The 576,716-nt window shown below is 38.7% G+C and overlaps 4 protein-coding genes across 4 annotated transcripts in view; 2 read left to right on the top strand and 2 right to left on the bottom strand.

The window, feature by feature from the left end:
* The window catches only part of LOC136875889 (thyroid peroxidase), a 257,266-nt gene extending 206,767 nt beyond the window's left edge, over nt 1-50,499 (top strand). The window contains exons 9-16 of the mRNA XM_068228240.1: nt 16,961-17,143; nt 25,630-25,782; nt 26,148-26,322; nt 31,630-31,748; nt 32,227-32,386; nt 34,030-35,718; nt 41,135-41,271; nt 50,408-50,499. Coding sequence (XP_068084341.1) covers nt 16,961-17,143; nt 25,630-25,782; nt 26,148-26,322; nt 31,630-31,748; nt 32,227-32,386; nt 34,030-35,718; nt 41,135-41,271; nt 50,408-50,499 — 2,708 coding nt within the window. The remainder of the gene's footprint in view (nt 1-16,960; nt 17,144-25,629; nt 25,783-26,147; nt 26,323-31,629; nt 31,749-32,226; nt 32,387-34,029; nt 35,719-41,134; nt 41,272-50,407) is intronic.
* Nucleotides 50,500-115,500: 65,001 nt separating this feature from the next.
* Nucleotides 115,501-276,883, bottom strand: LOC136875527 (uncharacterized). Its single transcript, XM_067149075.2, has 10 exons — nt 275,645-276,883; nt 250,455-250,673; nt 243,636-243,948; nt 232,301-232,704; nt 192,110-192,280; nt 172,356-172,461; nt 157,571-157,735; nt 138,860-139,139; nt 129,487-129,670; nt 115,501-116,851 (listed from the first exon to the last, which is right to left on the bottom strand). Exons 1-10 carry the CDS (start codon nt 276,523-276,525, stop codon nt 116,545-116,547), a joined length of 3,030 nt encoding a protein of 1,009 aa, XP_067005176.1. The 5' UTR covers nt 276,526-276,883; the 3' UTR covers nt 115,501-116,544.
* A 37,372-nt stretch (nt 276,884-314,255) lies between these two features.
* Rac1 (ras-related protein Rac1) lies at nt 314,256-451,030 on the bottom strand. Its single transcript, XM_067149884.2, has 6 exons — nt 450,896-451,030; nt 354,816-354,887; nt 354,601-354,718; nt 343,142-343,204; nt 330,608-330,742; nt 314,256-318,324 (listed from the first exon to the last, which is right to left on the bottom strand). Exons 1-6 carry the CDS (start codon nt 450,928-450,930, stop codon nt 318,169-318,171), a joined length of 579 nt encoding a protein of 192 aa, XP_067005985.1. The 5' UTR covers nt 450,931-451,030; the 3' UTR covers nt 314,256-318,168.
* A 117-nt stretch (nt 451,031-451,147) lies between these two features.
* LOC136875888 (WD repeat-containing protein 13) lies at nt 451,148-545,490 on the top strand. The gene is made up of 10 exons (XM_068228331.1): nt 451,148-451,433; nt 451,615-451,670; nt 451,787-451,909; nt 475,383-475,550; nt 486,966-487,119; nt 488,720-488,886; nt 495,866-496,009; nt 515,066-515,244; nt 540,315-540,433; nt 544,694-545,490. The coding sequence occupies exons 1-10, from the start codon at nt 451,352-451,354 to the stop codon at nt 544,906-544,908; spliced, it is 1,407 nt and encodes a 468-aa protein (XP_068084432.1). The 5' UTR covers nt 451,148-451,351; the 3' UTR covers nt 544,909-545,490.
* The last annotated feature ends 31,226 nt before the right edge of the window (nt 545,491-576,716 follow it).

The following is a 576,716-nucleotide window of genomic DNA, read 5'->3' as shown; positions in this document are numbered from 1 at the left end:
ATTATTATTATTATTATTATTATTATTATTATTATTATTATTATTATTTTGCAAGTTGGTTTACGTCACACCGACATAGATAGGTCTTACGGCGACGATGGGGCAGAAAAGGGCTGGGAGTGGGAAGGAAGTGGCCTTAATTAATGTACAGCTTCAGCATTTGCTTCGTGTGAAAATGGGAAACCACAGAAAACCATCTTCAGGGCTGCCGACAGTGGGGTTCAAACCCACTATCTTCTGAATACTGGATACTGGCCACACTGCAGCTATCGAGCTTGGTATTATTATTATTATTATTATTATTATTATTATTATTATTATTATTATTATTATTATTATTATAAATAATATAAATTGGGTCTTTTTTTTAAATTTTATATTAGTATGACAATGATATCAAGTTCCTGTGATGTCTTTCTTATCTCAAACGACCTCAAATATGATGCTTGGTTAGCAATTTGTCTAGCAGCCCACGTACTTTTACCACATGATGGTCAGCAATCTCAATATGTGCCAAAGCTTTTTTAAGTACTTATTGAAAAGGAAAATATTAGCAGTATAGTGATGAAGGAATATTTATTATTAATTTATTTTTGTCTTGTCTGTCATAGTAATTAGTGCAAATCGCACACTTTCTTCATGATTACAATACTGCCTAGTTATGTTTTAACAAAGGTTTTACAGTTTTGAAAATGTATCTAGAAATAAACTGTAATATTTCATATATTGTACACATGCTGGCCCCACAGTCTCTGGGTAGCAAGCCTGCCTCCTACCTGAATAGGGAATCTGCCACCTGGGTGGCAACCCTAAATGCAGATCAGTGGTGATTGATTGATTGATTGATTGATTGATTGATTGATTGATTGATTGATTGATTGATTGATTGATTGATTGATTGATTGATTGATTGATTGATTGATTGATTGATTGATTGATTGATTGATTGATTGATTGATTGATTGATTGATTGATTGATTGATTGATTGATTGATTGATTGATTGATTGATTGATTGATTGATTGATTGATTGATTGATTGATTGATTGATTGATTGATTGATTGATTGATTGATTGATTGATTGATTGATTGATTGATTGATTGATTGATTGATTGATTGATTGATTGATTGATTGATTGATTGATTGATTGATTGATTGATTGATTGATTGATTGATTGATTGATTGATTGATTGATTGATTGATTGATTGATTGATTGATTGATTGATTGATTGATTGATTGATTGATTGATTGATTGATTGATTGATTGATTGATTGATTGATTGATTGATTGATTGATTGATTGATTGATTGATTGATTGATTGATTGATTGATTGATTGATTGATTGATTGATTGATTGATTGATTGATTGATTGATTGATTGATTGATTGATTGATTGATTGATTGATTGATTGATTGATTGATTGATTGATTGATTGATTGATTGATTGATTGATTGATTGATTGATTGATTGATTGATTGATTGATTGATTGATTGAAAGCTTTGGTTCTATACATGGTCAGGTCTGAGGGATAGTTCCAGATTCATTCAGCCTATGAGAGAACAATTGAGGAGCTACCTGATAATTAGGTAACATCCCCTATCTAGAAAGCCAAGAATAACGCCCAAGAGGATTCATCGTGTTCTGCAGGCCTTCAGTCTGAGCAGCGGTTACTTAGCAAACCAAGGTTCATCAGGGCTGCAGTGCCATGGAGTTTGCTTGTTTTATGTTGGAATCATACTATGTGCAGGACAATGAAGAGTCTCTTAAAGCTTCAACAGTAATGATTATCAATAAATCATCAATGGTCAGCATTTAGGACTGTTGCCCAGGTGGCAGATTCCCTATCGAAAATGTTTTAAAATTATGGTCATGATAATAGTTTTAAGTGGAAATACTATCAGATAAAAATTATCCCCCTTTCCCTAAAACCAGAGGGGATGAAGGGGAAATCCAATCTCTTGAGGAATGAAGGTACCATCAGGTAACTCAGAAATATTAATGGTTGTGTGTACAGTACACTGCATGTAAGTTTTGCAGGCTTCAAGCCATAACTGCCGAAAGTATCCAAAGCACTGTTCTTGTTCCTGGTTATTCACAAGAATGATTCCAGTAACTGTATTGATATTTGCACTCTTTGGTTTTGTTTTACACTTAACATCACTGACAAGAGGAGAAGCAGATGCAGAAAGTGATACTACTTGGCCTAAATTTGTGTCTTGTTCTTTACTTTTTCAGTACTTCCAAGGTGGAATAGGCACCCAACAAATCTCTTCCATGGGATCACTTTTTACCACCATGGAATAACCACTTATCCATGATTATGATGTTATATTTATCACTAAGAAGAGTTAACTACTCTCACTCAATAATCCACCTCTGTTATGTTCTGTTCACTGTCTTTGCACCGAGTGATAGGCTTAGAAAGAGCTCTTTCTACCTGGGTTCACCATACAGAGAATCTAAGAATGGCAGTAACTGTTCACAGAAGAGATGAAACATGTAACACTATACGAACTTTCGATCACAGCTGCATTCCCTTGCCTTAAACCATAGAGATCAGAAGAGAACAAGAGTCGACCATGGGAAGTCGGATAGTAAAGATAAAAGTGAGTAGCCTGGCACTAGTAAGTGGAAGGAATGTCAGACTCAACAAATGTATTTATCCCCCACACATTAACAAGTTTTCATATTGATTACCTGATGTTTCTCTTAAGAAGAATGCCCCATAGGAACCACTTTAGTGTATAGGACTAGTTGAAAAATCATTACAAATACATTAGAATTTGTAAAACTGATAAATGGATGTTAAAATTGGACTTTAGTCAAGTAAAATAGGAAAATGACTGGAGAGTAATCTTCTGTATTGGATTCTGAAATTTTTCTGGGAAGTTTTGAAACCTACTCATCATCCTTCAGAGGATTTGTTCTCTAGCTCTAGCCCAGTAAAGACTACCATATAACATAAGCACATGGACTCAATAACACTGTAATAATTCTCTCAGTTTTCGTGTTAATGGCTGCCGACTCAAACGTTAAGCAGGACCATATGCCGGCTCAACTCTCGACCAATAGAATGCTTGACTTGTAAATGACATACTCCACATGGAGTTCAGTCGTGGAGTCCAGTATGGACTTCATTAATGAGGAAATTGCAAGAACTATACACTATAGTCACACAAGGAGGTAGTGGTGGTGTAGTTATTGTTTTTTTTCTGTTCAAGTTGAAGTACAAGATAACCATATCCTCCTCTGCCACTAATCACAGAAGGAAATTTAAGAAAGGGAAGGGCAGCTGAAGGTGTGAAAATGAAAGACACCCTAGGCCTCATAAACCCACCACTAGGAGGACCTGAAGAAAACAAGAATTGACCAAAAGAGATCATATAGGAAAGGTACTCATTGCTAGGAGCAGGAAGAAGTAAGTGGGAGGAATATTAGGCTCAGTCAGGAACCCCATGCTCACAAACTGAGATGTTTTGAGACTGGCTTTGCTGTAAGAGAGTGAAAGTTGGGTAGACTCAGATATCTTATTCATAAGTTGGAAGTATAGTTTTTGTTTTGTTTTTGTTGCTGGTTTAATGTTGCACTAAAACATCAGTGTTTTTTTGGCAATGGAAGGATGAGAAAGGGCTAGGATTGGGAAGCTAGTAGCCATGACCTTAAGGTACAGTCCCAGCATTTTCCTGGTGTGAAAATTGGGAAACCACAGAAAACAGTCTTCAGGGCTGCCAACAGTGGGGTTCGAACTCACTGTCTCCCGAATGCAATTTTTCAGTTACATGACCCAAACTGTGGAGCCTCTCACTCCGTTAAATTGGAAATATAATAGAATCTCATTAATTCGGGCCCCATTAGTCTGGATTTCGCTTAATCTGGACAGCCGTTCATTAATAATACATAAATGCAATTACAGAATAAAGCTGAGTTATGAATGCAAAGTGTGATCACTGCAGAATGTTCTGAAATGGATAAATATGACCAGGATGAAGTAAGTGATATTATTAACCCTAAGCCAAAACTTTGTGAAATTGAAGCTCATCTAAAATTGTCATTAAAACGTTGAAGATAACAACAATGGAAATATATCTGCATATTACAAATATCTGAGACATCTGCGTGAGTTAATCATTAAAGAAATTAATGTCAAAGGAAGAAAACAAAAGAGCGGCAGTTTCTTCAAACCAGTAAACGTGTCAAGTGTGGTTAATGAAGGTGTGCCTTGATTACCATGTTCTAATTCTGTACTGAACTAGTTTCTCTGCATCTTGTAGGGCCTAATACTGTACTGCATTATATCTTGTGTACTAAATAGCCTTTATATTTCTTAAATTTAAAATACTGTAGTGTAGACATTCTTTTACTGAATAGAGTGTTAAAAGATGTCATGGCTCATTTCATAAGCTATTTAGTTTAATCCAGACTTTCATTAATTTGGACAATCTAGAGTCTCAATTAGTCCATATCAATGAGGTTCTGACAAGCAGATGAGAACAGTGACAGGTGGTACTCAGAAATTGAGACAGAGGCCAACTTAGGAATGAACTTGATGGATGAAGCTACGCAAAAAAAACCAGCTTAGGTGTGTCATGAGAGGTGAATGGAGGAGAATAGGTTACCGAGAAGAATAATGGACTTGGCCATCGAGGGTAAGAGAAGCACAAGGAGACTAAAGTGATAATACTTAGACTCAATTTTCAAAGAGTTAAAGGTAAGAAATGTGGAACTAAACAAGGCCACAGAGCTAATTGCAAATAGCAAATTGTGGAGGCACACCATTAATTCACAGAGCTTGCAGACCAAACATTGAAAGGCATAACAGTCTGTAATGAAGATGTACATGTACCTCAGTCACTGTAGGAAAACAAATGTCCATGTGGTTCATCTATTTCCAGACCATTTTATGGGAAAACCCAACAGGAAAAAGAGAATATCAAATCCAAGGGATTGAAATTGTTCAGTACGGAGAGAAATAGACAACACTCTTCTCATAAAAGGAAACTGAGCCAGCTAAAAAGAATGGGAATATTTACCGGTGAGTTGATGGAAGGTCTGACCGAATCTGCTATAATGGTAACCGTAAAGTTGAAAGATTAATGTGACCCTGACATGGAAACAGACGCTATTTCCTGTTCTAGGTAACTTTGTTGAAAGATGTGCACAGTACCAGTTTCCTCTCTTCTATGACCAAACAGGAAATAATTCTACCTTGGCTTTGATGTAATTGGTTATACCTGGCAACATACCATAATTTAACACTGCAATGAGTAACTTAAAACAACAAAATAAGAGCTAGTGTGAGTGAGTTGTTTACAGTCCATACTCCAGATTCCTTCAAGATAAAAACAAGGTCAAGTGAGAAACTACACAAAGGAGTTCTCACAGTAACAATGTTAGGAGAAATTCTCAGTCACTCTCTCTAGCTGAACCAAGCCAAGGTGAAAACTGTCTCTTTCCTTTAAATGTAAATTTAACTTCACCTTCATTTGTTTAGCTGTGCTTAAGACACAATGGAATGATGGAGTTCTTTAATTACAAGGCATTACATTTAAATTACAGCATAATTATATGTTACTACATACAATTACAAAGACCATCGACCTTGGAGATTTTTTAAAAGTTGAAACTAACACAGACTTCAGGTTAAGAAAAAAATTTCTTAGCAAGATGTGGAAGAAGAATAATTCTTCGTTATGTTTGGCAAAATAATAGCAAGACGAATTTTTTAAAGTTCTTCAAATGTATTACCTCCACTTTCTGACTCAAAAAGTGATGGGCATGGAAAGTGCTCATGTACAAACTCAACCAAAAGAAAGGAGTACATTACCATAGAGATTAATTCTTGGCTGATTAATACACAGAAGTTTATCTAAACTTTGTAAATGAGGAAGTCCACTTCTAAGCTTTTAGAATGAGTTTAACTCTATAACATCCTGCAATAATATAGGTGCCATTTGTCACACAAATTACTAGAAGTTACAGGAAAACCAAGTCATAACCTGACTGAGAAACATTAATTGCCGAGCTGGGTAGTTAAGATAGTAGAGCGCTGGCCTTCTGAGCTCGAGTTGGCTGGTTCAATCCCGGCTCAGTCCGATGGTATTTGAAGTGCTCAAATACATCAGCTTTGTGTCAATAGATTTACAGGCATGTTAAAGAAGTCACTGAATTTTACACAAAGTCTGGTGGAAATTCTTAACTTCACTCTTAGGTAATTTCTGCATATTTCTTGACAACAGCTGTGAAAAATGTGAGGAATTTCTGTGCTAGAATAAAAACTGGCTTATTTTTGAAATTATTGTAATTTAGATAGTTTGTGGGCAGCAGCGGCTGCAACTCATATCCAAGTAAACATATTTTTCAGTAGTTATTTTCAAACTTGCAATGCTTTGCAAATATGTTTCATATGACGTAGTAGCCCAATCTTGGCATGAAAAATTTGTCCACACAAATCACATAGAATTGGTGGGGGAGGGTATTAAAATACCTTCAACAGTTCTTGAATTTTAAGAGACAGCAGAATGAAAGAATGTCATCCTGTAAGTACGGTAGTGTTGGTGATTATTATTTTAAGAGGAAGAACAGCTTGGCAACTATCCCCTCTTAACACTATTCCGAGGAATAATGGAAGAGGTCCTACCATTCAAAGAATGAGGGCATTGGCAAAAGAAAGGGAAGGAGCACAAAGTGAGAGAAAATAAATGAAATGCTAGGCCTCACAAACCTAATAATGTCAATGTCAGAAGAGAACAAGAATTGACCAAAGGAAGTTGGATAGGAAGGATGAAAGTGAGAAGCCTGACACACGTAAGTGGAAGCAGCTAGAATCCAGTGGTCACTAAACCCACCCTCTCATATTGAAAGCCACACTTTTTACAGCAGGCACAGGATACAGTGAAAGTATTCAATCTCCCCCCCACCTATGGTGAAATTTTTCCATGTAAAGGAGTTATTTAACTTCAATAAATTTTCTGATACACATCTTTGCATTTAAGTATTCAACTGACTCTGCCAGATTTGATCCTTAAATCGTATGCAGAAGGCAAGTGATCAATGAATTATGTTAAACTAAACAACTGATCAAATATGTGATTTCTGCCCATGTGTATGTATAGGAAATTAATTGAGGTTATAGTTGGGAAGGTGTTAGTGGTGGTAAAAATGAAATGGCGTATGGCTTTTAGTGCCGGGAGGTGTCCAAGGACTTTGGCTTACCAGGTGTAGATCTTTTGATTTGACACCCTGCATGTCGTGATGAGGATGAAATGATGATGAAGACAACACATCCACCCAGTCCCTGTGCTAGAGGAATTGACCAATTATAGTTAAAATTCCCGACCCTGCCGGGAATCAAACCCGGGACCCCTGTGACCAAAGGCCAGCACACTAACCATTTAGTCATGGAAATGGATAGTGGTGGTGGTGGTGGTGGTGGTGGTGGTAGGTACTTTCCCAGTATTTCCTTATGACCTAAAGTGCAAGAGGCAGAAGAAGGAAAGAGAGAAATCATGGAAATCTGCTTTTAGGATAGTTGAGTGTAAGCTTTCTCTTCTCAACTGTATTGCTTTAAGCTGAGTGTATTTCATCTGAATCAAAACTAGTCAAATTTTTGGAGTAGCTGGGCATCAAAGCTAGTGCTAAATGATATATCTTAGCAGATAAAATGTCTGTGGCATTGTCAGCTAAACTGCATCAAAAGACTACACTACTGTTGTCAAAAATTATTATCGATAATTTTATGGTGCAAATATACTGGGAATTCAGAGAATTTTTCTATTCTGGTTTGTTCACTTCAGACTTCATGTGGAAAAATGGAAACGAGCCCAGAATACAGAATTATGAGGATGGATTTACAGAGGGTCTGAATGAATAATTATTATAATTATTTAATGAAAGACTGATTAGTTTGATGAGCTAGGAAACTTCTTCACATCATACCAGTCCTCACATTTTTTCAACCATATGCCTAACCTTGGTATTAGATTCCTGAGTTCTGGAGCTACCCACTCACAGGCTTAATTGGATCTCCCAAGCAAGTGGCTGATCCATTCCTATTTCAATGTCTTTATTTGGTTTCCAGCTGTTTATGAATTGGATAGCTTGCCTATAGAATGTACATTTAGAAAAATTACTACAGTATGATTCACTAGAACATAAGAGAAATGGCCTCATAGCTATCGAGGAAACCATGTTTTGTTATTCTTACAATGTTATAATTTCTCCTCACAGAGTAGAATTAAGCTAAGGCTTCTTTATCTGATATAGCTCTTGTACTTTCTTACTTTTCTGTACTCCAGTCAGTCATAGTATGGCACTATAGCTTCATAGTATTAATTTCCAAATCTACCTTCCTATTGGAATTTTGTCAGGTTTTACCAGTGACGGCTCATGAAGTTTCACATATGAGGGTCATGTTATGGCTTAAACACACACACATATTTACATGTGCAAGTATAAACATTAAAATACAATATCAAAACAAACCTAGGTTTACCTTATGATTAATACTTATGTCAGATCCACAGTTCTTTCTTTAGTTGTAGCAAATCTCTCGATCATAGCCAGCACATTTTTATCTCTTAGTTATCAATGCACTTCTCAGGAATGTTTTATTCTGTTTAATGTAGAAAAACTCCCTGATTAATGAAGATATAATCTCAAAATAATTTTTTCTTGTTCTAATAAAATGTCTCTTTGACATCCTCGAATAAGTCAACCTCTACTCCTCCTTTATATTATTATTTTCTTTTCTCTAATTTAGTTTTATAGCCTTTTCTATTATTACAAAATGCACTTTTCTTTATATTTTACCATAAAGCTAATTACTCTACTCAACCCAAAATTAGGTGCAGTATTATTATTGGCATCTATTATTTTTGGCTATTCTGACTGGTATTTTATTTTATTTTAATAAATGTGCCCTGATATATTTAAATTTTGTGGTTTTGTTATTGAGAGAGAGAAAGAGAGAGATGATTAGAACATTGGCTTGGCTGCTGGCCTTCTACCCCTATTTTTGAGGTTCAAATCCTGGAGACTGATGGGTGTAATTTTCACCTGTAGAATCATATGGAGTCAGGAAGAGTATCCATCATCATTTACTAAAGGCTGTGCCTTCTTGTTGTAACCAACTTTCTCTGACCATTGTCAATATCGTCATCTCTTCTTTAATTGGTTCTAAAACTACATCTCAGCTGCTTCTAGCCTGTCATTTTCTTGTCTTCCCAGGATCTATGCTTTGCTTCCATATGTTAGAACACTCCAGATTTAAAATACTCCTACCCAATCTCAAGACTTATTTTTATTGATTAACAGGTTTTTAAAATTTGGGAATACATTCTTTGCCATACCTATCCTCTTTTTAACCTCCACCATGCTTCGGTTATCATTAGCAATAATACTTCCTAGGCAACAGATCTCTGAAGTGGTGTTTGCTTTTTAAAAAAATATTTTTTAAGTCTTATTGCTGTTTCCTGTTTATGATTTGTTTTGCTTACCATCATTGGCTTAGTCTTTCTGGTGTTAATTTTGAGCTTCAATTTTCCTAAAGCCCTTTCCACAATTTGTAGCACCCTATTCATGTCCTTTTCTGTTTTTGCAACAATAGCAATGTCACCTGCAAATCTTGCACTGTGTAATCATTTTCCATTCATTTTAAATTCTTTTGTGTTTTCCTTCAGAGCAGTAATGACTTCTTCGATGTACAGATTGAACAAGTAGTTTGATAAAGACAGCCTTGTCTTATGCCTTCCTTATATTTGCTGTGTTGCTATGTTTTTAAAAATCTGGTAAAACCCCAAATGCTCTCACACCTCCAGAAATAACTAGTATGAGCTGAAGGCTGTTTTATTAATGTTAACGTTATTCAATTAATCACTCAAGGTGTCATGCAGTGGCGTATACTGAGGGCTACCAAGGCTATCCGTGAAGCCCAAACCTCAAATGCAAGTGATAGAAATCTAAAGCACATTATATTATAAGCATCTGACACATTGTTGCATTTGCAAACCTTGAAAGCAACTGAGAAAAGATATCGCATGTATTTCTGAGAACAAGGCTTCGGAGACTGATATTGCAGCACAGACTCTCGTCCTGCTCCCCTCGACTCTCCCCACGCGGCTTGCTGCTGCATGCCTGATAGGCGCGGGGACCGGAGAGGATAGGTGTGCTAGGCTTCGGTCCTTCAGATCACCACAGCTAACTATCAACCATGCGTTAATCATCGTATATACTTCCTCACCTCATCCTTCTGACTTAATTACATAGGTAACAGAGTGCTGGTATTTCACTCCCGTTTACTTCTACATCCTTGTAGGAAGACACTGTAGGCCTGCTGTTATAGGAGTAATATAGTTTTATTTTTATAGGTAGTTCTGCTAAAATGAAATGCAATCTTTCAGCTTTAGTGTTCTCTTTTGTTGGTTGGAATCGAACCCGTGATCATGGGTCGGACACCACCACTGATATTCCAAGGAAGATAATTAACCAGTGAACGATGGGTCCGACCACTGTAAAATTCAACATTGTTATTTAACGATTATGATGATGATGATAATAATGATGATGATGATGATGATGATGATGATGATGATGATGATGATGATGATGATGATTATGATCATGCATGGCCTAATAAGGATAAAATGAATGGCGAAGACGTCACAAACACCCAATCCCCAAGCCAGGGGAATTAACAGTATGAGGGGGTTGATTCTGAAAATTGAACTGGGGCCGTCGGACCAAAGGCAAACATTCTATCCATTTAGCCTCAAAGCTGGACTGCAATTTGCTAAACCTTAGCCTACCAACTTGATTGATCAGGTGTTGAGTATTGGCAGTGGCAGAGGCTAGGGCAGTAGCTTGTGAAGCAGCCTTGACAACACATCAGGCTTCTTCGTTGGCTATTGGCTACAGCTCAAAATGCTTAAGGCTTGACGTTCCCTAAACCAACTATCAAAAAGGGGTACCGGTAACCTAAGTCTAGTGGTAGCCCACATCTTCATACCAGCATATGCGACTGGTGTCATGCAAAAGAACTTCTGTATATTAAGAATAACTTGAATTACACTTGCAGGCATAAAAAGCAAAACACTACAAATTTCAGGCAAAATTTAATGTTGGTCTGTTTCAGTATTATGTCATTACAACAATATGATTATGTATTGTAAGTTAGTTAGCCCATTGAGAAGTTTCCGTGCAATAATTGATAAACATTATTGATCGTGACAATCATAGCACCAGTATTGCTGTTTCCTGCCTTTGGACAAGAATAACCATAAACAGCTGCCATAAGTTTTATTATTTTGAATTCTCAGGCTGTGTAATTTTGTGGACATACAGCTTTTTGTGGACACTTCAGCGTTCCATGTTGTACAATGTCAACATGTAAACGATCTATGGTGGAATATCCAATGTTTACTTAACAATATTAAGTAGAATTTACTAGGAAGAAAAGTAAAATTGGAGAACAGCTACAAGCAATAAAAAAGGAATTCAGCCAAAGTAAGTGGGAGCATTGCTGGAATCTAATTATTTTTAAATTTTGTGTGGCTATTACAACTGGATGCCACCTACCCTCACCCCGGTGAGGGTAGGTGGCATCTGCTATGAATGGAAAATAGTTGGTTTTTATGATGGGGTGTTGTGTTATGTGTGGTATGTAAATTGCATTAATTGTAGGAAATGTTAGGGACTGCACAAACACACAGCCCCAAGCCATGACTATTTATGATTTATGAAAATCCCACAACCCAGCCAGTAACTGAACCCAGGGTCCCCAGGACCAAAGGTCAAGAAACTGACCTCTCAGCAATAAAAAATAATAAATTAAAGCAACAAAATTAGAATTAATAATATATATAACCCACTGAGATTTTGAAATAAAAATAGCCAAATACCCAAAAATGAAATTTCAATACTAGAAGGCACTCCAAAACTTTGGGGCTCATGGTAGGTTTTTTTTTTTTTTTTAATGTCTTGCAAAGACATTTATATCACCCTTGCTTTGCTTTTTCTCAAAAGTAATTTTTTCTAGGATTCAACATGCTCCCAGACAAACAAGTTTTAACCTGATTAGCTTTGCACAAACATGTACGTAAAGTATATGTTCTTCATAATTTAAGTATCCATTTTTAAATGGTTAAAAACTTTGAGCCAATACATGGAAAAATCAACTGTTTTTATCAACTTATTTAAAAAAGTCATTAAAAATATAAGCTTTCAATTAATAATACTACAAATTATTCCTTTGACCCTCCTAAGCTAAACAACCAAGTTTCAAATCAGGAAACACAAAAATAGTACATCTGGAGCACTGCGAGAAAAAACTCACGTTTTAAAAAGAAAAAGAGCCATAATTCCTAAACTAATTGCTCGCTTTAACCTAAGTTTTGAATTTTCCCTATTTAAGACTGTATTAATTATCTCACCAAATGTCCGACTCGTTGGCTGAATGGTCAGCGTACTGGCCTTCGGTTCAGAGGGTCCCGGGTTCGATTCCCGGCCGGGTCGGGGATTTTAACCTTAATTGGTTAATTCCAATGGCCCGGGGGCTGGGTGTTTGTGCTGTCCCCAACATTCCTGCAACTCACACACCACACTTAACACTATCCTCCACCACAATCACACGCAGTTACCTACACATGGCAGATGCCGCCCACCCTCATCGGAGGGTCTGCCTTACAAGGGCTACACTCAGCTAGAAATAGCCACATGAAATTATTATTATCTCACCAAATATGGCAAAATTCAGGCTAACATTATCAAAGGCAAAAAAATCAGTTGGTCCCTAACGACCCTTAACAAGAGCTAATCAAGTTAAATTTTGGAAATCAAAGTGAGGTTTGGCTGTCTTGTTGTAGCTTAAGTGGAGGTTATTGACCCAAGAAGCATTTTAGTGAAAGACAAGACAAGGTTAGTAGAGCGAGTGGGGTGGGCTATGTGGGTCAGTGGCCCAGGCTGGGTCAGGACACACTTTCCAATGGAAAGTTCTCCTACTCTTTCTTATTAACTCTTCTCAGCAGCCAACTAGCTTCAGTAGAGTGCCAGCCATGGCAGGGTTCACACAGGTAGGAGCATCACAGGAGAATAGATTCTGCTGTTTAACAGCAGAGATTATCTTCTCAATACTTTCAAGCTCTTTAAAACATTTTTTTTTTTTTTTTTTTTTTTTTTTTTGCCTGTATTCTTAAAAACTAAGCTTATGGTAATTTTTTTTTTTTTTAAAGAATTCAGGTCTACATTAACCTATATTCTGACCTAGTAGTATCACCAAATCTCCTTTCCAGCAAACTTCTTACGATCACTTTCATTCGCTGTTTATTGATGACCCATATTACCATACTACTTGTGAAACAAATATCATCATTTATTGTTGTGTTAATTATTTAGTGATTCACTCCATTGATAGGCCCTAAGTTACTTGATTTAATTTTGTATTTAGTTATAATCATTACATAAATGTTGGGTATTCAGCCCGAAGGCTGGGTTGATCTTATACAAGTCAGTAAATCAAAATTCATAAAAACATATTTAGTTTGAAGATAAAAAAACATTAATTTGTGTTTTAAAAATATCCACTATTAGTTCTGGTGCAGAATTAACATTATTTAGTGGCAGCCTTTTACATTTTGTAGCAAATTTTCTAGTTCTTAATCAGTTTCACCATTTCATTTTTGATTATTAGCTTCAGACCATCTTTGTGCATGTAAGATCTTTTACTAATCACCAAGGGAAAAAATGCAAACAGGCCAGTGTATTATCTCTCAGTGACCAACCTATTTCTAAAAATTAAGATTTCAAAACTTCTGACATCCCTTTTCAAGGCAGTGGGAACACTATCTCATTGCCTGTTAAACTTCTTATTGCTGAAAGTACACCTGTATCATAGCTCTATTGGGATAGCATTATGTAGGATTTCTAGTTGCTTCCCAGTTTTACTATAATGCTTTGTTCCAAGGATAATTATTCAACTGCTTATATTTTTCTAGGTACATTCAATTCCTCCAAAATTTTGTGTGCTCACTACTGTAATTTTTAACTCTACTGTTCATTGTAAGGCATGATTCATCCTCAAGAAAACAGAATCTAATTCATTATGAGTTACTGGTAGTTCTTCTTCTAGTGCCTTCTCAGAGAATACTGGCAACCATCATTAAATAATACACTAGAGTCCCGTTAAACCGAACTGAAATATTCAATTTCAAAAAAATTATCCTTATTGAAATAAAAGAACATATTATAGAATGAAGAAGTACTTGCATTTTATTAGTCATATTTTACTAGAATAACTTAATGTAAACATAATTACACATCACAAATTATCAATCACCGGTCGTTTATCTTTACAGAGTCTGTTAGTTTCTTTTGCCGTAGTGACTGGAACCTACTCAAAGATGCAGTATTAATACCAGCGTCTCATAAACAGCACATCAGTGTGCGTAGCAGTGGAGTGTTGCTTGATGTAGCGTACAGCAAGTTCTAAGGCAGCCGTGGCATCTGATCTTCTTCATCGTAACTCTGTTCCCCATCAACTCCATATTCTTTCTCCACCATAGCTACAATTTCTTGGTCTGTTTCTAATTGATGACAGTCGGCTTCCATCCACTCGCTAATGTCATTTTCATTGTCGTTTTCTCCTCTACGGGTTCTTAACTACCCTACTGTAATTTTATACAGTATTTTATTAATGTAACTGCTAAAGAATGGACATTTCAAATTACAGTAGATACTGTATTGTAGAAACTATTTTCCTCAGACGGTTGAGGTGCTTGCCTTCTGACCCCAACTTGGCAGGTTCGATCCTGGCTCAGTCCGGTGGTATTTGAAGGTGCTCAAATATGTCATCCTCATGTAAGTGACTTACTGGCACATAAAAGAACTCATGCAGGAGGAAATCCCAGCACCTAGGCATCTCCGGAAACCGTAAAAGTAGTTAGCGGGATGTAAAAATAGTAACATTATTATCAGAAAATATTTTCGTTTTAATCCAAAAATTTTGTAATCCGAACAGACTCTGGTCCCAATTAGTTCGGATTAATGAGACTCTACTGTAATTCCTATTTTGCGTTTACTGAATGGTTTATTGTGAATGTTGAACCAGTTGCAAAGGTTCACATCAAGAGTACCGGTAATGTTTTCCACCCTTGTCGATTTTCCCCTTTTTTCCTTGCTTTTCTGATTAGTTGCATCAGGCTGCATTTGTTATCTTGGTAGAAGTGACCAAAAAAGGTTGCTTTCTTGCATTTTGCATGGGTCAAGACTTAACCCGATTTCCTGGCACAATGGAGTAGTTCCTAGTTGGTGATGCAGTCTACCCATGGGATTGATAACATTCTGCAATATGTTCACTTTTCAAAAGCCTGCTTTATCCAGCCTTTGATACAAAAAGCAGCCCTGATAATACATAAAACTTCATGACACACCAACAAGTTTCAAATAGGAAGTCAGAGTTGCACATAAGATTCTGTCACTTAGTCATCTTCATGAAAAGCATGCTGAAGTTTATATCTTTTAACTTGTGTCTACAACTTGTTTATGAAATGTAACCACTCTTCTAGATGATTTTTGAGGGCCTACAGTTTTCTGTTAATGCCAACCTTTTAATTTATCTTCTTCCATTCTAACACATTTAGGGCAGTAATATGGAGAAATATCCACAAATGTTGATTCAAACTTAAGTTGGATTTAGGAAACACTTATACTACAAGCAAGAAATGTTTTAAAATACATAGATAATACCATTATTTCTGAAATTAAAACTCATGTTGTTCAGTTGTAAGTTTACAATCCATATACAGTAGAACCTCAATTCTCCAGACTAAACAGGACCGAAGGTGATGTGGACTAATAAAAATCTGAATTATAGAAAGATAATGAAAAAAAATGCTATTATTATACAATATATATTACTTTTCAGGAATAATAGCTGAGCCTCTTCAAACTGTTTACGGTTACAGTACTACACATAATTAATAAACAGATAGTCCGGCTCCATGGCTAAATGGTTAGGGTGCTGGCCTTTGGTCACAGGGGTCCCGGGTTCGATTCCCGGCAGGGTCGGGAATTTTAACCTTAATTGGTTAATTTCGCTGGCACGGGGGCTGGGTGTATGTGTCGTGTTCATCATCATTTCATCCTCATCACGACACGCAGGTCACCTACGGGTGTCAAATCAAAAGACCTGCACCTGGCGAGCCGAACATGTCCTCGGACACTCCCGGCACTAAAAGCCATACGCCATTTCATTTCATAAACAGATAATACAATAAACAAAATAATGCACACAGTACTTTATTTGAATCGTTTATAAACACTTAATCACTTAAATGCAAAATTTAAAAACATTATTTACTCTTAGATTAAAGTTTTGGAAATACAGTACTGTACTGTAACCTATGTTAAATTATTTCTTCTGCATAATGAATGAATAATAATTTGTGCATAAAATAAAATTTATTAACATTTTTGCTAAACTTGATCTGGACAAATGAGGAATCCAGACTGAAGGGGACTAAACAAACAAGTTATACTTGTCTTAAAACAATAAATTAATACTATCTTCTTCTCTAAGACTCGTAACTGGTTTCTAAGGCAATAATATTTCTAATTTCAAATTTAGTCTATTGAAATATTATTTTCAATCTGCTTTCTTTTAATTAAACATCTGTTTAAATAATTTTCAATTTTATCTTTTAATCACTGCATTAATTTAAGATGATTAAGAAGTTTCAAAAAGCATGAAATAGATAACAGGCTGTGGTACACACTTCTAATTTCCTACAAAACTTAAGCATTCTCTTTATAGTCTGTATATCAAGCTGTCTTAAATGATTTGGTATTTCATTTCATGAATAAAATTTTATAAAAGGGATAAAATTTAAAGAACTGTTTTACTTAACTATTTTATTAAAAAACATGTTTCACTTAAGGGATTTTTTAAAATTTTTTTAAGGTCCTGATGTTGTTAAACTGTTCAACTTGGTACTCAGTAAGAGAGGCTACTATGATGGATATGACATAAAGGTGAACCCAACAGCAGCCAATGCATTTGGAACTGCAGCATTCAGATTTGGCCATAGCCTGGTCCAGCACCATCTCATGAGATGTGATCGCAGTCACAATGAGCTTCCAGTCAGTAAGTAAAATTTACAATAACCAATATAGCTGAAAGATTCATGATTAAAAGATAATAATTATAGGATAACAAGAAAGATTTTAAAAATCACAGTAATATTTCACCCACTGTGTGCCGTTGGGCTTATCATTTGGATGCTGGCACGCCTTTCCAAGAAACTGCTTAGCAGTAGCAGACCATTTCCTACTACTACTACTACTACTACTACTACTAAAATAGTTTTCATTCCATACCCTGAAGGGGTATGGTAGGCCTTCTACAGGGCTACGCCCTCACTCAGGCCAAGGAGATTTGAAGTGATGATTTGAGGTGCAGAGAAGGTGAGCAGGTGGCGGTCATGGCCTAGAAAAGGATCTGTCCCAGCATTAGCCTTAGTGCAGGAGAATGGAAAATCATGGAAAACACAATTTCGGGACAGCTGACAGTGGGGACCAGCCCCTCTGCCTTCTGAATACAGAGCGGCAAGGCTAGTAAAACTAACCACTGCTGCTGCTTGTAGTTATTTCCTTCTCCCTGTTTGGGAGCAGGTCACCAGTCCAACTACGGGATTCTTTGGCTGTGGATTTTGGTGATTTTGTTTAAATTTAACCCAGTTATTTATCTGTTGGTGTGCTATGGCACACGTATTTATTTTTATTGATATTGATTCTGGCGTGTGGGTTGTCACAAGAAGGCGTCACCCAGGGTGAGTCCCAACCTGCACCCACCTGGCTTTTATCCTGCTGTCCCCTGTTTATTGAATCTTTTATCAATTCACAATTTTTACAATATTTCATTATCATCATCATCAATGTCCCACTCCAGTTGCCGGAGTGTGTTTTTTACAATATTTACATTTTGATATTATATTCATTTCTTCCTCTTTCAGAGTTTTTGCTCGTTATTCAAATTTTCATAATTCAATATAACAATATTCACAAGATTTAATTCCACTTCACTTTTCAATTTTAAGTTTTCTTGATGTTGTTGTTTTACAATTATTAATCTTGTATTTTGTGTAGTTGTTACATTTTGATGGGCGTGTACTGTGTTGTTTTATGCGTAAAAGATATATTATAACCACACTCACTGTAACACTGTAAAAATAAAGAAAAAAGTACTTCTTTGTTTTTGGAAAATCCTGTGAAGGGGGGTGAAAAAGGTGAAAAGTGGGTTGAATATCTTTTATGTGAATACTTATATCTCAAGAACTATTGACGGCACTATTCGTAACTTCGGCACATGATGGGGTAGAGTGGTTAGCTCTACGCCCAGCCGCCTTTGCCCCCAGGAATTAACCTGTTACTCATTTATGGTGTAGGCTGAGTGAACCTGAGGGCCATATGCACCTTCGGAAGTGGAAATCTCATTTCTTAAATTCTGTGACTTCCTGACGGGGATTTGAACCCACGTCCTTCCGGGCGAACCGAGCACGCCTTTACAGCCTCGGCTAGGCAGCCCCTCGAAGATGTTACAGACGTGAAAATTGGTATTTGAAATCTTTTTTTTTTAAAGGAAACATGTATTTTTTTTTTATGAGGATCCTTATATCTCAAAAACTGAAAATTTTAGACATGAAAATTTGTAATTTGAATTTTTAAAAAAAATTAAGAAACATGTATTCTTTTGTTTTGGGGAAATCCAATTAAGGGTGGGAAAATGAATTGAAAAATGAGTTTAATTCTTTGTATGAGGATACTTATATCACAAAAGCGAAGGATATTATGGACGTGAACATTGGTATTTGGAATCTTCTTTAAATGAGCCTCCGTGGCTCAGACGGCAGCGCGTCGGCCTCTCACCCCTGGATACTGTGGTTCAAATCCCAGTCAAACTATGTGAGATTTGTGCTGGACAAAGCAGAGGCGGGACAGGTTTTTCTCCGGGTACTCCGGTTTTCTCTGTCATCTTTCATTCCAGCAACACTCTCCCTTCTCATTTCATAGCATCTATCATTCATTAATAAATCACTTTGGGAGTGGTGACCCCATCGTACTAACAGCCTGTATCTGCTTCATTCATTACATCCCTGACCCGGTCAATGACTGGAAAACAGGTTGTAGGTTTTCAGTCTCCTTTAAATTAAAGAAACATGCATTTTTTGTTGTGGGGGAGGAGGGAATCAACTTAAGGGTGTGTAAAAGGAAGTGATTTACTTTTTATGAATACTCAAATAAGAAGTGGACTTAAAACTATACTCTGCTAATAGGTTTTGACTGGGAGATGAAGAATGATGACAAAAATATACATTTATATAAAACTGTTTGAATTACGAAGTTAAAATGTCAAATGATATCCTAGGTGTTAAATAACAGAAGGTTTGAAACAAATTTAACCCCTCAGAGAGTTAAATGGGGGTTAAGATCCGAAAGCAAATATATTAATTCCTTCCTCCAAACGGTTTAATGTACGAAGACAAAATTCCAAATAGTGGTATATACTTTTAATCCTATGTGTGAAATAGGAAATATTTTTAAATGTTCAACCACTAAAGTGTCAAATGAGGTTAGCTCCATATAATAAATTATTCATCCCTCCAAAACCGTTTGGTGTAGAAAGTTGTAATTTTACGAGAAGTGTCTTCTTCTATGTCCTAGGTGTAATATACTGTATACTTCAAAACATTTCTTCCCTGAGAGGTATAGATGGTAGCTGACTCTCAAAAACACAATATCCATTCTTCCAAAACCATTTCGGGCATGAACTTACATTTTTTTATGAAGGGTGGTTTTCTATATCCCAGATAAATATTTCAAAACTTTCATCCCTTAAAAAAGTATTCATTCCTCCATTACTGTTCAACGTACAAAATCAAAATTTCATGGATTGGTCGCTTTTGCATCCTAGATGTTAAATAAGATAGGGTTTAAAACATTCAAATTCTTCTGTGTAGGGTTCAAATGAGTGTTAGATCAGAAAATAAATAATCATTTCCCCAAAACCGTTTGTTGACGTACGAACTGAGGGTGTATTTTACAGGCTCAGCTGACAGTGGACTCTCCAAAATGTAAAACCTTGAATAATAACTTTCATTTTAAAACCATAGCGAAGCACAGGTATCTTGCTAGTATTGTATATATTGCTTAGTAGTTGAAGTGGTACTTCTCTGATGTGTCTATATGTAATTTGGTCTAGGCCAGGAGTTGTGTTCTTCTTGTATTTTAAAAACTTGTGTATGTCTTGTACCGTAACTGGAGTGTTTAGAGGATGTTGTTCTAGAGGTGGGAGAGGTTTGAAAGTGGTGTGTAGTGGTGTATATTCGGTTATTATTTCATGATCTGGATGGTAGAAGTTGGGGTCTGTACATGGTGAAAAACTTTGTCTGTAGTGATCTGCGAAGAGATCAACTTTTGTTTTTGGATCATTTGGTGCAGTGTTGTTGTGTATTAGATTGGATAGTGAGGGATGAGGTTTTGGTTTGTGTTAGTTGTTTTAGTTTAGTCCAGTATTTACGTGTATCGTTTGTGTTTGATACTTCAGTGCAAGTGTTATTCCAGGCTTTTCGTTTTACATGAGCGGGCATGTCAGAGAGTTGTTCTGTGTTCATGAAGAGTGATGGGGTCTCGTGTTCAAAGGTAGGCTTTGTACAGGTCATGTGAGTATTGTAGTAGTCAAAGGGCTGTAGGTGGGAGTGGTGGTTTTGAAGGGTGTGAGGTATGGCGGGGTATGTGGAACTGGTCTGCGGTAGTTAAGGCTGTTTCAGGTTGTTTGATTGTGTTTTGTAGTTCTTCTTGGTTTGTCGGAGTTGTAATGTTGTGGATCATGTCTGTGATAGTTTGTCTGTAGGCTGACCAGTCAGTGCGATTGTATTGTCGTAATGGTGGGGATCATTGGTTGCGTTGGAAGGGGTAAGTTCGCAGGTTCGGTAGGGATAGTATACATGGTATAAGGTCACTTCCGATAGATGGTAGCATAAGTATATCACTATTATTTGTTGATGTTGGTGAAAGAATGATAATGTCAGGGGTGTTATTAGATATAGGTTGAGTGGGAGAAGGGAAAGGGATGTTCATGCCCCAGATGTCATGTAAGAGTTGTTCGTATGTTCTCTGTTGAGCGCTGTCATATGATGTAATGTTGAAATCTGCCATAATTAAATAGGTTGAGAAATTTTGATTTATATATTCTACAAATTCTTTAGGTTGGGGTGATCCAGGAGGAGTGTAGATTGGGGCTTTTGCAATGTTTAGATTACCAATAGTAATTTCAATTATTAAATTTTTGGTTTGATATTCTTGTAATTGGTGATAATGTATTTTTGATGGAATAGATTTATGTACACTAATTGCTACCCCTCCACAGGCACTGTTAGGGCAGTCAGAGCAGTAGAGTGTGTGATTTTAATTTGAGGTTTTTGTTTCTTAGTTAGAAATGTTTTGTTAAAAATTATGACATCAGGGTTATGTTGTTCAATCTGTAATTCAATGAGTGGTCGGTTGGTCCTTAGCAAGCATTTGTTACTGTAGTAAACTTTCACTTTTTAAAGTTAATAATTTAATGGCATGTGGCCTTTGGAGAGGCCTGGTGCAGGTCTTTCAATTTGACACCGTATAGGCAACCTGCGCGTCTATGAGGATGGGGCCCTACCTGTGATGAATTCTAATGCTGAAGACAGCACACACACCCAGCCCCCAAGCAATTGGAATTAACCAATTAAGGTTAAAATCCCTGACCTGGACAGGAATAGAATCCGGGACCCTCTGGACCAAAGGCCAGCACGCTAACCATTTAGCCATGGAGCCGGACACTTTTTAAAGTAGTGAAGATGGATTTAATGGAAAAAATGTGCAAAGCATTTTTGTCCCTGAATACATGGCATCCAGGTGAGTCTGAAATACCATCCGAGCGGCTAATTAAATTTGATCGAGGACATGGGAACGTTGGAATGTTAGTACATTCTGTAGGACCAGGGTAATGAATCTAAGGATGTTCTCCATGGTGGGGGGAGAGAGAGTTGATGTAAAGGTTGGGATGGGGAGGTCAGTGGGTGTGATGGGTAGGATGGTTTCAGGTTGGGTTGTGATGGGTTGATGTTTACACCTACATTTAGCTGAAAAAGTTGGATGGTTTTCCTCACAAGTGCTGCACTTCGGTGAAGCCTTATTAGTGCAGTTTGTTGATGAATTATTATCACTGCAGATGGCACATACCTGTTCTCGGTGAAGCCTTATTAGTGCAGTTTGTTGTTGATGGATTATTACCACTGCAGATGGCACATACCTGTTCTCGGAAACACAGCTGGTTGGGTAGATGGTCATACCCATGGCAGCGTTCACAGCATCTGCGTTGTGGCAGGGACGACCTTGATGGCTCCACATGGTCACGTTTGGCGTAGATGAAAGTGCCATCTCATAGCAGCTGGTCCAGGGTAAAGGTATCATGTGACAGGATCCGTATAAGTGAAGCCGGTCCTCTGTCGTTCCTGATGCGGATAGTTTTGAAAATTTGCAGTCCTTTTTGCTGTAGTTGGGCTGCAACCTCGTACTCTGTGTAGCTACGATCCACACCGTAGGCCACAACTGACAATGTGGGTGCTGGGCGCATAGGTGGTGTGTTGCACCTTGGTTGTAGTACTACATTTTGAGCCATGGTGTGCTTTCCGAAGTGTGCTAGCCAGATGGTGTTGACTAGTACGGAGTAAAAAGGCTTGGAACCCTAACTTCTTTGTATCTCTAAATTGTATTCCTTCTGTGCATTCGGGAGAAATCTTGTGACGATGGAATGAATGGCCTTTGGCTGATTTTTATCAGGGTCCAAGTTCCTTAATTTTATAATGTAAAACAATGTTGGTACTCCTGTACCCTAGCAGTTCCGCTGTGAAGTTTCACTTGGTTGGGTAGTGCCGGGTTCCGGGCTGCTTCTGAATAGCTCAGAGTGGAGAGTGGCATAAAGCCTGGCAAGTGGTATCCAGGTGGCAGGTGGAATGGAGCCACAATATCTACTGTGTTAATGTTGAGTGGTGACATGCCACTAGGTGATTGGAGTCCTGTGCTGGAAAACGGGGTGTATGTACTCGTGTTGATGTACCTGTCTCCCGGTTTATTGCTCTGCACTTTCTTCCCTGTGGGCTAGGCGAGTCCCTGTTTATCTTTCTCCTCAGCTGTTGAATAGTTTCCTCTTCCATAGACAAGGCAGGTGATGGAGAGCGCTCTCTTGTCGTAGAGACAAAACTTGCTCGGGTGCACTTGGCGGCATCTGGTGTTGTTAAGCCGTACTTTTTCTTGGTCCTGGTGGGAGTACTCTTGGCGACATCTGAAGTAGCTGAGCTGTACTTGATTGTGGTTCCATCTGGACCCATGGCGCTCGTGGCGGCATCTTTAGTTTGACAATTTAACCTGGTCTTGGTATCTACTGTATTTACTGGAGTCTCTGGCGGATATACTTCATACCTTTTTCTAGTAGATCCCGTGACGGCCGTACCTCGTTCACTAGATGTTCTCTGCTACTGCAGTTCGCCTTCCATTTTACTAGTAGTTCTCGTATTGCTTGCCATCATACTACACATAGCACTATCTAGCAGATAACTATGTGATGTGTGTAAAACCTAACTGCTGTTCAGCCGAAGCCCACTCTGCTCAGTGGATCATCTACACAGTCCTGCCTAATTAGGAAATAAGAATTGCTAACCTGCTAAAGGAGAAATATTCTCCATTATCAAAAACTATACTCCCCATGGAGGTATATTACCAATTAAGGCTTTCCCTGCCGCAGATCAAAAAATTGCAACAATAAGAACCTTTTGAGTTATTAGGCCTTGTTAGTGTGCAGTGTTTTGCCCACAGCATGCCATTGGGCTTGTCAGCTGGAATTGAAAGATGTGACAATTTCATGATGTTAATCAATGGAATGAACGTTAAGGATAATCCCCAACCTTCCAAAGAATTTGGTACCCTTACCTAAGCCAAAGTTCTCTTCAGACACTAAGTAAGGGATGAAATTTATCTTCTTCTAGCATCCAAATTTATGAATTAAATATCATTTCTATGAAGTTATTAGTGGTGATTATTTTTTTAAGAGGAAGTACAACTGGCCAGCCATCCTGTCTTTACACTGAACAAAGGAAAATGGAAGAGATCTAACCCTTCGAAGAATGAAGGTATCAGTAAAAGAAAGGGAAGGACAATAAAAGGGCATGAAACAAAAAACAAAACCTAGACCTCACAAACCTAATACCACCAGGGTTGGAAGAGGACAAGAGTTGACAAAGAGAGGTCAGAGAGGAAATGTGGAAAGTTAGGAGCCTGGCACAAGTAAGTGGAAGCAACGTCAGGTTCAGCTAGGGGCCCTGTGGTCACAACCCACATTCTCCAAGGTGAATGCCCCTGGGCTTCCCCTTTCAGTCTCCTCTTATGAGAGGCAGGGAATACCATGGATGCATTCTACCATCTCCACCCACAGGGGATCTACAAAGTCAATATATAGTGCTACTTCTAAATTTAATGCAGGGTGATTAACTTGAAGCAGTGGTAATTCATTTAGTACAACTTTGAGTATCTATTTCAATTCATGAAACATAGTGAATGGTTTTGCAAAAATAAAATATCTGTATTGCCTCTCAGTGTTAAGGGGACTGTCATAATCATTGCTGATGAACTCCAGTCACTCACGTGTGGTATACAAGTCATCTTTGTCTGTCTATGAACTACATCATTTTTCTCTGGGTCTGCCCACTAGTCTTTTTCCTTTTACTTTTCTTTCATATTTCCTTCTTGCAGTCCTGCTGGCACTCATCCTTCATACGGCCAAACCACTTCAGTCTTGCCTTTTAGATCTTGTAGTAAAGAGTTTTCTGTATAGGAATTTTGTCCCATAAGAGTTCTTTTTAAGATGCTGGAAGGCATATATTGTTACAATTTAACATCTTCAAATGCTGCTGACCTCAGCCAGAATAAGATCCTTTATCTTGGAAACAGAAGCACAAATACTAGCCGACTGCACCTCTGAGATCACATGATGCAATTAAATGAAAGCAAGACAATATTCAGATTAGGTCGGATGATTACCATACAGATCTCACAAGTTATGAGCCCGTAAGTGAATTGCTCAGATTATTTTCTATGATACTATATATATATTTTTCTTGATAAAGCTGCCTTACAGAGCATTTCATCAAAATCACAGTTCTTCCTGCATTGTTGACATGCATGGTCTTCATCATTCCATTCAGGATGTTGCAGTTGATTACGCAAGATGATGTTAAGTAAATTTAAAACAGTTTTCCAAAATCATGGGCTGCTACAAGACAAAGTACCTTATATCTCACCCTTACTTAATCAATGAATCATTAACATATGGTACAAAGAATAACCATTGCCTGTGTGAACACTTCATAATACATGAGTCTGAAACTCCAAAAAAATAAAACTATGAATATGTGACTTGATACTCTTCTTTCCTTGGACCCTTTAAAAAAGCAGTAGTCACTCTAACTTTCTGGCAAATATGCAAATTGAAGAGCCATTGTAAACTTTTTCAGTCCAAAATTCAGAAACTTAATCTCCTTACAGACATGTCCTTACATGAGGAACTGACCATTCCCTCAAACCTGCATCATGAGGGTTCTGTGGATAAACTGCTTTTGGGAATGTGTGTTCAACCAGCACAGAAGAGAGATGAGTTTATTACTGAACAGTTAACCAATCATCTCTTCCAGACACCACGTAAGTATCTTAATAGTTATTAATGTAAATATTTCCCTAAGGACAAATAACAAAATAATTTTTTAAATTGTTTAATACAAAAAGCCTCAAAACATACTCAGTAGATTTTGCAACATTTTGTGAGCCATTTCTGTTATTTAGCTTGGTCTGTACAACAGCAACTTCAGTAGTCACTTGGCTTCACTGCAAAGATTTCAAAACAACAGTATTTTTCCAAAATTTCAGTAACTCATAATGTAAAGATATTGGGAACTGGAACCTACCGCATACCTTTTGCAGCAAATATGCACTGAGACAGTTAAAAATTTGATTTGATTTGATTTTTTCAGAAACTGAATTATAAAACTAATATATTTATAACATAGGTTACAGGTATGGAATGGATTTAGCTGCACTTAATATCCAGAGAGGTCGAGATCATGGTTTACCTCCTTACAATGCTTGGAGAGCTCCATGTGGTTTACAGCCATTCACCAGCTGGGATCAGCTTTTGAAAGTGATGGCTCCAGAGACTCAACGCAAACTGAAAAAAGTGTACAGGTTGGTGGTCTTCATTTGTTCATAGGAAGTATAGTATCCAGAAATATCTGTCTTTTTTTTTTTCTAGGGGCTTTACGTCGCACTGACACAGATACGTGTTACGGCGACGATGGGATAGAAAAGGCTTAGGATTTGGAAGGAAGCGGCCGTGGCCTTAATTAAGGTACAGCCCCAGCATTTGCCTGGTGTGAAAATTGGAAACCACTGAAAACCATTTTCAGGGCTGCCGATAGTGGGATTCAAACCTACTATCTCCCGGATGCAAGCTCACAGCCGCGCACCTCTACGCGCACGGCCAACTCGCCCGGTGCCAGAAATATATATTTTTATAGAGAACAGATTACACAGAAGATGTGAACAAAAACACAAAGCAGTTGGTATATAGAGGACACTAGAGATGATAGAGATGAACAAGAAAAAACATTCTGCTTCTACTCAACCTGTCCAGCTGGTGAGTACAGTGGGCATGTACTGCCAGTCTTGACACAAGTGAGTTCCACTGGCAGAGAACTTAACTGTGAGGTCATGGAGTATGGTTTTGGGGCAAGTGTTTCTTTTGTCTAGGAATAAACAGTATTTCTAACAGGAAACAAGGGATATGACATTATCTTCTTATGCGAGTACATTATTATTACAGAAAAATCTACGGATATTACTAGAGGCACCTATTAGAGGAGCCTCATATCACAGGCCTAGGAAATGGATGATTTCTTCCAAAGAGGCTTCTTTAAGTGTAGTGCCTTTTCTCGCATAAATGGAGACTGCAACTGCTTCTAGATTTTATTTCACTAAAAGCAAAGGTATGAACTTCAAACCAAGGGAGTTGGCTGTGTGGTTAGGGTTACGTAGCTGTGAACTTGCATTCATGAAATTGTGGGTTGGAACCCCGCCATCGGTAGCCCTGAAGATGGTTTTCCATTTTCACACCAGGCAACTTTAATTAAAGCCATGTTCGGTTCCTTCCCTTTCCCATCCTTGCATCACCGAAGACCTTCAACATGTTAGTCCAACGTTAAACCACTAGCAAAAAGAAAGTGGGAAGTTTTCCTGACAAAGGGAATGTTCCAATTGATGGACCATTCCACTATTCAGCTACAGGACTTGTGTCCATGATGTCAGAATGGCTTTATGCAAGGTCCAGAAGTATAATTCAGGTCTGCCTACTTGTTAATGGTTTCACTACCAGACAAAGATGTTGGAATGCAAGCACTAACTCATTGTTCATCTCTAGAGTACACTAAAAAAAAAAAAAAAAAAAATCAATGGAAGTTGTTGTTGTTGTTGTTGTTAAGTACTTCATGGTGTGCGTTACTGTAGTCACATCCTAGTTTGTGAACTAAAAGTGAAGGCTGAGTGGCCTATCAAGTGGTGTTGAAAGCCAAGGTACCGTGGTTATGGAGTAGGAGTGGGCTTCTCAGACATATTCTGAGTTGTGCTCAGGCAGTTACAACTAACTTGTGAGAGATTTACACCAGGACTAAGTCTAAATAGGGTAGCATCCTTCTTTACAGAAATTACTGAGCTCAGAGTATTTTGAGTAAGCCTTGGACCTATGGTAGTAACAGAGTCTCACTTCCATTTGACAGGCCAGGGACTCCTTGGAAACAATGTGGCAAACAAAATAGAATTCAATGAGGTGCTATTAATATTAATATAGAAATTAGAACTGGCTGAGTCATCAAAGAGGGTGAGGCTGGATGTGTTAGGGGATCATCAAGAACACCACAGCACTCAACATAGTTTCCGTTAGGCATGTAAATGAGCGAATGATGTGGATATATTTAGCAGTGGAAGGAATTAGGATAAGAATTGTCTCAGTGTATTCACCATGTGAGGGTGCAGATGAGGAGGCAGCAGACAAGTTTTGTAATTACTTAGAATGTGTATTCTCCTATGATGTTATTATACTACATGTTGCATCAAGGCTAATGCAGTGAGCTTGCAATTGCAATCAACAGTATTCTGTAAGAAAGAAGTGAGTTCTCAGAAGAAACTATCTTTACATCGGTCTGTTTTGAGACCAACTTTGATGTACGGCAGTGAAAGTAGAGTGGACTGGGGATATCTTATTCATAAGTTGGAAGTAACAGATGTGAAAACAGTGAGAATAATTGCTGGTACAAATAGCTGGGAACAATTTTTATTATTTCGTGTGGCCATTGCTAGCCTGGTGCAGACCTTGTAAGACAGACCCTCCAGCAGAAATGGGTGGCATCTGCCATGTATGGGAAACTGCATGTTATTGTAGTGCAGGATAGTGGTGTGAGTGGTGTAAGTGGGAACAATGGCAGGAGGATATTCAAAATGAGGAGATAAAGACTAAGGTAGGAATAAACTCAATCGATGAAGCTTTATGTATAAACTGGCCTCAGTGGTGGGGTCCTGTGAGGCAAATAGAGGATAGGTTACCTTGGAGAATAATGAACTCATTCATGGAGAGTAAGAGAAGTAGAGGGAGACCAAGACAATGATGATTATTCAGCTTTTAGTGATTTAATGATGAGAGATGTGGATCTAAACAAGGCTGCAGGGCTAGTAGCAAGTAGCAAATTGTGGAGGCATTTTGTTAATCCTCAGAGGCTTGCTGACTGAATGCTCAAAGGCACAACAATCTATAATGTAGATGTATGCATCATCATTCCCAGCCTTATCCCAGTTATTTGAGGTCAGCACTATGTGTGGTTTAGACTCAGTTTTACGAATGGATGCCTCTCGTGACGCCAACTCAATGTGGAGGGAAATCCATTACCTTTCTCTGTGGTGGCTGGTAGCATGTTGTACAAATGAATATTGAGACAAACACAAACACCCAGTCCTGAGCCAAAGGAATTAATCAGATGAGGTTAAACCAACCGACCAACCGACCGACCACCCACCCACCCACCCACCCTGATCTGCATTTAGGGCTGTCACCCAGGTGGAAGATTCCCTATTAATTGTTTATCTAGTCTTTTTTTAATTATTTCAAAGAGCTTATCAATTTATTGAAGATTTCCCTTGATAATCCCCAGCCCAGCCCAGAGAAATTAACCAGATGAAGTTAAAATCCTCAGCTTGCCAAAAATCAAACCTGGAAACCTCTAAACCAAAGGCCACTACGCTGACCATCCAACCAAGGAACCAGATTATTATTATTATTATTATTATTATTATTATTATTATTATTATTATTATTATTATTATTATTATTATTATAAATAATTTTACAAGGACTAAAGTCTAGATGTTTGTCGACAATTTATGTACATAAGTATGTGTGTATGTCTAACCCTTAAGCCCGTTTCCTGATAAAAGGAATGATGCTGAGGAATCGGAATAGGAACTGTCTGGGTATTTGCCTGGAAGTGAAAATGGGAAACCACAGAAAACCATTCTCAGAACAGCCGATAGTGGGGATCGAACACACTCGTCCCCCGAATGCAGAGCTTGGTTCTATAGCCATAGCGTGTTAAACACATGTGGCAGCTCCACTTGGTATGTTTGGAGATATAAAGGGGATAAATACAAAAATAATCCAATAAAGGGTCAATTAGGCAATAATTGTTTCACTTGGTGTGGCTTATTCATGGGATTCATTTCACATAGTTTTTTCTTTCTTTATGACACCTCACCATAAGACATCCTTGGAATGATTGTAGTATAAAAACAAAACTCATTAGTAGCCTGCCAAGATGACTGCTGCCCAGCCAGATGGCCTGCAGATATTTAAGTGTCACTTGGTTAGTACATGATATGATATCCTCAGCTGACTGACTTTCTTGACTGGATTGGAATGAAAGTCATTCAGTAATTCAGGTTTATTTGTCAAATTATTCTCCTTCTTTAGTCTATCTTTTCAGCAATTTTAAAACTATATCAGTCTAAGAGTGCAATTATTTGAGGCAAAGACGTTTATTTTGACATCATTTAAAGTGCCAAATTACTTTCCATTCAAAGAATTCTGCAAAGACCAAAAAAGTGGAAATTGGATTATACAATGTCCAGACCATATTGTAACGTGATAGGGGTAGCATTTAATTCTACTACTAAGTTTTGTTTAACTACTAGTACTTACACACTAACAGACACACTAGTTCACATTTTACATTCTCAATCACTTACATGCAAACACAATCACACCAGTTACACACTTATACACTGCACTGTTTCTTATATCTCACATAGTGCTCTGTCCACTGCAGCAAGCCACTGTCACTCGTTTGTCATTTAAAGATAAACATTTTCATAATGTTCTGTATTGAACTGTATCACAATTAAATTGAAATAACAAATAACGTGGTTCAACCTATTCAATACAAGTGCCGAACATTGCGTGTGTTGTGCTACTCTTCAGAAGATTGCGCCTTACTTCATATAAGTGACTGACCTTCTACTTCTTCTAGATTTTATGATTTAAAATCATGCAGTGCTAATCTCCATTATCTTATATTGCTTCTTCAATAGCTTTTGTGAAAGATGCATCCTTTAATTTCTTGTTTTCCTATGCATTGTTTTTCTATTTTTATTCAGCTGATGATGACCCAGATTAGTGGTCGAAACCGGTACCGCTTCTGCTTATAATTAAATAAGAATGTAACACTACATTTCTTATTTACTTGTATTGAATAGGTTGAACCACAATATTTGTTATTTCAATTTAATTGTTACTCATTTGTCAGTCACACACTCCAACAGCATCCGTTTGGTGTCCCTCACTGGTCTCCATCAGACTCTGGTCCATTATATTACAATATCATGCGTGAGCAAAGACATCACCCAAGATGCACGAGGTCTCTTGTTGTCTTGGATGAACATATCACCTTTCCTGTTTGCTACATCTGACCTTCTCTATTAAATATTTTGGGGCAATTTTTCAACTCCCTGCAGTACACATTCAAATCAATTGTCTAATAGTGCAGGAGTAACTAATAGTGAAGAAAGCCTTTAAAATCCCACCAGCCACCAAGTACATTAACATTCTTTGTATGTATATGCCATGTACTACTCTACAAATTATTTATTTACAACCAGCATTCTCTCCTTAGAGTTCATAAATGTTTCTACACGTCAGTGTAATTCCCCCCCACCTTTTATGTAAATATACATGCAATGCTCATTCATGTAATAGCCTATACTCAACAAGAAAGCATGTCCACTTCACATGCAAGAAAGATGTAGTCCAATATCACTTTTTAAGTGGTTTATATAACATAGGATACCACTTGTTTTCGTACAACTGCATACACATAACAAAAACACTGAAGAAATAATAACATTAAGAGCAACTACAAAAACACAGACAAACATATTTTTCTTTCATCTTTACAGGGATATTGATGACATAGATCTGTTTCCGGGTGCTATGGCAGAGAGACCTGTCACTGGAGGTCTAGTAGGTCCTACATTTGCTTGTATTCTTGCTCAACAGTTCCATAATCTAAGAAAAGGTAAGCTCTTATTTCAGGTATAAAAGAAAGAAATCTATATTTTGTATCTAATTATAAGTCCTGTGTGTAACATTTATTAACAATGTACATATTACAGTAGAGAGATGGATGGTTTGAGGTAACTTATGTATTTTGAGGACACATTCATGGACATGAACTGTCCCACTGAAAACTCAGTGGCAGAGCACTTGCCGAAAAACAGATGATTTTGAGCTCAAATCTTACACAGTTAGCAAAATTTTAATCCGCATCACAAACCATACTCTCTTTATTAAATTTTGGACATGCCAGTTCATTCTCCTAAGCTAAAGGAGATTAATTTTTAACCAGGAATTTACTTTGGATAGAATGATTAAGTCATCTCCAGATTTGACAATACAACTCTGAATTCAACCCATTATGGATTACTCTACTTTTTTTATGTTAGCATATTATTTGTCATCTGTAACTTGAACTTTTCATGTGAATATGTTGCCAGGTGATAGGTTCTGGTATGAGAATGGAGGATTTGAATCATCTTTCACACCAGCACAACTCCAGCAACTGAGGAAAGTGACATTGGCCCGTATTTTATGTAATAATCTGGACAGTATTGACAGTGTGCAACCGTACGTGTTCCTCTCTGCTGATTATGACAGGTTAGTATGTATTCAAGCAATTCACACTAGATGACTCCATCTCTCCAGTTCTATTTAATATAAAATATTATTTGCTTGCACATCATATAGTGAGACATTATGATAATTATATACATTTTTCTTAATGTACACTGTTTGAAACTGACAAGATTTACAAGTAATGATAACCAGTCTTCAAGTGTATTTTCAAATTTTATACTACAATGCTCAAATACTTCAAATTTATGGTCTACAGATTGTAACAAAACTGCTGGTCAAAATTTCAGGAATCGTTTCTAAAAATAAAATAAAATAAAAACCACGCCTGTTAAAGGGAGTGCACTCTGATAAGTATTAATTACTGCAATTCAATCCAAGATATTGTCCATCTTTGTAGTGTAACAGTTAGTGTTATTAGCTGCCATCGTCAGGGGCATTCATGAGGAATTCATTTCCGGTACTGACAGAAATTTAAGAATGGCAGGAGGGCTGGTATGTAGTTGAAATCGTACATGCACCTCCATTGGGGGGTGTGCCTAAAGAGAGCTGCACCACCTCGGGATGAGGACATGAGTTTACTTTAATCCAAGATATATAGATATACTGATGTTAAACTGAATATGTCTTTAACACCTATAAAAAATTCCTATAGTTCCAATCATAAGTAGCCGTATGTCAGCTGGTGATCAAAACCTCTAATTCCTAAAGAGAGAATTGTACAGAAGAAAGGAAAATCTTCCTAATATTCTGAAGAATTCTAAAGGAAATTCAGGTATTTCTTGGTTTTGAAGACTGAAGTATAGGTCAAGACCGTGTTTGCAATGGTATTTCATAACAATAATGGAACTAAATGGTTTTAGCTTGAGGATGGAGTTACGAGGTTTTGATTGCCAGATGTTTTGTATCTGATACGTTCGTTTGGAGCCTAATGCATGATGGTGCATCCACAAATTCTAGTCAATGTGCTTAAAAACACCTTAATCCAAGTTATCACAAGCACAAGATTGGTAAAGGTAGACCCACAACTTGGTCCCAATGAACTCATGACTTAAACCCACTGGACGTTTCCCTGAGAGGGTGAACTCTTTCCTGTATTTGACTGCTGTGAATGATGCAGAAATTCTACATGTGAGTACTGTAGCTTCCTGTCAAACAATGTGTTCTGCACCAGGCATTTTTGAAGCAAAGGTGAACAGAGGCCTGTATTCAAGCAGGTAGACACTTTGAACATTCTATATGGCATTTCAATGGAGTGTTCCAACAGGTGTTAAAGACAGATTCAGTGAAAAGTCACTCCTGACACATTACCAAATGTAATTGTAAAAGTAAGATGTGATGAAGTGCCCTACGAATAAAGTCTAGTAACTCAGTGATTATGCATTTCCAGACCCATATTATTATAGGCTTTTATTCTTCTCTGTATATGAGGAATCCATTCCAGAAGTTTTACCCAGCGGTTTCATTACACACTGTATAGAAAAGCAGCATGCTAACCTAACATAAACGTATGTTTAAAATTACTATGCCATTCCTTTTTCATTGTTTCATTTTAATTAAATCTTACAACTTACTCATCATAATGGTAGGGAACAGAGGTACATTAACCTCAGATATATTGACTAATAACTCATGATATTAATATAATGTTTTCCTTTTTCTTCCAGGAATAAACACAAATCATGTGCAAGTGGCTCCATTCCTCAATTAGATCTCACACCATGGATTGAATATCAAAGGCATGATGAAGCAAATTATCACCATTTTTCAGATAGAGACAGCCCAACCACTGATTATCATCATCATGTCTACCAAACAACTACAAAGAAACCCTTCGATAGTTTGCCTACGTACCTAAATCAAAGTCATTATTCTGAACCTACAGTCCATCATAAGCCACAGCCAAGTCACTTTCCAAGCTACCCAGAACACCAGGGAGATCATTCTTATACCACAACTGAACCACCTGCTCATTATAACAAGCCCAGCTATACTACATCTTACAGGCCTGTGACCACTACCAGTTATAATACTCCCTCATACGGACATTCACCCATTCACTCAAAGCCCAAACCTTACCCTCATGAAGAACATTCATCTACTTACGTGTATGAGGTAATATTCGAACTGCCACCAGCAAATTTGTCACATTCAACAAACTACCCTAAACCTCTCATTGATCATTCACACAGTTACATGAAACCTAAGCCACAGCCTGCACTAAAGCCAACATATTCACCACCTCATGATAACCATGAACATAGCTATTCCAAGCCAAAACCACAACTTGTATATCCACCAGCATATCCTTCACCTCATGATGATCAGGAGCATACCTACTCCAAGCCAAAACCGCATCTTGAATATCCACCAGAATACCCTTCACCTCATGATGATCATGAACATACCTACTCTAAACCAAAACCAAATTCACCAGGGTACCCATCATCTCACGATAATCATGAACACAGCTATTCCAACCCAAACCCACATTCACCAGGATCCCCACCATCTCATGATGATCATGAGGATATTTATTCTAAACCAAAGCCACATCTAGAACATTCACATGTTTACCCATCCCAAAATGGTGATCACACACCCACCTACTCAAAGCCTAGACCACATCCTGTACATTCACCAACCTATCCATTGCCACATTATGAACATAATCAACCATCAATTCATGATCATACATCCAACCATCCTAAACCTAAGCCACAAATATATTTCGAAGAACCTCAAATTCACAACATAGATAGTTATTTAAAACCTAAGCCTCATATAGAGCATTCCTCTAGTCATTCAGAATCTCATCACGCACCAAGTTACTTAGAACCAACACCAACATATCCTAAACCAAGTCTCAAGCCTCACTCTGAGCATTCTTCAAGTTACCATAAAATCAGGCCTCTTTCTGCACCCCTCTCAGCACATGATGAGCCATATACTGAACATTTAAACAGCAAACCTCATCATCAAGAGTCAAATCTTGATCCACTTATAATATATTCGCCAAGTGTCTCCAAGTTGCATGACAGCTATTTACCAAAGTCTGACTACGGCAACAAAGATGAATCTTTAGTACCAAGCAATGAAGAGCCAACCATTATTATTGTAAATCAAGATCGACTATCTTCTATCAGAACTACAGAAAGACCTTCATCGAGCTACACTAAACATTATCAAGTAGACGAACCTTTCAGTGGATCATTATACGATGTCAGCTATGAAACAACATCTCCAAAGTACCATTCTGATGAACCAACAAAATTTCATATATATGTGGATAATACTGCTGTCCTCATTGAAGGCAGGAATCCATCTACAGAAGAAACTATATCAGCAGATCACAGGTGAGAAACTCTTGTCCATTAACTTTGCACAAAAATACTTTCATATGTATTCGGATATTGTTTGAAGGAAAATAACACATTTATAGAACTATTAATAATGGGCATTCATATAATCTGATAATAAATTTAAGTGGATATGCGTAGTACCACTCTGGCTAAATGTTAACATTAACATAAATCGTTCTTCTGGAACACAATGTTATGGTTTGACACTATCATTTACTAGCTGTTACACACAGCTTCGCTTGCGAGGATTTTGTAAGTTGATAAAAATTAATTGTTCCTCGGTACTGCATTAAGACATTATCTTTAAATCCCTAAAGTATAAAAACTTGCCAAAAAATTGCATTTCATTTACCCCAGACCCTCTTTGTAAACCACGTTTGTGGCATTGTCTTTTGGGACAAAGATGACCAAGGTACTGGCAGAGCACAATCTGGAACATGCAACATGGAACTCTACACATGAGAAACAGTCCTCTTTTAAGTCAAAAAAAAAAAGAAAGCGTTTCTTTATTTCTAAAGGAGATTCCAAATGTTGCCATTGATGCTTTCATGGCCTGTACTTAGACATGATACTGTATAGGCTTTTGGGCTTATGCCGTGTCAAGAAAATAAGGTGAAATTCTTTACATTTCGCAGAGAACTGTGCTCTGTGTCATCAGAAGAAAATCTCAACCTTCCATGAGAAAAGCTTTAATGAAGCGACGCAGAGCACAGTTCTCTGTGAAACGTAAAGAATTTCACCTTATTTTCTTGACACGGCATAAGCCCAAAAGGCCTATACAGTATCATGAGATTCCAAATACCAATTTTCACATCTGTAACATCTTAGTTTTTGAAATATAAGTATCCTTATAAAGATAATTCAACCCCTTCTTCACTTATTTTCGACTTCCAGCTTAAGTTGATTTTCCAAAACAAAAAGTGCGTGTTTCTTTATTTTTAAAGATTACAAATACCAATTTTCACATCTGCAACATGTTAATTTTATGAGATATACTGTAGATATACTCATTTTTAAAAACAGCCCCACTCCTTGGCTGAGTGGTCAGCGTTGGGGCCTTCGGTTCACAGGGTTCCGGGCTCGATTCCGTAAATCGTGTGTGATTAATTCTTCTAGCTCGGGGACGGGTTGTTTGTGTTTGTCCTAACACTCTCCTCTTCATATTCACTCAATACACCACTTTACCAACCACAACAGGAACACGCTATAGTAATTACATCCCTACATATAAGGTTGGCGTCAGGAAGGGCATCCAGCCGTTAAACAGGGTCAAATCCACATTTGCAACATAGTTCACACCCGCGACCCCACAGATGTGGGAAAAGTGGCAGAAGAAGAATAGGTGGAACATCTTTCTCTTTTTAGCATTGTAAGAAGAAGAAGATGCTCATTTTAAAAATTCACCTGCTTTTTTTTTTATTATTTCACCCCCTTAAGTGGATTTTCCAAAAAAAGTGTGTTCATTTATTTTTAAAGGACATTCCAAGTACCAATTTTAACATCTGTAACATCTTCAGTTTCTGAGATGTATGTATCCTCATATAAATTCAAATCCTTCCTCACTTATTTTCACCTCCCCCCCCCCCCCAAGTGGATTTTCTGAAAACAAAATTTGTGTTCTTTTATTTTAAAGGAGTTTATAAGTACCAGTTTTCATGCCTGTAACATGTTAGGTTTTTGTGATGTATTGTAGTTAATCTCACTGCTGTAGAATTTTGAAGCTGACGTTGCCATGGTTACAACAGTTCATTTCTTCATCTGATTCCTAGAGTAGGGGTGGTGTGGTGCCAATATCCCCAGAACAGTTGGTTTTGGAGCCTTAAAACATGGTTTTCGGGCCCATAGGGCTTACCGAGTTTTGTTCTTTGCGTCAAGCGGCTTAAATTGAGCTTTGTCTCGTCCTTGTACGACAAATTTGATATTTCGCCTATATTAGCCTAGTATTTTTATATCTCCACCGTTCCCCCCCACCCTTTGATTTGTTTTGAAAATAAAATACAGCCAATGTCCCTCAGGGATAATGAATATTTACATTAGTAAAATAATTTTTAGAATCAGTCCAGTAGGCCTACTTCCTGAAATTGACCATTACATACAAACAAACTTTACCTGTTTATATATAGTGTTGTTTGAGTCATCAGTCCATAGACTGGTTTGATGCAGCCCTCCATGCCACCCTATCCTGTGCTAACCTTTTCATTTCTACGTAACTATTGCATCCTACATCTACTCTAATCTGCTTGTCTTATTCATACCTTGGTCTACCTCTACCGTTCTTACCACCTACACTTCCTTCAAAAACCAACTGAGCAAGTCCTGGGTGTCTTAAGATGTGTCCTATCATTCTATCTCTTCTTCTCGTCAAATTTAGCTAAATCGATCTCCTCTCACCAATTCGATTCAGTATCCCTTCATTCATGATTCGATCTATCCATCTCACCTTCAGCATTCTTCTGTAACACCACATTTCAAAAACTTCTATTCTCTTTCTTTCTGAGCTAGTTATCGACCATGTTTCACTTCCATACAATGCCACGCTCCACACGAAAGTCTTCAAAAACATTTTTCTAATTCCGATATCAATGTTTGAAGTGAGCAAATTTCTTTTCTTAAGAAAGCTCTTCCTTGCTTGTGCTAGTCTGCATTTTATGTCCTCCTTACTTCTGCCATCGTTAGTTATTTTACTACCCAAGTAACAATATTCATCTACTTCCTTTAAGACTTCATTTCCTAATCTAACATTTCCTACATCACCTGCCTTTGTTCGACTGCACTCCATTACTTTTGTTTTGGATTTATTTATTTTCATCTTGTACTCCTTACCGAAGACTTCATCCATACCATTCAGCAACTTACATAAAATCAGCTTCATGGTCCGTATCGCACTTCAATAGATTCACAATTAAGTATTTATTTATTTTCCACCTAGTCGATACAATGATTGCTTAAGGCAATTTTTAATGGTCAAAAGTAGTACATGTTTCGTATATTATCAACATCTTCAGCCACATAACACTGTTTAGATGAAAAATATATAAAATTGACAAAGAAATGCTTTAGAGGAAGTCAATCTTATGTTAATTTTAAGGACACTTCCTCTAAAGCATTTCTTTGTCAATTTTATATATTTTTCATCTAAACAGTGTTATGTGGCTGAAGATGTTGATAATATACGAAACATGTACCACTTTTGACCATTAAAAATTGCCTTAAGCAATCATTGTATCGACTAGGTGGAAAATAAATAAATACTTAATTGTGAATTCAGCAACTTCTCGAGATCTTCTGCAGTCTCAGATAAAATAACAATATCATCGGCAAATCTCAAGGTTTTGATTTCCTCTCCTTGGACTGTGATTCCCTTTCCAAATTTTTCTTTGATTTCCTTTACTGCCTGTTCTATGTAAACATTGAAAAGGAGAGGGGACAAACTGCAGCCTTGCCTCACTCCTTTCTGGATTGCTGCTTCTTTTTTAAAGCCCTCGATATTAGTATAGATTATTCTCACTTTATCTTAAAATTATTTTAAATTTACTTTACAAGTGTCATGGCAGTTGTCTGAACTACTACTAAGCATAGTGTGACATTTACTTGGTATGAAAATGGGAAACCACGGAATACCATCTTCAGGGCTTCCGACAGTGGGGTTCGAATCCGCTATCTCCCGGGTGCAAGCTCACAGCTGCCCGGCCCTAACCACATGGCCAACTCGTCTGGTCATACCAAGTGTAACAGCCCACCTGAATATTGGCGGGAAGTAGCTGGGAAGTTAGATAATTTTCTTCTTTAGCATACCAATCCTCTGGTTCATACATTTTTCATCATAGCATTCAAGGTATTCAATCCCTACTGTGAGGCACTGATTGGGATGAGCAGTGTGCATATTGAACAGAATAATGGCAGAGGAGTGTTCACGGCTGTCTGCTGCCTGGTCATTCTAGCACTAGCACCGTAGTACTGTTTGTTATAACTGAGAAAATGCAAAGTTTTCCACTTGATTGCATATTTTATATGATAACACTGTTTTTAATTGTACATTCCTACTGATGTTTTTGTAATGACCTATACTGACTTCAGTTAGGAAAACTACAAAGTCAGTCTTTCTGGGAATGCTGTAGCGAAGCGCGGGTACATCAGCTAGCATCTAATAAAACAAACCAACCCCATGGTGCTACAGCCCTGATGGACCTCAACCTACCAAGTGACAGCTGCTCAGTCCATTGACCTGCAAATTATGAAGTGACACGCGGTCAGCACGACAATTTTCCTCAGCCATTATCCTTGGCTTTCTAGACCCAGACCTCTATCTCACCATCAAATAGTTTCTCAATTGTTCTCATGTAGACTGAGTAGACCTCCAATGAACCCTCAGATCCAGGTAAAAATCCCTGACTTGTCCAGGAATTGAGCCCAGGACCTCTGGATAAAATACAGGCTCACTACCTCTAGACCACAGGGCTAACTAGGGCATCTAATACCATATTTTAACTTAGTCCTGTTTAGAAATGTCATTCTCTCTTTATTTCTTTCATAACTCCATAATAACAATACTGAGCAAATATGGTAACTGTATTCTACAAAAAATTAGTTTAACATCCCTTCAGTTACTGCTATGGATCAGTGGTAGAATGTCTGCCTCTAGATCCCAAGAGCGTGGGTTTAAACCCAATAGAGTGAGTTTTGAAGAGAAAAAAAAAGGTCCATTCGACAATCCATGTAGTACGATGTTGGCATGTAGAAGATCTCTGATGACATATTTGGTGTTTACCAACAAATATTATTAAAACTCAGCTAAAGATCACCCAACATTATTTGCACATGATAACTGAGGCTATACAGTTATAATTTCTTCAATTACTGTAATTTTAAGAAATGCTGGAGAGTTAGAAATTTTCCCCTAAGAAGGGTTTCATCAACATGTCAGTACATCCACAGGCAAGGATGTAACACATTTAACCACTCTTTAATACCACCTGACAGAATCAGAATTTGATCCCGCAGGAGCATAGGATATACACACCTAACCAACAGTTTCATACCAACATTCCCTGGCCTGTCTTCTCCTCTTATGAACCAAAATATTTTGTTTATTTTACCCCATCAAGTCATTTATCACCAATACAACACACAATATGTATTTTCATTGTTTATTGTGTATTTTTTAAACTTTATTATTTGATCAATTTGTGAGATTTTTTAAAACTTTAAAATACACATCACCTTTGCAAGTTACTGGGAAAGATAACAAATACAAACATATCTTTGGTGATAAATAATAGAACACAGTTTTGAGTTTAGTAAGTTCTATCATTGTGGGCTTATCTGATTTCCATGTGCTAACATTTCATTATCTTATATTATTTACACCCTGAATGTATTTGATTAAGCACTGAATTGATTCACTTTGCAGTGGAGAATGGTTCTTCAAAGATGCTGAGGTTGAGGAAGAAATAGACTTCCCTGACATTCCTGGTCTTCCCAGTGATCCTGAAGCTCTCAGTGAGATACCTCATCCTATGAGAATGGATGAAGATAACGAGACAGAAAGTAGGTCTCTGTTCTAGGCAACTGAATTATGCATTATTTATTTATTTATTTATTTATTTATTTATTTATTTATTTATTTAGTATATCTAACAAGGATGGGGTTACTTCCTGGGGTTGTGTTACAAACTCATCCAATATGAAAAAGAAGTTATCAATTTGCATGTTTGAAATACAAAATTCATGATGATGAGACATTGCTGCATACAATAGTTAATTTGAACATTAATTCTACTTATTTTCTTATCTCTGTGGTTAAATTTCTCTTTGCCAAAAGAAAGTGCAACAATTTATAGTTACATCTTAAAATATACAAGTTATAATAATTATTCCTTTATAAAATGTATAGCCTACTATGACCAAAAGGTACATCATGATCCATTCAAATGGCATACACACAACAGAGGTACCACTCCTATTTTTAGTTCATGATTAAAATCAAGATGTTAGACTAAAATAATATATTACAACAGTTCTTTGAAAAAATTGTAAGAATACTTTTAGATGTGAAGCCTGCATGAAAGAAATCAAGCAAAGATCACAAAACTAGGACTGTTTTTGGCTGTCAATTTTTAGCTATAATTTAACAGCCCACTGAAAAGTACAGGTTTTTCATATCCTAGTACATATTTTATCCCCACTTTAAAGGAATGTTTCTTAATATTCATAACGTGATATTAACCTCAAAATTCCAAAAATCAGATCTTACAGTTCCAGCTACAAAGGCCCTTAACAATAACTTAACGTTACCCTAGAACATGTTTCTGGCTTCACGTACCATAATATATATGCAGTTTCTAATAACATATGATGAATAGCAACATCACTGTATACTTTGATACTGCATATGAGAACATAACTTGCCATCACATACGGTTATGTACCAAAAATAATATTTGGTAATAACAATTGACAAACAGACTCGACTGATTCACCAGAAGTTGACCGAAGATTTGAAAGAACCTCTGTATTCTGTTTCTATAAGTGATGTCTTTATTGATATTGTGTGTTCATACACACAGTTGTGTGATTTATGGTTCAGAATAAATGTTGTACAAAGGTGCTATCAATACTCACTTGTGATCTAGCCTTTTTTTGAGTGAACTTACAGTAAGGGACATTCTGTGAATTTTCTCAGTACCCAGCACAAAATTTAGTAACTTCTTCTTACCCAGTGAAGAAAAATTAGAAACCCTCTTATCTTGTGTACTGTAGATACATTATTACTGACATGTTGCAGTAATAAAATACTTACACATCACTAATAATGGTAGGATTTTAAACTTCAATTAGACTTTTACTGGACATTTTTTAGATGCTATTTTTTCTAACTTTACAACCGAGGTTAAAAAACTTCCCACACATTTCTAAGAAGATAGACAGTGTGACTATCATAACATCATAATGTTACTTCACTCACTTATTTGCTGTATCAAATATTCTGAACAGTACATTGAATGACCAGTGAAAAAACGAACAACAAAACAGCCCATTAGGGCCTAGACATGCCAGCTGGCCTGCAGATACTGGAATGACACGTGGTCAGTGTGATGACATTCTCTGCTGTATTGCTTGGCTTTCTTGACCAGATCCACTGTCCCTCATATCAGGCAGCTCCTCAGTTGGTTTCTTGAGGCTGAGTGAACCCCATTCCAGCCCTCAGTCAGAATTAAAATCTTTGGACTAGTCAGAAGTCAAACCCAGGGCTTTGAATAAGAGACAAATGAACTACTACTACTACACCATCAGACTGGCATTAGTGAAGAAAGCTCAATACAATTTAAACTACCCTTGATTGACTAGTCATTGAAGTTGATTAAGTATACTTTGTTTTTTCCTGGCAAAAACTTTTGTAGCTTGATGGCTATGGAATAGAGCTATCACTGGTCTTTCATCTCCACAGCAGTTGCTATTTGACTCCTGGCTTATGGATTATAGTCACACGACTGGTGCAATAGCACTCTCAACTGTTTTAATCCTTGGCTTTGCGATAAGGAGTGCTTCTTCTTATATCAAGCAGCTTCCCAAATGTTGGATCAACCCCATTCCAGTCCACATGTAATTGTTAATCTTGGCCAGTGTTGGGAATCAATCTTGGATTGCTCACCATTAGACCAGATAGTAATTAAAAATATGTATTTACATTTTTGCACTACAAAATTAATTTAGGTGACAGCTCACAGACATGAAAACTAGAATGAAATGCTCTTTATAGTACCTAGTTAAAACAGTTATAAGACAAAACATTCATGATCATGAACTGCCACACACGGGAACTGGTATAAACCACTATCTTTTGGGTTTCTAGACCATGACAGACCTGTAACTGTAAGCTATAATTATGATTCTTAAGGGCACTCACCTCCACAGCACTCACCTTACCTTCCCCGTGCAACAATCTTTTAACTCAAATGCAGACACTTGTAATTATCACCCAATTTCCCTTAGACTAATAACTACAAACAATTAATGAAATTAACAATTAATGGCAACTTAACACAAAAACGATGAATTCTAGACAAAACTACTTCATATAATGATTTCCAGAAGGATGCTTATATAACAGTTTAAAACATTCTTAAATGATCTGATGACTGCTAATATTTTCATAACAATTTAAAACTCTTAAATACCCTGAGTCACACTATTACGGTTTGCAGTGCTATCATAAAATGACTTGAAATTCGAATAAACCAAAAACAAGATTGACTTAAGACTATATACCTAGGGTGATGAACTACAAAAAGATCCCACAGTAGAACAGACAAAAAATGCTTCTAAATGAAGTAATAGCTAGATAAACTGTTGTTTGACACCAGTTTGACTCCAGTAACATTACAGAATCAGTTTGACATCAAGACCTCTTTTGAAATAGTTGAGACTCTGATGTAACAAAGAAATCAGTGACATTAAATTAAATATTACTACTGTATAAACCTTTCAGGAAGAATGGAAATTATTTTGTTCCAAATCTAGAGCAAGTTTGATGATAAATACAACAATAAGGGTGACATTAATACTGTTTCTGTTGCAGAATATGTTTGGCTCTATGGACATTCTGAACGTATGTACAGTCACTCAAAAAAAAAAAAAAAAAAAGAATGAGCACTTGGTGTTTTATAAGTTCCTCACAGGTACATTTTACTCAGAACCTATAGATATAATATAATATTTGCTGTGGGTATCCCCAGGGTTTGTTTCTACATGGAAGGTGAATTATTTTTGATAATAATTAAATTTTGATAAAATATTAACTACGAGGAACATACAATACCATGTGCTCATTCCTTTCTCTGCGACTATACATAATATGTACTTCCCTAGTTCTGACTAAAACATTTTAAGAATAACCTGATACAGTATACAGCAGGCTTAAACCTGGCAATACAGAGGAGGCTTTACAATAAGACCTGAGCCCAACATTGGACAGACTTTACTAAAAAGACTGTAAGTGACCTAAAACAACAAAATCTCAGAAAGTACTTAATCACTTAAGCATATGACAATAGTCTACAAACTTTGGTTCCAATAATATTACAGAAAAGAGCATACAACAAAGCAACTTTAGCATTCGACAAAATGAAGAAGACTGAACCTTACGCAGACTTCAAAGGACAAAGACGGTATAACTGACTTTTAGATCTCCAACCAAACAAGACTATCTCTTGTATATAAAATTAAATCATCTTTTTTATCAGTAAAATTCTGAACTCTTCTTCAATACTTTGTTTTTCTTTCTTTCTTTCTTTCTTTCTTTCTTTCTTTCTTTCTTTCTTGATTAAGTGAATGAGTTGAAAATAAATAGGTTCAGTAATATTTTCCCTTAGGCTGATTACCTGTTACACTACACAAAAAAATGAACTTTCTTCAGCTTGTCTCAGGTATTTCTGGGGTCACTAGAGCCACCTAGGCTCATTTCAGTTTGGGCCTGGTATTTGAGGCCAGATACCCTTCCTGATGATATGTCATTTTTGAGACAAAAATCTCAACCCTCACAAATGATCCTCATCTTGTCAACATAACCTATAAGTGACAGAAATAACAGCTCATAATAAAATGAAATACACTTCAGAATAGGTTAGAATGGACTAAGATGAAGACACTCCAAATACCAGCAACCAACAACTCTTGCTGCCTAAAGGTAATCGACTAACTTTTATTCCAAGAATATTCTAACATGACTTGACCTGCTTTGAAAATGTGTATGTAGGCCTACTAATTAGTCTATAACTAGGATATTGTAGAACACATATGACAATGACAGTTCATCCCTGACATAGACCAGATTTACCTAATAGGATGTTGTATGGCATACAAATCATGAGGAAAATAAGGACTGTTCTTTGCAATAAATCTGCAACAAAATTCTGACAAAGAACACACTTCATTCTGGAAATGGACTTAAGTATCAGTTTGACATTCTGAGACTAAAAACAGACAAGTGACACGCTCCCTAGGCAACATGAGAACTGTACCCGACACTGTAATTTTGACTGAAAATACGTCAGTTTAATTATTCCTTGGTAACTTAACAGACTTGATTCTGTAACATTCTTAATATGCAACAGATATACCACTAATTTCTGTCCTTAGTAAAGAAGGCTACAAAATATTATTCTCTGACTAAGACATTCTTCAGTCTGGCCCTGCGGTGTAGGGGGCAACGCGTTCACCTGTCACCCGGCGGCCCCGGGTTTGATTCCCAGCCTGGTCAGGAGTTTTTAATTGTAAATGATTAATATCCCTGGCCTGGGGACTGGGTGTTTGTGTCATCCTTAACATTCCTTTCCTCACATTCAACACTTTACACTTCTGCCATTTACATAATACATGCAGGTTCCTCACATATGGCGCAAGTAGGGGCAAACACAAAGAACAGTTGGTGACTGAGTAGGTGTGACCAGAATAAGATTTCCTGACAGACAACATATAACACTGCATGTAATATATTAACTACAGTAACACACAGCTACACAACAGTAACTGCTGATAGAGGAGGTGCCTAATAAACAACCTGTAACAAAGTAGGTGACAACAATACTGTCTAAATGAAATAAGCCCCTGTGACTTAATAGGTGCATTTTTATATACAGCCAGTGACAAACAACAGTGACTATAGGAAAGGTCTCAAAGTGACACTTAGTAGATAACACTAAAGATTTTTAGAGACATTATAACTGACATTAAGAACTGTCTATGAGAAAATAAGTGTGACATTAATATTTATGACTAGATTGTCTGTAAAACCACCCTGTAACTCAGTAGTACGACTCCAAAAAATCCTCTCTGACTCAATAGGGTGACAATTAAGACAGTCTGTGATACAGTAACTGACAATAAGAACAATCTGTGATAGGGCAATAACAAGATGCGACAAAGTAATTGACAATTAGAATGGTCAATGCCAGGGTAAATGACAATAAGAACAGTTGGTGCAAGGGTATTTGACAATAAGAACAGTCTGTTCCATTGTAATTGACAATAGAACAGTCTATGATGATATAGCAATTGAGGCAAATGGCAATAAGAACAGTCTATAACTGACAATAAGGACAGTCGATGCTAGGGCAACTGACATTCGATGCTAGGGCAACTGACATTAAGAACACTGGCAGTCTAAGAGAGGAACATTGACAATAAGAATAATCTGTGCCAGGGTAATTGACAGTCAGAAGAGTTGGTGCCAGGGTAACTGACAATTAAAAAAGTTGAGGCAAGGGTAACTAATTGACAGTAAGAACAGTCTATGACGAGGCAACTTACAATAAAAACAGACTGTACCAGAGTAATTTACAAGAAGAACAGTTGATGCCAGTATCATTGACAGTAAGAACAATTGACATTAGAGTAACTGACAGTAAGAACAGTCGGTGACAAGGTAACTGACAATAAGAACAGTTGGTTCCAGAGTAAGTGACAGTAAGAACAGTTGATACCAGGGTATTTGACAATAAGAGCAGTCTGTTCCATAGTAAATGACAGTTAGAACAGTCTAAGATGACATTTAGCAATTGAGGCAAATAACAATAAGAACAGTCTATTACAGAACAACTGACAATAAAAACAGTCTGTACCAGAGTAATTTACAATAAGAAAAGTTGATGCCAGGGTAACTGACAATAAGAACAGTCTGTTCCATTGTAATTGACTATAAGACCAGATGGTACTAGGGTAACTGACAATAAGAAGAGTTGATGTCAGGATATTTGACATAAGAACAGTCTGTTCCATGGTAATTAATAAGAAGAACATTTGGTATTATGGTAATTGAAAATAAGAACAGTTGGTACTAGGGTAACTGATAATAAGAACAGTTGGTTCCAAAGTAAGTGACTATAAGAACAGTTTATGCCAGGGTATTTAACAATAAGAACAATCTTTTCCATTGTAATTGACAATAAGAACAGTTGGTACTAGGTTAATTGACAATAAGAATAGCCAGTGTCAGGGTAATTGACAATAAGAACAGTCGACAACAGACTAATTGACAATATGAATACTCTGTGACAGGTATTAACAGTATGAATATTTTCTGTGACAAGGTAACTGACAATAAGAACTGTCTGTGGTGGGTCATTTATGATAATAAGAACAATCTGTGCCAGACAACTGACAAGAACAGGCTAGGGTGGAGCAATTGACAATAAGATCAGTGCCAGGATAATTAACAATAACAACAGTCTGTGACAGGCCAATTAGCAATAAGGATACTTTGTGACAGGGTCAATTGACAATAAGAACAGTTCTCTACCAGGGTAATTTGACAGTAAAAACTGTCTGTGTCAGGATAATTGACAATTCGAATTGTTTGTGCCTGGATAATTGACAACTAAAACTGACTTAGGCATGATAATTGACAATAAGAACAGTTTGTGATGGTGTAATTGACATTAAGGACAGTCTATCACAGGAAAATTAACAATAATAACAGTCTCTGACAGGGCAATAGACAGCTGCTACGGTAATTGATGATTAGAACAGTTTGTGACAGGACAATTAACAATAAGAAGAGTCAGTGCCAGGATAATTGACAATTAGAACTGACTGTGCCATGGTAATTGACAATAAGATGAGTTCTTTGCCAGGGTAATTGACAACTGGAACAGTACATGACAGAGCAGTTGACAATAACAACAGTCTATGATGGGGAAAACAGGAACGGTCCATGCCAGGCTAATTGACCACTTAACAATAAGAATAGTTTGTGACAGGGTCAAGTGACAATATGAACAGTTCTCTGCCAGGGTAATTTGACAATAAGAACTTTCTGTGCCAGGATAATTGACAATTAGAATTGTTTGTGCCTAAATAATTGACAACTAAAACTGACTATGCCATGATCATTTACAACAAAAATAGTTCTTTTCCAATGTAACTGACAATTAGAACAGTCTGTGACAGAGCAATTGACAATAAGAACAGTCTGTGATGGTGTAACTGACATTAAGAACAATCTATGACAGGAAAATTGACAATAATAACAGTCTCTGACAGGGCAATAGACAACTGCTGAGGTAATTGACGATTAGAACAGTTTGTGACAGGGCAATTAACAATAAGAAGAGTCAGTGCCAGGATAATTGACAATTAGATCTGACTGTGCCATGGTAATTTACAATAAGAACAGTTCTTTGCCAGAGTAACTGACAATTTTGGAACAGTACATGACAGAGCAGTTGACAATAAGAACAGTCTGTGAAGGAGAAAACAGGAACAGTCCATAGTTTGTGACAGGGTCAATTGACAATAAGAACGAACATTCTCTGTCAGGGTAATTTGACAATAAGAACTTTCTGAGCCAGGATAATTGACAATTAGAACAGTCTGTGACAGAGCAATTGATAATAAAAACAGTAATTGACATTAAGAACAGTCTATGACAGGGAAATAGTCAGTGCCAGGGTAACTGACAATAATAACTGTGGATGCCAGGGTAAATGACAATAAGAACAGCCTATGATGGGGTAACTGACAAAAAGAACAGTCTATGTCAAGGCAATTTACAATCAGAAAAGTCAATGAAAGGGCTATTGACAATAAGAACAGTCTGTGACTGAACAGTTAGCAAGAACAATGATCTATAATGGGATAATCAACAATAAGAACAGTCAAAGCCAGGGTACTTGACAATAAGAACTGTAATTGACAATAAGAATAGATGGTACCAGGGTAACTGACAATAACAACAGTCTATGATGGGTAATTGAACAACAGCAGTTCATTACAGAATAACTGACAATAAGAACAGTCAACACCAGGGTTACTGACAATAACAACAGTTTGTGATAGGGCAAATAACAATAAGAACACATGGTTCCAAGGTAACTGACAATAAGAACAGTCTGTGACAGGGTAAATGACAATAAGAACTGTCAGTGACAGGGCAAATGATTAAAATAAGAACAGTTATTGACAGGGCAATTGATTAAAATAAGAACAGTTAGTGACAGGGCAACTGATTAAAATAAGAACAGTTTGTACCAGGGTAACTGACAATAAGAACAGTCTATGACAGGGTAAATGACAATGTCAGTGGTGGAGCAATTGATTAAAATAAGAACAGTTATCAGGGCAATTGACAATAAGAACAGCTGGTGCCAGGCTAACTGACAATAAGAACAGACCATGACAGGGAAATAGACAACTGGAACAGTCAATGCCAGAAAATTAACAATAAGAACAGTTTTTTTGACAGGGCAATAGACAATAGGATCAGTTTGGTCCAGGATAATTGATAATTAGTACTGTCTATGCTAACATAATTGACAACTAAAAATGACTGCCTGGCTACCTGATAATAAGAACAGTCTGTGACTGGGTAACTGAGATTATAAATAGTTCTTTACCAGGGTAATTGACAACAAGAATATGAGTACAGGAAAGGAAAAAGGAAGTGGCAAATCAAAGGGTGAGAAAGGGAAGGTGGGAATAAGAAAGGAACCAATATAAAAAGACCATATTTGTCCTCATATCTTATTTCTTTTGCTCCCTCTTCCCACACCAGTCCAGGCCAGGGTAATTGACAATACCAACTGTCTATGATGGCATAATTGACAATAAAAAACAGACAGTTCCAGAGTAATTGACAATAAGAACAGTCAATGCCAGACTAATTGACAATATGAATATTCTGTGACAGGGTACTTGACAATAAGTGTGTTTGTAGTGGGGGCAACTGACAATTATAAGAACAGTCTGTACCAGACAAGTGACAATAAGGACAGTCGATGACACGGCAGTTAACAATAAGAACAGTTATTTGCCATGGTAACTGACAATAAGAACTGCCTGTGCCAGGATAATTTACAACTAGAAATGACTGTGCCAAGGTAATTGACAATAAGAACAGTTCCTTGCCAGGGTACTTGACAATAAAAACTGCCTGTGCCAGGATAATTTACAACTAGAACTGACTGTGCCATGGTAATTGACAATATGATAGGTTGACAATAAGAACAGTCTATGATGAGTTAAATGACCATTTAGGAATATTCTATGCTGGGGTAATTGACAGTAGGAACAGTCTATGATGGGGTAGCTGACAATAAGAAAAATCAGTGCCACAGGGTAACTGACAATAAGAACAATCAGTGCAAGAGCAGTTGGTAAGAACAGTCTATGACGGGGCAATTGATGATAAGAACAATCTGTGACAGGGTAAATGACAATAAGAACTGTCTATGACAGGGAAAATGACAATAAGAACAGTCTGTGCTTGAAAATCAATTACAAGAACAGTCTATGACAAGGCAATTGAAAATTGACAGTAAGATCAGTCTGTGCCTGGGTGATTGACAATGAAAACAGTCTGTGACAGGGAAGTTGACAAAGAACAGCCTGTCAATTAACTGTAAGAACAGTTTGTGACAGGACAATTGACAATAAGAATAGTCTTTGATGGGTCAATTTACAATAAGACCATCTGTGACAGGACAATTGACAAAATAACAGTCTGTGATGAGACAATTGACAATAAGAACAGTTTGTGACAGTACAACTGACAATAAGAATAGTCCTTGACAGGGTAATTTACAATAAGACCATCTGTGACAGGACAATTGACAATAAGAACAGTTTGTGACAGTACAATTGACAATAAGAACAGTCTTTGATGGGGCAATTCACAATAACACCATCTGTGAGAGGACAATTGACAAAATTATTTATTTAATTGTATGTTGATTGAAAAAACCTACAACCTGTTTTCCAGTCTTTCGACCGGGTCAGGAATGAAATGAATGAACCACATATAGGCTATTATTATGATGGGGTCGCTACTCCCAAAGTGATTTTTATGAATGAGTGAGAAATGCTATGAAATGATAATGGAGAGTGATGCTGGAATGAAAGATAACAAGGAAAACCAGAGTACCCAGAGAAAAAACTGTCCTGCCTCTGCTTTGTCTAACACAAATCTCACATGGAGTGACCAGGATTTAAACCATGGTATGTATGGTGATTACAACAACAAATTCATAAATCCATGTCCAAGTTTTTCAGCCACTCTACAGCACTTTCTGAAAGATGGAACAGGTTGCTGGGGTTTCTGGAATAGGCATGAAGAGGGCAGCGCAGGATGACATAATTGAAAAAATAACAGTCTGTGATGGGGCAATTGATAATAAGAACAGTTTGTGACAGTACAATTGACAATAAGAATAGTCTTTGATTGAGCAATTTACAATAAGACCATCTGTGACAGGACAACTGACAAAATAACAGTCTGTGATGAGGCAATTGACAATAAGAACAGTTTGTGACAGTACAATTGACAATAAGAATAGTCTTTGATCGGGCAATTTACAATAAGACCATCTGTGACAGGACAACTGATAAAATAACAGTCTGTGATGGGCAACTGACAATAAAATCAGTTTGTGACAGTACAATTGACAATAAGAATAGTCCTTGATCGGGCAATTTACAATAAGACCATCTGTGACAGGACAACTGACAAAATAACGGTCTGTGATGGGCAATTGACAATAAAAACAGTTTGTGACAGTACAATTGACAATAAGAGTAGTCCTTGATCGGGCAATTTACAATATGACCATCTGTGACAGGACAACTGACAAAATGACAGTCTGTGATGGGCAATTGACAATAAGAACAGTTTGTGACAGTACAATTGACAATAAGAACAGTTTGAGAGAACAACTGACAATAAGAAGAGGCTTTGTTGGGGAAATTTACAATAAGACCATCTGTGACAGGACAACTGACAAAATAACAGTCTGTGATGGGGCAATTGAAAATAAGAACTGTTTGTGGCAGTACAATTGACAATAAGAATAGTCTTTGATGGGGCAATTTACAATAAGACCATCTGTGACAGGACAATTGACAAAATAACTGTCTGTGATAGGGCAATTAACAATAAGAACAGTTTGAGAGAACAATTGACAATAAGAAGAGGCTTTGATGTGGCAATTTATAGTAAGACCATCTGTGACAGACAATTGACAAAACAATGGGGCAATTGACAATAAGAACAGTTTGAGAGAGAACAGTTAACAATAAGAATAGTCTTTGATGGGGAAATTTACAATACGACCATCTGTGACAGGACAACTGACAAAATAACAGTCTGTGATGGGGCAATTGACAATAAGAAGAGTTTTTGATGTGGCAATTTATAGTAAGACCATCTGTGACAGACAACTGACGAAACAATCTGTGATGGGGCAATTGACAATAAGAACAGTTTGCGAGAGAACAGTTGACAATAAGAATAGTCTTTGATGGGGCAATTTACAATAAGATTGTGACAGGGCAATTGACAAAATAACCGTCTGTGATGGGGCAATTGACAATAAGAACAATTTGTGGCAATACAATTTACAATAAGAATAGTCTTTGATGGGGCAATTTACAATAAAACCATCTGTGACAGAACAACTGACAAAATAAGTCTGTGATGGGACAATTGACAATAAGAACAGTTTGTGACAGTACAATTGACAATAAGAATAGTCTTTGATGGGGCAATTTACTATAAGACCATCTGTGACAGGACAATTGACAAAATAACAGTCTGTGATGAGACAATTGACAATAAGAACAGTTTGTGACAGTACAATTGACAATAAGAATAGTCTTTGATGGGGCAATTTACTATAAGACCATCTGTGACAGGACAATTGACAAAATAACAATCTGTGATGAGACAATTGACAATAAGAACAGTTTGTGACAGTACAATTGACAATAAGAATAGTCTTTGATGGGGCAATTTACTATAAGACCATCTGTGACAGGACAATTGACAAAATAACAGTCTGTGATAGGGTAATTGACAATAATAATCATTTGTGACAGTACAATTGACAATAACAATAGTCTTTGATGGGGCAATTTGCAATAAGACCATCTGTGACAGGACAATTGACAATAACAGTCTGTAATGGGGCAACTGACAATAAGAACAGTTTGTGACAGTACAATTGACAATAAGAATAGTCTGTGATGGGGCAATCAACCATAAGAGCATCTGTGACAGGGTAACTGACAATAGGAACAGTCTGTGTTGTGGTAGTGGACAATATGAAGAGTCTAAGTTCTTGAAGACATGTTGAACTCATAATTTACGATAGTATAATTGACAATAAGAACCGTCTGTGACAAGAACAGATCTGTGATTACATTAGTGTGGCACTGAGTTCTTTGTGACATGATGAACACTTAAAACCACCCCTTGACTTAACTTGATGTTTCATGACAGAAAGTTGGCGACTTATCACGTGACATGACTAGCCAGTTGCCTCCATTGCACCTAAATTTCTACTTCATGGTGTGATTGACCCACAGTACTGTTGGTTCTCTTTTTTCACCTGATCTATCCATTGCATTGGCTATAGCCACAAGAATTATACTATTGAAAGGTTCCACCTTAGTCAATACAAGGCAGGTCTTAGAGAAACTTTCAGAGCTGGTACAATAAAAGGTATATGTTTTGGTTTTATTTGGCCCTCTTCAGCCTTAGAAACAAATGGCAATGATGGAATCAATTCATATGATGTTAATATTCAAAGATAACATTGAAAGGAGCTTTTATAAAAAGTCATACTGAAATTTGTTCCATCCAGATTTAGATTTTGTCCTATTATGTAATGGAACTATTTAAAACTAGGACAACAAGAGTTTCAATATGACTTTTTTTATAAAAGCCCCTCTCAATGTTATGTTTTAATATTAATATCATATGAATTGGCTTTAGTATTGTAATTTGTTTCTACAACTGAAGAAGGCCAAATAAAGTCAAAACATGTACCTTGTATAGTAAGTTATTAGCTCTTAAGTTTCTTTAAGACCTGCATTGTATCGAATAAGGTGAAATCTTTCAGTTGTATAATTCTTGTGATATACAGTCAATACAGAACAGTTTAAACATGAGATTTTTAAATTGGCATTTTCCTCAAGATCTTTGTCCTTCAACTTTTCAATGAACAATGGTTTTCTCCAGGTTGTCTTCTTCCTGACAAATTATATGACCAAAGAATTACAGAATTACTTGTTAACAAATGGAGGATAGCCTTTTCTTCACACTGACACTGAAAATTGATTTGTTAATTCTTTTAAGATATTCTATGACCAGTAAATTGACAATAAGAACAGTCTTTGATAACATAAGTATTCTGTAACAAGATGATAAGATGTTCATAGATTCCAGGAGGAATATGCCTATTCTTAGAGCATAAAAAGATAAAAGTCTGTAGCACAATGGACAGCAATAAGGATAGTTCATAATACAGTAGGTCAAGCAGGACAACGTATGACAGTATTACATCATGAAGGACAGTCTGTGACAAAAGACCTAAGACAATCTGTAAAATAACAGGTTAGAAATCAACAACAGTCTATGAGAGAGTGGAATGACACTAAGAATAATCTGTGACGATGTGACACTGATACCATCATATTATATTGTGGTAGGTGACAGTGACAACAATCTGTGACTAAGTAGTTGTGACAACACAAAAAAGTCATTTTCACATGGTAGGTGTAATCTAAAGCTAGCCCCACAGTCTATGACGAGGCAACTGACAATAAGAACAGTCTATAACAGAGCAACTGACAATAAAAACAATCTGTACCAGAGTAATTTACAAGAACAGTTGGTACTAGGGTAACTGAGAATAAGAACTGTCAGTGTCAGAGTAACTGACAATAACAACAGTTGGTTCCACAGTAAGTGACAATAAGAACACTTGATCCCAAGGTATTTGATCATAAGAACAGTCTGTTCCATGGTAACTGACAATAAGAACAGTTGGTACTAGGGTAATCGACAGTACGAACAGTTGATGCCAGGGTATTTGACCATAAGAACAGTCTGTTCCACTGTAACTGACAATAAGAACATTTGATGACAGACTAATTGACACTATGAATACTCTGTGACAAGGTAACTGACAATATGAATACTATGTGACAAGGTAACTGACAATATGAATACTCTGTGACAAGGTAACTGACAATAAGACTGTCTGTGATGGGTCAGTTTATGATAATAAGAACAGTCTGTGCCAGACAGTTGACAAGAATAGCCTATGATGGGGTAGTTGACAATAAGATCAGTCTGCATCAGGACAACCGACAACGGTGTCAGGACAATTGACAATGACAACAATCTGTGACACGGCAGGTAACAATAAGAATAGTTTGTGACAGGATCAGTTGACAATAAGAACTGTTTTTGCCAGGATAATTGACAACTAAAACTGACTGCGCCTGGAAGGATGTGGGATTGACATTAGGAAATTGAAAAAATTAGAAACAAGAGTCAGTCTTTTGCCGAGTAGGTAACAATTATAGCATCTTGTGACAGAAACAGTGGTTCTAGAAACAACCTGTAACACAGAAGTGAGAGTAATAACAGCCTGTAATAGTGTATGAATCATTAGAACTTTTTGTGAATTTCAGAATGTGACCCTCAGACAAATCCTTGACAACAGACATTATCTTAAGAGTGTCTTGGACAGTTTAATAGAAAATAGAATTGTAATGATATTATAGCTGTAGGACCCAAAGACTAAATGGCTAGTAAGAATTACTTTTAAAATATTCTGTGACTCTGTGACTGACATAGTTATTATAACTGACAAATGTTCTATTATGATAAATTGACCTTCCCTAAGAGTAAACGTTTCATTTATAAAATAGATGTTACTTTATGAACAACTTGTGGCACTGGATCATTTAAGCAGGGTAGTTGGTTCAGTGACAAAATGAATGTGACTTTACACTACAAGTGACTGTATGAACTTACGGATAGCCTTCTAATATCTTTAATGGCTCTCAGAACCACCATTGTGTGGCAAGTGAACATTCCCCAAAACATCTATAACCTACACAATACTCTACTGAGTATTCTAATTGTCTGCTTTCCTGGCTGTTCCTGAGGTTATCATCTCAAAATTTTCTGCCAAAGGAAGAAAGAGAAGATAGGAGGGTATAGTCCAAAGAATATTAAGTGGAATTCAGGGTTGCCACATATCCTAGTTTTCCTGATGAAAACCCGAATCTCGATTAAAGCCTGTCGGGATTGGTGAAAATCCTGATTACCGCAAAGTAGACAAAATTGTCCATTAGAAGTATATTTCACATACTGTCCTTTACAAAAATTGTAAAGTTAGGATAACCAATGACAACATGAAAACTGTGTTCACAATAGTCTACTTCCCCGAGTTCTAAGGTAGTGAGTATTTTAATTGCAAGTGAGTCAAAGTGGGTTAAGTAATATTCATTTCCCACTCAATGGCTAAAATGTTCACAAATCTGTAAGAGTGGATGTAGTGCTTTATTTCACTTGAAAATTGTACACTGTATGCAATGTGCATTATTCCACATTTTCATAAAGCAACTAGTCATCATAAAATTATAATAGAAGTTAACGTGTTACATAATACAAGGGTATTATCTAGATTTCAAAAACTCAGTTTCATTTAGAAGAAAATGCCATATGTTCAGAAAAAAGCTGGCAATTCTGTGCAGTCTTTACAAAAATTATTCAGAAACCAGTTTCAGTCTGTTTGTCAGAGATTAATTTCATATAGCATATTTCTATATTATTACTTTTTGACATACTATCCTAACTAGGAATAGCATTTCTTTTACCAGTAACTAATATGCTGTGTTAATGAAAACAGTCATGTGTAACAGTGATAGCGTGGCAAATTCATGATTATAACACAAAGGGACTTTGACGCAAAATACTGTGAGTTGATGAACAAGCAAATAAGAATGGATCAAAATGGTAGTACCTATTCTGAATAACTATGAGTGACTAAAGAATGGATAATGTAAATACGGCAGAATTTGAATAAATGGAATGTAAGAAATTTACCACCGAGATGAATCATTCTTCATGAAATAAATGTGTATCGTTACCTCTTCTAAACTTTATAAAAATTGTATCTGAAATGAAAATCCAGTGTAATTTCAAGTGTTTATGTCCACAAACAAAAAAAGGAAAAACTATGTTTCCTAAGGGTCAGAAAATCTTACTCTCCATAGCAATTACAGTGCAGGAGCCAAAATTAAGATGTCATTCTTTTGTATTAGAAAATATGTATGATACAGCTAGTCATTTCAAAATGTTGTCTCTATTTGTCTGTTATTTATTTGTATAATTTGTAAAATATATGTTAAATCATCACTTTAAAAGCATTTTCATTTCCTATCCCAAAATGTATTTTACTGTTGTTGTTTGATGATTGTTGTTTAAAGGGGCCTATTATCTAGGTCAATGTCCGGCTCCATGGCTAAATGGTTAACGTGCTGGCCTTTGGTCACAGGGGTTCCGGGTTCGATTCCCGGCAGGGTCGGGAATTTCAACATCATTGGTTAATTTCTCTGGCACAGTGGCTGGGTGTAGGTGTTGTTTTCATCATCATTTCATCCTCATCACGACTCGCAGGTCGCCTATGGGTGTCAAATCAAAAGACCTGCATCTGGTGAGCCGAACATGTCTTCGGACACTCCCAGCACTAAAAGCCACACACCATTTCCATTTCATCTAGGTCAACAGCCCAAGTATTTTACTTTGGTACATAATATGACTGTGAAATGTTGATATGCTCTTTCTTTGGCAGTTGGTAGTTATGCACTCATTTGTTATCAAACGAGATAATTGAGGTAAGTTCTACAAAGACTGCATAAAAGGCTATAATACATTTTAAAGCCTCTACTTCAAGGTTTTAGATCTCTTTTAAATAATCACTAACTCATGATTTCAATTCAATGGATTCAATGCCACGTACGTTTATAATAATGTCGTCCATTACATCTTCTAACAGACAATCCCCCTCTCATTTTCTAGTTCGATGACATGTCTTTCAAATAGTTTAGAGTTTAAAACTTCATTTTGGGTCAGTATTGAACTGTGAATAACAATGTTTTGAAAGGAACTTGTTGGTCCATCCTTTTCAATACAAAACAAATTGTTGTTTAGATTAAATTTAATTATTTATTTGATACTAGTTTTGACACTGTTTGGCATCATCTTCAGCCAAACATAGATCATAGAAACAGACAATCATATAAAAATTACACTTTCACAATATAAAATACCCTCCCCTTTAAACCATGTGACCTTGCCACGGTGGGGAGGCTTGCGTGTCCCAATGAAGCAGATAGCCGAACCGCAGGTGCAACCTTATCGGATGGGTATCTGTTGAGAGACCAGACTAATGAATGGTTCATCGAAAGGGGGTAGCAGCCTTTCGGTAGTTACAAGGGCGGCAGTCTAGATGATTGACTGATATGGCCTTGTAATAATACTCAACATGGCTCAACTGTATTGATACTGCTACACGGCTGAAAGCAGCGGGAAACTACAGCCGTAACTAACTCCTGAGGACATGCAGCTCTCTCTGTATGAATGATGTACTGATGATGGCTTCCTCCCGGGTAAAATATTCTGGAGGTAAACTAGTCCCCCATTCGGATATCCGGGTGGGGACTACACGAGAGGGGGCGTTCATCAGGAAGATGGATACTGACATTCTGCGAGTCAGAGCGTGGAATGTTAGAAGTTTGAATCCTTGTGGTAGGTTAGAGAATCTGAAAAGGGAGATGGATAGACTAAAATTAGATGTAGTTGGTATATGTGAAGTACGTTGACAGGAAGAAAAGGATTTTTGGTCAGGCGACTACCAAATTATCAACACAAAATCAAACAGGAGAAATGCAGGAGTTGGTTTAATAATGAATAAGAAAATAGGGCAGCGGGTAAGCTACTACGACCATCATAGTGAAAGAATTATTGTTGTCAAGACAGAGACCAAACCAATGCCCACCACAATAGTGCAGGTCTATATGCCTACTAGTTCAGCGGATGATGAAGAAATCAAAAGAAGATATGAAGAGATAGAAGATTTAATACAATATGTAAAAGGTGATGAGAATCTAATTGTGATGGGAGACTGGAATGCAGTGGTAGGCCAAGGAAGAGAAGGCAATACAGTAGGAGAATTCAGACTGGGACAAAGGAACAAAAGAGGAAGTCAGCTGGTTGAATCCTGCACTGATCATAATTTAGTCCTTGCCAATACCTGGTTCAAACACCACAAACGACGGCTGTATACGTGGTCAAGACCTGGAGACACTGGAAGGTATCAAATAGACTTCATTATGATTAGGAAGAAATGCAGAAACCAGGTGTTGGATTGCAAAACTTTCCCAGGAGCAGACGTGGACTCTGACCACAACTTGTTGGTCATGAAATGCCATCTGAAATTGAAGAAATTGAAAAAAGGAAGAAATGCAAGGAAATGAGATCTAGACAATTTGAAAGAAAAGTGTGTGAGGGATTTTTTCAAAGAACATGTTGCACAAGGACTAAATGAAAAGGCTGAAGAAAACACAATAGAGGAAGAGCGGATAGTAATGAAAAATGAAGTCAGTAGGGCTGCTGAAGAAACGTTAGGAAGGAAGAAAAGATCAACTAAGAATCAATGGATATCTCAGGAGACACCAGACTAGACTGATGAACAACGAAAATACAAGAATGCTAGAAATGAAGAGGCAAAGCAAAGCAAAGCAAAGCAAAGTCACCTGCGTACAGGCCATGAAGGCCCTTGGAGGAGTGGGAGGTAAAGGCTTCCACCATTGTCAACCTCGGCACGTGTTTAGCTCTACGCCTGGCCGCCTTTGCCCCCCGAAATTAATCTGGTACTCATTTTTGGTGTAGGCTGAGTGAACCTCAGGGCCATATGCACCTCCGGAAGTGGAAATCTCGTTTCTTAAATTTTACGACTTCCTGAGGGGGATTCAAACCCACGTCCTTCCGGGAGAACCGAGCACGCCTTTACCGCCTCGGCCAGGCAGCCCCTAGAAATGAAGAGGGCAAAAAAGAATACAGGCGATTAAAGAATGTAGTGGATAGAAAGTGCAAGGTAGCTAAGGAAGAATGGCTGAAGAAGAAGTGCAAGGATGTTGAAAGTTGTATGGTCCTAGGAAAGGTAGATGTTACATACAGGAAAATCAAAGAATGGAGAAAGGAAATCTAGGTGTATGAATATTAAGAGCTCAGATGGAAAGCCACTTCTAGGGAAAGAAGACAAAGCAGAAAGATGGCAGGAACATATCCAACAGTTGTATCAAGGTAAAGATGTAGATAATTTGGTTCAGGAACAAGAAGAGGCTGTTGATGCTGATGAAATGGGAGACCCAATTTTGAGGTTAGAGTTTGACAGAGCTGTGAGCGACCTAAATAAGAACAAGGCACCTGGAATTGATGACATTCCTTCTGAATACTGACTGCATTAGGAGAAACCAGCATGGCAAGGTTATTCCATCTAGTGTCTAAGATGTATGAGACAGGAGAAGTCCCATCTGATTTTCAGAAGAATGTTGTTATACCTATTCCCAAGAAAGCCGGTGCTAACAGGTGTGAAAACTACTGCACCATTAGTTTAGTATCTCATGCCTGCAAAATTTTAACATGTATTATTTACAGAATAATGGAAAAATAAGTTGAAGCTGAGTTGGGAGAAGATCAATTTGGCTTCAGAAGAAATGTAGGAACACGTGAAGCAATCCTGACTTTACGTCTAATCTTAGAGGATCGAATCGCCGGGCTGAGTGACTCAGATGGTTGAGGCACTGGCCTTCTGGCCCCAACTTGGCAAGTTCGATCCTGGCTCAGTCCGGTGGTATTTGAAGGTGCTCAAATACGTCAGCCTCACGTTGGTAGATCTACTGGCAAGTAAAAGAACTCCTGCGGGACAAAATTCTGGCACCTTGGTGTCTCCAAAAACCGTAAAAGTAGTTAGTGGGACGTAAAGCAAATAGCATTATTATTATTATTATTATTATTAGAGGATCGAATCAAAAAGGACAAGACCACGTACATGGCATTCGTAGATCTAGAAAAGGCATTCGATAATGTTGATTGGACCAAGCTATTTAAGATTATGAAGGTGATTGGGATCAGATACTGAGAACGAAGAATTATCTACAATCTGTTTAAAGTTCAGTCTGCAGTGATAAGAATCGAGGGCTTTGAAAAAGAAGCAGCAATGCAGAAAGGAGTGAGGCAAGGCTGCAGTTTGTCCCCACTCCTTTTCAATGTTTACATAGAACAGGCAGTAAAGGAAATCAAAGAGGAATTTGGAAAGGGAATTACAATCCAAGGAGAGGAAATCAAAACCTTGAGATTTGCTGATGGTATTGTTATTTTATTTGTGACTGCAGAAGATCTTGAGAAGCTGCTGAATGGTATGGACGAAGTCTTGGGTAAGGAGTACAAGATCAAAATAAATAAGTCCAAAACAAAAGTAATGGAGTGCAGTCGAATGAAGGCAGGTGATGCAGGAAATATCAGATTAGGAAATGAAGTCTTAAAGGAAGTAGATGAATACTGCTACTTGGTTAGTAAAATAACTAACGATGGTAGAAGTAAGGAGGACATAAAATGCAGACTAGCACAAGCAAGGAAGAGCTTTCTTAAGAAAAGAAATTTGCTCACTTCAAACATTGATATAGGAATTTGAAAGACTTTTTTGAAGACTTTCGTGTGGAGCGTGGCATTATATGGAAGTGAAACAGACAATAACTAGCTCAGAAAGAAAGAGAATAGAAGCTTTTGAAACGTGGTGTTACAGAAGAATGCTGAAGGAGAGATGGATAGATCGAATCATGAATGAAGAGATACTGAATCGAATTGGTGAGAGGAGATCAATTTGGCTAAATTTGACCAGAAGAAGAGATAGAATGATTGGACACATCTTAAGACACCCGGGATTTGTTCAGTTGGTTTTTGAAGGAAGTGTAGGTGGTAAGAACGGTAGGAGTAGACCAAGGTATGAATATGACAAGCAGATTAGAGCAGATGTAGGATGCAGTAGTTATGTAGAAATGAAAAAGTCAGCACAGGATAGGGTGGCATGGAGAGCTGCAGCAAACTAGTCTATGGACTGATGACTCAAACAACAACAATATAAAATACATTACAACATTACATTTAAAATAATTCCTGAATAAAATGACTAGAATATTTATCTTCTTTTAGCATATTTAAGACTTGCAAGTCGAATACAATAAGTTAAGAAGACATATACCGGGCGAGTTGGCCGTGCGCGTTGAGGCACGCGGCTGTGAGCTTGCATCCGGGAGATAGTAGGTTCGAATCCCACTATCGGCAGCCCTGAAGATGGTTTTCCGTGGTTTCCCATCTTCACACCAGGCAAATGCTGGGGCTGTACCTTAATTAAGGCCACGGCCGCTTCCTTCCAACTCCTAGGCCTTTCCTATCCCATCGTCACCATAAGACCTATCTGTGTCGGAGCGACGTAAAGCCCCTAGCAAAAAAAAAAGAAGACATATAATGAGTGTATTTTTTGCCAAACTGGGACCTTGAGAGTCCTGGGTTTGACTTTTGTCACACTTAATATCTGATAAAAATCGTTTGATTTAAGCTGGTTCTATTCCCGTTATCATAAGATCTGCGGCCGTGAAAGCCATTTTTTATATAGTATCAAATAAATAATTGTTGTAATTTAATCTAAACAGCAAATTGTTTTGTATTGAAAAAGATAGACCAACAAGTTCCTTTCAAAACTTTGTTATGTCTTTCGAATCCTTCAAAATCAGTTGGAGTAACAGATGCAGTAGCTTCCAAGGTCACTTCCTTCAGTTTTGTCAGTGTCAAGTCCCCTGTTACAGTGTGTTTCCAAACCATTCGCTTGATTTTAGCCCAAGTCAGCTCGATGGTGTTAAATTCACACATGAACGGAGGCTGCTATACAACAGTGTGCACGTAAAGCTTTAACATTTCGTCAAAATGAAATACTTATTCTGGCTTTTTGAACTTCTAAAACCAGCCATGGTATACCTGCATTTGTCTGACAGGAATGCAAGTTGCCAGGGAATTCCTAAAAAGATGGCTCACAACCCCTTCAACACCAGTCTCATTATCATACCAGGCAAACACAAAGAGCTGTGATCTTGACTACCGTTACAGGTAACCTTCAAGGAAGGGTAGAAAGAAAATCTTTCACAATGTAATCAGTAGGGCCCGGATTTATATGCACTAAAAACCTGAAAATATGCATGCAAATATGCACTAAAAGTTACAATATATGCACGGAAAATAAGGAAATATGCTCTTAAAAACGTGCAATTTTATCACTTACCTATTTACAGGTATCATTTATTGCAAAAAGAAGCATCACAATAGGTAACTAGTAGTCTTTCAATGTTTTCTGGAGACAAACTATGTCTGTTGTCCGTCAAAATGAGTTTATAGGCAGAAAATGATCGTTCTACATCAACTGACGTAATTGGACAGTACTTATACATGGGCACCAACGTTTCGGAGCATATATCTGGCAAGGATACCCTAGCTCCACTCAAGTATTGACTAATTAACTTAATCTTCTTCAGTCCTGGGTTCGAATTCAACACCTTTTCTAACTTGCATTTAATCTTCTCTCCAATTTCGCCTGGAGCGTAATTCAACGAAGATGCAGCTTTTTCAACGAGATCAAGTGATTCATGGAGGGGAGTACCAGAAGATTCTAAGCTCTCAATGGCTTTTGGAAGTTTAGAAAAATGTGCATGAATGAAATTCACATCTTGATAAACAGTAGCGGTTTCAAACACACCTTTTGCATCACGGACACACGCAATATATTCATCTTCAAGTGTTGTAACCACTTCTTTCACTTCATTAAAATGTTCCTGATAAAATGATACTGCAGATAACCATGTCCCCCACCTTGTCAGGACAGGTTCAGGTGGCAAAGGAACTTCAGGTAGACAATCTTTGTAGAGCTGGACACGAGCTGGTGCTTTCAGAAACAGTTTCTTCCCACATCCAATTAAATTGTTAACAGCTGGAAACTGTGCGCGTATTTCTTCTGCAATGCGGTGTAATCCGTGCGCTAAACAGGTTACGTGTATGAGTTTTGGATAAAATACTTGGAGGGCCTTTGCTGCTTTCAACATATACGAAGCTGCATCTGTGAGTAGTACAAGCACTTTACAACAATTAGTCTCAATTTCAGATGGCCACAATAGTCGCAGAGAATCATTTACAAATCTTGCTATTGTGCTATGGTTGGTTTTCTCTAGTACTTTACAAGCAAGAAGATGTGGCTTACCGGGTTCGTCTGGATGTAATTTACCAACCACGAAATTTGCTATGTAACGGCCACACGAATCCGTTGTCTCATCCACCGATATCCAGACACAGTTCCTTCCGATATCAGAACGGATCAATTCCAGGGTCGATTCATATAGCGGAGGTAGGTAATTATTCCTAAGAGTTGATTCATCTGGTATTTTTTGATTTACGCAATATTTCTCGAGAAATGATCGCAGAACTTGATTGTTTAATTTATTCCATGGAATGTTGCTGCATACGAAAGCCCGACAAAGATCATTTGAACATGTATTAAGACTACAGGACTTGGGCTTTACCTGTGTAAAAAGTAGTTGTTGTGGTGTGCTGTTCTTCTCCTCCTTTGTTTTAATATGTGCAGTTGTTTTTGAATGCTGTTCAAGCTGAAATTTCTTTTCACATTTCACTTCCTTTGAGCAAACTTGACAGTACACGATGACACCATCTGTTGAATAGTCCCTATTACCCGACACCCACTGATTTAGTAAATCTCTTCTGCTGCTCTTTTCCTTAGGCATTTTTTAAAAACTAACACTTTTAGAAATGAGATGCAGGGCACTAAAATGGAACGTAACTAGTGAACTGAAGATACTTCCCAGATTTATTTTAGTAGTTCTTGTAATTATCCTTAAATTCAGACATTATATACCGGAATAAGCTGTTACGTCTAGAATATGCACTAACCCTCAAAATATGTCAAAATATGCAATTGCATATGCGCATATGCATTTTTAAAAAATCCGGGCCCTAGTAATCAGTATCAAGTTCCACTAGTGGCAAGTTCTGGTAGTAACAATTTACGATACATGATGTCAGTTGTAGAGAAGAAGTTTTCTTACAACATAGCATTTAAATTAAAAGTTGTGGAATACGCAAGATTATATGGTAATAGGGTAGTAGAAAGACAATTTGGATCTCCACCAACTGAAAAAATGACACACAAATGGCGAAAGCAAGGAAATCAATTGTTGAACCTGGGAAAAAGTAAACACTCTTTTAGGACGCGTGCTGAAAAATAGCCTTTTCTAGAGTCAGAAATGAAAGAATGGGTGACAAACCACAGGAATAATAGCACCTGTATGTCCACCAAAATGATAGCCTGTAAAGCGAGGAGACGGGCGGCCACACACATCATTGTGGATTTCGCAGGAGCACCTACTTGGTGTAACTGATTTATAAAGAGACATGGACTATTGATGCGCACTCATACTAGGATTTTGCAAAAGATTCCAGTAGGATATGAATCCAAAATAGTGGAATTTAACAAATTCGTGATCAATCCACAAAAACAAACTTGATCAAGTTGGTAATAAGGACGAAATACATCTAACCTTGAAGGTTCCAACAAACAGAACTGATGATGATGATGATGATGATGATGATGCTTGTTGTTTAAAGGGGCCTAACATCTAGGTCATCGGCCCTAATGGTACGAAATGAGACGAAATGTAATGACAATTTAAAAGTCCAAAATCATCCAGGGACCGGAAGTCAAAACATGATCATGAAGAAGATGGATACGAATTTAAACAATCAGTGGATCCGACCCGTAATACCCCACATTCCCAGAAACTAGTGTTAAATAATAGTATTACTGACCAAGGGACTGCTCCTAAAACACAATCGATGATGCTTGTAGTCTAAAGGGGTCCAAAATTCAGGTCATCGGCCCCTCATAAAAGTACTTATCGCTAGGAAAGTATAACCATGGTATTTGTCATGTTGCGGTACTAATCAAAAGTAGCGTAGACTCATGGTATTCCACACATTATGGTACTACTCACAGGTAATGTGATGTGCACGTGTAACACAGACCTACAGTGGTTTTCTCACATTGCGGCACCATTTACAGGCAATGCAAATCTATGGTGTTCCTCACATAGGTGTACTAATCACAGGGACTCGTACTATCCTGTGGTGTTCCTCACATAGCGTAGGCAAGGCAGACCCATGATGTTGCTCATAGAGTGGTGCTAATCACAGGTACTGTAAAACTCACCCTGATTCGCACAGTGTCGCTACTATTCACAAACCTATTGTTTACCTAACATAGTGTTTCTATGTGCAAGTAAACGCAACCCATGGTGTTCCCTGTGTGGTGGTACTAAATTCAAGTAATCTCATGGTTCTAATTTCATCATCCCTTGGTCGCCCCTTTAGTCGCTTCTTATGACAGGCAGGGGATACTCTGTGTTTATTCTTCGCCTGCGTCCCCCACCTACAGGGGTTGTCTGTTAGGTCTGCGAGAGCTATTTTTTTTGTTCAAGTCTGCTGGCAAGCCGATTTGGACCCCCCTATCCGTCACCTGGGACACGCCATGTGGGAGTATCACCTCTCCCTCTGCTACACCAGCGTAGTAGTTTCATGGACAAAGAGAACTGTTGATAGTAAAGGAGATAAGACCATCAAAATAAAAATATCCAGCTATAAAAAGTCACATTACACTGTCATGTCTTGTTATGCAGATGGTACAAATGGTAATTTTTAAGAGAAAAACTGTACCCGAAGATAATTTCCACAAGGTATTGTCCTTCATGTTCAAGAAAATGGGTAGATGAAAATGGAATGAAGGCGTGGTTGGAAAAAGTGTGGACTAAACACCCCAGTGGTCTCCTGAAAAACAAATCTCTTCTTGTGTTGGACTAGTTCAAATGCCACACAATAGATACAACAAAGCGGAGAATGAAGGACTTGAACACTCAATTTGCGATAATTTCTAGGGGCCTCACAAGACTTCTGTAGCCATTGGATGTATCAATGAACAAACCATTCAAGGTTTCTATGCGTGAAGAGGGGACAAAATGGATGGCTGCCCCTCATCATGATCTAACACCAGTAGGATGAATGAAGAGACCATCAGTTGGACTAGTATGTAAATGAGTGAAGACATCATGGGCGTCAGTGAAAAAGGAAATCGTCATCAAGTAATTAAAAAATGTTGTATAAGTAATGCCCTCAATGGTACTGAAGACAATATATTGTTTGAAGAATCAGAAAATAAAAGTGAAATTTTGGAATATGAGACTCTACCTTTTTATGATTTGTAACAATGACAGTATTGCAATACCTGCCGCTAATTTATGTTTGTATACAAATTAAGTTATTTCTGTAAAATTTTGTTTGAAAATACAGTGAAATTATATTTTTCCTTAAATTTTCATCAAAATATCAGGGTGCATCGTAAAGTCAGCAATGTCGTATGGTCCAAAAAATACGTTAACCCCTCCAATACAAATTTTCCTGGCCTGAGAGACGGCATTAACATTTAGGAGGCCCGCCATCCCCAACAAGGACGGAATGAAAACTTGTATTAAAAAAAAAAGAGACAGACCCACAGACTCCCTTCTGGTAAAAGGGAAGATACTGGTAGCTGAGCACCAGGTTGATCAGTGAATTCAGGATGTAAATGATTCCCTTGGAGATTCAACCAACTAGCATTAGGAACTGTTGCGGTAATCCTATCAGAGCTTGACAGCCTACAAACTGAGCCACAGACTTCCTTCTGGTAAAAGGGAAGATACTGCTGGCTGAGCACCAGGTTGATCAGTGAATTCAGGATGTAAATGATTCCCTTGGAGATCCAACCAACTAGCATTAGGAACTGTTGCGGTAACCCTATCAGAGCTTGACAGCTTACAAACTGAGGGCTTATCTGTTGTGGTATTCTCTTCAACAGAATGAGCAGAATCTGTTTCTTCAGTAGAATCATATTGGGACATGTCACTTATAATGAAAGTAGGATTTTCCACGGATTCAGTAGAAGAAAATAGATCTTTTTCCTCATCTTCTGATTTGGAAGAATCTAGAAAGGTGTGGAATGTGTTAGATGTGAATACACTCTTTCGTAAAACTTGATTAATATTTTTACAGTAATTGCCGAAATACTTACCTTGTAATATTTTCTTTGTCATTTCAACTATTCTCTTGGAATGTTCATATATTTTTAAACTTACAATCGCACTAAATAGCTGACATACACAGAAATTCCATCGTATAACAATGATACATAAAAGTGTGATTGCATATGATACAAAAGGACAACAATGTTCTTATATCAGTGTAGATGCGATCTTGCCAACTGTTGAAGCATGATCATGATCATCATGATCATCATCATCCTAAACCATCTCCAGTTTCCCGGGTGTGGTATATGAGCCTCCTCCATCTCATCCTGTCCTTGTACCATTCTTCCTCCACCAACTTGTCCCAATCATGACCTTTCAGCAAATAACCTTACTCATTGTGGGTGGGGTTAACTTCCAAACAACCCACGGACCAACAGGTAGCCCAATTCCTGGGGGTTTTAAAATACTGGGACACCCTCTCTCCAGGGGTCATAAATATGCAGGGCCCATTCCCTGGGTTAAGGGTGAAGACCTCAACGGCATCTACGGTGGAGAAGATGGACTTCGGTACGGTGGAGATGGCGGAAGAGGCAACCCATCCTTCTGGGGAGTACAGATGGAACCTACTGCCTTGTAGGACGAGGAAGGCATCCTTAAAGGCTAAGGGAGTAAACCCTGAAAGAAAATCCTCTTATGCGTTAGGCCTGGCAAGTCAGCAGGAGAGTATTAAGTACAGTCGCTTTCAATACGAAAAAAAAAAAATGTTGAAGCATGAATGACCCAAAAATATATTAATGAAAGTATTTTCTGTATTTCCTATAAATATGAGGAAAATTTGCCCGGATGACTATGCAGAATCACTAGTCCAGCCCCAAGACTTCTATGAATATTATCAGAAAAAAACCCATATTTTTCATTTTATTATTGTGTATTTATATTTTACCCCATAGTTTCCAACATTTCAGAAGAGATTAATCCAAAAAATAGCACAGTACAATGAGAAGGTTTTTAAAAATTTGTCTGATGCTCAACATATTAAAAATATAAGAAGTCATGGTCATTTTAAGTGATAAAAAGCAAAAATTATAATCAAATTTGAGTGGTAGCAGTACCTTATTGAAGGTTTGTGTCATATCAATCAATCAATCAATCAATCAATCAATCAATCAATCAATCAATCAATCAATCAATCAATCAATCAATCAATCAATCAATCAATCAATCAATCACTACTGATCTGCATTTAGGGCAGTCGCCCAGGTGGCAGATTCCCTATCTGTTGTTTCCCTAGCCTTTTCTTAAATGACTGCAAAGAAATTGGAAATTTATTTAACAAATCCCTTGGTAAGTTATTCCAATCCCTAACTCCCCTTTCTATAAACGAATATTTGCCCCAATTTGTCCTCTTGACTTCCAGCTTTATATTCATAGCATTGCTTATGTTCATAAGCCCACAGTTGAAGCACTGCAGTGGCAGTCAAGGGAACTAGGCAACATTTAAAGGGATATGTTTTAAGCACTCACTTTATCACCTATTCTTCTAACACCGTGGTTAAGAGCTGTTGGAATTTAATCAATAAATCAATCAATCAATACTGATCAGCATTTGGGGCAGTCACCCAGCTGGCAGATTCCCTACCTGTTCTTTTCCTAGCCTTTTCTTAAGTGATTTTAAAGAAATTTGACATTTTATTGAACATCTCCCTTGGTAAGTTATTCCAATCCCTAAATCCCCTTCCTATAAACAAATATTTGCCCCAATTTTTCTCTTGAATTCCAACTTTATCTTCATATTGTGATCTTTCCTACTTTTATTCGTCTACTAATGTCATTCTGCGCCATCTCTCCGCTGACAGCTCGAAACATACTACTTATAATACCAATATAGTTGGTCTGTTATTGGACATTATAAATTTTCCAGCTAACTCATTCCTGGTTGCCAGTGTTTTGCCCCAGTGTGCTAGGATGGGCTCATCAGTTGGTAAATAGCACACCCACTGAGAAACATGGCTAGTGCATACCGTGGAGGCTATCTATCTATCTAGCTATCTATCTATCTATCTATCTATCTATAAATGCTTTCACTCCCCACCCTGAAGGGGTGGGGCGGGCCACCTAAAGGGTAACGCCCTCTCTCTGGCCAGGAAATTAGACAGGGTTGAGAAAGAGTGATAGAACAGGGAGATGGGTAAATGGCGATGTGAGAAAGGAGAGGAGATGGAGAAGTAGAAATGGTCTCTTGGCTGGGATGTGTGTGTGTGTAACCGTGACAATGCTTTATTGATAGATACAAATACAGTGCTTTATTGATAGATACAGGTATATGAGTAGGTATAACAGAGATGCAGAGAAGGGAAGATTTAAGCGAGATTGTATGGGAGAAGGTGAAGTGCAAGGATGTGATAGAAGGAGGAGAAGTTTACAAGAGACGTGAACAGAAGGCGGAGGAGGTCGGAGGTAGGCAATAGTGGTGAAAAGTAACTCGGTTGGGGTGGATAAGATCGGATATGGGGACTAGGTTGTTGGGGAGGGGGGCAGGCCGGGGACGGCGACGAGGTATGGTAGGACGGGGCAGAGGATGAGGAGGAGAACGAGATGGTTCAACTCGGTGATAAGCTGTTGAGCGTCGGCAGGAGTCGGAAGGTGCAGTCTCATTAAATACGTTGGTCCATCTTCGTTGAAGATCCTGAAGGCTCGTCGTACAGGGAGACCTGCTTGGCGAGAATTCAGAGACGATGACGTTAGACGGTATGATGGGGTCCACACCACAGACTACACAGCTGGAGGTGGTATGGTGGTCAGACGGCAATGGTGATGAAAGTGGATATGCCGTGTCTGCAGGAACATTGGTGGTAGTACCCTCGGCAGGTGGATGAAGGGATGTGTTCGGAAGATGAGGTTGATCAGTAGGGAGAGGAATGGAGAGAGAATAAGTCATAAAGGAAAAAGGATGGGACGTAACTGAAGTAGTTATAGGAATGTTGGGGAAGTAGTAGTAGTAGTAGCCATAGTAGTAGTAGTAGTAGTAGTAGTAGTAGTAGTAGTAGTAGTAGTGGTGGTGGTGGTGGTGGTGGTGTAACAAGAGGACGAAGGTTGCAGTGGTAGTGGGTATGGAGGTGGCATGGTTGCTGCAGTCAGAGCAGCTGTTGCAGGCACATCGGGGACGTTGTCAAGTAGCTGGGCTCCGTGCTCCGTGGAGCCCACTATGTTGGCTAATTGGAGCCACTGGCAGTGCGAATGCACAGAGACTTTGTCTCAATTTCAAAAATTGATGCCTGCCTGGCCATCAGATGATATAGATGTTGATTCCAATAGGGAAATGAAATATTTGTCCTGAATGAGTAAATTTATAATACACATATAGTTTCAAGTATTTCAGGTGCCCTATGGGAATCAACATACCACTTAGTCAAGCAGCTCGTCTTCTTTCTCCCAAGTCTTCCCAGCCCAAACTTTGCAACATTTTTGTAACGCTACTCTTTTGTTGGAAATCACCCAGAACAAATCGAGCTACTTTCTTTGGATATTTTCCAGTTCTTGAATCAAGTAATCCTGGTGAGGGTCCCATACACTAGAACCATACTCTAGTTGGGGTCTTAACAGAGACTCATATGCCCTCTCCTTTACATCTTTACTACAACCCCTAAACACCCTCATAACCATGTGCAGAGATCTGTAACCTTTATTTACAATCCCATTTATGTGATTACCTCAATGAAGATCTTTCCTTATATTAACACCTAGGTACTTACAGTGATCCCCATAAGGAACTTTCACCCCATCAATGCAGTAATTAAAACTGAAAAGTCTTTTCTTATTTGTGAAACTGACAACCTGACTTTCAAGCCCGTTTATCATCACACCATTGACTGCTGTCCATATCACATTATTGAGGTCATTTTGCAGTTGCTCACAATCTTGTAACTTATTTTATTTATTACTCTATACAGAATAACATCATATGCAAAAAGCCTTATGTTTGACTGCAATTCTTTACTCACATCATTTATATATAAGAAAACATAAAGGTCCAATAATACTGCATGAGGAATCCTACTCTTAATTATTACAGGGTCAGATAAAGCTTCACCTACTCTAATTCTCTGAGTTCTGTTTTCTAGAAACAGAGCCACACATTCAGTCACTCTTTTGTCAAATCCAATTGCACTCATTTTTGCCAGTAGTCTCCCATGATCCACCCTATCAAATGCTTTAGACAGGTCAATCGCGATACAGTCCATTTGACCTCCAGAATCCAAGATATCTGCTATATCTTGCTGGAATCCTACAAGTTGAGCTTCAGTGGAATAACCTTTCCTAAAACCGAATTGCCTTCTATCAAACCAGTTATTAATTTCACAAACATGTCTAATATAATCAGAAAGAATGCCGTCCCAAAGCTTACATACAATGCATGTCAAACTTACTGGCCTGTCACTTTCAGCTTTATGTCTATCACCCTTTCCTTTATACACAGGGGCTACTATAGCAACTCTCCATTCATCTGGTATAGCTCCTCCGATCAAACAATAATCAAATAAGTACTTCAGATATCGTACTATATCCCAACCCATTGTCTTTAGTATATCCCCAGAAATCTTATCAATTCCAGCCACTTTTCTAGTTTTCAACTTTTGTATCTTATTGTAAATGTCACTGTTATCATATTTAAATTTTAATTCTTCTTTAGTATTGCATTAGTCACTTCCTCTATCTGGACATTATCCTTGTAACCAACAATCTTTACATACTGCTGACTGAATACTTCTGCCTTTTGAAGGTCCTCACATACACACTCCACTTGTTCATTAATGATTTCTGGAATGTCCTTTTTAGAACCTGTTTCTGCCTTAAAGTACCTACACATACCCTTCCATTTTTCACTAAAATTTGTATGACTGCCAATTATGCTTGCCATCATGTTATCCTTAGTTGACTTTTTTGCTAGAATCAATTTCCTAGTAAGTTCCTTCAATTTTTCCTTACTTCCACAGTCATTTCTAACTCTATTTCTTTCCAATCTGCACCTCCTCCTTAGTCTCTCTATTTCTCTATTATAATAAGATGGGTCTTTACCATTCCTTACCACCTTTAAAGGTACAAACCTGTTTTCACATTCCTCAACAAGTGCTTTAAACCCATTCCAGAGTCTGTTTGCATTTTTATTTACCGTTTTCCACCGATCTTATTTACTTTTTAAAAACTCCCTCATGCCTGCTTCAACAGCCAAATGGTACTGCCTTAAAACCTTCCTTTCTATCACATTTATTTTTAACTACGACAAGAACAGCTTCATGATTACTAATACCTTTTTTTTTTTTTTTGCTATTTGCTTTACGTCGCACTGACACAGATATGTCTTATGGCGACAATGGGATAGGAAAGGCCTAGGAACTGGAAGGAAGCGGCCGTGGCCTTAATTAAGGTACAGCCCCAGCATTTGCCTGATGTGAAAATTGGAAACCATGGGAAACCACGGAAAACCATCTTCAGAGCTGCCGACAGTGGGGCTCGAACCCACTATCTCCCGATTACTGGATACTGGCCGCACTTAAGCGACTGCAGCTATCGAGCTCGGTATTACTAATACCATCTATTACTTCGGTCTCTCTATAGAGCTCATCTGGTTTTATCAGCACCATGTCGAGGATATTCATCCCTTTTGTTGGTTCCATCTCTCTCTGAATCAGCTGTCCTTCCCATATCAAATTTGCCATTAGTTGGTCATGCTTCCTGTCATTTGCATTACCTCCCCTATTGACATTTGGTAAATTCAGATCTCCCGCTACAATTACATTCCTTTCCATGTCGTTTCCCACATAGCCGACTATCCTATCAAATAATTCCGAATCTGCGTCAGTGCTACCCTTTCCCGATCTGTACACTCCAAATATATCAAGTTGCCTATTATCTTTAGAAATGAGCCTTACACCTAGAATTTCATGTGTCTCATCTTTAACTTTTTGATAACTTACGAATTCTTACTTTACCAGAATGAACACTCCCCCTCCCACCATTCCTATCATATCTCTACGGTACATTTTATTCATCTTTTTTTGGCATTCTTTCATCACTCATTTGCTTTATGTGCCCAAACCATCTTAATCAGCTCTTCTCTATTCTATCATTCATTTTTTCCACTCCAATTTCTTCTCAGATTTTCTCATTCCTTATTTTGTCTCTTCTACTCTCCTGTATCGTACTCCTCAAGAACATTTCAGCTGCCTGTATTCGACTCTCATCCTTCTTTGTCACTGTCCAAGTTTCTGCTCCGTAAGTTGTTATGGATATGTAATACATCTTGTACATAGTTTCCTTTGCTTCCATTGGCACATCTTTGTCCCATAACATGTTTTTTACACTATGATAGAAACAGCTTTAATCTTGAATCCTCTTACTAATTTCAGCATCCAGTCGAGCATTCTCCATTAATTCACTCCCCAGGTATCTGATCATCTCCACTACTTCCAGGGGCTTGTCTGCAAGTCTAATCTGACCTTTCCCTTCTTTTTCACCCTCTAGTCATAACAAGAGTTTTATGCTTTTCTACACTTATTTTCAATCCACATTCTTCAATCTTCCCATTCATCACATCCAACTGTTCTTGAACATTCATGTAGTCTTCTCCTCAAATCACAATATCATCTGCAAATAACAACATGGTCATTTCTCTTCCTCCATATGCTGCTTTTGCTGTTTTCATGATTACTATTGTAAACAGGATTGGTGATAGAACACATCCCTGTCTCAGCCCACTAGTGATTTTGAACCAACTTGTCCTGCCAACTTATGTTTGCACACAACTACAACATTCCTTGCGCATTGCCATGATCATTTTTATTACTCCCTGTCCAATTCCTTTTTGCACCAGAATGTCCCAAACTTTAGTATCTGGTAAGTACAGTATATATCTATTAATTCTATTCCTTTCCCCCCCTGTGGGTGTGGGCGGTAGAATAACACACACGTATCCCCTGCCTGTTGTAAGAAGCCACTAAAAGGGGCCCCAGGAGTTCTGAACTTTGGAGCAAGGGTTGGCAATCATGGGGCCCTTAGATGAGTCCTGGCATTGCTTCCACTTACTTTGCCAGGCTCTTCACTTTCATCTATCTTATCCGACCTCTCGTGTCAACTCTTGTTCTTTTCCGACAACGACGCTATTAGTTTTGTGAGAGCTAGGGAGTCTTACATTTTCATGCCCTTCGTGGCCCTTGTCTCCCTTTGGCCGATATCTTCATTTTCGGAAGTGTCGGATCCCTTCCATTCTTTTCTCTATGATTAGTGTTACATAGAGGATGGTTGCCTAGTTGTACGTCCACTTAAAACAATGATCACCATCTCTATTCCTTTCTTTACAATACTTCTACAGTTCAACAAGTTGCCTCTGTGGATCCATGGTAGAGTGTCGGCCTCCGGATCCCAAGATAGCGGGTTTAAACCCGGCAGAGGTAGTCGGATTTTTGAAGGGCGGAAAAAAGTCCATTCGATACTCCATGTTGTACGATGTCGGCATGTAAAAGATCTCTGGTGATACATTTGGTATTTACCCGACAAAATTAATTAAATCTCAGCCATAGACGCCCAACAGAGATCCGGTTTACTCGGTCTGCCATCTAGTGGGCCTAGAGTAAAACGGAACGTCGAAATTGACGAGCAGACAGCCAGATGGCGTCAAATCGAAATGTCTGCACACGGTAGCTGAGGCCATACGATTATTATTATTATTATTATTATTATTGTTATTATTATTATTATTTATTACAGTTCAACACTAACATTTTTATGTCATCCCTACTTGACTTGGCCTGTACCCATATCACCGCTCCCTAGACCACCCCGTTTCCCTGAATGTACCTCCCTATAACCCTTCCAAACAAATTTCCAAACTTATACGTACCACTGCGGTTTCAGTGAAGGCCATCTGAGCGCAGATCCCTATCTCCTACCCACCCATTAGGATCTAGAAATCTCACTCCCAGTTTCTCACATACCCACTCCATAGTCTCATTTAAATCCCCAATCACCCTCCAGTCAGTATCCCTCCTACACAGTATTCCACTGTTAACTATCTCCGCTTCCTTAAAACTCCACCCGTGCTGCATTTCCCGGATCTCACACATCCCCAACTATGCTGGTACTTATACCTGCTTGCCTTATGTTGTTGGTACCAACGTGAATGACCGTTGAATGTTTTCTACTGGTGAGGTTTGAACATAGAAAATGATAAGATAAGATTATGCATATTATGGGAGTCATGGTTGGAAGATGATGATCTGTACCTGTGGATGAAAAGCAGTAATAATAAATTTAAAGCATGTTACAAGTAGTGTAAAAAATAATTTTCAGTAGAACATGATGGTCGCAGCAATGTATTGAAACATGCTCAAGGAGTTGAGAGTAAGAATAATAAAATTCTGTCAATGATGTTATGAATGTAAGGCAGGTAGTTCACTGCCATGTATTACATAATTGATAGCCAGTGTCCCTCTTGAAATTGTTAGGATTTTTTTTGTAAACTACCACCTCTAGCCACAGTTATAGCTATGATTCGATCAGGCATGCTAAGAATGCAATCTCGAATGTCCTCTTGTAGTATGAGCTCCCATTCTGCCTGAAGTGCAGCCCGAATTTGAGTCAGTGTGTCAAGGGGACCACTCCTAACTTGTCTCCCAAGCATATCCCAGACATACTCTTACATCAGGTTTAGGTCGGGCCTATGAGCAGACCACACCATGCGCTCAATTCCAAACAGGTACTCACGTACACATACGGCAACATGTGGGCCAGCATTGTCATGCATCAGGATAAAGTTCTCGCCGATGACAGGTGCAAAAGGCATCACGTGATCCACTAAAATCTCCTTGATGTATCGATGGACTGTCAGACTTCCATTCTCGATGAAAAGAAGCTCGCTGTGCACATCATTGGTAATCCCAGCCCAGACCATCACAGAGCCTCCATTGAGCAGTGTCCTTGCACAGAAAGTACAAGGTGATTAACGTTCCCCAGACCTTCTCCATATTCTCTCCCTTCAATCCAGTGCCCTCAAACAGAATCTGGATTCATCTGTGAACAGCACCGAGCTCCACTGCTCCACAGGCCAGTTTTGATGGGTGATGGCAAATTGCATCCAAGAGGCACAGTACTCACGTGTAAGCAGAGGTCCTGTGGTGGGCCTCTTGGACTTTAAATCTGCTTCATACAACCTCCTTCTTTCAGTCCTTTCACTGATGTTTGTGCCCCGTACTTGCCTCCACAGCTGTTGTGTCGAGCACAAAGAACTCGCATTACGAAAAAGCAATCCTCGTGCTCAGAAGTGCATCTCCTATGACCAGAACTGGGCCACCTGGTGTAGATATCATCCTATCTGTACCCTTCAACAGTTCTGTACATGTTAGAACAAGGCGTGCCTATAACATCTGCTACAAAGCGTATACCGTACCCATCCTCCACAAATGCAACAGCCCTTGCTGCATTTTCAGGTGAAAGAGCCATTATGACCTAACTTAGAATTGAGACTAACTGTTACAGACAAGTCATAATGTCCACAAAAATAAGCGGCAAAAGGCGGGAAACGGCAGTACTGGTGTTGTGATAGTCACGATCAGTAATGTTTAGTATTGTGCTGAAACTTCTCAAATGGGCTAATTAACTTAGAATAAATTGCCATATTGTTGCAATGTCATAAACATTTAATTTATACAAGGTTTCAAATGGACTAACATTAAATTTTGTCTGAAATAGATAGTGCTTCACATTTTTGCCAGTGAATGTATGTTTGATGACAACTGATTTATGTTAATTGTTTATGTATCATACATACTGTGAACATTAACCCGTTTGGTGGATGATGCAGCAAGATCCGTAGCTACAAGTCACTTGCTCAGCGGGGAACACAGATATATCCACCGATTATAATTATAAATTTTTTCTCAGTTGCCTACCAGCAAATGTTTATTTCTTTTTCAGCAGCATGTTCTGGACGAGTCTGCCCTCTGATGTGAATTTTTTCAACTATGTTCTTCCAATATCAATGTGTCATCCAAGAGTTGCATCATAAAGAACATCCAGGCAAGAACGACCTAAAGCCTAATAGCCTCGCACTGAAACTTAAGCTCATCGTCTTGTCATCCCTTGGTTGCAATAATATTGCTGTAGAAGGGATTTCTGAAGATTATATTGTTAAACAGATCTCTCTGATGGCACGTTAGAACTGTGACCTAATTTATTACCCTCAGTCTTGAGTTGTTCTTTCACGACAGGAGTGTGATTTTACCGCGAGTTACACAGCATTTATCATCACACGCATATGTTCTGTAATACAGGCATGATTCATAATTTTCTTCCAAACTGCAGAGACCAGAGACCAGGGTTCTGTTCGATTCTTTTTCTTGCACTTTTCTGCTAAAATGTTTAAAAGGAATTTCCAGCCCCCCACTGTTAGAGAAGGATGATTTACAAGCCATGATAAACAAAATGTTGGAATTTAGTGGGGAGGATAGCCATCTTAGTGAAGTAAGTTCTGCCGAAGGGTAATTTGTGACGAGAATTTACCTTGAATAAGCACTGTAGGTTTGTGTACAGGGTTCGGGCCCAGCTGATGCGAATGAGCAACAGTCGCAAAAGAGATAACGTGTTCAATACCAGTTCAAGTAGTGATCGTGACAGTGGCAGTAGTGACAACTGTGACGGGATTAAAGTGAATAAGTCCTCCTTTATAATCCTATTTGATCTAGTACTATTACCATTGAAATTTGTGGAACTGAACTTTCTTGCCAAGGTACTGACCTACATAATTTTATGAGTGATTCAAAAACATGAACTATTCATATTTGGTATTTGAAATGGAACTTGTACCAGCTTGGACTTTACTTATATTTTCAACAAGAATTGTATTCTGAGTGTAGGTCTGTCTGCTGCTGCTGCGCTCTCTCGTAGCAATCCTATACTTCACTGTTAGCACTGTTAGCGGCCTGCACGCTCATCTTCCCTGGCATCGGCAATCAAGTGTGTTCTGGTGAGAAATTTTGAGAAGGGCGCTGGCTGTGAAACATGGAGGCTGGCTGCGCTTTGTGCTCGCGGTTCACCGTGAATTCAAGTAAAATAATGGACAATGGATACAAGGAACTGTCCTTCCGGAGTGCTTCGTTTTATTTTGATTTCTTCACCACTGATATCCGGCTCCATGGCTAAATGGCCTCTGGTCACAGGGGTCCCGGGTTTGATTACCAGCAGGGTTGGGAATTTTAACCATCATTGGTTAATTTCCCTGGCACGGGGGCTGCGTGTGTGTGTTGTCTTCATCATCATTTCATCCTCACCACGACACACAGGTCGCCTACGGGAGTCAAATCAAAAGACCTCCACCTGGCGAGCCGAACCCGTCCTGGGATCTCCCGGCACTAAAAGCCATACGCCATTTTATTTTATTTTTTCATAACTGATACATCCTCCAAATTTTTTTTAAATTATGAATTGAATTGCGTGACACATAGCCTCGTGGTCGTAATTACTACACCTGGATTGGATATCTCGACCAAATCATCGAGATTGTAAGTTCTGCACTATTTTATTATTCTGGGAGCTTCTTTGTGCTGGGCTTTTCACCTTTTCAACAGTGTTTGGTCTTGCTTTTAAAGGATGAATTTGCTTTGGGCATATGAAAGGTTTAAAAATCGTGTCTTCGATGTGTCTAAGAACTGACATTTGCTTGGCCGCTAATAATTAAAGGAGTCCAAAAACTACGCAAACTGTATTCTCAACATGTTAACGTTTTGATAACAAATCTTCATGCCCGAAAATCAAACTTAAAACCCAAGACTGGGTCCTGAGAAATAAGGACAAAATAAAGCTTCTTATGAGCATACTGCTGCTATAGGGGATTGTACAGAGACCTAAATTAGGACATTATTTTTTTGCAATTGCTTGTTGACCATGAGCTGATGACAGAGAAATGTTTTCTTCCACAGCTGTTTACATTTCTCTGACAATGAGGCGTATAACAGACAAATTCCTCCCAAAATTTACCAAGATAAAGCCAGTATTTGACTACCTCGTATCAAAATTTTCAGAAGCTTATACCCTTGATGGTAAAGTGTCAACTGTTGGTGGTGGTGGTGATTATTTTTTAAAGAGGAAGTACAACTACGCAACCATCCTTTATATAACACTAATCAGAAAAAATGGAAGGGATCTGACTCTTCGAAAAAGGAAAGTGTTCGCCAAAGAAAAACAAGGGCCACAAGGGCATGAAAATGAGACTTCTGAGTGAATCCTCTAGTACCGTTGGGGTCGGAGAAGAACAAGAGTTGACCAAGGGAGGTAGGATAGGATAGATGAAAGTGAGGAGCATGGCACAAGTAAGTGGAAGTAATGCCAGGACTCTGCTAAGGGTCCCATGGTCACCAGTGTCAACTGATGGGAATGTCTGGTTAGAGAAAGGGTGGCTAGGGTTGAAAGTTTACATACCAAGAAAACAATCGTGCTTTGGAATGCAAATTATGCAAAGCCAGAACAGGGTAGGTAACATGATCTGTTTCCGTGTGTATCACCATGAACAGCTGTAAAAGACAAAATGCTATAAAGATTCTAAATATTACCTTTAGTGTAGTGTAAAATATAGTCCGTGTGTGTCACCTATAAACTGGATCCTTCAAAAGTGCTAACCAACATAACAGAAAATTTCCTGAGTATTATGATTTATTCCATTCTAAATCTTTTGAGTAAACTTTGTAAATCTATAATTTACACGTAAAAAAGATTTATTTCCAGGCAGAGATTGTTAATAAACTGCTTAAAATATTTAGGTATAATTTACTGTATAAATGAAAACCAGAGCTTTCCTATTAGGAAGAAACAAGCTTGGTATCACAGTACGAAAGCACCTAGTACATTCTTGCACAAAGTATTAAAAAATTAAAATAATAGGATTTTTCAACAATTAAATACACCATATTCAAGTACATATTTCTCTCAAGGCTCTTATATAGTTCATTTTAGTCTAAGATTATTTTTAAGCAAGTAATCAAATATTTCCTCCTATCAGAAAAATCACTCCCCACCTAGGAGTGAGCCAGAGTGTTATGAGCTCCCTGCTTATGGGGATAATAATTTTATTTCATTTTTGTAGTGTTTTTCACCTTGGGAAGGGCACAAGCGCGTAAACTTACCGGGAATGATGCATTAAATTTCTCTTTCCCAATGCCCTGCTAGTCCACGCCCCTCCCCAACATGTGTTGAGTCAAAATGCACTCTACTGTATGCTTCCCAGCAGCACAGCAAACTTAGAAGACAAAATACTGTGTAGTCGACATACTTTGTCCTTGTGGCAGCCTCCTCATGGGGGAAGTTGTATTAATAATAAATTAATAATACTAAAATAAAACATTACTTAAGTTCAAAACTAGTATTTAATTTAAAAATCCAAAATTAGTGAAAAATGGCCAGCCTGGGGGATTAAAATGTATGAATGTGTTAAGAATCTAAATTTTTCAAATCAACATTTTTATACTGTGGTGAATGAATTCATAATTACAATAGTATACAGAAATATAATCCCCCTTTTTCAGATCCTTTTGGTGGCTAGTAGTGCATAAAATAACAAAAATGTGGAAATTCATTACAAATATTTGTAAACAATAATCATAATAATACACATACTTACATGCTAGAGGGAGCGGATGGAAGAAAGAAGACTCTTGGAAATAATCTTACAATCAAATAATATTTATCCCTTTCTGTATATTTAAATAAATATTTCATCATTTAATAGATATGTAGGAAAAAATGTTCAAAATTTATTTTAATACATATATATATGAAACGGTGGTGAAGTCATAAAAAATGCAAACAATGAATAATATTACTCTTAATTCACAACATTCCCACTTAAAAGAAAAATACAAATTTAATTATTTGTATTTTTATGATACTTTATATTCCCATACATCCCTACCTCTGAAAACAAGTTTCTCATCAGTTCTTCATATCTACATTCAAGGTAACTTTCAATAAATCTATATTTCACATTCAACATTTCCACTTAATTAAAATAAAGGAGATAATGTGGGCTATACATTAAAAAAAAACCAACAACAAAATTAAATAAATTAAAGTGGATGGTAAAGAAAAGATTTAACAAAATAATATGGTAAAGATAGTCTCAAATGCTCAATTCATAAATACAAAATCTAGAGATCATTCTTACTGCATACCTTGTTCTACTACAGCAGGGATTACCAAGTTGATTTCACCACCCTAAAATTCTGACATGAAGCAACCGCCACTTAGCTCACAGATACTTCATTGCATGATCTAATGTCAACAACACATTTCGTTAAATATCACTCGGAGCCTTTTCACGTCTTATTACAAAACTACAGAGACTGAGCTTGATTTTGCCATGATGCAAGTTGACTGATATTCTGACACAGAGGCAGCGTGTTGTTAACATTAGAACAAATGACAAAATACCTGCGCGCTAGTGACAGCCACTTCACATCATAGTTCACGGTCGTGAATCCAACCTGGCCATCTGCACACTACAGTATTATACTGACTGTTCACTTATCAGAATCACTAATAACTATTATTCAGGCAGATTCCAGTACAAAGTTTGAATAATCCATCAGTCAGAACCTTCTTATGAATGTTGCTCTGCAATATGTGTCATTAAACAAACAAGTGGCATCTCAAAATGCCCTAAGACTGGTTTACCAACTAACAATCTTCTGCTTGTTTTCGACAAAAGTGAGGGCTTTTACTTTCGTATCTTAAAAAGAATGGGCAAAAGACAACAAGGAATAATAATAATAATAATAATAATAATAATAATAATAATAATAATAATAATAATAATAATCATCATCATCATCATCATCATCAAGGAAGTCAATACTGACCCACTGGCAACTACAAGGACTTAATATGAACAGAAAATCAACTCTCACAATTTCACACCGGAATAACTGATGGCAAGAAATTTGAAATTAAAAAATGCATGAACAAGAAAGATGTCGTACTCATCGTGAGAGGATGAGAAAGTTCTGGGAAGATAGGAATAAGAAGACCAATGTTAACTAATGGTTCTACGAGCTACTTAGAGGGCAAAATGCACAACAAGAATAATAAGATTAACATCTCAACCTCTCTTGGTCTTATAAAATGCTGGAGTGTCAGAACTTCGCCTTAAAAGAGAGTTCTTCAAGTGCTGACATATCAACTGACCTAGGTATCTCATATTTATGCACTCTTAAATTTTAAGCAATCATAATATTTTAATCTGCAACCTTCAGCAGAGAAGTTGAATGCTTAGTAAATATTCTACTTAGCTGACCAACAAGTTAGCAACTGGTTCTTTAATAACTAAATAAAAAATGTTCTTATTAGTATAATCAATTCCATTCTTATGAAAGAACAGATCCTTCCATTACAATGCCAATATTACTGTCACGAGAAATTAATAAAACTACATAGGATGTCCAATAACGAACCATTTATATTGGTATTATTACATAGGATTTTCCAACATGCTCTTATATGTCATTAAACTGTTAAACCTTAAACAACAATGAACTATGTGTATGTCAATCTGATCAAAAGTACACTAATTTGTTATATTCCAATATACTCTACTAATAATAATGCTGGGCTCAGTGGATCAGTCCGGTGGTATTTGAAGGTACTCAGATACGTCAGCCTTGTGTCGGTAATTTACTGGCACGTAAAAGAACTCCTGTAGGACAAAATTCTGCCACCTTGGTGTTTCCAAAAACTGTCAGTAGTAGTAAGTGGGGCATAAAATCAATAACATTATTACAATTATTACCCGTTGCCTTCAATAGTAAAACTATCAGGATCAATTTGGAAGTTTAAAGGCTATCTTAATAAAATACCGAGTAAAATCATTTTCCTAAATTCCAATCCTTTCACAAAGTTTCAGTCTTAATTTCTCATTTAATTTTTTCAAAAATATTAACTTACCTGGTCTAGTTCATTATACGATAGTTCTTCCTAAATCATTCAATAAAATTATTATTATTTTTTACATTTGGATTTGGATTACTGCAGATGAAGTTTTTGATATCACTAAGTGCTCAAATACATCAACCTTGTGTTGGTAGATTTACTGGCAAGTAAAAGAACTCCTGAGGGACAAAATTCTAGCACCTTGGTGTCTCCGAAAACTGTCAGTGGTAGTTAGCGGGATGTAAAAAATAATATTATTACTATTATTTCACACTGTGAACTGCACCAACAATGTGACTGAACTTAAAATATACACGGGGATATATAAGAGGGTGGCCCATAAAATAATGTACCACAAATTTTTTCTCAGCCCCAACGCAAAACTTTAGATATGAATTCTTTGAAGTTTTTGGAGTGCATGTGCAAAGTGGCTATTTATTCTGACAGATAGCAGTAATGGTTCAACGTGACATCTGTAAGTGATGTATGTTACAAGCAACGGTTGTAAACATTCACAAATGTTTATGTGCAGTTTATGGAGCATCAGCAGTCAACAGAAGTACAGTCAGTTGTTGGGCACAGAGGGTGAGGCCATCTGAAAGTGGTTCAAGAGTGCTCCAAGATTTCCAGCGGTCCGAGAGGCCACCCACGGCTGTCACACCTGACAAGATGCAGCCTGCTGATGTGCTCATTCGCGAGGCCAATGCAGAACGGCTCTAAAAACTTGAAACCAATTCAAGGATTGTGAGGAATCAGACCGATTACATTTTGATTAAAAACAGATTCAGAAACTGCATTAAGGCAGTGAGGACTTATCCTGGTGGTGATGTTTCATCGGATCATAATCTATTGGTCGCTAAATTTAAGCTGAAATTAAAGATCTTGAAAAAGTTTGTCAGTCCTTAACTTGATAATGCAGAACTCCAAGATGGAAACATTTGGAGAACAGTACTGAATGACCTCAGTGAACAGCTATTCAACCTGAATGAAATGCCAATAGACATCAAAACCAGTTGGGAGTCGATTCAAAATAACTGTACTAGATGCAGGAAATTTTTTTACAAGTTGCTTTATGTCGCAATGCCACAGATAGGTCTTATGGTGACAATGGGACAGGGAAGGGTTAGGAGTGAGAAGGAAGCAGCCATGGCCTTAGTTAAGGTCTATATAGCCCCAGCATTTGCCTGGTGTGAAAATGGGAAACCTCGGAAAACCATCTTCAGGGCTGCCGACACTGAGTGTTCGAACCTACTATCTCCCGAATGCAAGCTGATAGCTGTGTGACCATGAAAGTAATTACATGAACGGTTGTTTAGATGGAGAAACTAGTGAATACCACGGTTTCATGACACATTCTGCATTTTTTTGCTAGTGGTTTAACGTCGCACTAAAACATCAAGTTTTTTTGTGACACAAGGATGGGAAAGGTAGTGGCCGTGGAATTAAGGTACAGCCCCAGTATTTGCGAAGTGTGAAAATGGGGAAACCACAGAGAACATCTTCAGGGCTGCCGATGGTGAGATTTGAAATCACCATCTCCTGAATGCAAGCTCACAGTTGAAAAAAATGAAATGGCGTATGGCTTTTAGTGCCGGGAGTGTCCGAGAACAAGTTCGGCTCACCAGATGCAGGTCTTTCGATTTGACTCCCGTAGGCGACCTGCGCGTTGTGATGAGGATGAAATGATGATGAAGACGACACATACACCCAGTCCCCATGTCAGCGAAATTAACCTATTATGGTTAAAATTCCCGACCCCGCCGGGAATCGAACCCAGGACTCCTGTGACCAAAGGCCAGCACGCTAACCATTTAGCCATGGAGCCGGACAGCTCACAATTATGCAACCCTAACCATATGGTCAACTCGCTCGGTTTCTGCATTTTAATTCAGTACTATTAATTAATGATGGATGTTCACATCCTTACAGCAACTACAGTTGTGACAGAGATGATGTTAGCGACACTGAAGGCTGAGAAAAAAAGAAACTGAATAGAGGATCACATTACGGATCTTCTGCAACCTTACTGAAATAGATAGTTGCAGATCCTAGAGGTTACCATAACCATTAAAGAATGTCATTAAAACAATTCAACTTTCTGCTAGGGAAACTTGCAATTACCGTATAATAGAGAGAACAGTCACTAAGTCGTAAAGCTGTATCACCGGAAATGAAATTAAAAATTACACTCAGATACGTATCAAGTGGTGATTTTTTCTTTCAGAATACATTCAAGTGCAGTATTGTGTTTAATTAAAATTGACAGAGTTAAAAATCCCATAAACAGTTTGGAACTACGTAGAAGTTGAGCTATTTCACTGTTTCTTCACATATCGCCTCTTAATTTAGCAAACCGAGTAGCAGATTAAAATGTTTATAACCTCAAAATTACTAGTTTAGTTTCACGGAAAGTTGGGAGTAGCCAAAATAGAGCCAGTTATGAAACTTGGTTGCAAAAGCCTTAAGAAAACTTGTGATGACCCTGAATGTAACTTACAGCAGACTGGCCTGTTTTCTTTCATTCCTCCACCATCAAGATACATAATATTGGTAATAAGATCATGCAGTTGGTAGGATAAGTTGAGCGATAAGTAGAATAGATAGTGTAGAAAGAATTAAGGAAGGCCCAGTATTTCCTAAAAGAGTTAAAAGGAGATGGCCTGCAATTATATTAGCAGCTAAGCGAATGGCTAATGTTCCTGGGCGAATAATATTTCTAATAGTTTCAATACAAACCATAAAAGGTATAAGGACAGGGTGAGTTCCTTGAGGGATTATGTGGGCAAATATATGGGTTGTATGGTTGATTCATCCATATAATATGAAAGACAATCATAAGGGCAATGATAATGTGAATGTCAATACTAGATGGCTAGAACTAGTGAAAATGTAAGGGAATAACCCTAGAAAATTATTAAATAAAATAAGTGAGAATAATGAAAAAAGATGAAGGTTCTCCCATTATGACTAGTTGGCCCAATTAAAGTTTTAAATTCATTATGAAGGGTGTTTGTAATTGAAACCCAAGTAATCGTGAGACGTGAGGGAATTAATCAGTAGATGAAGGGTAGTATTAAAAGTCCAAGGAATGTTCTTAATCAATTGAGAGATAAGTTTATAATACTAGACGTAGGATCAAAAACTGAGAAGAGGTTATTTATCATTTTCAATTTATGGAATTTGAAGTTAATGAAGGTTTATTTGTTGGTGAGGGAATATTATATAAAAAAATATAATAATTTATAATGGCGAATAAGATAAGGGTGGATGAAAATATAAAGAATAAAATTAATCAATTTATAGGTATTATTTGAGGAATAAAGAAATATTAAAGTATTTCATTATTTTAGTATGACATACTAATGTTATGAATTATGGTAGGATGTTATAAAAATACCCATTCTCACCCACTACTGCTACATTTATACTTACTTGCACCAACATGCTCCAATATGAGTATACAATTCATAAATTAGATAGCACTCAAACCTTGCACAATAGGAGTTCCATGTAAACCAAACGTCACATGATATTAGAGAAGGCCACAGTACATCTGCTGAGTTCTTCTCATGAGACTGCTTTCAATTATAACATTAAAAAAACATAACACTTAAAAAGGACATTTTCCTACAGTACACATTTTTTAAAAACATTTTTCCATTAAATAGAATTTTATAACATCCAAGATTCTGCACATAATTGGCTGAATATAATTCAGTATATTACTCATTTCTGGCAGAATGTTATTTTATAGCAAAATTTTAAATTATATCACACCTTCAAATAAACAAAGAACAAAACAATAGCTAAACTTGAAGCCTGACAAGTTGTAGCTAACATACATTGAACACCACAGAAAAGTCAAAATTTTGATAGTAATATCAATAGGCTTACTAATTTATTTGCTGAAAAATAAAGTTCTAAATGGTAAGCTACTCATAAGTCATAAACAAATTGCCAAAACAAATTACTGGAGGAGTCTAAACTTCAACACTAGCATGCAATGGTTTCTCAGTCATTACATATTTTTTTAGAATAGGGCTTTTAGCGGCGGGAGTGTCCGAGGAGATGTTCAGCTCGCCTTGTGCAGGTATTTTTATTTGACGCCCATGGGTGACCTCAGCGTCTGGGTGCAAGATGATGATGATAATGAGGTAGGGAGAGGGTGAAACCCAATGTCAGCACATAGCTTACTCCTGCTGAATGTCACCAAGGGGTCTGCACAAGGCTAAACATCCCCATCCAATGCACGAATCACCATCAAAGCCTTATATGCACTCACTCCATACGAACACTGTGGAAAGATTTGGAACTGAACCCAGGCTTTTGGCATGCAATCTAGTGATTACAAATTGTACACCACCACCTCTCCTACCCTGATGGCAAACATTTTTCCACCAACAGGATTCAAACTAGCTAACCACGGTATCAGACCATAAAGACTTCACCATAATGATCATGGCTACGAGGCGGGCAGCCATTACGTGTTTATACCAGAACAAGAACACTGTGCTCTATGGGCATTCAGCAACCACTGGCCAACTGTTCCTGGTGCCTAAATATGTTAATCCTGTGGATGCTTTGGCTTCAGCAGAACCCAAATCGATAACAGAGTGTGTTGATGTGAGGTAGCACAGGAATGGCAACACCCTTGGTTTAGGATGGGGTGGTTTTGTCCCCATAAAAAGACTGCTTTGCTTTCTCAAATTTTAAATGTACATATCAATTGTCTAAATGGCTTGAAATAATCACATGCTGATAGCATATTTTTTCTGGCATGTAGAGATTGTATTCAATCATAATCCTTGGGATTTATAATCTTGACTTATTATGCCGAATGTCAACAAAAAAATTCATGATCTTTCTGTGGAAATCGCCTTAATACACAGATATTTATCTACACACACTTTGCCAATTAAAGGGTGCATTTCTCCGCTTTTAGAATTAGTTTAAATCATAATATTGGCTACAAATTGCCTTAAATTGCTTGTCACTTTCGTTAGCATAATGGAATTATGTAGGTTTATAAGCAAAGTGTGAACCGGCCAAATGTACTGTATATTAAACTAGTAAAACAAAATATTTTATTACAGAAGACCATAGCACTAGATGAGATTTTGTGACAGGATGTGTACTTCAAAACAGAAATGAATGACTGACTTGAATAATTATACTTCAGTACAATTTTTAAAAAAGGTAGAAAACTTAATTAAATCTTTTCAATGTTGACAAACATTATAACGGGTGATTCAAAAGGTTGTGTGCAGAAACTGAGGTAGCCCACAGAGGATCGAAGTATAACAACTTTCGAACAGGAATGTATATTCTAGGATTAAAACCTATGTCAGGATAATCCTGTATTCAGTGTGGTAGGTGACAGTTCAAATGGCTTTTGTACACAACATTCAGTGTCCAGCATCTCACTTCACTGCATGCACTCTCTTCATTGATTGAAAACCTACAACCTGTTTTCCAGTCTTTGACCGAGTCAGGGATGTAATGAATGAACCATATTAGTACAATGGGGTCGCCACTCTTATGAATGACTGTTAAATGCTATGAAATGATAATGGAGTGTGTCGCTGGAATGAAAGATGACAGGGAAAACTGGAGTACCCGGAGAAAAACCTGCCCCGCCTCCGCTTTGTCCAGCACAAATCTCACATGGAGTGACCGGGATTCGAACTACGGTATTCAGCGATGAGAGGCCGACACGCAGCCTCCTGAGCCACAGAGTCTCCTCTTCATTGATTGTTAGTTCTAAATTGTTTAGGCATGTAGAATATTTGGGGAAAAAATAAATTGGCCTTTCCATTGTTCTTAACATTTCCAGGTTTCCTCAGACACAAGGTTTTATCCTATATTATATATTCCTCTTTGAAAGTTGTTGTATTTCAACCCCTGTACAGGTTACTTCAGTTTCCGCACAACCTTTTGAATTACCCTGTATAGCGATAACAGCAATGATGAATAGAGACCACTATTTTTTAATGACAAAAACAGAAGAATATTATAATTCCAATAACAGATAATCTTATTGTACATAAGAATATGAACTTTTCTTTTTGAAAAATTTCTGGCTAATACTCATCTAACTAACCCTTCAAACTGACAGAAGGATTTAGAAAATATGCAGTATTTAAATAGTACCAGTATCAGGAATGATACAGCAATTCCTTAGCATCAAAGTCTGAAACGACACACAGAAGTTAAAATATACGAGGGAGGAAAGGGAGAAGAGCAGGGGACATATGAGCACCTAGTTCAGCCAAATACTTTACAATGAGAATACTGGACAGCTTGAGGTTTTCAGCGAGACAGTTAATCGTGCTGCTACCTACACAGCATGGTGTGCCAAACTCTGTAATAGCATATTGCCAATTGTATGAATCTTGGTGCACTGGTGTGTTGTTTATAAATTATCAATAAGTAGATAGTCTTATACTGCAGTGATATTGCAAGAAAAAAGTTATGCGCAGAACAATACCTGCAAGATGGGTACTGATAAGGACCGCAAGTATAAAAAATCATGACCTCACATCTGTGTTGAGGTTATCCTCTGATCATATTGACAATTCTGAGCTGTTATTGGGATGCAAAACCAATAATATTAACAAATATTGAACTCCTGCCCTCAAACTTGAGGGTCTGCAATATTAATCAATTTCATCACCTGGTGATACGTGAAACTACAGTTTAATCGTTATCATGGTCGCCCTGAAGTTGAAAACTCTGAGGCTCAAATGCAGTTGGCTTCTATTTCTTTTACTGTAAGAAAATTATTTCTATATATTATTGGCATAAGAAATGAACACCAATACAAAAAAATTAACAAATTTGTGAGAGAGGCCTTAGAAAATCCTTAACACTTCTTCCTTGTCAAGAACACTGTTGTTCATTGAAGCCAATATCTTCACATAACTCCAATATGTATTACATACATACAATATTATTTACTTCTGTCTTCAGAGGTAATACAGAAAATTCAAACTACAGCAAAAGTGAAATAGCAGAGTGAGGTGATTTCTCCTGTTGAGTCCAGGGAGACTGACCGTACCGAAGGATAAATGAGGAAGGAAAAGTGAACAAAATAATGAACCGAAACTCCTACCACTTAATTTAAATTCTCTCCCGTGAAACCTTAATAAAATATGTATGTTGTTAAGTTATCTTCCCAGTCCGGTGCTCTGGCTGAATGGTCAAGTGTACTGATTTTCAGTTCAGGGAGCCTCAGGAATGATTCTCGGTTGAGCCAAGGATTTTAATCATGTCTGTTCATTTCTTTAACTAGGAGGCCGAGTGTTTGTGTTAGTCTTAATATACATCTTCAAATCCACACAACACATTACACAACAAACCACCACAGAAACAGGCAACAGTGAATACATCCCTCCACAGGGGGTTGTCATCAGGAAAGGCATCTGGCCGTAAAACTAGGCTAAGTCCATTCAAAGTGCCTACTCCAGGAAACTGGGAAAAAGGCAAGAAAGAAGTTGATAAGTATTCTGCCCAGAGGCTGGGTGGATCCACAAACAAATTCTGCTTTTAATTTATAACTGTTAGGTTCTTCAGTCTGCTAAAACTAATTTTGAATCAATAAATTTATGAATTACTTGAAAAAGAAAACACATGGTAACAGAATTACACCTGAAAAAGAAACAACCTAATTAAAATAGAATGACATGTTTTGTTCTTGAAAGAACATCATCAGATTCTATAAAATCACACACATAAAATATTTAGAAATGTGTAAGCATTTGTTTATTTTTGTTTCATAGAATTTCTACATCAATTACAACCTTTCCAAACAGAGAAACAAACCTGCTAGAAAAAGATCTCAAGTTTAATTGCCAAGAAAGTCACAGGCATTCTATACTAGAGTGGAGAGAAATGAGGACTTCATTAAGATGTAAGTTCCAAATTTCAAGATTATAGATTATTTTAGATTAAGGTTATAGAATAAAATATGTCATTATATTTGAATTAAGGTGTTTCATTTTTTTTTCAGGTATAATTTCGTTACCATACATTTTATTTTTCAGGTAGTTTATAAATGTATTTATTCAAAATTAGTTTCAGCAGACTGAAGAATCTAACAGTTACAAATTAACTGAGTGGAAACTGAAAAGAAATGGCTTCAGATTTTAACAAAAAAAATTGAGACACAGTGTAGTATACTGTACCGTGTTGCTGAAGACAGAAAAGCACTCTCCACATTGATTGCCAATCTCCAGAAGACTGGGCAGGGCACATAGAAGAAGCAGAAGCAGCGTAGTATAATGTACATTTGGTGGTTTATGAAGGAGGTAGGTATTGCATATTTTAAAATTTCATTTTTAATTATTTTGATTGTTCAATTATTTTAACAAATACTGCTAATAAGCGGAGATGCATTTTTCTTAATTATAGCAAAGAAGAGAATACAGTTCCCGGGCTTGCTGCTCTGTACTTCTAGCTTTACTGCTGTGACTGTTCACACTCTGCTCAATGCTCTTGACATATAGCTGTCCGGTATTATCATTGTAAAGTATTTGGTTTAGCTCAACACTTAACAATTTCAAACATGAAGATAGTGCAGCTACAACCAAAAAATTATAATATTAAATCTTTATTTTCTTCTGTACTTGTAACAACAAATTTCATATCTGGAGTTTTTAAATATACAGTCCATGGGACCGAAGTATCCAACATTTACATAACAATGTATGTTTCGTCAAAGAGAAGACGGCACTTTAGGCTATACAATTATATTTGATATAGAATATGTAAAATATTTCAATATTTACAGTCAAATGTCACTAAACAATACAACTATACAGATTTGTAACATGAGAAGTTCTATAGGGAATGAACTTTGATAAAGGTTACAAAAAGGGAGTATAAAGAAAAGAACCATTTACTTGATTTGCAGAATATAGACAACAAAACTAGAAAAGAAGTAAAGAGATGAAGAAGATAATATAAAGAGCAAATTACCACAACAAGAACTCCAAAGACAGATCTAGTGCATTAGAATAACACAAAATAAAAAACCTTGCGATGTTACATTTTCATCAATCAAAGGTATTGAAATACAACAATTTTTGAATAGGAACGTATAGTCTAGGACAAAACCCTGCATCAGGGCAAGCCTGTGAATGACAGGAATGACATAATGGATCATTTATTTTTTAAATTATATTTTATTATTATTTATAGTTATGAATTTCATTGGGTTCCGTATTGAAGTGGGATTACAGTATATTAAAATTCTTTCCAGGTCCACCTATTCATGTTCAACATGCTGCTCAAGGTTTAAATTTAAGTGGGAATTCATCTTCACGATCTTATGTGATGAAAATAAACTTCCCCGGAACCACCTACTATCAAGTGAATAAATGTCACTCACATAGACAGCATATAACAGCACAAATTCACTTATCCCGGATGCACACAGACTGGACTATATAACGAACTGCTGGAATTTTAAGAATTTTATATCACAGCAATCACTTGTAACATAATTTTAACTTATCTCATGTAATCATTACAGTAATGTATTTCATAATGTGTTAAAATGTGTTTTAATGTTTAAAATATGTATATAATTGTTTAATTTGTACTTAAGGCTGATGATGGCACATAGATGCCAAAACTAGTACCATTTGAGCATTTGACATGTGAGTGAATCACAATAAAACGTCACTGTATTGAATAGGTGGACCATGAAATAATTTTAATTTACTGTCATTGATTTTACTTATTTTTTCCATGATACATTCCCAATCAATTCACAAAAGGTAATCAATGAAGTGATATTCATATGCTTACCTTCGCCAGAGTTTAATACGCTGATGTGATACTTAAATTGAATGTAGTGAATGACAGGTCAAACAACTTTTGTATACAAATATTCAGTGTTCAGTGTCTAACTTCACCGTGTGCACAAATGACTATTTCTTCACCGATTGTCAGTTCTGAATTGTTTAGGAAGGTAGAGTATTTTGGAAAAAGAAATTAAATAAATTGTCCATAATGTTGTTCCTGACATTCACAAGCTTGCCCAATGCAGGATTTTGTCCTAGACTGTTTGTTCCTCTTTGAAAGTTGTCACCCTCTGAACTCTATGGGCTACTTCAGTTCCTGCACAACCTTCTGAATTACCCGGTATAGAATGGCATGTACTGTGAAGAGAAGGAATTGAATAATGTGAAGGCAGAGAGGTAAGAAATTGTTGACCAGAAGACAGCTGACTCGTGATCAGGCCAGGATGTTCCCTGATATTAAAAGTGAACTGGTGAGCAATTTCGCGGTGTCTCAGTGCAGGAAAAGAGGCAGAAACAAGAAAGTGATTGATGGTGAAAGATTACAAGTGATTAAATTCAAGAAGAAATGATTGTCAACAAACTTAGTAGTAGCAAATAGATGTAGAGAAGAAGATCCAGATATAGCATTGTTTTTTTTTGCACGCGCTTTATTCATCCATGGTGACAGTTATGTGGGATCTAGCCAGTATGGAAGTTCTTGCATTTGAAATGCTAGATAATATTGCTCTGTTGTAACAGTTACCAGTAGATGTCCTGAAGGACATTTTGACACATAGTAGACTCACAATTATCCACTTTGCAGATTAACCGTAATGGTCTACAAAAACGTAGTAAAAGAAAGAAATCTGTAGACAAGTTCTAAGCACTAAAACATGTTGTACTTGGCTATACATTACAACAAAGACGGACCCTCATTCTCTTATCTCTCACTGACTGTGCTGGAGTTCAGTTCAATAAGCAAGTGTCTACTATATACAGAACTATTCACGGGTCTCTTTTAGCTCCAAGCAATGTCTGAAAAATGTAAACTTGTAGTGTTAATGATACAGCAACAGCTGGCAATAGTGTGTCAACTTCAAACTATACAGCCCCTGTCTTTGATTTATCGTGAAACAACAATTCAATACATCAGAAAAAAACAAAGACAAAATATTAAATTCTGCGAGCAATTCTTACTCATCCACGAATTTGCCAAAGCAGAAAACAATGAAATGTATTATAACCTTCCAATGTATGTCAGGATGAGATTGGTGAACACATTGGAAGTTTATGTCGAGAAATAATGTCAATGAAATCTTATGTCCGGTTATCACACCTCCAGATGAATTAGAGGGCAGTTGACTTGTCTAATTACGTGAACGGCATCGCTGAATTGAAGATATCAGTGGATTGATAACAAGCTCTAAACCCCGTGGTATCTCGGAAATATGAGTTGACAGTTAATCATCGTGAAACATAGGGCAGGATTAAATGAATAATACGTATTCCTCAAGTAAAGTTTCCGAAATGCATGAACGGCAGAATATCTATGACAGAATGTTACTGAGGGCCATGAAATATGTAAATAATAAATTCATATGAGAGGGCCATACCTTGTACATCTAGTCTCGCACGATCCAACGATCGAGATGAAGAAAAGAAACTGTCGATTACTAACCTAAATACGAGGCGGCAATTATTAAATAAGTTCCTTTGCTAGTACAGCTGATTTGTACGAGATCGTCTTGCATTATGTGTCAAATGTTTCCAATTGTCAAGAACATATGGGAGCTAGAAGCTGAGAAGAATTCTGAAAAGCAAACCGTCTGCAATTATTATGTTGTGGTAGAATCTGTTTTGTCTCTGAAGAAGTTGACTTTCTCAATCTGCATCTCAGAAAGATTGGAAGCAAGAATTCATAGGGAAAAGATTGTATTGAAAGGAAATATTAGAGAGATATTGGCATATTATAAACATATAATATTGTAAAACAAGATATCTTGTTATTGAATGAAAAAGGCAAGTGTATCATTTGAACTGTAAAAATTGTATTAAGGTGTATAACCTTGTTCTAACTGATATCTCTGAGTTTCAGGTAATATGGAACCGTCAGCAATTAATTATTCAGATGAAATGAATGCACGTATCAACATGAACAACTAAAATAGAGGGACCTCAAAAGATCTGACCAGAAATGTGATGGACAATACTTGATAATGTTATTGAGTGAGAGCTGAACTCGGAAGGTGACACCGTCGTGGAGCAACAACCCAGGATGAGTACTTGAATATCTTATATATATTCCGCCACGTAATTGCTTATTGTAGATGTAGAGTAGTATTCATTTTAATGTCGATTTGACATGAACAATTTTAACTTGAAAGCGACCGTTATTTGTTGGACATTGCGTTGTAATACTTATGATCGTTACGTCTAGTGCGGTGAGCCAGACTACGTTGTGATAATATGCGATGGTTGTGTAAGATTTCTTTAATGTTTGCTAGCAAGGTTTTACGAAAGATTTTTCGACATGGATGTTATTGGTACCGTAATGGTGTTATGGTACTGAACGTTAATTTTAACTTGTAGCTCAGAATACCTCGGAGGAGCTCGGTATTTTGCGACGCGCGTTTCTGTGGTCTTCAAAAATGTTATGTGCTTGTGCGGAAATACAGTGTTTGATAATAGAAGTGTGATACTATTGTGGTGATATGGAGTTAATGCGGCAACGTATTTAGTAATTTTACGTAATTGCCTGAATAGATTGTTCTTTAGTATTGTGAATTCGCGGTGCATGACGAGTTGTGCGATGTAATAAGGTGTTAGTTACGGTAGGATCTTTGAAAGTATTTACGTGGATAGAGAGATGTGATGATTATAGACGTGTCATTAGGATTGCGAATTTTATGATGATGTTATGTGAAGGTCCTGATGATGGTATTGACGGTAGGAACTATGTTGGTCATGCGTGAATTTTGACGTTGTCGTGATGAATAATTTATTTAGGTACGAGGCCGTATTTTAGAATAATGTCATAGGATGTTGCACTCACGAACACTAGTAGTTGGTCGTCACATTTATTCTATTTAAATACAAGATAGACCAGAGCGCACGATATTAAAGGGATGTTTAGGGTCTTCGCAAGATAATCGGTAACGTAAAGATATTGAGGTCATGTCGTAAAGGAAATATGATCTTCCATGGTAAGTAAATCATTTCTTTGCTAGTTGGATTTTGTAGATCATTTGAGTTGACGCCTAGTGCTAATGTAGTATTCCAGGTCAAACGTCGCAGTGGTATCCGGAGGCGCAGAATCAACGTAGTTAGACAAGGTTATCGTAGACGTTGCAATGTCTCTTGATGTCTTTTATCTAGGTGCGGTCACCGATGAATGCACGAGAAGATCGAGTATGTCTTTTAAATGCATGATTTTGATGGATGTTACATTATGTTACGATCCTGTGTCTTTCAAACATTTCTATTGCATTTATGGTGATTTTATGAAGTTAGAATAACGGTATTTTTCAAGTTGCTAGATAGACAGATACCGACATATAATGCGGTGATTTTTAAAAGAGAAATGACGGAATATTATGAGATATTTGGGTAAAAAATAGCATTCTGAAGTGGATGATTCTATAATTCCCAGTGATTCATTTTAGAAAAATGCAAGGTTGATAACTGATCTTTCACTGTAAGCCTTCAGCAGAGGGACACTTTGTCTCTTTTTGTTTTTCGATTGACGATGTTATAACTTATTTGTAACAAGAGCTTGATGTTAGGTATTTATCTTCAATTTAACATAATATTCTCTTTTCTACATCCGTTTGTGTTGCCGATAATTTGCTCTTAATGTAATTGATACATCTGAAGTTATTTAAAAATCATTAAACGGAAAATCCTTCCATAAATAAAACATTTTACGGAATTCTCATTTAAAGTAGCGTAGGAAGACTAGGTTAGTTATTTAATTTAAGATAAAATTAAATGATGGTCAATGTATCTTAACAAAAATGCCAATATTCTCGATCTCTTAATACTCTATTGCGGAATATTCACGTAATTTAGGCAGAAATGATGATTACATTCTACGTTAAAAGCCACGATGATAACAGTCCACTTAAATAACCTGTGACCCAACTCGTCGGACTTGCACGTCCCTTGAGTGGAGCCTTCATGGATCTCCGACTGCATTGCTTCGCCGCGGCCTAACCCAACACTGAGATACAGAATTAAAATTTACAAAAATGGTCACAGGGATTGCTGTCAGGGCACATATAGGATATATAATTTTACTTGACACCCAACTGTGGGGCCAGAGTTGAATTATTTTATTACCGAACGACTAGAGTCGAATTACTTATCGCTTGGCAGTGGACTTGAGCTGTATACATCATCGTTTAATGCTTATCAGTGGAATTCGTGATGAAGAGAACAAAGTAGAGATTATTTCATTAAAGAAAGGAAAACTCGAAAAGACATTGGTAATCAGAGAACATTGAATCTACAACGTTGTTGGTGAAGAATGTTTGAAATATTTATTTAATCATATATTTTATGAGTAATATTGGAAGGATTTGGCCGTTAATCAGTACTACGATTTTACTTAGTTTCATTTTATGACATTATGGAAGGATTTTCCGTAAAGTTTCAGCTCTTGTTAATCGGGATAATGAGTCATTTAACTCGGATAGAGCGATAGGTTGTTCCGTGTCACTTATTGTTGGATGTCCGTCATATTTCGGGTCAGATCCGGAGAGACCCATACGTTCATTTATTGAATCTAATTCGTGAGGTGCTAGACAGGTATAGGTGTTGTGGAAACACTAGATAAGGACTGTAGAGTGAGATTGAGAGTGATATATTCTTGATAAGGAACGATATAGGAAATTACGATGGCGTCTCTTGCTCAAGTAAAACTGTTATTGGAGGAGCTCGCTGGAAAAATGAATAAAATGCAGGAATCGCAAGAAAGTACAGAAAAGAGAATTCAGGAAGCGCAAGAAAATACAGAAAAGAAAATTCAGGAGGCACAAGAAAATACTGAGAAGAGGATTCAGGAAGTACGAGAATCGCAAGAAAATACCGAGAAGAAAATCCAGGAATCACAGGATACTACTAGAGCAGAAATTCACGAATCACACGAGAAAATGCAAGGAACTTTTGACAGAATCACCGATATGGTGCAAGAAAACATGAAGGTGATGCAAGAAGAGATTGTATCGTTAGGATCGAAAGTCGCTGAGGTACAAGGAGAAGTATTAAGTTTAAAAGAAGAAGTGAATGCGGCGATGAATGAGAATAAGAGGAATTTTCAAGAAAAATTCGAAGAATTGAAGGATGATTTTAAGTCGAGCATCCAAGAGTTGCGAGTTCAAGTCGACCATGACCTTAAAGAGCTCAAAGAAGAAGTAGATGTGATGCAGGAGAAGATAAAAGAGTCTGATAATAGTTGGGATGGAAAACTCAAGAAGGTATCGGATGAAGTCAATATCACCAATGAGAATATACGGAAAGAGATAACCCAAGCAAGAGAACAGATCAATGACAGATTCAATTTGATAACGGAAGAATCTGAAGAGAATAAAGCTTTGATGAATCAGCAAATAAAAGGATTAAAAGACGATTTAAATACTATTCAAAAGGACATACAGAACCTGAGGATTGAAAACGAAACAAATAGGAATTTGGTATCATCGTTGAACGACCGACAGACGATAATTGAGGATGGAAGGAAGACCGAAGTAAACAGTCAATTTGAGATACCACAGCTTTGCGTTGATATTAATGACAACGGGACAATTCATACAGGAAGTGGAACCCAGATTGTTAACATTATACGCACTTATGAAGATAGGCCTAAGAAATTTAACGGAAATATAGGATCCAGTATGACTCCTCGTGGTTTTCTAAGAGAGATTGAGGAATATTTTAGGGAAGCAAAGGTATCTACAGAGCGTCAGTTAAAGACAGTGGAGAAACACCTAGAGGGTGCACCACTCATTTGGTTTAAGGCTTTTCGCTACGTTTTTGAGGATTATGCAGGCTTTAAACAAGCTTTCTTGGATAAATTCTGGGGGATCAATGTTCAGCAAGGAATCAGACTCGATCTATACTCAAAGAAATATTCTTTAACGGGACCGAGTAGGTTTGCCGAATACTTCACGATGCAATTTCATCGACTGAAGGAGCTTGATTCTCCACCTACAGAAACAGAAATGGTACGAGCAATAATCAAACAGTTCCCTGCGGATATACAGAGATTATTGACGGCGGCAAACATTCAATCAGCCGTGCAAGCGGAGTCGATACTTCGGCAAATTGACAGCACGACAACACATACTAATAGCCGCATAGTAAGGCACGTCGATCCGACGGTAAATGTTGTAACACCAGCAGGAGATGAAGGTGTAGAAAGAAACCAGGGATACAACAGTCACGGTCAAGGAGATAGACCTAGGACGAATGAGGGCTACAGAAGAGTGGAACATAGGGATGAGAAGAGTGACAAGACGCGCCAGAAGTGGACACCGTTTCGAAACGAAGAGCGGAGATATCCTAGGTATTACAGAAATACAAGGTGGAGTCGGAACAGAGATAAATGGCCGTACCGCAGAAATAGGTATCGAGAAAATTCAAGACAATCAGATATTCGACAGGACGAGGAGATAAACAAGGAAAGAGAAAGGTACCTTGGCGAATTAAGAAAGCAGCAGGAATGCAAACAATGGGAACGAGCAATATTGAATCAAGATATGAACGCTGATTGCGTGGGCGCGACTAGTCTGTTGTATCAGCAAGAACAAAGAAAAGAAAGCACTGATAAAACGTTAAATCCCGCAGCCACACCATTTGACAAGAATAATCAAGGCAATGACGGGGTGAAAAAAAAAACTTCGTTTTGGAATCAGTAACAAATAATAGAATTAGTAAGTTAAATCCAAATTATAGGCAGCACGAATGGGTTATAGCAGGAATCGAATCGTGGGAATTTGAACCCGAGGAATTGCTGCACGAAGACGGTCAACCAGAAGGAACGAAATTAAAGAGAGGACTACCCGTTATTTACGTCACAATATTGGGTATTCGAGTATTGTCATTATTGGATACTGGAGCGAGTATAAGTATCATCTCCAAACTACTATTCTCAGAGTTACAAGACAAAGCACACTTGCCTGTAATTCCAATAGCCAACATGAAAATCAAGGGCATAATTCCAGACAAGGTCACGAAATGCAAGATACAAACTTATTTGCCAATAGAGATTGGAGGAAATTTAATGGAACATCCATTTGTAGTCATGGACAAAATCCAATATAACTTAATTATTGGATCCGATTTTATCAGGGAAAACAACATAATAATTGATTTAAAGAAAGAAGAAATAAGGATCAGATGTGACGGTGAAAGAGGACAGGACATTACAGCTAGAATAGAAAACAAGGAAACGAGTGAGCTACAGAAAACCATGAACATTTCAATAAATGAAGCTGCACATGTTGCCGAGAAGATAATGGAAAGATACGATACAGAAGATGCTGTATGTGGACAGACAATCAACAGTGGAATAGGAGGAAATCCTGAACAGCAAGGGATAATTGAGAATCTGCTGAAAAGGTATAGCAATGCTTTTAAGAGCCAGCCTGGAGCAATAAAGAACTTTGAGTACAAGTTATTAGTGAAAGATTGGAGGCCGTTTAAGATCAAACCGTACCCTATACCAGATAAATTCATGCCCGAGGCTAGGAAGGTAATACAGGAGATGATTGATAATGGTATAATATCTAAAGCACATACACCATTCGTTAGCCCTCTGGTAGTGGTAAGAAAAAGCAACGGATCGATTCGCGTGTGCATTGATGCGAGACAGGTCAACTCCAAATTAATTCCTGAGTATGATAAAGCCCCAGTAATAAAGGAGATGCTTGGGATGTTTATTCGCTGACCGACGGATCAGATGACGAATGATGAAGTCCAGACAAGATTGGAAGGCAGGATATGGTATAACAGTATCTCAAGACCAGAGTTATTTTCGTTCATTTCAGACCTGATAAAAGAAGATTTCATTGAAGAAGAGAATTATGATAAGATCTGGCATGAACATGAAATTTCTCCTTTCATACGAAATTTCATTTTTGAGTAGAGGAGGAATATAACCTTCCAATGTATGTCAGGATGAGATTGGTGAACACATTGGAAGTTTATGTCGAGAAATAATGTCAATGAAATCTTATGTCCGGTTATCACACCTCCAGATGAATTAGAGGGCAGTTGACTTGTCTAATTACGTGAACGGCATCGCTGAATTGAAGATATCAGTGGATTGATAACAAGCTCTAAACCCCGTGGTATCTCGGAAATATGAGTTGACAGTTAATCATCGTGAAACATAGGGCAGGATTAAATGAATAATACGTATTCCTCAAGTAAAGTTTCCGAAATGCATGAACGGCAGAATATCTATGACAGAATGTTACTGAGGGCCATGAAATATGTAAATAATAAATTCATATGAGAGGGCCATACCTTGTACATCTAGTCTCGCACGATCCAACGATCGAGATGAAGAAAAGAAACTGTCGATTACTAACCTAAATACGAGGCGGCAATTATTAAATAAGTTCCTTTGCTAGTACAGCTGATTTGTACGAGATCGTCTTGCATTATGTGTCAAATGTTTCCAATTGTCAAGAACATATGGGAGCTAGAAGCTGAGAAGAATTCTGAAAAGCAAACCGTCTGCAATTATTATGTTGTGGTAGAATCTGTTTTGTCTCTGAAGAAGTTGACTTTCTCAATCTGCATCTCAGAAAGATCGGAAGCAAGAATTCATAGGGAAAAGATTGTATTGAAAGGAAATATTAGAGAGATATTGGCATATTATAAACATATAATATTGTAAAACAAGATATCTTGTTATTGAATGAAAAAGGCAAGTGTATCATTTGAACTGTAAAAATTGTATTAAGGTGTATAACCTTGTTCTAATTGATATCTCTGAGTTTCAGGTAATATGGAACCGTCAGCAATTAATTATTCAGATGAAATGAATGCACGTATCAACATGAACAACTAAAATAGAGGGACCTCAAAGGATCTGACCAGAAATGTGATGGACAATACTTGATAATGTTATTGAGTGAGAGCTGAACTCGGAAGGTGACACCGTCGTGGAGCAACAACCCAGGATGAGTACTTGAATATCTTATATATATTCCGCCACGTAATTGCTTATTGTAGATGTAGAGTAGTATTCATTTTAATGTCGATTTGACATGAACAATTTTAACTTGAAAGCGACCGTTATTTGTTGGACATTGCGTTGTAATACTTATGATCGTTACATCTAGTGCGGTGAGCCAGACTACGTTGTGATAATATGCGATGGTTGTGTAAGATTTCTTTAATGTTTGCTAGCAAGGTTTTACGAAAGATTTTTCGACATGGATGTTATTGGTACCGTAATGGTGTTATGGTACTGAACGTTAATTTTAACTTGTAGCTCAGAATACCTCGGAGGAGCTCGGTATTTTGCGACGCGCGTTTCTGTGGTCTTCAAAAATGTTATGTGCTTGTGCGGAAATACAGTGTTTGATAATAGAAGTGTGATACTATTGTGGTGATATGGAGTTAATGCGGCAACGTATTTAGTAATTTTACGTAATTGCCTGAATAGATTGTTCTTTAGTATTGTGAATTCGCGGTGCATGACGAGTTGTGCGATGTAATAAGGTGTTAGTTACGGTAGGATCTTTGAAAGTATTTACGTGGATAGAGAGATGTGATGATTATAGACGTGTCATTAGGATTGCGAATTTTATGATGATGTTATGTGAAGGTCCTGATGATGGTATTGACGGTAGGAACTATGTTGGTCATGCGTGAATTTTGATGTTGTCGTGATGAATAATTTATTTAGGTACGAGGCCGTATTTTAGAATAATGTCACAGGATGTTGCACTCACGAACACTAGTAGTTGGTCGTCACATTTATTCTATTTAAATACAAGATTGACCAGAGCGCACGATATTAAAGGGATGTTTAGGGTCTTCGCAAGATAATCGGTAACGTAAAGATATTGAGGTCATGTCGTAAAGGAAATATGATCTTCCATGGTAAGTAAATCATTTCTTTGCTAGTTGGATTTTGTAGATCATTTGAGTTGACGCCTAGTGCTAATGTAGTATTCCAGGTCAAACGTCGCAGTGGTATCCGGAGGCGCAGAATCAACGTAGTTAGACAAGGTTATCGTAGACGTTGCAATGTCTCTTGATGTCTTTTATCTAGGTGCGGTCACCGATGAATGCACGAGAAGATCGAGTATGTCTTTTAAATGCATGATTTTGATGGATGTTACATTATGTTACGATCCTGTGTCTTTCAAACATTTCTATTGCATTTATGGTGATTTTATGAAGTTAGAATAACGGTATTTTTCAAGTTGCTAGATAGACAGATACCGACATATAATGCGGTGATTTTTAAAAGAGAAATGACGGAATATTATGAGATATTTGGGTAAAAAATAGCATTCTGAAGTGGATGATTCTATAATTCCCAGTGATTCATTTTAGAAAAATGCAAGGTTGATAACTGATCTTTCACTGTAAGCCTTCAGCAGAGGGACACTTTGTCTCTTTTTGTTTTTCGATTGACGATGTTATAACTTATATTTGTAACAAGAGCTTGAAGTTAGGTATTTATCTTCAATTTAACATAATATTCTCTTTTCTACATCCGTTTGTGTTGCCGATAATTTGCTCTTAATGTAATTGATACATCTGAAGTTATTTAAAAATCATTAAACGGAAAATCCTTCCATAAATAAAACATTTTACGGAATTCTCATTTAAAGTAGCGTAGGAACACTAGGTTAGTTATTTAATTTAAGATAAAATTAAATGATGGTCAATGTATCTTAACAAAAATGCCAATATTCTCGATCTCTTAATACTCTATTGCGGAATATTCACGTAATTTAGGCAGAAATGATGATTACATTCTACGTTAAAAGCCACGATGATAACAGTCCACTTAAATAACCTGTGACCCAACTCGTCGGACTTGCACGTCCCTTGAGTGGAGCCTTCATGGATCTCCGACTGCATTGCTTCGCCGCGGCCTAACCCAACACTGAGATACAGAATTAAAATTTACAAAAATGGTCACAGGGATTGCTGTCAGGGCACAGTATACTTATGCAAAACTGGATAAAACCATGCTGGAATGGTTTCAAACGAAATGGGCAGAAGGCAGGGAAGTATCTGGCGTAATATGTGCCAAAGAGGCCCAATTATTTCTGAAAGTCTTTGAGCTTGAAGGCAAATTAATGCATCGTCTGGCTCGCTAAAAGATTTAAACAATTAGATAATGTAAATAGCTCTCATTTTACGAGGAAATTTCTTCTAAGAATTGTACTGGAATGCACATGCGACTGTTGCTATGCATTATTGTGTATATTACTTATGTATTAAGTAATAGACTGAAAAATGAAGTATTCAGTTGAACAGCAAATTTATTTGGTGCAATGTTATTTGAAGAAAAAAGTTGCAGAAGATGTGTTCGGAGATTTGCTCGAAAATATCCTGACTTTAGCATTCCTACAAAATCTTGTATTTCGAAGGTGAGGAAAAAGAGGTGTTCAACAGGTTCAGTTTTTGAGGTACAGAGGAAGCACAAAAGACATGTTTTAATTAAAGATAAACTTGGTGATATTTGGGCATGGTTAGAAGCAAATCCCAGAAAATCACTTAATTATCTAGCATAGAAAACAGACACATGCATGTGGTAAGCCCTCAAAGCAACCAGACTGCTGAAATTGGTTTTGTGAAAGATTTTACAATGGAAATTTGGATCCACAGCTAATGTTTACGTCTGAATAGGGGAATAGTGTGCAGTAAGTGCACGGTGGGTAAATGGGCCTTTATTTTTCAATGACAGCGTGAATTCAGATGTGTATGTGACAACAATCTTGCATCCATTTTTTAAATTAAATGACACAGGAAGAAAAGGATTACGGATATTATCAACACAACAGTGCCACAGCCCGTGCCACTCTTAATTCTACAGGCACATTACATCCAGTTTTGGACGAGTGGGTAATTAGTACAGGTTTAAGCCCCCTATCAGCTGACCTAACTTACTGTGATTGTTATCTTTGAGGAATCCTACAGGACAAAGTTTAACAAAATCGCTATACTATAAAAGAAATGAAGGCCGAAATAACACATGCAATACAGTCTATTTCTGAAGCAGAATTACAGAAAGTGGCAGAAAGTGATTTGTTTATATGATGTGAGGCATGCCTTACTGCGGAAGGAGGTCATTTTCAACATTATCTGAAATAAATGGTGCGTAATAAACCTGCATACATGTACAGTATCTTTAATAATGATGATGATAATAAAATTTGTGAGCTGATTTTATTCTGTAGTTGTTAAATGTCTTAATTTGTTGGTAATGGAATACACTCTCAGCCGCAAGCAAAACACGCGGTCTGGAGAGCAGAAGTAAAGTCAGTGGTTCAATGTTGCGGCAGTTCCCTCGTACAATGAGAGCACTGTACATTAAAGTCATTTAGCTCCATTCAACATAGCATTTTAATGCAGCAAATGGCTTCATCAATATCTACAGTATCTTACCTTATACGCGGATTATCTGCAGTTTTCGATTATCTGCCAATTATCTACCTCCCCCCGATTACTGCAGATAATTGAGACTCTACTGTACATGAATGCATGAGAAAATGTCATGAAGGAATGAGGAGGGCTCGTATTCGTGGAATATTTGGACCCAAAGAAGAGAGAACTGGATAGGGCATGTGTTATGGCATGAATCTTCCGTACACAATTATGGAGTGTTGCGTGGAAGGATTGAATGAATTACAGAGGACGAACATGGTTTGCATATTTCAGTTTAAATAATGCAAGATAAGGTATGCTATAGCTAACTACAGCATACGACATTGGCTAATGAATGGGGAATACAGAGAGCTGCTACAAAGCCAATCTTCTGATTGAACACTGCAGATGAAGAGACTATTATTGCATAATTATCAAATAACTTAAATCTCTTCAACTGTATATCACTTCTTCATTCAAGTTTGAAATAATGAATATCTTTCAGTTTTTCTCTCACATTCTTCAGCCTTTTCTCCAAGGAAAATTCCTTGTTCTAAGTGCTGTAGTTTTATTTTGTTCAGGCAGCCATCTGAGTCTGCTCCACACCAAGAACCTGCTGAGATGTCGTATGTGCTTACTAATACCTCATTCCTAAATGCATTGCAATATGCAAGCATGAACGAATCTCTTTATTTAATAATAATACATTTGGTTTGGCACAAACTCAGGAATAACCTAATTGATACAGATTTAATAATAATAATAATAATAATAATAATAATAATAATAATAATAATAATAATAATAATAATAATAATAATAATAATACATTTGGTTTGATGCAAAATGAGGAATTACCTGTATAATTGCTACAGTAACAATTACCAAACAGTATATTCCTCTACCTTCATTTCAGTTAATTTATGGTTAAAGTTCATAGTAACTTTTGTTAGTCACTCGACCTACAAGATTTTATCCTCTAACTATCAATCAAAGAAGAATATAGAAAGGGAATCACAATGCAAGGAGAGGAAATCAAAACTCTGAGATTTGCCAACGATACTGTTATTTTATCCATGTCTGTAGAAGACCTGGAGAAATTGCTGAAAGGTGTGGATACAGTCTTTGCTAAAGCAGTACAATTTTTAAAACACATAAATCCAAAACAAAAGTAGTGGAGTGCAGCTGAACGAAGTAAGATGATGCAGGAAATACTAGATTATTAGGAAATTAAGTCTTAAAGGAAGTAGATGAATATTGTCACTTGGGTAGCAGAATAACTAACAATGGCAGAAGTAAGGTGGATATAAAATGCAGACTAGCACAAGCAAGAAAGGCCTTTTTTAGTGAAAAGAAATTTCCTCACTTCGAACACTGATATAGAAATTAGAAAGATATTTTTGAAGACTTTCATCTGTAACGTACCGAACTCGATAGCTGCAGTCGCTTAAGTGCGGTTAGTATCCAGTAATCAGGAGATAGTGGGTTTTAGCCCCACTGTCGGCAGCCCGGAAGATGGTTTTCCGTGGTTTCCCATTTTCACACCAGGCAAATGCCGGAGCTGTACTTAATTAAGGCCATAGCCGCTTCCTTCCAATTCCTAGGCCTTTCCTATCCCACTGTCGCCGTAAAACATATCTGTGTCGCTGCAACGTAAAGCAAATAGCATCTGTAGCGTGGCATTGTATTGGAAGTGAAGCATGGACAATAACTAGCTCAGAAAGAAAGAGAATAGAAAATTTTGAAATGTGGTGTTAAATCACAGATGAAGAGATACTGGACCTAATGGGCAGAGAACGATATGGCAATTTAACAAGAAGAGAGAGAATGATAGGACGCATCTTAAAACACTTACGACTTGTTCAGTAAGTGTTTTAAGGGAAGTATGTGCAGAAAGAATGGCAGGGGTAGACTAAGACATGAATATGACAAACAGAATACATATAGGATATACAGTAGAAGTCCATTATAGTAAGAATTCACAACGGCGAAAAATTTACTCGCTATTGCAGATTGTCGTACAGATTTTTTAATTTTTTAATCTAACACGTTAAAATTGGTATGCATCAGCAATCAGTTTGTTCAACACTTGCATTTTAGCATATTTCATACTATGGTTTACTCGTTATTTTTATAATTCCGAGACAATGTGAATGTGAAAGCGTATATTCAATTTCATTTTGAAAAATATTGGAGTAGTATCACTCCAGTGGCTTCTGTGGCAAACATTTCAGTTTTCTTATTCAAACAGCATCACCTAACCTAATTTAACGTCATATGAATCATGAAAACCTATTTCAAGCACCAGTGGAGTAATGATAATCCTTTTGCTACAAATTTACATGGGAATAGCCTTTCTGGAATTTAAACAGTGAATACAGTGAAACCTTGTTAATGCATTCCTCATTACGGCGATTTCGTGCTTTGCACCTCATAAATTCAAAGTCCCGATTCACGTCGCATTAAATCTATATAACTTAAAAACACATCACTTATCACGTCACAAATTTTCACTATTTCCGCTTAGTATGATTGCATTTTTCCTAGGCCTGAAAAATGTTCTCTGTCATCCCTTGTGAAAGGACAGTGATTTCCAAAAAGGATTAGAGCCCTCGACATAGGAAGCAGGATTAAATAACACTTGAATGCTTTATTATTCATCCACCTATTTAATACAATAGTATTGTAAAGTATTGTATAGTATTATATTGAATGGGTGAATGAATGATAAAGCATTCAAGTGTTATTTAATACAAATATTTTCAATATGGACCCAAAAATGAATTTTATCACATGTAACAGGAAGCAGGTACGGGAAAGTTACATGAAAATGGGAAATGGCCTTTAATTCCATAACTTTACAGAGAAACAAGCCGTTACCCTCGGGAAAGTTCAATTTTGCTTTCCGGTTTTCATTGATATTGATGAATAATGCAGTAAGCCTGTTTGTGCTTGTATTTTGCATTCCATTCAGAAGTTAGAAATGCATTCTGTGTTAAGTGATACAGTGAAAGATAGCGAATATTTGTCAAGTGATAGCCTAGGTATGTATTAGGAACATAATCGTGTGAAGTTAACTAACGTGGTGCACATTTGTCTTGTGGTATAGATACTGAAAAAGTCGTGCAATCGCTCACTAATGCAGACAAAATTGAAGTCCAGTAAGTGGACAGGCATCCGCATCTTTCAACGGTTATGCACATGTTGAAACTCGCACCTCTGAGCTTCAACTCGAGTCGATCGAAGTGTTGCCACATTGAAGTCGATGGTCAAAGACATTCTCTGGCAAATGGCCGAGTTTAACCTCTAAAGGATTCATAGCCAGAAAAACATGTTTACATTTATTGATTAGGTGTAATGATTAGGTGGAAAGTTCCCATCTTTATATTTGCGAATACTTTAATCATCAATACGGACAATGAAGTTAATAGACTATAATGTTTACAATTTGTTTTACATCGCACTGACACAGATAGGTCTTATGGCGACGATGGGATAGTAAAGGCTTAGAAGTGGGAAGAAACGTCCGCGGCCTTAATTAAGGTGTGAAAATGGGAAACCACCGAAAACCATCTTCAGGGATCACCCGGATGCAAGCTCACAACTGTGCATCCCTAACTGCATGGCCAACTCGCCTAGCTTACACACCTTGTAATGCACTGTTATTTAGTAATCCCCAGTGGAAAAGGTTTTCTTATTTTTCTCATATTTTTTTACATCCTTTAATACTCTGATTTCATCCTTACAGAAAGGGTAGATAGCCTTGATCTTTCACTGTACCCATACAAACACGACGTAAAATGCATGCATGTCGAGAAAGAAAAAAAAATTCAACTGTTGGATAGTTTTTATTTGTGTATTCAATAGTACGTTTTCTCGCTTAACACATTCTCTTACCTTGTCCTCTTACCCAACGAGGTTTTACTGAATGAACTAACCTTCGAAATCAGCCATCCACTCGGCGCCGTATTTTGAGGTGTATCACATTCTTATTTAATTTCAATACATAGCATTAAAATTAAGCGATCGTTTACATTTCAGCCTTTATTTCTAACAAGTCAACTACTGCTATCGGCCACATTATTTATGCATTTTTTTTTTTACGGAAACAGTTTCTCTTTCATTACGAATTGTGTTTACAAAACACCAGTCGATGAGCATTATTAATAGACTCCGACGTCGCCTTTGAGTTTGATCATCGATGAAAGAACTCGCAAGTGCACATAGAGAAAACTATACCGAAGGTTATCGATCACATTCAATATAATAGCTGGAATGCATAAATATCGATGACAAAAATATAACACACTTAATCGCTCGTAACAACGGATGCATCAGTGATTGGGTTATCGTAGTAAACAAATAACCAAAGGATAGTACACAGTTTAATATAGGGATTTTCAAGGGACAGAAAGGAGCTGTCGTTACAGTGGAGTTCTCGTTATATACCATACTCCCTATAGCAGACTTCTACTGTATACGTAGTAGTTATGTAGAAATGAAAAGGATAACACAGGATAGGGTGGTATGGAAGGGTGCATCTAAACCACTCAATGGACTGATGACGCAAACAACAACACTATTGATTTTAAATTCAACTTATGTACAAGCAATTTCAAACTATTTAGAATCAGTTGTTTTTATCAATGTCAAGCTGAAGTTTACTTAAGCAAACTGATAATAGATATAGCTAATACTTAAAACCAGTCGCTTGCTTGCCCTAGCTGAGGGCTTTGCCGTGCATATTTTAGTGCTGGTGTGTGTTCTGTAAGTGCGATAGATTGCTACGGCTTCAAGCACGGGTACAGGGCATTCTCTGGATGTGAAGCTTATCAACAAGATAAAAGAAGAGACTGCCAGACACAAACAACTAGATATGCAACGCAATCGTGAAATCACACAGCTGTGCGAAGGTTGTCAACGACGTGACCGCCAGATTAAAAACTAGACAGATTATGGTGAAGGAGGCAGAACTTCATCGAAAAGCAGAGGAAGTTACTGCTCTTAAGAAGGCATCGCAGGCAAAACTTAGCCAGGCACCAGCTGGTCATGTAACAAGGAATGTTTCTAGGAGAGAGCTGGGCTGTTCTCCTATGGCAGCTGAGCACACATGGCAAAGGATGGGGAAGTCAATTGACCCCATAACTGAAAATAAGAAAATTGTGGCAGAGGAGGAACGTAAATTGGAAGGGCATATGCAAGAACAAGAAAAATTTCACTGTTCCAGAGAACAGTTGATACAAGAAGATGACCAGGCTATTGCTAGTGGTCAAAGTCAACGGGTCATAAGAGACTTAGAAGAACAGACCAAAAAGATACGTGCAAAAATAAACCATCTCAACGAAGTCATTAGGTGTCCTGAGCAAACGATCATGGAACTAGAAGGTCCTAGGGATGAATCTGACATACTTGATATAATTGAACTTATTCAACAAATCAACGATATTCAAGAGGGACGGTATCTTATCTCAAAATTGTACAATATGTGTACCTATCAGTAATACATGCTTGAAATGAAAAAAAACTGCAATGAAGGAGAAAGAAGCAGAATGTGATCAGATAAAACAAGAGTGCAGAGTACTGCAGCAGCGGTTGCAACATGTGTTGTATCTGCCAAGCTCCAATCAACCTATGGGATCTTCTGCAAGTTCATTAACGTCCTCGCGTTCCACCTCTCCAGTTGATGAAGGGTGTCTGCCGACCTAATACTTGAGAGATATTACTTCATATCCCTTTTGTATCTAGTACTTAAAAAGTTGGAGGTTAGAGAGTATCCCTTTTTCTCACCAGAAAATTTTATGAGAAGATGATGAGGTGAAGACCTGAGTTTAACAAAATTAAAGGAAGGGTTGACTAGGAGATGATTACAATACAATAAAAAATTGTGGGTAATGGGAAATGATAGTGAATTGTCAAGATGACACAATATTGCCATTCTTTAAATAAAAGAACATGGACATGAAATTAAACTTACCACAAATTTACAAACGTAATCACCATAATTTCATTATTAATTGAGTAACCTATTTGCAAAACATATTATGTCCACCGGAAAATAAATGTTTCTTCTTTGCGTCATGTTGATCCTTAGGATCTTCTCTATCTGCAACGCAACAAATAATATTGCTGACCATATTCTATCCATGGTAAAATACAAATCATACAAAGCAATGCTTTTCTTGAATTTGTTTGTGTTGATTATTGTGCTAAAATAAATAAAACAGTCAGTTAGAATGTAATAAAACAAAATGATAAATAACAGACAGAAGAAATCTTCTAATCTCTTACATAGTTACTGTCCTGTCACAGTCTCATAGCAAAAAAAGCAAACTTTTCAGTCTCAAACTGTGTTATGTCCCTCTTAGAGCTGCTAAATGTGTTTTGTCCAAACAATTTCCAGTATTTTGATATATTTCCCTTTGAGCTAGATGTTTATACTGGCCAACTCCCTCTTTGTTTCAAAAATAATTTACGAACATTGTACAACAAGGAATAACATGTCTGTCTGCAGTGTAAGACTTGGAATATATTTTTCTTCATTTCCCAACATTCAGTTTGCATGGACATAACAGGTTTTGCAAACGGACAACTCAATTATGCTGAAGTGTAGTTTTGACTAAATGTTTCATGCGTACGATCATGATACACCTTTACTGATTAAAAATTTAAAAAATATAATATTAAGGTGGTAATTATAAAAAGTTTGTATTTTTATTCTGATTATCAAGTTAATGCAATTCAGTTCAATGCTAATCTGCACCAGGCATTATTCTAACCAGAACAGTTGAGCATACATACGCTAATCTTAAAATGCACACTTTGATGACCATTAAATTATATAATTGTATTTCGGGGATATTAGACTGTGTTATAATGATATACTGTATAAGTTGATGGGTACAAACACAAAAGATCTGAGTGTTCAATGACTTTTGGACTTCGATGCTGAAGAAGCTGATGGCATGTTGAGTCAGATTGTAACGGGAGACAAAACATGGGTTTTGCATATCACGCCTGAATCGAAGCAACAGAGCATGGAATTGAGACACATACATTCGCCTGTAAAGGTGAAGGCCAAACAGACTCTGTCCCAGCGCAAGATCAAGATCTCTTGGTTATCGGAGCAGGCAGCAAATGTCTATGAAGAGGGTATTCAAAACTTAGTTGCGAGGTATGATAAGTGTTTAAACAAACGTGGTGGCTATGTTGAAAAACAGAGTGAAGTATGTAGAATCTGCAACAAATAAATGGGGGTTTTTGAAAATCGCCTTTCGTTGTGTAGTTATTTTCAAACAGCCCTTACTTAAAAAACACGCCTCGTAATTATCACTCCACAGAAACTAGACAAAAGACAGAGAGACCCAATCAGAAGTGTAGTTCATTCCAAGGACTTCAGAGTCAAGGATAAAGATGCTGAAGACATCACTATGGAAAAAAATCATAATCTACTCAGCATCACCTTTATATGGAAAAATGTTTTACACCTCGAATCTTTCATGAGACTATACAAATTGCTTAACACCTGAATAATTTTAACTAAGGTAACCACTACATATTGAGTAGATCATGGCTGTCCTCCACACTTAGGTTTTCAACATCTTTCTCCTTGACTCAGGAAGCCCTGGAATGAACTACACTTATAACAGAGCCTTTCTATCTTCAGTCTAACTGCTATGGAGTGACAATTGACACCGATAAGTTTTGTTGCTCTAGTTCAGCTTATGCCATTGCTAAGTTTTATTGCTCGAGCTGAAAGGGGGATCTTCATCGCAAGATTGAAATATACTAGGTTTGTTAATCACCTACCCATGTTCTGTATCTGTCGCACAACCACCGCAATAGCAGCAAAGTACTTACAATTTAATTCTCCATGCCTGGCCCTACCCAGTTATTACAACAAACCAATTTTCACAAGAGTTTCACAATAAAAATTGTAATTTGCTAAACCCCTTTGCTGAATCTGTTCAAGACAGGATATTAATTAGTGTTCCTGCCTGAAGATATCGCTAGCCTGAAAATTATATTTTTCCTACTTTTCCCTTTCTCCTTTATTTTTTTTTGCTAGGGGCTTTACGTCACGCCGACACAGATAGGTCTTATGGCGACGATGGGATAGGAAAGGCCTAGGAGTTGGAAGGAAGCGGCCGTGGCCTTAATTAAGGTACAGCCCCAGCATTTGCCTGGTGTGAAAATGGGAAACCACGGAAAACCATTTTCAGGGCTGCCGATAGTGGGATTCGAACCTACTATCTCCCGGATGCAAGCTCACAGCCGCGCGCCTCTACGCGCACGGCCAACTCGCCCGGTTTTCTCCTTTATTATTACCAATTTTAGCGTCATAATATTCTTCTACAATATATAATGTGCCAATTTTTTCATTCTACCGTAGGCATACATTTTTGGAGTAACAATATCGAGTGTGCATGTTCTACTGATCACAATGGTAGCTGGTGAAAACTTGATCAGACTGCATACGTCTCCATCACTTGCATCAGCATTCATAAATAGAATTATTTCCGTAGGTGAATTTGAATGTACAAAGTCAAAATGTTTATTGGATCCTCTTGAAAGATCTTTAATTACCTAGAATAGAGTGTAGTGAGATGGAGGACTTTTTTTCTCTTATCATCACAGCCTGAACAGGGAGATTATCTTATAAATCTCTAGGAAATATTTTTGATCATAGAAGAAGCCTCTACTTCATCTACTAACAAGGGAAATGTTACACCTGCCATACCGAAACCTATTTAGAAACTTAGAAAAACATGAGTCATGCAAAATTTACTGTCTTTTTTTGCTATTTGCTTTACGTCGCACCGACACAGATATGTCTTATGGCGACGATGGGATAGGAATGGCCTAGGAAGTGGAAGGAAGCGGCTGTGGCGTTAATTAAGGTACAGCCCTGGCATTTGCCTGGTGTGAAAATGGGAAACCACGGAAAACCATCTTCAGGGCTGCCGACAGTGAGGCTCGAACCCACTATCTCCCGATTACTGGATACTGGCCGCACTTAAGCGACTGCAGCTATCGAGCTTGGTGAATTTACTGTCTAGCCACGTAGGATTCCAGTTTCGATTTCCAAGCCGTGCAATGGAAACAGGCAGCTAATTGTTTTGCATGTGGTCTTCTCATAGCACATTGGTTATTCAACAAAGTTTCAAGCTATGTTTTGGTGTTAAGGGAGCGACACTTCCCTTGTGAGCCAATCTAGCCATTTAAAAAAATGATTTAACAATTAATTATTATTACAGCTATCTCATATATACTTCAGCCCTTGATGAACATCATCTTCAATACAATTTAACAGAAAATTTCTGTTAAACAGAGAACAAGACAACGTAACACATTTATTTAATAAAGGGAAACAAGTTGGAATGGGACAGATCCTCATCCCAGTAGAATTAGTATAGCAAATCTCTATATATAATCAATCATCTCCACCTCCTGCATCTGCTTCTAAATTAACCATGTATTTTGCTACAACTACCATATCTTCCCGTAAGAGAGCTTTATATAGTTCTCCAAATGTACACTTGCGCGGTTTGCGTCCTTTCCACTCCAGTAACATCTGATATGCACATTCTCGGAATCCTACTGACTGATGGGAATGTTCAATGTTCACCAGAACTTGCTCTTCAATGCCTAATGTTCTTCCCAGGTTACGCCAATCTTTACGAACTATTTTTGATGAAATTCGCCACAGATCTCGATCAGTCAACTTGCGAGGATTTGTCCTGAACAAAACAAGAAAAAACATTTCTAAAATTGGAAAACTAGACAACAGCAAAAGGAATAGAAATACAGTAAAACCTTGATTATCTGTCCCTCGATTACCGTTCTCCGGATAATCCATCGCCAAAAAATATCTGGAATTTTTAAAAGCAGTGTACAGTCGCTTCAAAACTGAATGAGCGTACTGTTGATGTCAACAATAATAATAATAATAATAATAATAATAATAATAATAATAATAATAATAATTTTGTGTGGCTATTTCTAGCCGAGTGCAGCCCTTATAAGGCAGACCCTCCGATGAGGGTGGGCGGCATCTGCCATGTGTAGGTAACTGCGTGTTATTGTGGTGGAGGAAAGTGTTAAGTGTGGTGTGTGAGTTGCATGGATGTTGGCGACAGCACAAACACCCAGCCCCCGGGTCACTGGAATTAACCAATGAAGGTTAAAATCCCTGACCCGGCCGGGAATCGAACCCAGGACCCTCTGAACCGAAGACCAGTACGCTGACCATCTGGGATCATTTGGTGCTGGTTTTTGATACCAATGTTTTGTGCCTTTTGTGCTCTGAGTGTCAATCATCTTGTTTCGTCGACAGTCCATAGATAACGCTACTTAGAGAGAAACTTGAGACACTCGGTTTACGTGTATACTATATTTGCCCTAAGTGTCAGCCATCTTGTTTTATTTGCCATTCCTGCCATGGAAACCATGAAGACAGGCACTCTACATGCACTCACCAGCGTTGCATAAGTCATGGAATTTATACTTTTCGGTGCCATTATAATGGACGTAATGTATATAGTCTTTAATTCTTTTGTGTGGTGTAGATTTTCGATAGTTGATAAGTTTAGTATGGTTAACTTTTATACATGTCGCCTGTTATGTGATTGTCATATATTCTAGTATTCCATTGCCTCATTCAGAAAAGTAAGGCGACACGGCAGTGATGTTAGAAAATCACGTGGCTCGTTTTATATTCTTTTCTGGATAACAGCGCATCGACAAGAATATTTCAATCGTAAGTTATATGGTCACATATACATGTTCATAATATGGCTAATAATCTTTCCGATGAACAACAATCACACGGTGTACAATGCACGTACTGCGGAAAATATTATCGATCTGATAGGGGCGTAAGCATACATGTTGGCAGAGCTCACCCTGCAGTGCACAGAGATACCCTGGTCAAGAAGCAGAGTAAAATCAGCATTTTACGAAATTCCCCAGAGAATCGTCAGTCCAATGAAACCACAACCAATACCGCTACTACTCCAGCTCCGAATATGGATGAGTACAACCGCGATCTGATTAAATAGAAATCAAAGTTTTCTGAAAACCTAACAGATGACCACTTCGACGAGGCCGTTAATGACTTTGTCCAATTCTTAGCTTCAGTACCACATATTCTTCCCGGGCCGAAACACCCCGCCCAGAAATATTATGAACTGAGAAGAAAAGGCCAACTTAATTCTGCCCAATGTTCATATAGGACCTCTTCAAACCCTGAAGGATCAACGAAAAGGGGAAGAGAAAAGAGAAGAAGGAAGTACATATATGAATCCACTCAGTTCTACTATTACAATCAGCGGCGAAAAGCCATACGCAATGTGTTTACAAACGAACAACCAATTTGCAGCCTGAAAGAAGATGTACTGCACACATACTTTTCGGACATATTTTCTAAGCCGAACAACCACAAAAGACCGGAATACCCTCAAAAAGGCACTGAGAGTGAACTCGTGGAGACTAACGACCTATACAATCCGGTCATATCTAAAGAAGACATTATTCAGGCAACACAGAAAATCAAGACAGACACCGCAAGCAGTCCTGACCACGTAATTGTCCGAGCTATTAAAAACAGCACGATTTCAGAGATAATCGCAATCATCGCCACTAGAATGCTAACAACAGGGTTAGTACCATCGACTTTCAAGAAAGCCCGTACAATTCTGGTTCATAAAGGAGGTGATGTAAATGATCCCAGTAACTGGCGTCCAATTACTATATGCTCAATTATTAGACGGGTCATCAAGAAAGTTCTTGATAAACAGCTTCGGAACTACGTTGTGTTTCATGACAATCAGAGGGGTTTCACCAATACACCCGGTACTTACATAAATACCACAATTTTGGAAGCCGCTTTACAGCACACTACGCAAGAAAAGAACGATGCATGCATTATATTTCTCGACGTTCACAAAGCTTTTGATAACGTCGGACATGCGCACCTCCAGAGCACACTGGAGTCGGTCGGAGTGCCCGAAAAACTGACGAGACTGCTAATTGCTTTACAAGAGGGAAACGTAACACAGATACAGACATTAAAACAGGAAACAAAACCCATCAAAATTAATCGCGGTGTGCTTCAAGGCTCCCGTTTGTCACCGGCATTATTTAACATCGCTACCAATCATATTGTGAAAGAACTATCTGAAGATTCTTTAGCAAGGAATTACGGTTACTCGATTGCAAACGAGGAGCCTAACCTCACTATAATGTGTTTCACCGACGATACGGTAATATTTGGGAAAAACACTGAATCTGCTGCCGAACTAGCTAGGATCGTCATAGAAAGATTTAAGGAACTCGGCCTGGACACCAGCGCTTCAAAATCAACTTTTCTTTCTATCAAGAAAGGTCATCTAACGGAGGAGAACATCATCATTAATGATGACTGTGAAATTAAATCACAGTGCAACGGAAGTGCCATTCGTTACTTAGGTGTGAATTTCATCAATGAACTTAAACTGGATCCACAAGCCGCACTTGACAAGACGCGAAACAAGATTGACACCCTTGCTAGCTCACCATTGCCGCAATCTGACCAGAAATTTTCAATTTTAAATAGTTCAATATCACCTATTCTTATTTACCCACTCCAAGTTACTCCCCTAAACAAGATACCTCAAACTTTTCTATCAGATGCGGATAAAATACTAAAGAGTGGAACTAAAGAAGTATTACAACTACCAGAAGACATTCCGGATCACATGGTATACACCGAAAGGAAGTATAAAGGCCTCGGTTTGTTTCGCACCACTTGGGAAGCCAAACTACAGCATATTAACATCTGTAATAAATTATCGCTTGCAAATAACAGTTACATTAATGCAACTAGGAACATGGAACAAGAACGTACAATTTGTTTGCAAGATCTAGGCATAGAAATGAATGATCGAGTTATGTCCAAAAATAGGCATCTTCCCCATGTAAGGAAGGTCCGATAGATACTACGAGACAGAGAAGTTCAGTCATGGACAAAGTTGCCCCACAAAGCAAAGGGCGTTGGACTCTTCCAGGAATACATGCCCGGGAACAAATGGATAAGAGATCACCGAGGCTTATCCTGTGCGGAATGGAGAGAGGCCATCAAGATGACAGCGAATGTGTGCGCCGTTCGCTCCGTGCCGGGAAGGTCCCAGGACAACACCCTCTGTCGGCATTGCCACAGACAGCACAAAACTCTTGCCCATGTCCTGGGGGCCTGCCCTCATGGGGAGGTATTGAGAAATTCCCGCCATCATACAATACGACACATGATTGCGACCTCACTGAGGGATCACAGTTTCACAGTGCACGAAGAGGTCTCTGGCCTAGCTACCCGACGGGAGTAACAGGCTTTTCAACCAGCTAGCAAGCAAGGACTAATCTTAGATCCCACAATACGCTTCGAGTCACACGTTGGCCAGGCCGAAGAGGTGGACGCCGAAAAGAATTCAATTTACCAGCCAACTGTAAACTAATATAAATATCACCTAGACAATATTTCCGTCCATGGACTCATGTTATTATTTATGAGCTTCATTTTACGTATTGATTGGATTCAATGTCTATACATGGACTCATGATCGGAGCTCGAGGCACAATCCCTAAATTTCTTGTACAGCTATGGGATTCCCTCAGCCTCAGCCGGACACGACTTCATGACATTGCTATCACCGCAATACGAGGTTCAGTGACCATACTCCGCAATCATCTATATAGCATTTGAACAACAATATTGCAAATTTATTTCTGAGCCTTGTGATTTTTCTACCTGGCACACTAGCAAAGTCAACAGTAACTTAGAAAACAAAATACCATGTAGTCGACATACTTCGTCCTTGTGGCAGCCTCCGCATGGGGGAAGTTTGTAATAATAATAATAATAATAATAATAATAATAATAATAATAATAATAATAATAATAATAATAATAAACAACAACAACAACAACAACAACAATAATAATAATAATAATAATGTTATTGGTTTTATGTCCCAATACCCACTTTGACAGTTTTCGGAGACGCCGAGGTGCCAAAATTTTGTCTCGCAGGAGTTCTTTTACGTGCCAGTAAATCTACAGACAAGAGGTTGACATATCTGAGCACCTTCAAATACCACCGGACTGATTTCTTTTTTGCTTTACGTCGCACCGACACAGATAGGTCTTATGGAGACGAGAACAGTGTTTTGGAGTGACTGTACACTGACTCTCCGACTCCTGAGTCCACGATCATAACGTACAGTAACTACTGTACGTACACACGCATAAACCGGCAATCCGCATTGGAGACATGACTTCATACAATTTTTTACTACATAATTTTATGTTGTGTAAAATTATTTAACTGTTACGAAAGAAGAGGGATGCTATTCAAATTCAACAGTCACAAACTTTATTATCCATTCCAATGCTGACGAATAATGTACTGTAATGTGCCCTCTCCCAGCCCACGGAGCGTAGAGTACAGTATGCTGGTCATTTCCACTTCAGAATGATACCTACAACTTCTTATTTGGTAGCGTGTAACATCTCCGAGTACCATACGTGGGTGGTTTGAAAAGTTCTCGGAATGTACTAGAATTAAGTATCTTACCTCAGTGGAACCGCTTTTATTTTTCAACACAGTCTCCCTGTAGACTAATGCATTTGGTCCAGCGATGTTCCAATGCCTTGATCCCATGTCGAAAATGAGATTCCTCCAGGCCTGCAAAATACCTCTCCAATTCGGCTGTCAGTTCTTCCCTTGTAGAAAATCTCCGTCCACCGAGGAAAATTTTCAGCTTGGGGAATAGATGAAAGTCTGATGGTGCCAAATCAGGTGAATAAGGTGGATGTGGCAACAATTCGTACCCCAGTTCATGAAGTTTTGCCATGGCAATAACACTTGTGTGCAGCAGAGCGTTGTCCTGATGAAAGATTACCTTTTCCTTGCCAAAACCAGGCCTTGTTTCACGTATCTTTTCCCGTAGTTGGTCTAGGAGGTTTGCATAGTATTGCCCTGTAATTGCTTGGCCAGCAGGAAGATAATCTATCAGCAGAATGCCTTTTGCATCCCAGAAAACTGAGGCCATGACCTTTCCGGCTGAACGCACTGCCTTTGCTTTCTTTGGTGAATCAGCATGTTTCCACTGCTTTGACTGCTGTTTTGTCTCTGGGGTATAGTAGTAGACCCAAGTTTCATCTGTAGTCACAAACCGGCGCAAAAAATCTTGTTGTTTGCACTGAAAACGGGCCAGACTTTGTTCGGACATTTCCAATCGGGTGTGTTTATTGTCCAATGTCAAGAGCCACGGCACCCATCTTGTGGATAATTTTTTCATACCCAATTCTTCGGTTAAAATATAATATACCCGTTCAGAAGACATCCCTACAGCTTCAGCAATCTCCCGCACTTTCAGTCGACGATCCTCCATGACCATTTTATGCACTTTTGTGATAAATTCTGGGGTCGTAACATTTTTTGATCTTCCACTACGCGGATCATCATCCAAGCTCTCCTGACCAAAATTAAACTCGCTGGTCCACTTGGCAACAGTTGAAAATGAAGGAGCAGAGTCCCCCAGTGTGTTCTGAAAGTCAGCATGAATTTCCTTTGCTTTCATACCTTTCTTTACAAAGTATTTTATCACTGCTTGAATCTCAGTTTTTTCCATTGTCACAAATCACTACGCGGGAACAACAACAAAGAGTCGTCACTACCACACTCCTGCAGCTAGAGCACTGACGTGTTCATTCACAAAGGATGTGTGACTATTATGCGGGAACCTCGTTGCTCTAGCACTGACATCTAGCGGTGATTCCGAGAACTTTTCAAACCACCCTCGTACGTAGATCATTCATATCGTTCCCTGTCAAGGTTAAATATTTTCACCACAGGCTACTGCATCGTAAATATTTCACAATGCACAGGAATCGGAAACCAGCCTAGCGGTCCGTCATAGTCAACCTCCGCTATTAGTAGACAGGTAAGCTACATTCTGTACTGTAGTGCAAAGTAAGGAAATGTGAGATTGATTGATAAAGTTGAACATTTATTTCCTGTTCTAACAGCCGAGAAATGCTGAGATCGAAATCTGCAGTAAAAAGAAACCGTGTAGTTTTAACCATACAAAATGAAGTTAATATACGGTAATCGAACAGTTAAAGAAAGGTGAACTAGTCTCAAATTTAGCATCAGAGTTTGGTGTGGGTGTGACAACGATGCAGGACCTAATGAAGAATAAAGACAAAGTGTTGCAGTTTGCAGCGAGTTCTGACAATTCGCATGGACTCGCTATAAGAAAAACAATGAAAGCATCATCTTTGAAAGAACTGGATGGTGCGTTATTCACGTGGTTTCAGCAAAAGAAAGGCGAAGGTGTACCTATTAGTGGTCCTATGATAACAAGGCAGGCACAAATTTTTCACAAAAATATGGGGCTCTCAGGGTCCTCACCAGCGTCCAATGGTTGGCTACAGAGATTTATGGACAGGCATGGCATTCGAGAATTAAACATCAAAGGAGAAAAACTAAGTGGTGATAGGAGTGCAGCAGAAAACTTTAGATACGAGTTTAAGCGCATAATTGAAAGATACAATATCGTTCCAAGTCAAGTGTACAATGCCGATGAAACTGGACACTATTGGAAGTGCTTATCCAGTAAAACACTAGCAGATGCTGAAGAGAAATCGGCTCCTGGTCACAAATCTAGTAAAGAGCGCATTACCATCTTGTGCTCTGCGAACGTTAGTGGCGACCATAAATTAAAATTAGCTGTTGTTGGTAAAGCACAAAATCTGTGTTCTTTCAAAGGAACAGTGACGAAATATTTCCAAGTAGATTATTGTCGTAACAAATCTGCATGGATAACATGCAATATTTTCAGGAATTAGTTCCATAATAAGTTCGTTCGGCGGGTTCAAGATTTCTTGGCGTCCAAAGGCTTGCCGTTAAAGGCCATCCTTTTTCTTGATAATGTACCCTCTCACCCTGTTGATTCAGAGTTGAAATCAGAGGATGGAAACATTTTTGTTTCCTCTTTGCCACCTAATGTAACTTCATTAATTCAGCCGATGGACCAACGCGTCATCGCAACCTTTAAGGCGCATTATAAGCGGTAAATGCTAGGCCTCTTACTTTCTGAAGAAATGTCGATGGTTGAATTCTGGAAAAAACTCAATCTTAATGAAGCGCTTTATCTTGCCCAGAAATCATGGGATCGAGTAACCGCTCAGAACATCACTCGATCGTGGAGAAAATTGTATGTTGATGTCGAAGAGCTCGCCGACGATTTTAATGGGTTCACTGATGAAGATGAAAGTGAGGGATTAATGATCAAAGATATCCTGAAGACTATAGAAAATAACATTCATTTTGGAGAAGTGGATGAAAGTAACATTGAAGAGTAGCTTCATACTGATGATGTATTGCCTGGCCATCACATTTTAACTGATGACAAAATAGTAAATAAAAGCGCAAACGGGAACTCGGCAGTCAGCTGCGAAGTGACGAATGAATGTGAGGGGGATGGAGAAGAACGGTGCACCACAAACCATCGCGTACTGCTTCAGACCGCACTGGAGTCGGCTGAAACGTTAATGGAATTCTTGGAGCAAGAGGACGATACGGATTTTTCAGACATTCTTGTAATCAGAAAGCTCAGAATGGACAAAAAGAAGAAAATAAATTGTAGGAGTGAAAAAAAAAAAGTAACGGATTTTTTTCAAGCAGCTTAAAGACACCTGGTAAACTAATTATTTATGGTCTGCTGGTAATTTAGGTGAATATTTAGTACGTATTGTTGCAGCTTTGACTACATTTTGGTTTTAAAGAGGGTTTAATGCACTGCATTTTAAGGTTATACGGTATGCATTTTATGTACTTTAAAGTCCATTAAAATTAGTAGTATGGATTATCCGTTTTTCTAATTAACCGTTCACCCCTTCCCGGGCATTAGAAGGGACAATCAAGGTTTTACTGTAATAGTATACGTGGAATGATTGCACAATTATTATCTCCATGCACATAACTCACAGATCATTTTTATAATTACTTCCAGTTGAACAAAGTTTTCACCTGAATATATTGTTAGCCAATGTCTGTACATTCCTCATCTTCCAACACTGTATGTCCTTATTGAAACTCAACTAGCCAGTCAACTACACTGCTCAAAAAAGAAATTTAGTCACTTTTTACATGTTCATACATTTATAATACACAACCATTTCAAAACAAAATGAGTTCTTTGGACAATGAATACATAGCATCGTTGCACAATTTGCCATAAACAAAGTGCATCACAGTCATACACCAAAATGGTTATGTGGTAATTAATCATCTTAATGAGGAGCATTGCCACCCTTGTATGGATAACAGCTTCGCAATACCTTCTCATGCTTCTGACAAGGGGCTGCATGTTCAGTTGAGACAGACGTCCCTACTCTTACAGAAGGGTGTCTTCAATGACTAGTAGTATTTGAGGTGGTGGATTTTTTTGTTCAGATGCATTGCTCCAATTGGTCCCAGACTTCTTTGATTGGATTCAAGTCGGGACATCTGGATGGCCACTCCAATCGTTGTACGTGGTGTTCTAGCAGGAATTACGAATCTCTAAATTTTTTTTTTGCTAGGGGCTTTACGTCGCACCGACACAGATAGGTCTTATGGCGACGATGGGATAGGAAAGGCCTAGGAGTTGAAAGGAAGCGGCCGTGGCCTTAATTAAGGTACAGCCCCAGCATTTGCCTGGTGTAAAATGGGAAACCACGGAAACCCATGGGAAACCACGGAAAACCCATCTTCGGGGCTGCCGATAGTGGGATTCGAACCTACTATCTCCCGGATGCAAGCTCACAGCTGCGCGCCTCTACGCACACGGTCAACTCGCCCGGCGAATCTCTAAAACATGTTGGCATCAAGCACTCTAGCTTAATCATGCTTGAATACTGCATTTTCTCCAAATTGCTTCACGTGATTTTTTTTTTTTTTTTGCTATATGCTTTAAGTCGTACCAACACAGATAGGTCTTATGGCGACGATGGGACAGGAAAGGACTAGGAATGGGAAGGAAGCGGCCGTGGCCTTAATTAAGGTACAGCCCCAGCATTTGCCTGGTGTGAAAATGGGAAAACACGGAAAACCATCTTCAGGGCTGTCGACAGTGGGGTTCGAACCCACTATCTCCCGGATGCGAGCTCACAGCTGCACGCTCCTAACTGCACGGCCAACTCGCCCGGTTACTTCACATGAGAGGTCACATGTGGAAAGATTACATCAATGTACCATTGAAGGATCTATTGCAAATGATCAGGAAAATCGTTTTCATGTCAGAACTTATGCCTGTTCACACAATAATACATCCACCACCATAAGCAACGGTAGATTGAACAGCTGTTGAACGAAATCACTCTCTACATCTTCCCCAGACTCGCTGATGACCATCTGAACATTATACCGCAAAACAGGATTCATACGACAACAGTACAGGATGCCAGTATCTTAGCTCTAGCAAACTGCAGTCCCCTGCCACTATGTCATGCGTCTAGTGCAGGAACTTCAGCAGGTCATCGGGGTCTTAAACTGGCCTCTCAAAGCTTATTTCTGATTGGCTGGTCACTCGTACTCCAGAAGCCTACTGTAGGTCCACCAGTAGTTCTCATACTGTAACTTGGCAGATTTAGAGAACTTGTACACATGCAAAACCACTCTGCCCTGGGGTTGTTTTCCTTTGGTGGCCCATGCCAGGGTGCCTGGCAACACTTCCAGTCTCCTGAAAACATATTCATAAATACCAAATTGTATTCTGAGCAACCTCTAGCATTTGGGAAACATACCTCTGTGAATAGCCTTCGTGAAGTAGTGTACAGTAAGTGCACAGGTGGCTTTATTCGATGAGAACTGCTTCCCGCGGTGCCTACCTCGATTTGCACGATCAGCCATGACTAGTAGAAACTACACTTCACACAGATAGATCTTGCGATACCCAATGAACCAAGGCATACGTACCTTTCAACTGAAACCTCCTGAACAACCAGATAACAGTGGAGCCAGGACAGGTTATTTGTTGTAGTTCAATCATTCCCATCCCAATATGTATTCCTATAATGTTAAAAACATGTAAAGAGTGACCAAATTTCATTTCCAGCAATCTTATGAAATGTGAAACTTTCCATAATCTCACAAGACTTTCACATTAGTTGAAGCCACACTTAAATTTACATAAAATCGTAACATCAAAATGCTCTGAACCTACCTCTTAGATGCTCAAACTAAAGAACTACTGATGGATTCAGAAGTAAGGATACTAGAGTTTAAGCCTCAGGAAAGAACAAACAGGTAGCCCAACCTCAAACCCAATTACTCAAAATTATGGCTGCATTCTGAGTTCGGAAATGGTAATACACTATTCTTTGGCATGTTCATTGCTTTAGCTGTTTTAATCAGAAGGGAAGAAGAACCATTTTTTTGGCTTTCAATGAAAAATGTTGAATAAAAAAATGTGTACGATAAAAATGCACCACTTGAAAACAGCAAAATGTTCATGTATAGCCTTTTCTTAACAAGTTTTCAATATGATAAAGTGTTATCATCTTTGCTTAAAAAAGTTGTTTTGAATTTAATGTGGAATAGGTCTCTGAGTACATATGCTTCTCATGGCTGTCCAACATGAAAATCTGTATTTCTTACCATTTCTTGACATTCAGAAAATTAAAATAGTAGAATTCATATCATACATTTTAAACCAAGACTTCATGATCTACACTTGTCCTTAATGTCTGGCTGAGTCTACTTTGAATTTAAAAAAAAAAACCTTCAAAACGTACAGCTAACAACCTGTGTTTTGGTAATACCAATATAAATGGTCCGTTATTGTACATTATACATTTTTAATATAAAAAAAATTATTTTATTTTCCTTAGATCTCATGAAATCCATCAGTACTGATAGGTTCATATCCTACAACATATTCTAGGAGTTTTTATGTATACCACTATCTACCTTTTGAAGTACCAAAAACAAAATCATATCATTTGTTACCTAGCAACAAGTTTATTCCTTGCATAACAACAATTGTGAATTATGCTGCATCCTTTTTTAACCCCAAGATCTACAGCAAGAGTGCTCAAGAAGCTAAGATATCTACAAAAAATTATCTTCACTGAAAAGTGCTACATGAACTTCAATTATTAATTCTTCAAGAAAAGTATCATAAGTGTTACAATTACACTTTTAATTTCTTTTTGTGTGTTGACTTCTAGCCATTTTTGTATTGGCTAATGATGACATGGATATATGTCGAAACCGGTCCCATAACATATTAAACATGTTGCAACATTAATTTGTGCAACAACTTATTATTGTATTGAATAGGTGGAACACCTTACTTTTTTTAGCATTATAATTATTAGTTCAATATGGATCAGTGATGAAGTTTTTAACTTTAAATAACTCATTCCTGGCTGCCAGCGTTTCACCCTCATGTGCTAGGTTGGGCTCATCAATTGGTACTTGGCACACCTACCAAGACACTGGCTAGTGCATACTGTGGAGGCCACTGCATAGGTTATTTGGAGCCACGGGCAGTGCCAATGCACTATGAGAGACTTTGTCTCTTTACCAAAAATTGATGCCTGCTTGGCTATCAGATGATATAGATGTTGATTCCCATAGGGAATCTGAAATATTTGTCCCGAATGAGTAAATTTATAATACCAATATAAATGGTCCGTTATTGGACATTATAGATTTTCCAGCTAACACATTCCTGGCTGCCAGCATTTCACCCTCATGTGCTAAGTTGGGCTCATCAGTTGGTACCTAGCACACCTACCACGACGCTGGCCAGTGCATACCAGGGCGAAACGCTGGCAGCCAGGAATGAGTTAGCTGGAAGATTTATAATGTCCAATAACGGACCATTTATAATGGCATTATAAATTTACTCATTTGGGACAAATATTTATTTCAGATTCCCTATGGGAATCAACATCTATATCATCTGATAGCCAAGCAGGCATCAATTTTTGGTAAAGAGACAAAGTCTCTCATAGTGCAGTGGCACTGGCCGTGGCTCCAAGTAGCCTATGCAGTGGCCTCCATGGTTATGCACTAGCCAGCGTCTTGGTAGGTGTGCTAGGTACCAACTGATGAGCCCAACCTAGCACATGAGGGCGAAACGCTGGCAGCCAGGAATGAGTTAGCTGGAAAATTTATGATGTCCAATAACGGACCATTTATATTGGTATTATAAATTTACTCATTCAGGACAAATATTTCAGATTCCGTATGGGAATCAACATTTATATCATGTGTTTTGGTACAGAAAAACAACCATAATTATAATTTTTAAAATAAAATATTAACTACTACTAAATACTTACTTGTACTCGGTAGAAACTGACTTTGCTTGTTCACCAGGGCCACCATCATCATCACTGCTAGAACTAGTAACTGTCTCAGAGATATCTGAAAATTTCCTTCTCTTTGCACTACTTCCTACAGTCTTCTTATTGCTACTGGGTCTTGATCGTTTCTTCCCTCTAGTCTCATTCTGCGACGATTCTCCTAAAAACAGAAAAATCACGCATTTTTATTAAGTGAAAATGAACTGCTTCCCAGTTTGCTTTGGAATGCTATGGTAACAAATATATGAATGCACGAGATCAAAACTGACAAGAGCCTTGTTATGTAAATAGGACAGGTTATTTGCTGTAACAGTTTAATCCCCATCCCAATATGCATTCATACAATGTAGTAAAATGATTCTGTCATGGAAATTCATCTGAAAAACCTTTCAGAAGCTCAATTCTAAGTGGTATGACAAAGGTGTAAACAAGTCACCAGCCTCCAACTCTGTGTATAGCTTTATCAAAATCTGAATTTAACATAGGTGAAATGAAGATAAGGATGAATAATGAACAGAAGAAATATTTTATGTATACATTAACCTCTTGTTGATGAAATTGAATTTTTCCTCATAAATAGTAATTCTGGGGAGCTATATTTTGATAATGAAGGTGGGGAATATATAGGGGGCGATACTGAACTACAAGAAGGTGCAAAACAAAGTAGTAATGATGAATCTTGATTTGTACCAATGACAGGGGAGCCAGAGTCCTGCACAGCGCCCCAGCCCATAAGCTTCTTCGGCAATAGACGGCAATGGGCTTTAGAAAACTCGAACATAAGAAGCCCATGACGTCATTGCACGGGTCGGGCAGGGCAGCACTATGTCGTTTATATGCGGTGAGCCAAGGATAGCGCTGTGGTAGTGTTTTGGGCTGACTGCTGTACTGTGTGTCAGCTGAGTGCATTGCATCACGGTCGAGTGGAGACCATCACGTTTGCTATGGTTTTCTATTTGACCTTCTTGTCCATCCTGTTTTCGGAAATGAATGTGGACTGTGGCTTCAAAAGAAAAGAAACCTCGGCAAGAAAACGTGAAGTAAAGGGAAACTAGAAACCGGACAATACAAGACTTCTGAACCAGATCCAAACATCAAAAGTCGTATTTGGTCGGTATTCAAGCATTTAGTTGACAATGATGGGAAAGACATTCATTTTGTGTACTGAACGATCTGAACAAGGCATTCATGAATGACAAACAATCCGATCTTCCCGGGTCATCAAACTCCACGACTATTCCATAATCTGCCAAATAATGAAGTTGCTTCCTGGGCTGATAATGAAGATGGTCCAATTCTAACAGATGAGCTGTAAAGATATTTAACCCATTCAACGCCAAACCCATATATATATATTATTGAGCACCGTACCTTGTCCGCCAAGCCCGTATATATACGTTTTGGTGCAGTGTGTACTTCACCGATCTCATATATGAACGGGATATAGTGTCATGCTTTGAAATTCCATATAAATGCTCAAAGAAGTTCTGTATGGCAGATATACCACTGCATTTCGCGTGTTCTGAAAGCAAACTGGTGTTATTTCAACTTTGTTGGAGTGGAACATCTTTCCCGCCTGTGTAGCCATCATGGCGTCTTGAAGTATACATTAACCTCTTGTTGATGAAATTGAATTTTTTCTCATAAATAGTAATTCTGGGGAGCTATATTTTGATAATGAAGATGGGGAATATATAGGGGGCGATACTGAACTACAAGAAGGTGCAAAACAAAGTAGTAATGATGCATCTCGTACAGAATTGTCACCCCTTCCTCAGATAAATTATTTTTTTCTCCCAAATGTTAATGACTTTGATAATACCAGTTCTTGGATCAACAATTTTTTATTACCGTATTTCACGGCATAATCGTCGCCACCGCGTAATCGTCGCATCCTTTATTTTCAATACAAAAATTGGACTTTAAACCTTTAATTACATAATCGTCGCACGTCTAAATTTTTTTCACTAATCTGGTTAAAAGGTAAATGGAACTGCAACGTAAGTTGCACATGAATGCGCAATTTAAATACGTGTATGGTTTATGGGCAATTTGGCAACACAGTCACGTTTGCGACATGTTGCACAACGTATAAATAAATAATACCGGTATATGTACGACGCATGGCTTACCGGTAGACTATCGGCAGTTTGACAACGTGGTCGCGAGACAGTGTACTATTTATTCACCACCTACATATTATGCTTACCGGTAGGCTATCGGCAGTTTGACAACCTGGTCGCGAGACAGTGTACTATTTATTCACCACCTACATATTATGAGTTCCCATTTGAAATACGTAAGGCTGTAAGTTATCGCTTATCGGCAACGTCGCCAGGAAATACCGGCTAGGTAGGTTGAATGGACCTCGAACCAGCCCTCAGATACAGGTAAAATTCCCTGACCCGGCCGTGAATTGAACCCGAGACCTCCGTGTAAGAGGCAAGCACGCTACCCCTACACCATGGGGTCGGCTCCTGTGTTATTGCGCACGAAGTGAAATCCAAGACGATAACGCAGATTTCCACGGAATTATTCAGCCGAATTATTTACGATGTCTCAGTTGTCATCGCTAGACTCTTATCTTACTACTACGTCATAAGTGTCCGGGCATGGGATGAAAACTTTTATCCAAGCAGTCAAGATAATTATTATCCAATGCTATTAAAGTTTTATTTTATAAACTCGTCAGTAATGTAATGTAAAATCATCAATAACTGGGAAGAAATATTAACCTAATTACCGTATGTTTAAAAGAAATTGAAAAAAAATGAATGTTTATTACTGACGTCTCGGAATACAGTCAACTATACAGTAGATCTACACCGCGCTAGCTAGAGCTCCGGTTTGCGAGCTTTGCGCAAGCGCAGTAGTGTGTCGCAACCAACGAGCTAAACTGATAAATTGTTGCATGCTTCCTTGCTGCCTAACAGTATTGGCTGCTCTGGAATGGACAGATCACAGATGTTTTTATTTGTTTCAGATTTACGTGATTACTGTAGACATGTGTGCGTGAGAATTTAAGTTTTTAATTTGTGTTTTGGGTGTTTGCAGAAATAATTTGTTTTAATAGTGAACAATTACGGAAAGTAATTTATATCGCAAAACATTAACATGTGAAGCATTTATAAGCGATTATGGGTAAATATAGAAACTATTCTGCGGGCTTCAAGCTAAGCGTAATTGCCTTCGCTGAACAGCACGGGAACAGAGCTGCAGAAAGAAAATTTTCTGTGAGTGAAAAGTTGGTGCGTGACTGGCGGAAAGTAAAAAACAAGCTAAAAAGCACAAACCCTTCTAGACGCGCGTTTAGAGGTCCTAACAGGGAAGTTTCCTATAATTGACGAAGAAGTGTTTAGGTACGTCAGTGAAATACGTAACAATGGCTGCAGTGTATCATATGAAATGTTACAAATTAAGGGACAGGAGGTAGCGCGCAAACACAACATACCGGTAACTCAGTTTAAGGCGACTCGTGGGTGGATTAAGGGGTTCATGCAACGACACAATCTGTCAGTGCAAAGGAGAACAACACTAAGCCAAAAGTTGCCTGCTGATTACACGGACAAGATTGTAAATTTTCACCGATTTGTCATACGTTTGCGCAAGGAAACTTCGTACTTGCTTTCTCAAATCGGTAATGCCGATCAGACTCCAATCTTTTTTGATATGCCTCGCAACAGCACTATTGCGCTAAAAGGATCACGGAGTGTATTAATGAAAACCAGCGGTAGTGAGAAGTTGCGATCCACGGCAATGCTAGCCATTACAGCTGACGGGAGAAAGTTGCCGCCTTACATCATTTTCAAGAGGAAAACGATGTCTAAGAATATACAGTTTCCCCGTGGAATTCATGCACGAGTGCAACCAAAGGGTTGGATGGACGTAGAACTCATGCTGGACTGGGTTAAAACTGTGTGGAATAGAAGACCTGGTGCACTACTAAAACAACCAGCTCTGCTTGTTTTAGATAGTTTCCGAGGTCACCTCGTGAACGAAGTGAAGCAAATTCTCACTACAAATAAGACACGACAGATAGTCATTCCTGGTGGCCTAACATCTGCTTTGCAGCCACTAGACGTATGTGTTAATAAACCCTTTAAAGACCACTTACGTCGATTTTACAAGTGGATGATGAGCGGCGATCAGCAATTGACGCCCGCCGGAAATATCAGGCGTCCACCCTTGGACTTGTTATGCTCGTGGGTGAAGAAGAGTTGGGATCTTTTATCACCTGAACTAGTCTCCAAGAGGTTCAAAAGGACTGGGATTTCGAATGCACTAGACGGTTCCGAAGATGATGCAGTGTGGCAGGGAGACGAAGAATCTGATACTGGTATTAACAGAGGCGAGGACAGCGCATCAGATAGTGAAACCTGCGATAGCGACACCGAAGATTTGGAATAAATTGCGTACCGGTAAGTCTGCATTTCACAACAAAGCGATAATTTTTTGCAAGGGTAATATTTTAACTTTAATACTCAAATTAATGACAAATTAACTTAATACGTTCATTTTTATTTTCAGGTTGGAAAAACGTTCGCCGAATTGTTGCGAAAAATTATGAATTTTGTTTTAGACTATTTTAATTATTTTGATGTATAAACGCGACTATTACGTGCATCTTAAATTTGTATCAAATACAATTTAGTTATAAATACATTTTTTGAGTAATACAAATACTGGTATTAAATATTCATCGTATAATGGTCGCACCCTACAATTTTTTTCGAAAATTTTGGTATAAAAAGTGCGACGATTATGCCGTGAAATACGGTATACTTCAGTAATAATATCACTGAGTGGAGTAGCTGTGTGTGTTAACATGCTACAGCTATGGAGCCAAGCTCTGCATTCAGCAGGCGAGTGGGTTCGAACTCCACCGTCAGCTGTCCTGAGAATTTTTCTTTTGTGGTTTCTCTTTTGCACTCCCCAGCAAATTCCGGGACAGTTCCTATTCATAAGCCACAGCCGATTCCTTCCACTTCCTTACCCAGTTTCATTCACCATCGTTCATTTCATTTTTATTATCTTCTCAACTCAGGTTTGCATCAGGAAGGGCATCTGGCCGTAAAAATATGCTGTAAAAATATAATCTCACTTCATCCCTGACCCCGTATCGGGCTGCGGGGCTAAGGGGACGATATGCATTCCATTAACAGTATCAGTAACAATTTATATGTAAAAGTGCTTCTTCCTTTAAAAAATAAAATAAAAATAAAAAAATAAATAAAAAAAGACCCAGAGGATTCGGCTAGTCATCAAAACTCGGCAGTGAAAAGTTAAAATCAAAATTGAATGAAAATTGGTAAAGTCAGAGAATCAGGAACGACAGTTCACCCTATAAATAATTGTATTCACCCTGGATGAAATTATAGTTTAGGGGGAGGTGCCTGAAATTTAATTTTTAAATACCTATGTTTTATTTGTCCTGCCGAAAAGTACAACATAACAAAAGTTATGCAGAATACAATTTTCGATCATTTATAACACTAATCAGAGAGAAAAAATGGAAGGGGTCCGACACTTCGAAAAATGAAGGTATCGGCCTAAGAAAGACAAGTGCCACAAAGGGTCTTCACATGAGAAAAGACATACGGTGACCTCCCAGTCACGTTTCCGGGGTAACATTAAGAGCTATGCTATTTAATACAATCTTACTCACAACGTGTACACTAGTTAACCTAGAATTCTGTGTACAATGTAGAATTCCATAACGAAGCACGGGTACTTCAGCTAGTATTCCCATAAATTCGAGCTGAAAAACGTGAATGAACAAAAATAATTTGTCAGCTTTTAGTGGGCAAGTGCTTTATAAGAAGTGAAAACTAAACAAAACCCATGGAAAACTGACCTTGAATGCAGTCTAGCCATTCCCATACACCTACCCCCCTCCACCACTCCCTCCTTCTTACCTACATTGCACCATGTTCTAAAAATAAATCGGTCTGGTCTTAAACCTTATTGTTTGTGCATATGGTAGTGATTCATTACATTTGTTCAAGCAGTTAATGTTCTGTTTTTATTCACTATGAGTGTTCACAGAAGTACAAACCACACAAGGAAACTGTTACCTTGAAAGTGAAATTAGAGCCATTAAGACGACTTGACAACGATGTAACAATAAGAAGCAGGCCGCAAGTAGGGCCTATTCAGCATCCGAATGGAATGTGCGCCACTGTGGTAACAAAGAAGTGCACTTCAAGCGACCAAAAAATCTCACAAAGCATTTCACGGACCAAAACGTGGCAAGTTTCTGCAAGTAGAGGAGGATCTGTTTAAATATATTTCGCTTTGCAATGTTGAATATGCCTTTTCTCACGAAATGCTATATTTTAAAGGACGAGAAATACATGCTGCACACGGAATCAGTGTCTGGGATTTGAAGGTTAGCCGCAGCTGGATGATTAATTTTGTGAAGAGAAATGGACTTTCTCCTCAAAGAGAACAACAATATGCCAAAAAATGCAGAATAATTTCAACCGAAAAGTACAGTAATTGATTTTCATCGCTTTGTGACTGCAAAGCGTAAAGTGAAGGATAATCTAATCTACCAAACAGGAACCGCAGGTGAAATGCCAACCAGTTTCCATGTGCCACAAAGTTGAACAAGAGATAAAAAAGGGACATCGAGTATTATTGTACACAATAACGGAAGCGAAAGACAGTGATGTACTTGCTGCAACAGCTGATGGCAGAAAGCTTGCACCTTACGTTGTACTAAAACGACAAACAATGCTTAAAGTAAAATTTCCGCAAGGAATCATTGTTTGTATCCAAGAAAAATGGTGGATGGACATGTTACTCATACAAGATTGGATACGAATGGTTTGGGGAAATCTATCAGGGTCCCTCCTTCGATGCCCAGTCCTTCTCATGTTGGATAGTTTTCTTTTCTTTCCGGTATGTCATTATTCTGTACTTTCATGAATTCTACTTTTATACGTTCATATTCATTTCACTTCAGGTCATATTGTCAGCTCGTAACAGTAAGAATATTTTCCAGTGTCGGTACTTCAAATCCACGTGTCCAACTTACCTGATGTACCATATTTGACTTTTCAGAAAAAATATCATGCCGGAATTTTACGCCAAATGACGATAAACGCAAATGAGTTGAACCAATTCTGTTTATATTACATTGGATGTATCTTTTAAATGAAAATGAATTGTAAATAATTTTTAAATATCTGCATTCCTTGAATAACTTATGCATCCAAGGTTTTCGTCTGTATTTTTTGTCAAAAAGGTGTGTTAATTACACGAGAAAATACGGTATTTCTTTTAGTGTCGGCAATATGTATTATTGCAGGCACCTTCAGTAATTCCTAGAAAGGATTAAACATTCAGACCGCAAACCTCCCAGCCGGCCTGGAGCACATGGCCAGCCTCTCCCTGTATTATGCTTTCATCTCGTTTCCCTGTGGCCTTCTGGAATCAGAAACCAAAACCTTCCTTCTCTAGCCACATCACAAAGTTTCTAGTACTCTATCATCAGGATAAAGGAGGCTAGCTGCGAACAAGCAGTTGAGTAGCTGGACTAGGTGGCAGTAGTGTTGGCTATCACCATTGTCCCATTAGAGTAAGAGAATCAAGCGGAGTACTGTTTGTATACTACCTTGGAGTACTGAGTGTGTACTACCATGGACTGTAGTCCGACCTGGAGTCTGTGCGTGGAACAGTTGGTGAGAGTAGAGTGGCACAGTTACATTGTGTAAGGAATATTGTAGTGCTGTTGAGTTGTTGCTGTTTAGTTTTCAGTGTTACCCAGTTCACTGTGTGGAGTGGCCACATGAAAATTTTCTGTGTTGACAGTGCAAATGGACTTTCTCTGGAGTTGAACCAAGGAACAGCCGTTGTGTGTTGTGGTGGCCAGAAGCCCTGTGTTCGTATCTATCTGCATGCAGCTGCCAAGCAGGTTGACTGGACTTGCAGGACGAAGTGAAAGTAAGGTGGACTGTCGATCAGGATTACTGCCTTCCAGGTAACAGCGGGGAGCTGGTCTACCTATTGTGATGAGTACAAAGACTTAGTAAATAGACCGCTCAATATAGTGGCATGTGTATATATGTGTGGGTGCTAACTGTGTCATCCTGAATTGAATTAAATTAGACTGATAAAAGAGACGGTGTTTTATTCATAACAGTATGTTTCTGTTTTCTAAGCTACTGTGTAATTTTTTTTTCTTTGCTATCTGTTTTACGTCGCACCAATACAGATAGGTCTTATGGCGGCGATGGGATAAGAAATGCCTAGGAATGGGATGGAAGCGGCCATGGCCTTAATTAAGGTACAGCCCCAGCATTTGTCTGGTGTGAAAATGGGAAACCACGGAAAACCATTTTCAGGGCTGCCGACAGTGGGGTTCGAACCCTCTATCTCCTGGATGCGAGCTCACAGCTGCGCACCCCTAACTGCAAGGCCAACTCGCCTGGTGTGTAATGTTTAAACCATGTTAAATGTTTAAACTTTTTCATGTAACTTCCAGAGTCCGAGCTTTTTTTATAGATCCCAGCAACTTCGAATTACTGAGACTCTACTGTACTCTGTTGTATCAGCATACATGAACCAAGATCAGAGGGTTAATGGAAGGAATGACAAAATGTTTATACATATTACTTTAACAACAAAATGGTAGATAACATAGTATTTATTCTGATAATTTTCCAAGAAAGTTTGAGGTAATATAGTGTTTATTCTGATAATTTTGCCAATTCTGCAAAGAGATGAACTGAAAAACTTATATGCACTGTGATTCTGTTGGATTATACATGTACATATGTGTATATGTGTACAGTCTGCTGATGTTTAGTCGTCAGAATTAAGTAGTTCACTGAGTGAGGTAACTGCATGAATTGTCTGGGTGACTGTGTGAGGAACAGACTTTCTCTGGAGTCGAACCAAGGAACAGTCGTCATGTGTTGATGTTGTGGTGGCCAGAAGCCCTTCCTGAAACTACTGACATCACTAAATCTTTTTATCATTAACTAAGAAAACAAACTCCTAGGCTGTGTATCTCCAGGCTTCATTCTTCAGTATAAACATAGTAACAGATTTCTCTCAATGACCAGTTCTCCTGGTCTTTACATTTCACAGTTTAAAAAGTAACTGGCACTGATATGTTACAAGTACAGATTTGACAACACAACAAATTACTTTAACAAATGTAAAGTTCAATATAAATTAGAAAAGCGAGATTAAATGAAGAAAAATAAAAAAGGAATACAAAGTCAGGTAGGGGGGCAAAGATGACAAAGAAAACAATAACAAATAATAAAAAGATGAAGAATACAAGATATTACTCAAATATAGGCCAAGAAACCATGCCAGACTACTCCTTACTCCTTACCTGAATCTGTACCTTGTGGTTTTGACCAAGGATGGAATCCCCAGAAGCGAAATCCTTGATTAGCCTTCTCTGCAGAGCCTTGAGAAGATGACACTTTGCTGCCTGACCCACGGGAACCCTCTGATCGGCTGCTGCTCTGATCATTGTTTGAACCCAGCATACCCGAGTTACCCAGGCGTAACTCTCGACTAACAGCATATAATGCCTGAGTGAATTCCTGTGGTGTGCCGCCTCGTTCGTCATAAAGGTTCATCATGGCAACAAAGGGATCTTCACTGTACTGTAAAGAAGATGGAAAAACACAAATCAAACTAGATTTACATAGTAAAACTAGCATACTGTTACATACGGTACAAGCAATCTCTGATATGATTATGGTATCATTCCGAGTCAACAACAACACAACTATCTCCTCTGTCCCACACACCTCATATGGTGTCTTTTACATGACTTTCTCTGTTTAAGTCATTAATGGATTAGAGTGAAACCTCTCCTAATGGATACTCTCCATGATGTGTTCAAAGTTCAGTTACTGCAATCAATTCGATACATGAATCGCTTGATGTTGAAAGGGGACTTCTGAAGGTTTTACAAAATATTCGTTTTTGATGCGATACTACAGGTGATAGGTAGGGCCACTGTTTGGTGTTGAAAGAAGACTACTGCAGTTCACACCATGGCTGTACCAAGCTTGTGAAATCTCTGAGTGATGTCAACTGGAGACATCTGCTGTAGATGTCCCCCATTGAACATGAATTGCGCTGATCACAACTAGACGTTACCAGCACTGTGTGGAGAGTTGTATTGTAGGTACCACATTGTTAACTTGTACAGTTTTGCAATTAAAAAGTGAACTAATAGATCAGTAAAATTAAAAATCCACCTTTTCAATACTAATATTAAACTAAATAAGTTATAACATTTACTTGGAACTAGTTTCAACACTGGTGAGCGTCATCTTCAGCCAAATATGAGAACAGGCAATCGTAAATAAACATACCATCATTATATCAATGTACATATAAACACTCGTAATATGTTACTTATGATGCCCCTAAAAGTATCTGTAGAATAAAACTTCAAATAATCACAATTTCAAAATCTTGAAGTCACGATTAGAACGACACTTAACACAACATAATTCTTTTCACTCAAGTTAGAACTTTGAAAGTATTGAGGTCGACTTAGAACTGTAACGATTCTCAAATAAATAAAAAGTCTTGTCATAAATGAAATGTTATACAAAGGTCGAACCACACATAGAGTTTCTCTGTAAATAAGGCGGTCCCAATTAGAATGACACTTTAACATAGCATAATTATTTAGCTCAAGATGGAATCTTGAAAGTCCTGAGTTCTACTTAGAGAAGGAAGATTCTCAATTTAAATAAAAGGTCTTGTCACAATTGATCAGAAGAACAAAGGATGAAACGTGCATAAAGTCCCTTTATAAAACATTAAAATAATTCTTGAAAAACAAACTGTGAACAGTCACCTGTTTAATTTTTAATTTTACTGATCTATTATTCTCGTTTCAATACGGACTTAAAAATGAAATTCTTAAATGTAAATAAAAAGTTAACTGTCATATTGTCTTCGAGTGAAACTTTTTTTTTGTTATTTGCTTTACGTCGCGCCGACACAGATAGGTCTTATGGCGACGATGAGGCAGGAAGGAGCTAGGAGTGGGAAGGATGCGGCCGTGGCCTTAATTAAGGTACAGCCCCAGCATTTGCCTGGTGTGAAAATGGAAAACCACGCAAAACCATCTTCAGGGCTGCCGACAGTGGGGCTCGAACCCACGATCTCCCGAATACTGGATACTGGCCGCACTTAAGCGTCTGCAGCTATCGAGCTCGGTTTCGATTATTCTTAATGTCAATATAATTATTAAATTAATGTTGTAATGGCCCACCTTTCAATACTATACTATGCAATATTCTAAATTACATTAATTAGGGACTAGTTTCACCCAGGGCTGGCCATCTTCAGCCTTAATGTAAAAAATCTAATAACTAAACAAATGTACATGCACACAATTGACATAAAACAAATTAAACAAATATATACAAATTGACATTAAAAACTGGGATGAAATTATGAGTAAATTTGAAAATAACTACGTTCTAAATTCTTGCATCTTGAGTATGCTCATCATAGAGAATCATTCATGTATTAATATTCACAGAACTGTTAGTTCTAACACTGCTGATCATTACTAATTCAATTGTAAATGGGAACTGGTAAATGTTGACCCCACAGTTCATCACCAAATCTATTTGAGTGGTGTTAGCCATATGCAAGTCATTGGACGCCGCTGTAAATAACCACCAGCTGATGGAGAACTGCTAGATGTTGTTTCAACATCAATCAAAGTAATAAAATGAGATGCTCTCGTGGTGCTTGTTAAATCATGCTGAAATGTTGTTAAACATTGTCAGGACGGAACATGAAGATGTGGTTAAAACAGATACATTGTGTCTGGTATAAAATTTGCAATTCACTGCGGTGTCCATGAAGTTAACCTGAATAAATTAGATAAAATTAAATTAATGAATTGAATGAGAGAGTGTGTTAGTTAGATGGCATAGGTTATATGAGACTTACCTCTCAATACAGCATGTGGTGTGTGGCCTATTGTTGTGCTTCAGACTAACTGTCGTGAGATTCAAATGAAAAGGAAGGGGCGGGCAAGGAGGGAGAGGCGGGGCAAAGGAGAGGGGTGGGGCAAGGCGTGAGGTCATAGAAGAAAGGGGAGGGGAAGGTCGTGAAGGAGAGGGGGAAGGAGAGGAATTAAGGCGGGGCTGAAGGATGTGGGGAAAAAGGATGGCTGCTGGGTGCTGTGAATATTATGAAAAACTGAATTATGACTTGTTGGTTTGATGTTTCTGAAAATGGGAATTAGAAGGTCAAAAAGGATATTTGGTTTTTCTGAAATTTCATTAAGATTATGATTTGGGTTGAAATATTGATCTAAATGTATGAAGCAGCTTTGATATTTTGAGAATTTCCATATCTTGTTTTATGTCTGTGAATTTGTGAATACAGTCATGCATATGCTGTCCTACAGCTGAAAATTTATTGTATGTCAGGGCATTGACTTGTTCCGAGCACCTTATGTTAAAATTTCTCCCGGTCTGTCCAACGTAAGAAGAATTACAACTGTTGCAAATGATCCTGTATACTCCGATTTTGAATAAATATTGAACTTGTTTATGGATGTGGCATTATGTAAGACTTGTGCGTTCCTATTGTTTGTTTTGAAAACTACTTTAACATTGTGCTTTCTAAAGATGTTCGTGACTTGGTAGATTTATTCGTTGAAGGTAAAGATAGAAAGGGAGGAGTTGTTTTTCTTATCTTTTTTCAAGGTGGTAGAAGGATGGTATTTACATTTATTGATTATTTTTTCTATAAAGAAACTGTTGTATCCATTGGATTTAGCTATATTACGAATAGTGTTCAACTCATTTTTGAGGTCTCTTTTAGACATTGGAACACTGCTGTTGTATGCTGCTCGTTTGTGAATTTGGGGGTGTAAAGAATCTTGATGGATTGTAGTGACTGTTTAGGTGGGTTTTCTGAAAATCTTATATCTTAAGTAGCTTGGGTGCCTGATAATAGTTAGGTCTAAAAAATTTATTTTCTGTTCGATTTCAGATTCAAGTGTGAATTTTATGTGTGGGTCAATGTTATTTAAATTAATGAAAAAGGTGGCTGTGTTTGTAATGCTCTCATCCATAATCCCCTCCGCTAGGGGAATTTTTTCCAAATTGTATAGTAAATCATGTCTTCACCAAATTTAATTGACAGCTACACTGCAATGTAACACATACATCCATAATTTCAGACATATTAGACTCCTTTTGCACCCCTTCTCAACCACCATTCCGACTGAGTCTGAACCATGACTTAAACGGTATCCAGAGTGGCAAGGTGTTAGAGTAGTCCTCACTTCACAGTCATTTTTACAGATAGCAAGCCGTATGTGTACTATGTTTGGTTCAGAGCTATGCTGGAACATACACACATTTATCCATAATATTGATTATTTTGGATATTTTCTTTTTCACCCCCTCTGACCTTCGTGCCGATGCGGCTGATCGTGGACTTAAAAGACATCTGAAGTGTCAGTACTCATTTCCGTGACCCCAAAACCTATGAATTCTATACATCCATAATGTCAGCCATATTTTACTTTCCTGCACCCCTTCTCACAGCCCATGCTGATGGGGCTAAACTTGGACTTATACGACATGCGGAGTGTCACTCTTCCTCCCAGCGACCCTGAAACACATGGATTCAACACTATTTTTGATAATTTTGATATGCCACCCCCTCAACATCTATACCCCTAGGGATGGCTTACCCTCACAGTGTTTTTTTACAGACAGTCATAAGTGTAGCAGAATCTGTCCTTGGCATAGCTAACATTTACGCATGTGCCTACTTCGAACACCACGACAGTATTCTACTGTAGAATCATTGAGCTGACGTTGCCATGGTTATGGCTGGTCATTTCTTCATCCGATTCCTACAGCGGGGTACTGTGATACCAATGTCTCCATAACAGTTGGTTTTCACGATCTTGAAACATGGTTTTCGGGGCCTGTACGGCCTTATCAAGTTTTGTTCTCTGTGTCATGAGGCTTAAAATGACCTTATCTTGTCCTTGTAGGACAAATTTGATATTTCACATTTATTAGCCTATGTTAATGCGTCAAAGAGCCTAAATCTAGGGAACTGAGAGGGCTGTTAAATTATTTTGTATATGGCATTACCCGCAGGGTCCCAAAAGGTAAGAATACAAAATTCTGTTCAGACTGGTGGAATGGTACGAATCTGTGTAAGGGACAGACGGACGGATGGACATTCTGCTTTATTACATTTAAGAAAATGGAAACTGCAACACCATGAAGGCATTGGTAGTTTGTGTTGATTTTCAAGATATGGAACGATGCCATGTAGGTATGTAAACGATCAAAGTATCAGACCCATTGGATTGTTGCTACAGGTCTCCCCACGTGATTGGTCGCGGAGGAATCAACTCTAGTATACAGACTCTGGTGTAGCGTAGTTGACTTGCAGTCTGTGCAGTGAAGTGTTCCCCGTCCCACATGCCTCAACGACAGAGAAGAGCACACTATCAACAACTGTCGCCGTTTGCGAGTGCACGGATAATTGGGCTGTGTGAGGCTGGATTATCGCTAAGGACTGTCGCTGCACATATTGGCCGACAGGCATCTACCGTAGACAGACAACTGTGAGAGGGGATCGCCGCATCATTCGGATGGCCCGGATGGAACCCCATGCAACAGCAGCGCAAAGTCGAGCAGCTGTGGCACCCCACGTTACACAACAAACAGTTGGTAATCGCCTGTGTGCAGCTGGCTTACGAGCCCGTGTCCCTGCAGAAGGTGTTCCATTGACCTCACAACAGCGACATGTAAGGCTGGCCTGGTGTCAAGAAAGATCGACGTGGGTCGACGAATGGCATAGGGTCGTCTTTAGTGATGAATCGCGCTTCTGTCTTGCCCGCAGTGATCGACGGAATTGTGTACGCCAACGTACCGGGGAGAGGGGCCGTCCAGATCTTATTGTCGAGAGGCACACAGGGCCAACACCAAGCATTATGGTCTGGGGAGCTATTGGCTTTAATGTGAAATCACAATCAGTGCTTGTTGAGGGCACTATGACTGCTCGACAGTACGTTGATAGGGTACTCAATCCAGTGGTTGTCCCTATGATGGCGAACATTGCTAATGGGATGTTTCAGCAGGACAATGCCCGGGTTCACACTGCACGCATCTCCAGAGAAGCTCTCCACGACATCACAACCTTAGAATGGCCCGCCAGATCCCCGGACCTCAGTCCTATTGAGCATGTGTGGGACATGATGGGTCGACAACTGGCCAACCCTCCTCAGCCACCCACAACTCTGGAACAACTGACCCGTGCAGTGCAGCAAGCATGGGCCACAATTCCTCAGGAAGCGATCCAGGGCCTTATTGAATCCATGCCTCGACGAATTCATCAATGTATTGCAGCACGTGGTGGGCACATCCTGTATTGATTGTTGTCCAAACTTGCGGTCAGAGGGACCTGAAAGTGTAATCATCGAAGCACAACCGAACACTCGTCCTGCATGTTCAATTGCAGCAATGTAGCACCACTCCTTCTGGGTGTTGCAATTTCCTTTTCCTTCAGTGTATATGTATATGTATGTATTGTAATCTATCAGTTTCATGTCCGTATTGATACTTTGTATTTACAATCACAAAGAATGGGTACCGTCCACCTAATCAATACTTTATTATATCTTATTACTAAGCAGTACCGGTTTCGACCTTCACAGAGGTCATCCTCAGCTGGTCATGAGATCTAAAGTTAACTTAATATATAATTTTAAAACATTACTAAATCTAATGAAGAATGTCACATGATGTGAGTGATAATATTAGTATAATATTCAAATGCTCTTTCTATTTTATTTCTCACTTCTGTTTCCAAATATTTAACCCATAATGCTCTTGCACTTTCACATTGTCTCAAGAAATTTGTATTACCTAACTCCTTTGCAACTTCTTTAAATGCCTTACTTCCACTGTACCATTCCCCTGTATTCTCTTTTTGTTAATTTATCATGTGTTATTCTCATGCCTAGAAATAAAATAACTAATTCCTCCAGAGTTCTCTCATTTTAACCCACAACTCTTGGCATTTGTACTTCTATTTCTGCTACTCTCTGTGCCATTTTTCTACACTTTTCTTTCCTCTAATTTTTTTTTGTAATAGTTCTCATTCCAATTCCTTCAAGTAATTGCTTTAAGTTAACCGCCCAGCACCCCACCTGTACCTCATTTGATGTAGGAAAGCTATATATAGAATTTCTCCTCCTGTTCTTTTTAACCTAAACCAATATTTTATTACTCTTGAAATTATATTCAAGTTTACACTAATCTGTACACGGTAATCTTGCACCACTACTCACTGTACATCTTGGTAAACCTGCAATTATGTTACTAAATCTACTAGTGACTGAATCAAACATTGCAATTTCCTTTTCTGTGCCCCATACTTTTGAACCATATAACATTTTAGATTTAATAACAGCACTGAATATATTTCTTTGCGCTCTAAAATCAATATTAGGCATTCTGTTATCTAATATTTGTATACTAGCTAGAGCTGCTGCACCAATCATTTTTGCACTCTTGATGTGTTCAGACCATTTTTCAATTCCTGATATTATAATTCTTAAATATTCTATCTTGTTAGCTACATCCAGATTTACTCCTTCAAGATACCAGTTTGCTTTGTTTTATTTTCTAATCCCCTTTCTACAAACCATTACTCTGGTTTTTAGTACATTCATTTTCATATTTCACTCCTTAAGAGTACTTCTCGATACCATCAATACTTTTTTGCACTGCAGGATTATGTCTTCAGCAAAGACAAGACCAGAAATAACCAGATATTTTAAACATGGCAGTGCAAGTCTCTCCTCTCTTTCAAATTCTAATATGTCATTAATAAACAACAGAAATAAAATAGGTGACAATTTACATTTTAGAAATAATCTTTCTTACTACTCCTCCTCCTTCACTCTCACTGTACATTTTACTTCAACATACCTCTTCTATCGTTCTCATCATTTTATACTATACTCAACTTGTCTCAATCTGGTAATGACTGCCCCCATGTTCACAGTATCAAATGTTTTCTCCAAGTCTACTGATGTTATATATAGCTTGCCTCCTTTTTCCTTTAGATATTTGTCAATAAGAGTTCTCACATAAAAAATCATCTGGTGTTATTCTCTCTCTTCTGAAACTACTAAACTACTTCGAAATTTTGACAGAACTGAATGACTCTCTGCCCAGTTCATTAGTCCTTTTGCCAGCATACCAGTATATATTTTCCCCAATGTATCTAATAAGGTTATCGTCCTACAGTTAACTGAATTAAATCTGGCCCCTTTATTTTTGTATTTAGGGCATATTATCCCTTTTTCCAAGCTTTTGGGAATACCTCTTTCTCAAAGATTTTGTTGAATATCCATGTCAAAATTTCCATCGTGCCATTTTGCTTTCCCACCTCTTTCCAAAATTCATATGTGATTCCCAAAATAGCTCCTGATTTTCCATTTTTGGCTCCTTGTTAACAGGTCCCGTATTTCTTGCTTCATCTAATTCAGGCAGAGTGACACTCAAACCCCTCCCAAAACCACAATCCCCTTGTGATGAGCCCTTCATCTGTTTTCTTTAGTCAATAATTTCTTAAAATACTATGACCATCAGCATATTGTTCCCCCCAGCACCCAAGTTGTTCTTGGTTATCTGATTTATCCCATACTTTCTTGCTATCGTTGTCCTTACCTTTTTTATTTATGTCAGCCTTTTTTTTAAAATGCCATTCCAACTTTGTCTTTCTTAACCCAATCGCATCATTTGACGACCCTAGCTCATCACAGTTATTCGTGGCGTATGAATCAAATGACGAGCTCTGCTCGCCGCGATGCACAGCTGTACATCAATCCATGTAGTTCAGTCACTAACCCACAGTTGCCACTTGTATGCATTCTGAGCTGAAGTTTACACTCGTGGCTTCGGTTTTTTCCCTTTCACCAGGTTCTCACACACTTCCGGAACAAGAGATAAGAGAATCCTTTTTCATATTATTTCGCTCCTGTCAATTGCCATCATGGCGTCAAGCAGATGTGCTGGTGTTGATGAAGAAGGAATACAGAAACTAATAGATAGTGTTTTAGAGAGTGATACTGAAGGCAGTGGATGTTTGTGACGACGAAATATACCCTGAAGTACTTAGTTCAAGTACTAGCGATGCGTATAATAGTTCTGATGACACAGAAAGTGATGCAAATGACGACGCTGTGCCGAGTCTTTCAAAACGAGCTCGTATCTCGGCACAGACTACCTTGACTGACTGGAACTGGACAAAAAATGACAATAAACCTGTTGTACATAAGTTTAGTGAATACAGTGGGGTTAGTGAAAACTTATTGAAAAAGTCTGATACGCAGCCACTATCTGAACTTTGTTTTTGTGAATACATGAACCGTTTGTTTGACAAAATATCTGTCGAGACAAATTCATATGCAGCACAAAACAGTTGAGCAATCCTGACAGCAAAAAGTTGAAAGACGATGACAAATGGTTTGAGACTACACCCGACGAAATTAGGGCATATTTTGCGTTAGTTATACAAATGTCACAAGTGCGAAAGTCAAGAATACAGTTATATTGGAGTAAAAACAGGTGTATAAACACTCCTATTTTTTGTGAAACCATGAGCAGGGGAAGATTTATTATAATTTCACAATTTTTACATTTTGTTGACGATGAACAAGTCGATAGTAGTGACAAACTAAGAAAGATTGGGCCTATAATAAAACATTTCTGCTCCAAATTTTCAGAATTATATTTAACTCCACAAGACATTGCTCTAGATGAAAGTCTAATGAAATTCAGAGGCCGCCTTTCATATGTCCAGTGCAATAGGTCTAAACGTTCTAGGTTTGGAATAAAAGTTTACAAAATTTGTGAATAAGTTCTGGCTACTGTCTGTCTTTCTAAATTTATGTAGGTGATGATGTAACAGATCCAAGTCTGCCAGCAAGTACAAATGTTGTGCTCAACATGTGTGAGCCCTTGTTAGGCCGAGGACATACATTGTTTTTAGATAACTGGTATTCTTCCCCAGATTTATTCAAAAGGCTACACGACAAGCAGATGAATGTAATTGGAACTGTTAGACAGAACCGAAAAGACATGCTTCGCGATATCAGTAAGACGAAACTAAAACGTAGAGAGTATGAGACGTGGGCTGCCAACAGTATGTTGTGTGTGAAGTGGAAAGATAACAAGGATGTTTGCTTTCTCACCACTAAACACAAATCAGCTGACATGACAGGGACAGGCAAACTCAGACGAAAGAGAGGGCAAACCCCTAGGGAAGAAGTGATAAAGCCCAAGTGTGGCCTTGAATACCAGAAGGGGATGGGTGGTGCTGACCTTCAGGATCAGGTTACAGCTCTGTTCCCCGTCATGCGACGCACAGTGAAAGGGTATAGGAAAATATTCTTTTACCTCCTAGATATGTGTATTTTCCAATTCCTTCACTGTGTATCACAAGATCGCTGCTAACAGAAAGACGAGATACACGGACTTCAGAACTAGCATTGCACAGCAGCTACTAGAGACTGTTCATTTGCCGGAGTACTCGGTTCGAGATCGACCTCCAGCGAGCACCACTCCCACCAGATTACAAGCTAAATCATGGGCCCACTTTCCCATGTGTATTCCCCCTACAGAGAAGAAATAAAAAGTCACTAGAAGGTGTGTTGTGTGCTACAACTGGGGTAAAAGAAGTGAAAGTTGCTGGCAGTGCTCTTCGCTTAGAAGAATGTTTTGAAGTGTACCAGACCCAGCAGACGTACTAAAATAGTGGCACTGGTAAATTTATTACTTCATTATCATGCATGCAAATTTTCAGAAAGGAATATTTACTGGTTGGTTTTGTGTGATTTTCTAAATAATAGTATGATGACGACGGCCGCAGAGCGGTATTTAAATGTGCTTTCTTAGTGCACTCCTATGGTATTTAAATGTGAGGCGAATGGGTTAAGATTGCTCTGTGTTTTTTCCTTTCTTCACAAACTTTGTTACTAGCTACTTGTCCTCCATCACTCTTGTATCTCTTAAGTGCCTTCATAATTAGTATCTTTTTCTTTGAACATTCTATTATACCATCCACTTTTTATCAGGGATTTACCTGCATTTAACCTCATACTTTTTCCTGCCATTGCTATTAATTTTCTATCCTTGTTAGGGCTTCTTCAACTCAGTTCTCTTCTATCAATCTTTCAACACCTATTTTCCAAATAAAATTCTCTCCACTGAATACTCTCTCAATTAATTCTCTAATTCTTCTCGCGAACGATACCTAGATATCTTCCTCTCCTTAATCTATCGTAAACCATCTCTTGATTCTTATATCTTGGCTCATTATTTTTGTAGTTACTGGCATCAGGAGTTCTCCCTTAGCAGGTTTGATGAAACCTATGTGCAGAAAAAGACCCACAAATTTATCACTATGCTGCTGTATTGCAGTTTGGATAGAGGACTATCAAAGGCTAAGGGAGTGAACGATGACAGAAAAACTTCACCGTGTGTTAGACCCAACAAGCCAGGAAGAGTAGGAAAAATCAAATCACTTTCAACAGGAAAATGAGCCACGGATGTAAAGAGAAACCAACACATAGACCTCCTTTGAACTGTCTGAAAATGTAAACAAAGTTGCGTGTAGTCCCATCTGTCGCAAGCATACTCATTTTGGCAAATGTCGGTGAGGCAGTTACATGTGTAACTTCGTTCAGAAAACAGCGGAGGGCTTTTGTAATCAGTGTATGGATGTTTTGTGATGGCAAGACGACAGATATCAACGTCTGATCGTACATGGATTATTGCTTTATGCCAACAAGTACTGTCAACAAGAGACGTTGTGAGGCAAATAGCAGTGAGCCAGAGTGATGTGGTACGGACCTGGAATAGTTTCCAAAATGTAGGTAGTGCTCGTGATTTGCCCCGTACTGTCACCCTAGAGCAACAACTGCGGTAGATGACCGGTATATGTGACTTCTAGTCCGCAAGAACCCCGACCACACTGCCACCATGATTAACAATGACTTTATGGGGGCCACCTGGAGGCACGTATCTATCTAGAGAAATGAATTTCATTTTATGGGTCTGTACTGAACTTTGATTAAACCAAATTAAAATAATAAGTGAGTTATTCCACCTTTTGAATGCACTATTTAATTTGTATCGAAAAGGTGAAATAACTCGCTTAATATTTTAATTTGGCACGTATCTAACCAAACTGTACGAAGCAGATTCCATGATGCCTCTCTGTAATCTATACAGCCATGTAGAGGCCCAGCCCTTAAACCTAGACACCATGCTGAATGGTACAGATGGGCTTAAAGACACCAAGAATGGAGTATGGAAAACTAGTGCAAAGTTCTCTTCACAGATGAATGGCGCATATGTACCATACCCGATGACCATCTAAGTGTGTGGAGGGCACCTGGTAATTTTGCATGCCAGAGATATCCCGTCCATAGAGTATAGCCAGGTGGCAGATCAGTGTGTTCTGGGGTGCATCATGTGGTGGTGTCGGATACCGTAGTTATCTATCTAGGGCACACTCAACGCTCCCCAATGCTGGGATTACATTCTCCAACCTATCGTTGAACCATTTCATCAGCATTTCAGGGAAGAATTCAAATTTATGGATGGCAAATCCTGCGTCCATCGTGCAGGCATCATCAATGATTTCATCAATCATGCCGGTATTGCCCACATGTATTGGCCTTCATGTTCCCCCGATATGAATCCCATGGAACGTTTGGGATCGACTGAAAAGAGCTGTACAAACACGTCCTGCCCCACCACGAAATCTACAGGAGTTACTCAGGATTGACAATGAAGAATGTTCTTAGAAAATTGTACAAAACTATTTTAATCCTCCTAGCCAATACTATTTTTTATTTTTTTATGTCCAATTAAGACGAAGCTTCACACATAAATAGACATGTTTCGACCCGGCACTGGGTCATCCTCAGTAAGACGTGTATGATGAATTAAAAACATATGAAACACACAAAATGAATTGTTAGTTAAAAGGTTTTTAAAAAGCATGATGAAAGTCAAAAAACTGAAATGTTGATTGTTAAAACAGTCTCGAGCTGGAAGTCTTTCTGTTTCAATGTTTTTTGTTGTGCCTTGGTGTGGTTCAACTGGTACTTGTATACTGTTGGCTTAGTTTTTATGTTCCAACATGGGCTGATATACATAAGCATTATTGAAGTTGAACCGTCTGATTTTAGTCTGTAAAATGGATAATACTAATCGAATTAAGGTTGAAAATGGGATAAATTAGACCATCAATGGTTAAATGAAGTTATAGACAGCATGCCACATAGGGAACAGGCTCGCATTCATGCAATGAGACATGTTACCCTGTCCTGAATGAGGTTGCTACACAATGGGCTTACCTCAAGAAGAGTGATTTTTGTTTCTGTTAGCTAATAGTTGAAGTGATTTGTTTGGTTTTGGTAGTCAATTAACTAGAAGATGCATTAGTTTTGAAGTACCACTTCAACATTGATTTAATTTTTTTTGAAAAAGAAATAACTTTAAAAAATTTCTGTTACCATATGTTTTCTTTCTTCATATTCTTTATAAATTTATTTTTTCAAAATTAGTTTTGTCAGACTGAAGAGCCTAACAGTTCTATATTAACTGAAATGAAACTGAAAAGAGATGGCTTCACATATAACAAAAAACTTCAACTGTATAAAATGCCTTAGAACTTTTGTCTGGAAAGTGATGCGTAACTGTTTTTGATTTGTGCGTCATTATTAGGGCCCGGATGTTTATGACGTCATATTTTTTCTTTATATTATTTATATGGAAAATACAAGTTAAGCATGATTTTACCTACGTGGACTAAAACTATGCAATTTTCACGGGTCATATAAGGTCATATTTAGGTTCTTTTTAGTTTTTCCCCCCATTTTCTGGTAATTTTTCATATTATGGTCATATTTCCCCATGAATTCTTGTATTTTTGTCATATTTTTATCTTTTTATTCCATTTTCGCATACCGGCTTGCAGTTGTCTCAAAGACGGATTTTTCACATTTCTTAATTGAAGACTGGACATCAATAATGGGCTAAGTGCCAAAAAGGTTGATTTTGAGTTATTCAATTTTTTTGTTTTTGTCAAAGATCTTTTGATAAAAAACCTTAACCAATTTTTTAATTTATTATGTAGGGTAAGATTCATATTCCTATTGCATTTTTTCTTAATTTCCTTTCTCTTATGAATGGAAAATAACATTTTATTCAGCAAAATGTAGAACTTTTTTTTCCCCAGCAAAAACGAGTTAAGTGCCAATGAAAAATCTCAAGTTTTTATTAATTTTAACTGTTTATTTCAGTCCTAGTACATGCATTTAATTACAGTTTACCTTCTTTTTTTACTTTACGTCTCGTTACAACATCCTAGTATAGTTTTTCTAAGAATACAAAACAATTTTAATTGATTAATTCTTCGAAGAATGCTCGATTCTCTTCCTTCAAATACGGCAGCATCTGTTGCAGATCTCTCTTCTTCTCAGCTGACAAGTTGTTTTGACACGGCTGTAGTGGTAAAACCAAGTTCTTGATTGTATTAGTGGTAATCCCTTTCTTGAGAACCTTGCAAGTGCTCCATGCTTCAAATTCATTAAACATTTTTCTCATCTTGACGACTCCGGGTGTGACTTTCTGAACTCTAATCCAACTGCATTTCAAAATATTTAGTTTTGTCGTATTGATGTATGAATCAGCTACTTCTTTGAAATCAAAGAAGTCATCAGGTTGAAGCATAGTAACCGTAAAAGGATTGTTCGGTGTTGCATTCACCATAAGTTTGACCAGGTCCTTAGGAACTTGACACTTTTCACCCTTTTACGTTTCTCGATCTGTGCAAAATCTCTGTCACAAGATAAAAATGAATGACCAGAGACCAAAAATTTATGGTTTATCTCATCATACTTGCCAGTAATCGTCACGTAAATCTAAAGAAACATCATCATTTTGTTCTTGTTCTGGCCAATACAGTTATCCGACCAGACATTAAGTTTTCGTTTTCTCACAAATTCAGGACTATTGAGTGCTTTAAACAGACATGAAGCAACTTCATTACCACCTCGGCCACTCATACCCTCGTGCCACAAATACATGAACCCCTTGTTGTTGTCACTAACATGGACACACAGGTTATAGCATGAAAGCTGACGGGAATAAAACATCTGACCATGGGTTAGAGAAGGTAGTGATAGAACTTGTTGAAGATCCATCGAACACGTACATTCGTCACTCGTAGGAAGCTGAGATGATATAGTATCTTGTTTCATTACTTCTCTTGCTCTCTCAACAGTAAAATCTCGGTGGCACATAGCCCGTAATAGCTTCACTAGCAGCCCGGCACATACCTCTCATGCCATCTTTCGGGCCTTGTATGCACTACAATCATGGTCATGGCAGTTAGCCCTCTTTATAGGTTGTTGGCATTGGCACAGAGCTCGCTTTTTCGGGTCTAAACAATTTTTCAATTTTTTGGCACTTAGCCCGTTATTGATGTCCAGTCTTCAATTGTCCGTAATTTCTTACAATTATCTTTCATAGAAATATATATTTATGTAAATTAGAAGGGTAAACTGTCAACAAAAAGACAGATGTGTATAAAGCGCCTGAACTCTAATGATTTAACGTATTTCAAATACAGTAAAACCTCGTTAATTCAAAGTCGTTGGGACTAAAAAATCGGACTTCGAATTACGTGATTTCGAATTAACCGCCAATTCGCAATTCAGAAGTACCAACTCTTGCCGCGTTACAAAATGCTCTAAGGTCCGTTACTGCATGCAGTTAACCTTAATTCACAGTTTATACCCTTCAAATGCCATGAAAAAAGAACTATTTCCAAAATGTATCCAAGAAGGTGCATTTACAGTATTCAAATAATGCACTTGGATATCTCACTGGCAAACATAACCTCACGCAACGAAAGGGAAAAAAAAAAAAAGCACGATTCAAAGACGAGGAGAAATCTATGCTGGCTCCAATGTGCAAGTGCTTTATTCATTGGATTACTATACTGTATGCATTTTAGATGCCTTGTATTTACACAGAAAGTACCCGATACCCTTAAAATCGAACTTTCTTATGACTCTATCCTTGTACGATTTCCCGCCATGGCACTTCTCTCGTACTTCAGAAATGTAAACACTTGCCGTGTCACAAAGTGTTCTAAGACCCATGAATACGTGCAATCATCTCGATTCACAGTTTAAACTTTTCAAATGCCATGGAAAGAACTATTTCCGAAATGTGTCCAACAAGGTGCATTTACAATGTTCAAATAATGCACTTGGATAAATCACTGCAAACATAACCTCACGCAACGAAAGAAAAAAAAATCACACACTTCGAAGACGAGGATAACTTATGCTGGTTCCCCTGTGCAAATGCATTGGATTTCTGTACTGTCTGCATTTTTAGATGCTTTGTACTGGCATGGAAGTGCCCGACGTCCTTAAAATATTGTGGCTTATCGAATTTTCCTATGACGAGGGGATAAATTTTCTTGCTTCCATGTGCATTGCAACACATTACAATGACCCCCATCCCCGACATTTGTACGATTCCCCGGCTGGCACTTTCTCCTTTAAAACCATAAGACCGTTTGGGCTTGCATTAAAATAAAGCAATGCAGTTGCGTCGGCAGTGAAATATTGTTCAGTGCCTACGAATTTATTATATGAGCCACGTTTTTCGTCAACTGTCGGCATCGCCAGTGTTCGTGAATTCTGTTTTTCCGCACACTGCCTGTTGCATGATATTACGGCGTTCCTTAAAAGGTTGAATACAAAAGAATTCTGATTTCATTCAATTTAGCAATCATAAAGCGCACTGTAGACGCACCGAAGTGAGTGTAAGTGCGGAAAGCTACCCCTCCACATTCCGGAACACGCGTTCTATTATGACGCGAATAAATTTCTAGTTGAAATTACTCTGTAACATACTATTGATTTAAACTGTAAAGGCAGTTTCGAATTAAAAGTCTGAATTTCGGTAACGGGGCCGACATTGTACTTTGAATTACGAATTATCCGTATTTCAAATTAAACAATTTAAATAACATGCAAAACTGTATCTCATGTTTCCGGGAACGAGAGATTCTTCGAATTAAGCGGAATTTTGAATTAACCGATTTCGAATTATCGAGGTTCTACTGTATAACCCAATAACATCCTGCGATGCTGAGTGGCCTCCTTCCCACTTCAAGTCAACGTTGTGTGAAAATAGCAGATCATTCCTATTTGAAAACTTAAAAATATATGTAATTTGCTATTATAATTCTTTCTGATCGCCCATCAAAATGTGACATTTATTTCATTCTGTGCAGAGTTCAGAGTTACCTCTGAATTGGCAGGCATACAAGGTCTTCGGTGGCTACATCGAACACTAGGAATAATCTGGAGAGAAAATACGATACTAGATGAATGGAAAAAAGGATTGATCATACCAGTATTCAAGAAAGGAAGCAGAAGAAAGTGTACAAACTACAGAGGATTTACCCTGCTACCACACTGCCTCAAGATATTGGAAAAGATCATAGCGAAGAGATTAAGAACAAGGACAGAACATCAGTTTGAAGAAGAACAACACGGCTTCAGAGGCAACAGAGGAACAACAGACCTAATTTTTGCTGTTAGACAACTAATGGAAAAGTACTGGGAAAAAGGGAAAGATCTGATAGTAGATATGGCAGATCCGAATGGTTCCAAACACAGAGAGGCGTACAACAAGGCAGTGCACTATCACCACCACTTTTCCTTGCACTCATGGATGTAATCATTAAAGAAATTAAAGCTGCAGAACCTGGAGATTTGAATGCATTAGTGTTTGCAGATGATGTTGCCATCTGGGGAGAAAAAGAACAAGAAGTCCAAAGGAAATTAGATTGCTGGGTCAACAAATTTAAGGAACATAAGTTAACTGTGAGTAAGCAGAAAACAGTAGCAATGAAATTGAGTAGAACATCCAGCGAATGTGACCTCAAACTTCATGGAGAGAAAATTGAATGTGTAGAAAGCTTCAGCTATCTTGGCAGTTTTGTATTAAACCAGGTGAGTGCTAAATTGGAAATCCAGAACAGAGTGACAAAATGTTTCATGTTCTTCTATCAGGTACGAAATTAGTGTGGGACAAAGCAGTCCCTGTAAAAACAAAACAAACAATGTTCAAATCTTACCTACTGCCAATCATGACATATGGGTTGGAGACCTGTGTGTTATTAAAAAGAGACATCAGCAAACTGCAAGCATGTGAAATGAAATTTTTACGATCTGCTATGCAAAAAACAAGAAGAGACAGAATTAGAAATGAGTGCATTAGAAATGACATCCAAGTGACCTGTACGATGGAAGAAAGACTACACATTGCAGGGTTGAAATGGTTTGGGCATGTGCAAAGGATGGAAGAGACTAGAACCCCAAGACAATACTTGGAAATGGCAGTACCTGGAAGGAGACCTGTTGGACGTCCAAGAAGAAGGTGGCTGGACCAAATAAATGCAGACCTTATCGAGAAAGGAACAACACTGCAGGATGTGAAAGGAGAGGAACTCTATAATGAAAGGGACCAATGGAGGCATATTGTCCACAAAAGACCTAGCCGGCCCGCTGGAAGGATACCCAGATGATGATGATAATGATGATGATGATTAATTACATACATTCAAAATATAATAATAAAATTAATATTATTACTTATTTATTATTATTGAATGTTCTAGATTTTAAAAGTATATTTTCAATATAATGTTAATTTACACAGCAGCAAGATTTTGAAGATTTCAAAAATGTCACCAAGAAACTTTTAAGTCATATTTATTGTCATATTTTAATACATTTTTGGTCATAATCATCCGGTCCTTAATCATTACAATATACTTCATAACGATTACAAAAGCAAAACATCCTTTCCCAAATGCAACTGGTTTCTATCAAGGAATTGATAGGAATGTGAGAGTAAGATAAAAAAATTAAACATGCAGTTTAAAGTATTCAAAATACCTGGAGCTTGCTTTTGATCTCATTTTTTGTGAAACCAATATACTGAGCAAATTTCTTCCAGTTACTTCCTTCAGTTATCTGCAATGATGAAGCCAGTTCCTTCATAGCAAACAACGTCCACCGTCCACAGCCAACAGGTAATGAAGCCTCATTTTCATGACCAGTCTGAAAAAATCAAAGCAATATAGTGTACAGAATTTATCAGTTACTAGACTATGTTCTAATTTCTGAAGTACATTTAGTATCTGAAAACAGAGAACATACATCGTTATTTCAAGATTTTTAAAGACATTGCTTATTAAACATGTTTAATAGAGGCAACATTATCTTTTCATTACACCTCACATTATCCCTACCTTTGTGTTTCTATTAGCAATTATTTACTGAACAATATATTTAAATGACAAACTACATTTCGTATGAAAAAAAAAAGAAATAGAAATATATACAGAAGAAGCGTGATTGACTCTCGTATAACGTGAAGTGTCTAAAGGACTTTCTACTGCCCTTCAAAAATCCGAACACATGATCTTCGGATCCTGAGGCTGACTCTCTACCACTGATACCCATCCATAAAGTTTACATTTTAGAGATCACGCAAACACTATCGAATTATTTCCTTAAAGTGTGCATGTGAGTTACATAAAGTAAGACTGCAGAAGTGATGCTCCAAAAATCCCAGCAGAACATGCAGAATCGATATATGAAAGAAAACCTAACATCTCAAGTATACAGATATGTTATGTAAAATGTCAGAAATAGTGATCTTGTGTCTCAGAAATCGGAAAGAAGAAATATGTATCTGATGACAGATTATGTGAATGAGAACAAAAAAGATAAAATTTTAAAAAAATCATAAAAATTATGCAATGACAAAACTTCATTAAAAGCAAGAAATATGTGCTGGTTCACATGCATGAAACTTGTGAAAAAAAACAATTATAGAGCAATCGAAGCAGAGAACTATCACACATACGTTCATTAAACAGAGGACCTACTATAAGCTGTTAGTTAAAAATGTACAATACGACTATGCTCCTAAAAAATAAGCAAGCTTGTAGCTTTACACGCTTTGATTTCATGACCATAGCCACAGGACCTCCAATTTTAAATGGAATTCAAACTACAGAGGCGTAACTTTTGATTTCAATAATAATGTTATTTGTTTTTACGTCCCACTAACTACTTTTAAGGGTTTTGGAGACACTGAGATGACAGAATTTAGACCTGCAGGAGTTCTTTTACATGCCAGTAAATATACCGACACGAGGCTGACATATTTAAGCACCTTCAAATGCCACCGGACTGAGCCAGGATCAAATCTGCCAAGTTGGGGTCAGAAGGCCAGCGCCTCAAACATCCGAGCTACTCAGCCCGGCTTTTGATTTCAGTAATCCCTCACAAGCATTGGTTTATGTCCCTAGAGCTCACTTTTACAACAACAACACTAGTTGCTTTACGTCGCACCGACACAGATTGGTCTTATGGCGATGATGGGACAGGAAAGGGCTAGGAGTGGGAAGGAAGCGGCCGTGGCCTTAATTAAGGTACAGCCCCAGCATTTGCCTGGTGTGAAAATGGGAAACCACGGAAAACCATTTCAGGGCTGCCGACAGTGGGGTTCGAACCTACTATCTCCCGAATACTGGATACGGCAGAGCTCACTTTTAGCAATATAACAAGTCTCGGTTACTAACTGGGTTCTCCAAATGTCTGACAATAACATGCACTACAGTCAGTCCATCTATTTTAGAGACAAAAATAGCCTAATCTCCATGAATTCTGCAATTATAAACTACAGTAAAACCTCGATTATCCATTCTAATGCCCGGGAAAGGATGAACGGCTAATAAAAATAAACGGATAATCTATGCTACTAATTTTAATGGACTTTGAAGTACATAAAATACATACCATATAACCTTAAAATGCAGTGCATTAAACCCTCTTTAAAACCAAAATGTAGTCAAAGCTACAATAAAACATACTAAATATTCACCTAAATTACCAGCAGACCATAAATAATTAATTTACCTGGTGTCATTTAATCTGCTTTAAAAAAATCTGTTACTTTTTTGCACTCTCCTACAACTTATTTTCTTCTTTATGTCCATTCTGAGCTTTCTAACTACAAGAATGCCTGAAAAATCTGTATCGTCCTTTTGCTCCAAGAATTCCATTAGCATTTCAGCTGACTCCAGTGCGGTCTGAAGCGGTACGCGATTGTTTGTGACGCATTGTCCTTCCCCATTCCCCTCACTTTCACCGGTCACTTCGCAGTTGACTGCTGAATTCCCGTTCGTGCTTTTATTTACAATTTCGTCATCAGTTAAAATGTGATGCCCAGGCAATACATCGTCAGTATGAAGCCACTCCTCAAATGTTACTTTCATCCTCATCTCCAAAATGAATAATATTTTCAATAGTCTTCAGGATATCTTTGAACATCAATCCCTCATTTTCATCTTCATCAGTGAACCCATGAAAATCGTCGGGAGCTCTTCAACATCAACGTACAATTTTCTCCACGATCGAGTGATGTTCTGAGCGGTTACTAGATCCCATGATTTCTGGGCAAGATTAAGCGCTTCTTTAGGGTTGAGTTTTTTCCAGAACTCAACCATCAATGTTTCTTCGGAAAGTAAGAGACCTAGCAATTCCCGCTTATAATGCGCCTTAAAGGTTGCGATGACATGTTGGTCCATCGGCTGAATTAATGAAGTTATATTAGGTGGCAAACAGGAAACAAAAATGTTTCCATCCTCTGATATCAAATCTGTATCAATAGGATGAGAGGGTGCATTATCAAGAAAAAGGATTGCCGTTAGTGGCAAGCCTTTGGACGCCAAGAAATCTCACTATTTTTTTTACATCGCACCAACACTGATAGGTCTTATGGCGATGATGGGACAGGAAAGGCCTAGGAGTGGGAAGGAAGCAGCCGTGGCCTTAATTAAGGTACAGCCCCAGCATTTGCCTGGTGTGAAAATGGGAAACCATGGAAAACCATCTTCAGGGCTGCTGACAGAGGGGTTCGAACCCACTATATCCCAGATGCAAGCTCACAGCTGCGCGACCCTAACTGCATGGCCAACTCGCCCGGTCAAGAAATCTCGAACCCGCAGAATGAACACATGATGAAACCAAGTCCTGAAAATATCGCAAGTCATCCATGCAGATTTGTTATGACAATAATCTACTGGGAAATATTTCATCACTGTTCCTTTTTTGCTTTACAAACAACAGCTAATTTTGATTTACGGTCGCCACTAACATTCGCACAGCACAAGATGGTAACGCACTCTTTACTAGATTTGTGGCCAGGAGCTAATTTCTATTCAGCAGCTGCTAGTGTTTTACTGGGTAAGCACTTCCAATAAAGTCTAGTTTCACAGGCATTGTACACTTGACTTTGAACTAAATTGTATCTCTCAATTATGCGCTTAAACTCGTATCTAAAGTTTTCTGCTGCACTGCTGTCACCACTTAGTTTTTCTCCTTTGATGTTTAATTCTCGAATGCCATGTCTGGCCTTAAATCTCTGTAGCCAACCATTGGACGCTGGTGAGGACCCTGAGTGCCCCATCATTTCGTGAAAAATTTGTGCCTGCCTTGTTATCATAGGACCCTAATAGGTACACCTTCGCCTCTCTTTTGTTGAAACCCCGTGAATAACGCAGCATCCAGTTCTTTTAAAGATGATGCTTTCATTGTTTTTCTTTTAGTGAGTCCATGAGAACTGTCAGAACTCGCCGCAAACTGCAACACTTTGTCTTTATTCTTCACTAGGTCCCGCACTGTTGTCATACCCACACCAAACTTCATTGCCAAATTTGAGACTAGTTCACCTTTAACCGTTCGATTATATTAACTTTATTTTGTATGGTTAAAACTACATGTTTTCTTTTTACTGCAGATTTCGATCTCAACATTTCTCGGCTGTTAGAACGGAAAATAAATATTCAACTTTATCAGCCACTCTTACATTTCCTTACTTTTCACTACAGTACAGAATGTAGCCTACCTGTCTACTAATAGTGGAGGTTGACTATGACGGACCGCTAGGCTGGTTTCCAATTCCTGTGCATTGTGAAATATTTACGATACGGTAGCCTGTGGTGAAAATATTTAACCTTGACAGAGAATTATATGAAAGATCTACATACTCGGAGATGTTACAGCTACCAAATAAGTTGTAGGTATCATTCTGAAGTAGAAATGACCAGCATACCATACTCTACGCTCCAAGGGCTGGGAGAGGGCACATTACAGTACATTATTCGTTAGCAATGGAATGGATAATAAAGTTATTATTATTTAATCTCCAAAGTGCTGTGAACTTAGGGTTGTCATTTATACAAAATATACAATTTCTCTGATAAAATTCAATACACAAACGGCAAAATAGACATTAACAGACATGGAAAGATAAAAGTATGATATGATACTAATATTTAAAATACCAGATCATAATATATACAATACATATGTTACACAGCTAATAAGCAGACAATATCAAATTATATATGTTTAAATACATAATAAGTTCTGAAAATGGAAAAGTGCAGCATTTTTTATAAAATATGAAATTTAGTGGTTTTTTGAAATAGCAATTGCAAGTTAACAAATGCATCTTAAGTTCAAAAATTGCTCTCTCAAAAGCAGGACAGTTGAACAGAATGTGTCCTACAGTTTGAATGTCTTCAGTGCAGAAGCACAGTGAGCCATTTTGTGTTGGAATTTTGAATCGCTCGAAGTAAGCATTGTATTTACCATGACCTGATAGCACTTGAGTTAAATGAAAGTTGCACACTATACTGTATATTTACATCCCAGCCTACTATATACATTTGGCAAAAACAAGACTTTGGTTACTAAGCCATTTTTGCTTGCTAACCACAGTTCATTCAACGAGAGAGCATTTCATCCTTTACGGTTCTTTTGATGAAAGAAATTGGGCATTTAGTATAACTCTCTGGCAAGTTAGAATTACAAGCTTCTTTGGCTAATTGGTAAGCTCTTTCGTTCCCTTTTATGGCGGAATGACCTCGCACCTAACCGAAACATATATGGTTATTGAACTTTTGATATATTCTCTCTCGCATGTATTGCCAAATTGTGTAAGTTATATTTATCTTTTATGGAGTTCAGCGCTGCTTGTGACTCACTGAGTATAATCGCACACATATTTTTGTTTATGCACCACTTAAGTGCTTTCAATATTGCAAGCAGCTTGGCTTGAAACACAGAAAAGTATTCATTTAGTTTTATTTTCTCAGAATGAACTTCATCTTCACCCTCGTATACCACGAAGGCGCAGTCCACTAGTGTTCCGCTGCTGGAAATGCGAGAACCATCTGTGTATATTGAATGGCCGTGATCTCTGGTACATAGGTAGTCAAATACAAAGCTCATATAATCTTCTGGATGTCCGGCAGCAGTATGATGCACAGGAAGTGCAAGTTCCACTCCTTCCAAATCCTGCAGATGTATTCTGTTCTTCTTAAAGTTGACAGAAGTTGACATGCTGAGTCCTGTGAGATGCAGAGGTTCTATACCAGAAATAATAAGGGCAGCGTCAGTCGATATTGTACAGTAAGCGCGTGTGATCCGTAATACGAAACGTCTTTGAATTTGAAACCATTTCTGTTGCGCCCATTTTTTATGCAGAACATGTTCGAAAGCAGTGACACAATAAAGCACCATTGGTTTAACAGCTCCACGATATATAATCTTCAAAATTTCCGAGTTTAATCCCCAGGTGGGTCGTGCTACCATTGTCAGGCTCCTATACAATTTAGCTGCTTTGGTTTCCAAATGTTGAAAGTGCAATCTAAATAAAAGTTTGCTGTCTAACATTATTCCTAGATATGTCATGCTGTCTACAATATCTAATTCTTGGCCATCTAGTTTAACCGCCGGTGTCTCAAATTTCCTTTTCTTGGTGATTAGTATAGCTACAGTCTTAGATGTGTTGAATTTCAATTTGTTGTTCAGTCCCCACCTTAGAAGTATGTTGAGTGCTTCATTTGCTGCAGTTGTTAATGTATTTGTTGTTCTACCCCTAACTAGTAGTAACGCATCATCTTCATAAGTAATTAGCGTACAATTATCGGGAAGTTTCTGTTGAAGAATTTCGTCATAGAGTAAGTTTCAGAGACTTGGGCTACAAGCAGAGCCTTGTGGGCATCCTCGATCTACGTTTCTTGTCAGAGTTGTGCCAAAAATGGTCAGGTGCACTTTTCTATTTGTGAAGTAATTTTGCATTAGCCTATAAATGTTTTTTGGACAACCCTTCACTTTCAGCCGATGCAACACTTTAGGCCACGATGCAAAGTTGAATGCACCGGAGATATCTAATGATACTAGTAGTCCGAATTCTTTGCAATCGTAGATAGATTTCATCCCTTGTGTCACCTTATATACTGCATATTCTGTAGATTTTGATGACATAGACCCAAATTGGTTTTCATGTAAACCAGAGCCTCTCAAACGCCCAAAATCTCACGCGTGCAAATCAAGGTGCAAGAACTCCGTGCACTGTGCATCGGTCCCGCTCAGCTCGGATTTGGAGTGCTACAGAGCAAGTGACAAAGAGGGAGACAGGGGGAGTGAGCGAGATAGGCGTGGGGAAAGAGAGAGACAGCGCTATTGCTCCAAATCAAGAAGTGGGGGTCTGCCCTCTGGTCAACCAAGCGAAGTAGTCTTTTGCAACGTGCACAGTGCATGCATCAGGCGCATGCACCCTGAGAGGCCCTGATGTAAACTGTTCTTTTTCACGAAGTTTAAAATCACTCTATTAATTATAAGTTTCTCTAAGACTTCTTTATTTTTCTATTTTGCTTTATGTCGCACCGACACAGATAGGTCTTATGGCAACGATGGGACGGGAAAGGCCTAGGAATGGGAAGGAAGCGGCCGTGGCCTTAATTATGGTACAACCCCAGCATTTGCCTCGTGTGAAAATGGGAAACCATGGAAAACCATCTTCAGAGCTGCTGCCGACCCACTATCTTCTGATTACTGGATACTGGCCGCACTTAAGCAACTGCAGCTATCAGGCTCGGTAAGACTCTTCTTAACACAGGGAGTAGGCTTATTGGGCGTAGACAATTGGCAGTATATTTATTTTGCTTTCCGTGTTTAGGGATCACTTTCATTGTGGCCTCCTTCCAACAGTCTGGAAAAACACTAAGTTCTAAACATTTATTAAACAGTTTCAGGAATAATTCAGGATAATAAAGTTTGTGACTGTGCACATCCCACTTCTTTTGTAACATTTAAAAGTTAAATAATTTTACACAACATAAAATTACGTAGTAAAGAAACGTATGAAGTCTTGTCTCGAATGCCGATTGTCGGTCTATGCGTGTGTACATACAGTAGTTACTGTACGTTATGATCGTGGACTCAGGAGTCGGAGGGTCAATGTACAGTTGCTACAAAACAGAATAATGTATCAAGATACCTTGACGTCAAGAGCCGGGCTGAGTGGCTCAGACGGTTGAGGCAATGGCCTTGTGACCCCAACTTGGCAGGTTCGATCCTAGCTCAGTCCGGTGCTATTTGAAGGAGCCCAAATACGTCAGATGTACTGGCACATATAAGAACTCCTGCAAGACAAAATTTTAGCACCTCGGCGTCTCTAAAAACCGTCAAAGTGATTAGTGAGACTTAAAACCAATACCATTATTATTATTATTATTATTAGTATTATTATTGACATCAAGAGTACGTTCATTCAGTTTTGGAGCAATTTTACATTGCTTTTTAAAAAAATCGAGATTCCTTTTTGGCGACGGATAATCCGCAGAACGCTTAATCGCGGGACAAGTAATCGAGGTTTTACTGAAGTAACTAATTGAGTTGGTATGAAATTTATAACAAATTTATAACAATTTATAACAAATTTCATTCATGTAAAGCAAACATGTAAAGCAACCCCTAGGTATCTGATATGGATAAATATCAGAACATTTAAATTTAAATATCAAAAAACTGTTTATCGAAATTCAGTATTGCAAAAATTCAGTTTAAAAAAAGTAATAATGTAATCCTTTTGAGTTCTTCATAACAAAATTTCAGAGTAGTATGCCTTTCATCGAAATCATCATCATCATTTCCCTTTATCCAGCTGCAGCCAGGTAGGGGCAAATATTGTCCCTCTCCATTTTCTTCGGTCTTTCCACCATTCCTCCTCCAACACTGTGTCCCAGTCCAGGTTTCTTTCTATAATACTGCGTTCGATCGTGTCCTTCCATCTCAATCTCAGTCATCCACGGCCTCTCCGTCCTTGCATTTGCATTTCCATCACCTTTTTTGGCATTCTTTCATCACTCTTTCGCTTTATGTGCCCAAACCATATTAGTCAGCTCTATTCTATCATTCAATTTTTACACTCCAATTTCTTCCCGGATTTTATCATTCCTTATTTTGTCTCCTCTTCTCTTCTGTATCATACTCCATGTCACAGGTGAACAATGTAGTGGAAGTGGAAAATGCTTATTGAAGCCTTTACTTGTAAAGTGTGGTAATGTTTTATTTGAAACGAACTAACCTGTACAGTGTAATATTTGTAACATATGTATTTATAAAAAGTAGATTTCAGTTCTGTACTTAATGGAAGTATCCAGAAAGTTTTGAACAGGGTGTGTTGCCTTTCGTTGGTTATGTGTTCTAGAAGGCATTTTCTAACTATTCTGGAAATGGAAGATTCGCGAACGTGCGTATTCGAGAAGTTTAGTTAAAGTTCGCGACTGAAAGTAGGAATTGTGATTGGTGAAACTAGGTGGGCATGGGTGGACTCATGCATTCTGATTGGCTACTCCAAGGCCAAGGTTTACCTATATATAGAGAGCGAAGCTGCGTTCGTGATAATTCGGTCTTATCTTGGCCTGGTCTGCCTTAGTCTGTCTTGGTCTGCCTGAAATTTTACATCGTGTGCGACACTTCGCTACCGGGATGGACCACCTTCGGGTAAGCACTCTTGAATTCCGTTCCGGCTAAAATTTCCGTAATGTTCGGTTGCTATTTCGTATAGGAGTCTGACCTAGCCTAACCTAGGTTCGCCAAATTAATTATTTATGACGCCTTAGCTTTTCAGCTGGGCTTGCCTGTTTGTTTTCGAGGCATTCCCATTTCTTATTTCACTAAATATGTAGATTGTAATTTAAAATATTTACCTTGGGGTTTACCTCTGGTAGTTCAGTGTCACTTGATGTACGCTAGAGTTTAGGAGAGTACGTTCACTTCACTGTTTCCCTGAATGTACCTCCCTATTACCCTTCCAAACAAATTTCCTAACTTACTCGTACCACTGCAGTTTAAACGAAGGCCATCCGAGCGCAGATCCCTATCTCCTACCCACCCATTAGGATCTAGAAATTTCACTCCCAGTTTCCCACATACCCACTCCATAGTCTCATTTAAATCCCCAATCACCCTCCAGTCAGTATCCCTCAACTGTAAATGTTGCAAAGTTTGGGTTGGGAAGAATTGAGAGAAAGAAGAAGAAAGTTGTGTCATTAAAGTACTAGTGGGTACATCTTAGTTTTTTGAATGTGCTATTGTATGAGGTATATTGGCTCACTGTGTCTAAGCTTTTTGTACATATAATGGGTTCTACACTTATTCACATCTGGTATTGATAATATTACATTCAATATGATTGATTCATATGATTAAAACATTAACAAATATCTTACTAAAATGGTAAAAAATATACATCATTTGTTTAAAAAGTACTTGTTGTTAGAGTCTTTTTGATCATACTACACTTGTATTACAAAATGTGGAATAAGATTTTTCACTCATACACATTAGTGATAATGAGTCCATTATAGAGTCTTAAAAAATATTTTGTTGTAGAGGTATATCACAGCTTATTGGTTATTGTGATGTCAATAAGATGTAATTTCACTTTGTATTAATGTTTGGGGTATTCCACTTTTAAAAAAAAAAGTCCATTGGAGTAAACATAGGAAAAGCTTAATTAAAGGGTTAATTAAAAATATATCCTTCATTACTAAAAATACTAGTATGTGATACCTCATATGTTTGTTTTATCATGTATAAAATGGGGTTTACATTTCTGAACAGTAGTACTGTGGGTTGTTACCATCTATAATACATATGTAATATTACAATCTGACATAGCAGCCAACTGAAAATGTTTAAAGTAAAATCTAATGGAATGGGACCAATTCCTTCTTTTTACTGTTTGTTTTTCACTTTCAACTGGTGGAGTGCATAATATATGCGTGTTGTGTTAGATCTATATTATTGTTGAATTTGTTGCAATTTGTAAACTGCTGCTTTTGGTGAAGTATCTTAGTCTATGGATGTCGTTAGGAAATTGTTAGTGTGTCGTTGCTGGTTGAATGGTGACTGTTGCAAAATGAAGCTCATTCGAGGTGCCATGCGTCTTAATGGAATTTAAATTTGCACTTTATGGTAATGGCATGAAGGCTTCTGTGTGTTGTAGATTAATTATCTACAAGCAGAAATAGTAGGTGTGTAAGTTGGTGTATAATAAAGGTGTAGAAGGTAAGTTATATGTTGTGTTACTTACGTTGAATGTTGAGACTGTATGCTTTGCGTGGCTGCCTGTCGAGATCTGTTGCGTGTTATCCTGGGACTGTAGTTAGTGGCGGCGGAGGGGAGGGAGGAGGGATGGGTGGAGCGTTTGTGACGGAAGCGGGGATGGAGGAGGGGAGATCTTTGAGCGGTTCATTTGTATGTGTAGGTTGTTGTTTGTTGATTCTTTTTTAAATAATGATCTTTTACTGGGCCCGAAAATGAAAGGTGGGGAGAGGAGACTTAGACCCAACAAAGAACTATACCAGAAGACAGAGGAAGTCGTCGTATTGATGAAAAAGCGAAGGCTTCAATTTTATGGACATCTACAGAGAATGGACACCAACCGACTGACAAAAAGGATTTTCAGCTTCTTCAGCCTAAGGAAGACGGAACCGAAATGGTTTCGGGAAGTAAGGGCTGACCTGGCCAGGATAGGAGTAGAAAAAGGGGACGTACTGGACAGAAACAAATTTAGACAAAAAGTGAAGGAGTTCAAGGGTTTCCAGGAGACTGGGGAAGAACTTGTGAAGAAGAAGAAGAGAACCTACACAGAAGAACAGAAGAAAGAAGTCAGTGCAAGGATGAAGAAGTACTGGCAGAATGTGAAGTCAGGACTGGTGAAAAATAACGTAAAGACTGTAAAACGTGGTCCATAGATGGCCTGAACGATAATAAATAAAATAAATGATCTTTTAGGAGGGGAATGACTGTGTTAAAAAGAACATTATTTTTGTCAGTATTTTCATTTAAGTTGAAGTTTGGGTTTGTGTATTGGTCTAGGTTTATGTAAAATTCTTCTAGTATACTGAGCAAGGGGCTTTTTGAGAATTTGCATGTCATTATTGATACTTGTAAATTTATGTTCTTGATCGTTAATGTGTTGTCCCATTGCTGAAAAGTGTCTATGCTTGACAGCATTTACGTGTTCATTGTATCGTATTGAAAAACTTCTCCCGGTTAAGTCCTACATAGCTGGCTCTGCAGTCATTACATTTCAGGTGGTAGACTCCTGAATGGTTGTATTTATTTATGTTGTTGACTGATTTGGAGTTATATAGTAGGTTGGTATTGTTACGTGTGGTTATTATCAATACCAGATGTGAATAAGTGTAGAACCCATTATATGCACAAAAAGCTTAGACACAGTGAGCCAATATACCTCATACAATAGCACGTTCAAAAAACTAAGATGTACCCACTAGTACTTTAATGACATAACTTTCAACACTTGATTTAATTGAAATAGTCACCAAATGTAACCTTTCATATGTGATGTTTTTATAAATTCTTTTTTTGTGTGTCAACTGAAGATGATCCCTGAGGGATTGGAACCGGTACTGACCAATTTAGAGTAAATAAACTAATGTATTGATAAGGTGGAGATTTTTTACTTTCTTTATATCTAAGTGGTATGTTCCGAGCTGTCAGCGGAGAGATGGCGTGGAATGACATTAATAGACGAATAAGTTTGAATGGAGTTTATAAAAGTAGGAAAGATCACAATATAAAGATAAAGTTGGAATTCAAGAGGACAAACTGGGGCAAATATTCATTTATAGGAAGGGGAGTTAGGGATTGGAATAACTTACCAAGGGAAACGTTCAATAAATATCCAATTTCTTTGAAATCATTTAGGAAAAGGCTAGGAAAGCAACGGATAGGGAATCTGCCACCTGGGCGGCTGCCCTAAATGCAGATCAGTATTGATTGATTGATTGATTGATTGATTGATAATTGCTTTTTACGTTGCTTTTAACCTACTAAATTGCATTGTACAACTGGATTTGTAACTAGATGTATAGTTGGTTTGAAGTTTGAAACTTGTAGTGAAGCCATTATCAAAGAACCTCTAAGATATGTGTATCACGGAGCTTATAGTTCGTAAGTTGCAAGTTGGTGGATTTTGTTTCGGAATGTATTTGTATAATTTCACTTGTAAATAATAATTTTCAAATTTAAGGATCACGGCGAATTATTTCGGAAACCGCAACCTAAGCCAGGTCCATGTCCTCAGTAGGTCGTAGTTCCTACCACCTTCCTGGTTTATTGTCCACTAGTTGGCCCTACTGATATTTATTATGCTGTTGGCGGAGATCCGCGTAGTTCAGCTGATGTTTCGCTGAGTGTGTAGTGTTTTCTGACATTGTGTAGTTGCTCTTACTTCCCCCCTTATTGTGTTTAGTGCTTTGTTTTGTGTAACCACTGTAGTAAAGTTACACTCCACAAGAATTTCATTTTGGGTGCCTGGATTGATCCTCATTCTCATTCTTCTTTGTCATTGTCCAAGTTTCTACTCCGTAAGTTGTTATGTGTACGTAATACCTCTTGTACATAGTTTTCTTTGCTTCCATTGGCACATCTTTGTCCCATAACATGTTTCTTACACTATGATAGAAACAGCTTCCAGCTTGAATCCTCTTACTAATCTCAGCATCCAGTCAAGCATTCTCCATTAATTCATTCCCCAGGTATTTAAACGTCTTCACTATATCCATGGGCTTGTCCGCAAGTCTAGACCTTTCCCTCCTTTCAGCCCTATAGTCATAACAAGAGTTTTACTCTTTTCTACACTTATTATCAATCCACATTCTTCGATCTTCCCATTCACCACATCCAACTTTTCTTGAACCTTCATGTCCTCTTCTCCCCAAATTACAATATCATCCGCAAACAACACGTTCATTTCTCTTCGTCCATATGTTACTTTTGCTTTTCTCATGATGTCATCCATTACTATTGTAAACAGGATTGGCGATAGGACACTTTCCTGTCTCAGCCCACTAGTAATTTTGAACCAACTTGTCCTGCCACTTGTGTTTGCACTCAACTACAACATTCCTTGTACATTGCCATGATCATTTTTATTAATCCCTGTCCAATTCCTTTTTGCACCAGACTGCCCCAAACTTTAGTCATGGGAAACTGTCATATGCCTTTTCAATGTCAATGAATGTCATCACCATATCATTCTCATACTCCCATTACTTTTCCATTAGTTTTCTCATAATTAAAATGGGCTCTATTGTTGACCTTCCACTTCTGAAACCAATCTGATTTTCAACCCTCAACCGTATCCTACTTTCCAGTATCCTCTCCATTATCTTAGCTTCATGGGATATCAGAGTAATTCCCCTGCAGTTCTTCAATACTTTCTTATCACCTTTCGTGAAAATTGGGATGATTATTCCTTTTTGCCAATCCTCAGGGACCTCCTTATTCTCTGAGACAATCCTGAGAACTTGATATGTCCACTGCAGGCCTACAGCTCCACCTGCCTTTATCATCTCCACTGAAATTTCATCTATTCCCGCAATATTTCCATTCTCCGCCTTTCTTACTGCCATTTCAATTTCATTCATTGTAATTTCTCCATCCATTTCTTCATCAGCTAACTGCCTTTCCTGGTCGTCCATTGTAAGACTGTCATTAGTTCTCGTGTTCAGCAACTTCTGGCTTTATTATTATTATTATGCTGCCTTTATCCTTCAAACACCTGGTGTTTACTTGATCTCTCTTTTTGTTTCTAAACAATACTTTGTTGCTGCCCTGCATATCATCTCTCAATTTCTGTATGAATAAGGCCCAGCATTTCCTCTCTTCTTCCTCCACTACTTTCTTGGTCAAATTCTTTGCCTCTACATATTTTCTACTTTCTTCAGTCTTAGATGTTTTCCATGCTTTCCATGCCATTTTCTTTTCCTTCACTTTAATCTTTACACTATCATTCCACCAGTGTGTCTCTTTGTCTTTCACATTTCCTGATGTTTTACCACATACCTTTTCTGCTCATCCAACTAGTGCTTCCTTAAATCTTTTCCATTCATCTTCAACATTAACCATCTCCATTCTGGGTACCAAGAGTATTACTTCCCTTTGAAATTCTTCTTGTATGTTTTTTCCCTTCAACTTCCATACTTTAATTCTTTTCTCTCTTCTTAATGGGATTTTTTCACTCCCACTTTCAATTTTCCTATCACAAGTCTATGACCTCCATCAAAGGCTTCTTCAAGTATGGCTGTAACATCTAAAAGGTTCTTCCGGTGTTCTTTCTCTATGATTATATAATCAATCATGGTCTTTCTTGGTCTATCCTCCCAACCATACCTTGTAATCTTCTGGCTGTTCTTCTTCCTAAACCACGTGTTTCAAACAATCACTTCAGAGTAGTATGCCTTTCATACCAACTAGAAATATTAAATATGATTACCTTATGGAGATTGAATTCAAACAGCGGATCCTTTCCCGATGTAACGATTCGTTCTACAATCACCTTTCCAAATGTTCCCCGCTCGACATTCACATTTGGTTTGAATCTGAAAAAACAAACACCAAGTTACTATACATTAGAACATTAACCAACAATGCTACTTCACAGAAGAACCAAAATACAAATTCTCACACATTACTATCATACAATGTGTAGTGAACATTAACAACGAAACTACCAACAAAGTATACACACAAGCATCATATAAATGGAAAATGACATTATGAACACAAAGACATGAGCAGAACATCTTACTAAGTTGAAGAAAATTAAGGATAGTTATATAGTTATACTTTCCTTCAAAACAATAATTACCACCACCACTAGTTGAAGAAACAAGATACCATACTTAAACATCGTCAAACTGTATTTGGTTTACATTTTGTTTTAAAAATGCGAATTATCCAGAAAGATAGTTCTGATAGGCTATTTAAAGAAAATAGAATTGCAATTCAAAAATATGTTATACTCATTGGATTCTTCACATTTTTTACTACTTTTCTTTGCACCTTCAACCACTATCAAGGAACTTCACATATCAGGACCTTTTTAAAATAGGGTATATATAGGGGTGATGCCACCTGTGATGTAAACTATAATATTGTATTATAACTTAATTATAGCATAAAAACATATAAAAACCCTTTGCTGTCAAGTATGGACAGTAGATGGTGGATATTCGCCAGTTTCACATTCCTTGCGTTCAATAAACCACCTCGCAGATGGCTAGTTCACCTGCATACACCCCAGCATCAGTGGGTAGGGTCTGACACATCCCACTCTGACGAGTCTAGTGTCAGACCTAAGACGAAATGCTGGTTAATAGAGCAAACGCCTGAAAAGCCATACATCCAATTTTTGATCTGATGGCTAGTCATTCATTGTGCTGAACATAACACATACAATACGATTCAATACAACGTGATCATCTCAAATCAGTGTAATTAGACCGAACATGGATAAAAGTATTTGGCATTATGTGTTCAATATATGACTGTACTTGGTCATACCAGAAACTACTGTCTGTTTATGTTTGACGCTCTGTCATCCAGCTATATAGCCAGGAAAAGTAGCGCACCAAATCCACGACTGTCAGTCATTTGGTCAGATCTCCGTGATAGAGTGGTTCCTTTCACTCTAATGTTTGTAGGCCCTGAATAGTCAACACACAATTCATTTTGAATTTTTTGATTGTTTTTGTCTTTGTAGCACTCACAAATTCTTCATATTGGTAATGAGATACTCATGTGATGACTATAGTAAGTCCACTGAGATACTCGCCCAGTTGTCATCTACCAACTGTGATAAGTAAACACCAGCACTGCTTCATCCAAGTGCAGTCATATTTTGAATATGTAAAACACATGCATAAAATCACGACCTACCTACCGAAGCAAAATACGAGTAATTGAAACCGACATTGCTACGAGACAAAGTATAGAAAATTGATGGGGATGAGGGAGATTTACGATAATGACATATGATGATTATGTTGTTGTTGTTGTCTCTTACCATTCCTTAATTCTGGAGATTTGACCTGACAGACACGCAGTTTGCCTATATGGCGTCAACTCGAAAGACCTGCACTAGGCCTCTCCAGAGGCCACACACCATTATTAACATGTAAACGGTTGAGAGTCTTCCAGGTGGTATAAAATAAGTCATATCCTGTGACAGTTCTTCCTTCACCTGAGTCAGTGGCAGATGTAGTTCCTCCTTCCACCTCATAAGCCTTGCTCCTTCTGGAGAGCAAGATAACCGAGTTGTTGTTCTGAGGAAGCTCTTACAGTACATGACCGAAGTCTCCGAGAAGCAGGTTGGTGTCCGTAAAGCTGATGACGAATGTCACTGCACTGTTTCATTCTTTCTAGATTAGCAGCCACACTCATACAGATGCAAGCTGGAGCTATCCTAATGTGGAGAGCATTCCACGCAGGCACTTAATATTCTTGATAGGGTAGATCATGGAAGACTACTGGCAAAAATAAGTGCAATTGGACTAGTAAAAAGGTATGTGGTAGAACATCAGGAAATGTGAAAGACAAAGAGACACACTGGTGGAATGATAGTGTGATAGTGAAGGAAAAGAAAATGGCATGGAAAGCATGGAAAACATCTAAGACTGAAGAAAGTAGAAGAAAATACGTAGAGGCAAAGAATTTGACCAAGAAAGTAGTGGAGGAAGAAGAGAGGAAATGCTGGGCCTTATTCACACAAAAATTGAGATATGATATGCAGAGAGCAATAAAGTATTGTATGTTATTTTTAGAAACAAAAAGAGAGATCAAGTAAACACCAGATGTGTGAAGGATGAAGGCAGCATAATAATAACAAAGCCAGAAGAAATAAGAAATGGATGGAGAGAGTATTTTCAGAAGTTGCTGAACACGAGAACTAATGACAGTCTTTCAATGGACGACCAGGAAAGGCAGTTAGCTGATGAAGAAATGGATAAAGAAATCACAATGAATGAAACTGAAATGGCAGTAAGAAAGACGAAGAATGGAAAAACTGCTGGAATAGATGAAATTTCAGTGGAGATGATAAAGGCAGCTAGAGCTGTAGGACTGCAGTGGACATATCGAGTTCTCAGGATTGTCTGGGAGAATAAGGAGGTCCCTGAGGATTGGCAAAAAGGAATAATCATCCCAATTTTCACGAAGAACAGGGGAATTATTCTGATATCCCATGTTGCTAAGATAATGGAGAGGATACTGGAATGCAGGATAAGGTTGAGGGTTGAAAATCAGATTGGTTTCAGAAGTGGAAGGTCAACAATAGAGCCCATTTTAATTATGAGAAAACTAATGGAAAAGCAATGGGAGTATGGGAATGATATGGTGATGACATTCATTGACATTGAAAAGGCATATGACAGTGTCCCAGGACTAAAGTTTGGGACAGTCTGGTGCAAAAAGGAATTGGACAGGGATTAATAAAAATGAGCATGGCAATGTACAAGGAATGTTGTAGTTGTGTGCAAACACAAGTGGCAGGACAAGCTGGTTCAAAATTACTAGTGGGCTGAGACAGGGAAGTGTCCTATCGCCAATCCTGTTTACAACAGTAATGGATGACATCATGAGAAAAGCAAAAGTAACATATGGACGAAGAGAAATAAACATCATGTTAATTGCAGATGGTATTGTAATTTGGGGAGAAGAGGACATGAAGATTCCAGAACAGTTGGATGTGGTGAATGGGAAGATCGAAGAATGTGGATTGATAATATGTGCAGAAAAGAGTACAACTTTTGTTATGACTATAGGGCAGAAAGAAGGGGAAAGGTCTAGACTTGCAGACAAGCCCCTGGAAGTAGTGAAGACATTCAAATACCTGGGGAGTAAATTAATGGAGAATGCTCAACTGGATGCTGGATGCTGAGATTAGGATTCAAGCTGGAAGCTGTTTCTATCATAGTGTAAGAAACATGTTATGGGACAAAGATGTGCCAATGAAAGCACAGGAAACTATGTACAAGAGGTTTTACGTACACATAACAACCTACGGAGCAGAAACTTGGACAATGACAAAGAAGAATGAGAGTCGAATACAGGCACCCGAAATGAAGTTCTTGAGGAATATGATACAGAAGAGTCTCTCTCTCTCCAGTCGTTCCACTCATGACTGAGTATCGTGACCCAAGGACTTCGTTGTTTCTTTTATAAGCTGATACCATTCTGTACGTACTTGCGTTTTCCGGATAGTAATTCTCCATGGTAAATCCATGATCTCTCTTACTTGATCAACCCATCTTTTTGCAACCCGTCCTAGTGTCCTTGTGCCAGAAACTTTTCCTTGGACAATTAATTTTTCCAGGTTGTCATCCTCTCTTCTCATAATGTGACCAAAGAACTGCAGTATTCTCTGGTACACAACTTGGCATAAACTTTCTTGTATTCCAATTTCCCGGATGACAGAATCATTTGTTCGCCTGGCTGTCCACGGTATTCGCAACATCCTTCTCCAACACCACATTTCGAAGGCGTTGATTCGGTTCCTGTCTTTAGCTTTTATGGTCCAAGTTTCGCATCCATACAGGAAGATCGAGAACACAAGCGAATGGACTAATCTTTTTTTCGTACTCATAGATATTGCTCTATTTTTCCAGATCATCTTTAATTTTGCCACAGCTGTATGTCCAAGAATGATGCGGCGTTTGATTTCTTTTTCGCAGCTAGTTTTATCCTCGATTATTGAACTAAGATAAGGAAACTGACAGACTCTTTGGAGATTGTTAAGGTGCTGTGGCAGCTGAATTTTTGAACCTTTGTTGACAATCATTAGTTTTGTCTTGTTCCAATTAATTTCCATGCCAAGTTTGTGACTTTCCTGTTGTACACGATCCATTATCTCGACAAGCTCCTGTACACTGCTGGTTACAAGTGTGGTGTCGTCTGCAAAACGGCAGTTATTAATTCTCTTCCCACCAATCAAAATACCTCCTTCCCAACTGTCGAGGGCATGCCTCATGATATATTCACCATAGATGTTAAACAATTGAGGTGATAAGAAGCATCCTTGTCCCACACCTTTGGAGACTTTGAACTTGATGATAGATCACCATCAACTCTGAATTTGGCCAAGTTGTTATTGTATAAGCCTTTTATAAGTGAAATGAGATGAGATGGAATTCCCATTTCCTCTAGAACACACCACAACTTTGGCCACAAAACACAATCGGAGGCCTTTTGGTAGTCAATGAAGCACAGAAACAAAGGAATGTTCAATTCATGTGCCTTTTCAACCAACTGACGTATATTTAGAATCTGTTCTCTAGTTCCTCTTCCCTTGACAAAGCTAGCCTGTTCTGACGGGAGCTGATATCTAATGTAAAGTTTCAAACGTTCATTTATGATATACAATAATATTTTACTTGCATGTGATATTAGTGAGATGGTTCGATAATTCCCGCAGTTCCTTGTTGATCCTTTTTTGTGAAGTGGAATGAAGATGGAAATGAGCCAGTCTTGTGGCCATACAAAACTGTCCCATATCTTGTTACAGATGAAGTGCATTAAACGTACCCCTTCTTCTCCCATTTCCTTAATCATTTCCCCAGTGATACCATCACTTCCCGGTGCTTTATGATTCTTCAGGTGTTTAATTGCATCTTCTACTTCACTCCTCAATATTGAAGGCTCTGGTTCAGAGTTAGATTGATTAGGGTTGTACTTTTTGCAAACATATCCTGGTGGTCGCATCTGCATATAGATTTTCACAGTATCTAACCCCCCCTTTCGATGGCCAGTTGTTTCTCTCCAATGAGGGTACCATCTTCACCAACGGTGAAGAGAATCTTAACGAAAACAACGAACAAAAAAACATCTCATACGAGAATATTATTAAATACTTGGAATGGGTAGACATGAAACAGACAAGACGAACAAGAGATATAATCAAACACGACATCGCAGAAGCACAGCCCAATCTCCCTCCTCCCTCACATGTTATTTTAGTTGACAACAAAACTCTAATTCCCTTCTCTCCAGAGTTTTGCATGAACTGTCAGACTGTGTCACATCGTTACTTCACCAGGTCGCGCTCAAAGACAGACCCTATAGATAGCGCAGAATAAACATCTTTTCCAAACAAGAATGAGTGGCAAGATGTCCTGTTCTGATGACCTCCATTTTTTAACAAAGGAGTCTCCATAGAATTTTTATTTGTGCTTATTGCCCTAATGTCCAAATGTTTTTTCTTCTCAATTCTTTCTTTATACAGCTGAAGAGGACCACTAAGTGGTCGAAACATGTCCTGTAAGTGTTAATTTATATTCAATTTTGCCTGAGGCAATAATAAAGTATCAATTAGGCGGTTATTTATACTAACTTCTTGATTATACTCATCGATACGGTCATGAAATGGACAACTTGTAATAATATGGTTTGGGCACATAAAGCGAAAGAGTGATGAAAGAATGCCAATAAAAGATGATGGAAATGCAAATGCAAGGAAGGAGAGGCTGTGGACAACCACAATTGAGATGGAACGACATGATCCATCGCAGTATTATAGAAAGAAACCTGGACTGGGACACAGTGTTGGAAGAGGAGTGGTGGAAAGACCGAATCAAGTGGAGAGGAACCATATTTGCCCCTACCCGGCTACAGCTGGATAAAGGGAAATGGTGATGATCATGATGAACACACGCACACACTATTTTTTAAAATTTGATTTACATAACTGATTGCAAAAATCTTATTAATTACTACTGGTAAATTAGCCGATGACAGAAAGGGGACACACCCCCCACGGATGAAGCTGTAGAATACATTCAAGTTATCCCCTGCCAGTAGAAAAAAGGGCTCCAAACTTGAGAGCTTAGGTTAATGACCCTAGCTCAAACTGGCATTGCGTCCACAGGCCCCTCAATTTTCTCTTTCCTGCTTGACCTTCCTTCATCAACTCTTGTTTTCTATAGTAATTAGTAGGGCCTGAATTCTTATATAATTACATATTCCATTCCTTTACTTGTAGACAACTGAAAACGAAAAATTTTGATGAACTGAGGTTCTAATATGGTTATTCAGTAAAACACCAGTATAACAAAATTTTGGGGACCTCACAATTTCATTTGTTATAGTGAAAGTTTGTTATACCGAAATAAGAAAATTCTTAAGAACTCGGCTATTACAGTAAAACCTGATTAATTCGAAGTCGTTGGGACTCAAAAATCGACTTCAAATTACGTGATTTCGAATAAACCGTCAATTTGTAATTCAGAAGCACCAACCCTCGCCGCGTTACAAAATATTCTAAGGCCCGTTACTGCACGCAGTTAACCTTGATTCACTGTTTAAACCTTTCAAATGTCATGGAAGAGAAAACTATTTCCAAAATGCATCCAAGAAGGTGCATTTAGAGTATTCAAAAAATGCACTTGGATAACTCACTGACAAACATAACCTCTTGCAACGAAAGAAGGAAAGAAAAAAAAAGAAGCACGATTCAATGACGATGAGAAATCTATGCTGGCTCCCATGTGCAAGTGCTTTATTCATTGGATTATTGTACTGCATGCATTTTAGATGCCCTGTACTTGCACAGAAAGTGCCTAATGCCCTTAAAACATCGTGGCTAATCGAATGTTCCTACGAAGAGGGGAGAAAGTCTCTCGCTTCCTTCTGCATGACAACACAATACGGCCACTCTATCCTTGTACAATTTCCCACCATGGCACTTCTCTCATACTTCAGAAATGTAAACAGTTGCCGCATCACAAAGTACTCTAAGACCTATTAATGCATGCAATCACCTTCATTCAGAGTTTAAACCTTTCAAATGCCATGGAAAAAACTATTTCTGAAATGTACCCAACAAGGTGCATTTACAATGTTCAAATAATTCCCTTGGGTAAATCACTGACAAACATAACCTCACGCAAATACTTCAATCACCTGGTGGCAGAAAGTAAGTCAAGGAAAAGTCGGCAGTAGATTGGATAGCCTACAGAGAATGGCATGCATTGCCATAACTGGGGCTATGAGAACTACACCAACAGAAGCCTTGAATACTTTACTAGACCTCCCATCACTATGCAATTTCATAAAAGGACAGGCTAGAATGAGTTCATATAGACTGGCACAATCAGAGTGCTGGAATGCACAAAGACTCTATCTAGGACACTGTAAAATTAACAGAGTAATAACAGAGGAAGTTCTACACATGCCTTCTGATCATATGATTACAAAGTACTACTTTGAAAAACAGTTTGAGACCCCGATAATAAAAAAAGGAAGACTGGGATATCAACAAATGGAATACTGAAAAAGAAGATATAGTGTGGTGGACTGATGGCTCAAAGACTATGGATGGCATAGTTGACCTGAGAGATCAATCCAGATGAGCCTGGGCAGACACACTACAGTCTTTCAAGCTGAAATGATAGCTATCACAACATCTCTTGAAGAAAATCTGAAAATGAACTATAGGAATAAGAACATTTTCATTTTTACGGACAGCCAAATGGCCATTAAGGCACTAGAGGCAATCCAGATAATATCCAGAATTGTCTGGTATTGCCACTCACTTCTCCTGAAGCTCTCAAAGTACAACATTGTTAAAATAATATGGGTAACAGGGCATGCAGGTATAGAAGGAAATAAAAAGCAGATAAACTGGCCAGGAAAGGGGCAGAAACACATTTTGTAGGCCCAGAAACTGTATGCGGGATTTCCTATGGACAAGCCCGACACTACATAGGAAAATGGGTACAAAAGAAACAAATGGAAAACTGGAAAAATACTCCAGGATGCAGGCTTGCAAAGGAACTGACAAAAGGACCAAACAAGAAGCATACTAAAGAACTGTTGAAACTCAGCAGAGAAAATGTAAGATGGGTAGTAGGACTGTTGACAGGACACTGCCATCTGAAAAAAACACCTACACAAAATTGGAGTAATAAGAGGCAACAAATGTAGGAAATGCAATGAAGCAAAGGAATCAGCTGAACACATACCTTTCAAAATGAGGCGCTGGGTACAATCAGACTCTCCATTCTAGGACTACCAGGTGAAGAGAGAGAAAAAATCCAAGAAGACCCAATAAGAACAACCTGCAGTTTTGCGAAGGGAGCAGGTATATCTAGGTGGGAATGAAGGAAAAACATGGTAGCAAAAGATCTTACAGGTCGACGCTAATTAGGAACTAATATTTAGAGGCCCCATGAAGAAAAGAAGACGAAAAAGAACCTCACGCAACGAAAGAAATAAAATCACACGATTCAAAGACGAGGATAAATTATGCTGGTTCCCCTGTGCAAATGCAATATTTCTTGGATTACTCTACCGTTTGCATTTTTAGATGCCTTGTACATGCACAGAATGTGCCCGACGCCCTTAAAACATTGTGGCTTATCGAACTTTCCTTCCGCGTGCATTGCAACATAGTACAATGACCCCCATCCTTGTACGATTTTCCAGCTGGCACTTTCTCCTTTAAAACAATAAGACCGTTTAGGCTCGGCATTAAAAGAAAGCAAACGCAGTTTCATCAGCAATGACAATATTGTTCGGTGTCTACAAATTGATTATACGAGCCACGCTTTATCGTCAACTGTCGGCATCACCAGTGTTCGCAGATTCTGTTTCTCCGCACAATGCCTGCTGCGCAATATTACGGCGTTCCTTAAAACGTTGAATACAAAAGAATTCAGATTTCACTCAAACTTAGCAATTATGAAGCACACTGTACACACCGAAGTGTGTGAAAGTGCAGAAAGCTACCCCTGCACATTCCGGAAGACGCGTTCTATCATGAAGCGGATAAATTTTGAATTTATATTACTCTGTAACATACTATTGTTTTAAAATGTAAAGGCAGTTTCGAATTAAAACCTGAATTTCGGTAATGGGGCCGACATTGTACTTCAAATTACAAATTATCCGTATTTCGAATTAAACAATTTAAATAACATGCAAAACCGTATCTCAAGTTTCCGGGAACGAGAGCTTCTTCGAATTAGGTGGGATTTTGAATTAACCGATTTTGAATTATCGAGGTTCTACTGTACTAATAAACCTGCTGAAGTATCTCCATTATTTCAACATGTATTTACACAGAAAAAAGCCTTAACACTGTATTTATTAAATAAGAGAAAAATTAGGATACATATATATACACATGAAGTAATGATATGAAGTACAGGTTCTTGTAAGAAGTTTTCAGCATCTCAAATTTTACCCTGTATCGGTACATTATGCCCTCGACTTTATATTTTGAAAAAAATCTGTAATTGCTTTCTGAACACTCACAGACACAAACGAATATTCAAGGTAGTCAGCAACCACTGCACTTGAATTTAACACAGATTCTGGCACATTACTTCGTGACAGAAGAAAATCCTGAAGACTATGTGCCATGTTTGTTGCCTGCACAAGAATCAAACTCTGTTAAACACTTTGAGGCACATCTTCCTCTTCCTCCTCATCATCACACGGATTCCTATCACTTATAATATCTTTTGTTTTAGAAATCGGTATGTTGGAATACATGCCTTTTATGATACTTATATGTTACTTTGTGTTAGTTTCCTCTAATTCAAAATCCTTGGTTCTGTTGCAAAATTCAATTACGTTGTTGAGTACTACTGTCGAAGTAAACTTAAAATGTTTCTTTTTAAAAAATCTGTATACATTTGCCAACATATAGGTTGGACTATTTCTAAAATTTACTTTTGAACTTATGTATTTTATGAATTATGAATAGTGCAGTAAAACCTCGTTAAGACGTTTCTACAGGGGACAAAAAAGAACGTGTTAAGCAAGAAAACGTACTACTGAATGTACGAATAAAAACTATCCAACAGGGATATAAACACTAAATACGACTTTTTCCGACATGAGGACATTTTACGTCGTATATCCGCGGGTACAGTGTTAACTCTATCTACCATATCTAAAGATGAGAGGACAGTATTATTAAAAGGTGTGAAAAACAAAAGAGAACAAATATGAAAACCTTTTCTGCTGCAGCTATTAAAATAACAAGTGCACTGAAAGTTGTGAAAAACACCAAACTACAAATATGAAAACATGTGCACGGGGGCACATAAAAATATCAAAATATTATTGCAGATCACACTTTTTCTAAAACAAATGTTAGTAGAAGCCTTTTATTTTGGATCAGGGGGTTATTAAATATTATTCTTTGGTCACACTCTTTGATAGTGAATTGAAGGTTACACTCGACCATGTCCGACTAGCAGGAATTACTTTGGCTGCCATTTTGAATCGAACAAACTTCGACCAACTTAAGGGATCGAGTCGACACTCTAAGGTGCGAGTTCAACATTCGCGACCTCTGCGTGCTTCAAGATACGGACGCCCAGTCCACTTTCTGACAGATTTAAATTTTGTCTTCATTAGTAAGGAATTTCATGACTTCGAAGGGCTGATGTCATACAACTTCCCTATTTCTCCTTTCTTTCCTCTTTTCTCCACTTTGAAAGGAATTTCACTATTCTGAACATTTCGCTAAACTGGCGTTCGTTATAAAAGAATTTTACATTTTTCTTTTAAAGAAACCTGCTTTCACTTCTTTTGATCCATATTGGCGAAAGAGTTAACTGGCCCATTAATACACACGTTGCCTCACGAACAGAAGATAAATAATGAACGTGTCATGAGGCGTGAATAAACGAAATGTAGTACTGAGTGTAGAGATGTGAAACCGTAACGTTCATTGGTTGATTGTAAATGTGGCACTCCTACCCAACCAATAGCACTACTTCTTATGTATTGGTTACTTTGAAATTGATATCCAGCTCGACCAATCATGTACATGTATGGAAAATGGCTACCTGAACCTGAATCCTGTAAACACAAAAACTGTAACAAATTCACTTAATCCAATCTGCGCACCCTAATATTTGAAGATATTTTTATTAATAGAAAATCGGCTTTAATTTGTGTTTTATGTATAAGAAATTAATCCTACATAATGACGTTCAGTACTTGTACACCAAAACTGAATAAGATAATCTTCATGTGGTGTTGGGTAGGCAACCCGCTTGTCAGAATTGTAATGTGTTTTGCTTACCTTCCCCTAATTTGTAATCGGGTAGTTTCGCCTATGTGTTGTATAGTGTGTGCCGCCTGCTATTAGCTGTATAGAGACATGTTGTGCAAAATGCAAAATACGCAGCGATTAAAACAGGATGAATTTCAATTATATTTTGAAGGAAAAAGATGTTAAATATAAGCAAAAAGGCTACATTTTAATTCGTTATACTGAAAGTTTGAAATTCGTTACAATGAAATATTTTAACACACATTAAATAGGGAAAAGGGAAGGGGCCTAAAAATAATTTCGCTATTCTGAACATTTCGTTAAACTGGCATTCCTTATAATGGCATTTTACTGTACTTTGGTTTTATTACATACTTTTACATATTCTTATTAATATTATATATTTCACATATTATGTGAAGAATGTAACAGTTTTGTACATATCTGGATAATTACTCATCATCATCATCATCATCATTTCTTCGCTCCAGCAAGCCAGGTGTGGTTGTGTACGAACCTCCACCAGTTTGTCCTATCCATCCACAGATGCTGTTCATATATGCGACACTAGTTCACATCTCTAATTTCAAGGTCCTTCAATATCTGTTTTTCCCAAACATCACGAGGTCTTCCTCTTGGTCTCTTCCCAGGAACATTGTGGTCAAAGTATGTTCGAGGAGACCTGTGAGGGTCCATTCTTTTCATGTGACCATACCATTGCAATCTCTTCACTTCTAGAGTCTCCAGCAAGCTTCTTTCCAATCCAAGCTGTTGCCGGAGATCCACATTCCTTATTTTATCCATTTTTGTTTTTTGTAGACAAGAACGGAGGAACTTCATTTCTGTTGCCTGAAGACGACTCTTTGTTGGTCCAATAAGTGTTGCTGCTTCCAGGCCATACATCAATATATGTACTAGATATATTTTGTACAAGCTGATCTTGGAAACTAACGGAAATGTTTCATCCCAAAGTACTTGACGTACAGCGTGACAGAATTTGGACGCTTTCTGTATTCTGTTGCTAATCACTTGATGTAAGGTATTGTCTGATGACAGAACACTACCTAAATACTGGAACTTGTCTGCAATATCCATCTCCTCATCTCCAATTCTTAGATGAACAACTGAAGAGTTTCAACTCATAACCAAGCCAACTGTCTTCGTTTTGCTAATTTTGAGACCTAAGGTTGTAAAAGCTTCAAGCCAGAGATCTAGTCTAGTTTGTACTTCCGCTTCTGTCTCACCCCATACCATTACATCATCAGCAAAAACCAGGGCATTAGTTGTTGGATCCTTTCTTTTAACCGCTTTTAAAACTTCATCCATTATGATTATGAAGAGAAGTGGTGAAAGACAACTTCCTTGCTGGACTCCACTCTTTGTTTTGAATCAACCTGCCTTCCATCCTGGACCTGGACACAACACTTGGTTTCATCATACAAGCGTTGTACTCATGCTATGATGTCATCGGGCACTTTCTTATGTCTCAAACATTCCCATATATGCCTGCGTGGTACATGGTCATATGCTTTCTCGATGTCCAGAAAAACAGTTATAAGTGTTTTACCTTTCTCCCAATACTACTTCTCATAGAGCATTCTGGTGGCAAAAATAAGGTCTATAGTTGATCTATGAGGTCTAAATCCATGTTGTTCCTCCTCAAGTGTAGGTTCAACATATTTTCTAATCCTGCTCTTAAGGATGGATTTGTAGACTTTGAGGCCATGTAACAGCAGAGTTATACCTCTGTAGTTGGTACATTTCTTTCTATCCCCTTTTTACAACAATGGGATGATGACTGCTTGCTTCCATTCATTAGGTATTACATTCTATTTCCAGATTCTATTTAGTACCCTGTACATCCACTGTTATCCAACCTCTCCTAGTGCTTTGATCACCTCAACACTTAATTCATCTGATCCAGTTGATGTGTTGTTTTTCAGCTTAGATATTGCTGTCTCTACTTCCAACCATATCAGACTAGTGGTATTTGTGCTGCCAAAATCATAAGGTTCTTCGTCTAATGGAGTGACATTTTCATAACAGTTCAGCAACGTTTCAAAGTGCCTTTGAAACTCCTGTAATATTTTGGTCTTATCCCTAGTCACCTAACAATTAGGAAGTTCTACAGATTAGATAGATTCATTTTGAGTTGTTCTATTCTTAACAATACTGTATAACAGTTTTTTTATTTCCATCCTGCGTTATTTTGGTAGCCAGATCTTCCTTGCATTTCTGCTTTTCAGCTACACCCAACTGTTTGACCTGTAATTTTTTCTTTCTGTTAAGTGACAGCTTCTCCTCTATTTCATGTTGAACTCCCCAGGTTCCTGCTTGCTATAAGAATCTTCTTGCACGGTTTCTGTCATTGATAGCCTTTTTAATATCATGGATAATTACTCAATATTTTAAAAAGTGTGTTTCAGTTCATTTTATTTTCCACACTAGCAAAATAATGGGCAAATTTCATTTCATATAGAAAATATCCAATTGTTAAAGTTGGCAGAGAAGCTTTAAAATTGGGATTTCCAATCCTTTGTCTTGTGAAATACATTAAGTCCAAATGCCTCAACTCCATACAATAGCACTAATACTTTCTCAGAATCTGGGATGGCCAGATGCATTGCCTTGGTTATTTAACATTATTACAAACTAAAAGCAGGTGACCAGTGAGGGGCTCGGTTCGACTATCAGTTATGTGTGAAATACAAAAATATTGTTCTAGGAAATCTTATGGCACAAGAGAAAGCAAAGAATGTGGGGTGAAAAATGGCACATGGACTTTCCAGGCTGCATACTCATACCTCAACTGACCCAGTTAAGATGTGACAGCTGACACGTGTATAGAAGTAGTATTCTGTTTAGTTCGTTAACTTACGTTAGGTGGACTTGTGAAAAATGGCTTCAATTACATCTAGTCTTACATTAAAATTAAGAATGTGGTTGAGTGCTGAGGAATGTTTTACAACGGATGGGAATGTCGTAATGTGCCAAGTGTGTAACAAAACTATAGGGTGTTCCATGAAGTCACAACTTGACCAACATTTATGTAGTCCATTGCGTGCAAACAATAAACATCGTGTGTCTTCTAAGCAGGTACTCTTAACTCAAATGGGACAGTCAAGTTTAAAAAGTGAGTTTTACGTGCCGGGCAACAATAGCTGCAAACATTCCGTGGAACAAACTTCAATTTTTAGAAGTGTAGTGATAGGCCAATTCCAGATGAGTCTTAGCTTCGAAAGAATTATCTGGATGAGTGTTACCAGGATACACTGGCATCTATTCAAAGTCATATTCAGAACTTCTATATCTGGATCACAGTAGATGAAATGACAGATGCCTTGGGATTCTACATTAGCAATCTTATTATTGGGAAACTGAATCCAGAAGTCTCTTCCATGTTGCACCTAATCTGTTTGAAAATTCTGGAACAAAAAAAACATGCACTAATTGCACAATATGTTAACAAAGGATTAAACTTTTTGTGGCCTAAGCAGATAAACTATTTGTTTCGTATACAGATATTGCGGCCTATATGTTCAAAGCCGCTAAAACACTGCAAGTGTTTTAAACACTTTTCACTTAACTTGTTTAGCACACACATTACAATGTGTCATGAAAAAATGAGAAGTAATTTAATGAACATAAATAATGTAATAACATCAATGAAATAGTATTTGTGAAAGCCCCCATAAGAACTCAATATTATGAAGGATATCTACCACCTGTCGCCTTGTCAACTGAGCTTGTCCTAACACGATGCGTCACTTGGCTTCAAGCTGTTAGTTTCTACAATAAACATTTTGAAGCTGTTTAGTCAATTGTAGATTTATTTCCTGTCGAGTCAGTACACGATTTTTGGAGTGCATTCAGTGAACGAAGTGTAGTCAGTGATATTGCATACATTCAGAGCAATTTTACTTGGATTGCAGAGAGCTTTATAAAACTAGAGACCATTAGCCTGATGTCTCCGATATCCGTAAAAGTAGTTAGTGAGACATAAAATCACTTCCACTTCAAGAATCCATTACAACTGTGGAGAATGCTAATCGGAAATTAGTAGTACCATCGCAGGACAAACTGGGGTCAGAGTTTCTAAGTCTCCATGCAATTTTGAAACGTAATCCACGTAATTCAATTTTCTACACATTTCTAAGATCATTCGAGGAAAACAAGAAGAACCTCCAGAAGATATATTGCCCATCATGTTTTTATCTTTTAAAATATCCACCAGTGACTTCCTATGATGTTGAACGGTCCTTCTCAGCCTACAAGAGAATTTTATTGGATAAGCACCAAAACATCACAATGGAGAACATGGAGAACTTGGTGACTGCACATCACGATTAAAAAAAAAAAAAAAAAAAAAAAAGAAGGTACCATGCTAACTGTGTTAGTTATTTTTTTTTTGCTAGCCGCTTTACGTCGCACCGACACAGATAGGTCTGTAAAAATATTTTCACCGCCTTGTCAATACTTTATACATTTCATTTTATTTAATTACCGTACATGTACATGTTTCGAGAGCCACCGCTCTCTTCTTCAGCTGTGCCAAACATTAATTGATCCTTGGACTATGGTACAATGGTATAACATAACAAGTATATATGAATTTTGAAAACTGTTACAACTATTTCTCTTAGTTTCACCTTTCCTATTTACTATGTCATTTGTTGCAGATTTTACTGGAATTTTCCTAAATAATGGAATCTATTAAATTTATATGTTAATTTATGTCCTTATTTACATCTGAAAGAATAAATATTTCTTCTTGTCTAAATTTAACATTTACTTGTCATTTAGTGGAAATCCTTAAATAAATCAATTTGTAAAATAATAGATAACATCTATAAAATAGTCCTTACTCTAAAATCGTAAAATCATAAATAATAAATATCAATTCATAAAATAATAAATAACATTTATAAAATTAGTTATCCTTTAAAATGTTTCTGCTCTCTTCTTTCTTCTTAAAGTCCGCTATCATTTTCTAGACCTCTCATAAATCAGAATATCTTCTCTTAATCTCATCCAATTCTTCATTCAATCTAATTTATCCAAAATTTAAAATGATGTGATATTGGTCTGAACCCAAACAATATGTCCTCCTTCCTTCCTTGTTGTCAATTTGCTACTCTGCTACTGGTTACGCGATGACCATGCTGGTCGCTTTCTAACCATCAAACACTTCAGCTCGACTGGTTGCCAAAATTTAACCTTGACCGAAGTATTCTTGTACTAGTTTGAATAAACAAAGGTGTTCTGCTCTCTGCTGTCAACTGACTGTTAATCAGAAAACAGCTGAAAACTGATCTGTTTTTTGACATGCTCTATTGGTGGAAAAATATCTAATTCCCTCCTTGGGAACTTAGAATTTCCATAACGGACTTCTACTGTATTTACATAGTTGTGTACAAACTTTATTTGGTATAATCGTATACAAATCCAGGCTCTACTCATCAGTCACATTATTTCCCAGTCAATTTCTTCAAAATACTGTACACTTCATCAAAGCAATGAACTCGTATTGATTCTAAATATTGTGCAAGACCAGATGATTCACAAACTGTCCATTAATAGCCACAAATTTATTTCATTTTTCACTTGTAGCTGTAGTAATTGAAGAAACTTGAAGCAAACCCAAAATTTTCCATATTTCCTATCTATACACCAATTGACAACTTCCATAGCAATGTTAGTTTTCCATATCCTATTTATTCTAATAAGCATGCAGCATGCATTTGTAATTTACAAATTTTATGATTGTGACTCACAGAACAAACATTTTTACGTGGAATGTGAACAGTAAGATGTAACTTTACCATTCAAAACGTTCAATAACTGGGATTCAACCCACAGTTTCCTATATGAGACATCACCAACAGTATCACTACTAGTAGTAGTAGTATACAGCAGTATATACAGAGTCCCAGCAATAGCATTTGCAAGGGATAACCATAATGAAAGAATTCCAGTTACAGAATATTTTAATTCAAGTCAAAGAACTGGAAAACAATGAAAAAGAGCTCTACCATAAGAAATACAGGAAAGTTAACCATAATTGTTGTTAAATCTTATTATCATTATGTAATGGACATCATATCTGTTTTATTAGCAGGAACATATGTTAAGGACATAGGTTTTATGGCATTCTATCTTGGAAAAGGAACATTTGCGGAAGGCAAGTAAATTTATGATTATGAGTCACTGAAACTCTTTTTTTTTTTTTTCCTCTCCAGAAATGTCATGCAGGTGGTTGGGATTTTATGTTCCCTGTGTGGTTACTATTAGCATGGTGCAACCCTTGCACAGCAGACCCTCTGAGAAGGATGAGCAGTGACTGTCATGCATTGAAAACTGCTTTTTGTTTGGTGGAGGATAGTGCTTTATGTGGTGTACGAGTTGCAGGAATGTTGGGGACGGCAGAAACACCAAGCCAAGGGAATTAACCGTTTAAGGTTAATATCCCTCCAACCAGTCAGGAATCAAACCCAGAGCACCAAGGACTGAAGGCCAAAATGCTGAACGCTCATCTATGTAGCCGGACATGTAGTGGAGCAAAAGAAACTGAAAGAATCACTGCCAAATTTGGAAAAGGAACGTGAATGAATAGTGTGTTCCTACATACACTGATGTCTCCTCCAGAAGGATAGCATAAAGGCCACCACACACAGAAAGCTAAGCTAAGCTACGCTAAGCAATGCCAAGCTGTGGTGTGCTATGACACGAATAAAAAGCTAAGCTAAACTATGCTAAACAGCACTTTTATTGTCTCGCTGTTGTAAATAATTACTCTCTCTGCACTACTGCTTGGTGGCATGATTGGCTGAGATTGTGTAGGTGTGGGGCGGACGGAACAGATGATGAATCAGATGTATGTGATAGGGAGTGTAGGTCATCACATTCCGGACTTTCACCGTCATCTGGGTGGCTACTTCAGTTATCTCTTGAATCAATTATGATTCCTGCCATCCAAACGTATATTAAGAAATGACACATGGAGATCTGTTTATGGAGAATGAGCATATTGAACTGTCCTAGTCCTTGCGCTTCACATGCAATTATTCATGTTGTTCATTTTATTAGTGAAATGTTTATAACGTCTTAGCTGCAAAACATAACAAATCGAGACGTTCTTATTTTCTTATAACCTCAAATGAATTACATGCGTTTTAAATTATAATATACTAAACATGTAAATTCACTTATAATTTCATCAATTTTTAATACTTTAAAAATATTTTAAATATTAGTCACACTGTGTGCGTTAAAATGACAGCTCACCTTCTTGAGAAATATAAGGCAGAAGGAATTCCATTTGTTTGTGGAATCTCCACTCCTTCATTTTTCCCCTTCCTGTCCACTTTTACTCTCTTTTTGTCTCGTTAGTGCCTCCCTAAAACAGTCTCTCAGTCTTTTCCATAAGTTTTTAAGTTCTTTCTGTATGTTATTATTTTACCTTTCATGTTCTTAGTAACTGTTGATACATTTAAGAATATGGCATACAGTTGCAGAACAGACACTTGAACTGTATCTGTATCTGCTAAATTGTAAATAATATGCGTAAAGCCATGTGATAAATGTATTCTTCTCAAACAATCAGAACTGTCAAAATTGTGATTATATAGCTAATTTATAAATGATAGCCTACTTACAATCAATTTGTAGTACTGAACTTATTTCCTGCCAACGGTTTTCCTTTAGTAATTTGATGACGTATCATAAAGGCAGGGATATCTTTTCACCTCCTCAATTAGTCTTCCTTCTTTTGGCCCGTTATCCATTGTATTAAAATATCAAAGTACTACCGGAACAGATTCACACAACACGACTAAACACACACGACAGCCCGCCAGACCAACTGCTCAGAAATGAAAAGCGCATGCGCCAGGCCAGCAACAGCCAAGAAAATCGCCTGTGTAGCGATCTGTCTAGCTTAGCTTAGCTTGGCATAGTATGGCTTAGCATAACGACCTGTGTGTGTCATCGTACTTAAATGCATTGGGAGCGATATTTTCCACAACACCGCGAAGCTTAGCTTAGCCTAGCTTTCTGTGTGTGGTGGCCTTAATCCTTGTATGTATTCAGTTGGATAGGTACAAGAGGTTGGGTTTAATGTAATGCATACATATCCAAAAGCAAGGGCTTCCATCCCTTTATATTAATTACTGTGATTTCATTACCTGCAAGCATACTGTTTCTCAAAATCCCTACCCCTGAAGTCAGGCTCTTCCTTCTCCATTTCTTTATCTTCCCCAGCTTCTACATCTGCTTCAAACATCTGCGAGCGCAGTCGAACAAGGATTCGGCCTGGTCTCACCAGCTTTGGTTTCAAGCTTGCTCCAACACGATGTCTGCAGGAAAGAAATCAGGCAGCTGATCAATTGGAAAATTAAAAAATCGAGTGAAAATGTAGTCTAAGAAACAAAGAACATTTTTAAAACTATACAAAGAATTACAGAAGATTTCCTGCAGATTTTTTTTTATTTCCTGTAAGTTATTTTAATATTCTCCTTAATAATAATGATATTTGATAGTTGCATCTAATGTTATGTTGAACAAAAAAACAATCTAATTCCTATCAATGCACAAGTAAAACAAGATTAGTGACCCACGTACAGAAGTTTAGATCACGCCTGCCAGCCAAGACAGCTGCAAATTCAAGCAGAGCAATACAAGACTGCCAGAGCTTGATGCTCTTCTGCTGCTAGTGGGTTACTTAGTTGCTTACTCATATCAACTTTTAACAACATGCCGAGCGAAGTGAGACATTAGGTGTTAGACTTCATTTAAGTGTATGCATATATAACTCAATCAGCATTGATTTATTTACAGCATAAGGGGCTAGATACAGTATATGCCAAGCAAAGCAAGGCAAAGCATAAGGGATTAAACTTTGGTTAGAGTTATATATGTATTAAGATTTGACAGGTCATTCATTTATATTCCTTGCTTACGATTAATTATTATGCGACAGTTGGGAAATATTTGGTTATATAAGTAAATACTGTACATTTTTAGGAGCAGGTTAGTGGGTCCCAAGCCTTGGCAATGAACACACTACTCTCCCTACAAGCAGCAGAAGGTAAAATTTCTTTGATTTGCCTTTTTAAATAGTGTAATTTATGACGGAGACAACATGCTGGCCCTTTACCCCTGCTTCATAATAGCAGATATAAGGATATAGTATGATTACCATTATGAAATTCTAATTATTTATTCAAAGCCTTGTGGGTTTTTGCATTTGTTTTACATTGCATCAGCACGGACAGCACAAGGCCAGGAGTGGGAAGGTAGGGACAGCAGCCTTAATTAAGGTATGGCCCAAGCCATAGAAAGCTACGTTACCAAAGATATGTACTGATCAAAGGAAACAAAAAAATAGAAATGCTATAGCAGAGGAAGCATTCTGCAGAAAACAAAGGCTGATGTATGGACCACTGAATAAAGATCTAAAAAAGAGAGTGGCAAAATGATATGTCTGGAGTGTGCTAATGTATGGACCACAAACATGGATGTTGAGGAAAGAGGATGAAAGAAGGGTAGAAGCTGTTGAAATGTAGATCTGGAGAAAGATTGAGGGGGTGAGTTGGAAAGATTGAGAAATGACATACCGTCAAAATCAGTTATAACGATTCTGAAGGGACTGCCAATCAACGGTCGTTATAGCCGATAGTCACACAAACCTGTTTTATTTTTTGTTACCAAAAATGTAATATCTTTTAGTTTTAAGCTGCACTCTTACATGGTTAATTAACATAATATTAAGTTAAAACTACAAAAAAAGTTACTGAAATAAGTACTGTATTTACGGACAGTATTTTTGGAGTGAGGCTGTGAGGAATTTCATTGGCTTTCACTTGAAGAACAGATTCACTAATCGGCACATTATTTGTTCTTTGCTGCTTAAATGACCTAAGTAAAGATTCTTCACTATCTTTGTGCACAGATGATCTGGCCCGCTTGATTTTTTTTTTTAATTTTAGAAAAGAGACTGTACTATCCCTATGATCTTCAGAATTGTAGAAATCGTTCAGTGTGATACACCCGATTCCCTCAATATGTTGACGTTTATTGCATAAAATGGATTTTATTGCAAAGCCCGTATTGTATGATAATATACTTTTAAGGGTATAGTCAAAGGTTCCACCTTTACAATACTAAAAATTATGTTTAATCAGGGTAACATGAACAAGTGTTGGGACATGTTTCGGCCTTCTTTTTGGGACATCACCAGCTGAAAATTCTTAAAAGTAAAATAGACAAGTAAAATACCAAAGAAGACCTGCAAATGCTACATATCTCAGCTGAAGATACCCTTAACAGAGATTGCTTCCGCAAGAAAATATTGATGAACGGGATAAACCGAGACAAGCAACCGAAGAGAAGACATGGTGCCCCTTGGACAGAGGAGCGTAAGAAGGCCCACTCACAAAGAATGAGGGAAATTTGGGCTCTAAAGAAGGCCAAGTTCAGTGTCAAATGCAACAAGACTTAACGTGGTCCTTGATGGCCCCAGCGAATTATATATATATATAAAATAGACAAGGTCACAAATACACATTCACATTAAAATACAATTCAGTTTACCGAATACATCAAGTTAAAATACACGATATAATTCGAAGAATGTTCTTAAAATGTTGGACCTCAATTGCTTTTTTTTTTTTTTTTTTTTTTTTTGATCTGAAGATAAAATTGTTGAACACAGGTAATAGCTCCATTAAAAGTTTGATGATCGAGTTCTTATGATGTTGGCGTGATGATGTATTTGTTAGTAATTCTTAGTTAAGAGGTTATGAGGCACGCGGAATATTTGACTGCAAGAGCACAAAAGGAGAAAGGTTGTGGCATAATTGAATATTCCTAGAACGAAATGACAGCTATTATCAACGTTAAAAGTAGGCAAGGTTTAAGCATCTTATATTGACAAGTGAAAGTGAACTAACAGAAGATAAATCTGACTACTTACATACTAAACATAATTTTTTAGTATTGTAAAGGTGGAACCTTCGATTGTACCCTTAAAAATGATATGTTGACATTTGATTCCCCATTTTCCAATTGCCGAATAATGTGCGACTTTTCTCCAACATTAAACACTTTCCTTTTCTTTTGCGACATCTTCACAGCGACAGACATATCACTTTTACACTCTCATTTTTAGATCTTTATTCAGTGATCTATACATCAGCCTTTGTTTTATGCACAAAGCTTCCTCTGCTATAGCATACCTGCCAAATTTCAAAAAGAGAAATCCGGAAGATCCGAAAACGGAAAATTTTCAACTACATGCGCATGCGTCGCAAAGTCTTGCAACATAATGATAAAGGATGGCAAGAGGGGAGATTATAAACTATACTAATACAAGTCTTTTTTTTTTTTTTTTGGGTTACTGTAGTCACGTCCTAGTTCGTGAACCATGGGCAACGGCTGAGTAGCCTAGTAAGTGGTCCTGAGAGTCGGGATACCAGTTGCTATGGAATGGGAGTGGGCATCTCGGACATATTTTGAGTCATGGCCCTCCTTGTGCTAAGGCGGCTAGGACTATACAACTCACCGGTGGCCCATAACCCGTTAGAGGAGAGATCCTCACTTGGACTATGTGCAAGTAGGGTAGCATCCTGCTTCATGAATTTACCGAGCTCAGAACATTTTAAGCAAGCCTCGGACCTATGGGAGTAACGGAGTCCCACTCCCATTTGACAGGCGAGGGACTCCTTGGAAACAACTTGGCGAACGAAATGGAATTCGAAGGGGAGCTATCAATATTAATGGGGCTTATGGAAGAAAGAAAGTAGAACTGGCTGAGTCAGCAAAGAGGATGCATTTGGATGTGCTAGGAGTAAGTGATATTCGGGTAAGGGGAGATAATGAGGAAGAGATAGGAGATTATAAAGTGTACGTGACGGGTGTTAGAAAGGGAAGGGCAGAGTCTGGGGTAGGGCTCTTTATCAGGAATACCATTGCACGCAACATAGTTTCTGTTAGGCACGTAAATGAGCGAATGATGTGGGTAGATTTGTCAATTGGAGGAATTAGGACTAGAATTGTGTCCGTGTATTCACCATGTGAGGGTGCAGATGAGGATGAAGTTGACAAGTTTTATGAAGCATTGAGTGACATCATGGTCAGGGTCAACAGCAAGGATAGAATAGTACTAATGGGCGATTTCAATGCGAGAGTTGGGAATAGAACTGAAGGATACAAAAGGGTGATTGGTAAATGTGGGGAAGATATGGAAGTTAATGGGAACGGGAAGCGTTTGCTAGACTTCTGTGTTAGTATGGGTTTAGCTGTTATGAATACATTCTTCAAGCATAAGGCTATTCACCGCTACACATGGGAGGCTAGGGGTACCAGATCCATAATAGACTATATCGTAACAGACTTTGAATCCAGGAAATTTGTCAGGAATGAACGAGTTTTCTGCGGATTTTTCGATGATACAGACCACTATCTGATCTGTAGTGAACTAAGTATCTCTCGGCCTAGGGTAGAGAAAGTGAAATCTGTCTGCAAACAATTAAGGGTAGAAAATCTCCAGGACGAGGAAATTAGACAGAAGTACATGGATATGATTAGTGAGAAGTTTCAAACACTAGACAGTAAGCAGGTTCAGGATATAGAAAGTGAATGGGTGGCATACAGGGATGCTGTAGTAGAAACAGCAAGGGGATGCCTAGGAACAACTGTGTGTAAAGATGGGAAAAGGCGAACATCTTGGTCGAATGATGAAGTGAGAGCAGCTTGTAAACGTAAAAAGAAGGCTTATCAGAAATGGCTCCAAACAAGGGCCGAGGCAGACAGGGATTTGTACATAGTTGAAAGAAACAGAGTGAAACAAATAGTTGTTGAATCCAAAAAGAAGTCATGGGAAGATTTTGGTAACAACCTGGAAAGGCTAGGTCAAGCAGCAGGGAAACCTTTCTGGACAGTAATAAAGAATCTTAGGAAGGGAGGGAAAAAGGAAATGGAACAGTGTTTTGAGTAATTCAGGTGAACTCATAATAGATCCCAGGGAATCACTAGATAGGTGGAGGGAATATTTTGAACATCTTCTCAATGTAAAAGGAAATCATCCTGGTGGTGTTGCAAACAGCCAAGCTCATGGGGAGCAGGAAAATGTTAATAATAATAATGTTATTTGCTTTACGTCCCACTAACTACTTTTTAAGGTCTTCGGAGACACCGAGGTGCCGGAATTTAGTCCCGCAGGAGTTCTTTTACGTGCCAGTAAATCTACCGACACGGGGATGTCGTATTTGAGCACCTTCAAATACCACCGGACTGAGCCAGGAGCGAACCTGCCAAGTTGGGGTTAGAAGGCCAGCGCCTTAACCGTCTGAGCCACCCAGCCTGGCAGGAGGAAAATGATGTTGGTGAAATTATGCTTGGTGAAGTGGAAAGGATGGTAAATAAACTCCATTGTCACAAAGCAGCAGGAAGAGATGAAATTAGACCTGAAATGGTGAAGTATAGTGGGAAGGCACGGATGAAATGGGTTCAGAGAGTAGTAAAATTTTTTTTTTGCTAGGGGCTTTACGTCGCACCGACACAGATAGATCTTATGGCGACGGTAGGATGGGAAAGGCCTAGGAGTTGGAAGGAAGCGGCCGTGGCCTTAATTAAGGTACAGCCCCAACATTTGCCTGGTGTGAAAATGGGAAACCACGGAAAACTATCTTCAGGGCTGCCGATAGTGGGATTCGAACCTACTATCTCCCGGATGCAAGCTCACAGCCGCGCGCCTCTACGCGCACGGCCAACTCGCCCGGTGAGTAGTAAAATTAGCATGGAGTGTTGGTAAGGTACCTTCAGATTGGACAAAAGCAGTAATTGCACCTATCTATCTATAAGCAAGGGAACAGGAAGGATTGCAACAACTATCGAGGTATCTCATTGATTACTATACCAGGCAAAGTATTCACTGGCATCTTGGAAGGGAGGGTGCGATCAGTCGTTGAGAGGAAGTTGGATGAAACCCAGTGTGGTTTCAGAACACAGAGAGGCTGTCAGGATCAGATCTTCAGTATGCGCCAGGTAATTGAAGAATGCTACGAGAGGAATAGGCAGTTGTGTTTATGTTTCATAGGTCTAGAGAAAGCATATGACAGGGTACCGAGGGAAAAGATGTTCGCTATACTGGGGGACTATGGAATTAAAGGTAGATTATTAAAATCAATCAAAGGTATTTATGTTGACAATTGGGCTTCGGTGAGAATTGATGGTAGAATGAGTTCTTGGTTCAGGGTATTTACAGGGGTTAGATAAGGCTGTAATCTTTCACCTTAGCTGTTCGAAGTTTACATGGATCATCTGCTGAAAGGTATAAAATGGCAGGGAGGAATTCAGTTAGGTGGAAATGTAATAATCAGTCTGGCCTATGCTGACGACTTGGTCTTAATGGCAGATTGTGCCGAAAGCCCGCAGTCTAATATCTTGGAACTTGAAAATAGGTGCAATGAATAGGTGGTATGAAAATTAGCCTCTCGAAGACTAAATTGATGTCAGTAGGTAAGAAATTCAACAGAATTGAATGTCAGATTGGTGATACAAAGCTAGAACAGGTCGATAATTTCAAGTATTTAGGTTGTGTTTTCTCCCAGGATGGTAATATAGTAAGTGAGATTGAATCAAGGTGTCGTAAAGCTAATGCAGTAAGCTCGCAGTTGCGATCAACAGTATTCTGCAAGAAGGAAGTCAGCTCCCAGACGAAACTATCTTTACATCGGTCTGTTTTCAGACCAACTTTGCTTTACGGGAGCGAAAGCTGGGTGGACTCAGGATATCTTATTCATAAGTTAGAAGTAACAGACATGAAAGTAGCAAGAATGATTGCTGGTACAAACAGGTAGGAACAATGGCAGGATGGTACTCGGAATGAGGAGATAAAGGCTAATTTAGGGATGAACTCGATGGATGAAAATGTACACATAAACCGGCTTCGGTGGTGGGGTCGTCTGAGGCGGATGGAGGAGGATAGGTTACCTAGGAGAATAATGGACTCTGCCATGGAGGGTAAGAGAAGTAGAGGTAGACCAAGACGACGATGGTTAGACTCGGTGTCTAACGATTTAAGAGGTATAGAACTAAATGAGGCAACAACACTAGTTGCAAATCGAGAATTGTGGCGACATTTAGTAAATTCACAGAGGCTTGCAGACTGAACGCTGAAAAGCATAACAGTCTATAATGATAATGTATGTATGCTTTACGGTGCACCGACACACATAGGTCTTATGGCGACGATAGGAAAGGCCTAGGAATGGGAAATAAGCGGCAGTGGCGGTAATTAAAGTAAAGCCCCAGCATTTGCCTGGTGTAAAAATGGGAAACCATGGAAAACCATCTTCAGGGCTACCGACAGTGGGGTACAAACCCACTATCTCCAGGTTGCGAGCTCACAACCGCTCGCTCCTAACCTCACGGCCAAACTAATACAAGTCAAATATATGTTATGATCACCCCTGAAATTCAATACTCACACAAAGTTACATCTTGATGAGTGCTCATCTGTTTTCACTTATCATTGGAACATTTTCCGTGATCGTATAAAACAAGGAAATTAAGCAGAATATGGCTTCCTAAAAGACTGATAATATCGTTTCTCAGTTGAACTCATTACGAACACCACTAAAAATACTAAATCGCTTACAAATTCATCACACAATTCCACGAGTTTCAGAACTACCACCATCCTTACTCCAGCCCGGTTGATAAGACTTTCACCCCAACAGAACAACTGTCGCTTGTTCCTTGCGGCCTTCTCAGAAAGGATGTTGTCAAGCGATGCTCAGTGCTGCCAACCTCTGTACTTAGGAAATAATGAGTTAGTGGTGCTTCAATAGCTGGTGGTGATTACAGTTACACGATTGGTGAGTTGTTCTTGCCGTGCGAATGTTAGGATAGGACCTGGACAAGACCAGTGATATAGGGACAAGCAAAAGTGGTCTGGGGGGCGTAAGCCCCCAAGTTAGAAGCCACGAAGCGGCCCTAGGCCTCAAGTTTCGTGTGGAAACATGATTGGTCTGGACTGGTTCTTGCCGTGCGGACGTTAGAATAGGACCTGGACAAGACCATTGGTCTGGAGTGGTTCTTGCCGTGCGGACGTTAGGATAGGACCTGGACAAGACCATTGGTCTGGAGTGGTTCTTGCCGTGCGGACGTTAGGATAGGACCTGGACAAGACCTCTGATATATGGACAAGCGCTTTTATTGTACTGGGTTTGGTAACTGATTATGATTATCATTAATGACATGAATGAGATCACATGCCAATTTACGATGGCCAATAGGAATACAAGTAGCTATTTCAGAAATGAAAATGGTGTGTATTACTCTTAATTAGGTTATAAAAGTAAATGTACTTCTTGGGGGGGAATGACGGCTTCCTGGACATCACAATGAACACATTTCTCTTCTGAGACGCACTCCAAGTAAGATTTCCTTAATTTCCACTAACTTACAACATTAGAAATATGTTGTCAACCGGGCTGGAGTAATACCATTATATATAAATTCACAACCTGCTACTTTTGACTTATTTCTTTTCTTTAAAATCACAGCCTGCTACTTGTCCGGGAACATCTCAGTGAATAAAGTAGCAGTTGAGGTCGAACAGGTGACAAAAGCACGGTGATAGTCAATAATGTGATTATCAATACATTTACAGGTCGAATTTCAAACAATGCATCTTGTATTACCAGCTACTTTGCAAGTTATGTATCTCATTATATCTAATTAATGGTTTTATCCTAAATACAAAGGATTGTCATGTATTGGAAAGGTGGTTTTTATTAATACACTGACTGACAGAGCAAATGCAACACCAAGAAGGAGTGGTCAGAACTTTATGCCAATTGCAGGGTAGACTGACGTCACTGAGGTATGCTCATGATGTGAAATGCGCCGCTGTGCTGCGCACGTAGCGAACGATAAATGGGACATGGCGTTGGCGAATGGCCCACTTCGTACCGTGATTTCTCAGCCGACAGTCATTGTAGAACGTGTTGTCGTGTGCCACAGGACACGTGTATAGCTAAGAATGCCAGGCCGCCGTCAACAGAGGCATTTCCAGCAGACAGACGACTTTACGAGGGGTATGGTGATCGGGCTGAGAAGGGCAGGTTGGTCGCTTCGTCAAATCGCAGCCGATATCCATAGGGATGTGTCCACGGTGCAGCGCCTGTGGCAAAGATGGTTGGCGCAGGGACATGTGGCACGTGCGAGGGGTCCAGGCGCAGCCCGAGTGACGTCAGAACGCGAGGATCGGCGCATCCGCCGCCAAGCGGAGGCAGCCCCACACGCCACGTCAACCGCCATTCTTCAGCATGTGCAAGACACCCTGGCTGTTCCAATATCGACCAGAACAATTTCCCGTCGATTGGTTGAAGGAGGCCTGCACTCCCGGCGTCCGCTCAGAAGACTACCATTGACTCCACAGCATAGACGTGCACGCCTGGCATGGTGCCGGGCTAGAGCAACTTGGATGAGGGAATGGCGGAACGTCGTGTTCTCCGATGAGTCACGCTTCTGTTCTGTCAGTGAGTCACCGCAGACGAGTGTGGCGTCGGCGTGGAGAAAGGTCAAATCCGGCAGTAACTGTGGAGCGCCCTACCGCTAGACAACGCAGCATCATGGTTTGGGGCGCTATTGCGTATGATTCCACGTCACCTCTAGTGCGTATTCAAGGCACGTTAAATGCCCACCGCTACGTGCAGCATGTGCTGCGGCCGGTGGCACTCCCGTACCTTCAGGGGCTGCCCAATGCTCTGTATCAGCAGGATAATGCCCGCCCACACACTGCTCGCATCTCCCAACAGGCTCTACGAGGTGTACAGATGCTTCCGTGGCCAGCGTACTCTCCGGATCTCTCACCAATCGAACACGTGTGGGATCTCATTGGACGCCGTTTGCAAACTCTGCCCCAGCCTCGTACGGACGACCAACTGTGGCAAATGGTTGACAGAGAATGGAGAACCATCCCTCAGGACACCATCCTCACTCTTATTGACTCTGTACCTCGACGTGTTTCTGCGTGCATCGCCGCTCGCGGTGGTCCTACATCCTACTGAGTCGATGCCGTGCGCATTGTGTAACCTGCATATCGGTTTGAAATAAACATCAATTATTCGTCCGTGCCGTCTCTGTTTTTTCCCCAACTTTCATCCCTTTCGAACCACTCCTTCTTGGTGTTGCATTTGCTCTGTCAGTCAGTGTATAATAACTTCCTACCAGCTACTTTGAAAGTGAAACAAATCCAATTTGACCGCAGAAAGCGAAACCACGCGCAGATATTCAAAATCCGAACAATAACGTTGTTCATCCGTACAACCGTAAAACACACTCAAAATCCGTACATTTTATGGAAAAACCAGAATACCTGGCAGGCATGCTATAGCATTTCTACTTTTTGTTTCCTTTGAGCAGTACATATCCTTGGTAACATACCTTCCTATGGCTTGGAGTGTATCTTAATTAAGGCTACTGTCGCTACCTTGACTACAGTAGAAGTCTGTTATAGCGAGAATTCATAACAGCGAAAAATTTACTCACTATAGCGGATTGTCGTTACACCCAATTTTTGCATGAAATTCACAACTAAGTATTATGTAATTATGTATGAAAGTCGGAAAAAAACCCATACACATTAAAATCGGTAAGGAACAGCAATCAGTTTGTTCAAACTTGCGTTTCCGCGGATGATATCCATACTATGAATTACTTGTTTGTTATTTTTCGTGGAAGCGTGTATTTAATTTCATTCTGAAGAAATTATAGTATCATATTTCTCCGAATCCAAGACGAACCCCACCTTTTTATTCAAAAATTTAAATTGTACAGTAAGCAATCTTAGACGTCAAACATTGGCTTTCATTATGCCGTTTTTTTTTTTTTTTTCGGCTGTACAATTATTCTTTATTTCCATGGGTTTAATGACCACTAACTTAAAATTGCCATCATAATACTGAAGAGAACCCATTGAAAATTTGCCAGCAATACCTATTCCATGCATCTCTACTGAAACGGGAATGTCCTGTCAGCATTCGCCGTTCATGTATTTCTTGAGGAGAACGCGCTAACACCCGACTATGAGGATTTAAAATGAGCGCCGAGCGCACAGGCATCATAGGTGACTGCATGCAAGTGATCGCTCACTGCATAGTACCAGCCAAGGCCAAGTGATGTCACGATCGAACGTTCCATTCGCTTCGATGTCATTATATCACGAACGGGATGTCAGATGGTTATTTGAAGAACATCACTTTGTAGGCTTAGATAACAAATATTACTGCCCAAAATTTCATGAAAATCGGCGGAAGGATGGCCGAGTTTTAAAATTTTAAAGAGGCTCATATTTTCAGTCTGGCCGTCAGACCTAGGGCAATATAAGGAGTTCGCCAGCCCCGTAGTGGTCAGTGTGTAATTTCGTTGTGTACCAGCTGCCACACCGTTCGGGCCAGTTGCAGTAGTACAGTCTGTTACTCTGTCCGGCTAAGGACAGGTAATAGAAAATACGCTATACAAGTGTGAACATATTCTCATCGGACTCTAACTTCGCATGCAAACAGGAAACTTGTTCATTTGTAATGTTTATGTGTCGAGCGGATTAACATTATTTTCGTCTTGTGAATTTCATACTGCAGAGACTATACAGTAATCGCTAGATATTTTTGAAACAGTGCGTAAAGACTGTGCCTTAGCGAAACATTGCTTCCTTTTCGAGAGACTGTGTTAAGTTATTTCGTGAAAACTGTGCCCTAGTGAAAGTACATTTCTTGTCAAAGGACTGTGTAAAATTGCGTTGTAAAGGACAGTGCCAATGTTTCTTTCCAAAAGACTGTGTTAATTCGCTTTGTGAAATGAAAACTGTGCTAACATTTCTTTCCATAAGACTGTGCCAATCTTTCTTTTCAAAGACTGTGTTAATTCACTTTGTGAAAACTGTGCTAACATTCCTTTTCATAAGACTGTGCTGACATTTCTTTTCAAAGACTGTGCTAATTCACTTTGTGAAAACTGTGCTAACATTCCTTTTCATAAGACTGTGCTGACATTTCTTTTCAAAGACTGTGTTAATTCGATTCGTGAAATACTGTGCCTTCATTTCTTTTCAAAAGACTATGTTAACTCACTTCGTGAAAGACTGTGTCTACATTTACTGTCGAGAGATTGTGTTAAGCTACTTGTAAAACTGTGCCTCAGTGGAGAATTTATTTCTGAGAAACTGTGTGATTTTTAAAAATTAAGACTGTCTTAAAGGAACTTGGTTCTTTTTCGCAAGACTGCGTGTTAATAGTCATAAACTGTTCCCTTACTGCCTTCATAGGAACTTTAATATATTTCCATGTGTGTGTGCGTGTGTTTGTTAGATCATTGTATTTGCTTATTCGTACTCATAACAAAGAGTACGAAAGACTGTGTCCGTAGGACTCAATTTATTTCTCTTCTTCACACTGAGTACGTGAAGTTGTATACAGTTGAATCTCAGAAAGTTCCAGATTTTCTTCTTGTTGCCTACCACTTCGAGTTCGCCAGTGACTATTTCATGAACAGTGTTAATTTCTATTATTTTCACAGAACTGTGATTTTGAATCCATCATCATCATCATCATCATCATCATCATCATCGTCATCCTTCCAAGTACTGGGCCATGTGACCTGTTACGGTCTTGCATTTTTCTTTTTGCAAGACTTGAAAGCAGTCAAATGTCCTTCCAATGGGTTGCAAGCCTGAAGGAAGTAAGACCATTGGTAGGGCTGCCAGCTTTCAGCTAATGGACTAGCTGAAATTACAGCATTTCCTCCGTAAATGATGTAACGGTTATACCGCCGTGACTCGGTCGACAGGGCCTCATCTGTGGGAACTGGTTTGTTCATCTCGGGAAGGTGAGGTTGGCATTTGGGCAGGAGAGGTTATGTCGTCGTCGTCATCATCATCATCATCATCATCATCATCATCATCATCATCCTTCCAAGTATTGGGCCGTGTGGCCCGTTACGGTCGCGTCCTATAGATCTCTGTCGTCCTGGTCGATAGCGTAGGATCTCCTTTGGTAGTCTTCCAGATTCCATCCTTTGAACATGACGTTTCCACTTTTCTTGGTAATCATAGATGTAATTGATTACTGGTTTCACATTCAGTCCCTTACGCACATCTTCATTTCTTATACGATCTCATTTCATATAGCCTGCTGTTCTAAGCTTGAACGTCATTTCACATGCTGTAATTCTGGAAATGTCTTCAGTTCTTATTGTCCATGCCTCACTGCCGTAACAAAGGGTTGGTCTGGCTAAAGTGTTATAAAGACGTAAGCGAGTGTGTTTTTGGACAAGAGATGGCTTCATGATATGATTTATGATTCCTGTTGTTCTGGTAAATTTGGTTATTTTTGCAGAGATATCAATTTTCCCTTGGTAAGATAAATTGTATCCCAGATAATTGAATTTGTTGACCCTTTCCAAAATTTTATTATCTAAACAGATTTTACTGGGGATAGGGTCCTTCCCCTTAAAGACCATTATTTTGCTCTTTTGTGGCGAAATGATCATGTCGAATTTTGAAGAGACTTTCTGGAGATTAAATACTGACCACTGAAGATCAAATTATGATGCTACCAATGCAACATCATCAGCAAAGAGTATGGCATCTAGATGTGTGAGATATCTGCTCACTGGGATTGATCCATGCCTTTCATGCCTCCATTCCTGTATTATGTTGTTCATATAGATTATGAACAACAAAGGAGAAAGTCCATAACCTTGTCTCACACCTCTGCTGATCGGTTCCCATTCAGTCTAGTTATCACCTAACTTTATTGCAATAAGGTTATCACTGTACATGTTGTATATGTTATCTATTAACTGTTGTGGGACATTATCTTCTGCTAAGATATTAAGAAGTCTGTTCCTGTTAACTAGGTCAAAGGCTTTCTTAAAATCAACAAATGCTACGTGAGTTTCCACTAAGTTTCTACTAAGATTTTCAAGGTAAAGCAAGCATCAGCACATGAGCGTCCCTTTTGAAATCCATGTTGTTCATTTCCAATCACATTTTCATAATACCTGAATAAATTTCTCTGACAATATTAGAGTAAATTTTATAACCTGAGTTGAGTATACTTATCCCTCTGTAATTTCCACAATCGTTCACACTGCTCTTCTTATGAAGAGGAATAACTATAGCTTTTTGCCAATTCTCTGGTGGTCTGTTGCCATTCCAAATTAAATTGATGAATTAGAGAAATCTTTGCTTGAAGATGTCACTGGAGTACTTGAATAGTTCTGCATTTATTGAGTCTTCTCAAGATGCTTTTCCATTTCTAAGTTTTCCGAGTACTAGCTCCAGTTCTTCGAGTGTAATGGATTCCAAAGACTTGTTAAGAGATGTTGGCAGAAGAAATGGCTCAATATTTGAACCTCTCCAAAGGTTCCGAAAATAAATGAGCCACTCCGTTAGATGTATTGCATTAATGTGTATGTCTTCTTTTACATCATTATTCAGTTTCTTGAGTATTTTATAGGTCTGTGGTTGTGGTCTTGTTGTATCAGTCTCCAGGTGTGAAACAAAGTTTTCCCAACTCTTTGTGCTTTTTCTGCACTTCCCTTTTTGCTATTGCTCTCTTGTGTGATATTCTATTTTATCTTCTAATTTACTTGTTGACAAAAAAATTTTATAAGCATTTCTTTTGCCTGAAATAACTTTTTCAATTTCTTCATCCCCGATTCTTAAACCCCTTTACCTCTGCCATTTTTTCTTAACTCCCAAACTCTCAAAAGCAGACTGCTTTAAAATTGAACACAAATTAGACCACTCCATTTCCACGTTGTCACTAACAGGTGTCATATGTGTAAGATTATTAAGTCTGTTCTGGTACAGCCATTTTATACTGGGGTCTCTTAATAGGTTAACCTTGTAAGAAGTTTTAATTTCTTGTGTTGTTTGTTTGTTTCTTTTATACCATCTAGGCCTCAGACGAATAGGTGCTACTAATAGATAGTGATCAGTAGAGCCCGGATTTCCATGCACTATCAAATCTCAAAATATGCATGCATTCATGCGCTATCACATAGCAAAACATGCACGATAAACTGGAAATATGCACAAACAAAATTCACTTCCTTTTGAAACATTTGTACAACTAATTTCTCCAAATTGCCTTGATTTAAGCTCGTCCGTTTATCTGTCAGCACATCCTTAAGCACAGAAGTTCTACATCACAAAAAGTGAGGTCAAATTTTACGTCTTTTGCATTTTCACTACAATACGTCTTATATAAGCTTGACGAATCAAAATCAGGATTTGAACGGATAACTTTTTTCAACTTATATTTAGCTGCCACAGCTATATTTCGCCGTGCGATGATGGCAGACACATTTGAATCTCCTCAGTAACTGGCATTGATTGCCTGCTGCGATAACAAAGTGACGAGTGAGAGTTCCCGGTAGGAAAATCCAGGATAACAACGAAAGAGGGTTCAGTCCAGTGCTGCTAGCTCAGTAACACTGCGTCACAGAAATGCGATACAAGTTTCATTTTGTTCGTCTAACACAGACGAAAGAATGATCCGTCAATGAGTAATGCACAATGTATGGTTCGATTTTTAACAATGTATAACTGGGACAATTAAATCCCAAGAATTACACAGATCGACGTGGGGTCTTCCGGCTTACGTGAATGTTTACTCAAGCAGCAGATGAGAAAGTGTTTGGTTAATTGGATTATGTACTAATTTTGGTTGTCATGAAGGATGCCAGGAATACATTCTCTCCGTTTCTCAGTAATAGACATTCTGTATAACGTGGAAAAAAGGCCCCAAATTCTGGAAACCAACATTCATAAAAGGCACTATCATGCAAGTTAGCATTATATATGCGCCAAAGTAAAAAGAAAAGTCATATTTAGCAATATTAAACGTCCAAATATTTGTTATTAAATACAAAATCTTCAAAATATGCATTATGCATGAATTTTGTCCTAAAAAGGCCAAAACATGCAAACATGCACAGAAAAAGAACGGTTATTTGGAATCGTTAAGACATAAAACAAATATTTGCAAAGTTTGAGAATTGTAACCAGCTTATTTAAAAACATGCATTTGCATGGAAATCCAGGCTCTAGCGATCAGTTTCCAATTCAGGGCCTCGATAGACACTTGTATCCAAGACTAAATCTGCCAATTTACCATTACAAATTATATAATCTATAATCGATTTCTGATTTTGTGCAGACCACGCGTACTTGTGGCTGTCCTTGCGTGGGAGCATTGTGTTCATAATCTTTAACTGATTGAATACAGTGAAATCTATTAATTTCGTTCCACTGTTATTATGGATTGTTTCTCCATGGATTCTAATGTGATTCTGAATTTTCTCATTACCAACTCCGGCATTGAAGTCTCCCAGTAATAGTAGCATATCTTGTCTGTTAATTTTATTGACTATCTTTTGTAGATCATTATAGAAGCCATCGCTTTCTTTTGAATTGCCCTCCACTGGAGCGTATACCCCTATAACTGTAAGATAACCCCTGGATAGTTTTAGTCTTAATTGGATAATCCTTTCATTCCAAAAAGTGTAGCTATCAATTGTTGATCTTAATCTTTTGTGTACCATAAGCAGTACACCCGCCTGTGCTCTAGTATCTGTGTCAACCCCACTGTAAAACTGTGAATAATTTACTGTCTCTTTTGATCCCTGAAGCTTTCTTTCTGTTTCTGAAATTGCTGCAATTAAAATTCGTTTTTTTTTCTTTTTTTTTCTTTTTTGTGCGAGAATGTCGTCCAGCTGATCATCTTTGTGTGAGATATCTTGTACATTCCAGGTAGCACATCTAAAAGTATTTTTCTTCTTCCAATCTTTGTCCATTTCACTGTCCTTTTCTTTGCTAGGAGAGGTTATGTATTCCACATAAAGATAATTTTGGATGTTATACAGAATAACAAAAAGTTAATATGCCAAGTTCTTCATAGTATAGATAAAATACATATTAAGTGTATAAAATTTCATAATTTTAAAATATTCACTGCATAAGGAAACTTTAATCTTCAAAGAATATAAATGACTTGTTTATAATAACTAGGGGGCAGATTTCTATGACCTAAAAATGTATGAAATATGTATGCATTTATGACCTAAAAAACATAAAAATATGACCTATAAAATTCAAAATATGACTTAATGAATAGCATCTACGTTACATAAAAACACTTTTATTACGATTGCTACGGGCTGCAATTAATTTAGAGATTAAAAAGTTTTAATTCTTCGAAATCTTTAACCCAAAATGAACTAAAATGATGAATATTTCATGAACTCGTTAAGGTTACACTGCATGCTCCTAGGCAAAGACGGACTCAGTGGAAGACATAAACACTACAGTTACTTTCACTGTTCAATATTCAATCAGTTTTAATTTATACACAAAACATATGTTATTTGAATGAAACTTTCATACCTGATCTAGTCTCCATTATCAGAATTGTAGCAATTTATGACCACATGCATCTTAAGATTGTTGAATGAGAATCCCCGCCTGTTGTCGCTGAGTATAGTCTTGTAGCGAGAAAAACTTCTTTCGACATCACATGATGTAACGGGAGCGTACTTGAATAGAGTTAAACCACTTGGAGAAAATTCCTGGAAATCTGCAGATGAAGGGTTTCCACAAATAATGTCACTTATTCCACACAGGTACATAAGTCCGCTATTTTCTCAGTACATTTTCTAATTTTCTACATACCCTAGATGCTATTGTTCCTTTCGCATGCTATAACTCCTGTTCAATGCACTTTACAACTTCCAGTGCATCGCTTAGTTCTGCACCTGAAACTTCCAGTTGCGTGATTGCTCCAGATAAAGAATTAAAATTGGACTTTATGTAAGCCAGGTCCGCTTTTTATGTTGTGCTTGAAAATAATTCTTGAGTTTTTTTTATGGAGAACAATTCAGCAGGATCAAAAGACTTCACGATATTCTCCACGACACCTAAGTTGTTGCAATAGTACACTGCGGCATCAAGCCAAGTCCCCCATCGCGTAATAACTGGCTTGGGAGGTAGGGGTAGTGAAGGTGCTTCTCCTTGAAATTTCTGAACGCGAAGTGGAGCTTTGACAAACACTTTCTTACAGTTCAATATTAATTTATCAACTTCAGGGTAGCTCCTTCTAACTTCTTCAGCTGCCCTATGCAAGGCATGTGCAAGACATGTCACATGTATCATTTTCGGGTATAGCATTTTAAGTCCTTTGGCTGCCTTCACCATATACGGAGCAGCGTCAGTTTGCCCCGTTTGGCCACAACAGATTCATTGAATTGTCGAAGAGAACTGCGATGGTGGAATGGTTTGTCTTCTCTAGCACTTCACATGTCAGGAGGAACGTATCTCCAGGCCGGTCTTCCTTCAACGTGCCAACGATCACATTTGCTACATATCTTCCATCCACATCTGTGGTCTCGTCTATTGAAACCCATATCTTACTGTCTCCCACGCCACGCCTTATTATATCCAACATCTCTTCATAACAAGGGGTCAGATAGTCCTTCCTGAGAGTAGATTCATTGGGGCAGGATGCTCTGTATATTTTTCAAGAAACTGTCTGAAGCTTCGGCTGTTAAGTTTCTTTAAAAGAAATATTAGACGAAACCATAATCTTGCAGAGATCTTGTGAAAATTATGAACACTGTGAACTTGATGTCGGGGTTTCGAATAGCAGACATTGCCTATTTTCGAGTGCAGAATGTCTAGTTACACAATTCTTACGTTTTACAGTATTACAATGTTGTTGCACAGAGAAGCGTTTTTCAGCAGTAACTTTTACCTCACACAATTTACAGAATAATATCACTTCGTCCGTACTGAATATGTTTTCACCGAACTCGCGAACAAAACTTCGCAACTTCCAACAAATTGAGACTTTCGTTTTAGGCATATTGAAAGGAAGTGAATGACTGAAGCTCCCTAATGACCAAGGTCATTCAGTGTGTTGACGGTGGAAGAGGGAAGGGCAAAGGAGAGAGATAAGAACAATGGCAAATAACTGCAGAATTACCTCTGCTTCCGTGTAAACAATAGCCCAGTTTCCAGGAATTGACCCAGCTAGCAAACAATAGCTCCTACCTGTTAGAAACATTCCATACACTACTTTAGAATGGTTATTCAGAAATCTATTCCAGTCTATCCTGAAAAATAATTTCTAGAGCTTATTCTGATTTTTATAAAACGAAATTCAAATGAAAATTACCAAAATATGCCGTTATAATGATATTTTGTTCAAAATATGCCATCAAACTTAAGAAAGCCTAAATATGCATTTATATGCCCAATAAAACCTGTTTAATTTTGAATATCATGCTTGGAAACGTGTTGAAAATACAAGACTATATGATATAATGTTAAGGGAAAAAATATGACTTGTCATAGAAATCCGCCCCCTAATAATAACCATAGCAACTGTCACTAATCCTTCACAGCACCACAATTTTCATATTTTCCAAAAAACTACTATAAAATTCAGGACACCAGTAAGTGTATATTTCAAAGATGACTTTTAAGTTTCATAACAACAGCATCAAATCTATATCAATTCAGACAAAACACAATTATAATAGTAGTAATACAGAGCTCCATTTTTTTCAAAGTACTGTGCGTTCAACACCAAAGTGTCTCACCACAACTTGCAGTGCAGTGCGGTAGACATACTGTGCGAACCTTTTACATTTCTCTACTCCCTTCATGGGGCTTTGGTGGAATACAAAGCTAATCAACTATTCCACGTTGCACTATCACCAGACAACCAATCCCAGGTTCGAGCCTCCTTTAACATCGAGGGTCGACAACCAACGTGGGATGACGTGGTACCTTGGTGGGAAATGAGGAGTTCAGAGAAGTGGGACAACGCCGACGCCGAAGGACGACGCCAAGGAACGGCGCCTTCTCCACATCTTTCAGGACACCCAAACCATTCATCTGTAAAGGTGATATAATTTCTATGTTTTCTTGAATAAACTGCAAGTTCCACTTTAAAATGAATTTATTGCATTACCCTTCTCTCTTATACTCTCTGAGCATGGATCGTACACGCCCTGGCATCAATTCAAGCTCTCCACTAAGCTAAAATACGGGCGTTCCTGTTTCACTACAAAACGACGATCCATCAGAAAAATATTCTTGCTGTCTATAAAACCGTTACTTTTACTCAGCGTCAGATATAACCAGCTACCGCTACACCCACGTCTCGCTTGCCGGGTTCGGCCAACTTCAGCGGCTGGCGATGTATAGGCCTAATCGCGGACGTTGAAGGTGAACAAACGAGTTTATTGCACCATGGTATGTCCATTCTGACCTTGAGCTTTTCGTGTACATACCTCAAAATTTCATCTTCGACTTCTTTAAAGCGTCCTTGTTTCGGACCACTGAATGCATTTTTTTGTACAGTATGCATTTTTTAGCTATCTTTGCTGCAGGCTAACATCAAACATTGGCTTTAGTTAGGCCTATGCTGTATTTTCTTGCGGTTGCACAATTATTCTACATTTCTGAGTGTTTAATAACCAACCAAACCCAAACCCTACGGCGCAACAGTTGCGAAGGACCCGGGGCCTCTGGGTAAGAGGCAGGCTCGCTGCCCCTATACCGTGGAGCCGGCTGTGTTTAATAACCATTAACTTAAAATTGGCATCATAACATTGACGAGAACCTGCTGATAATTTTCCGGCAATACCTGTTCAACGTATCTTTACAATACGACTATCCATCATGAAAATGTTCCTGCTGTCTATAAAACTTAATTTTACTAAGCGTCAGGTACAGTAGACGTGTTATAACTCTGCCACTGAGTAGCCGTGGCCTTTCTAAGAATTCGAAGGCTCACACGTTTTGATGCCATTCTGCAGATTTGAGAAACGTTTTTGCAGAGTCTAATAGAACGCCATTCTCTCTTCACTAGGTATTTCCCCAGATCTAGTGACATTACACAGAGGCACTGTACAACCTATTGTATAATAAAGAAAAGGTCGTTTATTGTCAATAAGTTTTTTGTGTGCATGCGCGAGCGGGGGTGAAAAGAAGCAGCGTGGTTGCCAGGGTAGTTGCCCGTGGTATTCATTACTGTTAGGCCGCAAATCCAACATAACCCTTGAGTTTTCGCACGAGACTCTTAGGGAAAAAAGTCTTGGATTCGGAGAAGTACGGTATTACTCCAGAGGTTTCTGTGGCAAACATTTCAGTTTTCTTCTTCAAACGGCGTCACCTAACCTAACCGTATATGCATCATAAAAATATATTTGAAACACATGTAGAGAACTGATAACTTCTTCGCCAAAAATTTACATGTGAATAGCCTTTCCGAAATTTAACTAGACGAGAGAAAATATGAGCTATCCTCTGAAATAAGTGATGTATCACATTCTTAATTAATTTCAGTATATAACATTAAAATGGAGCGATCGTTTACTTCAGTCTTTATTTTTAACGTGTTGACAACTGCTATCGGCCACGTTATTTACGCATTTATTAAGAAAACGTGTTACCCTCTTTCACTTCGAATTTTCTTTAAAGAACAGCAGTCGACGGGTATTACTAATCGACTCCAACATCGCCTTCGAATGTCGACGAGAGAGCTCACAAATACACATAGTGTGAAAACCATACCGCACCGAAGATGATCGATCGCATTTTGTGGCAAACATTTCAGTTTTCTTATTCAAACCGCGTCACCTATCCTAAATTAACCATACTATATGTATGATAAAACACGCTTCAAGCACCAGTAGAGAAATTATAACCATGTCGCTATAAATTTACATGGTAATAGCCTTTCCATAATTTAACTAGGCGCGAGAAAATATAAACTAACCTCTGAAATCAATTATGCACTCTGCCGTATCTCAATGTGTATCCCATTCTTACTTAATTGCACTAATTTGCATTAAAATTAAGCAATTGTTTAGTCAGCCTTTATTTTTAACGAGTTAACAACTGTTATCAGACAGGTTATTTACGCATTTATTGCGAAATATGTCCTCTTTCATATTGAACTTCTGTTGCGGAATAACAGTCGACAGGTATTACTAATCCACTCCGACATAGTCTTCGAATGTCAGCGAGAGAACTCGCCAGTGGGGAAATAGCGAGGAAATGATACCGAAGGTAATTGATCGCATGCAATATAATCGCTGGGTTGCATAAATACCAGTAACGGGAAAAGTCGCGTGCGCTTAATCACTCGTAATAACGGATGCGTCAGTGATAGGGCTTTCGCTGTGACCGAAGGATAATACACAGTTTTATATAGGAATTTTGAAGGGACAGCAAAAAATTGCCTTTATAGCGGAGCACTCGTCATATGCCATACACGCTATAGCGGACTTCTACTGTATTTAACAGACAGATTGTTTTGAAGTCTCCAATAATAAGCGATACATTGTTTTCAGCAATCCCCAAGTACGTTTTTTTTAAATCATTGGACGTTATAGCTGATATATTCCTCCGAAAACATGATAAAAATACGACGTTTTATATGATATGCCATAATAAACGACACTGTACTCAACTTTTTTTTTTTTTTTTTTTTTACAGTGTACATCAAACCAGTCTATGGACTGATGACTCAAACAACAACAATATAGAATTCAGACGGCATCATTAGATTTCACCACTGTATCCAATACATCGTTAAAAGCGATGTTGCAATAAACGGTTTTGACAGTAGTACTAAGAAGAGTGTGAGAAGAAAGAGATTCTACAAAAGATCTGAAGGTGAAAGATGTGGTGGGCAGAGTATGAGAAGAGATTGCTTGAAGGTTCCAGCTGGCAGACAGCATCAAAGTGGGAACAAGATTCGACTTCACATAAAGATCTGCTGAAGACCAGAAAACTTGAAGGGACAGACCATAAGGAGACTTGGCAACTGGCAGAATGACCAGTGATGATTTATCTGATCTCTTTATTTGAAAAAGGGTGTTTTTATACAACTAAAAAATTGCTCTCTTATTACTGAATCTCTGTTCTAACAGATTCCAGTCAAAGTCATAGTTTTATTCCAACATTTCTAAGGAAGGTACTACATCCATGGCTTTTCCAACTAATACCACCTTCAAATAGTGAAACTTTTCCATTTGTATCCTTGTGGATCAAGTTGTTAAATGTGTCAAAGAAATTAGGCAACTGTAAATTAATTCCCTGCAAATTTTGGCAAGTCTGTCTGCAGGAGCCAAACTAAATAGAATGGAAGTTGCCTTCCGTGTCCTCCAGAACAACAACTCTGCGAGGACAACTTTGTGTCAACGTGCAAACGTGGAGCAAGTGAAAAATTCACTGTCAGTCATCCACTGAAAGATGATCCTTCCGTCTTAGGAGACAGTCTCATAGAGGCTCTATTGAGATTTCAGAGTCTCAAAAGGCCAGAGCACAGCCTCAAGGAAGAGTACATAGCTTTTATGAGAGTATCTTAACCTGAGTCACACAGAGAAGGTTCCCCAAAATCAAATTGAAACTCCATGTCGAGCAGAATTTTCAAAAGACATCAGTTCACAAACTGTGAATGACCACAAGAATCCTAAACTTTTACAATTTAGATGATGATAATGGAAAATATTTAACATATTGTAAAGAAAGAAAACATGTAAACGATTTTTCATTTAGGAGTGGTATAAGTGATGATTTTAAATAGTCACTGAATCTTTTAAAATGTCCACTATATTTTTTTCAAATCTCTCAGTGCAGAGGCTAAGGTTGATCTCACAAGGGACCATCAATTAATGTTAAGAAAACATGAAATCGATTTATACAACATCCAAAAGAGCACACTGAAGTATGTAAAACCCTCGAATATTACATCCTATCATGCATGTATCTACGAGTTACAGGGCAGTAAAGATGTGCAAGTGGGGGTCATCAGTGTCCAATCAGAGTGAAGTTATTTTGAACTGCTGGCGCGATGTAAGGAAAAGTGGGTGAGAGAGGTGAGACAGAGCACTGTGAGTGCAATGAACCAGATGAACATTGTACGCCTGTTGAACGACATATTCATTTCTTTTATATCATACCGCAGTAAGCACAACACTTGTAATTAATTTATACACGTTTTAACCCTCCAGTACTCGCGCGGAGTTTTGTCACACCAGTGCTCGCGCAAGGTAAAATATTACCCCATTCATTCATGTATATTTACTGTAACTTAAAAATGAAATTAAGCTCTTTTCATGACCACCTGACTAAGGGCCCTATAAATGAACAAAACACAATATAACTCCTATTCTTGCCATTAATATATACACCATGCAGAAAATAGGTATCTTGCATAACTTCAAAGCAGACAATTTCATTCATTATAACACTCGAGTTCATGTAATTTAAAAACTAGAAATATGAAAATCAATCACACTTCATTACTATTTGAACAATGACGTTTAGTCTATTTTAGTCACTATCGGTTTTCTTGTGGAGGCATTCTTCACACACGGTACTGAAATGGTCTTGTCACACGTAATTTTCACACAGCACACAAGAGTTTCCGCTTTTCCTGTCCCGACTTCTAGGACATAAAGCACATCGTCCGGATGATCCTGGTGTTTTTCTATTCAAGGGTGGAGTCTTCCTTACCATTTGAACACATTTTCAAGGCTTGCACACTGATACTGCGTAGCAAACTTCTTTGTGCCGCTCTAACAGCTATCCAAGGTTTCACCAGTTCCATTGCAATTGAGCTTTCTTCAATAAAAAAATTAAACAACGTGATTGGATCCATAACACCACGTGTTTTCAGCCTAGAGCCAGGCAAGTACGATGAAACTTCGTAGTGAGCACGAGTACGAATGTTATCAGGAGGCACTACGGTGCTCCATTTAGTCACCATCACGTCCATGTATGTAGTTTTGGGAGGGCCTGTTTGAAGCGTCGTCATTTTCACTCCCTGATGTATTGGCACAGTCCTCTTCAGGTAAGTCACTAACATTCTGTTCTATTACTTTCGATATTCAGTAATTAACAGCAGTTTTTATCCGGTCAGGGGTTGTAGGATTTAAAAAAAATAGAGCACGACTAAGTAGTATTGTAGTGTAGTCGTATATTAATTACCTTATTGTTGTGTACTATCCCAGACAATATATCCCTCCGTTCATTTCTTTCTTGCAAATAAAATATTTTATTTTTAATTTCATTTTTTTCCCCGTAAAGAATGGCTAAGGAGCGCGAGTGTACTTACTGTGGGTGTAGTGAGGCATTGAGGGGTATGAGGGAGGAGTTGGAAAGTTTGAGGGAGATTATTAGGATTCTCACAGAAGACAGGAAGGAAGATAGGACTCCCTCAAACAATGTACAGGTTACAGTAGGTGTACAAGAGGGAGGGGAAGGAAAGGGGGGAGTTGTAGAAGACAGGTGGTCTAATGTTCTAAGGGGAAGGAGATTGCAGGCTAAGGGCTCTATTCAGGATCAGAATTCAGGACAGGTGTCAGTACGAAATTGGCACGAGTCACTCCAGGTAGAACAACAGAGGGAAGATGAGGGACAGGGAACTGTTGCTGAGATGTGTGGAAGTAGGAGGAAGGGAAAAGGTAGGAAAGGGAAATGTAGAGTAGAGGATAGGAAAAGACAGGTGGAACAGGGTCAAGGGAAGGAGAAAAGAGAGGAGGAAGTAGCTTCTGCAGCAGTGAGAGAAGATAGGGCTGACCAGGAGGGGAGGGGATCAAATGAGGTGAGTAGGGTTGAGGCTCTGGTCATGGGGGATTCCATCGTTAGACACGTGGGGAAAGTGTGTGGAGGAAAGGGTACCAGGGTAGAGTGTTATCCAGGAATTAGGTTGAAGCAGATGTTGAGGAAAGTAGAAGAGAGGGAGGAGGGCAAGGAGAAGGTGGTAGTGTTTCACGTTGGTACCAACAACATAAGGCAAGCTGATATAAGTACCAACATAGTTGGAGATGTGTGGGATCTGGTAAATGCAGCACGGGTGAAGTTTAAGAAAGCGGAGATTGTTATTAGTGAAATACTGTGTAGAAGGGATACTGACTGGAGGGTGATTGGGGATTTAAATGAGACTATGGAGTGGGTATGTGGGAAACTGGGAGTGAAATTTCTAGATCCTAATGGGTGGGTAGGAGATAGGGATCTGTGCTCGGATGGCCTTCATTTAAAACGCAATGGTATGTATAAGTAAGGAAATTTGTTTGGAAGAGTAATAGGGAGGTACATTCAGAGAAACGGGATGGCCTAGGGAGCAGTGATAAGGGAACGGGGAACTGGAAATCAAGTAGGGATGACATAAAATTGTTAGTGTTGAACTGTAGAAGTATTGTAAGGAAAGGAATAGAATTAAGTAATTTAATAGATATATATTTACCAGATATTGTAATAGGAGTTGAATCATGGCTGAGAAATGATATAATGGATGCAGAAATTTTCTCGCGGCACTGGAGTGTGTATCGTAGAGATAGGATAGGAAGGGTGGGAGGGGGGGTGTTCATTCTGGTGAAAGAAGAATTTGTACGCTACGAAAAAGTTAAAGATGAGAGACATGAAATTCTAGGTGTAAGGCTCATTTCTAAAGATAATAGGCAACTTGATATATTTGGAGTGTACAGATCAGGAAAGGGTAGCACTGACGCAGATTCGGAATTATTTGATAGGATAGTCAGCTATGTGGGAAACGACATGAAAAGAAATATGACTGTAGCGGGAGATCTGAATTTGCCAGATGTCAATTGGGAAGGAAATGCGAACGACAGGAAGCATGACCAACAAATGGCAAATAAGTTAATATGGGAAGGACAGCTGATTCAGAAAGTGATGGAAACAACCAGAGGGAAAAATATCCTGGATGTGGTGCTGATAAAACCAGATGAGCTCTATAGGGAAACTGAAGTAATAGATGGTATTAGTGATCATGAAGCTGTTTTTGTGATAGTTAAAAATAAATGTGATAGAAAGGAAGGTCTTAAAAGTAGGACTGGTAGGCAGTACCATATGGCTGATAAAGCAGGCATGAGGCAGTTTCTAAAAAGTAACTATGATCGGTGGAAAACGGTAAATAAAAATGTAAACAGACCCTGGGATGGGTTTAAAGAAATTGTTGAGGAATGCGAAAACAGGTTTGTACCATTAAGGGTGGTAAGGAATGGTAAAGACCCATCTTATTATAATAGAGAAATAAAGAGACTAAGAAGGAGGTGCAGACTGGAAAGGGTGGTAGAAATGGTTATGGAAGTAAGGAGAAATTGAAGGAACTTACTAGAAAACTGAATCTAGCAAAGAAGGCAGCTAAGGATAACATGATGGCAAGCATAACTGGCAGTCATACGAATTTTAGTGAAAAACGGAAGGGTATGTATAGGTATTTTAAGGCAGAAACAGGTTCCAAGAAGGACATTCCAGGAATAATTAATGAACAAGGGGAGTGTGTATGTGAGGATCTTTAAAAGGCAGAAGTATTCAGTCAGCAATATGTAAAGATTGTTGGTTACAAGGATAATGTCGAGATAGAGGAGGAGACTAAGGCCAGAGAAGTAATAAAATTTACATATGATAACAATGACATTTACAATAAGATACAAAAGTTGAAAACTAGAAAAGCAGCTGGAATTGATCAGATTTCTGGGGATATACTAAAGACAATGGGTTGGGATATAGTACCATATCTGAAGTACTTATTTGATTATTGTTTGGTCGGAGGAGCTATACCAGATGAATGGAGAGTTGCTATAGTAGCCCCTGTGTATAAAGGAAAGGGTGATAGACATAAAGCTGAAAATTACAGGCCAGTAAGTTTGACATGCATTGTATGTAAGCTTCGGGAAGGCATTCTTTCTGATTATATTAGACATGTTTGTGAAATTAATAACTGGTTCGATAGAAGGCAATTCGGTTTTAGGAAAGGTTATTCCACTGAAGCTCAACTTGTAGGATTCCAGCAAGATATAGCAGATATCTTGGATTCTGGAGGTCAAATGGACTGTATCGCGATTGACCTGTCTAAAGCATTTGATAGGGTGGATCATGGGAGACTACTGGCAAAAATGAGTGCAAATGGACTAGACAAAAGAGTGACTGAATGGGATGCTATATTTCTAGAAAATAGATCTCAGAGAATTAAGAGTAGGTGAAGCTTTATCAGACCCTGTAATAATTAAGAGGGGAATTCCTCAAGGCAGTATTATCGGACCTGTATGTTTTCTTATATATATAAATGATATGAGTAAAGGAGTGGAATCGGAGAAGGCTTTTTGCGGATGATGTTATTCTCTATAGAGAGATAAATAAGTTACAAGATTATGAGCAACTGCAACGTGACCTTGAAAATGTTGTGAGATGGACAGCAGGCAATGGTATGTTGATAAACGGGATTAAAAGTCAGGTTGTGACTTTCACAAATAGGAAAAGTCCTCTCAGTTTTAATTACTGCGTTGATGGGGTGAAAGTTCCTTTTGGGGATCATTGTAAGTATCTAGATGTTAATATAAGGAAAGATCTTCATTGGGATAATCACATAAATGGGATTGTAAATAAAGGATACAGATCTCTGCACATGGTTATGAGGGTGTTTAAGGGTTGTAGTAAGGACGTAAAAGAGAGTGCATATAAGTCTCTGGTAAGACCCCAACTAGAGTATGGTTCCAGTGTATGGGACCCTCACCAGGATTACCTGATTCAAGAACTGGAAAAAATCCAAAGAAAAGCAGTTCGATTTGTTCTGGGTGATTTCCGACAAAAGAGTAGCGTTACAAAAATGTTGCAATGTTTGGGTTGGGAAGAATTGAGAGAAAGAAGAAGAGCTGCTCGACTAAGTGGTAAGTGATATAGATGTTGATTCCCATACGGAATCTGAAATATTTGTCCTGAATGAGTAAATTTATAATACCAACATAAATGGTCCGTTATTGGACATTATAAATTTTCCAGCTAACTCATTCTTGGTTGCCACCGTTCCGCCCTCGTGTGCTAGGGTGGGCTCATCAGTTGGTACCTAGCACACCTACCAATACGCTGGCTAGTGCATACCGTGGAGGCCACTGCGTAGGCTAACTGGAGCCACCGGCAGTGCCAATGCACTAAGAGACTTTGTCTCATTATCAAAAATTGATGCCTGCTTGGCCATCAGATGATATAGATGTTGATTCCTATAGGGAATCTGAAATATTTGTCCTGAATGAGTAAATTTATAATACCAATATAAATGGTCCATTATTGGACATTATAAATTTTCCAGCTAACTTATTCTTGGTTGCCAGCGTTTCGCCAAGCAGGCATCCATTTTTGATAATGAGACAAAGTCTCTTAGTGCATTGGCACTGCCGGTGGCTCCAGTTAGCCTACGCAGTGGCCTCCACGGTATGCACTAGCCAGCGTATTGGTAGGTGTGCTAGGTACCAACTGAAGAGCCCACCCTAGCACACGAGGGCGAAACGCTGGCAACCAAGAATGAGTTAGCTGGAAAATTTATGATGTCCAATAACGGACCATTTATATTGGTATTAAGTGGTATGTTCCGAGCTGTCAGTGGAGAGATGGCGTGGAATGACATTAGTAGACGAATAAGTTTGAATGGCGTTTATAAAAGTAGGAAAGATCACAATATGAAGATTAAGTTGGAATTCAAGAGGACAAACTGGGGCAAATATTCATTTATAGGAAGGGGAGTTAGGGATTGGAATAACTTACCAAGGGAGATGTTCAATAAATTTCCAATATCTTTGAAATCATTTAGGAGAAGGCTAGGAAAGCAACAGATAGGGAATCTTGCCACCTGGGCGACTGCCCTAAATGCAGATTAGTATTGATTGATTAAGAGTGAATCATGTTCTGATGTTTCTATGTTTCTACATTGTCTTATTCACCGTTGTCTTCTGAATCCACTAAACCTTCGTCAGATAATTCAGAAAGGAGTTGACGAATTCGTTCCTGGTCCTTGCTAATGTTCCCACCTATATCACGACTCATATTTACCGTCTACGCTATAGTAACTAGTCGTTCTCACAATAAACACACACGCAAGAATGAAAATTAACAAAACATGAGTCTGCCAATTTACATCCGCCAGTGCTCGCATGGGGCAATATGATACCCCAGTCAACTTTGGGCCACTGCCGGAATTGTACTGACGCACGAATATTTATGACAGACAGCTCAGGAGGCACCACACAGTGTCCTTGAAAGGTACACAACAGCCCAATTTACTGTCCGAGACAGAAAAATATCGGCAGCCCTTTTTCCAAAGGTTGGGGTAATTTATTACCCCGCGCGAGTACTGGAGGGCTAAAGACACAATTAAATACTAACCTGCGGTTGTGTTAAAATCGCACGAGGGATAAAAATATTCAAGGAAAACTTTTAAACACTGTATGTATGAGTACAGTAGAACCCCAATTATACGTTCCCGGAAACTACGTTTTCCTGTATTATTCGTTTAAATTACGTGGTCCCGCGAGCATCCTAATTAAAGCACGTTGTAAAAATCCTGCATTATCCGTTCCTTGAAGAAACGATTTTCCAGATCAACCGTCCAGAAATTTCAGTCCCATCAACGCTAAATCCTCGATCACACGTTTTCCAAGAAACTGTATCTTATGAAAGGACAGTTATGGCACACTTACGGATCTTGGTGTTGATGTCCCGTCATTCTGGTAATTTGAAGAAGTACTGTTCTGGAAAAGCGATCGGCAGTGAACTTGCATAAGGGATCGTCTTAGCATTGCATTCGGGTAGTATTGTTTAGAGAATCCTCGGAAATCCTAAAGCAGAGTGTGCCCTTGACAATTGGAATGAGGCAGAGCGTATTTTGATAGCTCTATTTGAAGACGGAACAAGTTTCGTCAAATGTTCGTACTTGCAAAACATCTACATTATGTCCAGGTTAAATGTTTATTTCTTTACTTTTTTACAGTAGAGTGTGTCGCCGAACAGGTTTTCGGCATTTCCCTCAGGGCACTGTATAGTCACTGGGCTTTCAGGCAGAAATCGAAACTGCTCCTTCTTAAGTAACACAAATTTAGTATTTTAATGTTATCGTATACGATTATGTTATCGAGACCAGAAAAGATGTTGCACCTTACATAAGTACATAAAGCCATGGGAGGTTTTGGGATTGCGTATTACTGTTTTCGTTCTAATATAAGACTGGGAATAGCACGTTTTTGTGTTAAAATGTTATAAAAGCTGCAATCATTTTATTTGTGCACGTTACATTTAAAAACTTTGTATCTCGCACTCGTACCGACTTGTACAGCAAGCATGCTTTCCAGCTGAGTACAAGGTCACGAATAATCGTAATTTCGGAAGTGTTAATGATATTTTTTCTCTTTCCAATTTGATTGTGATTAGTGACAGGCAGAACTAAATGTAATGCATCCGAGAACTTGAGGATTGATTCTTTCGAAACCATATTCTCGCATTCAACATAACCGTTAAAAGTCGATGTAGGCCTAATTTACGTGGTACAAGATTTCCATAAACTGGCTAGGAACAGTATACCATTGGCCAAATTACAATGGAAGATTTAACAAAAAAGGATTTTGTCATGATATTGGACGCTTTTGTACCATGTGCTTTATTTTATTAGATTAGAGAATGAAAAACTACTTGTGGTCGATTGTTGTTTGGATTGGCATTACAGATACTGGATTTTTCGAAGAATTTGGCTGATCAAAGTTGCTGAACTGAAAGAAGTTTTCAAAGGAATATGATGAAGTTTTCAGAGGAAACTGACGAAGTTTCCCCGGTAAAACTGAATGTAAAGTTTCGAGATTTTTAAGTCGTGTACAGGTAATTAACGTTTGAAGCCAGCCCCACGGTCTAACTTGCCTGCCTCTCACTCGGAGGCCAGGTCAGCATTTTTACCTGGATATGAGGGGTGGTTCCAGGTTCAGTCATTCTATGATTACCTTTAATTGAGGAACTATTTAGTGGTGATATGGCGACTCCGGTCTAGAGAGCTAGGAATAACGGCCAAGAGGATTCGTCACACTGACCATGCGCCACCTCGTATCTGCAGGCCTTCGGACCGAGGGTGGTCGCTTGGTAGGCGAAAGGCTCATTGGGGCTGTAGTTTGGTTTGGTTTAGGGGCGTTGTAAGATTATAAGTATACATATTTCATTTTTGTCTCGTTTAGCCAAATTGTTGATGGTTTATTCGTTCCCGGATTTTTCGTTTTCCCGTGTTGCACGTTTTTTTTCCGGGGTCCCTCCAAAAACGGAGAATCGAGGTTCCACTGTATCTACTGATTAAACAATTACATACTCACAAATAATGTGGCAGTCATGTTTAATTCCATTCAGTATATTCAACCTCCTGTGAATGATAATGGAAACTAAGAAAAAATGTTCGAAACACAATAGCTTCTTGCACCAGCTACATTTGAGTAAAGAAAGCTGATCACAATTATTATTGTCCTCCGTATTCGCAAGTAACAGTTCCTTTCCTAATACAATAGTCTGTGCTATATACAAAAGTTTAATTCATGCTAGTTAGGCCCACTAATTTCCACCCATGTCTATGTGACAAACGGAAGCACGGTGAATATTCTTGACTGTAGATAAATGACATGCATTTGATAATATTGTTACGCTGTTGCAAATTCACATCGATAATGACATAATGAAATGAAAGATATGTCAGTCCATTATTTTGAACATTCGGAAAAAATGCCTGTCTAACGGTTGTAATTCAGAAGTTTTTTGCTGGAATGATTTGCACTTTAAACTTTTCAGGTTCATAGTTATTTAATGAAAGTAGTTCATGTATTAAATTATCTTTGTGAGGCGCCCAGGATTTCAACAGTAAACAGTTCGATAGACCAGTGTGAGGTAAATATGTCAAATCCAGAAAAATACAGAAATTTTGTTTTGGTCATTTTTCCAGATTCTGACCACTGCACAATTACATTAGGGGCTTTAAACATACCATGCTGGACAGCTTTACTTGGAGGCTTTGATTCCTGCAGTAAGATAAAGAGACAGGTTAGGAGACTTCCCATGCATGATACAATTGGCATAATTGTGAATGAATGTGTCTGTGCGTTTTATGATTTGTATAACACCACACAATATCTTCTTACCACGGCGATCAAGTGTTCTCCCGAAATGCGATTCTTTATTAATGCCAGATTGATCTGCATTATATACATTGTCTCTTCTCTCCAGGAATGCAGAATGTTTCATCTTCTTTTTGTGTGACAAACTGTGTAATGTTTTGTGATCCTATGTGAAAACGCTGCTTGAAATTCCATACCCATGTTACACTTGCTGGCGAAGGTAAATCAAGTGATTTGGCTTCTTCACAGGCCCATTTTTGTAAGTTCATATCATGCACTATCAAACTGTTTGTGCAAGCTTCCATAAATTTCGTATAAACACCAACTCGTACAACTGCTAATATTTGTGACTGTTAAACTAGAAGATGGCTAGCCAATAGAATCTGCTTTTGCAATATCTTCCTTAAAACGGTACAACTGCTTCTCGTGCTTCAATCGAGTTCCATTATAAGTAAGGAAATGTTTGCTTTGGCTTCCGCTTCTCTGCAGTCAACCACGTGTTTATAATCTTTCTTTTTTCTTCCAATGACCATTCTACTTTGTTTTTCCGGGTTTTGTAGACCTTCTGATGTTGATTCCTGTTTTGATGACGGTGAAGTAGATTCTCCTGATGGAGATTTGTATTCGTCGGGCACTAACACTGTTTCAAATACTCGTTTGTGTTCATTAATATCTTAAGTCTGCGTATATATTATTTCTGTATCAGACTCTTATGTCTACTAAATACTGAAACATTGTCTCATCTTCTTTGCTTAAAACAGAGAGCTGGAAATTTGTTCCTTTAAAGTGATTACGCAACGCATTCACTACGTTAAGAGGGTTCAATTTTGTAAGTAGTAGAAGCTTACTTTGGAACAACCCGTACCCAACACACGATATCTCACTGCACTCACATTGCTGTCTTCCCCCCCTCTCGCCTGCTTCCACTTACATCACACCAGCAGTTCAAAATAACTTCACTCCGATTGGACACTGACCACCCAAACACCTTTAACGCCTTGTAACTTGTAGATACGCCAGCCAGATATTGTTACTAAAATTAAGCAGGGAAGAATTAGGTGGGCCGGTCATGTTCAGAGAATGGCAGAAACCTGCACCGTTAAAAAGGTGTTTATAGGAAAACTTGATGGAAGGAGGAGGAGAGGAAGACCCAGGAAAAGATGGATTGATGATATTGAGTATGACCTTAGAAAGTTAGGAGTTAAAAGGTTGCAGAAGAAAAGCTGAGGACCAAGATGAATGGAGGCAGGTGATAAAGGAGGCCAAGGACCTACAAGGACTGTAGCGCCGACCAGTAAGTAAGTAACTAAGTAAGTAACTTGTAGATACATGCACGATACGATGTAATATTAGAGGGTTTTACATATTTCAGTGTGCTCTTTTGAATCGTGTATAAATCGGTTTCAAGTTTTCTTATCATTGATTGATGGTCCCTTGTCAGTCTGTGATGATGGGTGTTCCTTAGTAATTCTCCTTTGCGGTAGTATCACTAACACATGACCAACAGTTTCATTCCTACCACAGTCTGGATGACTGCAGCGGATTGTGCCAGGACATCTACCAGGAACTGCTCAAACTGCAGAGGTATTGAATGACATTTTGAAAGTGTTTGTCATTCGGAGTTTGATGATTCTTTTCAGTTACTTATCTAGATGTTTGCTTTAGGGTGATTGGCATAAACTTCAAAGTCTTTCCCTCTTAAAGAGTGCAGTGTCCATGTGCAGAAGCTTTGTTCTCATAGTAGTTTACGAATTCGTTGACCAGTCAAAGGATTATTAGTATCACCATTATCGAACTTCAATACTGTATTTTTTTCCTGCCCGTAAGTCGCTGATAGCGTAAAGATGACCATCTCTCACACGAAGTAGACGGTTGCAGATAATGAAGTTTTGTACAGGAGCTTCCTGCTTAGCTTGCATAAAACCTAAAAGTATAAGCAATGATACTGATCAAGATTTCAAAATAATATACAGTAGAACCTCGATAATTCGAAATCAGTTAATTCAAAATCCCGCCTAATTCGAAGAAGCTCTCATTCCCGGAAACATGAGATACAGTTTTGCATGTTATTTCAATTGTTTAATTCGAAATACGAATAATTCGTAATTCGCAGTACAATGTCGGCCCCATTACCAAAATTCAGACTTTTAATTTGAAACTGCCTTTACATTTTAAAACAATAATATGTTACAGAGTAATTTCAACTCGAAATTTATCCGCTCCGCGTCATAATGGAACGCGCGTTCCGGAACATGGAGGGGTAGCTTTCCGCACTTACACTCACTTTGGTGGGTCTACAGTACGCTTCATGGTTGCTAAGTTGAATGAAATCGGAATTATTTTGTATTCAACCTTTTAAGGAACGCCGTAATATCACGCGGAAAAACAGAATCCGTGAACACTGGCGATGCCGACAGTTGAAAAACAAAACGTGGCTTATATAGTAGATTCGTAGGCACCGAACAATATTGTCATTACCGATGAAACTGCATTGCTTTATTTTAATGCGAGCCCAAATGGTCTTATGGTTTTAAAGGAGAAATTGCCAGCTGGGAAATCATACAATGGTGAAGGATGGGGGTCATAGTAGTGCGTTGCAATGCACATGGAAGCGAGAAACTTTATCCCCTCGTCATAGGAAAGTTCGATAAGCACAATGTTTTTTTTTTTTTTTTTTTTTTTTTTTTTTTTTTTTTTTTTTTTTTTGCTATGGGCTTTACGTCGCACCGACACAGATAGATCTTATGGCGACGATGGGATAGGAAAGGCCTAGGAGTTGGAAGGAAGCGGCCGTGGCCTTAATTAAGGTACAGCCCCAGCATTTGCCTGGTGTGAAAATGGGAAACCACGGAAAACCATTTTCAGGGCTGCCGATAGTGGGATTCGAACCTACTATCTCCCGGATGCAAGCTCACAGCCGCGCGCCTCTACACGCACGGCCAACTCGCCCGGTACACAATGTTTTAAGGGCGTCAGGCACTTTCCATACCAGTACAAAGCATCTGAAAAAGCAAACAGTAGAGAAATCCAAAAAATAATGCATTTGCACAGGGGAACCGGCATCATTTATCCTCGTCTTTGAATTGTGCTATTTTTTTTCTTTCGTTGCGTGAGGTTATGTTTGTCAGTGGTTTATCGAAGTGCATATTTGAACATTGTAAATGCACCTTGTTGGATACATTTCGGAAATAGCTTTTTCCATGGCATTTGAAAGGTTTAAACTGTGAATTGAGGTGACTGCATGTATTAATGGGTCTTAGAATACTTTGTGATGCGGCAAGCATACCTGCCAACTTTTAGAAATCAAAAATAGGAAGATTTTTTAATTCTTGGATTTCATCAAGTGTATTGCGCCACGGTCTCGGTAAAAAGAGGACAAGATAAAAGGCATACATATCTACAGTTACAATGCGAATTAACCATTACATTTAAAATCTTAAACTAAGAAAACACAAACGATTGCAAGAAAACGTACCTAATAATCATTCTAATTTATGACACATACATACGAATAGTAACATTTAGACAGATAAGTCAAGAACTGACTACAACTTACAAAATGGTGAAGAATATACACATGTAGGTGATACAGAGACTGCTGTGTTTACTTGTTTAGCATTGATTCAACAATGCACTGTCATACTGCTGCTCATAACACTTTCCACTTAGACTTGATTTGACCACCAAGAGTTTACTGAGATTTTCGTCATTCAGAGATGATCGGAAGTGTGTCCTCGTCTTTTTTACCTGGCTGAACAATCTTTCACACTCGGCATTGCTGTGTTGAATTGTCAATATTGAGAGCATTACTTTTGCGATTCTATCATATTTGAAACACCCATCTGCACCTCGTATATCCCCTATAGCAGACCAAGAACAATCTACTCTTTCTCCTTGCACAACAGACAATGGTAAATCCTCCACTTGGAGAGCACAAAACTGGCACTGTAACGCATCCATTGCTTCTTGTTCATCTTCACCATCTTTCACTGGCAATATAACAGGAAACTTTGAAACAAAATACTTTACAGCATTGAAGGAAGAAGCCTGCAAAGAATTTATCTGAGCTACTTGAGCATTAACAAAAACATCACTATTCAAATTAAATTTATGAATAATATAATCACAAACTGCAATAAAATAGTTCCTGACGTGCAAATAAAAGTTTTTCTTCTCCTCAGGTGCCAGATTTTCTACAAGACGAGATGTTGAACAGCCAATTACTAAATCATCATCCGCTTTGTGATTCTCTCTCGTGTGATAGACCACTTCTAAAACTGTAGGATATTTTTTTATAACCACTGGCTTAACAAACCTACACAGAATGTCCCTCAACATATCCGTCAGCATTGATCTTATGACATGAATCTGAGGTACTTGCGAATGAAGAACTTTATTAGTTTTCTCAAATGTAGGGATGATAAATGCCAGAAATGAGCAAAATGCTTTATTAAAGTTTGAAGACAGAAAAAGAAATAGTCTCTCCTCTCGTGAAATACTGGCAGTGCAACTAGACTCCTTTATTTTCTTCACAGATGAGGATGAACTACTCTCAGCCTTCCTTTTCCCAGAAATAACAGAAGCTTGGTCTTGTACTCTACTGACACAAGGACCACGTTCCATTTCGGTATCTTCATGTGCCTTTAGCTTGGGAATTTGGAAATACTTCAGAGATGTGTCTGTGCCATTGGACTGCTTTACTTCATCCTTAAAAAAACTCTGAAGTGGCTCCCACTCTGAAATCAATCTTTCCAAACATTTCCCCAAGGATAACCAGCGTGTACACACATGCTTTAATATTTTTCTAACATCAGTTTGGTACAAAGCTTGATACATTTTGAGATGATCTTTTCTCTTTGAGCTTTTGTCTAAATAATAATAAATATCAATTAGCATCTGATCAATTTTGACAGGAAGGGAGTCTGCACCCTTCATGACATTAAATGACATGGGCATCTCATAATAATAATGTTTTCGCACTGCTCTCTTAGTTTAGCAGCAACACCGTTTTTTCTTCCCATCATAACAGGAGCATTATCTGTGCTAACAGCTATACAGTTTGCCATCGGAACGTCATATCTTTTCAGAACATCCAGGAGCAAATTAGCAATTAGTAGAATTGCCTTCCAAATTTTCCATGGATAGCAAACGATTTTCAATCTTTTTCAATTCTTTGTTGAAAAACGAGACGACGATAGGATAGAGCTTACTATCTTTATCATTGCTACCATCAGTTGAAATCGCAAAAGGTTCAGACTTTAAAGTCTGAATCACTTGACTATCTGCATCACGGGACATTTCATTAATTATGGCAGATGCTTTTTGTTCTAGAACACGCATATTTCTTCGCAATGTCTGAATCTGGGAACATCTTTCTGAACAATGGGCCTGCGTGGTCCGAACAAGACAATGCAAGGTTATGTTCGACAATGAACGCCTTGAACAAACATTCTGCTCGAGTGACTGCATCATCTTCCTTCCCACCTACAAAAAAATTACTTAATTTTTTGTTCCTTTCGAGACAGCTAGCACTATCTTTGTGTTTCTGTGTGACACTGTGGGCTACAATATCTGTTTTCCCTCCATGTGAGATATTAATATCACACCGACACACGGAACAAAATGCATAATAGTTTCCTTTATTAGACTGTAAAATGAACGGAAATTAAGTTTTATAGGTATCCCTGAACACTTAGAGATAACGTTTGTTATGTTTTGTAGTCATCATGTGAAGAGAAAATACCACAAACTGTCACAGACAACTCTCTGAAATACATTGAAGTCATTAAAATTATGAACTCTGGTCAACACAAAAGCACTGAAATACGCGAAACTACCACATACAAAACAAATCAATATGTCTCGTACATTATTAACATATGATTTCCACAGGGGGAAAAGCACAGAACCGCAAGAAAAAACACGTTGTCTAAAACTCCACCGAAACTACGCACAGAAACAAGCGCGCGAACCACACAATAACAAACTCACTCTTTCATGCCGATCAACGGAGTCCCTAGTGGTCGCTAGTGCGCATGACCTTCTCTGACTCGTAAGACGATTGCCGTCCCGAATTCCCACCTGAAACAGCACATACGCTCCTGTAGTGAGCGGGAAATATGATACACGAAGCCGACGGATGATCCGCCCGCGAAATAAAGCATCAAATACCGGTAAATATGCTTTAAAATGAGGTTGCGGAAATTACACAAACACATAAGAATTCGTCCTAGGGGAAGAGTACTGACCATACTGGAGGTTATACTGGTCAAAAATAGGAAGAAATAAAAATAAATCGGAAAACCGGAAGATGAGTTAAAAATCGGAAAGTTTCCGGGTAAATCGGAAGGGTTGGCAGGTATGGGCAAGTGTTTACATTTCTGAAGTACGAGAGAAGTGCCATGGCGGGAAACCGTACAAGGATAGAGTCATAAGAAAGTTCGATTTTAAGAGCATCGGGTACTTTCTGTGTAAATACAAGGCATCTAAAATGCATACAGTATAGTAATCCAATTAATAAAGCACTTGCACATGGGAGCCAGCATAGATTTCTCCTCGCCTTTGAATCGTGCTTTTTTCTTTCTTTCGTTGCGTGAGGTTACGTTTACCAGCGAGAAATCCGAGTGCATTATTTGAATACTGTAAATGCACCTTCTTGGATACATTTTGGAAATAGTTCCTTTTTAATGGCATTTGAAAGGTATAAACTGTGAATCAAGGTTAACTGCATGCAGTAACGGGCCTTAGAATATTTTGTAACGCGGCAATGGTCGGTACTTCTGAATTGCGAATTGGCGGTTAATTCGAAATCACGTAATTCGAAGTCCGATTTTTTAGTCCCAACGACTTCGAATTAACGAGGTTTTACTGTATTGCCAATAACATTATGGACTCCATACTCAACCTTTTATAATCATTTAACTCGAGTGATTAAAATTTTGCACACATTTCCTTGTTCATTGTGTTCTTTTTCTGATTAGACTCATAATCCTCTTTTGACTTGATTTAACCACATAATCCACCTTCCTGTTTCAGATAGTTTCATGCACTCATTTCTTAGATGTGTTCTTTCCTGTTATTTGATTAGTTTAGCTGCAGATGATCAGATTCTTGATCGAAACTAGTACTAAGACGATAAGAACTTTGAATGAATACACGAGTTAATTTCAATAATCTCAATATGATGTACGTTTCTACCATTTTACTGTCTCAGGAAGTTGCTCTTCCTTTCTAGTTTTAGTTTTAGAACAAGAGAATATTCCCTCCAAAAATATTCATTTCAAGGGAAATAACTGCAGAATATAATAAACTGAACACTCTCCTGTACTAGTAATAAGAATTAAATTAGCACTAACCTATAATTGGTAGCTTCAGGAAGACGGCGGTCTGAGCGGTAACATATAACTTCTAATCCAAAACGATTGTCACCAGCGCTCTCTTCCATGAAAGCCTGACACATCATTGAGAAGGAGATGTATGGATAAAAAAAAGACATTCCCATTTTTGCCTCATAAAGAGAAGAAACTAATAAATCCCAAACAACTTTGAAAAATGAGAAATGGTGTACAGGGAATGAAACTACATGAACGCTGAAATTATTAAAGCACAAAAGCCGTGGTTTAGAAATGGGAACTTCTAGTCTTTCCCAAACCATAGGTTCTCCTTCCAACGGTGAACTCTGCCACACACTAAGACGAGCTTGTGGACCAAATCTCTCTACAATCTCTTCATAGTCCGGAACAGGTAAGGTAATCCGTACCTAAACACAAAATTAAAAAAAAAAATTATTAGAAAACACTGAGACATGAATGGATCAAAAATTATCAAAATCTGTTTACAAGATGACAAAGTATGAGTTTATGATAATGATATGCAACTGGCATCTCTTTAACTCCTATTAAGCTAAAGAGTGGTGGTGATCAATTCTTACTTCCCCCAAAAAAATAACATACCAGTAAATTTACTAACATACCAGTATATCTACTAACTGTCAGTCTCTGTCATATGGAAAGTGTTTTGGCCTTGAGAGGCTAATCAGCATTGTCCAACCAAGCAGCCACTATGTCAATGTGTTACCCTCACCCATTCAATGTGGTATAATCAGTAAAAAATGTCAGTCTGTCACATATCACTTATGCCAATCCAAAATATTTTTACTTCAAAATAATAACTGCAATGGAAACAGAGTATAGGTCTCCCAGCATTCAGAATGGAGAGGAGAACCAAAGAAAAAAATCACAAGATACAATGTTATTAAAAGTTCTAAGAATGTTTTCCAACAAAAACCAAATTTCAAATTTCCTGTCAATTTTTAACAAAATATCAGTCTCAATGTCCCTTAAGTACCTTTAAACATAAACCATATCCACTTTTTCAATGATTCGATCTCTCAATTACACACAAGATAAGAATTAAAGCAATTACAACGCATAGACTCTACTAAGATGTAGGAAAACTAAAAATTAACTTGCTTCCCATTACAAATAATTTTTCTGCCTCACAAAGAAAAAAAAAAGAAATGTTCAAATCAACATGCTGAAGAAAACTGTTAGATATCTAAATGAACATTCTAGATGTTACACAATTTCTTCAAGATGGAACTACTTTAAATTATACACGGGTTCAATGTACTTCAAATTCTTCAGATATCATTCAATGCTTTTGATTTTTAATTGATAAATACAGAAATGAAATGAAATGGCGTAAGGCTTTTAGTGCCGGGAGTGTCCGAGGACATGTTTGGCTCGCCAGGTGCAGATCTTTCGATTTGACTCCCGTAGGCGACCTGCACGTCGTGATGAGGATGAAATGATGATGAAGACAACACATACACCCAGCTCCCGTGCCAGCGAAATTAACCAATGATGGTTAAAATTCCCGACCCTGTCGGGAATCGAACCCGGGACCCCTGTGACCAAAGGTCAACATGCTAACCATTTAGCCATGGATCCGGACACAGAAACAAACAAGGCAAGCAAGTTTTCACTTTTAAGTGACTCAATTTTGCAACATTAAACCAATATCCGACCACAGAAAAGATGCTTTCTATTTTAAAAAATTGATATAACATAATGAGATTTGAAATGAAACCATCTTGGTAGAAAACTGTCAATGATATCACTGAATTATCAATCCTACAAATTTAAAAAAATTAAAATGCATTCATTGATGAGAAGATGGATTAAATATCAATAAAAAAGAAACTTGATTTCACCAATATTTCAGTGGTTTATTCATTGAATAGTTTACTCTGGATGTGTTATGTGCTAACTTCTATGCAAATACACTAAAAGGATGAGTTTACATTTAAAAATGAAAAGGGCATTAATGTATGCATGAGCATTACTGACGAAAACAGGAAACTATTCCATATCACAAAGAATCAACCACCGGGCGAGTTGGCCGTAACGGTTAGGAGCGCGCAGCTGTGAGCTTGCATCCGGGAGATAGTGGGTTCGAACCCCACTGTCAGCAGCCCTGAAGATGGTTTTCCGTGGTTTCCCATTTTCACACCAGGCAAATGCTGGGGCTGTACCTTAAATAAGGCCGCGGCCGCTTCCTTCCAATTCCTAGGCCTTTCATATTCCATTGTCGCCTAAGACCTATCTGTGTCGGTGCAACGTAAAACAAATAGCAACAAAAAAAAAAAAAATCAACCAATGTCTTATGATAAAAGGTACCTTGAATTTGAAGATGAATTCTTTGAAAATTCAAAATCTTTGCATAAAAATAAGCATAATGAGTTGCATAAGGAGATAGCAAATCCTAAGTATGCAGGATAACATCAAAGTATAACAGTATTTGTATTGAGTTTAATGATTTTCAAAAGATGAAAGTTCTCCATTAATTTCATTAAACCGAATAGTCAACAATGACATAATCTACTGGTATTACAACTGAAATTCATCATCATCATCAATGTCCCACTAGAGTCGCCCGGGTGTGGTTAATAAGCCTCCTCCACTCCTTTCTGTCCTTCCACTTTTCCTGCTCCTGATTAGCCGTGGCCTTTCTAAGAATTCGAAGGCTCGCATGTTGTGATGCCATTCTGCAAAATTGAGAAACGTTTTTGTAGAGGCTAATAGAATGTCATTCTCTCTTCACTATTTCCTGAGATCCAGAGACGTTACACACAGGCACTGTACAACTGGTTGTCGCAGCTAGCGATGTATAATAAAGAGGCGGTCGTTTATAGTCAACGAGTTTTGTGTGTGCGTGCGGGAGTGAAAAGAAGCAGCGTGGTTACCGTGGTAGTTGCCAGTGGTATTCGTTACTGTTAGGCCGCAAATGCAAGACAACCCTTGATTTTTCGGATGAGATTTTGAGGGGGAAAAAAAGGTCTTGGATCTGGAGAAATACGTTATCACTCCAGAGGCTTCTGTAGCAAACATATCAGTTTTCTTCTTCAAACTGTGTCACCTAACCTAACCGTATATGTATTATGAAAACATATTTGAAACGCACGTAGAGAAATGATAACCTCCTGGCTAAACATTTTCATGTGAATAGCCTTTCCGAAATTTAACTAGACGCGAGAAAATATAAACTATCCTCTGAAATCAGTAATGTACTCTGCCATATCCTGAGGTGTATCATATTCTTACTTAACCCCAGGGGTAGAAGAAAATAAAAATAATTCAGTAGCCAGCTCCTTTTTATCAGGAGCCAGCCCATTTTCTTTTTGCAAATATACATTATGAAAACCACAGGTTAGACTAAGATAAAGCTACGTATTGGTTTTGAAATTAAGTAGTAGCCTATAGTCTCAGTTCATATAAGAATGGAAATTTATATTTTAATAGATACTAACCCAAATAATCACCAGTCACCTTCAAGGTCAGCGTCTTTTAAAATTACACTACATGTGCCTATTTGATTTCCCACCAAAACGCCAACGATCAATACATTTTGTTGCATCTAAGTCCTTTAAAGGTGGTCTATTCAAAGATATCATGAGATCACTTAAGTTCTTGTCGACAAGCTTGGTTTGCAGTTTGTGTTTAATAATATTCATCGTTCTGAACCCTCGCTCACATGATGAGTCGATACAGGAATTGTTGCCACTATATACTAAGGAGCTTCCCAAAAATCGGAAATCGTCCTTTCACAGACAGCGATTTTTCAAGTAGATCATTCATTGGAAGACCTTTCCCGACTACGTTGAACGCGTACCACCCGCTCAGTACGTCTTCTACGTTGTTCACCTCAATTTGAAGGTTTTTTGAAAAATGAGTGGCAAGAAGCTGTATTTCACTATTGCCATAATTTTCCAGTTGTTTTCCTGATGGCCAGAAATACGTGTCGGTAACACCAATGGCACTTTGAATGTCCTTATTTTGAAGAAATGTGTCTTTCAGAAAAGTAATCCCACTTGCCAAAGTTCCTTGTCGCCCGTGACATTCTTATTCGACACACCTGATAACTGTATTCTACCGAAAACTCCTGAAAGTGCTATAGCAGAAAAAACTTTTCTACCATTGGGCCCTTGGTGTTGTGAAGTTGCTGCAATTAATTAATTGCATTATTTGCATCCACTCTTATCTGACTTAAAATCGGAACATGCCTCAGAAATACAAGTGAAAGTCTTTTGAATATACTCAGAAGTCATACAAGAAGGGAATTGATGACAAATTTGAAGTCGTTGATCTTCTTTAGAAGACCTTTGGCCGTGATTCCGTCTTCACCTTTCCTTTCAGAAATATTATATAAATGCACCACTAGGCATTCCCAGTCTTTGACAACTGCTTGCGAAGCATTTAATTTGCTTGCTACCCATCTAACTTGGTGTATGTACTCCAATTTGGATATTACACATTCCAGCAACTCCGAAATTTTCTTCAGTTCGCGAAGTCGTTTTGGCAAATGTAGATAAAACATATATAGTTTCCTGAGTATAGAATCAATTTCATCAATGATTTTTAAGTCTCACATTTTTCAGTGAGTGAAGAACAAAGAGTTGGAGTTGAAGTGCAACACAGTGAACGTTTTACCAAGTTCTCAATTTTTTCAGATATTTTTGTAACCATACCATTACGGACACCAATCACACATGGTGTTCCATCAGTCCCTATACCTAATAGTTTTGTACCGTAAAGAGTTCTCCAACCCCTAAATGAGGCAGTTCTGTTTTTAGAGCCTCCATATAGCTATCACTTGTTGCATCCTCCAATAACACGATTGAAAGTCACCTTATTTAAAAAAATGAATGTAAAGTATCAGCTCCTCATCAGATTTCTGTTGATCCATCGAGTAAGATACTGTCATGAACTTTCCTTAATGCCACATATAAAATCTTCACGAAGATCTGAGGCAATGTATGAAATAAGTTCTCTGCATTGTGTATCGTTCACATACTTCTCTGAATCAGTAACATTCAACTTGCTTAACAATGCAAATAAACCTTCAAAATAGTATTTTTTTTTTCCAGTATGATAAGATGCCATGAACAATGCATTCATATGCTGTAACATATTAGCATTCATGTTCTTTACGCACTTCGCTAAAAGTGCACGTTCGGGATTTTTCATGAAACTTTCAGCCTCCTGCCGGCCACGTGGTGTAGCGGTAGCGTGCCTGCCTTTTACCCGGAGGCCCAAGGTTCGATTCCCGGCTATGTTAGGGATTTTTACCTGGACCTGAGGGCTGGTTCGAGGTCCACTCACCCTACATGATTACAATTGAGGAGCTATCTGACGGTGAGATAGCGGCCCCGGTCAAGAAAGCCAAGGATAACGGCCTAGAGGATTCGTCATGCTGACCGCACGACACCTCATAATCTGCAGGCCTTTGGGCTGAGCAGAGGTCCCTTGGTAGACCAAGGCCCTTTGGGGCTGTTACGCTATTTTTTTCAGCCTCGTACCACTTCGAGTGAGGATAGGATTTTTCGTATGTTTTAAACGTTTCCAGTGTAAATGGTCCTGAAAATTCGGATACAACTTTAGAATGTCTGTCGGCAATACCGCGAAAGTTACTGCATAATTTACACTTCAAAATTCCTTTCTTCATAGCACAGCCACGGCTGTAATTCAAGCTACGATTCTCTGCATTGTGTATCATTCACATACTTCTCGAATCAGTAACATCCAACTTGCTTAACATTGTAACCAAATCTTCAAAATCAGTGTAAGTTCAGTTATTTTTTGCAATATGATAAGATGTCATGAACAGTGCATTCAAATGCTGTAACATATTAGCATTAATTTTCTTTACGCACTTCCCTAAAAGTGCTGAAATTTCCGTCTGTCTGAAAATTGAAATTTCGACGGATTTTTAATGTTTGACATATCATTGCCTTGTCACGCTGGTCACTACAGTCGGCATTTCCATCAAGTGTTTTCTCACATTCTCTCGTTTCTGTATCACCTTGTGTTACATTTACGGGCCCTACTTACGAAGAAATCTGAAAGACTCCACTGTTTTTTACTCGCATCAGTCAATTTGTGGGGTTTTGTTCGTTTCATTTTGCCGATTTCCTCAAGTATGCCACAGAAACGTAAAATACACCAGCGTTAAATGGATTCCGAGTTCGCGGGCTTCGATGTCTGATGCTACGTTGCCAATTTTCCATAAACGCACAGTAATAAAAACAACCGTATTTATAAAGTGCAAACCGTTCAATACCGAGGTGTTGTAATTAAATTAAAAGTATAAATATTGTTCGGTGAAGAATTGATAAACATGTCATTCCGTATGTTCTAAGTGCAAAGAATGAATTCCACGGGAATTTATCAGCACTGCTTTGGCGGCAATAGCTGAGAAACAGCTAGTCACGGGAGGGAAGGCGGTAATGTAGTGTTTGTGGAATTATTTAACGTAGTAGTTCTCTGCATTTCTCCACAACTCTGGTCTGATCTTTGTACTCGGCTACCGATAGCCGATAATTTGAAACGGAACTCGATGTGTTACGATATGTCCACATGAAAGGATACTTGTTTGATGGGTTACAACGATATCTCCCATGACCGCTAGGCAGCTCCGCGCAGAACTGAAACGTCCATTTCCAAGGTACGAGGAGCAATTACAGAATTCAAGACTGCCAAAAGCACTGAAAATGTTTATTGCGAATATTAGAACATGTGAGCTACAGAAAGAACCGTGAAACACCACACGACTTGTTACTTTGTAAAGTGGTGGCAACGTACATGTAAGGGAACTCCGGATTTCAAAAAATAAATTTTCAAAACCGAATTTGAAAATTCGGGCGCCAGGTAAAAATTTTCAGGTGCCATGGCGACTGGGCGCCCGGTATTTTTCGACCCCTGCTTAACCCTATAATGCCCGGCGTGACAAATTTGTCACACGACTTTCAGATGCTATCAGAAGCTATAATACATCTCTTTTATTCTTAATGCCCAGTGTAGCACATTTGTCATACAGTCGTGAATACACTCTGGTGGATATTTTCTTCAACTGTGGTCCAGGAAGAAAAAAAGAGATGTATTATAGCTTCTGATAACATTTGAAAGTCGTGTGACAAATTTGTCACGCCGGGCATTATAGGCTTAATTTCAGTACATAACATTAAAATTAAACGATCGTTTACTTCAGCCTTTATTTTTAACGAGTTAACAACTGCTATCAGCCACGTTATTTACGCATTTATTACGAAACTGCCTTATCCTCTTTCATCTTGAATTTTCTTTAGAGAACAGCAGTCGATAGGTATTACTAATCGACTCCAACATCGCCTTTGAATTTCAACGAGAGAGCTCATAAATGCACATAGTGAGCAAACCATACTGTATCGAAAACGATCGATCGCATTTTGTGGCAAACATTTCAGTTTTCTTATTCAAACAGCGTCACCTACCCTAACTTAACCGTATTATATGTATGATGAAAACACACTTCAAGCCCCAGTAGAGAAATTATAACCTTCTCGCTATAAATTTACATGATAATAGCCTTTCCGTAATATAACCATACGCGAGAAAATATAAAACTAACCTCTAAAATTAATTATGCACTTTGCTATATCTCGAGGTGTATCCCATTCTTACATAATTGCAGTATTTTGCATGAAAATTAAAGATCAGCCTCTGAATGTGGACGAGAGAACTCGCTAGTGGAAATAGCAAGGAAACGATACCGAAGGTAATCAACTGCATGCAACATAATCGCTGGGGTGCATAAATATCAGTAACAGAAAAAATAGCGCACGCTTAATCGCTCATAATAACGGATGCGTCAATGATAGGGCTCTCACTGTAACCGAAGGATAATACACAGTTTAATATAGGAATTTTGAAGGGAAAATAAAATATTGTCGTTATAACGGGGTTCTCTTTACATGCCTTGTTCGCTATAGTGGACTTCTACTGTACTTCTTGGTCAGTGTGCTGAGTATGAGGTCTTTATCTCCAATACACAATTCCACCTACCTACATGCTTTAGGACGAAATGGATGAGCCCCACACCAAACATTGGCATCTAACTGAATACGTCATCACTCGACAATGCAACAAAAAAGGACAGCAAGAAATATCAAAACTGTCAGACTGATTACAAACTTCTACTTATCCGACTCAGAGGCCTCTGTCTGTCTTATCACATGAATCCTTCCCTGAAGGAATTCAGCACTTCAAACTTCAAAACAAAGCCACTGCCACAGAATTTTCAAGACTCTATTTTGAATCAACTGAGTCATAATCCCATCAACACAAAAGATGTTGAACTAGAATGGGCCACTTTGCAAAACATCAGTCAGTCAGCTATGAAGGTCACTGGTTTTGATGTGAAAAAAAAAAAAATGCAAGACTGGTGTGATGACAATAATGAAGAAATTTTGACTCATCAATGCCAACTGGGAAGCCTACCTATCCCTCAATCAAGACTCAACCAGCTGGTGGCAAAAAAAAAAAAAATATCCAAGACATCTGTCTAACACCAGGGACCCACAGTACTTGCATGCTGGTATAAAAGAGCTCTATAGACCTGTCCATTCCTAATCAGCAACCTTGAAAGCTCCTGACCATACCATCACCCTTACTGACAGTCAAGACATACTGAAGTGATGGACAGAACACTTCAGCTCACTTTTAAATCACAGCTCCACTGCTACTGAAGACTTAATTTAGGATGTACCACACATCATCCTCCAAAAACGTGGATGGCTGCCCCTCTTACTTTTCAAGAATACTGTTCAACTACCGACAGTCTGAAAGCAAGAAAGGCTGCTGAACCTGACAATTTTCCCCACAGCTCATTCAAAAGTGGCAACTCACCTCTCAAAACAACGCCTTTCTCTCTAATCCTTCTATTATGGGAAACACAAAGGGTGACATGAAGAGTTCAGTCACTGTTACCATTTTTAAAAGGTGACCCAAGTATCTGGAGTAATTGTGGAATTTCCTTCCTCTCCATAATAACAGAAGTTCTTGCTAAAACCTTGCTGAATTAAGTTATGTAGTCTCTGAGAAGACATTTCCAGAATCTCAGAGTGGATTCTGCATCTCCAGAGGCACCATATACAGTATAAGATTCGTGCCAGACAACTGCAAGAGAAGTGCAGAGAAGAACTAAAACCTCTGCTTCTTGTGTTTTAATATCTGGAAGAGGCCTCTGATACAGTGTACAGAAATGTAGTATGTGTATGGTTGTAAGCTGATTTGGAAGAGGCTAATAAACACCCACACCTGGCTTGCTACAGTGGAGAACTGATGATGATGATAATGAAACACCAAATGTGTTACCAGAGATCTTTTACATGCTGATATGGTACAAAATGGAGTGTCAAAACGGACTCTTTTCCAACCTTCAAAATCAGATTGCCTCTGCAGGGTTTGAAACCGCAACCTGGGATCTGGAAGCTGACACTACCATTGATCCACAGAGGAAGCTACAATTATCACTTATTTCCCTCAACTAAGAACATCAGAAAAATGTAACATTATGTGATAGGTATTGGTTATGAAATGATTTCTGAAAACTCCATGAATTCCCACAAATGTTGAGATTTCAGCAATAAAATAAAGTTTAATCCAAACTTCGGTCACTTAACTGTGCCTGCTCGTAATATAAATGTTTTACTTATGTGGCCATCTTGTTTTCTCAGATCATAGTACATCAAGCTTCTATGCTGGAGGAGGTGCTGTTACCTTAGTAGAAAACATAAGACTACTTAAGAAACAAACATGAATTTTTTTTTTTTGCTAGTGGCTTTACATTGCACCGACACAGTTAGGTCTTATGGCAATGATGGGACAGGAGTTGGAAAGGAAGCAGCCATGGCCTTAAGGTACAGCCACAGCATTTGCGTAGTGTGATAATAGGAAACTACGGAAAACCATCTTCAGGGCTGCCGACAGTGGGATTCAAACCCACTATCTCCGGGATGCAAGCTCACACCTGCACGCCCCTAACTGCATGGCCAACTCGCCTGGTAACATGAATATTAACAGAATCAAATATATCACTGTCAAATATTACAAGTTCAGTGAACTCAAAGCAGTCTGTGTGGCAGTGCATACATTTCTTTACATCTAAAATAGAAAACACAAAATTTTCTAAAAGCCAACAGCTGGACAAATCAGACTTTTATGATTAAGTAATAGGTGAGTCCCGGATGATGTTTCAGGCATCTTTATAAAGTTGGTATTTAATGCTGTACACCGTCGTTAGCCGGTTTAAATCTCGTTGGTTGAAAAAAAATTCACCATTAGAATGTTGGCTGGCAGGGTAGGGGAGGTGGTGGTATACAATTTCTGTTTGCTAGATTGTGTGCCAAAAGCCTGGATTAAATTCCAAACCTCTCCACAGTGCTCATAAGGAGTGAGGGAACACGACGCTGTTGATGGCAATTCATCCATCGGATGGAGACGTTAGGCCTTGAACAGACCCCTTGGTGCTATTCGACAGGAGTGCTGACACCAGATTTCACCCATTACCTTCCTACTATCACATATCACGTCATTTATTTCATCTCATTAACTCCTCTGATGAGGCTGACGTCAGGAAGGACATCCAGTCATAAAAACCCGCAACAATAGATTCATCCCACCTCATACCCGGCCCCGTAGAGAAACGGGTCAAGAGTTGGACAAACTATTGACATTATGGAAATGTGAACTTGAACACACCAAAGCTGAATGCACAGTAGCACTTCTTCAGATGGCAGAAGGGATTACTGTAGTCATAAAATATTTCATAGTCACATTGTGTCCAAGCTTCAAGCTGATTCAGTAACACAGGTCAGGTTGGCCACGTTTGACATGAACAATGTAGTTCAGTAAAAGATATAACCAATAGCTATTGCAGTGTAACAATAATTCTATGAGACATTTAGAGAGGAAGTTAGCAGAACCATATATCCTATTTCTTAGCACCACCTCTTTGTCATTCAATATCACCATAATCCAGAAATGTCATTGCAAAATCGATGCTCTCCTCAGCAGAGAAATCAGTGAAACGGGGAATTTGTTGAATTGGTTCAGATGACCTGAAGTGTAGGTTTCTCAAAATTAGGTCAAAAAACAAGAGAAGCAGGTTTTAACTCATTTGAAAAATGGATCTAAATATTTATTTATTATGCCTTTGTAGGTGACGAAGTTAGGGCACTTGGCCCTCTCTTACACTTAATCAAATTCATGAAACTAACCAAAAGTACTAATCACAATCTTCAGCTGCAACAAATTATAATAAATTTTCTAAAGAACTGATGCCAAGCAAGTAAATTAAACAATGTATGCTTACTGGTTCTCGGTCGCGTTTAAACTCGTAATGAGGTCCAAGCATGATGATGGGTGAAGCTAAGGCCCGCTGAGATAACCTGCTACCAGGTTGAACGCCGAAGGATGGTTCACTGTCATATAACACACGCACATAAGCGTCTATATCCTGCTCCAGACAGCCTCGTGGGAACTCCACCTCCACACCTGGAACTTCAGCTATCCTCATGCGACCTCCTGATCTGCAGCGAATGTGTTTCATCACCTCAGGGAATGGCTCTTCCAAAATCACAGTGAATAAACTGAAATGGCTTGCCATAATAACTAAACAGCCACTCCTGAAAATGTAATTGACAAAAAATAAGAAGATTGCAATAATTGTGAAGGAGAATTTTTCAAACTTTAGCTATTTACTCTTTTAACATGTAGAACTCCCTTTTGCTCTATTAAAAACATTTTAAAATATTTTCTCATCGAATATGAATACCACTATTTCAAAACAACTATTGTAACATTCTGTTTTCGAACACAATAATCTGTATCACAAAATAAGTCCCAGAAGGGAATCACAATTTTATTTCTCCAAATGTGAATATTACAGTATTCAAATACTTCAGGTTTCTACAGCACATTAGCTGCCAGTGTCAGCAGGTGTGTCACTCCAAAGCATGATGAGTGGAGAAGACGGTTTACACTTCTGACAAGTAATAATATGCTTTTACACAGTATATCAGAATAAACAAGTTAACATTTTGTACTGAAAATAATGAATGGAAAAAGTTTTATGTTGTACTGAGTGTCAAGTCACATAGGATTAAAATGGTGGTGGCGTGTAAATGTTGAACGGTATTACCTGCCATCTGGCAGAGATTTTCGGGCAAGCTGTACATGCAAAATATCCAGCACAGAGCAGGCAGTGTATAATGACCAAGATGGTGGGGATAAAATCCTTTCCTAGGAAATGGTTATAGTGTGTTTTGATTGGTCATGTGCTCATTGTATACCAATTTTAAAGATAAAATTTCTTTCCTTTTCATCCATTAGTCTTTCACTGCAATCCTAGGGAGTAAACAGTGGTAGTTTAAATTGTCTTCTCAGAATGGTACATATATGAATCTTTCACTGTTTCTTTGTGATGCCTAAGTAGGTTAAGAAATGCAAACGTTACAGTGAATCTCGAGTCGGTGACTGTCCACTATATTAGTGACAGCTGATGTTCAATGGGATAAAGTTGAATATTTATAATGTGCCATATTTACCCAAATACAGTAGAAGTTTACCCTCTAATTCAATCAATCACTAATCTTCATTGAGGGCAGTCACTCAGGTGGTAGATATCCTATCTGTTGTTTAACTTGTCTTTTCTTAAATAATTTCGAAGGGACTTTGGAAGAATTTTCTTTACTCACTTATCAGTACTACTCCATGCCACCAAAATCTTCATCATCATCTTCACTACCATCATCACCATTGTCTTCACTAGTGCTGCTTTCTTCATTTAGACACTTTTTCCCCAACATGTTATCTTCACACCCATCCATGGCATTGGATACACATCATTCTTTGAATCCATTCACAACAGATTCACTCGAGATAAAACTCCAAGCTTTAAGGTTCTATTCCCCCAAGATGATTATTGATGGTTTCTTTAGTTTCCCACTTGAAGTGAGGGCATGGTCTCCAGAATCCAGCACCAGCATGCCCCTCTTGTTAAGCAATTACCATGGTCTTTGATTCCAACAACTTTCAACCAATCCAGCATCAGGTCATTTGTCATCCATCCTTTCTCCTAACGTATGAAAACAAGGCCAGCGGGCAGTTTCTCTTTTGGCAAGTTTTTTCTTCGTAGTATGACATGAGGTAGCTTCCAGCTGTTGGCTAGGGCACAGAGCACAACCATAATTCTCACCGTCTCATTGCCAGTAGTTTTAATTAGGATGCTTTTCCGCTCTCTGTGTCTGTCGACTGTCAAGATTGGATGGCATGTCAAAATAGACGGGTATTTGTTTGGCATTACTCATATGCATGAACAAATAGTCATGTCCTTTTATTTTTATGATGTATTTCTGAAATGCAACATGTTTTTCAGCACATACTGCAGGAAGATGCTGTGCTTGTGTTGTTCTATGCCGCAACAAAAGCTCTGTTGCTGCTTCAACTCTAGTGGCTTAATTTGTATAATCTCCTATGTGACGAGGAAACCTTACTTTATTTCTCTTACACATACTGAATAACTTGCTGCTCCAGATCATGGAAATGTTCCTGCTTAGATTTTCTGAAAGAGTTGTGTGATGAATTGGCATTCATGAATTCAGAAAAAAAAGTAATCTTATATTCCGGTAAATGTGGTAATCATCATTTCCTAGCAAATATCAGTCTTCACTGACAGACCTCAGTGAGTGTTAAATATTGTTATACTCTTTCTCACTGCTTGATTTTCAAAAGTACAACAGCGTATCAAACCCCTCCTCTCCTTCCATAATCCCCAACTTCACTTAATGATGTTAATTGTTTGAGATCTCCTTAGTATCCAGCTATGTGTGTACTCCACTGTTTTCAAGATGGTGGATTATGAACACCTTAATAAATAAAAACTTTAAAATGGTCGTACATCCTGCAGTGTAAATAGTATTAGCTTAAATAAATTAAAATAATATGACACATGCATTTCCTAAGAACAAAATAATTGAAAGTTACCAAGATATCTTAAACATAACCATGTTTTTATGTAGGCCTTTCCCTGACTGAGAATTAAATCTTAATGAGATAATAAAAACTGTTATCAGTCTAAAGTTTTATTAAATAATTTACTCAAATGCTTCTAATGATGCCCAGTTATAATTTAATATGTTCAGCATTGAAAATCAGCAGACATAATACAGAATGCAATATAAAACTACAGGACCACCACGTTGAAGTAGTACACCAATTCAGATATTTAGGAAGCATAATGGCTAGCTATAATAGAGATGAGATAGAAATAACAGAGTAACCAAAGGCTCTAACTTTTACAGTATCATTAGACACCTCCTATGGGATGAGAAGGTCCCACAAAGAACAAAAATGATCCTTTACAAGCCATATTTCATTCCCATCCTTATATATTCTCTGGAAACCAGCACACTAACATCAAAGGATTGTAGTAGGATTCAAGCCTGTGAAATGAAATTTCTTAGAACTGCCCTCCAAAAGACACGACTTGATCACTACCACATAATTCACTGTCAATGGTAAATCACCATTTATATGGTATATGTACAGAAAAATAGTTTTCCCAATCGGGGATAGCTGTACAACAGGGGAATTTCAACATTCAAAAATATATAAGCTTGTTTTATCCTAAGATATACATTGCGAAAATTACTACCTATTTGATGCTGATACCGTTCGGTACCCCTTGTTCTAGGGCAGCTATCCCTTGTGGATTCTCTCTCTACTACCACCACTACTACTAATAATAATGTTGAATCGTCACACCCAACTAAAAAGCGCATTTGAACTTATTAGCACTTTTTTGTCTTTTTTTCTTCTCTTCCCAATCTTGCTATGTTCCTTTTTAAGTTGTTCCGTCAATCCTGTATTTTGTTGGGTGGGCTTTACGGAAAATTTGTGTTTGTGAATTAAGGTCCTGAATTTTATTCTATCTTGAATGGTTTCTTCATTAATTACTGGCATTAATAATAATAACAACAACAACAACAACAGCAGCAGCAAGAATAGTAAATAAGTCATTTGAGATAGAGCCTGATGATGATCTTTCATTCTGTTATTAATTTAATATTCACTAATAATGTTATTGATTTTTATGTCAAACAAACTACTTTTACAGATTTTGGATATAACAAGGTGCCAGAATTTAGTCCCACACGAGTTCTTTTACGTGCCAGTAAATCTACAGACATGAGGCTGATGTATTTGAGTACCTTCGAATACCACCAGACCTGCCAAATTGGGGTCGGAAGGCCAGGTCCCCAACCATCTGAGCCACTCAGTCCAGCAATTTAATGTTTATTTTCTAGGTAATTTCTCAATCTTGCATTAGATTAAACCGACTGGAAAACTTAAAAGGTAACATGTTAACATCTTTATTAGTTTGAAATCATTTATTTACTTCTTATTTTGCTAATTTTCATTCACATTAAGTTTCTTCCTTTTCTTTGTACACAAGTTCACACATACAACTCATAATTAGCTGTCTTTAGATACAGTGTACATGGTGGTGAAGTCTGTCTGTCTGTTAGGTCATCAGCCCAGAGGCTGGTTGGATCCTCAAATAGCACCAAAAAAGGTTATGCGGTTATAAGAAAACCCCAAAAACCAACGGCAGCACCAAAATGAGGCATACTAGGCAAGATGAGGAGTGGGGTAGTTTGCCATTGCTTTCCTCACTGGGTCATAAAGTACTATTGCAGCACGACTGACCCTATGAGCAGCACCTTTCATAACACTCAGATGCACTAGTCGTGCTCTGAATGTCATTACTCGGCACTACCCATACCCCAGCAACTTCCATATTGTCAGAACCATGGATGAGACTGGGACTTCGGTGGAAGCTACACTTTACTCTGGCCTGTGCCAAGAGATGGATGCAAAAGTACTGTATCCATCAAGAAATGACAGCAGGCAGGGGTGGTGAAGTAGTAATGTTAAATGTGCTGTAGCGCGTTGGGACATAGTACTGGCATGTTTGTAAGTCTTGTAGTACGGAGTACAGCTTGGATGAATATGGAGATATGTATCTCGTATTTGGAGTGTCAATGTGCGGCTAACATAGCTGCAAGTGTGTATGCAGAACAACATCCACATCAGCACCATCCAGACGATAAAGTATTTCTATGCCTGGATCACCATACTTGAGAAAGCGGATATTAACACCCCGCAGGCATGATATTGGGATATATTGCGCACCATCATCAGGATGCCAGAGAATGACCAACATGTTTTGTGTGAAATGTGTGATGACTCAACGATCTGTCCATCACGTATCACATCTCACAGCAAATAGCGGTGCCTCATTTGAGTGTGCATCAATACTTCAGAAGGAAAATCTACACCCTTTTCATTTCACAAGGGTACAACATTTATGACCAGAAGATTTTCAAATGAAGATAAATTTTTCTGTACAAGTTTTACAAGGCCATCACATACCTGCCAACTTTCGAAAAGGGCTATCAGTAAAACTCACAGGCGACAAAAATTCTAACGATTTTCAACATACCCCAGCTTGATGAAAATAATAATACTTCTGGGCTCAAAATACAATAATCCATGCTTTAAACAGGATACTTCAATGAAATCATGAACATAACAATGTCCAAAGAAAAGCAGCTCGATTTGTTCTGGGTGATTTCCGACAAAAGAGTAGCGTTACCAAAATGTTGCAAGATTTGGGCTGGGAAGACTTGGGAGAAAGAAGACGAGCTACTCGTCTAAGTGGTATGTTCTGAGCTATCAATGCAGAGATGGCGTGGAATGACATTAGTAGACGAAGAAGTTTGAGTGGTGTCTTTAAAAGTAGGAAAGGTCACAATATGAAGATAAAGTTGGAATTCAAGAGGACAAATTGGGGCAAATATTCGTTTACAGGAAGGGGAGTTAGGGACTGGAATAACTTACCAAGGGAGATGTTCAATAAACATCCAATTTCTTTGGAATCATTTAATAAAAGTCTAGGAAAACAACAGAAAGGGATCTGCCTCCTGGGCGACTGTCCTAAATGCAGATCGGTATTGACTGATTGGTCTTCAAAACACAAATAGACTCCAGAAATAGGCATGGATGATCTGAACTCTGTTCTATTTTTCTTCACAAGGCTAAAAACACATTCAAATTTTGCATTGCTATGGGGTATGAGAGCATTACTCTAAAAATTTTATTATACTTGAGAAGTCCAAGGTTCCACGAATTCTTGATATTTGTGCCCAACTGGAATCACTTGCAGCATCTTGATTTGCAGCCAAAGTGTCATCTACCTGAAGAGCTGTAAACTGCCTCTGAAGCTCATTCGCCACCTCATCTGTAGTCTCATTCTCTTCCTTGCATAACATGATATGAAACTTTTAAAAGAAAAAACGAATGGAAGAAAACTGTGCGTCTTTAATTTTTGTCTAACCTAGCAACTTGAGCATGGTTTAACACATCATCCTTAAGTGGAAACTTGTTGATGATGTAGTCACAGGCAGTACAAAAGTAGTTGGTCACTGATGAAAAGAAAAGAGATTTATCTGTATCCTGGGGATCATTCACTATGTTCAAAGTCTGAATGCCAATGACCAACTCATCATCACTTCGATTTTGATTCAAGTTGTATTTAACTACAAGCGATGCGGAGATTTTGCCAATTTTTGGCATAACAAACTTGGTGGACAACTGCTTTAGTAAATCCATTAGAAGTTCTAATAAAAAGTGAAAGAAAGAAGTCTGAAGGGCAACATCAAATTTGTCAAATACAGGAATAGTCACAGGAAGGAAAGGCTTTGTTCAAGTTTGAGGGCAGGAGCATAAACAATTTTTCCTCACATGTCGCAGAAGTATTATTTTTTAGGATGGGTATGTCACATTTGGAAGAATATGCTAATTCTTTTAGGGGCATGTGTAGTAGCAGAATCAAGAGTTTTCTTCTTCTGATACTCTTTGGATCCACTTTGTTCAACTCTAGGTATTCTGAAAGATGAGATGTCAAGCTTGTGGAAACGTTTTGTTCCTCTATGAAGAAACAGAGGAGGAGGAGGAGGAGGTTGTGTTGTTGCTGCTGTCTGTTATAAATAAATATAGCATCAATTCCAATCTAGAAAACTGAAGCTCATTTTTACAATAATTTACCCCACACACAATTATACATTACCTGTATGAGTAATCTTTTTTGGGCAAACGTTCCCATTGTGGCAACTGTCCATCAGATGTGTTACTGTAGAGGCATGCAAGCCAGGTTTCATCTTGAGGTATTACACGTAAAGGAATCACAAGAAGTGCAGGAGAAGACTCAAAGAACTGCACTCCATGTGGTTCCATTGAAACAACTGGACTCACATGATGGACTCTCATGCCACAGTACAGCCCATACCTGGAAAATAATATAAAAGGCAAAATATAAATCAATGACGCACTTAATATATTGAAACAAAATCCTTCTTCCTTTTTTCCTAAACTTTTCTTTCCTGAAATGAATAATCTTCATCATAAACTAGATATTTCAGCATTTTATCTATCGATACCAGTATGCAGAAAACCTGAAACATTTTTGATGCATCTAATATACCTCTACAATAGAAAGATTAATGTTGAGGTTAACAAAGAAATATATAGGCTACATTTATTATGGCTATTTGAATACATAATAAATGAAGCGGCTTGATTTTATTCATATTGCCTAGTGCCAAAGCATACCCTTCCATCCATTTCTAGACACACAATAAGGCATGAAACATAACAAACTTTTACATATCAACAGATCTCCTGGCCATATGGACTCAAATATGAACACAAAAAGTTCTTCGCAGAACCAAACAGTGAGGTGGTTGTGATCCTTCAAATGAAGGTAAATTTCTCTGTACGAGTTTTACAAGGCCATCATCTAGGTCCATACTTTACTGTGTCTGCACTCTGGTGTCGCAATGAAAGAGTATTAAATATCCACAATGACCCTTACTGGGCTCTTGCCAACCCTCTAGTCCAAAGTGAAAGTGCCTTTGAACATGGCTGGTTGGTAAACAAGTGGGCTGAAATTTGAGAAATTTGCATCATATGATCTTATCTCCTACCTGACAGACTAAATGCATGCATATAACCCCATTGTTAATTAACACTGAAGTACAATAGGTAAGGACATTGGACATACTGAAGAATAATAATATCAAGGGTAAGCTATTCCTTGATGGTTATAAATTTCATGTTTTTGGTCCGTATTGAACAATATATAAGTAATAATAATAATAATAATAACTTAAATGTTTCCACCTTTTCAATACAATATATTCACAAAATTACAAAATTATACGGTACTAGTTTCGACCCATCTAGGGGTCATCATCAGCCGTATTGGAGCAAAGATCATTTGTGGCGAAATCCTAAGACAATATTATTTTAAAGAATAACAAGTGAAATGAGATGTTATGGTAATAGTTAATAATACAAGGAATATACATAATAAGAGGTTTTTAACAAAGAATAAAGTATAAATGGGGTGTTGTAAAAATTATAATCATGGAAATCAGTAAGTTCTTGTATTGAAATGAAATATGGCTTAGGAAGAGGGCTTAAGGTGGGGCTGAAGGGTGCGGGAGAAAGTGTAATTGTCTTGGAAAAGTACCTTTGATTAAATTTAGGATTGAGTTTAGGTTGGCTGCATTACTGTTTCTGAGGAAAGTGATAAATAGATCGAAGAGTATGTTGGGTTTCTCTGAGATTTCATTGAGATTGTGACTGGCATTAAAGTATTGGTCTAGGTGTATGTAGTAATTTTCCATTATGTTCAGTAAAGGGCCCTTGTTTGCTAATACGAGGATGTCCATGTCTTGTTCAATATTGGTGAAATTATGGTTATAATCTTGCATGTGTTGGCCGATGGCTGAAAACTTGTTGTATTTTATTGCGTTAGTGTGCTCGTGGTATCTGATAATGAAGTTTCTCCCGGTTTGCCCGATGTAGGTTTTTTTACAGGTGGTACATTTGATCCTATAAACTCCTGATTTTAAAAAACTGCTGGTCTTGTTGATGTGTGAAGTATTGTATAAAACATTCATGTTCTTATTGTTGGTTTTGAAGGCTATTTTAACGCCTTGTTTCTTAAAGATGTTGGTTAACTTGTAGATATCATTGTTGAACGTGAAGGTGGAGAATGTTAGAGGTTTGGTTATTTCTTTTTTGAGGGTAGTTTTTGGGTGATGTTTGTGTTTATTGATTATCCTTTCTATAAAATGATTGCTGAAGCCGTTGAATTTTGCGATTCCGCGGATTGTGTTGAGTTCGTTTTTTAGATCTTTATTGGACATAGGTATGCTGAAGGCTCGGTGAACTAGGCTGTTGTATGTGGCTCGTTTGTGGGACTGGGGGTGCACTGAATCTTGGCGAATGGTGGAGGCTGTTTGAGTGGGTTTTCTGAAAATTTTATAACTGAAAGAATCTGAGTTTCTAGTGATGGTTAAATCTAGAAAGTTGATTTTTTGATTTGATTCGGATTCTAGTGTGAATTTGATATGAGGATCAATATTGTTGAGTCTTAAGAGGGTGGTGGGTGCGTTAATTGATTTCTCATTCATGATTACAAAGACATCGTCGACATATCTGGCCCAAAAGAGAATGTTTTCGAATTCGTTGTCAATTTTGGTGTATTCGAGGAAGTCCAGGTATATTTCTGCTAAGATACCTGAGGCCGGTGACCCCATTGCCAAACCATTTTGTTGATATATGACATTGTCAAAAGTGAAGAAGTTATTGTCGATGATAAGTTTTAATATTGTGATAAAGTCTTGTATCTCTAGTTTGCTTAAGTGGCTGTTTTTGTTTAAATTGTTTATAATTATCGGAATTAATTTTGATACTTGTATGCTTGGGTACATGTTTACAATATCGAAAGAGTGGATGGAGTGATCCGGTTGCAAATTGAACTTGTTTAGTTTTTCTACTAGCTCAGATGTGTTTTTAATAGACTTTTTGGATAAGAATTGATAATTTTTTCTTAAGAAACATTGGATGAATTGTGATATTCTGTATAAGGGGCTCGGTCTATAGTTGATAATTGGCCGGATGGGAATTCCGGTTTTGTGAATTTTGGGAAGAGCTTTAGCAGTGGGGAGTCCTGGGTTCATATGTATGAGTTTGGATTTTTCCTGTTCGGTAAATAAAAATGAAGTGTTTTTAAGAGTTTGTTTAAGTAGTTTTTGAATTTTTTGGGTGGGGTCTTTTTTGATTATGGAAAATGAGCTGTCTGTGAAAAAGTTTTTTGTTTTTTCAATATATACTTTTTTATCCATGATAACTGTTGCATTGCCTTTGTCAGCTTTGGTTATGATGAGTTCGTTGTCTTTAATTTTCTTCTTGAGGGCGTATATGCGCTTTTGTTCAGCAATTTTTTCTTTATTATTGAGGTTATTTGCGGGGTTGGTTAAATTGTGGAGGATATCAGTCAGTTTCCTTTTAACATCGGTTCTAACCTCATTTTGCGTATCTTCCGGTATTTTGCTGATGGCTAGCTCTGATTCTGTGATCATAGTAGCGGCTATGTTGAGGCTGTTCAAGTTTGGCCAGTTGTGTTTCGGTCCTTTGGATAAAGTTAAGTGTTCACTTTCACTTAAGGGTGTGTTAGATAGATTTACAACAGCTGGATGAAACTGCGTACGAACGAACGTGTTACTATTGGAGTTTCTAGTTTGTTGGTTATGTAGTTGGCAGTTTTTTAGCCTGTTGAGTTTATTCTCCAAATTTGACTGTTTTTTGGCTAGTTCGTAGAATAATTTGTTCTCTACTTCTTGATAGAATAGTGTCCATTGTGCGTTTGAAAGTAGTTTAGTCGCTGCGAGGTGAGTGTCGTATAATTTCTGATTCAAAAAATATTTCTTCCTGTACAAGAATTTAATTTCGTCTCTTAACCATATTTTGTTTGTTTTGTTTTGAGTTTTGATGGTTTGAGGTGAAGTCCGATGTTTCTTTTTATTGCTTCTTAGAAAATTAGGTGTCAAGTTAAGTGATATACATTGCTTTAGGAAATCGATGTCTTTGCGTAATTTGGCTATCTTTAATTTTAGGCCTAGATATTGAAAGGCTTTCTGTTTTGCCTGGTAAGCTACATCATTGATGGTTATGAATTTCATGTTTTTGGTCCGTATTGAACAATATATAAGTAATAATAATAATAATAATAATAATAACTTAAATGTTTCCACCTTTTCAATACAATATATTCACAAAATTACAAAATTATACGGTACTAGTTTCGACCCATCTAGGGGTCATCATCAGCCGTATTGGAGCAAAGATCATTTGTGGCGAAATCCTAAGACAATATTATTTTAAAGAATAACAAGTGAAATGAGATGTTATGGTAATAGTTAATAATACAAGGAATATACATAATAAGAGGTTTTTAACAAAGAATAAAGTATAAATGGGGTCTTGTAAAAATTATAATCATGGAAATCAGTAAGTTCTTGTATTGAAATGAAATATGGCTTAGGAAGAGGGCTTAAGGTGGGGCTGAAGGGTGCGGGAGAAAGTGTAATTGTCTTGGAAAAGTACCTTTGATTAAATTTAGGATTGAGTTTAGGTTGGCTGCATTACTGTTTCTGAGGAAAGTGATAAATAGATCGAAGAGTATGTTGGGTTTCTCTGAGATTTCATTGAGATTGTGACTGGCATTAAAGTATTGGTCTAGGTGTATGTAGTAATTTTCCATTATGTTCAGTAAAGGGCCCTTGTTTGCTAATACGAGGATGTCCATGTCTTGTTCAATATTGGTGAAATTATGGTTATAATCTTGCATGTGTTGGCCGATGGCTGAAAACTTGTTGTATTTTATTGCGTTAGTGTGCTCGTGGTATCTGATAATGAAGTTTCTCCCGGTTTGCCCGATGTAGGTTTTTTTACAGGTGGCTATTTAAAATGCATTTTAAATCCATTATTACGTCAATAATTTTGATTTTCCTTATTGGCCCAATAAGCTAATCCTTGACTTGAGCATGCGTAGTGTCTCTCTTGAACGGAGCGCTCTGCAGTTGTTTTTCTGTCTTGTCAACTAGCGAGCGAGGAGTCTTGTTCTGAGCGAGCTGTGAGATGGACGCCATTAGCCTTGTTCCTTAAAAGACTTTGAAAAGTAATGAAATGGAGCTGGATACTCCCGGTTAGGCGGGAGATACAGTAGGCAATACGCCTAAATACATTTTCAGTCTTATGTACCTCTAGTGATAGTGATTTGGTATTTTACTGATTCTTTAAATTCTACTATGTGAGTGTTGAGTGTGGGCCTGCGTGCCAAGGCAGGCAAATTACCTCTGAAAACATGTTTCTAGTGTAAGTTTGTGATAAAGGATTACACTAATTTGGATACAAAATCACCAGCATGTAAGTAATATTTATTCAAAAATTATTTTGGAGCAACGTCAACTTCAGTAGATTACTTCGAGGAGATATTGTTTACAACCGTCGTCTTGGAATTTTCAAAAACATTATCTTGTCCCTTTACGAACCAGCGTTGTCTCTGTTATTTCATTTTAGGCCTACCTCGAGTTATCGCCAATGTAATGTGAATTGAATCTGAACTCTATACCCAGTATTTGGAAATTTAATAGCCGACTGGAAAATTTAAATCACTATTGATAAAATTCTCATGTAAAAGTGATATGTAAATTTAATTACGAGGCGAATTGGAAACTCGCGGTGAGCATATGTGCATTATGTCATTCCTTCCTTGCTGTTATTGAGATTGTTGTACGTTTTTGGTTTTCTGCTCCATATACGGTATGCGTATTGTTTTGGTTGTTCGTATTGTTATTTTTATTATTATTTTTGCACAGTGTGTTTCTCTCACTGCCTGTTTTCTCTGATTTTGAAATGCGTACTCTGATTGTATCTGATTTCGTGTGATTTTCCAAATTGTGTCTTGTGGCTATGTAATCCTTTTTTTGCTGATGTCTCCCGCGTTTGGTCTTATCTCATGTGCTCATTGTCGTGGTTCCAAGGCCGCCTCGTAGTTAATTTAATAACGACCATCTTGGTCTTTTGTAAAATTATTCCTTATAGGAAATGCCACTTTCTATGAATTTAATCTCATGATACATGTAATTATAATTTTTTATTATTATTAGTCATGTCAGTACTCCTCGGTTGTAGAAATCTGAAATTTCTTTGCCCGGTTCATGAACTTCGATGTGATTAACGCTCACATTCCTTATTCTTACGTTAGTTTGTTACGTCACTAGCCTAAATATTTATTATCTGGTAAACGCTAAAATTTTGGCAGGCTTTGCCTATTATTAAATGAAATTTTAATAGCTTGGGTCGTGAGTTGCTAGCTGACCTTTAGCGTGTGTTGTTGTTCTGTTTACATTGTGGAACATAATTTTTTTTCTCCCCTTGTAATATTGTATGAATTTGGGGAATATTTTTCTGGTTCCTAGTTATTAACTTTTGGTTCGTTTCTTTAATTTATTTTGTAATTTTGGTTCTGCTTGCCACATATTTCGGGTTCATGTGTATGGTGTGTATTGCCTAGTGATTGACAAAAGGAAGATTGAATCCTTGTTGCAACAAGTTAATTATCTATGGCCAGTAATTAATTTACAAAGGTATACCTTAAAGTTTAAAGTCTAATATTAAAATTAAAAATAATATTTTTACAAAAGGGATTTGTTAATGAGATTGTAAACCTCTTCTGTATTATAATTCTGCTACTGTTCTGAGTTAGTACATTTAGTAATATAATATTCATTTATTTACCTTATTGCTTCTTTAATTATTAAAGTTTTGAAAGTAGGAATCTCTTACTGTAAGTTTTAATGAATTCTGTTCATTTATTTAAATGTTAAGTGTTTTGAAAGAAAGTTATTTACCCTTTATTTTTTTTTAAAGAAAGAAAGTATTTATATAACTATAAATGCTATGAATTGGTTTTTTTTCTCTTTAAGTAAATATCTTATTTACAATTTTATTTCGTCTGTCATTTAGTAGTTAACAATGTTGACCTGCCAACCTGTCAAATGTTAACGTAAGATCCTGCCCTTTTCACTCCCTATTTTGCCCTCCACGCTTTGTATTTGGTGCTACTGCCCTTATGGTAAGTATTGTTTAGTTCGTTGTTGTTTGGTGCTTTTCTTGTAAGGTTGCAGTGAGAATGCCTGGTAAAATGACTTATTGGTTCAGAGATTTGGGGATCAAGCACAGACCTCATATTTCACCATTATCATACACAGTTCATGGATTATTTATTGACAAACAAACAAGAGCAAAAGGGAATTCAGATAGGTGGGAATGTTTGGTTTACATCACAGACTTAGTTGCTGCAAAGGACAGCGGCAGGAACTTGCAATGAATACCTTGGATCTTAGAAAAGCAGCTAATATAATATGAAACTCAGCCTTCTCAACACTGTGACAATGTCGGCTGGGAAAAAAACGTAAAATTTAATGCTAGATAAAGATCGGGCCAGCTAGGAAGATAGCCGGTGAGAGGAAGTGTGTGAGTGAGAAAGCAGTCCTGTGGGAGCGAGAACACCGACTTCCCCTTCTCACTCGGTTTTGTGGCGACGTGCAGTTGACCTGAAATGTTTGTTATAACTGACATGTAACACTCCGCAGATTTTCAGTTGGTGGAATTACCTTCCAGCTGTAAATTACAGACATACCTACCTGAAATGAATTTATTTAGAAGTGTTACAAATGATAGATTTAAGGAGTTAGAACATAATTTAACCTCTTATTATAGTAGCTGTCAAAATCTTTTTCATGTATCAATTTGCGTAGTCATTATTTTAAATTATATATATAAAATTAAAATCACAACACTGTAGACATACAGCGTAGTATATGGTTTGCTATAACAGCAGGCTTCATAACCTGAGCCACATTATATAAAATAAGTCGATAATAATAATAATAATAATAATAATAATAATAATAATAATAATAACAAAAAAACTCCCTGATACTATGTGAAAAAGGATGATAATTTTTTTGTTGTCATCTTCTCCTCAGAATGAACTCTAATAGATTAACCAAACAAAACTCTGACTTCTTCCGTAACCATAAAACATAACCGAACTGGTTTAAAGAGACTGAAAAAGACCTGATAGAATTAAAAATTACAGAAATTTCAATATTCGATCGAACAGCTAAAGTAATAACTAAAGAAGAAAATATATGGTTCCAAGACAAATCTAAATTAAAAGCCAAATCTATTATCTCGGAAGACGAAAGGAAACGAAGATCAGAAATGAAGAAATACTGCACACTAAGAAAAGAACAACACACAGAGAAAGGATTGATTCAACATACCCCAAGGAGGGTGAAATATAATAATAATAATAATAATAATAATAATAATAATAATAATAATAATAATAATAATAATAATAATAAGTACTTTTGTTATAAGGCAAGAAAGCAGGGTTAGACTATATGATCATTTGTTCCTAGCTCCTTAATGCCAAGATTTTGTTGCTCTCTTGTAAAATAAGAAATGAAGACATGCCCAGAAAAACGGGTTAACCCTCAAAATTAAAATATTTGAGTTATCCGCTGCCATCTGTTGTCGGATACGAGAGCTATCTCTTGTGATATAGGGCTTTCCTCCAGGGATCATATTAGGTTAAATACAAAAGGCGAATGTTCTTGAATTTCTGGATTTGCTCTATCTGTAATGTCAAGAACATGCTAACCCACTTCCGCAACCGACATCTTTGGTATATGCAGTGGGCGAATATCTTGAGTAATTCAACAGAAAAAACATACAGTTATCCTCAGGTAAGCTTGCATGTTTTACTTTTATTATGCAGCACTAGGTAAAGCAGTAAATTCACATTAATGGAAATTTTACAGTGTTTTACAATACAACCCAAGTTTTTTTAATTAAATACCACATTTATTATTTATTAAAGGTGGACAAAAGAGGACGTCAAAGCAGTCGCCAATGTAAATGCAGTGGTGAAGACCTGGAATTTGCTCGAGCTCACACCAACAGTTTTCTTGCTCAGTCCAGTCATTATTTGGTACCCGGACATAAATTTTTACCATGTGATTTTTTTAGAATTTGTTTTACGTCGCACTGACACAGATAGGGCCTATGGTGACAATGGGATAGGAAAGGGCTAGGAGTGGGAAGGAAATGGCCGTGGCCTTAAATAAGGTACAGACCCAGCATTTGCCTGGTGTGAAAACCATCTTCAGGGCTGCCGACAGTGGGGTTCAAACCCCACTATCTCCCTGATGCAAGCTCACAGGTGTGCGTCCCTAACCGCACGGCCACCTTGCTGGTTTTACCATGCCACTGGGACTTTGATCTTATTGAGAAAAAAGAGGCAAGTGTCTTATATTTATGTTCCTGATCAATGGATTGAGCTAGTTAAGAAAACTTTTAGTGTTGTCAAAATGACAACTGGTACGTTTATCACAACAGTACCTCTTCTCGATAAAGTCCAGACAAAAATAGTGTCAGAATCTGGCCAAAAGTTACTGCTCAGCAAGATTACTTGTTCGAGAGTAACTAAAAACCAACCTTTTAAGCTCTTTTTTAAGTATAGCTATGGTGAAATTGAGAGTTATGATTCTGTGGACATTAGGAAAAAAAACATTTCCTGGTAGACCTTCACTTAGTTGTGAGACATTTCTCCTCAATATCATGGTCCAAGAGCTATAAATCCTGCAAACTGAAAGATTCACAGGAACTAATGGAATATATTCCACCAGTTTATCATGAATACTACCAAAACCTTAAATTTGTTCCAGAATCTGAGACTATTCCTGATAAACTACTTTTTGACCATAGCACTGATTGTTGTTAAATAACACTTTTAACCATAAATTTCTAGGTTAAAATACTGTCATACTATTTGGGAAATGCAATAGACAAAGTATAACATGTTAAAAAGAGGGTAAGTGAAAGATATTAAATAATACATTTATTTTAATCACCATCTGTGACAGGTATGTAAAGGATTGAAGACGTTTAATGTAAAGTTTATCTTTGTTTATTGATAATGTCTTGTTTTGGGTAACAAAATATGAAAAATGATACCGTCTGCTTAGACCTTATGTTTACAAAAATGAATGAAGATAATGTCTTATATTTTTTCAACCTCATTCATAAACCCCAAATTTTCTCCATTTCAAATAGGTGTGGGTTAACCCGTTTTTCCGGGCATGTCTTCAAATATGACCAAACAATATGGCATATAGAACGATATAATGGTTCTCGGGTACAGTAACAAAATATAATTCATAAAAAGAGACATCATAAAGGGTAAAAGGCAGCAACATATGTATACAAAGATAACTTAAATGACAAATAATAAATAATAAAATAGTGACACTATATTCACAAAATGAGCACATACAAAGGTCGATCAAATATAAACGTCATTTTTGTTCCTGAACATCAACAGTTGGTAGGACTGGCCCCGCGGTTCTACTATGCTTAGGCGGGACCGTTAGGGGTGGGGAGAGCATGCTGTTAGATATTTCCCTCCGTTTCGTCAGTAACGCTCACGATGTCGGAGCAACAGGTGCACCCCTCCACTGCGCAACGCGTAATTATAAAATTTCTTGCTCATGAAGGAGTTACAGCGGAAGAAATTTGCCAGAGATTGACTGCACAGTTTGGTGATCAAACACTGTCAAGGACGCGTGTGTGTAAGGAGGGGAGGAGGAAAGGGGAGGCAGCACCAGTGAAACCCAAGACTCGACTGTCAGCTGGCAAAGTTCCTGCAACCGTTTTTTCGATCAGCGACGCATTTTGTTGATTGACTTTTTGCATGAGCGACGCACAATCAATGCTGCTTACTACTGTGAACTGTTGAACAAGGCAAGGGGAAGACTTCGTGCGCAACTGGCTGGTGACAAGACCCTGTTCTTTTTTTTGATGAGGGCATCAAAAAGCTCCCAATACGCTGGGACAAATGCAATTCCAAAGCAGGAAACTATGTGGAAAAATAAATTGTAAATGCCTTGTTTTTTTTTTCAATAAATAAAAATTTTTTTAAAAAAATCCCTTTTATATTTGATCCCCCCCTCGTACTTGTTTTATAATGTCCTCTACAGCTCTTCAATTCCACTGTGTCCTCCGTCATCACTTCCGTCGTCCTCACCAGATGACATGTCATCAGCTCCCAGCTGGATCAAAAAGGACTCTATGGGCCAAATTCATAGTCAGCACTCATACATAAGAGGAACCCTTAAGTAATAAGGGATCACTTATAATAAGTTCACATTTCATAGACAGCACTTAAAGAGCACACTCACTGATATAGTAAGTATTCACTGGAGATGTGGCAATGCTGTATATTATGCCCATGTTTCCTGGATCGTGCAGTTCTGGCTACCAAACAGTGGGACGATCTATTGTGTTTTGTTTATCGCAGGTGACGTTTTTGAAGTTCAAAGATCGTTTGTATTGTATTTGGTTATCAGAAAGGATAACAAAACAGCGAGCGGACACAGCACCTAAAAGAACTTGTGTCAAAGTACATGCACATAATACAGAACAAGCAGACTGACGCAGTTTCACATCAGAATATGAATGACATGGGATAAACTTGTTGTGGACAATGCAAACTACGAAAATGCCCAGAGTATAATTTTCTTAATATAATATGTTTATAGTTTTCCAGATTCACGAACCTATACAAATATTCATCCAAATTTAGAATATCTAGCCTCACAACGCTTTTAATGATTTGACAAATATATCCATAGTCGTTACGTTGTAATAGGCCTAATTACTTCCCCAATAAAATGTAAATAGTATGTTTTGATGTGTGATACCATAATTTCAGAAACTTCTGATATAATCCGGCAAACGACTGGTTGACTAACCTCATATAATTAACACAAATCAACCTTAAAATAAATGGTGGTTGTGAAAAATTATCATTTTTCTTATAACTCAATATAGTTCTTTACTATACCATAGGCCTACAGTCTTGATAACTTATGAACTTCTAACACATTTCCAATTAATTAAGCGATATACTGGTAATGATGATGATGATGATGATAATAATAATAATAATAATAATAATAATAATAATAATAATAATAATAATAATAATAATAATAATAATAACAATAATAACAAAAAAACAAAAATAACCTGAAATTAAGAGATGGCATAAAATCTCAAAACAATATCTTCACTAATGGTGAGATGGCGAGTCCTCTAGAGGTTATGTTCACTCTCTCAATCAAAGGAAGAATAATATTCATAACTCTCACTTTACTAAAACGAAACCTTTTTTTAAAACTGTTGGTCACATTACATTTCGACAAGATTTTCCATTTCTAGTGTGTGCACAGAAAGCATTGGGTGAATGAAATGCAACATATTCAGCAAAATAATTATCCTCTTACGCGAGTCACTTAAGTGTGTGTAGGAGGTGCACTTGTAGCAATAAGTGGGACACTTAAGTAGGTAATGTGAAATGAAACCTGGCTTATAAGGGGCACTTGTGTATAAGTGCGGTTATGTGAATGATGTTGATCCACGAAATATCACTGTAATATTTGTCATAAATGGAAGATAATAATTGCTTTTACTCAAATACAGTCTCATATCGGAGGTTGATTAAGAAATAATCCGAAATATTTTATTTTAGAGAGTATATACTTTACTGCCTTACAACTACTATTTCTGCTACGTTGCAGTAAGGATCATATAAAAGTAAGTGTCTTGTTTGTCTAACACTGTCATGTGTGATGTCTTTGCTCAGTGAAAATCTTTGGTGTCGTTTTATTGATTTTTCTCATTCAATGTAATTTGAAGGGCTGTCACTTCATGTGCCCTAACAGATTCATTAAACGATTTATTGGTCCAGGGAACATGCTATTTTCATTTTAAAATATATATATATATATATATGTATTGGTCCAGGGATCGTGCTATTTTTCTTTCAACAAAATACCCGTGCTGAACATATGGAAAAAAAAAGAGAGAATTCACAGACCAAGCACACCCATTCATTGGTGCCAGCCCTGGACCTCAAGAAAGAAACAAAAGACATTACAGTGATATTTCGTGGATCAACATCATTCACATAACCGGAATATTAATCCAAAATCTTTCAAACCATTTCAAAAAAGACTAGGTAAACTGCCACATAGACGACAGCCCTTAAAAAAGACAATACCATAAAATGTTAAGGGAAAGGTACAGACAATTTATATCACTGCCCTTATTTCAAACCCCCTTCTATTCTACAACTGACTTCAAAATAATAATCTCGCGCATTCCTCTCTACGAAATGTCACTGTAAAATTTGTCACAAATTAAACATAATAATTGCTTTTACACAGTTGAAGTCTAAAATCTGCGGTAAATTAAGAAATATTTTATTTTTGGAGAATATTATGTATACCTACTTTACTACTTTACAAGTACTTCTGGTACTACGCTCACAGTAACACACGTATGTCTTTTGTCTTACACTTTCAACGATTTTGTGTGTGATGTCTGTGTTCACTGAAGTTCTTTGCTTTCGTTTCGTTGCTTCAGTTGTCAATGACATCATTTCCTGAATTGTATCGCGATAAGCAACATTTAATAGGCGACAAAAAGCTATGGCCAATGTACATAAGAAGAATTCTGTGGACTAGTGATTTATTGGTCCAGGGATCATGCTATTTTTGTTCGAACAAAAATAAAAAAATATTTATTGGTCCAGAGATCATGCTATTTTTCTTTCAACAAAAATCATTTTTGTGGTACTAATGATATTTCTCTGTAATGTGCAGCACCAAGTTGTGAATGCATCCTTAGTTGTTTTTCCGTAGAGTTCCAGCCACATCACTGTAACATGGTCCTTTGCCTCATTGAAGAACGAAATAACATCGTGAATGCTGTTGACCTCCATTTTGCTGTCTGAACTGGCCGCTCCAGTCATATGGACAAAGATAATGAGAATCCACAGACACAGCACTCCCATTCGTCAGTGCTAGCGCTGGACCTAAAAAAATTAACAAAAGACGGCACCAGCAGTGGAATACGACAAACGATTCCTGTCTACAGGCCTTAAGTATGTATTCAAATTTCTCTAATAACGACGGCATTTCTTAATTTTCCGCAGATTTTTCACTTCATTTAAGTAAAAGCAATTATCCTAATCCTCGGTGCTAGCCCTGGACCTCAAGAAATTAACAAAAGACGGCACCAGCAGCGGAATACAACACAAATGAGTCCTGTAAAGAGGAGAAGAGCTCCACCTAATCAATACTTATTTGTTATTATTATTAAAGATACAGGACCGGTTTCGACCCTAACGGGTCATCCTCAGCTGGACATACATGTACATACAAATCATACAATTGCAAACATTACCATATTTAGAAAGGAATATCAAGTGGCGGTAGCATGTCAGGTTGTACTCATGTGTAGGGCATTCGTCAAATTGCGCATCTGAGAAAAGTGAATATTCCTAAACTTAAAACTAACTTATACGTGTAGGCTACATAAAATAAAAACAACATATGCGTAAAACACTTTCATGCTTGTGAATGTTCGAGTTTATGACTTGCACTGTTTCTTAATTCTTCAGTTTGACTAAACTTAAAACTAACTCATAAGTGTTCATAAAATACTAGCAGAAGTACCCGTTCTTCGTACGGGTTATCAGAAACTGGCTTTAGTTACTCATACTATCGGTGTGAGCGACTTCATTAGATATTTATATCACTGGTGTATTTACTTAAGTATGTAGAAATTATTTGTCATGTTAGGAATTATAGTGTATCTTCTACTTCTTCTTTTCTTCATGGGGGCCTCTAAATATTAGTTCGTAATTAGCGTCGACCTCTAAGATCTTATGCTACCATGTTTTTCCTTCATTCCCACCTCGGTATATCTGCTTCCTTCACAAAGCTGCAGGTTTAGTGTAAGTATACTTCCGCTAGATAGGATCACAAATATAAATATTATTGAATGTATTTGTTTGATCCGACATTTCGTAACTATTACAAATGATCAAGGAAATACGTGATGCATAAAAGAAACTGCTATAATTATCGAGAATTATAATTCTCAGGGCTTGTCACTCACGTCGCACATCAGATAATGAATCTGAGTATAAATGTTGAGAAATTTTTTCAAGTGGACCAAAATATCGGCACTAATAACATCAGTGATCCTACTACTCCATGGTTTGATAGAAAATACTTTAAACTATAGGTAACAGACTCCGCAAAATGCTGAAACCTAAGCCAGTACGTAAAAATGGAGGCCCGTCGGCAACCGTGTACTACGGAGATCTCCGGGGCTATTATTTTTATACTTCACTCCCTTTCCATCCCCGACCAAAGGAGTGCTATGAGCGTCTTACACAACAGTTTATTTTTTCCACATAGTACGTCATATGTGTATCAATTTTTGTTGGCAGCTATGCCCAAACGTACATGCATAATCTAGCTGCTATAGAATCCCGGAGCTGACGTTGCCATGGTTACAGCTTTTCCTTTCTTTATCCGATTCCTAGAGCAGGGGTAGTGTGGTTCCAATATCTCCATAACGGTTGGTTTTAGGGCCCGAGGGGTTTACCGAGTTGTGTTCTTTGCGTCAAGGGGCTTAAAAGGAGCTTTGTTTCGTCTTTGTACGACAAATTATATTTCGCCTATATTAGCCTATTATTTTTATATCTCCTCCGTCGCCCCCCTCGAATTGTTTTGAAAATAAAATACAGCCCATATTACTCACTGCCAATGTAGCTTTCTATAGGTGAAGTAATTTTTAAAATTGGTTCAGTAGTTTTTGAGTCTATCAGTTACAAACAAATATACAAATTTTTCCTCTTTGTAATATTAGTACAGAAGTATAGATTACATCCCTACACATATAGTTGCCGTCAGGAGGGGCATCTAGCCGTAAAACAGGGTCAAATCCACATGTGTGACACAGTTCGCACCCGCAACCCCACAGGTGCGGGTAAAGCGATAGAAAAAGATACTCATTTTAAAAATTTACCCGCTTTTTATTCTTTTCACCCCACCTTAAGTGGATTTTCCAAAAAGATCGTGTTCATTTTTAAAGGAGATTCCAAGTACCAATTTTAAAATCTGTAACATCTTCATTTTTTTATATGTATCCTCATATAAATAATTCAACTCCTTCCTCACTTCTTTTCACCCTCCCCCTACCCCCCAAGTGGATTTTCTGAAAACGAATATTTGTGTTCTTTTATTTTTAAAGGGGATTCCAAATATCAATTTTCATGTCTGTAACTTGTTAGGTTTTTGTGATTTATTGTAAATAATTTCGCTGCTGTAGAATCCTGGAACTGACGTTGCCAAGGTTACGGCAGTTCATTACTTTATCTGATTCCTAGAGCAGGGGTAGTGTGGTGCCAATATCTCGATAACGGTTGGTTTTAGGGCCCGTAGGGCTTACCGAGTTTTGTTCTTTACGTCAAGAGGATTAAATTAAGCTTTGTCTCATCCTTATACGACAAATTTGATATTTTGCCTATATTAGCCCATTATTTTTATATCTGCCCCCCCCGTGCCATCCCCCCACGAATTGTTTAGAAAATAAAATACAGCACATGTTCCTCATTGGCAATGTAGCTTTCTATAGGTGAAGTAATTTTTAAAATCGGTCCAGTAGTTTTTGAGCCTATTCATTACAAACAAACAAATTTTTCCTCTTTATAATATTAATGAAGAAAAACATGTGCGTAAAACACTTTCATGCTCAAAAATTCACAAGCTTGAAAGTGTTTTACGCACATGTTTTTATTTTATGAACACTAAGTTTTAAGTTAAGTAGGCTAGCTAGGTGTACCTTGTTTCTAATTTAGGTTTAGGAAATACTTTAGGTAATAATATTATCTTTAAAAATATTTGTAAATATCTGTAGGTTCGTTGGTATAATACTTACAAAGGCAGATTATCATAAGCAATAGTACCGTAACTTCCGCCAAAATTTCTCCGGTATTTCGTATAGATATCCGTCCAAACTATCGTGAAGGTAATAATTTACTACATTAAAAAACACGATATGCCTGTAAACTTCCATTTAAAAAGTAGTTAAAGAGATTACATGGTAATAGTTAACAGTTGTTGTATTGTTATTGATTATTGTCGCTCCTCATATTCAAATATTGCATTGTTGGCTATAGTCGTGAACAAAGGGAGTAGTATAGTCAAGTAAATATAAATAAAAATCCGCTGATCTTGTATTCCTATCATTTGTACTTCTGAGTAGGTAGTTAAAGTATCCGTAATTTATATTTCTCTCCCTCGATCTTTCAGTATTTATGAGCGGTTAGCTAATAATAATAAAGTTCATATATCCCAGTAATTGCAGTTAGAGCCCCTGGAGTAGTAGGAGTAGTTTTGATAGAAATATTTGAGAAATTATTGTAGACAGCCTTGTATTTTTCAGCAGGCCTAATTAAGGACACTTTTATTCTCCGTCCCGTGGAGTAGGAAAACAACAGTAATCCACCAGCTGTAAATATCACATAACCATATTTCAGTATAATTGTAGTTAAGATAAGGTATAATATATTAGATAGTATCTTGCCAGTTATATTCGTGTACGGCAATCCTTTCGATACTTAAGCATTTAACCAAACGCAGTGTAGTGTAGTGTAGATACATTGTAGTATATATACAATACATTTAGATAGTGCCGTATCTTGCCTGCTATATTCGTGTGTTATCTTTCGTGTGTATCTATTAGACCGTAATACTAATAATAATTTGTCTAAGCATTTAGCTTTATTGGTAATCTTTGAGTACAGTAGTTCTTGCAAATTTCATTTCTGTTGTGCTTAGTAGTGACATACGGTACCGGTATCGAAATTAGGATACGTCTGAAAGTAGTTTAAAAATTACTGTAGTGTACTGTACAGTAGTATACGAGTAATATCCTATTAGAATTTAGTGTGCTTATTTTATTATTGTAAAATATTTGTGTAGTACTGGTGTAGTAGAGGTATCCGTAGAAACTCTTACTAAATACTGTTGTTGTAATTAGGATAGGCTTAATTGCAGTTTGGAATTGTGTAGTTCTTGTGTATTACTTTCGATATTCGGTAATTAACAGCGGTTTTCATCCTGTTAGGGGTTGTAGGATAAAAGATAGAGCACGACTAAGTAGTACTGTAGTGTAGTCGTATAATAATTACCTTATTGTTGTGTGATCTCTGAGTACTATCCCAGACAATATCTCCCTCCGTTCATATATTTTTTGCAAATAAGTTATTTTATCTTTAATTTCATTTTTTTCCCGTAAAGAATGGCTAAGGAGCGCGAGTGTACGAACTGTGGGTGTGGCGAGGCATTGAGGGGTATGAGGGAGGAGTTGGAAAGTTTGAGGGAGATAATTAGGATTCTCACAGAAGACAGGAAGGAAGATAGGACTCCCTCAAACAATGTACAGGTTACAGTAGGTGTACAAGAGGGAGGGGAAGGAAAGGGGGGAGTTGTAGAAGACAGGTGGTCTAATGTTCTAAGGGGAAGGAGATTGCAGGTTAAGGGCTCTATTCAGGATCAGAATTCAGGACAGGTGTCTGTGCGAAATCGGCACGAGTCACTCCAGGTAGAACAGAGGGAAGATGAGGGACAGGGAACTGTTGCTGAGATGTGTGGAAGTAGGAGGAAGGGGAAAGGTAGGAAAGGGAAATGTAGAGTAGAGGATAGGAAAAGACAGGTGGAACAGGGTCATGGGAAGGAGAAAAAAGAGGAGGAAGTAGCTTCTGCAGCTATCAGAAAAGACAGGGCTGACCAGAAGGGGAGGGGATCAAATGAGGTGGGTAGGGTTGAGGTTCTGGTCATGGGGGATTCCATCGTTAGACACGTGGGGAAAGTGTGTGGAGGAAAGGGAACCAGAGTAGAATGTTATCCCGGAATTAGGTTGAGGCACATGTTGAGAAAAGTAGAAGAGAGGGAGGAGGGCAAGGAGAAGGTGGTAGTGTTTCACATTGGTATCAACAACGTAAGGCAAGCTGATAAAAGTACCAACATAGTTGGAGATGTGTGGGATCTGGTAAATGCAGCACGGGTGCAGTTTAAGAAAGCGGAGATTGTTATTAGTGGAATACTGTGTAGGAGGGATACTGACTGGAGGGTGATTGGGAATTTAAATGACTATGGAGTGGGTATGTGGGAAACTGGGAGTGAAATTTCTAGATCCTAATGAGTAGGTAGAAGATAGGGATCTGCACTCGGATGGCCTTCATTTAAACCGCAGTGGTACGTATAAGTTAGGAAATTTGTTTGGAAGGGTAATAGGGAGGTACATTCAGGGAAACGGGATGGCCTAGGGAGCGGTGATCAGGGAACAGGGAACTGGAAATCAAGTAGGGATGACATAAAATTGTTAGTGTTGAACTGTAGAAGTATTGTAAAGAAAGGAATAGAATTAAGTAATTTAATAGATATATATTTACCAGATATTGTAATAGGAGTTGAATCATGGCTGAGAAATGATATAATGGATGCAGAAATTTTCCCACGGCACTGGAGTGTGTATCATAGAGATAGGATAGGAATGGTGGGAGGGGGAGTGTTCATTCTGGTGAAAGAAGAATTTGTAAGCTACGAAAAAGTTAAAGATGAGACACATGAAATTCTAGGTGTAAGGCTCATTTCTAAAGATAATAGGCAACTTGATATATTTGGAGTGTACAGATCGGGAAAGGGTAGCACTGACGCAGATTCGGAATTATTTGATAGGATAGTCGGCTATGTGGGAAACGACATGGAAAGAAATGTGATTGTAGCAGGAGATCTGAATTTGCCAGATGTCAATTGGGAAAGAAATGCGAACGACAGGAAGCATGACCAACAAATGGCAAATAAGTTAATATGGAAAGGACAGCTGATTCAGAAAGTGATGGAAACAACCAGAGGGAAAAATATTCTGGATGTGGTGCTGATAAAACCAGATGAGCTCTATAGGGAAACTGAAGTAATAGATGGTATTAGTGATTGAAGCTGTTTTTGTGGTAGTTAAAAATAAATGTGATAGAAAGGAAGGTCTTAAAAGTAGGACTGGTAGTCAGTACCATATGGCTGATAAAGCAGGCATGAGGCAGTTTCTAAAAAGTAACTATGATCGGTGGAAAACGGTAAAAAAAAATGTTTACAGACTCTGGGATGGGTTTAAAGAAATTGTTGAGGAATGCGAAAACAGGTTTGTACCTTTAAGAGTGGTAAGGAATGGTAAAGACCCACCTTATTATAATAGAGAAATAAAGAGACTAAGGAGGAGGTGCAGATTGGAAAGAAATAGAGTTAGAAATGGTTGTGGAAGTAAGGAGAAATTGAAGGAACTTACTAGAAAACTGAATCTAGCAAAGAAGGCAGCTAAGGATAACATGATGGCAAGCATAACTGGCAGTCATACGAATTTTAGTGAAAAACGGAAGGGTATGTATAGGTATTTTAAGGCAGAAACAGGTTCCAAGAAGGACATTCCAGGAATAATTAATGAACAAGGGGAGTGTGTATGTGAGGATCTTTAAAAGGCAGAAGTATTCAGTCAGCAGTATGTAAAGATTGTTGGTTACAAGGATAATATCGAGATAGAGGAGGAGACTAAGGCCAAAGAAGTAATAAAATTTACGTATGATAACAATGACATTTACAATAAGATACAAAAGTTGAAAACTAAAAAAGCAGCTGGAATTGATCAGATTTCTGGGGATATACTAAAGACAATGGGTTGGGATATAGTACCACATCTGAAGTACTCATTTGATTATTGTTTGGTCGGAGGAGCTATACCAGATGAATGGAGAGTTGCTATAGTAGCCCCTGTGTATAAAGGAAAGGGTGATAGACATAAAGCTGAAAATTACAGGCCAGTAAGTTTGACATGCATTGTATGTAAGCTTTGGGAAGGCATTCTTTCTGATTATATTAGACATGTTTGTAAAATTAATAACTGGTTCGATAGAAGGCAATTCGGTTTTAGGAAAGGCTATTCCACTGAAGCTCAACTTGTAGGATTCCAGCAAGATACAGCAGATATCTTGGATTCTGGAGGTCAAATGGACTGTATCGCGATTGACCTGTCTAAAGCATTTGATAGGGTGGATCATGGGAGACTACTGGCAAAAATGAGTGCAATTGGACTAGACAAAAGAGTGACTGAATGGGTTGCTATATTTCTAGAAAATAGATCTCAGAGAATTAAGAGTAGGTGAAGCTTTATCTGACCCTGTAATAATTAAGAGGGGAATTTCTCAAGGCAGTATTATCGGACCTTTATGTTTTCTTATATATAAAAATTATATGAGTAAAGGAGTGGAATCGGAGATAAGGCTTATTGCGGATGATGTTATTCTCTATAGAGTGATAAATAAGTTACAAGATTGTGAGCAACTGTAGTGTGACGTTGAAAATGTTGTGAGATGGACAGCAGGCAATGGTATGTTGATAAACGGGGTTAAAAGTCAGGTTGTGAGTTTCACAAATAGGAAAAGTCCTCTCAGTTTTAATTACTGTGTTGATGGGGTGAAAGTTCCTTTTGGGGATCATTGTAAGTATCTAGGTGTTAATATAAGGAAAGATCTTCACTGGGGTAATCACATAAATATGATTGTAAATAAAGGGTACAGATCTCTGCACATGGTTATGAGGGTGTTTAGGGGCTGTAGTAAGGATGTAAAGGAGAGGGCATATAAGTCTCTGGTAAGACCCCAACTAGAGTATGGTTCCAGTGTATGAGACCCTCACCAGGATTACCTGATTCAAGAACTGGAAAAAATCCAAAGAAAAGCAGCTCGATTTGTTCTGGGTGATTTCCGACAAAAGAGTAGTGTTACAAAAATGTTGCAAAGTTTGGATTGGGAAGAATTGAGAGAAAGAAGAGCTGCTCGACTAAGTGGTATGTTTCAACAACAATAAAGGTGTTTTAATTTAATCCACCTATTCAATACTTTTATTTCCACTTATAGTGGTTACAAATATAGACTCACAGTTAAATTGGACATGTTTCGCCCTCAATTAAGGGCATCTTCAGCCTAAAAACAATCAAGAGTAGAACTAATATTAAAAGTGGAAGCTAAAAGTTTAGCCAGTTATTAAAATTCGGGACATAAAAATGTGAAAAATGATACACCAGACTCAGAGCCAACAGAAGGGCAGCAACCAACACAACAGTAGATAACAAATAACAACTTTCAACTAACCTGTAAGTCCTCATTTGTTTCAATTTATGTAATCCGTATTCTCTCCTTACGTTCAACTTCTTATTTCGTCTTTTCCTTCTCTTACAGAAAACATTATTTCAGTATCTACTGGCATTTTCTGGCAAGGTTTCAGCCAATAGTATTATCTACGGTGCTAAGGGCCACTTATAATTTTCCAACTGATGCTTCTGTCTCACTTCATGCTGACGAATTTCATCAGCAGCTTGGACATATTATATTTATGACAATCATGTTTATGCTTATGTTCACGCCCTCATGTCGCTGGCTTTATATTATAACCATTTTGGTTTTCCACTAACATTTTAAAGGAACTGTTTTAATTGGAATTTTAATGGAACAAGTTTTAATCTCCGACAAGATGTTAGTTTAATCATTGACAGTGTTTACATTAGCATCCTTATATATTATATCAATTTTTACATTTTTATGTCCCGAATTTTAATAACTGGCTAAACTTTTAGCTTCCATTTATAATATTAGTTGTACTCTTGATTGTTTTTAGGCTGAAGATGCCCTTAACTGAGGGCGAAACATGTCTCATTTAACTGTGAGTCTATTTATGTAACCACTATAAGTGGAAATAAAAGTATTGAATAGGTGGATTAAATTAAAACACCTTTATTGTTGTTGAACTGTAAATTTTCAATACGCACCAAAAATGAGATTTATAACATGTAATAAGTGGTATGTTCCGAGCTGTCAGCGGAGAGATGGTGTGGAATGACATTAGTAGACGAATAAGTTTGAATGGCGTTTATAAAAGTAGGAAAGATAACAATATGAAGATAAAGTTGGAATTCAAGAGGACAAACTAGGGCAAATATTCATTTATAGGAAGGGGAGTTAGAGATTGGAATAACTTACCAGGGAGACGTTCAATAAATTTCCAATTTCTTTGAAATCATTTAGGAAAAGGCTAGGAAAGCAACAGATAGGGAATCTGCCACCTGGGCGACTGCCCTAAATGCAGATCAGTATTGATTGATTGATTGGTCAAACTGAAGAATTAAGAAACAGTGCAAGTCATAAACTCGAACATTCACAAGCATAAAAGTGTTTTACGCATATGTTGTTTTTATTTTATGTAGTCTACACTTATAAGTTTAGGAATATTCACTTTTCTAAGATGCGCAATTTGCTGAATGCCCTTCTCATGACATGCTACCGTCACATGATATTCCTTTCTAAATATGGTAATATTTGCAATTGTATGATATGTACATGTATGTCCAGCTGAGGATGACCCGTTAGGGTCGAAACCTAACCTGTATCTTTAATAATAATAATAATAAACAAGTATTGATTAGGTGGAGCTCTCCTCCTCTTTACATTTGTGTGAATTTATCAATACGGATATGAAGCTTATAAATTACGATAAATGAGTCCTGTCTACAGGCCTTAACTATGTATTCATATTTCTCTAATAACGACGGTATTTCCTAATTTACCGCAGATTTTTCACTTCATTTAAGTAAAAGCAATTATTATGTTCCATTTGTGACAAATTTTACAATTACAATTTGTAGATAGGAATGAGGGATGTAACCACCCCATGTTGTAGCATATCTGAACAAATGCTACACTGAGGGTGGCGTGCACCATCTTGGAGTAAATTACTACGGAAGTAGCGTTTACTAAAGAAGTCCATACTACAGAAGTAAATTACTACGGGAGTTATTTACTCCGGAAGTAACGTCGGAGAGTTGAAGTACAATTTACTCTTTTAGTTACTACTACAGAAGTAGCGTTCGTTACTCGCGGAGTAGTGCTGTGTTCGTGTATCTTCTTTAAAGAAATCCAAATAGATAAGGTTATGTGCGAAAGGAAACGGGGGAAAAATGTAAGCGAAAAAGATAAATGCTTGTTAATAGAGATAATGACCATCTATGCAAAGGATATAAGGTGTAAGAAACACAACATAAAGATGCTGGATAAGAAAGAAAATTCATGGAAAGTCGTGGCGAAAGAATTCAATGCTTCGAGTGACGGAAAACGCAGTGAAAAGCAAGTTAAGATTCTGTAGAAGGACTTAAAAGCAAAGACGGAAGCAAAGCAGAAAGTCATGGACACGCGGGAAAAATTAAAACTGATGGCGGTTTCTTCATACAGATGGCCTACATCCACACCGAAAGTTTCCCATTTTCACACCAGGCAAATGCTGGGTCTGTAGGCCCTACCTTAAGGCCATGGTCGCTTCCCAATCCCTAGGCCTTTCCTGCCCTATCGTTGCCATAAGACCTATCTGTGCCGGTGCGACGTTAAGCAAATTGAAAAAAAAAAAAAAAAAAAAAACCCTCTTCCGATTTCTGAAAAGTTTACAGTTGTCACCGAGAGGGCAATAAATGGGAATATGCGCGCAGTCACAGTCAATTGCACCCACGACGTGTGGAAACCTGCCAACGTGAAGAATATCCTTTTATTTTCCAAACGATCGTCATCATTTGCAGGCGTACCTCCCTCTTAGCCTCAACTACTGCTTTAACCACACGATGAAAGATACGGCTAGCAGTTGTGCGGTAAACGTTAATTAGATCACCGGCAACTGCACTGAAATGTTCCGGTACGAAACACTCGTAGGGCACACAGTAACTGTAATTTTAGATATACAACAAAATTAAGACAAGAATTCAGCTGTAAGTGATCTCCAAATAGATTTAGAAGGAAAGTAAAGGATTCCTTCCTAAGACCAAAAACGTTCCTGAAACTCGCCGTGTTCACATTACACGGCTATCGCTTTTCACGCACTGTAGGCCTACGCACTATTACATTTCCCATCGTTTACTGCATTGAGATCGTCAATATAATCTAAGTAATCCATAAACACGTTTGAAACGTCTTTCCTCTCATATACGGCACGATATTATCATTAGTCAACAAGTCTAAACTTAGCTTACTCCATGCACGACGTGAGAGTAAATTCTAACCTATATTCGTACGTTATTTACTTCTTTAGTAATATACTACAAGATGGTGCTCTTCAACATTTTACTCTTGTAGTAATTTAGTCCAGGAGTATCTGAAAGGACTAAAATACTTGCGAAGTAATTTACTCTCGTGTGGAAGTCGCCGAATGCTGACTTCAAGAGTACTTTACTACGGAAGTAGAACTTACTCTTGGTTGGTGCACGCCACCCTGAGAACATACAACATTCTCTCACTTTGTTTTCATGACAAACAACAATACAAACCTGTAAATTTCTTCATTATCATTTCCTTCCATCAACTGTATCTTGAATTCTCCCTGATATTGATTACAATTTTCAGTAGGTATAATAGCAGTTACTTGATCAGCACGAATAAGTACAACATCCGTAACATCCCGCACTTCAGGACAGTCCCACTCACTTAATTTCTCTGTTTCCGCACTACCATCAGAATCCCAACCAGACTGGGATAAGTCAATCACCTGATTAAGGTGGTCAGGCTCCATATCCTTGCAGTATTCAGAACTATCACTGGTAACTCCTTCATCATCACTCGCTGAAGGCATACTCCCCACACCACTAACCGAGTCACAATGACAGCTATCACATGCACTCCATGGAGATCCTTGTCGCTCCTCCTCTACAGAGCAATTTTTAGAGCTATCTGAAGCAGTACCATATTCACTCGTATTACTGATATGATCAAATGATAATCTACTATTAACACAACATACCCCTTTCAATCCACGGTAGAACTCTGCGGATCTTCCCCCCTCAAGCATAGATCTGTACCTTCTTCTCGTAATTATACCTGAATAATTATTGTCCTTAACATGAAACAGGGGCACTGAAAGGCACGGTGGTTTCATAGAACTTTGGTTTATTTTGGCCCCAAGTGGTTCATCTTTGCAGCCAGACGTCCCCAGCCATTCTTTCGTTACACTACGCGTAACTCGTGATGGAAATTTGTGTGATACACTAGGTTCTTGGGCTTTTAAAGAGGAACTTGCTTCTCTGCAGTTTTTCTGCTTCCTTTCACACAATAGTTTACGATCTTCATTCTTGTCTTCGAAGCTTAATCTTTTTTTGGCCTTCACTGCACGATTCTGTACTGTGAGCTTGCATGAGTCCAATAATTCTGACATGATATGTCATTATAAAAGATCTGTGTGTCCTCACACACAACGTCAACAACAGAGTCATGCCATCCGAAAATTGTAACTATAGGTATACAACAACAAAATTATAAACTTGCATAATTCTGTTTGAATCATCTAAATTTTATGCAGTAAATTGTACCACATATTTGTTCCAACAACCTTCTACACGCACACAAAAAACTATGCGATGTGCAGATCAGTTTCAGAAAATTAAAAGAAGTCATCTTGAACACCGTAACGCATTAGATACAACAGCAAACTGATCAAACACAATACTTTCACATCACTCCTACATAAAAACAAACACACACAGTGCAAAAACCAGACGCGGAGTCGCTGACATTTTGACAGCATAGCCAACATAGAACATACCATACCAATCCACATAGAGCAAAGAATAATACAGACCAAATACCCACATAATAACAATTATACTCTTATAGTTCCGGCTTAGTAAACTTTTATTTTTTTAAAATAGAAAATTATGATCCAGATTTCGTCATTTCCTCGAAAAGGAATCCATTAATATAAAATTATCTACAATTAAAGTAATAGAAAGATCTACACACTGCTCGAATATTCCTCATGTTATATTATGATACCACTTATAAGAAAACACGATCGGATTGCACAAAATAGGATATATAAACTGAAATAAATCGTGTATAAGAGACATAGTGACGGTATTCCTGCAAAGGCGATTGTTGTTATACGGATAAATAACTAATGTAAGATGATTATATTGGTATAACTGCAATCGCATGAATCATGCTGAAACTTGCTTCTATTTTAAGAAACCACCGCCAACTCGATTAACTAGACACTCAACAATCTTGAGATCTGAAGTTACAACTACCGGGATCGAGACGGCGGTGTCACACAAACACATGGTTGAGATTATAAGGAGTTAGCAGAACCGCTAAAGACTCTTAACAAGCCGCTTAACAACTAAGGTTAAGTTATAAAGATCATCTCACCTTCCAATACTTACATGACAAGTAAGAGACAACAAAACCGTTATTAAGTTGAATGCGAGACGAATGTTGTTATAGTTTTAATTCAAAATTATGCAGGTGCGCTTTAAAAAAAAAAAAAACGGACTGTAATATCGCAACATTCGATATAGCCTAATCTTGTAGGAGTCCAATCTAAAAGGCTCCTACATTACTGGGAAAATGTGATAATTGGTATGTTTTTAATGATTTTCGGGCATTCCTTTATTGCAGGGAAAATAATGTAATGCATTTTTAATGCTGCAATGGCAGCAGGAATCCTTTGCAGGGTTCTACCAAATACAGTAGAGACAATACACGACACTTACGGATTTCGCCTTGCTAAAATGGGAGACAATTCGACGGTGGCGCTCCTAGTGACTTGACCTGAACAAATCGCGCTAAATTCAAATATCAATGGAAATGTATATACGGAAATGGATAAATAAATTACGTATAGAAAGACAGTGGTACTGAGATTTTAACTTCGAAGTTGCTAAAGCAATTCTGGATAAATGAATGAAGAATTATTTAAAAGGTTATTATTCAAAGACCGAAATTAGACAGATAAACAAGGTGTGAAATGGCTTGATTTTTCATTTATGCATTACTTTTTTAGCTTTAGCATACCTGCCTGAAATCTTACGGTTGGATTTGTCTTTTTTCCTCATTTAAAAACAATGTATCATCACATTAAGACATTTGTCAATAAAAATATCGGCACATTCCTTACACATATGATGCAATGAATTAACATTTAATAGCTGGACAATTTTCCTCTTAACATGAAGCCTACTAACAGAAAGAAAATCTATAAAATTCCGGCTTTAATCTCAGAAGAGGGATAAAAGAAAGAAAAGTTTGAAAATGTTGTCGATAGTGATGCTTTGAGGAATATTTACGTACAATTAGAGTAAAAATGTAACATACCCTTGGCTGTATAGTCGAGGATTTTTAAAGTCGCTGATCTGGAAATGATCTGAACAGATCTTATAATTCTTATACAAGCGTAACGTCCCTTCAATCAATACTGATCTGTATTTAGGGCAGTCGCCCAGGTGGCAGATTCCCTATCTGTTGCTTTCCTAGCCTTTTCCGAAATGATTTCAAAGAAATTGGAAATTTATTGAACATCTCCCTTGGTAAGTTATTCCAATCCCTAACTCCCCTTCCTATAAATGAATATTTGCCCCAGTTTGTCCTCTTGAATTCCAACTTTATCTTCATATCGTGATCTTTCCTACTTTTATAAACGCCATTCAAACCTATTCGTCTACTAATGTCATTCCACGCCATCTCTCCGCTGACAGCTCGGAACATACCACTTAGTCGAGCAGCTCTTCTTCTTTCTCTCAATTCTTCCCAATCCAAACTTTGCAACATTTTTGTAACGCTGCTCTTTTGTCGGAAATCACCCAGAACAAATCGAGCTGCTTTTCTTTGGATTTTTTCCAGTTCTTGAATCAGGTAATCCTGGTGAGGGTCCCATACACTGGAACCATACTCTAGTTGGGGTCTTACCAGAGACTTATATGCACTCTCCTTTACATCCTTACTACAACCCCTAAACACCCTCATAACCATGTGTAGAGATCGGTACCCTTTATTTACAATCCCATTTATGTGATTACCCCAGTGAAGATCTTTCCTTATATTAACACCTAGATACTTACAATGATCCCCAAAAGGAACTTTCACCCCATCAACGCAGTAATTAAAACTGAGAGGACTTTTCCTATTTGTGAAACTCACAACCTGACTTTTAGCCCCGTTTATCATCATACCATTGCCTGCTGTCCATCTCACAACATTTTCGAGGTCACGTTGCAGTTGCTCACAATCTTGTAACTTATTTATCACTCTATAGAGAATAACATCATCCGCAAAAAGCCTTACCTCCGATTCCACTCCTTTACTCATATCATTTATATATATAAGAAAACATAAAGGTCCGATAACACTGCCCTGAGGAACTCCCCTCTCAACTATTACAGGGTCAGACAAAGCTTCACCTACTCTAACTCTCTGAGATCTATTTTCTAGAAATATAGCAACCCATTCAGTCACTCTTTTGTCTAGTCCAATTGCACTCATTTTTGCCAGTAGTCTCCCATGATCCACCCTATCAAATGCTTTAGACATGTCAATCGCGATACAGTCCATTTGACCTCCAGAATCCAAGATATCTGCTATATCTTGCTGGAATCCTACAAGTTGAGCTTCAGTGGAATAACCTTTCCTAAAACCGAATTGCCTTCTATCGAACCAGTTATTAATTTCACAAACATGTCTAATATAATCAGAAAGAATGCCTTCCCGAAGCTTACATACAATGCATGTCAAACTTACTGGCCTGTAATTTTCAGCTTTATGTCTATCACCCTTTCCTTTATACACAGGGACTACTATAGCAACTCTCCATTCATCTGGTATAGCTCCTTCGACCAAACAATAATCAAATAAGTACTTCAGATATGGTACTACATTCCAACCCATTTTCTTTAGTATATCCCCAGAAATCTGATCAATTCCAGCCGCTTTTCTAGTTTTCAACTTTTGTATCTTATTGTAAATGTCATTGTTATCATATGTAAATTTTATTACTTCTTTGGCCTTAGTCTCTTCCTCTATCTCGACATTATCCTTGTAACCAACAATCTTTACATACTGCTGACTGAATACTTCTGCCTTTTGAAGATCCTCACATACACAATCCCCTTGTTCATTAATTATTCCGGGAATGTCCTTCTTGGAACCTGTTTCTGCCTTAAAATACCTATACATACCCTTCCATTTTTCACTAAAATTTGTATGACTGCCAATTATGCTTGCCATCATGTTATCCTTAGCTGCCTTCTTTGCTAGATTCAATTTTCTAGTAAGTTCCTTCAATTTCTCCTTACTTCCACAGCCATTTCTAACTCTATTTCTTTCCAGTCTGCACCTCCTTCTTAGTCTCTTTATTTCTCTATTATAATAAGGTGGGTCTTTACCATTCCTTACCACCCTTAAAGGTACAAACCTGTTTTCGCATTCCTCAACAATTTCTTTAAACCCATCCCAGAGTCTGTTTACATTTTTATTTACCGTTTTCCACCGATCATAGTTACTTTTTAGAAACTGCGTCATACCTGCTTTATCAGCCATATGGTACTGCCTAACAGTCCTACATTTAAGACCTTCCTTTCTATCGCATTTATTTTTAACTACCACAAAAACAGCTTCATGATCACTAATACCATCTATTACTTCAGTTTCCCTATAGAGCTCATCTGGTTTTATCAGCACCACATCCAGGATATTTTTCCCTCTGGTTGGTTCCATCACTTTCTGAATCAGCTGTCCTTCTTTCTTGTCCACTTTATCCAAATCCCTTCTGTGACATTTCAAAACCCACAGATCACACCTACAACAACACATCGGTATTGAAGGTTAACTGCTGCACTATACAATAAAATATGCATATTATATTTTAAGCCCGTTAAAACATGGGTCGAGCAGATCAGAAGATTATGAAGTACTATAAAAATCTCTGTCACTGGAAGAATATATATGCTAACACAATATTACTTACATGTTCTTGTCACGAGGGAACCTGAAGAACGAGCGCGCATTTTTCTCTACTTCGTAATTACTGCAGCCAAACACAGCACATACCTTTCCCCTCATGTTGAGAGGAGATATCAAGGAATGACACGCGCTACTATTTAATTATGTCAACTCACTGAAAACGCATAAATAACACCAAAAACTTCACACAAAAATACACGGGTTCTTATGACAGAATCAGTACCGTTCAGGTCTATCCGCTAAAGTGAGCTCCAATAGCTGTCCCTCGATATCTCGCTCAGTGTCGTGTATTGTCTCTACTGTATTTGGTTCTACACACTCTTTTCTTGCACTCGTGAACATAGTCGCCTACAATTATCGTACATGCAAAATGTCTCAAGCATAACATCTAACAACTAAGGTTTATAAGGAGATTCACACCTTCCAATACTTGCCAATTTCTTATAATGGTTTTATTAAATACATGAAATGATCCAGCTTATTTCTCTAGGTGTATGCTAAATAGGACAAGTTCGTTCCGATAATGGGACATCTTCAGCTAAAAGATTTGACAAAATGACAAGACAATTAAAACAACATGTGATAGTTATGACGATAAAAATAAAATGTTGATTCATGTTGGGTTAAAATTTCCAACAAGTCAGTACTCAACTGTAGAAGCAAAAACGGCGTAAGGGTTCTTCTTTATGTTGGAGACGTGTATGCTTGTTAATCTTGAAGATAAAATTAGAGATATGAAAGATTTTCTGAAAAGTATAGTTATCGGGGGGAACTCTTGAGAAATAACCGTACCGGTAATTGAAGTTGAGTTGCAGTTAGACTATTAAAATGAGTTTTATAGTCGATCGTGTCGTATTTAGCGTCCTTCCATACGCCGTGTCGTCAGCTGACTGAGCATGAGCAATGAACAGAACAGAGGAAGTGATACGAGTTCGGGACCGTAACTTGCCTGGCTAGAACATCACAGCCACCAACTGGCAGCCACAAGGTGGCAGCACTCGCAACAAAGAAACGGGCCGGCCCATAATATTAGTCCTATGTCCCAGCCCTCTCCAGAGGCTACACACCATTATTATTATTATTATTATTATTATTATTATTATTATTATTATTATTATTATTATTATTATTACTTAGCCCACTTAGGAATCAATTTTTTTTGCAGAAATGACACCTAGAAAAGCTATAAAGATTTCAGACAAATTGAGAAAATTATGAAAATTACAATCAAAGCAAATGAAAAAGTACTGGGCAGATCGCAAGAACCAAACAGTGCAGCCTTCAAAGAGCAAGCGAACATGGAATGATTCAAGGGGTCCAATGAGGTGAATAATAATAATCCTACCACCACTTAGCCTTTTCATTGCTATAATAATATGCGTGCCTACTTTGCTCTAGTCGTTTAGCATTGACAAGTGCTATTGCAGAGTGGTTTGAATAGTAACTGGCAATGCTCACGCTCGAGACTCTCGAAAATGACGTCACAGATCTCGAGACTGATTCCCCTGTGCCGCGATCTGTGCGACGTCCCAGTAACTACGAGTGTAAGCTTGATAGTACAGCTTAAGCTGTTATTGCGTGAAATCAGTTTCTCATATGGAAACGTGTGTGCCGATAAATTTTGTCAAAAGCCTGCGAAAGTACTGCATGCTGTGCCGAACCAAGCCTGCCTTGGTGGTGCACTTCTTTTATTCCTACTTCTCCTTGACTGTCGTTGTCGCCATTAGCGATAACCCGAATGTGACGTGAAACTTACATGATCCTTGCTCTCCGAATGTTAAGATGGTCTGCTCGCGATGCCAACAATGGTCGGATCAAACGTGATAAGCAGACTGGAATTTAATATGTGCTTCTTGATCTGCGAATTGCTATTATCGTGGATTTACTTGTTTCAAGGCTCGGTTCTCTGCTTGAAGTTATTATTTTGATTGAGGTATATATTTCGAGACTCCTGATTGCTGCTCCCAGGTATTCATTCATTTTATTTCATTTTCATGCCAGTTACAAAAACTGTTCTGTGTGATTGTATTTCGGTAGTCTTTTATCACCTGTCTTTGCAGGCTCTTAATTACTTCATTTTATGTGTGAGTTTTATTTTTTTCTTTCTTTGTGTGCACACGAGTGGGAACGGAGAGTGGTATTTACCTATCTGTTTGTTTGGGCCTGTGTGTGTTTGTGGGTTTTGAGACCATGCATTTTTATTTACTCATCATTTGAAATCATGGCTGAGCATTGGTGTATTGTGTGATTTGACGCTACGGGGCTTAATCCATGTTTGTCCACGTGAGGCAATTTGGATGTCCCGTGTAGCGGGTCGACGAGTGTCGTGATTGCTACGATTATATTTGGATCAGCCTTGCCTGTATTTTGCGGCGGTCCAGCAGTGTATCTGCGGTGTTCGACCCATGCTCGTGAGCCCGCTTGCCTTTACACTCCGGCCTGATCTGGGTCGATTTTATATTGGTCTCTCCTCTTGTTCATACGCTCGCGCGCGTGTGTGTGTGTGTGTGTGTGTGTGTGTGTGTGTGTGTGTGTGTGTGTGTGTGTGTGTGTGTGTGTGTGTGTGTGTGTGTGTGTGTGTGTGTGTGTGTGTGTGCGCGCGCGAGCCTGTGCTGTCTGCTTGTAAACGGTCTACAGTACTCTCCGTATCTCGTAATTTCAATTTTAATTTCTTTATTTTATTATACTTTTCGTTTTAGTTGGCCGAATTGGGCCATGTGTAGTGTGCTATTTTATATTTCTAGGCCGTTATTTGGTTCATTGTCGGCGATTAGTTTTTATGTTTGTAACTGTGGCAACATCTTCTTCTCCTTCGCTTCTGCTCCTTTTGGGAGGCTGTGCTTTGCTTTTGTTGGGACGCACTGGCATCGAATGGACGCTCGCTTGGAGCACGGATGAAAACTGTGATATGTGCGCGCCCCGTATTACCGCGACTGTATTATTCCTTTAGTGGTTCCATTTTCTGATTCCTTCGATGATGTGTTTGCGTCACATTATATTTCTCAAACGAATTTGTAAATTCTATGTAGCCATACGTAGGTGTGTAGTGCGATCGTGTGTACTGTCGGCGTGTTACACGAAACTTACTATGTCATTGAACGGGATACTAGTTGATGTTTCAATTTTCTACAGTTATGCAAGTAACTTTCAATGCAGCCTCACATTTCTGTTCTCATTCTAATATTATGTGTGTTTATAATAAACCCCAGTTTCCTTGATCCATTCTTTTATTCATGGGGGTTACGGGTTCATGCCTTTCTGTCCTTTCGCTTCCCTTTGTCTACGCACGGATCCAGCTCCGAGCTGTTTTAGCTCGTTCCAGTCCATCCACGGCAATTTACGAAGAGAGGTAAGCGAGGTAAGTATCTGCGCGTATATGTCGCGTACTGTGTTGATGTGTAATGGTAGCAGGGTATGGGGGTAGTAGAATGCTCAACTGTTGTTGTTTGAGTCATTAGTCCATAGACTGGTGTGATGCAGCTTTCCATATCACCCTATCCTGTGCTAAACTTTTCATTTCTACATAACTGCTACATCTTACATCTGCTCTAATCTGCTTGCCATATTCATACCTTGGTCTACCCCTAACGTCTTTACCCCATACACTTCAAAATACAACTGCACAAGTCCTGGGTTTTTAAGATGTGTCCTATCATTCTATCTCTTCTTCTCGTCAAATTTAGCCACAATGATCTCTAACCAATTCGATTCAGTATTTCTTCTTTCGTGATTTGATCTATCCATCTCACCTTCAGCATTCTCCTGAACACTACATTTCAAAAACTTCTATTCTCTTTCATTCTCAGAGAGTTATCATCCATGTTTCACTTCCATACAATGCCACGCTCCACACGTAAGCCTTCAAAAACATTTTTCTAATTCCTATATCAATGTTCGAAATGAGCAAATTTCTTTTCTTAACAATGGTGTTCCTTGCTTGTGCTAACCTGCATTTTATGTCCTCCATACTTCTGCCATGGTTAGTCATTTTACTACCCTAGTAACAATGTTCTTCCACTTCATTTAAGACTTCATTTCCTAATCTAATATTTCCTGCATCACCTGATTTCGTATGACTGCACTCCATTACTTTTGTTTTGGACTTATTTATTTTCATTTTGTACTCCTCACCCAAGACTCCATCCATACCATTCAGCAACTTCTCCAGATCTTCTGCAGTCTCAGATAAAATAACAATATTATCGGCAAATCTCAGGGTTTTGATTTCCTCTCCTTGGATTGTGACACCCTTTCCAAATTATTTTTCGATTACTTTACTGCCGGTTCTATATAAACATTGAAAAACAGTGAAGACAAACTGCAGCGCTGCCTCACCCCTTTCTGAATTGCTGCTTCTTTTTCATAGCCCTCGATTCTTATCATTGCAGACTGATTTTTATATAGATTGTAGACAATTCTTCTTTCTCGGTACCTGATCTCGATCATCATCAGAGTCTCAAATAGCTTGGTCCAATCAATATTATCGAATGTTTTGTTTAGATCAAATACAGTAGACATAATACGCGACACTGAGAGAGATATCGAGGGACAGCTATTGGAGATCGACAACATTTTCATACTTTTCTTTCTTTATCCCTCTTCTCAGATTAAAGCCGGGAATTTATAGATTATCTTTCTGTTAGTAGGCTTCATGTTAGAAGGAAAATTGTCCAGCTATTAAATGTTAATTCGCCGGGCTGAGTGGCTCAGACGGTTAAGGCGCTGGCCTCCTGATCCCAACTTGGCCGGTTCGATCCTGCCTCAGTCCGGTGGTATTTGAAGGTGCTCAAATACGTCAGCCTCGTGTCGGTAGATTTATTGGCACGTAAAAGAACTCCTGCGGGACTAAATTCCGACACTTCGGCGACTCCGAAAACCGTAAAAGAGTAGTTAGTGGGACGTAAAACAAAAAACATTATTATTATTATTATTATTGTTATTATTATTATTATTATTATTATTATTATTATTATTATTATTATTATTATTATTATTATTATTATTATTATTATTATTATTAAATGTTAATTCATTGCATCATATGTGTAAGGAATATCTTTCTGTTAGTAAGCTTCATGTTAAGGGGAAAATTGTCCAGCTATTAAATGTTAATTCATTGTGTCATATGTGTAAGGAATGTGCCGATATTTTTATTGACAAGTGTCTTAATGTGATGATACAATGTTTTTAAATGAGAAAAAAGACAAATCCAACCGTACGAGTTCAGGTAGGAATGCTAAAGCTAAAAAAGCAATGCATAAATGAAAGATCAAGCCATTTCACACCAGTCCATTTCACTTCCTGTTTATATGTCTAATTTCAGTCTTTGAATAATAACCTTTTAAATAATTTCTCATTCATTTATCCAGAATTGCTTTACCAACTTCGAAGTTAATATCTCAATAACACTTTCTTTCTAGACGCAATTTATTTATCCATTTCCGTATATACATTTCCACTGATATTTGAATTTAGCGCGATTTGTTGAGGTCAAGTCACTAGGAGCGCCACCGTCAAATTGTCTCCCATTTTAGCAAGGCGAAATCCGTAAGTGTCGCGTATTATCTCTACTGTATTTGTCTAGATCTATGAACGCCATGTATGTGGACTTACTCTTCTTAATTCGATTCTCTAAGATCAGACATAAAGTCAGGATTGCTTCACGTGTTCCTACATTTCTTCTGAAGCCAAATTGATTTTTTCCCAACTCAGTTTCAACATGGCTTTCCATTCTTATGTAAATAACACGTGTTACTATTTTGCAGGCATGAGATACTAAATTAATGGTGCTGTAGTTTTCACACTTGTCAGCACCGGTTTTCTTGGGAATAGGTATAACAACATTCTACCAAAAATTAAATGGCACTTCTCCTGTCTCATACATCTTGCACACTAAATGGAATAGCCTCACCATGCTGGTTTCTCGTAAGCCAGTCAGTAATTCAGAGGGAATATCAACAATTTCAGGTGTTTGTTCCTATTTAGGTCTCACAAAGCTCTGTCGAATTCCGACCACAAAATTGGGTCACCCATTTCATCAGCATCAACGGCCTCTTCTTGTTCCAGAACCATGTTATCTACACCCTTACCTTGATACAACTGTTTGATATGTTCCTGCCATTTTTCTGCCTTGTCTTCTTTCCCTAGAAGGGATTTTCCATCTGACATCCTAATATTCATACGTCTAGTTTTCCTTTCTCCAAAGGTTTCCTTGGTTTTCCTCTGTACAACATCTACCTTTCCTAGGACCATACTACTTTCAACATCCTTGCACTTCTCCTTCAGCCATTCTTCCTTAGCTACCCTCCACTTCCTATCCACTTCATTCTTTAATCACCTGTATTCTTGTCTGCTCTCTACATTTTTTCATTCTTGCATTTTCGTCATTCATCGATCAGATCTAGTTTCTCTTGAGTTATCCATTGATTCTTAGTTGATCTTTCCTTCCTTCCTAATATCTCTTCAAAATTGAATTAAAAATCTTGTTGGTTCCACTTTTTCAGTACAAAATACAATGTTGTTAGATTTTTTTACAACATATAGTTTATTGCAGAACTAGTTTCAACGCTCATTTAGACAACATCAGAAGCTGTATAATAAAAATAACTTGGCGATATAACAATGTACAACAACATATTGTTATAATTAACTCCTTAATATCTATTTTAAGTTTCAGAACTCTAATCTACAACAAGATTACCCTTGTGGGACAAAAATATAAAATCTCATCTCTGGGTGATGAGTTGTCTTCAATATTCAGTGATGGCTACTTTTTTTAGCTGCCCTGCACTTCCTACTCACTTGATTGGTATACAATCTTAAAATAAAAAAATTGAGTTGAATGCAGTCCTAAAATGTTAAAATGTTCTTTTCACAGATGCGTTGCGAGCCAATTATTACATAAAAACTCGTTTGTGTTCAATGAATTGCTAAAATGCACCGTCTTCTGAAATTTGTTGATATGCAGTTCTTATGCTATATATCTAATGGTTGGAACTGTGATTATTTGCCCTCTCTTTTTGTTTTTATGCAGCTGATGAAAGATACAGGACATCATTTGACAACTATCGAACAGGACCTTACAATTATCAAAAGAGTGGGCAAAGGGAAATTAATGAATGAATTAGAAAGCATTTATATTTATTTATTTATTTATTTATTTATTTATATATTTAGATCAATACCACACTGACTGACAGAGCAAATGCAACACCAAGAAGGAGTGGTCAGAACTTTATGCCAATTGCAGGGTAGACTGACGTCACTGGGGTATGCTCATGTGAAATGCACCGCTGTGCTGCGCACGTAGCGAACGATAAATGGGACACGGCGTTGGCGAATGGCCCACTTCGTACCGTGATTTCTCAGCCGACAGTCATTGTAGGACGTGTTGTCGTGTGCCACAGGACACGTGTATAGCTAAGAATGCCAGGCCGCCGTCAACGGAAGCATTTCCAGCAGACAGACGACATTACGAGGGGTATGGTGATCGGGCTGAGAAGGGCAGGTTGGTCGCTTCGTCAAATCGCAGCCGATACCCATAGGGATGTGTCCACGGTGCAGCGCCTGTGGCGAAGATGGTTGGCGCAGGGACATGTGGCACGTGCGAGGGGTCCAGGCGCAGCCCGAGTGACGTCAGCACGCGAGGATCGGCGCATCCGCCGCCAAGCGGTGGCAGCCCCGCACGCCACGTCAACCGCCATTCTTCAGCATGTGCAAGACACCCTGGCTGTTCCAATATCGACCAGAATAATTTCCCGTCGATTGGTTGAAGGAGGCCTGCACTCCCGGCGTCCGCTCAGAAGACTACCATTGACTCCACAGCATAGACGTGCACGCCTGGCATGGTGCCGGGCTAGAGCGACTTGGATGAGGGAATGGCGGAACGTCGTGTTCTCCGATGAGTCACGCTTCTGTTCTGTCAGTGATAGTCACCGCAGACGAGTGTGGCGTCGGCGTGGAGAAAGGTCAAATCCGGCAGTAACTGTGGAGCGCCCTACCGCTAGACAACGCGGCATCATGGTTTGGGGCGCTATTGCGTATGATTCCACGTCACCTCTAGTGCGTATTCAAGGCACGTTAAATGCCCACCGCTACGTGCAGCATGTGCTGCGGCCGGTGGCACTCCCGTACCTTCAGGGGCTGCCCAATGCTCTTTTTCAGCAGGATAATGCCCGTCCACACACTGCTCGCATCTCCCAACAGGCTCTACGAGGTGTACAGATGCTTCCGTGGCCAGCGTACTCTCCGGATCTCTCACCAATTGAACACGTGTGGGATCTCATTGGACGCCGTTTGCAAACTCTGCCCCAGCCTCGTAGGGACGACCAACTGTGGCAAATGGTTGACAGAGAATGGAGAACCATCCCTCAGGACACCATCCGCACTCTTATTGACTCTGTACCTCGACGTGTTTCTGCGTGCATCGCCGCTCGCTGAGTCGATGCCGTGCGCATTGTGTAACCTGCATATCGGTTTGAAATAAACATCAATTATTCGTCCGTGCCGTCTCTGTTTTTTCCCCAACTTTCATCCCTTTCGAACCACTCCTTCTTGGTGTTGCATTTGGTCTGTCAGTCAGTGTATAACAAGAACCTAAATCTCAATGACTTAATTGAAGTAATAAATCCCTTATACGAGATTTTACCCAACTTGTCACAATCACAAAATTTAAATCAACATAAAATTCTTGAAAATCTTAAAATAACATCCACAAAAGTCTGGCCCCGCCGTGTAGGGTGCAAAACCCCGGATTCGATTCCCGGCTGGATCAGGGGTTTTAAATTGTAACTGATTACTATCCCTGGCCTGGAGACTGGATGTTTGTGTCGGCCTTAACGTTCCTTTCCTCACATTCAACACTCTACACTTCCTCCATTCCAATTACACGCAGGTTCATACCACATGGCGCAAGTAGGGCCAAAAGATCTCTATAGGTCGACGCCCCGAACAAATAGCATTTTTATAAAAAATAAAAATCAACAAAAGCTCCCACATTTCATTTAACGTAACTCCCTCTATGTCTGCCCCTACTAACCTCTCACAGCCAACAGCGCGTAAACTTAACATTCCGTCCATCTCCTCTCCTCCACCACACTCCTCTCCCTCAATTCCACACAAATACGTACAATACAAGAAATGCAAATGTCACTCGTTCTGACACTGCAAAGGCAACTAGTTCTCATCACAAAAATCGATAGGGTAAGTAAATGTATTCACAGAGTTTCTTGCCAAATATAGCCGTCTTTTCTTTAAACTTAAAGTCTTTCTACCCTCCTCTCATTACAGATTCTTCACCACACATCCCTCACTAGTCGTTCTCAACATTCAAGTTATAGCCAACATCAAGCATGAGTATTCCCATTTGACTATTAGCACGAGGAAACAATCGCATCAGCTCATAAAGACACACAAGGCAACACTCAACCGTGAACTTTTTATAATTTTTTCAACGAAAATAAGACTGTGGACTCACCTCACAAATACAGGTTTAATAGTGCGCCCTGGTGGAGGTGTAATAAGCGTCATGCAATTGAGGCAGTGAGTGAGAGAGTGGGCTATGACGAGATTTTGTCAAAATTGAGTTATTGGTACCCCTGTGTAGGGCTTACATTCATCCTTCAGTGTGCAAAATATCAAAGACTTCCGCAGGCCCCTTCCTTTCTTTTTTAAAGAACATATTTTCTGTGAATTACACACCTCACGTTTATGCTGCGAGAGAGTGAGCTATGCCAAGCAGCTAGAAGCATTCAATGTGTGCGCTGTCTGTCGGCTATGCGAGCTGGCCAATCGCTGCGCTTATTCTCAAACACGTGTTAGTTGTGTACAAAATGGCGGATGGTGAAGGAGAAGTAATAGTGAGTAGCTGTGAAAAACCTAAAAACGAGTTAGAAATTATAAGTGCAAAAGGGCTAAAGTGTGTAGAAACTTCGGATTAGAGTTCACGTTAATGTGCCGGAAGGAGGCGAATCTGAACGCGAAGGATCATCCTCATGTACCAGCTCGATAGTATCACCTCATGTGGATCTCAGAGGTAAGCACGGTAAATAGAAGCATGAAGATGAGAAATCAGTAATGTACCATATTAAGAAAAAATTCCCTTGTATGTAAGTCACTAAGTAAGAAGGTTCAAAAAAATTTCATTCGAGTCGTGAAATCAGTTGCAGAGATGTACGGTACCGTATACAAAGAAGAAAGAGATGATACTGGCATGAAGAATGTTAGTTGTGGCACATACAGGACTATATTTAATACGAAATTTAATATCGACTTCAAAATGCCTCACACAGATACATGCAAAGTGTGCTACGAATGGCAAGCTAAAGAAGAAGATATCATACCTCTAGGGATACGGCTACATCAAGTAAGGGCAACTGCAGCATACAATCTTCTCTCTGCATTTCGATCTGAATGCCTCGAAGGAAACTGTGACTACTGCTTGATGAAATGAAATGGCGTATGGCTTTTAGTGCCGGGAGTGTCCGAGGACATTTGGCTCACCAGGTGCAGGTCTTTTGATTTGACTCCCGTGGGCGACCTGCGCGTCGTGATGAAATGAAGTGATGAAGACGACACATACACCCAGCCCTCGTGGCAGCGAATTTAACCAATGATGGTTAAAATTGCCGACCACACCGAGAATCGAACCCGGGGCCCTGTGGCCAGCACGCTAACCATTTAGCCATGGAGCTGGACTGTTATAAAGGACTAAATGTTTCATAGCAACCAGGTAATGAAGGTAATTCTTGGGTAGGTACTGTTAGCGAACGTATAGGTAAAATGCAAGGTTATTTCGTTTGGTTGTTTGCAGGTGGAAAGTGTCTAACGGGCCGGTTAAATGATGGAATTACACCCTGTAAATAATTTTCCTAAAGAGTTTGAAATGCGTGCTTTGAAATGGTAAACAATAAATTATATGTTAATAGGAATGACTTTCCCATTATTAGAGCAAACACAAAACTCGAAATATCTCAGTTCCACCCAACTCTGGCATAGCCCACTCTCTCACTCACTGCCTCAATTATGATGAATTATTGAGGAATATATATTTCATTTTCAGAATAAAGAATATCTTACTGTACATACAGTAAGAGCAGGCCAGGCCGAGATGGTATGGTGAAACATGCCACGGACTGTTGTCTCCAATAAGTTTAAGAACACAATGAGTGACAGAATTAGAATTCTCAGAAATTGTGACGACGAGGAAAGAGAGAGGATAATTTGTTGCCAAAGTTTTCATAGCCCCGGGCAGAATAGGTAGTGGCAACAGAGCCGGGTGCAGATTTCTCAGAAATGATGGCAGGGTTTCTCACCATGTACTAGCGGGAGTTGAACGCGAGGTTGGCACTTGAAGAAAAAAATATGAGCCTTCCCGGTCCCGTGGTTAGTGTGGACCAATGGAAACATTCACTTGACCAAAGCAAGGCGACAACTTCGTATTGTAAAAAGCACTAGCGAGGCTAACTCCGCGGATTAAATTGATAGAAGGAAGTGAGTTATTAATTTATAATAAGGTGGAATTTAGGAGCCTTACTATATTATAAAACTTATAAAAAGTTAATAATTGCGGGAGATTGCATGGTGTAATTCTGAGAATTCATGGACGCTATTCGTTGATTGGCTACCGGCCAGGGACGCCACAATAGAGCGCGAAATCCCAAGCCGGGATACGGCAGCTAAATTCGCAAATATAACGATTACCTGTGAACGATAATAGTTGAGAATTGGTATAGAGCATTTGAGAACATAATTACATCATTGGATCATATATTAAAGACACGGGCCAAACCGCAAAGTGTCGTATGAAGAGATCGGGACTGCGCGTCCCAAGATGACCTCCGGTGAACTCGGAAGAGAAGGGGTACAAGTATAAATATGAGGTCGTGGACAAAGAATGAAAACTACTTCTGACAAAGTGCTCGGGCTGATACCACGCCTGGGGTGCGTGACAATTTCTGATATTTTGTTCGAGCCGTGATTACGCCAGGGGTGCGTGTGTGTACTTACTCGTGGAGTAGGGTTCGAAGTATTATATTGTTACATAGTACAGTGATTCCTGACGTGATGTAGGTCATTACAGTCTTGACCAGTATACTAGTAGTGTTTCAAATAGACAGGACTCAGTAAAGCATAACTTACGGAGTGTGAGATTCTACCAGCAGATTAGGAAGTACGTTACGTGAGAACGGTCACGAGGGTTCGGTGTATTTCACCCAGTAATAGTCGATTATAAACTGATACCTGGTCAGCTACACGAACGTGAGACGGGAAAATCAAGTGCGCGCCGGGCCGTTCGAATATGATATCGAGGTGTCACAAGTTCCTCAGTGCCGGGGAAGGAATGAAGAATATGTGTATGAATTAGGCGGGTCAGATAAAGGCCAGAAGTGTAAAGTTTCAGTTCAATATTAGTGTGTGTAAATTTGTTAAAATGTTAAAATTTTAAATCTTGAAAATTAATATGTGTAAATCTGAAAAGTGTATTGGATTACTTCTTCAAGCTGGCATGAAAACCAGTAGGATGCAGGGCTGGACGGGGCCTGTGCTTCTCGTCCGGCTTAGTAGACTACAAGGGCAGAGATGAGTAACCTTTTAAAATATTTGTAGATTGCTATCGTTAGGGGGAGGAAATCATATTAATTTATCATGTAACTTAATTGTGTAACGAGCCGTTTCCGGCTCGTATAAATTCAAAGATAGATAGACAAAGGGGCAAATTAATATATACATAGTTAGATCAAGCACTCATCATAATTTTGATTATTAAATAGGGTAGAGTAGGGATTATTTGTTCATTCAAGTGCTTGAGTTGTTTGATATGATATGGAGCACGTTTCACGTAATGTTCATATTCATTTAGAAGTGCTTCCAAAGTGTTTTTCCGTTATCGGAACTTTTATAGATATTAAGGCATGTTGTTAAGATAATCCAGAGGTAGGGTTGCCAAGTGATTGATTTGTTTGTAAATATCGCGAAGTTCGCCAGTGGACAAAATAATAATCTGTACAAATGTCGAAGTATTATATTAATATTGGGTAATGTGTAAAGGCGTGTTTAATAATAATCTTTGAGAATAAAGGCACGGGCCTAGTTGGATAGAATGATTGCAAATTAAAGTAATTTAAATGTGGAGATCACATGTGCCGTGAATAATTAATTTGGGCATTGAATCCGATTTTAACACTAATTGTAGATTTAACATTTTTGGACTCCATAATAATCATAAATAATTTTGGTAGAAACGAGATAGGCATTTTGATAATATGGTCACGCTATGTTTGAGGCCTAGAGTGATTTGAGCCAAAGGTTTAGATTTGGAGTTTTGTGGGACAGAAATCCGGCCCGAAATGAAAGTGAATTGTACTGATGTTGATGAAGAAATAGATGGATCTTAAGGCCTACATAGAGGTTGTAATTCCTATACCGGTGATATGGGTGGCAGAAGAGAGTCCACACACCGAGGGTTAATTAATGAATATGTTTTGAAGAGTTCCGATGGATAAATGGACTTCAAAATGGAAAAGGAAGGAATAATTTAACACTTGCAGAGATTGGAGGTATTTGCCCAACTGCGAGGTGTTATGGGATTTGAGAATTGTCTTAGGAGCATATGGTCTCCATGAATTAACGACAGTACGAAAATAAGGTTGCGGGTTCGAACACTATTATGTCCCGACCGATGTGAATACGGATCTTGGTGATTTCTGTTTGGGAGAGAACGTATGTGACTAAATTATAAAGATGGGGAATAAAAAACAAAATTCTCGAGAGAATAAGAATATTAATAATAATAATAATAATAATAATAATAATAATAATAATATTCCAAGTAAATCATGTCTGGATTGCTTAGTGCCAAAATAAATTGAAATTGTAAAAGGGGTTATGCGATAAACATTTATAGAGTGGACTACCGTGTAACAAGCGAAATTAATTTGTTTAATTAATAATAATAATAATAATAATAATAATAATAATAATAATAATAATAATAATAATAATAAAATATTTGAAGAAGAAGAATTTACTTTAATATTTTGGACATAATGATGATGGTGGGAAATGAATTGAAAATATTAAAATTTTCAAACCACTTTAATAATAAAAATATTTGAAGTATAAAAAAGGAAGCTACTTTTTTATTTTTATTTTTTAGATGAGAATAATAAGAGCGAGAAGTTTAAGTATTATAGCGAGGATGATTACGGGTTACGATAATCACGATTTCCACTATTAATAATAATGTTGATAATAATAATAATAATAATAATATTTTTTAATATTTTTATTTTATTTTATAATTTCGGATGCTGATGATGAATGATACTAGGGAAGTCAGCTGGCGAATTAACGTAATAATGTCAAGTGTGTTGAATAATAAGTTAAGTTAATAGTTGTAAAATGAAGGCAAATCCCTACATCGCTTTGTCGTTTCCTTCAACTAACGATTAGCATATCTTGGTTAGGAACCCGGGGAGAGTTTGTAGTTTCCCGGGCTGGTCTCATCTCAATCAAAGTGGAGGCGATAACATAGTCCATGTGATCGCGCCCACTTAGCAACTGGTAATTGGTCCACGACTAAATATGGTCATGGTGTTAACGAAGGTATATCTGATACCTTCAGATATCAACGGTTCCACCACCCAAATGGAAGGGTGGTCAGAAGTGATAAATATTATGTAATCATTTTCAGAAATAATTTGCCAAATTACCGGCAAATCAAGAGTCAACAGATTTTGTTGTGTGTAAAATTTATTTTGTTTACTTAAATTAAATGCTCCTTTAGCATTTGCAAGGAAACAGTTCCAGGTTCTTGTTCTTGTAGAATATTAAACCCTTGGTGACCGTTTAAATATCCGTCCCCATCCCTAGGATGGAGCCTTCATAATTATTTCCCTTTGATCTGAATATACACTGACTGACAGAGCAAATGCAACACCAAGAAGGAGTGGTCAGAACTTTATGCCAATTGCAGGGTAGACTGACGTCACTGAGGTATGCTCATGATGTGAAATGCGCCGCTGTGCTGCGCACGTAGCGAACGATAAATGGGACACGGCGTTGGCGAATGGCCCACTTCGTACCGTGATTTCTCAGCCGACAGTCATTGTAGAACGTGTTGTCGTGTGCCACAGGACACGTGTATAGCTAAGAATGCCAGGCCGCCGTCAACGGAGGCATTTCCAGCAGACAGACGACTTTACGAGTGGTATGGTGATCGGGCTGAGAAGGGCAGGTTGGTCGCTTCGTCAAATCGCAGCCGATACCCATAGGGATGTGTCCACGGTGCAGCGCCTGTGGCGAAGATGGTTGGCGCAGGGACATGTGGCACGTGCGAGGGGTCCAGGCGCAGCCCGAGTGACGTCAGCACGCGAGGATCGGCGCATCCGCCGCCAAGCGGTGGCAGCCCTGCACGCCACGTCAACCGCCATTCTTCAGCATGTGCAAGACACCCTGGCTGTTCCAATATCGACCAGAATAATTTCCCGTCGATTGGTTGAAGGAGGCCTGCACTCCCGGCGTCCGCTCAGAAGACTACCATTGACTCCACAGCATAGACGTGCACGCCTGGCATGGTGCCGGGCTAGAGCGACTTGGATGAGGGAATGGCGGAACGTCGTGTTCTCCGATGAGTCACGCTTCTGTTCTGTCAGTGAGTCACCGCAGACGAGTGTGGCGTCGGCGTGGAGAAAGGTCAAATCCGGCAGTAACTGTGGAGCGCCCTACCGCTTGACAACGCGGCATCATGGTTTGGGGCGCTATTGCGTATGATTCCACGTCACCTCTAGTGCGTATTCAAGGCACGTTAAATGCCCACCGCTACGTGCAGCATGTGCTGCGGCCGGTGGCACTCCCGTACCTTCAGGGGCTGCCCAATGCTCTGTTTCAGCAGGATAATGCCCGCCCACACACTGCTCGCATCTCCCAACAGGCTCTACGAGGTGTACAGATGCTTCCGTGGCCAGCGTACTCTCCGGATCTCTCACCAATCGAACACGTGTGGGATCTCATTGGACGCCGTTTGCAAACTCTGCCCCAGCCTCGTATGGACGACCAACTGTGGCAAATGGTTGACAGAGAATGGAGAACCATCCCTCAGGACACCATCCGCACTCTTATTGACTCTGTACCTCGACGTGTTTCTGCGTGCATCGCCGCTCGCTGAGTCGATGCCGTGCGCATTGTGTAACCTGCATATCGGTTTGAAATAAACATCAATTATTCGTCCGTGCCGTCTCTGTTTTTCCCCAACTTTCATCCCTTTCGAACCACTCCTTCTTGGTGTTGCATTTGCTCTGTTAGTCAGTGTGTGTATATATATAATTTGTGTGTTTTATGATGAGCCTTAATGTTAAGAATTAGAGTGTCCCGTTCAACCCTGTAGTACTGATTGGATGTCGCCCTTACATTTAGTTTGAGATCTTACATCTCAAAATATTTTTTATTGTGTATTAGTTGCGATAGATTCGGACCGTAACACTCCCTGAGATAAATGCTGGTTGGGACTCAGGCTTTGAGCGGGTACAATAGCAACAACAACTCCATCAGTCACACACCTATATTCTCTACGATGATATTACAAACTTTCTACAAGAATATTTAATGTCATCTTTAAATGATCAAGCCACTTAAGGTTCATTGTAACCATTCTACGACTTCAAATTGTGTTGCCTTTAACCAGATTCCATTCATATGTTGATCTTGTACCTCAAGGTCATAATTTTAGAGATAGACTTTCTTATCATTCATATAAATAAGGACAGTTTGCTATTTTAAGAATGTTTTATAGATTTCAGTGTAAGATTGCACCAACATTAATCATTTTTCTTGTACATATTTTTAAACATGTTTTAATTGTGTAAATTGTCATTTAGGAACTCACAATTTTCCTGATTTCTATAACACATATGTTTCTCTATGTAACACTTTGACTAGAATAATCAGGATCCTGATATTTATCTCTTAGGCATGAGATTACAGCTGATGATGCCCATACAATGGGCGAAACATAACCCGTTAAACAGTAGCGGCGATTGGGGTGTGGGGGGAGTTAGCCGACTGAAACTAAGAATTATTAAACAAAGCAATTTGTACAAGCACTATTATCTTATCAGCTAATTCTTTCCTTTTTTTAACTATTATCAAATATTAAAATATCGATTGACCCATCTAACCGATTTGTATAGCGCCACAGCAAATAGTGGAGACTTTGCATGTGCTGTGAAGAAAGGCAGCAGGGGTTTACTTTCTTTGCTAAAGTCATGGACATTGAGGACTAATTCACCCGCTTACCGCGCGCATTCGTCAGTCTCTGTAGTGTCTGTTAGTTTATTAGTGTGTAGTCAAATACTAAATTATTTTTAATCGTATAATCTCACCGTATTTCTTTTTAATTGTAATAAATATGTAATATTGTTCCTATCAGGAAAGTTTTATTGTATAGTATTAAGTCAAAATCTCAAAAGACTAATATTACCACACTTAAATTTGTAAACTGTCCGCCATTCCTCTCTGTCGATATTCGTTCAGAGAGCATAAGAAATTTACCATTTTGTAGCATTTTTCTTCAGTTTCGAATTCTAATAATGTTATTAGCTTTACATCCCACTAACTACTGTTACGGTTTTCGGAGATGCCCAGGTGCCGTAATTTATTCCCGCAGTAGTTCTTTTATGTGACAGTAAATCTACCGACAATAGGCTGACGTATTTGAGCACCTTCAAATACCACCGGACTGAGCTAGGATCAAAGCTCCCAAGTTGTGGTCAGAAGGCCAGTGCCTCAACCGTCTGACACACTCAGCCCGGCTTCAGTTTTGATGTATAACCCCCTCCTCCTCCCCACCTCGTCAACTATATCCCATAAACCCGAGTACTTTTTGTTGTCTGTATATTTGTTTGCCCCTGCACTTTTAATTTCCAGTCGCCGCTACTGCCGTTAAATTAGTATGACAAGATGTAAATCTTAATTTTTAAGAACCCAATATGTATTGAATAGGTGGATCTCAGTAACGTTTTGTATCATTGTTGAATTAATGTCACATGGTTCGCAGGGGAGGAATGCTCAACTATGAACCCCTTAATACTATTAATGAAAGTGAAAACAGAATGTCAGTATCTTATACTGTTCATGACTTACTTGAGGCGGACATCTAACCTCGCATAATTTGTGAATAACTGTAGATAGGATGCTACACCCACCTGGATACTAGAGACGTGCATTATTCGAACATGAGACGGGCAAGTACTATTACGGTAATGAAAATGAAAACAGAATGTCAGTGTCTTATACTGTTCATGACTTACTTGAGGCGGACATCTAACCTTGCATAATGTATGAATAACTGTAGATAGGACGTACACCTACCTGGATACTAGAGGCGTGCATTATTCGAACATGAGACGGGCAAGATGCGCCTTGCTGCATATGCAACCACCATTACACATGAGTGAAACGTGTAATCTAAAATGCCTGAGTTTGCTCTAATTCTTTCGACAGCGTAGTGATGAGCAATGTTCTCGAGACCAATTCTCCAGTGCTGCAAACTGTGAGACATCCTAGTAACTAGGAGCGTAAGCTTCATATTATACCATCAGCGTTCTCATATGAAAACGGGTGCCGAACAATGTTGTCAAAAACCTAGGAAAGTACTGCATGTTAAACTGTGAGCCATCAACGACAGTGAAAACACAACGTCAGTATCTTTAATGGTTCAAGAGTTATTTGTTAATAACTGTAGATAGGATGTACACCTACCTGGATACCTTGTAATTGTTGTCGACAGGATAGGTTCTTCTATTGAAGAAACTATTTAAAATAGTTACACTTTTAATGATTGAAAAGTATTTATTCATTTATATATATTTCACGAACAACATGCATTCCCCTCGTCAGTGACGTCAAATCAAAGAATAAGAAAAATAACATTGTCTGGAAGAAGGCAATAAGGTACAAAGAACATGTTAATACAGTCAAACATACAAGATATTCGGCAATGGGACAGCCTCTGACATCTCAACATAGGCTTTTGATTGGAGAGCTATTGCTACGGTGTCCATTAAACAACAGTTAGACCAACTATGAAGATTAAGTGGTTCAAGCTGCGAGAAAAAGAGACGACAGCACAACCACTCATTGATGATATCGGAACGTATATCATCCAGGACATGCAGGAGAACGACAACAACACCCCAGATCAAATGTGGACGAGATTCCAGAAGTAAAAGCAGGGCAAGGCATCACCTTGAAGTTGCCAATGGCAGTCTGAAAATAGACTAGGAAACGTGGCGGTGGAAATATGATGTCCAGGAGGCACTGAAGAAATAAACTGCATTTAAAGCACGGTGGAAAGAGAAATGAATATAAGATCATAAAAAAATCAGGCCAAGAGAGTTGTAGCAATAGAAAACAGTGAAGCGCAGCAAGGCCTCTGATGACTTGAAGACAACAGAGGCTGATCTACAAGGTCGCTGCTCAGCGCAAAAGACAATCCAGGGATACTGTCGCCACCAAATATATTCATGATGATCGGGAACATTACTGACTAACGATAAAGCAATTAACAACCGCTGTAAGAAGTATTTCAAAGGGTTACTAAATGAGGAGTTTCCACGAGAAGGAGCAGTTTCGCAGTGTCCAGTTGAAGGGCCTGTGCCTGAAGTCACCCCTTCTAATACTGCAGCAGCTGTCTCAAAGGTGAAGAACGGCAAAGTGCTTGGCCCTGATGATATTCCAGCTGAAATATGGAAAGTCCTAGGTGCTGAAAGAAATGAGTGGTTGACGAAATTGTTCAACAAAATCATCAATGGATTTCCAATGCCAGAACAGTTCCAAAGCTTCCTTGTGTCCATATACAAGCAAAAGGGTGATGCCCGAGAATGTGAGGATTACCGAGGCATCAACCTCACTTCACACACACACTCAAAATCTGGGAGCGCGTCGTAGGAGACTGCACCAGTGTGGTTTCACATCAGCTATGTCAACAAGTGACGCAATTCAGACTCTGCGGATCTTGATTGAGATACTCCGTGAGCTACGTAAAGACCGCCATATGGTATTCATTGATCTGGAGAAAACCTTCGATCGCGTTCCTAGAGATATTGTCTGGGCAGCACTCCACCATCAAAAAGGACCCGAGGTGTATGTGAAGATGATCCAAGATAGGTACCTACATCCATCTACCATGGTGAAAACCACTGCAGGTGTTTCAGATTGTTTCCGTGTTGATGTTGGTGTACATCAGGGGTCGGCACTGAGCCCGTTACTGTTCACTTTCATCAACTACCTGACGGAGCAGCTGATGACAGACCTGCAGTGGACCATTCTTTATGCAGACGATATTGTTTTAGTTGGTGCGGCATGTCAGGAGGTTGAGGCAGTGTTGGAAAGATGGCGAGTAATACTAGGCACAAATGGATGAAGAATAAGTCGCAAGAAGACAGAGTAAATGTTCTTCAACGTTGCGCAGCCAGGGCAAGTGGGCCCACATAACATTGTGTTCCTGGCTGGAGAACCACTGATGATGATGACCGACAAGTTCAAATATCTTGGATCAGTCATCACAACTAATGGTAATATCGATGCAGACGCCAAGCACCGCATTAGTGTTGGTTGGATGAAATTGTGGTCTCTTACTGGTTTTCTGTGTGATAAGCGGATGCCAGTCAAATTAAAGGGCAAAGCGTACAAAACCACTGTCTGGCCTGCCCTCATATACGGCTCCGAATATTGGGCAAGACAGAAAAAGCATGACCAGCGAATGCATGTCACAGAGATGCGGATCTTACGATGGTCGTCGGGAGTCACTCTGCGTGACAAAGTGCGAGGATCTTTTAAAGTTGTGCCCATCAGCGAAAAGATGGAGGAGAAACGTCTCCGCTGGTATGGTCACGTCAGCAAAAGAAATGAACACCATTTAGTACCGAAAGCTCTTGACATCAAAAGGCCGAAGAGAAGAAGAGGTCGCCCTAAGGCAACGTAGAAATAAACTGCTGAGGCTGCTTTAAGAAAAAGTGAAGTGCCATTAGATCTAGTACAAAAATGTCCGACATACTCTCTCCGGGAGTGCCCGTTTTATGGGTACATATGCACCCAGGAAAAAAGGAGAGCGTAAATTTCAAAGAATCATAAATTTACAGACATTTCTAATGACATGGAATTAATACATTCAGCCAAACAGAGAAAATTCATGAATGTTTTAGAAAGTTGAGAAATTTATCTTGCTCCAAAACAAGACTTTGAATCATGTTTAAAGGAAAGAAGTACAGATGAGAACGCATTGCATAAACTAGCATTTAATCATTTAAGGAAGAAAAAGGAAAAACTTGAAGATCTTTAAGTTATTTAGGTTCTCATTCAACATCATCAAAAATATTAAAATTTATGTAATGATAATTTTCATAATATTTCATTAATGTTTGGTTATTCATTGATGTGGTGAATTAGGATATAATACTTCTTTGAATTGAGGGCTAAACAAAAGACAGTGTCATATAGTTGTTTGAATTTTATTATTTGATTTGAATTCACTGATGAAGGGAATGCATATTGTTCCTGAAACATTTATGAATTAATAAATAAATAATTCTCAATTATCAAAAGTGTATTGACAAGGTGGACACAACAAACTACTTTAAATAGTTTCTTCAATAGATTTAGGCAATAGATTTGGACAAAGTCTCTCATAGTGCACTGGCACTGCCGGTGGCTCCAAGTATCCTACGCCTCCACAGTATGCACTAACCATGCGTCTTGGTAGGTATGCTATTTACCAACTGATGAGCCCAACTTAGCACACTGGGATGAAATGCTGGCAACCAAGAATGAGTTAGCTGGAAAATATATAATGTCCAATAACGGACAAACTATATTGGTATTACAAATTTACTCATTCAATACAAATACTTCAGGTTTCCTATGGGAATCAACATCTTTATCATCTCATGGCAAAGCAGGCATCAATTTTTGAAAATGAGACAAAGTCCCTCATAGAACATTGGCACTGTCGGTGGCTCCAAGTATCCTACGCCTCCACAGTATGCACTAGCCATGCATCTTGGTAGGTGTGCTATTTACCAACTGATGATACCAACTTAGCACACTGGGGCAAAACGCCAGCAAAGACGAATAAGTTGGCTGAAAAATTTATAATGTCCAATAACGGACCGACTATATTGGTATTAGAACAAACACCCAACAATAAGTATATAACAAAAGAGAGGGTGGTAATATATGTTTTGGGCAGGTAAAACAATGATTTTCAATACTTCAGAATAAAATACGATAGCCACAGAGAAAGTACTGTTAGTTACTTTAGAGCATTTCATTCTGCACAATGTAGCAAAATATCTCAGGGACGAAGATCACAAAATTCTTGAAATTGTGAATGCAGATAAAGAGGTCGTACTAGTTGATGCTGGGCAGATTTACGAGAGAGAGAACAAAAAAGAAGGGATGTAATGGCAAGGCTACCACTAGAATTGTAATCTTACTTAAGTACCAGGTGAGGCAGAAATACCTGAACAATTTCAGACGTAAATAACTCAGCAACGCAACAAGCCATTCAAAAATTTTCTTGCGCTGTTTAAAAGGGCAGGGTTTGCCATTTATGGCACATACAGAAGATTGGAACAAACTAAATGTCATATTGGCCACAGCTTTCAAACAGGTGTTATTGTTGTGGTGTGCGCCTTGGCCAATACGAGCATCATCTCGTCTGGGCTAGTCAGTCAGCCAGTCAGTCGCTAGCATGGCGTGAAGTGGTGAACACCGACGTTTCGCGATTGAGACTTATTTCAAAAATGCAGACTCTGTTACCACAACACAGCATTTGTTTCGCAGACACTTCGGCTTAGGTCGACATGAGAAAGTTCCGAACAGGAACACCATTCTGTTATGGGTAACAGTTTGAGAAAAAGTGGTTCGAGCGTGAAAACAAAGATGCCTGGTAGGCCTCGTAGCATCCGAACACGAGACCATCTGACCGTTACGCAATCTCCTCAACGTACGGTGCGTAGGCATTCACGTGCTATGGGATTCTTGGATCGCACTGTAAGGAGGATTTTACACATACAAAATGGTGGGTGTTCAGAAAGTCGGTGAATGTGATTGGGCAAACCGCAGAGCTGACACCAGTGTCCTAGCAAGTCATTAAGCGCATTTTCATTTGTCAGGCTCCGTTAATAAACAAGATTTTTGGTACTAGTCCGGAACCAATTCTCAACAGCTCCACGAGCAACCTTTCCACAGCAAGCGTGTTATTGTTTGGTGCGCTGTCGCTGATTTCGGAATTGTAGGCCCTTACTTTTTTGAAGAGGACAGAACTGTAACACTAACATCGAATCGTTACGTACAGCTGTTACGCAACATCCTGCAGCCAACACTCACCGACTATAGAGCGTTCCAACCTTAAATTGCAGTACAGCGTAGATGGAGCGCGCTGTTACGAAATCGACTCGTGAAGATCACGCTCGAGTGTGACTCAAACAGGGCGTTACAGTTCCACATTTTTCGTTTGTAATTTTGTAATTTTAAGTTCATTCATTCATAAATTAATATTTGTAGTTTCGTAAAATAAATACAACATAACTTAATCACTAGCGTTGCTCTCAGACATCGGACGTACACCTTCTATCATTTCTGCAAGGCCTGATGTTCCGGCTTTGGATGAAACGGGTTCGGGAGATGAACTTGAGGATGATCCGGACGATGAAGGAAGTCGTATTAAAAACTCTTCATCGTCGACATCGTCCTGTAATTCGTCTGCTTTCCACAAATCTCTTTCATTTTTCTTTACTTCGTTCACGTAATTTGCCCAATTGTCATGTTTTTATGGCATAAAAATGTTAGTTCAGCATTTGGAACAAAACCACGTTCATTACCTGCGTGGACTAAGGCAAATCACGGTCCTCGGCTTTTCGGTGGCCTAAGTCTCGAACTCACTCCTTCAGTGGCGGCCTGCCGTGCACTTTTCACTGTCGTATCCTTTTATTCTTTTATCACTGTCTGCCCAATATTTACCCATGGTTCATCTGTGTAAATTACTTTATTCTGTGCCCTCAAACGTTTTATCTCCCTGAGATATCTGTGCCTCCAATTAATAATTTCATCGGTTTCAATGAAAGCTGCTTTATTACCTCGTCTTAAATAACGGTAGCCTATATCATGTAAGAAGCGATACAACGTAGTTTTGGAAAATCGTGGCAAAGAATCTTCTCCATTTACCCGACTCAAAATCACGTCCAATGTCTGTGGTATGTTAGCAAATAAAAGAGAGTGAACCACCCGACGCACTCCACTTCGCACAATGTCATCATATTTAATTTTTCTTGCATTTTTCTGCCGTCCTTCTCTTTTTTGCTTTTCTTTTTTTGCGGGAGTTCGCAAAGGACCATGTGTGTGTTACTTCCTTATAGCATAGATTGTTCTTTCGGAACAACCTGTAGCTTTAGCTGTTTCACTGACTGCGCTGCTCATATTCATAGTCTTTAAAAAATAATCCAGGACACTCATTATAATATTGCGTTCTTTTCCCCTGAGTTTACCTACGGAACGTTTCTTTTTAATTTGACGATCCATTGTACATCCTTCTGCACTTTTTCTTCGAACTAAGAACCCCCCCGCACGAGCACGAGCTGACAACTACACAGACTACACAAACACAACAAACACAATCCACTTGTCCTCAAGAACTATACATTTATCATTGATCTTGTTTGGCCCCATGGCTTAAATGATTAGCGTGCTGGCGTTTGGTCCAGAGGGCCCCGGGTGCGATTCCCGGTCGGGTCGGGGATTTTAAACTTCATTGGTTAATTCCAATGGCTCGGGGGATGGGTGTGTGTGCCGTCTTCAGCATTAGAATTCATCACAGGTAGGGCCACATTCTTATAGACGCGCAGGTCGCCTATGCGGTGTCAACTCGAAATACCTGCACTCGGCCTTTTCGGAGGCCACACGCCATTAAATATTATATATCACTCATCTTTATTTAATCACTCTTATAATACTGATTAAATAAACACCACTGCACACGGCTGTCAGTATATTTAAAAGCTCAGCCAGCCGAGTCACTCGTGAAACGTAAACAAACTAGATGTTCTTCCTGTCATAAATTAAGAGATAACCAGATAAAGGCTTGAGGTATGATTTAAAAATAACTTCCATATCCGAAGACCATTTTTTTTTTGCTTTAACCACGCCATGATCCTTCTGTACTTTTTCTTAGAAATTAGATCCCCACGCACGAGCACGAACTCACGAACCACACAAACGAAATACACTTTCCCTCAATAATAGGGAACATGCATAATTTTCGAAAATATTTTTTTGAAAGTACACCAATGAAATAGTACGTAAACGTATTACATTGTGGTAAGTTGCCTTGTTTTCTACAATTAAAAATATTTAAAAGTGCCTTTCCGCAAGGCGAGTGAAACGGCCTCTGACGTAAGGGGCGCGCTGTGACGTCACGATCCAGTACCGCATGCAGCTTTACCAGCCATTGTGCATCAGCTGTTACTAAAAGTCGATTGTTTACTATTCGTGATCGCTAATAACTTCAAGATGACAGAAGGAAGGTTCAAAACAGCACAGTCAGACAATCTACCATGTGTAGAACTGTAGATGTCATCATTCTTGAAAATTAGTGACTTTGGTGGCCGCAGAAATTCGCGGATATAAGCAAGTTTGTAAGTGGCATCTTTTATATACGTGCAATGTACTGTAACTCATAGTATTAGGATAACAACGAACCTGGATAGAAATCACATCACTTTCAACATTTCCTTCTAGACTGATTCCCATATTAAAGAATAACATTACATTTTCGGGCTTTCAGCATTAGTAAAGTAAGAAATCGGATTTCAGCACTAACATAAACATATAGGTAGCATTATAGTACTAGTCCGCCTCTGTGGTATAGTGGTTAATGTGATTAGCTGCCACCCCCGGAGGCCCGGTTTCGATTCCCGGCTCTGCCATGAAAGTTGTAAACAAATAGTACGAGGGCTGGAATGAGTCTACTCAGCCTATGGAGGTCAACTTAGTAGAGGGGTTTCGAATCCCACCTCAGCCATACTCGAAGTGGTTTTCCGTAGTTTCCCCACTTCTCCTCCAGGCACCTAAGGCCTCGGCCGTTTCCTTCCCTCTTCCTTGTCTGTCCCTTCCGATCTTCCCATCCTCCAACAAGGCATCTGTTGAGCATAGAAGGTGAGGCCGCCTGGGCAAGGTAATGGCCCTCCTCACCAGTTACATCACCATACCCAAAATCTCACGCTCCAGGACACTGCCCTTGAAGCGGTAGAGGTGAAATCCCTCACTGAGTCCCAGGGAAAAACCAACCCTGAAGGATAAACTGATTAAGAAAGAAAGAAAGATCATAGTACTATAGGTCTATAATCTATCATTCGCGAAAAAATATATATTTATGGTTGGGGCAACTGGCCTACCCACTTCCGGGGCTCATGAAAGAGAAACATTAAATATCTTGGTGGAGGGAAAAAGTTTAACATGATAAATATGACTTCATCTAGTTTTCACAAGTCGGGCTGAGTGGTTCAGACGGTTGAGGTGCTGGCCTTCTGACCCCAACTTGGCAGGTTCGATCCGGTTGTAGTTGAAGGTGCTCAAATACGTCATCCTCGTGTCGGTAGATTTACTGGCACGTAAAAGAACTCCTGCAGCACTAAATTCCTGCACATCGGCGTCTCCGAAAACCGTAGAAGTAGTTAGCGGGCGTAAAACCAATAACATTAATTACATTTGGCCTTTAACAAGCTGAACATATCATGCAAGAAAAGTGTCTTGGTGACATTTTAGTCATTCAATACAGGAATGTCTTTGGGTGCTGTGACTTTTACCCGTTTTTTCTTCAATTTGCTTTACGTCGCACCGTCACAGATAGGTCTTATGGCGACGATGGAACAGGAAAGGCCTAGGAATGGGAAGGAGGCGGCCGTGGCCTTAATTAAGGTACAACCCCAGAATTTGCCTGGCGTGGAAATGGGAAACCACGGAAAACTATATTCAGGGCTGCCAACAGTGGGATTCGAACCCACTATCTCCCGGATGCGAGCTCCTAACCGCACGGCCAACTCGCCCGGTATTTTACCCTTCGGTTTATTGACTTGGCTTGTATAACCTAAAACTTAAGCTGAGTTGGATAATATTTTAAACACCAGCACTCTATTTTCACCTGTGTGCAATTGTTATTTATTTCTTTAATATTATGATAATTATTATAATTGAGCATTGTTAACTTATAAGACCCCCACAGACAAGCATTGGTTTTGTGTAGAGATATACATTTGTTAAATTCACGTGGTTTTCTTTCATGATGTTCACGCCTATTTTTTTTATAGAGTATTTATCTATAGCCTAAATTTCTTTACAAATGTAAGCTCTTCAATAAAGACATAAATACTGTCGCATGCCAAGATAAATTGGTATAATAAGAGCTGCCAATATGGTTCATAACCCCTTTGATTTATTACCTTGACATGGATCGCCCAAAACATAGGTTAGGTTTGGAAAATACTTTAATAATCAGCATTAATTAATGCACTGTTTATTACTTTCATATTGCAAGATGTAATTGAAGCATTTAATTAAAGTATCATACATTAAAATTTAAAGTTTTACCACTAGAACAGCTCACATTGAAAAGTGATTGAAAATTCAAACAAATTCAGCTTACATTAAAATGATCTTTAAAAAAAATAAATAAATAAAAAAATAAAAAAATAAACTGTAGACTTTTCCGATATATCACCAGCATTTCTCCGGCTCGCCAAAATCCATTTCTCCCTAGGCCAGCCAGATAGCCAGCCGAGTCACGCGCGAAACCAAAATTCAAGGAGATATTCTTCCTGTCACAAATTAAGAACTAAACAAGATAAGAACTTCGGGATTGTTTTAAAAATAACTTCCATATCTGAAGACCATTTGCCTCGCTTTGACCCCCCCATGCAAATCCAATAGCAAAGACGCTGGCCAGCGACTAAATTGTTCGTGCCTGCACATAAAATTCCCCGAATATGACTGAAAATAAACGCATATACTGCATTTTGTTATCATTTAAACTTAAAAATAAACTTATCTACATCGAACTGAAATGTTTCTTTACCAGAAGTGAAAAAATTAGATAAATTAAGAATATAAAATAGGAGTTATGACATAAGTTCTATGCAATGAAGATTTTGCATTTGGCGAAACTTTCCATTATATTACCATTTTCACACTAAATTAATCTTTTTTTACATTTTTTTGTTAACGGCATCAAGTGCGCCTTGAAATTCTGTACATAACACGATATTCACCCATTTTAACCGATAATATTCTGATTTACGCATGTTTGGCAAACCCGTTGCATTAGAGTAGGACAGCGCTACCCGCAAAACATGGGAGAAGGAAAGAGACGGAATTATCCCACTACTGCTGTACTGCAATTTAAGGTTGGAACGCTCTATAAGGGAATCCTACTCTGTGGTTCCAACAAGATGGTGCCACCGCACACGTAGCCAAGGCGTCGATGGGTCTCCTCAGAGAAATGTTTCCAGGACGTCTCGTCCTCCTTACGGGGTGACGTTCCATGGCCAGCCTGTTCCCCTGACCTCGCGCCGTGCGCTTTCTTTCTCTGGGGATATTTGAAGGATCGCGTCTTCCGATGTAAGCCGCGAACACTACATGACCTGAAAGCTGCCATCCGTGAAGAAATCGAGGCAATACCACAAGACATGCTCAAGCGAGTCATGCGGAACTTCAGGGGGAGTTTTCAGAGGTGCGTCGAATAGGACGGTCGGCATTTGGATGACATCATTTTCAAAAACCTAGTGTGTATGTGTAAATAATAATAATGTTATTTGTTTTACGTCCCACTAACTACTTTTTAAGGTCTTTGGAGACGCCGAGGTGCCGGAATTTAGTCCCGGAGTTCTTTTACGTGCCAGTAAATCTACCGACACGGGGCTGTCGTATTTGAGCACCTTCAAATACCACCGGACTGAGCCAGGATCGAACCTGCTAAGTTGGGGTTAGAAGGCCAGCGCCTTAACCGTCTGAGCCACTCAACCCGGCGTATGTGTATGTGACGCAAATGGCAAACGCTACTCTTTCCAACTGTGCAATAAATTTGTAAATGGGTTGTTGCGTTGCCGAGTTATTTACGTTTGAATTTCGTCAGGTATTTCTGCCGAACATGTTCCTTTTAATAATATTTTATGTATTATAATATGTAGATCAGTTGTCTCATTTTAAACCCTATTGCGCTTGTGCTGAAGTATTTTGTTATACATGTAATTATGGCATTCAAACCGTGCTCTTAACAAGCGACTGAAACTATTTTTCGTGCCAGGGCTTAAGAGTACATCATTTTATGTTTGAGTCTTGATACTATAAATCTTTCCTTTTTATTTTTAAAGTGAGGAGGAGAAAATTACTGAAAAATCTATTTCCTGAAATATGATGGTATTTAGTAATTTCAATTTTTTTTTTTTCAATTAATGCTGTCTCATTTAAAACTACCAACGGCTGTCCAGAAAACTACCTACTTTTTACTTACCGGTACAGTCTTTTTAAGTCCTGACAAGGTAGAAAGTGGAGTATGGAACAGAATTCCACCCATTTAATCTACCGCTAAAAATAAAATCTGCCAGGATCATAGGACCTTAAAACAGAAAGCGAAACATAAAATAAATTAATTTTAAAATAACACAAATACTGATTTGAACGTTGTTTAAAGACATTTAATTTTTGGACACTACATTGTTCTCTGATTGCTTTTCTCCATTTCCAACAATAATTTCCCTTCTTTCAATTAAAAATTCACAACTGTTTTACTAGCACTCGTTTTCTTCACACTTCTGCACAGGTTTCTTCTTCTTTTCCCTTCCTTTTCAACTTTCTTTCCTGGATGTGTTATAGGTGCACTGCTACAGATTCTAGGGGTGGTTGTGGTGGAAGACTTTAAGATGTACCTGGGTCATGTGTTGATCAAGAAACCACCCCTGCTGTTTTTCCTTGTGCAAAATGATTATAAATATTCATGATGTAATTATTATTTATGTTGTACAGTAATTATAAATACTTTAATTTTAGTAGAATTATTTATTGTTTCATGACATTTTTCTTAAGTTGCAGCCTATTTATTAATGGATTTGAGTCTCACTCCATTATATCCAGTAATTCTTTTCCCACAATTTTAAGTCAACTGGTTTCCTTTCTTTTCAAGTCTGTTTCTGCTTTAATTCTGATGTTCATATTTTGAATTCTTTTAGACACTTGACTTTCAGATTATTCAATCCCAAATTTATTTCTTGTTTCCTGGATGATCACTTGCAACTCTGCTTTTTTTTTTTTTTTTGGATCAAACATCTGGTAGTTGAAATTTCTAAAATGGGATGAGTTTAGACTTCAATACATAGACTATACAAAACCTGCCTGAAATTCAGTATCATTCTCCTCCATGGTAAGTAACACTTAAATTATTCTGGAAACTGTAACCCGCTGTTGTAACCTACTGTACCAGTAATGCGCGGTAATGCCCTATTTTTTAGATAAATAATATTTAATCATCAAGCAAGACATTTACTGCGAGCTTGGTCTGTCTACGCTCGGTGAAGTGAGCTGGCCTGTAGCAGCTACAGCTGTACGAGTGACATGGATGCAGGAGGAAGATAGGCTACCCGCCTGTTCTGCCACGTGCTATCCGGCAAGGACTGGCGTGTTCTATAAGAAACGTCACACCTTCCCGAAGGTTTGACTAAGAAATTTTCAAAACTCCTGCAATAATGATCGTATCAACTCAAGAGATACGTCATTTTGTAGAGAATCGTGTAAACGTCTCTAATAATAAGTTTGAAGTAAATCCATTGAGGGATTCTTGAGTTATTCCACTTCACATAAATCACGATATCTGATGACGTAGAAGCACAAATCATATATAAGACAAGGTCGACCCAACCAAGTCAGTCAGTCACAGCTGGTAGTCCAGTCTGACTCACCACACTTCACCTTTACTCTGTTCGTCGAGACAAAGTGCTGTCCAAATCTATCTTCGAATTCTACAAGTCTTTATAGTGGACTTAGATTCTGTCAATTAATTGGAACTTAGAATCTGTGCACGAGTAGAAACTCATATGTGATAAGTCTTTACAATGGACTTAGTTTCTGACAGTTTATTGGAACTTGGATTTTGTGAGCGTATAGAAACTTCGATATGTGACAAGTCTTACAGTAGACAGGTTCTGACGGTCGACTGGAACTTAGGATTTATGTGCGTGTAGAAACTTTGATGTGTGACAAGTCTTTATAATTGTGGAACTTAGTTACTGGTCAACGAGTGTTGTAAATTTCGAAGTGACACACTTCTACATTTATTAAAACTCAGTCAGCTTATTTTCTTTCATTTATTAAGTAGAAGTGATCATGAAAGTGTTTAAACTTTTTCACTGCCATAAATGCAAGTGAATGCCTATTACACAATTTGTACTCGTGTGCTTCGACAAGCGATTAACTCTGGGTAGAAGTGAACAATACTCAATTCATGATGAATTGAATTTACAAACCAAACCCCATGGCACTACAGTCCTTGAAGGGTCTTGGCCTACCAAGCGACCACTGCTCAGCCCAAAGGCCTGCAGATTACGACGTGTCGTGTGGTCAGCACGATGAATCCTCTCGGCCATTATTCTTGGCTTTCTAGACCGGGGCCGCTACCTCACGGTCAGATAGCTCCTCAATTCTAATCATGTAGGCTGAGTGGACCTCGAACCAGCCCTCAGGTCCAGGTAAAAATCCCTGACCTGGCCGGGAATCGAACCCGGGGACTCCGGGTGAGAGGCAGGCACGCTACCCCTACACCACGGGGGCCGGCATTGAATTTACAACTGTGTATAATAATATTTCTTCAAATTCCGGCTTGAAGTTTAACTCAAACTGGGTTGAATTTTGAACTGCGCATAATAATTGCCAACATTATTTCCTCAAAGTGATTAATAATTTATTAGTGCATTACTGACGTGAATGTCCGTTGGATAAACTCTTGTGCAGTCGTATATTTATTCTAGTGTCAATGGAAAGTGACCACAAACTGTGCATAATATGTGAACAGTCTTCAGTTTCGTTATTTCTAAAGCTTATGTTCACGAACTGTGATTTATTTCTTTTCTTAATTCAATGCTATCTTCATCTTTAAAGAACATTTAAATTCTATCTACAAAGGACTAGTGAAGATAGACTTCATATTACATCAATATTAAATCAAATGTTTGTGTCAAATAAGTGTCGGGGGACTGTGCAATTGTGGACACTCGTGTGAGTAATAAAACGAGTGATTACCCCGCAAGAACGTCGTAGACCGTCTAGAACTTCAAAGATACAAGTTCGATTCCATGTAGGACCATCCTGGATGTTCCAGCTCCATTCCATGGTGACGAATGGGGCCCTGCAGAACGAGTTGCAGTCCAGTTCAGCATGGTGACCTGGGAGTACGGGTTACCTGATAGGCGATGTTGAAGACGATGAAAATCTACATCAAGGTGATATGCATTTATTTGAATAAACTTCATTCTTTAAAGAATTTTCAAGTTTTCTTGTAGATAGGACCCTTCCTCCTGTACCAAGCCCTAGCTATAATTTACCTATAACTGCCCTGAGACATAACTCGGGCAATTATAAATTAAATAGTAAACCCGGACTATCTTTTACTGGTACACTACCTCACTGTGTCTCAGTTCCCAGAAGCTGTGTGTCAGGGAGCGTCGGTTCACATTTGGAACATTGAGTAAAGACTCGTGCAGCACAGCGAGATGTTATGCATACAGTTTATCAGTTGATTGTTTCCCCTATTTCACTAGCGAGTAGGAACTGCGAGTAAGAACTTCGATTTTATGCATCACCCAATATGAGCTTTGTTGTTATCAGAGCACAGTTCAAAGCAAGTAAGCTTGCAGTTTTACATTAACTGTGAATATCATGATCACAGCCACATTATGAGAATTCCATATAGTGCACATTTCCTTCCAGGAGACTTTCTTACAAAAAATTGAGGAGGGAGTGATAAGTTGCATCAGAGAGAATAGCAAAGTGACAACTGATGACAATGCAGACATAGCTTACAGAACTGGAAATGAGAAGGATGAGAAATTGTTCATATAATGCTGCAAAGCAGATAATTTTTATTATTAAATAAACATTCAAAAACTTGCTATAAACATCAAATTCCTGGATTATCTTGATAGTTTTTCTCAATTAATATACAACTCAATAACATTTAATTATTCTTAACAAATATATTCATTGGTATATGTACAATAATAAATTTACTTAAAAATAGAATAATTAGTCTTAGGAGAGTAAAAAAAATAATATGTAGGAAAAACCAAAGTAACTTATCCATTGTAGTCTATGAATGAACAGAAAATTTGACTCTGCATTGAAGCAAAAACTGAATACCCCAGAACTGCACACTTTAAAATACTTCCAGTTTATTTCATTATATCTCACTTGTAATTACTTGGAATCCCAAAGAAAGTCAAATTTCTGTTTAAAAATTGAGGAACTAGTCAATGCACAAAGAAAAGGCTTTCACCATCCAAACATACATCTTTTCTTGTATACTGTTACAAGAATTATCTACTTGTAATCTAAAACAACAGGTAAGTTAGTTTGGTTCTCTTTATGATACAAAAGCACAAAAGAATATTCAAAAGCAAGTCTACTTATTTTACTGTTAAAAAGTTTATTTACACCAATCCAAGGAGAAGAAACTGCAGTACAGCTGTTAACTCTGTCACATTGAAGGTACAGGGTATCCTAATATTGATGTTTTTTCATCAAAATAAGCATTACACTATAACAAAAGAGCCATTTTTTTTTTAAATCAGCAGCATTGCTTAGATTTCTTGTGCAAATCCAGTCAGTACTTACTTAACAGGCAAGATTGGCTCTTGATGGCAGAAAGATCTGGGTTCTCTCAATTTGAAAACTCTTCTATACATACGATATGCTTTGTTAAATTTGATTTATGGTAATTGGAACACTTAACACCTTTCTCAACGCATCATGCTTAAAAGAACTTCAACACTGCACTGCAAATCATCTCTATGGAAATGGTATAACCCATTCATATAATTTTACTAAAAATGTTTTATCTTCCTTCTCTAATGTACAGAAATATCACTTGTCAGATGCTTTTCATAACTGAGTTAGCTAAATTTACAACAGCTTTATTACCTTTCCCGTTTCATAATAAAAGTTTAAAGCTAGAGCTAGATACACATGTAACTTCAGGTATCCTGCAGCCATCTTTATTTATGGTCATTTGTCTATATTCAGACATAATAAGGAATTCTGTACACAACAATTTGCTACTTCAAACCTTCACAATTTTACTTTCTGTAAGGCAACTAAGATTTATTCACAACTGGAAACAGTTCTAATACACATATTTCTGGTAACATTCTGAAGTTAAACGACATTGCAATCACATCCAAAAAAATACATTTTCCTATTATTTCCTAGAACTTCATCAATGTTCCTTGCAACAATCAACCAATCTTGAAGATTGCATAACAAATCTGTATACAGTCTGACACTAAGCTAGAAAAGAACGCAAGATCAAATGACAAGATACCAGCTATCATTACAACTTGCAAAAGTAGACCAATATTTTAGATTACTTCAGAAAACTGTGCTGTGTGCAGTCATTTGGTAACTTTCCAGACTTAAGAATACACAAATACACATCGAAAAGGATATCAGAATCTAACAAGAGATATAACAGTAATTCCGTTATACTTTATCAAAAATGTAACTCTTTAGGTTTTGCTCCTGTATTTGGCAAAGTTAACTAATAAATGTAATTTTGCACACAGCTTTAGCTATGTTTTACCAGCACCGATGATGCATCTTACTGGTAGATAGCTCTGCAGGTGAACACAGAAGTGATTTGCATACAACATGGCTTCCTGCGATACTCTTTCCTTAGTATATTCTATAATTCAGAAAATCTGGAGGTACAATATACTATTAATTAGATTTTTTCATATGTTTTTGTTGTTGCCCAACAGAGAGCTATCTGGAATACTGTTCAAAGCCTGTAGTAAAATTTTAATTAATTTTCCATTCATTATTCAGAAATGCTCTAATAACATCAAGTCACCTTTTACTTTTTAATGTGGAATTCCATAAGAAAAGTTAGATTAAGCCACTCTGTAAATTAATTACTTCATTCCAAATCTATCAGCATATACACCATACTAATCAACATCCTCCATTAACATCAACATATTTACACATGAAGCATGAATCAAGCTAAGTGCATAACAACCTAGGCTTGGCAACAAGAAATGTTCAACTTTTTCCAAAATATTCATTTTCAAAAGGGATATATAGGTAGATACCGGTAACAAATTCCACCAAGTCCAGTGAAGCCTCAAAAGTCACTCCTATCATCTCTCTCTCTCTCCAGACTTTTATACATCATATGGTATATACTAGTTAGGAGTGTATATAACTCCAGAAGGATCACCAAATATTTAGGTGGTAAGACGAGAAGTGAATTACCAGAGTATGATATAGCAAATCATTAAGAAGATAGCTGGCCACTTTTGACAGTGCTCTTTGTTTGTCATTCTAGTCTCTCTCTCTCCCACCCTCTGAAATTTAAATATTACAGAAAAAAGAAACAACAACAGGCAGGTACAGTAAACTATCACCACCAATTATTTTCATTACCATAACATTTACAACAGCAGAAGTTTTACTTTATGCAGGCCCATTTCTTAAAATATTCCAGATCATAAAAATGATCAATTTTAATACTTTAATAATTAGCACATGCAACAAACACAAATCAAGAAGCAAAGTAGATGACATATTACTAAACAACTGAAAATATTAAGCAGTATGAGTTTAATTTCAGGCTTTTTCATTAATCACATAGAAATGAATAGGTTATACCAAATCACATAGTAACTCTTCCAAGCCATGTTTTCAAGTGATTAACATTTTTTTTTAGTTTTTACTTTGAATTCTTGTACCTTAAATTAATGTACATTTGATCCCACGATGCTCTTTTTTTAAAGTTTCCAATGGATCTTCTCATTTCAATGGAAAACAATTCACCTTGTAGCAGATGAAACAGTTAACTCTCACTCACAGATGACGTTGCGACACATCACAGGCATGAAGGCAATTTCTCATGAACCTTGGCTTTAGAAAAGTAATATGGGGAAAGGCTAAATAATGTCAAGCACCTTTCTTGTTGAAAGAATTCACAACTGATTCTCTCACAATGAATTTTAGTGCACTATTTCGAAAGTACTTGTTAAGTTACACTCACTCCACTTTGGAAAGTCATGAAATTCATTCTAAGAATTCATAACTAAGAACATAACACACAGAGCCATAAAATATACCATTATAGTCTACAGTTATGAACTGATACACTGCAAATAATAGCACCAATATACAACAAATTGGCTGGGAAATACAGCCATATATAAAGATTATTCACAGTGAGAAGGAGAAAGGACAAAGACCAAAAATCAAAGCAGCAGGTAACCAATAATAGGAATTTTTTTTAAACATGAAACAAAGTTTAGGCCTTCCAAGAATCCTTTTAAGTTTTTAATACAGTATTAGCATAAAACACTATTAATATCTACTGAAAACTAACAAGAGTGTAAAGGAAAAAACTACCAGTGATTGAAAGAAATTTTTCTACTCACAGATTAAGTATACAACAAAATCCTTATCATATATCCAACACCAGCGAATAATGCTAAAGTTGTAGTAATTTGTATTTATAAATAAACCACAGAAATCACTGATATAAACAGGTAGGTGCTTGTGTGAATTTTGTGGAAAAGCCACTTATCATGGGATATTTTCCCTCATACACTGAAAGGTCGCAACCAACTAATAACATGTCAACGTAGGTGGGTGGAACCGTCTCACTCACCACAGACTGAATACGTGCCTTTGAATGTTTTAGCACGCATTCATATTCAATAAAAATGTATTTCTTTTAAACCTTCCCTGCCCAGATATTCTCCAACTATTGTTTTTAGATCAAGACACATTTTCGCTTTGGTTTCACTTGTGGTACTGGGCAAAGAACGGCTCGGATCGCTTCGTCGAAAACAGTCTTCAGTCCTTTCTGTGTTAGAGCGCTGCATTCCAGATACTTTACAGCTCCAATCTCTTTTGCCATGGCTAGGCCCTATAAATAAAATATGAGTTAGAACACTTCTAAAACATGTTTGCAAGTAACACTGAGCACGAATCAAGAGTGAAAAACAACTTGGGATTGGCAACAGGAGTGTTCAACTATCCCAAAATATTTCTACAAATCAATCTTTGAAACAGATCATAATTCTGAAGAATGCAATCACTACAAGATGAAATGTCAAGTCAATTGTTTATTACTCAGAAATAATGCACAATTAAAAACTACTTGCACTTGTTTTAAACCATGCCTGAATCCAAATTTAAGAACTTAATGAGACACATGAGAAATCTATTTAAATTAATAGTAAAGTGGATACTTGGTAACATTCCAAGGTATCATAAACAATAATGAGCAGAGGAAAAAATTAATTACTAATGGATAATCTTGTCTACAAGAGAAGAATGGTAATTTTATACTTGGGTGGTGTAGAAAGCTGTCTTTTTGAATAAGTTCTCTTCTAGATAGAAGTTACATTTCACAAAATGACGATCATCACAAGACATCACACTGACTGAAATATATAATTTCAACCAAATAAAGGCTGGGTGCTGTTAAACATTCAACGTGAAAGTGTGTAACCATTCCCGAAGAAGGGAAAATGGAATCATACACTCATTTTTATAAAAACTGCAACGCCACGAAGGGGCTGCCTGGCCGAGGCGGTAACGGCATACTCGGTTCGCCCGGAAGGACGTGGGTTCGAATCCCTGTCAGGAAGTCGTAAAAATTTAAGAAATGAGATTTCCACTTCCGGAGGTGCAAATGGCCCTGAGGTTCACTCGGCGTACACCAAAAATGATTACCAGGTTAATTCTTGGGGGCAAAGGCGGCCGGCGTAGAGCTAACCACTCTACCCCATCAAGTGCCGAGGTTACAAATAGTGGAAGCCTTTTCCTTCCACCACTCCCAGGGCCTTCATGGCCTGTACGGAGATGACTTTGCTTTGCTTTTTTGCAATGCCATGAAGTCATGAGAACAAAAATTTATTTTATATATTACTAATACTGATATACAGAATGATTAAAGTTTCAGACTAATACACATGAAAGCATTAGCATTTAGTGAAACCTTCACAAGTTCCAAGAAGAGCTGCTATACAGGCTGCTTGACAAAAAGTTGAAATTTTCTGGAAATACATGCTCAAGTGTTGTCTCGAAGCTGGTGGAAGACAATTTCAACATGTTCTGTGACAAGGTGAGAAATTATTTTACTTTTGATTGTGCGTTATTACGTGTGCTTGTTATTTACATGCGATTCGAGGCAGAAACACGCTAATGTCACTTCACGTGAACTCTCTCTGAGCTGAGTCAGCATGGAGGGGAGGTTGATGATGTCACTGCATGTGGCATGAAGACAGGAAACGCACTGTCCTCATGTTCACAGATAACAGTATACTTCATCCGATGGCAAGCTACGATAATACACCTAGTTCATCGGATTCTGATGATCTTTTAATTCCCTGCGATGTTTCTGTTGCCATGAGTACTATCTGTCGCAAACGACTGTGGGTACACGAAAGTAATTTGCGTTTTTAAAAATTTTGTTTGGCTATTTCTAGCCGGATGCATCCCTTTTAAGGCAGACCCTACGATGAGGGTGTGCGGCATCTGCCATGTGCAGGTAACTGCGTGTTATTGTGATGGAGGATAGTGTTATGTGTGGTGTGTGAATTGCAGGGATGTTGGGGACAACACAAACACCCAGCCCCCAAGCCAATAGAATTAACCAATGAAGGTTAAAATCCCCGACCCGCCCGGGAAACGAACCCGGCCCTCTGGAGGTGGCAGCTAATCACACTAACCACTACACCACAGAGGTGGTCATTATTATTATTATTATTATTATTATTATTATTATTATTATTATTATTATTATTTTCTGAAAAAGGCCCAGATAGAACCATCAGAAATACTGGATAGAAACATTTACCGTCAAAAGATAAGTAGTTGGGTAGTAAAGCCAGAGAATGAAGTCTCTAAAAGAACGGGGACTAAGTGGTCAGAAGGAAGGAAACAGGCACACAGTGAAAGAATGAAAGCAATATGGTCTCTTAGAAAGGTGAATCATAAATGTAATGTATGATCCAATAGGGTCCATATGCAAATAATAATAATTTTTTAAATAGTATTTTACAGAACAATTTAAATTTGAATTTTCTCGGCATCAAGACAGAACAAGTCTTCTGGAACGCGCAGGGGTAGCTTTTCACACTTTCACTCGCTTAGCTGTGTCTACAATGTGTTTCATAGTTGCTAAGTTTGAGTGAAATTGTAATTCATTTGTATTCAGTGTTTTAAAGAACGCCACAATATCATGTAGCAGGCAGTGTGCGGAGAACCAGAATCCGCGAACACTGGCAATGCCGACAGTGTCGAAAAAGCGTGGCTCATAATTATAATCAATTTGTATGCACTGAACAATATTGTCAATGCTGATGAAACTGATTTTTTTTTTTTTTTTAAAATGCCGAGATCAAATGGACTTACGGTTTTAAAGGAGATGGGGTCACTGTACTGTGTTGCAATACAGATGGAAGCAAAAAAACTTCCTCCCCTCATCATCGGGAAGTTAAGCCACGAGGTTTTTGTGCAAGTACAAGGCATCTAAAAATGCAAACAGTACATTAATCCAAAAAATAAGGCACTTGCACAGGGGAGCCAGCATAATCTGTCCTCGTCTTTGAAACTTGTTTTCTTTTCTTTCGTTACATGGGGTTATGTTTGCCAACAATTTACCCAAGTGCTTTATTTGAATAATGTAAATGCACCTTGTTGGATACATTTCAGAAATAGTTTTTTCCCCTAGAATTTGAAAGGTTTAAACTGTGAATCAAGGTGATTGGATGCATTAATTGGTCTTAGAATAATTTGTGACACGGCAAGGGCTGGCATTTCTGAATTACGATGACGGAAAATCGTACCGGGATAGTCACTGGCCTATGTTGCAATGCAGACAGAAGCAAAAGACTTCCTACTTCCTAGAATAATTTGTGACACGGCAAGGGCTGGCATTTCTGAATTACGATGACGGAAAATCGTACCAGGATAGTCACTGGCCTATGTTGCAATGCAGACAGAAGCAAAAGACTTCCTACTTCCTCCCCTTGTCATAGGAATGTACGATAAGACATGATGTTTTAAGGCCATTGGGTACTTTCCGTGCAAGTGCAAGGCATCTAACATGCATACAGTACAGTAATTCAATGAATAAAGCACTTGCACTGGGGAGCCAGGATAGATTTCTCCTTGTCTTTGAATACTTCTTTTTTTTCTTTCGTTGCATGAGGTTATGTTTGCCAGTGAGTTATCCAAGTGGATTATTTGAATACTGTAAATGCGCCTTGTTGGATACATTTTGGAAATAGCTTTTTCCATGGCATTTGAAAGGTTTAAACTCTGAATTAATGTTAACTGCATGCAGTAACGAGTCTTAGAATATTTTGTGATGCAGCAAGGATTGATATTTCTAAATTACGAGTTGGCGGTTAATTCAAAATCACGTAATTTGGAGTCACATTTGTGGGTCCCTACGACTTCGAATTAATAAGGCTTTACTGTATCGCAAAACTAACAAACGAGTTTGCAGGTGTGTCTGTCTGAAGGGTTTACATTGCAAGAAATATTCACCACTGGTCGTGTTACTATCCGAGTAAAAAGAGACCTCGTGTTAAAAGTATTTTAGACGTGGAGTGTGATGAATTTGTATGTAATTTAGGACAGGATTCTAGTGATGCAAGAGACAAAGAATCTTCCGATCTACAGCGACTCGAGCCTATTGCAAGTTCAGATTAATGAAATACCTGTCACATAAGGCCTACTTGCTATTTTTCATAACAAATATATTTTATAGTAATGATAATGCATTTTTATTATCTCGAATATGTTCCGCCATGTTCATATTTGCGTAAAGACCACGTGGAACTCTAGAAGTGATACGAATGTTTGTTTATGCCAACGTAACTCTTTTGACAGAAGGAATTTTAGCTCTTGTCATTTTTTTTTTCAAAATGAGCCTTCTTAAAATTAGGGTGCGGGGATTATTAGCGTAAATACGGTATATTGCATCACGCGCCCACACCTTTACACAACGTGCAATGCGGACAGTATTGACTACTTGGGTCAACAAATTTATGAAGTCAAAAATTAAAGTTAGTCAGCATTAGGTCTAAAATATGGCAAAGTCGCTAGTTGCTATCTTTGAAATTCTGTCGCTAAATGACATTAAAAAGACTCCAGATCTTTATTAATAATGATGATGTAGATGATATTTTGTGAGGACTTTATTTTGCAGATATTAAAGATTAAGACAGTCAATTCACTCATTTAGTTTCAATGTTTGGAAAAAAAGGCACATCTCCATTTTTCTACAAGTACATCTATTCCCTTATTTCAATCTATTAGCCATCCGACACACTTAAACCGAAACATTTATTCATGACGCATCCAATTATTCTATGTGATAAAACTGAATGATATTTGAAACTCATTCATTTATTTTATTGAGCTGTTATGAATATCGTGATTTCTTCCATACGGAAGAATGAAAGATACGGCTACATCTTAAGTCTTCTGAACAATATATTTAGGTAATGGAATTTCCATTATTGCTACTTACATTGAGGTTGGTTTTTTCACTGTTTGTTTGGTGATTTTAATATAAAACTAGTCAAATTAACAGCAGTGTTGGCCCATATTTAGCCACATGCGCTTTTTAGGGACCAAATTTACACAATTCCAAGTATAATGGTAAGAACAGCAAGAATAAAAAGCAGATTGAAGAAATATTCTGACTTGTTAACTGTAAGAGTATACAGTAATTACATAAAGAAGAATTTTGGGACCTACTGGACCAGATCATAGATAACATCGCCAAACACCATGTAAAATTATTAATAGGCGACTTCAACGCTCAACTAGGCAGAGAAAGAAAATACCGTGACATCATGGAAAATGGCCAGCACACAAGAAAACAAATAAAAATGGAGAGAGACTAGTTGACCTGTGTAGAAACCATAATTTAATCTCAAAATCTACATGTTTTAACAGAAAACCTAAAAAAACTCAAAACATGGAAACACCCTGACTACACTAAAGGAGAATGGCAACTGGATCACATCTTAATGGACAAATACCACCACAAAGAGATCTGTAACGTCAAAGTTCTCCGAGGAATAGACACGTTCAGAGCACTCCGTAGTTAAAATAAAAATTAAGCTCACTCCCGAGAGGAGACTACAAAAGCAAGCCCCTAAAACTAAAAGAAAAATAGATCCCACCCAGCTAATCAACAATGGAAATGACCAAAAAGCAACTGCAAAAATAAAAATCACTGATAAACTTGAAGACTTAGTACACAGCCTTAAACAAATGGCAGAAAACCTGGCTCCAATTAAACCACGTAAAAACACCAATGGTGGAACAGTGAATGTGATGAAACAGTGAAGAAAAGACATCAGGCATGGCTATTACATCAGTCACAAAAATCAGAAATATCCTATCAAAATCTAGTAAAACAGAGAAAAGAAACTAGCCAAGTCTTAAGAAAAATAAAAAGACAGCATCATAAGGAAACACAGCAATTAACTGAAGAAGAATTCAATAAAACTCAATCATGGGACTACTACTAAACCTTCAGAAAACCGCTCCAAAAATATGAACCCCCGACCGTACTGATGAAGGATGAAAATGGTAAGCTGGCTCGTAACAATAAAGACAATGCAGAAATTCTGGCTAAACATTTCAAAAAGCTTCTAAATTATGAGGAACCTACAGAGAACTCCTTCAATTGGACATAAACACCCAAATAAAAACACCACCAGAAAACATCAATCCCCCCCACAATAAAGGAAGTCTACCAAGCACTGAATTTAAAAAACTACAAAGCGCCAGGAGATCAGACCTTTGTGGAAATCTGGAAATATGCAGGAAGATCAGCCAAAGTTGCCCTCCATCAACAACTTGTCTATCTGGATTAAAGAAGAACTGCCAGAACACTGGACAACAGCCCTCATTCACCCATTGCACAAAAAATCTTAATAGGATAAGTTTACAACTTGAGAAAGTTTCTTCTTTTTTTACAACTTGCTTTACGCCGCACCGACACAGATAGGTCTTATGGCAACGATGGGACAGGAAATGGCTAGGAGTGGGAAGGAAGCGGCTGTGGCCTTAACCCTTGTGTGGTCACTAGTCGAAATGTAACGTGAGTGGTTGCGCGTGAGACTTTCTCTCACATTAAGATAAATATGACATTTTTCACAGTTTTGTGGGGCGTAGGCTAAGGCTGAAATTGACTACTGAAATGAAACAAGTTCTACCTTATATATTTCCGATAAAAATAAAATGATTACCTGTTTATTAAAGACACAAATTACTACTTAAAATAACATATGCAATGTACATAAAAATAACTTCCGTCCTGAAGTTGTAAAAAAAATCTCACACATGCATTATATCTAGTAATATTTACGTACAAAGCGAGGTTTCTGAACACAATAACATTTTCAAAAACAAGAAGTGCTCATAATACGGGGCCTCATTGCGTAATGACATATATGGTTTTACTCTTGAGCACTTTCCACGCAGTCAGGACAGGATTCCTGTCGCCATGCATTAACTTCTGAAAATAACAATATTGAAAATTAGACTTAAATTCACTGAGCTCAATAGCTGCAGTCGCTCATGTGCGGCCAGTATACAGTAATCGGGAGATAGTGGGTTCGAACACCACTGTCGTCAGCAGCCCTGAGGATGGTTTTCCGTGGTTTCCCATTTTCACACCAGGCAAATGCTGGGGCTGTTCCTTAATTAAGGCCACGGCCGCTTCCTTCCCATTCCTAAGCCTTTCCTGTCCCATGGTCACCATAAGACCTATCTGTGCCGGTGCGACTTAAAGCAAATAGCAAGAAAAAAAGACTTAAATTCAATCACATGCCCATACGTAATATTCGTAATATTGAGAATATAAGACTTCATGACAGTCGCAATACAAAAACAAGAATGAAGTACATTAGGTCTTCTCTCAACCTGTGAGTTACCTAGATTTTGTAACAGCGCTGATTGAACTAGCATTCTTCTTCGACTCAACATTTTTGAACACACATTTATCAGTAACTGCAAATGGAGAACGTTCCGTGCATGACCTAAGTCAAATACTAATGCGTACAACAGGAGTAAGTTTCCCGCTCCACTTTAACATAACACTGTCATTAGTCACGCAATAAGAGAAACTCTCACGCAGCGTGCACGGACACATAGGAACCTTTGTTGTGACTAGGGGAGGGGGTGCTTATCATTCAAATGTGAATTGCTCTACTCACGACAGTTATAAACTCAGCTAGAAGAGGGAACAGTCACCTCCCTTTCATCACTGTGAAGTAATATCACAATAAAATATAAAGTGAGAGAAAATCTCATATAGCGACCACTTGTGGGTTAATTAAGGTATAGCCCCAGCATTTGCCTCGTGCGAAAATGGGAAATCACGGAAAACCATGTTCAGGGCTGCCGACAGTGGGGTTTGAACCCACTATCTCCCGAGTACTGGATAGTGGCCGCACTTAAGCGACTGCAGCTATCGAGCTCGGTTAAGAAAGAACTAGGAGAATATCAAGGAGGTTTCAGATCCTGGAGGAGGAGATGTCCTGATCAGATCATGAGTCTTAAGTTGATAATGGACTATATCAGGAGAAGAAACAGAGATAGGATGATAACATTAGTAATTTCAAGAAAGGTTACGACTGCATCTGTAGAGAATCTCTGTTTAAAATTTTAAGACACCTTGGACTACACCCCAAATTAATAAACATGATAAAAATGTCTCTCACTAACACCAAATCAAAAGTGAAGTTTAGGGGTGAAACATCAGAGTCATTTGAAATTAAAGCTGGACTACCGAAGGGAGATGGGCCCTCACCACTATTATTCAACTGTGCTCTAGAAATGGTAATGAGGGAATGGTTTAGGAAATGTCCCCCAAAAATAAAGTTTGGTCGAAAAATCAAAACAAACTGCCTGGGTTTTGCCGACCATTTAGCATTACTAGCACTGGACATAAAAGAAGCAAGAATGCAGATATCAGAACTTCAAAACAATGCAAAATAAAATTGGCCTCAAAATACCATTTGAAAAAAAGAACAAATTATGCCCCCAAAACCAATACAACTAAAAGAATTCACCATAAATGGTAATAAAATCAAAATAGTAACTCAACTTAAATATCTTGGAGAAGTAATAACACATAACCTAAATGAAAAAATCTCAATCCAAACAAGAACAAATAGATTAGCTAAAGCACAAAAATTAACATGGGATATCTACAAAAAGAAATGTTTATCAATAAATGCAAAAATAAAACACTACAACACAGTTATAAAACCGGAAGCTACATATGCAACAGAAACGTTTTCTCACCTGAATAAACAAACAAAGACTGACAGACTTCAGAAAATTGAAAGTAGGATCGGAAGAACCTGCATCAACAAAAAATACCAGAAAGATGGACAGTGGCGGATAATACCTAACAAAGTCGTGTACAAAGAGCTAAAACCCATTACAGATACTATGCGTAAGAGGAGACTGGGATTCTTTGGACATATCATGAGGATGCAGGATTTGAGACTTCTGAAATAACTAGTACAACACAATCTCGTCTCAAAAAATAGCACAACAGGATGTAAATGGATCAGAGAAGTAAGAGAGGATCTGAAGGAAATAGGCCTTACAACAGAAGACACCACAAATAAGATAAAATTGAATACAAAACTCAAGAACACAAACCTCTGCTTTACTCTTACATGAAACAAAGCAAAAACATGCATATTTTCAACCGAGGAAAGGGCACAAAGATCGCAGCGTCTGAAGAATTACTAGGAGGAAAGCAAAGCCCGAACAGACCCTTAAAAGAGACCTGAACGATAGACTGACTAAAGTGATCCTATGCGGTCATGAAAGAAGAATAAGAATAAGAAAGGAGGTTAACCAACCAACCAAAGGTAAAACCTAATATTGCCCAGACACAGGTGGGAGTGGCAGTTTAAGAGATGGGAAGAAACTGGGAATAAATAAAGTTGCAGTAGAAATGATAAAGGTAAGTGTAACTTTATGACTGCAGTGGATATACAGACTGATCAAGAGTGTATGAAAAGAAAGAAAAGTTCCTGATATTACTGAAATTTTACAAAAGAATGTATGAAGGTACTTATTAACTAAATGCAATCCTGTCAAAATTGTTAAAAGAATACTAGAAAGATGACAAAGAAAATATGAAAATGAAAAAAATTGGTACAGCGATCATATCAATGTGGAATTTTTATTATCAACAAAATTTACAAAATGGTAATATGTACTGTAAAATATTTACAGTAGAAGTCCGCTACAGAGAGTATGGCATGAAGTTAAGATGAAATCGTCAGATGCAGTTAACGAACCCCTATAACACACTATGGAGCACTGTTTGTTGAGTTTTCAATGCTAAGAAGTAGTCTAAAATCAAATACTTATCTTACAGTTTCAGTTCAAGATACACAGTATAATTTTAAGGATCAGCACTGCGTGTCGATAGTTCTAAAAATAATGAAGTTGTAAATCAAATACGTTAGTAAGACATTTATGTGTTAGAGAGCACTACGCGAGAAGAAGTCTAGAATCAAATAAGAATTTAAATGTAGTACAGAGCAAGTTCTTGAAGGGTTCAGTTGCAGTTCATAAAGCACGGTTTAAATTTAGGGATCAGCACTGCGTGTCGATAGTACCAAAAATCATAAAGAAGTGCTCTTTCTTTCCACACACTCTTGATCAGTCCATATATCCGCTGCAGTCATAGAGTTCCACTTGCCTTTATCATTTCTACTGCAACTTTATTTATTCCTCGTTTCTTACCATCTCTTTAACTTCCACTCCCACCTGTGTCTGGACATTAGGTTTTACCTTTGGTAGGTTGGTTGGTTGTTTAACCTCCTTTCTTATGCTTCTTCTTTTTTTTGTTTTTTTGTTATGACCGCACAGGATCACTAGGGCAAAACGCTGGCAACCAGGAATGAGTTAGCTGGAAAATTTATAATGTCCAATAACGGACCATTTATATTGGTATTATAAATTTACTCATTCGGGAAAAATATTTCAGGTTCCCTATCCGAATCAACATCTATTATCATACAAAACATACATTTGCCTCTACAAAAACGTTTCTGAAATCTACAGAATGGCATTAACACATGCGAGCCTTCGAATTCTTAGAAAGGCCACGACTCAGTAGCAGAGTTATCACGCGTCTACTGTCTCCTATATACATCAACAACAAGAGCTGGAGAGCGTCTTTATCGTTACATCGGAGGAGGGCTGTATGTCTTTCTTTTACATTGGAGAACATTGGAGGTCTTAACTGCTGAAGGTCTTAACTTCACTTTGAATCTGAGTAGACCATTACTCAAAATTACTTTCATTGAGACCTGGTTATCTCAATGACCAGAGATAAAATATCTACTGTACCTGACGCTTAGTAAAATTAAGTTTTATAGACAGCAGGAATATTTTTGTGATGGATCGTCGTATTGTAAAGATACATCACAAGATGTTAGAATCATTCCGTATTGATGGTTTTCACTTTACAAAGGAAGAGTTAAGTGTATCCTCCTAATGATCCATCCATCTCCTCCATCTAATGATGGAATTACATGATGTATTGAATTAGGAGGATACACTTAATTTTTCCTTTGTAAAGATACGTTGAACCGTTATTGCCGGCAAATTTTCAACAGGTTCTTGCCGATATTACGATGCCAATTTTCAGTTAATGGTTATTGAACACTCAGAAATGTAGAATTAATTGTGCAGGCGCAAGAAAATAGGCATAGGCCTAACTAAAGTCAATATTCAGCGTTAGCATGAAGATAAAAATAGCTACAAATGCGTACTATACAAAAATGCATTCAGTGGCCCGCAACAAGGACACTTTAAAGAAGTCGAAGATGAAATTGTGATGTTTGTGCACAAAAGATGCAAGGGCGGAATGGCCATAACACAGCGCAGTAAACTTGTTCGTTGACATTCAACGTCCGCGATTAGGCCTATATATCGCTAGCTGCTGAAGTTGGCTGAACCCGGCAAGCAAGACTTGCATGTAGCAGCCAGACGAAGTTGACGCTCAGTAAAAGTAACAGTTTTACAGATAGCAAGGATATCTTCCTGATGGTTCGTCGTATTGTAGAGATGCGGGGAATAGATATTGTCGGCAAATTTTCAACACGTTCTCTTTAATATTATGATGCCAATTTTAAGGTAATGGTTATTAAACTCATTGTACAGCCACAAAATTATGTTTGGCATTGGCGTGAAGACAAAGATAGTCTAAAAATGTGTACTGTACAAGAAAGGCATTCATATGATTTTACCAAGTATTTTTTAAGCCCAATTAAGATTTTTTGAAGGAAAAAGTACGGGTCGTATTGCATTCAGGGTCATCTTGGATGAAATTAAACATATACTTTCACGTAGTATCGGATTTCGAAAAAAACAAAAACAAAAACAAAAACAAGTAGCCGTAGTGTGGATATCACCTGCGAAAACGCAGTTTTGAAAAAACTGATTGGCGTTTCATACTGATTTTAATGTGTATGGGGGTTTTCCCCGACTTCTGAAAAAATCGGATATAACGACAATCCACTATAATGAGTAAATTTTTTGCTGTTGTGAATTCTCACTATAGCGGACTTCTACTGTATGTATGTATGTATGTATGTATGTATGTATGTATGTTTGTTGGGTATTCGGCCTGAAGGCTGGTTTGATCCTCAACAGCTCCGCTATCAGTTATCATAGATGGCCTAGGCGTCACTGAAGAGGCGTACTAAGGAAATGAGGAGTGAGGTACTTTCCCGTTGCTTTCCTCACTGAGCCAGAAGTTGCTATTACATATCAGTCTGCCAAGCCCACTGAAATACATGCACCAACCAACCCTACGACAGACATTTTCACACCATTCATTTCAGGGACTGGCTGCATACGGAATGGTATTAGTAGCATCGCTCATACCTCAGTCACTTTCATATTGTCAAAGCCAAGGATGTGATAGGTCAATGAAAGTAACTGTCAATTAACTGGGTAACATGTTATTTCTCAATAAAAAAAGGAAGATTTTCCTCCACAGTGAGGTGCACCCTACAGTAATCTCAGCCACACATAAATTAAAATATGGGCTTAAGGAAAGTGAGGCTATACTGTTAAATAACATTCCAGTAATACTCCATGCTACTGCAAATATACACACATGTACAAACCTGTGGATATGTGATTGGTGCTAATTTCTTGTCCTTAAGCTTTTCAATAGTTTCTTTGTCTTCTCGCAAGTCCAGCTTGGTTCCCACAAGGATAATAGGTGTACTGGGGCAATGGTGCCGAACTTCAGGATACCACTGTGAATAACAAAATTCAAAATTAAATACAGTATATATATCACATCTGAAGTAAGCGTCAATGCTCTCTCAGAATTGAAGCTCCTTATTACCAGTAAATACAGAAAAAGGATTTCACAGATTTCTTTAATTTACTACACTGTCAAATATGATACCTTTTGTTTTCATTGTGGATTCAATTTATCATACGGATCATCAGCCTTTTACCTGAAATGGAAACAGTGAGAGTTCCGATGTCTGATGGAATGAGAGTAATACGGTATATCTGAGTTTCCAAAGAACAAGAGAGGGCCAAAGAAAATAAATTGTTTTATACTTTTGAGCCAGGGACAACCTGACTGTAAAAGAAAGATGCTTCCAAAATGATCTCTGCAATACTAAGACTTAGACTTTTATACATTGCAATAAAAGATTGAAATATCAAGGATGCAATGCAATAATAAAGTCACAGAATGTTGTTAACTGTATCTGTGATGTTACTAAGGGACTTCATCCAATTTTGAAATTTCCCTGGAAATTTGTGTCACGGTAATTAACTGAAATACAAGTATACATTTATTTATTTGAACACGCGCTACCTGTTGGCGTGTCATCTTACTAGACTCCATGAATGGCAACACTGGAATCTAGTGACAATCATACGTCCATTTAAAAAGGCAGTTAGTTGTTGAAAAGGTATTCACACGTCTTAATCAAGATGCAAGCGGATTCTGCTGGACCAGAGACTTGATCTTTACAATGAAGGTTTGATGGAATTTGGATATAACCCTGGACAGGTATGTACTCCATAAGTACTTTAATATAAAATACCTTTATCCTGTTTCCCATTTTATGGTGGAATCCACATAATTGAAGAGCTTGAATAACGATCAGTGTCCAATTCTAAGCAATTATATGTGGCATGTAAAATTTAAAATAATGTTTATTGAATTTTCACGACCGCATTGTAATCGAAACAGACCTTAAACATATTAGGTCGTGTTACGTACATGTAGTACGTGTTGAAGAGATGTTAAGTACAGAACAAAAATGGCCAGCCGGACACCAGTGGGATCCGAACCCACAACCTCCCGATTTTGCGTCGGTTGCTCCACCAATTGAGCTATGGTGGCCGAGGCCATCTTTGTTCTGTCTGAAAGGATCTGAGCTACAGGTCGGATCCCACTGGTGTCCGGCTGGCCATTTTTGTTCTGTACTGAACATCTCTTCAACACGTACTTCATGTACGTAACACGACCTAATACGTTGAAAGTCTGTTTCGATTAAAATAATGTAGGTTACATCAATAACATGTTGAAATTATTAAGTATCTGAAGTTCATTTCTTTCATTTGCACTTTGAACTAATGTAATCTGATACTATGTATTTTTTCTTCAAGAATATGTATCCTTCTTCTTTCTTCTTTTCTAGCCTATTTCAATCCACTGCTGGATACAGGCCTCTTCCATATGCTTCCACCGTCTTCGGTCTTGAGCCATTTGGAACCAGCGTGTTCCAGCCAACAGCTTTATGTCGTCGAGCCATCTCTTCTGGGGTCTTCCAATGCCTCTCTTATGTTCCCATGGTCTCCAGTGAACAATCCTCGAGGTCCACCTGTTGTAGTCTTGTCGAGCTACGTGTCCTACCCATTGCCATTTTAATCTTGCTACTCTCTCTAGGATGTCTGTTAAATTAGTTCTTCTCCTGATGTCCTCTGAACGGATCTTATCCCTAAGGCTGATCCCTAGCATCTGTCGCTCCATGGCTTGTTGTGTTCGCTGAAGCTTGCGAGCACTTTCCTTCGTCAGAGTCATCGTTTCCAGACCGTAAGTAGCAACTGGCAGCACGCACGTATTATAAACCTTGGTCTTCAGGTTAATTGGAACATCCTTGTTGGTGAGGATGAATCTTAGTTTTCGGAATGCTGTCCAACTCCTACCTATTCTGCGAGGAATTTCTGCACGTTGGTTGTCTTTTCCAAGTTTTATCTTGTGTCCAAGATAGATGTACTCATTGACAGATTCTATATATTGGTTTCCCATTTTAAGTGGTTGACTGTCTGGGCTTAGTATTTTTGTTTTATTAATGTTCATTTCCAAACCAATCTTAACAGAGGCAGTTTTTAATTCTAATCTTCATACAGCTGTTCCACTTTCTCTTCGTCAGAAGTACTGGTTGGAGCATAGACGTGTATGACTTGTATGGAGAATTTACTATTCAATTTGAGGACGATATATATCACTCTGAGAGAGACACAAATCATCTTGTGTATGAATTCTTTGAAATTTTTATTGACAAGAATAGCAACCCCATGTGTAGAAGCATCCCCGTTATTACGTAAGATGACATGACCTGATGGAAGGCAAATACAGTAGAGATAATACGCGACACTTACAGATTTCGCCTTGCTAAAATGGGAGATAATTCGACGGTGGCGCTCCTAGTGACTTGACCTGAACAAATCGCGCTAAATTCAAATATCAATGGAAATGTATATATGGAAATAGATAAATAAATTACGTCTAGAAAGAAAGTGTTATCGAGATATTAATTTCGAAGTTGCTAAAGCAATTCTGGATAAATGAATGAAGAATTATTTAAAAGGTTATTATTCAAAGACTGAAATTAGACATATAAACAAGAAGTGAAATGGACTACTGTGAAATGGCTTGATCCTTCATTTATGCATTACTTTTTTAGCTTTAGCATTCCTGCCTGAACTCTTACGGTTGGATTTGTCTTTTTTCTCATTTAAAAACATTGTATCATAAAATTAAGACACTTGTCAATAAAAATATTGGCACATTCCATACACATATGATGCAATGAATTAACATTTAATAGCTGGACAATTTTCCTCTTAACATGAAGCCTACTAACAGAAAGATAATCAATAAAATTCCGGCTTTAATCTGAGAAGAGGGATAAAAGAAAGAAAAGTATGAAAATGTAGTCGATAGTGATGCTTTGAGGAATATTTACGTACAATTAGAGTAAAAATGTAACATACACTTGGCTGTATAGTCGAGGATTTTTAATGTCGCTGGCCTGGAAATAATCTGAACAGATCTTATAATTCTTACATAAGCGTAACGTCCCTTCTTTCTTGAACACCTTATCCAAATCACTTCTGTGACATTTCAAAACCCACAGATCACACCTACAACAACACATCGGTATTGAAGGTTAACTGCTGCACTATACAATAAAATATGTGTATTACATTTTAAGCCAGTTAAAATATGGGTCAAGCAGGTCAGAAGATTATGAAGTACTATAAAAATCTCTGTCACTGGAAGAATATATATGCAAACACAATATTACTTCCATGTTCTTGTCACGAGGGAACCTGAAGAACGACCGTGCATTTTTCTCTACTTCGTAATTACTGCAGCCAAACACAGCACATACCTTTCCCCTCATGTTGAGAGGAGATATCAAGGAATGACAACTCACTGAAAACTCATAAATAACACCAAAAACTTCACACAAAAATACACGTGCTCTTATGAGAGAATCAGTACTGTTCCGGTCTATCCGCTAGAGTGAGCTCCAGTAGCTGTCCCTCAATATCTCTCTCAGTGTCGCGTATTATCTCTACTGTATTTGTGGAAGGGTCGCAGCTTTTTCTCCTTGAAGGCAAGTCTCACAAATACCCAGAATATCCCATTTTATGTCATGCAGTTCTTGTTCTAGTCTTTCCAGGTCTTCAGCTAGTCTCATAGTTCTTACGTTGTATGTGGCTATTCTTTCTTTTTTAGTTGTTTTTTTTCTTCAAATTTTTGCCTCCCCCAGAATCCTTGAGGCAGACTGACGTATTGTCAGTGTGAGATTCTGAGTCTCTCACTCTACTCACCTAGGGTAGTTTCGTTTGAAAATTCGAAGTCATAGGAGTTTATGGAAGGTGTTCGACAATAAAACACCACGCTTGCCAGACGAGTTGGCGAGTTGTGATTCAGCCGCCCCTAGAATGGGGAACAGACGCTGTCGGGGTACCGCCACTAACATGTGGAACCGCCATGCCCTTTGTGTGTTGTACTCTTATTAACCCCCAAGTACAGGGCTGCCTCTTCCAACATCTCCGCCGTACCGAAGGTCACCTTCTCCGCCGTTGATGTCCTTGAGGTCTTCACTCGTAACCCTGAGCTGGGACCCTTACCAAATACTACACACCTGGTCAGTGTGCTCTGGACTCACATAGGTAGGGGCACCACTCCCTGGATAGAGCTGCCTCCAAGGAGGGTCTCTACCTGCTACCTACTACGTTTAAAATTTGATTTTCTTGGAAACCTATTCATATGTATAATGTCTTACAAATGTAAGGTTTGGCCTAAAAACTTAATTATTGTTTCGATATATTAATCTTTATTGAGTAACTAAATCATGTAAATGAAACCTCTAAATTATTTTTAACCTATATATGGGATACTTGTGTTGATTTCTATTGTCTCATACCTTCGTTAGAAAGCCTTTTATTTGCAATGGTTTGTTTTTCGGATGTTCTGTTTTTTGTCAGGAAGATTCTGAGGTTACATGGGCATTGAGTGAATGTGTGGATTTGCCCTGCTGAAAATTATTTAATTCCAAGTGATTGTTTGAATCCAGAAATAATTTATATGTTTTGTTTGTTGGAATGAAAACAGCACCGAGCATTATGCAGTATTTAGCCTGGACATTTCTCTGAACCGTTCTGCCATCTACTGTTAATCTGTTGAAGTAAGTTGCTTATTCTGTGGTGATAGTTCGTTGCTGTTGTGTTCACACAGGGTGCGGCAGAAATAGCTGACGAATTTCAAACGTAAATAACTCGGCAACAGAACAAGCCATTCAAAAATCTATTGCAGTTTAAAAGAGTGGCGTTTGCCAGTTATGTCACATACAGTATTCTGGAGGGAACTAAAACATGTATCGGCCACAGTTCTTAAGCAGGTGTTATTGTCGTGGCATCGAGCATCGAGGTTTCGTGGTTGAGACTTACTTCAACAACACAGAGTTTATTTCGTAGACACTTTGGGTTAGGCTGACACGGGAAAGTTCTGAATAGGAATACCCTTCTGTAATGGGCGAATAGTTTGAGAAAAAGTGGTTCGAGTGTTAAAACGAAGCCGCCTGGTAGGCCTCGTAGCGTCCGAACACCCGAGACCATCCATGCAGCAAGATATGCCATTACACTATCTCCTGAACATTCGGTCCGTAAGCATGCGAGTGCTATGGGACTAGTACAAAGATTAAAAGAAACTGAAGTAATAATTTTATATTGAATTGATTAGGTGAATTACCTCATTTGTCTACAATAATTACAAATTTGGATGCTATGGGACTCTCGAACTGCACCGTAAGGAGGATTTTACACACAGAGATGAAGTCCCATCCATACAAAATGGTGGGCGTTATCCTTGACAGATCCATGAGCGACCTCTCCACAGCGAATGTGATACTGTTTGGTGCGCTGTCGCTGATTTTGGAATTGCAGGCCCTTGCTTTGTTTTAAGAAGAGGACAGAACTGTGACAGTAACATCAGATAGTTACGTCCACCTGTTATGCAACTTCCTGCAGCCGAAACTCAATGACTTAGGGAATACTGCTATGTGGTTCCAACAAGAAGGTACCACTGCACACACAGCCAGGGCATCGAAGGGCCTCATCAGAGAAATGTTTCCAGGATGCCTGATCTCCTTACGGGGTGACGTTCCGTGGCCAGCCCGTTTCCCTGATCTCACCCCTTGCAATTAATTTCTCTGGGGATACCTGAATGATCATGTCTTTCAACGTAAGCCCATGAATACTACACGAATGGCAAGCTGCCATCCATGAAGAAATCGATGCAATACCGCAAGACATATTCAAGCAGTCATGCGAAACTTTAGGGAGAGGCTACAGAGGTGGGTCGAAAAGGACAGTCGGCATCTGGATGACAATTTTAAAACATAGTGTGTATGTGTATGCAATATAAATGGCAAACACTACTCTTTTAAACAGTGCAACAATTTGTGAATGGCTTATTGCATTACCGAGTTATTTACCTTTGAAATATGTCAGCTATTTCTTCCGCACCCTGAATTTGTTATCAAGATGGCATCCACCAGACACAGCATGAAACCTGATGATATTTACGGATGGTTGTTTGATAGTGGCAATACTGATGCTGATTTGTTGACCAATTCGAAAGTGAAATTAGTGTTCCCGAATCTGAGAACAATTTTTTGAGTGAAGAGGAGGAAATTGAGGTGGAAGACAGTGGCAAAAACGGTGGTGTACGGGGTGAAGAATGAAGAAGGCGACTGCGATTTTTCAAAGTATTCTCAAACAGTGCTATGGAATACATGCCTCCTAATACAGGAAGGAAGCTGGTAGCTTTAGTGAACGGTTTTCAACTTTATAATATGCAGAAAAAGGTAGAAAATAAGCCTGATGTCAGTGAGTCACAAGCCTTTCAGTAAGTTATCATGAGGCTTATGAAGGACGTTACAAAATGTCCGCAAGCGCAGCCGATGGACCAGCTGTGACAAATAATTTTTCTGAATGGAAAGCTATATATCATACATACTCATGAGCCAAAAAAAATAAGGACTGTGCCATGTGTTCTGACAGGAAGGTGAAAGGAGGCAGAGATTAGACATTTTATTGTGAGACCTATCCAGCGAACCCAGGTTTGCACCCAAACAAATGCCCCCAGAAGTACCACACTTTCACAAAATATTGCCGATAATTTTGCTAAACATGACTGATAGTAAGGAAATGTACAGTTCCTATTTTAAATGTAAAAATTCAGCATTTTACTTAGGTGAGTATTTCCTACCCATACCTGCCTAATGTTAAACTGGACATGCTGGGGGGAAATTAATTGGACCCGAAAGGGAAAACAATGCAAAATATTTTATGTTTATATTGTTAAAGCACACCTACCAGTGGCAGATATGAGTTATTTCGAAGGGTAGGGCCAAGATGATAAAAAATAAAGACGTATCATCATAAAACTGATCATGATGATGGGGTCATCGGCCCCTAATGGTACAAAATGAGATAAGATGAAATGAAATGACCAATTACAAGCCCAAAAACATCCACTGACCACAATTCAAAACGTCAGGACGAAGAATGAATGGATGTATATGAATTTAAAACGATCAGTGGAACCAACCGACAGTGCCTCACAGGCACAGAAGCTGGCGTAGAACAATAGTAATACCGACCAAGGGATTGCTTCTATAGCACAATACTGAATCAATATTTGTAGTCAAAAGGGGTACAAAATCCAATTCAGCGGCCCCACACAATGGTACTTATTGCTAGGAAAGTAGAACCATGGTATTTGTCATGTTGCGGTACTAACCAAGAGTAACATAGACTCGCGGTATTCCAAACATTATGGTACTACTCACAGGTAATGAAATTTGCACATGTATTACAGACCTATGCTGTTTCGCACATTGCGGCGTCATTTACAGGCAATGCAAACCTATGGTGTTCATCACATAAGGGTATTAACCACTGACTTCTACTATCCCATGGTGTTCCTCATATAGTGGGTACTAATCATAGGCAAGCCAGAACCATGGGTTCCCTCATCCCATGGTGTCGCTCATATAGTGCTACTAATCACAGGTACTGTAAAAACCGTCGAGCTCTCGTTTGCTACTAATCACAAACCTATTTGGCACCCAACATAGTGATACTACGCCCAAGTAAAAGCGACCCATGGTGTGGTGGTACTAATCACAAGTAGTTTCATGGTTCTAATTTGATCATCCCTTGGTCGCCCCTTTTAGTGGTCTCTTACAACAGGCAGGGGATACCGTGGATGAATTCTTCATCTGCGTCCCCCACCACAGGGGGTTGTGTGTTTGGTCCGCGAGAGGTATTTTATTTCCCTCAAGTCCACCGGCAAGCCGGTTAGGACCCCCCGCCACCTGGGACGCGCCACGTTGGAGTATCACTTCTCCCCCTGCTACGCTGGCATCATAAAACTACACCAAAAAAAAAATTCTAAGAAAAACTTTCTCACAGTCCTACTATCATCATTTCGCACAGAGTAAAACAACTACTGCATTGCTACTCGACAAACATATGATGGAAGTTCTAGAAGGTATCACACCTGGTACTAAAATCTACCATGTACCACTACGTGCTAAATTTCCTTTTCAAGGATAGAAGAGGAATTTTGGTCTTCATTAAGCGAGATGTGTTCTTTCATCTTTACTGAAGTAATAAAAAGCACAACTTACAAGTTAATATCAAAGTTCGTAAAAATGATGTTACCTAACTTACTATCAGCAAAATATTTGATAAATTTTGATAGTAGACCCTTGGAACATCAAACAAAAATGTTAAACTCTCCAACAATCCAGGAAATGAGACAAAGAACAGGACTCAAGTGCAGTAAATAATGCTGAATATTTACAAGACCAGTATTTCTGTTTTACAGTTGACAGAAGGTTATTTCAACGAGGGCATTATTTTGTTGAAAAATGTTAACCAAAAGACAAAATTATTTTCACTGAGCAGTATTTTATAAGATGAAACCTGACTGATAGTAGATTCTCATTTGAAATTACCACAGTTTGTAATTTTGTCCAAGAAAGCGATAGCTTCCTACACAAGAAAATCATATTTACTCCATGGGAATGGAAGTTCCAGGCCATCTGATGGGCCTGTGATAACCATCTTTCAACAACTTCATCCAGAATCTGAGGAAGTTGAGATGAGGATATGCACACTTGATGGATGATAAAAGCTGCTTTGGATATCAAATTCTTCTGGCGAGCATAGCAGTGTACGTAATTTACGTAATGATACTTGTCCTTGATTCTTCTCAGGACTTTATTCACTGCACCACTCAATACATTTAAGCCATCAAAACTCTGTGTTAAAGTTTCTGTGTATTACTACACAATATTTCTTCTAATTATTTTATAATACACACTGTAACATTATTTGCATCATGACCACTTGCATTAACAAACTTTCCAAACTTCTTAATGGGTGTACCGTGTATACTGTAATGCAAGATGATGACCAACTGAAATGGATTTGAAACATCAGTCGTTTCACCAATTTCTTTAATTTCTTGAAGTATTTCAAGACGAAACACGCATTCAAGTAATTCATTCTGAGAAGTTTTGGAAAACATACTTGGGTGCCACTGTGCTACTCAGATCTATTGAGATGTTCATTCATAATCCATTTCTGAACTGTACCGATTTAGTTCGGACCCTTTATGTTCGTCACATCCTCTCACTGCTAATTCCATCCGGTTCCATGGCTAAATGATTAGCGTGCTGGCCTTTGGTCACAGGGGTCCTGGGTTCGATTCCCGGCAGGGTCGGGAATTTTAACAATCATTGGTTAATTTTGCTGGCATGGGGGCTGGGTGTATGTGTCGTCTTCATCATCATTTCATCCTCATAAGCCATACGCCATTTCATTTACTGCTAATTCCAGTGCCCTACAAAGGCACATGCAATTAATTATCAGATCTAAAACATACCAGTTTTTATTCACCTGTATGTTGTGTTTGGTTACAACATTACTATACTGTAAACCAAGCTGAGTTTATATATTAAGTGTGCCCGACACAGAAAAGCTCATCAAATTATTCGTATGTTCCTTAGATTTTTCATGAACTTTTCTTTTTCCCCATATATGTACAGTATCTGTAACACCATGTTTTGCCCAATTTGTTTCAGTGCCATAAAGTAAATAAGGAAAACAGAACAACGCCCCTTTCTTGTTACACTCACACAGCCATTTGTTCTTGGAATATAACTGTTTATTAAACTTTCTGCACCTATCAAATTTCCTGTTTGTTAACTGATATTTTAGGCAAGCATAGGCCTATGTAATTATTTAACTTTAATTTTGCCTTCATACAACAACACTGAAAAATGTTAACTTGAGAAAGTATGAACTCTGTTCACTGTAATTCAATGCAAAGCTAAGAACTCATTACACATGTTCAACTTGCGATGGGAAACTTAATCGGTGAAGGGTGCTGTGAAGAAAGAACTTGCAGACACATTCCCTGAAGCTATTTACTGCTATTTAGCAGTAGGACTAGCCCATCTGGTGACCATGAACATTAAGGCATCAAGTCGATGTAGTCTGACACAGTGGTTAGCTGGTTTGGGTCCCAATGGTCAAAAAATTTCACCATCAGAATGCTGGCCAGCAGGGTAGAAGTGGTGGTATACAATTGCTAATCACTAGATTGCGTGCCTAAAGCCTAGATTCCATTCCAAACCTTACTGCAGTGTTCAGATGGAGTGAGAACATCAGACCCCTTGGTGCAATTTGACAGGAGTAGGCTACATGCCAACACTGGGTTTTGCTCTCCCCCTTTCTACCATCATGTATCACATCATTCACTTCGTCTCATTAACGTCAGAAAGGGCAGCCAGTCACAAAAACTCAATACAAAGATCCATCTCACTTTATACCTATCCCTACAGAGAAACACGACAAGGGTTGGAGATACATCATATCAGTAATTGGACTAACCGTAACTATCTACCATCTACTGTAGAAGTAATTGCTGCAAATTTTAAGCAATAGCTCTGAGAGGGTTGAAAGCCCGGCGGGTGGTCTGACTACTTGATAACAGTCTGTGCCAACCAAGGAGTGGCACGAATGGCCGTCTTATGTCGAATAGGGTTTTCTTTCAATGATATTCGAATGGTTCAAAGTAGTTTCTACCGTGCCAATCAAGACATGGCAGAGTTTATAAAACTCCAAGAATTGGAGATTTTCTGTTAAAGTAAGGCTGAACCATGGAGATTACTTTAGCAGATAGATGTGTTTGGTAGGACATTTGAATTTTATATGCTCATTTGAAGGAGAAGTTCGACGATTTGTCAAAGACATATTGAAGTCTTTAGCCATATGGCCATGCCATGGCAGCACTATCACTGACTTCCTAAATTAGCCAGTTGAGAAAATATTTGAAAAATAACAAGTTGTTTTTTAATTTACAGCAAAATTAAAAAACTAAAAAGTCAGAAATTTTGCACAAAAAAAACAACACATGCAATAATATTTTGAGATATTTTACTGGATAGAGAATGACCTGAAGTCTTTTTTAAATAAATATGGACTTTCTTTGTTAATACAATAATATTGAGGTAAGCATACCTTCAAAAAATTACATAATGTAATATAGGCTCTTTTCCATTTCGAGAACTACCACGGAATGCCTACCACCACAGAATTAGGAGCAGGATAGCAGCTTTATTTGCCGTTCGTAATTCTGAAGTTTTCATATAAGTTAACTGCATTGCCGACAACAGGAGTACAAAATGAGACGACATTCTTGTAAAAGGCTTCATTATTTACTCAAGTATGTTTTGAAGTTGGTCAGAACACTCCCAAATGTTCAAAATGCCTTCCGTTAGCAGTATTAGATGCACACACAATACTCTAGGGATACATCAGCGCAGCTGGGAGTTAATGCAACATTGGGTTGATGCACGTATCAATGCTAATGGAGGGCAGTTTGAACATTTCATGCAAGAAAGAGTTTCATGTGGTCTGCTGGTGCGTTCTATTCCTTTGTGTTCCCATAATTAATGTACTATACAGAGTTGTAGAAAATAGAATTGAAGCATTTCCATACCCATTACCATAAAACATATTTTCGTCTACATGTGAGGAATGTGTCCTGAAAGTTTGGCTGCACCTTATTGTTACACTCAGTATATGTATCTAGATATTATATAATAATACACACAAATAGAATGTGAACTAGGCACAGCAACTCATTTTCCTGACATAAGCAAAACCTATTGTTCTTATCTAGTTTTACCTCTGTACACATTCCATTTTCAGTAATTTCTCATAGGCATCACATTACTACAATTTGGTTTGAATCCGAGAGCTCCACAATTTCTCTCGAGATAATCTGCAACTTGTTGTATTTAGTGAATAACCAGAAAATTAAATAAGCAATGATGTCAAAAGTGTATAAATATAAAATAAAATCAAATACATAGGTAATCATAATTTATACAGATAATATAATTTTCAACAAGGAAATTCACTATTTCCATTCTGCATTTAAATTCTGAGCCACAGTCTCCCAATATGTCAGGTTCATCAGAATAACAGAGTTACATCATGCTCATTGTATGGTCTGCGGTCAAATTTCTTTTTGAAGAAGTTTCAGTGCGCTATTCTGATGAATTTAAACAGAAACAAGTGCATCTAAGTGCAATAAAATGAAAGTGTAACAAAAAGTTATAAAATTAGGGTAAAGCTATCAAATTATTGAAGTTTATGATATTCTTACACTAAATTTGTTACTGGAGCCAATGACCTAATAGTTTTTTTTTTCAATTTTTACCACCAAGCGAGTTCCAGATACTGGAATCAATTATAGTGCAAAAGTGTGATATGTATACTAAAACAAAAACATATATATACTGTACCTTTGCTCTGACGTTTTCAAATGATGCTGGATTAACTAATGAGAAGCAAATAAGAAAGACATCCTGAAAAGAAAAAAGGACACATGGAATACATTATAACTTGTCATTGTTCCAACATTTTAAACTACTCTTCAAAAATACTCTCCACAAAAACTTTAACAAAATCATTGTCAGCATATACAGTAAATAGGCTACAATACAAACATTTTTGATGAACTGTAACACAGAATCTGCAGCTCAAATCAGAAAAAAAAATGAAACCTGAATCATTCAAAAACTTTCCCTGCCACAAGAACTCTGCCTGCAAAATAGTATTGAAGATGAATGTTACATAAATTAATTTCTAGCAAAGACAAGTTGTTATATAACTATATATAGTTACATAAACGTTATATACAGGGGTCGAAAAATACCGGGCGCCCAGTCGCCATGGCGCCTGAAAATTTTTACTTGGCGCCTGAAGTTTCAAATTCAGTTTTGAAAATTTATTTTTTGAAATCCAAAGTTTCCTTACATGTACGTTCCCACCACTTTACAAAGTAACAAGTTGTGTGGCGTTTCACGTTTTTTCTGTAGCTCATATATTCTAATATGTGCAATAAACACTTTCAGTGCTTTTGGCAGAGTCTTGAATTCTGTAATTGCTCTTCGTACCTTGGAACTGGACGTTTCAGTTCTGCGCGGGAGCTGCCTAGCGGTCATGGGAGACATCGTTGTAACCCGTCAAACAAGTATCCTTTCATGTGGACATATCGTAACAGATCGAGTTCCATTACAGATGATCAGCTGTCGGTATCCGAGTACAAAGATCAGACCACAGTTGTGGAAAAATGTAGAGAACTACTACGTTAAATAATTCCACAAACACTACATTACCGCCTTCCTTCCCGTGACTAGCCGTTCCTAAACTATTGCCCAAAGCAGTGCTGATAAATTCCCGTGGAATTCATTCTTTGCATTTACAACATACGGAATGACGTGTTTATCAATTCTTGTATTTTCACCGAACAATATTTATGCTTTTAATTTAGTTACATCTTGGTATTGAACGGTTTGCACTTTAGAAATACGGTTGTTTTTATTCCTGTGCGTTTATGGAAAATTGATAACGTAGCATCAGACATCGAAGCCCGCGAACTCGGAAGCCATTTAACGCTGGTGTATTTTACGTTTCTGTGCTATACTTGAGAAAAGCGGCAAAATGAAAGGAACAAAGCCGCACAAATTGACTGATGCGAGTAAAGAACAGTGTACGCTTTCAGATTTCTTCGTAAGTAGGGCCCGTAAATGCAACACAAAGTGATACAGAAGCGAGCGAATGTGAGAAAACACTTGATGTAAGTACCAACTGTAGTCTTCAGGACGACAATGACAAGCGTGAAATTTATGGTGTTCAAGACAATGATAGGTCAAGCATTAAAAATACGTCGAAATTTCAATTTTCAGGCAAACGGAAATTTCAGCACTTTTAGCGAAGTACGTAAAGAAAATTAATGTTAATATGTTACGGCATATGAATGCATTGTTCATGGCATCTTATCATATTGCAAAAACTAGCAGACCCTACACTGATTTTGAAGGTTTGGTTACATTGTTACGCAAGTTGAATGTTACTGATTCAGAGAAGTATGTGAATGATACACAATAAGGAGAATCTTAGCTTGAATTACTACCGTGGCTGTGCTATGAAGAAGGAATTGCGAAGAGTAAATTATGCAGTAACTTTCGTAGTATTGGCGACAAACATTCTAAAGTTGTATCCGGATTTTCAGGACCATTTAAACTGGAAACTTTTAAAACATACGAAAAATCCTATCCTCACTCGAAGTGTCAGGAGGCTGAAAAAATTGCGTAACAGCCCCAAAGGGCCTTGGCCTACCAAGCGACCACTTCTCAGCCCGGAGGCCTGCAGATTATGAGGTGTCGTGCGGACAGCACGATGAATCCTCTCGACCGTTATCCTTGGTTTTCATGCCCGGGGCCGTCATCTCACCGTCAGGTAGCTTGTAATCATGTAGGCTGAGTGGACCTCAAACCAGCCCTCAGATTCAGGTAAAAATCCCTAACCTGGCCGGGAATCTAACCCGGGGCATTCGGGTAAAAGGCAGGCACGCCACCACTACACCGCGGGGCCGGCAGGAGGCTGAAAGTTTCATAAAAAGTCCCGAATGTGAACTTTTAGCGAAGTGCGTAAAGAAAATGAATGCTAATATGTTGCAGCATATGAATGCATTGTTCATGGCATCTTATCATACTGCAAAAAAGAAAACAGACCCTACACTGATTTTGAAGGTTTGTTTGCATTGTTAAGCAAGTTGAATGTTACTGATTCAGAGGAGTATGTGAATGATACACAATGCAGATAATTTATTTCATACATTGCCTCAGATCTTCGTGAAGATTTTATATGTGACATTAAGGAAAGTTCATGTCAGTATCTTACTCGATGGATCAACAGATAAATCGGATGATGAGGAGCTGATACTTTACATTCTTTTCTTTTAAATAAGGTGACTGTCTATTTTGTCATTGGAGAATGAACAAGCAACAGCTATATGGAGGCTCTAGAAACAGAATTGCTTCAGTTAGGGGTTGGAGAACTCTTTACAGTACAAAACTAATAGGTATAGGGACTGATGGAGCACCAGGTGTGATTGGTGTCCGTAATGGTATGGTTACAAAAATATCTTTTAAAAAATGAGAACTCGAGCTCATTGTTCTTCACTCACTGAAAAATGTGAAACTTAAAAATCATTGATGAAATTGATTCTATACTCAGGAAACTATATAATGTTTTATCGACATTCGCCAAAACGACTTTGCGAAGTGAAAAAAATGTCGGAGTTGCTGGAATGTGTAATATCTAAATTGGAGTATACTTACACCAAGTTAGTAGGGTAGCAAGCAAATTAAATGCTTTGCATGCAGTTGTCAAAGACTGGGAATGCCTAGTGGCGCATTTAGAGAATATTTCTGAAAGGAAAAGTGAAGACGGAATCACGGCTAAAGGTCTTCTAAAGAAGATCAAGGACTTCAAATTTGTCATCATAATTCACTTCTTGTATGACATCTGAGTATATTCAAAAGACTTTGTACCCCCTGTGGGTGCGGGACGCAGACGAATAATACACCCACGGTATCCCCTGCCTGTCGTGAGAGGTGACTAAAAGGGGCGACCAACGGATGATTGAATTAGAACCATGAAACTACTTTTGATTCGTACCATCATGCGAGGAACACCATGGGTTGTCTGTACTTGCGAGTAGTACCACTAAATTAGGTACGAAATAGGTTTGTGATTAGTAGCAGTAAAGAGGCTGGCCTGTGGGTTTCCAGTACCCGTGCGTCGTAGCCATATGAGCAACACCGCGGGTCTGGGCACCGTGGGTATGCGTTGCCTGTGATTAGTACCAACTATGTGAGGAACACCACGGGATAGTGCGAGTGCCTGTGGTTAGTACACCTAGGTGAGGAACCTTATCGGTTTGCGTTGACAATGAGTGGCGCCATTGTGTGAGAAACACCATAGGTCTGCGTTTCCTGTACGAAGTGCAATCCTTGTGAGTAGTACCATCTTGTGTGGAACACCGTGAGTCTTCGCTACTTTTAATTCGTACCCCAACATGACAAATACCATGGTTCTACTTTACTCGCGACATGTACCATTCTGTGGGGCCTTAGACGTGGATTTTGCACCCCTTTAGACATCAAGCATCATTGTGCTTTATAAGTGGTCCCTTGGTCAGTAATAGTATTATTTATGATTGTTTTTGAGTCTGATCCACTGTTTTTTTTGTTGGGTTCATGTCCATCCATTCATTCTTCATGACATTTTTAATTTTATTTTGGTCAGTGGATGAATTTGAACTTTTTGTTATTTCATTTCGTACCATTAGGGGCCGATGACCTCGATGTTAGGCCCTTTTAAACAACAAGCATCATCATTACAACTTTTATTATAATTTGGATCCACCTAATAATAATAAATAATAGTAATAATAAAAATAATAATAAAATAATAATATAATAAAAGTTGTAATCTTGGTTCAATACGGACAAACAATGAAATTGATTAATTTAAGCATCATCATCATCATCATCATCATCATCAAAAGACTTTCACTTGTATTTCTGAGGCATGTTCTGATTTTAAGTCAGACAAGAGTGCATGCAAATAATGCAATTAATTCATTGCAGCAACTTTACAACACCAAGGGCCCAATGGCAGAAAAGTTTTTCCTGCTGTAACACTTTCAGGAGTTTTCAGTGGAATACAGTTATTGGGTGTGTCGAATAAGAATTTCTCGAGCAACAATGAACATTTTGGCAAGTGGGATTACCTTTCTGAAAGATACATTTCTTCAAAATGAGGACATTCAAAGTGCCACTGGTGTTATTGACACATATTTCTGGCAAACACGAAAGCAACTGGAAAATTATGGCAACAGTGGAATACAGTTTCTTGCCATTCATTTTTCAAAACACCTTCAAATTGAGAACAACGTAGAAGACGAGTTCAAAGTAGTCGGGAAAGGTCTTCCACTGAATGATCTACTTGAAAAATCGTGGACTGTGAAAGGACGATTTCCGATTTTAAGAAAGCTCCTTTCACACCAGGCAAATACTGGAGCTGTTCCTTAATTAAGGCCACGGCCACTTCCTTCCCATTCCTGGGCCTTTCCTACCCCATCGTCGCCATAAGACCTATCTGTGTCGGTGTGACGCAAAACAAATAATGAATAGGTTAATATATAGTGGCAACAACACCTGTATCGACTCATCATGTGAGCGAGGGTTCAGCACAATGACTACGATTAAACACAAACTGCAAACCAAGCTTGCCGAGAAAAACTTATGTGATCTCATGATAATATCTTTGAATGGACCATCTTTAAAGGACTTTGATGCAACAAAATGTATTGATCGTTGGTTTTTTGGTGGGAAATCAAACAGCCACGTGTAGTGTAATTTTAAAAGACGCTGACCTTGAAGGTGACTGGTGAGTATTTGGGTTAGTATCTCTTAAAATATAAATTTCCATTGTTAATACGTAGCTTTATCCTAGTCTAACCTGTGGTTTTTATAATGAATATTTGCAAAAAATGTGCTGGCTCCTGATAAAAAGAGGCTGGCTACTGAAATATTTCTATTTTCTTCTACCCCTAGTTATATACATATAGCAATGCTTTCCAGCCACTGTTTCAATGTTGTGTAAGCCAGTATGTACTACACTTGTTGTGAATGAGTTTTTCTACTAGTCCCATGCAAGCCAATCATAATGCTAAAAGTTTCTTTGCTGCTTGAAACAAATCAAATCACCAGGTTGAAAAACCAAAGCAACAGCTAAAGCTCCCACTGGTGGGAAGAAAAATGTTACCGTCAAAATGTTGGTGCACAGGCTAGGTGGTGTGGTGGTAAAGAAATTATAATCCACAGACTGCATGCCTAAAGCTTGGGTCCAATTACAAACTTCTCCAGAGTTGTTAAATGGAGCAAGGGCATATTATGCTGTATATAGCACGATTTATCTGTAAGATTGGGACACGTACGTCTTGAGCGGACCCCCTAGTGTTATTCAGATGGACGGACGCAACGGGGGGGGGGGGGGGGGGGGAGAGAGAGAGAGAGAGAGAGAGAGAGAGAGAGTGTGTGTTCACAAAAGATGGTACACAGAACTGAAGATTGCAAACCCTATCTTCAACAATAACAAATCCAAGAGCCTAGGACTTAGCACACACTTTCTCAAGAAGCAAACATACAAGACCTGTCAGTTGTTCACAAAAAACACTATCATTTTATGAAAATATACTCTATCTCTTCCTTCTTTGAAATGTAGGAAAACCAAACCAAACCCCATGGCACTACAGCCCTTGAAGGGCCTTGACCTACCAAGTGACCGCTGCTCAGCCCGAAGGCCTGCAGATTACAAGGTGTCGTATGGTCAGCACGACAAATCCTCTCGGCTGTTATTCTTGGCTTTCTAGACTGGGAATCTGGCAAACTAACAGAGTCATATTTTTCAATTTAATAAAACTTATGCAAAGGAAAGCAAATTAAAACCCATCAAATGATATTTGACATCAGCCTCAGGTCAAAAACAACTACAGGGCGATTTATATAAACCTGATGGTTTTCAGAATGACCCATTTCCGCCTGGTAGCAGATAGGAAGATGCAACTATGTTAGAAATATGAAGAAACTGGGAAATTTGCTTACCATCACAGCAGATGTTGGAAATGACTTCCATCTTCCTGTACACATAGTTGTACCCGTCGCTCCATGCTTCTGGCAGTTCGCTGCAACATTTCCTTGTCTATACCATTGATTTTGGTCATGACGTTTGTCTTAAAATCTTCAGTCACTCAGGGTTGGTTTTGATATTTTTAATCCTTGAGATACGCAGGAAATAATCCACGTGTCGTTAAGTCTAGTGATCATGGCGCCCCAAATTCTTAGAGATTACTGTCCTCAAAGAAGCTGCTGAGCAAACCAAGAGACTCTGCTGATGTGTAGCAAAAACACTAAGTTCATTATATCTGAGAAGAAGAATGGACTTACTATTCGGTCTGCCAAGACTGCACACCGAACTCCAACCTTCTGCAGGTTTAGGGGTCTTTCATGAATACAGTGTGGATTATTTGTGGCCTAAATGTAGTTATTTTGAGAATTCACGTAACCAGTCAGATGAAACCAGGCCTCATTTGTGAACCATGTGATGTTCAGAATTCCCTACAACCGTATAGTAAAATCCAAGTACCATGTGCAGTAATGTTCTAGTTTTCCCTTATCTGGCTCCTGCAACTCATGAATGACAGTAATCTTATATGGCCGTAGTTTCTTTACCTTGGTCGCTCTCTGACATATGGAATATGAATACGCCACCACCTGAGATGAACTACATAACGATATCCTACGAGATCAAAGCAAACTAGTCTGATCATCTGCCACGTCTGCCAAACCAGATGTGCGATGCTTCCCAGATTCACTCTAACAAAGAACCAGTAGTCTCCGACTTACTCATTATAAATATCTCTCTTAGGAGGATCGCACATACCACACTATCCTAAATGTCCTTTGTGTGGCTATGATGGACTTTGTAATACAATAACTTTTCACTTCAAACATGCACTAAGGCCATGTGTACTGCATCTTGAATGAATGTACAGTAAAACAACACAAGCCAGTAACAAGCAAAATTGAGGAAACAACTGACGCCTTACAAAACATAACTTGCATATTGTTGGCAAATATTGGTAAGTGAATCTTCCAGAGTTTCTTCCTATTTAGAAAGCAATCAACTCTTCATACCTGTAATCAGATGGAAACGGGATAATTCTGAAAACCACCCGGATGAGATAAACCAGCCTGTACATATTGTTAGTCAGGAATACTATAGGCTATAACAATGTATTTTAATTAACAAAAAGTCAAGTATTCTATATACAATTCTGAGTCCATACAAGTTTCTCATCACAAGCCGCCTCAAGGTACTAAGGTAGGGTCCGGCAACACATCTATCACAATCTACTGGTAAATCGTGAGAGGAGAGGAGAGGAGAGAAGACAGGTTTCCAGAAAAGATCAAATTCGCACCCAAGCACCAGGAGAAGTTCGTTTTGCAGCTTGATTTTCACTCGTTTGTGTATGAGCAGGTTCTACAATGGATGAAAATATATTTTCCTTACAAGTGTTTGAGGTAGTAAGGCTGTACTGCACCCAACTCATCATATTTACCAAATTAAAAAAAAAAAGTGTAATGATGAGGAGGGGGTGGGGGGGAGAGGTCCTGTGACTTCTGATGTGAAACGACAACTTGATGTGCCATCTAATAGGATGATTCGGTAAGTAATGTCTGTGTGTGCATATGTGTGAGTGTATGTATATGTATATATATATATATATATATCATTCAAGAAGGACAACATTTTATATATAGCAAATACAAATCTTTCCTGGCAATGCCACGAAGTTTCATTGTTGTTGTCATGGTAACATAAATAGTTTTCTTGTAAAATGGCTACTGCATTTAAAGTATGTACAAAACAGCAATCTGAAACTGAATTACTTTTTGTGGAGCAGAGGACCCTTGCTAACATTCACAAGCTCTAATACCTGTCTTACTTCAGGCAAAATCCCAATTAAATGGAAAGATGCACTCATTATGTCTGTCCCAAAAAACTCTCCTGCAAGCAATACATCTGACTACCGACCTGTCTGCATCCTCACAGCACTTTGAGGTTCTGGAGAAGATAATGCATAAGCAAATTGTTAAATACTTGGAAAAACATTCTGTACTTGATCCCTTACAGTCTGGTTTTAAGAAAGGACACAGTACTGCAACAACACTAATCAAAATCATGGATGACATTAGACGGGCTATGGACGAACGAAAACTGACTATACTTATCCTTCTAGACTTTAGCAGTGCGTTTGACACTGTAAATATAGACATATTGTTAGCTAAGTTACAAAAACTTCACATGGCTCATTCTGCTATTCATCTCTTGGGCTCATACCTCAAAAACAGAAAACAGAGTTGTATCAAACATGAAGACTACAGAATGGAGGACTAAGCTATCTGGCGTTCCCCAAGGGTCTATTCTTGGACCTCTTTTATTCTTAATCTATATTAATGACATTTCTCCTCATCTGAACGACTGCAACTATCATCTTTATGCTGACGATCTTCAGATATACTCACACTTTAAAGTCCCCGACATTGACAAAGCAATCCACCATATGAACTCGACTTTAAATTCAGTTAGCTCGTATGCTAAAGAGAACTGCCTATTAATTAACCTGAAGAAAACGCAAGCAATCATAATAGGACAATCTAGACTTTTAAATACGCTAAACATCATCCAACAGCCTAACCTCATGCTCTGTGGTGAAACTATACCTTTTCAGAAGTCTGTAAAAAACCTAGGCGTTGTCATGAATGACACATTAAACTGGAATGACCATATAACAAGTGTCTGCAGAAAAGTATATGCATCTCTTCACCCCTTAAAAATGAAACAATCCATTCTTCCACACAGCATGAAAATAAAACTTATTCAAACTCTCATTTTTGCAATAATTTATTACTGTGATGTCGTATTAACCAATGCAACTGCAGAACAAGCTATGAAACTTCAAAGGGCAATGAACTCTTGCATACGATTTATATTTTCTTTGAACTTTAGGACACATATTTCCCCCTATTATGAGAAGCTATTCTGGCTGAAAATCGATCAACTAAGAAATTTACATACTGCGACACTAATTTTTCGACTTCTGAAAGAATCTACACCTGAATACCTATCCTCACATTATAACTTCCTCTCATCTATCCATGGGCATAATACCAGATCGACTTCTACCCTTATGATACCGGTTTATCATTCATCTGTATACAGCCATTCTTTCCAAGTGTCTGGGGCAGGGCTATGGAACACACTCCCTGTCAGTATACGTAATAGCACTTCAACAGTCTCATTCAAACGGTCTTGTCGAGATTTCCTCTTAAATACATGATCAGCTTGCATGAATGTTAGTGTGTATGAGTGCAAGTGTGATTTAGAATTATTGTTAGGTGATGTGGATGTAGATAGGCTAGATAATATTAATCATTAAAAATAACAATTATAATCTGTTATAATATTACTCCATAAATTTAGGTAGTTCCTAGGGACCGTTAATGCTATTTTTCCAAATTATGTGATTATGTACGGTATGTAGTGGTTAAGTGTAAGAGAGAGCCGTGAGCCCTAACTTCGCCACATACAAGGGCATAAAATAAATCAATAAATAAAATATGTGTATAGAGATCAGTCAGTGGATAGGAGTACAGTCAGTCATCAGTTGCAACAAAATAATGCGAGACTGTCAGATCTTCAACATTTAGGACACCTACAGTATATACAGCTGTAATACCGGTGACTGTAAAACCTGCAGATGGGCTTATTTGGGGTGATAGAATAAGAACCAAAGGAGTGGTTACACAACCTGTGGATAGTGTCAAAATTCACCAGGTAAGACTATTCAAAGGTTTGTTCAAAGCAGTTCCTTAGATGCCTATTTGATGACAAAATGAAACAGAGGACTATTTGTGCAGGTACTTGAACATGATGAAATATGGATTCATCATTTTGAGTCCAAGACCAAATGACAGTTCATGGAGCGGATTTGTACGAATTCTTTGGAAGAAAAAGTTGAAGCCAGGACCCTCAACCAGCAAGGTTATGGCCTCAGTCTTCTGAATTCTGAAGGAGTGACTGATACACTGCCTGGTCACATAATACCCTCAGAAGTTTACATCGAGAATCTGAAAAAATGTTTTCTGCATGTTCGTTTCCATAAAGATCTCAACAACATCCTCCTTCAACATGACAATGCAAGGCCACACGCAAGCCTGTGCACCTGTGAGGCAAAGCGCCATCTTATCTGTTTGATCCAATTAGACATGCACCCTGCGGGAGACAGTACCAACAATGAGGTCATAGGCAAAGCTTGGAAATGACTGAGAAGGAAACCAGCTCAATGGCACTGCAGCAGTACACAGGCTCTTACATCTGGTGGAGGAAAGCCAGAGATTCAAATGCAGACTATACTGAATACAAGGTATTTGTATCTAATGAATTGGGAAATAAAGTAGTATAGTCCCTGTTGCAAATAAACATCCAATGAAAAAACAATTAAGTGCATTACTTATTGGACCATGTAGTATATCAAGTGACATTTTTTAGCAGGTGCGTTGCATAGCAGTAAATAGACTAATTATAATTTTATTTTCATATATCTATCTTAATTCCATCTTGTAGAGAGTTTTATGGATACATTAACCGACTCTTCAAAAGAGTTATAATTGCAGCTGTATACATATTAGATCATTAGAAAATGCGAGAACTTCTCAGTAGTTCACTGAAGCATCTATTATGCCCGCCCCTGTACTAACGTTTGTATTGTTCAAATTAACTACTAAAGTGGATGAAAAAATTCAAGGAATGAAATACAATTTAAGATCTTTCAAGGCCATGAAAAGTGATTTCCTTCCAGTACTATTCTACAACGTTTCAAGAGTAAATGAATTCTGCTATAATTCACCGACATGTAACAATTTCTATATTTAGTATCCTGAGGTAATACAGAAGGCGACCACTGTCAACAAGGATACCGATAACATAAGAAATGATGTACTTTTGTAAAATACTCTCATCAGCTTTCAATTTTCCACATACATACAGCTGAGAATATTAAAATTACCTCATACTTTAATAAGGAATCACATTCATACCCGGTAACGAGTTTTATCCATTATTCTACACAGCCTGCCCAAAAGATCAAAAATAAGATTGAAAATGGGATATTGCCAACCTCCATATTATGGTGTGTAGGTATCAATTCTCTTTGGTTACAACATACAAAAAATAAAAAAGGATGTTTGAATTACTGACAACAGAACTCTTCAAGAAAACTTACTGTTTGTGGGTATGACAATGGTCGCAGCCTATCATAATCTTCCTGACCTGCTGTATCCCACAGGCCTAGGTTTATTGGTTTTCCATCAACCATAACATTAGCAGAATAATTATCAAACCTGAAAGCAGAAGAGAATTTATAAATCATGCAAAATAAATCACATAAATGCACTTAAAAATGTAATTTTAAGAATATATTTTACCATGAAAACTTACACTGTTGGTATATATTCTCCAGGAAATGCATTTGTGGTATAGCTGATTAGTAAACACGTTTTACCTACGGCACTGAAAAGAAGGAATGAAACAAAGTTGTAAATACTTGCAATGAAAGAAAAATTGACAGTCTAATGCAATTGAGCGAAGATATAATGGTGAACGATTTATACGAACATCTAATCACTACATACTATAATAACATTTTAAGTCATTCATTCCAGTTTACATTTTAAGCAATTTTAATGATCAATTTGTTTTAATAGACATAATATAATCTTATTGATTATTTTTAAATTGTTAAAATTCATATTTATCAATGTATATTAGACATTTTTTCATTATATATACCAGCATCAGGGCCCTGACCCACCATGGATAGCTGATGACGCTCACTATGATTGAGCGAAACATGTCCTACTTGTAATTAAATGGTTTAATCCTAAATATAAAGGACAATGAATATTGGAAAGGTGGTTTTTATTAACATAATAATTTCTTCTTCTGGGATAATGTTATTTACACCTGGTGCTTTGCCACTCTTCATTTGTTTCACTGCTTGTGCAATCTCTTGTCGTGTTGGTGGTTCTATCGAGATGTCTGGATTCTCCAAAATGGTTTCAAAATCTTCAGTTCTCGATTCCTCACCAAGATTATTGAGTACTGCCATGAAGTGATGTCTCCATCTTTCCAATTGTTGTGTCTCAGATGTCAAGGCTACTCCGTTTGCATCTCTGACTGGTTTCTGCCCTGAAAAGTTCCTCCTAGAAAGCTTTCTTGTAATGGCATATACTTCTTTGCTGTTGCCGACTCTTGCTGCTTCTGCTTGTATTGCCAGTTGGTCTGTAAACACCTGTTTATCTCTCCTCACTTTCTTCTTAACCTCCTTGTTGGTCTCCCTGTATTTTTCCATTGCTACTGCTTTTTGGTTTCTTGTTGTACTGGAATTGACAAGTGCCTTACACTCTCTTTGCTTTTGGATTGATTCGCAAGTGTCATCCGCTATCCATTCTATCCTCCCTGGCTCTCTGTAGCCCACTATCTCTTCACACGTGTCATGAAAGAGTTCCTTGACTGTGTTCCATTTGGTATTTACATCTTCATCTGGTTGTTCGGCGAGGGCTTCGAACCTGTTCTTCAAATGTATCTTAAATTCATTTTGCACTTCAAGTTTCCAAAATTTCCCGGAGTTGAAACGTTTCATTTGTACTGCTGCCTGTTTTATTGGTGCTGCCACCTTCAATCTAATATCAGCAATCATAAGGTGATGGTCACTCCCTACATCTGCTCCACGTTTATTCCTCACAGTCTCCATCTTTTACTTATTGCCAAGCGATCAATTTGGTTTTCTGTCCAGAGATCAGATGACACCCATGAGATCTTGTGGCAGTTCTTATGTGGAAACAATGATGCACCTATAACCAATCCAAAATTACTGCATAGGTCTATGAATCTCTTCTCCTATTCCGTGTCTACCCATGATGATTTCTCTTCCTTCATTTTCATTACCAATTTTTGCATTTAGATCTCCCATCAATACCACAATGTCCTCCTTCTTTATCCCTGCCAGTGTTGATGTCAATCTATCATAAAACACCTCCTTCTCTTCCTCTTCTGCTACCTGTGTTGGCACTTAACACTGTGCTATGGTCACAGGTCTAACTTTGGTTCTTATTCGTACAGTAATTATCCTGTGTGATACAGGGGTCCATTCCATTATGCTATTTTTTGCTTTCTTTGTGAGTAAGACACTCACTCCACTTGAATGCTGATCATTTTCTTCTCTTCCAGAGTAAATGAAGATACCTCCCTCTTCTGTCCATCTTGTTTCACTCAACCCAAGTATCTCCAGTTTATACCTTTTCATTTCTGCCATTACTTCTCTCAGACTGCCAGTTTCATACATAGTTTTCACATTCCAGAATCTGATTCGTCGTGTCCTGTATTTCACTGCAAAAGTCATCTCCATAAAATCCGGCCGGTATAAATTTCGTCTGGTTTCTGTAATAAGTTTAATTCAGGTGTGCGAGTTATTAGCCCACAGCACCCTAAGCCCAGTGGAGGGGCTGCCTCCTGTCTGCGCTCGACTGCAGGATTTTTCTGTAGGGATTGTCTCCCTTAGCCTTTAAAGATCCCTCTTTACCACAAGGCAGTAGTTTCTTCTTTATTTGTCCTCAAGTTGCCTCATCCGCCAGCTTCGCCGTACCAAAGGACTACTCCTCCGCCGTTGCTGTCATTGAGGTCTTCACCAGAGCCCCGTTAGCCATCACTTTTCAGGGTTCCTGTAGGGGCTTCACAGCTACCGTAGCGGTCATGGGGCACACACAGTCCCCACTGTACATCACCCCTACAGGCAGTCCCATACTTCATGCCGTTGCCCACCTCCCACGACGTGGACGAGGGGTTGGCCTTGTGGGAGGCGGTATGAGAGAATGGTGATATATAAAGAGCCATGAGACCATGATGCCAAAAAATCTGTCCTAAGCCTAGCTGGCTCCTGTCCTCAACAAAAGGAAGTAAGGAACAAAGGTCAAGGTAGTTTTTGCAAGAGAAGTCCCTTATGGACCTGTGACTGTAGGGGTTCTGGTGCCAGGTGTCAGGCTTATTGTATAATGTTAACAGATCTATCTGTTTCAATATCTTGGGTGTAATATACTGTAGTTCAATATTTACAATATCCACAGATAACCATTTTGCAGATGCGGATGCAGGAAGTGCGGATGCGGAGCGGATATTATTTTGTACATCCTTTGCGGCCCATTGTACTACATGCTCACAGCACACACTCAATACAGCAAGTGGCTCTCTCACAAACATCGTTCAGGTCAGAAAGAAATGCTGCACACACACCCCTACTTCCCCTCTACTAAGGGAGAATCGCACCTTCCTTGACTTGCCGAATATTAAATTGGCTGTTAAATATGGAACATAGACAGGACAGTTTTTTTTTTTTTAATGTTGAATTTATCTCAAAAATATTTATTTACGCTTTATGCTCAGTCAACTACTAGGTTTGATACGAGATATTTCTTGAGAATATGGATATAAAACCGCGAAAACTTCCAAATCTTAGGTTGCCCAAATATTAAATGGAGTAATTGTATGCGAGATATTTGATATGAAAAATCTAAGATTCTGGGGCCAGTGGTGAAGATTTAGTAGGAATTTAAGATTATACAAGAAATAAATTCAAGTTCCCATTAATAACTCAAATATTTTACTGCAAGCCAATAAAATACCTAGAAAATAACCGAGTTCAATTCCTTTTCGAAATTCATAGCAAGTGAAATTACTTTTTTCTCTAATAGCAGTAAGTCTCATAAGTGTCGTGTTGATATATCAATCAATCAATCAATCAATCAATCAATCAATCAATCAATCAATCAATCAATCAATCAATCAATCAATCAATCAATCAATCAATCAATCAATCACTAATGATCTGCATTTCGGGCAGTCGCCCAGGTGGCAGATTCCCTATCTGATGTTTTCCGAGCCTTTTCTTAAACGATTTCAAATTGGAAATGTATTGAACATCTCCCTTGGTAAGTTATTCCAATCCCTAACTTTCCTTCCTATAAACGAATATTTGCCCCAATTTGTCCTCTCAAATTCCAACTTTATCTTTATATTGTGATCTTTCCTATTTTTAAAGACACCATCCAAACTTATTCATCTACTAATGTCATTCCATGCCATCTCTCCACTGACAGCTCAGAACACACCACTTGGTACAATTTATGAACATCATATAGATTCGTATTGATACAGTTTAAAATAAGAAACAATGCCAGGTCCAATGGTTCACCCAAACAATACACCTCACCTTACAAGTGAAAACCATTTAATACAAAAACATACCAAACACGGCTAATAATCGCCTTCATAATTGGTATAACTTACCACAACTGTGAGAGACTCTAGACAAATTGTTAATCAAAATAAAGTCTGTTGTCTCCATTTTGTTTCAAAGCAAGCAAGTCCATAGGCGTCAAATAGAACGACCTGGACCAGGCGAGCCGAGCATGTCCTTGGACACTCCCGGCTAGTTAGTGGTTTAACATCGCACTCACACATCAAAGGTTTTCGGCGATCCAAGGATGGGAAATGGCTGGGATTGGGAAGGTAGGGACTGTGGCCTTAAGGCATAACCCCAGCATTTGCCTGGTATAAAAATGGGGAAACCACGAGAAAACCATCTCCAGGTGGGATTCGAACCCACCTCCCGATTGCAAACTCACAGCTACGTGACCCTAACCGCACGGCCAAATCGGCAAATAAATTGTTTAGAAGTGTTCTATTAGTTTGAAGAACTTGTCAGTTCTACATTAAAAGTGTTAATTCCACAAAATTTGGCTTTTGGAGCTTAGTCTTAACTCGTGACTCCACCGTAACCAATGGCAACGTAGACGACTAGTATTACTGCAGTGTACAATAAGTAGAAATTATAAAGGATGGTAGAAGAGAAAAGCGTGTATGTGTCCAACCATGTCCCGGTTTCCTACGGGTTCGGGTATGAAGCGACATGAAACTTAGGAGCGAGTTTTTACGACCGGATGCTCTTCCTGACGTCAACCATCATACTAGCAACAAACGCTAAGTAAGAATCGCGAATGTCCACCGACATACTACGGTTCAACACGACGTTAGCATCCCCATCCAATTAAAACCTATAACTTGAGGAAAGCGTGAGCAGAAACGATATCAGAAAATTAAGTCGCCTAATATTTGGGGCACTTATCTACAACAAACAAATTGCATTCTCTTCGCTTTCCGAATGGGAAATTTGTGTAGGAATTACAGCAAATACAAATGATCAATTCAGAAATCCGTTAAAGAAATGGTGCAACTACAGTACAATGTCAACTCGTAATGCTTACTATTGTCGATATTTCATTTGTGAAATCAGATACCTATCGGAGGCCTAATCTGCGGTTCGTGGACACCTAAAATAGTTTTTGTACAGAGTACTGAAAAGACGTCAACACTAATTTTAATGGGAATAATGTGTATTACATACATACATACGGAATAAAATCATTTTTGTAGTGTGTTCGCGTTCAATTATATCCTAAAATTCAAATATGTCATCACAAAACACACGGCATATTCTACAATTAAATTAAAAACCTCAGTACCGGTACATTTTTAATAATAATAATAATAATAATAATAATAATAATAATAATAATAATAATAATAATAATGTTATTTGCTTTACGTCCCTTACGTCCCACTAACTACTCTTTTCCAGTTTTCGGAGACGCCGAGGTGCCAGAATTTAGTCCCGCAGTTCTTTTACGTGCCAGTAAATCTACCGACACGAGGCTGACGTATATGAGCACTTTCAAATACCACCGGACTGAGCCAGGATCGAACATGTCAAGTTGGGGTCAGAAGGCCAGTGCCTCAACCGTCTATGAAATGGCGTATGGCTTTTTAGTACCAGGTGTGTCCGAGAACAAGTTCGGCTCGCCAAATGCAGGTCTTTTAATTTGACACCCATAGGCGATCCACGCGCCGTGATGAGCATGAAATGATGATGAAGACGTCACATACACCCAGCCTGCGTGCCAGCGAAATTAACTAATTATGGTAAAATTTCTCGACCCTGCCGAGAATCGAACCCGGGACCCTCTGAACCGAAGGCCTCAACGCTGACCATTCAGCGAAGGGGTCGGACAGAACATTACGAGAGGTGGGCCAACGGTAAGTCTCTCATACATACTACTCGGTACCTGATCGCCATCATTTCATCACTCCAAAAGTACATGATGATCTGAATACAGCAACAACGTAGTCATTTTGAGGTTTTATATCCATATGCATGTTTTAAAATAGAAATTAAGTCATTTGTGATTATTATTATTATTATTATTATTATTATTATTATTATTATTATTATTATTATTATTATTATTATAGTTTGACCTCAGCTAACAGAATGCAGGCTTCCTGAAGTAGTTTCATGCAGATGACGCTGGGTAAGCCACCAGAGATCCCAAACACACTGACAATAATGGCATGAAACTACTAAGGAGTCTGCCAAATCGACCCAACTGAGGTTGGCGTCAGGAAGATAATCCGGCTGTAAAACCATTCTATATAAATTCATCTCATCCCCGACCCCGTATCAACAAACGGGACTACGGGGTAGACAAACAATGTAGTAACACTGTAATACATCTTGCCTATAAGGAATTGAGCATTAACAAAGGCTTGTTAGATGTATAAACGATTTCATATTTGAGGCTACACTGAATGAAAATACACTGAGTGGCCAAAAGTCACGGGAAGGGGGTGTTCCATTAGAAAATGTGCCGTGTATGACCCCTGAGCGTCGTGGCTGGCTGCGGCGTAGTTCAGCAGTCTGCCACAGACACCAGCGTCGTGGAGATGGCAACACGTCGCAAGTTAACTTTAAACGTGGGAGTGGTGGTGGTGATTATTGTTTGAAGAGGAAGTACAACTAGGCAACCATCCTCTATGTAACACTAATCAGAGGGAAAAATGGAAGGGATCCGACACTTCGAAAAATGAAGATATCGGTCAAAGAAAGACAAGGGGCACGAAGGGCGTGAAAATGAAAGACTCCCTAGCCCTCGCAAACCTAATAGCGTCAGGGTCGGAAAAGAACAAGAGTTGACCAAGAGAGGTCAGATAGGGTAGATGAAAGTAAGGAGCCTGGCACAAGTAAGTGGAAGTAATGCCAGAACTCGGCTAAGAGCCCCGTGGTCGCCAACCCACGCTCCAAAGTTGAGATCCCCTGGGGCCCCTTTTAGTCGCCTTTTACGACAGGCAGGGGATACCGTGGGTGTTATTCTCTCGCCCCCACCCACAGGGGGATTTGAACGTGGGATGATCGGCACACGGCGTATGGGTCATAGCATTGTGGAGCTTACATGCGAATTGGGGTTTCTGAGATCAACAGTGTCGAGGGTGGATCTTAAATATCGCAGAGAGAATGTTACCACCCGCATAAACCGCCGCACAGGAACGACCGGACATCACGTCGCCTCCACAGAACCATACTGGGCGCTCGACAGGCTACTGTCAGTCAGATCACCGCCCAGTTGAATGTCGGGAGTCAGGAACTCATTTCTGCCAGGACTGTAAGGAGGCAACTGCACCGCATAGGCTTCACCATCCGACGACCAACTCGCATCCCTTTGCTGACACCTCGACACAGAGCTCTACGACGTGCATGGGCCCGCGAACATCGGCAATGGACCATGGAACACTGGCGGCATGTGGTATGGTCCTATGAACCCCGGTTCCAGTTGAATCGAGCGGATGGGCGCGTGAGAGTGTGGCGTATGCCCCATGAAACTATTGATCCTGCGTGTCAACAAGGTTATGTCCAGGCGGGAGGTGGCTCAGTTCTAGTCTGAACGACGTTCTCATAGACGCAATTAGGCTCCATTGTCCGGTTGCAGGGAGTGCTGACAGGTGCACGTTATGTGGACATTCTTTCAGACCATCTGCAACCTTTCTGGCTCCTAGAGTACCTGGTGGAGATGCCATGTTTCAATAGGACAATGCGCCATGTCGCCGTTCTGTGGTGGCATGCAGGTGGTTGGAGGAGCACTCCAGTAAAGTTACGACCATGGATTGGCCCTCCGGATCCCCCGATCTTAATCCAATAGAGCATTTATGGGATGTTGTCGATGCTGGTGTACGCTCCATTAACCCCGCACCAACTACACAAGACCAATTGTGGGTAGCATTGCAAGATGCCTCCAGAACGATTCGAACACCTTGTAGAGTCGATGCCTCGCGGTATTGCTGCCGTTTTGCGGACTCACGGAGGGGCAACTCGTTATTAACATCGCATTCAGTGTCTTTCAATGATTTTTGGCCACTTAGTGTGTACTGTATGCCCATGTCCGCATGCTTTCTTCCAGGATACTCTTCCATTAAAGAAGGCTCTTTTAGAAGCCATTCTCTAAATGCTGATGGACCTGCAACATTGTTCCAGCCCTCCCGAACTTCTGCTGCAATTTGTAGGTCACTTTGTCTTACGTTTGTTCGCATACTTTTAAATATGGCACGTTCTTCTCTTCAATCTGGTCTCCTCGGTCGACTTTGTGGTGGTAACAATTCAACCCTGTCTTTTATAATAAACTGTGCTCCTGGAAATATTCACAGTTTCTGCTATCGCCGTGTGCTTCCAAAATTTAGCACGATGAAATATAACAAATCCGGCTTTGTTCGAAAGTAATATTCTTTCCTCTACGACTCTCTTTACTGTCTTGTTAGTAAACACAGGTAAGGCACAACTTTTCACTTACGTGTCGTTTGTAACACTGGTTGCTCTTCCGGTCTTGGTAGAGACTAGTGACGCACGGTGGTAGGAGTAAAACAATGTTTATGCGCGATGACATTCTGTCTCGTACATACTGTAATTAATACTTCTGAATTTTCAATATCGAAGTAAAATTGCTTTATGTTACACTGTATGACATATCACAATAACTGTTTTAGAAAGGAATACAATTGTATTTAAGTACTGCAAATTAAAATATAGCCCCAGGTAAAGTTGGGCAACAACGAATGTACAAAAATACGGTAGTTCGCTTCTTCACCTGGCTGGTTTGATCAACAGTTGCACTGTCTAGTTACCCCCAACCTAATTAGATCTAAACGTTAAAATTTATTCACAATTAATCACGACTTAAGTGGCTAATAATGAATGACGAATATTTATAATTCGCAACTGACAATTTGCCAATAAATTTTTGTTTTTTCTATTTTATTCGTAGAACGTCCGTACGTCCATTCATAACAAACTTCTTATCTTAGCCTCCAGGGCCGAGTCTATTATTTTCTACATAATCTATCCTCAAGTCGTCTCATACAACTCAATCACCGAAGCCTGTTCATTAGCACAGCTACATCTATCGAAGTCTCCATCTCCTTGCTGTGAATGCCTTCCTGTCTTTGGTCTCAGCAGTAGGGTCGAATTTACGCTAACCGACGAGACGTTATTATGCTAACATATACTACAGTCTCAATGGTGATATACTGTACTTTAGGACATTTATACAATTTGCAAGCGCATTTAAAATACTAAAAACAGGAGTATATGGAGTCTACTGAAATGTATTGGACAATTATTGACAAAACTACCCAACTCCTCATTTTGCCAGTAGACTTCTTCCGTGACACACTGATTTTCTAAAAAAGCTAATACTTGAAACTTTGGTGATTCAGCCAGTCTTCAAGCCGATGACTCCACGAACAAACGAACGAATCTACATAGCCAGGGAAACGTTTTTCTACAAACATTACGCAGATAATGATTTAGCAACTAGTTTCATCCACGTGCAATTCGCAGCCTAACACCAACAATGACGTAACCAGAAGCAGGCTCAATAGAGTGTAACCTTGTCCCAGTCACTGTATATTCAACACCCGCATGATCTAATGAGCTCCCTGAACAATACTATTTCCATTTCCACATCACTCAGTGATTGCTGTCCACCTTGGTACATCAAGCACTGAAAACACTATCTTCGTGTGCATATCCAGCTAAAAAAAAACGAACACAACCAACTGACAAAGCTACACGACACATTGTTCTTCTTATTGTTTAATTTTTAAAGTATGGGACATAACGGTTAACAAATCCGAGTACTTTGTATGTGCATGTTAAGTCGATCAGCCCGATAACCTGACTGGTGCCTTTATTGGGGTATTAATAAATACGTGAGGTCACGTTTGAGAAGGAAGCAGCATGTTCGGAATATTAGGTGGGTATTTTAGCAGCATTCCCTCTAGAGTTGAAGTGGGTATGTTTTTTTTTTTTTTTTTTTTGCTAGGGGCTTTACGTCGCACCGACACAGATAGGTCTTATGGCGACGATGGGATAGGAAAGGCCTAGGAGTTGGAAGGAAGCGGCCGTGGCCTTAATTAAGGTACAGCCCCAGCATTAGCCTGGTGTGAAAATGGGAAACCACGGAAAACCATCTTCAGGGCTGCCGATAGTGGGATTCGAACCTACTATCTCCCGGATGCAAGTTCACAGCCGCGCGCCTCTACGCGCACGGCCAACTCGCCCGGTGAAGTGGGTATGATTCTAAACCGCTTTTCTTCCTGGTTGGCTTCACATGAGGCCGCCGTGTGTTTCTCGTTCCAAGTCTCACCCCAGGATGCAACACAAGGCAACCAATCGAATTCAGGCCAACCGGAGAGACGTTATTTTGCAAACACATAAAGACACCAGAGTCTCAATGGTGACATACTTCATCAAATGTGTACGAGTATTAAAATATGAAATACGGGGTATATGCAGTCCAACTTATGAAATGTAATGGGAATATTTGTGTGATGAGTGAAACGTAGCACGGTGATACGTACAGGTATTGGAGGTTATGGAGAAGGTACGGAAGAACGCTTCAATCCTTTTTATATATGTCTGACAAGGAATGTAATATTCGCAGCAAACACTACCCAAAGTAAACTACTGCCAGTCGTACTGTTGTTGTTGTTGTTGTCGTGGTTAGAAGCAAGAAATGGTTCGAAAAGTGCAGTATTGTATTAAAAACTACATCAGGGGCGCTATATGCTTAATTTCCCGACGGTGGTGGTGAGGATTACTGTTTTAAGCGGAAGTACAAATGGGCAACCATCCGCTATTAACACTAATCGGAAGGAAAATTGAAAAAGTCGGAAACTTCGAAAAATGGAAAAATGAAGTTATCGGCAAAAGAGAGGCAAGGGGCATGAAAATGAAAGAATCCCCAGGCCTCGAACCTTATACCGTCGGGTTTGGAAATGAACACGAGTTGACTAAGGGATATCCGACAAGAAAGACGAAAGTGAGGAGCCTGACAAATTGAAGCAGTGCCAGGCTCAGCTCGGGGAACCGCGGTCGGCAATCCATACTCCAAAGTTGAAGTCCTGGTCCGCACCTTCACTAATCACCTCTGACAACAGGCAGAGGATGCAGTGGATTTATTCTACCGTCCCCTCCCACAAGGGTATCTTCTTAATTTACCTATGAATAATGGCTATTAATAAAGACTGGTGACCATTGCCGAAACTCTTTCCTTTTTTTGTTGGCCTAGGGCTCATACTGTAAGTGGCTACCACAGGCTTCTGAGTTGAAGGTAAATTCTGCGATTATTCGTGTTCGAAAGTTTTTAGTCGACACTTGTTATTCTCAGACGTATCCGATATTAGTTAGTGAGGTCATTTTCCACTACCAAGAATAATTCATAAATGATGTTATTGGCTTTACGTCCCACCAACTACTTTTCGGTTTTCGGAGACGCCGAGGTGTCCGAATTTAGTCCCGAAGTTCTTTTACGTGCTAGTAAATCTATCGACACGAGGCTGACGTATTTGAGCACCTTCAAATACCACCGGACTGAGCCGGATCGAACCTGCCAAGTTGGGGTCAGAAGGCCAGCGCCTCAACCGTCTGAGCCATTCAGTCCGGCGCCAGGAATAGGAACTTCAGTTATACGTTAAATTTCTTAAACTGAACCGTGTTTTCACTTCTGCCTCTTGCCTTAACTGGAGTTATCTATGACCTTTACGTAAACATTCACACATCTTTCGAACGATTCAGAAGCTAGTTGTAGTATTTGAATGTCTGAAATATTCGTATGAGCCTTATCTGTTCTGGTGAATTCCTCTGGCTAAGGGACTGGAGGTCTGTGTTTGGCTTAATATACATCTCTCCAATTTTACACAACATATCACACTGACATCCACCACAGAAAGACGTGAAAGTTGAATAGAATGTTCCACATAGGACTGGCATCAGGAAGAGCATTCATCCGTAAGTGGTGGTGATTGTTATAAGATGAAGTACAGGACAACCATCCTCTCTTAACACTAATCAGAAGGGTAAGGAAGAGGTTCGATGCTATGAAGAATGAAGGTATTCGCACAAGAAAGGGAAGGGCCACGAAGGGCTTGAAAATGGAAGACTCCGCAGGCCTCGCAAACCTAATACCGTCGGAAGACAACGAGAGTTGACAAGGGAGGTCGGATAAGAAAGATTACGATGATAAGACCGGCACACATAAGCAGGGGCTAGGGGCACCGTGGTCACCAACCCAACGCTCCAAAGTTGAGAGCCCCTAGAACCCCTTCCAGTCGTCTCTCACAACAGGCAGAGGATACCGTGGAAATATTCTACCGTCCAACTCACAGAGTGTGATCTAGCCGTAAACCTGGGCTGAGTTAAAAAAATGCATAATGAAATAAAAGCAGAGTTCAGTCACTCAAGACGGCGGAGCACTAGTCTTCAGAATTAAAGCTGGCGGGTCGATCCCAGCTCAGCCCGGTGGCTTTCAAGGTGCATAAATATAATAGGTCATCCTCGTGTCGGAAGATTTACTGGCAGGTACAAGAACTGGTTCAAGACAATATTCCGAGACCTCAGCGTCCGTGGAAACCCAGAAGAAGTTGGTGAGAATTACAACCAATAACATAATAATCATCACCATTATGTGTGACACACTTTCAACCCGCACTATGAAAAGATAAAAACTACGGAGAAATAGTTACCGGAATAAGTATGGGAATAATGAAATGTTGCAGCATCTCACGTATGAACACGTGCGGAATTGCGACGGTCAAACTGTAATCGTCGAACAATGTGCAACCATTCTAGACAACCAGGTAGTTTCAGGTTTTTGCTTCACGTTGATTACTCAAGTCGCTTCTACATTATCTCTCTACTGGCTGCTTACAGTGCTTCGCTGGCCTGTCTATAACAAAACTTTTTATATGGTTTCACGGTAATACATTATCTTTACCTTCGTCATCTACTATCAAAGAGTTTCTAATTTTTGAATAATCTTCGAGCATCAAGGCAGCGCGCGTCGCATTAGTTCCTTTCTCTACATTACACGACTCCATAGATACTAGTACACACAGATGAAACAAGTTTGCATCCGATGAAGCCAGGTGAATGTTCCTTTAGCGTTCCGAACTCACTCTCTTCTGACCCCGAACAAGTCATTAGGGTTTGAAGTGATAGTATCAGCGAGGTCTTCTGGGATTTGATTGTCGTAGCAGAAGTGGGGGTGGTGAAGTAGTGATGGTCATTACTGTTTTAAGAGAAATTACAATTCGCCAACCATATTCTTGAAAATAGAAGAGGTCCGACACTTCGAAGAAATAAGGTATCGGCCAAAGAAAGACAAAGACCGCGAAGTTCGTGAAAATGAAAGACTTCCTAGGCCTCGAATGCTCTAATGCCGTCGGGGTTGAAAAAGAACAAGAGCTAACCAAGGGAGGTCGGGTGGGATAGAAAAAGTGAGGAGCCTGGCTCGAGTAAGTAACCTACAAGCCAATGCCAGGACTCAGCTAAATGCCTCGTGAGCGTCAACCCACGCTCCCAAATTAAGAGTCCCTGGGGCCCCTTTTAGTCACATCTTACGACAGACTGGAGATACCATTCCCCAAAATGGTACGAAGGCAGCATCTGTATTATGTTTATGTCAACATCATTTGAAAACGGGCGATCATAATTTGTAGGGCTACTGTCTTCATTTGGCTTTTGGCAAGAAGAAAATCAAGGTAAAATCACCACTACCACCACCACCACCAGCACCGAAGAAGGAGGTCGAGCAGGTGGCTGTACGGTTTGGGTAACGTGGCTATCAACTTGATTTTGGGAGATAGTTGTAAAAAAAACACACTTCGAAGTGGCCCTTGTACATTTGTTCACAGCAGCGTTTCACTGAAGAACGACTGTTACAAAAACATTCAGAGACAACCGTCCTGTGACGGAACTCCGCTGCGGTTGGAACGCGGGGGAGTTCCTAATTAGCGCAAATGTACTTGCGATAGGTTGCTATTACCTTTCATTTTAAAGACTACGAATAACGAAGTCGTCGAATCTGTATAGTTAGTAGCGTCTCAATTCAATTTAACAATCTGTTTCCTGTTTTCACTTCTGGGGAGCATGTAAAGGACATACAGTATACTAGGGAGCGGCCGTAGTCGTGAGCCTGAAAAAGCCCAGAAGATTCGAACTCTTATCTCGATTTTTAATTATGAGCGTATCTAAATAGTTAAATGCAACAGAATGTAATTAAAATATTAAAAAGAGTAGACCTACTTGTACTGTGCATAGAAAATCTAGTACAAATATGAAGTACCTGGCACCGTATTCGCCCCACAAGGCTGAGCAATTTGTTTTAACCAGCCTAGATTAGGAGCAAGCCAGAATTTTGTCAGGAATCCGTATGTCCACAGTGAACCTAGATTTGTAAGTTGTACGCCACCTTATCACACACGCGCGCACACACACGCACATAAAAGAACATCTTACATATTATTTCCGAGAGTACGAAGATTACATTGATGTATATCAGTTTTCATGATTTCTAATGCGGAAATGACGCAAAAAAGGCCAATACGATGTATCTGTCATAGGCACGCAGCCAACAGAAGTGGGTAGTGTCGTTAACTCTCACGAGGGAGGAACCTCATGCAGAAAGTACAGCACAGGGGCATTTCATGGACAATCCGACCAAACAGCAAACTACGACGGAAACAGGTATAAATAATAAATAATAATTTCGTGTGGCTATTTCTAGCCGAGTGCAGCCCTTGTAAGGCAGACCCTCCGATGGGGGTGGGCGGCATCTGCCATGTGGTTAGGACTGGGAAGGTAGCGATCGTAGCCTTAATGGGTGTAAAAATAGGAAATCTCGATAAGCCTTTTTCAGCAAGGTTCGAAGTGAACTCCAAAATGCAAGTTTACAGCTACAAGGGAACCGACAGAGATAGGTCTTATGGCGACGATGGGATAGGAAAGGCTTACGAGTGGGAAGGAAGTGTCCGTGGCCTTAATTATAGTACAGCCCAATCTCCCGTATGCAAGCTCACAGCTGCGCGCCCCTAACCGCACAGCCAACTCGCCCGGTATAATATGACGAGCTATCAATCATAAAACAAAACAATTCCAAATCTAGAAAATCTGTTCACATAATCCAATCTTCCGTCGACCAAAATATTACGCACACTCGAGTTTGGAGGTTGTCTATGATATAAATAGGCCCACAGAAAATTCAGTAACACCATTCTCCTTATTCAATTTCACGTTATGTCATGTAGGTTAGGAATGTTTAATTTGTATTTTAATATAAAAAATATATCACATTTGGAACGCAGAAGTGCACGTTTAAAAAGTGTCTCAACCATGCGTCAATTTTAAGAAATTGTTTCTCAAAAAGCCGTTACCTGATCGAATTCAGATAGAGTTTATGCTGAAGTTCTTGAAGTAATAGTAGAACAGGAATCTACCGGCCTTGACATCATAACATCATTATTTAATCAAATATATGCCTCAGGAAAGATACCATATGACTGGCTAAAATCAACATTCATTCCGCTACCGAACAAGTTCAACTCCTCTCATTGTGATTACTGTTCGATAAGTACTCAACATTTTCCTCCGTATCATACACTCTCGAATATATAAGAAATGTGAATCTTGCATGGATCAGTCAATTTGGTTTTAGGAATGGTCTTGGCACGCGTGAAGCATTTTTCTCCTTAAATGTATTAACACAGCGGTGCATGGGTATGAACGTGGATGTTTATGCTTGTTTCATAGATTACAAAAAGGCATTTGACTGTGTTAGACATGAAAAGTTAATCACGATTCTTCAATAACTCTGTATTGATCGCAATGATCTACGTATAACCAGTAATCTATATTGGAATCAGACAGCAGATGTCAAAACTGATCAAGGAACTTCAGGAACAACTTCAATCAGAAAAGGTGTACGTCAAGGTTGTGTATTATCTTTTTTTTTCTTTACGTCGCACCGACACATCTCTTCTTCTATTCAATATTTATTCTGAGGCGATCTTCAAGGAAGCATTGGCGGATGATTGTGGAGGGATCACGATAAATGGAAAAGTTAACATTAGATATGCGGATAACACTGTCGTCATAGCAGATGAACTATCTGCCCTTCAACGCATGATAAACCACCTAGTTCAATGCAGTGAGGAATACGGCCTATTTATTAACCAAAGTTAAAAAGAAAAACCAAATAACCGTCACAATAAATGGAAAAACAGTTGAACAAGTATCCTCCTCCAAATATTTAGACACTATTTTGGACAGTTAATGTTACTAAGAAAGAGGTTAAATCTAGAATAGAACAAGCCCGGAAACAATTCATTGATATGAAAAAATTCTTCAAATGATCAGACCTCAGCTTATCACCGAGAATCAGAATGATCCGCTGTTGCATATTCTCTTTTACGGGTGTGAAAGCTGGACCTTGGACCCAAATACTGAGAAACGAATTGAAACATTTGAAATGTATTTGTGTTCAGACGTATTCTACGTATACCATGGATACTGAAAGTTTCGAATATTGAGGTCCTTCGCCGGATGGAAAAGCAAAGAGAACTATTGCTAGTTATAAAACAACGAAAAACAAGATACTTGGGACATATGAGGGGCGATAAATACCAGTTACTACAATTAATTATTGAAGAGAAAATTCATGGGAAAAGGTCTATTGGAAGACGAAGAAACTCGTGGTTGACTGATATCCGAAGATGGCACTGTTGTACATCGGAGGTCTTTCGTGCTGCAATGTCAAGATCAGAGCTGGCCGAGTGGATCGTTAAACTCCGTTCTGTAACTTTCAGAAATGCATGTTTCTAAAAAAAAAAAAAAAAAGCCGCTATCAATTTCGTTTGGTTAACTTTCTAGTTGCAGCCAGTCCCTGCTATGAATGGTGTGAAAATGTCGCTCATAGGGTCGGTTGGTGCAGGCATTTCAGTGGGCTTGGCAGACTGATGTGCAATAGAAACTTCTGGCCCAGTGAGGAAAGCAACGGGAAACAACCGCACTTCTCATTCCCTAGTACGCCTCTTAAGTGACACCTAGGCCATCTATGACAGCTAATGGTGAACCTGTTGAGGATCCAACCAGCCTTCGGGCTAAATACCCAACATACATACAACTTTCTAGTCTCAGAGTGGTTGAAAAATTGCATTCTTGATCGCATTTTAACTGTTATATATCCACTGGCTATGCAGTATGATTGTGAAATACGCAAATTCGCTCTTTTATAATATACATCACAACCATTCGATATATAGCCGTTACAACGCCATAAAGAACGAAATGGGTTTCACCTTACATGGTTTTAAGTGGCCCACACTTTTCGAGGAAGAGCACATCCTGTGACTTAAAAATCGGCCAGTTTTGGAAGTGAGAATTTTAAACAATCATGGAATCTCTGTTGTTCAAGTTGAAATTATTGGCTGTTAGATCCGCAGCCCACTGCAGAAGAGGATTCCTTCGACGTAAACGTCCAATACGTATACCAGTAAGATCATGAATGAGTAAGCGTTGGTTGTGAAGTATCTCTTGACATGACACACTCCAATACAGAGCGTTGCATGTACGAATTGAAGTGGGAGGATGTGGTTTACGATGGGAAGCCAATGGAAATGGCATACTCTTAGGGCCATTTTCTCCAAATCGAGTTAAACCTAGTATAAATTAAACCCGTTTAACTTTAGTACGTAGTTTAAACTTGGGTCCATTTTCTCCACCAATTTCTGACACTCGTTTAGTTTAAACGGATGAGCTGTCGTTGGCGCTAACGTTGGCTGCACTGAAGGAATAGTTGAAGGCATGGTCGATTGGAATTGACCAATCAGAGCCAAGTAATTCAATGACCGACATTTTTGTAATAATATCAGCTGTTTGTGGCGAATTAATGCTATCGTACGTAGTGAATAAAGAAGAAATTCGGCGGGATATTAGCTTTACTGATAAATAAATTGTTTACATTTGTGCGAAGTGTTGTGTCATATAATTTTATCCATTGCTGTCTACAATTTCTTGGAACGCACTTTTATTTCTTATTTTTCTCTGTCATGCTTTACCGTAAACAAGTACCGGTACCGTGGGCCTAATACGTGTCTTTTAATGTCTGTATTGTCTTACGGAACACACGGGAACGTTGAAATATTAAAATCCTGGTCTTTCAGCAATAGGCCTACGGTATTCCTTTTCTCAGAAAATCAACATTTATGCGAATTTCAAGTAAACAAATTCCAAGCATGCTCCGGATCTATCTCCTATTAAAATCCATCGCCCTCGGCCGGGATCAATCTCACAAACCTTGGATCCAGCAGACAGACCACTGAGGATGTATTATTTGGAGATGTATTACGTGATTCCATATTCGTTTATAACATAACCAAGTTCGCGATATGTCGTACTGTATGCATAATACTCTTCTCCCTATAGCATTAATATCTCTATTGCTGGTATGCTGGCAATAGTTACGATGAAACATTCGTAACTATAATTTATTCTCTTACAAGTTTACTTGCAAGCATGAAACACTTTATTGTTTTTCTGATCCTATAAATATATAATCTAGCGATTAGAAATTGTATACCACCGCCTCTCCTACCTTGCCGGTCAACATTCTGATGGTAAAAATATTTTCGACAAACTGGATTCGAACCGTCTAGTCACGGATTCGGGCGATGCTCACCTAACACTTTAGCGACCACAGCCACCAAACACTGTATGAAGAGTGAGCGTATTACAAGACTTATGTAGGAATATTTTTATGCTTCACATTACAGTATTCATATCACCAACAGCATTTTACAGTATATGATATTATGAGGAGATTGCAATTTAAGGCCTGTGGTCCCCGTAGTTAATAAGAAAAATGCCTGCTTCATCATACCTTAAAGCAACCAGAATCATTGCTTCTAGCGAAATAGCATTATTTAGCGCAGTTGACGTTTTAAATGAATCCTTTTTCGATACTAGACAATCCTTGCTGTTCGCTTATGAATTATAAATCCATTAAAAAACTCCGTTACATCCCATTTTCCAAGATTGTAAAATTTTGTTGGAATGCGGCTTTTTAACCTCACTTGCATATCAAAATTATTTCCTATTTTACCAAAGACTTCAATAAATTCTCCCATTTTTCTAATGCTAATACTAGGTTATAATTTTAGTACGTTTTCTATTAAAGTGCTGCAGTACTGGTAGCCAAAACTAACCCTTCTACTAGGAAAATCACAGATACGTTAATAAAATGTCAAGAAGGTTGAATATAAACAGCAGTTTAAACCTACAATACAGCAGGTTTAACTTTGAACCAAGTTTAAACTTTATACAAAGTTAAACCAATATGGGGAAAATGAATGTTAGTTTAAACTCAGACTTAAACCAGATTAAAATAAATTTAGTTTAAACTCATTTGGGGAAAACAGCCCTTAGTAGTTTCAGGGATTAAGCGGATGTTGTTACAGCCTACAGGAGAGCGACTATAATCTTCACACGAGGAGCTGAGTACTCGGATTGCACAGTATATATATTTACATTCGATATAGTTTAGTCTGGCCTGTCATATGCTGTAGTATTGGGCACTAAAGTTCAAAATGTAGGTGGTTTCGCCTGGTTTAAACCTGATAACTAGTTCCAATCCTTGCAGGGAATGGTCTACCTACACACTATACTCATTCGCCCACAAGGCAATTTCAACACAACACCAGCTCATCAAAAGAATTTAACAGTATTCAAGAATTCCTGTGAATCCCTATAGTCTAAGAAATATGAATGCATTAAAAACCCAAAAACAACAACGTAGCATTAGTCTAACCTTGGCCTATTATGCGAGCATATAAATGGATTCTACATAAATAAACAACTTCGTTATCTCAGAACCTTGTTTAACACCCATCCTCCCCTAATGTTACTTAATGCAACCTGTTCCATTCTTTCTCCTTAGACTTAAATTGGTACCGAACTAAGGAAATGAATCGTGGTATACTTTAAATACATCAGGCGCGGCGACAGTAAAACTAAGTTTTATTTGACGGTTAATATCAGAATCATAGCCAAGAATCCATTTTACGTGGAATCTTAACCACTGGGATGTGACTCATTTCATAAATCTCAAATGCACTAGATGGGATTTGAATCGTGACCGCCTTGGTGAGAAGTCAGTGGCCATGCCACGGGCCAATCAAGTCCCTCTGGTAGAGACAGACTACATTCTTTGCAATTCACTTAATACATAATTTTTATCGTTATCGAAGTAAATGACATATTTTGTATCCATTAACCTTTCATAAGTCTTCTCTGTAGCCTTTTTTTGGACATCGAATTAACCTGTCCGGAACCTAAAATAGACGTGTTACCTGATATACAATTTTCGTAAGTAATATTAAATCAGCTTCTGACTTCCATACATGTAGAAGTATCCTATTCTTCCGCTTTTTTCCACACCCTGGTGGGGGTCCCGGGGGTGAACTGGATCGCACGTACGGATTTGATCCTGTGTTACGGCATAATAGCCTACCTGATGCCATCCTTATGTGGAGGGATATATTTAGTATTGTGTGTGATGCGTTTTGTGAACATTAAGAAAGGTATCAGTACCGAGAGAATTGGCCGTTCGGTTAGGTTCGCGCAGCTGCAAGCCTGCATTCCAGAGATAGTGTGTTCGAACCCCACTGTTGGCAGCCCTGAAGATGGTTTTCCGTGGTTTACGATTTTCACACCAGGTAAATGCTGGGGATGTACCTTAATTAACGCCACGTCCCCTTCTTTCCCACTCCTAATCCTTTCGTACCATCGTCACCATAAGACCTATCTGTGTCTGTGCGACGTAAAACGAAGTGTAAAAAAAGTATTAGCGTTCCTTAATCTAACACGCCAAAACGGTTTTCCAAGTCCTTTAGTTCTACACCTAAACTAATTAACTTTTTGGGGTAACTACTGGCATATTGTCGTTTGGCGTCTGTATTACTGTGGTGTTTGTTTAAGTATGCAACTATTTAATTACGTCTCGCCATCTGCGATTGGTCTCGTAGTTGCCATTAGTTATGCGCATTTAGTGCGTGTGTGCCAATTCAGCCTTTAAAAACTACATGCCTATGGACCTGTATTACAATGTGACGATGTACATGGAGCTTATGCAAGAAGTAACGTTGGGAAAGAAGCAGTAATGGTTTTAGAACGTCACCCCTATATCTGACTAAAACGGGTGATTTCTAAAAATAACATAATATACATTAGCGTGATTCGAACCTTCAATGTTCGCACTCCCACGGATAGTCGCCAGACTGACCAACGCCGTGCCGTAAAGTACAATGACCACTACATCAACGAGAAAACTCCCTAGTTTAGAGGAAGAACTGGAGTTTGAACATTTCTTTCAGCTACTGGCCTCAGTATCAAGCCAATCTGTTCATTAGTATAGAAACTACGGTATGGACTTGATAATACGGTACAAAAATATCAGTTCTGCGTATTAAAGAAATTTGCAAGTTCTATTTCCTTTCTGAGATTTTTCTTTTCACAAAGTTAATCATGGTTGTAACTTTCGATGCACTTTATACAACGTCGTCAGTGTCGCCATAACATAACTTGAATTGTTTATGCGGAGACACTTCATACAGTATCCGTCTCACGAATACCAAATAATGACACATCCGTGTCCATTCTTCCTCGTCGGGAGTCACCGCCTGGATCACAAAACTCTGATTCAGCCGAACAATGATGACTCACGGAAGAAAGACTACGGCACTACAAGCGTCTCCTTATCTCGCCAGCAGCACAGATACGTAAGCCCAGTGTCATTCATTCCGGTCTTGACACACTCAATTACAAGCAGTTGCTCATTCTGCAACATCATACTTCCTTCTAGCTTGGTACAATGTCTCCTGGGTGATACAGGCAAGTTGGCTTTCGAAATCACTTCATGGCTTCATTACTCAGTTTCATTATAATACTTTTAATAAACCATCAATAAGGTGTATTAACCTCAAAAAACACTAGAAATAAGCCTGACCAGTATAAGAAACTCCTCTACAACTTAATGAGATTCCTACAAACTTTCAACGATATCCTTAACAAGTCAGAGGTGTGTTTAAAAAGTCTTATCATAGCTTTGGAGAATATGTCCTCCACCGAATAGGCAACATATCAGTGTACATATCGTGGGAAAGGCCAATCAGAAATCCCATGAGCGCCCGCATGGAGTGCAGCAGAAGGCGCTAAATCAATGTGACAGTTTCCATATATAACAAAAGTAATTGCCGCAGTTAAATAATTTAAAAGCGCTCTCTGAAACAGATCGACTCTGGATTCCTTCAAGCAATCGCTGATAGGAGAGAGAGAGAGGAGAGAGAGAGAGAGAGAGAGAGAGAGAGAGAGAGAGAGAGAGAGAAGGCCTACGTGCATGAACCATTCGTAAAACAGAAGAGCACACCCACCCTTCAAAGCTTACTCTGCATTCAGTTACGTAGATTTCGGGAGATATTATAGAATTTTAGGATGTTTCACACCGATGTTACGAATACAAATTGCTAACAATTGTTCAAAATACATCTGGTAAACACACAAATTATTACAAGAAGAAGAAGGTCACAGTTTTACGTGACTGTTGATTTCGTGATCATAATCACAAATCCTCCAGTTTTATGTGTAACCTGAACCTCAGAGACGAGACTTCATTTTAAATATTCCATATGAACTGGCGGAAATTGCATGTCACAATCAGCACGCACGCACACACTCGGCTTACCTGCCTGACTTGCCATAAGGAAAAGTTACATTTATTCGTCTGATTTTCAAGAGAGAAAATGGAAAATATATTTTCAGTTCTATAATTCAACCACGTTATATCATGGTCTTACCTACGTTCGATTCCAGGGAATTGCACGGATGTAAGAATTGGTCCCTGGTTTCCAAGCGTTTTCTTGTCCAATGCACAATGAACACTACACTCGTAGGTCGGGACTGAGAGTCGAATTTTTACATTCTCCATAGGGCGATAAGGCTCATTTAGGCGTATGATTGCCGCAAGGTTAAGAACTAGAAATGTCGCAACAGCCTTAAAATTTCAGTACGTCCCACTACGTACGTTGCAAGAAGATGCGGATACAAAAGATTAATTTGTGTTCTCAAGTGGTACGAATAAAACAAATGTGACATTATCCAACAATATTTAAGACGTCGTCTTGTTAGAGTTAACGTTCCCACTGAATAGTAACTCACAATTCAGCAACTTTGATTAAATAATGTCACGTAAATTAGAAATGTAACAGAAGACCAAATAGAAACTTCTTGGTATCATAACCACTTAATAAAGTACACTAAAAAATTAACACTATTTTTCAGCTATAGCCTATATTCATGGTTTCAGTCGTGAGCGTATTACCGATTATTGAAGGATCTAAGCACCGTATGTCAATATCGTTGGCAGTTTTGTCAGGTCCATCCAACATCGGAACAGCCTTACGAACCGCGCACATAACATAAAAGTAATTGCCGCATTTATACAGGGTGTTTCAAAATTTCCTTGTTTAATTTTTTTCTCTCTTACTTTGTACTTCTGACACGATAAATAAATAAAAATAATATACGTATTTCGAATGCATATATTTATTACACTGTAAGACATTCGAATATGAAACTTTACATACATATTTACGAACCTCTCAAGTTCAGATTACAGATGTTCAATATGTCCTCCATCAGCGACACGAACAATATCACATCGATACTCAAATTCCTCCCATACTCGGGCAAGCATGTCCTTCGTCACTAATGTTATAGCAGTACGGATCCGGTTCTTCAACTCTTCCACGTTCTGTGGGAGTGGTGGTACATAAATGTTGTCTTTAACGAAACCCCACAAGAAGAAACTACAGGGTGTCAATCCGGTGACCGTGGAGCCCAGCTGAGGCATGCTAAGTCGCCAGCTCCTTGACGACCAATCCAACGGTTCGGTAGTTTCATTAAGATATTCACGCACTTGGCGATTACAGTGAGGGGGTTAAAAATGAAGTTGTCTTCATGCAGCCTCGGAAACAACCAGTTTTGTAACATAGCGAGATACTGCTGACAGTTAACCGTGTTTCCATCAAAGAAGAATGGGCAGTAAACAGATGATCGGGAATGAAGTCAGAACGGTCGATCCGGAAACACTGCCGACACGCAACGCTGCACCTGCGTAGCAGCAGGTTTTGACCACCTGCTCCCAACGTTGTTCAGTTGAGCATCGTGTGTGTGCCGTGTAAGACCTGTTTGACACAGTGCGTGTTTAGTGCGTTGGTTCTGAGCTGCGAACAGGAACATGAACGACCAAAACATCAATGTACAGTTTTGTTTTAAGCTTGCCACTCAAGATCAAGCACTGTCCTTGAAGTGTATGTACGAGCGGTTCGCCCGTTTTCGAGGAGGCCGGGAAAGTGTTTCTGACAACCCCCGTAGCGGAAGACCCGCGACCGCCGTCAGTGACAACACTGAGAAAGTGAGGACATTAATCACTAATGATCGGCGGTTAACTGTGCGCATGATAGCAGATGAACTGCAGATTAAACGTGAATCCATGCGACAAATCGTTACTCAGAAGTTAGGGAAGAAGAAAACGTTCTCGTCTTGTGCCACATCACTTGACTGACGATCAGAAGCAGGCACGTTTACAGGCTTCACAGGATTTTGTCGAAACGGCGGATGCGACACCAAATTTCTTGAACTGTATCGTCACTGAGGAAGAAACCTGTTGTCTCAGGTACGACCGTGAAACGAAACGGCAAAGCATGGATTTTTTTCTTTTTTTTACAAGTTGCTTTACGTCGTTCTGACACAGATAGGTCTTATGGCCACGATGGGACAGGAAAGTGCTAGGAGTGGGAAGGAACCGGCCGTGGCTTTAATTAAGGTACAGCCCCAGAATTTGCCTGGTGTGAAAATGGCAAAACACGGAAAATCATTTTCAGGGCTGTCGACAGTGGAGTTCGTACCCACTATCTCCTGAAAACTGGATACTGGCCGCACTTATGCGACTGCAGCTATCGAGCTCGGTCCTCAAGGCATGGAATGGCGTTCTCCGGAATCCCCTCGTCGGAGAAAGGTCAGAGCCGACAAACTCACGCATGAAAACGATGCTCATCACATCACCTTTTTCGACAGTCAAGGCATTATCCACACGGAATTTCTACCTGAGGGAACGACGTTGAATGCTGCACGGTACATTGAAATTGTGACCCGTTTCATGAAAAGTCTACGCAGCGTACGACCCCAGTACCCACAACAAGGGTCATGGTTTTTGTCCATGACAACGCTCCCCCACACACAGCGAATATCGTCAAACAGTTCATAACAAAAAAGGGGGTGGTGCTACTTGAGCATCCTCCATATTCGCCAAATCTCAATCCTCCAGACTTCCTATTCCCACGAATGAAACTCGCTTTGAAAGGAATGAGATTTGACGACATTCCTCACATACAACGAAAAGTGACGAGGCTTTTGAACACCATCCCAAAAAAAGCCTTCTTGCAAAGTTTCCAGGACATGTGTCGCCGATCTCAGCAGTGCATAATTATGGGAAGGGACTACTGTCGTGCAATGTTCATCGATGTTTATAGTACAGGACTATTCACCGAACTTTGTCACTGGTTGTAGAACCGTCGAACGAGATCCACTCAGCCTCGGGAGGTCAAATGAGAGGAGAAGGGTTCGATTCCCACCTCAGCCATCCTCGAAGTGGTTTTCCGTGGTTTCTCACTTCTCCTCCAGGCAAATGCCGGGATGGTACCTAACTTAAGGCCACGACCGCTGATCAAGGCTCAACGTCCCCATCCGACGGACCAATCACCATCAACTCTATATGAACACTGCGAAGGAGTTCGGAATTTAATCCAGACTTAGTGATTGGATATTGTATACTACCACCTCTCCTACCCTGCCGGCCAACATTCTAATGGTGAACATTTTTTCGACCAGCGGGACTTTCTTTAAACATTTTGCATTTGCATTAGTTCTAACTTCATATGCGTTTCTTAAGAGGTGAACGAAATTTAAAACCCCGTTATTCACTGAAAAGGTAAATGTGATCGATAAATAATTAATCTGACCTTATACCTGTGGTACCTGAAAATAATTACCATAGTGCAAGGGGAAAACGTATGTTGGTGAATTGTACTATCCACTGACATGCATGCTGTTAATGGCTCATTCATGTAGGCCTAATGTACATTTGCCCCACAGTTGAAAGTGTTTTGTTCGTATTCTTGTATATATTTAGTACAATGTTTACTTCTGGCGGGAATTTCAGCAGCGTAGAGGATTTATTTTGTCATTCTGTGTTAGGCTTCCATTCAGGTAACATTAATCAGTCAATTTCAGTTTAAAATATCTCGAAATGATTTTAAGAAAGAATTGGTCACCGTCCAAACGACGCAGGCAATCACTCTTCGTGAAGAAGGGTACACATACACGGAAAAAAGTGGTAATGGTGCTACAGCGTACGGAGTTCAAAAAATATGCCAGAGGTATGAATCTACCAAATCTTGCGAATCAGCTCTGAGGAGTGGCAGAAAATACGAAGTAAGTCCGAGGGATGTGCGGGAGATGCGCAGATTATCGCCGAGAGATCACAGAAAATCTAAAGAGATCCAGGAAGTTCTACAACGTTCTGGATCTGGCGTTTCTGCAAGAACTGTTCGAAGAAAATTATTCGAAAATTGTCTAAAAGCAAGACCGCCTAGAAAAAAGCCATTTCTCAACAAATGACAACGTAAAAATCGTGTGAATTGGTGTAAAAATCACAGATATTGGACTAATTATGACTAGGCGGAAGTGATTTGGAGCGATGAGACTGAGGAGATATCTATCTTTGGAAGGGACAGACTGAAGGTACGTGCTCCGACAAGGAGAAGCATGAATCCCGAGTGCCTCACCGCAACTATGAAACACCCTATTTCTGATCGGAGGTTGCCTATCCAAATATGGATTAGGGCGACTATATATTATAGACGGGAACCACTGATCTCAATACAGATCTCTATATAGAGATCAGTGACGGGAACCTGAATGCCAATAAATATAAACAGGAGATTCTGGACAAGAAGGATAAGAAGCTTTGCTATCAATTATCGACTTGGAGCCCAAATGGAGATGATAGTACTGCAATAGGATGGTGCACCATGTCATGCTGACGTAAGTACTATGCAGTGGTTTGAGGACAAGAACGTAGGTTTTAAAGTGGCCTGGGAATAGCCCGAACCAATCCGATTGGAAATATCTGATCAAAGTTGAAAATTTTAGTATACAAAAAGAAATACAAACAATAACATTCAGTTGAAATGGCGTATGGCTTTTAGTGCCGGGAGTGTCCGAAGATATGGCACTAAACGCCATACGCCATTTTATTTCAACTGTATGCAAAACACATCACATTAACACTTGCTGAACATTACGTGTATTTTCACAATCATTAAGTTGAAAAAAATTCTATTTTTTAAGAATACTTAGTAGTACTTTATGTTTTTAGTATCCTTTGTGCCAATACAGATGACTGAAAAATAATTGTGCGCTTCGAAAAAGAAATATAGTATATTTCTTACAAAGTTTCCAGAATTATGGCCACCGGTGTAGATTAGTAGATTTGACGCCTCGATCATGACCCTCGTATACGAAAAGCTCAATGATGGCAAAAGGAAACAGCCCAATTTAACTAGTTATCACTATATTTCCCTCCGTAGCGTAACGGTAAGCACTATTAGTTGTCCTCGGAAACTCGGGTTCGATTCTCGGAACTGACGGAGATTTAAGAATGGCAGGAGGGCTGATGTGTGGTGAAAATGATACATGCAACTTACCTCCAGTGGCATGTGCCCAAAGGAGCTCACTATTTCGAGACGTGGAACAGAGTTTACTACGGTGGTAGCGTTACCGATACAAAAGTACAGAATACGTGTAAATGTGAAACAGCACTCAGGTGAAAGTACTAAGTTTTACTTACTGTAAAATACAATAAAACTGCAAGTTAACAAGGCGACGAGCGGGTTCGCCCATTGTTCTTGCGTACCGGTGCGTTAACGAGTCATTCCCTACAGGTGCATGCCAGATTTCTTCTTGGGAATTGTGCTCATGCGTGGTCGATTAGGCCTATTTATGTGCACTCATCCTTGTTTTCAAGAGATTTATCACACACTTAAACGATAATAATGAAGAGCAGCACTCTTCAGAAATCTGAAGTACGAGCCTCAGCACTAATAATAATAATAATCGTATGGCCTCAGCTACCGTGTGCAGACATTTCAATTTGACGCCATCTGGCTGTCTGCTCGTCAATTTCGGCGTTACGTTTTACTCTAGGCCCACTAGATGGCAGACCGAGTAAACCGAAACTCTCTTGGGCGTCTATGGCTCAGATTTAATAAATTTTGTCGGGTAAACACCAAATGTGTCGCCAGAGATCTTTTACATGCCGACATCGTACGACATGGAGTGTCGAATGGACTTTTTTCCGCCCTTCAAAAATCCGACTACTTCTGCCGGGTTTGAACCCGCTATCCTGGGATCCAGAGGCCGACACTCTACCACTGATCCAGAACTTGGTTCCGGATCAGAATAACTATAGGCACGAACAGGCGAAACAAAATGATCCGCAAGACGACAGTAGGGAATGAAGTCGATGAAGCAGTGTCTATAAGGAAACTCGGTAGTAGCAGTAGTAGTAATAAAAATAAATGCGTGTGGCCTCCGAAGAGGCCTGGTGCAGGTCATTCGAGCTGAGCCGTATAGGTGACTTGCGCTTCTATGAGGATTGGCCCCACCTGTAATGAATTCTAATGAAGACGGCACACACACCCAGCCCCCGAGCCATCGAAATTAACCAACGAAGGTTAAAATCCCCGACTCAGCCGGGAATCGGACCCGGGACGCTCTGGACCAAAGGCCAGCACGGTAACCATTTAGCCATGGTGCCGGACAGTAAGCTCGATGATGAGCAAACAGGTAAGAAAGGAAGGCTTAGAAAACCCAACTTTAGAAAACCAAAGTGTTGTACGATGGTAAAGTTCTTCATCTAACCACTTCAAGGCTTACGTTTAGAACTGGAATATGTATCACTGTCTATTCAGCACGGCCTTAATTATTTTGCTTAGAAAAGGAGACTGAACGCTGAAAGTTTTTTGTTTTTGCTTTTTTACATCGCACCGACACAGGTCTTATGGAGACGATGGGATAGGAAAGGCCTAGGAGTGGGAGGGAAGGGGCCGTAGCCTTAATTAACGTACAGCATTTGCCCGGTGTGAAAATGGGAAACCACGAAAAATCATCTTCAGAGCTGCCGACAGTGGGGTTCGAACCCACTATCTCCAGCATGCAAGCTGACAACTGTGCGACCCTAACTCTGCCAACTCGCCCGGCCTGAAATATTATCTAAGCCGTCTGGTTCTTTTACATCTATATATATGATCTGAGTTTTGTCTGTACATTGCGCAGAACTAAAAAAAGTTTGTACAGGTCATGTCCACTGTAACCAGCAAAAATAATGCACTTTTTAATTTTCCGTAATCTCTGCAGGTATGTACAGTATGTGCATCACGAGAAAATGGCTGAAGAGAATTTAATGAAAATTAGTATGCAAAGTTGGGCAATAAGACACTACAATATACGCTATAAATAATTTTATTCGCGCTGAGCAAAATGGTAATTTAGGGGAAAGCCTAAAATTTAATTTTCGAAAATCTCTTATATTAATGCTCCCATCGATAAATAACTAATTTCGTGTGGCTATTTCTAGCCGAGTACAGCCCTTGTAAGGCATACCCTCCGATCAGGTTAAGCGGCATCTGCCATGTGTAGATAACTGCGTGTTATTGTGGTGGAGGATAGTGTTGTGCGGTGCGTGAATTGCAGCGATGTTAAGGACAACACCAAACACTCAGCCCCCGGGCCATTGGAATTAATCAATGAAGGTTAAAATCCCCGACCACGCCGGGAATTTAAGACCGATACCATGCCTACTCAGCCAACCAATCGGACATCGATAAATATTACGTACCGGTAAATCGATATAAGCTATAAATAATTGTATTCAAGCTAGATGAAATGGTAGTTTAGGGGAAGGCGCCCAAAATATAATTTCAGAGTATGGATCGAATAGCAGTAATACTATGATGAACCAGTGTGTAACGTATCAGTAGTATCAGAAAAATTATGAAACAGAGGATTTGTATGCTAAAGAAGAAAGTTATCTTACTCCCCAGCTACTTCCCGCCAATATTCAGGCAGGCTGTTTTACTCTGGACGCAGTGATAATCCCAACTATCGGAGAGTGGCAGCAGAAGAGGAAAAGCACATGACAACAAACAATGGTCAAATGTTACTGTTAATGAGTTTTATGGACTTTTTTTTTATTGTAGGCCTTCACAGGATTTAGTTTTCTTCAGACTCTGTGGTACTGTATTAGGGCATCTAATGTAAAGGGAGTCGTCCTTTCTTTCATGACTCCTCCTCGTCTTATTTTTTTCGATAGGACCAATAACATAGGTATTTAAAAATTACATTTTAGGCCCCAGAGCCTCCGTGGCTCAAGCGGCAGCCTCTCACCGCTGGGTTCCATGGTTCATGTCTCGATCACTCCATGTGAGGTTTGTGCTGGACAAAGCGGAGGCGGGACAGGTTTTTTTTTTTTTCGGGTACTCCGGTTTTCCCTGTCATCTTTCATTCCAGCAACACTCTCCAATATCATTTCATTCCATCTGTCAGTCATCAATCATTGCCCCAGAGGAGTGCGACAGGCTTCGGCAGCCGGCACAATTCCTATCTTCGCCGCTATATGGGGCTTCATTTATACCATTCCTGACCCGGTCGAATGACTGGAAACATGCTGTGAATTTTCATTTCACTTTAGGTCCCTTCCCCTAAAGTACCATTTCATCCAGGGTGAATAAAAGTATTTACAGCCTAGGCTGTAGTTCCTTATTCGCCAACTTTACATACCGATTCTCATTACTTTATGTTTACCCATTTTTTCGTGGCTCGGGGTTGATATGGATTTAGCACCAAAATAAAAATTCATGAATGTCTCTTATCGCCGGTACGGTAAAAATGTGTAAGACATAAATGATCGGAAATTTAATTCTGTATAACTTTAGTTATGCAGTAATTATCGATAGGACCACTAGAAACATAGAATTTTGAAAATTCAACTTGAGTCCTTGCCCTAAACTACAGTTTTGCTCTGCGTGAATAGAATTATTTATAGCCTAGACTGTAGTGCCTTATTCCCCCACGTTACATACCAATTTTCATTAACATTTTCTTCAGCCAATTTCTAGTGATGCCCGCACAAACATACATGCATACATTGATAGATACATACATGGCGGAAAATTACAAAATGAATTTTCTTGTTACTGTGGGCACGACTGATACAGAAACACCATTTTTTTTAAAAAAATTTGAGCAAGGTATAGACAAAACTCGTGCTTGATAATTATCATGGACGGCGGACCGAAGGATAAAAGACTGATTGAAGAGTTACAAAAGTATGATTGTCAAATTATTATAGACACAAACATGAAAGACAACTGTTGGCAATAAATAAATGAACCCCCTGGAAACTGATTGTACGTATCATTTATTGCTTTTACATACATTTTACCCTACATTATATAATTTGGATAATTCATATTCATTTATTTTAATATCATCCTCAGTAATAGACAGAAGTTAACGAAGCTGTTCCTGATTTATAGGAAGGTGGTTTTTAGTCAATCATTTCCATGCAATGTTTGAATCGAGTGATGAAAATCACCACGAATTATTATTTTCCCTCCAATTTCACATATACAGAATCATATCCTCTTTCTTTCTCTTCCTCAATCTTCCACGACGATGTCGTGCATCCTAATCGTCACCCCACAACTAGGTCGTGCATCCTAATTGTCATATTCATTCATTTTAAACAAAGGAACAAAAATCTGATGCGTGATCCCGTGATGTTTACAACATGAACTGATTCTAATTCATGACGCGATCGCAACTTCTATAATCCTAACGTAATGTTATTATGAAGCGCACAGCGACAAATGAAGCAGTAAACATTAAAATCCCGAGATTATAAGCCCAATTAAATATTAATTTTGAACCTCACAGCTTGACATAAATCGTTGTCCAAAACTCTACAGACTCCCCTGACTAGCCTTGTTGGTGATAATCAGCAGATGAAAGCACAGGAAAATAATACAATCCAGATGAGCTTCATACATCTAACGATAGACAGCACATCAGTCGAAAGCGAGAAGTCGCTGAAAATCAAGTCTAGCGAACAGCGTATATCGGTGTCCGGCGGAGGTCGTGGTACACAAGCCAAAGTACCAGCTGATTTACACCCCCCGGGTAGTTCCTGCGTAGGTTCCATCTAGTTTACCAGCAGACAGTTGAACTGGCCGTTGGTCTAGAATTGTTACACCAAAATGAAATACAGTATAGAAAATTGTATTTTCGATTGTTTTACCACGTAGTTGATATACTGTGGCAGAGATAAATGCTTGGATTTTATATAGAAAAATGAATGAATCTAAGCAAGCAAATGGTAGGACTTTCAACCAAAAACAACAACGAAAAACAACCCTATCGATCCAGCGTGTCAGAGTGGAAAGCGGGATTCCAAGAGAGAGAGAGAGAGAGAGAGAGAGAGAGAGAGAGACTATCACACAAATTGTCAAACAAACATGCATGCCGTTAAATATAAAGGGCCATTTTTCCAGAGTAATAAGGGCGAATGGCACAACTCCTCGGGCAACTACCTGTTTATTTTTCAAGCAGATTAACATCACCAAGTTTAGGGGGGGGGGGGGGGAGAGAGATTAACAAAGTGGCTTAGCTGCTGGCTTTCCACCCGAAAGGCTGAGGTTCTAATTACGGTCGATCCGAGATTGAGATGTTCATCTCGAACGCCACGTGACGTCAGGAAAGTATCCGGCCTTAAACACCAAGCCAAAACCAAAATGATCCTGGGTGGCTCCAGCGACCCCAGAAATATCTAAGACAAGTTGAAGGAACTTAATTAACATCGCAAAGTTTCATCGAAACTGGTCAATACAAAGCTTCGTTCTCTCCTTGTAAGTTTGGATATCACTAAGGTAAGGAGAACATCTTTCAAGGGTCATTAATCTCTAACTGATGTAAGGAAGGATTCTAGCGACCACTGGCCGCTGTGGAATGAGAAATGCACCAGCATATGTTGACCTTATTTAAGGAGTAAATCATCGCATGCGATAAATGTACTGTAAACTAAACTTCTGACTGAACAGAGAAAAAAATTGGTTCAAGGCTTGTCATGCTAGTTAACTGGATGAAGTGTAAACTTTAAATAGGAAAGGTATTTTTTTTTTTAGTTGCTTTACGTCGCACCGACACAGATAGGTCTTATGGCGACGACGGGACAGGGAAGGGCTAGGAGTAGGAAGGAAGCCTGGTGTGAAAATGGGAAACCACGGAAAACCATTTTCAGGGCTGCCGACAGTGGGGTTCGAACCTACTATCTCTCGAATACTGGATATTGGCTGCACTTAAGCGACTGCAGCTATCGAGCTCGGTAGGAAAGGTAAAATAATCTGACCACAAATATTTTGACTTCCAACTGACATTAAAAAAAAAAATAATGATTAGGCATTACTTTTGGAAGGAAAAAACATTAACATTTGAAAGATACATTTTGCATTTAAGGGTTAGATAGCTCTGAAATGATACCAAAGTCCCCTTGTTTGTATATCAGTAGGTTTAATACGTAAGACGCAGGCACTACATACCAGTTGGCATTAATTACCGCCACGTGCTGCAAGCAATCTCTGCCATGAAAGAGGATTTGATTTCACAGACAGCGATGCGCCTGCTGCTCCATGGCCCATTGCCAAACATTAATACTTCTCTCCACTTCTTCACGAAAAAGGAATTCAAGCTATTCATTTTACACAATGCTCCAGTCGAACGGGGGGCTCGTACATTATTTCATTGTAATTGACCCAAGTTTACTCTCCGTAAAACACAAAAATACATTTCTGGATTTTTGTCAGAAGCATGAGGACCAATTTTGTTTCATTCATCCACGTAACCTTATGGAACATGCTGCTACCTGTTTAAGAATAGAGTTAAGTAGTACCTTCCACCTTGTGTTCTCACCTTACCTGCTGGAGCTCCGCAGAAGTAGGCTGAGAGCCTTCAATTCATTCAATCATCCAATCACTCATTTAATTATGAATGCTCCCTCCCCAGTTGGTGGCTGTCCGTAACTGGGTGAGAAGAGTCCGTCCGTCCATTCGTACAGTCATTCAGTTAATTCATAATGTCTACTGTCAGTTGAGAAATCTTTCGAATTCGTAACAAAGCAAATATTGCACTAATTAATAACAAGGGTAAGATACATGTTGTCCTAGACTACATAACACTGTTAATGTCTACGAAAAAAATAAATCAAGTTTTAAAACACTTGAAGTTAGAGATTGGGTGTAAATAGTGATCTTATGTTATTATTAGTATTATTATTACTACTACTACAGGGCCCACAGCATTTGTTATAAATAGGTGAGATAACGTGTCTTGATATGAAATTGCGCTGCCTGGATAGATTTTTTAATGTTTTCTTTTAGGATTTGAATTACCTGTTAATTATGGAGTGAAATTTTGTCGATTTCTTTATTGTGACGTTGATTCATATTTTACGAATTTTACGGTCTATTTTATAGCTTTAAAGTTATTGTTGTGTGCTTAATTTAGATTGTTTTGTTTCGCGTGGAACTTCGTCTCTGTTGCAGTTCATATTACGTGGGAAGTAGATATTTTCAAATATTACAAATGAGTGATAATTGTAATTATTTAAGTGTCGTTTGTAGATTTGATATACACGATTCCATTTGTCACTGGGACTGCCTAGGGAACCCTAAAACTGGAGATTCAACACTAATCTCGGTCATTTTGAACATTTTCCTTTTCAATCCTTCTGCCCCGCATGCCGGTGGAGACTGAACTTTGAGCGTCACAATTTCAACGACCCCGAATAGTATGGATTTGACAACTCCAACAGTTGACTGCAGATGTCATACGTGTTCTAAGTTTGGTTGAGAGCTATGCTGGATCATACACACATAATCTCGGTCTCACTCGTTATGTCGATGGTGGTTGAACTTTGACTTAAATGTTATCCCGAGCGTCACTATTCATCTCAGCGACCCCGAGAACTATGGTTTCAATATTAAAATGGGTAGTTTTCGATTATTTTTACCTAAGTCACTCCCTCCCCACTCTAACCCTAGGGGTACTGGCTGTCTTACTCCCACAGTATTTCTCTCCATATAGTACTGTCATATGTGCACCAAGTTTGTTTGAAACTGCAGGTTTGCCTATGGTCGCCGTCATTTTTAATAGTTCAGCTTCGCCGATATCTTTACTTAAAGATATTACTCCTTAGCTGTGTTCAACCGCTAAATACAGAATGTACTGCGGGCTAGGGTAAGCCTTCGCCTACAATGACTGGTGTGGTCATTTGGCGATTTGATTTTAGGATTACTCAAAGTTGGCTGAACTTTAGACTATCAATGCCCGATGATTTACCGGCAGGTAACTCCGGAGAGAAAAAAAACAAAAATGAAGCAAATCGGTCCAGTAGAACGGCCAAAGCTATTTTTGTAAATTTTTAAATATATAAATTATCATTATTATTCTATTGATTATAAAGAAAGGCAGCAGCACTGTCTACCGTATCCAAGACGCTAGATTTTTTTTTATCAGCCCAACAAGTCTGAATGGACGCCGTTCCAAAGTAATACGCCTACGAAAAATTCACTTTGTATCACCACTCTAAAATGTACGCGAAAACTGACACGCTCTCTTAGATTGCAGCCATGATGCATGATGTAAGTACACTTCTAGTACGATTAAACAGCCTAGTCATCGCTATTAGAAGTAAACGTAAGCGAGAGACTCTCGTGGAGACCTGGTATCCCTCCACATCGGTTATCTAAGCGATTCCAGATATAGAGAAAAAACGACACCAAAAACACTCCCACAAAAAATCCTACACACGTACGTGTCTCTAGGAACACACACACTATATCATTAATCGGACTCCTAATATCCTGCTTGTTGTGCTTGCTTGTTGTTTTAAGGGGCCTAACATCGAAGGTCATCGGCCCCATAATATCCTATCGCATAGCACGAACGAATTACGCGCGGTACGCTGTAATTTGCTACAAGTAGTCTCAAAACAACCACTCAACGTAAAAAGTTCACTGGAACAATTCAGCAATTGAGACAAGGAATAAGGAAAAATGTGTGGAAGGAGGAGATGGCCATCGCAGAGGTTTTTACCACACCTTCTGGAAAGGAAACGAACGGCAGGTGGCTGGTGAATATTCCCTCTTCACTTCAGTTTCACGTTCTTTCTAAGACAATATGCTTGACAGAATATAACGTCATGGTTTGGTTGTGATAGCAACGAACTGTTAAAATTAAATATAAGAGAGACACGCTCGTGGAGAGTGGGGACCTGATGTCCCTTCACAAGGGATATCTAGGAGAGTCCACGTAGGCCTATACCGTGAGAGTGGTGGCGGTGGTAAGAGAGAAAAAGAAAAAAAACTGTAGCTCTGCTTCTTTCTACCAGAAAATCCATACATCGGATTTTTTAATTCATTAACTGCATGCTCCATTACAATTTAAGCAATACTACAGTACATGCATTAGTATTCTTTTGTAGTAGTGATTACATTTTCTATTCATTATGTTACATATACCTACATGTTTGATTTTAATGTGTCTAGCCTAGAAACATCATGTTACAGGTTTTTTTTCAATGAAAGTGTTATTTCTTGACACAACTATGCCCTATATCAGGTTATCAAAATTGATACATTTCACAAACAATTTAAAGAACTTTATTTACCTATAAGTTAATTCTTGCTTGTAGGCCAGTGGCCTCCTGAGTTGATTACATTTGTCTTTAGGTTTATCCTTTCGTGTTTTAAAAATTCACACACATATAGGATGTAGTCCACACTTTGCGTTTCTTCACCACCCAGACACGTCGCATGCTCTTGGATTTTAAATCTTTGCAGATAGGTCCTATTTCTCCATGCCCTGTCATCATAATCGTCATATTGTGGCTTAAGAGAATTTTTGCCTCAAGTCTCGCTTTAATACTAGGAAAATATGCTTTCGTTATTGATCCATTGGAAGTTTCTCTCCACTCTTTTCCCCACAATTGTAAACTTCTCCCACGCAATACCTTTTTTAGTGCACCATCAGAAATTTGATCGAAAGTCATCTAGGTCTGTCCTGCTGGCTGCTTGTTTCGCCAATTGATCAGCAGTTTCGTTGCCTTCTGTGCCGACATGAGCCTTAACCCATAAGAAGTGTATTTCCCAGTTTTGTAGTTGTAGGTCTCATCTTCCTTCTGATCTCTTCTACGAGAGTGTTGCTTTTTCCATTGTTTTTGAGTAGGTCCAGATTTTTTTTTTTTTTTACTATAAGTGATATAATTGCTGCTCTATTTTCGTGGTTGATGTCTTGTAATTTCTCCAGTGCCTTCAATACTGGGTATTGTTCTGCTTGATTATTTGAACAGGTATTGTGTAATTTGAATTGGCATTGTTGAGGAGGTTCATAGTGACTGTACAGAATTATTCCAGATCCAACTCCTGCCTCACTTTTGCTTCCATCTGTATAGGTTTGGAATGGGTAGTGTTTGTCAACCATTTTGTCCTGTATTTTGACCGTTTGAGCCGGGTGAGACCATTATTTATAACACATCCTGGAATGAAGTTTCAGAGTCTCTTTTCCCACTACCATTTCACCATACATCGATCTACACCGCAGTAACTTGAGAATCATTGTGATCATGTACGAAAAGAACGGTGATGAGCTTGCCGGTGCAAAATTAAAATGTATGCTAGAGTATGCTAATAATTTAATTTTTAGATTTTAGAGTAAGGCGAGTAACTCCTTCACTCCCTTCACCCGAGCCGCTCCTGCAACGATGGGACAGGACAGGGCAAGAACTGGGAAGGAAGTGACCGTAGCCTTAATTGCAGTAAAGTACAGCTTCAGCATTTGCCTGGTGTGAAAATGGGGAGCCACGGAAAACCACCTTCAGGGCTATCGACAGAGTGTTTCGAACCTAGCTTCTCCCGAACGCAAGCCCACAGCCTCCCGACGCATACCGCGTAGTTCGGTAGAGTCTAGCTCAAAACAAGACGACCTCTTTCCATCTCCTAAGTAACACCCCCTACGTACCACGTAACACGGATTGCCGGGCTGAGTGGCTCAGACGGTTGAGGCGCTAGCCTTATGACCCCAACTTGGTAGATTCGATTGTGGCTCAGTCAGGTACTTGAAGGTGCTCAAATACGTCAGCCTCGTGTCGGTATATTTACTGCGGGACAAAATTCCGGCACCTCGGCGTCTCCGAAAACCGTAGAAGTAGTTAGTAGGACGTAAAGCAAATAAATTATGCAACACCACTTTCAAGAGCGGTCAGCTTTCTTTGACAAGAATATTATAATATTTGAGCCTAATTTATCGGACACAAATGCTGCTCGGCAAATGTGAGAGACTGAAAAGAAGGGAACGATGTGAATGGACTGAAGGGTACTCCACCATTATACATTTGGTAATGCTACTGCTGTTACCCAATTGCACTTCCAATATTTAATTATTTTCGCCAGTATTGTTTATTGAGAAAGTAGCGCCGGACCACAATAGCGCCTCTCCGTTACTACTACCCCAAATAAAATGAACTTTTTATTTATACTCAGAACGACTTCAGGTACCCATGTCACTTAACGAAAACACGGGCCCTGTGAACGACAGTACTCATCAGATATAGTATTTGCTCTTACTGTAAAATAAAATAAGCTAGAACTAGCCAATAATTCTGGTAATTGCAGAGCTACTGCACAGTACGCAATCGTAAGTCACCAGAACGCACACGGATGGGTCCCACACAGCTGCTAATGACGCCACAAGCGAAGAAACACACACTCGGTCTGAGACGAGGATCTGAACCAAGCAAAATTACTTGTCTTTTCGTGAAGACCAATGCTTTGAAATACTGGAAATGAAATCCTAAAACTGATCGGGGATCGAACCCGGGCCCTCAGAGAAAGGGCAAGCACCGTTACCCCTTCACTACGGAGCTGGCAGTTGTATTTTGACACCCTAAAATGTCACTAACTGGCCGGGATCAAACCCATGATCTCGGGAACAGATGTTATGTTATGGATGTTTACGTCCAACGAACTAAATATTTTTCGGTTTTCGGTGACGCCTACATGCCGGAATTTTGTCATTAAATGTATCGACACGAGGCTGACTTATCTGACGTGAGCTCCTTTAATTACGGTCGGATTAAGCCAGGATCGAACCTGCCAAGTAGAGCTCAGAAGGCCAGCACTCTCCCGTCTGAGCTACTTAGTCCGACAGGGACCAGATGGGCGACACCTGACATGAAGTTTCACAAGTACAGGAAAAATTTTACATTATTTTTCTTCAACGAGCGTGAATGGATGACTAGAGGAATACGTTGTTATAACAGGTCGCCGATTAGATAATTGCAATAAGGACTCAGCTAAGAGCCCCGTGGTGGCCAACCCACGCTACCAAATTAAGATCGCCCGGGACAGTGTGTGTATGTGTGTGAGAGATATGTCAAGCTCAGAAAAAAAAAAAAAGTCACTATTCGGTTTGGTACGAGCCCAACCACATTCATAAGGACAGCTGTAAATCTATATGATACTGAGATATATGAAGCAATTGAAACTGAAAGGAACTAACTAAGCCTGCAGAGAATAGCACGCCATCTCCAACTGAGAACGCCTGTCCGGTGGCCGTCGGCAGCCCTAGTCCGGTCCCCAACGCTTCCGTGAGTGTGGGAGTGTCAAGTTACCCAATCTGAGCAGCAGAGTAGGTACTGTGCAGAGTAACTCCATAATGGGCGAGTTACGCCATACTACTACTACTACTACTACTACTACTACTACTACTACTACTACTACTACTACTACTGCAAACCTCATGAGACTGTATAGTGTTAATAAATTTCAGAATCAATGTGCAGTACCAACCGTAATAATTTTGCCCTGGAAGATACACTTTAATGGTGAAATAAATCCATTCAAGAGGACTCTAAAATGTCTCGTGAGTTCACCAACTACGCCGCGAATAAATACAGCGACCCCGTGGATAAGGAAGCGAGCGCCTAAGCCCAACTCGTGGACATGACCGTTAAGGACTTGACTTACATGACTTAATATCCTGTCTCCCTTTTCGGAGTACAGGGCTGCAACAAAAGTCCTCCATTGGTTCCGTCTCCTGGCAATTAGCTGTAAGTCTGCCCAGGATTTGCCGTCCTCCCTCATCTCTTCTCCCACACTTCTCCTCCAGGCCATCCATGGTCTTCCTTTTTTTCATGCTCCTTGCGGGTTCCATCTAAGTGCTTCTTTCTCGATGACATACTTCTTTCTCAGATAATGACCTATCCATCCCCATTTATTTTTATCTGCTGTTTTATGTGGGTTTCTCCTGTCCTCTTCAAGAGTACCTCATTTTTGATGGTGACTGATACGGAAAATTCGTATTTTTGTCTTGGTTGAGATGTCCCGGGCTTTCCATATCGCATAAAGCTGAACAAATGCCTTCCTGATGCGACTCTAACATCTGCGCCGGCACCACCATCCTCTGCCATTACACTACCTAGATACTGAAACTCTGCCACCGTTTCAATCTCTTCTCCATTTATCTGGAACCTCCGATCTGGATCGATTTTGCTGTTTATTCGCATTTCCTTTGTCTTTTTGCAGTTGATCTTAATTCCTGCTCTAGCTCTGTGTTATTGTATGCGTTTCAACTTTCCCTCCATATTTTTGAAACTGAGAGATGACACATACATCGTCCGCAAAATCTAGGTCCTCCAGGTGCTGCATTAGTTTCCAATGAACTCTAGTTTTGGTTCCAAACTCACCTCCCTCATGACCAGATCCATGGTGATAAGAAAAATGGTGGGAGAAAGAATACACCTTTGTTTCACTCCTGAGTTCACCTCGATTAGTTCGGTTGGTTTGCCCTCGTGGATCACTTGGCATCTATAATTCTCGTAGAAACTCTTGATTAGGTTTATAATTTTCCCAGGTATTCCATACCTGGCCAGTGCCTTCCACATAAATGTTCTTCTCAGGGAGTCAAATGATTTAAGGAAATCCGCAAACATCAGATACAATGTCGTATTCCATTCCTGACATTATTCCTCTATGATCCTTAGTGTACTAATTTAGTCAACACAATCTATTCTTACGGAAGCCCGCTTGTTCTCTCCTCAATTTCTGGTCTACAATATTTACAATTCGATTTAGTAGGATCCTTGTGAACACTTTGCTTCGAAGTGACAATGTAATACCTCTCCAATTGTCACATTTCGTCCTATCTATTTTTTCCCCCGAGTTTCACAAGCTGATTTCCTCCTTCGTAATTAGGTCGGTGTTGATTCTTGTTTCTATCTGTTCTGGCATTTGTTATTCCCTTTCTTCCATTCGAACATTTCCCAAGCCCGTATTTAACACTTCCTCAAAATGCTTCTTCCATCTCTTCAGTTGTTCCTTTTCTCCAGTAAGCATATTTCCTTCCTACTCCTTATAGGACGTCCTCTCTCCTCTTCTTTCTTAAGAAAGTTTTTGTTACCTCGTATAAAGTCTTGGAAGTCCCCTGTGCCAGCAGCAGCTCTTGCTTTGAGCGCTTGGTCCTCCAACCACTTTCGCTTATCTTTCCTAGTACTTCTTTTTACTGCCCTATTCATTATAATCCTTCTGTACAGTTCGCTTCTGGTGACGAGTTTTGCATTGATTTAGTTTCTGTTCAACGTCCTTCCTCTCTTTGATCTTCTGCAATTTATCTTCTGTTATCCAGTCTTTTATTCCTCTTTCTCTGAATCTTAGCACTTCTTCATTAGTTTCCACAAAATTTGCTTTCACTTTTTCCCATTCTTCTTCGATTGTACCTTCATTTTCCTTGCCAAGAACTTCAAAACGGTTCCTTAACTGTAATCTAAGTTGATATTTATGGTTTTCATTTCTTAGTTCCATCACATCTTATTTTCTATGCTTTCTTTAAAGTTCTTACTTGTTTGCTTTGATCTTAGTTCGAAACTGTGCTAGGATGAGATTATGGTCGCTTCCTACATCTGCACCTCGTCTATTCCTAACGTCGTTCATTGACCTCCATTTTCTCGAAATGACCATATAGTCTATCTGATTTTCCGTCACACCATCGGGAGACATCCATATAACTAGTGACAATTTTTGTGCGAGAAAATAGTTCCACCTATCACAAGATCCCTCTCTGTACAAAAGTCAATTAAGCGTTCTCCGTTGTCATTTCTTTCACCCAAACCATGGTTTCCCATTATATGTTCTACTCCATTGTCAGTGTCCAATTTAGCATTTAGATCTCCCATCAAGATTGATATATATATTTTCTTAATTCCATTCATCGTTCCATTTAGTGAGGCTTAAAAGTTATTCTTGTCTTGGTCATTTGCTGCTTCAGATGGTGCATTACACTAAATTATGCTGACGATCCTAACATTGGTATTAAATCTTGCTGTCATAATTCTTCCCGAAATTGGTTTCAATTCTGTAAGGCTTTTCTTAGGTGGTTTGCTTAGGAGCATTCCTACGCCTTCTTTATGGCCATTTCCCTCTTCATTGCCAGAGTATAGAAAGGTGAAACCTTCTGGTGTTTGATGTTCTCAAACGTCTTTCCATCGGACCTCACTTAATCCGAAGATAGAAAGTTGGTAGTTCATCTTATCTACGCAGGCCTGTTTTAGTCTTCCTGTTTGCCGCAATGTTCGTATATTCTAACATCCAATTTTCGTGACCCGTTTCATTCAAAAAATCGTCATCTGTTTTTCCGATCGGTTTCCCTTTGTTGCAGGTTTTAGTAATAACGTTTTCTCGGAGATGCCGGTTGTTGGCCTACAGTCCCCAAAGCACAGTGTGTGTGTGTGTGTGTGTGTGTGTGTGTGTGTGTGTGGAGGGGGGGTTGAGGGCTGCCCCCCGCCCTCTCATTACTCCACGATTTGGTGTTCGTCGCTACTCCCTGCTCATACTGTTGTCAATTTACATCTCTACATGGTGTAACCCGAGTCCCTAACTCCTTTCTCAACCAGGCTTGGGACCGGCTATGGCGGAGTTATGAGCGTTAAGGCGTCACGTCTAAATGATCTGGCACCGAGGGCAGCTGATTTGAGTTCCGTTGGTCGAAAAAATTTCACCATCAGAATGTTGGGCTGCTGGTAAGGAGAGGTGGCAATGCACAATGTATAATTAGATTGCGTGCCGAAAGTCTGGATTCAATTCCACACCTCTTTGCAGGGTTCATATGGAGTGAGGGCATGTAATGCTACTGATAGTGATTTGTCATTATTATTCCCATCATCATCATACATTATACATCCAGATGCGCAGGTAGTCTATGAACGGCAAACAAAAAGACTTACACCAGGCGAGTCGATCATGTCCTTGGACACTCCCGGCACCAAAAGTCATGCGATAAATAAATAAATAAATAAATAAATAAATAAATAAATAAATAAATAAATAAATAAATAAATAAATAAATAAATATAAATACGGAGTGCCTAATCACATACAGCACACAGCCGGCCAAGTAATAGTATTTTTGGGTATATAGCATTCGTCTGTACTATAGAAATCTCGAATGTACTGGTAGTCGTATACCTAGCAGTTAATGCTAACGTCTCGTAACAGAAAGGAACACGAGTAGAAGGTTCAAGAAAATGAAAAATAGTGTCCGGCTCCATGGCTAAGTAGTTAGCATGCTGGCCTTTGGTCACAGGGGTCCCGGGTTCGATTCCCGGCAGGGTCGGGAATATTAACCTTTATTGGTTAATTTCGCTGGCACGGGGGCTGGGTGTATGTATCGTCTTCATCATCATTTCATCTTCATCCCGACGCGCAGGTCACCTACGGGTGTCAAATCAAAAGACCTGCACTTGGCGAGCCGAACTTGTCCTCGGACACTCCCGGCACTAAAAGACATACGCCATTTCAATGAAAAATAGTTTGTTTTATAATAGACCAGTGGCAGTTACTAATTAACGGGAAATTCAATGAGATAAATTGAAAACAGAATTGGTCCAGCTCTTCGAAGAATGGCGACATTCAGCAAAAGAAAGGGATGGGGAATCTAAGGAGTGAAAATGAAATACTTCAAGATGGTGATGGCGACTGTTTTAAGAGGAAGTATTATTAACACTAATTAGATGGAAAAGGGAGCCTCCGTGGCTCAGACGGCAGCGCGTCAGCCTCTCACCGCTGGATACCGTGGTTCAAATCCCGGTCACTCCATGTGAGATTTGTGCTGGACAAAGCGGAGGCGGGACAGGTGTTTCTCCGGGTACTCCAGTTTTCCCTGTCATCTTTCATTCCAGCAACACTCTCCATTCTCATTTGATAGCATCTATCAGTCATTAATAAATCACTTTGGGAGTGGCAACCCCATCGTACTGATAGCCTATATAGGCTTCATTCATTACATCCCTGACCCGGTCAATAACTGGAAAACAGGTTGTAGGTTTTCATTTTCAGATGGAAAAGGAAGAGGTCCGATACTTGGAAGAATAAAGATATCGGCAAAAGAAGAGAAAGGCCATGAAGGACATGCAAATGAAAGACTCCCTAAGGCCTCGCAAATCTAATACCGTTGGGGCCGCAAAAAAACGACCAGGGGTGGTCGGATAGGAAATATTAAAGTGAAGAGCCTGACAAATGTGGAAGCAGTGTCAAACTCAGCTTGGAGAACCGCGGTCGCCAACCCACGCTCTCAAGTTGAGAGCTCTTGATCCCCGTTTTAGTCACCTCTTACGACTCGCAGGGGATATCACGGACGATTTCTATCATCCCCAATCACAGGGGGCCTAAGTCACGAGTAACTTCATACGACAGGCAGGGGACACCGTGGATGTTACTGTACCACCCCCACCCACAGCGGGGAAGGGGATCCAAAGTCAAGAGCCCTGACAGTCACCCAGTTTAGTCGCCTTTCAGGAAGGCAGGTTACATCATGGATGTTATCCCTCACTCACTGGTTTTAAAACGATGGACTGGAGCATTTACGAAAATTTTTGAGGTTATTAGAACCCTGAATAAAGTGTGAAACCAGCGAACTATTTTCAAGACCCTTGGTAAGCTTCTTATCCCCAAAAGTTTCCTGTATCATATTACTCGATTTATGGGTGCTAGAGCATGACTGGTGCAAAAAAGATTGGCCGCACACTTCTATGCAAAAGGTGCGAGCATTGCTACGTTATCTGCACTTTAATTCAGACTGGCAGCGAGCTGAAAGTTTCCAAAATGTCCATTGTTTCACATTTAAAGACGACAGATGATTAAGCTACAAACACTCAGTATTAAAGCATAACATAATAAAAGTAAAGCACCGACTAGATTGTAATGCAACAAATTACTGAAGAAAACTTTATTCAGTTCACAACGATTACATTATTATTAATGAGGGCCCAGGTTTATAACTTTTAGAAGCATTTATATATATGTTCGTTTACATGAAAGTACTAAGAATAATGAAACATCCCTTTAACAACTTGTGATCTTGAAGACACGAAAGCGCCGTATTTTTGCCTTGAGCACGAAACAAAAAGCGACTGATCAACCCCTGTTATTGTCAGAGAATCGCAGAAGTGTGTCCGACCGTTTTCCTCTAGTTCGCCGTTTTGATCGTGACCGAGGTGGGAGATTTTTGAAAAGTGGACAACGATCTTGGCACTCCATGTCGTTACTGGCATAATAATAATAATAATAATAATAATAATAATAATAATAATAATAATAATAATAAAATTTTGTCTGTACATTGCTCAGAAATTTAAAAGGATGGTATTTCTGTATCGGTCGTGTCAACAGGAACAAGGAAATCCACTTTTTAATTTTCCGCAATTTCTGTATGTATGTATGTATGTATGTATGTATGTACACGCATCACGAGAAAACGGCTGAAGAGAATTTAATGAAAATCGGTATGAAAAGTCCGGGAATAGGCCGCTACAATCTAGGCCATAAATAATCTTATCCACGCTAAGAGAAATGGTAGTTTAGGGGAAGGCCTAATATTTAATTCTCAAATATTTATGTTATTAGAAATTCTGATTGATGATTGATTGATGTTTGTTGTTTCAAGGGGCCTAATACCGAGGTCATCGGCCCCTAATAGTAGTCTACGAAATGAGACGAAAACAAATGACAAATTACAAGTCCAAAATCCTCCACTGACCAAAATTCAAAGCGTGAGGACGAAGAATGGATGGATGGATGGATGGATGGATGGATGGATGGATGGATGGATGGATGGATGTGCATTTAAAACGATCAGTGGATCCGACCCACAGTGCCTCACATGCACAGAAGCAGGCACAAAACAATAGTATTACGGACCAAGGGACTGCTTCTATAGCACGATGCTGAATCGATTCTGACAGTCGAAACTGGTCCAAAATCCAGGTCATCGGCCCCTTATAAGGGTATCCATCGCTAGGAAAGTAGAACCATGCTTTTTGTCATGTTGCGGTACTAATCAAAAGTAGCACAGACTCGCGGTATTCCACACATTATGGTACTATTCACAGGTAGTGTAATGCGCACATGTAACACAGGCCTATGGTGTTTCGCACACTGCGGCGCTATTTACAGACAACGCAAACCTATGGCGTTCCTCACAAAGTGGGCTGAATACAGGGACTCGTATCATCCCGTGGTAGTCCTCACATAGTGGGAAATGATCATAAGTAAGGCAGAACCATGGTGTCGCTCATATAGGGGTACGAATCACAAACCTGTTGCGTACCTCACATAGTGGCACTGCACGCAAGTAAATGCGACCCATGGTGTTCCCCGCGCGATGGTACCAATCACAAGCAGTCTCATGATTCTAATGTGATCATCCTTTGCTCGCCCCTTTTAGTCGCCTCTTACGACAGGCAGGGGATACCGTGGGTGTATTCCTCGTCTGCGTCCCCACCCACAGGGGGTATTAGAAATCCTATCTTAATGAAAATCGGTATGAAAAGTCGGGGAATAAGTCGCTACAATCTAGGCTATAAATAATTTTATTAACGCTGAATGGAATGGTAGTTTAGAGGAAGGCCTAAAATTTAAGTCTCAAATATTTGTGTTATTAGTGATCCTATCGACAAATATTACATAACTATAGCATTAAATTTCCGATCATCTATGTCTTACAATGTAGCCTCCGTGGCTCAGACGGCAGCGCGTCGGCCTCTCACCGCTGGATACCGTGGTTCAAATCCCGGTCACTCCATGTGAGATTTGTGCTGAACAAAGCGGAGGCGGGACAGGTTTTTCTCCGGGTACTCCGGTTTTCCCTGTTATATTTCATTCCAGTAACACTCTCCATTCTCATTTCATAGCATCTATCATTCATTAATAAATCACTTTAGGAGTGGCGACCCCATCGTACTAACAGCCTATATCTGCTTCATTCATTACATCCCTGACCCGGTCAATGACTGGAAAACAGGTTGTAGGTTTTCATTTTCATTATGTCTTACACACTTTTACCGAACCGGCTATGTTAACAGATATATTCTTGAATTTAGATTTTTGTTACTAAATCCATACCAGCGCCGAGTCACGAGAAAATGGGTAAACAGAATTTAATGAAAATCGGCATGTAAAGTCGGAGATTAAGGAACTACAGTCTAAGCTATAAATAATTTTGTAAGACGTCCTAATATCTCAGAGAGTCGAAAGAAAACCTAACGTGAAGGCCTACAATACAGAAAACTCGTAACATTATTTTTTTTTGCCAGGGGCTTTACGTCGCACCGACACAGATAGGTCTTATGGCGACGATGGGATAGGAAAGGCCTAGGAGTTGGAAGGAAGCGGCCGTGGCCTTAATTAAGGTACAGCCCCAGCATTTGCCTGGTGTAAAAATGGGAAACCACGGAAAACCATTTTCAGGGCTGCCGATAGTGGGATTCGAACCTACTCGTAACACTGATCAACAGTAACGTTACATTGACCATTCTTTGTTGTGATGTGCTCTGTGTCTTCTTTTGCCAGTCATCTCCGATAGATACGATTACTGCTGTATAGAGGTTTTTTCTTAATTTGCTTTACGTCGCACCGACACAGATAGTTCTTATGGCGACGATGGGATAGGAATGGTCTAGGAGTGGGAAGGAAGTGGCTCTGGTCTTAATTACGCAGCGACAGCATTTTCCTCCTGTGAAAATGGGAGACCACGGAAAACCATCTTCAGGGCTGTCGACAGTGGCGTTCGAATCCACTACCTCCCAGATGAAAGCTCACAGCAGCCCGCCCCCAATCGCACGGCCAACTCGACCAGTCGACCAGTATAACAGCCTGTCTGAATATTGGCGGGAAGTAGCTGGGGACTTAAGTTAATTTTCTTCTTTAGCATGCCATTCCTTGGTTCATAAATTTTCTGATACTACTGGTACGTAACAAATTGGTTCATCATAGCATGCGAACTATTCAATCCCTACTCTGAGGCACTGATTGGAATGAGCAGTGTGCATATTTAACGGAATAATGGCAGAGAGGTGTTCACGGCTGTCTGCGGCCTGGTCATTCCAGCACTGGAACTTTGGGCTGTTAGATCGGCACCGTAGTACTGTTCGTTACAAGTGAGAAAATGTGCGGTTTTTCATTTGATCGAGTACTTTAGGCCTATATGGTAACGTTGCTTTTAATCGCTACATTCCTACTGACGTTTTTGTAACGGCCTAAGTTGATTTCAGTTAGGAAAACCACAAAGACAGTCTTTCTGAGAATCACGTAGTGAAGCACGGGTACATCAGCTAGTAATAATATGGCCTCAGCTTTCGTATGCAGACGTTTTAACTTGACGCCATCTGGCTGTCTGCTCATCAACTTCGACGTTCCGTTTTACTCTAGGCCTACTACACGTCAGAGTAAACCGAATCTCTCTTGGAAGTCTAAGGCTTGAGTTTTAAGTAATTTTGTTGGGTAAACATCGAATATGCCACCAGAGATATTTTACATGCCGACATTGCACGAAATGGAATGTTATGATTAAGAAAGAAAAAAAGTCGGCGTGTAGTGGTAAATTCTACCAGACAAGCTGACCGGGCAGGATGTAGAAGTAGGTCTATACATGGTTGCACAATCTTTCCTCTTTTACTATCTATCGTCTTAGTAATTTGCCGTTTACCTTTAAGATTTATCCTTTTATTTTACGTAACCTCAGCAGATTACATAACATTTCCCAGTCATCTGGTCAGCACCAGACCCCACCCAGAAGCACTTCTGGTAGGAGCGGTTATTTTATTATCATTCCTATTAGTTCGTAATTATTATAGGCCAGTGAGCAGCCTCACGTTTGCCGGTAATTCTTCTGTTAGTTCAAAATCCATATTGTATCGTGAGTAGCCTCACATTTCCTGGCAATTATAGTTCACCTGGTTATCACGGGACTCCTACGGACTCAACTTCTAAAGATAAGAAGAGACCGAAACGAACGTATTTTGGTAAATAACCGTGGATCTGAAACGAATTAATGACTGACATCAGAAACTATACTTGTACGGGTATAAATTAATTATGACCCTCGTACCGGGAGGTACACTTCAACCCCATACATTTAAAAGAAGCTCCTCAAGGAACTATCTATCAAACTAAACTTGAAACCACTAATGCATGAAGTTGGGACATTGACCAGAAGATATCACCACTGAATAACTGAGTAATGTGCTATTTTGAAGTTGCCTAAACTGACTTGATTTATTTGTTTTGATTTACGTCAAGAAGTTTGAACTTTTCTCCACAGATGTCCTTACAAAAACTGTGGTCATGCATTCTGGTGCACGGTGGAAGAACTAGAGATTTAAAGAAGTTTTGTGTTCTTTTGTTTTCTCAACTAAACTAATTTATTTTGAAATTTCAGGGTTTGCAACACTTCCTTTTCGTACAGCCAGCTTTTGAATCTGGCCACTCAGAAATTTTCTGTGATTATTTCTCAACCAATAATAGGCTTCTTGTACCTTCTGGATTACCCAATAAAAATGAGAGGGTGTGTCCAGATTTAGTACAGAGCCTTCTCGAACCATCCCTTCGGGTACATAAGCTGCGGCTTTTCAAGCTACCTGGTCTTATTGATCGTCGACTTACTGAGTGTGTGTGTGTTAAGACAGGAGGCGGGGCCGCCTCATTCTTCGGCAGGCAGAACAGCAGCCCAAGTAATGGCCACCAATTTTATATCTCTGTAGCTATCTCCGCAGTCTCACCCGAGGGGAAAGTTCTAATTTCTAACTCTGTAACCATCCATTTCTTAAAAATGTAAACCACTTCTTGCTAACGTAAAACTTCATAAAAGTCTAACTGTAAATCGGGGATAGAGAGTGCGTTACCCTCACGAGTTCCCCTGCAATTTATCTTGAGGTGACTACGATTTTGTAACTGTTTCTCTTTCTGTAAAGCATTAATTAACCTTCTTCCTAGTCACCTCAGTAGCTTGAGATTAGCCTCTGTATCATCGGGCCACGAGCCCAAGTAGGGTTTTAAAAACTTGTTTTTCAAACAGCGCAAGTGTACACCTCCATAAATTTTGAGTTTGGGCCAGTAATTAACCTGTTCTTCCTTTTTACGAAGGCCCAGTAGTATAGGTACTAGATACCCCTGTGTACAAAGATGTAAACTGTAGGTTGGGCCTACACGGACCAGAAATCGTAAGATTTTTGGTGTAATGTTGCTTTGAATAGGCTGTAAGAAATTGGGAGCAAAGCCTCCTTGGTTGAAGTTGGAGACCATGTAAGCTCTTTTCTGAGATTGCTAATAGTTCTGTAATATTGAGTGATGCCTTTGGAAGGCCGTAAATTCGTAACGGTTGGAGCAAAGTGCTCTGGAAATTTATGTTTAATTAAACGTTACATCGGCGTCATTGTAAACTTGTAAATTTGAAGCTTAAAGCCTAAAACTGTTAACTTCCCTAATCTGGGGTTTTCTATTTTTATATCAAAATTGTCATTGTACCTGATACACTGTTGTTAAGTTTGATTTTCTGAAAAGAAATATAACCTTTATTTCAAGGTGTTAAAAGAATCTTTGATATTGTAGATAGACCCATTGAAGCCCACACCTTCTTTCACCTCTCTCTGAACCACGGAAACTCCGTAACTACCCTCATTCTTCAAAATAATCAATATTACATAACATTCTGTTAAACATGCCATGACGTCAGAATGCAATCTATATGCTGTGAAAACACGCAGTACGTTTTCGTTCGTTTAGAGCAGTGAGAGAGCATGAAACTCCAAGTGAATCGGAGGAAGAGCTCGTCGCTAGGGTGCTTGCAACTGCGCACTCTCCAAAGCAAATGCCTGGGGTCTTTGAACGTGTACGACAGGTAATGGCATATCGTTGCACAGCGTATACTGAACATGAAATTAATGGACTTATACTAGTTTTATTCTCAACCGCATGAAAATATAATTCAATTATTGATTTCAGATTTACGGTAATTTAATAAAAATCTGTTATTGTATCTTCTGTCATCCTCAAAAGTTTGAGAATTAAACTGTAAAACACCCTGTAGAATCCGTTGAGCGTTCACAAAGTACGCGTGTGTTTTTGAAATCGACCTTTCAATCTCTTCGCTTAACCTTCCATAATTTACTTAGCCTTGCTCTAGATTGCTAAGGAAATTTCAGCATCTCTTCAAGCAACAATACAGCTCCTTTGAAATGGAGTTACTGGCCCCAGTAGGTTGATGTTAGTGTAGTGGTCAATCAAATCGAAGGTTAAATATCTGTTGTAGAAAACTTGCTACAAGCTTAAGAAACAATACACGAGATTGGACGTTTTCAGTTTCGTTGCGTGATGCCTGTAATCCAAAACATCCATTTTCGAATATGAAAACAACGACAGCTCCAGGGAGACCCGTTTTAGTTGCTTTTATGACGGGGGTTATTGCGGTAGGTTGGTCAAAAACAGCACAAAACTTAAGGTAGACAAATCTAGCATATATCTGAGGTTTAGAAAAGCTATGTATGCCCTGGAGTGCGAAATAAGCTGGAACTATCCCATCATCATCATCATAAATGTATAATAAGCATAAAATGCTCTAAGGATAACTGCTGTGAACGCCAGTATTGGAAACATAGTGCAAACCGTAAGCAAAAGTCGGAGCTACGGCAATAATTCTTGCGACACTAATTGATTCTAACCTACTTTTAACAGGTCGAATATTCTATCACTGGATATTTTTTTAAATATTAGCTTCTGATAAGTTTTTCTAAGAATATATTAATGCTTCCATGCCTGTAGCCACACGGAAAATAAAAAGGGATGCTATAGATCTGACAACCGAGAGCGCGCTATGAATGAAGATGAACTAGGAAGCTGTCGGCCTTCAGTTCCATTAGCAAGGGGACATGTGATTACAGGGGAGCGGATGGCGTGACGTCAAGACAGGGGATGCATTTTTGGGCTTTTTAATGCAACACCCCAAAAGACACAGCCACACTCAAGCTTCAGTGAACAGAATATGTATCAAAAGTGTTTCACAATGGCAGAAATTCCAAACGACCTACGAACGGAATCTTACTTAAAGTAGAAAGCTTGCAATTACACCAATAACACAACTACAGAATCTCCACTTTTTATATAAAGTCAACCAACAGGAACGGTTAAAAACTCTCACAAGCATTGGGCGGAATTCGAACCGCGGCCACTTTGGTGAGAAAGCAAGCGACAATGCCATTCGATTACAATGCCCTAATTAAAATGCAATTGTAATCACCATTTTTTTTTTTTGCTATTTGCTTTACGTCGCACCGACACAGATAGGTATTATGGCGACGGTGGGATAGGAAAGGCCTAGCAATTGGATGGAAGCGGCCGTGGCCTTAAGGTACAGCCCCGACATTTGCCTGGTGTGAAAATGAGAAACTACCGAAAACAATCTTCAGGGCTGCCGACGGTGGGGCTCAAACCCACGATCTCCCGATTACTGGATACTGGCCGCAAGCGACTTCAGCTATCGAGCTCGGTGGTAATCACCATTAACGGCCAAAAAATTCTAAAAGAAGGAAGTGCGAGACGGAAATTCGAGAAGTAAAGACGGTTACCTTAGTACAACGTCTAGCTAACCATACAACTTACTAGAAATGATAGGCAGCAGAACTTCCTGCATGAGAACTTTCACTATAGTGGGATAACATCCGAGTGGGGTGGTGATGGCGACTGTTGTTTAAAGACGAATCACAACTTAGCAACAAACTAAATGGAAACAAAAATTACATTACTTATTCAACGAAAAGTTTTGAAAATGAAGGGGGAAAATAGAACAAATTATTTCAATAAGCCGAAATGACCATAACCAAACCAAAAGTTAATGTTACGTTTCTCGAGTATCAGAATATTTGAAATTTATATGCACTTAATTAGTCCGCTATCACATATGAAGAGAACTGAGAGATCAGCAGTATTCTTGTCATCGGCTAGTACAGAGATGAGTAACTGAATTAGATACACCGGGCTAGTACCATGTAATACCATATTTTGCTCTGATGGCGACGGCGATGCGGCACGACATGTCTCCGGAAGATAATGGAGGCGTTAGGGAGCCATACCGATCCATTACCACTGCACAGCCTCCTATAACTCACGGAGATTGGTTGGAATTAGGTTCAAGACGCGCACGTTCTTCTCGACAGCATCCCAGACATGTTCAATAGAACTGAAGTCGCACTATCTTCGCGGCAAGACAAGGATCCTCATGTCCCTGGAGTGTTCAAGAAACCTTCGGCCATAATTCGGGTTGGTTGGTACAGGTCTCCAGCATGGTGCTGGAGATGAACAAATGGGTAGACATGTTCTGTCAGTAAGTTTCTGTATCGTTCTCCATTACGGGACATTGGCAAATGGACCCAGGGTCTCATTTCATACCATGTAAACAGTCCCATACGGAGGTGCGACCACTACCGGTCCGAACTTTATACAGCTGGCATGAGGGATCCATTGCCACATGTGCCTTGTATGGGTTGGGACGCGTGGGGACAATGGATTCTGTTCCCCATTGTGAGGAGATGGTTCGCTGTTGGCCGGCATTACATTCGCGAATTTCCTACTGAATTGTGGCACGTCTATCACGTCTTACCATCCGAGCTAGCCAACGACAACCCCGCCCACCAACACGTTGTACACTACGGCAGTTGATCCTCGCGGCGGTGGTTTTACCCGAATCCACGTACCCGCAGTGTATTCGAGTTACTGTGGCCCGTGGAATGTCAAGTGTGTGTACGACTTCGAAGAAGGAATGGCCCATGCGTCTATCACCGACAATCTGGTCGTGATCAAATGCGCTGAGATCTCGTGTTTTACCCAGACTCTCTGCAAGTGTTACTCACATGATCAGTACGAGGTCCGAAACAATCAAGAGTTTCGTGCTATGCCGTACTATTACATTAGCCGGGTCGATCAAAGCGCTATTTCGCAAAAATGACAGCTATCTCAAATGCAATTGCTCATCAGTGTACGATTTCCGCCTTAGACCAGAGAGATCTGTGAAGATGAGGGGGGAAGTCATAAACACACTGAGGGGTGGGTGGGGGGTGCTCTCCGTTTTAGGTAAGGGAACGCAGATCTTCCATGACCTATACTCAACCAGCAAAAAACACTACGGCAGTTCCAAATGATGTACTAAACGAACACTTACATGGAGTAGAGAAGCGAGAACAGAATGAGAATAAACACATCCTCCCTATCCCCGAAAGTCACCTTGGCCAAGTTCTAATCAAACGACATTGCTTCGTTAGTTTTTGCATGCCCAGACTGTTCCACATGCACGACAATAGGATAAGAAAATATAGTAAATAACGTCCCACTAACTACTTTTACGGTTTTCGGAGACGCCGAGGTGCCGGGATTTTGTCCCGCAGGATTTTTTTTACGTTCCAGTAAATCTACCGACACAAAAAGCAATAGTTGAGATTAATGAAAAAGACCTGGCCTTTACACTGAAAAGACTACACTTCTAAAAACCTCAAATTAAACTAAACCCGCGTAAGAAGTCATTCTAGTGTCCGATTTTACGCTGAATGATCGGCGTATTGGCTGTCGGTCCAAAGGGTCCCGGCTTCGATTCCCGACCGGGTCGGGGATTTTAACTGCGAATGGGGTAGTGGGCGTTTCTGTTCGTCTTAATACAGTTCTCTTCATCTACATACTGAATACTACCAAATACAGCAGAAACATGCAATAATGAGTATATTATCCTTTCAGATCGGGTTGGCGTCAGGAAGGGCATCCTGTCATAAAACGGGGCCAAGTCTACAGCAGTGCAGGGCATAAATTGAAAAAAAAAAGCAGGAAGTCTATCAATTATATAGTTTTATAAGCTTGCCAACCGTCCTGTATATCGAAGGACAGTCCCGATGTTGACTTACGTCCCACCTCCCGAAATAATTTGTTAATGCAACAAAATATCCTAAATTCCTGGCTTGGGGAACATACTCATCAGTACCATGCATCAGCGTTAATTTTCACCTTTGTTACGAATGTAACTCCTTGAACGGCATGGGAAATTTCTCCGTACACTCTTGCTAGATCGAGTCCGCCGTGTCCTGGGTGAAAGCAGAGTAAGATTCCACCGCCTGCACCCTTTAGAACTCACCCAATGCAGTCAGAGGTTCAACGAGTTCGATCTGAAATCCTCAAACGTACCACTGAAGGTTATATAGTTATAGAATGTATGGCGAGTATTCAGCCCAAAGATAGGCTGGATTCTCAACATTTCCAACATCAACTGCAATAGATGCCTAGGCACCGCAGAAGAGGCTTTCTAGATAAATAAGCAGCGAGGTAGTAGCTTTCTTCACCAAGCCAAATGTTGCTATTAAATACCAGTCTACCAAGCCTATTGAAAATGCATGCACCGATTCCAGGAGTGACAATTTGACGCAAATTGTAACAGGGACTAGCTGCATACGGAATGGCGTTACTACTGTAGTATTGCTCATACCTCAGTCACTTTCATATGATCAAAACCAAAGATGAGACAAAGAGGCCAATCACAGTAACAAATTTGTTCTACCCCACATACAAAGATAAAGAACACTGTAACCAATAGGTATCGCCAGCCAGGGAAGACAGTTTCAGGGAAACAGCAAAAACTTACGGCGGCAACATCATTAGGCGTACAAGGCATGTGAGAAGTGACGTAGTTTGACATTGCTTTCCTCACTGCTATCCATATGTGTGTTAATAAGAGACAGTAAATTGGGCGTATTGAGTTGAGTTTCTGTCCCTAATTCTTAATTATGAAAGTTGGTAAACCTATGTTAACTGCAGTCCAAAATGCTCAGTTAACTGAGCAAAGAATGGAAAAATACAAGTTAAATGCAAATAAATTATAAGTAACAATATAGGAGAAATATGGAATGCACCGCGTATAGTAGATTATTCCTCCGCAAATGGGTAAGTATGTTTATTATTTCAGTGTTTATGCTAGTAGAACGACAGCTCTTGCTTATATTCAGTTTTAGAGGGCAGTTTCGGGATGTTTGATGATTGTCGTGCTGTTTAAGACAAAAGAAAAAATGCTACACACTCGTGACATGAGTAGGAGAAATTTCAACTCACTTCGAGAATGAATAGATCTAAGTACATAAGATCGGAAAAGGAGACTTTGGAAAGCTAATAGGGTATTGTCCGCATCAGAAGGCTATAGTCCGGCAAGAGCGAACAAGGAAGATGAAAAAGAACGGTTGTGTAAGTGGAAACAAATACCATAGAAAAAGGAGGGGAAACTTGCAAAGGCGCCGATGAGGAGACAAACTACAACCCATGAAGTTGTGGGGCCTTTTAACGAATATTTGTAGAAAAAATACAAGTTTTCATACTCTAAAAACTCTTTGCTAATGAAGCCGGCGCCGTGGTGGAGTGGTCAGTGTGCTGACTTCATATATTTTGTGGTATCCAAATCTCGGTTTCGACTCGGTTAATTTATAACAGGTTCATCAGTCTGCCTAACTAATTTTGAATAAACTACCTGAAAAATAAATGTATTCAAAATTAGTTCCGGTAGACTTTGGAACCTAACAGTTATAAACTTGGTACACACAAAATCGCGGGTTGGTTTCCGGCCAAGGTGAATGGATCTTTGAAGACGCCATATCGATCATGTCTAGGGGTAGATAAAAGAGCCGAGTGAAAACATTAGGTATTCATTCTGCTAAATTCTCTCTGGTGTTCTATATTATCTACACAGAGTTTCAGATTCTGCGATGGATTTGTTTATTTTTTTATACAATTTGCTTCACATCGCACCGACACAGTTGGGTCTTATGGCGACGATGAGATAGGGAAGGCTTAGGAGTGGGAAGGAAGTGGTCGTGGCATTAAACTACAGCCCCAGCATTTGCCGGGCTTTTTTTTTTTTTTTTTTTTTTTTTTTTTTTGCAAGTTGCTTTACGTCGCACTGACACAGATAGGTCTTATGGCGACGATGGAACAGGAAATAGCTAGGAGTGGGAAGGAAGCGGCCGTGAAGATACAGCCCCAGCACTTGACTGGTGCGAAAATGGGAAACCACGGAAAACCATCTTCAGGACTGCCGACAGTGGGGTTCGAACCCACTATCTCCCGAATACTGGATACTGGCCGCACTTAAATGACTGCAGCTATTTGCCTGGTGTAAAAATTGGGATTCTGTGATGTAAGCGCTGACAAAAAGTTAATGCGCTCCTATAGTACGACGAACCATAAGACATTTCTCCAAAGTGAATGTCGAGGTTTACAAACTTAAATCAACGTATTCAACATTAAATACTTAGGAGACTACGAGAGCTTTGAATGTTCTCAGAGTTAGTACAGTACATACCCACCCAGTTGGTCGATTTCTACTCCCAGAGCGGCATTGGGGGAAAAATTGCCCTCGGCTTGCTAGTACGATAAATGTGTACGCATGATTAGTACACTGCACCCTACGCTTTGCACACCGTCTTCAATATCAATATACAGTGATTATATACATATACAGAATGTATAGGCTATATATACACGCAATTCATTTCACACCGGGCGAGTGCGCCGTGCGGTTAGGGGCGCACGACTGTGAGCTTGCATCCGGGAGATAGTGGGTTCGAATCCCACTGTCGGAAACCCTGAAGATGGCTTTCCGTGGTTTCCCATTTTCACACCAGGCAGGCCTTTCCTATCCCATCGTCGCCATAAGACCTATCTGTGTCGGTGCGACGTAAAGCCACTAGCAAAATAAATTCATTTCACGGCGCACAGACACACGCCTTAAGGCGACGACGGAATAGGACAGAGCTAGGACTAAGGAGGATGCGATCGTGGCCATAACTAAGATACAGCCCCAATATTTGTATGATGTAAAAATGGGAAGCCACGAAAAGCAGTCTCCAGAGGTACCGACAGATAGGGATACTGTTAAAAAAAATTTGAGGAGCTAATTAGTCAAGGGTGGTCAGAGATGACATGCAGAGGTCCTCAACTGACAAGCTGATTTCGACTCTTAATCCATCTCTGGTGTGCGACAGTAGTGACAGTGTGTCTGCATATTTTGTTGTGGATAAACTTATCACTGCGTTTGCCCGTTCCATATACTGTATTTCAATAACATTAAGATAAAGCGGATGAGAAAACAAATGGTGGGGTCACAGCTGCGAACTGAGTAACACATATGGCCTAGGGCGTGTTTTAGAGTCGGTGACCTTTCCTGACGCCAACCCTATATGAAGGGATGCATTTCACTATTATGTGTGGCTAAGATCTTTGATCCAGTCAGGAATTGAATCTCAAGCACAAATCAAAATGGTTTATCTCTATTTTGATATGCTCTCCGTGACAGCAATGTTACGGGGGCCGATCAACCGGGTCCAACTCGAAAGCCAAGATGTGAAATGCCATCTGTGTCTGATGATTTCCTATTGAAGTCTGGCATCCGAAAGAGTACATAGCTTCTCTTCTGTCACAAGTATAATCACACGGGATCTACAGTGTTGACGTATAGTACTGTAGACTATTCCCTTTTCTGAATATATTTAATTTATATAAGTAACACGAAGAGGCTGCAGCGATGAGTACAGGCCTAGCCTGGACATTGCCGTAACAGAGTATATAAACAAGCTTAACTGGTCAAACCCAGTCAAAAAGCGAAGACCCAGCAAGACTTGTTAGCCTGATGCCGCATGATTACCTGGCCTGTTATCTTTTCGAAGAAGCATTAATTGCAGGTATCATCAGAACACAAGTAAAAAACACCAAAAACCGGACTGAAATAATTATTTTTCTGACTCGGATTGGAGAAATTAACAACAAAATAATAATCTCCAGGTGAATGTGATGAAACGCATGACCTCTAATATTATGTTTGTCAGGGCGGTGAACTGATTCACGGGAAACCGGTATTTTTTTTAAAAAAAGTACCAGGTAATTATTTCATACACTAACGTAGATTTGAAACAGCAGGATCTGATTCAAGTGTTAAATCAACGGGGACTGAAAGAAAAGATAAACTTCACATATTTTCACTTCTATCCGATGTATACTTACTGTTCCCCACAGGGTTAAATGTTGACTTACCTAGCTCTGGAATATATCTTCAGGCTTTTATTTTGGTCCATTCCATGTCTGTTCTAGGAATAGTGGGCCCCGTAGACCTCATGCAGTGACAGACGCTACGGGGGTGCAAACATTTACATCTCTTACGGAAGTGCGAGCGGGAGGTATTTGTGTATCGCAGGCTAAAAGTAGACCGGCTGGCCATCAGGATTTACCTTGGCCTCTCAATAATGGCATCTCTTTCTCTGTAAAAAGTTTACGAAAGTAAATTCTTAAAGATCAAGATAATTATATTTGTTCAGACATACTCCTTCCCAAAACAGAGTGCAAATTCGCTCAAGTTATGAAAAACAATACATTCTACTGCAGAAAATGTGAACCTACAGGGCAAGGAATGGTTAGCCCTCGCTTGTCATGTTCAACGTTGTGGGTTCGATACCTACCGCAGATAAAGACTACTTAAATGTACGAGATCCACACCAGATGTATAGGGAATGTAAAGAACCTACAATATACCAAAGACAATTCCGTCACTCCGTAGTCTCTTAAAATACAGGATATATATATATATATATATATAGAGGAGCAGACCGAGCAACTAGCTGTGCGGTTTGGGTCACGTAGCTATCAGCTTGCATTCGAGAGATAGTGGGTTCGAACCCCAGTGTTGACAACCCTGAAGATGTTTTTCCGTGCTTTCCCATTTTCACAAAAGGCAAATTCTGGAACTGTACCTTAATCATGACGAATAGAAATGTACAGCGTGACGACTTGTGCTGGTTGATATGTTCCTTCAGTACGCGACGCTGGTGTAGCTAGATGGGGATCAGCTGTCTCTGAACATGTGCTTCTAAATGGGAATTGATGTGATTTAATTCGGATTTTAAATTTAAATAAAGGTTTTGAAACCGTGCATTCATTAATGTCGTGCTTCAGGACTTGCATTGTGTTTACTGACTGATGAATGTGTTTATGTGCTATATATGTTTGATGCAAGTTTAGATATAGCGTTTCATGTTTTGAAAGTAATCTGTGAAACAAATGTAGGAAGTATTTTACATTTAATAATGACATAAGGACATTGCTTCAGAAATTGGTTCGTCAGTAACTTAATATCACAAAACGTTTGTGCTTAGTTGCGCCAAGTGTTCTTTCAGTAATTCGCCACGAAAATGACTGTAACTAACCTTAAAAAAAAAAAAGTCAACTGTTTAGTGTACATGCTGCGAACTATATCGCAGTAAACAGATACAACCTCCGCAAGTTGCCACATTATTCTTATAAATGCGTATGCCATGGCATAAGAATAAATAACGTGATCAGAACACAATAATCACCAAGAACAGATACAATAAAAAAAAAGCATCTCAATAGCAACATTAAAAAAACTGTAAAACAGTTACACAACCAGAAATAACATCATATGCAAGTGAAAGCATTTTCAAACCAACACTGCAGAAACAGAACACTCAAGATTGAAAGAGGAATAATCAGAACTGCGTACACAAAAGCTACCAAGAACATGGACATTGGAGACTGGCTTCTAATGAAACAGTCTACAAGGAAATTGAACTTTCATTCTTTGGAAATCTACTCACGACACCAGAAAACAAGATCATCAGAAGAATTATTGAAAAATTATGGAACGGTAAGAGCAACATTAGATGATTACCGAAATCAAGGCAGATATGAGGGAACTACAAATTACAACAGAAGATACCAGGCTACAAATCAAGATCAACATACGGACAATGTGACGGGTGATTTCAGACGAAGAAAGGAAGATCCGAGAGAATTAAGAAATACTGAGCCAACAGAAAACTGAAAACCTCTTTATAAAATTGACGAGTGGTCCAATGAAGGCCATAAAATGTATATAAAATTATAAATATTTAGTTATTTATATATCTATTTATCGTATGCCTTCCAGAGCAGGGAGTGTCCGAGGCCATGTTCGGTTCGCATCGCACAGGTCGTTTATTTAAAACCTACGGGTGACCTGCGCGTCTGGATGCGACGTCATAATGGGGTAAGGAGAGGGTGAAACCCGGTGTCGGCATACGGTCTACTCCCGTTGTATAACACTAGGGGGGTCTGCTCAAAGCTTTAACGTCTCCATCCGACAAACGAACCACCATTAACAGTGCCATATGGCCTCACTCCATATACACAATGGGGAGCGGTTTGGAACTGAATCCAGATTTTTGGCACGTCATCTAGCGATTAGATATTTTATACCACCAGCTTTCCTATCCTGCCGCTGAACATTCTGATTGTGAAATATTACTGGCCTTCTCCCACTTATTTGGGGTGGGCACTAATGTATATTAAACCCAGATTTACCGCTGCATACCTTTGCTGGTGCCAACCATGTGTGGAAGACGAATGCATTCACTGCTGTTTTTTCCTTTTTTTAAAATTTGCTTTACGTCACACCGACACAGATAGGTCTTACGGCGACGATGGGATAGGACTGGGAAGGAAGCGACCGTAGCCTTAAGGTACAGCCCCAGAATTTGCCTTGCGTGAAAATGGGAAACCACGGGAGAACATCCTCAGGGCTGACAACAGTGGGGTTCGAACCCAGTATCTCTCGAATGCAAGCTAATAGCTACGTGACCCAGAGCGCTTAATGGTAACCAACAAATCAAACGATAGTAATCTTTAAAATAACGGAATCTATGCATGATCTGTTCCCTCACACGAGCCCTCGACCAACTATAGCCATGACCCGGTTAGTTTGATCCTTGAATATCTCCTTCCCACTACTACAAGCAAATCTTGGCAAGGAGACTATGAAGTAAGCAAAGTCAAATGTTGTTTCCGTATATCTCTCCCACACACGAACATCGCAACTCTCTCACAGTTTTATACATTATCAACTGGAATCCTCATAAAAATTCATTTCGAGTACAAACTATTAAAAAATCTATAGATGATAATAATAATAATCTTTGTTTTATGAATAATTACTTTCAGGGTTGCCGAGAACGCTGAGGTGCTAGAATTTTGACACACAGTTCTTCTACGTACCAGAAATCTGACATGAGACTGGCGTATTTAAAACCTTCAAATACCGACTGAGTCGGAAACGAACCCGTCAAGCATGGATTGAAAATGCCAGCGCTGCGTCTAGGTGAAACAGTAGGCATTCAGCGACTGATTCATTTTTAAAGATAGGCCTACAATACCGTAATTATTTAGACTGACTTCACTCTAATATTTCCCGACACATGCACCAAACAAGCCCATTCAATTACTTCAAATCCTACTCGCTGTCCTATTCAATATACAAACATTCTGCACCATTTACGGTAACCACCTGCGTTGCAAACTTCTTAAGGGTTCCAATTGTTTCCAATGTTGCGGAATCGATGGGGTAGGACAGCGCCATCTTTGGGAAGGAAGCGACTTTGGTCTAATTAAGGTACAACCCCAGCATTTTCCTGATGTGGAAATGGGAAACCATGGAAAACTATCTTCAGGGCTGCCGACAGTGGGGTTCGAGCCCACCCTCTCCCTTAACTCAAGCTCGCAACGACGTTACCAGATTCAGATATCCTGCGCGAGTGCAGCCTTGATCAGGATCACTAATCTACCTGCTGATCTGTCTCCAAATCGACCATCCGTGAACAATGGAGGACATCTCTCGAAGAGTTGACAAGGCTACGTTAAAAAAAAAAAAATTGAACGCGGAAAAAGGAAGCAAAATAAATTTGGCTCGACCAACAAAAAGCTGATTCAACATTTCGATAGAGAATGAGTTTGGAAGTGGTAACGATTTTTAATTGGTTGACGCCAGTTCGAAGTTTGAGAATATCGCAGGAAGTGCTTTGTGTAATTAAATCTTGATGCATTGTATTTTTACTATATCAAATAATTCATAGCTAAAATGGAAACTTATACATGTGTTACAAAGGGTCGTGTGTGCTGTAAGCCTATACAGTTATAACGCCGTAAATCTACAGCCTTAGTATACTAAATCACAGATCTAGTAAGTTATTTTTTAGTAATTTAGAAAGATATATTTTCAAGTAGAAAATATATTTTTTGATCAACAGAAGTCAGTGAATGTCTGCAATATTTTCGTAAGTTCATGTAAATTTTCAACTTAGAAGAAAAAAAAAAAAAGGCTGAGAGGCACGTGTATTGAAATAACTCCGAAGCTAGTGATGTTGTGGCGTGTTTGACACATGCTGCACCAAAATTTGTGGTTGCAGAACATTACTTTTCTTTCGAAAATGCACTCCTCCGAGAAAATTCCTATACTGGCGAATCATCTGTCTGATATGACAGCGCAAGAAAACCACTAACTAACCACACTATCTCGTCTTCTCAACCTTCCACTAACACAATCAAGACCGAAAATATTCTGCATAACAAGTGACAAGTGCAACGGATACTAGATATACGTGTAATGAATTTAGCGAGTGACGTGAACAAGACAATATTTCTTATTTTCAGTCATTCAGATATATCCATCCAATGTTCTAAATGTATTATGTAGCTTTTATCAAATTAGGAAGGGCGTTTTTTGCCACATTCCTCAATGCGTGTGTTTCAAATTTCTGAAAGCTGCACGCAGTCATGAGCAAGTGACTTAAGAGATCTGGCTAGTATCGTGTAGCACCGCCTTTCGCCCTGATGGCGGCGTGGCATGGACTCCACGCTATACTGATCCACGATCGCTGCACAGTCTCCCATAATCCACGAAGATTGGTCGGACACGCACATCCCTCTCGACATAATTCCAGATATGCTAAATGGAACTGAGATCGTTGCTCATCGTGGAAGGCAAACATCTTCGAATCCGCAGGGTGCTCATCAAACTAGTCAGCTACAATTCGAGAGCGATGGGATGGAGCATTGTCATGCTGTACAGTACAGGTCACATGCAGGGCGCTGGAGGCGAACGAAGGGGTGAAAATGATCTGCCAGCAAGTTTCTGTAACGTTTGCTGGTGAGGGACGTTGTTAGATGTACCAGAGGTCTTATTTCATTCTATGCGAATAGTCCCCATATGACGATACCACAACCACCAGCCTGAACCTTACTCTGCTGGTAAGAAGGATCCATTCCCTCATGTAGTTGACGCACTCTTACTTTGCCCTCGGCGTGTACAAACTAGCGCTGTGAAGAGGAGGCGGTCCTCCTGTTGTTTGAATAGGATAATGCGATTACAACGCTCTTCCGGTGATCTCCGGTAGTACCGACGGAGGCAAAGCAGTAACGGAGGTCCGGAGGCTAACCGGAAGGCCACCTCCTATTCGCACCAGTAGTTCCGAGTGTAAGGACGTAGTGGGCTGTAATTTCAAACTTACGTCCATGAATGTAGGCGCCCTATAAAAATCGTAGCCTACATACACAACGATTGATCTATATCACCGATATTCCATACAATACCCCTTAACTAAGAACGTATAGTCATTCAGGATAATTAATGCGACCTCGCATTTGTTATCAAGAAAATTTAATTATCATCGACATACAATTCATATCGCATGTACCTGTAGGTATGAACACTGTGGATACAACAAACAATATATCTACATAGATTCAGTTGTTTCTCAGAAAAGTGCAGGCCCTACCTGTGCACAACTTACACAATATACTTCGTTCATTATTATTATTATTATTATGGAAATATTCCCATTACATTGGTGCAAGAATACAATACTTTCAATTTAAATTTGAATTCGCTTTTAATTTCTGAACATATAGGAGCCACAGAAAGTATACGTACACCAACATTTTAACGTATAACTAATATAAACACATCCAGTGAGGCGTATGTATAAAGAAAAGGCACCTTGCTGTACAACTGCTATAACATTTACAGTGCTCAACATAATAAATAAACTCGTCTGTTAACGCAACAGAATGTATTCGTACACTACTAAATTTTTCAAACACTTGCCGAAGTCTTTGTTCAAACACAGTCTTAATACTTTGTATGCATGCATTTAGCTTTGATGACCTGTTCCAGACGTCTTGGCATTGAGTTATTTAAACGTTTGGTGTACTCTTCAGATATGTTGGACCATGCAACTGAGAGGATCTCTTTAAGATGTTCTTTACTAGAATGATGGCGTTTTTGCAATTCTTTGCCCAGGTGATCCTACAAGTTCTCTATGGGATTAAGACCTGGACTCTGCGGTGGAGTGAGAAGTCTTCTTCGGGCATTGTACAATAACCATTCACGGGTTATCAGTGCACAATGCTTTTGATCATTGTCCTGTTGGAAGGGGAAGACTCCTCTCAGATGAAGCCCGTGTGCACTGCTGCTTAAATTATGGTGCAACACGTCTATGTGCTTCCTGGCATCCATAATAAAAGCAAAGTCACCTCCGTACCTTGGAGGAGTGGAAGGTAAAGGCTTCCACCATTATTATTAACCTCGGCACGTGATGGGGTACAGTGGTTAGCACTACGCCCGGCCGCCTTTGCCCCCAGGAATTAACCTGGTACTCGTTTTTGATGTAGGCTGAGTGAACCTCAGAGCCATATGCATCTCAGGAAGTGGAAATCTTGTTTCTTAAATTTTACGACTTCCTGACTTCCATCAATAAATGCGAGGTTTCCCACTCTATTCGCAGCCATGCAGCCCCAAATCATCATATTCGCTCTTCCTCATTTTACCGTGGGTATTGTGTATTGAGGTTAATGCGAGGTTTCCCACTCTATTCGCACAGCCCCAAATCATCACATTCGCTCCTCATTTTACCGTGGGGATTATGTATTGAGGTTAAAGTTCGGTGTTTGGCTTCCGCCGTACCTTGATGCGCTTACCAATCCCAAACTGTGTAAACTTCGCTTCATCAGAAAAAATAATGGGGTTTCAAAAGTCCATTGTCTTTTCATAATACTCTTTCGCGAACTGTAGGTGCGCCTGCCTATTTCATTTACATATAAGTTTCTCCTTTCGCGGATATCTATTGCGCAGGTTCGCACTGTGCAATACATCCCTTACAGTTAGCACACTCATAGTTTTGTTGGACCTTGAAGCGAGTTCTGTAGCGATGGGTGCAGCACTTCGGAACGGTTCCTTTCGTGCCGAATGCACAATATTGCGTCGCTCCCGTGCTATCAGCACTTTTGGACGACCAGATCTGTTTTTCTCTTTGTCCGCTGTGCTTGTATATTGAACTCACCGTAGTAAAGCTAATGCCGAGCGGTTTTCCAACCTGACGGTAACTTTTACCTTGTTTATACAGCAACACTATATTCTCTCATTGACTCAATGAAAGTTCCGTCGTCTTTCGCCCCATACTAAATAACCTTGCGGTAACGACAGAACAGTGATGACTGAAGAGAAAACCACCCCTCCTGCAGGTACAGCGGCCTAGAGCCGCTTCTTTCCCACTCCTAGTCCTTTTATATCCCATCGTAGTTGCGACGTATTAAAAAAACAAGTTGTGCGCTCTCTACGGACTTCCCCGGTAGAGCTGCCGGATGTTTTGCCCCATTGGAAGGAACGGAGCAATCGGAGGCGCGCGGGCATCAGTTGCTTCCTTTATACTGCAAAGGAATGAACGGAAAGGAATAGGAATAGAGGCGATATTTGTTATTTTCAAGTACCGTACTCAATGATTCCAGGTATGTTTTAAAATACTGACGTTTTATTGTCTTCTGTATTACATCAGGTCTGGTTGTTGTACACTTTCTAATACAGTGCTTTTAATTGCATTAGTTATGCCAAAACGCAAATCAGAAGTCTGGAATTTCTTCAAGAAGGTTGAAGGTGGAAAGAAAGCCAAATATGATTTGTGTGGCCGATCGTACTCCTTGGGTGGAGGTAGCTCCAATCTCATGACCATTTGAAGCGGCTACATAAGATTGAGTCAGTCGAGATGTAAACACATCTAACTTGGCGGTACCAAAATACACACCAGAGAACGCTGAAACACTTAAAATTGACATGGCTCTGAGGAAATTTGTTTGTGATAGCCAGCCCTTTTTCAACAGTCGACGAGGAGTCATTTCGGGCCTTTGTTGAGGCTCTTCATCCGAGATACTCATCACCAAGTCTTCAAACAATCAAATATATAAGTTAAATATATCTATTCATGTTACTTTCGAGCAGGAAACGTGCGTGGAAACAAATTTAAGATATATTCTTTATATTCCTTATTAGGTGGTCTATTCATGTCCTACGAGGTCTCTTCCACCAATTTTACAGACTTAAACAGACCAGAAACCTTTAGGTCCATACTGCACACAAAATTTATTTCGTGCCCCTTCATGTTTTTCTCTGAAGGGGAGAGACGTCGCGTTCCGATGTACAATTTCCTAGTAAATACTTGTGGTTTGCGTACTTTATTCGTATCTGAAGCGTCATTGCTCACGAAGGTTTATGTGTGTTATTTCTTGCCTAAATGTGTTTCTTTCCACAGGAGATATTACAGCGCACGTATACAGAAGTGAAAGACTTTGTTGTGCAAGACATCGCACAAGCGGCCACAGTTTCCATGACTGTTGATGTATGGTCATCTAACAGGCAAGACTCATATTTAGCTATGACGAATCACTTCATAAAGGACACAGAACTGACGTCCGGTTGCCTTCAGTGCTCTGTATTCAAGGGACAGCACACAACTGAAAATATAGCGGGAAAATTGAAAGAGGTAATTGCACAGTGGAATATTACGGGCAGACTAACTGCCATAATAATCGACAACGCTGCAAATATGGTGGCAGCCAACAAAAGTTTGTCAATTCGCCATGTGCCTTGCGTTGCGCATACGTTAAATCTCGTATTCTCGGATAGCATGAGGAATACGTCTGATTTAACGCAAGTATTAGACCACCGCGCAGAGATAGTCGCATATTTCAAGTAAGTATAATTTGTGTGCTGTTATCTTAGTGTGCCTAAAACGTTACATCATACAGGCAAATATCTTTTTTTTTTTTTCAGGCATAGTAACATCGCCAGTGAAAAACTAGAGGGTATTCAGGACTGTTGGTAAACAAAAACTGTGCGTGAAGCAGCAGGTCGTGACGCGATGGAACAGCAAACTCACGATGGCCCACCGTTTGCTGGATATTAAGGAAGAGATTGTCCTAGCTCTATCAGACCTAGTCAACGCGCCGCTATCACTCACAGGTCTGCTGTAAATTAGTTTGCCGTCACTTTATTCTGAAATCCTAACTAACGAAATTAACGTGTTGATTATTTCTTTATTTTAGCGGACGAGTGGCAAATATTACTCGATATGGTCCGTGTTGCCTCTCTTTTGCTGACAATGACGGAGGTATTATCAGGAGATCAATACGTCACCTGCTCACAGATCATTCCGCTGGTTCATAGATTATTTCTGGACATGAGGAAGAGGCAGGGAATATTACCAACGAAGTGTCCAAAATGTTCTCTGCTTCTCTCCTTTCCCCCTTACGAGTCTCGTTATGTTTCCAAATTGGCAACATTTTTTGACCCACGCTTCAAAAACGCTGCTTTTCGGTCACCAGAAAAGGCCAAAGAGACGCGAAAGCAAACGGAATCGGAAATTGCTGCATTGCTTAAGAAACATGAACAAAACTACTTAGCGCATCGCCCTTCTGAGGAAGGCGCGGCAGGGACCAGCTCATTCGGTGGTGGGTTACTGAACTTTTTTATTTCAGAAGAACTGCAGCGACTGACGCTATGGTAAGTGTCCGTCAGTACAATGAGAAGGCTTCCGCGCCTCCAACTACCAATCCAGTGACATACTGGAGCAAAGAAAACAAAAGTGCCGGCATCAGTGATGTAGCCTTATGGTATATTTCCGTACCAGCAACATCCGTTCCGGCGGAGAGAGTATTTTCTAAGGCTGCGGAAATGATAACCGAGAAAACAAACACACTTCAGCCGGAAACGTCTTTCTGTATGGAAACAAACAATACTTGTGAACGAAGACTGTTGTTGTTGATGTTGCATAATTATGAAATAAGTAATACTGTCACCAGTCACATTTTTTTTATTAAGATGTAGCCTATTCCACAACGCAATTTTTAGAGATTATACTCTATCGTCCGATGGTGAATTGTAATAATAATAATAATAATAATAATAATAATAATAATAATAATAATAATAATAATAATAATAATGTTATTGGCTTCACGTTTCTAACTAATTCTACGGTTTTTGAGGACGCCGTTGTGCCAAAATTTGGTCCTGCAGGAGTTCTTTTACATCGAAGGTCATCGGCCCCAACTCGAGGAATAAGACGCTACAGTCTGGGCTATAAATTTTATTCAAGCTGGGTAAAATGGTAGTTCAAGGGAAGGCTTACAATGTAATTCTGAAATATCGATGTTATTAGCGGTCCTACCGATAAGTACTACCTAATGTCACACAGTTTTACCGTACATGATAACCGAATTCATGAATTCAGCAGACTTTTGTTGCTTAGTCCATATCAACGCCGAGCATCGCTAACATGCAAATATTGTTCAGTCGTGTCAACTGGCGATGGTGGTGTTTTGTCGTGACTGTCTCAAGCCGAAACACCGAATGGTCATCAACTAATATCGACAAGGAAAACAGTTATCAAAATGAGAAAAAAAATTGTGAAGGAACATTGACTATTGTTTGTTGTAATGTTATTTGCCTCTTCTGCTGCCACTCAGCTACTGCTGCATGACACAACGGTTCATCATAGTATTCCAGGCATTCAATCCCTGTTCTGAGGCGCTGATATGAATGGGGAGTGTGCACACTTAACGGAAAAGGCAGAGCAGTGTTCACCGCTGTCTGTGGCCGGGGCATTTCAGCTCTGGAGCTTTGTACTGTTAGAATGCCAGCATAGTACTGTAGGTGAAATGTGGAAAACTGTGGCGTTTTTCATTTGCTCGAGCATTTTGTAAGATAGCATTGCTTTTTAACTGCGACACAGCCAGTTAATATTGTATTCTGACACCATTGTAGAATGTCTAGTTCAGTTTAATATCCATCTGTGTCGGTTAAAACATCATGGGAAGATGCATTTTAATGAAAACTGGTATTTCAGTTAAAGGTCAAGCAGAATGCTTCTGTCAGTTGTCCAACAATTTTCATCAGGTGTGTGTGTGTGATTCAGGAGGACCCTGGAGCATAGAATTCAACGTCTCCCTTTCACGGTTGGTTTTACAAGAAAATAGCTCATAGCTAACTTTTGTTTTGTACCTTTTTCCCCACACAGTGAGATATATGTGGCAGTTACATGGATGTTTGTAAGTCCAAGAGCCGATAACTAGCCCTATAGATTGTAAAGGGAGTTGCTATGGAGATCGTTCCGACAACTTTGTAATGGCTTTGTACACCCGTCAGCATTTTTTTGAATATTAATCCGATAATTGGCTTTCTTTAAAACCGAACGGAAGAAATCAAATCAAGATCAGCAATAAAGCAAATAAGTATGAAACTGTAAAGGGACACCGAGAGAAAGGAAGCAAGCACGTCACGACACGCCACTGACTGGGAGAGGCATAGTCCACTAGTTCTAATTTCCATCTCTTTTGAAATTATTTAAGAAAACAAGGTAAACAAATCGATAGGGAATCTGCCACCTGGCCGACAGCACCAAATCTAGATCGGCTGTAAATGTAATCAAATTGCTGGCAGAAGAAGGAAGATGCTGCAAGAGGTGTAGCACTAACTGACGATGGGCGCAGCTTCAGGTGTCCTCAGTAAATAACCAACAAGTGTATATAAGGCAATAGGGTATAATGAGGAACACCGTACCGTTCAAAGCAACCAGCGTCTGGTCGTCCGAGGTCTACAAAGGCCAGAGACGACAGATTTTTTAAATTCTAGAAGTGGTAAGAAACCATCATGCAAGTCACATACTGGGTTCAGGAAGACCTTTCACTGGCCCCGAGTACGCGTATCTGCATCGGACGGCCAATTGCGATCTGCTCGAGAACATCACAACTGGGCTAAGCAACAATGTCTTCATCGATGAATCGAGATAGTCTCGGATGTCCGTATGGAAGGGAGGTGTGACGTAGACCTGTGGAGCGTTATGCCACCTGTATCTTCTCAGTAATAACAGACCATGAAGGAGATTCAATCATGATTACGGGCCGGATTCATATGCACTAAAAACTCAAAAAATATATATACATGCACATATGCACTAAAATGTTGAAAATATACACTAAAAATTAGACAAAATACAATTAGCAAACGCATTATTTAATTTCAATTCAGTGTTAAATTGATAAAAACAGGTTTCATTCCTTGCAAATGATGCATGGCAGTAGGTTATCTACAGTTTTTTTCAATATTTTCAGGGATCAATGACTTTCTGCTGTCGGACAGAATTAATTTATACGCTGAAAATGATTGTTCTACGTTGACGGACGTAACTGGGCAATACTTGTACACTGGCAACGATTGCTCGGAATATTCTTCTGTCAAAGACTGTGTGATTCCACTTATGTAGTTGCTTATGGATTGAATCTTTTTCAGTCCTGGGTTTGAGTCCAACACCACACTGAGTTACCTTTTAACTTTTTCTACAGTTTCACCAAGTACACTATTTAAAGAACTAACGGGTGTTTTGAATTAACTGAAGGAATTCATGTAGGGGTGCACCTTGAGTACGTGTACGTATTGCAAGGCGCAAGTATACTTGCACGACCGTCGGTAATGTCTTTGAGGTTGAGCCAGAGGTACTCCTGAAGCCTGTGGTAATGCGATGGGGAGAGCCCACGTAAAATAAACGGTGGTTAGTACGCGTGGATGTTGATGGGGTGGAAGGAGTACCTTTGGTTGTAGGGCTGTTTTGTCATATGTTATGAAAAGAAAAGAAAGAAAAAAAAACAAAACAAGGCATCACTGGTATGTATTTAATTGACTGTACAATTGAAGGTGTGCCGTTAAACTACCTCTGTCCACAACCTGCATCCATTTATACAGGTGAAAAGTTATATGTTGCCTGACGAAAGTGACGAATCGTGTACATGTACAGTTTCAGATTCAAATGCGCACATTGCTTCACGAACACACGCAGTATGACTACTATCAATACTTTTAACTACACCTTTCACTTGATTAAAGTTCTCCTGCCTCTGTGGATCAGCGGTAGAGTGTCGGCCTCCGGATCCCAAGATAGCGGGTTCAAACCCGGCAGAGGTAGTCGGATTTTTGAAGGGCGGAAAAAGTCCATTTGACACCCCATGTCGTACGATGTCGGCATGTAAAAGATCTCTGGTGACACATTTGCTGTTTACCCGACAAAATTCATTAAATCTCAGCCATAGACACCCAAGAGAGTTTCGGTTTACTCGATCTGCCATCTAGTGCCTAGAGTAAAACGGAACGTCGAAATTGACGAGCAGACAGCCAGATGGCGTCAAATTGAAATGTCTGCACACGGTAGCTGAGGCCATACGATTATTATTATTATTATTATTATTATTTTACTTGATTAAAGTTCTCCTGGTAGAACGATATTGCGGATAAACAAGTTCCCCATCTTGTTTGAACAGGTTCCGGCGGAAGAGAAACCTGAGGCAGATGAGTTTTGAACATCTGTAAACGAGCTGCTGCTTTTACGAACAGACTTTTTTTCCTTTGATTAGCACAATGCTTTTCAAGAAACGAGCGTAGATATGGATTATTCAACCTTCATACAAAAGTTTTGCAAATATCAGCGGAAAATGTACTAACTTCACGCTGTGTTTCCACGTCGGTTAAAAGTAGTGTTGCGTAAATCTTACTCTGTTTTTTTTAAAATCTGAGCTGTGAAGTTGTTTTCGAATGCCGTTCATTTTGAAATTTTTTATCGCATTTTACACTCTTGTCGCACACTTGGCAGTACACTACATCACCCTCACTTGTATGGTAGCTATTGCCTGATATCCATAGTTTAATTAAGAAAGACCTAGAGCTCTTATCTTTACGTATTTTTACATTTTAATTTCGTAAAAACATCGCAACAGATTAAGAGCAAGTTAACAGATGAAAGCATTTGTTTAAGCAAACTTTGGGAGGCTACTGTAAGGAGGAAGGAATGTCGGAAAGAAGGAAATATCGGTTGTGAAAAGGATCATTACCCGTATAGCTGCTTGTATTATGACACAAAGCATTTTCCTTCATCAGGGAAGGGTTTTCGTGTTGCCAAGGGATGTACAACATATAGAGTTCATTTGCTTTCCATTTCGTTCAGAAATCTTAGATAATCGACCACACATAAGAGAAAAATATATCTGTATATGCACTAACGTTTAAAATATGCATTTCCACACGCATTTTTAAGTAATTCAGGCCCTAATCATGATATGGAAAGTCATTGGTTCTCAGGGTCAGATCGAGCTGATTTTTACCGAAAACTAGCATTTATACCCGCTCTTCGCACGGGAATTTGTAATGGATTACATGTTTCCTTTATTGGTACATGGACATTTACACGACTGTATTAAAACGCTTAATTCGGCATGTTAACTTACAGTATATTTGTCTACAAATGCACGTGGCAGTAACGTGAAGTACGATAAGGATAAGCAAAGTCGAGAAAGAATTAGGACGATTAGAGAGTTTATTGTACGGTACAGTACCAGGTCCGAAGCTGTGTGAAATTCCCCGTGCTTCTCGGTTATATACTGTTGATTCTCTGACCACTGGAGAGGAACTGTAGCTGAGGACTCAAGAAACACAAATGTTATCTCCCACATAAATCCCATCGAAATGATGCACATGAAAACAAAGTTCTAGAAATTGATTTCCAATAAGGCAGGTAGATTTCAATTAAGACTGGTTGTGTATATTTTGTGGGAGTGCAAAATCACGGTTTCGGTTTCGTATAAACCCCAGTCAATTTAGGAATTCAGAAATAATACTGGCCCTAAACCCTACCCAAGGACGGTTGGATTCTAAATACTAAGTTTGGTAGAAATATATCCAGTAGTTCTCAAAGGATAAGAAATACTCTTTACACACACCCGCTTTTGAGTTCCGCTGGGACCTGTACTGAAAAACCGTCCGCTAATATCTCGCTTATTAACCCTCCTACCGAAATAATGCACATGAGAAATATTTTAGGAATTGATTTCCATTAACGCAGGTAGGTTTCCATTAAATTTGGTTGTGCATATTTTGTGGGAGTGCAAAATCACAGTTTCGGTTTCGTATAAACCCCCAACAGAGAATCACTGGAGGCCAAGATCCAAAAAGAGCAGGCAGGTTTCAGAGAACACCAATCCTGTACAGACCAAATTAATAGCCTAAGAATTACTGTATAGTAGAGCAGTCCACAGAATATTAGTCTTCACTGCAAGGGGCATTTGTTGACTTTGAAAGGCCATTGATAGTGTACAGCATGAAGCAATCTTGGAGAATGAAGCAGTATTATGAGGTTCCAATGAAAATTATTAACATGGTAAAAACGTTATACAGAGGTCGTACCCGTCACGTGGAACAAGACTGAGACCTTTCGGTAAGGATTGTGAAAAGGATGCTTGCTTGCTTTCACCTACCCTATTCCTGCTGACATTATATAATGCCACGAGAAAGGTTGTTGAAGGAAAGCAGAGTGGGGATATGAATGAACGTCTGGAATATCTGGACTTTGCAGATGATATGTCTATTATCCCATTCATTCAGATTTATGTCTGAAAAGATGCAAGACCTTGAAATGGAAGCATATAGGGTGGGACTCAAAATCAACATTGCCAAGACAAGAAGCTAAGGGTAAATGCCCGAACCATTAACTCCCTGATACTAGAAAACAAGACAGAGTTGACCACTTCTGTTAGTAAGCATTTTCTGGAAATGGAGGAGCGAATGAAGTTGCCCAAAAGAGGGTCAACAAGGCCAAAGAGACTTTCGACCAGCTCCAACCAGTGTGGAAGTCTCAAGAGCTGGGGGCAAAAATAAAATTGAGGACCTTTCAGTCGAACACGCAATCAGTACTTTTCTACAGCTGTGAGATGTCGAAGGCGACTGGAGATATATAACACATAAGCCCAGACTTCCATTAAGAAATGTTTGAGAACCATCATCCTGGGAGTGTGATGGCCAGACAGTAATGAATCAAGAATTGTGGAAGCGAAGCCAACAATGCATGTCCATGCAAGCGAACACACTAAGGGAACAACCTTACTCTTTCCCGCATTGAAGGTAGTGGTTTATAGCTATTTTCTAACTGCTGGGTTCAATCATTGTCGCTAACCATACCGTTTAGGGACCCTACTTGCTGATAGGATGCCTTACAGTTATCATTCATCTGGCATGTTAGCACATCATTTTTTTTCGTGACTTGCTAGATTATACATACTACCCTGCCATGTTGTGAACATCACTACTGCTACATTTGCGAGTATAAGTAAAGCACATTTTTTGTAGGACTGTAAATCGATTTGGATAATATCAGTTAAGTAGAATTGTGACATGTTCAAATAATGCATTAAATAACATAGTTTGTGTGAAATGACAAACACAGCGTTTTATTAATATAGTTTTTTTTAGGGGCTTTACGTCGCACCGACGATGGGATAGGAAAGGCCTAGGAGTTGGAAAGAAGTGGCCGTGGCCTTAAGGTACACCCCAGCATTTGCCTGGTGTGAAAATGGGAAACCACGGAAAACCATCTTCAGGGCTGCCGATAGTGGGATTCGAACCTACTATCTCCCGGATGCAAGCTCACAGCCGCGCGCCTCTACGCGCACGGCCAACTCGCCCGGTAATAATATAGGCTTATTCCATCCCAATTCTTATGTATAGAATTCAATTAGGATGTCTAAGAAGCATGAAAGGACCAATGACCTAGCTGTTATGCCCCTTTTAACAACAAGCAGCAGCAGAAGCAAGAAAAATCTGCAAGAACTCCTCTGAAAAGGAATGCAATGTTACCTCGCTACAAAGATCAATTCAGAAGGCTATCATAAATCGCTACGAAGTATTGAAAAAGGAAATTATCAACGATGAGGACATCACTCATAGTGATACAGAACTTATGAAAAAGAGTTACAAGATTAACGGTTGAGAGTTTACTGAATATCTTGATTTATCACTTAGGCCATACTTGGGTAAAGGAACCTCCATTATTGAGGTTAGTTTGTTATGGTTATGTCTGGCAATTTCAGTATGTAACTAGTCAAGTTGGCAGCAATGATGAGCCATTAAAAAAAAAAAAAAAAAAAAAAAAAAAAGAGAGAACAGAGCACTGATATTTGCTTTTTAGTGTATAGCCTTACTCTAAGCTTAGCCTACAAGGAATACAAAGCCTGCTCACTCGCAGTGTTCTCTTCGGAAATAGTGTCCGCCTGGCAGTGCGCGTCTTGAACGCTGCAGCGCTAGTACACCACCTCACATCAGCACTTAGTAGCATTGGTAACGGGAGTTAAAACCAGCACAAATTGACCTCTATACTATATTTCCTGTATATTATATACATTACTGAGCAGAATGAAGTAGAAAATAATTAATGTTCACCTTTTACCCCTAGGAGTTCAATTCAGCTGTGGATTTTCATTTCAGATAACACATAACTGTCGAAATTTATGTCTGGCATTAAAACGACATACGGTCTGCAATAGATATTTTTCTACCGCACCATAGATTTTCAGTGAAAAGGAACAACTTTATTTTCCTTGATATTTTCTTCTCATAAATTGTTTTTCTTATCGAGAAGTATTCTCAGCGATACTCATCTGCCATGCCATTAGCGTAGTTAGTGACAGAGAGGTGCAGAAACTTCTGCAGTATTATTCTGCTTTGTTCCTCAGGATGATCACTTTTCCCACACTGTAGAATAGGATTTTTAGCAACACGTGGCAACAGTATTTCGGTTAATGTTTGTGCTGTTTTTGGACTGCCCAGCGTTACCGATAACATTTCGTCCCTTACTTGCGCCAGTTTCATCAGCAGTGAAACAAAACTTGGCTTTGGATACCTGAGACCACCTCTGTCTTTGATTTTTATTAATGACGTTAGTGGAAATGGACTCTGGATACTACTAATTTTATCAACACACTCTTGACATGGCATGTGGTCTTCGACAACTCTTATCAAATACCCTCCAATATATGCCATTGCAGCACTCGACGGAGCGGTCACTAAGGTTCCATAACTTATTCTTGGTACCACCTACACAACAGAATAAGGAAATTATCAGAATAGGAGCAATAATAATAAGTAACCTAATTTTTGCCGTCTCATGGTCTGCGTATTTACTGTACCATACCTGGTCTGTTTATTGCTTTAATCCATAATTCCCTAGTTGGCTCTTAGCAAGGGAATTTATGGAAACTAGTTCCAGGAACTTTATTTCTAGAACCTTGTTTACAAAACGGAACGCAGCAGTACACCAGCGTAATATGATTGACGTATTTTAACCATATACTTTTCCCATTTGGCCAGTGTGTGAATTAAGCAGAAGGTGTCAGGTTCCAATTTATCCTCAATTTACAAGAGTTTACCCGTTTCACATCGGATGGTAAAATTATATTCTGGGACGTTTGCAGCAAGAGATGAGTGAAACTTGTTTTATATTTCCCCATAACGAATTATTATCACTTTAACAAAATCAACACGGTGTTTTAAATAATGCATATTAAGATACGTAAAACTGCAGCTGCCTAAAAATACTGTAGAGCCTATTTGAGAGTCTGTTTTAGGCAGTTAAAATAACATTTTAGCACCTAAAAATCCGAGGTCTAGTAATCACTGTATCAACAAACACAAACACCAGTCCCCGAGCCAGAAGAATTAATTAGACGTGATTATAATCACCCATCCGGCCGGCAATCGAATCTGGGACCTTCTGACCCGAAGGCATCAACGCTGACCATTCAGCCAAGGATACAGACAAAACAAAATCATTATTGAGTTTCATTATTTATATCGGTATTAACATTCAACTTTCGTCACCAGTAAGCATACAGTGTGTAGAAATACCACCAACCGAGGTGTTCATGTGAGGTTGAATTGCAGCGCCTCTAGCGGCAAATGTAGCATCCACAGGGCGGACAGCTATGAGTGGCTATTGGGCAGGCTTTGTATTCTTGTAGGCTAAGCTCTAAGTCAAATCATTAGTCATGTATGGAATGTAGAATGGTTAGGTTCTCTCTACTACTCTATATGCAGTGTGAAGACCTTCAAATTTCTGTTTTATTATCTACCCCATGGTCGCTCAAAAATTGCCTTCTCCAAATTCTCAGCTTCTGTACTGTATTAGGAATGAAACATACTTTTTAATATTGTAATTAGATTTTAAGCTGGATTATGTTACATAAATATGTAGACTAGCAATAAAAAACAAATAAGTATTGGAAGATGGGATTCTCCATTCCACCTAACCTTAGTTCGGTACTCTACCTACTTTAAAACTTGTCAAATAATTCATTCTGTTGAAAGGTTTATATAGGCCTACATAATTATATCAACACCTGGATTTTCAAAATTTCTACATACTGAAAAGTTGGCAGCAATGATAAGCCATTAAAAAAAATAGAGCGGCAATATTTGCTTTTTAGTGTATAGCCTTACTTGTGTGCAGAATATTAAAATTAAGAGCTGGGTTCCCATAATTTCAGTACCTCGATATTCAAAATGTATCAATAAACAATGAGCTCGACAGATTGTTAATACAGAATTTTAAATTAATATTGTCAATTTGACCCAAGTAGCATATTTTATAGTGGTCGCAAGGAACACAGGACTCATTCATAAGCTTCCAAATAGCAGGGTAGCAAGAAATTGAGTGTGCTTCTAAGCCAGACCATCAACTCCATAGTAAAATAGGCCTTCCTTCTCATATTTCAGCAAAAGGTCTGATGCTATTATGTCACAATTTCTTTTGAAGTGTCATACAAGGGCAATAAAACGTGCTGAATAGCAACTTGAAGATAATGTACTAATTTAAAATATTGTTTTGTTTCACTTATCAAAGATACAGAGAAGACATGCTCTGTCTAGAGAATAACCCCAGTTCTAAGAGAAACTTTTATTTTTTACTATTTCCTTTATGTCGTACTGACACAGAGAGGTCTTATGGTGACGATGGGACAGGAAAGGGCTAGGAGTTGGAAGGAAGCAACCGTGGCCTTAATTAAGGTACAGCAGGTATTTGCCTGATGTGTAAATGGGAAACCACGCAAAACCATCTTCAGGGCTGCAAACAGTGAAGTTCGAACCCACTATCCCCCGGATGCAAGCTGATAGCTACACGAACCAAGCCGTGCAATCACTTGCTTGGTCTTAACATAATCAGTAACAATAAGAGACTTACTAAACGTATCATGTGATCGGTTAACTATCAAAACACAAGCAACCTACTGCAGCAATACAGTGTGTTTCAAAAATGCACAGCAAAACTGCATGTGATTACAGTTTTAAGAGGAAGCTGGATTCCTCGTACATAGTGCAGACAAAATTATGTTTATATGAGCCCAGATGACAAAATATAAATATCATGTTTCCGTACTAACAGCTACACTAATATTTTTGAAATCGCTTAAATTGTGACAAATGTGAAATTTAAGCTTTTTTTAAATTCACACTAACCATAAGGTATTGAATAAGGAGGATATTGTTCAAAAATAAATCATTATTATAGTGATTTAAAGAATATGAGTCCAGAATCTCAAGTACCGTAAGCTGGAATGTTATTTGTTAGATGTACTTCTAGAAAGACGGCACCCCTCCATATTTTAGTCTTCACATCTGTAAGCACCTTAATTCATGCCATCCTGGTTATTAGATACATAAAGGTGGACCAATCACTTAGCCTTCGTCACCCTCACCTGATCTTAAGCTTCTTTGCATTAGGGTACTTAAAATTCGGTGTACGTAACTGCTGTAGAGGATCGAGCATGACAGTGGGTTGGGATTTCACTTCTTTTAAGATAACAATCAGTGTGTGTCACTACAGGAAATTCTAGCAAGTAACATTCCAGCTTATGATACTTGGAAGTCTGATATATCAGTCTTTTTCTTCCACTGCATTTCTCATACACTGTGGGTTATGGGTGTGAACAGCGACGAACATGTGGATTTGGCTGTCTTACGGCCAGATAGTTTTCCTGACGCCAAACCTATATGGAACAATCAATTCCAAACTGAGTGCTTCTGTAATATTGGTGTGGTGTGTGATTACGAAGTAAAGTGTACTGGGACAAATACAAACATCTATTCCCCAAGCTAGAGGAATTAACGAGATGTAGTTAAAATCTCCGACCTGGCTGAAAATTGAACTGACAGCTTCGACACTGACCGTTCAGCTAAGAACCTGGACCACAACTTCTCCGGCTTATCCAAGGTATTTCTGGGTTCGCTGGAGCCACCCGGCTCATTCTGGGTTTTGGCGTGAGGTTTAAGGCCAGATGCCCTTTCAGATACCACAAACTTGGTCATCGAGGTGGAAAGCCAGTAGCTAAGGCACTATGCTAATCACCCCCCCCCCCCCCCGACCCCTCCCATTTTGCCATCATTTTTGAAACACCCTGCACTGTACATCAGCGTATGAAACCTGACTTTCGTTTTGGGTTATTATTCTCCAATAAGTTATTTTGAAGTGAAAAAAGATACCATGGCCTACTTTCTTTGGATAACAGGAGTGAAATTTGGAAATATTTTTTCAATTGAATTTGTGCAACGTTTCTTGCAAGGTGAAAAAATGTTGTAATGCCAGCAACTTACAGAAACATGTCACCTCAGTTCATACTTCAGATATAGGCATTAAAAAGGTGATTTTGGGCAAAAGTGCATCTTTCTAGAGTGAAGCAACTAGCAGAGTTCAAGGTTCTTAATTCATTATTTTTTGCATTTTGTTACCAACATTTCTAAGGCACTGACAACCTCTAGTTACTATATTTACGCTGATGACTTGCCGATTTACAAATACTCCCATCCATGTAACATCAGAGGAACTATACTAGAACTAAATTTTTAACCATCATCTCTTTGTAATAGGGCTATACAAAACTGACTCGAAATCAACCCTGAAAACACCCACATCATAATAGGACAGTAAAATGCTTTTAACTTGTATCAGAAGTATGAAACCTACTTGATGTCACATTACATGTCACAGACGTCGTACTGAATAAAACAGTTTAAAAAATCTTGGTGTTATATTGGAAGGAGGTCTCTTGTGAAAGGGCATGTAAAATACACCTGTTGAAGTGCATGTCCCCCATCTGTTGCAAAGAGCCAGAAAATTCCTGCCTCTAGCAACAAAAGTTAATATAATCAACATTTTAATATAGCTCCTATTTGACTACTGTGCTGCATATAACAATCCTAACACACAATTAGTCAATAGGCTACAGAAAGTCCATCATTCCTGTATTCATTTCATTTTCAGTGCAAAACCATGTCAATGTCTCTCTTCATATCTCAGTCTATGCTAAACTTTCAAAAAACAAGGCAACTTCTTGGTCAGTATGTACGGTACCTTGCATACTCTATATAATTCTTCCTAATAATAAAAACTGTGTGTAACATATCACATCTTACTTTTCTTAAATCATTCCACAAAGCCTTGGTTCTAGGCATTCCAGTTCATATCCTATTATGGGTCTTCCAGACAGGCAAAGATTGTGAAGTATGTGCTGGAGTTCTTTCTGTTGGCAGACTCCAGTCAGACAGTATGGACTGTTGCTGGCCTAGCGTTAGTAACGAAACTCCTTCAAGATGTTTTTTGCTACTTGCTTTACGTTGCACCGACACATGTCTTATGGTGACGATGGGATAGGAAAAGCCTAGGGAGTGGAAGGAAGCAGCCGTGGCCTTAATTAAGGTACAGCTCCAGCATTTGCCTGGTGTGAAAATGGGAAACCACAGAAAACCACCTTCAGGGCTGCCGACAGTGGGGCTCGAACCCACTATCTCCCAATTACTGGATACTGGGCACACTTAAGCGACTGCAGCTATCGAGCTCGGTGCCTTCAAGATCTGAAACTCTGTTGTACTACTTCATGACCATAGAGAGGATGACTGTTGTCAGAGTTTCTCAGTTTCATTTGCTACTTGCTGTCGGATTGCATGTGGAGCTATGCCACAAGTCATAATAGTCTTAATTGTAAGCTAAGTCATCTATGTTTTATGGAGTTATTTTCACTGAGGAAGAGAACAGACAATTTTCTCGAAACATGTATGAGTAGACAAATGTAACAAAGGTTTTTCTAAAATAAACTATATCGTATTGACAATGCAGACTCCCATTAAATTCCTGATTTTCAGTGTAATGAGATTGATGATAAAGTCAATACGGACCAAAAGAGACCATAAAAATTATTAAATTTTCCTGAATAAGGCAGGGTTACAATCCTAGCTAGCACCTAAGAAACAAAAGCTTGCTGATGAGCAGAGGATGTACAACCTTGCATTTGCAGAGGATAATATACAATGTGATTGGCTGAATGTCATATTCTCTGACAAGAGAAAGTTTTCCTCAGCAAACGGTTGGCTGGTACGCGTGTTTTGCCCGTTCAGCACCCGACACAATCCAGCAAACATGGCCGAGCATTGGCGCTATGGCTGTGCATCTGCTGCTCTCACAGGATAGGACTGCTGCACAGAATCGAGCTACATCTCACCACCAAGCAATATGTGCTCATTTTAGAGGACATTAGGCCCATTCTATGAGGATGCTTCATCATACTGGTGTTATACAATTTTAGCAGTAACCATCTCCTATCAACAAGTCCCAATTAGTTTAGGAATGGTTTGCAAGGCAAGGTCAGATCAAGCTTATTGACTGACCGCCTTGTAGGACACGGAAGAATCCCATCGAGAACCTGTGGGCCGAGAAAAAGAGATTAATGGTGGAGACCTGCCCTGATCCCACGCGAAATACAAAAGACATTCTCTGGAATGTTGTCATTGAAGCCTGGGATGAGGCAGCAGGGGAATATAATACGTATCCTTCTGTCCTACTTGATTTCATTGCCACACACCTGGAAGAGGTCACTCACAGTCGATACTGACATGGTAAAAACAAAGGAAGTATGTAACTCACCATAGCCGTATAAGTAGGTGTTGGAATTAAAATATTTTTTCCCACTGATACTCTAATACCAGAGGCAAGCAGCAGAACCGACCACCTTCACTGACAGAGCCTGCACGTTTGGGAGGCACTTCACAAAACTATAACACGACCATCGGACAAAATATAGTGCATATATTACGACTAATGTGGTCGCTGGATAGATACATAATGTCCCAGGCTGAGAGAAATAACAAGCCATGCCCCGTTACTGTATAACGGTGGTGGTCAACGGGTCGACCGTGACCGACTAGTCTATTGGCAAGCCATGAAAAGTAGCCCGCGGTGGATCTGTATCTTATTGAATTCATAGATTACCGGTACTTCTATTATTCTATGGTTCCCTTTGGTGGGCTAGTGAACAAACAACAATGTGGGACGAACAGTTTTTATTTATTATTTATGTCTTACTGTGAGCCAAGTGTTGCACTTCCTAAACAGTATTAATGTTAATGTAGAACTGTTCATCAGAGATTCAACAGTGAATTTCCCATGGGTAGTGAACTTCGAAAAGCCAAGTTTCTGAGCTGAAGAAAACGTTGAGCACTCGGCAGTCGAGTTTTATGAAAGTCGGCAGCCGGTCAAAGGCAGTAACATTACCATCCATTATGATCGCCGATATTTGTCTGAAACAAAACATTTGAGGATGATGACATCATCGAAGAAGCTTTCTTTAAAGCAGGAGACGTACTTTTTCAGCGATTTTAAAAATGAAGTGGGAATACTTTCAACTACAGAACATATTTCTCTTTCATGGAACACTGATGAGGGCGCCGAGGAAGTGATTTGGATGGCACGTTGCAGGAAGACTACATGAATGCAGTTTACTGTGTGTGAACTTTGATGATCCTAGTGATTTTATTGACACAGCAGTAATGCATTTTCCTGATATGACCTCAAGAGAATATCTGCTAATAGTTATCGTCTTGAAGGGCCAAACAATAGGTGAAGACATTTACAGTGGTTTCAAAGATTATATTACTAAGAAAATTTCCGATACACGAGTTAGTGTCCATTACAACAGATGGCCCTCCTCCAGCAATGACTGGAAATAAAACTGGTTTCACTGCACTCTGCAAGAATGATGAAGATATACCTACATTCACATTGTACTACTGTACGATTATTCATCAGCAAGTTGTAAGTTAAAAAATTCTGAATTCAGATTAAATTTTGATCCCAGCATCCAAAATTGTAGCCTTTGTGGCTCATTCAGCAGCGTGCTGGCCTCTCATAGCTGGGTTCTGTGGTTCAAATCCTGGTCACTCCATGTGAGATTTGTGCTGGACAAAGCAGGGGCAGGACAGGTTTTCTCCAGATACTCCAGTTTTCACTGTCATATTTCATTCCAGCAACACACTCTAATATAATTTCATTTGTCATTCATTAATCACTGCTCCAGAGGAGTATGACAGGCTTCAGCAGCTGGCACAACTCCTATCCTCGCTGCTAGATGGGGGCTTCATTCATTCCATTCCAGACCCGGTCGAATGACTGGAAACAGGCTGTGGATTTTCATCCAAAATTGTCAACTAGTTTTGTGCCAGGAGTTTACAAAGACAAACTGCAAGCTTTGCTCTAATAATGTGGAGCTGATCATTGAGATCTCCTCTTGCATACAAGGGTATATTGACTCAGTCCGGCTGTATCTTTAAGAAGGTTTACATATGGATGATGAGCGCAGGAATAAAAGCGCCTACAGTTTCCAGTGTTTTGATTTGCACTTTTGGAATTTCAAACAAGATATACAGAGTTCTTTTGGTTAGCATACATTTCAACTTTCATGGCATTTCCATTCAAGCACCTGGAAAATGAATGCGAGAATAAACCATGTTAAAATGTTGGAATTAGTGGAAGGAGATCCCAGTCAAATAGAATAAGTTTGGGCTGGGAAGACTTGGGAGAAAGGAGACAAGCTGCTCGACTAAGTGGTATGTGAAAGATGTTGATTATAAATTTATAATTTATAATGTCCAATAACGGACCAACTATATTGGTGTTATAAATTTACTCATTCGGAACAAATATTTCAGGTTCCCTATGGGAACCAACATGTTTATCATCTGATGGCCAGGCAAGCATCAATTTTTGAAAATGAGAGTCTCTCATAGTGCACTGGCACTGCTGGTGGCTTCAAGTAGCCTACGCAGTGGCCTCCACGGTATGCACTAGCCATGCGTCTTGGTAGGTGTGCTATTTACCAACTCATGAGCCCAACTTAGCACACTGGGGCGAAACGCTGGCAAACAAGAATAAGTTAGCTGGAAAATTTATAATGTCCAATAACGAACCAACTACATTGGTATTAAGGGGTATGTTCGAAGCTGTCTGGAGAGATGGCATGGAATGACATCAGTAGATAAATAAGTTTGAGTAGTGTCTTTAACCACTCAACGTGGAGTGCCGTACACTGCACGCAGACTCCCCAACGCTCTCTGTCGTGGAATGACGTGCATTGCACGCGCATAGCAGCTTCTGATTTGTGCTTATATATAGCAAACATTTCTTTAACTGTTACAAATGTAGTAAGATATATTTACAGACAGAGCATCGATCTTTCATTTGATACATATATCTATAGAGTTTTTATCGATTACATATGATATAATTTGCAAACAAATTTTTATTTTTTATTTCACCTATTCAAAAAAATTGATTTTGTGCTGTTAGAAATTCATATTAATACAACACTACATTAAAGAAGACAGGTTTCACTCGGTTTCCGAGCATTCCCAGCCTTTGTAACTTATCTCATTGTTAATTTGCTTTTAACTAATTTGTACTTAATTCTGACCCTAAAAACTGGCTATTTGCTTTACATCGCACCGACACAGATAGGTCTTATGGCGACGATGGGATAGGAAAGGCCTAGGAATGGAAAGGAAGCGGCCGTGGCCTTAATTAAGGTACAACCCCAGCATATGCTAATTAAGGTACAACCCCAGCATTTGCCTGGTGTGAAAATGGGAAACCACGGAAAACCATCTTCAGGGCTGCCGACAGTGGATCGAACCCACTATCTCCCGATTACTGACCCTAAAAACTAAGTGGTAAAATACGTAAACATACGCATTTGTAAACACAATGGACAGTTTAACAATTTAAAACGACAGTGCTAAAATTGGGATATACACTGAAGAAAATGGAAATTGCAACACCCAGAAGGAGTGATGCTACATTGCTGCAATTGAACATGCAGGACGAGTGTTCGGTTGTGATCCGATGATTACACTTTCAGGTCCCTCTGACCGCAAGTTTGGACAACAATCAATACAGGATGTGCCCACCACGAGCTGCAATACATTGATGAATTCGTTGAAGCATGGAGTCAATAAGGCCCTGGATCGCTTCCTGAGGAATTGTGGCCCATGCGTGCTGCACTGCACGGGTCAGTTGTTCCAGAATTGTGGGTGGTTGAGGACGGTTGGTCAGCTGTCGACCCATCATGTCTCCCACACATGCTCAATAGGACTGAGGTCCGGGGATCTGGTGAGCCATTCTAAGGTTGTGATGTCGTGGAAAGCTTCTCTAGAGATGCGTGCAGTGTAAACCCGGACAATGTCCTGCTGAAACATCCCATTAGCAATGTTCGTCATCATAGGGACAACCACTGGATTGAGTACCCTATCAACGTACTGTCAAGCAGTCATAGTGCCCTCAACAAGCACTGATTATGATTTCACATTAAAACCAATAGCTCCCCAGACCATAATGCTTGGTGTTGGCCCTGTGTGCCTCTCGACAGTAAGATTGTGACAGCCCCTCTCCCCGGTACGTCGGTGCACACGATTCCGGCGATCATTGCGGGCAAGACAGACGCACGATTCATCACTAAAGACGACCCTATGCCATTCGTCGACCCACGTCGATCTTCCTCGAGACCAGGCCAGCCTTACACATCGCTGTTGTGGGGTCAATGGAACACCTTCTGCAGGGACACGGGTTCGTAAGCCAGCTGCACGCAGGCGATTACTAACTGTTTGTTGTGTAACGTGGGGTGCCACAGCTGCTCGACTTTGCGCTGCTGTTGCATGGGGTTCCATCCGAGCCATCCGAATGATGCGGCGATCCCCTCTCACAGTTGTCTGTCGCGCTGGGCCTGTGCCAGGTCTACGAGTGTGGGTACCTTCATTTGACCACTGCTGCCATGCACGTATCGTAGATGCCTGTCGGCCAACATGTGCAGCGACAGTCCTTAGCGATAATCCAGCCTTACACAGCCCAATTATCCGAGCCCTCTCAAACGGCGACAGTTCTCGATAGCATGCTCTTCTCTGTCTCGAGGCATGTTTGACGGGGAACACTTCACTGCACAGACTGCAAGTCAACTACGCTACACCAGAGTCCGTATACTGGAGTTGATTCCTCCGCGACCAATCACGTGGGGAGACCTGTAGCAACAATCCAATGGGTCTGAAACTTTGATCATTTACATACCTACATGGCATCGTTCCATATCTTGAAAATCAACACAAACGACCAATGCCTTCATGGTGTTGCAATTTCCATTTTTCTTAAGTGTACATTGATTCTAATAACACTGATGTCCAAAACACAGTAATATCTTCACAGTAATGAGATTTGGCTAAATTTCTCAAATTCTTTGTTTTTTAAAAACAATTGTTAGTTTACTTATTGTATTAAAATTTGAGTCGTAAATTCTGTTAAAACTCAATAGTGTCTAAAAAGTCTTAAAATGCGTGTCAAAGAGGTTGGAAATATTCTGCATCATGTACTGGTTTGAGGCATGCTTCTGTAATGTATTAGTGTAAGCGGTAAAATGCAACTTGTTGGTAGTTTCCTCGAACTGGTCTTGATTTGATGAGCAGATTTTACATTGGAAGCAGTTTGTTGTTGACATCATGGCAGGTAAACGTTTTCTTGTGATCGCGAATTTGAAAATTAACGATGTTTTACCGAATGATGATATGGAAAGTTTAGTTTCATTAAGCAAAGACTAGTATATATAATTTGAGAGTGAAAGTAGTGATTGTGACACTGATGTTGCTTTTGATACACGGGAAAATATCGGCCGTAATGTTATTGACGGTAGGTTTGTGTGAGAAGACATGGATAATTATAGAGTTTAACGTTAAGAATTTCATACTTAGGTTCCGTATTGAAACAAGATTTACATCAAGGAAAGGACAATAATTTCCACCTTTTCAATACTATATATTGTGTGAAAGTTTTACATAACAGTTAAAACATCACAACTTTTGTACATTCGGTACCGGTTTCGACAGATTCCCTGTCATCATCAGCCAAGAATAATTAAACAAAGACAAGTATAGATCATGACTCTTATGGTGTGATTACAATGGTGGATTAAAAATATACATTATATGTTTAAAATAGTATATACATACACAAATTGAGGTCAGTAAAATAGGCATATTTCTATAAGGTGTACACCTTAATATTTCTAATTAAAAGGTTAGCTTGTTGATGTAATATATAGTAAAATTTGATTGTAGGCTTAAATCTGTAATATTTTAACTTTTTGACCAGTTGATTCGTTGAAGTCATGTAGCCATGTTTGACACATTAAAAAGGTAAACAAACATTTTGTCAAATGGTGTTCCACATAAAATATGTACAATAAAATTCAATTGGAGCTTCAACTTGGACTCAAGAAAGGAAGAATTATATTAAATGTTCAATGCAAGCAGAAATAGATGAGTTAATTTTTCACTACGTATTGATGTTGATAGTTAGAATGTCCATTGAACAGTTCAATATGTCTACTTGTATTCTGGAATGTTGGTTTACGTTATTTTGAGGAAATAGTGATTGAGGTTCTTGCTAAGGTGGTACTTGAAGATCTTGTGTTGTAAATTGTGAATGCATAAATAGTTGGGAAAGATCCTGATCCAAGTCGGAACCTACAAGAAATAAAACGCGATTTAAAGTTATATGAGAATCGGAAGGAGTTAAAATTCGCGAAATATTAGCGAAATAAAGGACTCACCTCAGGTGCCAAGTTGATAGTAGCTATATCAAAGTGGAACTAACAGGCTGAATGTGAAGAGACGGACCTCTGAAGGAAGCAAGGAGGGGCGGAGTTACTGAGTAAGGGGAAGGAGGCGCGGTGGAGGCGGGACTATAATCGGATGGGCGCGGACGGCGGTAGGGGTAATATGTAAGCGTGTTATGGATTGTTTTGAAGATAGATCGATTTTTGGGTATTTTAAGATTGTTCAATATTTTGATAAACGTATCAAATAAAATCGTAGGTTTGTCGGATAAATCATTGAGATTAAAATTTTAATTACGATACTGATCAAGTGAGATGTAAAATTGTTCAGTGAAATCAAGTATAGGACCTTTATTTATTATTTCAATGATGTCTATATCGTGGTCTATGCCATAAAATTTGTGTTTATAGTCGTGTATATGTTGGCCTACTGCGGAAAATTTTCTGTATTTAATTGCATTTACATGTTCTGTATATCTGATTTTGAACGATCTACCGGTCTGTCCGAGGTAGGTACTGAGACAGTCGTTGCAATGAAATCTATAGACACCTGACTTTTCAAAAGGGTTGGAAGAGTTGATTGAGTTAGAGTTGTGTAAAATGTCTAGGTTTCTATTATTAGTTCTGAAGGAAATGTTAATATTTTGCTTCTTAAATATATTTGTAATATTATGGATATTGCGGTTATAGGTAAAAGTTGAAAAAGTTTTTGATTTAGTAGTTTGTTTTATTAGGTTCGATTTTGGGCGATGTCTGAATTTGTTGATTATATTTTCTATAAAATTCTTATTGTAGCCATTATGAAATGCGGTATTGCGTATGGTGTTTAATTCTTTATTAAGGTATGATTTCGACATAGGAATACTGAATGCTCGGTGTACTAGGCTATTGTAGGTAGCCCGTTTATGATTAGGGGGATGAGTCGAGTCCTGTTGTATTGTCGTAGCAGTATGTAGCAGTAGCAGTATAGAGGGCAAAGGGAAATATTTATGGCAAATTATGGGTCTCAGAAAGCTGCAAAAAACTGCTTATATCCTGTGTGAAAATTTTCAGTAGTTTTCTACTGTCGAGTTCGTAAAGAATAGGCAGATATTTACGCTCAACATCACATGCGATCACATGGTATGATATTTCCGTTCCGATCGAGGGTAAATGAATGTGTACCAGTTACTGTGGAGGAAATTTGTGTAGTTTTTGCATTGTGTATGTTAATGAGCATAGTACAAAAACCTGTATTGAGATCTTATTTCTCAAAAAATCCGGGTACTAGCTACTTTTATATTTGGTTCAGTCATATCTCTTGTTTGATTTGAAAGCTCAGAAGAATCCTCCACTTCATTGACCTTGGATAATTCCAGTAAATTATGCTGTTTGTGTATTTATGCACTAACAACAAACTGAACATTTTGGTAAAATCCATTGAACCGCTTGTCATTTACGCCCGATTAACTAAAAGCCTACACTCATAGCATGTTTCGTGCTATACTCCTCCCGCAGCACAGGGTAGCCAGGTAGTGAACGTCGTCCCATGCTGAGAGGTTAAAAGTAGGAAAGATCAGAATATGAAGATAAATGTGGAATTCAAGAGGACAAATTGGGCATTCATTTATAGGAAGGGGAGTTAGGTGTAAGGGAGATGTTCAACAAATTTCCAATTTCTTTGCAATCATTTAAGAAAAGGCTATGAAAACAACAGGTAGGGAATATGCCACCTGGGTGATTGCCCAAAATCAGTAGTGATTGATTGATTGAATCAATCAATGAAAAAAAAAAAAAAAACCAGTTAAGTTTACACTGGAATATTTAACTGAAAGCAAGAGCTATTGATAGCAACACATTAAAGGGGGTATAGTGCATATTCCTGTCCCTGAAATCACTATAAAATTTGTCACAAATGGAACATAATAATTGCTTTTACAAATATCAAGTAAAAACTCTGCAGCAAATTAAGAAATATTTTTGGAGAATATTATGTATACATACTTTACCACTTTACAAGTACATTTGGTGTTACGCTCACAGTGACACACGTATGTCTTTTGTCTTACACTTTCAACAATTTTGTGTGTGATCTCTGTGTTCACTGAAGTTCTTTGCTTTCGTTTCATTGGTTCAGTTGTCAATGACATTATTTCCTGAATTGTATCGCGATATGCAATATTTAATAGGCGACAAAATGGTATGGCCAATGTACTTAAGACGGCACCAGCAGCGAATGGACAAAGATAATGAGAATCCACAGACATAGCACTCCCATTCCACGGTGCTAGCCCTGGACCTGAAGAAAGTAACAAAAGAGGGCACCAGCAGCGGAGTAAGACATAAATCAGTCCTGTCTACAAGCCTTAAGTATGTTTTCATATTTCTCAAATAACGACGGTATTTCTTAATTTGCCGCAGATTTTTCACTTGATATGTGTTAAAGCAATTATGTTCCATTTGTGACAAATTTTATAGTGATATTTCAGGGATACGAATGCGCATCGTACCCCACCAAAGGTCTGGAAATTACAGACTCAAAAATCCTATCCATATACAGTAAAACTTGCTCAAAGCGGAATTGCAAGGGTCCGAGTTTCTTTTCCAAATTAGACGAGCTTCCGGATTGAACAAAATTATACAAAAAGGTTCACAAATTACTTACCCCTGATCCATTAGTCAAGTTTTAGTGATGCAAATCTCAGTAACAATATCTTGATGTACAGTAGGTTTTTATTACTCTCGCATTAGCCTGCACTGTAACACACTCAACATATTATGTACTGTATGTACCGGTACTCAATGAAAACCGGACAATTTCTGCCTTATTCCACACGCTTAATAGACAAACTACAGTATAGATATACTGTAGCACATACTGTATAACACAATTCTGCCTTATTCAACATGTTTAATAAACAAACTACAGTATACATATAACATATTACACACAATACTGTATTTGTCAAATTATTCCTTCTTCCACATTGTCTAACAAAGAAATCTGTTTCACCTTCCTTGATGTTATGTCTTTCTCAATGCAGTCTTTAGGGCTGTACAGTAGCTCAAGTCGCAGTGAATTTGACTTGACAGCAAATTTCATAATGCCCCTTACACACTCAATAGCTTGTTCATGATTGCATATTTTTTCCTGATTTTCTCTTTCCTCTTTCTTTTCCTGGTCTTCATCCCTTGGATTATGATCATCTTCACTCTCTGTACGGCGGATCTTCAGAAGCTGTACAGAAGACTGGAAACTGTAGTCAGTAACAAGCTGGTCGTTGCTGTGAATGTATTCGTCTAGGCCTACATTACATGCGAAATTCTGTTGGTTCAGCATAGACATCTGTGCAGCATTAAGAGTCACTTCCTCAGGTGTGACGACGTCATAATTTTCTGCAAATCGTGCTTTTGCAAAACACTTTACGACTGTTTGAGATTTGATGTGCTTCATAGTCAAACTGATCCAGTTGACAGCATCTAGTATGGAAACCGAGCGTGCAAGGGAGTAGGTGTTGTCAGCTGTATCAACATTCTTGCATCAATAAATGCCTGTAGTGAGATTTAAAAGTGTAAATCACTCCTTGGTCCAAATGTTGAACAACGCTGGTTATGTTAGGTGGAAACCAAGCTAGCTGGACAATGGAAAGCAACACGTGTGTGACAAGTGGCATTGTCGAGAAAAGAAATAACTTTCCAATTTTCCTTCTTCATCCTACAGTTAAGTTCAATCAGCCATTCTTCCATTAGAGCACTGGTGATCCAGGCTTTCCCATTGCTCCTCTATGTTACCGGAAGCTTGAGCAAGTCCAAGTTTTTAAAACACCTTGGATTTGCTGATTTCCTGATTACCAGGGACTTTTCCATTTCCCCCTCCAAGTTACCGCACAGCAGTACTGTAAGTCTTTCTTCCGACATTTTACCCCCACCACACTTTTCCCCACGAAGGGCAAGTGACTTTAACGGCAAGACTAAAAAAAAAAACGATCCTGTTTCATCGACATTGAAAATGTCTTTAGGTTTATAGCCAGAAATTAAATTTTGCAGCTACGATTTCCACTCGGCTACTACATTTCCATCCACATCTTTGGACTCTCCACCGACTTCATTCCATACGATATTGTGTCTTGTTCTGAAACTCTCCAGCCAACCAGGTGATGCTTTAAAGGCGGTGTTGCCAAGTGATTTAGTAATGACAAGAGCCTCATTCTGTAGCATAGGTCTACTAACCGGAAGATTTCTCGAACGGGCATTGACGAACCTTTCCCAAACTAAATCGTTGATTTCTTCATTGCCTGTTACCCTAGATTTCCTCTTCATGTGTCCATTTTCCTCCATCCACTGGTTAGTAATGTCGTCCTTATATTATAGTCTCAATCTTGAGTTTTTTCACATATGAAACGCGACAATTTCACACACAGACTTTTCCTTTCCATTCGCTTCAATAACTTTCACTTTCTTGTTCAGTATCAGTGAAGTATATTTCTTAGCCATCTTCAAAACTGACACAAATTTACGGATGGGCCACAAAGTTATTGAAGCTCGCTTTCTGCATCGGAAAGTGTAATTTAACTTTGAATGAAAAGTATTTATTAACTGAAACATGGATGTTAAAACAGGTTCTGTGTTGTAGATCAGTGTATGGAAACAATACTTTCAAATCAGCTGATTCGATTTGGTAATGCAGTTCTGCTGTTTTATGTAATTATATCATGTTCTTTCTTATATTTATTTAGCGCACAGCAAAAAAATCTACATACATATACAACTGAATATATTACAATAACAAGAAAACTATTTCGTATAAGGATGTCCAGCCCTTCCAACCACTCAAACACTACCTCTGATGGTACGCTATACAGACGTCAGCCATGCTACCCAAGTAAGCACGTAGCCTAGCTTACAGTTGCCAACGATGTAAGTGATTGTTTGCCATGAAGCATCACAGTTCACATTCCGGTGACGTTATGCAGTTCCACTAGTAGAGTGCATCTTCCATGGCATGTCCGAACTCTGTTAAGAGTGACCCACTGCCTGTGTGGTAGATGGAATCCACTAATAATTTGCACAATGGAAAATACGTTGTGAAGGGATAAGTCTGTTGAAGATTCCCAACGGTCTTTCCAAACATTTACAGCGTTGAAGTTGTTACGGGTCATGTCAGCAGCATCACGCAAGGGTGGATGGTGTGACTTCGAGAAACTTTCTTTAAAAAAATCTGTCTATAGTTCAATGAGAGAATTCATGTAAACCACACTGTGTTATGTGAAAAAACTTTCTATTCACGAGTATAACAATAATAATAGCCTAATAATGGTGTATGGTTTCCAAAGAGGCCTAGTGTATGTCTTTCGAGTTGATGCAGTCTCGGTGACCTGAACATTTTTTTAGGATGGGGACCTACCTACGGTGAATTCAAATGAAGAAGACAGCACACACACACCTAGCTCCCGAGCCATCGGAATGAACCAATGAAAGTTCAAATCCCATATCCGAATTGAACCCGGGACTAAAGGCCAGCATGCTAACCATTCAGTTGTAAAGCCGGACTATTTAAGAGTGACAATGGCAGATTATATGCTGCCTGCTGTGTAACTTCAGTGGTGAAGAAGTGATGATCCAAACCCTAGACTGGACTTAATTCCACTTTACATGTGTTGGATATGCTAGCAAGAAGACATCAATGTCATTACATCAACACCTTACATCTACTATACTCTTACACAGAAAATAAATAATACGGTAATCTACTACAAGTTACCAACCCTGCATTTCCTGTCTAGAAATATCGGCTGGCACTGTGGAAGAACGTGCAGCTCTCGCAATGGATAATACAGTCATATGAGAGGACACAAATATACAACTGTGCTCAAACGATCAAGATATGGACACAAACCTACTCGCATTGAGCCTTTGCTCATTATCTTCCTTCATTAGTAGGCTAGTGGGTTATCCTTCAATTGTGTGTATGACCATGCTTGTACTCAAGACTTACAGAACATACACATCCAGTTGAAAGTAAATCCAATTTAATTACTGTGAGTAAGCAAATAACTAACAAAGGCCTAGTAGTGTGTTCAAAAATGTACCATATTTATAAACTGACTGCACACACGATTAAGAAAAGTCTTCAAAAACAGAAGTGTCTAGAGAAGATGAATATTGTTTCAAGATTTGGGGCCTACCTAATAATGTGCATAATAGTAGCAATGGTATGCGTTCCTGTGATAAACTTCACAAAATTCATCGAGAACCACTAGCATTCCACATCAGAGGACTGATACCATAAAAGAACAGTAAAACCTATGGAGATACTAGACAATACTAACGAAGTGTGCCCTCACACAGTCCCCAAAGGATAATTAATGGAATACACAAATGAATTCCAATCCCGTTTTCCTTTCATACGGTACGTAACCTCCGTCATGACAGGATGATCTGTCGTTTTAAAACACGGGTCGAAATGATCACATATTCGGGACTGAACCACCACACAGAACAAAAATAAATTAATTTTAATCCTGTTATCGCATGTGTTAAACCATACCTACCATTTGAATACACAATTTAACAGATCAATTGCACAAACACAGTGGATGCTATACTCCAGGACGATTACTTGTAGACACAACGATCACAAACTAACAAACTGATGGCAATACCACAATGACTTTCAGTATTAATGACGATGGAGCAATTACACTTACCCATCACCAACCACCACACACTTAATCGCTTGCATTTTCACAACAATCGACACGTCCACCTAACTCCTAGAAGGAAATAAGCGTCAATGGGCGGGGAGTTAAATATGGTGGCATGCTACTGTAGTCAAATCCAAGGCCATCAAGTAACGTGAAGAAGACTGTGACACTTTCCACCAAACAAAAAGTTGTATATGATTTTATCTTTTGAAATACATCATGTATATAAAACAATATTTAATAACATTTAGGACATGTAAAATCGTAAATAACTTTCATAATTATCAATGACTTATTTAGTTTTGATATCCAGACTGCTAGAAACAAATTTCCCTATATCAATCTGAAGTGAAGTATTCATCAGCACTGCCATCTGTATCACGAGAGATTTTTTTCTCTCTCATTGTTGCACCTGATCACCCCAGTTCAAGACCCTTTAAATACGTCACTGCTGTAAACATGGCTACTGTTTGGCAACAGCAGGTGTTTGCACTTGATGCAAGATACAATGCACATCGTGCTCCTAATCACCCTAATTTTAGTACGTATAAAGCTCTAAATAGAAAAAATTTTATTACGTCTTATTTTACGTACCGTCCCGGGTTGAGTGTGTTTTTATCATGCTTTGATAGGAATTGAGGGTTATGTGTCTACTCATAAATTGCAGTGCAGCAAAAATATTTAAGAATAGAATAGCTAATAACGTATTTCTTTCTTTTGAGGAACGTTATATATAAGGAGAAGGAGTCAACTTTTAAGAGAATATAGCCGAACGGAGGTAAAGAAACTACAGTTATTTATACTAGTCTGTAAACAAATAGAGTTTCGGATGTATGTATTCTGCCTTCCTTCGTCTGTAAAAGAATAACTTGAAATTCCCCCTTTGTGTTTCAGGATCCGACATTTAGAAAACAATACCTCAAACTACGCGGCCTTCTACTTCAGCAACGGTATGGAGTTAACTGCGATCAAAACAGTATACGAAGTAGAAGCATTAGTGCTAAAAGCAGCAGTCGGGTAAGTAGCAAGACGGTGCCACACAACCTAATTGTGGTATATCATCATCATCATCATCATCATCATCCTAAACCATCTCCAGTTTCCCGGGTGTGGTATATGAGCCTTCTCCATCTCATCCTGTCCTTGTACCATTCCTCCTCCACCAACTTGTACCAATCATTACCTTTCAGCAGTACATCATTCTTAACTAAATCTATCCATTTCCTTCATGGCCTTCCCATAGGTCATCTTCCTTCTACTTTTCTGTCAAATTCTTGCAGTTCTGTTAACTGGCATCCTCTTCATGTGACCAAACCACTTCAGTCTTGATATCTGAATCTTATTGAGAAGAGAATCATCTATTCCTACTTCTTCTCTAATTTTCTCATTCCTAATCTTGTCTTTCCTGGTTTTCTGGATCATAGTGCATAGGAATTCCATTGCAGCTGCCTGGAGTTTGGAATTATCTCTGTTGGTCAGTATTGTGGTTTCGAGACTGTTTGTAAGAATTGGTGTATAATAGGACTTGTATAATGTCATTTTTGTTTTCATAGGTATTTGCTCATCCCACAGCAGGTGTCTTACCTGGTGGTAAAATTGTGTTGCCTTACTGATTCAGTTGTTCACCTCATGTTTTGCTAGGTTGTCATTTGATAGAACGCTACCCAAGTATTTGAAAACTAGAACACTGTCCAGTTGGGCTTCATTTAACATGACTATTGATTCTGCTCCTTCCCCATACACTTTTATTACCACCGACTTGGTTTTATTGATGTTTAAACCATATTTCTTAAACTCCTCATTCCAGCTTTGCATTCTCTCTCCCAATTCTGCTTCTAAGTCACTCCAGAATGCAACATCATTGTGGTATACTGGTACCATATTCATTTGCGGAAGAGTAATGGCACTGGAATCACAACGATCTCATTAGAAGAGATTTTAAACTTTTTGATTTAAAGAGGATTTACTGTTTCTCACCAGAATTGGATAATATGAACTCTTGGATAGAGCTGAGATTAGACTACTTGTATAAAAGAAAGTATGCTGATGATAAAAATAAAGTTCTACTGGATGTTTTATGTCAGAGTGTTGTTATAAATAATAAAGAGTTTATTGCGGCCGAATGGCCATAGTGATACATAAATGTCATATTCTTTTTAGAATTCGACCTACATAGTAATACAGCATATTTCCTAGTTCTGGGCAATTGTGTCACTCCTTGCTATATTCCACTATTGACCTGGTTCAGTTTGAGCACGTGGTTATGTGGTAAGTTCCGCATGTATTGTTACATAGTTCACACACGCAATTTTCATCTGGATCATGAAACACTTTTCGGGAGCAAATCTCGTGGTGGAAACCATGAACTGCAAGCCTGGTCACGACTTGCCTCATTTCACACAGAGGTTGCGTCCATCTTCTGTCTAGCATTATAGCTTAATAATTATTATTTACACAGAAAAGCGCACAATGTGCAGGGGTATAAACTTAATCACTACAAAGTTTTGTCAGAGAACATGGTCTCTTCGGGCACTCCAGTGCGTGGTAACGACCACAGAACTTCTCACACCATCGACATACACAGTCATGGTTCGGATCATGAAATCTAGGTAAACACATGCCTTGTGATGGAAGCCATGGACAGCTGCACGGGTCACTGTATGTCTGAGGTCGAAGCAACTCTGACACCAATTGACTGTTGTCATTGCATCCGTTATATAGAAATCACTCCAAATTTTTGTCTTCTTTAATTTTAAACCTAGCTCGATAGCTGCAGTTGCTTAAGTGCGGTCAGTATCCAGTATTCGGGAGATAGTAGGTTCAAACCCCACTGTCGGCAGCCCTGAAGATGGTTTTCCATGGTTTCCCATTTTCACACCAGGCAAATGCTGGGGCTGTGCCTCAATTAAGGCCATGGCCGCTTCCTTCCCACTCCTAGCCCCTTCCTATCCCATCGTCGCCATAAGACCTATCTGTGTCGGTGCGACGTAAAGCAACTTGCAAAAAAAAAAAACTTTAATTTTAATTCATGTAAGAGCTTCTGATATGCCTTTGTTGATTGTAGAGTCATTGTATGTCGCAAATCCTCAATGAAGAAAGGTTCTCGGGTCAGTTCATACACAAGTCTAGAGGGTGTGTATTTAGATCCACATAGGGCTCTTTTAAGGAAAATTGCTTTCACCCTTTCTATCTCTTTTAGATCTTTCTTTTTCAGGAAGGTCCAAATTGTTTCAATGCCGTAAGTGACAGTTGGAGTAACTTTGAGGCGGAAGAGTTTCAAGGCCGTTCTGATTGACAGTTGACTAAGGTGATCTATGTCATTTATTGCTATGATTGCAGCCAGAGTCCTTTCCTTCATATGAGCTGTAAATGTGGTTCCAGAAGTGTCTGAAAAGTCATTCCGAGATACTTGAATGTATTGACAATCCGTAAAGGTGAACCTTCGTAGCGTATTATGTCTGATGCTAGCTTAATAATTATCAGATTGCTTTCTGTTTAGGCCTACTATTTGAAAATAATTTTTGCTTGTATTTTCTTTCCTTTGTTTTTTTTTTTTTTAATATAGTAAAAGTGGATAAAGTGGCAAACAAGGCAAGAGCCAGAAAATTAGATCTGACCTACAAGCTAATACAGAACAGGTATAACAAATGGGCAATATCCTACAACATTCCTTTCCAACTAATACGCTCACCTCAACACGCCCAACAGCAAAGAGCCATACCCATTACAAACTCTTACCACATCAAAGAAGTTGGTCTAATGACGCCTACAAAAACTTCAATATAGCCTACGGCACCAACATTTCCAACTACTATTATCTCAAAAGGAACCAGACCATATGAAAATTCTCCAGTATTTATGAGCAAATAAATGAAAATCAATATTTTATAACTTCAAGAACCAACGACCATTACCATTGCTCAACTTTCCATAATTTGTTTTTAAACAATACGCCATCTGACAACTAAATGGAATGTGTTTTCTGAGTTTTATCTCTATTGTAATATCTTTTAATATGTCATAATCGTCATATAATTATCATGTTTTTAGACTCCAATATTATCACAAATATTGTCAAATAACAGTATACGACATTTTATATTGTAATAGTGTTTAACAATCTCCAATACATTTTAAACGACATAGTTTTTAACAGCATTCTTCAATTTTTTCCAATCAGGTACCTGATCTATCCTAAGGTGAAAAATGTGGCTGATGATGCCTACTATTGATGGGCGAAACATATACCATATAATATATTAATTTCATGTTAACAATTTTGTTAAGGACTATGTCCTAATTTTTAAAATTGTATTGTATTGAATAGGTGGATGAATTATAAAACATTCAAGTGTTATTTAATACAATCCTTTGGTGATCTGCCTCCAGGAGTCTCTGCTTTGGGCATGATGACTTGCTTGCTATAAGCTCATCCTGGTCAAGCTCTTGATCCATCGTAACAGTGCATATCCTCTAGGTCTTTGGCTGTCGACTTTTCTCTCTGTGATAAGTATTTCCATTGCCTCCTGTTTTCTGGCAATATGACCAAAATATCTGAGTTGTTTTTGGTTGATATGGGTCGACAGTCTTATTCTGATCCGAACTGTTGCAGGATCGATTCATTAGTACGGTGTGCTGTCCATGGTATTTGCAGCAATCTCCTATAGCACCACATTTCTAGAGCATCAATCCTGCGGCGATCTGCCATCTTTATCGTCCAAGTTTCTGCTGCATAGGTCGCAATAGGAAAGATCAGAATTAAATTTAAAATATATTGTGGTTCTACCTATTCAGTACAAGAGAACTTATTAATGCAAGGTTACATTATAAGTCAATAATTAATAAGTTTTCTTGTATTGAATAGGTGGAACCACAATATATTTTTAATTTAGTTGTAATCTCAGTTCAATATGGACCAAATGAAATTCTTATCATTCAAGGAAAGATCAGAGTTCGAATGAGGGTGAGCTTTGTCTTGGAAGTGATGGAGGTGTCTTTCCAGATGCGAGTAAATTTTGCTGTTGAATTTCTCGCAATCGCAATGCGCTTACGGATCTCAGGTTCACAGTCTCCAGTATTTGTGATAATAGATCCCAGATACTCGAAGCGGCTGACAACCTCATAATCAGCAATTCTTGTCTTGGGGTGGGAAGCTGCCCCTAAAGGCAGAAGAGCCACTGGATGGCCAATGGCATAGAATTGGGAAGGCAAGGGGAAACCACCTGATTGTCATCCCATGAGCACATCATGCAGAGTCAAAACTGAATATTTCCTAACATGTGTAAATAAAGAAAATAAGTACTTATAATATTGTACTTCAGTCCATGAGTCATAGCTATGAAGAAAAGAACACTGTTCAGTTCATTGCCTCATCAATCAGGATTCTGTGGTATTGGCAGGAAAACAGTGACACAAACATTTAGGCAGGAATCTCAAAAGTGAATTGTAATCACCAAAGCAATTTTTAAATTTGTTTCTCATAACAGTTTAGGAAAAATAATGAAGCAATACCCAACAGTGTCAAACAGCGCCCATAGATGCTGAGGGTTAAGATAAATATTAGGTGTTTGAATTTTGTTGGAATTTATTAAGAACTTGTTTGTTGTAAACCATTCAGTGGCTGATATCTTTTTTTTTTAATTTTTTTTTTTTTTTTTTACAATTGGCTTTACGTTGCACCGACACAGATAGGTCTTACGGCAACGATGGGACAGGAAAGGGCTAGGAGTGGGAAGGAAGCGGCCGTGGCCTTAATTAAGGTACAGCCCCAGCATTTGCCTGGTGTTAAAATGGGGAAACCACGGAAAAAGTTGCTGAATACAGGGTATCCTTTGTTAGCCGTATCTTCATCTAGGCCCCTTTAAAAAACAATCATCATCATCATCAACATATCTTCATCTACATTATTAGCGTTTGTTATGAAAGTTGTGTTGCCACAAATAAAACTTAATTGGCTGTAGAGTTCACATTGTGAACAGGATCATTTATTAACACCAGGAGTAAAAAATGGTCCTAACACCGAGCCCTGTGGGACACCATGATTTAATGTGAAGTTTAGATGAGCTCACGTCACAACTTCTATTGTTTGTTACGACGGCCTAGGTATGATCGCAGGATATCAAGCTGCTTATCTTTAATTGCATAATAATGTAATTTTGCAATCAAAAGCCTTAATAAGATCATATAATGTCATCCGAGTAAGCCTCTTACTTTCTAAAGCAAAGAAAATGTGTTCATTTATACTCAGTAAAATTGCTGCAGCTGTCAGATCATGTTACTTTATCCTAATTCATACATCTTCATTGCAGGAAGGGATTTTCCCTTTTAGAAGCACTGTATATGCTACTGCCTGAAGATCTCGATGGTGATATTTTTGTGGAACTACCTGATGTAAGTGCACTTACAGATGAGGACTCCTGGTGATAAAGACGATGGTGGGCTTATTGATAATCTCAGCTCTCGACAGTTACATGCCAGTGCTGAAATTAAGCTTTTAAATAATGAAAGAATGGTGAAGGTGTGTTACCAGAGGACAAAGTGCCTTTTCTGTCTACTGATGCAAGATCTGTTTCAATACCCAATGCTGCGAAAGAGCAGATACCGTGATTAATAGGGAAAAGAACAAATTAAATTACAAACCAAGATAGACTAAAGGGGCTGATTTCAATTATAAGGCGACTGTTGAGATATCTCGAGCCTAATTATAACTAGTGCAAATCCATGACAGTTGTTGACATTTTTGAATTGTTTGCAGATAACCAGCTGATCGAACATTTAGTTCAAGAGACTAAAAAGTATCCAATGTTTTTAAATTGTACGGACCCAGAAATAACTTCTGATGAATGTCGTTACTTCATCATTATACTTTTCATTTCTGGATACAAAAAGTTGCCCTCCAAGCATTTTTATTGGGATACGCAGGATGATATGAAGACAGTAAAAGACTGTCATTCTCTATCTCTGTACCTAATGTGCAAGTATTGAAGGTGGGCTTTTATCTGCCTCTGAAATTATTGACTACTATAGTTACTCTGTAGTGTGTAACTGCAACTGAAGTTCTTTGGTTCATTGCTTTCTTACTTTTGATTTTATTCTATAGTTCCAGTGAGTGTTTTGTTTTGACAGGCAACATACTATAGCCTACATATGTCTCTCTGTACTGCAAACAAATATTTTCTCCTTTGTTAAATCATTCTATTTTTTTAGCTGTGATGTGAATAAAAACTTATATTCCATATTCTTACAATAAATAATGCCAAGATTTTTTAAATTCTTGCTATACGACAAACAAAAACCCACTTTTTAACCTAAATTATTCTTCAAAAACTTGTTAAAAAATAGGTAGTGCAAGAGCCTAGCGTCGCCATACGGCGACATCAAATATCTTATGACCTATCGGTCCCAAAATCTGAAACTTGTTTCATTAGATTATTTTGGTCTCTAACATGTGGTAATACACAATAAATAAATCTCGGAAATAAATTAATTCTGGCGCTAATGGGTTAATACAGATAGCAAGAGGTTTAGGAACATCATGTATTATTGATTTCAGAAAGTTATTTGATAAGCCATAGATTTCTTGGCTATTTGAAGCTTAAAGTTTCTTGATCACACTTCTAACTTCTACCTGGAATCAAGTTTGGAACTGTATGACTTTGGGCGATCCAAGTCCACTACTTCACTGATGTTTTCATACAGATCATCTACTGACTGAACAAAAATCATAGAACATATGAAGAAGTCAACATTTATTTGACAAAAAGATGTCATATTTGATGCAACAGCTTTACATCTACCCTCTGCAATTCTTCTCGGTGAGAAGCCCTTCAGCTTCCTGAAACCTTCAATTGTGAAGTTCTCCTTTATATTGTGCTTTTGAATTTTATAATATATATTTGGCCATCTTGTGGTAATTCTGCAAACTTTTCATCAATGAATTCCTATATTTGTTTTGATATGTTCTTATTTAAGTGTTTGGAGCATATGTTGCTGAGCTTCACTTCTGAAATTGTTTTCCCATTCGGCCGCAGAGGTGTTAACACATTGCTAAAATAAATATTGGGTCTTCTTTTTGTAAAGGACGGCCAACGGCTATTTTCTTCTTTATACATATTTCAACTGGCTGGCCTTTATATTCCTGCATGAAGAAGATGCTTTATGTAGCTGTATCTCTTTTACTTCGAGTTGGTTTATCTTCTCTTTCCGAGAATTTGTCTTCTGATTCACAATTTGTTTCTCAAGTGAATCTGTGCTTTTAAACTCCTTTGACTTCATTCTGTGAACAGCTAGGGGATTCCTCTTCCTGCAGAATTTCATCACATTGATCACATTCCTATGCTGTTTACAATTAATGCTTAAGTTTTGGTGCATCTTATATCCCAGAAATCACCATTATTGGGCAGAAAGCTGTGTGCTGGAACAAAGAAATGCTGACTGATTTTTTTCACTGTGGGATTCTGTTCTAAAAGATTTAACATAAAAACCATTTTTATATTTCGGTTCTGTCCTCCATAGCAATCTGATTACAAGATTACTTCAGCAACTGATAGCTGTTCTATTAAATATTTCACCAGGCATGAGAATACCTCCTGTGACCCTTGGCCTGCTTCACCCTCTAACCAGACATAGCAATGTCCTCTTTCATCCTACTACTGTGTATTCTTAAGTTATATAGCAATAACAGCCTTTTATAAAATACTTTATTTATAAGAATTCTGGGCAATGGGAAGGTTTTCTCTACATCAAAGCAAAGAACTTCCAGGGTGTCATCTTCTTTTGGCTTCAACATGTTCAGTTCATGCTATCATCGGGACTAACATTTGTATGGGAATGAGAGAAGTGATTTTCATCCAATGATATAGGAACTAATGGCTGCTGATCTTCAGACTGTGCATTTACCTGTATAACAGTAATGATGGATTCCTTCCTAGAAAAACCTTAACCAGCAATACTCTCTCTGTCTGACAATGCTGTGAGATGATAGTGATTTTCTTTTTTTTTCCCCTAGCAATTAAATCATACTTACGTTAATCAATGTTGCTGCATCCATTCCACCCTTAACAAAGTTTGAATCAGTGCAGCGTCTCAGTTTTCGAGTTGAATAATAATGCTGAAGATTATCATTCATGGCTCTACTACACCTCAGAACAGTACTTCAGGTAGCATGACATTTCGTTAGACTCAGTTCTGTCAGACAGCTTGAAAAAAATGACATCAGGGAATACATCAACGGGTGTTATAATAGCTAGTGTCTGTGGACGTAAATCCAGCTCATCTTTTTCCGTTATGAGATAGGAACATAGAATGGTGAAAGTGTTTGAAAACCAAACCATACGCAAATCATCAACTGTAACATGCATATGTCATGTATGCTTGTGGTGTTGTTATATGGTATAACTTTGTCCACTTGTTGCATACGTTAAATGGCGAAAAACCACGGGAAGGGGTGTTCCCTTAGAAAATGTGCCATGTATGACCCCTGAACGTTGCGGCTGGCTGTAGCATAGCTGAGTAGTCTGTTAGAGACAGCAGTATCGTGAAGATGGCAACACGTCGCGAGTTAATCAACTTTGAATATAGGATGATCATCCTCGCATGGCTTATAGCATTGCAGAGATTACATGCAAATTCGGATTTCCAAGGTAACAGTGTCGAGGGTGGATCTTCAATATCGCTGAGAGAATGTTACCGCCCGCGTAAACCGACTCACGGGAAGACCAGAGGTGTTTAATGAACGGGCATTATGTCGCCTCTGCAGAATCATACTGGGCGCTCGACAAGCTACTGTGATTATTATTACATGTAATAAATATCATTTTTGGTCCGTATTGATGATATTAGATTGAAATAATAACATTAAGTTATTTATTAGACCACCTAATCAATACAAAATCGTCTTGGATGATTTACATTAGCTAACAAATTTATGTAAATCATCCAAGACGATTTTGTATTGATTAGGTGGTCTAATAAATAACTTAATGTTATTATTTCAAGCTACTGTGAGTCAGATCACCGCCCAGTTGAAAATTGAGAGCAAGGAACCCATTTCTACCAGGACTGTAAGGAGGCAACTGCACTGCATAGGCTTCACCAGCCGACGGCCAACCGATGACCAACTCGTGTCCCTTTGCTGACACCTCGACACAGAGCTCAACAACATGCATGGGCCCGTGAACATCGGCAGTGGACCATGGAACAGTGGCGGCGTGTGGTATGGTCCGAAGAATCCTGGTACCAGTTGTATCGAGCGAATGGGCGCGTGAGAGTGTGGCATATACCCTATGAAGCTATCGATCCTGCATGTTAACAAGGTTTGTGTCAAGGCAGGAGGTGGCTCAGTTCTGATCTGGGTGATGTTCTCATGGTCGCAATTGAGCCCCATTGTCCGGCTGCAGAGAGCGCTGACAGGTGCACATTATGCAGACATCTTTCAGACCATCTGCATTTCTTTCTGGCCTTTGAGTACCCTAATGGAGATGCCGATGTTTCAACAGGACAATGCGCCATGTCACCGCTCTGTGGTGGCACGCACGTGGTGGGAGGAGCACTCCAGTGAAGTTACGACCATGCATTGGCCCTCCAGATCTCCGAATCTAAATCCAGTCAAGCATTTTTTTTGCTAGTGCCCCTTTTTTTGCTATTGGCTTTACGTCGCACCGACAGAGATATGTCTTATGGCGACGATGGGACAGGAAAGGCTAGGAGTGGAAAGGAAGCGGCCGTGGCCTTAATTAAGGTACAGCCCCACCATTTGCCTGGTGTGAAAGTGGGGAAACCATGGAAAACCATCTTCAGGGCTGCTGACAGTGGGGTTCGAACCCACTATCTCCCGAATACTGGATACTGGCCGCACTTAAGCGACTGCAGCTATCGAGCTCGGTAGTTGAGCATTTATGGGATCCTGTCGATGCTGGTGTACGCTCCATGAACCCCGCCCGCACCAACTACACAAGACCCATTGTGGGTAGCAGTGCAAGATGCGTGGGTCCAGATCCCTCCCGAATTATTCCATCAGTTTGTAGAGTCGGTGCCTCACTGTATCTCTGCTGTTTTGAGGGCTCACGGAGGAGCAAGTCGTATTAACATCGCATTCTGTATCTTCCCATGACTTTTGGCCACTCGGCCTATTTTAAAATGTAAATATGAAATATTCCCTCTAATTTTCTGGGGTGGGGGGAAAAGTAAGTTTGCTGTGTTTGTTCATTTTTATGTATGTTACATAATTGTAATTGCTATTCAGTAATTAATTACAATTATCAAAAAAGTGGCTGGAGTTAACTAATGTTTGGCGTAACTTCAGACACTACATGAAGACTCTGACGTAAAGTTACTTCGGCCACTGTGAATCATCATTTTCATTTCCCCTTGTCCAGCTTCTGCCAGGTCGAGGTGTTGATGGCACTTCTCCACAGTTGCCCCTGCTTTCACAACTCCTCTTCAGTAATTGTATTCCAGTCCAGTCTCTTTTTTGTTATACTGTTCTTGACAGAGGCCATCCATCTTGCTTAAGGCCACCCTCTTGCCCTCTTTCCTCTGTCCTAGCCTCCAACACCTGTTTTGGTATCCCTCCCTCCTCCATCCTCATAATATGCCCAAATTCTCCATCCTGTCACTCAGCTTTTCTACCCTTATCTTTTTTCTGATCTCAACAATATTGCTCTGTCTCTCCTTGTCTTCCTTACCATACTCCTCAGGAACTTCATCTCACTGGCCTGAATTTTACTCTCATTTCTTGCTGTCATAGTCCAAGTCTCTGGTCCATACATTAATATAGGAGTATAGTATAGTACATCTTGTACATTATCTCTCTACATTTCATAGGAACTTCCCTCTTCCACACCAGGTTCATTACATTCTAGTAGAACATATTTCCTGCTTGTACCCTTCTGCTGATCTCCTTTATCCAAGCTTGCATCTTGCATTATTTCACTTCCCTTATTTGAAGTAATCAGCAATCTCAAGGTTTTGTCCCGATTCTAACAGTCCTTTTCTTTTCTCTTTCTCCTCTTGTCATCACTACTGTTTTGCTCTTCACCACACTGATTTTCATACCATATTTCTCAATATTGGCATTTCTTCTTAAGCGTTGTTGAGGTAAACAGGATTGTAATTACAATGCCTGTGGCCTTCTAGATTTTTCCTGTATGTTTTTGGCATGACCTAAGTTACTTTGGAAGAGGACAACTTTTATTGCAAAACCATTGCCTGAATAACCTATTTGAAAAAATGCATCAAATTGTGTTGATCAGTTACCAGATATCCTTACCTTTCACCCCATAAACCATTGGAATAGAAATTGAATATGCCAGGCTGAGTGGCTGAGATGGTTGAGGCACTGGCCTCTTGACCCCAACTTGGCAGGTTCGATCCTGGCTTAGTCTGGTGGTATTTGAAGGTGCTCAAATACGTCAGCCTCATTTTGGTAGATTTACTGGCACGTAAAAGAACTCCTGCGAGACAAAATTCCGGCACCTCGGCGTCTCCGAAAACCGTAAAAGTAATTAGAGGGACGTAAAGCAAATAACATTATTAGAAATTGAATTCTGAGGTTGGAGAGCAGTTTGCTTTCTACTGTTACCAAAGAAGACAATAGTCGGTGCTGCAAAAGAAATAGCTTGACTCAACAATGATCCTGCCTATGTTCTTTGGATTAGACAATGCGATAGAGCATTCTATTGCTTGTGCATTTTAGTTGTTGCAAGTGATTCATCTTTTGCAGTATAGGAGGCAGGAGAAAATCAGTGTTGCTATGCGTCAGTAGCCGAATTTACCCGGGAAGTTACCCCACTTTTTGGTGCTGTGATATAGACAGACAGTGCTGGACAACTATTCTGTAATAATGTTTGCGAGTAAATTTCCTTCCTTGCTAAGTCGACGATTCGTTGGGCTCTTGAAGTAAGCTTAAAGTGATCCATGCCAGAACAGCAGTGAACAGTTTTAATACTGGGCCAGTTGGCCATGCGGTTATAGGGGTGTTCAGCTATGAGCTTGCATCTGGGAGAAATGGGTTTGAATCCCACTGTCAGCAACCCTGAAGGTGGTTTTGCGTGGTTTCCCATTTTCACTCCAGGCAAATGCTAGGGCTGTTCCTTAATTAAGGCCACGGCCACTTCCTTTTATTGATATGAAGACAAGAGACAATCATGGAGAAATTCCACTGTTGTCACATGAAATGATGAGCCACAGGAATAAAAAGGCAGGAAAGAGCAATACACATAAAATGACCAAGCAACCACCAAATGTCGTTAGTCAAGTGATATGAAATACAACCGCACGAGAGAGTGCTTGGTCGGTTGATGCAGAAATAACTTCAAGCGATATTTAGATTGGGGCATGGTCCTAATCAAGTTTTTTATATATAAATGATGTTCGAGAGTATGAATATTTCTTTCCATGTATGAGGGTCAGTCAAGTGAAAACTGAACACTCGTTATAACACACATTCTGCATGAAAGGTGGCAACACTAAAATTAAATTCTTTAAAGGTCCACCTATTCAATACAATGACGTTTTATTGTGATTTAATCACATGTCAAATAGTCAAATGGTACTAGTTTCGGCATCTATGTGCCATCATCAGCCTTGACTACAAATTAAAACAAGATATATATTCCTAAAACACCTAAAACACATTTTAACTCATTATAAAATAACATACAATTAATGTGGTGATACATGAAATACGATAAAATTATGATACAATTGGTGTGATATAAAATTCTTAAAATTCTGGCTGTTTGTTACATAATTCAGTCTGTGTGCATCCGGGATAAGTGAATTTTTGCAGTTGTATGCTGTCTATGTGAATGACATTTGTTCCTTTAGATATTAGGTGGTTCCAGGGAAGTTTACTTTGATCATATAAGATCGTGATGTAATTAGAGATGAATTCCCACTTCAATTTGAACCTGAAGGAGAAATAGCCAAGTTAGACGTTAGAAGCAATGTGTGGAGGTTACTAGAAACATTAGAATCGTTGAATGATGATTGACTCACCTTGAGCAGCATGTAAACGTGTTGTTACAGAGACGGAGCCGGACGAAGTGTGTGGGCAACGGTAAAGGAGGCGAGGGGAAGGAAGGAGGTGGAGCTCTTGTGCGGGGAATGGAACTAAGGCGGGGCGGAAGGATGAGGTAGTGGGGGGTAATTGACGGGAGTGTGTATTCCGGATTACTTGGAAAATCGAACTGTTTTTCGATACTTTGGTATTTTTAAGCCAATTGATTAAAAGATCGAAAATAATATTCGGTTTCTCGTAAATCTCATTTAAATTGTAATTGGGGTTAAAATATTGGTCGCAGTTGATGTAACAACTTTCAATTATATTCATTATGGGTCCCTTGTTTACTGTTTGAAGAACTTCCATATCTTGTTCAATGTCGGTAAACTTGTGATTAGTGTCGTGCATATGTATACCCATGGCGGAGAACTTATTGTGTCTCATCGCGTTGACGTGTTCCGAATATCTAATCATAAAGTTGCGTCCTGTTTGACCTATGTAAGAGCTGTTGTATTCATTGCATTTTAGTCTATATATTCCAGATTTGGAGTAGATACTGGGGGTATTGATTGATGCAGAGTTGTGTAAAATTTCGGAGGTTCTGTTGTTAGTTTTGAATAAAATTCTTACATTGTGTTTTCGGAAAAGGTTGGTGATTTTGTGGACGTCATTATTATAAGTGAAGGTGGTTGAGATAGGAGTTTTTTCTTTTTCTTTTATGAGTTTGGTTTTAGGCCGGTACCTATATTTATTTATTATTTGTTCTATAAACTGCTTGTTGTACCCATTGAACTTGGCAATTGCCCTTATGGTATTAAGTTCGTTATTAAGATTTTTCTTTGCCATGACAAACTGCTAACACTATACACAAAAATTCCATACATCCCATAATGCACAAACGTGCAGCATACAATAGCATGGTATATCGAGCCTTCGCCATACCCATGGCAAAGAAAGATCTTAATAACGAACTTAATACCATAAGGGCAATTGCCAAGTTCAGTGGGTACAACAAGCAGTTTATAGAACAAATAATAAATAAATATAGGTACCGGCCTAAAACCAAACTCATAAAAGAAAAAGAAAAAACTCCTATCTCAACCACCTTCACTTATAATAATGACGTCCACAAAATCACCAACCTTTTCTGAAAACACAATGTAAGAATTTTATTCAAAACTAACAACAGAACCTCCGAAATTTTACACAACTCTGCATCAATCAATACCCCCAGTATCTACTCCAAATCTGGAATATATAAACTAAAATGCAAGGAATGCAACAGCTCCTACATAGGTCAAACAGGACGCAACTTTATGATTAGATATTCGGAACACGTCAACGCGATGAGACACAATAAGTTCTCCGCCATGGGTATACATATGCACGACACTAATCACAAATTTACCGACATTGAACAAGATATGGAAGTTCTTCAAACAGTAAACAAGGGACCCATAATGAATATAATTGAAAGTTGTTACATCAACTGCGACCAATATTTTAACCCCAATTACAATTTAAATGAGATTTACGAGAAACCCAATATTATTTTCGATCTTTTAATCGATTGGCTTAAAAATACCAAACTATCGAAAAACAGTTCGATTTTCCAAGTAATCCGGAATACAAACTCCCGTCAATTACCCCCACTACCCCATCCTTCCGCCCCGCCTTAGTTCCATTCCCCCACAAGAGCTCCGCCTCTTTCCTTCCCCTCGCCTCCTTTACCGTTGCTCACACACTTCGTCCGGCTCCGTCTCTGTAACAACACGTATACATGCTGCTCAAGGTGAGTCAATCATCATTCAACGATTCTAATGTTTCTAGTAACCTCCACACATTGCTTCTAACGTCTAACTTGGCTATTTCTCCTTCAGGTTCAAATTGAAGTGGGAATTCATCTCTAATTACATCACGATCTTACATGATCAAAGTAAACTTCCCTGGAACCATCTAATATCTAAAGGAACAAATGTCATTCACATAGACAGCATACAACTGCAAAAATTCACTTATCCCGGATGCACACAGACTGAATTATGTAACGAACAGCCGGAATTTTAAGAATTTTATATCACACCAATTGTATCATAATTTTATTGTATTTCATGTATCACCACATTAATTGTATGTTATTTTATAATGAGTTAAAATGTGTTTTAGGTGTTTTAGGAATATATATCTTGTTTTAATTTGTAGTCAAGGCTGATGATGGCACATAGATGCCGAAACTAGTACCATTTGACTATTTGACATGTGATTAAATCACAATAAAACGTAATTGTATTGAATAGGTGGACCTTGAAAGAATTTAATTTTACTGTAATCCCACTTCAATACGGAACCAATGAAATTCATAACTGTAAGGTGGCAACACTGTTGTTACGTATCGATACTGCCATCGCTGTGGTAGGAGAACTGCATAGTGACAACTAATAGGTGCATGCAGTTGTTGGGTTATGTCTTTGTTGGTGCACGGACTTGTCTGGCGCAGCGCTATCAAGAGACTTTGCAGAAACTGCGACGTGCCATAAAGTCAAAACGCCCTTGAGTGGTGTTGGATGGAGTCATCCTCTTGCATGATAATGTTAGCCTCCGTACTTCAAATCTGGTGAAGGCTATGCTTCAGCGATTTGCTTGAGGAACACTTCAGCATGTTACGTACAGCCCAGATCTTTTACCTTGTGATTTTCACATTTTTGGCGACCTGAAGATAGACATTCATGGACGTCGGTTTCATTCAGACCAGGAAGTGCAAAAGTGGGTGCGGTTGTGGATCCATCAGCGACCTCTTTCTACAGAATTGGAATTGATCATTTCCTCTCCCAGTGGGATTAATGTATTAAACACTTTTGGTAATTACTTTCCAATAAAACCATTCCATGGTCGCATTGTAGCGGGTGTTCCGTTTTTATTTGACTGTCCCTTATAGTTTGAAACCTAGGCTACCAGATGGTGAGGATATCTAGAAAACTGAGAATTGGCGCTTGATAGGAGATAGGGACCTGCGCCCAGATGGCCTTCACTTAAACCGCAGTGGTATGTATAAGTTAGGAAATTTTTTTAGGAGGGTTATAGGGGGGTACATTCAGGGAAACGGGGTGGTCTAGCGAGTGGTGGTGGTGGTGGTGGTGGTGGTGGTGGTGGTGGTGGTGGTGGTGGTGGTGGTGGTGGTGGCGGCGGCGGTACAGGGATCTGGACATCAAGTAGGGATGACATAAAAATGTTAGTGTTGAACTGTAGAAGTATTGTAAGGAAAGGAAGAGAATTCCATTCCATTCCTGACCTGGTCGAATGACTGGAAGCAGGCTGTGCAATTTTCAGTAGATATATACTTGCCAGATATTTTAATAGGAGTTTAATCATGGCTGAGAAATGATATAAAGGATGCAGAACAGAACTGGAGTGTTTATCGTAGAGATAGGATAGGAATGGTAGGAGAGGGAGTATTCATTCTGGTGAAAGAAGAATTTGTAAGCAACGAAAAAGTTAAAGGTTACAAACATGAAATTCTAGGTGTAAGGCTTATTTCTAAAGATAATAGGCAACTTGATGTTTTTGCAGTGTACAGACTGGAAAAGGGTGGTGCAGATGCTGATTCGGAATTATATGATAAGATAATCAGCTATGTGGGAAACTGTATAGAAAGGAACGTGATTGTAGAGGGTGATTTCAATTTACCAAATGACAATTGGGAAGGTAATGCGAATGACAGGAAGCATGACCAACAAATGGCAAATAAGTTGATATGGGAAGGACAGCTGAATCAGAAAGTGATGGAACCAACTAGACGGAAGAATATTCTGGACGTGGTGCTGGTAAAACCAGATGAGCTCTATAGAGAAACTGAAGTAATAGATGGTATTAGTAATTACGAAGCTGTTCTTGCCATAGTTAAAAGTAAATATGATAGAAAGGTCATAAAAGTAGGACTATTAGGCAGTACCATACGGCTGATAAAACAGGCATGAGAGTTAAAAAAAGAACTATGATCGATGGAAAACGGTAAATAAAAATGTGATCAGATGGTGGGATTGTTTTAAAGCAGTTGTTGAGGAATGTGAAAACAGGTATGTACCATTAAAGGTGATAAGGAATGGTAAAGACCCACTATATTATAACACAGAAGTAAAGAGACTAAGAAGGAGGTGCAGGTTGGAAAGAAATAGTTAGAAATGACTGTGGAAGTAAGGAGAAATTGAAGGAACTTGCTAGGAAATTGAATCTAGCAAAGAAGTCAGCTAAGGATAACATGATGGCAAGCATAATTGGCAGTTATACATATTTTGGTGAAAAATGGAAGGGTATGTATAGGTACTTTAACACAGAAATAGGTTCCAAGAAACACATTCCAGGAATCATTAATGAACAAGGGGAGCATGTATGCGAGGAACTTCAGAAGGCAGAAGTATTCAGTCAGCAGTATGTAAAGATTGTTGGTTACAAAGATAATTAATAATAATAATAATAATAATAATAATAATAATAATAATAATAATAATAATAATAATAATAATAATAATAATCGTATGGCCTCAGCTACCATGTGCAGACATTTCAATTTGATGCCATCTGGCTGTCTGCTCATCAATTTTGACGTTCTGTTTTAGTCCAGGCCCACTAGATGGCAGACTGAGTAAACCGAAACTTTCTTGGGCGTCTATGGCTGAGATTTAATGAATTTTGTCAGGTAAACACCAAATGTGTCACCAGAGATCTTTTACATGCCAACATCGTACGACATGGAGTGTTGAATGGACTTTTTTCCGCCCTTCAAAAATCCGACTACCACTGCCGGGTTTGTACCCGCTATCTTGGGATCCAGAGGCCGACACTCTACCACTGATCCACAGAGGCAGCTGGTTACAAAGATAATGTGATTTATACTAACGAATTATTGAAATTTACCTATGTTAGCAATGACATTTACAATAAGATACAAAAGTAGAAAACTAGAAAAGCAGCTGGAATTGAAAAGATTTCTGGGGATATGCTAAAGACAAGGGATAGGGATTTAGTACCATATCTGAAGTACTTAGGCTATTTGTCTATATTTGCATGAAGGAACTATACCAAATGAATGGAAAGTTGCTATAATAGCCCCTGTGTATAAAGGAAAGGGTGATCGACATAAAGCTGAAAATTACAGGCCAGTAAGATTAACATGTGTTGCATGTGAGCTTTGAGAAAGCATTTTTTCTGATTATATTTGACATGTTTGCAAAATTAATAGCTGGTTTGATAGAAGACAGTTTGGGTTTAGTAAAGGTTATTCCACTGAAGCTCAGCTTGTAGGATTCCAGCAAGATATAGCAGATATCTTGGATACAGGAGGTCAGATGGAATTTATCACGATTGACCTATCTAAAGAGTCCAGATCTTTGGAGACTACTGACCAAAATGAGGGCTATTGGACTAGACAAAAGAGTGACTGAATGGCTGGCTATATTTCTAGAAAATAGAGTAGGTGAAACTTTATCTGATCCTGTAATTATTAAGACGGGAATTCCTCAAGGCAGTACACTGGACCTTTATGTTTTCTTGTACATATAAATGATATGAGTAAAGAACAGGAATCAGAGATAAGGCTTTTTGTGGATGATGTTATTCTGTATAGAGTAAGAAAGAAGTTACAAGATTGTGAGCAACTCCAAGAAAAAAAGACCTTGACGATGTAGTGAGATAGACGGCAGGCAATGATATGATGATAAACGGGGTTTAAAGTCATGTTATGAGTTTCACTAATAGGAAAAGTCCTCTCGGTTTTAATTACTGTGTTGGTGGGTTGAAAGTTCCTATTGGGGATCACTGTAAGTACCTAGGTGTTAATATAAGGAAAGATCTTCATTGGGGTTGTACCAGAGGTACACCCGCTCCATGCATTTAAATTAAGTGCCTTTCAGAAGGCGATCTATAACATCAACTTTTAAATTCATTTCAGAAGAAGTTTGAACATTCATCGACAGATATGTCTACTATCAGCATGTGCTCCCTCTATGAGAGGATGGACAATTAATTTTCAAAATAAATTTTATAAACATTGGTTTCCTAAACTGTGTTGTTTGTAGATTGTTTTTGTTTTGTAAGGTTATCAGCACTCTATCTCTTCCCGCCAGCTTAAAATTGTAGCCAATAGGAAATTTTGTACATTCAAGTAACCAGTCTGCCGGGCTGAGTGGCTCAGACGGTTGAGGCGCTGGCCTTCTGACCCCAACTTGGCAGGTTCGATCCTGGCTCAGTCCGGTGATATTTGAAGGTGCTCAAATATGTCAGCCTCGTGTCGGTAGATTTACTGACACGTATAAGAACTCCTGCGGGACAAAATTCCGGCACCTCGGCATCTCCAAAAACCGTAAAAGTAGTTAGTGGGATGTAAAGCAATTAGCATTAGTAACCAGTCAGGGTTTTTCATATCTATGTGATTGTCCAATGGAAATTGTGGGCATGTCAGGGTTTTGGCCCAGAGAATTCTGGAACCTTCCTATCCTCTATAAAAGCTGGGACCTTTCGGGCCATATTGGCTTTGGATCGCTCCAGTTCAGCATTAGAGTGTGTTAGTTGTGGAGGCAGGGGAGGGCTTGCCTTGTCCATCTCCGGAAGGTCCACCAGCTCAAGGTAATGGCGGACATATTTTAACCTTGTAATAGTCTCAGAAAGTTACTCAAGGAAAAGGTTTAAAAATTCTTTCTTTAATGTAATCCGGCCATGTAAATTCTACATCTGGTTTAAGATCTTATTTTAACTTTGGGAATAAGGAGTGGGAACCCTTTTATATTCCCCTTCAACTTGGTCTTGAGGTGACTATGATTTTGTAAACTTAAAATTTATCTTTTCCTTGTAATTTAAACTTTCTCTCCATCTAGTCACCTCAGTAGTATAGGCTTAGCCTCTGTAACTTAGGGCCATCAGCTCAAATACGTTTTTAGGTATTTTTCAAGTGCATTTCAGGGGAGTGCAACTCCCAACATTTTAATTTTTGGCCAGTAACTTTAACCTTTTCTTTTTGTTAACTAATTTTTTAAAATGTTATTTGCTTTATGTCCCACTAACTTCTTTTACGGTTTTCGGAAACGCCGAGGTGCCGGAATTTTGTCCCGCAGGAGTTCTTTTACATGCCAGTAAATCTACTGAGACGAGGCTGACGTATTTGAGCACCTTCAAATACCACCGGACTGAGCTAGGATTGAACCTGCCAAGTTGGAGTCAGAAGGCCAGCGCCTCAACTGTCTGAGCCACTCAGCCCGGCTTTTTGTTAACTAAGGCCGTGTAGAATGGGTACTTGTTACCACTGTTAAAGGAAACAGGACATCATTTCACAACGATAGAACAAGACCTCACAATATTATTTAAAGAGTAGGTAACGGAAAATTGATGAACGAACTTGAAAACATCTGTATATATTTAGACCAATACTGCAACAAAAATCTAAACCTCAATGATTTAATTGAAGTCAAAAATCCATTATACAAAGTTTTACCCAAATTATTGCAAACACTAAATTTAAAACAAAGCAACATTCTTAAAAATCTTAAGTTAACATCTTTTAGAACCCCTACTACTTTAACAAACACGACTCCCTCCCTGTCTGCGCCCGCAAATCTCTCGCAACCATACACGAATCCCTCCCTGTCCGCCCACGCAAATCTCTCGCAACCAATAACACATAAACTTAACACTCCGCCTACCCCCTCCTCTCCACGACACCCTCCTCCGCCAATCTCATATCGGTACAACACTAGAAGTGCAAGTGTCAGTCATTTCAACACTACCGTAGCAACTGATTAACACCATAACAGTCAAAGAGATAAATGAACATACTCATAACGTTGTTGTTTTCTTTAACTAACTGATTGACATCATTACAGACGAAGGGGTAAGTGATTATACACTCACCGTTCTTTCTTTTAAACCCACCTTCTCTTTAAACCTTTTTTCCTAAGTATTTACTCTCCTCGTGTTACAGACATTACACCGCAAACTCTAATCAACATCAAAATACCTTTGACTTTCGCTCCTTCAAGCTAAGATAACTACAACTACAGACAGTCGAATATCCTTCCTTCCTTCCTTCCTTGAATTGAAGTACAGAAGAGAACCCATTGTATAGACTAGCGTTTGCTCATATAAGGAAGAAAAAGAAGAAAAACTTGGAAGATCTTAAATTTATTTACGTATTCTCATTTCAATTCATCAAAATATTAAATTTTATGCAGTGGTCATTTCATAATATTTCATTAGTTTCTTTATTCATTGATATGGTGAATTAGGATACAATAGTCCTTTAAATTGTAAGGAAAAAAAAGATAGTATTATATTGTTTTATTCCTTGAATTGACATCACTGATGAAGGGAATGAATATTTTTCCTGAAACATATATGAAAAAATAAATAATTTCAATCATTAAAAGTGGATTGACAAGGTGGACCCAACATAAACTATTTTAAATAGTTTCTTTAATAGATTCAGACAAGTCAATACAGGATCAAATAAATACCTATTATGGTTAACTTTATCAACAGTAAATTGTCCTGTTCGAGATGTTCAGGTCATTACTGAAAGCATCACAGCTAGTCCCTGCCAGTGTAACATAATTTTATTTAGATTGATCCTTTCATGGTCTGTAATTGTAGATGTGATAAAAGGCTTGGCTTTTGTCATATCAAGAAAACAAGGTGAAATTCCATATGTTTCACAGAGAACTTCGTACTGTGTCTTCAGAAGAAACTTTTGTCTGTTCATTAGTAAGACTTCTGTAATAATGAAGGTTTGAATTTCAGAATGCTTTACCATAGGTCTATTTTAAGTGGTACTCTCATTCGTAACCAGATGACTCACTGTGCGCTAGCCTTCCAAGTGGTCCAGTCGCCTCGTACAGCAGCTGCGTGTAGACCACTGGATCTGAACACAGGGCTACGGGCTACGCAACACACGATGTCTTTTCCTTGGCTCGATTCCAGGGACAGGCCAGTAATTCACAGTCGCATGCAGTGAACAACTAACCAGCTCAACAGTATTCAATGGCAGGGCGATACTCATTACAGCGAATATTAACACCGGTCCATTTACCTTCACACTCGCGATAGCGGCTTCCCTCGCTGACTCACACCGAGCCTCAGTCTACAGAAATACACGAACACACAGTACAGTCTTCCATTCTGCCATCTCCAGCCCACCCACTCGCTGGTCTCTCCGAATCCACAAAAACAGCTCCTGGGTCAGACCTCAGTGGGACACTAGCTACAGCCAACACCTCTGTTCCCCTCAGCCCAGCCACCGAACACTAACACACAGAGTCTCTCACTGACTTTACCACAGAGTCCAGCACCAATACTGGCTCCACTATAGAGCCCAACCTTGACTCTAGCTCCACCACGGAGCCCAACTGTGACTGACTGTCCGCGGCTTGCCTCCCTTTTTTTAGCTCAGTTGATATGAGCCAGAATTTTCGTGAGGTGACTAGAGGCAGAACATTCCCGTTGAATCTCCAAGAAACTCGCTGTTAAGCCGACCGACGAGAACAGTACACGGAAAGGCCGGCCCCACCCCACAAGCCGGCTGGGAGGTCCCAGGTTGTGCGAGTCACTAGTTCCTTCCTGGAAATACCGAAAGGGGCTACCACAGGTCTGGCACGTAACAATATGTTGATCTTAATACTATTTAAATAAAAATAAAATAATTCTTTATAGTATGAAATGTATTGTTCATTACAGGGCGAAAGTATTCCACATATTAATTTCTAAATTCCAGCTTCGTCTGACGGTTCAGCTGTAAACATCTCAACTCTTACTACCTCCCTTTTGGCTGTTGTAATGTAAATACCTATTACATGCTGTTTTTCTATTCTTATCCCCAGAGTTTTTCTTTTGGCATAAGAGATTTCTACGTGGCATTTTGAATTTGATGGGGTAATGAATACTCATGGTTTTCTTCTGACATTTCTATTTTTTTTCTTTTCTTTACTAATAGATAATTTCACTAATGGCTGATCCTTCTAGTGTTTAAACTAGTTTTGATTATAAACAAACTTTCCTTTGATAACAATAAAATATTTTTTTCCACTTGCACTATACTGTAGTAAGTGTACTGTTATTACATTGTTTCTAGGGAAGAAAGTCTGTTTTGCCATCATATTTCTTGTTACTATTGACAACGGGAGGTAAATTAACTGACCTTCTTAGGAGAGTACACATATCGTAGCAGCAAAGAATATTGAAACTTGATGTAATCGCTGATATTAACTGAAGTAAATTCAAGGTATTTTTAAAATTAATTTTTATTAAATGGAATGTGAAAGTGGAAAAAATATTACATGCAGTTCGTTGATGTAAGGAGAATTGACCGGTCTTGATCTCTCTTGCCAGCCCTCCCTATTACTTGGGTGTAAAACTGCCCTCGACTGGTTAGTGCTCCTTTTGGCATAAATAACTATATGAATCATCTGTCATTGTAATCCCTTACGTTAGTATATTTTACTCTTTCCTTAGATCAGTGAATCACCTGAAAGTTTTCGCTTCCAAAGTGAGAATGTTAGTCCACAAGAAATGGGAGGGGTTGTTCCCACACGACAAGCAGAAGCTTCACGTGCTATTGTTGGTGGCACAACCATAGCTGAGAACTATGCATTTGTTGGAGTACATCACATCTTTGATCAAGTGAGTTTTATTTCTACAATATTCATGTTAATTTTTTAGCATAGGCTTCTTTTCTTATCTCCATCTTCTTGGTAGTATTGCTTAGAGTCAGCAACTCCTTAGTTTTTATTGTTAAGCTACTAATTCTCTGATGATTAGTGAACCTATGAAACAAGACTGTGGAATAATATAAATATGGTTTGAACTTCAATTTATTATTCTGTTATTACACAAGTATGTGGAAATAAAATAAACCAGTCTTTTCTGCTTTCTATGTCAATATAAAACACTTTCAAAACCTGTTGGACTGTCATAAAAATTTTGCTTCATTTCACTTTGCTCAAACAGGTTTTATAATTCATTCATTGAAAAAGATATAGTAATCAAGATTCCACAGTCTTTTGAATGCTTGTATACAATATCTTGCATTGTCTTGAAAGTTTTAACTGTGTATAGCAGATGTATGTTCTGTGTATAGATGGTGTTACATTTTGAAAACACATGATACGGTATGTCATAACTACTTGCAGTGTAACTTCTGACTGCATCCTTGAGTAAAATTTAGTTGCTATCATTGTATATCTGTACTGGGTTTTGAACGTGGATGAGGAAACATTTCATTCTATACCACACCATTCTATAAAATGGAGGCAAACATAGCATTTTCACTGCATTTTGCATTTTCATTTCTTTTCATCTCTGCAGAATTGTTTTGATGGAAAATAATTTGGTGATATCAGAACTATCAAAGAGCAGGTAGGTGACTTGCCTTTCTATGCCATTGTGTTTTTGCAAGACAGAATTTTAAAGGAATGGGTAAGGTCAGTGAAAATTACTTCAGTTATAAAAGATCTGTTTTTTCTTAAATACACAACAGTTGTTTCATTCTCACCTAAGAAAATACACAGAACAAGCAGATATCCACATTTATACCAACAGATAGCAAGAATTTGAAACCTCTATAGTGATCTGTCATTGCTATCCTCCAGCAGTTGAGCATGTAGGTTATCCTTCTTATTTAGTTAATAGTTTATGTCTGGCCAGAGTTTTTCTCTGCCATCGTAAGAGAGTAGACCATTTCCCCGGTGACTCAATGCCGAATGTTGGGTGGCAGGAACTAACATGACAAACTAAGGCCAGCAGGTTTGCAGGATCAGCTCTCTAGGGAGGGTGATGATCCCTGAGTGGAGGAAATGCCACTTAAATTTACCTGGGAACTTTTTTTGGGCTTGAGATAAGAAATTATCTCTAAAACTGGAAGAATCTGGCGTATGGCATAGGATCAGGCAGACAAGGGAAAAGTGTCTGATTACCCCATTCCCGTGAGTATATGTCACGGTAGTACAGATGAATGGATTAAAGTTGCCAGATGCTCTGGCTAGCAACCGGTGCTGTTCTAAATCTGGGTTGCACAGTAAGAATAGGCGACTGAGCATGGTGGTGTAAATGACCAAGCACCCCACATGAAAACTACTAGTGGAAAGTTAGGAAATTTTCAAGCTTGAGAAGCATCCGTATCAGAACTTGGAATGCAAGAGGACTCATTCTGGAACAAGAGCTAATGAGAGAGATGGTTGGCATGTGCTATTGCTGAAACACAATGGAAGGATCAAAGCCATTTTAGTCCAGAGAATTACACGGTGTACATGTCAGGTGGTCAAAGGGCTGATCTTATTCAACAAGAATGACTCCAATAAATGATGGGCTGATAAAGCTTATCATGGAAGCCAATCCAGAGAACTTCCACCTGCTACAGGTTATACATGCCCATTAAAAATGTGAAACATAATACAAGAAGATACCACAACATCTCGATAATATCCTGCAAAAGGAACTGATCTACATCTTCAGAGATTTCATCGCCAAAGTTGGATGCACCACAGGTATTTACTTTACTTTCCATATCCAGGACACATGAAATTTTTTCTTTCCAGAATTCAGCAGCTGTTCCTCTGTCCATGGTAAGCTTGAGATCTTCCTGAGTCCAGGGTTTATTTGTCCCATGACACATGAGTGCCAGAGGATCAGATCTCTCCACGTTTGCATCTTGCATCTGCAGCATAGCCCCACTTTGCAAGATTGTTTTGGCACTCCGACACCCCCATCCTCATCTGTTTTAAGGTCCTCCAGATGGCATACAGTAACTAATGCCCACTACCAGTTCTTCTTTAGGGAGGAAGCCTTCCTCATATAGAGCTGTTTCCTTCCAGAGTGACACATGCCAGATCTCTGGTTTGGTCTGCAAGAACACGACCTCTAGAACAAAGCCCCTCCTGGATCTAAGGTGGGGTTCGGTCACCGTTGAACATTGGGTGTCTGGGGTCCTTCTCAAGTTTTTGTCTCTCTACATCTCTTACCACAACATGGAGAATGGCTGGAAGCACAATACCGTTGAGAAGGTAAAAGGTAAAACTTCTGCACTGGAATCAGTCGCAGGTGACTGGTCACTGTGGAGGTGGAATCATTCTGGCATGAACAGATGCTTCCCAAACTATTGCCTCATACTCTCCTGCCATGAAGCAGAGTCCCAAGGCTGATGCGTACAGGACCTGAGGGTTCGCTCCCTGTCGGCTTCTACAGGATACTGTTCCTTGAATTGATCTTTCTGAAGGAGCTTTCCCTGAGGATTGTTGGAATCTAATTCACTGGAATCTAATTCACAGGTGCAAGCTATGAATTGGGCGTACCCTGGATAATAGTTGTGTAACATCAATGGCTAATCCTTCAACCACCAGGAGATATGCCACTACAGGTGACTTACACTTTTCCCTATCTACAAGAAACATCGCCCGACTGTTCAAATTAAGGAAGAGAAACTAGAGGGTTCACTTGCTGCAGTTTGCCACAGAACACTGCCTGGTGTTTATAAACATCTTGTTCCAGCACCACTTGCGCCAATTTTCAGTCTGGATTACCCCCAGCAAGAAGTACAAGAATTAAATTGACTTCGAACTACAATGAAAGGGCTGCAACGCATCAAGCTGTGTTTTTAATATCCACTCATTTTTTCCCTGTTATATTTAATGTATAAATAAGCAGACCAGGTCTTGCAACCGATTGTACACGCATCCACATGTGGCCATCAACATGTTCCAAAATTTTAATTTTCTCATCCAGAGAAAAGGTGTTACACAGTGCTTTACGTAATTGGAAAAGTTACTAAAACAGCAGAATTTACTACATTAAAAACCACACAAAGTGCAATCTGCTTTTAACATTGATTCCTTGCTGCGCTTCGCTGCTTTGACTTATCAAATAAACACTATGTGCTACAATTCTCACTCTTGCTAGGTTACCATTGCCATCATTCTCCACAACTAACAATGTGCGTAACATTGCAAACATTTTGAGTCATTCTATTCACCAATAGGGAGCACATAATATATTCCAAACAATAACTCATAGGATTGAAATTATTTCTTACTGTGGGACTTCAGAATCCCAGCATATTTTTGAGGAAATCATAAAATCAAGAAATTATATGGACTTTCAGTATGGACTTACTTTTTATAATGTTAAGTCAGGGAAAATGTAAAATCAGAAATTGTAAATTCCAAGTTTTACTGTAGCCTACTGAGAAGAAGATAGCGAAGATTTGTGAACAACATAAAGACAAAGCCAGGAGCTGACTGTAGCTCAGATCAGAAAGTCAGCTGTGCACCTAAACTCCAATCCACTGGAAAAAGAGAGTCAACACCACAGAAATGCATTCTGAATACCATAGAGCTCCAACACATCCTTTAGGAAGAAGTCAACAGACAACACACAACATCAATGAAACCTGGATGAGAATGAAAAGCTGGATTGAAAGGGTGACCAAAAATTGTGAACTACAAAGAATAAGCTCTGGATGACAGATGCTACACTGGCCTTAGTTGAAGAGAGGAGAGCTATGAGGATAGAAGAGTGAAGACACCAATGTACAGAATAATGAGATTAAAAATGCATCTGAGAGGGTCTGGAGTGTACAGACATTTTAAATCTGCCTAGAATTGGAATTACATTAAACTTAAATCTATTTTATGTTTCCACCTTTTCATTACAAATTATTTTGTAATGTGAGTTACATTACAGATTGTTTTCACATGGTACTAGTTTCGACTCCAGATCTGGGTCATCATCAGCCAATAACACAAATGGTGCGAGGTACTAAAAGGAGACATTAGGGATCTAAACGCATATCATGGAATAGCTCTCGAATGTACTGCCCTAAAAATATTGACAAGTCTTATAACAAAACGTCTATACAGCTTGGTTGAAGGATCAATACCAGAAGAGCAATTTGGATTCATGAAGGGGAAATCAACGTTCCAAGCAGTAAAATGTTTACCAGGGGATATAGAAGATGCATTAAAATTTTGCAGAGGTAAACTTCATGCTGTCTTTCTAGACTACACTAAGGCCTTCGACCTCATAAATAGAAATATTGCAATAGATAAACTGGAAAACTCATTGGGAAAAATTACATCACGAGAATTTTAAGGAACATTCTGACAAACATTTCATACAAATAGATGACAATGTTGATATATCAGATCCAATAGAACAAACAAACGGAGTTTTACAAGGTGATCCACTTAGCCCGCTCTTATTTAACATAGTAACTGCGGACATAACTCACAGCATTAGAACAGAAAAGGTCAAATTGTACGCATACGCGGACGACATGGTGCTTGTATCCACTGAGTTAACGAATCTGCAGGAGGCTTTCAAAAAACTTACAGTATGGGCAACCGAGAACGAACTTCAATTAAAATAAAATAAAACTGTGTCAATGACTTTCAGAAAAGGAGGCAAACCGGCAGCTAACGATGTTATAATTTATAAAAGATACACACTATCGATCGTAACACATTACAAATATTTGGGAATCACATTACAGACTCGTGGAAATGTATACAGTATCCATGTTCGGGAGAGAGTTATCGCTGCTTTATCAACTATGAACAGTATACCAAATTTATGGAAGTGATCATTAAATAGTGTTAAAAATGTTTAAGTTAAAAATCACTCCAATGGTGACATATGGTTTGACATTAATCGGGACCAACTAAGAAAGAAAAACCTGAAGGAAATCGAAAAATGAAAAGTAAGATTCCTGAAAAAGGCCTTGTGTATTTCAAAGTATACACCCTCACGTCTGGCATATGTTCTCGCCAGAGAATCCTTCTACATTGAGGATTTGAGATACGACCTATGCCTGCCATCAACAGAAGCATACCAGAGTCTACTCCAAGAACTACAAGGAAAAAGAGAAGAAATATTTTCTGAATTTTACACTACAGATGCTATGGTCAACAGAGAATGGATAAAAGCCAATTATGCATTGAGACACTTCATGACGCATTTTGCTGTTCATGGTTTTCACCACCGTATCTGCACGAGAGACATCTACCACCAGCCGGATGAACTATGCGTATGCGAACTTTGTGATAACCCATGTGACAGATATAACGTGATGACATGTAAACGTAGAGAAATATCTCTGACAAAATTCTGTGAAAGTGCTTAAGAGTATGTCCTCTACTTATGCACATTGTGCAAAATTAAATTATATTATTAAAAGTCACAAAACCAATGTACAAACACATAACATGAAACATGGAAGAAATAAAATGCTTAGTTAAAAAGATAAGCTTGTCTGTTTAAATTGATGCTAAAACTTTGAACATTCGTATAATACAATAGATGGGGCATTTAAAAGTCATTAAAATGTTTGTATATATTTATCTTGGTGCAAAAAGAATTGAAATCAATCACCAGTATGATGAATAAAGTGGAATGCAGTTCCGCAACAGATATAATTACAGTTGACATTCGACGATGTCCTTGAATTTTATGTTGAAGTGCTGGCGAAGTTTTCATATGAAGGTCAAAATGTTCTAAAACGTAGATGGTGTAGTTCTCAGTTCAATTCGGAACCATATTTGACCTGATAAAAGAGAGCGCTCAGACGGTTAAGGCGCTGGCCTTCTGACCCCAACTTGGCAGGTTCGATCCTGGCTCAGTCCGGTGGTATTTGAAGGTGCTCAAATACGTCAGCCTCATGTCGGTAGATTTACTGGCACGTAAAAGAACTCCTGCGGGACTAAATTCCGGCACCTCGGCGTCTCCGAAAACCGTAAAAGAGTAGTTAGTGGGACGTAAAACAAATAACATTATTATTATTATTATTATTGATAAAAGAGAGCCAAATTAGTGCTAAGAAAATTGAAAGGCAAGGGAACAATAGAAAAAATAAATATTATATAACTCACCTTGCGCAGCAAAATTAAAAGCTTGACGTACAGTGATGAACTGAACTTGGAAATGTGTTTGAGATTGGATAGGAAGAGAGGCGGGTTGAGGAGAGTGGAAAAGGGAGGGATGGAGAGAGGGGAGGAGGAGGGGCTGAGGGGTGAGGCAGTAGGGGTAAATGGCGCGGAAAGGTACTGTGCACGGAATGAAAGATCAAACTCTGGTTTGCTGACTTACAATTTTTAAAACTGATAATGAGAAAGTCAAATAGAATCTTTGGTTTCTCTAAAATATCATTAAGGTTAAAGTTTGGGTTGAAGTACTGGTCTAGATGTATGAAACAATTTTCGGTTATATCGAGGAGAGGACCTTTGTTTTATTGGGTGATATGAATAAACCAGAGACGTATCTCTTGTCTCATAAATATTAAAACATGTCTCAAATGTATATGAATAAAAAAAGCAGTGTCTCAACAGTGACCTTTGCTCCTTGAGACACCGCTCGTTAGCGGATTCTCTCGGAGACACATCTCCAATTCTATATGAATAAACTGGAGCTTAGTCTCTCTGAATGGAGACTGATCTCAGAATTTCTTGAGACTGCCCAGAAGGTGACTCAGGGCGATAGAATCAGGCAGAAGGCGTGATGGCGGAGTTCATGATGGTTTTACAACGGAGAAGAAAAATTAATAAAGCACGAAGAGATTCTCTCGAACATGATTATAAAGATCTTTACCGTTTCCAAAAAGATGTGGAATGGTTAGCACAACATTTTCAGGAGACAATACACAAGCCATTCATATAACAATAATGATAAAGATGATGACGATGATAGCCATTGGCGATAGGATTTACATGCATCATAAAGTCTAAAATGTTCAAAATCAAACCAGAAATATGCAAAACCGTGCAACATACAATTCTGAAAATGTTCTTAGTAATTATTAAATTAATTTAATTATTCTTAATCTATGCCTTTGCTGGCGGGACCTAGTGTTTACAGTGTACTATGTCTTCTGGTATGGGCTAGAGCAATCTTGTTACTTTCATTGATCTGTCTCAGCTTTATCCTTGGCTTTGACAAAATGAAAGTGACTGAGGTATGAGTGATGCTAGTAATGCCATTCCTTCTGCAGCCAGTCTCTGCTATGAATGGTGTGAAAATATTGTTCATAGGGTCGGTTGGTGCATGCATTTCAGTGGGCTTGGCAGACTGATATGTAATAGCAACTTCTGGCTCGGTGAGGAAAGCAACGGGAAACTACCTCACTCCTCATTTCCCTAGTACGCCTCTTCAGTGATGCCTAGGCCATCTATGACAGGTGATGGCGGAGCTGTTGAGGATCCAACCAGCTTTCAGGCTGAGGAGTGAACATACATACATTCTTAATCTGTTCCACATTTGTGATTTTTTTCTGTATGTTGACATCTTTTCTATTCACAAAATACGACTAACATTTTATAAATAAAATTAATTCACTATCACGGAAAAGGCCGAAACAAAACATAGCTATGTTTAATAATGTTATTTGTTTTACGTCTCACTAACTACTCTTTTACGGTTTTCGGAGACATGTCTATGTTTAAGATATGACCTACAATTATTCAAGGCTTTCATTATTCACTTTGTCCTGCTCCTTAGCTGAATGGTCAGCGTAGTACTCTTCTGTTCAGGGGCCCCCGGGTTCGATTCACGGTCGGGTAAGAGATTTTAACCTTAAATCCTCAACATTCCTGCAACTCACACACAACACTATCCTCCACTACAATAACACGGCAGATGACACCCATCCTCGCCGGAGGGTCTGCCTTACAAGGGCTATACTAGGCTAGAAATAGCCACACGAAATTATTAACTATTATTATTATTATTATTATTGTTATTATTGTTGTTATTATTATTATTATTCAAATTTTGATATCTGGAAGGACATTTTTTCAAGTCTGAAAATTATCGTTCTCTATCACATGTTGGCCAAATGGTATTGAACGAATGTGTGAGTATCTTTGGTCCTGGTGTAAGCTATCCCATTTATGCTTACTTTAAGTGCCGTAAAATTCCCTGCCCACGCCTTTTTCGATTGCACTGTTTCTATGTTTATTTAAAAGTTTCAACTGCCGGCTCGTGCCCTTTGAGAAAAATATGCTGTAACTGGTTTCACAACATTTAACAGATTCGCATAATGACATTATTTGGCCAATGATTTGCTGCCTCTATGAGTGCTGCTCTTTCTCAACCATCATACCAAAATCTCACTTGCGCCGAATACTAAAAGGGAAGCATTTGGTTTTGATCAGACAGATTTCGATTAAACTTCGATGAATTGTCAATCCCCCTGTCATAAATTTATTGCTGTATTCACTTTGTCATAAAATCAACAACATTGTTATAATCAATTGCTAAGAACAGCTGGGTGGTTTGTAGCTGTATTCACCTCGCGTATGCACTGTAGAAATGCACGAATAGTTCTATTTTAAAGTTACATTAAACAGTGCGCTTTAGAGTGAAAATTAAATTTTGCCAACATGAACAGAATGTCTTCCTCGTCAAACTCATTTTACTAACATGCACAGTATATGAATATTTCAAAATATTAGGCTTTTAATACTTTTCTGTCGTTTACAATTGAAGCTAAAATATGTAATATGAAATCCTCGTCATTTGTATATAAACTTGCATGCTATAAATAGCCTTAAACTTTTGGATTCTTGTTGAAAGTCATTCATTTCTTCACACTGCGGGTAACCTATATAACAACGTATGTTTTGAAAGTTTGAAATTTAGACAGTTTACACAGTATATAGGTATTGGTTGTATATTATATACCGGGCGAGTTAGCCGTGCGGTTAGGGGCGCGCGGCTATGAGCTTACATCCGGGAGGTAGTGGTTTCAAGCCCCACTGTCGGCAACCCTGAATATCGTTTTCCGTGGTTTCCCATTTTCACACCAGGCAAATGCTGGGACTGTACATCAATTAAGGCCACGGCCGCTTCCATCTCACTCCTAAACCTATCCCATTGTCGCCGTAAGACCTATCTGTGTCGGTGCGACGTAAAACAAATTGTAGGAAAAGTACATTATATGCAGAAACACCCCTAGCTAAGCACAGGTATGATCAATAAACTCTTCATATTCATGAAGAATGAAGTACGAAGCGTGTTTAAAAAGTGTCTGAATGACTTTCAATGACCGCAGAAAATTATGCATTTGAACGTGGATCCTAAATGTGATGATAAATACAATGCAACTTCTTACACAATATCGTGAAGGAAAGTTACAAGAAAAGAAACCTTAAATCAGTCGTTCCCAAGCTGGGGTGCAAGTATACCAAGTGTACAAGCCACTACGTTTATGTAAGTCTAGAAAGAATTTAAATAATAACTTTAGTGATTATTGAATATTGATTAATACGAAAGGTATAGTTTGCAGAACAGGCTCCCAAGTGAAACACAACTGAAGAAGAAGAAAAGGCTGTCAGTAACTATTCTAAATGAAAAAAATATCGGTGGGTGTTCCATTTCGGTTGTACTTGTTTGTTCTGCTCTTTTCTCCCTTTCATGTAAAAGATTTTCCATTTGCAGTTGCAAAACCTGTTTTTGCACTGAAATGAGTTCTTCTGTTTTTTTTCGAGAACACACTGTCGCTTTTCAATCTTTTTCGCTTGTAAATCTAACACTTTCGTCTGTTCCAACTAAACCACTCTTCATAGCTCTCCAATTGTTAATTCACTCATCAGCTGACAGATACCAGAGCCAGTGTGCGAGACTCATCTCAAGCGGAAGGAGACAAGTCTCGTTAGCGAGAAACGAACTTCATTCATTCATATACATGACGAGTTCTGTCTCGCAAGTGACTTCCGTCTCAATCCTCCTTCGAGACTTGTCTCCGAGTTACATCTCATTTTAAATTCATATCACCCCTTATTTCTAAGATTTCCATATCCTGTTCTATGTTAGTAAAACTGTTTTATTAATCATATATGTGTTGTCCCACTGCTGAGAATCTATTGTATTTTAAAGCATTGACATGTTCTAAGTAACTAATATTGAAACTTCACCCGGTCTGCCCCACATACTGCACCTGTCCAGGGCTCCAGTGCATAAGTAATTATTTCAAGTCATAAGTATGATGGCTGAATGGAACATGTTAGATGAGACCTTCGGAAACAACCCCGGCATCGAAGCATTCAGTGACTTCATTGTAATTTCATATTTCTTGGGCCTTACTGCTCCAGTTGCAAAGGTCTTTTGTTCCAGTTTCCAAAGATTAGCCTCTGTTGGGGCTTCTTTTTTGAAGTAATTTAAAAAGTTTTCCTAATTTTATCACATGTCTCACCCATTTGTTCCTTTCCATGCACCCATGCGTTTAGAAGACGACATTCTTCAATTGTGAATCTGCTTGTATCTGCCATTATAACATAGATATTTACAACAGTATCACCTTGGTAGCAGTCGCCAGGCCAAAACCACAAGCAAAACAGAATACGATCAGATGCCGTATTTTCATGGAGCAATTATCGCCTGCGTTGTTGTAATTTGAGTGACGTCTACCAGAAGACAGACGTACTACAGGCAGGGATGAACATTATTCTCAACCTAGAACACATTTCTAGATCCTTGTACCCGCGAAGCTGCATGTTATGTTACTTGAAATACTTCTCGATCATGACTTCTGGCCCACCCTGTACAAGCAAATCGCATTAAATCAATTTTGTGAGCTTTTGACTTTTTCACTCTACTCTACATGACTTTTTCTGAGAGCAGATATTGCAGTGAAAGACTGTGAAAACCTTCTATGCTGTTTTTCTCACAAGTTTAATTTTTGATTTGTGTTTGTGTATAAACCTGTAATATACTAAGTAAAAGTCAATTAGTTATTAAATACTTCATTGTAAGTTTTAAATGTAAGTAAAATAAGTTTGTTGTTTTATAAGTGCAGTTCATTGCTTGTTCAGACAGAGCAGCAGGCTTTATAACCTGAGTGAGTAAAATAAGACATCTATTAAATAGATAAATAAATAAGTAATAAATAAATTGAAAAATAATTACAAAGGTTCCCCATGGAAATGTTATTGCATAGTTATTTTGATTCCTTTCTCTGTCCCTTCTAAATTTTTATCATTTGGTTATAAGCTGCCCATTTCATTTTTTAATTTCTCACATCTGTATACTTACATAAGTGTAATATTAATGTTTCAGCATACTGCAGCTGTGACAATGCTTAAATTTGCTAATAATGATCGTTCACGACTTGGATGTGCTTCTCTTGATGGTACAGTTTCTGTGTGCAATGTAACTGCAAGTCCACCTCATGTTGAAGTTGTATTTAGAGGACATAAGAAAGGTGTAACTGGTAAGTGTTTTGATGCATACTGTCTTGAAGTCCCTATTACCATGCTCAAAAATATGGTTATATATTATTATGCAGCTAACATAGACAACCTAAGTTCACAAAGCAGCTATTTCTTTTAGATTTTACTAATTAAACATTATATTCAACAAAAGAAAAAAAAAATTAAACTCTTGTAAAATTTTCATCTATACTATTCAATATGCAACAGTATTTGTAGAGCGCTCCCTGTGGTGAGTAAGAAAAGATTAATTTCAGATGTCCAACTCTCTTATGTTCATTCTTCTCTCTGATGATGGTGGTGATGGTTTATATGGGAAAATAATGTGACTATTAGCCTCATTCCTATTCTCTCTCACAGGCTTGGAAATAGAAGTTTTTCTTTTCTTATATCTGGAGAATTTATTCCTCTCTTTGGTATCGTCATCCACAAATTAGTGTAAACCAGTTTTGAAAATCAAAAGGTGAAACGGGTATCGTATTTCAAACTATTGATGTCAGATCTTACTTCAAATCTCTCTGCTCTTACTTCAAATCTCTCTGCTCAACCAGCTATGATACCTGTTACTTGAAATATTCAGGCCATTTAGGCTCATGACAAAAGATAGAACATACAAAAACTAACACATAAACAAGATACAAGTCCAATTATGACAAGATATCTAGTTAACATCAGAAATAATTGTCACAGATGTTGCTTCATTTGCTTTTATCTCAAGCTTCCTCAAAGCTGGCTGTTGGTTCTGCTTGCTCCTATTTCAGCAATCCTCTATCTTTCCACTTCATCCTGGGATGACTTCTTGGATGTCTTCCATTTGGCAGACCAATAAATACTTGATTAAAGAACCCTCTGCACTAAAGTTTGTCCTAACCATTGCAGCCTTTTTTTCTTACAATCATCCTCTCAATATCAGCTTTCTAACAGCTGGTACAGTTCTTCCTTGTGCCTTCTTTCCCATCTTCCAGTCTCTGTGTTGTAATTTGGTCCATGGATCTTCCTTAAAAATCTTCCTCTCAGAAGCACAAACTTGTTCTTCAAGCATTTGTGGACTTGCCCACATCTCACAACCATATAACAGTACTGGTCATGTTAGTGACATGTAGAGATGTATCTTGTTTTCCTGTAACAAACACAATTTGCATTCGTTATTTTATTATAATAGAGGTTTTATTGCCTCTGCTACTGTGTTCAGACATTTTGACTTCATGCCATGTAGGTTGTCTGTCAATTTTGATGTTCCATTGTTCTCTACTAGAATGGAGAGAAATAGGTCTCTGTTGGGCAGTCCATGACTGAGTTTTAATTAAATTTGTCTGGTATATACCAAATGCGTCCCAGAGATCTTTTACATGACAACATTGTATGATAGGGAGTGCCGTAGGTCTTCAAAAATTTGGCTCTCTGCCAGGTTTGAACCCACAGTCTCGAGATTTGGAAGGCAGCACTCTACCACTGCTCTACAGAGAAATTTCAGCCTAGAAGTTTGTCAAACTAGGAAAGCTTTATGAAATTGATGAGAATTATGAAGCAGCATAGTTTCTTGATATATAGAATGATATATGAATTTGTTTTATAATTCAACTGTCTTTTTTTTTTCCCCAGGATTTGATTGGTCAGTTTCCAATGACTTAATGGTTAGCTGCTCTTTGGATGGAACCATCTGCCTATGGAACATAGCCAGTAGCAAGTGTCTGCGGGTTGTCAGGGATCCTATAGGGGCTGAATTATTGTCATGTCTCTTTCAACCAGCCAATAACAACATGGTTATTGTATCCTTTCTTCACATAAGCTTTTCTTGGAGATTTTGAACAGAAGGAAATTAGGTCTGATGATACAGCTTAAATTTATTAACACCATGTTTTATGCACATTTTTAGTTTCTTTTTCCTTCCTTAGTGAAATGTTTCCATGTTTCTATTTCCTTACTGTACATATTGATACAAGTTGTGTATGTGAGTCTTTTGTTTTATTTTTTGCTATTTAACGTCTTACTAACTCAGTTAGGTATTCTGACGACGATGGGATCTGTGGTGAGGCCTGGTGCAGGTCTTTTGAGTTGATGCCCTAAGGGCAACCTACAATATGCCTGGTGCAAAAATAGGAAACAATGGAAAACCATCTTGAGGGCTGCTGATGGTGGGATTCAAAACCACTATCTCTCGAATGCAAGGTCACATCTACATGACCAGAACCATGTAGCCAACTTGTTTGGTGTTTGGGTCATTCCTGATGTGATAAATGTAGAGCTGCAGGTATCCAAAGAATGCTTCTAGTCGCTATGTATTACATTCGGAAGTACAACTCGTAACATACTTTAGTTATCAGCTGGTGGTTTGGCACGCTTTCTACAGCACTGCTTTATTCAGAAGAAGTGGCTTCTGCTACACATACACCAACTAGGAATATCAGAGACCATCTCCAGAAACCATTTGGGAATAAACTCACTGTTTGGACTATATAGTCAGCAACTAAACTATGTTTAAAATTTTCAAAAGGACGGGACCTCAAATGCTCTCAATTGCAGTGCATGGCTGATGAGATGGCAGGGAAGTTGGCGGCACAAGACGATAACTCAAATGAAAGCAGGTTTAGTCAGATTTACTGTCTGGTAGGCCTACTGCTCAACTGACAGAGACAAATGACTGGCCATTAAGTTCTTTTTTATCAATATTACTAGGGCCCGGATTTGTAAAAAAATGCATATGCGCATATGCAAATGCATATTTTCAATGTTAGTGCATATTTTGAACGTTAGTGCATATACAGATATATTTTTCTCTTATGTGTGACCAATTATCTAAGATTTCTGAACAAAATGAAAAATCTAATGAACACTGTTATACATCCCTTGGCAACATGAGAAGTCTTCCTTGATCAAGGAAAGTGTTTTCAGTATCGCAATACAAACAGGTAGACGGATGATGACCCTTTTCACAACCGCTTCTTTTTTCCCACAATTTGCTTTACGTCGCACCGTCACAAACCATTCAAAACCATCTTCAGGGTTGCCGACAGTGGGGTTTGAACCCACTATCTCCCGGATGCAATGCTGTTTCCTTCCTTCTGACATTCCATTCTCCTTACAGTAGCCTCCCAAGGTTTGCTTAAACAAGTGTGTTCGTCTGTTAACTTGCTCTTCGTCTATTGCAGTGTTTTACCAGATTAAACTGTGAAATTATCTAAAGATAAGAGCCATAGGTTTTCTTTAATTAAACAGTGGATATCAGACAATAGTGACTATACAAGTGACGGTGATGTAGTGTACTGTCAAGTGTGCGACAAGAGTGTAAAATACCAATATAGATGGTCCGTTACTGGACATTATAAATTTTCCAGCTAACTCATACCTGGTTGCCAGCGTTTCACCCCCATGTGCTAAGTTGGGCTCGTCAGTTGGTACTTAGCACACCTTCCAAGACGCATTGCTAGTGCATACCATGGAGGCCACTGTGTAGGCTACTTGAAGCCACCGGCAGTGCCAATGAACTATGAGAGAATTTGTCTCACTACCAAAAATTGATGCCTGCTTGGCCATCAGATGATACAGATGTTGATTCCCCTAGGGAATCTGAAATATTTGTCCCGAATGAGTAAATTTATAATACCAATATACATGGTCCGTAACTGGACATTATAAATTTTCCAGCTAACTCATTCCTGGTTGTCAGCGTTTCGCCCCGTCTGCTAGGTTGGGCTCGTCAGTTGGTACCTAGCACACCTACCAAGACGCATTGCTGGTGCATACCGTGGAGACCACTGCGTAGGCTACTTGAAGCCACTGGCAGTGCCAATGAACTATGAGAGATTTTTGTCTCACTACCACAAATTGATGCCTGCTTGGCCATCAGATGATATAGATGTTGATTCCCACAGGGAATCTGAAATATTGGTCCCGAATGAGTAAATTTATAATACCAATATAAATGGTCCTTTACTGGACATTATAAATTTTCCAGCTAACTCATTCCTGGTTGCCAGCGTTTCGCCCTCGTGTGCTAGGTTGGGCTCGTCAGTTGGTACCTAGCACAAGTACCAAGACACATTGCTAGTGCATAATTTCTGCAAATTTTGATCAATCTTTGACCATTTTTGTTTGTTCGTTTATGTGCTGGCCATTTTCCAGTGGGGTTCAAATCCCAAATGGTTTTTGCTTAAACTTTTATAATAATCTTGCGATTGCTTCTTCTGGAAATTCTCTTCTCTCCTTTCCAGGGTGTTTTTAAGATTTTTACATTGATTATTTTATGAGTAGACTTTCTTGGTTTTATTTGTTCTAAATTTGGTTCATCTGCCTTCTTTCTTGTCCCAGATGTGCATTGAAATCGTCAAGAAGAATTTTTATGTTTGGAGAGATATTGATTAATGTTTGATCCAGGAGATTCCAGAATTTTTCTGTTTCTTTTCTGTCCTTTAGTGTGTTATTGTTTTGATTGGTGGGAGCATGTTCTTTAATAATTGTGTAGGTCTTATTTGCAGATTTCAGAGATAGGGTTGCAAGTCTGGGGGATTGAGATTTTAATTCTATAATTGACTCAATGATTTTCAGATTTATTAGAAATCCATTACCAAATTGTGGGCAATTTTTCATGACTCGTTTTCCTGGGATTCCTTTATGAAGTTGGTATCGTTGTGATTCCGTAGGGTCTTGATCGCTGTTCCTAATTTCTTGCAGTGCCACGATTAGAATTTTGTGTTTGTTCATGAAGAATTTTTATGTTTGGAGAGATATTGATTAATCGTTAATATTCCAGTTTGACCCAGGGAGTTAACATCATGTGTCTAGAAGAATGAGATTTGTTTGGGTTTAATTTTTTATAGTTTTTGTGTGTGCATTGCCTGTTGGGTTTTCAGACGCTCTAATCCATCATAATGTCTTGAGTGACAGTCCACAAAATCGAAATGCTATGTTTTCTGCAATTCATTGTTGCTGACAGTGGAATGTTTCTTCAAAAGACTTTTCATGGTCACCTGTCTAAGGTGTCACCTTCAGAAGAGGATAAATCCTCGAAGTACAATTCTGAATGTTATTCAGAAAGGTGAATTATCTAAGCCGCTCCTAACATGGAGTATAGATGCGTGGTGCAGCCGCTCCTGACTTGGAGTACAGACACTGCGTAATGGATTTCAGTGGGATTTCCTCCACTGTTGGGACTATCACCCCACCCAATGAGCTTATCCAGCCAAAGCCGTTGACCCCTTTGGTGAGTTAAATTACCCTTGCTCGACATTTGGCATAGACACACTGGCTGTATGGCGTACTCCATTACCATAGCAGACTGAACCACCCAGACACAAATATCTCCATTTATATTAATACTATCAGAACTTTTTACCTAACAATAGTAGAGAAAATAATTCTTGATCTTTTATGTATTATACTATGTTTTCTACTTATTGGCAATTTTAGATTCTTGTCAGGTTGAGCAGCTCAGACAGAGAACATTGGCCTTATGAGGCAAAGTTGACAGGTTTGATCCTGACTCGGTCCAATGGTAGCTGAAGGTGCTGAAATACACCAGCCTCATATTGGCAGATTTAGAGCACATAATATATTTCTTGTGGGAAGAAAATTCTGGCACCTTGTCAGGAATAAATAAATAAATAAATAAATAAATAAATAAATAAATAAATAAATAAATAAATAAATAAATCTCCAGCCATTAACAGTGGTGCTGCTGCCACCGACACCACCGCTGCTTCTGCTGCTAGGAGTGTCAAAGTGAGCCCTATAGCAATTAACTTAAGAGTTCTCCCGAGCCAACAGTCAGAGGTAGTAGTCGTTTGCTTCACATTTAGAACGTGGACAGCCTGTACAGGCTAAATCATCAACACCACCTGTTATTCTCGAATGATTCTATGTATGAATGACATTACACAACTTCCTTGTTGACGGGAAGTGATTATGCAAATAAAATCAGATGACAATATTGTCCTTTTCACCATAGACTTCTGCTACACTGTTCATAACCTGACCCTAATGTTTACTTTTTGGTGCTGTAGTTTCAACTGAAATGCTGCCTACCATTTGAGTTTGACATTATTTTGAAAGATAGTGGCTACATACAAAATTTTGTTTTGTTTACGAACAGCTTAAGAGTTAGGTTTTCGGTATGCACATGAACATTCGAGATGGCACTTCTCTTTCTAAATGTTTATGCAGTAAAGTTCAGGGTATTTGGAAGAACATGCATTCAATTGGAAAGCTATTGTTATAACTGGTACAGAAGTCAGTCCCAGTAAATAGTAGTGTGTGTTTTTGTTGGACTTAAGGTATCTATGGTATTTCACTAATTTTCTCGAAAATAATTGACAAATAAAAAACTTTCTTCAGCTTATTCAGGCTTTCCTGGGGTCATTGGAGCCACCGAAGCTCATTTCGGTTTTGGCCGAGGCTTAAGGCCGGATGCTGTTTCTGAAGCCACGTAATTTTTGAGATAAAATTTTGACCTACGATTGACTGGGATTTGAACCTCAGCCTTCCGGATAAGAAGCCAGCAGCTAAGCCACCAAGCTACTATCTGCGTCTCATGAGAAGTCGCGGCAGCTTGTAGGTACAGGACGAGTAACAGATACTACACTGAACTTCAAACATTAGCTTACATACTGTCACAGCCATGGATGAGCCTGACACTTTGTTGTAAGCCACACATCACTCTAGACTGTGCAAACTGATGGATGCAAAGTACTGCGTCCCTCAAGAAATTGCAATGACTAAGTGACAATTTTGAAGGTCTCCAACTCCTGCTCAATAATATTAGTGCAGTAAGTGAGGACATGGGACTAAAAATAAATGTAAACAAGACCAAGTTCATGATCTTCTGCTGAGGCAATCTTACAACCAAACAACCGACAGATTGAGAGAGTAACCACTTTTAAATATCTGGGTGCCATTGTCACTGAACAACTTGATCCTGAGAAAGAAGTGAAACAGAGGATAGCAATAACACAAAGAATATTTACAAAAATGAAATCTTTCTTTTGCAATGACTACTTAAATTTAAAACTTAGTCAGAGGATGGTCAAGTGCTATATATGGTCAGCCTTGCTATATGGTGTGGAAATATGGACTCTCAAGAACATAACTGTGAAACGTTTGGAAGCCTTTGAAATGTGGATTCACCGTAGGATGCTCAGGATTTCGTGGGTTGCACGACTAACGAACCAAGAAGTACTCAGAAGGGCAAGAGCAAGTCGGGAACTTGTTCAAACATTAAAACCCTGGAAGTTCTCTTACCTTGGCCACATCCTTACAAATGACTGTTACCGGGCTAGTTGGCCATGCGGTTAGGGGCGCGCAGCTGTGAGCTTGCATCCGGGAGATAGTGGGTTCGGATCACACTGTCAGCAGCCCTGAAAATGGTTTTCCGTGGTTTCCCATTTTCACACCAGGCAAATGCTGGGGCTGTACCTTAATTAAGGCCACGGCGGCCGCTGCCTTCCAACTCCTAGGCCTTTCGTATCCCACCGTCGCCATAAGACCTATCTGTGTCGGTGTGACGTAAAGCCACTAGCAAAAAAAAAATTTTAAAAATGACCGTTACCTCCTATTACAAGACAAAATACAGGGTCGAAGAGGTGTCGGGAGGAGGTGAACATCATGGGTTAGAAACATCAAAGAATGGACTGGAATTCACAGTGTTGAAAGACTTTTCCACCTAGCAAGAGATCTTACTGCATTCGTCACAGTGATCACCAATGTCAGGGGGACCTGATATGGTACTGTGAAGAAGAACAGTGCGAGCTCTCTGAAAGAGATGCGTGTTCATTATTAAACTGTTCATTATGCAGTACTTACAGTAAATGTGTAACTAAAGTGCAATTGCACTACCAGTTTTAAACTTCACAGCAGCACTTTAGTTCACAAGAATCACCGTGGATGGAACCGATGTTTATTGTAAGGCCTTGAGACTTGAGATTGGTGCATGGGCTACAGCCATGCTTACCCTCCATACCCCGTACCTCGCATTCACGTGACTTCTCATCAGACGACCATAGTAAACACACTCTCTCAAAACTAATTATCATCTTGCCGGGCTGAGTGGCTCAGACGGTTAAGGTGCTGGTCTTCTGACCCCAACATGGCAGGTTCGATCCTGGCTCAGTCCGGTGGTATTTGAAGGTGCTCAAATACGTCAGCCTCGTGTCGGTAGATTTACTGGCACGTAAAAGAACTCGTTGGGGACTAAATTCCGGCACCTCGGCATCTCCGAAAATCGTAAAAGAGTAGTTAGTGGGACGTAAAACAAATAACATTATTATTATTAATAAAACTAATCAACAAATATCTGCCTGTTATGTCCGTTAGGTCATCAGCCCAGAGGTTGATTGGATCATCACATAGCTCTACCGAAGGTTATGCGGTTATAGGGAAACCACAAAAGCCAATGGCAGTGCCAAAATGAGGAGTGAGGTATTTGGCCATTGCTTTCTTCACTGAGCCATAAAATGCAATTGTAGCACAACTAACCCTTTGAGCAAAACTTTTCATAACAGTCAGACACACTAGTCATGCTCCAGATGTCAATACTCAGCACCACCCATACCTCAGCAGCTTACATACTGTCACAGCCATGGAGAACCTGACACTTTGGTGTAAGCTACACATCGCTCTAGCCTCCAGAAATTGCAAAAGACAAATCAACAAATACAGGATAATATTTTTATCTTGGAAAGCTGAAAACTCTTGCTTTATTTTCAAATGACTCTGATTCTGATTCTGTTATTGTTACTTTCCTTAAGTTCATTATAGGCTGGTAATTCTCAAGGCATGGTGGAAGTATTGAATGTTTCTACTGGAATCTACCCTCGTGGGGGTAGCAGCAAGTTAGGAGGCAAGGTTCTATCATTGGCATTCGACTCCACAGGAGTTCTGCTGTGGGCTGGAAATAATAAGGTATGATAACTATATATTATATTAAGGTGTGTTAGAATGTTGATGGGAGGTTCTGTTGTGTAACAAGCCAATGAATTTTAGATAGAAACTATAGAAAGGAGTGATTACCATGATGATTCATTCCAAGAGAGAAGTGATCTTGAAGTTACGTTATCTTGGATGTAATTTTTCCATATAGATAAATAGAACTATTGTTCCATAGTTTAAAAACAAACAGAATTGAATGTCAGATTGGTGATACAAAGCTAGAACAGGTCGATAATTTCAAGTATGTTATTTAGGTTGTGTGTTCTCCCAGGATGGTAATATAGTAAGTGAGATTGAATCAAGATGTAGTAAAGCTAATGCAGTGAGCTCGCAGTTGTGAAGAGCAGTATTCTGTAAGAAGGAAGTCAGCTCCCAGACGAAACTATCTTTACATCGGTCTGTTTTCAGACCAACTTTGCTTTATGGGAGCGAAAGCTGGGTGGACTCAGGATATCTTATTCAAAAGTTAGAAGTAACAGGCATGAAAGTAGCGAGAATGATTGCTGGTATAAACAGGTGGGAACAATGGCAGGAGGGTGCTTGGAATGAGGAGATAAAGGCTCATTTAGGAATGAACTCGATGGATGAAACTGTACGCATAAACCGGCTTCGGTGGTAGGGTCATGTGAGGCAAATGGAGGAGGATAGGTTACCTAGGAGAATAATGGACTCTGTTATGAAGGGTAAGAGAAGTAGAGGGAGACCAAGACGATGATGGTTAGACTCAGTTTCTAGCGATTGAAAGGTAAGAGGTATAGAACTAAATGAGGCCACAGCACTAGTTGCAAATAGAGGATTGTGGCAACGTTTAGTAAATTCACAAAGGCTTGCAGACTGAACGCTGAAAGGCAGAACAGTCTTTAATGATAATGTATGTATGTATGTATGTATGTATGTTCCATTGTTATTCATCCAGTGGTTGCATTAAAAAATATAACGCCAGTAGTTGCGTGGATTACAATTAATTGTAGTCCAAATTTCAGTGGATATTTTTTAACTGTTGTTTGTTTCCAAATGTCGATTTTTGAATTTATAAGAAGTATGGAGTATGATATATACACTAATCGAAGACAAGCATACGAAATATCAAATATTTTGACACAGCCTGGAAAATTTATTTAATTTGAAATTTTTAAAGAAATTTGGTAACATTTCCCATAACTGAATAAAAACGTGAAATGTTTGATTACAGATGAGCATTTTTCTAGAATTAATTGTTTATAATATATTCCGTTTCCCAATCCTATAAAATGTACTACCTATACAATCAAACCAACACAGTTGAAGCGTTCTAATCTGAACTTGAGCCAGAGTCTTGTTCAGCACTCAAACATTTCACACATACCTTCTTCATGTGCTCTGGACACACCCAATTCTTGCACTTACTGGAGTGCTGCCAGATGCTCTAGTTCCTCTGTCAACTTCGAGGAAAACATCGTCCTATATGTTCTCTAGGTGGTTCCACTGGCATTGCAGTCCCTTCCTGAATAGCAGCTTTCCATGTACTCTTATTACCCTTGGCACTGCTTTGCTCATCATTCTCCTTTCCAGTCCTGGTTTCATAAGAGCCGAGGAGAGATCTTGTAGGAATGATCTCTTTGTTATCTTTTCGCAATTATTGTTTTTGGAATATACGTTCATTGCATTTATGGCAGCTGTGTTCGTAACAAAACCTCACTACAGTCCCCATTTCATCATCTTGGTCTTCTTATAACCACTGATATATCTGTCCTTCTCTCATACTCGCTAGAGAATTAGAGACGATCACAGAACGCATAAGCCACAAAACAACCTCTCTCAGCATAGTGACTCATACGACTGCCACTTCACAAGTAGTTCCGTAAATAGTTGCGTGGACTACATTTGTAATCCGAGTTAACTCTATGGTATGCCATTGGCACGCTAGTGATCAGTGATGTAATATTTCATGGTGATTGCAGTGGGGAGATCTATTAGGAAAGGTACTGAAAAGCAAGTGTACTGTATTATGTTTGCAGATATAAAACAAATAAGCCTGGATTACATTAGTAACCCCTGTGACAACTGGAGGGTTAATACACACTGGTCCAAAATAATCTCCAGTATGGGTACTGCTTTAATGCAACCCGACAAAGATAAAAACAGGTATGATAATAAAAACCCGTAAATATCACCATATGAGCACAAGAAGCAAAATACTTACCATCAAGCAGCAGCAGCAGAAGCATTGACAAAATCAGCGTGGAGGGCACAGAACATAAAGGAAAAGGGCTGGATCAAACTAGCTACTTGAGGTGTTGCCAGGTCAATATCACTAACTACTAAATGAAAGCGAAATTTTCATTAAATCAACCTTTACTTAAAATTTAGGGAAAAAGATAAAATTTATGAATGATACTTAAATATTTATAACTTTCTGTAATATGTTGAAAAATAAACAAAATCAAGAACAAATAATTGAATGTTAAATAATCTCTTTGAATTGTGCATTAAACCAAATCTATTATTAAAATGATAAAATTTTGAGTGTACACTCAGATAACAATGAAAAATAATTCTTATGCTGTAATAAAATAAGTAAGTCGAAGAACTTATACCCCAATAAGGAAAAATTTCTTATTAATTCATTGAAAAAGGAGACAAACGTCTTTTTCTTTTCTTCAGATAATTAAAATCGTGAAAACACACTCAGATTACACAGTAAAGTAACTTTTACAGTACCAAGAAGTAAGCGGAGTCTGCAGCTCGCTTCAGAATCACTCGATTACAAATGTTAAAATGGATCCGTGCGTTAAATATTAATTACACAACTGGCCAGCTTTTCCTTGTAAGTAGGTATATTACAGTTAATCTCATTAAACTGAAATTTGTTTCCAGAACCTGTACTCAAGGATTTCAATCATCCCAGAAACACGGAAACACACTCAGTATTTAAGGCAACGATAGCCGACCAAATATTCCACATGTAAATAATTAAAAGAACACAAGAGAAAATTGCACGAACCCGAATAAAAATATGTCTCAAATAAATTACAAACTACAAAGGGAAACACTTAAAATTCCACAGAAAACGAACAACGGTACACACGAAGCATGCAGCTTCCCAAAAACGAAGCCAACATCCCACTTAAAGACAATAGGCAAGGCCCCCACAAAATTAGCGTACCGGAGATAAGATAAAAATATGACACGCAATAATGAAAGAAAGAAGGAAAGAAAACACGGACGCGAATAATCTGAGGAGGGAAACCATAAGTATCTTTAAGGAATGGTTGAAACAAATTTCAGCGTCCTACGACCACAATATTACAATAATGTAATTATAATTTTTTGAATTTAACATTTCCTTCAACCAAATATAAATAGAGGATTTAAACGCTGGTTATTAAATTTTAATTTTAGGAGGCTCTGGAAAACGATAATGGCCGAATAAGACCGGAAATAAACCATCCCATAAGTAATTAAACAGTGATCCATTACGAAAACAATACTAGCACATAACGTCTTTTAAAACATTGACAAAGTCCAAAGGATACCACAAATATGAACCAAGAAAAGTAGAAAGAAATCCACCAGCCAAATTAATGATAATAATAATAACTTTAGGAAACAGAAAACGGTATCATAACGATAATCACAGTTAAATAAAGGAATGGAATAATTGGCCTTTCACCCGCGCATATACCATGTTCCAGAATTACTCCATGATAATTTGGATATAGAACTTTACCAAAATCACGTTAAGTTACATTTTAATATTTAGAAGATACAATTTATATCATTAAAATGTCCGATGAAGAAGAAATTCCAGCTTAATTTAATGAATAAACGGTGGTCGACATGTCCATAAACTGTAAGCCTAATTTCAATTACAGTTGCGGAGTAGACACTAAATAATATTAACAGCGTTGCCAAAAACCTTTTTTAAATATATATATATAATAGATGTCACAGATAGCTTGATACACACATTCTTCTCCTCCAAATAATCTGGCAGCAGAACAATTTCGAAACAATTAAGAATTAAGAAGATACTTGTACTTACACCCTTGGGTGTCCAATTTAATATACGGTAATCCAATAGCTTATGTTCTGGCCCATTTTGCAATGAAGAACCCTCCTTCAGATAGTTCGGTCACACTACTACTAAAGAACTGTAAATATGAAACACACTAAAACATTATTGCGCTACAAGTAAGGCAAATGCTTTAATTAACGAGGCTATTAGCCTGGATTATCAGACTCCACACCAACAACTTTCAACCACATCTTGTACAGGACAGCTTTTCCCAATGCGTCAGTCATGGTGGTCAGACGGCAACAGACTGGCTTCCAGTCAGCGAGAAGCGCATCACTCAGTTCAAAGCAGTAGACTCGGTGCGCGCGCACTTCAACTAGTTTATTGGGCGAATCAGAATTTTGAAACAACCAACGTAACAATGGCAAAATATGCATTTCAGATATGCATAGTTCAGGCACACAAACTAACGGCAATTCAAACAATGGCCGAGAATGGCAGATAAAAGTCACCAACACACATGTCCAACAAATGAGGGTATCATAAATTCTCGTCACATTTAACATTCCATTTATTATTAAATCTCCTTTCAGATTCATGTTTGTGGCAAGTGCTATGTACTACAGTTTTATTCTGCATGATTTATTTTTACAGTTCATTTTCAATATCTGGATACTGCCCTGCTCTTGGTCCTTGAAATGATAAGGCTGTCTTCTTAGTACACTGCAAATGTTCTTTTTGTTTACACCAGTAGTGTACATCTGATGGCTCTACACATAATTTACATGCAGCAGCATGATTGCTGTTATTTTTTGGAAATGTGATCACTGATAATTTTAAACTGTATGTTGTAACTCTTTGTTTTTCTTACATGCATAAAAAATAATTAGCAGAAACTGGTATTAGTTACAGACAAAGTGTGCAATTCCCACATGGTTAATGCAAACATACTAGCAATGCATGCAAAGACCAACACTGTGCATGTAGCTTGCTGAGTGGTCACATCACAGCATTGTTGCCACTTGCTCTTCTCAGTCGCTGCCTATGAATTGATGACTGGGTGTTGTTGTCATGACGACATGTTTTAAAAATTGAAAACACAGTGACTGTATAAAACTTACTTTTATAATATAATCATGGCAGGAAAATTAAAAATTATACACATTTTTTTTCTTGAAATAATCATTTCAAAATTAAAAATGACAGAGGTAAATACAGTATTTCCCTTGCAGTTTTGCTGCTGACAGTTGATTTTTTATACAAGGGATATTTGCAAGAAAACATAGTCTCATTCCAGCTTCAAAAATTAGCAAAATTAGCCAGCGTCCGACTCGGCTGAATGGTCAGCGTACTGGCTCAGAGGGTCCCAGGTTCAATTCCCGGCCGGGTTGGGGATTTTAACCTTCATTGGTTAATTCCATTGGCTCGGGGACTGGGTGTTTGTGCTGTCCCCAACATTCCTGCAACTCACACACCACACATAACACTATCCTCCACCACAATAACATGCAGTTACTACACATGGCAGATGCCGCCCACCCTCATCGGAGGGTCTGCCTTACAAGGGCTGCACCCAGCTAGATATAGCCGCACAAAATTTTAAATTACATAAAATCAGCTTCATGGTCCGTATCGCACTACAATAGATTCACAATTAAGTATTTATTTTCCACCTAGTCGATACAATGATTGCTTAAGGCAATTTTTAATGGTCAAAAGTGGTACATGTTTCGTATATTATCAACATCTTCAGCCACATAACACTGTTTAGATGAAAAATGTATAAAATTGACAAAGTAATGCTTTAGAGGAAGTGTCCTTAAAATTAACATAAGATTGACACTTCCTCTAAAGCATTACTTTGTCAATTTTATACATTTTTCATCTAAACAGTGTTATGTGGCTGAAGATGTTGATAATATACGAAACATGTACCACTTTTGACCATTAAAAATTGCCTTAAGCAATCATTGTATCGACTAGGTGGAAAATAAATACTTAATTGTGAATCAAAATTTTAAAATCGCCTGTCAGCTGTCAATTGCTTGCTCCACCTTGCTACTCAGCTGTTCTCTATGTCATCTCGACATCACCACTAACTCACATTCTCTAAGGAACTTTATTCTTCTAAACCTTCCATTGCCTGGCGAGTTGGCCATGCGGTTTGAGGTGCGCATCTGTGAGCTTGCATGCGGGAGATAGTGGGTTCGAGCCTCACTTTTGGCGGCCCTGAAGATGGTTTTACGTAGTTTCCCATTTTCACACCAGGCAAATACTGGGGCTGTGCCTTAATTAAGGCCATGGCCGCTTCCTTCCCACTCCTGGGCCTTTCCTATCCCATCGTTACCATAGGACCTATCTGTGTCGGTGTGACGCAAACAAATTCTGGAAGAAAAAAAACCTTCCATTGTTTTCTACAGTCTCACTATAGTAATCAAACCACACCACTCGCTTCTCAGTCCAGTTTCGACCACAGTGTGGAGTGAAGGGCTTGCTGCAACCTTGTACGCTCTTGTTTCGTCCATACTATCTGGACAAGGTCTTTGTGTCACTAGGTCAGTAAAGCATTTGTGATTTTAAGATCTGTGTCAAAACTTCGACTCCCTCAACCCTTCAACTTTTCACCTTTGTACTTTTTTTCTTTCTTTTATTACTTCCCTGAAGGGGTGGGCTCTTAGACGGTAACTACATCTTTCAGGCCTGGAGATTTGTAAATGGTAATACTAAATTCCCGTGAAGGGAATTAGATATTTTTCCACCAATAGAGCATATCAAAAATCAGATCAAAAATTGGATGTATGGCTTTTCAGGCGTTTGCTCTATTAACCAGCATTTCGTCTTAGGTCTGACACTAGACTCGTCAGAGTGGGATGTGTCAGACCCTACCCACTGATGCTGGGGTGTATGCAGGTGAACTTATCAGAAGCCTCTTATGTGGCACAGTCTGACAGCTGCATACGGGAGATAAAACTCCACAATGGAATTAATGCCCGCCTAGCAATTCCAAATGGTAATACTAAATTCCCATGAAGGGAATTAGATATTTTTCCACCAATAGAGCATATCAAAAATTGGATGTATGGCTTTTCAGGCGTTTGCTCTATTAACCAGCATTTCGTCTTAGGTCTAACACTAGACTCGTCAGAGTGGGATGTGTCAGACCCTACCCACTGATGCTGGGGTGTATGCAGGTGAACTTATCAGAAGCCTCTTATGTGGCACAGTCTGATAACTGCATACGGGAGATAAAACTCCACAATGGAATTAATGCCCGCCTAGCAATTCCAAATGGTAATACTAAATTCCCATGAAGGGAATTAGATATTTTTCCACCAATAGAGCATATCAAAAATCAGATCAAAAATTGGATGTATGGCTTTTCAGGCGTTTGCTCTATTAACCAGCATTAACCACGTTTACAGGTACCAGGTGATAACATGATAATCGAAGACCACTCTCATAATCATACACGAGATACTCAGGAAGAATGTAACAAGATTTCCCTTGACAACTGCACCGAAAATATGACAGAAAATACTAATGTGGCAGAAAAAACAAACGATGATGCCAATCAGGGCTATACTGGACCTTGGATTACCCATCAAAGAAGAAGACCAACAACATTGCGGAATAGAAATGGGCATGCGAAAGGGGACACAATAATCGGAACAAAACCAGATATTGAGCAGCTACAGGCAGCTACCAAGAAAGCGTGGATGTATATGGGGAGGCTCCACAAAGAAACAGAGTCGGAATCTATAATAAACTTCCTCCGAACAAATGGTATCCTTGGAGATATCGAATGCGAGTCATTACAAACAAAAGGATCAAACAAGGCATTCAAAATAGGAGTGGATTTGAGATACCTTGATTCATTACAGGACAAAAACTTCTGGCCTCTGGGAATCTTAGTGCGGCCTTTTCGTTTCTCAAGAGGAAGAACCGGTGTACAGTTGCACGTGTAAAATAAGATCACACGACAAGACTAAGGCACTAAATTTGGATATTGTTCTTTGGAATGTGGAAGGTTTAAAATCTCTTTGTTCTTCCCTTCCTGACAATTTCTGGCAACAGTTTGATATAGCCATACTTACTGAGACTTTTCTACTGGAAGACATAAGTTTTCCACAGCTTTACAGCAGACACGCTCTTGCCACACCAAAGGAGCGAGGAAGGCCCGAAGGAGGAGTTAGTATACTGTATGGAGAAGGCATCGGCTCACCAAGGGAAGTTCATAAAGACGAAAATATGCTAATAATTGAGACGGACAAAATAACCATAATCGGTATCTACATTAGCCCAGCTAGAACAGCAGACGATGCAATGGAACATATAGTTAAGGCAATAACAGTGGTAAAAGATAACAGAAATGTGATTCTGGGTGGCGACATTAACTGTCGTTTAGACAAACCTGATCATAAAACTAACATTATTCTTGATTACTTACAAGATGAAGGCTATAAACTGATAAATAAAGCAGAAGAAGCAACCTATATGGCTCCAAATGGTAAAAGTACTGTTGATCTTTTTTTTGTCAAAGACGTTGCCTAACAATTCTTGATCGAGAGGTCATGGCCTCACATCCGACAGCAGTTCTTAGGAAGCATATACCTGTCGCCATTAAAGTTGAGCTAGGAAATCAAAATCCAGTAACCAAGAAGAGTCCTAATCTATGCATTACAAGGAAAGTGTGTATGCCTGTCATAGAGGGTGGAAAAGAAGACTTGAAAAGAGTATCACAGATGATAAATGAAGGAATGATTGACGCTGCACTGGATAGTGTTCTGAACCTCATAAAGAAAGCACAAATCAGGAAGACTCCGAGGATCGCCAAACCATGGTTCGACAAGGAGTGCTACACGGCCAGACAAGATACTCTGAACCTTTTACACAAGGCACGGAAAACAGGTGGGGAATCCACATATGCTGAGTATGCAGTGAAAAGGAAAACATATAAGGAACTATTCAAACAAAAGAAGGCGCACTACCTAGAAGAAAAGGCTAAATTGCAAGCTCAAGATGCTATGAAAGACCCTTACATTGCTCTCAAACAATGAGCTACGTGCCCTTCTCCAGAATTTCCAATAGCTACATGGGAGAAACATTTCTCGGAGATCCTTAATCAGCAAAATCTCGACATAGCCCTCCCACTTCGAGAAAATCTACATTGTACAACAAGACCTATTGATCAGGAGGAAGTCAAAACTGCTATCCAGTCCATGAAAAATAAGAAGGCAGTTGGCCCAGATGGAGTTTTCAATGAAAATCTGAAAGATACCTGTGACATTCTGCTTCATACATGGACCACTCTGTTCAACGCGTGTTTGACGACAGGGAAAATACCCGAAGGTTGGAGACAGTCGCATATCAAAATGCTCTTCAAAGGCAAAGGAGACAGGGATGACCCTGATTCGTATAGAGGCATTGCCCTCGAAAACAACATTTATAAGACCTATGTCAAGATCCTAGAGAACAGACTAATTGCAGAAACAGGAACTATGATCCCCGAACTCCAATTTGGTTTCATGAAAGGAAGAGGGACATTACATGCAGTCAAGAATCTCTTGGACAATATACGTGAATCAATGAGGTGGTCAAAGGGGAAATTTTATGTAATCTTTGTAGACTTTAAAAAGGCTTTTGACCTCTTAAACAGAGAAATACTCCTTAGAAAACTAGCGAATATGATTGGAGCAGACAACCCACTAACCATAGCCATAAACAACATACTTGCTTACAACAGGGTCACGATACAAGATGGCAAAGCGTCCTCAGCAGCCATTATACAAAGCAACGGGGTACTTCAAGGGGACCCCCTTAGTCCGATACTATTTAACATAGCCTTAGCAGATATCTCAAATATCATCCACAAAACATCGGTTGTGATGTACCAGTATGCAGATGACATAGCAATAGGATCGAACAACAGAGATGACCTACAAGCTGTAATGGATAAACTCGATAAGTACGCCGACATGAATAGTCTCATAATCAACAGAAATAAAACAGTGCAAATGGTTTTCCGGAAAGGAGGGAGAATAGCAGCAAATGACAAGATAACAAGCAGTGAAACAGCCCTGGAAGTTGTGAATTCATTCAAATACTTGGGAATTACGCTCCAGCCCTCTTCTACTTCTTTCAGAATTCATATAAGAGAAAGGTCATTGGCAGCCATAAGAAATATGTATGATTTGAAGGAACCCACTAAACTGTCTCTAAATACAGCCATGACGCTGTTCTATGCAAAGGTTCTACCTGCCCTGACATACGGTTTGGAGCTAATTTGGGAACATCTAACTCTATCTGACCTTAGAGTTATTGAGAATGTCAAGGCTAGATTCTTGAAAAGAATTTTGGGTATTTCCAAAATGTCACAGTCAAGACTTGCTTATGAGCTAGCCAGAGAAACCTTCCTTATGGAAGACATAAGAATGAGACTACAATTACCCTCCACATGACAAGAACAGGAACTACATATTAGACTAAGAAAACGAGCGGAAATTGACTTGGAATTCTACGGGACGGACGCAATGATTAATCGAAGCTGGACTGGGCCGAACAACGAACTGAGGAGTGCTCTGAATAGACTGGCCATACATGGTTTCCATCACAAACTGTGCGTACGACCGGGTTTTCATGACCCATCTGTGCAGTGCGTGTGCGTGTTATGTAACAAACAATGTGAACGATACCATTTTAGTGTATGCAGCAAAAGAACAGCTTCCTTATTGGATTACTCTAAAATGTAATGCACATTTGTGCGCAATTTCTTCTTATTATTATTATTAACCAGCATTAACCAGCAAACGCCTGAAAAGCCATACATCCAATTTTTGATCTGATTTTTGATATGCTCTATTGGTGGAAAAATATCTAATTCCCTTCATGGGAATTTAGTATTACCATTTGGAATTGCTAGGCGGGCATTAATTCCATTGTGGAGTTTTATCTCCCGTATGCAGCTATCAGACTGTGCCACATAAGAGGCTTCTGATAAGTTCACCTGCATACACCCCAGCATCAGTGGGTAGGGTCTGACACATCCCACTCTGACGAGTCTAGTGTCAGACCTAAGATGAAATGCTGGTTAATAGAGCAAACGCCTGAAAAGCCATACATCCAATTTTTGATCTGATTTTTGATATGCTCTATTGGTGGAAAAATATCTAATTCCCTTCATGGGAATTTAGTATTACCATTTGGAATTGCTAGGCGGGCATTAATTCCATTGTGGAGTTTTATCTCCTGTATGCAGTTATCAGACTGTGCCACATAAGAGGCTTCTGATAAGTTCACCTGCATACACCCCAGCATCAGTGGGTAGGGTCTGACACTAGACTCGTCAGAGTGGGATGTGTCAGACCTAAGACGAAATGCTGGTTAATAGAGCAAACGCCTGAAAAGCCATACATCCAATTTTTGATCTGACTGGAGATTTGTTACGGTGAAGGAGATGCGCGGAGAAGGTGAGGGTGTTGGCGGCCATGCCTATGCTTTTGGCGCTGGTTATTTTTAACCTTTGGACATTAACTGTGGAGCTTGGCGGTGACATGTGGCAAGGAACTTTCTGAATTATTGTCCCCACTTATTTTTTAATCACAGTTGGAGCACTTTGCATTTATTCACTCGTGAACTGGTACAGTTCTTTGCAGGACGGTACCCCCCATCCCACACTGTCTTGATTCCCTTCCGATTTTTCTCTATGGGATTCTCAGAAGTATTTTAACTGTTAATGGCTCATCAGCCTTTGTGATTTTATTCCTTTGAAAGGAATTTTCTGTAAAGTTAATCATTACTTCTTTGATATGTTTGTTAATGGACAGGTTGTTTCCTAATTGCCTTTGTATGTGGTGGATTTAACTTAAAATGAACTTGTCTGTAATTTATTTAACATGTTTGCCATTCAGAACTTTTCTTTGGAATTCTGTCCACTTTGTTGCTGTATTTCATGCTGGTTCAAAATACATGTTGTTACTCCCTTGTTGAATTATGTTTCTTGTTCGACGTGTTTTTTCTCTTTTTTTACTTACCACAGCTACCTCTCCATTCCCAGCCACTTCCCTAGTTCATGGATTTACAAAATTATTATTATTATTATTATTATTATTATTATTATTATTATTATTATTATTATTATTATTTATTTCCTAACTCCTAGTATTGAGCTTTTGATAAGGATGAATTAATGTGCAAAGTGGTAATACTCCTTCACGAGTTGCGTTTGCAAATGTGTATTTATATACGGTGTCTTGGTTAAAACCACTAGCGTGGTACTTCACCTCACTCATCACTCAGTTTTGAGCTGCTGCACCACCCACTTAGCAACTGTTTGGTCACTAGTTGTTGCATATGCCTTCGTATTGTATGATATTAACAGCCAGATGTCCCTAAATCTGTTTACAAATGGCTTCTTAACAGTTGTTTTCTGTTAATGTAATGTTATAATGAAATATAATGTGTTAGTCCTCCGTAAATGCAGGGCAAATAAAGTATTGAATAGGTGGAAATTCCTCTCTCAATTTAATTTAAGTAGAATTGTGCAAAAGGGTACAAGTTTGGTCAATTTTCATCCGACTGTGGTTGTTTCTCTCAGTAGGAGAAACTGTTTTTCACAATTTAAATATGTGTAAATGGAAATACAGAGGTATTTTGCATATTAAGATTACAAAGAAGAAAAAAGATTAGTCTCCAAGGAAGTGTTGGGATTCTTTTGGACCACACTGTATACAGAAGTGAAGTGTATTCTTAGAATCCTATCTTTACTAATATTAGCTTAAGCCTGTCGAGGACCAGTCTCATATGCAACTTTGGGATAACCGACTGTCTCGGAGTTTCTGATAAAACAGTGTTTCACACTGATTTTCATCATCTCTTAATGAATCTCGCTGAAAGTTAGTCTGACAAAAAGTACCTATGTCTGGGTTTTACTTCCCTATAAATGCTATGAATTTAGGCTATAACCCACCATTTGGGACCATTATGTAGGTTATTATTTTATCACTTAAAATGAAGTCGTACAAGGTACTCTTTAATTCTTTACAGCATATTGATTTCTTCCAAAGTCATAATCATGCATTCATTCCAATACGTCAGGACAGATAGACTACAGCCACAAAGCACTTCCCCCTCTCTTTGCTTAACAGAGTTGTTACCCTTCTGCCTTCTCCTCGAACTCCTGCAGACAAATGCATTAACAAGACACAACCAAAGCAAGAGACTTGGAATTAGTCCAGTAGTTGTAGTTTGAAATAATTAAAGTGAAAAGTGATTTAAGAGAAGTACTGAAAACTTTCTCAAATTTACTAAAGTGTCAGTAATGGACTTCTACATTCTTAATATTGTATCTTACATTTTCATAATATAACCAGTTCACAAGCAGTGCATAAAGTGTGCAGTGTAAACAATATTGTACATTTATATGCATAGTTAAAAGTGTTTTCATAAAATCTCAGGATCTTCTCATAGAACGAAACATGCCATTCTGCTTATAATTGTTCATTTTTTTACAGGTATTTTGTGGTGTTGTAAGTGTTATATTTCGTGTTTCTACAGACTAAAAAAGTTGTGACAGACAGAAGCAAAACTCTTTTTAAAGTCATTTAGAGAAACAGAATCAACAAAATCCTAAAAGTAGAGAGAAGAATAGTAAGGACATGCATAAATAAAAAATATCAAAAAGTTGGACAATAGTGGATTACAGAACTAGAGCCCACCACAGATACTGTACAGAAGAGGAGATCTCTTTTCTTCATCACATTATGAGGATACCAGAAACCAGATTACCAAGGAAAATGATAGAGAAACTGTGAAATCTGAAGCAAGAAATGTGATGGGTTAAGGAAATTAGAGAGGATATGGAAGAACTAGAAACAACAACTCTGGATGATTTGTAAATAAAATAAAAAAAATTAAAGAAACTGAAAAACATAAAAATAACATTTAAACCAAAAATAGACAAACGACATACAATGAAAAGAATATTTACAGATGTGGAACAACAGAAAAGATCAGAATAAGATAAGAGAAACATGAGCTACTCAGCAATTTGGAAAGAAAACTTATCAAAGAAGATGACCAGGAAATGATTGACTGAAGTGGTCCAATGAAGCCATAAAAGCAGAAGAATATACAGATGGTGAATATTCATACTGGTGGAAGAAGAATTTGTAAGCTGTGAAAATTTAAGGATGACAGTAATGTGAAAGGCATATGGACAAAAACAAAACATGATGAAAGCAGAATCCAAACAGCCAAAATGAAATTCCTTAGATTAATAATTGGGAAGACATGAAGGGGTAAGATCAGAAATGTAGAAATCAGAGAGAGAATTGGATTCCCTAAACCAATAAACAGAAGTGGTATGGACACATCATGAGAATAAAAGAAGATAGAGTTCCAGAGTGAGTATTTACAAAGAAAATAATAGGAAGCAGACAATGGGGAAAGCCCAGAAAGAGGTGGGTCAATACTGTGAAGGAGAGTACAAAGAATAGAGGAGTAAAAATAGAAGAAATATTGGAGGAAGGAAGGGAACAGTGGAGAGATAGACAACTGTGGAGGTCCTCGATTCTCAATCCAACCCAGAAGACTGGAAATGGGAAAAGAAGAAGAAGAAGAAAGTGAAATTCTAGGTGTAGGCTCATCTCTAAGGATAGTAGACAACTTAATGCATTTGGAGTGTACAGACCAGAAAGGAGTGATGCTGACACATTATTTCATAAGATAATCAGTTATGTGGGGAACGACAAAGAAAGGAACATGATTGTAACAGTTGACCTCAGTTTACCAAATACCGAGCTCGATAGCTGCAATCGCAGGAGCAACTATCGTGTCATCCAGTGTGTGAGGGGCACACTGTCAATGCAGTTTATTACAATTCTTTTTTGTTGTATCAATTGCGCTGTGCAGTGCGAACCAAATATCCAGATCTTTTGGATAACGCCATAATCCTACATGATAACGCGACAGCTCACACAGGAGCCATCGTTCAGCGTCGTTTACAACAGTGGGGATGGGACGTTATTTCACACCTACCTTATTCACGCGATATGAGCCCATGTGACTATAATTTAATCCCCAAAGTCAAGAAGCCATTACGTGGACAACGGTTTGCTTACAAAGAGGACATTGTAAAAGCATTTCGGAGAGAGGTGTCACGTTAGCGATACACATGCAGCGAATGGTATTCAGCGCCTGCCCCACCGCTGGCAACGCACAGTGGAAACCTTGGGTAATTATTTTGGAGGTCTGTAACCAATGGAGACCTGTCCTTTGTATGTAGTCTTGTGTATTTGCTGTCTATACCATAATAAAACAATGTTTACCAATGATCTGTGTTCTGTCACTTTGCTACGAGAATCTCCTGAACTCAGAACTTGTCTTCAGGCACTGTGGGTAAGTTACATGCCCTATCTTTCGAAATGCATATCTTAGATTTTCCGTGTTATCTCCTGTTCGCGAGAAAAAAAAATAGTTGCCATGAGTTATGACTCGACCCTTGTATAAGTGATTACGAAGCTGTTTTGGTTGTAGTTAAAAATAAGGTTATTAAGCAGTAGTACATAGTTGATAAGAAAGCATGAGGAAGTTTTTGAAAAGTAATTGCAATCGGCAGAAAATGGTAAATAAAAATGTAAACAGCCTAAGGGATGGGTTTAAAACAGTTTTTGGGGTAAAACTATTATGCATTTTATTATAATGGAAGAATAAATAGTTTAAGAAGGAGGTGCAAATTAGAAAAAAATACTGGTTTGGAATGGTCATGGAAGTAAGGAGAAATTGAAGGAATAAATAAATGAAAAGAAATACATTGATTTTTCAAGTAATAAGTAAATTTTAAAATGTAATTACACCATTTTTTCACTGAATTATGGAAAAATAACTATATAACCTATTGTAGTCTACTTCATTGGAACTGTCAATCAAAAAAATGTGTTACATACACACTCTGTAAGGCATATTTTTTTAGAAATGCACACTTACAATTATATCAAATCTGTTGAAAATGATATTAACACAGTTTCTTGCCTGGCATATTATCATTCTTGTGTAAATATAAATGATATATAAGATGCAATATTAAAACACGCTCTGAATCATTCTGAAGTTAAACGAGTCTTTGTCCAAGAAGAAGAATCGCTTTTGGAACACAAATCTGATCACAGTTTCAGAGATTCATATTACCACATGTAATTCTTACAAACATACTGCAATATAAGTTTCATTGCATCCTTGAGTTTGGCATGCTTAATAGGATGCCTAGTGTTATATGCAAACTCAGCATCAAGTGTTACTTGCTGTCCAGGCTTCATCTGATGTGCTTGAATAGTGGAAAATATGATATCTACAGTCCATTAAGAAAAGAATCTTGCTGCTTTTGATATGACAATTGATAGAAAGAGTTTAGAAATGAAATTTTCTGATTATCACCAAGACTACTTAGACAGTTCTTCTTACATTTACAGGTATTAGCTGGTATTCTTCCTGGCATTAATTTTCCTTTGTATTTAATATAGACTTTACAACACGCACGTTTCAGTTTAGCAATATTTCTTTTCCAAGCACACAGACTTATCTTCCTTTTCTTACTCTTCTGGTTCACACACTTTCCTGAATTGCTATCCCTTTCTGACGGAATGTAATCGCTTCCAGAATCCTGAAAATCACTAAACTCATCACTTCTTTGTACCATACCAGAATTTTGCAGAATTTAAATGTTCACTTTTGATTTTTATTATTATTTGTGTAAATTAATGAATTTGGATAGTTATAGACCTCTTAGAACCTAAGACTATGGTACAGTATTTTTCTTTTTCTTTTCTTCCCAGGCCTTCTTCATATGTTGGCTGATTGCCTGCTTCCGTTCCTCCGATAACCCTCTCCAAGGTTGACGTCAAATTTGCAAAAGTGAAAAATCTGCATATCTCTTCCAGCCAACCAGTGGTGTGTTTTGATTTAGAGATATAATAAAAAATCTTCTTAGCATTCATTCTTTGAAGGTGACTATAAAATTATAGTCTTCGTCTTTTAATTGTGTCTGTAATTTTCTCTATATTTCTCTATATTTCTTTTAACCCAAATATCTTTTTTCTTTTGGTTCCCAAAGTTTTCCTAAGTATTTTCCTTCCTTCCTTCTTTCCTTTTCCATTTCTTCTTTTTCATCTCTTTTGTTCAGTGTTCAACATTTTGATTGATTCCTGGTTTAATTAATAATCTTGACCGTAGTGGCTGGTATTTGATCCGTATTGACTTCATCACAACAAATATGTAGGTGGATGGTCTGCCTAGTCAATACTAAATATTAATTATTTATATTTAGTTACATAAGTCTAGTACATGTTTCGGGAATCTATATACATTCCCTTCATCAGCTAGTCAAATTAAAATTAAAATTCCTGTACACAAAAAGACCTAATAAAAAGGGGGGGCCCCATTAAGAAATCCAAAACTATTACCTATACAATTTAACATTTTTAAAATCAAACTGTGGATGCAGCGGTCGCTTGCTAGGCCAAGGTCCTTCGCGACTGTTGCGCCGGGGGGCAGATGGTTGTAATAACGCAGAATTCTATCAGACCTCTTGTCTACTAGAAGACAAGTGTGTGTTGGTACCAGTATTTCCTGGCGACGTTGCCGATAAGCGATAACTTACAGCCTTACGTATTTCAAATGAGAACTCATAATATGTAGGTGGTGAATAAATTGTACACTGTCTCGCGACCACGTTGTCAAACTGCCAATAGCCTACCGGTAAGCCATGCATCGTACATATACCGGTATTATTTGTTTACACGTTGTGCAACATCTCGCAAATATGACTGTGTTGCCAATTTGCCCATAAACCACGCACGTATTTAAATTGCGCATTCATGTGCAACTTACATTGCAGTTCCATTTACCTTTTAACCAGATTGGTGAACACAATTTGGACGTGCGACGATTATGCGATTAAATGTTTAAAGTCCGATTTTTGTATTGATAATAAGAGATGCGACGATTACGGGGTGGCAACGATTATGCCGGGAAATACGGTATGTGGCTGCAGCGTGTCCAAAATAGCAAAAAATTTGGATATCCATACATCAATACTTTACTCAATTATTCACATGGCAAATTGAAATAGAAGTCTCCGAACTGAGGTTCAAGGAATTCACACATGCTTAATAAGTCCTTTTTCTTCTCTTTCTTAATTGGCAAAGGCTCCTGGTACACCGGGATAAGGCTTGAAAATGAGACCACATTACATTTTTCGTGCGCCTGGCTTTTTCCACATTGCCGCTTAGTGAGACTGTAACAGTTCCGAGGGTGATGAAGGACAGTATGACTTGCTCTAACTTGAAGCACCGTTGGTCTGTCTGCACAAATCTGCATCCACATTGCCTCAGTTATTGCTGGCTCACTCACATATATTATACTATTATAACATAAAAGTTTGGTTTGCACAATACACATGAAATGCCACCTACAATATATGTGATATACAACTTTATTCTATGTACCTTACTTTGAGGACATTTTCCAGGTTTTACCGCACCTTTCCTTGTTTCATACTCTTTACCACTATTCCTTTGCCATTTACGCACATTATCCTTCCACTTGGTAACATTAATAGGCTGTTTTCTGCCCTTATTCTCTCATAATGACTGAGAAAGATGGTAAACATAATTCTTCCTCCGCCATGTTGAATGGATGTACAACATTTTTCCATGGGGCTCATATTTCAAAGCTGGTTACCACGGATGCCAACTGCAGTAGCAACTCATTTATTCCTTTATCTTATAAGGCATTGGATATCCAATGTTATTCAACCTAAAACTCATTTTCGTTGAGATTGGATTATCCAACGTTTTTTGGTGGACCCCTTCAGTTGTTGCCCAGGGAATGCCCGATTGCTTCAAAATATTGGGCATGTGTAATATGAAGATCTCACACGTTATGTTTTGTATACTTCAAACTGACTTGTACATTAACTGTATGTTTTTGACTCTAGTATATACATTATCATTATTAAAAAGCAATGTTTTTCCATTTAGGGTACGCTAGTGTCATTCTTATTCGATGCTGAGACTGGTCGCTTGAGTAAGTGTCGGCGAGTTGTAGTAGCAGAAAATTGTCAAATTACATGCATATCCTGGCGGGCATGGATCAGTCGCGAGGCTCGAGACCCAACATTGCTAGTCAATTGTGCTGCAAATGTGGTTTGTCTTTTCAGGTAAGCCGTAGTATACAATACAGTAATTAATAAAGAATTATTTGTTTTCCATTTTCAATAGTTTGAATATCACCTATGTAGGTTATTCAAACAATAAATTACAGATATCGCTATCTCATTGTAATAACATTGCAGAGTAAATGTGGTGTATGCACAGAATGGAATTTATATCCTCATTCTCATGAATCTATTTTGTTAGTGGTAGTGATAAAGTACTCAGTAACAAGCCTGTACAAAATAGCATGTAAGCTGGAATGTAGCAGAAGTTCAAGGTCAAAGCAATTTCTACAGGTGAAACATCTCAATTATTCAGTCTTATTTCATAAAATGACTAGTATAGGGGGAAAATGCAGTGTCACGTTCAGCCATAGCAGAGTCTTGCAAGAGTTTGAACACAAAGAGACATATTAATGAGATTATTTTCAGTAATCTCAAGAGTCAATATCAGAGCTTGAATTTTGATAGGTTAGGGTATGTGTAATACAAAGATGAAAGGTTTGGTCATCTTTAAACTTCCTTCAGGAGTATTCTGGTGAAAGCAATAATATCTTAAGCATCTTCATCATAGGTGATGGAAACATAGACTCATCATTTCACCCTGCAACTGGCCTTCTCTATTTAATTTTCCTAAGAGATGCGTCAGAGTAAACTGAATGCAAACTGCCCAGGAAAGAATTACATGGAAAAGACTGGAGAAGGCCTGTATCACAGAATGCACTCCCCAGGCTGAAAAAGAAGGGCCACATACATAAATTTTTCAATTTTCTGAAGTACTCAGGGGCCAAGAGGGAAGAAAATGAGGGAATAAGATGGTATAATGTAACTTACAAGCTTTAACTGAGTTGGCACTGAAAAAGAATGGATCATTCTTAACAAAAAAAAAAAAAAAAGATGGGTCAAGTATTAAATTATTTAAATTATTTAAATTATTTAAATGAACTTCTCTTTAATTAATATCTTCAACAAACAAAAATAAATGATTACCAAAGGTACAAATCATATCGTGACCCAAAAACCTGGAAATGCATTTGACAAAATTTCAGTTGGATGCTAAATAAGCTTACAAGGACTTTAGGGTGAAAAATTTTCCTTTTCTTTTGTAAGTTCTGTATACTGAGGTTCATGACTTGTGCATGAAATGGTTTTCAAGAATGCTTCAAACTTTGCATTTGATATTTGTCATTGCACTGAATGAGCTCTAGCAGATCCATGTCGATCCACTTGGTCAGTATATTGATTGCTATTTCTGTGATCCCTTGAAATTTGTTAATTTTACATAAGAACCTCGTTTATCCGGATTAAGTGGGACCGGAACTGATCCAGATTATCGAAAATCTGGATAATATGGAAAACACTAGAAAACAAATACAGTACATATTACAGTATATAATCTATTAACACAAGTTGTACAGTAATACCTTTTTTCAATTGTACAAAAAAATATCAGAACACTTTTCGTAACTTTATGACTATGTTTTATGCACTAAAATAATGTGTAAGTTTTTTCTGTTTTACATTTGAAGAGCGTTTTGCGTGCAGCACGATGACGGAGATGTTTTACTAACAACAGTTCTGCCGGTGTCGTTTCAGTCAAGGATTCTAAATAGACCTTCACTTTGTCCAGCTGCATTGTTTCTCGCTAGATTTGGAAATGGCGGTATTTCAAACGCAAATTCTTGAGGAAACTCAACCGTGTGATGAGGCAACGGAAGAATCCCCCGAATTAATTCACTGACAACACATACTGATCAGATCAGCTAATATTACACGAGCGATCAATGTTCAGCTTTGTCACCACCAAACAACACTTCCAGCTGCATTGTTGCCTCTCTATGAGTCATTGTTTCTTCTGATGGAGCGCTGGTTTCATTTTCAAATTCACCCTCAGTGAATTAATAGTGCATTGCATTCAGAAGAGTGGGGGGTTCGAATCCCACCTCGGCCGTCCTGGGAATGGTTTTCCACTGTTTCCCATTCTCAGTTCCAAGCAAACGCTGGGACGGTACCATTGATAGACCCTGGCCGAATTACTTCCTATTCCTGTCGTTAACTGTCCTTGGCAAAAAAGACATTCAAGAAGAGTCAACGCCGTAAAAGAAATACTGTACAAGTAAAAATAAATTTTTATTATTTTTGATCTGGATAAACCGGAGATCCAGATTAATTAGGGCTGGATAAACAAGTTTCTTGTGTACTTAGTTTAGTACAGAAGTTTTCTCTAGTCAGTGAATGTCCTCAACATATACTTTCTGTACATTCAGAAACCAATGGAGCAGCAAAACATGACAGTGATTCAGAGAATATCCATATACAATAGAAGTCCGTTATAGCGAAAATTCATAATGGTAAAAAATTTACTCGTTATTACGGATTGTCATTATATCCTATTTTTTGTAAAAGTCGGGAAAACCCGCATACACATTAAAATCGGTGTGAAACGGCAATGTATCCAATCTCTTGTTCCACTTCATGCCCAAAACCTTTGTGACATATGCATTGTTATTAATTTGTTCATTGTTGCCCTTGATCTTCGAAAGTTCACAATTTCTTACTGTAGATTCCCAGCTTCTCAGCTCCATCTTGGCTTCAAGCTAGAATCCTTGTACTTTCAAAACGAAACATACAGTATTCTTCTACAGAAGCAACTTATGTTACACAGTTATCTACGTACATAGATTTCATCAGTTACCGTGCTATCGGTTCATCTTTATAATTAACAGTAGAAAGATGATGATCCAATACAGCACCCAATACAAACTGACTACACGTGGCTCCAAAAATAACTCTTGAATGTCTATAAGTCTTCAGTTTCATACTTTTGAAATCCTCCCACCATAAAAATCAGAGATAGTCACGATCTTCAGCTCGTACCTCGATCATTTGGAATGCTTTTCTAATGTCTGCAATAACACCCAGCTCTTTCTCTCGAAACCTTAAAATAATTTCAGGGATAATTTGAACATAATTAGGACCTTTTATTAAGCAATCGTTTAGTGAAAGTCCTTCGTTTGTTTTACATGAAGCATCGAAAACTGGTCGAACTGGAGTAGTCAGACTTTCAGGTTTGATTACAGGTCGGTGTGGAAGGTAATGACATGATATCTCGATCTCTTCCTGTGGCACTTCTTCAATGAAAACTTCCGCTGTCCAGTCTTCAAATATTTTGTCGTATTGTGAGAGGAGACCTGTCTTTTGCAAATTCTGCATAGTTGACTGAAGTCTTTTTCTGCTATTTCCTTATTGGACTGGATTTCCGGATGCCCCTCCTTCCAAGGAAGGCCAACTACATAACGTCCATCTTCTTTTTGGGTTAAAGTATTAAGTAGATATCGCTTCGCTTCTCGATCTTGTTCTTTAGCTGATTTTATTTTTACTGGATCCTGAGTACCAATTGTTTCAAGATTCCACAAGTCCGTGATTGAACCATCTCTGTAAGCCATCGTGATTGTTGTATTTGCCATATTTGCTTCAGGAGAGTTGTCAGTTAGTTCTCCACCCAAAGTCCAACCTAGCTTTGTTTCAATGGCTGTAAGACCATTCTTAAGTCGAACAATATTTCCAGTTAGAATTTTACCATAGACATCCATATCAGTAAGAAGCTGAATTTCTGGACATTTATCACCCATATCACTGATCGATATTTTCTTCATTCTAAGTTCTTGAAACAACGTCGTGCACGTTGAAACTTGTGGGACTGACTGGCAAATACATGGCTGGTCCCTGACTTCGACCTCATCAACGTTACCGCCTGGTTTTTGGAGCTTGGTTGTGTACTTCTTATGATTTATTTCTGAGGTCTTGCTTCCACCGAACAGAACATGGGAAACCAATTTTTCAGCATGTGGTTTCAATCCGAGTTCTTCAGCTGTTTTCTTCAAGATGTAGGATCATTGAGAGCCACAATCCAAGCAAGCTCTCACTGTTTTTCTTCTGCCATTTCCGTGGACAGTAACCATCAGTGTTTGTAGTATTACTTGACGAACAGATAAATGACAAGCCACATTTGATGTGTGAAGCTGACTGGATTCCTCTTCTTTCTTCGCTTCATCCTTATCTTTCTGCAAAAGATCAGGACACATAACCGTTGCATGCTTCTTACAACAAACCAAGCACCTAATGTTGGATTTACTGTTCTTTGACAAATGATTAGGTCACAAGCACGTAAAACAACGCTTTTTTTTTCTCTAACCTTCGATCTTCTTTCCTCAGTGTCATGTTTGTTGTTTTGAAACACTTCTCGCTGTTATGGGCCTTTTCACAAAAGATACATAAGTCTTCTGAAGTTTTGCTAAGTGTTGCAGTTGTAGGTGAATTCATCTTATCTTTAATGTGCTTCCTATCTACTTTTGAAAAATATCCCTTCCTTTCAGTCTTTCCTTTCGCTTCTGTACTACCGAAACCTGACTGTGCTAACAGGATTTGCTGCTCATTTCGGACTTCAGTCTTGACAACCTCCCTTAAACAATCAAGTCGAGACATCCTAGGTTCCATTTCATTTACACTCTGTTTAGAAAATTGACTCCACTGCCATGCCCGTAATGTTTCTTCTAGCAGACTCGACTCAACGAAAGGAAATAACCATGTACCTGGATCTGTGCCAGCCGGGTTTAAGGTACTGAGTGACCGTAAATGCGATTCTAATTTAATTTATATAGTTGAAAGGGGAAGTTAATCATTTTGAGTAGCATTTGAAATTACTAGTTTCAACAGTTCTCTTAAATAGACATGCATCAGAAGGTCATCCCTATCAAATCGTTCTTTTAACGCTTCAATGACTTTTGGATAATTTTCTGCTGTTTGAGGGTAACTAAGAACAATTGCCTCTGGTTCTGTGCCAGGTTTTATTGCCTGTAATAAATACTGAAACTTGTCACTGTTGTGCAAAGTATCATCTTTGTGTATCTTTCGGAACTGAGACCAAAACCCTTACCATTCTTTAAGACCTCCATTAAATGTCTTCAGTTCAACTTTGGGTAACTTAAAGGACCTTCGTTTACTGTTATGATTGCCTACCTCATTTCCGAACATCTTGCTAGGTGGTGGACTAATCTTTCCTGCGAGCAAAAGTGTATTGTTTACTTGAACCTTAATAACCTCAAATTCGTCACTATATTTCTCAGAACTTTCTCTTTCAGCTAAAATAACGTTATCCTCCGCATGACTGTCTAATAAATGATCCATTATTTTCATGTCAATTTCATGAAGTTCCTCCATTAAACTTTCTAAATGGTAAAAATTTGATTGCAACAAGTCACGATTCTGCGAGGTAATTTCTGTTACAAGAAACTCTTTAATACATTGAAACTTCCTTGTTACACATTGCCTAATAGGCGTCCTACCTTTCTTTAGCTTCCTTCTCTTCTTGGGTAGGAATAATTATTGACGATTACTCACAACATATATTCCTCTCTCGCCTTAGACAGGAATGTTCACAGTAATTTATATACATCTCCAATCATATCGGAGGTCACCAGTTGTTAGAAATTCTTTATCTGACTCCATATTTATATGAAAACATGCTTTATTTTCTCTCATGCAAGCTATATTGAAATTCACCTTCTGCAGTGTTTATAAAATAAAACAAGAACAAAAACCACATTATTAGCAATTACCCCGTGATAGTTACTTACTCCTAGGAGCTCTGAATCAACAGTTCATAGAGATAACAAATTCAAAGAGTATAAACAGAGTATGGTATCCCTTGTGGGGATCGAACCTACGACCCTGAGATTAAGAGTCTCATGCTCTATTGATATCCACACTGAGGCTTGCTCGTTTGTTATTTTTCAAATCCGATACTACGTGAACGTGTATGTTTAATTTCATTCTGAAAAAATTTATAGTATCACTCCAGAGGCCTCTGTGGTAAATGTTCCAGTTTTCTTATTCAAGCAGCGCCACCTAACCAAACCGTATATGTATCATGAAAACGTATTTCAAGCGCACGTAGAGAAGTTATAATCTCCTCGCCACAAATTTACATGGGAACAGCCTTTCCAAAATTTAACTAGACGTGAGAAAATATAAACTATCCTCTGAATCAGTGATGTGCTCTGCCATATCTTGAGGTGTATCCCATTCTTACTTAATTTCACTATATAACATAAAGGCTGAATTATCGATCGCTTAATTGTTAAATTTCTAACGAGTTAACAATTGCCATCGGCCATATTATTTACTAATTTTTTACGAAAACGTGTTATCGTCTTTTGTTTTGAATTTTCTTTTAGAGAACAGCAGTTGATGGGCATTGCTAATCGACTCTGACATTGCCTTCAGATATCAAGGAGAGAACACGCAAGTGTATATAGCAAGAAAGTGTTATCGTACTAAAGATGACCGATCGCATATTGTGGCAAATGTTCCAGTTTTCTTCTTCAAACAGTGTCACCTAACCTAACCGTACATGTATCATGAAAACATATTACAAGCGCCAGTAGAGAAATGGTAACATTCTCGCTATAAATTTACATGGGAATAGCCTATCCGAAGCTTAAATGCGAGAAAATATAAACTAATCTCTGAAATCAGTGATGCGCTCTGACATTCTTGAGGTGTATCGCATTCTTACTTAATTTCAGTGTAGAGTATTAAAATAAGCCATCGTTTACGTAGCCTTTATTCCTAACGAGTTAACAACGGCTATCGACCATGTTATTTATATATTTGTTACAAAAACACGTTCTCCACTTTCATTTCTAATTTTCTTTATGGAACAGCATTTGACAGGTGTTAATCGACTCCTACATTGCCTTTGAATGGCGACAAGAGAGCTTGCAAGTACACATAGCGAGAAAACGATGCCGAAGGTTGCATTTTGTTGCAAACGCTTCAGTTTTCTGATTCACACAGAGTCACCTAACCTAACGTAACCCTGTATGTACCATGAAAACATATATCAAGCGCCAAGTAAAAAAATGATGACCTTCTCGCTATAAATTTAGATACGAGAGGAATAGCCTTTCTAGCCTCTGTAATAGGAATAGCCTTACCGAAATTTAACCAGACACAAGAAAATATAATCTAACCTCAGAAATCAATGATGCGCTCTTCCATATCTTGAGGTGTATCGCATTCTTACTTAACACATTCATGCCCATCATCTGAGTGGCAATTTAAAGGGCTGGGCCAGCTATTCCAGCTGTTGGTGGCAGAGCAAACAACAACGAATTCTTTTCACAGTAAGTTCTAAACTGAACAAGATATGGAGACAAAATTTTCCACGTACCTTAATGAAGTCCTCTAGTATCTGTGTAGGGTGTGGTAGGTAATGTCACACTTTCCTGGGTGAATGGGAACACTACAATTTCCAAAAAATTAGCGTGTTTCACTAATAATTTTATTTTTGAAGCACACTTTGCACCTTCTTCAGGGGAAGTTGACTATATTTGATGGTGGAAACTTTAAGAGAATATGCTCTTTTCTCTTCCCATCTAACCTGAATGATGGATCCTTGGCCGGTGCCCTTTTTGGTGGCAAAATTGCAGGACGTTGACTTGGAGCTATGACGTAGATGGAGCTGAGATTTCGGAGAGAGGTGACTGTACTTGTATGTCGGGTTCACTTTTCCCCCCGTTTGAGAATTGCCTGGTGTTCCTTTAGAACTTTTGGTACACCCCTATTTGACCATATTGTTCCACATATGGCAGTGTTCTGTTCCCATAATTGTTTCGCGAGTCCAACGCTATTTGTAATAATTGTCCATATAGACTGTATACCCCTGGCCAAGATAATTTTCAAGCTGAAAAACTGTGCTTTGTAAATTCGCATCACTTGCATCATTTATATTGTCCCTACAGGCCATGGTTACACTTCAGAACGTGATTATACACGCGCTTGTGCAATCACAAACAAACTACGCAGCTAGTTGTGCGAGCGCTAGGCTACCTTCAGAAACAAAACAAAGAAAGTGCATTGGGAGGCAAAATCGCTGTGGCCATGTGGTTTTTGGTGAGTATAAGCATTCATAAGGGTATTACTTTCATCTCTCTCGCACATATTTGTAACCAAAATAGATCTCAGATGCGTAGGAGCGGCTCCAGCTCAAGGTTGCGCTTATCCGGGCTAATTTAAAGTTTAAAACTTCATGATCATTCCGTATTGAATAGAGAAATAAGAAGATGTACAATATTAGAAGGATCCACCTTTCAATACTTCATTGTAAATTGAACTAAAAAGAAGTCACAACTTGTTTATTGGGACCGGTTTCGACACATTACAAGTGTCATCATCAGCCAAATAGTAAAGTAGGGCAAGATATAAAGATCTTAAAACAACTAATACATTGAACACAGGCAAAAAATTAACATTGATTCATATCGTAGCAATTCAGTTAATGTCCAAAACACAATGATCACAGTCAAGAGAGTAAACAGAACATTGTCTTGCGCCGAAAACAAATATAGTTGAAGTTCACAAGCAGGTCAAGTATGCACTTATGTAGAGTCGTTGCTAGGCAGGTCTTGTAGGCATTTAATTTCATCAAATTCAAGGTAGATATATAAGTTTGAGAATAATTTAAAACATTAAAAAGAATAAAGCCAAATAAAAATATATTAAAAATAGGAAGAAATAATAAAAGAAAATTGCAATGTGAGGTTCAACTCGAAACAACTTGCCGTAGTAATTGAGAGATGAATGGGAGATGATAAAAAGAGAAAAAGTTGGGGAACGTTTATTAGAGGGTGGTGGTGGTGGTGATTATTGCTATTAGAGGAAGTACAAATGGGTAAATATCTTCTATAAAACACTAAACCGAGGAAAAAAAGAGGAAGAGGTCCGACACTTCGAAAAATGAAGATATCAGTAAAGGGAGACAAGGGCCACGAAGGGCGTGAAAATGAAAGACTCCCTAGCCCTCGCAAACCTTGAATTTGACGAAATTAAATCCTACACTGTTGTCCTAAGACTTCAATTACGTCACCTTTTACTCTTCGGCCTGGGAAACAAATGCCTACAAGACCTGCCTAGCAACGACTCTACATAAGTGCATACTTGACCTGCTTGTGAACTTCAACTATATTTGTTTTCGGCGCAAGACAATGATGTTCTGTTTACTCTCTTGACTGCGATCATTGTGTTTTGGACATTAACTGAATTGCTACGATATGAATCAATGTTAATTTCTTGCCTGTGTTCAATGTATTAGTTGTTTTAAGATCTTTATATCTTGCCCTACTTTACTATTTGGCTGATGATGACACTTGTAATGTGTCGAAACCGGTCCCAATAAACAAGTTGTGACTTCTTTTTAGTTCAACTTACAATGAAGTATTGAAAGGTGGATCCTTCTAATATTGTACATCTTCTTATCCGGGCTAACTCGGATACGGTCCACAGCATGGTCACGCGCTATAGGCAATAACTCGGATACGGGCGTGAATGTGTTAATTTCAGTGTAGCGTATTAAAATTAAGCAATTGTTTACTTAGCCTTTATTTCTAACGAGTTAACAACTGCTATCGTCCACGTTATTTACGTATTTAATGTGAAAACGTTCTCTTCTTTCATATCTAATTTTCTTTACATAACAGCAGTTGACAGGTGTTACTTGCTTGATGATGCTTGTTGTTTAAAGGGGCCTAACTTCTAGGTCATTGGCCCATGGGTATTACTAATCGACTCCAACATCACCTTAGAATGAATTTATTATTTTCACCATGTTGGTTAATCCTGCCCATACTGACTTATATTAAAATTTCTAAGAACACTTTCCAGCCTTGTCAATACTTTACATATTTTATTATACTTAATTACTGTACATGTTTCGAGAGCTAACTACTCTCTTCTTCAGCGGTGCCAAAACATCAATTAATCTTTGGACTTGGTACATTGGTACAAATATACTTATCAACAGAACAATTACATATAAATATTGAAATTATTAAAATATTTCTTTGTGTTTCAACTTTTACTTACTACCTATGTCATTGATTACAGACTTTAAAATAGAAATTTTCAAATCATAAATGAATAAAATCATTGAAGACTATCCAGCCCACAAAAGGACTAATCAAAATGGAGAGCGATTGATAGAGTTATGTAGGACCTTCAATCTGGTCATGAAATCTACAGCATTCAGACACCATACACACAACGTTTTCTCTCCAATTCATCTTTACGTTAACCAATTTCAACATTAATAAAGAGACTTCAAACCTAATTTCCCTTTCGACTATATACAAGGGACTACAATCGCTCCTTCCAGCTGATATTTAACACAGCTGCTTACCATCAAGCACTCTTCTTCACTTGTGCTTTTAGAAGACTACAGTTTTATCTCTTCGCACAAAAGTTACAACAGTCTAACCATTTTTATACTATTATAAACCCTAATTGTTCTAAGCAGCAGAAACGTCTCTTTACTAATTTTTTTTTTAAAATTGTGTTTAAACTCCACTCGGAGTTATTAACTACATTCTTCATCATTATCCTGACGCCTGAACTGTTCAAAACCCGATAATTTTATCTAACATCATCAACCATCACAAGGCCCCGCTTTACTTGTTCCAACGTAACAATTTTATTATAAACTTCACTTGAAGTGAGCAACAGTAACGTCTCTTTACTAGCTTTAATATGTTTGAATACTCCATTTGGAATTATCAACTACAATTTTTCTTTTATCATTATTCTAACGCCCTCAACCTCCATGGGGCGCCACGTTACAAGATTTAACGTAACAATTTCCGTTCGTATAAAATTACCAGTATACAATTTGTTGCCAATTTTTAAACAAGGACATTCAAGAAAGTGTATACATTTATGACTATTTGTTTTTTAAGACTTTATTAAGGCTTCATTTTAAGAATATCATAACTATTGTTAACCATTTGCTCACCATTTGAAGCACATTTCCAACATCATCCTCACTTTCATATGTAATTTTAATACAATCAGGTACCTGATTAATTACCTTTCAGATTGAGACTAAGGCTGAAGATGCCCTTAATTAAAGGGTGAAACATGTCCCTATAATTTTATTCAAAATTTAATTTCTTAATTAAAATCTCTATTTATGTATTGAATAGGTAGAGTAAATAAATTTTAATATTTATTTGACTTCATTCAGACACCTCCCAAGAAAACGGAACCACATGGATATCTCCCAACTCCAACCTGGGAGAGTCCAGATAGATCACGTAGCGATCTCCAAACATGCGGAAAAGGAGATCCAAAATGTCAAAGTCCTGAGGAATGCAAATTTAGATTCAGATCACTTCCTCTCCAAGATCAAAGTCAAAATCATCCCAAGATCCCAGAAAAACAGGAACACAACTCGAACAACAAAGTTTGACAGAGAAAATCTCGTAATGCACAAAGATTTTGCAACAGAATTAAACAAAAGACAGTACCAGGGATGGGAACAGTTAAAAGAGGCTATGATTGATTCTGTAAGAGTCACAGTTCCTCTAGAGAAAAAGAGGAAACATGCATGGTGGTCTTCTGAATGTGATGATGCAATCGAAGAACATAGAGAGGCTTGGGTGAATTGGTGTTCACAGAAAATACCAGAGAACCAGAAGTAGTTCCAGGAAACAAGGAAAGGAACATCCAAGACCATCAGGAATCTGAAGAGAAGGAATGAAAAGGAATGCTTGATTTAGATCAAACAGGATTTTCAAAAAAATTACACTTGGAACTTTTATAAAATATTCAAGAACATCTTGAGTAGATATGATCCACCTAGCCTCATCTTCAGAAACCAAGAAGGAAAAGAAGCTCACAGTGATGTGGAGAATTGCCAGATTCTGGCAGACTACTTCGCAAAACTCCTCAATTGTGAGCCACCGTCTCAGAAATTCGACTACAGTCACAAGGAACCAAACCCAGACTCGGACCCTCCGAATGTGGACGAAGTCATGAGAATCATCAAAACCTTAACGAACAACAAAGCACCTGGAGAAGATGGAATTATTGCAGAACTTTGGAAATATGCTGACAATAGAGCGATCATTGAACTGACAAGAATACTACACAATATCTGGAAAGAAGAGAAGCTGCCAGATTGATGGACATCAGCGTTAATACACCCTCTTCACAAGAAAGGAGATAAGACAGACATCAGCAATTACAGGGGAATATCGCTACTACCAGAGACATATAAGATCTTTTCAAAGACACTGCTAGATAGAGCAGAAAAACAATTGGAACAACAAATTGGTGAGTATCAAGAAGGTTTTAGAAAGGCCAGGTCATGTGCAGAACAGATCCTGAACCTGAAGTTGATCACAGCATACCAGAAACAGAGGAACAAGAAATTCGTGCTCACATTTGTGGACTTCAAGAAGGCCTAAGATTCGGTAGATAGAGAAACGCTGATCCATATTCTAGAAGAAATAGGTCTAGATAGGAAGACCAGAGAGCTCATTAAACAGACTGTGACTGACACAACATCCAAGGTCATGTTCAGGGGATAGTAGACTGCCTAGCCTTTGCGGGTGACATTGTGATTCTGTCAGAGTCAATAGAGGAGACACAGAACCAGATTGCCCATCTCCAGGAACAAGCAAGTAAGGCAGGCTTATAGATCTCCTTTGAGAAGACACAGTACATGACGAACATTGAAACAGCACCCAGAGGGATGACAGTGGAGGGAGGAAGGATTTGGAAAGTAGTGAAATTTAAATATCTGGGAGAGTGGGTAGATAACAACCTGATGTCGAGAATCAACAAAATGAACTTGGCATACAAGCTAAGTATGAACATCTATAACAAGAAGAAGATCTCAATCACTGCAAAACTCAGACATTACCAGACAGTGATTCGTCCAGAAGCCTTATATGCAGCTGAATGTTTGAACCTGATCAAGGTAAGATTGGTCAAGAAGTTAGAGCTGGTGGAGCGAAAAATTCCAAGGAATATACTGGGAGCCCAAAGAACAGAGGATGGATCATACAGAAAGAAAGCAAACTAAGAACTGTACTGCAAGATAGAAAAGATCTCAGACACCATCCGGAAGAGGAGAGCCATGTTTTTTGGACACATCTACAGAATGGACCCGGAAAGACTGACCAACCAGATAGTAAGGTTTTTTGAGACCAAGAAAACTGTGGTACGCTGGTATCAGGAAGTGAAAAAGGATCTGACAGAAATGGGAATACAAGGATCAGAAATAAGCAACAGGGAAACTTACAAGAAGTTATTATATTAATAAACCCACCTTTCAAATACACAATAGTCCTTTATATTTAGGATAAAACCATTTAATTACAAGTAGGACATGTGATTGAAATAATAACATTAAGTAGGACATGTTTCGCTCAATCTTAGTGAGCATCATCAGCTATAGATAACATAATCCATGGTGGGTCAGGGCCCTGATCCTGGTATATATAACGAAAAAACATCTAATATACATTGATAAAATACGAATTTTAACAATTTAAAAATAATCAATAAGATTATGTCTATTAAAACAAATATTGATCATTAAAATTGCTTAAAATATAAGTGGAATGAATGATATGAAATGTTACTATAGTATGTAGTGATTAAATGTTCGTATAAATCAATGACCATAATAATCTTTGCTCAATTGCATTAGACTGTTTATGATTAAAAACAGTTATTCACATAAGGGTGAGCTTTTGTAATGAACTATGATGTTGTTTTTAAAAATAAACATGATGAGGAATGCTAAAATCACATATATTGGTTGAAAAATGAACTGCACTGATGATAAAACGTCGTCTGGATCGGCGTAAATAACCTTATGGGACTTCCTCGTGTTGTGTTTCAAACATTATTATATTTTGTGTAGTAGTGATAATATTGGGCTTCAAATGGAGAACTGCTGATCTCCTAGGTGAAATAATATAAATCGGGTGTATCCTGTAAAAAAAAGAAGAAAAAAGAAGAATAGTATGTGTGTCAGTTGCTGGAATTTAAAGGCTGTACTACTGCAAGGAAATAATAACAGAAGGTGCTTACCCATGTATTAATTGGTTGTTTACTGAGGTTTGATGGTCACTGACTTGCTGCTACGTGTGTTGTATGAATGCGAATGTCGACACGGGGAAGATAGCGGGAAGGGGAAGGGAGGCAGGATGTTACGCGAGTTATCGGCCAATGGAGGGGATTGCAAGTGACTAATCTCATGTTTTAATCCGTATTGAAATCTGTTAGTATACAATAATAAAGTTTTATTATGAATCCACCTGTTCAATACATTATAATGTTGTTACATTAAAATAACTTCATTAGTTAAAAAGTTATATATGGGACATGTTTCGCTCTCTTATAGAGCATCATCAGCCAAATCCGAATCTCAAACAATTGTTATTTACGTAACAAAGACTTAAGAACCATTAGAACACTTTTGACAAACTTAAAACTTATTCTATTCAAAAATCATAAAATATAAAATCCTTGTATACATGGCTCAATTACATGTGCTTAATAGGAACATACATTAAAATTATGGAAGAGAGAGTACTAAAATATAAAATAAATAATATATATATCATGTCCAAAATCCTAGAAAGATGTGAAGATCAATCTTAGGAGCCAATTTGTGGATCTTCTTAGTAATGAGATCTGGTAAAAAAGTTATTTATCCCTTGTGGATAAGAGTCTATAAAGATTCAAAATTTATCGTCAAATTTGATGATTGAACTTATAACAGGATAAATGTTGGTCTTCAAGAAATTTAAATGCTTGTCATGTGACCTCGGCGAATGCTGTTGGAAAGATATGTTCTTATAGTTGTCAATGACCGTTCGTTGAACTAATGGATTTTATAAAGATGATTGAAAGGGACGTAAATCAACGTTTGTATTGAAAGCTGCTGCTTGGTTTATCTTGTTGAATGTCTGTAACAAGAAAAGGAATCTTGTAAGTAATCGGAATTTGTGTTGCTAGTTAAGAGTGTGTTTCTAGAAACTTCACTTACCCCTCCAATTGCTGTTTGTCGGTTTGGTGTTGTCCGAGGTTATGTGGTGACTGTCTGTTCTGTGTCTACTCCTTGTGTTGTAAGAGTGAGGTGGTGGGGGTTGAGGGGAGGGAGTAGGGGTAGGAGGAGAAATGTTTGTGGGTGTGGTTTTGGAAGGGGAATGTCTAGTAGGAGCGCAGGGAGGGGTTGAGTTTTTTAATGTTGGATGATTATTAGTTATTTTGGGAATGAAAACTTTGGCAAAATTACTTTTTTCTAGATTAAGCGTCTTTAAGAGTTTCGGTAATTGTTCGTGCAACGGATTTCTTATTTCAATTTCGTCATTTAAATTTTTTTCCTTATTGAAATACTGGTCTAAGTGGATATAAATATTTTCTAATTCTGTCATTAGTTTACCTTTTTCTATCTTCTTTATAATTTTTAGGTCTTTCTCTATGGTTGTAAATTGGTGGCCTGACTCTCTCATGTGAGCACTCATCGCAGAATGTTTGTTGTGCTTTGTAGCATTAACGTGTTCTAAGTATCTTGTGAGAAAGTTACGGCCAGTTTGGCCTACATATGAACATTTACATTCTACACATGTTAATCTATAGATGCCAGAGCTTAGATAAGGGTTCTTGTTGGAATTTATACTATTGTGGTTGAAAAAAATGTTTCTGTTTGTATTTTATGTTTTGAATGCTACATTTACATCTCGTTTTTTGATAGGATTAGTTATTTGAAAAATGGCTGGATTGGTGAATGTAAATGTTGCGAATTTGGACTGCTTAGTTTTTTCGGGAGTAAGATTAGTTACTAACTTTTGTTTTACTTTATTGATGATCCGATTGACTGTATTTATTTTATATCCATTAATTGAGGCCAGATCTTTTATAAAATTGAGTTCCTTTTTTAAGTTACTCTCTGAAAGGGGGATTTTGAAAGCTCTATAAACTAAACTGTAAAAAGCCGCCTGTTTATGTGATTTTGGGAGAAGAGAATCATTTTTTATCGTTAGAGGGGCATATGATGGTTTTCTAAATATTTGAAATTCAAAACTATCTCTTATTCGTGTTACATTAATATCCAGGAAGTTTATTGAGTTGTTAGTTTCATCTTCTTTCGTGAATTTTATATTTGGGTCAATATTATTTAAGAAACTTAGGATTTTTCACTATCATTTTTTTGGCTATCTATTATGACAAAGGTGTCGTCTACATACCTGATCCAAAGGCAAAGTCCATTTATTTTTGTGTTTATTTTGTTTTGCTCCAAATGATCCATATATATGTCTGCCAGTATGCCCGACGTGGGGTCTCCCATTGCTAGGCATGTTTGGTGGTAAATCTTTTTATTAAATGTGAAGTAATTATTGTTTAATACAAATTTCAGTAGGTTTACGAATTCGTCTATTTCACATCTACTTAATTTGCTGTATGTAAGAAGATTGTGTTTGATGATATTGATGGTTTCTTTAACCGGTATATTTGGATACATGTTGGTTACGTCGAATGAAACCATTTTATGTTGTGGTTGTAAATTGAATTTTCTTAGTTTATTACAAAATTCTATTGAATTTTTGATTGTTGATTCGTTGTTAAATTTGTAATGTCTTTTGAGGAAATAGTGTATAAATTTGGATGTTTTATACGTGGGACTATTTCTACTGTTTATTATAGGACGTATGGGTACGTTGGGTTTATGTAATTTGGGCAATGCCCTAGCTGTTGGTAACTTTGGATTCATATTTATCATTTTTTGGTGTTCTTGTTCATTAAACAAAAAAGTAGAATTCTTGAGGATAATTTTTAGATTCCGTTGAATCTTATTTATGGGATCCTGGTTTACGAGAGTGTAGGTTTTGTCTGAAAAGAATTCTTCTGTTTTTTCAATGTAGTCATTTTTATTTAAGAGGACTGTGGTTTCACCTTTGTCTGCTTTGGTAACAATTACATTATTTTTGTTTAGTTTTGTTTTTAGTGTCATTATTTCTGTTATGAGAGTGGAATTAGAACTTTTGTTTATTTCCCTTACGAAAGCCGGTAGCTTCTTTTTAACTTCAAATCTGATGTCGTTTTGTATATCTGGTGTTAATTTATTCAAGTTTGATTCAACTTCTGCTACTACATTGATTACGTCTTCTACTTTTTGAGAGTTAGGCCAATTAAATTTTGAACCTTTATCTAATAGGTTCATCTCATTATCAGTAAAGTTTGTGTTTGAGAGATTGATAGTGGTGGGAATGTTTTTAAGGTTAGAATTAGGATTATTTGCTCTATTGTTAGATTTGTTATGATTTGGTTTGTTTTCTTTTAAGAGTGTAAGGTTTTTATCTAGGGTTTTTTGTTTCTTGTCTAAAACGTCTGCAAGTTTCTCTGTTATATGATTTTGGATAGATTTCCATTCTAAAGGAGATAATTCTTGTGCAATTACCAAGTGTGTACGATATTATTGCAAGCTCAAAAATGATTTCTTCCTATATAGAGCTTTAATTTCACTTTTCAGCCAGATCTCATTTATTTTGTTTTGAGTATCTGCTACCTTTGAATTAGATACGTTTTTTCTTTGTATAGATTTTAAAAACCTAGGTACTAATTTACATTTCAAACATTCTTTCAAGAACCAAATATCTTTGGATATCTTACTGATTTTGATTTTGAGATTCAGATATCTATTCTTTTTGTTTGTATTAGCCTGGTTGGCTATTTCATTGCAAGTGACTAATCTCATGTTTTAATCCGTATTGAAATCTGTTAGTATACAATAATAAAGTTTTATTATGAATCCACCTGTTCAATACATTATAATGTTGTTACATTAAAATAACTTCATTAGTTAAAAAGTTATATATGGGACATGTTTCGCTCTCTTATAGAGCATCATCAGCCAAATCCGAATCTCAAACAATTGTTATTTACGTAACAAAGACTTAAGAACCATTAGAACACTTTTGACAAACTTAAAACTTATTCTATTCAAAAATCATAAAATATAAAATCCTTGTATACATGGCTCAATTACATGTGCTTAATAGGAACATCTGGCATCTATAGATTAACATGTGTAGAATGTAAATGTTCATATGTTGGCCAAACTGGCCGTAACTTTCTCACAAGATACTTAGAACACGTTAATGCTACAAAGCACAACAAACATTCTGCGATGAGTGCTCACATGAGAGAGTCAGGCCACCAATTTACAACCATAGAGAAAGACCTAAAAATTATAAAGAAGGTAGAAAAAGGTAAACTAATGACAGAATTAGAAAATATTTATATCCACTTAGACCAGTATTTCAATAAGGAAAAAAATTTAAATGACGAAATTGAAATAAGAAATCCGTTGCACGAACAATTACCGAAACTCTTAAAGACGCTTAATCTAGAAAAAAGTAATTTTGCCAAAGTTTTCATTCCCAAAATAACTAATAATCATCCAACATTAAAAAACTCAACCCCTCCCTGCGCTCCTACTAGACATTCCCCTTCCAAAACCACACCCACAAACATTTCTCCTCCTACCCCTACTCCCTCCCCTCAACCCCCACCACCTCACTCTTACAACACAAGGAGTAGACACAGAACAGACAGTCACCACATAACCTCGGACAACACCAAACCGACAAACAGCAATTGGAGGGGTAAGTGAAGTTTCTAGAAACACACTCTTAACTAGCAACACAAATTCCGATTACTTACAAGATTCCTTTTCTTGTTACAGACATTCAACAAGATAAACCAAGCAGCAGCTTTCAATACAAACGTTGATTTACGTCCCTTTCAATCATCTTTATAAAATCCATTAGTTCAACGAACGGTCATTGACAACTATAAGAACATATCTTTCCAACAGCATTCGCCGAGGTCACATGACAAGCATTTAAATTTCTTGAAGACCAACATTTATCCTGTTATAAGTTCAATCATCAAATTTGACGATAAATTTTGAATCTTTATAGACTCTTATCCACAAGGGATAAATAACTTTTTTACCAGATCTCATTACTAAGAAGATCCACAAATTGGCTCCTAAGATTGATCTTCACATCTTTCTAGGATTTTGGACATGATATATATATTATTTATTTTATATTTTAGTACTCTCTCTTCCATAATTTTAATGTATGTTCCTATTAAGCACATGTAATTGAGCCATGTACACAAGGATTTTATATTTTATGATTTTTGAATAGAATAAGTTTTAAGTTTGTCAAAAGTGTTCTAATGGTTCTTAAGTCTTTGTTACGTAAATAACAATTGTTTGAGATTCGGATTTGGCTGATGATGCTCTATAAGAGAGCGAAACATGTCCCATATATAACTTTTTAACTAATGAAGTTATTTTAATGTAACAACATTATAATGTATTGAACAGGTGGATTCATAATAAAACTTTATTATTGTATACTAACAGATTTCAATACGGATTAAAACATGAGATTAGTCACTTGCAATGAAATAGCCAACCAGGCTAATACAAACAAAAAGAATAGATATCTGAATCTCAAAATCAAAATCAGTAAGATATCCAAAGATATTTGGTTCTTGAAAGAATGTTTGAAATGTAAATTAGTACCTAGGTTTTTAAAATCTATACAAAGAAAAAACGTATCTAATTCAAAGGTAGCAGATACTCAAAACAAAATAAATGAGATCTGGCTGAAAAGTGAAATTAAAGCTCTATATAGGAAGAAATCATTTTTGAGCTTGCAATAATATCGTACACACTTGGTAATTGCACAAGAATTATCTCCTTTAGAATGGAAATCTATCCAAAATCATATAACAGAGAAACTTGCAGACGTTTTAGACAAGAAACAAAAAACCCTAGATAAAAACCTTACACTCTTAAAAGAAAACAAACCAAATCATAACAAATCTAACAATAGAGCAAATAATCCTAATTCTAACCTTAAAAACATTCCCACCACTATCAATCTCTCAAACACAAACTTTACTGATAATGAGATGAACCTATTAGATAAAGGTTCAAAATTTAATTGGCCTAACTCTCAAAAAGTAGAAGACGTAATCAATGTAGTAGCAGAAGTTGAATCAAACTTGAATAAATTAACACCAGATATACAAAACGACATCAGATTTGAAGTTAAAAAGAAGCTACCGGCTTTCGTAAGGGAAATAAACAAAAGTTCTAATTCCACTCTCATAACAGAAATAATGACACTAAAAACAAAACTAAACAAAAATAATGTAATTGTTACCAAAGCAGACAAAGGTGAAACCACAGTCCTCTTAAATAAAAATGACTACATTGAAAAAACAGAAGAATTCTTTTCAGACAAAACCTACACTCTCGTAAACCAGGATCCCATAAATAAGATTCAACGGAATCTAAAAATTATCCTCAAGAATTCTACTTTTTTGTTTAATGAACAAGAACACCAAAAAATGATAAATATGAATCCAAAGTTACCAACAGCTAGGGCATTGCCCAAATTACATAAACCCAACGTACCCATACGTCCTATAATAAACAGTAGAAATAGTCCCACGTATAAAACATCCAAATTTATACACTATTTCCTCAAAAGACATTACAAATTTAACAACGAATCAACAATCAAAAATTCAATAGAATTTTGTAATAAACTAAGAAAATTCAATTTACAACCACAACATAAAATGGTTTCATTCGACGTAACCAACATGTATCCAAATATACCGGTTAAAGAAACCATCAATATCATCAAACACAATCTTCTTACATACAGCAAATTAAGTAGATGTGAAATAGACGAATTCGTAAACCTACTGAAATTTGTATTAAACAATAATTACTTCACATTTAATAAAAAGATTTACCACCAAACATGCCTAGCAATGGGAGACCCCACGTCGGGCATACTGGCAGACATATATATGGATCATTTGGAGCAAAACAAAATAAACACAAAAATAAATGGACTTTGCCTTTGGATCAGGTATGTAGACGACACCTTTGTCATAATAGATAGCCAAAAAAATGATAGTGAAAAAATCCTAAGTTTCTTAAATAATATTGACCCAAATATAAAATTCACGAAAGAAGATGAAACTAACAACTCAATAAACTTCCTGGATATTAATGTAACACGAATAAGAGATAGTTTTGAATTTCAAATATTTAGAAAACCATCATATGCCCCTCTAACGATAAAAAATGATTCTCTTCACCCAAAATCACATAAACAGGCGGCTTTTTACAGTTTAGTTTATAGAGCTTTCAAAATCCCCCTTTCAGAGAGTAACTTAAAAAAGGAACTCAATTTTATAAAAGATCTGGCCTCAATTAATGGATATAAAATAAATACAGTCAATCGGATCATCAATAAAGTAAAACAAAAGTTAGTAACTAATCTTACTCCCGAAAAAACTAAGCAGTCCAAATTCGCAACATTTACATTCACCAATCCAGCCATTTTTCAAATAACTAATCCTATCAAAAAACGAGATGTAAATGTAGCATTCAAAACACAAAATACAAACAGAAACATTTTTTTCAACCACAATAGTATAAATTCCAACAAGAACCCTTATCTAAGCTCTGGCATCTATAGATTAACATGTGTAGAATGTAAATGTTCATATGTAGGCCAAACTGGCCGTAACTTTCTCACAAGATACTTAGAACACGTTAATGCTACAAAGCACAACAAACATTCTGCGATGAGTGCTCACATGAGAGAGTCAGGCCACCAATTTACAACCATAGAGAAAGACCTAAAAATTATAAAGAAGATAGAAAAAGGTAAACTAATGACAGAATTAGAAAATATTTATATCCACTTAGACCAGTATTTCAATAAGGAAAAAAATTTAAATGACGAAATTGAAATAAGAAATCCGTTGCACGAACAATTACCGAAACTCTTAAAGACGCTTAATCTAGAAAAAAGTAATTTTGCCAAAGTTTTCATTCCCAAAATAACTAATAATCATCCAACATTAAAAAACTCAACCCCTCCCTGCGCTCCTACTAGACATTCCCCTTCCAAAACCACACCCACAAACATTTCTCCTCCTACCCCTACTCCCTCCCCTCAACCCCCACCACCTCACTCTTACAACACAAGGAGTAGACACAGAACAGACAGTCACCACATAACCTCGGACAACACCAAACCGACAAACAGCAATTGGAGGGGTAAGTGAAGTTTCTAGAAACACACTCTTAACTAGCAACACAAATTCCGATTACTTACAAGATTCCTTTTCTTGTTACAGACATTCAACAAGATAAACCAAGCAGCAGCTTTCAATACAAACGTTGATTTACGTCCCTTTCAATCATCTTTATAAAATCCATTAGTTCAACGAACGGTCATTGACAACTATAAGAACATATCTTTCCAACAGCATTCGCCGAGGTCACATGACAAGCATTTAAATTTCTTGAAGACCAACATTTATCCTGTTATAAGTTCAATCATCAAATTTGACGATAAATTTTGAATCTTTATAGACTCTTATCCACAAGGGATAAATAACTTTTTTACCAGATCTCATTACTAAGAAGATCCACAAATTGGCTCCTAAGATTGATCTTCACATCTTTCTAGGATTTTGGACATGATATATATATTATTTATTTTATATTTTAGTACTCTCTCTTCCATAATTTTAATGTATGTTCCTATTAAGCACATGTAATTGAGCCATGTATACAAGGATTTTATATTTTATGATTTTTGAATAGAATAAGTTTTAAGTTTGTCAAAAGTGTTCTAATGGTTCTTAAGTCTTTGTTACGTAAATAACAATTGTTTGAGATTCGGATTTGGCTGATGATGCTCTATAAGAGAGCGAAACATGTCCCATATATAACTTTTTAACTAATGAAGTTATTTTAATGTAACAACATTATAATGTATTGAACAGGTGGATTCATAATAAAACTTTATTATTGTATACCAATGGAGGGGATGCAGTGCTAGGAGGCGTTGTAGGTTTGGCTACTGTTGCTGTTGTTACTACAGGAGGATTGAAAGCATGTTTATAATGGAAAATAGTACTGAAATTATGCCCTGTGTCCCTCATGCGAATACTCATGGCGGAATGCTTTTTGTGTTTCAAGGCATTATAATGTTCTAAATACCTTATTCTAAAGCTACGGCCAGTTTGCCCTATATAAGAAAAATTGCACTGTGTGCATTTGAGTCTATATATTCCCGAGTTTGAGAATCTGTCGTAAATTGTATTAACGGAGTTGGAATTGAAAAGAATATTACGGTTGGTGTCAAAAATAAAGAACAGAGTTTCTAAGAAAAAGTTAGTTTGTGGACCCAAACACTGGGTGCAGATCAAAACCCAGAAGCAGCTGAAATCGAGTTAACGTGGTCCACAGTTGACCAAAATAAAAGGAAGAAGAAGAATAAAATCTATTAAATTAGTCACTATATGCTAAAATTTTAAATCTGCTCCGCTCTTAGAACTTATGTCCTTATTTACATCTAAAAAAGAAATAAAATGTTTCTTTGTGTCTAAATTTAGTAAAAACGCTTTAAAATAAAATAATTTTCAGTTTCATAAAATAAATAATACCTATTAAGTTAGTCACTATGTTGAACTAAAATATTTTCTGCTCTCTTCTTGAAAATTTCTCCTTTCCATAAGTCCTAAAAAATCAAAACATTGTATTTACATTTCTGATCTGTAATTCCATTACCTTATTTATTCCAATAATTGTCACTTAACTTACTGGTATATATCTGAGACCTTTCACATAAATCAGAATTTCCTCCTCTTAATCCCATCCGACCATGCACGAGATTTTGGATGTTCGAGAACCCCTGCTTTAAGTCTTCAGTATATCTTGTATTACTTCTTCAGTTTCCCCCACATCAAAACAACATTTACAATTACTAGGACATTTATATTCTCAAGATATTTTCAAGTCATCTTCCTTAAAATGCTGTCAGAGGCCTTTTTAATATCCAGAATATCTGCATAAAGTTATGTTCCAAAAAATCTTTCTTTCATATATGTGTATTATTGCCATACTCCCTGAATTCATGATTTTCTTCCATTACCTTCCTTACTCTGCAGTGTATGTGACCCTTCCATTGCAATGTTACTCATTTCTTTTTTCTCTGTCCTAGTCAGTTCATTGTTGGTAGTGATTGTTGTTTTAAGCAGCAGTACAAAGATCCCTATAGTTTCAGAAGTTCTGCAGGATGAATAGATATGGTTGCTCTTGAGAATACAATAAAACCAACCAACAGGGTTATCATTAAGGCCGACAGAAGAAGTGAGCTCTGAGAAAATAAAAACGTCTACAGAAAGTAGAATTTATCAGATGGATACCAAGAGTTCATAGTATGATACTAGCTTTCTTTGTTGAGTTCTGGAAGCAACCTAGCTTGCCGAAAACAGAATACAAACAGAAAATATTAATGTAATAAATATAATTCATAGTTCACTCAAAATTTTAAGAGCCCATTTCTTCAACTTATATTGTAGGTGCAGTATTTGATGTGAGTTTTAGCAGGAACCACAGATACTTGTATGAGACCAGGAGATTGTAGCAAGCAAGATCATTGTCTTAGTAAACAAAACACCGGGCGAGTTGGCCGTGCGCGTAGAGGCGCGCGGCTGTGAGCTTGCATCCGGGAGATAGTAGGTTCGAATCCCACTATCGGCAGCCCTGAAAATGGTTTTCCGTGGTTTCCCATTTTCACACCAGGCAAATGCTGGGGTTGTACCTTAATTAAGGCCACGGCCGCTTCCTTCCAACTCCTAGGCCTTTCCTATCCCATCGTCGCCATAAGACCTATCTGTGTCGGTGCGACGTAAAGCCCCTAGCAAAAAAAAAAAAAAAAAGTAAACAAAACAGAGTACTTTCTCCTAGCTCAGAAAGAAGCTGGTTTAGGGATACTACTCAAGATGCTCTTTGCCCTTTGCGGGAAGAGATCACTGGGCAAACAGAGAAAAAGGTGGAGGGACAGATTATGTGAAGACCTGAACGAGATTGACATTGACTAACAAAAGAGATCAAGGGACTAGATACACGTAGAAAATGCTTTGAGACTGTGAATGGTCCACTGAACCTGATCGTGATATAATAATGACAAATACTTGAATCCAACAGCTTATTTTCTATTTTGATTTATATAAATATATTGATATTGTATACTTTGTCCATCATGGAAAAAGTCTGTGTGAAAAGATTCCCAGTTCTAATTCAGAAATTTCTATTCCAGGGTCATAGATAAAGAAGGAGGACTTAAGCTTCGTCGGAAGTTTTCCATTCGCCATAAAAGTTCCTTGATTCGTTCTACTTTCTGTCCAATTATGTCATTCCGGCAAGGGGCCTGTGTAGGTGAGTTAAGGGGCAATAACCTCAAATTTTTAAGCCCTTCAAATACTCATCAAACTTGGTTAGTATTAAGTATTCATACCTTATATATAAATATTGTCATCGTCGTCGTCATCATCATCATCATCATAGCTTTTAGCCACTGCCTGGGTCTGTTTAGTACACAAGCCTCTCCATCATCTTCTGTCTTTACTGTGGTCGTGTCATCTCATTTTCTTCACTCGTCTCCATTTCTTTCAGCAATCAGTCCCTTGGTTTTCTTCTTGGTCTCCTGTCCTCTATTCCCATCTTGTGTATCTTTCTAGGTAGCCCTAGCTGACCTCTTCTCCTTTTCCTTCCTGTGTCCATATCATCTTAGCCTTGATTCTTCTATCCTGTCCTGTGATGGTTCCATTTGCACCAGTTCTCTAACCTCATTTCTTATCTCATCCATTTTTGTTATTCTTATTCTTCTTCTCAAAAATGTTGCCTCACTGGCCAGGATCTTGTTTTTCTCTCTTCCCCTCATTACCCAAGTTTCTGAAACGTATGTTAGTATTGGTATATACTGTAGTACATGTGGCATGTCGCTCATTTGCTGTTTTGAGGGACATCTTCACTCCACACTAAGCTTCTAATATTTTTGTTTCCTCTGCTCATTTATTTCCTTATCCTTTCTTTCATTTCCTCAGTTGTTCCCTACTAGTCATTTACTACATTTACATGGGGATTGAAATTGATTTGAGTACACTTAACCGTATTGAATACATTCCCTGTTTACATGTAGTACGTGTAGTATTGAGTATTGTATTGAATCCGGCAAGTAAGATCAACATAAATAAACAATACAGAATCACGGTAATATCAATATCGCCTATATTCTTTGACATTCATAACCTATCATGACGTGATAATTTTGAAAGTTCCAAGTTATCATGTTTAGTCTCACCTTGTGATGATAGCCAGTTAATATCTCTATACTAAAACAAACAAAACATGAAATAATATATTTTCCTTGCAAACTTTTGTATTATTCCAGCCCCATACAAGGAAAATGTTTGTTTTCATAGATGCTTTATAAATAGCCTAGTGAGGTTAAATAGCCTTGTAAGTTAATTATGGATGTATTAAAAGCTCTTGTATGTATGACTATTTGTCATTTTTCTAGTGATTCTGTTACCTGTAAATGTTCAGTCAGGTTTTGATTATGAATGAAGTTCAGTAGCACAAATCCCATTGTGGAAATTATTTTTTGATAAAACAAACCTGGAATGTACCCACAGTTGTTTTCATTACGATACAGTACGATCTGCATTTGCATGGAACTCAATTATAACAGAGAACATTGCGATCCCAGATTTTACTGTATAGACCTTGAGACTCAATCCGGACTGAGTGCCCATTTACATGGGGTTTCCAGTTCGGAAAGTATACTCATATCGATTTGAATCCTGCATGTAAATGCATTAATTACTCCAGTTGTTGATCTTCCTGGTTATTAGTGCCATCTCACTCTTCTTTATACTAAATTTCATCCTATATGAAAAATGAAAAAAAATTAAAATCCACAGCCTGTTTTCAGTCATTCGACCGGGTCAGGAATGGAATGGATGAAGACCCCATCTAACGGCAAGGATAGCAACAGCACCGGCTGCCAAAGCCTGTCTCACTCCTTTGGGGCAATGATTAATAAATGACAGGTGAAATGAAATGGTATTGGAGAGTGTTGCTGGAATGAAAGATGACAGGGAAAAGCGGAGTACCCGGAGAAAAACCTGTCCCGCCTCCGCTTTGTCCAGCACAAATCTCACATGGAGTGACCAGGATTTGAACCACGGAACCCAGCGGTGAGAGGTCGGCATGCTGCCGCCTGAGCCATGGAGGCTTTTAATGCTATATCCTTATATTAATTTATCTCGTGCATCTAACTGCTCCTGAACTTCCTCCTCTGTATTTCACCACACCATCAAATCATCTGCAAACACCCTTGCTTTCATCTTTTCTTCCCCAATTTCCTCTGTTACTCTCATCATTAGGGCCCAGATGTTTGATATGGCATATTTTTTTCTTTATATTATTTCCATGGAAAATACAAGTGAAGCATGATTTTATCTATGGCTTCATAAAATATTTTTGTCATTTTCTAGTAATTTTTCATATTATGGTCATATTTCCTTATGAATTTTCATATTTTTGTCATATTTTTATATTTTTGATTCCATTTTCACATAACTGCTTACAGTCATCTCAAAGACTCATTGTTGTCTGTAATTTCTTACAATTATATTTCTTAGAAATATATATTTATTTGAATTAGGAGGGTAAGATGTATAGAAAAAGACAGGTGCAAAGGAAGCAAAAGGACAGTTTAAGATGGCTATTGTCATGTTTTGTGCCAAGGTCAACTGCCTCTGTAAATAACTCAGTTACTGGACAGATTTTACTGTATGTGTTTTTGGTCACTAAAACTAACAGTTCAATAAGTGAAAAATTGCGAGTATTTGTGCAAGAGTTTTGAGATAACCATTTCAATACAGATGTCACTATTCTGTTCTGTAAGCTGTGCAAAATAGAAGGTAAAAAGTAGTTTAATGTTGAACAACATTGCAGTGCAGCAAAACATAAAACAATTTGGCTCGAAATGTTACATCACAGAACCATCAACAATGTATGTTCCAGTGAATTTTGTCACCATCTTTGGCAAGCAAAACTTCAGATTTTAACAAGAATTTATATACAATGTTGATGTCTACTGATATACCGCTGAAGAAAGTTAATAAACCAGCACTTCAACAATTTTTTGAAGAAATACACTAATAAGCACATTCCAAATGCAACAACACTTCGCAAAAACTACATGACTACCTGTTACGAAGATATTGTAAAATATAATACGATCCTGCATCGCTAATAACAATTTCTGGGTTTCTATGGATGAAACCACCGACACTGAAGGGAGATACGTTGCAGCAAAGGTTTTGTTGTTGTTATTGTTGCTGTGGTTGTTTTTTTAACGGGGGACCAAGCAGGAGATAAATTTCTCATTTCCTGTGAAGCATTGGATAGAACTAACCACTCAACAATTGCTGTTACCTTTGATAATGCAATGAATCTGATTTGGCCTGAAGGAGTGAAGAGAGAAAACTTCTAGTCACTGATGCAGATCCCTATCTGGTGAAAGCTGGCAAACTTCTGCAGCTTCTCTATCCTAAAATGATACATGTAACATGCATTGCACATGCACTAACTAGAGTTCCAGAAGAAATTTGTGGAAATTATCCTGATATGGATAAGTTAATTACAGTAGTGAAAAAAATCTTTATCAAAACTCCACTACAAGTGCAGAAATTCAAGGAAATAGTTCCTGTGCCAATGTCTCCCCAACCAATCCTCACATGTAGGGGAACATGGCTTAATGCCGCAAATTACTGCTGTACTAATTACAATGCTGTTGAAGATATTGTTAATGCAAAATTGAGGTAATCATTTGTTTTTAGACAAAATGTTTTTAATAAGTAGATAATTGATAATTTGTTGTTTTATTAGGACTGAAAATTGGAACATTAGGCTATATAATCACATCCAACAATTTTTATTTTATTTGTCATATAATATTTTTATTTCTTAGACTTACCTAGTTTATAATATTTTATTTAGAACGACAAACAATTTGTAATTTATTTGTAAGGCAAGATAAAATAGTGATGTTAACAAGTCCTGGGAATGCTTGGTAGATTATACAACCACTAAAGAGGAGAACATATGGGTTCTCAAAACATGTACGGTGTTTAGCCAATAAGAGATTGTAAGAAGTATTGACTAGGTGAACTGTAAATTTTAAGTTATCGCTGATAGATTAGTTTGATGTCAGTATGGATCCAAATAAACGAAACCAAACCATAATGGTTAAAATAATAAAGAATAAAGCACTACAAGGCAAGCAGGGAAGCTGTACTGTAACTGTCAATGAATATTCTTAAATGGAATATCGTACTAGACTAACCTAATCGACATTTTCCGTTGACACTGAACATTCATGACACACAGGATGAGCAGTTTTTGTTTGGGCTTACTCTGCCTATACATTACAAAAGTAATATTGAAAATATCTTCTGAAACACCAGAGAAAAGGCGCCTGACAACTGTTTGATGAGACACCCAGTAGAAGACCATTTTCTCATGTTTGCATTAACACTTGTATTGTCAAGTATTGACTGTTTTTATGATTTCGTCTGTTGTATTCTGTATAATAATCTATTATATTTCTTGTGTATTCTGTTTCAGTTACTGGCAGTGAAGATTCATGTGTGTATTTTCTGGACATTGAGAGAGAAGGCAAGGCCTGTGTGAACAAACTTCAAGGGCATGCATGCCCTGTTCTTGGTGTTAGTTTCAATTATGATGAGAGTCTTCTAGCAACAAGTGATAACCAAGGTCTTGTAATTATATGGAAGAGGGAGAAACGGCCAGGTAGTGCTGCTGGTTTTCAGAACTCTTGAAGACATTTTTGGAAAGATGTACCATTGTTACTTTTGATTATGTGCAATGGAAACGTGCTCTCTCAGATGAGATGCATTGACAGGACACCAATGAGATGTGCATTGCAGTGGAGTACTATATGTTGGAAGCATATTTGAAATGTAATGAATTCTAACATTTCCATAGAGGGACAAAGTATTAAAAATCAGCTTTTTGATTTTCATTTTAACATTTCATTGGCCTCATCCAATTTGCATATTGCTATTTCATTGCCACTCAAGGTTGACAGAGAGGGCTAGAACTACCAAATGTGGTTAAATTGTAAAAAATCACTAAGTCAGGAATTGAATTCAAATAGGTAAGGTGATTGTTTCTCAGCTACTAGATATAAAACAGTGAAGGAAATGGAAATAAATCTTGTTGCTTAATTTTAGTTCGGTTCTTGTCAAACTAGTCTGTGTCCCTTCTGCCAGATCATTGGCAAAGTCGTGTACTGAATTAGACTGAAGTGTTCAGTCAAAATATTGTTATAGATTCTCAGATCTTTGTAAAATAAATTATAGAAGGATGGTGAAACCTTGCCTTTCTCATGCCTAAAAGTATTATTGAAGAAGACATAATTACCAGTAGAACTATTCTGTAATTTTGAAATATGCATTGAAACTATTCCAAGAATAAATTGTTACTAAGAGGCTTTGAATTAGAAAACAGAAAAATCTCCCTTAATCCTGTTTTCCAAATACTGATCATAATTACACTGGCCAGCAAAAAATGAGTGGATAACTTTGTAGAAACTGAATTGGAAACAAACATCAACATACAGAGATGGCTTTCGTTTAGGTATGTTTCATGTGCTAAAAAACATGTATTCAACAAATTTAGAGAGAAGATAGCATAAATGCCACTTCATGAGCCGCTTTTCAACCTTAACCCTTTCGCACTCAGCCTATATGCAGGGGTTTGCTTGAAGAAGCTCAAACTAATTTCTGTGATTTTCCAATCAAATTACAACAAAATCAACACGTAAAGAGTTTAACACATATTAAAATAAAATAAATCACACTAATACAGGAAACTATGAGCATTTCAGAAATGTATATAACTTGGATGTATTAATAATAATAAACTCTTTATTAATCATAATTAATAAAGATATAGCACATAAATTGTGCATGGTATAAACAAAGTTTGTCATATGTACTGTCACCTCTCACTATTACAGAAGTTCACAATGGATAATCCCCGGTTTTTGCATGTAATTACATGATATCGACTGCAAAGCTCACTGCACAGCTTGCAAACACAGGTTTCGCCAGGGTCATGGAAGTACTCGGTGTTGCACAGTTTATGGTGATACCCATGGACCGCCATCGAGTTAACGAAATGTTGCACGTCTTGATTAGTCTTTGTCCATGTTCTATTCATCATCGCACCGTTGAGTAAAAATCGAGCCAGATTTCTTCCCTCTTCTTCACTCTGTCCTGCAGTGATTTTTGCCAAGCGTCTGTGGATGGAAACCCTTGCTTCATTCGGAGGTCCTCGATGAAGGAGTTCTCCTTTGCAAGCTCTTATCGTCCCCACTCTGGCAAACTAGCGAAAGTGACAAACTGTGGAATCTGTAGTTCTGAAGTTTTGGTCTAGATTTTATTATTTATACACTGACTGAGAGTGACAATGCAACACCAAGGAGGAGTGGTTCGAAAGGGATGGAAGTTGGGGAAAAAACAGAGTCGGCACGGAAGAATAATTGATGTTTATTTCAAACCGATATGCAGGTTACACAATGCGCACGGCATCGACTCAGTAGGATGTAGGACCACCGCGAGCGGCGATGCACGCAGAAACACGTCGAGGTACAGAGTCAATAAGAGTGCGGATGGTGTCCTGAGGGATGGTTCTCCATTCTCTGTCAACCATTTGCCACAGTTGGTCGTCTGTACGAGGCTGGGGCAGAGTTTGCAAACGGCGTCCAATGAGATCCCACACGTGTTCGATTGGTGAGAGATCCGGAGAGTACGCTGGCCACGGAAGCATCTGTACACCTCGTAGAGCCTGTTGGGAGATGCGAGCAGTGTGTGGGCGGGCATTATCCTGCTGAAACAGAGCATTGGGCAGCCCCTGAAGGTACGGGAGTGCCACCGGCCGTAGCATATGCTGCACGTAGCGGTGGGCATTTAACGTGCCTTGAATACGCACTAGAGGTGACGTGGAATCATACGCAATAGTGCCCCAAACCATGATGCCGCGTTGTCTAGCGGTAGGGTGCTCCACAGTTACTGCCGGATTTGACCTTTCTCCACGCCGACGCCACACTCGTCTGCGGTGAATATCACTGACAGAACAGAAGCGTGACTCATCGGAGAACAAGACGTTCCGCCATTCCCTCATCCAAGTCGCTCTAGCCTGGCACCATGCCAGGCGTGCACGTCTATGCTGTGGAGTCAATGGTAGTCTTCTGAGCGGACGCCGGGAGTGCAGGCCTCCTTCAACCAATCGACGGGAAATTGTTCTGGTCGATATTGGAACAGCCAGGGTGTCTTGCACATGCTGAAGAATGGCGGTTGACGTGGCGTGCGGGGCTGCCACCGCTTGGTGGCGGATGCGCCGATCCTCGCGTGCTGACGTCACTCGGGCTGCGCCTGGACCCCTCGCACGTGTCACATGTCCCTGCGCCAACCATCTTCGCCACAGGCGCTGCACCGTGGACACATCCCTATGGGTATCGGCTGCGATTTGACGAAGCGACCAACCTGCCCTTCTCAGCCCGATCACCATACCCCTCGTAAAGTCGTCTGTCTGCTGGAAATGCCTCCGTTGACGGCGGCCTGGCATTCTTAGCTATACACGTGTCCTGTGGCACACGACAACACGTTCTACAATGACTGTCGGCTGAGAAATTACGGTACGAAGTGGGCCATTCGCCAACGCCGTGTCCCATTTATCGTTCGCTACGTGCGCATCACAGTGGCGCATTTCACATCATGAGCATACCTCAGTGACGTCAGTCTACCCTGCAATTGGCATAAAGTTCTGACCACTCCTTCTTGGTGTTGCATTTGCTCTGTCAGTCAGTGTATATTGTCTACCCTCTGACAAAGTCTCACATCTGCAGCTCGTTCTTTATGGCTAACACATAAAACCAATCATTAAATATAAAAATTGATTTTACATGAGTAATCACAACTTCTTTCAGTTCTCCTAACATTTGGACAATATGCAGATTCGTTAGTTTGCCAGAGTAGGGACGATATGCAAGCCTTGATTTGGTGTATTTTAATATTCCCAGTGTAGCTTTCAGGAAGCGTGACTTGACTGCTTCAATCGTCTTCAGCTCAGCCAGACCCAGTTTATCCCATGTAATGTCCAGTCCATATGTGGCAATTGGCACAATTTTCGCATTGAATAGGTTCATAGCTGTTTCTAGAGGAAGCTTGGTAATTGTTTTAATATCATATATGGCTTTGGTGGCTGCCATTGATCTAGACTTTATGTGAATTCTATAGGTTGTTGCTGTTGTTTGCACAGTCAGTCCTAGATACTTAAATGTATTAACAGTCTTGAGGACTGTAGATCCTAGGTATATCCTGTCACTTGCGGCTTCTCGGCCACCTATCCGAAATACCTTTCCGAAATGTCATTTTCACTGTTTTCTTTGTTCTATTTTCATCTTGTTATCTTTTGCCCACCTGTCAAGATTGTCTACAGCTTTTTGCACATCATGTAGGGAACTTATCCAATGACCATGTCATCTATGTATAAGTATATTTTCAAACCCTCTATTCCTTGTTGAGTAGTCTTTACCACATCGTACGTCACAATGTTAAACAGCAAGGGGCTTAGTGGGTCTCCTTGGAGTACTCCGTTGGTCTGCATGATCAGTTTCGAAGTCACGACTTGGTCATCAATTTGTATGTAATTTGTCGTCAGTATGTTGCTTAACAGAGTCATGAGCTTGTATTTCCCTATTATGGCTTCCAGCTTCGCGATTATTAGTGGTCTGCTTAACATTTCGAAAACTTTTGCATAATCAACAAATACTGCATGGAATTTGCCTCTTGGATGTCTAAGGGCTTCTTCAATGCCATTGATGACGTTGTTAATGGCATGGAGGGTGCTCCTTCCTTTATGAAATCCAAACTGTTTCTGTTCTACTGCGTCTGCAGCTCTTTTTTGTGAGAAGCTTTGTCATTATTTTCAGCATGCATTTTTCTATAGCTATTCCTCTATATGAGTTAGGGTCTGACTCGTTACCTTTTCCCTTGTACAACATTTATTATTATTATTATTATTATTATTATTATTATTATTATTGGTAAATCCAAAAAAAATTAAACTTTGAAAATAATTTTAAAAAAAAATAAAGTATGGTTTTCAGTGACAGAAAGATCAGACATTATTGCATCTTTTTTCTTCACTCTTAGACCTGAAAGAAAGAACATTTAATTTTGAATAAATTGATATCAGTATGATGTGTGTGCTGCAATTCACTCATGAAGCATGGCACAAAGTTATTCACTGTACACGTAACTGTCATCGATGTTAGGTCCTCGTGGTTCAGTGCATGGTGACTGTGTCACGTCCCACATAATGGGAATCACTTTCGGCAAAAGATCGTTATTACTGTCTAAACCATCTGAAAATTCAGCCTCGAATATAGCCTAGACATTACGATAAAAAGATGACGCAAGCACATGCAACAAGGGAGTAATGAGAAGGTGTAAAATTATAGTTTGTGAAGTACAGCGAACACACAATATACCAAAGAAACGAAATAAACTCTAAACTAAACTAAACTGATAGCAAGATCAAATTGTTGTATTCATAAGCCAACCAAAACAGATCCACGCAATAACAACTTTGAATAACCACAACAAACATTCACGGTCAACAGATTTTATTTGTCTAAAATAAAAATATTTTGTAGGGCTGGTGGATATATTGTACCGTATCCTGTCTTAAATTTGGCCTAGCTCAGGGTAGAAGCATGTGGTATGTCCGAATGTGATCAATAAAATCTCTACATACTAAAAGTACCGTATTTACGCGAATAATCCCCGCCACCAAATAATCCCCACACCCTAACTTTAGGTAGTCTAATTTTGAAAAAAATTAAATGCCAACATTGATGCAAATAATACCTGCAACCCCAATTTCGTGCCTCAAATTTTTAAAAACTATGCAGGGATTATTCGCGTAAATACGGTATATGGACAGTAAATACGTACATATAAAACTAGTGAATGAGAACGCAGGTTATCGGGTATGATACATTTATTTAACTAAAAACACGAGTTAAAATCATCCTAATTATATAATAATGTATTAAACAAAGTGAAGAGCCGACCATAATGTTGGTCAAAGAAAGTGATACACACATTTACATGAATGAACATTTTTAACAAACGTTTAATATCAGAAAACTGGTAACGAACCCGAGAAATATGAACTATGTTACATGGAATACTGTATGTATGGGTTACGTTATTTCATTATGTTGACTGCCTCATTAAGTCCCTAGTTCTTTGTCCAAAGGCTCGATCTAAAACCGTTCATGAGGTGCATAAATAATATCCGATACACTAGTAATTGACCTAATTTACATATGTACATTCCGATCACTCGGACACAAATCTATAAAACACTTGTTCAGGACTGCGTCTAAATTACCCATCCAAAACAACACATATTCTAATCATATGGGTCCGTACCCATAAGCAAAGAATAAGGACAGAACCTTGCTTTCCAAAAATTAGCCATTGGGCCAAGTTCTCCCCGTTAATCAACAAAGGACAACATAAAAAATACTGGACACAACAATAAACAACACAAGATAAACATATAAATCACACCTGAAAAATAGAACACACACAGAATATGCAATGAAGTTGATAGAGGTGCCGGGGGTCGATCCCAGCATACTCAGGCTCCGAAGATTGCATGTCTCACAAAGACACAGCATCACAGCACACCTCGACATGACAGGGGACATCAGCTGGTTTAGCAACAAACATTTAAATAATTGGGGTTTGTGGTTGTGTTTCATGGAAATAACGGTATTCATTTTAAAGATTTTCACTCACTAAACTCGGCCCTCAGCCTACAGTTGACTCGGGGTTTCTCCCTACCTAGAAAGCAGTTATCTCGTCGGGGCTTGGCCGACCTTGTTGGTGCTCATAATGGCACAGAATTCTCACTAACAAATATAGCTCACAGCCCACACATTTTGTATAAAAACAGGCTGGCTTATCAATGCATATGTATTGTGGCTCCAAATAAAGCACCTTGGCTTTCATATCCTTTCTCTTATCATTTCAGGCCTGTAAACATCTCACAGCAATTCTAGCCTTACATATAAAGGATCCTTGGTTTGATGACTGTTACATTCATGAATTTGCCTGCCACCACATTTGAAGACTGTTTTACTTTCAATGCTGAAAGTTCTCTCTTTACATCTCCTTGCAGCTGAAAATTCATGTGTCATGCACAGAAACATCCCGACTTTATGCTGTCTCTAGTCTAATCCATTTAATATCGCGACGCTAATGGCGCGCAGCCCATTAGCTATTATGAAGAATCTGCCCAACAATTCTATCAAAAATCAACTCATACAGGAATAAACTAATAACTAATGCACACACCTATATCTAACCTATTCTGTCCCTTGTTCCCATCTAATTTACATACAACACTTAGCTCGGGCCTAACTTGCATACAGCCTTGAATGTACTTAATTTTACTTAAACTGAGCAAAGCAAATGCCGTACTGGCTTACATTTAACAGTTAATTAACTTGTTTAAGAATGGCCTAAACTAGTGCATCTAATATTACTTCACATGCTTATAGAACAACAGGACTTAACTTAGCAGCCATCTCTCCATTAGCGACGAATCACATGACCACTATGTCATGCGTGCCTAGCCCATGATGACGGCACACAGCACAGGGATGAGGGTCCTCTGCTCGACTCCTGGATACATCGTGATTGTCGTTTGCTTCATCCTGGCCATGTCTGGAATTGTGGAGTCACTTCAGAACATCTACTTCACCTCTTAGCGTGATCATATACACGACTACCACCTTAGTGTTTGGCTACTATCGACTATAGCCTCCGCTCAGAGATGAGTCCCGTCTATGCGGCACTAATTACGGGAACCAGCCCGGTTGTAATCAGTCCTTGACAGCGGTTATATCTTACATGGCTCGCACACATTATTACCACGATCTGTGTACGCGTTATAAATGATATTTCCCTACTTAATATCGTCACTAGCTCTTATGAGCTAACCCCAGCGATAATACATTAGTCTGACAACAGTTTCACAAATAAATATGTCTAATATTCTTGCAAATTATGCCACGCTGCACTTGGCGTCTCAAAACAGCAAGTTAATAACACAATGAGACATTGAGTAAGTGATTGACTTGATAAGCGAATGTCAAGTAAGGTACAAGTAAGTCTGCGAAAGAGAATCAACTGAGCGAATGAGCACCAGTGAGAGTGCTTTCTTTCTTGCGCCAGATTATATAGTCTCAAGGGGATGCTAACCTCGAGGGAACTCCCCGTCTAACAAACCGTTTCCCTTTGTAACAGCCCTCCAGATGTCAACGGCCGCTGTTGTAAATATGCACCTCTCTCAGTTCAGCACAAGTAAATAATATTATCGACTCCTGACATTCAATAATTCTGTTTTTAGTTATTTGTAGTGTCATATCTGTGGAATTTAGTATAGTGGCGGATTTATTGATTTAAATTCAGATGATTCCAGCCCTGGGAAACAGAAGTTTGACAACCTGCAACAATTGTTCTGTAGATCCCCTCTTTTAAATCTCACCCCCTCCAGGTTGCTGTGCTTGGGCTTGGTGGTATAGTAGAGGGTCAACATGAATGAAATCATGGTCTGCGGCTCAATTCCAACTCGTGGGAATTCGTTCCTTCCGGAGCAATACGGGGTTCTCACGACCTATGGCACAGCCATCCAGGGTTCCTTCCTTCACTCCGTGCGACTATAGCGTGCTAAATAAAATTATGCCACAGTGTTGTTATAAATAAATTGAAGCATGAAGTAAAACGCAAATTCGATGCTTTAAGTTACCGTCACGATCAACTGTTATCATTTAACAGCCACGCAAATGACCAGAATCCCTAAATTGGACAGAGCCGATGTATCCGCGCGATGAGTGCAAGAGGGTTAAGTACTAGGTGCTGATTTTATTGCACCTATGGTATAATTTTTGTCACAAGTAACAAAATTTCTTCAGTTTTTCTTCCACATTTTTTAGTAGATGCCTTTTAGCCTAGGATATGCAACGAGAGCTATCATATTAATTGAGGATAGACAAATCATTCATTATGCCACTAATGTGATTAGTGCATCATTTGGAAGTATCTAGCATGCTCCGACGTGATTCCATGAACACAGTACCTATCAGAGATGATGTGGATTACACCATCAGAATCTATAATTGCCAGGGTTGATGGTTTCCTGGTCCTTTAGGTCTTGCGAGATAGCCACACTACTGTGGTCAAAGCCAGAAATCACCTCAAGACAGTAAGAAACATTACTAAGTGAGAGGACTGTATGAAGAAGACTTCCGGAAGCAATTTGAGGTCAAGAAGACCACCACTTGTGTGGAGGTTGTTGCCCAGCACCGAGCAGTGCAATTAGAATTTGTGGATCAGTATTACAACTGTACCGTGGACCAATACTCAGCTGACTTGCAGTTTTGTCTCCGGTCACCTAATGGTAGAGAGAAAGCGATATTCACTCTGCAGTATCTCTGAGAGGACATCGTTACACAATATTTCAGGGTGGTATTAGCTTTAAGGTGCGAATGGATTTCATCATCATTGATGGACATGCTGTGAATGCACACCAGCACATTGAGGAGTTGTTAAAAGAGCACATACTTCCCTTTACTCAGTTTGTTGGTGAAAACTTCAGGTTGATGCATAACAGCGCCTGCAGTCATGTTGCTTGTTTTGTGTCGGAATTACTTCGCGATATTGGGATACAAATCTTGAACCAGCCATCATGTAGCACAGACCATAATCCCATTTAACACCTATGGGAATCGCTTGGGTAAAATGTCCGACATTGAAATGTTGACTCCTGAGTGAAATGAGACCAGGTCTGTTGGAGGAGTGGATAGCATGCTGTGGTGCATGGAGTCTTTCATTGTGGCCAGGGATGGAAACACACAGTGTTAGTGTGAGGAAAGTGTTCAGTGATAGCAAGAGAATGTTCACTAGGAAGATCGTAAGTTATGATAAGCTAGTGTCCCTTCAGTGAAATTGAAAAACTTTACAACTTTTTTAAAAAGACTGAACTTTGCATTGACTGTGCCCTGTATACATTATTCTTATACCCAGTTTGTTATGTAATCAATAAGTAAAAGAGGTTTCAGGTAAATAAATTCAACATTTTTAAAAAAAATCAGTTTTGAGTGACTCAAATGGTTGAAGCACTGACCTTCTGACTCCAACTTGGCAGGTTCAATCCTGGCTCACAAGGAGAGACCAGACCCTGCGCCCAGCTGATTTTAACAAGCTTCAATGTACCTGTTGGGGGACGCTCGACAGTAACTCATGTATAAGGGTTTAGATCAATACCCTTTCGTTTTCCAAAAAATTGAGGTGTATACGCTGGCAAACAGGAATGAGTTATGGGAAAAATTATAATGTCCAATAACGGACCATTTATATTGGTATTATAAATTTACTCATTCGGGACAAATATTTCATCTATTATCATCTGATGGCCAAGCAGGCATCAATTTTTGGTAATGAGACAAAGTCTCTCATAGTGCATTGGCACTGCCAGTGGCTCCAAGTAGCCTATGCAGTGGCCTCCACAGTATGCACTAGCCATGCGTCTTGGTGGGTGTGCTATGTACCAACTGATGAGCCCAACTTAGCACACGGGGGCGAAACGCTGGCAACCAGGAATGAGTTAGCTGGAAAATTTATAATGTCCAATAACGGACCATTTATATTGGTATTATGAAGACATTATCCATTGCCGAGCGTGACTTCAACTTCGTCATGAGAGTTTAAACCCTGGGGTCGCCGCCAACCACGTCAAGATGAGAGGATACCTGCCATGGTCACAGCATTGGGGGCGATCAGTCATCGTCCAAAATGAAGGAGTCGAAAAGAGCTAAGTCGACGCACATCTTGTAGTAATTATCTGTTCAGTAGTTGTTTAGTTTATTTCTTTGTAGTTGTTGAATTTTCTTGTAAGTTGGTGTATCCTTGTAGTTCTCACGTTCTGATGTGTAGTGCACAAGAACCTCGTTTGTCTGGATTAAGTAGGATCGGAACTGATCCGGATTACCGAAAATCCAGATAATCCGAAAAAAAACTAAAACACAAATACAGTACATGTTGTATAGTCTATTAACATACGTTGTAAACCTTTTCTTACATTTACGATGCTGTTTTATGCATATTCCGCTGCAGAGTAACATAGAGCAATGGAAGAGGTTCTCACAGTATTGGGATGTGCCTCCCAGGTAGTACTCGTTATCTTCTTTATAACATTATTTCTGGCTGCCACTTTTTGCTTGGTGTTCGAGCAGTGTTTCTGGTAAGTGAGAGCACGATATCTTTAGTTTTGTGCTTCTGGAATGCTGACGTTCAGTTCAGTAATGGAAATTTAATTCCAACTACCTTAGCAGGGGCACCACGAGCAGGAATCAGCTTCACCCCCGTTAACAATAGTAAGACATCATTTACACTCTTTTTTTCTTTTTGTTATTTGCTTTACGTCGCACCGACACAGATAGGTCTTATGGCGACGATGAGATAGGAAAGGCCTAGGAATGGGAAGGAAGCAGCCGTGGCCTTAATTAAGGTACAGCCTCAGCATTTTCCTGGTGTGAAAATGGGAAACCACGGAAAACCATCTTCAGGGTTGCCGACAGTGGGGTTCGAACCCACTATCTCCCGATTACTGGATACTGGCCTCACTTAAGTGACTGCAGCTATCATACTCTTAGCTATATCTTTGTCCATAAGGAGTTCTCGTGGATTTCAAAATTATTGATTGATACGATTTTTATTAATAGGTAGGCCTTCTTCTTCTTCTTCACTTCGAATCACCCATCTTTGGGGTATGTCAGATCAATCACTTCTTAGATGCTTGTACTCCTTTTTTCTCCCAATAGTTCTTCATTCTATATGATCTCCTTCTTCTCTCCTCCTCTGATATCTGAATCAGTTTTCTGGTGTTGATCTTAACTTGGAACCTCTTAGTTTTGTCTCTGGTCACAGTCTTGACCGTACCATTCTTTAACATGATTTTGGTAATCTTAATATCTCTTAGATCCTTAAACCAATTGGGTTTACCCTTTTTGTAAAATAAGTCAAAGACCTCTTTAGTTAATCTGTCAGGATTCATTTGGAATATGTCTCCATAGAAATCAATCCTCCTTTTCCTCGTGGTATCTGAGAATCTTATTTAGTATTAAAAACTTCATTTTTTGTCCGTATTGACTCAAGATTTTACAATGCTTGGTAAAGCTAAAGGTTCCACCTATTCAATACATTATCATAATGGTCTGTTTAGAACATCACATATTTATTTAACTTATTGTAAAATACATCTTTGGGACCGGTTTCAGCAATCCACTATGCCATCATCAGCCATTGAAAGTTTAATAGCAAGGAACATTCAAAAAAGTAAAAATATGCTATAGAATCAGTATAGAATGTATGCTTGGCATACTTTTAACAGCAAGTCCTATTCTACATGAAAAACATTAAAAATAAGCTAGATAACATTGACCCATTGTACTATACAAATAACATGTCTTTTTTGAAAAAATACAGTATATTCAATGTGCTGCGTAAAGGGTTATACGAGAATTTAAATCACTGGCCTATGAGTTTAAATGTCCTGCTGAATGGCTGGTACTGAATGTGTTAATACCGGGTGAGTTGGCCGTGCGGTTAGAGGCGTGCGGCTGTGAGCTTGCATCCGGGAGATAGTGGGTTCAAATCCCACTGTCGGCAGCCTTGAAGATGGTTTTCTGTGGTTTCCCATTTTCACACCAGGCAAATGCTGGGGCTGTATCTTAATTAAGGCCATGGCTGCTTCCTTCCAACTCCTAGGCCTTTCCTATCCCATCGTCACCATAAGACCTATCTATGTCAGTGCGACGTAAAACCACTAGAAAAAAAAAAGTGGATGTGTTAAAACTGTTTGATGTCACTGATATAATTTTGCCTTTTGATTTTAAAACATTTGAATTAAAATACAAGTTTGTAACATATTTACTGCTTGTTTTATTTCAAAACTTGAAGGGGTTTCATGAAATTTTAATTTTTTCAAGAGGTTCATAGAATGCAAATAGTTAAGTTTGTGTAAACAATGACTAATTATTCTGACTAAAATATGGAAGAATGAAATAATTTCAAAATTGGAGGGTTGTAGTGGGGATTTTTTTTTTTTTTTTTCAGAGGAGATAGGCCAAGGAAAGGAGAGAGGAGAGAAATCTGTAACTCCCCTTTCTTTATAGACTTCAAAACTCATGAAGTATACACTCATTACACAAAGTACCTGCTTATTAAAATACCTGGAAATTGAATTGTTTGATACTGTTCCATATTTATTGTGTGGTGGTTTGTTTTGTAAAGAGAATCATATGGGTACAACCATCTCAGTTTGTAAATAAAATTTATTTATTTAGAGTGAAAAAAGTGTATATTTGAAATATATTTGAATTTACATTGCACTCGTAAAATGTTTTTGTATTCTTCTTTCTTCGTTATGCCCGTTTACAGAGTGCGTTGGAACTTGTTAGCTTGATGATGGTTTTCCTTTCTTCTTCTCCTCCGAAAATCTCTTCATGAACTCGCTATGCTGTTTCTTGCGTTCTTCCATCCATTGTTTCCCTGTGGTTCTTTTAGCCTTTTCCGTGAAAGTGTGCTTTGCAACCAGATTCCCAAAAGCCTTGCGATCCCTGATGACATCTTCTGTGATGTTCATTTCTTTTAAGTCCTGCTTTATTTCCTCAAACCAGCTTATTTTGACCTTCTTTGAATTAATTATACCAAGCAATCTTTTTGCATATCTAGTGTCGTCCAGTCTACAGATGTGGCCATAGAATTTCAATCGTCTCCTGCGTACGGTATCGGTGAACTTGTCGATTGCTTTGTACAAATCTACAGTTTTCCTTTTGATCCATATACCATTTACATGAACGAGGCCATATATTTTCCTCAGAATTTTTCGTTCTTGTTTTTCAATTTCATCAATTTTAGAGTGGCCTCCTAGAGATGTGGTTTCTGAGGCATACAAGGCTTCCGGAAGAACAACAGTCTTGTAATGCCGAAGTTTTGCATTTCGTGACATCACTCTTTTATTGTAGTGGTTCCATGTTATTCGGTATGCTTTCAGGAGTTTGGTAGCTCTTTCTAAATTAGCTTTCCTGTCCATTCCAGATGGTACAATGATTTCTCCTAGATATTTGAAGGAAGGGACCTGTGTGATTATTCCATAATTTGTCTGTAGTGGGGATCTTTGGATATTCTGGTGTCCATTAGCCATGATATGAGTCTTCTCATATGACTTTGATGGTACAATGAATGTCTGGTACCTCTGAATTTTAAATTGTACCATAATTTTGGGAAATAATAATAAAGTGCTAGTAAATGAGATGACATACCTTCATGAGAAAGAAAGAAAAAATCCAGTTTCTTATTGATACTGGAGAAGATTGTCTACACGAATCGAGGTGTCAGAATTTTGTCCTTCAGGAGTTTTAATTCTAAGAGTAAATGGAAGTCCTTCAAATGCATGCTGCATGTAACCAACAGGAAGAAGAAGAAAGGTTCCTTTAACATGTGTCTTCAGTTCCATACCCGTATGAGGACTGTACAAAACATATGGACCAAATATAAATGCAGTTTGTTTATGCCAGCACTTAAACGCCTTAACTGACCAAAGGCCGTTTTCATGGTTGTCTCACTGAATGCCTAACTGGTCTGTGGTACTGAATGTGTGTGTGGACAGGGAAGCTTCTTTTGAATAATTACCACACTGCAATGGTGGATTTAATGTCTGATAATTTCAGTATTAAGTTGCTCTCAACTTCATGTTTATTTCTTAACTTAGATTTCAAATACCTGAGCTGGGAGAATGCAGTTACATACAAATAAATAGTTAAGCACTTTACAGCTTTTGTTAAGAGTTCAGGATTGTCAGTCTTGAATGTCATGACATAACCAAAAGTCAGGTAGATGTAATTGTGAAGACTTTAATTTTAACCCATTGCCATGCAATTATTTCACTTGAAAAGGCAACGTCATTCACAATTGGAAAACTGCTTCCTCATCATCATCATCATCATCATCATCATCATCATCATCACCATCATCCCAAAACCGTAATACACGATGAACATTACACTAAATTAACTAGATGCTCAATTGTAAAAAAGTAATAATTATATAATACGGTATTAGGGAACAAGTGTTTTTGGGTGAAAATTTGGCCCACAAATGCAACCTATGAAATATTAGTCTGTAAAATTACAATTGAAACAAATTATCAGTCACAGGAATATATTTCAGATTTAAATATACATAATGAAATGAAATGGCATATGGCTTTTAGTGCCGGGATGTGTCCAAGGACTTTGACTCGCCAGGTAGGGTCTTTTTTTATTTGACGCCCGTAGACGACCTGCGCGTCATGATGAGGATGAAATGATTATGAAGACGACACATACACCCAGTCCACATGCTAGGGGAATTAACCAATTATGGTTAAAATTCCCGACCCTGCCGGGAATTGAACCCGGGACCCCTGTGACCAAAGGCCAGTATGCTAACCATTTAGCCATGGAGCCGGACAATATACATAATGATGCTATCCGTCATTGTAAGGTAATGGGTTAATTAACTCTCCTTTGAAAGTTCTGCCAAAGAATCATCTCGTATTGTTTGATAGAGATGGGTTGATAGCCCATCAGCAAATGGATTCCTTATCCACATGTCACTTTCATCCATCACTGGGAAATGTTTCCATAGCTAAAAGTGCATAAGTTTCAAATATTCAATTTATAACGAAATGTCAGATCACAGATAAGCATTGTGCTTACAAAAGTTAAGTAACTACTTAACAAGTGGCTGCAGTAGCTAGAAGAGAACTAATAACATTGTGGAAAATAACCATTAAGCATTGTAATGTAACTTTATCCCTAAATTTCACAGTGTACCTCTGGTGAGTGAATGTGTGTGTTGAGTATTATAAAAAAATTCTGGTATTGAAGTAAATAGTAAAAATGGCAGATGCCTGCAGACTAATATGCTACAACATTCATCACTGATCTGCATTTAGGACTGTTGCTGAGGTGGCAGAATCTTGGAGCTAGAAAAGATGTGCAGCTAGTGCAATATAAAAATAAGCATTTCCAAAACTAAAGTGATGTTGGTAAGGAAAAAGCCTAAGAGGATTGAATATCAGGTCAGGAATACAAAACTGGAACAGTGGGCGGAGGAATCAATTCAAGTGAGCTTGCAGTTGCATTAGTGGTATTCTGCAAGAAAGAAGTTGGTTCAAAGACGAAACTATCTTTACACCAGTCTGTTTTCAGACCAACATTGCTGTACTGGAGTGAAAGCTGGGTGGCCTCAGGATATCTTATTCATAAACCAAACAAAAACCCATGGCACAGTAGAGGGAGACCAAGGTGAAGATGATTAGACTTAGTTTTTAATAATTTAACGATACGAGATGTGGAACTAAACGAGGCCACAGAGCTAGTCAAATAGAGGACTGTAAAAGTGCTTAGTTAATTCACAGAATACTGAAAAGCTTAACAATCTACTGTATTATGAAAATGTACAGTATGTAGCAGAAAAGAGAAAAGATTGTTCTGCAAGGTCATATTTCTTGGTAAAAACTCTCCAATCTTGACTTATTGAAATTATCTCATGGATAGATATCATTGAGATATATTACAGACTTTGCACATACTTTGTATCATCATAACTATTTTTCATTTGATGGATGTGTGTGCATATGGCAAAGGGAAAGAGTCATTTGCATGTAGTGAGGGTAGAAAAATCATTCTCTAATTAGCCAAAGACAGCTTTCAGAATTATAATCTCAATTGTCACATCATCACAACATTTTTCTTCTTTTGAATACCAGTACCTGATGTCTAGCATTTTTCAGTACAGGAACAAGTATACATTTCTGTTGTAGTCAACTCTACAGGAGCCTATCAAGGAAAGGACCACTGTAATTAAAAAATCCAAATTAATGTTATCCAACCCAGACAAACACAAATACTACTATTTGCTTTACGTCGCACCAACACAGATAGGTCTTACGGCGACGATGGGACAGGAAAGGGCTAGGAGTGGGAAGGAAGCGGCCGTGGCCTTAATTAAGGTACAGCCCCAGCATTTGCCTGGTGTGAAAATGGGAAACCACGGAAAACCATTTTCAGAGCTGCCGACAGTGGGATTCGAACCTACTGTCTCCCGAATACTGGATACTGGCCGCACTTAATCGACTGCAGCTATCGAGCTCGGTACAGATAGGTCTTATGGCGACGCTGGGACAGGAATGGCCTAGGAGTGGGAAGGAAGCGGCCGTGGTATTAATTAAGGTACAGCCCCAGTATTTGCCTGGTGTGAAAATGGGAAACCACGGAAAACTGCTTTCAGGGCTGCTGACAGTGGTGTTCGAACCACTATCTCCCGGATGAAAGCTCACAGCTGCACGACCCTAACCGCACGGCCAACTCACCCGGTACAAACACAAATAGGTCATAGTCAATTCAATAACACTGCCACCAAGTTTGAAGGGTCTTTTTTTGTGCTTTGTTACAGTCAAAGCCATTTCTCTTTTAAGTTTTGACTGAAACATTTTTCAATCTGATGAAACTACTGCAGTTTAAAAAAAATCACAAAATACACTATCTGACGAAAAAAGTCCAGTACCCATAAGGAGTGATTAAAAAGTAAATGAAACTACATATGTTGAAAGATGATGTTCCTTTATTGAATTGATTACAATATGGGATGAAAGAGACAAGGCCGTTGGTAGTCACAGATGGAATGTTGGTGCCAGGTCAGTAGGGTGTCGCGCCCCCACCTGGCTGCAATGCATGGCCTTTTGCAGTTCAGAATGGTGTCAAACAGCCTCTGGATCCTTTCCTGAGGCAAGTGCATCCACAGTTGTTGCAGCTGTCCCTCCAGATTGCGCAGGTTGGTACTGGGACAGAGTCCCCTTCTGTTATCCCACACGTGTTCAATGATGGAGAGGTCCGGGAATCTTGCTGGCCACGGGAGGACTTCAACATGCTCTAGGCAATCTATAGACATATGTGCTGTGTGTGGACGTGTATTATCTTGTTGGAACACTGTTCCAGGGTGCTGTACTATAAGGGGTAGGACGTGCAGATGCAGAATGTCTGTGATGTATCACTGTGTCGTCAAAGTCCACCGAAGCGCTATTAGAGGTGACCTGAATGCATATCCTGTGGCTCCCCACACCATGATGCCTCGGATTACGCCTGTGTCTTTGCACAATATGGGCAGGATCTGCCCTCTGCCCTTGATGCTGCCAAACCCGCACACGATGGTCATTAGAGGTTATGGAGAAGCAGGACTCATCACTGAACATGATGCGATGCCAGTCGTCCTCCGTTCTTGCCTCCCGGGCAAGGCACCACTCCAAACGCAGGCGTTTGTGTTCTGGTGTTAATGGCAACCAACGCATGGGACAGTAGGACCCCAATCCAGCGGATGCGAGTTGTTGAGACACTGTGCGAGAACTCACAGGATGTTGTAGTCTCCAGTACACGTTCGCGGATGGCGGGTGCCGCAATTATGGGATCCTGCAATGCTTGGAGCACCATACGACAGTCCTCCCTTGGGGTGGTATTTCTTGGTTGACCCCAACCTGCATGACGTGATTGGGTGCCCTCATGTACCCATTATGTCCAACATCGGGCCACTGTGGCATCTGAATGGCCTACATGCCTGGTAATTGTACGATATGACCAACCAACCTCATAATAGCGATGTAGTTGGTCCTTTATTGGACATTATAAATTTTCCAGGTAACTCATTCCTGGTTGCCAGCCTCATGCAGTCCCACAATGTGGCCTCTGTCAAATGCTGTCAGCTGCGAGGTATCGTGGGTACTTGTACTGTATGTAGTCCTCCCTGCACGTCTTGCTTAACTGTCTGACAGCAGTTGACTGGTAACAACTAATCAACAACAGGTCGGTGCCATCACAAATGGACTCTGGTGGGCGTTCTACACATTATAGATCCTTGTAAATCTAATCATTTACTCACACATCAGTGATACAGTATGTATGTATACCGAAATGATATAATATTAGACCACTCCTTCTGGGTGCTTACCGCTTTTTTTTTTGTGGTAATGTTTCATTCTTGAAAGATCATCATCAGATTCTATCAAATCACACTTTTATTTTATTTTATAACTGTTAGGTTCTTCAGTCTGTCAAAACTAATTTTGAATAAATGAATTTATAAACTACCTGAAAAAGAAAATATGTGGTAACAAATTAATTAAAATAGAGTGACATATTTCGTTCCTTATATTCAATCAAATTACACTCAAATATATTTAGAATTTCGGAACTTACCTTAATGAAGTCCAACATTACTCCTCACTGCTCTCCACTCTAGCATAGAGTAGTGAGGACTTCAAGAAAAAACATGTCATTCTATTTTAATTCAGTTGTTTCTTTGTCAGGTATAATTCTGTTACCATATGTTTTCTTTTTAAGATAGTTTATAAATGTATTTGTTCAAAATTAGATTCAGCAGACTGAAAAACCTAACATTTATAAGTTAACTGAGTCGAAACTGAAAAGACATGGCTTCAGATATCCCAAACTTCAATTTTATTATCTCTACAATATTTTTAAAAATAAGAACGGATGAAGATTAAGAACTACTGTAAAAACATTTAAGATAAAATTCATTGTACATGTTCCTAATAGTTGTTGAAATGTTTGAACATATCTTAATGGTGTGGGCCGATGACCTTCGATGTTAGGCCCCTTAAAACAACAAGCAAGCATCATCTTAATGGTGTACTCCTTGGTCCAACTAGGACTGCAGTGCATCACGCCTAGTGTCATGCCAGCTGGTTTGTTTACCGGTAACTTTCCGTTACGTCATACTTTGGTGATGGCATCCAGCTTTCGCAGAACTGTACTTGTAGTCTTCTTCTTCTTTTTGTTTCAGCCAGCTATGGAGCACATTAATCCAAATCTTTTCTTTTTCAAGCTTTAATATTTGCCCAGTAACATCTCATTCATTCTCAGTGTTATTGTTTCCTTTCGTCAGTCCATGTTGTGCCTGTTTTAAGCTGTTTTCATCTTTAGAGGATTACGCTCCTGGATATAATCACACATAATCCCCACTTCTTGCAAGTCTCTTATCACCTCCATGAACCAGGGTCCTTTGGTCTACTTACTCAGAAAATAACAACAACGTTATTGGCTTTACATCCCACTAACAACTTTTATGGTTTTCAGAGATGATGAAGTGCCAGAATTTAGTTCCATAGGAGTTCTTTTACATGCCAGTAAATCTACCAACACGAGGCTGATTTATTTGAGCACCTTCAAATACCACCGGACTAAACCAGGATCCAACCTGCCAAGTTGGAATCAGAAGGCCAGCGCCTCAACTGTCTGAGCCCAGCTCTTTCCCAGAAAGTAGGTAAAGAACTTTCTTGTCAATCTCATTGGGCTCATTCGTGCTATGTGACCATAAAATACAATTCTTCTTTCCTGTATCACGTCAGGTATTTTTTCCACACGGTTGTAGAGTTGGTGGCTATGCAGTCGTCTATATTCACCATTTTCATTTACTGGCCCAAGGTCATTTTCCGAATTTTTCTTTCTTTTACTTGAAGTTTCTTCAGAAGACCTTTCCTTTGCATTGCAAGGTGTTCTGTAGTATATAAAGCTTCTCGTTGGATGACTGTGCAGTAATGTCTAAGCTTGACATTTAGAGATTTTTTATTGTAGATGCCCTTGTTTAACTGATATACTGTTTCCATTTTTTTCACCTGTGATGTGAAGGCTTCCTTCTCAGAGATGTTGGGCTCTATCCACTTGCCTAGGTATTTGAACTTTCCTGTCCTCTTGATCTTTCCTTCTCAGCCTAGTACTCTACATGCCAGCTTGATGTTACTTATAAACTCTGTTTTCTCAAAGGAGATCTTGAGACCTGTCTCTGTTGCTTGTTTCTGGAGTTCACTGATTTGTTCTGTGGCTATATCCAGAGAATACGAAGAAAACGCAAGATCATCAACTGTCAACTTCAATCAATCAATCAATCAATCAATCAATCAATCAATACTGATCTGCATTTAGGGCAGTCGCCCAGGTGGCAGATTCCCTATCTGTTGTTTTCCTAGCCTTTTCCTAAATGATTTCCTTGGTAAGTTATTCCAATCCCTAACTCCCCTTCCTATAATCTTAATGTTTCTGTAGCCCAGTCTGACCCCATTTCTCTCTGCCACTCATGGATAACTACTGAATTTTATTTTGGATGTTGTGTTGGTTAGGGTCTGCTGATTAATGATTATTATTATTATTATTATTATTCCGAGGTATCTGTGGAACAGCAGAGGTGAAAGAAGGTGCGGGGGTGAACAGGTCTCAGGCTACGAAATTAAAATTAATTTAAAATTTAACAAGGTTATATTTTCTTTGCAAAATCAAGAAATAACAAGAATGGCAGGTACAGAGTAGCCAAGCCACTATTCGAGAATGTACAATTACAGAGTTACAGGATTTGGGCTCCAAGAGCCAGACACACAATTCTTGAGCAATTAGCCCAACTTTACGATATACAGAATTCAACAAAGGGGCAGAAGACCCCAATCATGCCCAGGAGCACTTGCTCCCAATTACACAGTAAAGCCTCCTCGAGGCGCGCAGAAAACACAATTTGTATTTTGGAAAGAGCAACCAGCTCTCAAAGTTCTAGCCTATCAAAGGCCACACCAAATTCCACCTTCAAGCTGTCCTTTAAGGACATAAACACAGGGGTAAAATACCCAACCTACTGAGGCCTATTAAGTGAGAAAAGGTTAATTACATGGCCTCTAAAATACCAATTTGAGAGGAGGCGATCTGCACTCCTAATACATTTTGTTTAAAACCTAATCTGGCTCTAGGCCGCTAAAGAGGTGACTTATAGAAGGAAACAATTTACATTACGTTAAGGAAGAAAGGTTGTGAAAATAAGTTCACCTCAATTCAATATGAGTGGGAGCTCGAGAGGGTTAAGCACTCTCTATCCCAATATGTAGTTAGAACAGAAAGAATTGACACTGAGTGTCTTTACATTATTAAAGGAAAGTTACATGGAAAAGGCTTCGGACCTGCCCCGAGAGTTAAACTGCTGAGCTAGCAAGAAAAGAAGTTATTAAAAGGCCATTACCTTGTGGTTGAACTGCTGCCCGAAGAAAGAGGCGCTTCCCGCCCCCTGCTACGTACTTTACACACTGAAAGATGTTACAGAAGTGGCGCGGAGACCCGAAAATCAGCAGTTTATATACTCTCGCGGAAAGTTCGAGGCGTTTCAGGAATGAGAACACCCTCCCACAAAAACTTTATTGGCTAGGGTTAAGCAACATATCCCCTTTGGAGAAGATACACCTGATTGGTCATAAATTAATTAAAGAAATACGGGATTGGCTAGATTCAAAACAAGGGGAAAGAAAGTGTTATACAGCCAACTTAAACAATAACAGAAAGAAATTTAACAAGGAACAAACTTTTGAAATAAAAATTTCTCCAAAAAACAGTTCTTTCACTTCGCACTAGGGTGCACCATTGTAGTTCTTCAGTAGTGTCCTCTAGAAGAGAATGTTCACACTTCTTACTACAGGCAAAACAAAAACTACGTCGAAAACGACCCAGTTCAGAAACTTCAAAATTTCCAAGTAGTGACATCTTCTGAGAAACTTGAAAATTAACACCTTAGATAAAGTTCAGACTTCCTCCAGTAGGGGAGTTTCAACTGGCGCAAGGTTTGAATTAGCAACGTGGAGGTGTACTGCCCGGTACAATTATTATTATTATTATTATTATTATTATTATTATTATTATTGAATCTCTGATATATATATATAACCCTATTACACAAAATGTACGTTAGGGTTATGAACGAATGCCCTAATTTTGTTGTCTGAGCCTAGTTCTTTCCTAGAATTTCAAATAAGGTGATCATGCACCTTCATGAAATAAACAAAGATCACAAACACTTTATATCCAAGCTTGAGATACGTTAGGATAGATTTTAGATTCATTATCTGTTCAGAACATGAACATCCTTCGTATTCTCACAATAGCGTATTCAGTTGTTGGTCTGCACTAGTTTGAAGAATTTTTGAGAGACTTTTGTACGTTATTGTACAAAGTGAGATGTCACGGTAGTAGTTTACATCCATTCTGTTGCCTTTCTTATGAAGAGGGTGAATCACATCAAGGTCCTGTTATCAGAAAGTTTCTCCACTTCCCAAATCTTACACCTCAGTTATGAACAGCTTTATTGCCAGCATGCTTCCAGAGTTCAGCGATTTTTGAGTCCTTGCCTGCTGCCTTCTTGTGTTTCAGTGACTGGATGATCTGTTTGACTTTTTCTTTTGTTGGTGGAAGGGAATCTTGGTGAATGAGCATATTGTCTCCGAAAGGGAACGTGGATGCTAGAGCTTCGCTGTTGAGAAGGGACTTGAAGTAATTACCCAGGATTTGGCAATATTTCTTGTCACTGTGAGCAATTTTTCCATCAGGATCCTTGAAGTGTAGGCTTGCTGGAGTATATTTATTGAGGTTCTGTTTGAAAGTTCTGTAGAAGTCACCGGTGTTGTTCTTCTTGAAGTCTTTCTCAATTTGTCCCAGGTGGTTCTTATCAAAGGCACACTCTATCCCACGGATAGCTTTTGCTGCATTGTGTTTTTTTCTTTGTGTTTTTTAAATCTAGGAACTTAGTTGTCTTTCCCTTATGAAATGAAATGACGTATGGCTTTTAGTGCCGGGAGATCCCAGGACGGGTTTGGCTCGCCAGGTGCAGATCTTTTGATTTGACGCCCAGAGGCGACCTGCGCGTCGTGAAGAAGATGAAATGATGATGAAGACAACACATACACCCAGCCCCCGTGCCAGGTGAATTAAACAATGATGGCTAAAATTCCCGACCCTGCCGGGAATCGAACCCGGGACCCCTGTGACCAAAGGCCAGCACGCTAACCATTTAGCCATGGAGCCGGACTTTCCCTTATTGCCACACCACATTCACTGGTGCACCATGCATGTTTCCTTGGTTTTGTTAGCTAGACTATCCCTTTGGCTGTTTCAAATAAGGCTTATTGTAGTTGTTCCCAATTCTGTTTCTGTGGATCCAAGGATTCAAGTTTCTCAGTGAACTTTTGGTTGGCTCTTAAATTATTATTTTTTTTTTTTTAATCAAACCTGTTTATCTTTCCTGGAAGGAGTTTAAGTTTGGTCTTGGAAAGGTAATGATCAGAACCAAGGTTGGCACTTCTCAGAATCTTCACATTTTGGATCTTTCGTTTTGCTTTCCATGTAACTGTACTTGTAGCCTATTGTTATTTTTGTATTTTTAAACTGTTTTGGAATTGATTTAGGGGATATTTATTGAGCATTAGTGAAATAAACCTTACCCCATAGAGAAACGGGACAAGGGTTGGGCAAACGTTAAATTAATTAATTTAATAAATCTCCAGTAAATTATTATTCTAATTCACTAATGCTCACTGAACATCTCCTAAATTAATTCCAAAACAACTTAAAATATGATGATGATGATGATGATGATAATTGTGCCATGAATTTGATTTCCCCACTCCATTTATTCTATTTATTATGTCTATTTTAATGTTTGCTGATTATTTTATGCATAACTATGGTATTTTGTCCCCTTGTGTAATGCCCTCGGGCAAAATGAAATTTTGTTCCTAAACTATGGCCCTAGGGTAAAGGAGCTTTCCTCCCTAGGAGTGATCTGCCCTATGCTTTCTCCCCTTGCTTCCCTCCCTTACCCCTGCGGATGCGCCGTGCTCTCTTCACGCCGCCTGCGCGAGTCGCCTTGCGCGATTGCCTCGCTTGCCGAGGTCGGGCGGACTCGCTGTGAGCAGCTGTTCACTTCGTGCCTGGCTCTCTTTCTATCTCGAGCACCGCACGGCTCTGTCGAACCCAGGACCGCTTGGGGTATGGGAGGTAAGCGTTTGACTCTTCATTGAACTTGTGGATGATGGGAGGACATTTCTTTTCTTCTAAGCCCCTTGATGGGCGCTAAAGATTGGTTTAAGGCCTTTTAAAGGCCAAGTTGTTTAAAACCTCACAAGTGTATATTAGCAAGTTCTCGGTGAACCATGCGTTCTGATTCCTGCAGTTTAGAGCATGTTTTCGAAAGTTTGTACCTCCTTGGTAGGTGTAAGAAATGATGTAGGGCAGAGCATTGGCTCTTTTAAGAAACATTTGAAACCATTGAATGGTCGCTGGGGTTACCTTGTCCTCCCCCTTCTTGAGTCACTTGAAGTGGCGTATTATTGATGATATATGTAAACAGAGTTAATTGTACGAGACACGTGTCAATGTAAACCTCAGGGATGTTAGTTTTTGGAACATTTTTCCTATTCTCCTCGTTGTTTGTTTTCCTTGTTTAATAAATTTTGTTATACTGTTTTCCTGCCGGTATCACTGTTTTGTCCTCTGGGTAGGTTCCATCCTTACATAGTCCAGATCCTATGAGGGCCGCACCTTCTTATGGTTAACCAGAGATAATTTACGGAACATATCTGGTAGCAGAGCGTTCGTTGGATCTGGACTTGTTGCGTTTGGCCGCGGAATTTGGGTTCGTAACGTTCCTTCCGTTTTCAGGATTTCTTTAGTTGTCGTGTGCCTTGTATTTTTCGCACCATGTCAATTCGAGACATACCTTATCCGGGTTCCCTGCAGAAGGAGGAGCTTTTGTATGAACTTGGGATACGTAACCTTGAGTCAAAAGGCACCATCAAGGCCGATGAACTTTTGTTACGAAATAACTTAAATTGACCGATTACTGTGCCTCGTTATACCGAAGGTGAGGTCGCTGGTGCGCTGTCCCTTATCCAGGCGAACCTGTCCAATATTGCATCTGTGATGGATTTTCTGAAGAATGACCTGGCGTCTCCTCATCAACTTACGAGACTACAGGGTAGATTAAATCATTATTGTCAACGAGTGGAAGATCTCCTTACCCTGGAATTGAAGGAAGAAATATCGGGTCAGGTTCTCGAATTAAAGGACACATCAGCTGACAGTTTAGAGAAAGTGGAGGCCTGGTTAGCTGGGCTATCCATTAAAACAAAGCCCGCTCTTCCCCCACCTGCCCAGGTAGAAGGCGAGTTGAATCAACAAACTCGTAGTGGCGAGCTTGACGAGGAGAGAGCTTTGCTTCCACCGCAGCAGTCTGTTCATTTAAATGCTCCTTCTGATTGTCACCCGTTCAATCAACAATCAACTGTGCCATCTTTGAGCTCACCCTTTTCGAATATGCCTCACCCTTTGAATATGATGTTGAAAAGTGCCCCTCGTTACTCAGTAAACTCGGCAAGCTATGTGGTTTCCTTTCTTCGGTTTCTGGTTGAATTTCTGGATCATGCCTTAGTCTTTGGGTTAACGCATGCTCAAATTCTACAGATTATTTACCCATATACGGTTGGGGTTTTGTCAAATAAAATCATAAACGCTATTTCAAGCCAATCTTCACTACATCAGTTTCATGCTCATTTATTGGCTCAGTTCATTCCTCCTAGGGCTCTTCATTCATTAGTCCAGAAATTTTATTTCAGAGTGCAGCGCCTGGATGAGTCTCTATCAGAGTTTATTTCGGATATTAAGTTTTATGCCAAGGTTTTTGCGCTGAATTTCACTGAAGAGCAAATTGTAGCTACAATTGTGGAGGGCATTTCTCCATTATACCGTTCATGTTTATGCTTCGTGTCCCAGCCTCGTAATTTTGACGAGTTGGAAGCGATGGTTGTATCCGCGGAGGGTTTTCGGCATGCTGATTCACTTCGAGTTGAGAGTACTTCTTCCTTGCCCTGTGATAATTCTGGCTCTTTGTTGGTTAATAAACCTGCCCCATTAAAAAGATGTTTTGGTTGCAGGGCTTCCGATCGTCTTCGAAATAAGTGCCCTGCTCGTTCTACTAGCGCACAGGTGTCGGGTGCCAGTTCGGGCACCAGGGTTCAGTCTAGGCCTTCTAATGTTGTATGTTTCAGGTGTGGTGTTCCTGGTCACATGACGCGACAGTGTTCGCGTAAGCCAAATGTTAGCTGACTAGATAGGGAAGCGGGAAGCGTTGGCCTCCCCGATCTATCGCCTGTAGAACCATGTTATTCTCACCTTTCTTCCAGCGAATATTCTCCTGGGTGCCCTGATCAGTGTTTAGCCATATCTACCGAGGTCAAGGGTTTAGCCCACTTCGTCAAGGTAGAGATAAATAATGAACCGGTATCGGCTCTTTTGGATTTGGGAAGCGTAGTCTCATTTATTAGTGAGAAATGGTTTGCTCTCAATAGTTCTGTTTGTAAATTTTCCAACATTTTGCCTGTTTCCTTGTCATTTGTCGCCGCGAATTCTTTGAGAGTTGAAGTTTCCGGCGTGGTAAAGTGCAAAATTCGACTGTCTAATTTTTCCTGGAAATTTCCCCTTTATGTAACTAAAAATTTGCCATATCCTGTAATCCTCGGCTCTAATTTTTTTGCGCATACTGGGCTCCTGTTGGATATGCAGGAGGGCTCCTGCTGGTTTAAATTTTGTAATGCTACTAAGATACCCTTACTTATGTTTAATTCTGTTTCTTCATCTGTTGTCTCACCTCCTCAAGACCAAATGGCGTTAGACCTTAGTCATTTGCCTGAGGATCAAGCTGAATGTATTAGGGAAATGTGTGATGCCTTCCCGGACGTTTTTACCGAAGAATTGGGGATGACGAATCTTTTGGAGTACAAGATCGAGGTCACGGACTCGGTTCCGTTTAGGTCACCGCCCTATCGCTTGGCTCCTCCCAAAATGCAAGCGTTAAAGGAGATAGTTAATAAAATGTTGGATCAGGGCATTATTTCCCCGTCGACTTCTGCCTACTCCTCCCCCATCTTCCTTGTCCCGAAGCCTCAAGGTGGTTATCGGCCTGTGCTGGACTATAGGGCCTTGAATAAGAAAGTTGTATTGCAGTCAGTTCCTCTCCCTGATCTGCATTTTTGCTTCTCATGGTTCAAGAAGGCTAGATATTTTACTGTTTTAGATTTAAATCAGGCATACTACCAGATTCCGTTAGCTGAAGAGTCTCGTCATTCGACAGCCTTCGCTACGGACTGGAATCTTTAAGAATTTTGCCGTTTGCCCTTTGGCATTTCCACTGGCGCTGCCGTCCTCACTAGGTTGCTTGATCAACTGTTTTCCGACATCAAGTTCAACTACCTTTATCACTATCTTGATGACGTCGTAATTTACTCCAAAACCTTTGAGGATCATCTCCGCCATTTGAGGGAAGTGTTGTCCCGTCTTCGCAAGGCTGGTCTTACGGTCAAACTTTCTAAGGTATCCTTTGCCAAGCCCCAAATGTCCTCCTTGGGACATATTGTGTCATCCAATGGCGTCTCTGTTGATCATTCTCGCACCCAGGCCATTCGCCAGTTCAAACCTCCTCTGGACGTTAAAGGTGTTGCTCGCTTTGTTGGGATGGTGAACTTTTTCCGAAAATTCATTCCAAATTTTGCCAATTGAGCCGGGCCTCTTAACGCCCACTGACGTAAAGGGGTCAAATTTGAATGGGGACCCTCCCAACAAGCTGCCTTTGATGATTTAAAGTTGGCCATATCTAACGCTCCGGTGCTGGCTATGCCTGACTTTTCCAAGCCTTTCATTGTTCAGACCGATGCGTCGGCGTCTGCCGTTGCGGCCGTCCTTTTGCAGGACTCGGAATTGGGGAGACGTCCCATTGCATATGCCTCTAGGACCTTGTCTTCTGTCGAAGCCAAGTATTCTGTATACGAGCTAGAAGGATTGGCGGTATTGTTCGCTTTAGAAAGGTTTCGTATTTACCTTGAGCATGTAAGGTTCGAACTCGAGACTGACAACCAGGCTTTGAGTTGGGTTTTAGGGAAACCTAGGAAAACTGGCTTTCTGGCCCGTTGGGTCATTAGGATCTCAGCTTTTCAGTTCAACGTACGTTATATCCGTGGTTCGGACAACATAGTCGCCGATTCTCTCAGTCGCATGTTTTCGGATCAGCCTACTCAGGAGGGCGAATCATCAAGTTCTGGGGTTCCCTTGTCATTACCCCTAGCGGGGGCTATCTTGTCTGATACTCCATTATTGTATCACGACGTTGCTAAGTTTCAAGTGGAGGACCCTATTTTGGGACCTATTGTTCAAGATCTTAAGGAAGGGAAATTTATTGATCCTTATGTGTTAAGGAATGGCGTACTGTGTTGTCCCGCCCGTCACGATCATAAAATGAAGGTCGTTATTCCCTCAGTCCTGGTGCCTATGATTTTTAAATACTTTCACGAAACTCCTCTTGGTGGCCACCTAGGAGTATTTAAGACCAGGGAGAAGATTAGGGAAAATTTTATCTGGAAGGGGTTGGACGCTGAAGTACGTGAACTTGTTAAAGCATGTAAGGTTTGTGCGCTCAGTAAGCCTTCTCCTAACACCCATGTCAGCTTACTGTCTTCTAGCCAGGCTACCCTCCCTATGCAGCGTCTCTATATCGATTATGTAGGCCCTTTGCCGAAAACTAGGACTGATGGTAATAGGTTCGTTTTCGTTTGTGTGGATTGTTTTACCCGTTTTTCCTGGTTGATTCCGACGAGGTTAGCCACTTCTGAGACTACTATTAGGTGTTTCAAGTCCGTATTTTCGTCCTTCGGTCCTTGCCAGTACTTAGTCTCCGACAACGCCAAGGCCTTTACGTCGAACCTGTTTAAGAAATTTTGTTTCAGCTTGTCCATTTCTCATGTTACCACATCCCCCTATTACCCTTAACCTTCTTACGGTGAGAGGGTTAACCGAAACTTGCGGTCTGCCCTCATTGCCTTTCACCACGATGATGTTTTGAGGTGGGACACGTCGTTGCCATGGCTTGCATTTGCTTTCAATTCTGCGGTACACGAGCCTCATAAATTTTCCCCTAATTCTCTCATGTTTTCTTTCGTTCCTAACTCTCCGCTCACCAACTTGTGGAATATAAATGAGTTATTGCCAGAAAAGATTGACCCCCCTAACATCAGGGCCATTTGGAGGAAGGCTAAACAAAATCTGAAGGTCTCGTATGAGAAGAAACGGAAGCGCTATGATAGGGGGCGCCGTCCTACCGATCTTGCCGTCGGGGACAGGGTGTTTGTTAAGAATTTTGTCCCGGGGGGGAAGCTTGCTCCTCGCTTTCACGGGCCCTGTGAGATTATTGACTTCTTGACACCAGTCACCTTGTTGGTGAAAGATCTGGAGACGGAGAGAGTGTTCCGAGTCCATTTGTCTCAGGTTAAAGCTGCCTAGTGCTATCTGGGTTTCGTGGCATTTTGTTTGCTATGAGTGTTTTCTGTGTTACTCTTTTCCTTGTGTTTACCTTCCCTTCGGTTCCCTTGACACGTGTTCCGCCTAAGGGGGAGCTATCTTCCTCACATTTATTTGAAATTTTGGTAGTATGTTAAGCATTGTGTAAGTCCTCCCGGAATCCCCTTCCTCCTTCATCACTCCATCATACCCCGGTCCGGTGGTTCGAACCGCCTCTTGCCTGTATCTCCCCGGTGCTGGGCATCAATTCGACACGTTTGCTGGCGCTTGATTTATTTTACAGTGTCTTGGAGTGACCATCTTCGCCCGTGCCTGCATGGGAAGGGCCCCCTGAGTGGGCTGCCTTGGCGTGCCTCGTCTCCAGCTGCCGAGCCCTTCATCGTTTCTTCTTCTCGGACTATGCACTGCCAGCCTACTCTTGACCTAGTGTGTGCAGGTCGCTACTGCTTTCCTCTCGTCATGTGGCGTGTTCTGCCACAAGAACTGCCCATCTGCCTGGGAAGATATTTTTCGTCGTATTTGTGATGGTTTGTGAGGCCAGTCTGGTCTCGTTAATCTACTGAGACGTTACCTTGTGAAACTATTACCTGTCTACATCCCGGGATATTGTGACAAGAACTTTCGTCTATTGTACTGCAAGATATCTATTTGATGATGATGATGATGATGATGATATTATTTGTTTTACGTCCCACTAACTACTTTTACAGTCTTCGGAGACGCCGAGGTGCCGGAATTTAGTCCCGCAGGAGTTCTTTTACGTGCCAGTAAATCTACCGACACGAGGTTGTCGTATTTGAGCACCTTCAAATACCACCGGACTGAGCCAGGATCGAACCTGCCAAGTTGGGGTTAGAAGGCCAGCGCCTTAACTGTCTGAGCCACTCAGCCCGGCAGATATCTATTTATTAATCTTATTAATTGTAAGGCAAGATTTCTTTTATATTATTACTCTCTGTGCAAGTGAATGAACTATATGGCAAGAATGTTTATGGAGGAAAATTATTGGTCACCCTGGTTGGTGTTTAAAGGGGGGAGGTCTGTGCCATGAATTTGATTTCCCCTCTCCATTTATTCTATTTATTATGTCTATTTTAATGTTTGCTGATTATTTTATGCATAACTATGGTATTTTGTCCCCTTGTGTAATGCCCTTGGGCAAAATGAAATTTTGTTCCTAAACTATGGCCCTAGGGTAAAGGAGCTTTCCGCCCTAGGAGCGATCTGCCCTATGCTTTCTCCCCTTGCTTCCCTCCCTTACCCCTGCGGATGCGCCGTGCTCTCTTCACGCCGCCTGCGCGAGTCGCCTTGCGCGATTGCCTCGCTTGCTGAGGTCGGGCAGACTCGCTGTGAGCAGCTGTTCACTTCGTGCCTGGCTCTCTTTCTATCTCAAGCACCGCACGGCTCCGTCGAACCCAGGACCGCTTGGGGTATGGGAGGTAAGCGTTTGACTCTTCATTGAACTTCTGGATGATGGGAGGACATTTCTTTTCTTCTAAGCCCCTTGATGGGCGCTAAAGATTGGTTTAAGGCCTTTTAAAGGCCAAGTTGTTTAAAACCTAGCAAGTGTATATTAGCAAGTTTTCGGTGAACCATGCGTTCTAATTCCTGCAAACAGTGTTTTGAGTAATTCAGGTGAACTCATAACAGATCCCAGGGAATCACTGGAGAGGTGGAGGCAATATTTTGAACATCTTCTCAATGTAAAAGGAAATCATCATGGTGGTGTTGCAAACAGTCAAGCTCATGGGGAGGAGGAAAATGATGTTGGTGAAATTATGCTTGAGGAAGTGGAAAGGATAGTAAATAAACTCCATTGTCATAAGGCAGCAGGAATAGATGAAATTAGACCTGAAATGGTGAAGTATAGTGGGAAGGCAGGGATGAAATGGCTTCATAGAGTAGTCAAATTAGCGTGGAGTGTTGGTAAGGTACCTTCAGATTGGACAAAAGCAGTAATTGCACCTATCTATAAGCAAGGGAACAGGAAGGATTGCAACAACTATCGAGGTATCTCATTGATTAGTATACCAGGCAAAGTATTCACAGGCATCTTGGAAGGGAGGGTGCGATCAGTCGTTGAGAGGAAGTTGGATGAAAACCAGTGTGGTTTCAGACCACAGAGAGGCTGTCAGGATCAGATTTTCAGTATGCGCCAGGTAATTGAAAAATGCTACGAGAGGAATAGGCAGTTGTGTTTATGTTTCGTAGATCTAGAGA

This window comes from Anabrus simplex, chromosome 6, assembly GCF_040414725.1.
Source record: "Anabrus simplex isolate iqAnaSimp1 chromosome 6, ASM4041472v1, whole genome shotgun sequence".
Taxonomy (NCBI): domain Eukaryota; kingdom Metazoa; phylum Arthropoda; class Insecta; order Orthoptera; family Tettigoniidae; genus Anabrus; species Anabrus simplex.
The sequence above is the reverse complement of the archived record's forward strand: the minus strand, read 5'-3'. Positions and strand labels throughout refer to the sequence as shown.

Bases quoted from the DNA above. Each gene is read 5' to 3' on its own strand.
- Rac1 (XM_067149884.2), bottom strand. From the start codon at position 450,930: ATGCAAGCGATTAAGTGTGTGGTGGTTGGTGATGG. The intron at 354,888-450,895 runs GTAAGTGTAATT...CCTTCTTTTCAG, and splicing joins TGTGTGGTGGTTGGTGATGG to TGCCGTAGGTAAAACGTGTT. The intron at 343,205-354,600 runs GTAAGTTTTCTT...TTTTCTTTTCAG, and splicing joins CATTGTCATACCCACAAACA to GATGTCTTTCTTATTTGCTT.
- LOC136875888 (XM_068228331.1), top strand. From the start codon at position 451,352: ATGGCTACTGTTTGGCAACAGCAGGTGTTTGCACTTGATGCAAGATAC. The intron at 487,120-488,719 runs GTAAGTGTTTTG...TTTTTTCCCCAG, and splicing joins ACATAAGAAAGGTGTAACTG to GATTTGATTGGTCAGTTTCC. The intron at 496,010-515,065 runs GTATGATAACTA...TTTTCCATTTAG, and splicing joins TGTGGGCTGGAAATAATAAG to GGTACGCTAGTGTCATTCTT.
- LOC136875527 (XM_067149075.2), bottom strand. From the start codon at position 276,525: ATGTCAGAATTATTGGACTCATGCAAGCTCACAGTACAGAATCGTGCA. The intron at 232,705-243,635 runs GTAAGCATACAT...TTTTGTGTTTAG, and splicing joins TTAAACGCGACCGAGAACCA to GTACGGATTACCTTACCTGT. The intron at 192,281-232,300 runs GTTAGTGCTAAT...TCTTTCCTGCAG, and splicing joins CCTGAAGCTACCAATTATAG to ACATCGTGTTGGAGCAAGCT.